Raw genomic sequence first — 576,716 nt, 5'->3', positions numbered from 1 at the left:
CACCTCCTCAGAATTATTATAGAGAAGGATATCCTCTATGAAAGAAATGCTGAGCACCACTTCTTTCCTCTGTGACACAGGGAAGTGATATCTCCGTGGCACAAAATCAGTGCAAATGGGCATGGAATCAGAGTCCAAATGCGCGATGATGTCTTAGTGTAATAGGAGAAATTAATTCTTGCAAAAGAAAGCAGCACGCTATTTGTCAAGGGTGCCAATAAATTTCTACCTGTGTTTCCTTTCGTGAGCGGAAAGCAGACAACAAGAGAACTAACAAATGATTCCTCTCCTTCCATGCCTCAAACATCACTATAATGATGGGAAAACAATGGCAACTTCTATAACCATCAGAAAACTAAGAATTTACTGTCATGTTTCTCATGGGATCTAATTTAAAACAGTGTTCTTGGAGAAACTCAGGTCAAGAGTAAAGAAGAAAAAGTTGATGGAGATCTGGTTTGACAGCTGGAATATCACAGAGCATACCAGGCTAAACTCTGAAGGGCTTTATGGAAAAGGACTTCTTGCGGGGAACGTGCTTGAATCCCAACTAACTAGAAATAAATAGCAAAGCTTTTCTGTTTCTCCGTATGTAATTTCCCTTACGTACGCATGCTGTAAGTGCAGACAATTTTGCCGGAAATGTTTTCACGATCTGCTGTCTTCTTGCGGCAGTTCTGGGACGTGAGTCTTGCCTTTTCCTTTGGAAAAAGTCCAGGGTTTTGCTCTAGGGTCAGTGAGTGGATATGGCCGTAGGTCTTTGAAGAGAATGGGATCTGAAGGCAGAGCATTCCTCAATCTGTTGGTGTCCGTCTTTCACAAGGATTTCTTACCTCTCGCTAGTTCGTAGATCCTGTAGCTATCACAGATTAAGAAGTGACCTTCCCGACCAGTGAAGATGTGGCTTTGGTCCCCCAGCAATGTGTATTTAATCCATCTTCTGGACTTCAACACTTCTCTGCCAAAGTCTCAGAAAATGCAGTAAATGCCAAAATTAAGCAAAATTTGACATCTTTGCTTTAGGTGTCTGTGCACATTCCTTTCACGCTTTCTTTAGGACTAAATTTGACACAAACTTTTGTCAGAAGCACAGCACATAAATATTTTTCTAACTTCTCTGGAAGGATGGGAAAAGAACATAACTCTTTAGTTTTAGTCAATATTCCTTACTTCAGATAAGCAAAGAGGTATCCTTAACCTTTCAATTCCTTATAATTTGTTTTAAACTTTTGCAAAGGTCATGTAAGTGAAGGGGTGGGGGGCAACCTGCAAAGAAATGTCTCTTTTTTTTTTTAAAGTGAAAGCAGGAACCCACAGCTCATGCTATTTTTGTGGATTTTGCTAACAGAATGGGGTTTTTAACTGCCTTTATATTTTGATAGATATTCTTTTTATTGCTAAAGGTAGCAGACCATTTCAGCAATATTGAAGAAAAAAAATAAAAATACCCCATAGGGTCTTTGAATTAAATGCTCCTTTTGCTTTTAAAGGTTTGAGACTTTGAAATAACGAATGTCAAGGCCTCCTATATTTGAGGGCTTTCCTTTCTGAAGCATCGCTTTTGTTTTACCATCTAAAACATCCTCTGGGATCCTGAAAACACTTTTACAAAGCATGAGTCCAGAAGTCACCTGTTCATGGCAAAGCTCCTCTCTAGAGGAGGGGAATAAGTGAAACTGAAGTAATTCACTGCAAATAAAGATAAAAATAGACACAAATATTACCAAGCTTTAATAAAATATTAAGCCTTGCCAGACCGGAGGGGAGGAGAGCGTAGGATGAGGAAGAGAATAGGGATTGTTAAAGAGCAGGGTCTCATCCTGGGGGGTTGATCCTCCATTTATTGATATTGCTCGTTTTACGGATATGCAGGATGAACCCTCTCTTCCTTCCAGCAGGAGAGGTCCCGCCCCAAGATGATATTAAAGATGATGAACATTGGAGACATTGCGATTCTGCAATCAGCAACTGGCTGGTTGTAATCGACTCAAATCCAGAAAAAAACCTCAGCCAAAGATGACAGGGATCACTTGGTCATTACTACTTAAACCTCTGCCAAGTCTTTTAATAGCATTAATGCAAGAAGCTAACCATGTCACGTAAAAAAAAAAAAAAAAAAAAAAAAAGTCAGGACAGAAGTGTAAAATAATTTGGAAACTGAGAGAGCTTCTTCAGAAATTTTACAGTTGTCTTTTTTTTTTTTTTTTAAGAGAAGATGTATAAATGTGGTGCCATCTTTTCCATGAATAAAATGTCATTGAGAAATACTTTTTTGCTTTCCCTAGTGTGGCATATTTGCTTAGAAATATCAGAAGTTTTCATGGGTTATAATCAACAAACTCAGGAACTAATGTATGCTACTGAATTTCCCCACACCCTGGCCATATTGTGTTTTCTCTAAACAAACCTGTGCTCAAGAGCTGCCATAAGCTGGTAGAGCTAAAAGCAATGTGTCTACAGGGAAGTACAGTTTTGCTGTCTTTATTCTTCTCGTTTAAATGGAGTAGCAAGGGCTTCTCCATGTGACCCAAATTCTCTCTTGCCGAAGTGGGACGACAGGAGATGGTTCTTCTCTAAGAAGAAAATACCTCAAGGCGGGCCAGAGAGAGATGCTCTCAGCCGTTAATGAAGCCAAGCTTCATCACAGCTCTTCAAATCTCTGCTTTCAGTTCAGGCAAAGGACATGTGCTTTGGTATGCACGGTTTAAAAATAGTTCATTTGATCTGCATTTGGGGAGGGACATCCAAACCCAGGGACGCAGAGTACCCCTGAACATGTCCTCTCCTGGAGAGAGCCCTTTCTCAGGTCACCGGGAGTCCTTCGCTTTGACCTCCTCTGTATGCTCTGGCCTTACATCTCATTGTATATAAAGTGCATTTCTCACATAAAGAAACCCATGTTGTAACATAAAAGTATATTTTTCCAAAAAGACATTTTTGGCAATCTGACAGAGGTCATCTACACACGCCAGCTACTCTTTTAAAACCTCAAATTCTCCAGTACAATAATGATGCTGAAATATGTTTTCATGCTTTAGAAACTTCTTTATTGTTTCTTTTTGTTTGGCTGCTACAGAATGAAAAAAATTATCTTCAGATTTGTTTAAAGTCTTAGATAAAGTCTCCTTGGGCATACAGGTTTGTTCACGTGGTAAGTTTGGGAATTTTTGAGCTTTTAGTCTGGGAACATGAATTATAAAAATCTTAACAGCAGTGGAATAATCCACAAATGGGCTAAATAAAAAAAAAATCATCCTAAAGCAGGATATAATCCACAGCTATTATTCAAAGTTTATCATAAAAACATGAAAATAATCCCATTTTCTGTTACAATTGCAATGTAACGGAAAAGGTTGCATCTGAAATGGCTTTGCAATTTTGATTTGAGGCTTCTGTTGGGAGACTTCCCACCCGGCAGCTGACCTTGTGTGTTTCTCCCACGCAGAGCTACAGCAGGATTGAATGCATCCCAGGTAGGGCTGTAATTTCAACGTGCCAATCACCTTATGAAAAACTAAATGAAAACGTTACCAACTAATAAGGCCTAATTTCATCATCCTTAAGTGCTAGAGATGAATAAGCAGTATAATTAGACTAACATTGTCAGTGGCCTTCAGAGGAGAATTGTTTTTAAGCAAAGCCAACAGAAGCTGAATAAGAAAATAATGGGATTTATGGGCTTTGGGATGTAGATTTGATAGCACTTTTTGATGAAATGGCTAATGTATAAACAGTGAAGTCCCACAAGGGGTCAGGCATAGGAAGGGCTTGAAAGGAAGGTGCACAGCAATTTAGAGCACTATAAAGCTTCTTTATAGAAGCTATGGTGATCTGGCCTTACTACTGTAGGTCTCTTCTTGAGAAACATCTGCATCATTAGTCCGAATTTTATAGTGATTTCCATACACTGATCAGCTAAGAGTAAATTTAACCTTAAAGTTAGAAATACGCAGGTCTGTTCAAGGAGCTGTTAGCTCAGGTAGAGCGTATTGACCTGGTCCTTCAGTAGGTTTTGCCACCTGCCTTGTGGCAAATCAGTAGGTGCCTGTAACAGCTCTTCCCAAAAAAACTTCTTGGTAAATTAACTTAATTAGCAAATGACCTACCTTTAAAGTCCGATGCTATTTTCCATCCAAAGAATTTCACTGACAGGTCTGAAAGTACCAGAACATTTTTATCTACAAATCAATAGCAAAGCTCCCCAACACTTGTACTATCAGACAATCAAAGCTCTGATAGCGCGACAATCAGTCATAGCCGCCGAGAGCACAATGCCGGCTTCTAATGACACGAGTGTTATCTGAGATTTGCAGGACCTGATCAATTGAACGAGACAGTATTTGCCAATCAATAGTTTTCTATCATTATAGCAACCCCATTCATACTGCTAGAGTTAACAGGTTTGTCAGCATTTTCATTTCATGCGCTTTTCTGGGTTTTTATCTACTTAGATGGCTGAACTCAAACTCGATTTACCAGATCTGTGCTTGGAAGCGGGCTTTGCTCACGTTGCAAATAGCGGAGTGATTTTTTATTTTATAATTACTTTTTATTGAAAATTATTTTTCTGCATATCCAAAAAAAGAAGGCTAATGAGCAATTACCTTAGACAATGCTTTTTTTTTGGGGGGGGAGAGTTGCAGAGGGGATAATGCTGCCTGAGGGTCACAACTGCTGTTGCCAGTATGGGTACCCATGGCAAGGTCGCCCATACTCCACAAAATTGCAACCACCTCAGTTGCTGATCCGTCTCCCATATCCATAGGTGTGCCTGCAGGAGTGTTGGAATACCAAGTTTGAAACCTTGAATTTTGGCATTTATTTTATTGAATAGGCTGTGCAAGTACAGCATGACAGGAAAGCCTCCTCAGTCAATATTTTTCAAATATAGAAGGCAAAATCAGTCTCCTAAATCTGTAGCCCGACTCTTAAAGAGAAGACCTGATTTTCCCAATGCTAAGCCCCAGCTAGCTCCTATTAGTTGGATACTCGGCAGACTTGAAATCAACTTATTTATGAGCTGAATTACAAATTGAAAGGCTGAAGTTCAGGTTTCTCTTTCCAACACCCCAGTTTCGTCATGCCTGTATTTTAAAATTTGGTGTGCCTGTTGTGCTGAGTGTTTTTGAGAGATTCATCCCACTTGCAGCTTCACCCTTGGGTTGGCAGCTCCAAGGTTCTACCCTGGGCTGAGCCAAGGGGTCATTGTTTCACCCCCCCTGCCCAAAATAACCTGAACCTCGCCTCGCCTCACCAAAGCGATCGTGAATTTTTGTATCACCTTTAGTAGTGGCCGGAGCAAGACTTTGGTGAAGACAACAGGTTTGCCAGGACCAGCTTCTCCATTACATTTAGGGCAAGATGATTGGATTCAATAAAGAGGAGGTAAAACGCTCTTGTGTCCCGGAACTACTTTGTGCCTTTGCTTGCTGCTGGCTGGTTAGCTGAGGTCTTTTCACACAACCGCTGGCCCAAAATAACCCAAAACTTTCATCTGGGAGAGGAGGATTGCTTGGGACTTGCTGTCTGGCAGAAATAATGTGTTCTAGCAGAGAAGGAGGCCCGGGAGGGTGATTCTGGGTTCAGCAGGCGCCTGCAGGGCAGGATGGGACCCATAAGTTACCTTCAGCTCCAAAGTGGCTTGCTTTGCTCGGCACACAAAGCATCACCTTTGCTTGATGGTAGCTAAAGTTCATGGTCTGCTTATAAGACCAATGGAAAAAATGGTTCTTATTACGTAGGGTCATATAGTTGTCCTTGCCCGTTAAAAAAAATAATAGAGGTTTAGGATCAGATTTCCACCTTTGGCTGGAAGTTAAACTGCTGGCCATGTGGAAAGCTCTGTGCCCTGCTTTCATTCATTATTTTGTTGTGTAAATAATTCAGTTTAATATTTTCTCGTGATCTCTTGCCATTGCTGCAGTTTGCTTATCCCCACAGCCATCAATTTAATCACATATTACAGCTGGATTTGGGTTGCTGGCTGGATATTATCTTTGGGCTCCCAGACAGGAGCATATCTCTTTATAAATTCTTTATCATATTTGTAGAGAAATATACTATCTCATTTGAATGTAATTAACTTAGTCACTACACAATTAGTTTATAGGATTTATTAATGCAACTATTAAAGCCAGCTAACAAGCTCTGGCAATCCCTATGTGGATTTTAAACCACAATACAGACAGGCATAATAATAAAAGGGAAACTTTTTCATATTCTCCTGTGGGTGGAATCCTGGCTCCCCTGCATGTTTTACACTCTCTTCAAATTAAAGTGCCTGCCAGCAATTCAAACCCTGAGGTCCTCACTCCGTTTTGACTTTGGCTGCTTTAGGCAAATTCTTATTGCCTGTTGGTTTTGGAGGGGTTATTTTCTGTATTTATAACTAAGGGTGGAATTTGAGACAAGTATTTCTGATAGGACTTTCCCCGTGTTTAATCTGACATGATTATGGGAATTACCTCGTTCAGAAAGATGATTTTTTGTGGAGCTGGGTTTGGCCGTGGCTGTTGCTTTAGCAGAAGTCACTGTACCTTGAAAGGAAAATTAGGACTGCGCTAATTTAATGAGAACAGACTCAGAGCATAGAAATGTTTATGATTTCAGTATTATGTTTGAAATATTTGCTCTTGTTCTACGTTTATGTATTCATAGCATTTTATATATAGGATAGATTTATTTATTTTTTTTAAAAAAGAAAACCCTAAAGGCAAAGCTTCTACTTACCACATTTTTTATTTACAAGGAAATTAGAAAATGCTAGCCTTTTTATCGTCAAGGTTCCAACTTCAGGTAAAATGGCAAAGATCAGGTTTTCATTGCAAGGTTATTAGATTTGGCTTTATGTGGATTCAGTTTATAAGAATTAAAGGAAATCTTAACTGCGCACCTTGCCTTGCCCTGTGGCTCTCACGGCAGAGAAAGACGTGATCTTTTCTCCAGAGCAAACACAATTATGCCCTTAAATAAAATATAAAATTGTGTAGTCGCAGGTAAGTGCCATAAAGGCTGAGTGGTCCGAAGAGGCATCTCTGTGCAGGGGGACTGTGTCCGCAGCTGCAGTGACCCCAGCCCCGTGTCCGCCAGCCCCCCGGCTGGATGGGGACGTCTCCTTTCGGCAAAGCAACACGGTGCAGAGTTGCAACCCGTGGCTGGAGGAGAGGAAACCTGATTATCACAATTAAATCATGGGGTGTATAATGCCTTTGAAAACAGCAATGTGTTGGCAAGCCATGGCGTGTACTTCTGTGCCCCCGTTTGTCTATCAATTGAAAATAACATGACTTTACATCAAAAGGTCTAAGCGATGCTCATATCTTGCTGTGAAACCTTTAGATGATGAATGGTGTATGGTGTGAATGCCAAAAGTATGGTGGATGTTGTTTGTTACTAAACGTGGGGAGAATTGATGGATATATCTGATTATCCACTAAAAATCAGATTTCCTGCTGGCCGCGCAAAGACCATGCTCATCGCAAGAGCCTGGCCACTCCGAGCCCTCTGTTTCATACAGATCGGGCTGCTTTTTTTGAATGGGGCTTGCTTGGACTTGAGTGAGAAGTTGTCCCTGGAGGCCATGGATGTTTCTGACGGGCCCAGGTTTTCCCCTGAGAGCAGAGGATGCCTGTAGGGGTTGAGTTTATGGAGCTGCGCATCTTTTTTGAGGTCAGGAGCTGTGATTTCCCTGACTTAGACACGTGTTCGCTCTCTTTCAAAGCCTGTTATGCAGATTTGTCATGTGAGAATGGGTGCTCCCAGCTGCGTTGGAGGCGCTTTGCCATATGTCACAAAATGAGATTTCTGACTTCGCTCCAGGTGAAGCATCAAATTGATTTAAATTTTCTATTGAGAGACGGAAGTTATTTTCAGAATAATATTTTTCTGTTTCTCTTTACTGGATTGTTATTTTCACAAAAAAGATATAGCAGAAACTGGGAAAATAAGTGCAGTCTTTGAATGGAAAAATAGAGGATTTATGTTTACATAAATAAACATAGAGGGTAAGTAGGCCATTAGTTAGAAATTTCAGGTTTCGAATCAAGATACATTGAAGAAATGACTGAAGTTATAAGTATTAAAAATAAATAACAATAATTCAAGTTTCATAAGCCCAGGTCATGCTATGTAGTTTAGAGCTTCAGTTTGGATACAGAGGCTGAAATTCGTGCTGTGCTGAAGTTAAAGGCAGCTTTGCCATTACCTTCAGTGTGGCCAAAATTTCACCCTGAGGGAAACTGCTGTGAGAGCCCAGGGTGATTTTCCATGGAAAATTCAGATTTTCCTCTCGTAAGAGTATTCAGTTCGAAGCAGAGTAACAAATGGGAATTTCAGCTCTTCGTACATGTGAAAAGCGGTGAGAATGGTTTCCCTTCTCCCTGTCCTGCCACCTGGAAGGGAATTCTTGTTTGTACGAGGGGCAGAGAGAAAAATTACACAGTAACTTCTTACTTGGGAACATTTATGTAAAGTAAGGATCATACAGATGTGGCAAAACATCTGAAATAAACGCAATAGCTGAGGGTCTGACTCCCAACAGATAACACAATTTAAAGATTTATTACTATATTTTTATATTTTTCTAAAGTTTGTCAAACTTTCAGGTTTGATTCGATAACATTGCCATTAAAATCTGGTTGTATTGCTTCTTTCTTTTCTCCTTATACTGAATAATTACATTTGCTCTTTGATGGAGACTTGTGTTTTATATCAGCCATATCTCCCTGAAAAAAAACATTTTCTTTGGAAGTGAGTTAAGCTTAATTAAATAGATGGAGTTAATTCTGAAAGGAACCGTCCATGTAGAGTTGTAACGGCGATTAATTTACCCATTCTTATGTTGTCCTTTAGTTAACTCAGAGGATCTTCCTTGAGAAGCTCGTTCTGGTTTGAAGGTTTTGAAGAGAGAAGTTGTACTCTAAGTCATGTTCGTGGAAGGTGCTTTTTCACTCTCCATCATTTAAAAAGGGAATAAAAAGGCTGTATGGAGAATATAAGTGGCTTTGCCCCAATGTGGGCTGCTCGGGACAAGGCAGACATGCTCACTGCCGTCTCTTGAACCGTGGGCTCCTAGCTTCGCTCAAGTTTATGACGGCTGTGACCCCCAGGACACCTGCATGTGGCTCCGTGAAGGACATAAACCCTGAGATGAGTCTCAGCAGGGCTGGGAACAACTTGTTCTTAGACAAGCTGCTTAGGTGTGAAAATAATTGCTGGAGTAATTTGGATAGAGACAAAGCCTATTAGGACATGCCCATCTGTGAGGCGAGGAGGCTCTTCCACAAGTGAAAAGGTGTTAAAAAAAAAAAAAGGAAAAGAAAGAAAGAAGGAAAATACCGGAGGAGTTTCCCAACCCCTGGAGTGAGGGGTGTTACGGAAATGCTCTGCAGGCTTTGCACCCCAGACCTGGCTTACTGGGGTGTGCCTGGGGAGGGGGCTGGTCTTCCTTCGAACTCAGTGATCACTGAACTGTAAGAAAAAGTGACTTGCCCAAAAATGTAAACCAAGACCCAAACGCACCAAATAGCATTTTTGCTGTATGTTGTGCGCAGGGACAGAGTTCAGGAGCAGGGCGGCACTGTAGCTCACTGGAAAACCAATGCTTTGTTGTGGTTTGTTATTCTAGTGATGTTTCCTGAAGGATACGATGGTTATCGCAGTCTTCCTTCTCATTTTGTGGGCGATTTTGATAGGATCTGTAAGTTTGGAAAGAAGCCATTTCTTGGAAGGCAGGAGCACCTTAATATTGCAAGCATGGTCTTCCTGGTAGCGCCTGGAAGACCTTCCAGTTCATTATCAGCCAGTCCAGCTCTGCAAGCTCATCCTGAACCTCCCACTCACAGCTGCTTCGTTCCCCTTTCCATGGCTGTTTGCCTTTACCTGCTTAGTGCATTTCTAAAACTGCCCGTAACAAAAACAAACCTCTAAAGAAAACAGTTTCTTCCCTGGACAGAGAGCTGTCATTGCATGCCTTAAACCACTTTTCCACCTGGGCTATGCTGACATGTCCAATCTATCATTATTTTGTTTACTCGGCAAACATTGAGCTGTCTTTGGCATGTATTGTCTTTGGTTTTAAGTGATCCTATCAAATTTTAAATGATCTGCATCTATTACGGTTTTGGAAGCATCTCTCTGCATTATCTACGGTAAGTCTATTAACCCTCTGTAAATGCAGCTGTCTTCTCTCTTAATTTCCTGAGTCAAACATCAGCACAAAATCACAGACCTGTAGGAAGTTAAAAGGCAGAAAAATCAGTATTTTTTTTCCGCATCGAATGATGTTAGGAGAGATTTGTATTGTATTTGCACTGACATTTACCTACACGCTTTTGCATCGATGAGCTGGGCGAGTTTGCTTTCTTTTGGTATTGAAACAAACACTGCTGCAGGCACTAATGCATTGAAAAAACCCTATTCCTTGACTTCTTTCCTGCTTGTCTTTCTTCTTTTTCCAACTGAAGTCTTCCAATGTAAACTCAGAATCCTGTCCTACAAATAGCGAATACTATGCCCAAATCCAATTTAATCTGCGCAAGTGAGCAGTTTTGTACAAGCCCATGAAGGAGCTGAGTTGAAGCCCCTTTGAAAAACATTGTGCTCCAAGGTAGAGAAGTTTAAAGGTTAGATTTCCATGTTGTTTTCCCCAGCTACATCTTCAGGAATTGAGAATTCATCTACTTACACATATAAACCATCACATTTTTCAGGCCATGTCTTCCGGTGGAGGTTTTCCAGGCACAAATAAACAGCTGTTCCAGCTGGCCTCAGTGAGGATATTTCTGACAGCTGGGCACTGTCCCTGGAACTAAATAATTCCAATTTTAGTATTTCAAGTTGTACCCCTTTAGCCAGTACCTTATTTCATGTGTCTGTTACTCAGAAAGCAGGCGCTCTGCTGTGTAGGTGGATGGTATGGCACAAGCTTACACGGACGTCCAGGTAAGACACTGGGAGAAAAAAAATCTTATTGGCTCCATTTTACGGAGGAAGAACTGAGGAACAGGATGAAGTGATGCTTTATCTGAAAATAGAGTGGAAGGAAGGAAGACTACAGTAGAGCTAAAACTGGACCTTGATCATTTAAAATCAATGCATAAGTCTTACCTACACATCTGTATTTTCTCCTGCCGCTCTTGGGGTGTCAGAGCTGCTTTCTCTAGTTTCACCATCGACATTTGCAAAGTCATCCTGAAGTACTCAGTTTGGTGCAGCGTAGTTTAACTGTTCTCTCTGGTTTTACACCGAGCATCTCGCGCGCAGGTCCCTTAACATCTGGGCTTCCAGCTGTAAGCCTTTCACCTCGCTCCCCCTCTCCCATGCTTGCTGCTGAACCCAAATTGTTTGTGTGATGAGATGACAACAGCCGGCTCCTTTTACACTTAATTTCTTCTGACTACCCAGGCACAGACCAAAGGTTTAGGTTTCCCACACTGGAAATGCTCCTTGGTATTTTTTAAAATGTGCAATAATGCTTGGTTTCCTTCTCGCTAGCTTCTCTACTTAGAGCACAAGTGTAGGATTTCCTTTCAACAAGATATTTAGCATGTAACTCCCCTTTGTGTGTCCTTGTATTGAAAATCTCCTTGCCTAGTCACTAGATTAGGGAATATAAACTCATTTTCCTTCTAATCTTCCTCCTTTACTTGAGCTTTGGCTTTGCCCGTATACTTAATGCTTTTCTGGTCTTTTGAATTTAAAGGAACAGATTCCTGGATATTCCTTATTTGTCTTTGATTAAAACAGGACTGCATGAGTAAAGAACCGCATTTTATATTCTGAACATAAGGGAAATCTGATCGTTCTTGAAAATTAAGTTGGAATTAAAATCAAATTTCCATCTTTAATTAATCTGATAAACAGGGAAACAACTGAGTTGATGAAGGGGAGACAGATTGCTCCGTGACATCAAGTTGGACGACCGCTGAGCTCCTACAGTTCTGTGCCTTTAGAGTGGTCAAAGGGACCCTGTCCCCAACACGGCCGGCTAATGCACGCGGGAGTGGCTGCCTGTTAGAATTTGAGTTTTACTGTCTGCTTAATTCCCTTCGTCTCTTCTCCTGTACGAGTACAGCCGCCGGTGGTGTGTCGCTTGCCAGGTGGTGAGCTGCTTCACGGGTTCTCCCCTCTGAAAGCAGCTAAAAATATCGCCGAGCCTGGCAGGATCGAACCTGGAGGTTTGCGAAGTTGTCAAAGGCAGCCGGTGCTGCAGAGCCCCGTGGCGCCGAGTACATCTAAATCCTCGAAGCAGAAGTTTCCTTTGGAAGTTCGCTGGCAGAGGTAACAAAATTTTCTCAGGATAACGCGTGCAGCTGTGGATGTCCTCACCGGCGTGAATCTGTCAGTGAGGTGTGGGGAACCTCTGTGTGTTGATCCCCCTTATACTCTTCGTACGGTCTCTGCAAATGCTGAGTGGCTCTTGCATTCCTCCCTGGTCAATGGTGGGGATTATTCTTGTGCAGACACTCTCAAAAGAATGTGATTTCCAGGTGGAAGATCAACAGGAGCTTTCGTCAGCCGTTCCGTACCCTGGCACAGCAGTGAGGTGCTCCAAAGTACGGAGCTGGAGGAATAAGATAGACTTCAGTCTCGTCTGCAGTCCGGTGAGGACGTAGCACCAATTTCTTACCTTCAGGGCAGCCTTGGGACAAAAAGGATTTCCAGTGAGAAAGCCAAAGCCACTGCTGATGTAAGATGCGCAGTTCTCTACATTTTGACATTTGTGCGCACAGATACTACTGAAGCCATTGTACAAACTTTTTTCCTCTGAGGTCAGATTTGGTGATCTTGGATCTTAGGGAAGAAGGGATTTATTGATGCTTCCATAAAGAAAAGGTTCTCTGCCCAGATTTTCACACCTTCTTTTGAAATAATTGTTCTTTCTGATGTGCAACGTGCAGGTTTCCCTTTGCCTGCTTGGGTGCTGACCTGATCCTTGGTGTCTGGTTTTCCTCTCTATGCGTGGGTAGAAATACGCACTCGTACGTTGTATGCACAGTCTTTATTGTTGTGTTTTATGCTGTGTGTGTTGGGACGCTGACTACTAACCCCAAACTCTTCTGGACACTGATAGCTGTTTTGTCTGAGCTATTCCTGCTGCGTTAGTGCTCCCTAACTGGTGTTCCCCACCAAGATTCATCCTTAAGGATGCAGATTACTTTATCCATCAGCTCCAGGAAGAAAGAAGGCAGGATGTGGTGGCATTTTGTTGGATTATTATTCAGTATCTTGAGCAATTTGGGCGCTTTTCTCAGCGGCATTAGGTGAAGGGAAGTGGAAAGGAATGGGATGGCTGTATTTCTGTGGGAAAACACACAGTCTATTTTCTTTACATTATCTCCTCTGAGGTCATGAAAGGATCATGAAATAGGTCCCACGGGATGTGTCTGAAATAGTTGTGTTCCCCGGTTATTTAGTGAGCGGGGTGTCCTTTTACTTACAGCTCTGCTATTTAGAATTATATAAATAATTTGCTTTAATAGTTAGTCTCCAATCATTGTATGAATTATGTTTGCCACGCATAATGAGAAAATTGCAGTGTGCAATTTTAATGTGTATGCTAGCATATTTATCACTGGACTAGGCTTATGTTTAAAGAGATGAGTAATCATCTAAAAATATGTTAAAATGATGTTTGGGTTTATTTTTTGACGGCTTAGCAGCTAAAACAAGACTCCAACCCTCTTCTCTCTCTGATAAGTAGAGAAGTGGTTTGAGGGGGATGAGAGTGGTGCTGGTATTGTTTGACTATTGTTAGTCTTGTATATTGTTAATCTCGTATATTGTATTGTATGTCTCGCGGTGTGAGGAGAAGCACCAGGGCACTGAGGCACCCTGAGCAGAGAAGCTGCGAGAGAATTAATTGATTTCATGGATGCAGCCCCTGCCACGTGCCAGCCAAGCCTGGCCTGGAATTGGCACTGGGGAAAGCGAGAGAAGGAAGGAGGGAGGAGAACAATAAAAAGCGAGAAAAAAGAGGAGGGGGGGGAAATCCACGAGGCAGCGGCGGACACTGTGCGCGGCGTCAGAGCTGCGCTCGGTGAAGGGTTGTGCTGAGAACACCAGGCTAGAAGAACTGGGAATTCGTGTCACTTTAATATAGCTGTATCCATGTCCTTGGGCTGGCGATAATTCACGGTATGTGACAGATTCGGTGGTGATAGGGCGAGTAGCTTTGGGAGCTGTGGCTGTGATGCCGCAGGTGAGTGTATCGGAGCTGGGACCAGGCGTTTGCCCTGGGCTCGCTGGGCTGCTGGCACCGGCCAGGCCGCAGCACCTCCATCCTTCCACCAGCCCCTGGCTCTTCTGTGCAGCATCAGCTCCCAGCGAGTCACCTTCCATCCCTCCCTAGCCCTACGTTAAGGGAAACCTTAAAGAACGAATATCTTAATTAGGAATTCTAATCATCTCAGGAGGAAAATAAATCCATTCCTGGACCCCAGTCCCAGTAGGTTGCTGACAGAAGAGGGGCTTGGGTAGGTCTAAACCTCCAGAACTATGAAATCAGCAAAAGCCAAAAATATTAAGGAAGGAAACTTTTCCACTGTATTAAGCTTCCCCCCGATACCTGCCAGGTGAGGAGAAATCCCTCCTGCTGCCCCCTGCACTTGTGCAGCCGGGGGAACATCTCCTTCAATCATTTCACATAAAAAGCTTTAAAAAAAAATAATCTCCACCGTTCCCTTTATTAAACCGATTCTTAGTCTGGACCACTCTAACTTGGGGAAATATGGGGCTGCTTTTCCTCTAAACTTTTGGCTCCCTGGCTTGAGGAGGAGGGATTTAGGTGTCCTGTCCTCCTCCTCCAACTGCTGTACGGGCAGAAGTGCTGCAGTTTAACGCGCATCCTGGGTAAATTTTATTTCCAAAAGGGAAAGAAAGCATTAAGGTTTAATCTCCACGGGAGAGAAATCAGAAGATGCAAATCTAATAGGGAATGATCATTTTGCTTGAAAAATCTTCCATCTCTAGTGCATTTGGATAAATGCAAGACCTTGCGTGTGTGCTAAGAAGGGCTTTATTATCCTAATGGAAATGGCTTATGATGTCTAAAAAGGTCTGAAGCAGTGGGGCCCATGGCAATCCAATAGGGCATCGCAGAAACTCCTTTTAAGCCCCCACTGAACTCCACGGAGAAGCTGATCCGTTGGCCGGGTCCGATTCTGACACAAGGATATAATTTTCTGTTCAGCTCTGCATTACAGGCCAAAAGCTGCTATTTTCTATGCACTGAACTGCTCTTTAAAAGTTGTCACGGAGGTTAATAATTGTACCTCTGGGGATCTAAGGTTAGGGATGTGATTTTTCTGTCGGTATAATAGAGTCTGCTTAAAAGCATGCATTTAGCTCTGCACTGGGATCGGCAGAGAATATTCCCAAGCGCATAATGAACAAAACCTGTCAATAGAGATCAATATATTTTTCAATTTATGAAAGACAACTATTTCGCCTTCATATGCTTTATATGGCTGTCACTCCCTGCTCTGCACAGAGAATTTAGATTTTTTTATTTTTTTTTTTATTTTACTTAGTGTTTTTTATAGCGGAGCAAAAAATTTTTTATTTAACCATGGACAGTCCAGCGAGAGCATGTCCCACTCTGAGGTACTGAACATTACGTTACACCAGCATGTGTAAGCAGGCGTAAGCGTTTCTGTATGCTTGCTATGCTTCTGCAGCTCTGGCAAATTGAATGAAGAAAAAGGGGTTGTCATTTTCCAGGATACACTTAGTTTCACTGTTTTCCTCCTGTAAAACTATCGGATTGTTAAATGACCCTACCAGGGTTTTTTTTTCCCCTGTCTAAGCTGATTTAAGCTCACCTGCTGCAGGCTGAGACCTGACGCACCTCAGTGCTCATCACTTTCGGCTCCTCCCGGGGCTTAGCAGAGGAACGGGGAGGTGGGTGCGGAGGGTTCTCTGTCCCCCAGGACTTCTGGGTTTGCCAAAGCCTCTTGCTTACTTGTCCTCAGATTGCATGTACCTGGAGTTGCATGGTTTTTTTGAAGACAAAAAAAAAAAAAAAGTATTAATTTAGTTTTCTCATCCTTAGAGCGCTACTAATTTATTGCATTTGTGAAATCTCTTAACACCGACTACCTGGGGTTGTGCTGATGGCTCAAGGTGAGAAGTTGTGGGGTATCCCACGTGCATGGCTGGGGATGCAGAAGGGCTGGGAAAAGAGGTATAGCAGGGACAAGGATGGCAAAGGCACTCTTGGCAAACACAGAAGGAACTATTAAGACCACAACTAACTGCAGGGTATTAAGGGGGCCTTGGCAATCTCTGCCTGTGAGTGTATCTTGTGATCAGGCTCCAAAAAATGGGCTTTCTGGTGTTCATGGACTTATGGAAACAGAGAGGCAGAGGAGCAGAATTTCCTTGGGTGCGTTATGAACATGGAAACGTGTCTTTGTCCTACTTCACGCACCTCTGAGCCATCCAGTAGCCTGGAACAGGAGGAAAATTATTCCTGTGTCTGCCAAAATGGTGGAGGAGCGAAAGCCAAGGGTCTTGTACACTGTTGTCAGTATCTGGCTCATCGCACATTTCTATTCGTGTCTCCTGCAAGGGGCTGAGGACACGGACTAAATAGGTTCTACTGATACAAGAGGCTTCAGCTCGTGTCTGGGAAGGTGACCTTTTGGATCCAGGGGCTTGGCTATGAAGAATTGTTTGTTGGTCCAGCATTATCTGTATTTTCAGTGCTGCAGAGATGCAGGATGCTATGAATATAAATCTTCACTGAAAAGAAATAAGAAAAACAAGAGCAGCAGAACAGCCAGCCCTCTAGTAAAGAACAACTGTCAGTCTTAATGCTAGAGTGTGTATGTACAGTGTGTTCTTTATTAGAACGATCTGAAATTTAGCATTTCTGCTCTGTGGAAGACTGGCATTTCAAAATTCAATGAAAAATTAGAAAATTGCAAATATAATTGAAAAAAAATATTTCCACGCAACCAAACTACTTTTTGTCAATGAAGTTAAAATGTTTCATTTTTATTTTGGTGTCTTAGTAATACCTTTTTTTTTTTTTTACATGGAATTCCAAGTTATGGTTCAGAGAGACTCACTTTAAATGGTGGTCTACTTGGAATTGGTAATCTAATAATGACTTGTTTCATAATTTTTAATTGGTGCTATAATTAATTGGGTTTGATATTGGCATTTTAATTGGATCAGCAGTTGGCGCTTGGTTTTCGTGTGTGATTGGTACTCAAAGCATCCCTTGTAACTGATACCTAACCTGTTAGGGTACAAGAGAGGGACTGTGCTTTGGGGTTATGTTCCTGTTTAGCTGCTGTGGTTAACGAGCGAAGAGAGCAGAAACAAAGCCCCAGGATCATCTCTAAAAAAAATATTTTAACTTTATTTCTTCTTTCCTACTGTGCATTTGTTCTCACAGGATGATATTAAGAGAGGGACTACGCTTCAAACCACACCTAGAAACTAGTAGCCTGTTCCAAAAAGTTGCACGGCGTGCAGTTAATTCATTTTTTCCTGTCTAGCTTAAGTCATTGAAACAAAATATAACTCACTCCTCCCCCCCAATACTTAAATAACCCCTTGAATTAATTGCTGCTACTTTTTATTTGATGCACAACATTATACTCTATGAAATACCAGAAGCATCTTAGCGCTTGGAGGACAGAAAGTACACTTACTGAAATATTTTATTCTGTGCCTGGTTTTGAGCCTTTGTAATAAAATGAAAGAGGACCTGGCTAGGAAATGAACCTTAATTCAAGCAGACACATTTCTGTCTCGAGGGGCACACGCTTTCCTGATCAGTATGTGTGGTGTTGTAGCCTTTAATGCTGGGGTTTTGCTTCGGTGGTAGACATCCAACTTTGAGTGGAACGTGAGGGAAGTTCCCTCCTGATGGATATTGTCTGGCAAAGGCTGGCTGTGATGTGCAGTCCCTGCCTTGTCTCATTCAGGGGAAAAGTGCCTTTGAGCAGAAGGCTTCTGAGACAGTCCGTGGGAATGGCAGATCCCAGCGGAGCTGAAGATGATGATGTGATGGTGCGGTGCCTAAAACCTTTACCAAAGGCAACCCGCAGCACCTTCTTTTATTCATTTTCATTAACATAGTGAACTTTAAAACGCAAGTTTAGAAAGCGCCTATTATATAAATAGCATTTTCTTAACCTGTTTCTGCAACAGATACTGATGAATTCCAACTGAGTGGATAGAGATGGCAGACAAATTCCTTACATTGCCATTGCAGGGGTGGGTTTTGGTCAGGATTACACCTGTGTAACCCCATTAGTGCCCTGCTGATGTCGGTGAGGGTGAGAGTTCACCTGCAGCATCCTTCCCACTGGGAACGGGCTGAAAGCCCAGAATAACTGAGCTGTACTTTTGAATTCTGGGTTGAGGTTGCAGGCTGCTCAGGTTGCAGGTGTTTCATAAGGACTTGCCATGAAAGTCCTGAAAGACAGTAAATATGCGATAGTGCAAAGTGTTTTCTTCAGAGCAATGCCTCAGACTTGCACTACCCTTTTAGAGATGGTGTTTCGCATCTTCCTTTTACTCACACTGGAGTCAAAGGGTTGTAAACTTCCCCAACTGTGTGAAATTCAACGCATAAAAATGTGTGTTTTCATGAATTTTTATGGATATGTGAAAAACCAGTCATAGATGAAAATGGTATTTATTCTTCTGCAAAGCAGCCCCGTGTGATGGAGCCAGGAGATACTGTGACCATTAGTAGTGTGGGCATGTCCACACTGCAAATGTACAGAGTTGCTAAGCAACGTCGAGAAATGCACTCATATCTTGGCACGTGGGCATCGATCCTGCAAAATTTTTCATGTGTACCCAAGAAGCAGCTCAATTAGATTTGACCAGCCTATCCATGTAGTGCCAGACATCACCCCATTTGCAGAAGCAGGGCCCTCTCTGCTGGACTAACCGCTGCTTTAGGGATAGGTGATGGGTGTTGCAGACCACGTCCCCTGAGATGTTGTCCCCATGGTGCTCCTAAGGCACAGTTGCCCCCATCTTCCCTAAAATCCTGTGGTCAATGAATGTTGATAAAATGGTTCATTGGTTTTTGGTGTCTTCAGCTTGAGGGTAAAGCGAGGGGTACGCAGGTAGAGGAGATTCAATTACACTTCAGTGGTAGGTTCAGAGGTTCCCAACGTAATCAGTACGTTCTCTGTGATCTTTGGCTGAAAATTATGGACTAAATGTCAGTCTGTGTCATCCTCTGCAGATCTTTGCAAAAGCATAAATGTTACTGTTTTAATACTTTGCTTATTCTGAACTCTACTATAAGTTTCTATTTTTAAGGCTATTGAAATCAAACTAGATTAGCTAAAATTTAGACTACTGAGACAACTAAAGAACATTTTATTATCAGTTATTACTGTAGCACTGTGCTGTTAAGACTCAATTATTGTTTCACTTTGCTGCTGACAGCTCCTACACCCTTCACCCATTCTGATTTAACTTCTCACCGGTCCCTTTTAGTTTCCCTTGTCTGCTGTGTATTGTTTCATAAATACTGAGTAGAAGAGCTTTCTTTCAACAGATAGACAATAGGTGGAAGAAACCCTGGGGAATCTATCAAGTTAAAACTACAGAAATGTAAGTAAATTATTAGCATTTTGAGTACATACTTGGAAAGATAGACATTGACGTATTAACAACTTGATAATTAATGTAGGCAAATGATATCAGCTGGCAGGGACTTATGTGAAAATCCTAAGCTTCATTTACTACATTTTCTACCCAGTTCTTCATCAAATGTTGTATATCAGCTATGAAACCAGAACTCCTGGTAGAGTTAATAAAGTGTCTCTGCCTGCATCAAGCACAGGATCGTGCCTTTAGCACAGTAGATCCACACCTGAATGTTATTAGTGCTTGCCTGGGGCTCCCTGACCTTCCCTGAAGCTCTGCACTGTGAAGGATAAATAGCTGGGTCTAATTAAATTGACTGAAAGGGAGGAAATTCACAATATGTTTTGTTACGCATTCTGACTAGTTTGTTCGGCAATAACCAGGGTTATGAAAAGTTTCATCCCGGCTATTCCGGTAACCATACTTTTTACATAAATAAGGAACAAAGAGATCAAGATCCAGAGAGTATTCAAATCTGCTTGACCTCATCCCTTAACTGTGCCAGGATTCACGCTGGGATGCAGCAAGTACAAGAAAGGGAAGCAGAGCCGGTGATAACCATCACAGAAAATTCTCCAGGAGCTCCGGGTAGCCCATTCATCATAACGGGTGAATTTCACCCCAGTACTGAGTGTCACTACAAGCTCTATTCATCATTTATGTCTCCAAACACTGTATTTGGAGGAGGTAAGTGGTGCGTAGGCATTTTGCTGGCTTGCTGCTCAGGATGAATTTTGACCTACATGCTCAGAGGTACTCTAAGTAAGAAGAGTAGAAAGTGAATGTATCCAGCACGGAGAAACAAACTCTCCTTCTCGTGATAAGAGTTTCAGAGGTGACAGTTTGACATGATGAACGGTGCGTACTGCAAACAACCGAAGATTAATTAAAAAGAGAGAGTTAACATTCTGCACTATTTCATAATGATGACATTCTCCTTGAAATATATACAACATCTGCGTGCTGAAGTTCAGCCAGACACAAGACATCAATAAATACTCTGCTTTGAAAAAATACAACTTCTTGATAAATATTGCATTAAAGAAGATGATGCTGGTGTCTGCTCAGTGTCTGTTGGGTAGCCTGGCAAGACAGTATTGAAATTATGTGCTGCGCCCTCTGCATGTGTTGCATCAATTAGGGCTCAATCCATCTCCCGCTGAAGTCACTGCTTCGTTACTACCATGGCTGGAGTACCCTTTGCTTTATACCATCTTCTTCTGTATGGTTCCCAACCAGAAAGGAGCCCAGAACAGCCTTCTAGAAAAAAACGCTTTCTACAAGCATTATTTCCATCAATATCAAACTAATTAAAACCTTGGTGATCAATATTCTAGCCTTTGTATTAGTTTCTCTTATCTATTTAAATGTGTGTTCTTGCTCTGACTCTTCCCTTTGCCCAAGAGGTCTTAATTAAAGATTAACAAATCAGCTGGAATCAAATAAGACCAACTGAGCCAAAGTAAGAATGTGAACTCATAGAAACTCTAATGCAACCTTGGAAAAATGATTGGATTGTGCCGTTTGGGATTTATTTTTTTTTTTTACCACTTACAAAATGCCTCCTCTTCATCTCATCTTCTTGGTGCCCTGTAGAGAGAGCAGCAGAAGCTCATCAGTGCTGTGAGAGAGGCCGCTCCTCCATGTTTCTTCTGATGCAAATAACGGCATCGAGAGTGCTGTGGCTACCAGCGTTCATAGCAGGAAAATACTTCACTGTTTATTTCAGCGAAGTGGGTCTCTGAGTGTAGGAAGTGATTTGTTTTGATTTAACAAGGTTGTCTAAAACGTAACAAATTCAAGTGTATCCACAGCGCCTGTCAGTACCACGCAGCGACGGGAAAAAGAACCATAAACACTGAATTGAGCGTGGGAAGAGAGCAAAGGTGGGGAGTCAGTGAAAGGAGAGCTGCGGGTGTAGATTGCAGATGATGAGAGAAGTGTGTCACTCCAAGGGACTGCTAAATTATCATTAGTGTTAATTAGTGAATACGAGTATCTGTGTTTGTTGAGGTTTCTTAGCCTGACTCAGCAAGGCTTCCAAAGGTTTTTGAAAATGAGAATAAAACTCTTTGTATCTGTTGGACAACCTTAAGGCAAAGCCCAGTGCTTCAAAACTGCCTGCCAATAACAGCTATTTGGGATTTGAAACTAATTCCAAATTTTGTCCGTAGTCTCGGTGGTGTCTCATGCCATGCAGATACGAGGGGTATGAGCTGTAATGAGCCTGAAGAAGCGTCTTCCTTAGGCTGGAAACGCTTCTCTCTGAGTCATGCAAGATCTTGGTGGTTTTCCAAACCCTGACCTAGACCTTGAACTTCTGGCGAACAGCCGTTGCCTTTATAAAGGGGTGGGAAACGGTCCCCAGCTGGAGCCAGTGTGGGTGGGAGACGGGACACAACTCCATCTCGGTTTCACCTCGCCCCAGCGTGAAGACCTGATCCATGCAAACCCTCTTATTTTATTTATCCCTTTATTTGAAGAATCAGATCACTTGGCAGTTGATAATGTTTCTCTCTCTTCAGCTGTGCAGATACAGTGCCAAAAGTGAAGCTTCTCCTCCTCCTGCTCCTTTTTTAACCTGTTTTTTTTTTTAACTTCTTTGGCTGAAAGCAGCAAACGGATAAATGTGTTGACGAGCAGTATCTCAGCAGAGAACAAAAGTGGGAAAGAACAGCTTGAAAGAGGTAATCTTCTCCTGCATGAGAAGCAAATGCACATGGGAGTGAGAGATGAGCAGGTAATAAAGGTACTTTTGCCTTTAATGCATCCAGCTCATGGTATGCAAGCAGAAATGAAATGAGAGAGAAGCTATTTCTTACCTGGACAGAACAAACGTCTGGCAGCGCGGGCTGCACCCGTGCAGTGCTGCTGGGTCTGCCATGGCCTTACTGCTTTCTCTGTATCAAGCCCATTCAGAGTTACCAACAACAAGAGATAGGTGGAATTCCTGGGGTTTTTTTTCCCCTTTTTTAGCAGGTATATATATAACTGTGAAAAGTTTGCAATAAAAGGTGCAGCAATAAAGCAGAGAGAAGATGCAGTTGCTCGACAGAGTGGCTCAATGAGGAAATAATGGGAGGGATCACAACACCAAGTGGGATTTTCCACCCACACTATTTTTATTGTTTTCCTCAGAATTGGTAGTTTTCGTTCTCTGAGATGAGCCTTTGGAATATACAGATTGCATTCATCCACCGCCATCATCCATAACTTCCCTGATATCTGCTCCTTCTCTTTCGCCCTCCTTCCCCCTCCACTTCTTCTTCAGCCTTAGGAAAAAGGAGGTAGAAATGGTGTCCTACATGGATTTCCACTTCAGTTTGTGCGGAGGTTGTGTCCTGCTTAGTCTAGAACATGGTTCCAGTTACGGTTGTGGTTGTAAGCAGAAATGAATGCAAGTAGCCAGGCAAACCCAGAATCTCTGGGACAAATACCAGCTGGAATATCATATCATCATTAAAATAAGAATTCACTTTAGATGTCTCTGCTCACTGTGGGTTGTGCCAATACACAACACAAATGTATTTGGAAGTGGCAAGATCTAGGTCTAGTCCTGCATACCTCTGAGTCGTCTCTAAATCCAAATGCTTTTCTAACCCATTCCTGTCTTGCTGTGATTAATTGTGTCCCTTCTATTCAGAGTAGACAAGTGGTAGGATATTTTTTTTTCCATGTTGAATCACTCGTGCTTGCTTTCTAGCTGCCTGGGCCACGGTTAATAGCACTTGTTTGGACTCTAAACAGCAGAATATTCAGCTTAAACCCTTCTCAAACTAGAAATGAACGTGCAAAAAAGAATGCTCAGCTGACCAGTGTTTCCTAGACCAAGGGATCACTGAGATGCTCTGTTCCCTGCACTCACTGACCTTGTCACCCACTCTACCTCCACGCCAATTAAATGTTCTACGGCCTTCTGGGTTGGCAGGTAAGAAAACCATTCTCACACGTTACTTTTTTTTTTCTCCTCTGTTTCGTTTGGTTTCTAAAGAGATTGAATTTTCTGCTCTAATATTTCCAGTTTCCATTGGAAAGAAATGTCTCCTTCAACCTATAAACATAAATTACAATGCACAGTGATTGGAAATATACATAGGAACTCTAGTATGTACATGCAGAAAATGTAACAAAAGAGACTTTAAAAAAAACCATAAAACATAATGTAATCTCACTATTGATTTAGAATTATGCCACCCCTTCTCCAAAGCCCACCAGGCAAAGTTTACATTTACAAATCTAATAAATGTCCATGCAAATGAGTAATTGTTTATAGACTTACCTGTTTTGTGCCTGCAGCTTCCTTTCCATAGCACAAATGCAGCGGATGGGTGTGAGGGTGCTCTCCTGTTGGCATTGAGCTGTCATGAAAAACAAGTAGACCAAGATTTTGCCATTAATAAGACTCAATACACAGTTGCTGAAGATTATCATTCAGACTAAATTTGGATAAAAAGTTTGTGCTGTTGTGGGTAAATACAACATTTCCAAAAAGTTTCGGTTGCCTTTCTGAACAGCTGAAGAGTAGTCTGAAGGTGGCCAGGGGAGAAGAAAGCGGCGTCTCAGCCGGTAGCTGGGCTCTGCTGGCAGCTGGAGAAGGGGCCACCAGCAGCTGCTCTGAAGAGCTTGGCAATATCTGTACAAGATCAAAGCTGCAGCTCTTCTGATATCAAGGGGACTGAAGATAAGAACCAGTCCTGTAGGTGTAGGTCTCAACAGCTTTCCTAACCCCTGCAGAGATGGATACCCACATGTTTCCGTCTCTGCTTTGTTTAGGTCTTCGTTATCTCTTGAAGGGCTCTGCTACATGGAGAGCCCAGTCTACAGCCTACGCGTACATCAGGTCTGCAAAATAAACGATTAACTCCCCGTGGTTTTTAGAGGAATTCAGACATCTAAAAGTTTTCTGAAGGTTTAGGTGTCTCTTACCCTTGCACCAAATGGAAGTGTGACCAGGGAGGTCAGACTGGAAGAAGGCAGTCATTCAGCTTGTCCCACGATGATTTTCTCCCACTCATCCTATTTTGGAAAAAGCCAGTGGAATGTCTTGTTCAGAAGGCCCTTGCAAAGCTTATGTGCTCTTTAAGCCTTCAAAATAGGGCATAAGTAGAATTTAAACAGTTCACGGATGTTGGCCCAAGGGGGAATGTCACACCAGTAGCTTTCAAATCTCCCTATCTTCCTGGCTGGGCCTTTAGCTTTTATTCTGCTTAATAGCATTTGTGAAAAGCCAAAGAAATTATAAAAAAAATCAAACTGGGTACAGAATCAGCAAAAATCCACAGTGACGGATATAAGACTTCTCCCCCCGCCCCCCGACCTTGCATGTAAAAGAAACATCAGCAGTTTGCCTGTGCCGAGGACCTGAAAGGAGCAGCGTGAGCGAAGAGGTGGGTCAGTTATCCCTTCCGCACTCTTACAATACTGATACGGGTTGTCACAGTGAGAATTATTTATTTAAGGAGATTGAAATGGAAAAAAAAAAAAAGCATAAAGCATATAGCAAACTGATTTATTTTCTTTTTAATGTTTAGTAGGATGGTGGACTTAAGCTCTTAGTAATTTTCGGTGGCTTTAATCTTTTCCCTACCACGCAGCAAAGCGAAGCTCTTGGCTATGTATAAAATTTGACAGCTGCTCTCAAGCCCGTATGCATCGAGAGCAAATCTGTCTGTTACAGGTAGCTTCTCTGTTCAGAACTGATACACATCTTCAACTGATAGCGAGAGGTTAAGCCAGCGAGTTTTGTAGAAAGGATTTAACAAAAATCTTGAATGAAATCTGGAAATAATAAAAACGTGTTTATAAGCTTAAACGGGATGCTGTGAAAAGGTGATAAGTATTGTGCAGTTCCTGCTAGATTGAGGGGTGGTTTTGTGCTGGTTTAGACAGAGATAGTATTCATCTTTATTTGTGCTACAGCTTCGATAGGATGGGCCTAAAAGGTAAGATATATATGAGCTGTGCTCAGTCTCCAGTAGCAATGACAGTTTGATTTTATCACTGCTAAATGCAATACACAGCCTTGTGTTCAGTAACCCTCCAGAAATCGAGATGCATTTTAAATGCAGGTGTAAAGGATTTTTAATATATTTTTTTTTCTTTTAGAAGAAGCAGAAAAGAACCTGGCAAGCGCTGTGCCTCTTATGGAACTTGATCGTTACGCGGTGGCGCAGCTGCAGACGGGATTTGTGTTTCTCTGTTTATACGACTTCGGGAGGGGCAGAAATGTGGCTTGTAGTCAGAGGGCTACGGTAGCTAAAATCTAACTTAGTGGACCATGTATCCTTGGATTACTGTTGCACAGCCTTTTGGCTATATCCAGGCAGCTGGCGTACAGATAATAGTCACTGTCATGACTTTGAATGGGGTTATTGAATCGGTGCGCGCTACTGTAAATTGAAGCGAGCGCGGCTTTTCAGGGGTCCTAATAGGGAAGGGAACAGCTAGGCGGAATCTTCCTGCTGTAAGGAAACACGTGCACGTACATTTTGGGAGGAAATAAATATGTTCCCATCCAGTTCCCTTAAAACTAAACTTTTCCTCCTGCCAGCTTTGAAATAGGTAAAGGACTGTGTACTCCTGAGACGGAGACGTTGGCAATTGCCGAGAGAACCGCTCTGAGATAAAACACGTGGCTGGTTTTGAAACCTAACCTGGGAAATGAAGCAATTTGGATTCTATTCTTCACTCTGGCCCAAACATTCAATTATAGAAAAGTTATTGGAAACCCAGCAAAATTTCCTTTATTTCGGTTTCACGATACATAAAATGGGAATAAGTGCACAGGCTTTTGACACCGTGTTAAATATTAAGTGACAACGTTATCGTAATTAGTCATTGATATTTGTGAAGGGTGTGGAAGTCTTTGAATACGTAGCTGTGTTTTCGCGAGGTAATGTTGATGTTGTAAAGCATAAGTAAACGACCAAATAAATAAAGGGAAATAATAACTTTCTAAGATGTTGCTGATATTTGCTTCCCAGAGATATTTATGGTAATACAGCTCAGAATTTGTATTTCTGTGAATAAATATAGCCTAGCTCTGCAGTGCCTGATTTGTGTGGGTATTTTTGGGAAACAAAAAGATTTTGAATATAGCCTGCTAAAAATGAAAACGGCTGTATCACAAACACCTCCGGCGAGGCAACCGCCGTATGTAAGTGCATTTATACACAGTCTTGCAAAAGGAAATAATGATCAAACTCCTGTTGTTTTAATGAATTACGATATGGCGGGCGGTGTAATATTTTGCATATTGCAGTAACGTGAGAAAAATATGTTTCACAACTTCTGCTGCCAGGGAAGTCTATTACATGCTTGAGTCAGTGGGAAGTTTTCTTTAGGCAAGGCTAGATATGGGGTAGGTAATACATGCCGGAGTGTCTCTTGAACTATCATATGCCTTTAGAGTGTGGTTTAGGCAGAGAAACGAATTTAGTGTCAAGGTCAAGAAAATCCTGTTTAAGTTGGATAGGGTTAAATTTTATTGAAATGGGTAGAGAGAACTTGAATTGAAGGAGCCCAGAGAGATCACTTGCTGCTGGCTTTAAAGAGAAACACTTTCTGACGTTTTAGTTAAACAGAGTCGAACCATTTGGCTTTGTTAGTGTGATTGCTCCTGGTGGATCTTCCTTCAGAAAAATCACAACCTTTTCCCACAACGTTTTTTGTCTTTTCATTCCCTCGCATCTTGGGGCCATGTTGATGGTGAATCCATGGACTTTGCCTTTTTCCCCCTCCCTTCTCAATGGTTATGCCCAATGGGTGTAAGATGGCAGTCCCCGTGGCTGACTCCACGTCTTGCTTCCTCTGCCCTCCTTCACCCCACTTCTAGATTTTACTCTTTTGGGGGAATCTCTTTTGCAAAAATATGCTTTTCTTATGAAACATTATTTGCAGGCCTGCTATTAAACTCTCACTGCATTTATATTTTTGACAGCATGCACCAAATTGCTTATAATTCCATTATGCTCCGTATATCACCGGGTTGGGAGAGTAGTTCTGACATATGCTAATACCCCTTGGTTTACACACATAAAATGCTATTCTGGTAACAAAGTAGTCAGTATGTTTTATAATGGGATATATATCATTATAAATGGAACACTGGTTTTACAAAATATTTTAAGAGGAAGGTAAATTAGATCATGAAAAGTGCATAAGGGTTATAAATTATGCAGTAGCCTAAAGAATTATTATAAAGAGATTTTGTTGTGGCCTGATCCCATGAAACCTTTAACTGTGGCCATTAAAATAAACCATATCAACTGCTCACAGCCACACAAGATTTATTACATCCCATGGAATGGTCACCTGAAATTCCGAAATTGCGTACAGAATGAAAATAATGGTCACCCCTAATTCTTGATGCAGATGTTTTTAATGAATGATATTAAATGGGAAATGGCGCTAGTTGGAACTCGAGTTTTTATAGTTCTCTCTCTCGACATTCAAAACATATTTCCTTTAAGAGGTGCCTAGAATGTTTGATGGGAAAAGCTTTAATGTCTGATTTGGCTTGTGAAAGATGCTTGAGGGTGACGCAGTGAAGTACCATGAGATGGAGCAGTGTATTTGAAACCATCACTCTCACTGAAGTTCTTCCTTGGATATTGCAAAAAAACCCCACTTCAGTTTCTCTACTGTCTAAACCAGGCATCTCTGCATCTTTCTCACTATTTTTTTTCTTCCTAATTTACCTATTCTTTCTTTACATCACATGATTTGTCTTTCGGTCTTCGTCAAGCTTATGCAGCCAAACCCGTCTCTCAGGAAGATTTCTTTCGGAGTCAGTTCATGGATTTTCCTGAAAACTTCTCCGCTAGTTGTCACATCACAGCAGTGGGACAGGAGTAGTCTTTAAATGAAACTCTTGGAGGATTAGCAGCACTTCCGTGCCTGGCTCCTTGCTGGAATGGGGCAGCAGGTCAATCTCCCCCACCAAGAGGTCCAAGACCCCAGTAACTGAGCTGGGACCATGCAGGAGGTACCTGGGGGACTTATTGCAGTGTGGTCCTGTGGTATTGCAAATTTACTAATTCTAATGCTGATGAAAGACTAAATCACAGATTATAGCTAATCACTAGCTCTGTTGTGGAAAATGCCCATCAGGAAACCTGAAGAAGAAACAGCATTTATTTAATTTGTGAGCTGTAGCAGTTTAGAATCATGGCTGGTTTTAGGACCTGAAAAAATCCGTCACTGCTTCAGAGTGAATGTAGTGATAGAGTATGTCTAAGTGCTCGGGCACGTGGGCTGAAATTTGGAGTAACTTCTCTAGATAGCACAGCAGAGAAGCGCTGCTTATGAAAAAGCAGAGGAAGGGATGAAATGAAGTATCTTGGAAAGAAATGAAATTAGATAATGATTAGGCATTAAGCAGGTCATTAATTTCCGGGCTATTTTAGGGAAGGAGAAACCCTGCAGAAACATGTGGAGTTGTGCTTCTCCCCACAGCCCAGATCTGAGATTCCCAAATTCTCTCATCCCTCTTTCCCAGCCTGGGACCAGCAGGCACCGTCCCACCGGGTGGCTCAGGGTCCCTGGGTGTCTCTGTGTGTCTGAGAAGTCGAATCCTTAAGTCCCACTAAGTTTCCATTAGTCACTAAAAATTGCCACTTTTGTAACTCCGCCATGTGGGGTTTTTTGTCAACGTAAAGCAGTTTTAATGTTGCTTCTTGATCGTTATCACAGCAGTAGATAACAATTTTTTAAAGATGTGTGTAATTTCAGCATAGCTGAGTTAGTGCAGAAATGGGTCACAACGAGCAGGCTTTGCGAGGCAGAGATCCAGCAGCCAGCTGGGCTCACCGGGGGCACGTTCTCACCAGCATCCAGAGAAGGTCAATGATTTGGTCATCCTGCTGAGAAGACCCAGTGTGGCCGAGGACTCTGAGCACCTCAAATGGCACTCAGTGACTCCGGAACGTGCCTGCAGACCCTGTCTCCAAGCAGGCTATATTTATTTCTGTTTTTTTTTTTTTTTTTTCCTTTGGTATATGTAGTAAAATTCCATTAATTTCACCGATGTTGTTTATAGTGCTACAAAATAGGAATGAGGGACAATTTGGCTTTATAGGTGGCCACTGCGTTTATTGTCCTTCCTTTGACCCTCAGCCCTTAGAAAATATGGGGAGAATGATGAAAAATTAATACCACTGCCCATCTGCAGCTGTTCTTGGTGCATTAGTGTCAACAGGAAAGCAGTCCTGTACCCTTACGAAAGAAAATAAAAATGTTTTCTGCATATTATATACCCTGTGACAGTCTGCACGGACTTTCATTTGAATGCGTTTTGTTGTTTGTGCTATGTGACAGCATTGCCAGCTCTAGGGATTTTATCATTAGTCTCCTGACAGGTTTTTTGGGGTTTGGTTTGTTGTTGTTGTTGTTGTTTTTTTTTAATTTCTTCTGACAACAGTGGTATGTGGCTTTTGTCAGTTTAGCCTAGTTTGATGCTAGTTGATAATAATTATACTAGTAGTTAACCACACTTTTATCGGATGGCTGTAATTTGTAATTATAGCTGGAAAGATAGAAATACATCTCCATTTTTAAAGGAAAGTAAAATTCTAACCTTCATGGTAGTGGGGAAAAGAGCTTGAAAATGTTATTTTCAAAAGTTTAAAAGCTAGAGGGCTAAAATTAAACCTTCAATTACATCAAAGCTTAATCTTGTGATACTAAATCCTTTTCTACATTTCGAGGATCTGACCTGTGATTTTTGTGTGTCTGGGGCCGACAGTAACAATTACATTACAGCAACCAATTAAGCCAGTGGCCTTTGGGCACTGACCTTTTCATCTCTAATGTTAAAGGGATTTATGCAGGCAGAGGTTGAGACGAGTCTATTTGTTTGCTTTCTCATTTTTTCACAAGTTGGCACTAACAGAAATAGTTTGTAGTTTTTGGGTACCTTGCCTGGTGCTGATGGCATGCCATGGTTTCCACAAGCCCTTCTCTAGCATCCATTTGCTGATTTACAATGCCACCATGCAGTGTGCCCTAATTCTAGAGGCTATATTTCACTCTAGAAACAAATCTGGTATGTATAAGATGCCCATCAGGGAGCTGGATAGGCTGGAAACATTTCTGTATCGATAAAGCAGGTGCAGCTCTGGTGCCAGTCATGAAGACACAAACCAAACACCTCACCGTCACAGAAGGTCCTACAAGACAGGAATGAGAAAACCACCCAGTGTTGGTTTTCGCCATACACCATCACTCAATGAAGTTCCTTAACAGGTGGGAAGAGGCTGGCGAATTGCTTCCTAAGGGTTATAATCGAGTTTTGCAGAATTAGGCTGGTTTTTCCTCGTAATTTGTGCCCAGCTGTCTGTGATGTGGGCATATAGTACGTTGTCTGGCGGATGGGGTGAAGGGAGAGGGTCTGCACCAGCTCTGGCCGTGACTTCACCCTTGGGTTTGTAAGTCTGTAAAGCGTCCTGAAGCCTGTGGAAGCTGCTGGGTAATCGTAAATGGTAACAGTGTGTGAGGCAACAAAAGAGATTAAGGCTTGCAGTGATTCTTTTTTTGTGAATTGTATGAAAATGTCTGAACAAAATAAGGAAAAAAAATATATATTTTTTGTGTGTGTGTGCCTGTTATCCTGAACCCTTATAATCCAGAAATATTTCCTGGAATTTTTTAAGCCTTGGGTAGATTTAACTCTTTGCTTCAACCAGCGAGTCCTCTTGTGTTTTCAGATTCCTTATTTGACATTTATCCTATTTGAGCTGGAAAACATGTTTCTTTTGTAGTTAATTTGTTTTAGCCCATCCACATGACTAGAAAATGGACTCAAATGCCTCAGAGGAGCCAATTCTTCCTAATGTGTATGTTGGATGCCACGTATTTCTTCTTTACTCCTTGGACATTTACCATCCAGTCTTATACAGGGCAAAGCCGTAAGTAGAAAAATGCTTATAAATGTACCATTAAACAGAAGAAAAGCCTCGAGCTAGTTTTAGTGGTGATTTAATTAATTATGAACAGCACAAATACTATGTGCGTTTAGCCATTCTTCTTACATAGCAATTATGTGTACTATGAGTCTTTATTCCTGCTTTCTGTATATGGACAGACAAATATCTGTATAATTTAACATTAATTAGGTGTGTACAAACCCTTAGTATATTCATAAGTATACATCAGCTAATTAGAGAGGTAGATTGAGTCCAGATACTCTTTGGTCCCTCTCTATCAGAACTGCCCTTTCGCACCCGTCTCCCTCCTGACAGCGATGTGGAAGGTTGAAGTGGGTCCAGCCTCCAGTTCCCCCTCCCCAGAATGGAGCATCATCACCATCAGGTTTTCAGCAGCCTGCCCTTCCTTGATTGCTGTCTCTGCCTTGCCATGTCCTCTGAACACCTTGATACACTTTTCTTTGAAGCTCTGTGCTGTGTGTGACGAGGCTGTACATTCATGCAGTCTTTTAATTATTTTTTTCTTCCACCAGATGAGGAATATGTTTAGAAGCTCAGGGGACAGACATGTGGCTGTAGGCTTAACTGGTAACTGAGTTAACTCAAGCTCAGCACATGTCCAACCAGTGAGACCACCTAGCTCCTGAGACCCTACCCTAACCCCAACTCTAACCCCACTCCAGAAATTACTCCAGATATCGCATCAGGCCCTGAAATCCCTAATTTCCCTACTGCAACCACTGCAGAAACACTGGTGGGCCCATGACCTAACTTTAGCAGCTGGCTAAACTTCAAGACAACTGTCTGGGACCAAGCAGACTGCAACACATCTTTATAAACTTATCTGTCTGGTAATTCCAGGGAAATTGTATTTGCTCTTTGAAGCACTGGTGGTGGAAGAGAAGCTGAGGAAGGCTGGAGATGGGGAGCATGACATGAGCCACTCCTGACACTTGTCAAATCTAATTTTCTCCAAATGGTCATCCAGTATCTGTGGAGTAGGTCACATATCTGGAGGGAAAATGAATTATCTGGTTTCTGAGCTCTGAGGGAGGCAGCAGATCAACCATAACATCAAGATTGCTCTTTAGCCACCTTAAAAGAAAAAAAATCATGTAGGAAAAGGCCTGAGGTAAAACGCCCAGAGCAGAGAGATAGCCTGGCACATGCGGAGGAGAAGACAGAGTTGTATCCCGGAAGGTGTAACTTAACCTCCCTTGATCTCCTCTAGCAAGGGAGAGGCAGCAGCTTGAATTGCAAGGGGAGTGCAAGCAAAGGGTCACCTATACCTTCAAGAGTTTGGCAGCTCTTGACTTACCATCGCTGGGGCCTTAGCCAGGTTATTACAACCCAGGGAGCAAAAACTGGTACTGCGATAGAACAACAAGTAGAGCCATTTACAGATTTGGTGAGGAGATGGTGTCTCTGCAGGTGTTTTTGGTGTGTCTGTTGGGCATTCACTGATGCGACCATGTTGCTGACTGAACATGATACACACTTTTTATAACACCCTTGAGAGTATTTGAGATCCAGCTAGTCTGGGTCTTTCTGACCCAGCTACTCCAGACTCTCAGATGGCTTTGGGAAGCTTGTTAAATGGACTGAGGTTTTTGACTGTTTCATTTCCACACACGTGAACTGGACTTGAGCAAAACCTCCAGTGAATTTGAGATCTTTGGTAAACTTCTCAGCTTCAGCCCACGTGTTGGTATCTGCCTCCTTCTGAGCAATCAAAATGGTTACGATAAAGAAAATAAGGCTACCATGTGAGATGGGGGCTGCTTTCTTTGTTATGCGCCTTCCAGCACTCTTACAACTGATGTCAAGTAGGAGCTCTCAAAAACAGCTTGTTAGAAAGGGTTTGGGGCTCTGCATCTGTCCCTTCATTTCTAGAACGCTCTCTGTCTCTTAGACTTTTCCCTGTTTGTACTTGTTTCTAATTTCTTAAAGATTACTCTGAAAAGAAAATCATGGAGGAAAGGGGTAATTGAAATTTCCCAGAGGGAATGCTTTAAGGTGGCAATGACTCAATGGTCGTCCAACACCGCTATGAGGCTTCCCATCCCGATGTCAAAGCTGGTTAACTAAAAGGCTTTCTCCCATCATAGACTGTCAGGCTGAATTTGTCTTACAGGATGAGGGTGAATCAATGAACTGATTAGCAACTGTTGAGTGGGGTATTTTTGGAATTAGCACTGGTATGATTTCCATGGCTTGCTTTGTGTTTTTGAATGTAAAGGATCATGATCGGGCCAAGTATAAATAGGAATAGCTCTTGTAATTTCAATGGCTGGATTTGTCCCAGGGGAGGTTTTGGCCCCCTGTGCAGCACAGGAGGTGTTGGAGTAGAAGGCTTTGAAATAAAGTAAATCAATTGCCCTTCCTTCCTGTATTCCTTTCCCTTTTCTCTTTTAATATTATTGATGAAGTGACCAAAATGGTGTCTGGGCATATCTGAAAAATCAATGAAAAAGTAAATCTTAAAAAAAAAAAATCAATTGTCCTGCAGTGTGAATTTAAATGTGACCTGTTTTTGCTGTACCGTGTATATACTACATAAAATACCTGGCTGTCAAGTGATATATTTTTCTTTATTTCTTTCAGTCGGATTTTTGTAGGAGCTAATTTCTTAAGAGGGGAAGAGGCTGTTAGTTTTAGTTTTTCCAGCAAAGGTCCCAAATCCAAGCTCCCTACGTCAGAACTCTTCTGAACTTTTGAGTCCTCTGGGGACTTCAAAGAGCTTCCTAATTGCTTTCAGTTAGGTAATGGTTTAACCAGCTTTATTTAGATTTCCTTCCTGTCTATTTTTCCTGAGCTTTGTTCTCCTTTTTGACTGCGTCTCTCAGATGACTGTACGGTGTTTTATACTTTATGAGGTCATTTTGGTTTGGCTTAATCTTCCAGTCTTTATCATTAATGGGCAGGTTCAACCCTGTTCCATGCGGTCTCCCTCTGATTGCTGCCCAGGCTTGTTTCTGCTCTGGGCTCTCTCCTCTGCCCGTGCGTGGCTGCCAGCATTGCCCTTCTTCCTCCTGTCCTGCACCACGGCTGCTCTTTCCGCATTCTCTGGCTGTTGTTGCCTCTGAGCTCAGGTGATGAGGATTTACACAAACCACAAAGGGGACGTTTCATATAAAGTAGAACAAAATTAAAAAGATATGAGATCTGCTGTGACTATCGTGGCTGGTGGAATTGCACGGGGGAAGTCTCAGAGCCCACATGGAAATATTTATTTTCCATATTTATTATTGATGATACAGATGTGCACGGAAGCACACTTGTAAATCCCTGCTTAGACAGCACTGCTCAATGAGCATGTTCTTCACATCAGGGTCTTTAATGAACACGTATCGCTTTGACCAAACCTTTATGTTTTATGAGGAACAAAGGCTGCGTAGCAGGTCCTGGCCAGCCTTCCAATGGCTGGATGGGTGCATTGTTAAATGTATAGGGAATATGGTTTCTGCTTGTCTGAAACACGTCTTGTGCATGCAAAGAGGAGCTATCTCAGCCTGGTGACTCCATTAAAAGGGATATATATTGGATTTTACTGAATGGCAAGTAATTTCACAAGATATTCTGATGCTGGCCGTGTTCAAGGGTGGGTTACACACCGGTCATCGTTTTTCCTTTTACCACTCTTCCTGACAGACAAAACAAAGCACAGAAGCAACTTGTGCAGAGTAACCCAGCACCAGGAGCCAAAGTCAGGTCTTCTGAGTGCAAGGGCAGCATTTAGTTCAACAGTCCTACTTTCTATAGGGATGTGACAGCATAATTTAGCTGTCCTGTAATTTACTATGCCCTGCTACGTGTTCTACATTGCAGCGAGGCTGACCAAGTTTGTAATTTTAGTGTATGTGATCAACATGCCACTCATTTTTCTATTATCAGGGAAGTCTGTAATTCATCTCCCTCACTCGTATCTCATACCGGAGCATTTCATTTCCACGACTGTGAATTATCAGCATCCAATCCTTGGTGGTATGATTGGAGATAATAGCCTAAATCTTCCCAGGTGAATAATTACTGCAGCTGTCCAACTTGTGACATCGGTGAGGTCCTTTTTTTTGCCTACAGAGGAAAGTGTTTAGCATTTTCTGAAGACCACGTCCTTCTACAGTGACTAAAACCTATTTTGTTTGAACTCTTATTTGTACAAAGTCTGTTATTAAATGTCCTCAGTTTAGTTCTCCCACTCGGCCTCTAAAATGTTAATACATGTATGGCAGAAACATGAACGGTGCTTGTGCTACTAGCCATTTTTTTCCAATTTTTTAATTTGGGCAAAACTGCCCAAATTACTCTGTAGCATAAGTTACAGCGAAAGTTCTTGGGATCTGAGCTTCTTCATTTGGGTTTATTTAAAAGTCCTGTCTCGTTGCCTGGCAATCACTATTTACAACAGTCAGAACAAAATGATCGTTTTGATATTTTGAAGGCATAAAGGCAATTAACTTCTCATTTCACACTCAAAAGGAATCAGGTGCTGTTAATGAAGTCCCATAACTATCTTTGAAAATCTCCTCTAGCATAGAAATTTGGTATTTGGTGCAAATATTTGCACCAATTCTACTATATATATTGTGCAATAAATACCTGAGACAATCTGTACATGAATCTAGCTTCCCCAGGGCTTTTGACACAGCAGCATCCCCTAAATATGTGGTCAGCCTGAGTATCCTTGTCACAAACATGATTTATCCTGAGTGCAGAGCCCCAGATGATGCCTGCAGGACACTCGGTGACAGACATGTGTGTTGGAATACGGTGAAGCTTGCTCTTGAATCAGCGGGTGGTTACCCCAACTATTCTTGGTCTGCCTTATGCAAAAGCTCCATTTTTCGATAGAGGGAAAATTTGGGAGTTTGGTCCAGTGAAGTAGAAGGCCGGGTTAATTTCTAGTAAGCAGATGTTGTCAAGGGATTGCTTTATCTTCTCAGCCTGTGTGAGCTTCAAAAGAACAAGTTGTGAGTTTTGAGGATCCTGTAAAAGTACTCTGTGAGGCGTTAATGAAGAGCACGTTGAAATGCGGAACACATGGAGAGCGTGTGTTATTCCAATACACGGTGCGTGTGGTTACTGTGTTTTCAGAGAACATCGTTCCTTACATATGCAAGTCGTGAGCTGTTCGACTGGCTGCTAGCGTGCACAATTGCTAGGTACCCGTTGCTTTGCATGCACATCTCCGCGCCTACAGTTAAAAATTTGGGCAGAGTTTTAATACGTCAACAAACAGGATGAGCTGTACTGAGCCATCCACAAGCTCTTCCTCCTGTCGGTACAGATAGCAGCAAGCACGGTATTTCCCTGGAAGGACAATTTGCATGGTCTATCATCTGTGGAAGTGAGGAGATTTAAAATGCTCCATTGTAAATTGTAGGAAAGCTCGGGGTGTTGATGCTGTGGGACTGTTGGGACTCGTGCAGGGTGTAGTTGATCTCTTCAGTGTTTCACTTACCTTCCCGGGTACATCTACTCAAAATTCATTTCTTCTGACTGTGCATCTTTGTTCAATGACTTGTCAGATTCCCTAATGTTGATCACTTACTTCCAGTAATGTCAAGACAACATCCGTTGACATAACTGGACAGACTTGTCACTATAATTGGTCAAAACATCTCAGAAATGTAGACATTTTTCTGAAAATGGCTGTTACTTGTTCTAATGATAAATCATTATTCAGGTTTGTTTTAAGAACATGGAAACAAGAAAACTACTTACCTTGATCTTGCGGAGATTTTGACTAAGGGATATCATTAGGTTTAAGAAAAGTGGTTGACTACAAAGATTCACTCACATGTAATTTATTAGCAAATGTTAAGAATTTTATTTTTATTATTTTTTCAACACTTCAGCTTTTGATTTGCCTGCTGTAAATTCAACGTAAAGTTCATTATTTGTGAGAGGTATGTATTTCCTGGGCATTTTAAAATTTGCAAAGCTGCATTTGCTATGTCCTAATTTAGTGTTTTTATTGTTACTTAGGACAACACAGATGTTTTATTGATCACTGGTCATGCTTTAGGAAGCACAGAGCAGCTCTGACCCCAGAGAGTGTCATGGTTTGGGTGGGAGGGTGCTGCTGGGTCTTAAGTACAGCTAAAGGTGCATTGACAGTCCTTTTCTGCTGAGGACATGACCACAGGGAGATGGACAGAGCCCATAAACTTCTCTTAATGGTCATCAAATAGTAAACGCTTGTAATGGCTTTTTATTACTCATCCACGGACAAAAACTTTCAAAATGAAGTCAGGCTCTTGAGCCTGTGCCCTGACGAGTCGCTTGGATATAGCCCCCATAATTCTCAAGGGTCATTGTTTTAGAGGTGTGAAGCCAGTGCAAATCTGGCACATAAATGCTTGTAAAGGTCTGCCCCAGCATCGGTTTCGAAAACTCTCGAGTGCTGGAGTGAATTATACCGACACATTGACAAGCAACACAGGTCTCCCTCCCATCCCCACCCACGTAATAAAGAGAGCCGTTAATTTTCATATGCCAATTTGTGAACTGTGGTCTCCCGGGAGCTGCTACATGCTCATTTCATGGGAGCAGAAAGCCATGGGGCGGGTAGGGTGGAGAGCGAGTAGCAGGAGTTGGCTCAGCCCTTGCTGTAAAATCAGCCACCATACCTGACCCCACACCAGATCATCGTGCCAGGGAACTGCTTAGCCTATATAGACATCGTGGGCTGTAAAAGAATGTGGAACCTCTCTTATTGTATCCTGAAGAAGTCCATTCCTTGACTGATTTAGGTCTTGATTTTTATTTTTATATCCTGGCAGTTTTCTTCTTTCCCAAGTAGCCACACCGTCATTATTGCAACAAATGGAAACAGGCATCCCAAAAGTTGTACACTTCTTAATCAATATTTCGAGTCAAGTCTGGTTAGAATTACAAGCAGAGTCACAAAAATGTATTTAAAAAACCCATATTTTCCTCAAGAGCTAAGCCAGCAACACATGATTATAATGGGATGACTAACTATTGCAATTGGGCATTGTATCACATTGTATGGCTTTAATTTAAGAAAACAAGCAGCAATTCAATAACATAGATGCTGGTATTGCATTTTGAAACACTTTCAGGCCTGAAGGATAAGTAAATATCTTAAAAGAATTGTGGATTATTTCTCTTACAATGCCTACAACAAAAGAAGGAGCAGAAATAGCTGGGTTTTAAAAGAGTCTGGTACTTGGTCAGGGAAGGCATCCTGCATCCCGCACCACCTGGGGACAGTTGTGCTGTGATGCAAAAGGGGCAGACGATGGCAAAATGCTTGTCCATGACAGTCACCCAGCAGAGCTCACGTAGTTGCACACATTATATTCTTGCATATCCAGCCTTTGAAAAAAAGGGTTTTTTAAAGTTCCTTTGGAAAAGTAAACCATTGTGAACAACACTGTGCCATTACTTTCCTAGCAAACCTGAACACTTGGCATGGACATTGGCATTTAAGCCCCTTTGAGTTCAGGTTATCATAGAATCGTGGAACGGTTCGGATTGAAAGTGATCTTAGAGACCATCCAGTTCCACCCCCCTGCCCTGGGCAGGGACACCTCCCACCACAACAGGTTGCTCCAAGCCCCGTCCAACCTGGCCTTGAACACCTCCAGGGATGGCACCTCAATAACTTCCCTGGGCAACCTGTTCCAGTTTTATATCGTGGATTGCCTTGGCACCATGTTCATCACCTCTGTGAAATAACAGATGGATAGCATGAAATTTAAGGCAACTTTTTTTTTTTTTCTCTGAGAGAGATGAATGTTGAGTCCTGTGGTGCAGCCACTATGGCCTGGCAAAAGGACAACGTCTACTAGCACATTCCCTTCTTCTCATATAATAAGACTCATAATATTTGCACCGTGTAGTGAAGGGATGAGGTAAAAACCTAGCATGTTTTCTGATGGCTGCTGCATGCAGAAGAACAGAGTGAGAGCGAAAGGAAAAGGGTTTTATTTTTTTTAAAAGGGAATTTATATCAGTGAGGGGTACCAGCAGATGAAAATGGAGACTGAAGTCCAAAACAATAGAGCTTAGACAGCAGATTAGCACAAACTTCTCTAACAAATGTACCTCAGCCCTGCTTGTGACATGCGCTCACATCACTGTCACTGCCTGTTTCTGCTGCGCTGCATCACTCCTCTCACCGCGTGTCCATCATCTCCCACTCGTCTATCGGCTGTGTACGCTCTCCTCTCCCGCCTCCTCCAGGAGACCCAGACGGGGATGGGAGGCTGCGAAGCTCTAAGTGGTGCACTGGGTGAACAAAGCTTGATAGAAATAAATTAGCCCCCGTGTTGCTTAAATTAATGATGCTGTGGATGATGACAAGCCAAGGTAAACTGGGAAGGCTCACCTTTCCTGAGCAGGAGCTCACATCACGCTTTTTAGGTCTATGAGCTGGAAAATTAATATGAGGTTTTACAACCTCCTGTTGTGCTTGGAAATGGAGGGCTGTGATATGCTTCTCAGAAATACATATTTTTAAAATCATACTTCAAAAATATCGATTTCCTCAAAATAACTTTTAATGTCATATTAATGATTTTTGCCATACACATTATTAAAGTGCATAAATATTATTTGCAGAATGCTATGATGTTTTATAATGTCACAATTAGGCCCGTACTCCCCAAAAGCATCTTCAGAGCAGTGTGAAAACGCTTATAACTGTATGAGCTATTCACTTGCACATATAAATCTACTTCCGCATTGTTTTTTTGTACCCTGATGGGCTACTGCAGCATTTAATTTCTTTCTCAGTCTCAATGTACCTTAATTTTAATTGGGAATAGTAAATTATCATGGTAATTTGAGATATTCTCAGGTAGAGATTTACAAATAGCAGGAGGTGATCAACATTGTTTGTTACCCACTGCTGGGAAAGAGGCCTGGGAAGATGATGGTATGAGGAAAACCGAAGAAAAACAAATTATATGTTGCACGTGAATTAGAAATGTGAACGCTAGGAAAACAACTCATAAAGGCATCTGCTTTTTCCAAGGAAGGGGAAAGCAACAGAGACACACAAAGTAAAGAGGAAAATAACAAGCACAAGCTTTTCCTCCCCCTCCACTGATTACCAGTGCTTTCTCCAGTACATTGGCTTCCTGCGTGATTTAATTCTTTCCACCGGTCATTATTTCAGCAATTATCATGCCTAAATCTAAAGGCATTCTTCTGTCTTAAGTGAGAAAAAGCCGTGAGTCTTGGTCCCAGTTGTTTCTGATGCGCGCTTCTCTGTATTTCTATCCTTATAAATCTTTTTTACCCTGCAAAAATATCCACCGTTTATGGGTGTGGTATGAAAAAGAAGGGCCCCACAGCCTGTTAGCGACGTGTAATCGGTTATTCCGCTGCCTACCTAACTGGTTCGTATTTCCACCTGCTCCAGCTACTCCTGTTTTTATTTCTTCTGTTACTAGACGAGAGAAGGGGAGTTCAACCTTTCAGCATTCTCCGTTGACTGTTGAAAAACAGTTCCATTGGGTTTGTTTGTCATTCTTACAGTCATACAGATCCTATACTGTTTTCATGGACATTTTTTTCCACCTCTTTTCAGTCCTACCCTGTATCACCCAACGTTTGGTCTCCACCTACTTCTTGGATGCAGAAAATGAGAAGTCTGCCCCGCTGCCTCCAAAATTGTGGGTTGTGGGCTTCCTCCTTCCAGTAATTTTGTAATAAACAGATGTACGGGCACTGGAAAAGCTTTGCTTGACTCCAGCTGCTATTGTGAGTCTCTTACACCAGTCAGGATCTCCATAAAGGTTTGCTATTCTCGCTATCTCCTCAGATAATCCACATTTAGCCTTTATCTTCTGGAAGCGTTTTTGTCGAGACTATCAAAGGCTTTTTCAAAGTCAATAAAGTTAATGATGATGGGTGCACAATTCTCCTCTGAAACCTTCTGGTTTTCCTTTTAGCTGCTCGCGTGTCTCTGATTTCATCCATGATAAAATTATCCTCTTAGGGAGTTTTGTCTGATGCTGACAGTAAGACTGCGCGGCACCGATTGGTACAATCTGTCAGATCACAGTAATTTGGCAGTTTGGCAATTAAAGCCCTTTTGCAGTTGCTTGTTACTTTCTTGCCTCTCCAGGTTCACTTGCGCTTTTTTAACAACCGTACAGTTGTTTTCTACATCCTTCCTTTAAGCACTATTTTGCCAGCCCCAAATGACTCCTGCTGCAGCCTCTGCCTTCCCGCAGAAGTCTCCTCCGCAGCCGCCGGTGCTGATGTTAAGGCTGAGGGTATTTCTGCGTGCACACCGTTATCCGCACACCTAGTCCTTAGTGTTGGTCTACGAAGACACTCTTGAAAATACTCTCCCTATTTTGCTAGTTTTTCCTCCACAATGTTGGCACAAACCGCAGCAAATTCTTCACTGGTAGCTTTTCCCCCATTCATAACATTTTCTTAGTCTTTTTTTTTTTTTTATACTCTACTCTCAGCCTATTAATTTTTATTTTTTTTTCTGTACTCGATTTATTTTCTTTGTCTCTTTACTTGCAGCTCACAGAGATCTCTTTGATCTCCGTGGTGCTGCAGAGGAGAGGCAGTGTGCTGCCTTCCCAGCCCGGCGTGGGAGGATCAGTCCCAACGGGATGCCCGCTGCCACGCCATCTTCCCCGACAAAATGGATTTTATTCTGCCAAACTCAACCAGAACAGGCAATAATTTGGGGGAGGGGGGCGGGCAGGAAAAAGAAGGAAATGTATTGCTTTTTGTATCGATTCTTATTTGATTAAACCATAAAAGGCAGTAGATATACAAAGAGGGGAAAGGTTTCCTGAGTAAAGGGGGAAATATTCTCAGTGCAGTGTTTCTGTCCTACACCAAAAAGCACAAGGAAGTGTTCCTGCCTTTTTCGTCACTGGGTGTTTTGCTTTATTAACATTTGCTTCACCCCTAGAATCCACACAAGGATGAGTTTTCCTCCTATTCCGTGGGTAAACATTCTCCATCCCCAATAATGTCTGCGCTGCCCAGGAGGCTGCTGAGAGCTTTGGCTTCTCCTCCTCCTCCTCCTCGCAGCGAGTGGCAGTCGTGGAGTCTCTCCTCGGGGTGGCTGTGCTGCAGCACCGCTTCTTTTCCCATTAATCGGAGATTTAGGCTAGTCATTATAGTCTTTCTCTCCAGGGTCAATGGTATAGATTCTCTTCGTGTGATTTTTTTCTTATCAATGTAAATAAACGCTTGTAAGGAGGACCCACATTTATCTATTCACTGCCTAGAAAACGAAGGGCAGGATGTTACCTATTTTTGTGAGCTCAGCACATGCCTGATGCTTTGAATGGTCAAAAGCCACTCATAAAAATTTAGTTGGAATTTCCTTCCTATTTTAAGCTTGTACTAATAGTTCCTTGATTGCCGTTCTGGGTACCTGTGAATGCAAATAGGCAGTTAGACATTTTGACGCTTATTAGCATATGCTGGTCTACTAATTTCATGCAAATTGTTAAACCTGCGTGGGAAGATTAGACAAATAGTAGCAGATGCATTTTTATATGCTGTCTTATGCGCTTGATGTTTTAAAAAACAAATATCCCTACTGTGAGACCTGCAGTATTTGAAATTCCTTTTTCATCCTTTTTTGAACACTTGGGAAGTAAAGTTTTGGTACATCACTCAGAGTAACTATGTCAGGGATGACCAAGGATCACTGTTAGGCAGAAATATCGGCTGGTTTGAACGCAGAAACTCCATGGGATCCTATTCTAAAATACCCACAGAATATATTTATTCTGGGATGAAAGGTGAGAAAAGAAGAAATGTGTTTGAAAACTGCTTGGTGTGGTAGCAAGAGCCATTTTGGAAAGAGTAATGATAGGAATGACATAGAAATCTGTGCAGAATAGTTTAAATCAGAGAAAGGGGTGGTGGCAGGACTGTGCAGGGTATCCTGGTCCCATGGAAGCCATTGGGATTTTGAGCCATCTTTTGCCCTTGTCACTTATTATTTTGTTCACATGTAAAAGAAACTCTTTTTCTTGTCATATTTTGATCTTGTACTAGTAAGGGGACTTAGCTCCTGAGGAATTCCAAAGTTAATGGTAAACTTAAATAAGTTTCAAAGATACACAGGCACAAAAACACATAAACATCACTTTCCTACTGCTAAAGCACATCCTTAGAGTGAATTTCAGTGGCTTCATAAAAATGCTGGTAGAAATTGTTCAAAGCAAGCAAAAACATCATTTTTCTTCTGAAAAAACATGAAATGCGCTGGTATCTAGGCAGATACCTCTTTTGTTTAAAATCAGCCAACCAACCAAAAACCACAGAAGATAAGTCCTTGGAATATTTGAAGCCCTGGCTTGAGACGGTTGATCTGCGAGCAGGGAGGGGAGCTGTTTGTTTGTCCTTTGACGCAAGGGCTTTCTGCTGAAAGTGATGAGGGCTTAAATGTGACTGAGGATGAGATTTTGTCCAAAGTAGGTCAAGGGAAGAAAGTCTTTACTGCCTGCCTACAGCCCGTCTCATCTCTGGAATAGGGGAGACCAATGAGAAACACCAGCTTGTGGCCCAACAAGCACAATTATTGTGTACTGTGTCTTCATTTGGATGCCACGCTCAGTTAATAACCAGATCTCCACCATACTTCTTTATTGCTTAGGCTGAAGGAGAAAGTAATTAAGCTTAATAGGTATTGCCCTTGCTTTAAGGCCACTATGCGTTTAAAGTTGCCGGCATAAGTAATTAATACTAATAGAAGTCATGAGTCCTAAACAAAGACATTTGTATGCCAAATAATCTACAACATGTACTTTTTGGAATAAATTATTTATATTATTATGCATCGTTATGAACATAAACTTCCTGCTTCATGGATTTCATTCTCTCTGTCTCAAATTTGTAGTGAATTTTCCTTTTTTTTCTGTCTCTAAGTGCCGCTTCTCCCCCAGGATTTGTTAAGAAAAGCTATAAGCTCACCATAAATTTCATTTTCTTTAAAAAATTTTAACAATTTTTAATTTGAATGCAAGGAAGAATTTAAAATATAGATTTCTGTGTTGCAAGTTCTAATAATGCTGGGCAAGCATTGGACATAGCTAATTGACCATATGGCTCTTTGATATTCACAGAGGGGGGAGAGTTGTATTATCATTAGAAATATGATGATGTCAACACCTTAATGCAGCATCAACATCGGCTCAGCAGAGGCATGAATACAACTAGCTTGAACTCCTCAAGAAAGCTATCAGTACCATGTTCAGATGTAGCTATATCATCTTTGAATCATGATAGACAAGGTTTTACTTAGAATTAGTGTCATATTTTCCCATCGTAAATCATTTTCTACTTACCTGCCAGTCAAGCTTGGCTCGGTTGGCTGCTGCATGGGAACAAATCAATTTCTGCATGGAAGTAAGACAGAAATTGTTTCTAATTGTTTGCTGGGGGAGCCATTAGATCATCCACGTGAAACCTAAGCCTGTACAACCTTGGTGTATTTCCATGAATAACCTGTTTCAATACTTCAGTGACCCAATTATTTTAGTTCTTGAAAAAATGAACAAGTTACTTCAACTCTCACCAACTTCCCAAGGACACAAAGCCAAGTATCTACATGTATTCTCTCTACTGTCAGAATGATGTCAAAATACTGGTCTGCTGGGTGTAGAACTCCCACCTCAGCTTGGCTTGCTAGTGCTGAACAGAAGAGAAACAGCACAAAGCCAAGCGGTGCAGTGAGAGGGGAAAACTCCTCTCTAGCTCTGAAGCACAGCTTAAAAACTCTAAGTGGAAAAAAGTGAAACGTCTGCCTTGGGTTACAAACTTTGGTCAGTGCTGGGAAGCTGTGTATTTTCTTTTGAGGTTGAGTTTGTCCAACTTCCTACACTAAATTGTCATTATACCTTTTCCTTAATGTCAAATGTTCCCTAATACCAAGCATCTCTGTACGTGAGTGCATTTGCTACTACTGCGTGTTGCCCTTAGGTCAACTCAATGAGCTCAGCTCAATGAGCTTTCCACATAAATAAGCTATGTTTTATTTTTCAGTCTCTGGGGACATTCTGGGTCCTTCTTGTAGTGTCTGGGTTTTTCTTGTAGTCTTTTCCCAATACTTACATGTCCTTCTTGAACCCAGAGACTGGACACAATATTTAACAGCAGTTTTGCTATTTTTGTTTTAGGAGGCAATATTACCTGTATGTGATGCTTCCCGTCTGTTGAGGTTTTTGGGGAACTGGGAAAGGACAGTCAAGCCCACAATGGAGAAAACTTAGTGACAAATGTCCTTAATGTTGTTTTAGGTAATATGTTCTCCCTGTACAGATATTGACAAAAACGCCATTAAAAATTACTAGGCATCAAGAAGGTTACTGAAGGAAAGCAAAGATCTATTGATTTTTTCCTTTACAAATATGCTATTTATCCTGTTTAGCAGTTGCAGTTTTGCTGCAGTATCTCTTGTAAGGGCAATTATCAAACCAGTGGAATTAATTTACATGTCCAGGAAAATCCTATGGAGATTTGTATGAGAGGAAAAGAAGAGAGGGAGCGTTCCTACGGCCCATGAGGAAGGTCTCTTCCTTTTGGCTGTGTGGAAGTCATTTATCAGCTGTGGGCTGGTGCTGGGCTCCATCCTCTCTCTTTGATGTGTCCGAGTGCCTGATTCAGACCTATTACTGTGAAAGCCCCTACTCGTAGGCACGCCACAGAGTGTCCTCATTTACCCATGCACTTGCAAGCGGGTATGTGTACACACACGTGTGTAGCCTCACTGTTTGCAAAAAGAAAGAACAAGACTTTCAAGAGATACCCTGCTGACCAGGACAAGATATCATCTTTTTTTCTGCTTTTCATTTGACAATGCCACAATGGAGCCTGTTCTTATTTTTCTCTTCCATTTCTTTTCTCCCATAGCCTAACACTGAAGCTCAATTTAGGATTTTCTTTGCTGTATATTTTGTGTTCTTTCTCTCATTTTGAAGAAGTTGATGATCTCCTGTACCACTGTTTTTGTCTTTTGAACACTGAAATAGGCATGATAAAGATTCAGTATGACTTCCTGTTTCTCTTTTTTGTTGGTATTGAGCAAGCAGATGGAATCAAAACAGCATCTCTAACGTCACGATTCAATGAAATATGTAAAGGAAACTGCCAGAGGCTGCTCTAAGCACAGCCCTATGGAAAGCTCTCCAGATCTGTTTCCAGAGACTACAGGATTGGATACAACGGTGACAGCGAATTTGTACACAGAAATTATCTCTCCTTCCTGCTTCTCTTATTCTGCATTCTTTCAGAGCAATGGAGATGGAAAGGATCTTGAACTACTGGCTGGCTACCAGGCTGCTGGGGTGTACGTCAGCCTAAAGCCAATGGGAAGTCTTGGACGTGATCTTGATTTGTTCGGGAGGCAAAAGGTCTCAAGAGAAAGTAAATGAAACATGAACCTCATTCTCCTGGCAGGGATCCACCAGCCCTGCTCCGTGGCTGCCCCCGTGCTCTATAATCCCATCTCCAGCTCTGTGGCAATCTGCCTCTCTGTTGCTCCCTTACAATTTGTTTTCTCCTTAGGTGACCGATGTCTCTCAAGTTCCTTCATAATGTAGTCTAATCCTTTCATTTTTAAAGACTTGTCTCTTTATTAAGTTGCTAATTGGCTTTAATAATTCAGACCTTTGTTCTGTCTCTGTTCCTGATGTCTGACAGGTTGTTTCATCGCCTCTTCTCCGCTTTCATCCTCTTCTGGGGTCTTCATCTCTCTGCCCTACCTCCTCCACTTTTCCTCATAGCCTGAAAAACTTGACCCTGCTTTTAATATCTCTGCTGGCATTTCACTTAATGATCCTATTACACATTCCTGAAGCCCTTTTCACTCAAGATTCTCAGGGCTCTATCATTATCAATTAATTTCCAAACACCTCCGTTTTTATCATGCAGATTTTACACAGGGGTAAACTGGGGCATGCAAAAGTCAGACAGCGCTCAGCATCACAGACAGAAGTAGCACAGCTTAAAAAGTGGCGTGATCTTCAGTGCTGCCAAGCATCTCCGGCTCCTCTAGGCTTCATTTGTGGCTCTAAGTGGTAAAAATCAAACCGGGATAGATTTAATATCCATGTACTCATCCATTTCCTGTGTGTTGGTGTGAATGAAGCACCTCTGTTGGTCTGTGCAGTTACAAAACGCAGAGCTGAATTTAGCATACTATTAAACCGAGTACTTCCAAGGTGAGCCAAAGAGTGCAGGAAAATATTTAAGCTCCTGAGATAAATATCAGTGTCCCAGGCGTCCAGTGACATAAACATTTAAACATAAGGAAAGCCGCTCTTATCGTATCATTTTGGTCTCTTCTGCTTTATCTTGTTCAAAGTAACTTGAACACATTTATCACGACTGAGCTGAAATTTGCCACTTCAGTACCAAACCCTTTAATGGCTTTTTCACGTGACCAGCACCGCAGGGGTCCTGTTTTGATGTTCAACAAGAAGGACACATAAACGTAAATGCCTTGCTCCTGACTCTTACTTATTCTTTTAAATTGAATTCATGAGTTTTCATGTCAATACAAATTAGATAAATAGCTGGAAGAACTTGTTAGCCTCTTTCTGGTGTTTCGGGGGGTTTTTTTAGTTTACTAGACTTGATTATGCATTTGTTGACAAAGGGAAGGGAAAGAAAAAAAATCCATCACAATTATACACATTTTGCTGCAAGGCTTGAAAGGGCAATTTGGAAATCAGATGATAAAGTAGTTAAGCAGATATATTAAAAAATGGCAAGGAAACAAAATTCCTGCTTTTAAACTGTCAGGCAAGTGCTTATGCACTTGCTCCCTGTGTGTCATCCAATTAAACAGCAGAAGAATCTTCATCTCCTAAGACGTCCAGCTAATATCTGGAGATGACCATGAGGGATTTTCCTCCAGTCTGTCCTAGACCAGACGTGATGGAATATGGTGGGTTGGTAATTGCAAGAGGATCGAGCAGAAGTTACAGCTGTTCCCTCTTGCCCTCCCTGCTTGAAGGCAATGCCAAAGCTCGTGGTGGTGAATTGTAGCAGGTCAAGGACGCTAAGAAGACCCACGTGGAGGTGAGCAGGGAAGAGACCCACAGTTCGTGATTCTGGATGCTATGGAGAAGCAAGAAGCAGACCCAGTTTTTCCTTCTCAGTTAGAAGCAGAAAACTGTGGCCAGCCAGCTTTATTCTCACACTTTCAGATAACTACTTATTTGCAAATAGTCAGCACTTGCCTATTAAAAAATAATATGCGGCAAATCTTGTCCCAGTGTGGCACTCGGATAATGAGCTCATTCACCAGAGGTTTCATGTTGTGGTCAGGCAAAACGCTCCTCAGTTAGGCTTTTCTGCAGGAGGAGAAAGAAGTTCATGAAAATTAATTTGTCTCTCTGATCGTTACCCCTCCTGACCATTTATAGCGCATGACACTCTCCTACCGAGGGCAGATTTTTCTCTAGCTTTTCTGTGGAACTTGTCCCCTTGTTTCAAAGCTTGTTTTCAAGGTCTAATGAGGAGGGTGGCAGTGTCTGAGCCAAACCCTACGCTTGGAATCACTCAATGGAAAAGACATGTGCCCATTCATGCATATTTGATGCATCACTTCTGAAAATAAAAGGACTTTTTTATCTAAGAACAACGCGTTTTCCAGTTTAAGTCAGAAGTACATCAGATGACACTGCTATTCTGAGCTGTCTTCACACACCTTTGACTGCAGGGTACATTTCCTAAGCAATACGAATGAAAACGGAGGGCAAAAGTTGAGTCTCAGCTTGTTGCGTTTGTTTTTTTGCAGCGATACCTTAGGATGTTGGGGGGTAGCCTGAAGGGAGCGATGGTTGTGGCGAGTCCTATAAGATCAAATTGAAGGACACAGCAGAGCCTTGGAAAACAAATATAAAAGGACTTGCTTTCTCATTTTTCGGGAATGGAGCGGTGGCCTCCCCTTCGAGATCAGGTTTTCTTCCCCAAAGGCTGCTCCAAGCCTTTGTCTCTCAGAGCTGAGGGAAATGGCAGGGGGCATCTCAGCCGCGTTCCCAGGCAGCGCCAGGCAGGCGCCTTCATGTCGGCAGGTTGTAGTGCTGCCCCACCACAGCTCGCTGCTGAGCTACAGGATACGCAATAATTAAAAGAATTTATCTCCTCTTCCCAGGATCCTGCCTACCACGGCAGAAAAGCATTCCTAATAAAATGATCTAAACGAAATGGGAAGGAAAGGGAAAGCTTTATGTGCTCAGTGTTACTCCACAGAGGCAGAGATTGCCATTTTTCTGGGTGAAAGTGGGCTTTGCTCATCTGAACATCAGAAGCTCAGGCTGAAACTCTGGATTAAAATGAATTTATAAAGCAACCTGAATTAGGGGCCAGATCCAGCATTTCCACTGTGTAGGACACTCTGTGTGGTTTTTTTCTCTCTCTGCATGTATGTGCACCCTTGCATTTTTCCTGTAATTGTTGGGAGAGACTCACTCTCCCACTATTTTCCCTCAATTCATAGAGATCTTGTAATCTATCTCAGACCAGATAAAGGCACTCTTTCATGCTTGCCATCCCCATAATGATGGCTTCTGTTATGCAGGAGCTACTTTCTATCCGCTGCCTTATTCTGCCCTTTGTGGAAGAATTGATATTGTTCATTTGTCTGTTGCACACTGCTATTAGGAAATGCGATGGAAGCGCTTCCTTTCCGAGACACGGCTCCTGCTTTCTTAATAAGAGAGCAATAGATGCGAGGTCTGCCATGCATTTAGAGCAAGGGAAGAGAGAGCAGGAGCAGCATCATTTTCCTCCATGCCCTATCTGTTAGTGTATCTACTACTCCTGAATTCCCTTCACCTGCACAAAGGCAAAGGGCTGAGCTGTGCCTTTGTGTGCACAAACAATGATTGCAGATATTTCCCGGTAACTAGCTTTTTTCCCCCTCCTCCTTCTTTTTTTTTAGCCATTTGTCGTATTTTGCCTGAAATCTTAGTTAAACCTCTTTTCTTCATTATTCCACTGCGGTTTTGTATAGACCAAAGGGAAAAAAAAATAACTTATTTTCTCGGGGCTGGCCAGAGCGGTGGAGTTGGGAGAGTGCGATCCTGGAATGACTGGTGAGCAGTTTAGAAGGTTGCTAGAGAGGGCTGTAAATTATGTCATGTGCGGTTCATCAATTATATAGATAAAACTGTGAAGGAGAGTGGTTTGTCAGGAAAGATAAGAAAAGAGGGACTGAACCTAGATATATATTCTGCGCTGATGATCTGGTCGTTTTTAGAAGTGAGAGGAGTAGCTTGCAGAAGCCACTTAATAAATTTAATGACTATTGGAAGGGACAGGATAAAAAAGAGCAAGGGTAAAACGTTAAGTATGCTTGCAATTGCAAAATCAGTGGCACTTTTCTTTAAGTTTGTAAATGACTGTAGGTGTGGTCTGGAAATAAGGCACAGGTTGAAGGTGGACGGCAGGTTCCCCTCCTCTGACCGAAAGGGGAAGGGGTCCTGTTTTGGGGCCGGATTCGGTCAGGGGCCGGGGCATCATCCGAGGGGCTCCCAGGCTCATCACAACGTGTTTTCTCAGGTGATCAGACTGAAGATTTGACAAGGTTAAGCACTTCCCCCTCCAGGGTTATGTGTGCTTCCAGACGTAAAACAGCGCAAGAAAAATGCGGGCATTTTTATTATTTCTTCTCTGTTCCAAATGGAAGCAGGAAGGAAGAAGGAAAGAAGGATTTGCACATCCAAAAAAAAAAAAAAAAACCACAGAAAACTTCTTGGGTATTGAAATAAGCCTGGACTGGATTTACTGGCATTTCTCCTCTTTCCTTACCCAGGTGTTCATTCTACCCTGTGCCCCTTGGCACTGGGGAGGTGTGGGGCAGAGCCCCCGCTCCTCAAAGGCAACAGCAAAGAAAGTGAAAAACAAATCCCCCCTCCTGGGTGTCATCCCACTGGCATTTTTCTCGAGTAGAAGACAAAATGCCTTCCTGTATGTCAATGACAGAAAGTCCTCTGAGCTGTATTAGAGAAGGGCCCTGCGCAGGGGACAGTGACAGGGGTAGTTTTTCTTCACTGAATTGCTCTATGGCTTTTGGTGAGGGGAAGGTCCTTCAGGAAAAGAATAAAGGGGACCTCACCCGAAAAAAAGAGGGGATTGTGAAGAGGAGAAGGGGAAGGCTAAAATGTGCAGTTGTCTTTTTGGTTTTAATAGGCTACATAACCGGTCTTTTAATGGCCTCATCTCTGTGAGTAATAAATTGTAATACTCGCCGCCCATGGATGGGATTGATGGGGTGTTTCATCAGGGCCCTTAGCATTAAAATAAAACAACTTCCTTCCAAAACCAGCCTTAATAACAGGTGTTATCAAAGCACACTTGTTTGTGGCTTTATTTGCCAAAAGATGGCAATATTCGAATATATAAAATTTTCCAAAGGGTGGAAAAGTAGAGGTCGTCGCTCTACTGCAACCACTGCCACCTCTGCTCTGTCCCAGCTGGGTCACTGCCTTGTGGGGCCAGATTTCAGTGCGTTGTGCCACCTCCAGAGCACCTGGGGTGACATTACGGCAGAGACGCCGGGGTCCTCACTGAGGCCACCCAACACGCAAAGCCCTGCCAGCTTGCAAGGCTCACGGAAGAATTCCACGGGCAGTTTTTCATTAACAGCAAATGTGTGTGAGAAAATTCACCTCTGCCAGAAATCCGCATGACTCTGCTGAAATTATATCAAGTTACATCCTCAGTCAATTTGGGCTATTATTTGATTTTATAAGTTGTATCAAGACAGTATTTTTTTTTTAAATTAAACCAGATCATTTCCCTTTTCTCTACCTTATCGCTGACAGAAGGGTCTCACACTGCAAAGTTTACCTTTCATTTGTTCCTGTGTAATAACCCATTAGGTCTGCTGAGAAATACCATGTTTCTTATGCAATGTCAACACCTACTTCCATTTACTCTTTCTCTTCAGAAAACACAGCATGAATCCCAGATGCTGCAGCATGCTGGTGTCCTTGACCCATTGGATTGCTAAGAGAAAGTAATTAAAGGAAACAAATTGATGAGGATTTAAGGCTGGCAAGGCACACAGCCTTTTGTTTTCTTTTTCCTTGTTGCAGGGGTGAAGTTCGCTGGGCAAAGTGAGGTTGAAGGGTTTCCAGCTGGGTCAGAGACTCTGTATTGGTACTTATCGGAGGCCAGAGGTCTGAATAATTTCAGGAATGCTTAATTTTATTTTTCAAATTTACTTTTTACAGTTTGCATCAAACAAACCTCTGACATTTTCTCTGTTACTAAAGAATTTTAACTGCTGGGTGAGGAGATGGGCAAGGTTAAATGGGAAGATCTCACCTAACATTTTTGTCTAGGGTGTTCACTAACAGAATCTACCAGCAATTTGTTTTCATCCCTAAGTCACATCTTCAGATAAAAACCTAGTGTATTTTTTGTGGAATGTTTCAAAGTCATGAGATGCATTTCAGATACTTGAATAATTCAAGTACTGACGTACACCAGTGCTCATATTTCCCTGATATAGTAACACAGACGTTATGCTGTTAGTTTTAAATGATTTATTCCCATGTGTTAATAAAACAATGATTCCGCAAGACTCTTCCTGTCTCCTTCAGTTAAATGTTGAGTACTCTACCAAGTTTTCACAGTACCATCTGCAAATAACTGCAGTGCAAACACATGCTTTGGGGGTTTCTTTAAAAAGATACTCTTGCTTGAAGGGTTTCTTAAACAGTAGAACTGGTGATTGGCGCCATATAACTTCCGAAAGCTGCAAAACACATCATTTCAGCTAGAATTAATGTTTCTGGAAGGTATTTTGGGATTTATCTTTTTTTTCTTCTTTTTTTTTTGACAACTAAATAGAGCAGAAGCTTGACATCAACCAACTCTTTTGAAATTTGCAATTCCTGTGTACGTATTGACTGTATGCTATCTGGGGAGTCTTATTGGACCCAGAAAATACATTAAATCCCCCAAAGCCCTTCCCATCACAAGGGTTACTCAAAACATCTAGAAAAGTTCTAATGAGGTTTCCTTTTTTTTACATGCTTAATCAGATTTATGCTTTTCAGATTTCTTTCTACCAACTGGGTCCTTTTGACTGCCGTTGCTCTGGTTTGGCGGGCTCTCAGCTGAATGGGCAGCTCGTGGGTGGAGGGGCTTGGGGCAGCTGCTGCTGGGGAGGTCATCAGGGATACCAGCAGTGGGAAGACATGAGCCTCCTTGATAAAAGGCTGGGTGCAATGGCAGGAGGGCACAAGTGATCTCAGGGGCTCACGCTGGGGCTGAACTCCTCTGTAGAAGTTTTTAAGTTGAAAAAAAAGAAAGCTAGCAGTGACTTTGTCTTAGGCTGGAGCAGTCTGTTAGAGAACTACAGTATGCCGTGCTGGGGTGCTTGGGAAGTGGAGGAAGGGGAGCAATTTCTGGAGGCGCAGGAGTTAAGGTGAGTCCTGGGGATTTTTATAGAGCGAGAGGCTGCACGAATTGCATGAGCCCCGAGAGCTGCCAAACACCAGGTAACAGTGAATGGAAAAATACAGGTGTGCAGCCAGAGATGCAGAGAGCCGAGGGCTGGGATTGCAGCTGGAAAGCAGCCCGCAAGCAGCCCGCTTCGTTTGTGGGTGATGGGTGGAATAGATAGCGTTGTGATAATTCACCTCTGCCTTGCCATGGTGGTGACAGCAGTGGTGTGCTGAGGCCTCTTTCGTGGCTGTATCTTGCATGTCCTTGACCAGTGAAGGATTTTACCAGGCACATGCAGCTCATGGCAAAGCCCTGATAGCACTGAGCAGGGAGTCAGCTCCGCCCCGCTCCTGCTGCATGCCTGAGCTGAGTTTTCTAGTCTTGTTCTGTAAGCGTGTGCTGTTTGGTTGGGGTGAGCTAGAGGCTTTGGAGATGGCTCGTGGACAGTTAACTGGATGCAGAACGGCTCCCTCTTGCATGTTTGAGACCTCTTACTGCAACCATCTAACTTTGCAGAAACGTAGCACTTCTGACCCTGACCACTGCCAAAAGGGTCTTGGACCTGGATGAGAACTGAGATAGTAAGTGATTTGCCAGAAAAGGTGATGGAAGAAGGATGGAGATTCTCGGTCGTAAATACTTTGGATAGGGAATAAATATTGCAGACCTGTCTATTATAAAAATGCTTTATTGCCATTAATAAGACTCTCACTACACTTGGGGAGGAGCTATTATGGCTGAACGACAGGTGTTCGAAGTGACATAATACTGATCACAGGGGTTTTCTTAAGTTTTGGAGCATAAAGTAAAGCAGTTGGTATATAGGCGCTTGAATAAGTGACGATTGTGTACCTTGCTTAGGTTAACTTTTGAGGTCGGTGTTTAAGGAGGGTGGCCTGTGCAACTTGCTCCAAAGTCAATCCGTAAGTCAGTGAGGTAATTCAGAGCAGATCCCAGGAGTCTTCTCCATTTGTCTCGAACAATGTCATCTCCACCCCGTTCGGGACTTGTTCTAAATTAAGTGTTAGAAATTTTATATTTATAATGTATAATTCATGTTTTTAATATGATTTAAAAGCTGAAATGTTATTTCTGCTGAAGTGTGGGGTTGAAAAGTCCCTTGAGCACTTAAGCAGTTAACTTTGAACAAAATGTACGTCGAGAAGAAGTACAGAATTGCGTCAATTTAATTCCCAGGTCACTGGATTTCTCCTGGTTCAACCAAAGTAGCACACAGTGTGTTTTTAGAATTTTCTCCAGTTCATTTGCTCATTAGTTTATTTTGGATTTGAGCCCACAAAAATCCCTGTAGAATGTGAACTTGGATTGCACAGCTCTTTATATTGAATTTCTGTTCTTTTTAGGGCAGGTAAAATGAAGCTGTTAATCACATATCTTAAGACACATCAGTAAATATAATATTTAATATGCACATCTTCCTATGCAATTACATTGAATATTATGTGTACTTAAAGACCCTCATAAAATCAGCGGAGGAGGCAGTTGCTTTATGCCAGTAGGACATAGTAAGGCAAAAATACTTTGGCTTGAAAGCCCAACCGGAGTACAGACATAACACAATGTGCTTATTTCACTGGAGGACGAGTGGCCATTACTCCAAATTGCGGAGTTTGTTCTGTGTTCCCTAGAGCTATTGTATTAAGTGGGCGAGTAGGTATTTTCCATTTCATAAAGAGTCGCTTATTTTCCACCATCTTCGGCCAGGACCGCTGGCCTGGGGGAGAGGGCTTCAGAGCTGGAAGAGGCAGCTTTTGGGTTACCCCCTTGAGTGCTCCTGGTGTTGGCTGGAGGGTGCAGGACTTGCCCTTCAGCTGCTCAATACTCTCTAAACGGTTGCTTCAGGCACAGCATACTTAAAGAAGTGCTCTTCTATAAAGCACCATCGCGCATGCAGACACACATTTACTTATCTCCTCTTTCCTTCCATCTGGCTCTGTATTTCTAAGTTATCATCTGAGTGGACCACGGATAGTGAGGGATGTCCATTTTAGAGATATGTATAGATGGACACTGGAAAGCCAGATGGGATTTTCATCTTCACCTTGCGCTTGATACTTCTTTCCTTTTTCTCTCTTCCCCTTATACAGCAACAGAAATCTTAGAGAAAGAAAAGGCACCCACTCATCCTGACCCCCTGTAACCTGCCTACATATCTGTGGGAAATATAAGCAAGTGAGGAACTGAAAACTTGCACGGACTATGGCTATTTCCAGTGGGTGGTGATGCATTTTGGCCAGCCCTAATAAGGGTCTGGAGCCCAGCGCGTGGGATGTCGCTGCTACTTTTCCTGTCAATGGAAAACATGCAGAGCTCTAACTTAAGCTAAGTTATCTTTATTTTCCTAACAAATAATGAAAACTAACTGCAGGTTTTCGAAAGAAAAGCAGGTTGGGTTAAATGTTAAAGGAGAGAACCTCTAAATTCAATTCTGTTGCATCATTTTGGAAAAGTCTGAAATCAAGACTTTAGGTATTTTCTCAGCAAGGAAAGCTTATGAAGGCTGTGCTTCTTTCTCTAATTTTTTACTTTCCTACTTAGACCCGTAACACTGAACTGTTAAGTAATGGAATTATTAAATCTGCATGTTGGGACCCTGTCTATGAGTTTTGTGGCATTTCGGCAGTAACTCAGTAAATTGACCTGGGGGTTCGCAAATGTTGCTTGATGGAACAAGTGATCAAAGGACCTGACACTCGGATCTTCATGAATTTTACAGGATGTTCTTGTGGCCAAGGACAAACCTGATAAAAATAGGAAGGACGGTTGTAATAGAGGTCTCAAAGACAACCAGAGAACCACAGCTCTCATAAGTATTAAAATTCCTTCTCTCTGCCTTCTATACAGGGGTTTGGATGTGTGTTTAGGTTAAAGCTTTTCACATGTTAATATCAAAAGAAACTATTCTTCAAATTTTGAAGATACTTTGGAGTACCCAGGGAACACTGAAACCCATGGGATAGCTTCAGCATGGATTAAATCCTACAGACCCAAAAGTAGTGACTGGAGCCTATGGAAGGAAGATTTAATAAAAGAGGTCTTCGAGCAGGATTTGTAGATTAAATTTTTAGCTCAGCCCCACACCTCGTGTTTGGTCAGTCTGTTCCCCTTTTTTGCTAAATAGGATGGATGTTTCCATTTGTCTGGGGTGGTATTCAGGAAACAAAATCCAACAGCTGTGAGTGTCTCAGATGCTGGTGGTACAAACTGCCCAGCTATTTGTGCAGAGGGTTCAGGTGAGTAAAATAGAGAAGTGGTCGCCTTCTGCTGTTTGGTTTCCTCTCCTTTAGTTTCACCATATGGAAAGAAAAAGTGTATTTGAACAACATCCTACACATAAAACAATTATATTGCTTGTTTTTCTGCTTCTCCTCTAACTTTTTTTTTATTATCATTTTCACTTTGCTTGTGGTTTACTGTGTGTGCGTGTTCAAACTCTAGTAAGCGTTTGTGCAAGACAATGTACATGAGAGGCTGGAGAAAAGATACGGGAATTACTGAGTGCTGAAGCATTTTAAGAAATGTTTATATTTCCTACATTTTAAGAGCTTAGGAAGGTTTTCTGCTGCTATCGTGGTGACATTCCTCTGTGTTGGAAGGAAAATTTCACAGATGCATCTAGGTTCATATTGAGCGATTATCTTAATTTTTATACATTGAAGTATATCCAAGCTGCTGAATTTAAAAGACTTCCGAAGAACTGACATGCTTATTTCAGAGTACATTTTTTAACCATCTTGGTTGTTGGGAATAGCTCCAAACCAAGTAAATATTTATTGAAGTCTCTGAATCACAAAGATAAATAACCCAGAATTGAATATTTTAAGTCAGTCTTATGATTTTTGATGCAGTCTTGTGATTTCAGAAAGGGAGTGGGGGGAGCTGATGCAGAATATTTTCACTCCTGGTGCTGTCACTGTCAGTATTGGCAGATAGAGACGACGTTTTTTCCTGGGCAGTAATATTTGTCACAGATGGGGGTTCGGACCCAGGCTCTCTGCCTGCGTTGGGATGAGCCGCTTGCAGGCTGCAGTTCAGAAAGCCCCTTTTTCCAGTGCAGAGACAGGTTTGTGTGGAATGGGCTCTGGTACATCCACAGGTTGGGAGCTGGAGGTAAGAAATTCTTCATTTAATACCCTACAGGCTGCTGATGTACTGGGCACTCGCTGAGATTAGGACAACCACATCCATGTGCATCCCCATAGTACAGAAATAAACTGGACTATACGATATCTGTTAGTCTTTTGGGCAAAGTACATCTTATTTGGCAGGTGTGTGTAAAGGCTTTAATTTTTTTGAAGGCATAAAGACTACTTTCTCTGGCTGGGTCGGCTGATGCTCTACACCTAGCTGAACCGCACTCAATTGGTGGCATTGAGGGAAGGAGGCAGCTGTATTCCCCTTTCTACTGGGGAGAAAACTGACATCAAGAAAGGCAATCCCACTTCCCTGAGTGGCTCCAAATTGTTTAGTATTTGAGTTTTTTCCATAAGGCTCTTATTTTTCAGTGACACTTTTAGTCCTTAAGTAACTCTTCTTGCACGTTCAACTCTGTTACCTTCTTTTCCATATGCTAATGAAATTTGGGCTGTTTGTTACAGTTCCCTAATCAAACTTTAAAACATCTGTGTATTTAATGAGTAGTACTGGCAGTCTTAACTATTCAGTATGGCTGGATGATAAAAACATTTAATTTTCTCTGTAAGATATATACAAGTCAAAGCTTCGCCTAAGAATGGTGCAATTAAATCCAAGTGGTCTATAGTTTTCCCAGACAACAAAAACCTTGTTTTAGTTGTTGAATGCACGTCTTCAAAAGAGAAAGTTGAGGCAACCAAAAACTAATCACAGCCAAGGAATTGGCTTTAAAATTCTTGATGCACCTTGAGTATGAAGCCTTCGCTATTGCAGGTGATGAGAAGATGTAGGTTTAATGCAAGTGGGTGTCTGGTTCTTGTGACCATCTTCCTGTTTCTTTTATGAAAGAAAAATATTTCTTTTATTTCAGACTTGATCCCTCTATTGCCTAATTTTACCTGCTTCTATGGTAATGTTTTAACATCAGCATGGAGCAGCCCGTTGTGTTTCTTATGTGAGCAGTTATGTTTTCCATGTAAACTAATCAGCCTAGTTGAAATACCTGCTTTGGTTAGTTATTTTGCATTTCCTGTACAAGGACATAATTGTGTATTTTAATTATTATTATTTTTCCTGCTTAATGTACTTTGTATGCTTCCACTTCTAGCAAGTACCATTTTACAACCTTCTGCATAATTTTTGAACTTGAGATGCTCCACGTTGCCCAGAGCTGGTGTCCCAGCTGTGGGTGGCTGGGGTTGGGTGCCTGACTGGGGCTGCCGTCCCCTTCTGCCCAGGAGAGCCAGAACTGTAAAAGATGAGATGACCTAATAGCATAATTCCTGAGAAACCTGAGGAGGACAGAAGGGAGAAAAGATGAAGATAGAAGTGAGGGGCAGTTCAGGAAAGGGGAAAGGAAGTGAGCAGGACAATTCTTGCTTGGATTTTCTATCTCCTGAAACATACTGCAGGCTTCACAAGTTCATAAACCAGCATTTTAAAATATAATCTCTTCAGGCAAGAGAAGTAGATGAAGGGGGTTTCTCTGTGACTGTAAATCAGACTGGTGGCAGGAGTGATGGCGAGAATAGGCGGGTCCTCAGGATACCAGATCGGGTAGGAGCTGAATTTCCTTTTGGAGCCCAACTTCAAGCACCAAGGGAGATATTCGAAGGTACAGATTGCAGCTATGCTCCTACCTGAGATTAGTGCCTTTGAAAACGTCCTTCCTAAATTTCAGTGCAATCTCCCTGCTCTTGGTACCATGAGACACTTTATCGTCTCCTTTTATGCTTACCCCTAGGTAAACACGGGGGAGAAACACCTTTCATTTCTGGAGTTTACTGTGAAATGAGGTCACAGGATACTCACCAGAATCTCCTACCGATAGAGTTGAAATAATTTCATTATCAGGCTATCGTTGTCAACTGAGGGGGGACATGCATGGATTGAGCAGGTCGCATGTGGCATTCAGGTCCCCTCCATCCTGTAGCATCCTTGACCCACCAGCACCTGGGATGCTGAATGGCTCTGGGAAACTCATGGTTCATGACACTTATTGGGGAGGACAAATCCTAACTGGCAAAAGTTAGGGTAGATGAATGCATTCCATCTACATCTGAGTTTGTTTATTATTTATTCCACCTAAACAGGAGTTTATTCCATCTAAATCATTAAATATGCATTTAAAAAACTATTGAAACAAAATTGCTATATTTAGCATTTTTTTTCCTTTTCTCTCCAAGATGAAACACTAGAGAAACTTCAATGAATTTATTCAACAGTTTTATGTTATGAAAACAAACCAAAGAGGTTTCAGCCCCCAAATAGGCAAAGTTCCAAGCAAAAGAAGATAAAACAGAACCAAAGTAATTATTAATAGCCAGCAAATAAGTAGGTTTGCCTGTCAGATAATGAATATGGATGATAATATTTGACACGAATTTTTCTGTATCCACTAATTGCATTGCTTCTATCATATGGTTGCACTTGATGATCTTAAGGGTCTTTTCCAACCTAAATTATTCTATGGTTCTATATAAAACTGTGAAAACCCCAGAATATAAAAGAAAAGGAGGATTAATTTATCAAGAAGTTAAAACTTGGAGACTTCTAGATTGGGGAAAAAAAAAATAAAAATGCAGCAAACAAAAAAAACCCCAAAAAACAACACCCAAAATAAACCTCTTCTGGAGTGTCTTGTTTCCCTAGAGAAATCTGAATTTCCCCACACCGATGACCATTGTCCTCCTCAGAAAAAATGAGTGATAAGACTGATATTACGGTCACTTGAAAGGCAGGTTTTTGCCTTGGAGCGCTCACTAGCAGCATGATTTTTTGGCTTTGATTTGGTGATTTCCTTGTACTAACCCAATACTAAAAAAAGAGTAATTAGCAAATGTTGCAGTTAGAGTTCAAAATGATGGAGGATACCTGGCCAGCACAGCCCCAAACCGGCACTTCATTTTCAGGAATGGTGCTCTTCCCTCTGCAATTGGTAGAGCTCAGCACTGCTGCCAACAGCAGTTCATTCCAGATGTGAAGGACTGTCCTAACTATAAAAGATGGAAGATTGCTACACAGCATCAATGGGTTTAAAGCAAGGAAGTTTTATTTGCAAGAAAATCTGTCCTGATGACTAGCATCAAGTAACATATGGTCTTGGAGTTGTCAACAAGAGGCATCCGAGCTCCCCTTCTGGGAATATTCTGAGAAGCTACTAATTGTGGATGAGGAGAAGTGGTAGCTCTTTTGATTAAAATGATTAAAGTAATCTTCTGATAGCGAAATTGCCCATTTGATACGAGTCCTTCAGACTTTGTCCCACTCTTGCGTTTACTGTAAGAGCAACTATTTTTTTCACTGACAGGGGATTTGATGCTTTATGGATGGCAGCACTTGAACCAAGACCTCCTGGATTGCAGCAACTGCTGTAATCACTGGCCACCAGCGTGGGCATTTCCCCCTTTTCTTCCTCTATTCCTCCGTCTCCTGCTTCTCTTGAAGTATTTTGTTTTCATTATAATGCAAATGAGAAACCATTTCCAAGACCTTGAAATAATTTTATGAAATGAATCTTTGTTTTCCAGCCGGTCTTCATCAAAGCCCCAAGTCAGGCTGTGTTTCTGTAGTTCTCTTTTGGGCCAACTTTAGTTGTCTCTAAGGCGACCCGCTGCCGTTGCAAAGAGCCCTCAAAGCGCTGGGGGTTTCAAATGCCTTTTACGCTTGCTGGAAGACCAGAGCGTTTGAAAGGCTTTAGCAATTTTATCGGATCCTTCTGCTGTTGAATTATGTGCCCTTGATTTTCAAACATTTACTATAGACCCTCACTAAAAATATGAGATGTTTGTTGGATTTTCTCCGGAGACTTCACTTACTAGGAATACTTGAAGTTTTGTGAGAATAGCTCTGTATTTTCCCTTCTGTCTTCCCTTAAGCTTACTCTTATCTGCAGTTTTACCATTATTCAAGTTTGTGTCAGCTGCTGACACTGCATTTTTCCCAAGTTTAAGAAGATAGAAAGCAGCCTCGGTCTACCCAGTCCCACCATTTTGATACACAATTAAGCAGAGCTAAAACTGGAAGTTATTTCCGAGATGTGTGTTAGAAAACATGGCAGAGGGAGGCTGCTGAGCCCCCTGGTTGCCTCCAGCCGTGGAGTGACAGTTTCAACAGTGAACCTAATGCATGTTTAATCCAATCTTCCCAAGCTAAATATTTCTTTTGATGTTTAAAGAGAAAAATATGTCATTTTCTCTAATTCTTTTTGTCAGGGGAATATATCATCTGGAGATGAAGCCTTTTGCATGCCAGAAGGCCCCCATCACCTATTATTGTAGCATTTCACATCTTTCTTCATTTTCACACCTTTTCTCACCCTCTTCTTTGTGTCAATGCCCAAGTGGAAGAAGTTGCTTCAATAGGTCTGTGGTAAAATGGCATCAGCGTGGCACATACAGAACTCCATAAATTATTATGTTTCTAAATACTGGTGTTTGCCTACATCTTAAGGACACTAAGTGTTTATAATGTTGTGAGTGGCGATTAATTTCCCTGCCTAAGGAAGGTAGCTCACCTCTGGAGAATCACTTGTACCTCCCCTGAACGCTTTTGGAAACTTGCATCTGGGTGCTACCTATAGCCAGAAGTAATGATGGTACGTACTGATCGTTGCCAATTGCCATGTTTGCCTTTTGGAAAGACTATTAAACTATCTTTGTTTTACTGTTCCCTTTGCTTCCATTCCTTTTGGTCTGTTTGGGGTTTTTTTGTGTGTGTTTTTTGGTTTGGTTTAGGTGTGGTGTGGGTTTTTTTGTGTGTGTCGTGTGTCGTCCCCCCCCCCGGCCCCCTACTTTTCTGTCTTGCCTTTTCTTTCTTGTCTCTGGGTGGAAAGAGAAGAAAGTGAAATACTTCCTCAGAGTTTTCCAGCACATTGCAGTTGCTGAACTGTTCTCAGCTTGGGCATTTAGCAGGATTTCTAGCTGTCTCGTTCGGATCAAATTCATAGCAGAAATAGCTATGCATATAGTATGGAAATACTGATAGTCAATCCACGGCAAACGGTAGCGCGGATGGTGTTATGTGCTGTATAGGCCAGCAGTTGGGTGATATTCATGGCACTCCCAGGTAAGCCACAAAAAAGGGTGCTGTGGAAATGATGTTGGGTTGCTCACCAGTGGCTTCTGGCTTCTCTTGTCAGTTTTTTTTCTTCTTTTCTTCTTCTCCCCTCCCTGCTGCTGTGGTTTTACAAATTATACCGAGGGAGCAGCAGTGCTGCTTTCTGGTCATGAGAGGTTAGGTTTTCTCCTAAAAGCTGAAGGGGGGGGAAAAAAAACTCCTTAGCAGTTGCTAGTTCTATAATAGGTCCAGAATTAAAAATAAACAGGAACTAGAATAATATACTGTTTTATTTGCAGTCAAGTCTCTTGTTTCTTAAAGAAAAAATAAATCCATAGTGTGATGCTGAGGAGTTTGGTAGGATTTGTTCATGCATGATTTGCTCTCCACCCATAAGTCGCTACATTTGTATTGAACTTCTCCTTCTGCAATTGCACAAGTGAAAATGAACCCCATATTTACCACAACCAGCTGAACCATCCTTGTGTTTGTGGTACTAATATGTTTTGACCTCAGCCTGCAGCCTGGGTTTTCCTATTTAGAGGCATGTCACTACAATGACATTTAGATTTGACGCTTTGGTCACCATTTGCTCTTTATTGATAAAACCTGCCATACGGTGGATAGGTTAGTCTCCTAAGCTACATATGGTATTATTACTGGTGATAAGAGAGCATCCGTTGGTGCTATTACTGATATACATCTTTAGCCCATTAAAATGCAAATTTTAAGGTGTGCAGCAGATAGAAATCTGCACTGGAAAGGCTGGCTAATTATGACTCCAACTATTTTTCAGATAAGCGAGCAGTAAGTCATTACAAAATTCGTAATGTGAATCCTTTTATTTCCCTTGTCCCCTGACTATTGAGCTGCAGATAATCTCATAAGGCATTCTCTTGTTTCCAGAATTAGTGCCCAAGAGTTTATTCATTACTCTAAATTTGAAAGCAAATAGAGCTACGAAAACCAACCTGTAGTGCCTACATGAATATGTGCAGCCCAAAGACGTATAACTTATGTCAACAAGACCAAAGATCAAGGCTTTTCTTATCATGTAGCTATTAGATGCCTCTCTTGTTTGCAGAAATGATTTTTGGGTAGTCCTGTTTCTGGTATCTTCTGTTTCAAGGCTCAGCAAGAACCTGGAGATTTATGCCATTAAATATGACTCCGGGACAGACCTGATTTCCTTCCCAGCAGAGAGCTGCCCTCTGAGGACAAACCCTCTCAGATGGTGCCTAAAACCCTTCCGTAGACCAACACCCTGTGGTCTCCCCCACTGCAAAACTCCTCAGGAAATTCCTGCCCTGCGTGATTAACTCTGCTGAGCTATTACACCCGCGTCTGCAAACGTATCGGCAAAAGAACTCGGTTTTATAATAATTCAGTAAGAAATTGCCAGGATCATTTATGCAATGGCATTTATATATGGTTGAGCCTGAACGTCAATTTTTGTACGTGTGAATACTCAGCGGGCAAAGCATACTGTAGATTTCATTCCATCTGAATTTACTTTCCTACTGAAGTGTCTCTTGATCTGGCTGCTCCGGTATTTTTATAGTCACTCCTGTTTGAACACGGATGGCCCCATTGTGTTGCAGTCTACAGCATGAATGCAATTGCTGTGATTAAATAATGACACAGGAAAAATCCCATCTTCTACTTTGCAACTTATGATCTTTCGATTTAATATGACATTTATGATGATCATTTTTCTCCTTTTCCCAGGCTTCAACTTTTTGGCCAAGAGATTAACTGTGTATGTGTTAAGCCAGGAATAAGCCCTAGGCAACATGGCAGAGTCCCTTTGTAATAAAGCAGGTCTCAATATTTGCTCCAAACCAAAGAGGAAACTTTTCTTTGAGTTAAAGTTTAGTTAACTTTCCCCATGTCGATTTTTCTTTGACTCTATTTGAAGAGTCCACCTCCAGCTGGCTTTTGAGACACAACCAAGATCTTTGAAAGATCAGCAGCCTACATTAAAGGAAGAACAGAGAGCGGTTCCAATACAGCGGGTTAAATAGGAAAGTCTATGTCAGGAGCTTTAATTACAAAAATGACACTGTGTGGCTACCCCGATGTACTTTGTGTTACTCGTATGCAGAGCCAGAGAAAGGCTTACCAGATAAATCTCTCCCTGCTTGTACCCTGCTCAGAGGTTATAAATGGCACTTCTTGTTCCAGGTCCCACTGAATTTTGGCACAGAAGGAGGTGGTCCTGAACCCCTCTTTCCTGGGGATTGGGTACCACCAATCACCAGTGTGGGCTTGGGGTCCTCTCCCACAGAAATACTGTCTCTGCCACTGGGATCCGGTGGGAGCTGGAAGGCAGCAGGAGAGTGCTCCTTGGCCACAAAAGGTTTGAACTCGTCTCATAAAGGCAAATTCAGTGCCACGGTCCTGGACAAGGGCTCTTTAGCTCATTTGAGGGAAGGAGGGCTGCAGGGAGAAAGGAGAGTTTCTGCATTAAAAAAAAAAAATGTTCTGATTTTGAGGCATTTTCTAAATGTAATTGGACAAGCGCAGCTCCCTCAGTGGCTGCTGCTGGAGACTTTACAAGCAGGGAACTAAACACTTGAATGCAAGATCCCCTATATGCGCATAGCTGCTGGCTCGCCTCCGGGGCCGTGTGTCCCGGCCTTCCAGGGTGCCTTACGTAACGTGGATTTTTATTTTTAAGTTCGCTATCAAATAGCGGAATAGAAGTCTGGATGGTAAGGGGAAATAAATGCCTTCACACATTAAACAAAATAGAGGTGGGGGGGAAGAAATCCAGACCTCAACTCCATTTACACATGGATGAGCTGTTGTGTGTCTCTTCCCCAGTTTGCAAGTGGGCATCGCTTAAAGCCTCTGCCTGTGAGAGTGCATGGGCTGGTACCAGTTCAGGATCTCTCCCTCCACTGGTTTTGGGAGCATTTGACTTTCAGATTTGAAGAGCCTGGCTTGAATCCTGCTTTCCAAGGCAAGTCTTTGGCACAGATTCATCCTGGGGTGCGGGTGGCATTTCTCTTTGCGTTAAGCTATAGTGGAAGGGAGACAGGATAATGCAGCCAAAATTGGCTTTTTCTGCCCGTGGCTATTTCAGATCAATGAGAAGATCTATGGAAACCCTCAGCCTGGAGAAAATAAAGAAAAACAAAGGGAAAAAAGAAAACTCTTCTCCTGAGTGATCGTTTAAACCTCTCTGACAGCCCTGGAAATGGAATTTCACTTTCTCCCCTGCAAGTCCAGCCCAGATTGTTTACTTTTATCTGTGGACTTGTCTTCACTAGTTTTTCACCTTGTGTTAATTGATTGATTGCCATGAGGTAGTTAGTTAACAGGATTGCAAACCTGCCTGGGTGCTCCCCAAACATTTGTTGCAGTGCTGTTACCCTGAGCCAAGCCCTAGTCTTGACACTGGGAACGCTTTTGAATAGAAAAAAAACCTGCAGCGTCTCTCTACATGTTGGTCTGTGTCAGTATAATATCCACAAATTTTTTAGATATCACAAATATTAAGGCCAAATTTGTGGCAGGGGGAGTAAAGGTGACCTTTCCTATGAGATAAAGTCTTTATAAATTTAGTCGCTCAGGTAAACCTTGGCAGGACGCAAGTATCATATTAAACTACTGATTCCCATAGTGGAGGCTGTTTGAAAGTGTACAGTAACTGTGTACAGCACAGGCAACAGACTGCAGAGGAGCCTCTTTAATGTAAAACTATAAGTTTAACTATGTCTTAGCAGAAAGCAATTACCCAGGCTGAAATTTGACCCAGCCATCAGGATTAATACGCTATCGTTCTTGAAGAAAATGCCTTTGGATATTTAGATTTCATAAACAGATAGAGGACCGGTTTTATATCTCAGCAGAAAGAGACAAATAGTAAACAGCAGTAGCTCTAGCAGTTGGCTTATTGCAGAAAACTATTAAGGTGTCATCCTTTGTGTGGCGAGTGCCACAATTCCCATCACCTCTCTGGCAGTTTAGAGCTCGACTGCAGATGTGGTTAACACCTCTGCCCACACAGCTATGATGTTCGCATGCATAATATAAGGCATCTTGCCCATAGACCATTTTTTTTTTTCTCTTACCTAATTTGTTGCGCCTGCATAATAGTATATATTTTTATTCAATCTTTTACATATAAATGAGTTTTATTGAATAAATGTTGCCATTGTCCATTCTCCACACCATATTTTAGCTCTGTAACTCTAGCGAGTTTATGATTCCTCTTCGATTCTATTGCGGTAACAAGTTTGTTTATTGCTTTTTAAATCTCCTGCTCTGACACTGTGTAAAATTAAGGACGTGGTTAAATTCTTTATAGCTTCAAAGTGTTTTTTAAAATTTCACATTTCCATAACCTTGGATGATCAGTGTCACAAATCAAACCCGAGACGTGGTGGCTAGCTGGGTCCGAGCGCGTGGCAACCTGCTGCAATCTGCTGGCCACGTCACTGCAGAGCTTTTAAGGTTCCCTGTGCAAAGGCAACGCTCCGCTGGGCTTCCGTGAGAAGGGCTGAGATACTGTATAAGCATTTTCGTCTAGTTTTATTGTTTTTCCTTTTGTTTTACAAGCCTGTGTAAATCCAAGTTGGGAATCAGTGGAGGTGTGTGGCTGGCTACACTTGAAGATTTCTTGAGTTAGCCAACTTTTTTTTTTCCTCTTGGATGACAGAGGATGTTTATGTATATATGAAACATTAAGACCAATGTGGTGTAGATTTGAACAGGCTTGTCAGCTACTATTATTGACAGAAACTAATTACACAGCCAGTCTCAGGGCTAATACATGCACAAATAGGGTAACTATAACGAGATGTCTGCAAACATTCAAAATAAAATGAAAAACCACCAGTCCTAATCCTCCTCTTCCTTAAGTCAACAGGAGCTTTGCCTTTCAGTGCGGCGGGTTGAGCTTGTTGTGGTATTCCATCAGCCAAAGTGGAAAAGCAACGGGGGTTACTCTGTTCTCTGGCTGGTGGAGCTCGGGATGGGACTGGTGTAAACTGGGGCAGAATGGGGCTGGGCAGAGTCCCCGTGTGCTGTTGGGGTCAGTCCAGCGTCAGGCTGGGGGCAAGGTCAGTTCTTTTTTGGAGGTTTAGCTTCAGGTGTCCTTCACTGGAGGCTAATGGTCTTCGTAGACCACTTCTAGGATCTTTGTATCATCAAGTTTTAATATAAAGTTAATTAAAATGTGATTTATCACGGATTTTCTAATGCAGAAAGGGGTTTTTTAAAAACTTGCCACAGTGACTAAAATTATACTTGTGTGCGCAAGCACATGCGTGTATTTGTGTTCTGTGTGTAATTCACACTTAACATGAAGCCTTGTAATAGCGGAAATGTAAATTAATAAAAGAAAACCAGAGAGGCGGGCAAATGGAAGACTTTCAAACAGGCTTTTCAATAATGTAACAAACACACGTTTTTCCTTTTCATTTTTGGTCTACTAAACGGGGGATGTTTCCACCCCTTTGAGTGCAACACTTGAAATTGGGGCTACTTTTCAGCTCATGAAAAGATCTTTGTGGCTATTTGGCTCTATTTCGTTTGTGCGCTCTCCTCTTCCAAGTGTAGAAACGCTCTTCCCTGTTAAAGGTGGTTATTGAACTCCTCTGGCGCAGTATAGCCTTTGCTACAAAGCATTACATTACGGGGTCAAGAGAGAGGACATCAGATAAAAAATGAATTGCAGCCCCTACGTTCCTGGGTAATTCAGTGCATTAAGGAAATAGAGGAATTTCCATGGGAGTGAAATGGCAACTAAATACCTGTTGAAGCTAATGGCAGGACTCCCACAGCCTCAAACGGTGCGAGAGTCTGGCCATAATTCAGTTGCCGCTAAATTACCGCTGCTGTTTCGGAGAAGGTTAGTGAGGTTAGTTTATTACAAGCCCGGTAATAGGGAGGAATGCAGGGGAAGAGGACAAGTTTCAGGGTGAGACGAAATAGCAGAAGGAGTTGGTCCCTTGGTTGGGGAGTGAATGAGCAACACGGGGGCTGGGACCCGATTCGCGATCTGCTGGAGAGGGAAAAATGCATTAACTCCAGCGATAAAGTGGAGCTGAGTTTCTTCCTTGACCCCCCCAAGAGCACAGGGGAGCCAGGAGCCATGCTGCAACATCCCAGCAAGGCAGGTTTGCATCCACTCCCGGGGTTGAATGCTAATTTTCCCAAAGCGATCTAGGGAGTGGTTTTTAGACGCTGAGCTTGGTTTGTTTTTTTTTATGGGCCTTAGCTTCAAAAATTAGGGCACTACATTATACAGTTATAGGCTGGATTCAGGTCTTAAGGCTTTAAATGCACTTTGTTTCATTTTTTTCTTTTTTTAAACTGGGAAATATAGATGCCAGTCCACCCTTCCTTTATATCACTTTCCTTGCTGCGCTATCTGCATTCCTTCCAGTAGCGCTTTAAGTGTCGTGGCTAACATCTGACACGTGTTTCATTCCTTCCTATCGTGCAGTATTTAAATAAAAAAAATCCGCAGTAAATTCTTTGCATAATGTATGTGATGCTTCCCTTGGAGTAAAATTGTGCTATGCTTCAGGGAGCAGCCTCTGCCTGCCGCTCAGCGATACGGCCCTGCGCGCAAACCCCGTGCGGTGTTTCATGTCTAGGAACGTGGTGATGTTTTATGTGGTCCACACTCAGCCTATGATCTCGGCTGCTCCCCAGCTGCCTCTTTCGGTGTCTTTCCTCGAGATAAAGGTGTGACTGAAGCCCTCAAGGATGGACTCCAGAGAGCTGTGAGGTTGCTCAGCTTGGCTGGGAGTGATCGCGGGGAGCTCAGCCCCGGCTGGAAATCTCCCCCAGGAAATCTTCTGGGAATATAATTAGGTGGTGGGTCCAGGGTGAGTCGTACACTGCTACAGTCAGCCTAATTCAACTAATTAGGTTATCTTAAGCGAGTGCAACCACAGCTTTGTCCGTGATGCAGGGATGCAACGAGAGTGCAGCCGCACGTAGCGTGGGCAGGGAGCTGCAGTCCGGAGCTGCAGCAGCATCCCAGGGACTTCTGCACTCGGCTGTGTTATAGGAGAATGACATTGAAATTAGTCACACAGCTGCTAGGAGGATACTTATTTGCAGTGTGGATGTAACCATATTTTGGAGCTGGCGAATGATGTTAAGTCAAATACTCCAGGGGTCAGGTCTAATTAAGATGTTGGTATCGGATTCTAAACTAATTATGCAGGGAAAGTGAGCTCCACATCGTTATGTGCAAGTTGTTGCACACAAAGGTAACGCAGGCTGATTCATGTAGTGGAAGGAGACGTGATCCATAACGCGGGCGTTGTGCTGAACTCAGACCAACCACCCAGCTTGAACCGAGCCGCAAGGGGCAAAGGGGCTGAGGCAGTCCCAGACACTTAGAGCTGCGAAAGCTAATTGAAAAGTGACTTATTTTTTGAGGTATCAATGTTCTCCTGAAGGATACTCCCCAAGGGAAGAATGAGGCCAAATTTGTCGCCTGCCTTGTTCACTGTAAATAACTGCCTCTGCCGTAGCTGTGTGGCGAGGGCACCCTCGGGGCACGGCCGGCTTCTGCATCGCGCCGCTCCCAGCGCCGAAACCACGGCAGAGTGTTGAAATGCTTTGAAACGTACCTTCTAACAGCCCTCCCTCCGGTTCACTGCAGCTATTTACGTTTTGATGATGCTGCTCCTGTTGTACAAACGCACAAAGTATCCAACATTAAGCCACAATGAAAACTTTCTGAGAAGCAGCATTTAATAGCTGTTCTTGCTCCCATGGAGGCCAGTGGCCAGTTCCAGTGAGTTGATGAGTAGGTCTCAACTGTCATTGCTTAAGCCAAAGGACAGAAAGCCAGGACAGAAACAATGAGTGTCCTCGAGGACATAAGGCTGTTGCAGGAATGATGGGAATAATCTGTTTGCCCTCATATTAAGAGGTAACGGCTTTATACTGAAGGAGAATCAGTCTAGACATCAGGGAACAGCTTGTCTAATGTTAAAGATGGGAAAAGGCGGGAATGGTCTCTCCATTCTCCATGCAATACATCTCCCTCTCCATGAATACATCTTAAAATGCTCCAAAACTAGGATAGAAAAACATGTGGAACTAGAGGCCATCGACAGCCGTGGAAACAGCCTTGCTACTGCAACTCCTCCTGCTCTGTGGCTTTACCTTCCCACTCTTAAAAGCCCTATGTCCTTAAATAAATTTCTCATAGGTCGTCATCATCATAAATAAATAACAATGACTTAAGAAGGGCAGTTCCATATGGGTCTTGCCTGCGGGCCATGGTACAGAATGATAACTTCTGAAACTGCCATTCTACAAGGGACTCTTCAAAACCCTAATGACACTTCATTTGAGCCAACAAATTTCTCCTCAAATCAGTCAAATTTTGGAGTTACTGAATAACTTACTTAAACTCTCTGTGCTTCAGAGATTCCTGGTAGACAAGACAGCTATGTACAAATGGAGAGCAGGACACCGTGTCCTGGTTTCGTAGAGGCAGCCCATGTCACTTAGTGCGCTGTCCCTGTTGGTTTCCATCAGGGCATTAAAATGACCCAATTTTCTCCTGCTTTGCTATTATCCTCCCTCGCTTATAGGTATCGGTGATATTTAAAGTCATCCTTCTTTGCAGAATGTCAAGTGCTAAGACATCAGGACAGACAGTGGAAATTGCTAATAGAGAAAATCATCTAAAAAAAAAAAAAAAAAAAAAAGGTTTTCTGCACTAAGTGATACAGATTTCTGTAGGTAGCCTGCTTTGCTCACCACCGCGCCGAGATGCTGCTTTCCAGGCAGAAACATGAACAGGCAAATGGTCAGGGGAGGTGGGAGCTGAAATAAAGATGTGGGTAACAACAGAGGTTGTCATCATCGCATCTTTGGACCTCATCCAAGACAGGGAAAAAATACGCCCTGGTACCAGCACTGCATAATAAATACAATGTAATCAGAACCTATTATAATCTAGTTCTGCTTGAAATTCAAGTGGTTTGGACCAGAGTTCGTTTTATATATGCCTCTAAAGAAAGTTAATGTGTTCCCTACTTCCCCTTCCCCCTTGGTCTATACTGTATCTTAATGAATAACAGGCTTAATCACTCTGGTATCAAGATAGCCTTTTTACAGCCATGCAAATGTTCTTTGGTATATAATTTGTACACGCTTCACTCATCTATTATCATTGTTCTTTCTAAATGAGAAAATGCAAATGTTACACCAAGGGCCCCATCTTCATAGCTTACCGAATATAACTCCTGACAGCAACATGAAGCTGTTTAGCATAATTTTCCTGTTAATAAACTGCCAATTACAGTAATTTAGTTCTTAGCTTCCAAAGACCAAAAGGTATACGATGATTTCCAGCGCCCTCCCAATTAATGTCTCCGTTTATTATTTTGGTACGTCTGAGAAAACAGGAAAAATGGGAAGGACTCAGTTGTTTAAAGATAATAGTAATGCAATTTCACAAACTCAGAAGCTTTTCTCATCTGAGAAGCAAAACGCGATTTTGGGGGTATGTGCTCCCCCTTGCACATGCACGTTCGTACGTGTAAAACATTGAGAACAGCATCAGAGTTATCTATATTACACGCGAACGTGAGTCAGCCTGAAAAAAATACCAAATTAAACTTTGTAAAGGCGCTTAGAAACACCTGCTAGCAATGAAAAACTATTTTATTTTTTTTTTCCCTCCCAAGAACTTCTGTTTGTTGTTCAAATGCTTCCCAAGCTCAGATGGTTACACAGCACTTCATTAAAGTCAGTGGGAAATACTGCAAGAGAGAGGGGGGGGAAGGAGAATATTTAAGGAAATGTTTATAGTTGCTGGAAAAGATTCAGAAGTATTATATTTAGAAGCAATTATGTTTCGAGCAGTTCTTCACATACAGTGCTTTCTGTTCAGATCTCTTCTCAACCTTTCTTATTAAAGGGAATTTGCATGAAAACAGAATCCTTGTTTCTTAAGAGTTTATCTGATCTTCCTGCTTATTTCCCACTCCCTGCTCCATCTGCTCCTGAAACCATCATTCTCCCTCATATAACCGAGCAACTTCTGAGGCAAATTGGGCTGATTTTAATTGAGGAGTAAGGAATAGAGGGGATCTCTGGAATTAAAGGTCCTACTTCTAATGCAAGTATCTCCAGTGAGTAAATGTAGGAAACAGAAATGCTTTTGATTTGGGGAGAAGCTGAAGAAAATAACCTAGCGAGAAGGAGCCTTTTGGATGCTTTGTTTTGGATACTGGCTTTTCCCCCTCCTATTTGGAAGTAGATCAAGAACCTGCCCTGTCTTTTCTGTACTATTGTTTCTTTCAGGAATATACCCATAGATTCTGGGAAGAAATTTTGTGTCAGGTAATTACATCTCAATCCTAAAAAAAAAAGTGAGAGAGAATCCATCCTTCCCTTGACTGTGTGCAATCCTTTGCACATTTAAGGAACTCTGCCTTGGTCGAGCCCCCCGTTGCCTGCAGGAGGCCAGAGGCCGGCTGCAAGCTATTAGACCTCAACCACAATATTTATTAGTCATTCAGGACACAGGTTTGGCAGAAAAATTTCCATTACCTGTATAAATACTCGAGCTAAAGCCTGCTCTGTCTTCTCTAAACACCTGGAGTGGGTTGTTTCAAAGGACTCAGGGTTGGTGTCACTGGTCTGGGTCATGAAAATGAATTGTCTCCTGCGGAAGCACGGTTGGGTCAGTAAGTGGTTACTTGAATTCCACCTTCCTGCAAGCTACGTTTAGAGCACGGAAGAGCTTGGAGTGCCATCACCATGTCTCGTTTGCCCAGTCGCCTCTCAGTGCCAGTGAACGCATCACCCAGACCTCTGGCACCTGAATCCAAGCAGCCCCTGTGCCTAAATAACTGGCCCTGCCTGCTGGCTTTTGTTAGCCAGCGGAGCAGCTTACTTGCCCAGCTGGCTCGGTGCATGGCCACCATGGGCAAGGGTCTATTTCATCCAGCGGCTGTGGCTGGATCCAGGGTCCTGCAGCACCATGAGCACCATGATTAGCATCGGGACAGTCCCACGTGAGCCGGTCGCTACAGCAAGGCGTGCTCTTTGCAGAGAAATTGCAATAGGTTTAAGAAAAAAATGCAAGTGAGCTTGTTTGGGGAGTTTCTTCAGAGAGCGCCCTGTTAAGCTGTTTGCATGTCTTTGATGTTGTTGATGGTGTTCCCCTGCTCTGGCAACTCCTCCCCAGTGCAACGCCTCAGGCAAGGGCTCAAACCAGAGAGGTTCCTCCAACGCTTTGAAAGCTAAATTGAAGCGAAGTTATTGAAGTTATTAAACTTTAAGAAGGTGCAAGTGTATGTGCCAGCTAGTTACTTTTTGATAAGTATATACTATTAATAGCACTTTAAGAAACCCAACTCAAGATCTGCAGTATAGGTATTCTTCAAGATACTTTTGACTGTTATGAGATTAATGGATACAGGGCAGTTTGGAACTGACGCATTAATTTTAATCACTTAGCTCAGTTTGTATTAATGAGAGAGAAGTGGGCGAATCCTATAGAAAGACATGAGAAGATATACCTTAAAGGCATATGTGGCGATTATGCATTTTGTGTTAGAAAATTATTGCTAAGCACTGAAAATAACTGACAGCTGAATTTATCAGACGGACACATCCACCACACAGGGCGGTGCAGCGAGATATATAACAGTGGCAACACCACTTTTCTATTAGGTTAAGCAAATTCTGAAATAAATCTAGGGAGTGAAATAATTGTATTTCTTCCACTGAAGACCTTCATATGTGCGTACTGGGAGTGTGCTGGGGTATATTTGCCTGTGCTTGTACCGTGAATGTGGGCTTATGACCGTGTTACGGTTTTTTATACACTTGAGTGTTTGGTTGGAGCTGAATGACTCAAATTAATCATATCACTTTTCAAGTGCCTTTGGTATCAGTTTTTTATTTATAGACTGGAGACTTAGGGCCCAATAGTATTTCCTTGCTGGCTTCGAAGCCAGCAAGTGCTCTTCTTTTCTAGCTTGACCTCTCTCTGCTGCTCTCGCTGAAAGCTCATCGCCGTAGCCCCAGGCTGGAAAAGCCTGACAAGGGGCTGCCCTGGAACCGGTGTCGGGTTATTAAATGGAACAAGGAAAGAGCTTTATATGGGAATGACACCCCTGCGAATCTGCCTGGGGGCACAGCCTCTCTGCCTACGTGCGTTATGTCTATACGTTGTCAGCCTGAGGACGGGGACCCCCACATCGCACCTTGTGTAGGGCAGGCTGAAGTGCCGCTGCCGTCCCCTTGGGTTTGGGCTTCACTCGTCAGAGAGCCTGGAGTTGATTTAACATGATGGGATGGGATGAGCTTTCATCACTAGGAAGCCTCCAAATGTTTGTAGTTGTAATTAAGAAACGTGCTAATGCTCCTATTTAACCTGATTGATGTGAAGTCTTGGTTAGGCAGAAAACTGATTTTTTTCCCCAAGTGACTGCAATAGAAGATCCATTTAGTTTGAAATGGGAGTTATAAGGAGTGCAAATTTCCGATGATCCTTTTAACCAATGAACAAATGGTTAGGTGCCCCTTCGAAGGTTTATAGTGATCCGTCACTATTAAACCCCAAAATGACGATGTGTGTTATAGAAGGGCAATATTTTATTTTATTTTTTTGTCCCGTAGACAGGCCCATGGCACAGCGTCTGGATGGACAGCCCCTGTGCAACCGCTGCGCTCTGTCCCAATGCCGGGCTGCGTCACTGACCCAAAGCAAAGCTTGCTGACACTGCGCCATCCTCCCCGGCTATCAAATTTAGGACATGTCTGTCCTTACAAAAGGACAAGGCCATATTAAAACTGGGAGCAGGTGAACACATAAAAACCTAGGGTGACTATACCAGGCACCAAGACAGATGTGTAATTCGGAGCCCACGCTGGTATTTGCACAGCGTCGGGCTGTCCTTGCCACCTTGGGTCAACGTTATTTCTGACGTCCCTGTACCGTCTTCCGTGGCACCACAAAGATGTGCCCTCGCTGACCTAACAGTGCGATAAAGAAATCTGCTCTCTTTTTAATGCAATTCTGGGAGAAAATGGCCACTTTTCAGAAATAAAATGGTTTCTACTAAAGGTTTACCTCAGTACAAATGCACTAGCGATGCGGCTGTAGCTGCGCTGTGCGGCTCTTCACAATGCAAAGTTTCTGACCTAAAGAAGAGCTTGTGTGCCCAAAAGCTTTTTTTGTTCTCCTATGGCATTCACCGGCTTAATAAAAGATCGTAGCCCTCCATGCAAACCTTGCTGTCTATACCATGAATTAAACTCCCGTGTCCCAAAGGACTTGAAGTTGACCTTAAAAACCTTGAAAAACCTGTTAATATTAGGCCGACTGAAGAAGATATATAGAACCAGGATGGATCACGGTTTACTTGCACACAGACAACCAAAGTTTTGTGATATTATCAAAGGCTAAAAATTAGCTCTATGTAGATGCAATAGAGACACAATGACAGTAATTGGACAGCACTCTGTCCCTTTATTATTTATGTATTAGTTGAAGCCACAATAATATTAAAGTCACCCTCGCTAAACATACAACACTTTGCGTTTTGACAGCACTTCATAAACATTAATGAATTAAGCTGAGGTAAACACTTCTCCAACATCAACCTTTCCTGAACTGATCTGCAAAGGCAGATTAAAGGCAATGAGGAGCACGTTGCAGTTCAAGCGCATAAAACCCCCTCATTGCCTGTCCAGGGCTTGAGGGGAAAGAAAAAAAATAAATATTGGACCTTCCATCTGCTGCAGATCCATTAACAAAGTATCACAAGTGGCTTTTATGTGCCCTGTCATTTGGACTTTATACTAATACGGGGGAAGGAGGAGGGTCAGGATAAAAACACAGTTCAAAAGAACCTTGCAAAGCTCAATGAATTTGGATTTATCTGTGCTTACATGTTGAAAAAATAGAAAATTGTACACCAAGCTAATCTCATATCTCACTGGCTAGTTGTCAAAATTCAGGTGATGCCACCTTCACGGGTTATATTCGTGCAAAAATAACCCAAGCCGTGAACTGATATGCGAGAGCAGCAAAGTAATGTGGTCAGCAGCGAGGCGTGCGCTGAAACACGGCGGGGTTGTGTCGGTAGGGAAAGTGCGTCGAACCGCTCACTGGTCCCGTGGGTTTTGACAGAAGCTGGTTTTTGGAGCGAGCTGAGCTGTTGCCCTGTGATTATCAGGAATGAGGTGCCCTTCGCTGGCAGCCGGCCATCCCGATCCGTCCATGGGCGGCTCCGTGGGTGGCTCCCGGCCGCCGCTTTAGCACGAGGGGCAGAGCACGAGACAATTGTCTACAGGGTCCTTCACAAACAGTCACTGCAGTTTTACTTGTCTGAGTATTGGACAAGCAGAACTTAAATATCTGAGGGTTTTTTTGCTGAACTTGCAGGAACTCCTCAATGCAGACTTATTCCCCCAAAAATACAGACAAAAAACTTCCTTAGCATCTTAACGGTCCCTTTGGGAAAGCTGGCCAAGGCAGACAGTAATGTTCACTAAATCCTTGTTATCTATGCTTGCTTTACTAATGAGCCTGAGTATCATATTTAAATCCCTGTAGCTGCATCTCATATATTGGCTGGTGTGAAAATAAAATATTTCCGTTCAGCGTTCGGTGTATATCACGGGCAGCTCCGCTGTGCTCCCGAAATGCCTTTCCTGTTATTAGCGTATTACGGGCCTTTGTAGGGTCACCGTGATGAATAGGATGGTGAAGGCCATCAGAGGGCAACATTTCAAACCAAAAATGTTACAGCTATTGGAAGGTAACTGAGATACCGTATATTTACACAGGTCTGTCTCGGAAATACTCCTTTAGCAAAGGCTAAGTTTGATTAAGAGCTTTCCTCCTTGGATCAGGACAAAGACAAATTCAAAGAGCAACAATAAAGGAAAAATAAGGGAGGCTGGAAAATTAAATGGGATGTTTCTAGTATAGCCCAGCTGAGGGAGAGCTGTGGATATTGGTCAGGAGCAAACGGATGAGACTTCATTGTGGAGGCAGGATTTTTTTAGTGACGTCTTGTGTGAATTTATTGCGACCTATTTTCTTTTGATCAAATTTGTGCTGCGTTATGCAGAATATTTTAAATGACAGTTTCAAAAAGGGTTATTTTTAGTAGGATCAAACTCCAGGTACAAGTGTTCATTGGGCAAGGCTCTCCTTCCTTGACCGTGTTTTGTTGCTTTTCCAAGCTGAGTTAAGAGGAACAAACTATTATTTGTAGATTTATGGAGGTCTGCGTCCCTTAAGTCATTGGTAAAATCGGCGGGCTTGGATCTATGCGGAGGTTGAGGTGGGGACCTGTGTTTTGTCCCCCCACCCTGAGCAGGGGCTGAGACTGCCATGGGGAAAACAACAGGATTTTAGAGGAAAAACACCCAGGCATCTTGGAGGATAATCATATTTTTCCCTTCCAACCTCTGGGAATACTCATAAATGAGGTGGAGGACGCGACATGAGTGGTTATGAAGAGCTGCTCCCCGGCGCTCGCAGGGGAAGGCATGATTCCAAGCGAGTTGTTGGTTCTGAAAACACAGGCTCTCTTTGTATGCAGGAGTTTTTACGTCCTGCTGCCTCATTATCTCGGTAACTTATTATAGTTTTATGTCTGTGTTGTGCTGCAAATGGACTGCCCATAATCCCCTTTTTATAGACTTAATCTGGCTGGTGATAAATGCCGACGGAGTCAGCAGAGCGTCTTCCTCTGGGTGGTGGGGGCACAGTGTGAGCCATCCCCGGGCAAGCTGAAAACACCCCTCCTGTCCGTATTTCAAAATCCTTTCTATTCCAGTCTGACTTTAAGGAGGCGTTGGTGTTGACATTTCTATGTGAAATACAGCTGTGTGTTTACTTCTGGAAAGATCCCCGCCAGCTGTCATAGCTGCAGTCTTCTGTACGCAAACAGCAACGATCTAATTAACATCCCCTTTGGTACCTGGAAGTTGACATCGGACGAGTCTCTAAAGCTGGTTTTTGGAGATTTTTGGTGGCTTAGGTACTTACTGAGGTAGGCTGGATGAATTTTAGAAACTGTCTTCTCAAACATTTTGTGAAATAACTATTGTGATTTCACATCACCTGTACACACAAGCCAGTTAATTTGTTTTCAGTGAACATTTGTACGAGTGAATTATTCACCCATCTGCAATATTTATCTTTAAAATGACTAGACAATTCAGCTCTGTGTGGAGATGTGCCTCCGTATGAATTCATAAATCCGTGATCACTGGCAGGACATTTTCTGCAGGGGCTGATAATCTATTTATTCTCCCTTTTCTTCCCTCCGAGGGTTAGCCCAGGCCCTCTTGCTTTGACATGAACTGCAAGTAAACAACTTGTATAATATTTTACTACTTCCTCGTTTGAATATAAAGCTCTGACAGTGCTCTCTGCAACTGCAGCTTGTCAGGTTAGCAGCTCTCTCAGGCGATTACAAGGCAGCAATTTTGTGCAATTTTTTTTTCCTTGCACACAGCAGACATAATGAGCAGAAGGGATTATGTGGTGAGCTGAAATTATTGAGCTAAATGAGGACTTGCAAATGCAAATTTGGAGCCTTTGCTATTATTAGCGGTCAGCTCCGAGCCTGCTAGCAGAGGGCTAACTTTTGGGAAAGGGTGTCCCTCTTTCTGTTCAGAGATGCTCGGAGTTCTGAGGTCACGGAAGGACATAAAATCACCCGTCTAGATATTGAAAATCATCCTACCAAAATTGACCTTACTTGTCCCAGTGGCTGCGATTGTCCTGGGGCTGGGATTGCCCCGGGACTGGTACTCCCCCAGGCAGGGAAGCAACTGGAATTGCTCTGTATTTTGATGGCCGATGCTCTTCCCGGAGGAGAACAGGAAGAGTATCACTGATAATTGAGAGTTGCCTAAACTAATGATTCAGAAAATTGTTCCAGCAGCTTCATCTTAAGAGAGTCTGGGTTTTAAAGAACAGCGAGGTTCTTACTTAAATGGCATTCCTCCGTGGTCATTAATAAAGCCATTCTTTGTCGGGGAAGATCCAATATGATGAGCATGAGGGACTCCATCTCACTAGTCTGGAGATTTGGGGCTTGATCTCAGCTTGTATGAACAGGGTAGTTCCAGTCAACTGAGCAGTAATTTCCATAACCTTAGGAAGTAATCCTGAATATCCACGTTTTTGAAGAGCAAATTTGCTGAAGCATTTACTCAAGAAAATGCATTATTTGGGTAGACCAACGTTTGCTGAAGTGCTAAGGATGGAGTAGTGCACTGAAGCGCGCTGTGTGAGGGACAACTTTTACTAGCGGTTACCAAATGTTACAGTCACACTTTTGTCTAATTGCTGGTACGCGGCATACAAAGAACTATACCTGAATTTCTCTCCTAAGAGTCTCTTTCTTCACATATTTTCTTCAAACCTTGCCTGAAAAAGAAAAGCCTGCTTCTTTCTGACAACAGACTTTTCTTCATTGGCAAAGTAAAGACTCTATTTGTCCTGGCATCAAATTATTCTGAAATGACTCACGAATTTTACCCTGAAAGTGAAGTGGTTCACTACATTAGGGATGCTTGCGAAGAAAGCAGCTAAAACACTATAATGTTTCCACTGATTTTAGGATTTAAGTTCTGCTAATGCACGTGTACCCTTTGTTAATGTCTGCGTGGAGAATAGAGTGTTTTATACTTGAACTTTGGTACCGGAAAGTGAGAGGAGTGAAGCTGCAGTGGTAGTCACATAGCAGAAATGATCGTACCTACCCTGTCTCGAACTGTTAAGTGCGAAAAAATAACCTGATACAGAGTACATAAGCCTTCTCCTGGCACAGGAAAGGTCTGCCTAGTAAAGGAAGAGTCTAAATCAAAGTTGTCCTGGATCGACTAGACACTAGCTCTCTAACCTGTATAATTTTGTTATCTGAACCATTATCTGTGGTGTGCCCCCGTCCATGCTGTTCTAATTAGAAGGATAACTAACGGAGCGGTGTGACACCGCTAACAGGGAGACTGAAGTTTTAGTTGAATGCACAAATTAACTTTGAAGTTTCCTGCAGTCCTAAAGATTTTATGGTAATTTTCCATTTCTGCACAGGCATATTTGCATTTTGCATGACAGTTTAGCTCTAATCATTTGTCAGATATTGCCAATCTGTTGTCAGTAGGGTAGAGCCACCAGCTTAGAGAGCTTTTAATAGTTCTGTGCCCGTTGTCTTTAATGGGCACCTGGGAGCTTGCTCCTGGGGACTGAGCGTGGATATTCCAGAGCAGAAAGACATTAAGGCATCAAGGCATCAGTCTGACCCCATGAATCACCCAGACCAAGCCTGCAAAACGCTGTAGGAAACCAAGGAGGCATATAGTACCTGACCAATAGTGCATTGTGGAGCATTTCTTACCTCCCACTCCTGTTTTACCATTTCCCTTGTTTTACCATTTCCTCCCACTCTTGTTTTACCATTTCAGAATAAGCTGATCTGTCCAGGCATGACGGACTGTGTAACCCTTGGTTTTGGCAACAGTTAGAGACATCTATGGGTACGTACCAGAAATATCGGTTGTATGAACAGCTCTTCCTTTGGTTACTGCTATTAGAAAATGAAGGAGCAAATTGAGAATAACTTTGGAGGACAAATTCTCTGGATATCTCCTCTGCTCAGCCAGGTCCTGCTTTCATTACAGAGGCTGGCAGAAGGCTCTTGCTTCTTCTGCAGTGTAGAAATGCAGGTTCTCTTATCAAGAAATTAAAAATGTAGCACCTCTATGACCTGTCTTTTATTTATTTGCCAGACAGGTGTTTTTGGTGCTGTGCAGTGTCCCTCCTCCCTGAGCTGTCATCTCCTTATCGTCATGTCACAAACTTCCTTTGCTTTTCCAAACTGTCCCCATTGACTCAGTCCCACCTCTTGGTCTGCTTGCACATTGCCTTGCTGGACGTTGACTTTTCCAAGGCAGTAGCAGCCTGTGACCCCAGTGCCCTGCTATTTTACAATGTCGACGCTACTGGCATAACGCAAGGTGTGTCGGTGGCTCAAGACATGCCTTGTGTGTCCCCCTTGCCCAGCAGCTTCACTTTTACCTTCTCCAGCTCTCTGCTGTTGCTTCATTTGAAAGCTCATTCACTCCAACTGGGGCTTCTCTTTCTGCCCAAGCCTTTTCCAGCCCCACAATGCAAAAGTCTCCTAGATCTCTGGTCACAACCTGCACCTCTCCAGATCTCATACAGTCAACCTGTTTCCTTGCCTTGCAACGCTTCTTCCTCCTCCCTCCTCCACTGACCCCCTCTCTGCTCCTGCAGGAAAGTGTCTCCTGGCCCCTTCTTGCAGCTGTAGCCCTGTTTGTCAGCTGCACATTTTCCTGCCTCACCATTTTCAGATCAGGAAAAAATTCACACAAGCTCACAGTTCCTCCTTCCACAGCCCTAATTGAACTTTAACCAGCTGCTGTCACAGCCCAGGACTCGTTTGTTAGCCAGTTCCTTGTCCAATTGATTATTTCACTAGCCCTGCTGTTCAAACAGCCTTATTGAAGTTCATGTAAATCATATCTCCAATCTCACTCCTGTTCTCTCTTGCTGTCCCTTTCTCAGAGATATGAATCAAACATTAATATTGATCAGCATTTAATGCCAGACACAAAGGAAAACCTTCTTTCATGTAATATGAAATATTAATAAAACACTAATGAGGGCAAAGGAGAAGGCTGCAAACATGATGGCCAGCTCATCTCTTTCCTCCTGCTCTGCTGTGGTATTGAGACCTGCCTGCGTTACACAGTGGTCTGGGCTATCAGCTGCATTGAAATTTGGGTTTGATTTCTAAGTCCAGATTTGGAAAAGTCAAGGGACTTATCGCTCAAAAGGATTGACTGGGAGACCTTTGGTGCCTTTATCCAATGTATACACAGGATGGGTCCTCAAATACTAGTGCTCTGAATTTAAACATCAATCACTTTATCAAAGTTGGACATGTTAATCACTTTCAAATGCCTTGCCTCATTTAGCCGGGCATTTACTCATGTTCTGCTATGTGTTCCCAATGGACTATGCTTGTGTTTCTAACGGTGTAGATTGGTGCTCAGAAAGCAGCAACTGAGCTCAAAGGGACTTTGGCAGGTGGGTCCCTATTTTGATTTCAGATAAGCATGGGATTGCTTTAGGTTGCTCATCAGGAAACTCTGAGGCATAACTCGAATGCTGCAAGTGCCACCTTGTTATTCTCCTATTAGCTTGAGACTATGGTGAGGGACAAAATAAGGAATTCAGGTGTAAAGAAACGAACCAGAAAGTTAAATGCAGTTAGATCTGTTTGGAGAATTTGGAAACAAGGAAGCCAAAGTGATCTGTAAAACTATACTTTGATCTGATTTATCAGAGAGATCACATCTGAGCTGCAGCAGGATGGGCAGTCTCACTCTGCTGCGCAAAGGTAACCAGGGACACGGCTCGGAGAAACGAGAAGGTTAGGAAAAAAGGAAAATCAGAAGAGGAAAACAGGATGAGAAGAACAGAGGGCCCAAAGAGAGGACAGAGAACACAAACATAATGGAAATTGCTTCTATAAAAGAAAAAGAGTGTGCGGAGTACTATGTCTGTTGTGAAATTAGTTTGTTCGGCGTAGATTGCGGAGCAGCTCCACCGGATGGATCCGGCTGCTTTGGATATACAAAGGCATTGCCGAATGCACTTTGGGTGTGTTGGGTTTGATGCCATCCCGGGTTATACCTGACTTTGATGTGGTTTGTGCAGGTGGGTGTGAGGGAAGAAGCTGTACTCTGAGAGCAATTGTCAACTAATGACAGGATACAAGAAAATAAGAAAAATAGGGCTAAAAAGATTATGAGAGATGCCTAATCTGGAGATCTATCATTATACTTCAAACATCAGATCTTGCTAGGAAAAAAAAAAAGCCACTCTTAGTCCAGGTTGGTTTTTTATCATGAACTTTGAAGATGCCTCAGTGTTTACCAGTGTCTGCTGATTGTTTGATCTTCAAGTTAAGTGTAGCCCCTGCTAGATTTATGAGCTGCTGAAAGAAAGAGCAGCAGAGTTATATTTCTACCATGCTACAGAGTAACTAGAGGTGCTGCAGTCTTCTAAATCATTATTGCTTATTAGGAAAACTTTTGTTTTCACTGCTGCTGGATGACAGTTCGTTTTAATTTTGCTTTCTGAGGATCCTCTCCATCAATGACCTGCAGTCTGCGTAAGTGGGAATATAAAGCAATTGACATGAAATCAATATTAATTCAGGAGTGTGTCAGGTTTTTTCCTCCTTTTGTAACAGATACTTATCAGGCTGTTACGACCTGGCAGTCTGAAACCGTTGAGCTTCTAAATGCAAGACTCTGAGGCTCTCGGAGGGATGCTCCTGAATGAGCACAGGCAGTGTCCTTTGGGCCACGGTTGTGTTGTGTGATCAACTCCATACCGAGATTAAATGTCAGCTTGCGTTCTTGCTTTTTATCAAAAGCAGTCGCTGCAGTTATTTCCAAGACTTAGAGAAACCGGTCTAAACTTCACAGCTCTTTCACTCAGAAATCCATTGAGTAACTGCTTGGTTTGGCTGCTGTTTGAGTAGCGTGGGTCTGGTCTGGTCTTGTTTTAATTGGTTTCATTTTAGGTGGAAATTAAGGTAGAGAAAAATACAGGGGTTTTCTTTGTTGTTGTTGGTGGTGGTGGTTTTTAAATAGGTTTAAAACAGAGTTTGTCACTTGTGAGTCTAGGATCAGGACTAGACTTTCCAACCATCATAGCAGAGATATTAGAGCAAATTTTAAAGGAAGCTCAAGCAGATGATGCTGGGATTTTATCCAGGTTTCTCCCAATGTGTAGGAGGGTAAGTGGGAGGAATCCCAGGGACGTGGGAGAGAAAAGTTGACGCCTGTGGATCAGTTTGGCATTGGAGTCGCTGCAGGGTGCCGTATCTACTGACTATGCTGAAGTCTAAGTTATGAACAGTTTCCTATTTAAAGACCAGAATATGGTATTTAATGTAGATGTAAAGCAGGTAACACTGGAAGGACTCCAAGAGGATCTTGCTGTGCAAAGAGCAATGAGCCAAGATGATTTTAGGGGCAACATCTCAGGAGACTGAAGGGAAAAAAGGCTGCAGCGCAGATGACAGGGAAAAACTTTCCAGTCTTTTATCAAGCACTAATCTAAACAGTCAGCCTTGTCAACAGAGGCTTGAGCTGAGGAGATTTGGGGTGCAGTTCTGGCTTTGCAACTTCTTTTTAACTTTGAGCAAGTCATTTCATTGCTGTCAGCCTCAGTTTCCCTTGCTTGAAAAAGGCGTTCATGATGCTACCTCCCTTTGTAGCATACTTTGCTATGTATTTCACAAAAGCATGTAATAAAATTTTAGCTCTGTTGCACCCAGAAGCAGCTCTTCCCGTACCTATAACCAATGGGGAAAGAAGGTCCATCATGCAAGGAGGCTGGCCACTAAGCATCTCTCTCATCACTGCGAGGAGAGCAGCAAGCTGAAAGGCTGCTGTCGCAGAGATGCCGCTGCATGCCGTGCCTCTGGGAGGGATGGAGGATTTTAGCTTCTAGGGCTGTTAATCTGGCATCTTTAACCACTTATCTGTAAAAAGTGGGGAAAACGATGAATCATCAGTCTCGGGTGCTTGTTAAGTGTTCTTGTTAGAGACTGTTTCCAATGGTCCATAGCTTTAGTCTGCTAAGAGTAATTCTGTTCATCCTCCTGGCTGCCCAGCAGATGAGCAAAATGACTGACAGCAGAAATATTCCAAAACAGGGGATATTAAGCAAGCGCACTGATGACTGATGGCTGCTGTTCTCCCAGTGGAGTTATCACTCATGTGATTTAAGTTGACTTCAGTGACATTTTTGCCCTTGAGGATTTCTCTCCTCCTTTGCAGAACTGTGTGCACTTTACTTGAAGTTTTGTAGAGAGCCATGCAGGGAGGATCTTCGCACTGCGGGGCTGCATTTCCATCAGCGTCACAGGCATCAGTCAAGCAGGGCTTTTCCAGTGACAGCAAATGTCATGAGTGTCCCAAGACCTGAACTAATTCTCTGCTGACCACTTGATCAAAGCTAAGATCCTGATGCCAAGCTGTAGAGTCCTCAGCTGGCCGAGGGTTTCCCTATCTGAGAGTCCATGGCACCGTCTCACACTGGAACAGCAGGTTTTGACAAAGGGGAGTCAGCCTGATTTCCCAGATTAAGGCAATGGTAGACAATGGGGAGGATCTTTAGTTCTAAAATGGATTCCCTCAAAAACCTTGCTGGCTTTCAGGACACACTGGCCAGAGTGGCATTTGCTGAGGTTACCTATGGTGTGGCTGATGGGAACACGCACAAAAGGCAAGGGAGCTATTCCGGCTATATCAGCCAAGGCAGGAAATAAACACATCTTCCTACATCGACATATGCATCAAAGCATATAAATAGATGAGTAAAGTAAGTTCATACAGTTTCAAACTAGAAAGATGTGATGTAACAGCTCCATTATCATATTTATGTCTTCCTAATTGCACTCCACTGAGATCACTTGCAAGCCTATGATGGATTTCCGTATAATAGGATCAAGTTGTATTTGATCTTAAGCCTTTTTCAACAAGAAGCTGAAATGAAAGGTGAGGTTCAGAAAAGAAGATGAAAAATGTTGCCTAAATTTAATACCAAAAGTATTTTCTCTTAACGGAACTTTCTTCCTGTAAGTGTGCGACCCATTTTCTGGAGTCCGTGTATTTATAAGGTGCTGTGGGAGCAGGACCTGAACACCAAGGACTTCACCGGTTGGGTTGGCCACCTGCTAAGCAAAGCTGCAGTTTTACACAGGGAAGCAATTTGTGGCAGGGTGCAAGACGAAGAAATATACCTCCTGCATGGATTATAATGTTGGCTTAAATCATATTAGTATTTGGTCTTAGAGGCCATCTCCAACCTTGAAGTACTTTTGGCTGCTGTGCTCAATGTTGGTTTTAGTCACTGGTTATTTTGAGTCACATTTGTCAGAAGAAAATATGTAGAATTCCTTATTTGGGGATGATCAGCTGTTGTAGCAAACAGCCAAGGTTTCCTTGGAGCTGGTCTTTGTCATAACAGGATAAAGCGTGACACAGAGTTCTGGAAAGGATTGTTTTAAACTTCTTCGTGCCCTACTGCGCTTATCAGAGACTGATGGGCAAGTCTTGCTGGCTCAAAGTGCTACTGACAAGATTGAAGGTGTATTAGGAAGACCGCTTTCTCCTGGGCATGAAATTATTCTGACAGTTGCTAAGGAAATGTATTCCAGTAATCTACTGTCACTTCATGTGTACCACACTGAACTGGAGATTGCTTCAGCAAAAAATAACATCTGCATTAATACTGTGTAAAATCATAAAAAATCAACCACTTGCTTTATCCAGCAGCCAGAAAAGCGAATTGCTCTCATTAATGGATGTACTATTTTTTTTTGTATGTGTGCCCACTGTTACTCTACCCATTTCAGAGACGCAGACATTGAGTTCACGAAAAAAAAGGTATCTTAAGAAATCATGATTTCAGTTGTATGTTCATACTTTGGTTTGCACTGTGGGCTCTCACGCTGGCGAGATCAAACAGAGATGAGTCTTGGGTACTCGACCACCAGCCGTAGGTGACCCTCCCTCCTTGTGAAGAAGTCGTTTTTGACAAATTGGCTGGTGTAGAGGACTGTGGCCCTACGGCATGATATAGTTCCACATTAGAAATACTCCGTCTAGATATGCAAGATAGCTGCTCTGAGAGGTCCTTGCTAAAGAGATTTGTTTCTGGGACAATGAGTAATGACTGAAGAAAATGAATAGGAAAGTTAGAAGAACCGTACTGAAGAGTCTTACGGAACGCTTTTTTATTCAATATTAGTCTTATTCACAGCTGCTGTATGTATGATAATTGCCAGAAAGATATGCAGAGTTCCTGCTTTGGGAACCATCACTCAAAGTTAGTAAATAGCTCATCAGTTGGATCGATTGCTGCCCACTCCGGCTTACTGCAGGCAGCCCAGGGCTGTGTCTGCAAGGTCTACCCGGAACGCTGAAGGACTTCTTCCAGCTGAACTGTGCAGTCTGCACTCCCCGTGCAGCATCTCAAAGTGCTTCCAGGGTGGCTAGCAAAGTTAAAAACACCTTGGCATAAAACCACCAAGCTTTATCCTCCCCATAAATTTGTCCAAGGACTAGGAGTGTTTTAAGGCACATCAACCTAAAGAAGTTTTAGAGTGCGCTGGAAAAGAGCTATAGTGCTGCGATTTACAGCCAGGAACATTCACCTGGACAATAAGAATCCTAGTGCGTTGAGCTGAAAAATATGCTGCAGTGTATGGTATTGGCTTGTTTGTAATAAAACACTAGCCTGGTACATTTTATTGGTTTTACAGCCATTTATTGTTTTGTTTTCAGAAATACAGTATGTAAGCAAAACCGATAAAATAGTTTATTACATAGTAATTGTTCAAGAAGAGAAAAACCTATCAGAAGAGGTATCTCTTAAAAAGTATTCAGTGGGTCTCATGTATTAGAAGACAAACTGGAGGAGATGGTTGAAGACCGTGCTGAGTTCTCCACTGTCCTTGGTGGAGCTGGACAGAGAGTTTTTCACAAGGCCTTGGATAATTGCCAGTGAGCTTTACCAGTGGGAGCCCAAACAATCCAAGAATGCAAAGCAGAAGCACAATATTTACTATTGTTTATTTATCAGGCTTTTATTAAAAAGTTTTAGCTACCCAGAGCGAATCAGAGGACACCTCTGAGACCAGAAACAGAGAGAGCAGCAAGTTGACTAACAAGTATTGAATTCTGGTGGTCAGCTGTGTTTCCTAGACCTTCTTTTGGACTTTATTCTCATAATATTAGATATACTTGCTTAAAATCAAGTCTAGGGTTTGCAGAACCTTGTCTGTGTGCTCATCTCTTCTTACTTGGTCAGTTATGTGACCTTGGAAAGGCTTTGCATGTGATAAAATAACAAGTCCATGTGTATCTTTGTAAGATGGGGGCCTTGGATTTAATATTTGTACAGTGAAACTTGTTAATGACAAATGAGCGATTAGTGTCAGCCTTATAGGACCAAGTCCAAGGAGGTGCTGTTGAAAGAAAATCATCAGAGTTCTGATGATTTAGGACAGAGCTGAGTTTACCATGGTTTATGGTGGGAATTTTACAAGGAATCTCAAGAAATGGACGAAATAAATGGCAAAATGTTGCATCAAAACAGTTAGAGACCAGATAGTCTTGAAACCTTTTTTCTCTCCTTTGTCCATGGTTAAATACTTTATGTTGGTCTTCAGGTCCTCTGGAGCAGCTCAGCACTAGTATCTGTGGTTTTGTTTGCTTGGGGTTTTGTTTGCTTTGGTTTTGTTTGTTTGTTTGTTTTTTCTTACCTACAGTTATATGTATACCTACATTTCCATGTAGGTAAGAACAAACAAACAAACAAAAAAACAACCAAACAAAAACCTCCAACACATTTCCTGAACTTCTAAAGGTGCAGGTGATTTCATTTTCAGAGGTACAGAACAGTTGTGGACCATGATCCCTAGCTTTGGACATGCCGGTTTGGACTACCAGCCATAGAAGAACTACTTCTCCCCAAAGGATGCCTTTGGAAAGCCAAATTCCTTCAATGCATGTCAAGTATCCTAACTTTCATCCTGACCTGAATCTGTAAGGAGGTGCATACGCGGTTCCACCTGCAGCCTTTCAGCAGCTTGAAATGTTTGCTGTATCCCGTGTCCTATTTAGCCTTTCTATTCAGCTGTCTGTAATTGAGCAGCTCTTTCCAGCACACCCACTACAGCTTCATCCTTATACTGCAGGAACCAATTCCAAGCTATTATTGCACTGCTTAATGATCCCGTTCAGGCTGTTTTGGAAGAGTAGTCCTTAGCGTCTCACCCCAGGGATTTAAATAGGCTCGTACATCAAGGCCAAGCCTTGATAATTCCTTTATTTCTGGTGGCATTTTAAATCACACAGAAACCAGGAGCTGCTTCTGAGCAGGGAAATGACTTCCTGCCATTAGGCAGCACCTATCACCGACCAAGAACACTCTTGAAATTTATATTCTGAACTCTGGCACTTGCTCAGATCTAATGAATTGGGCTGGGACAAACAAAGCACTGCTTCAAATGTTAAATTTCTCATCAAAGGATTTGCTTTCAACAAGGTGTTTTAGCGGTAAGAGGTTGTTTGTTTTTTTTTTTTTCTTTTCCGTGTTTTAGTTCTTAGTTCACAAGCCCACATGCAATTCCATATTGCTATTTCAAACTGTATCTCTGAGAGCTATCACACCGAATCCTTGCTTTAGTAGACTCTTCCCTATGTGCCCATATACTCTGGTTTCTTCCTTCTGCCTTTAGTTTCTTTAGCTGGTGAGTTAAGGACTCATGGTCATGTGGAGGGAGCAAAACACTTTAAATCTTTCAAATCAAAATGAGAACTTTTCTTTTGAAGAAGTAATCTGCATTATGGCAATAATGAGCAATTATAAGAAGTTGGTAGCTTTTCAATAATCGTACTCCTATTGCTTTGTTCAATAGATGTTAGTTCACATTTTCGAGAACTCCTTCATATACTAGTAAGATCATCCTTGTAAAATGACAGATTTCCTGACCTTTTTCCTCTTCAAAGGATTTTTACTGAGCACGCTTGTCCTACAGAAGTAATTGTTGGTAGCGCTCCTGAACTCCAGGTACTTTCAGTTGAACCTCTAGCAGTGTGAAGTTCTTTATTTCCAGAATATGAAATCCTCTTGACCCTTGCTGTGTGCCGTCAGAAATTACTATAGACGGATTTATTTGTAAATATTGTTGTATAAATAGAAGTTTATCAGAAAGGCAGGAGAGGATGATACAGCTCTTTCCTTGGAGACATCTTTATGGGATTCAGAGCTTTCATTGCAGAAGGGCAAGAGGATTGTGGCTGGAGGATAAAATTATCTTCTAAGAAAACACCAAGGTTGAAAGCATCAGAAAGAAGAATTAATGTCCAACAGTTCTTATTCAATCAAAAGATTTAGGTTTTATTTAGGATAAAACCAAAAGCTGACAACAGTCTAAATACGTATGGAGTTTTAATGTGAGATTTGTTACACAATGCAAATATTCCAACATATTCATTGCTCAATATTATTAATGTAATTGGAAATTAACTCACTGATATAACTTTTTTATGAAGGTCTGTTAAAAATACTCAGCATCAGAACTACAAAGAGTTGTGCTGTGTTGGTTAATGATGGGAGAATTTTTGTCAATCTTTCTTCTCCCTGATTAAATTCCGTAACTAATGAGTTCAGTATGTGTTTTGGATTTTGCTATTTTAAGACTTAAAAAAAAATACAGATTTTCAAAATGACTCATTATAAACTGTTGAAATTATAAATCACAGCACTCCCATGTTTTTAAGGCATTAAAAATAGCAGGATTGAAGGTGAATCAGCAGCAGGCCCAGCCTAGCTACAAATATTGGTTTACTTGGTTCATATTGATAGGTCTATGCCCCTACCTACCAATGCCTAGCGTCAGTCGTGCGATAAGCCACTCGTGTTGCTTATTGTCACGCATTTCATCTCAGCTTGCAGCACCGGGATAACAATGTGTCTCAGAAGCAAACACAGATGAGGCAGAGGTTGGAGAATGGAGCTCAGCCTTGAGCCCCTGGCTCCAGCTCCACAGTGATGCTACGGGTAGCTCTTCACACAGCACTGGCAAAGAGCTCACATGGGGTCCTGAGGTCCACCCCTAAGGACTGAACATCTCCTAAAGATTTTTAGACCATAGACCAAAACCAGAAATGGGCAGACCTGCATAGGGAGATGTGCCTAAAGGGTGGCTTTTGGGAATAGCAGGCACCAGTAAGGGATGTGAGTGAGCAACTGAAGGCTTCTCTGGGTGCTTCCTTCCCATGAGGAGCTTTCTGGACCGTAGACATGAATGAAGGCCTCACTACCACATTTTGCCAATGTGGAAGATGTTGCTGGGGCAGAGCTCTGGTGGTCTGTGACGGCAGCAGTTTCACGGCTGGGAGTGGGGTCTCTTCATGTATTGCTCTGGTAGATATAATTCCCCCGAGTCCTGAACTTCACTACTATTGTCATTTCAGTATTCAGGTCTCAGAAATGAGAACATGAAACAGTTTCCTTATGATCACTGGGGCAAGGCGCATAGCAAGTTACAGAGCCCCATCCTGCACTGCTGAGACCATCAACCGTATGTGGGTACTGTAGCCGATGAACCCTACGGTGCCATCCTACCTCTCCCCACTGATCTTTCTCCACCATTTTCTCTATGAAGTTCTCAAAATACATCCTGGTGCTACACAATACCCCTCTGCAGCCTTATTCTGTGACCCACACTTTCTCCATTGTAGTTCTTTCCTCCTGGCCAGCAACGAGGTGGTCAGGATTGCTGTGTGTCCCCACGGGTGTTTGTCACATGGACATATGGTGGTGAATAATGCACTGAACTTGTTTAACTGTGCTTCCATTTCTGGTGCCAGCTCTTGAATTCAAGTAGGTCTTTGGTCTTTCTTTGTATTCAAGTTGATTGAGAGGGTTTAACCATATACAATATTCAAATTGCTTTTATGCATGAAGAGATTTTCAAGAAATCAATGCAGTCTTCAAGTGAAATAATTAATACATGAACTGACTGCCCTTTAAAGACAGTAGTAATGCTCCTTACCAAGACCAATGCACTAATATTACATTCAGTAATGCACTTTTTAAAAGTTAAATTCTTCATCATTGGTATTTGAGTAGGACACAGAATTAGGCATGCTGAGCTGTATTTATTAGCAGGAAACTGATTATTATGACTGACCAATCTGCTTTTTAATGATTCAGCGAGCATGTTGGTTTTTATAGTAATGAATACGGGGCCCTTAATCAGGTGATCTGACAAGTGTGCAATTTGCCTGGAAAATTATGCTGGACCAAAAGTGTTTTTGTGAAGAGTAAAAAAGGGAAAAGAACCTATAAAATGTTGGCATTTAGAGGTGAAAGAGACAGGAAAAGCTGAAGGAACAACATTGCAATTCTTTGTGTCTGCCATCTATATGCAGATATTTGGCCAAAATTCCCAGTTACTATGAGAGTTATATTGTGCCCAACTCAAGGCAAATTTCAGGTCTGTTTTTGTTGTTTTCCACCAGAGGTCAAAGGAACAGGAGCATAATGCTCTTTATGAGCAGGAGAGTAGTGTCAATGCTATGAGAGACCACTGTAAAATCAGATGGCTGCAGTTCCCTTGTGCTGTGGTGGCACGTTTACCTTCCTTTAGTTAGAAGGAAAATATTTATTTTCACTTTGAGCGCATACTTGTCTCATTCTTTACCCACTCACGTGCTCCTAAGGCATCTTAGTCTTTCTGCAACCTGATCTGTCTTCTGATACTTGTCGTCTCTTCCTTCACTTTCCTGAACGATGCTTTCTCCTACATCCAAGAGCCTGGGCTGAAGGAACAACAATGGGCCTTGTGGGCTGCTATTCACGCTCACCACAGTCTAGGCAGTTTGTTACACTGAGGAAGTCTACAAAATCAAATAGCTGACATACATCTGGCAAGAGAGTTCGAATGAGGCTCCTTGGAGACTTCTTCTGTTGACTTTAATGGCCTTTGTTCAGTCAATAGAGTCACTGTCACTAGTGACCTTTATCAATGTACAACCTGAAAAATGAATACACTGCTAGAAATACACCAAACCTTTATTTTTTTGTTTTGCCTTTATTTAGCGATCTCTCCCCCTATTCTGCTCTCTATGGTTGACCAGATGGTACTATTGTATTTCATTCTGTTGGTCCAGTTGCAAGCGGGTGTCCAGTTCTGGGGTTTAACTTCAGAGATATTAAATGCTTTCCATTCCAATTGACTCTATAAAGAAAGTATATAAAATATATGTGTAAAAGAATGACCCCAATAATTTATTCATGGAGGACTCAATGTGGTAAGCAGGTAGATAAGAAACTCCCTATTGCATATAAATAAAAATGTTGGAAACGATAGTTGCCTACTACATTGGAGGACCAGGGATACCTATGCTTTTATCTTCTTCCCTCCATTTTCTCCTCTTCCCCAGCCAACATGCAGAATACGTGTTTAGAATTTGAAGGTAAGAGGTGCATTTCCTTTACTTGCTTTGAAAAAAAAGTCATCAAATATGACAGATAATGGAAACAAGGCATGAATGAATTTTGCTTTCTTGCTCTTAAAGGACAAATGGAGCAAGGAGGCAATTTCAACCCTAGTCTCATATGTACCCTTACTTTTTTTCCTCCTAGGTTTAGTATTATTTTTATATTGTGTGCTGACCTCATACAAAAAGGGTGTGCGAAACTGCTAGAGAATGAGCACCAGCAGTGAATCAATATAGGTGAACTAAGTCCAGAAGTAAAAGTGCATTGGATAGAAGTAATATTGCATTATTTTTGTATTGTCTGCAACACCTGCGCCTTGAGTATCATTTGGAAATACAAATGTCCTTTTATCTATGTTGTTAAACTAAAAGGATTCCCTGTCTATTTGCTCTTTGTCATCGAAAGCTGTTGTCCATGATTGCATGGTATTTTGTATTGTCTTCTGTAGAACTCTAAAATGACTGTTTAGATTGAATGCCTGAAGTGAGCACTAGGTAAGTCAAAGCACATTGTATTTCCTTTCCAGACCTGGGAAACAGATGCGTCACTCAATAGCACCTTTTCTCTATATTACAATCACAAGGTGCTTTAGTGCTTTTGTTCCACAATGATGAAAATTCCTCTTTTTTTTCACCTGTCTTGAAAGCCACTTGGTGGTGTGAAATTTGGTGTAGAGAAACTGTAAAGTTTAAGCTTATAGTTACATACAAGTTGGTCACTGATGTCGCCCGCAGTTGACCTTCCCAACAAGTAAATAGCTCAGAAACATTCACCATAACCTCCACCCTCACAGACAAAACTCCCACTGCTGCTGGAGTTATTCATTCTTTTCATTATGGTAACTACGTGACTGTCAAAAACTGGGCTGGGTTATACCAGGAACTACCTAAATTCAGAATAATAGATGCTCTATGTTCTGATGAGCTCACAGCCTAAAAAGACAAGACAGCCTTGGGCTGGGGTTAGAAGTATAACTGTGTTTTTCAAAAATCTCACATCAACCTATGGATTTTTTTTTTTAAGACTGATGGAACATGGTCTTCAAATGTTACGATTCCCTGTACAACTTAGTATCTTCTTGGTCTTCAAAACTCTATTTTCTTGACAAAAATAAATCAGTGACGCAGTGAGCGTTTCTACACACATAGCCAGGGCTGGAAAAAACAACTCAGCTTCTCTAAGCTTCCAAGGCTGAACACCACAGCCATTGGTCGTCAGGTAGCTGCTGCCCCTACCGTGAGAAACTATGGCTTTCTAGCACTGGTTTAAATCACACCACAAAGTGCTACCATAACTGACTGGTCCTTTCATGAAACATTCCCAATATTTACAGCTGCAGAAGGTGTATGCTTTTATTGCAATATTTGTTAGGTGTTACCTGACTTGACCAAGATTCCAGCAGGGACTTAGCTTGGGCCTGGCCACGGAGACATCTCAGACAAATTTACACCTGACTTTGATGCTGGTGCAGTCCTCTTCAAGTTGAGTCATTTCTGAGTGTTTCTGACCTTGATAGCTGAAGACCAACTGTAATTCTGGAAGTTGAGTTCATTAGAAGAAAGAACAAGAGCAGGACCAGCAACACCAAGCAGCTGTCAAAATGCGTTGCTCAGGTAACCAATTTAAATATCTGAAAATACATTCAACACTATAAAACATAAAAAAAAAAAAAGCACGTTACCTAAAGTTAGAACATTTTTAGCCTTTGGGGGGGAAAAAAATTCAAAATTAATCATCACCTACAGTAGGCCAAATGAGCTCATGCTTTGCATTATTTATTATGAAGATTAGCTATCATTCTTTCCAGTGTCACAGACAGACATTCGTTGTTTTGACACGTCCTCAATGGAATAGCTTTCCTGTAGTGACAATTTGGGAACCAGTAGAGAGTCTCACCAGCAAAGGTGGCTTGTTTTTATGTAACGTTGCGTTGATAGCCTGGAAGTTTTGTAGTAAACTAGTAAAAATCAATAGGAACCACGAGAAGGGGAACTGGAGATGTAATAATTCTATTTACGTAGAGTTGGTAACCAGGAAGATTATGGCAGTTTATAGATTTTAACAAGATCTTTGTGTTGCTTTCACTGTGGAAGACACGGATGACTGAGAACATTGTATGTACCGTTCTTGGAGATGCTGAGCAGAGGTCTATATTTTGTTCCATGTTTCAATTGTACTTTGTAAACTTTTCTCTGTAGTTAATGGTTTTGTCACAAAGTGCGTGTTCACTGTACTTTGCAAACCTAACAACTTCTCCCTGAATAAGAGCCTATTATGGCAATTAAGGGTTGCTGGTAGCATGGAAATAATCACTTTTCCTGACCTAACAAAGGTGGTGATCTGCTTCCCTGCACAAATTGCATACCTCAGCTTTTTGGATAATTTACATGTTTCTGATTTAAAAGATGCAATGCGGTTATTGCGCTTTTGAAAATATAGGGGCATAAATCAGTGAGAGTGGTTGTTCCACACAGGACAGAACACGGTCCTTGAATGTACACATACGTCAGTGGCTGACTGAAATCAATGCCATTTTGCTCACCTAAGGATAGAATTTGTCCCGTGCACCAACTGGAAAAACCGAGCTGACGAAGAAATGATGGGACTTGCACAGAGAAAAAAAGGCTGATATCTTGTGCCATAAAATTCAAATGTGAAAAAGTTCGTAATTTAAAGCAGCCCCAGGTCATAATAAATAATTCAGCCCTCAATTATATGCAGTTTCTCCTTAACATAGAACTATCTCCCCATTTGTTTGTAAAAGTCAGTCGACAGACCCTTATCATATATGCATATGTATATATATACAGATAGATAAACATACAAATATAAAATCTTATGTCATGGTGATAATTTACTTTGATTTCTCAAGATTTGCTTTCCGTCCACGAATGACTGTCTTGTTGGGTTCTTTGTACTATATGATCTATAATAACCCAAGCAGTAAAATAAGGGTTTTCAAGCATGACTTCATTGGATTTAGTCCCATATTCTATATGTATAGTAGAGACGCAGGAAGCAGTGCCAACATGAGATTTAACTAAAACAATAAAGCTGAATGCGTGCTTTGCCAGTAGCCTTAATTCACCCTCACTTTCTCTGCCTAGGATTGTCACTAATAGGCAATGACTACTTCTTAATTATTATTTAAGTTTAATAGCTGATTATTATTGCTTAACGATATAAATACTTTTAGCCGCGGTTGGTCAGAGAAATCACTTGACATTTCAAGTTCCTGAATGGATATGTTTTCAAACATTTTGCCTGGCACATTTATTAAAGAAGAGTTGAAAGCCATGTTCCCCGAGTCCTTTAAATTCCTTTCCTACAAACATGTCAATTACTCCGGGAAAGGCGGTGAACTTTTCTCAGATATGAGCAAAAATAATTTAAAATTTGGATGAATATAGGCTTATTTCTTTGCTTCATTGCTTCTCCAGTTTTATTTGAAATAGAAAAACGTATATTGAATTAGGTAATAGGAGCTGTATTGGAAAGTCCTTGTCATGCAGCAGATGCAGAAGAGCAAGTTGAGTCAACGCAGCTTGCCTCATCCCACCTAACTTTGGGATTTGGCTGAGGCACACAACTCAACCTTGGTTTTGGCATTTGCCAGAATTGCCCTATGACACGTGTCTCTCTCCTGGGACAGAAAAGAGCATATTATTGTCTGGAGAAACTCTTCTTCCCACGGGGTCGTGACCTAAAATGTTTGTTTTCCTTTTTTTGCAAACCGGAAAACCCAACTTTATGGAACAAAAATGATACATTAGCCAGCCGGGAGCCTTGTGTGAGGAAGTAGGTAAATTTTGCTCCTACAGAGAGGCTCAAGAAATTAAACTTGTGAGCTCTTCCACAGAAGAGTTGTAATGCTCATAGATTTGCTTCTGGTTTTTCTTCCCCTCCCCACCTCGACATCCCTCGAGCCCAGACAGGCAGGATTGACTTCCACCAGTCCGCAGTGCCTCTGGAACTGCCAATGGACTTGTTAAATTGTGATAATAATTTTTAGGCTGTTGGCCACACATTTGTTATGAAATGAAGTAACTCTTTTCACATGAGCTGTCAGACAGAAATTACTTTTAGTCGCAATCAATCTAAATTTCAACTGGAGACTTCAAGGTGAAGGCTGTGAACTTTGTTACCTATTAAAGGTCCATGAAGCCATCCAAGCTTTTTCATTTTTAGCTAGAACAGTATTTCTATACCCCCGTGCTGCAGAAAGTATTGTTTATATGCCAAAACTCCATAACGTTAAATGCAATAAATCCTGTATTTCAGGAGACTACCTCCATCAAAGTTGAAAATTAATTCCTTGAGGCCAAATCCTGCTTTCCCCTCTTTCTTCTGTTTGAAACAATAAATGCTTTAAATAAACTCTGGGGGAAGTTTCTGGCCCCATGGGCAGTAAAACCCAAAAGAGTGATCAAAAAATTATGTATTTATAACGTTTCATTAGGCTTAAAATTACCTCTGTTCTTCTCGTGTGAAAGTTTAGGATTTATCAGGCAAATGGCAGTCTCATTACGCTCGTTATAACGTATTCACCCTCAAACCGTTGGAGTATGGAGCCCACGAAGTGAGGCTTTGTGAACTTTAAAGACTTCATGTGGAAGGAGCTTGAATAAGAGACTGCGAGCGTCCATAACCGCTATATAGTTACACACGGGAGAATCTGCGGTGTACTTTGCATTTGAATATTTCTCTTGAATGCCTTTTGCTTACACTTCATTTTTAATCAAGCGAGTTGACTGCAACCCAAAACAAGACCTTTACCTAATGCTGAGTTTAATGACCCTTTTAATACCAGTCGAGTTGGCCGCCTTCTCTCTCTCTGCCGTTCCCTTGTAGCTTTGGAGCGTTAAACGTGTTATAAAAATGACTTTTTGGTATGGTCCACAAATTAACAGAAAGGCGCACAGAAGCAGTATACTCATCCAGCATGAAATCAAAATCTAATCAATGCAGATTATGTTAGATTAGCTAAGCAAGTAAACAATTAGCCAAGTTAATGTTACCTACCCTGTCCTTCAGCAGCGAACAGTTAAGGAATTTGTCTTCCCAGACATGTTTAGTTCCAGCTCACATTGGTGACATTGCAGGTTATTGGATTAATTTTTCAAACTAGCGTCTCCCATGGCCTGTTATTTTCATTCTGTTTTGAGTCTTCAACTAAACTGAAGGAAAAGTCGGAAGGAAGAGGTGGGTCAGATACTTGGGAAAAAATTGTGGATTTTGATGTGAAGCCGTGATGCTGATTAAGGAATTATCCTCAGGCTCGAGTGGTCGCACACGGCAGCCTCTTGCCAGGCTGGATGACGTGGGATTAAGCAGGATTACGCGGGATTACGATGCTCCTCACTCCTGCCAAGGACAAGGAGCTGGGTCCCCACGCACCAACACCCCACTCTCTTGGAGACTCTGCAGATTCAGGAAGGCAAAACTGCTCCAACCTAATATTACAGTTTTTTTGGCAAATATGAAAACTAAGTAAGTGGTTGGTTCTCTTTTTAATTTATTTGCTGGGGGGTTTATTATTAGTTTTAGTGAAGGATGCATGCAAGTGTCCGATTCCTCCCCCTGAATTCCCCGTACTGTTGAGATCAACTTTTCGCTCATTAAGGTCACGGTGACAATGAAATTAGCAGCTGCAATTCTGGGACAGAAAAACCTGCTCCATTGCTCTGCCCTTGACTTCAGGTCTCATAAAACTCACTGCTCAACTTGCGTGGAGTGATGGTCTTTGAAACATGTGTTGTGTGTGCACAGGTCTTTCTACAATATTGCATTTCACTTTTGATTTACTCCGCCTTGCTTTCAGTTCTCTTTGGATTAAGACAAGCACACCGACAAAAATAATTAATTTAGCAGTATTAAACCAGTTTCAGAGCATCTGTTTGCTAATATCGCTATTACCAAGCTACAGAAAAACTGTGAGTCTGACTTTAAAGTTGTCACAGTAAGGTAGGAATTAAATGGGTTTATTTGCGCAGTTAATTCCCTAAAACCAAACATAGTCTGTTTTTAGCTGCTGTATTTACAGAATTGTTGAAGAAATGGAATTCATCCAGTGGTCATATCTAAAATATTACATCTATCTCCTGTCATTAACGTAAGCTGTTTCAGCTTTTTTTCATTCTAAATCGGTCTTGCCAACATGATATACCCACCTGTATTTTGGTTGTCTCCATTACTTGCAAAGTTTCAGATCACCTTCAATTTTTTTCATATTATATGCTTTGTAAAGGATTACATCGCATGTTAAACACTATTATAGCCTCTAAAAATTTTAATTGACATAATGTATTAGAATTTAACTCTAATCAGTGATTTCCATACCAGGGAAGCTTATCGCACATTTTCAGTGGGGTGAAAGAGAAAGCACAGAACTTTTCGGATGTTTGTCATAGGACCTGGAGTTGTCGTTTGGTTAAACCAGCCCTAACTGCTTTTTGTGATCATGTAAACTGCTGAAAATGTTTTTTTTTCCCTGTTAGATTAAACTTAATTAAGATGCGACGGCTTTAGGACCAGCCACCATCAGCCATTTCTTTGATTTGAATTTCCTCCAAATGGAATTTTTGGGATTTTTTGGTTTTGAGCTTCCAGCAGCAAAATTTGCTCAGATTTGGTTTTGTTGTTTTCTTTCTGGTGTTGGGGGCAGATGATGGGTATCTTTGCATCGTCAATGGGCGGTACTTTTGCTCTCCCAATATTCCCATCCCTGACTAGCGCCTCGTGTGCCTGGCATGTTGAGCAAGACGATCCTCTGCCTTATGTATTTATGGTGGTCGTAAGTAACTTTGCCGTTAAAAGAGATTTGGTGAGTAAGTGGCAGGGGCAAGCGCAGGTAGAAGTGCATTATGTTATATAGCACCATAAAACAGAGTCTCATAAATTCCATGGTGTGGGGTTTTCACTTCTCTCGGCAGGGAGGATCCTGCTGGCGTAAAGTAAAAAGTTTTGTCTTCTCAGCAGAAAAATGCAGAAGGTCAAATACAATTTTGTTAACAGGTATTTGGGTATTTTTCCACTTTAACAAATTAATTATATTTCTTTTTGATCTTCAAAGGCTTTGCTGAATCATTGTTTGTTCCTTTTTTTTTTTGGCAGGGAGACTTATTAGCAATTCTGAGAAATAAATTGCAAACACTTTCTAACCTGAGGCCAAAACCTGCTGGCGTTTAGGTGTTTCCAGATGGCAAATATATGAGGGGTTGAAAAAACTAAACTGACACCAATGGCAGAACAGAATAACAGAACTTTTTTTGCTTTTATCAAAAACAAAAAGGATAGGTGTGTACAGAAATTCTTAATCCATCAGATACTGGCTTCAATTTGTAAAGATAAACTACTTAACATTGCAATTAAGAGTTTCATGGCTGGCTGTGTAAAAAAAAAAAAAAAAAGGATGCAAGCAGTGATTTCCACTGTGATATTTTTCAGAAACTTCTGACTTCTTATCAGGTGGCAGATTATCAGCGTGTTGATAACGTGACAAATGTGCTGCTCCACCGACCCAGTAAAGGGTCGAACAAGCTGTGGGATATTCCCGTGTGGAGCTGAAAGAGCTCAGGAGGAAGCGAGGTGGGAGCGGAGATGGGCATTCTCGGAACTCAGCACCAGCTGCCCACTGTGTTTTCCCCCTCCTGCCTTCGTGTCATGTTGGAGGGCACTGGCTGGACCCCTCTAGGCTCTACTTCAGTGAAAATATCAAGAATAGGTACCGGTTTGTGGGCAGGGGTAGAAGTAGCAGTAAGGGGTCTTCAAGAACCACATCAGTGATGTTCTGAGACCTTCTCTTCACAGCCCACGGGAATGGCCATGGATTCACCAAGGACTGCGCAAGAATGCTGTTTTTTTCCTTCGCATTGCAACTCACATAATGCGCTGTTTCAAAAAAACTATGGAAACTTCCCAGTCTACAGACTCTTTTTCCATATTTTTATAATTTCCAGATTTTTTCTGAGGGATATTTTGTTGTAAACTGCTTTCCAAAGCAGTCTACCCTGTCCCCCTTTAGGTGGAGCAGAGGAGGAGCCATCCCTGGAGCACACCAGCCCCATCCCACGTGGCACCTGCAGCTTCCGGGGTGCTCCTTGTCCCCTCTCCAGCCCATCGCACGCCTGGTGCCTTTGGTCCCGATTCTGCTATCTTTACTCACTCTGTGAGATCTTATTCAGCGAACAGTCTGTTTGAAATATGAGTCTAATCCCAGGGTAATGTACTGTTCCTCTTAGATTTAACTTTAGCTGATCCCTACAGAATGAATTTTTTAGCAGGACAGTGTAATCTGTCTGTGAGATCTTGACAACAGGGTCCATAAGGAAAATGGAAACTTCTCAAACTTGCGATTTAAATGCAAACCCGTGAGGATGTGCTGTGGTCATAGGTACTGTGCAGAGAGGACCAAATCCTGCCAAACACTGGTGACTTGCTGCCAAGAAAGGCACATCATCTGGACACTTAGCATCACCATCCAGCTCCTCATAGACCTTCTGCGGGTGCTGTGTCCGGCTCCTGGCCCCACTGATCAGCCAGGGCTGCAATATGGATACGGGGACCGAGAAACAGGAATGGGGTCTGTAACGCTAAAGGAAAAATGTGATTTTTATTTTTTTTTTCCTGTTGTCATTGTTGCCAAGTCTACAGCTGGATCCTTGCCCAGCAGATCCTTGTGGCGACATGGATTTCCATTTATCCGACTGGTTGGCAACAACTGGGGATCGCTGCAACTGATTGTTATATTAGCGATACCGGGAGCGTTTATTCTGTGTCGTGGGTGTCTGGAGGCCACAGAGGCATAAATAATCCAAAGAACAACACAGCAAAATATTACCTGCTGCAGCCGGATGCAAGAATAATTCTAAGGCAAAAGAGCCTAAATACAAAAGCAGTCTTTGACTGATACAAGTGTTACTTGGTTCGTAAATAAGACTGATTCATATAAAAGGATTAAACTTTATCAAGTAATAGTCATAGGCTGACCTCAGTTACCTGAAAGTCTGAATTGACTCAAGCTTTACGTACTGTTGCCTTTTGAGTTTGAATTTAAAAAGAAAGCATCTTTGAACAACTGAACTTATAAGGAAATGGTACCGTGGTTCATTAAGGGAATTTTATATTCACAGCACTTTTTTAAAAAGAAAGAAAAAAAAAAACAATCAAAATTTTTGCAACGTGTTTTAACTTTAAAGCTTTAGATTGTGCTTTGATAATGTAAGGAAGTCTCCGCTAGAAAAAGGGCCCGCGTTAATTTCTTGGTCATTTTCCAAAATTTCCTCAAACACACATTTTATTATTTTACTCTGGACAAGGAAGCCAGATTATGAGATCAGTTCAAATTTAACAAATGTTGAAGCCATAAAATTGTAACTGAAAGCATGCAAATGAAGGAAATGGTTACTAGGCTCAAGGGAAGTGGGATCAGGGTGAATTGCGTGCTGTTTTAGCAGGGACATACACCGTTTTTGAGACTTTGACATTTTCAAGGAAATTCTATTTATTTGTATTTTTTTTCAAGTTTCTGCACTTCTGCAGCTTGATTCTGGTCTTACTGCCTCATTCATGTTCATTTATTTTGATGGAGCCCATTTTGATTTACGGAAAACTGCTCCAGATTAGCTGGTTTTGTGTATACTTGGGCATTAACGGACAAAAGAATAACCGCCACCTGAGATTTACAGATGCTTCCTTTCTTCGTAACATTCTTATCATGTTTTCCGACAATATTATGGAACAAAAAGGATCAGATTAGCTTCTGAGCTAGAGCAGATGCTTTTTGTATGCTGCAAGTCAGAAGACATCTGTCGGCTGATTGCCGCAACCCATCCAAACTCCGGTAAGTAATTGTGAAAGTTTGTGCACCCTGATTCCCTTCAGACAATGTGTTGTGCAACGACAGTAAAGAACAAAAGCCTATCAATAATCAAGAGGTTGCAGTTAAAAAAAGTTAATGGCTCTCGGTATAAAATTGGATCTCCAGATCTTCACTCATCCACTTCAGAACTAGTTCAAAGCTATCCAAGGTAATAAAAGACCTTGCTAAAATAAAAGACCTATCCAAGCTAATAAAAAACTTGACAGAGTTACTGTGTGTCATTTTCCAGGGAGCTGTAACTACTGCCTTATAGCCAGTTCATTGAGAACTAAGTACAGAGCCCCAACACTGACGAAGCTTTGGAAGAAAAATGAATCATGGCTGGATCAGATACAGACACAAAAGTGCTGTGTTAGAGGTTAAAACCATTCCAGGAGCTGAACGCCTTTGCTGCATAGAAAAGGATGTGACAATGAGTTTCATTTAAAGACTGAATTCATTTGCCATGGGAACAATGAGGTTTTGCTTTTTTTAATCAAAATGCAGACAAGTAATTTCTTAGGCAAGCAAAGCTCTGAATTATGCCAGGGAAGATACAACGTGAGTAAACAGTCTTTTCTGTAATACAGCTATAAAATATTATAATATACATATACATGAAATGAAGAAGTGATTGAACTTGTCATTTAATTGTATTATCAGATTTGTAGCTTGTGAAAATGTCAGGGAAAATAACACAATATGTAGGATGGGTCAATTTATTAATTGTGGATAATTTTCACGCCAGCTCCAGTGAGTGCTATTGTATTACTTATTTATAAGTGTTTACCAAGTTTCTTGGATAAATAGTTTTCAGTCAGCAGGTTAGTTTTTTTTATAGTCTTCCCATTTTGATCACTTCCTGGTTGTCTGCCGGGATCAGTGACTGGTCTCCGAGGTCACACAGCATCATTTCGACCTGGATGCCTGTAACTTTTCCAGGGGGACAGTAACATTTAGCACCTGGCCAGTTTGAGCTTTTTGGTGATCTAACGTTTGTGACACTCTAAATAACAGGAGAAAAGGGTTAATTTGTTTGTGCACATCTTTGTAATTCTTGCCTACTTTCCCTTTCTCCAAACCAGCTCCATTACAGTCAGTTTCACCCTCTTCCTAAAATTGAATCACATAAAAACTCCAGCTAGACCAGTCCAACCGGGGGCCAAATCTCGGTCTAGTTATTAATTTTCACTCCAACAAAAACTGGGAGGTTTATCTAAATAAGAACTTAGGACTGAAGTCTATTAACTATCAAAGCAAAAATGCCAGTTAGAGATCGAAACGATCTGTCAATATGTGCTTGAAGCGTACATCATTGTTAGTATTTTCATCAGAAAAGCCACGATAACTCAAAGGTTTCTACTTAGATGAGGAGCAACACTCCCATCCCTGCCCTCGGCAAGAGTTTGGAGGACCTGACCCCGTAGCAGCACCAATAAAACAGGCTGCCCCAAATTAAGCCTCATCCATGCAAGTCGTGCCGCTCGGGCTATTTCTTTGCTTTCTCAGTGATGCAGGAACGACACAAATGTCTAGAAATGATTTGGAAAGAAGGGACGGTCACCTGGGACGAAGAGATCGAACGCTGCTGGTGCAAGGGCTGCACATACTCTCCAGCGGGATTTTTAAAACTAGACTCAAGGTAGGCTTCAGAGCACAGAAGTCACTGGATTTTCAAAATATTTCAAGGCCAGCTGTACTTTTGGCAATCTTGTAGCTTCTTTAAGTGAGAGCTTTCAATGAGAGCAAAATGGGGGAGCTAATCTAAAGTTCTTCCTTCCCAGGAGAGCAGGTCTCCACGTGGAGCAAACACAGCTCCCCATAAAGCCCACATATATCCAGTCTGGAGCAAATATCTCTTATGTGAGGTGAAAAGAAATCTGGGGGCACCAAGAGTGGGGCAAGAAGAAAATGGGATATTTCATCCGCTTCCCATGGGAATGCTGCTGTAAAAATAGGTTTTGTCCTGGTTGTATAAGTCTCTTATTTCACATTTCATCAGGTTCATGCCTTGGCTCCAGTGTTCCTGGAAGGGCAAAGACCTCTAAGCCTGGCCGTATTTCCTCTTTATGCTGCGGCTCTTTTTTAGGTTTAAAGCTCTACTTATTTGCAGAGACTTTTTTGTATGTTGCTCAGGAAGCCTGGAACAAACTATTTCCTGGTTTTCAGATTTCAGTTTGGGGTCTGAGGCAGGGAGAGAATATTTAAATGCAGATATTAGATGGTACCCATGTGCCACTGGGGAGAAAGGATTACAAAATCTTCATTAAGGCCATGTGAGAGGCAAAAAAAAAATGAAGAAAAAATGATTCAGCTCTTCATATTATTCATAGACAGGAATGCATTGTCTTGAATATTAGCTGTGGGTCTTGTCCCTCGAGATCTGAACACGCTGACAATGAGGAGTTTTTAACAGGTTCCCAGACATTAGGGAATTACACAATACATGAAGAAGGTGAGATGAGAATAGGGACTAGAGATGTCCCCATTCTCTCTATTTCTTCCTGTTTAAAATGTATCAATATTAAAAAAAAAAAAAAAGAAAAAAGAAAGGAAAAAACAGAACAGCAGCAGATTTTGTAACCCTGTCAAAGAAAAAGAAACAAGATATATACAGCCTGCGGTTGATACTAACTGTTTCCTTTCTGTTCCACCTGAATCCGAGCTAATAGGAATAATAACTGTTCTGCCTGCCCACTGACCCAAAAGATGTGTGTTACTGCATTAATCCACTTCTACCGGTATTGACTGCTGGTCTCTATGGGTTTGCCTTGCAGAGTCGGAAATAAATTACCCATCAGAATCAATGAAACTCATGGCTGTGGTTTACACAGATGTAGCTCTGTCACCCACGCTTGCAAGTGATAAGTGCTTGCAGAGCACTTCCATACTTCATCTTTGGAGTGTGCAAGGGCACGCGAGCCACCCTCGGGGGAGCCCCACTCATCGCCGTGTGGGCACTTTTGGATCTTTGCTATTGCTGCGCAGTACCGTCGGGTTAGACAAATTAAAGTATCTTCAAAATCAGCATTGCTTTTTTTCCTTGGTGGGGAAACAAAATAATAAGTTAATTGAGGGTCGTGATGCTGATGTCTCAGTGGCACTGAGGTTATTGCGCTCCCCCAAAGCTCAAATAAAACTGAGAAAGCACAACTACTTCACAGCCTGTGTTGTGCCTGGTGCACCTTGACTTTTAGTTAGTTTAGTTCATTAGTTATAAGCTGCCAGATGTAGATAGTTCACTGACTGCAGGGTGAGTGAAAGAACTAAGTCACCTAATGGGTAACTGCCTCTTGACTTGGAGAGATCCTCAGATCTCATTAAAATGCACAGAACAGGGATATATATACTGAAAGCATGCCATTAAGTTGTGGAAGTGATTCAAGAGTTCATCAGCAGCACTAGTAACATTTAAAGCCAAGTCAAGTAACCTCAGGCTGAAGAGAGCTGCACGTTCAAGAGAGAAAGCTCTTGAAGATGCTGGGTTGGTGCATTGGAAACCTCTGCTGAAGCAGCAGCAGCCACATGGAGCAACATCACCCAGAACATGCACAACCGCAGGCAGAGATCAGTGTAAGTAAAAGATCCCAGTTCAGACCTCAGCAGCAGTTTTCATAAGGGTGAAAACAAAATATTAACTTTTTAACATGTATTAATTTTATTTAATATCACAGCAGCAACTGTTCTTTATAATATCCTATATATAATTTTCAAGACAACTTCTGCTTCTAGACAGAAATTAAGGCTTTTAACCAGTTTTCACTACTGATTTGGAGTCCGAGCCTCTGCTTTGCTCCTTTAGTTAAACATCAGCTGGGTACTTGTTACTTTCAATAGCATTAAAATATATATATATATACTAGCCTGATTGCCTGAAAGTGATCATAGGTTCAGCTGTTTACATTCACTAAGTGATGCTCCTTTTTCTCGAGGCTGATGTCAAAAGCTATTTATAAAGTCACAGAGTTGGAAACTAACTCAGTTGGACGGGACCTCTGGAGGTCACTGAGCCCAACCTCCCACAAGGCAGGATCTGCTAGAGCAGGTTGCTCAGAGCCTTGTCCAGCCAAAGTTTGAATATCTCAGAGGAAAGATCCCACAGCCTCTCCGAGTCCCTGTTCCAGTCTTTAACTGCCCTTGGGGTGATTTTTTTCCCCCTTCTATCTAACCAGAACATCCTGTTGCACCCTTTGGCCGTGCGCGTTCACTGCGTGCCTGAGGAGCACCTGGGTACACCTCTCTGTAGCTGCAAGCACAAGTGAGGTCCCCTCCTGAGCCTTTTCCTCTTAAGGCTGAACAAAATCCTTTAGATAAGCCGTTATTCTTTCATTTATGGAGTTACAGTATAGCAAGTGTCATCAGCACAGTGTAGCTATAGAGAAATTTGGTTTTTTTCATTCATTGTAATATTTTCTCCATCTGTGTTTGTAAATAGCTATGATAGGAAGCCGTAATTGTGCCATTTCCTTTCATACAAAACTTCTGTTGGATTTTGTGCAATCTGTATGCTTACAATTAAGGCGGCTCATCATGTTTTGGCTTTGTCTGTGACCCATTTTGGTTCCTTCTAACCCAGAGTAACCCCAACAGTGTGACTCTGCCCCCCCTAAAGGCAGAAGAAGATGAAACCGAAGTTTATCCCGGAGACCTGATGAAGATGTAGGTTGAGTTGAAAGGATGCTGGAAGAAGTGGTCTTTATCTCAGTATTTCACCATGGGCTGTGAAGCCCCCACTGCTTCGGGTGGTGCATCCAGGAGGCACGTGGGACTCCGCAGCATCCTCAGCTGGGCTCACGGAGGCGTCCCCACAGCAGCGCTGAACCGGCACCGCGGGTGCCCATGGCACTGCGGCTGTGACAGCACACAGCTCCGCACAAGTTCACCATGCAATAAATACTCCAGGCTGGGGTGGGTTTTGCAGCTCTGCAGTGCTGCAGCTGCCAGTGCTTCCTTTAAACCAGCTTAAGTACCTCCCTGTGAGTTGTAGTGGCGTATTTGCACTGCGGCACAGATGTACCCAGTGTAACACCACATATAACTCTGCAAAGCCAACATCTGGTTCCATTAAGTGCGATGGAAATATTGTTATTGGTTCCAGTGGGCCCGGTAGCTCATTTATTCATGTTGTGTTTTTTTCTACAGAAAATAAAGTCACTGGTATGATTGAGTAACTTGTCTGCACTCGTCAAAACTCTGACCCAAAGATTCGGTTGGTATGAGCAATTAGGTGGTTGGTTGTGTGACTTTCACAGATTTTATGCTTTCCTCCAGGTCACTATCTATTATTTTCGGAATGGAATATTCAAAGATCAGAAAGAACCTAATAGGCTGAGAGAGACAATGCCTTATAAAAATGTTATTGCTATTGACTTTGTGGAAGAGTTGATTACAATGAATTGGCAGGGAAATGATTTAATACTAAACATTGAGGACTGTAATATCCAAGAGTAATTCTGGACAATAAGAGACAAGAGAAAAAATGCATTTTCTTTTGCTGTGGGAGAGACCGTTGCTAAAGGGATAACGGAGACTCAGTATAGTAACTACTGAGTGATACGCTTCCAATAGCAACACAAAAGCAACCAAAATTGTTTGTGTTGGAAGAGTTACAGCAGAAATTTGGCCAAACAAGGAAAAATAATTCCATAAGCAGCTGAAACAAATCTAAAATTAATTTTTTACTCTTTAAAACATTTTATCAACAACTTTTACAAGTGAATGGCCATAAATAAGGCAAAACAACTAAAAATCAACGTCTATACGAGGTACCAAGACAGATTTGTTGAGGCCATTCAGCACCTTCCTTTCTCATTGGTGTGTGTTTGAGCCTTAAGTGTGAGAAATTTCGACTACTGGCTCAAACTACAGTCTCAAAAGTTCTCTGTCAAGCTCGATTATTTCCCCACTTTCTCCATTCTGCCTTTTTACATCTCCCCGCGTATCGTCCCAGCCAGGGTTTTATAACTCGTTGTTTCAGTTCAGCTCGAGATTGTGTTCCAGCCCAGCCAAATAGCTGTCCGCAAGAAAGTAAAAATCCTCGTATGATTCCAACAGGAGACTCTTTATCTTTAAAATACAGCATTACGAAGCCTAACGTCCTCCGCTTTTATTAGCTATTCTTGAGGGATGCTTAGCTGGCAAGTGCAGCATCTGCCAACGGCTCGTGGCGGCTTTAACAGCCTGAGTGCGAACTTCCCAGCCTGGGCACAAGTAACCTTTTATGGGGCTGATGGCTGGTGGTTGTGGCTGATTTTGCTTTTCCCAGGCTGCCGGTTCCTCCGGGACCCAGGCACTGCAGCAGCGTGCAGGATGCGACCCTTTTCTGAGCAAAGATGGGACCTCGGTCCCTGCGGAGAGCAGTGACCCCTGCCCCTCTCTGATAAATCATACCATTTCCCAATAAACCATGCTTTTTCACAACAAACCCTGCGTTTTACCCTGTTCTAGCTCACATTGGTCAAGGGCAAAGGAGGGGCTGCTGTTGCGGTTCAGGGACAATTCTTCATGTATGTCCAGCAGGTATGAACCCTGCACTGGAGCCTGCTCCGGCGGAGGGGACTGTGCACAGCCCATGACATTAATTTACCGCGAAGGGAAAATTCCAGCGTAAGTGGTCTCTACTGTGTATAAAACACTCAGTACCAGTGACATTTGCCTCTTCTCTTAGTGATAAAACATATTTATTTGTGAAGTAGATCTTAATCCATCTCGGAAGAGTGTTTTTAGTTTTTCACAGTAGCATTTACAATGATTGAAAGCATAGGCTAGAGAGGACATCTTTCTGTAGCAATGAACAAAAATAAGAATAACTTTTCAGGATTACCGTATATCAATAGCCAATTATTTTTGTATGGATGGGTTCTGGCTGGCTGCTAATGGACTGACAATGAGATAAGTCTTCCAGGAGAGAAACCATCATTTTAAAGATGGAGTGGCTGGCCTTTTAATTTTAAGGTATTACCAAAATCACACCTTTCACCTTTAAAAATTGTAAATGATCACAGTCTTGTTCTAAATCATTTAATTGCTGTTTGAACCGAGCCTGGCTAATGCTTTGCAGGGGTTTGTCTTTCTTAGCACTGATGGTGCCATTTACATTTCTGAATTTTTCTTGAAGAACGATGTCCTCCTCGCTTGTACTCTCCCTCCCAGCCTGCCTTCTGGCCATCTGTCTGCAGAGGCAATTTCAGGAATCTGTAGCCAATTCACCCTTGCTCATATGTATTTCTTGAACTTGATATACAGCGTAGATATGCCCAGGAGTAAAGTAAAACCTATTAAGTGATGAGATAAAACGTGAAGACGCTTTAGAAAACTTTTCCAAATGCTTCAGATGAGGCAGGCTCACATTTCTTGCTGGTTTTCCTTCTGCTTTGGTGCGTGTTCTTTCATCTTCACCTGTTCCATTCATCTGCCTCTTTCTCTCTGACACGAGGAGTTTTGACGACGTGGATTAGGATTCCGGTACCTCTGACCAACTGCCTACTCCTCTGCTGTACAACCTGCGTCGTAACAGCTCTGCTAAAGCTCCTCGCTTTAAACTTCCTCTTGAAAACGAGCTTGAAAGAAAGATCACCATATGCTCCAGCATACGCACCAAGACTTTCCGATGACTCGACTGTACATACAAATAGCCAAGGAGCTTGAGAAAAAATCTAAACACCTTATTATTATCCGTGCCCATGGATGAAAGGGCTTTCTTGTCTTCACCTATGGATTGCCCATTGTCTTTGGCGATGTGTCCTGTGCGTCTGGGAAAAGAGACCAACAAAATACTCAGAGATGGGTAAATTGAGGAAAATAGGTGCCATTCCCAAAGGCCCAAGATCAGTGAACGGCTGTGGGACCTGCTCCTGCGGGTCCTGCCATCAGCTAACGTGCAGTTAGCATTGCACGTTTGGTTTCCCAAGGCGATGGAGATGGAGGGAGCTGCTGAAAGTTGCCACATCGATTTTAATTCAGGTATGTGGGGCTATTTATTTGAACCCTCCGCATGTCCCCTACACAGGAACCAGCCAGCTTCTCTGACAACTTCTAAGAAATAAGAAATGTGCCTTGAGTTCCTGTGACATTTTATATTCCAAACTTTGCCCAGTGGCTGATGGTTCCTTCCTCAAAGTGACATATTGATTGTGGGTACACGTAGGGTGAGTATGATTGTGTTCAGTATTTTGAGCTCATCATCTGTTATCCCATTCCCATTGTCATCCGAGGCCCAGACAGTATCAAATTGGAAGCAGTAGTGTAGAAAATTACAAACAAATCAAAAAAGACTACAGCTGTGAAATGAATCAAACCACTGTTTCTACGTTTAGTATTTCCTTTGGTATAAAACATCTTTTACAATTTATTTTTTTATTATTTTGGGCTTACAGCTATGAAGGCAGGGACGAAGCGCTGCAGTCCAGCATCCAGTATTTGCGGGCACTTGCCAAACAGAGCAATCGTTCGCCAAAAGAGGATGAAGACAGAGAAGGATGGGTCACCAAGGGCTGCACCTGCCTAGACTGGGGCCTCAACCCATCTTGACCACCCAAAGGACATGCCACTGCTGTGGAGACTCGTCCATAGAGATCCCGGCTGGTAATGACATGGGACAACGGCGCCTGCAAAAAAACTCCTGCGTGTTTCCAGCCCTTGACCTTGGTCCTCTCCATTTGCTGCATCTTAAATGGAGTTGGTTAGGAAAGTCCAAGTCTGAGCTCCATGTCAGCTTTTCAGAGCAGCCCCTCGGTGCGGTAATGCCATACCCTGGGAGCAGGCGTTAAATATGTGTGTGTTTGTATAAAGATGACCACATTAAACTTAAGCAGAAATAAACGGTGATTTAACTGGCACAGATACACAAGGCTGACATAATCTCTAAAGGTTTGAGGCTGCTATTAAATTTGTTCCTCCTTATTAATTTATGACCAAGAGGATAATGAAAAACTGGCAACTCTAAAGTTGACATAAAAACTAAGAGATATACAGTTGGCATGGATAATTTTATGCACTGTCAAAGTGAAAAGGCTTTGCTAAATGTATGTAGGCAAAGATACACACTGTCATCTTAATGAGCATTTAAAAGATGGACTCTTAATAATTGAATCATGACTCTTGTCACATTTGTATTTGTTTAATATCTCTAGTTTTTGGTCGGATCTGGTTTTGAGTTCCTATTTTAATCAGATCTGATTTAGCCTCTTGGTTCAAATAACTAGAAGTGATGAGCATGAATCTTGTTGTCCTATTACCTCCTCAGCTTCTTGTTTCCAGTGAACACAATGTTCTTTTAAAAACTCGTGTTTAATTACTGCATTTAGATAGCAGGACTGGACAAGGGGTGGGTTGGTGATTTGCTGTTGTTCAAAGTTTGAATTTTCAGATTAAACCTTATCTTCCTCTTCTGAACATTGCTTAGTAGATTTTGGAAGTGTTTCAGATGGCTCAGATGGTTACCAGTTAATTCCTTTGCTGGTAGAATTCAGGGAGTCTTGCTTTGTTGTGGGTTGGTTTTTATTAAAAAAAAAAATAAAATAAAAAGCAAGCCCAATAAGAGAAGACCATCTGTTCTTCAAAACTCTTTCCCTTAAACTAACTGCCGTGGTCACCCTTGAACGCTATCGTATCTTCGGTGACACGGAGCTCTGCCTCGCCAATCTGTTGTTTAAAATTTCTCATCAAACGCCTGAAGTCGCATCAGTCAAAGCTGACAACAGGTTGCACATTTCCAGCTCCTCTCACCGAAGAACGCGAAACCGGGACTGGCCCAGGTCTCTCCTTCTTCCCAGTCCTCATATTTCCAACGTCATATTAAACATATTGTCACCTGCAGCTTCAACCCTGCTAAACTTCCAAAGTGTTTTTACTTGCTGTCTTTTTTTCTGGTTTTAATTTATTTTTTTTAAACTGAGTGGAGACGCTTAATTCTCATTTCAGTGAACTGGTTATCCTGTATTGTAAGAAAAAAAAAATAAAATTAAAAAATTGCTAACTTGTTTTTCCGCTTTCTCTGCATAGGAATCTTCCCCTCCTCAAGTCTGTCTTTAAAATCATCCATTTTTCTTTTCCTTCTAACTCCAATCACTGTTTTTTGGGCCTCTCCAATTCCCGGTTCAAAGGAAAGCAACAGTTATTTTGCTTCAAACTCATCCAGCCCCGAAGATGAGGAATTTATCAGTTTTTCACTGCCAGCCCGCTCTGGAGCAAGCAGCAGTTTATAACTCCAGTTCTATAACAGAGCTCTTTGCTTTGCCCAGCCTTGGTGGGGGCGTGGGGGGACAGCAGACCCCCCGGCAAAGCTCCCACAGATCCCTTTCAAAAACGCCCCTTGGGATGCAGCCAGGCTTTTGCAAGGTCTTAGGACAGATTGGAAGCGTTTGAAAAGGAGGGGGATGGAGCTGGATGGAGGTCGGGGGTGCGAGAAGGGGGTGCCTGCCAGTCGCTTTTTACAAATAGTATTTTCAAAAGGTCGGAAAGATTTTGAACCAAAATATCAGGGAATTGCATAGGACCCGAGTGAGCAAGAGAAGACACTAAAAATGACTGTTGGTACCTAATTGTACCCAGGTGGGGAAGGGAAATCCGGGCATCCTGAGATACCTGGGTGAGGAACACCGTCACCTTTGGCACCCGATAACTGATGGAGGAGCAGACGGGCACTTCACAGGACCCGAATTGCCCAGCATATCCGCTGCGCGGGGTAATTCCTCATTTAGCCATCGAAAGTGGGATGCTCAGGCTCAGGCACAGGCATGGAAACAGCAGGACCGGCGGCAGGAGGTGGGTGAGCCCCGGGGACATGAGGCCAGGACTTGGCACCCCTGGCTGGGGTCCGGGGAGGGTGTTCATGGCGCGGGGACGTTGCAGCAGGCGTTCGGCGCTGCCACCCCGTGCTCTTCCGCTCATCTCAGCTGTCAGGGTCCCGCGGAAGCGCAGCAGCCCCAGCCTGTGCGTTTAGAACTGCATCAGATGATGTAAAAAGAGCAAAATGCACCGACTACTACAAACGCATGGCGGCACGTATCACCCAGGAAAGCTGTTGGTGGGGAAGAAACACGGCCGCACCCCTACTCGGCATCCTCCAGCAAGCGTGGATATAAATAAATAGGGGCTGTGCGGGAACTTCAGATGTCCACTAACGCATCCCGTGCACAATTGACAGCACAAACATCTTTTCGTAGAATAAATGATGTTGGTAAGTGGCAAGACTTGTCTTCCTTCCCTTCAGGAAATGGGGAAGAGTTGTCTCCACCGACATTACTTCCGATTTTTTTCCCTCAGGAAAGAGAAAAAGATCTCACTGAAGATAACATATTTCTTTCTGATTAGATTCCATCTTTACTTCTTTTTTTTTTTCAAACCTCAGATGTCTTAAACCTATAGGCCAGCTGTGAAATATACACTAATTTCTTCTTTTAGGACACTCTACAAAGACCTCCTTTATAATACCCATGAAAAATTCACAACAGATACTCCCCATTTTATTACATTTCTGATTTCTTTTTTAATCCAAACATTAAATCAGCAATTCCAGGTTGTTTCCTTCCTAAAGAAGGAAACCGGAAAAAAAACAAGAGTCCCTACAAGCCTTTGGGCACAGTTTGGGTAGAATAAACTCCATTTTTTTGTAAACACTGAAAATATTTCGGAGGTGTTGCATTTAACAGGCCAGAACTAAAGGTGTGAAAAATACCGGAAAACCAACCTGTCTGATCACTTGGTATTTCCTGCAAAGAAAATATAAACTGAAAAACAATTTAAAAAGCTTACTTTCATGAAAGAGCCTCTCCTGCAACCTCGTGCCTAATTTTGTGGAATGATTTTTTAATAAGCAGATTTTCTTCCGGACTAGACCTGCTTTCTGAGAGCAGCCGGTGCCTTTTTAAACATCTGAACTAGGGGGTCCTGTCCTTTGGTGTCCCCACACCAAAGCCAATGACAAACCCAATTTAATTCAGCAGGATCCAGCTGTAAGAGCCTTTCTAGAAAGAAACGCAAAAATTGGCATGTTTTATCAGTCTTTTAGACTGCTCATCTCCTTCTGTTGTTAATTGCAGGCATTACATTGCCTTTGCGATGTGTCCAGTCTATGCCTAATCCTCCCCACAGCCTTTGAAACCAAGCATCCTAAATCCTCCTTGCTTCTGCAGTCCCTCCCTCTCCTGTAAACATCCAATTCTTTTTAAAAAATAAATGAGAAATGATTATATTGATTTTTTTTATTTTTTTATTTAAAAAAAAAAAAACTGATACGACGGTGAAGAGGAGAGTGAATGAATTTCAATGTTTGCCTTTCCGTAGAGCCAGGGATAGGTGGAAATAGAAGGAGCACTTTCCCAAACAGCGTGTGCTCCTGCCTTGGGGCAGCGCAAGCCCGTGGCGGGTTACGGGATCCCACCGGGGAAAATCCGCTGCCCCCGCGGGACACCCCCGTTTCAGGGACGCTCAGGGGTCTCCTCTCACCCTGCCGGGGTCCCGCATTGCCCGGAGCGGGGGGTATCGGAGAGGGGGGACCAGCAGCACGGAGGTACCGGTCCCCCCGTGTTTCTGGTACCCACGCAGGGATGCTCCGACTGCCGTGTGTGCGTCCCCCCCGCCGCGGAGGCCGCCCCGCCCTCCCCGCACAGGTGCCGGCGATTGGGTGGAATATGCAAATGCGGCGGTGACGTCAGGCGGCTCCGGCCCCAGAGAGCTGAAATAGGGCCGGCCCGGCCCCCGCCGCCGACTCGGCCGCTGTCGCTCCTTTACCGCCCTGCTGCCCCCCGGCCGCCGCCACCCCGCCGCGACCCGACCCGCCGCTCCGCAGGTGAGTGCCGCGGGGGAGCGCCCCGCAGCGGCTGGCCCGCCCGGGGTCGGCGGCACCGGGAGAGGGGTTGTGTGTGTGTAGTGTGGGGGGGTCCGCTCTGCGCTGCCCCGCGTCTCTCCGTGCCCAGTGGAGCGCTGCCGTCCCCGGCCGGGGCTGAGGGGAGAGCGCCGGCGGGAGCTGCGCCGCTTCCCTTGTCCCGTCGGCTCCGCGGGCTGCGCTCGGGGCTGGGAGAGGTCGGTGCCGCGGACCCCCTCCGTCCGCCGGCTCCGCGTCCCCGGGCCGGGCGCGGTAACAGGTGGGTGCCCGCAGCAGGGGTGGGACGTCGGGCTGGGAAGGGTGTCGCACCCCGAGCGTGGGGAGCAGGAGGCGGCGATGCTACCCGTGGGGGGGAACGTGGGTCCCTGCCCTCGGACGCCGGGGGGGGAGTGTGGTGTGGTGCGGGGTCGGCGGTTCCCCCTCCCCCGGTGCCGGAGCTGCGGGGCGGCCGTCGGTGGGGCCGGGCGGTGCGTCCCGCCGCGATCGCGAGTGGGGCGGGCGCTTCCACACCCCCCCCCGCGGCCGCTGGGTGGCGCCCTGGCGCCGACGGCCGCCCCCGCCGAGCGCCCGTCGGGGCCCGGTGCAGCCCGTGGGGCGCAGGTAACGGGAGACCCCCCCGGTTCGGTTCGCCCGACCTGCCGTTTGCAGTCGGCAGCGGAGTGGCGATTCGATTCTTTTTTCCTTAAAAAAAAAAACAAAACCAAAACAAAACAACATTGGTGTCTTTCCAAACTTGTCTAAAATGCTTCTGTGCGGTGGGAATAAATGGCTTTGCGGTGGGGCTGATGCGGAGTAATGGAAGGGATGGTGCGGGACTTCTCCGAGCGTAACCTCGGAGCAGACCTGTGGCTGAAAGGTACCGAAGTGTCGCGGAGGCAGCCTGGAAAGCAAGGGTTAAATACCTGTGAGATTCAGGAGCTTCTTGGCAGCAGGTCCTCGCTGCTGGACTGATGCTCCCCAAATTTCTTCTGGGAAGTATTTGAAATGTCTTGGAGGATTTAAAGATCAAATGAAATATTCTTATGTATGTATTTGCTCAAATGAAATGTCTGGTTTGTGCTTAAACATCACAGCTGATTCCAGTGAGTTTGTAATGCATCAAAACTTTCAGTATTTATCTGAGATGCTTCAGGTAGCTGGCTGAAATTGTTATTTGGCTTCATTATGTCTTGCTGAAAGGTTAGCTTAGAATGGATTTTCTCCTTAAGCTACAAAATGCAGAAAAGACATAAAGGAGAGATTCTGGGTTTTAAGGCATATAGCAACCCAGGAGGGTTAGGAACAGGAGGAGCGAGTTAATCCTGTTTGTCCAGTCTCTCAATGGGCCCCTCCAACCTCCTCTAGCACTGTAGATTCCTCTTCAGGGCTTGCTTCTTTTTATGACCTACTGTTTGCGGTGGTGCTGGCACAGGGTGCCTGCCTAGAGGATAATATAGGGGATGGTATGGGACTTCTCCAAGTGTAACCTCAGAGCAAACCCATGATTGAAAGGTATAGAAGTGTCACGGAGGCAGCCTGGAAGATGAAGGTTAAATACATGTGAGGTTTAGGAGCTTCTTGGCAGTTCTTCAGCTGGATTCATGTTCCTCACATCCCTTCTGGGAAATGTTGAAGTGTCATGGAGGATTTAAAGATCAAGTGAAATAGTCTTACGTATGCTTCTGTTAAATGAAGTGTCTGGTTTGTGCTTAAACATCACAGCTGATTCAAATGAGTTCTTAATGCATCAAAGCTTTCAGTATTTATCTAAGATAGTGCAGGTAGCTGGCTGAAATTGTTATTTGGCTTCATTATGACTTGCTGAAAGGTTATCTTAGAAGGGGGTTTCTCCTTAATTTTGTAGCATTTTTAGCATTCAAGAAGAAATTATGGACATCAAAATTATTTTGCAGGCCATAGAAATGCTGTTTAGATAAGGCTGAAGCAATTGGAACACTTGATGGCAGAGGAACTGAGGACCAGATTCTTATCTGGTGTTAATAGAGCCAATTTATATAGAGGTAATGGTTTGGTCTGAATGCTTTCCTTTTGCTATAGCAACAGTCATAACTTCAGGTAATTAAGTTCAACCTCTTTGTAATGTGAAGCTTCTTGGTAATTATTAAAAGCTATTGTGAGCTATTAATTTCTCAATACCAAAAAAAAATAAGCTGCAATTTAAGTAGCCCTGAAAACAAACCCAGTAACTGCTTTGGCAAATTTTTTAATCTTATTACAGTCAACTTAATTGAATTCTTAAAGCTTCTGTGTTGTGAAGGAGGAAGTTGTGGGATCTTTGCGGCAGTCTAGCTGTTTGACAGCTCATATTGCATGTCACAGAAGTGCTTTAGACAATTTGTGGTGCTCTCGGCTCAAACAGCCAATGCGATTAGTGTTCCCTTCCTTTTTCAAGGTGACCCTTTTTGCTTGAGCAGCTCTAAAACCTGGGCCCTAAAACCTTTGCTTGTACCTTTACCTTGCTTCTGCTGGCTGTTGCTCCTCTTCATTTAGAGGCGTCGCACCAATTTTCTTGCGCGTGGAGCCTTTCCCTGCGTGTTAGTGTCTGCACAAACCCATCCGAGCTCGGGATGGCTGTCCTGCCACTGCTGGCGCTCCTGTGGTGCGTGGTCCCACCAGGCTGGGCATGACATGTGTGAACAAACCGTTGTGTTGGAGCTTCTTCAGATGATGGTGTGCAGCATGGCACTGTTGTCCTTGTGGTAGTGTTTCTCGGTGAAGCAATGCCAGCTGCTGAGGGAGGCTGTAATGCTGTTGTAGCTCAGAGGAAGAAACCACAGGTTTTATGTAAACTTACAGGCTTTCTATAGTATCTTAAAGCCAAAATTGCTTTGGAAGTAATTCCCCTGAAACCAAAGGAAATGCCACAAATGGATGCGATGCTCAACTTTCTTTGCTTTAAAATAGCCTGGTTTAATTCTAGCATCTGCATTACAATTACTAATTTCTGCATTACACAGTAGATTAAAATCTCTGTTTGCTCACACATGTTGCCAAGAGCAGGTGTGTGATAGACTCCCCCCTCCACCCCCAGCTCTTGAGAGGCTTCTAATGTTTAGCCACAAATGTTGTTCATTTATTTTTCTTTTGAGTACAACTGCTTGTTTTATGCAGACGCTTCCATGTGCAGGCTTTGATTTTACTTGAGCAGTGATGTCCGTACAGGCTCACATCGTGAAAAATCTGTCCCTCATTCCTGCGAGGAAAGGAAATTGGTAGTAAAACTTGTCAGAGCTTACATCGGTGGTCTGGATCTATTCAATCAATTTGAATTTTTCTGTTGACTTCAGGGAACTTTAGGACTGCAATCCGGTAGCTCTATTACATGATGCAGCTGCTGAGCAGATTCTGCAAGGAGCCTTCCACACAGCTTGGGGTAAGGCGATGCTGAGCTATGGTTTAGGATGCCAAGTGACACGAAAATGCTGTACAATTTCAGGATTAACCCTCACTTCGTATTTATGGTGCATAGTTGTCTCTTGGTTTAGGCTATTCAGATACATAATGTGTATTAGCATGTCCTCCTCTTACTATAAGTGAGAGCAATTAGTGTACTGTCAGTCAGCATGCAATAAAAATAAGCTATTTCTAAACTGACTGGAGAAAGATGTTCTGCAAATTCTGTTTATAAAACGACTGTAGTTTCTAGCAGGTAGAGACTGCCCTTTCAGTTTCATCAGTGTTACAGGCATCCTAATCCAAACACCATCATGTTTTCTAGCAGTTAGTTATTTGCTAAATATACATGAAACTAGCTAGTCCCCTGTTTTGCTCTAGGATTGTAATTTCAAGCAGCATATGAGTCAGAGGTCTCCAGGACTGCAAAGTGAAATAGCTGTATTTGCTGTGATGGTATCAACTGAGCATACAAAATACCTCAATAAAAAAAAACATGTGAGAAACAGTATTGCTGTGCAAGAGCAATTCGTAATGTAACAATGTACTTGTTGCTTATTGATATAGTGACTTCGGTTTATTAAACATTTATTTGTAGCCCCAGTACCATTACATCTGAGGCTTCTAATTGGAATTTAGAAAGCCTAATAAATTTTGATTTCATCCTGAGTGCTCTCAATTCAGGGTGTTTATGTTAGCGCTGAGAAGAAAGCGATGCCTGGGCTCGCCGGGTGGATGGCGCGTGGCTGGGCTGGTTCTCTTGGTGGTGGGTCTTTGGGCAGGTGAAATAGCTTAGCCTACACCGTCGCTGATGTAAACGGTCACGGCTCCGGAAGGAATAGTGATGCACCAAGGCCGGGGTATACCCTACAGCGAATACGTGGTGTGAAAACACTCTAAAATGAGTCCTGTCAAGACAAGGTATGTCATGGTGACTTAATTCAGTGAGGCTTAAGCTTGCCATTAGCAGGTAACTCATCTTGTTAATGGGTATGGCTCAAACCAAGCAGCAGCCTGTCACTTGCATGCTATAGAAATGCCATTGCTTGCTTCATTAAGTGGTCATTATGCTTCGTTATGGGTCTGTGTCAGCATCCTCGGCGGCTGCTCTGAAAGGTCAAATCTTCCCTCAGCTACCATGAAAATGGTACCAGACCTGAAGACTCCTTTAGTATTTTTAATGTGAAAAGTAATGACACAAACTGGTGTCTTGTTCCCAACAAAGTTCAGGTGACGTATGGAGCTCCCCTGGCTGAGCTTCCAGGGGCCAGTGTGGGGCTATGCATGTATGGAACATGGTAGTCCCATCTGACAATACTTGGGGTAACTGCATTGGTTTTACTTCCAAATTCATTAAGAAAACCCACACAAGGCAAGAACCACTGGTCAAAGTGGATGCTGTTGTGGTGCAAATCCTTGCTTGCTTCTTCCCAGCCCCCTGCGGCTGATGTGGGGCTGTGGTGGGGCACATGGAGATGGTGCTGCTGAGTAGGATGAGTCTGGGAGGGCTTGGAGATGTCTCTGTTTGGGACAGAGGAAAAAAAAAAAAGTGGAAAAATGACAGCCTGAGGCAGGGCTCACCTACATCGTGGTTGGAGAAACACCTCAGCCCTCTTCAGCACAGACTTTTTCAGGTCTTGCAAGTTGTAGTGGGTTTGGTGACCACCTGGGCAGGTGCCCTCAGCTGGGGCAAGAATGGCTGTTCCTGCATTTGGGTGCCAGCTGTCAGACCCCAGTTTGCTGTCTTAGCCAAAGGGGTGGCAGTGGCTGTATCTGCTGAAGGCAGCAGCATCCTCTGAATTTGAGGGGAATAATGCTGTTTCCTGTCACATTGCTGGAAACCTCCAGTGGTCAAAGAAGTGAATGTGTGTGTCTGGGGCTTTCCTGAAGATCTGCTGAGGGTTCAAATGTGAGTCCCTGAGTGCCCCTATGCTGCCAGGGATTCTGGAGATGGGATAAAGTCACCCTTTGGTTCCTGCGGTACCATAACTGTGTGTTTTGATGGGGTTTGCTCTTGGCCACAGTAGTTAGATTTGGAAATCCCAGAGCTCTGGTTCTGTAGGTGCTGTGTGGGTAACAGCGTGTCCTGTGGGGGGTAGTTTTGGGGTAAATATTTCACAAAACTGCTACGCTGTGGGAATTCATTGCCAGTACACTGATGGGTGCAAACAGGAAAATCGGTGTTTTGCTGTGTGTGCTGTGGGAGTCTGCAGGGCTCCATCGTCACTGATCGAGTGTGGACGGGCACCATCAGCTGAAGCTTCTGCCATGTTATTGAATCTGAGCTGAGTTTCGTTGCGAGATGGTTGTTTTATGACTGCTCTCTTGTTTTCAACAGACGTGAGATGATGAAATCAAACAGCTTTTGGTTATCTCTCGTATTGCTTGGGGTTTTCCCATTGGTGACGAGGGGATGGATGGATGCGGACCGGAGCAGAAGGCTGTATTCGGACACAGGGAAGCTGCATCAAGAGGTACTGTACATCAGCTGCTGCTACAAGTCTTGTGTTTCTATTTTTGTGCTGCCTTCAGGCTTTCCGTACTGTGAAAACAGAAAACAAGTGAGGGCCTACCCATGTGTATTTGTATTAAACACCTGCTGAGGAGGTCAGTGAAGAAACAGTGGTTGGGTACAAACTGTGAAGCAGAAGCTCTTACACTTTTTGAGTATATTGCCATCATTCTGGGAGTGAAATTGCGCATCTGGCCATTGTGGGGGTGCTGTCTTTGCCCCAGAGACTCTACACTCTGTCCTAGGGCTGCTGGGACCAGTGAAACTAAATTTAATAAGCAAACTTTGTCCTGGCTCTTCATTTGGGTCACTGCACTTTCAGTTGAAACCTGAAAAAATTCCTTTTACTGCTTAAAAACAAGGAAATCTGAGCCATTGGGTGGTTCTGAGGGAACCAGCAAAGTTACCGCCCACAGCGTTTCCATCCTGACTTTCTGATGTCAAACCCCTGTGAAGTGTAAAGTAATGGGAAAGGGACCAAGGGAGCCTGGTGGCCACAGGTGCAGGGATGGTGGTCTTGATCCAGCTGGGGAGGACCCCTGATGCCTGGCTGTCTGGGGAGGTGGGACTCCTGATGCATTGATGCAGCATGGCGATGTGCTCTTCAGCGTGTGGTCCTTGGGTTGGTGGGAGCGGAGAAGCCAACTGGACTTGTTTCCAGTGCTGAAGGTAACAGCCATGGCTTTTGTTGCAGTGATATGGATTAAGCAGGTCCCCGTTCTGATGGGCATCCAGTGTGGGCTATCCCAGCAGGGACGGTGGCTTTCTGGACCGGACCTTACAGTGTGGGTTTGCTGCACAGATGTGGGTAGGCTCAGATTTCTCACATCTGAGTTTGAGGCATGTGAATAAGGCTGTAAAAATCCAGAAATGTGACTTTCATGAAAAGAGAAGGATGAATGCTGAAACAATTTTAGTTATTTAATTAGTTCCTGATTATCATAGGTTTGCTAAATGATTGTTCAAATGCCTGAAAGTGGGAGATGGTGGGGGAGGCAAGGGAAAGGAGACTTTGGTAGTTTTTAACTGCCATTGCCTGGAACACTTACGTACTGGCAGACACATTAGTCAGTGCCAGGCTAATGATGAGCCCTTGATGGATTCATGCTGCAATTGGATCTATTTAAGCCTCAGGATTTTGTTCTACTTGGAGAATCCCATTTCTCCCAGTCACATCCCATCTACAAATACCCACAGTTGTGTGTGTTATTTCAATAAAGCAGTTTAAGGTAATTAAAAACATGCTTTTTCACTGCTTAGCAGGACTTGAAAATCATTTTAGGGGAGTTAGAGGTTCTGCAGTTCTGAGTTCTGTCTCGGGTGTACTTTTTGCTTGAGGTATCCATCCTTGCTCTGCAAAAGCGAAGAAAAACAGTTCTCCTTCACTGTTCTTTTGTTGCTGTGTAGGCCCAGGTAGCACTCTGGTGCTCCATTAAACACATTCTTTTCTTGTCTCAGATCACTTTTGTTTTTTTTATTAAAAATAATTAAATATTTTGCATGCTTTTGCATTTTAAAATATCTCATTCTTCACTAATGCATATTAGTTTTGATTTTTTTTGGAAAAAGTTACTTTGAGGAATTAAATTCATTACTCAAATTATTTACTTTAACACAAATTGTAGAACTATTATGCTACTTGAAAGATGTTAATTCATTTGATCTTCCTCTAAAAACCGTGAAGTTACTGCACCAATTACTTGATCTTGCTTGAGGTGGAAGGATCTAAGCTAGAAATGTATTTGTTCAGATTTGTGCAGAATTTAACAGGTGTGAATATTAAAAATTTTAATGTACAAAGACAACGGCTAAAATAGCTTCAAGGGATGTAAGTTATAATGCAGATCTTTTTAAAAGTAACTGTGCAGAAAGCTTATTCCCAAAGAAAGAGTGTTTGTACAGTGTGGCACCAAACACCAAGGTGAATCTGGAAGCCCTGAACAGAGCTGTCAGGTAGGTCAGTGAAACTGAGATAACTGCTCTTTGCTCTCAAAAGGCATTTATTTTGTCTTTCAGAAAATAGTTTAGCCATAATACCTTTTTTAATGATAAAAATCACCTGAAATCCTTTCCTAGTGATACTGGTCTTTGTTCAGTTCGGAGCTCCTTATTCATGAGAAGTGTTTGTTAGTTACCAAATTTGTGGTTTGATTAATATGTAATTCCATTAACACGCGTTTAAAATGTTGAATCACAAATAGGAAAGCTCCTAGCAATTCACTAAAATTGCTTAAAAATATGTAAAGGGTTAATTCACAGGTCAAATAATCTGAAGTGTGCTCTGATCTAAAATTCCTATGAACTTCATCAAAGCAAATACTTGGCTATGGGTCACTGACCTTCACTAATACTTGTTCTGATCTACATAGGAACAAGTTTACTGAATCAAAAACATTGCTTAATTTATGTTCAGATTGCTAAATCGATTTCTTCATGGTCTGTGGTAGAATTATTGCAGTTGTGCTTTGCATTTATAATGGAAAAATAAGTCTTGAGGCCATAGACCGCAATATGCAGCCCTTCTGCATGAGAAGTTAACTCTCTGACATAGCAATGGTGTATGTTTTCTTGATGCTCAGCCTTCCACCTCTCAAATTTATGGGGTGTTCCTGAAGAGGTTTGTTTTCTGAAATATTTTTAGTCCTGACTACAATAGTTAAACATGCGCATGCAGTCTGAAATTCCATGGGTGTAGAACGAACTAAAATAAAATCCTGATTAAAATAAGGACAAGGTTAGTATTTAACTGAAAAGCTGGAACTTTCCTGGTCTATATTAATTTTGGAGAATGCTGCTGTCACTTTTACGTTGTGAAACTTCTCATAGGCTGGTTCCAGAGGATGCTGGGAAGCTCTTGGAGCTTCTGGATGCTGCACATGGACTTCTGTGGAGCTAGGAGGTGCAGCTTCCCAGAGCTGAACCATCATAGGACTAAATCCTACTGAGTGGAATATATGCCAAAGTACCTGAATATATAGAACTCACCACTCTGGGGTGATATTTTTGGACAAGCTTTGCCTCTGCCTTCAGCAAGGCTGATTCCGTGCTGAAGGTGGACATTTCAGAGGTGACCACACTTCATGGGCAGCCCTGTGCTGGCTTAGAAGGGCTCTGAGTTGCAGCAGGTGGTGCAATCTGGGGTCACCTCTCCTTTCTTGAAAGGAATTCTCAAAAATGTAGCTCTGCCAGTTATTGCCAGTGGCAATGAAGGGAGTTTCCAGCATGAGTACAGCAGAAAAGAGACGTAACCTGTATCTGAGATAACCCTGGAGTTCAGATTTGAAGGAGAACTTGACCAGGAGATTCTGATGGAAAGCCAGTGGTACTACTCCACTTGGTCTCTACAGAAAGTAATCCACACCAGTAGCTCAGGCTGATTTTTCAGCCTACTGGGGTATTTTTACAAATATTATCTTATTATCTTATTAAATCTTCTTTAATCTTATTAAATATTGAAATTTGGCAGCTAGCTTTCTTTCTCCTGTTCCCTGCTTTCTGTGCGAGAGGCTGCTTTTCTGTAGGTGCCGAAGCCAAGCTGGTTTTGCCATGGTTCCTGGGGCAAGTTTCTCACCTTCTCTTCTCAACCTGTGGTGCTGCAGGTCTCCATTGGCTCCTCCAGGAGCAGGTCTCCCATCTGCTGCGGGGAGCTCCTCAAACACAAGTCAGCACAGTGCTATGCCTCAGAAATAAAATTCTGTAGGATGTTTTCCGGGGCACTGCTGGCAGGTAGCCTGAACAGTATTGTCCTAGCTGGATAGTGTGAAAGTAGAGAATAATCCTGTGCGTGTACATGTATATTTGGTTTGTGCTGAGTTGTTAAAGGAACTATTTGGATGTCACCGATTGCTCCTGAGCAGTTACGGTACAGACTGGCAGGCGTCCTGGGCTCTGCTCTGGGCTACAGAACCAGAACTGCTGTGTGCTTTTGTAGAAATGCTTAATTGCTTTCATTTGGCTTTCACCCCATGCTCTATCTTTGCCACCCACCCTCCTATTTAAGAAGTCTCATGAGAGACCTGAAATCTTTGTGCAGCACTGCAGCGCACCTGCAGGAGAAGATCTGTGTCCCTGGGGAGGCTCCTCCGGTGCAGGGCTCACAAGTGATGTTCCAAGTGCTCACACGAGTGGCTCTTGCAGATCATAGAATCATTTAGGTTGTAAAAGACCCTTGGGATCATTGAGTCCAACCATCAGCCCCACTCTACAAAGTTCTCCCCTACACCATATCCCCTAACACCACATCTAAATGACTCTCAAACACATCCAGGGATGGTGACTCCACCACCTCCCTGGGCAGCCTATTCCAGTGTCTGACCACTCTTTCTGGGAAGAATTTTTTCCTAATGTCCAGCCTAAACCTCCCCTGCTGCAGCTTGAACCCATTCCCTCTTGTTCTATCGCTAATTACCTGTGAGAGGAGACCAGCACCAACCTCTCCACAATGTCCTTTCAAGTAGTTGTAGAGAGCGATGAGGTCTCCCCTCAGCCTCCTCTTCCTCAAACTAAACAGCCCCAGCTCCTTCAATCGCTCCTCATAAGATTTATTCTCCAGGCCCTTCACCAGCTTCGTTGCCCTCCTCTGCACTCGCTCCAGCACCTCGAGATCTCTCTCGTATTGAGGTGCCCAGAACTGGACACAATACTCAAGGTGTGGCCTCACCAGTGCTGAGTACAGGGGGACAATCCCCTCCCTGCTTCTGCTGGTCACACTATTGCTAATACAAGCCAGGATGCCATTGGCCCTCTTGGCCACCTGGGCACACTGCTGGCTCATGTTCAGCTGCTTGTCAATTAGAACCCCCAGGTCCTTTTCTGCCAGGCAGCTCTCCAGCCACGCTGCCCCAAGCCTGTAGCGATGCATGGGGTTGTCGTGGCCCAAGTGCAGGACCTGGCACTTGGCCTTGTTGAAGCTCATGCCATTAGCGTTGGCCCATCGATCCAATCTATCCAGGTCTCTCCGCACTGGTGTGTTTGCTTTTCTCCTCTCCGTGCTGCAAGATGTTTGCGCCTTTCTGGTGCCCCTGAACTGTCTGCCCTCCATAGGGAGCAAGGCACTGCTGGTGTGCAGTGCTCTCTCTCATTTGCACTCTGACAGCACAGTTCAAGGGTAAACAAGACCAGCTGTGCCAACGCTATTTCAGTTCCTTGATCATTTTTACCCACTATGTTTGTTACCTTATTTTGCTTTATGCCTTAAATTATACCACCAACCTCAAAGTGTCATGTGTGGTTATACCAACACTTATTTTTAGCCTAATGAATGCAGCAAACACGCTCATTTCTTTAAGGTACTGTAACTTTCTTACTGGCATTTGGCAGGTATGGGCTGCATAGGATATCCATAGTCTGACTTGTTCATTAGTTATTACTTGCATGGCACGTGAACCGCTTAAAATCTCCAAGTAATAAATGTCACTTTAACCTTCACTGTGACTGCAAACACCGGGTCTTACCAGCCCTTCAGTGCCATCCCGCACAGGTTAAAGCATCCCTCTGGAGTCCACTCACAGCCTCAACTGCACTTGTCCAGAGCTATCAATTACTGCTGAAATTCCTAATTATCTTCAGATTCTTAACTGTTGTTTCCCTTACTGCTGCACCTGAAGACCACAGTTGGTTATTCCAAGCAGCAGGGGAGTCATGGGGATGATTTTGTGCTCTTTTCCCCAGCAAAATTGTATTTCCTTATCTGACAGGCTACGAAAGGAGTGCTGTGGGAAGTAAGGTACAAAACTGCAAAGGCTTTTGGTAAAAGCTTTTACTTCTAATTCAAATAGAGGCATATTTTCAAAGCATGAGCTTGGAATAAAACAGGTGCAATGTATCAATTTTATATGCAGTTGAAGATCTAATATCCTGGTGTTTATTTTAAGAATTATTATTAGTAATGTATTCTCTACCGCGTGTGTGCTCTTCCTGCTTGTAAGTCAGTTTGGAGAAAGGAAGGAAAGAATCAGATTTGAATTAGTATCTGTCCTGGGCTCCAGCCTGTGCCTGTTTAAAACATCGATGAAGGTAAAGGGAGACAAGACTTAAATTTATTTTTGTACCACTTCGGTATGTACTGATAATTCACTCCTTGTTACCTGCAATTTATGTGGTATCCTCTTGGACACAAGAGGGAATTTTTTCCACAGTGAGAACAATCAGCCACTGGAATAATCTCCCCAGGGAAGTGGTGGATTCCCCATCATGGGACACTTTTTTAAGATTCAGCTGGACGAGGGGCTGGGCCGTCTTGTCTGGACTGTGCTTTTGCCAAGAAAGGCTGGGACAGCTGATCCCTGAGGTCCCTTCCAACTTTGTATTCTATAACGTTATTCCTGTGGAAATGAGAAGCTTTTGCCTTGAGTGTTGGTTATTGGAGTATCTGATTCCATGGCAGTTCATGGTGCTGTGGAATATTTTCATAGTATTTGGAAATATATGTTGGGGTCCTTCCTCTGCATCCCCAAGCCTCGCCTACCCCCTCCTGTGTACCCAGAGGGTTTAATAAATGCTGTATCTTATGGGATGTCTGATGCAGTAGAAAATTTGAATGTTGGGTTACTTGGAACAAGGCAGGTACTATATACTTGAATAACAGCATCACATTTGAAGAACTTTAGCTTACATAGATGTTTATGGTTCAATAGTGTCAGGGATTGTCAGGATGCATCTATAGCACAAGTTAAAGATGAAACAGTGCCTTACAGAACCAAAATACTGCTTCCTTTATTATTTTTTTTTTTAATCTTCTGGTAAGATGCAGTGTGTGATACCTCTCGGTTGTCCTGCATTGCCCATCCTGCTGGGGCTATCACCTTCCAGCTAACGGCAACCAGTACCACCAGCTGCTCCAGGGGTGCCCTCCCTGCAGTTTAAGTGGTGCCTCGGATGCTGCTGACCTGGAATTTTGGTGCTGTAGCTGGAGGTAGGCAGTGCTTGGATGCTGTTCCCAGGGTGCCCGGCTCTGTGCCGAGCTGCGGCACGGACTGACCGTAGGAATCAAATCTCAGGAAGGTTTTTTTTCTCATGTCACAGTTGAGCAACTGTGAAAAATCATAGCTAGGTGGGGAAATGCTGGTATATTCCTGAAGCAGAGAGTAAGACCAGAGCAAAATGTCTTGCAAATAAAAAAGAAATCTAAGGCAATTTTAACTTGGCTATGATGTGGCAGAGGGTTACACTTCCAGATATTCTGTTCAGAAGCTCCTTAACCTTAAAAGGGTAAATATTGACTATTTTTTTTCCAAACGTAGCATCTTCTCCCTTAAAAGGCTATAGCAGTAGTTTTTAAAGGAAGACAGTTCTACTGAAAGGACTTTCTACCATCAAGCAGGGGAATTCTTGGTTTTGTGGTTTTTGTGGTTTGTTTTGTTTTTTGTTTTTTTTTTTAGATTAGGAAGGGTACATCAGCAAATTTGGGATTTCTAAAATAGGGATCCCATGAGCTTCCCTATGACAATGTGGAAATTTATGGAGTTATACCTGGGTTTCTCATCTGAAGTCCAGAAATAGTAGTGAGTAAAATCAGAGATGCAGCAATTACCTCAATTAGCTGCCGTATGGGTGAGCAGATGATACTGTGTGATGTGAGACATCAGAGCTTCTCTCAATGTTTATACCAGACAGGACAAATCTAAATTGCCAGCGTCTGTACTGTTAGCAAGCTTTCTTTAAACAGCAGTGCGTGATTTATTTTCTTCCTCATGCCTGGCTCAAAAAAAAAAAGTGGATGCTCTCTGCCTCATTAGCATCTTTTTTTTTTGAAAATATACTGTGTTTGTGGCTGTAAACAGAGGATCCTGATTGTCAAACTGAGCTGTGTATTAGTAATAACCACTGCGGCTGCTGCAGTCTGGATGCAGGATCACCTAGCCCTGTACTGGGTGTCAGCATAATTTTCTTGACCCCTCACTTGAGATAAGGAAGAGCCTGCTCTGAAGGGGGGGAAAAAAATCATCATCCCTGGGATGATAATCTATTAATAGGAACAGCCACTTGTTATTAATTTGCGAAATGAGTCAGGAGTGTATATTTAGAAATTGTACAGCAGTTAGGCTGATCCTGAGAGCAGGTCCCTGGAGACGTGGCGTGTGCAGGGGTAACGTCTAATTTAGCGACAGACCCAGCGTGAGCCCAGCTGCATGTGCTGAATTTGCTGTATCCCCCTGCACGAGGACTGCAGCCTCTTCCACGGAGTGGCTGGTAAGCAGCAATACAGGCAACCTGTGGATCTGGGACGTGTTACCTGCTCTTCTGCATCTCTTCCATCTGCTGCATTAATTGGGTTGTTTTGGGGTTTTTTTGGCAAAGTCTCCTATGTTAAGCTTTGCTTATGGTCATAAAGTGACTCCTTTTGGCTAAATCTACATCCATATTAAAGGGCAGGAGACCGAAAACACTTCAAGGTAAGGTTATCTTAGGAATTGCTGTCCTTGAGAACGGTTGGTAGCTCTTTGGTACCAAACTTGGTACAGGTTAAGCACCATGCTTGTGGGGGCAGAGGCTGCTAACAAAGAGGATGGCAAACGCACAGCCGTATACAAATCTGTAAATACTGGTCTGCAAATGGGGGAAGGTGGGAAAGAAAGAGGACTACAACACTGCTGTGAAGATTTGCACCTTAAAATACTACATTGAGCTATTGCTCAGTGATTCCTGCTTGTGATGTGCCTCTGTGTCTGGGTTGTACGCACTCATCCTCGGGTTTTAGTCAAAGGAAAACTAGGAAGAAATAGCAGACAGGAACCTGTCTTTCCTGATTTCAGGCCTAATTGTGACTGTTTAATTACTTACCTCGCAAAGCATGCTCACTTTTCAAATTAGAACGCAGGAGATTGCATGTGGCCACATGTGGATGTGCAGGGACAAAAGGAAGAACAACTGTTACAGAAAAATCAGGAAATGGTCCTTTTCCCCCTCCCTGTTGGTAGGTTGTCTATGTACACTGCCCATCACTTATAAACCAAGTATAAAGTATTATGTAGCTACTGTAATTTTTAAGTGCTAGGCTCTGCATGTATTTCAGAGCCATATTTTAGGGCAGAAAGCCCTGTCCTGTGCTCCATCTCCTGTTGTGCCCCACAGGACAGCACTGGGGCTGTGCTGTGAGTCCCCCGTGTGTGACACGAACGTGTCCAGCCCTGAACTGGGGGACCACGTGTATGACAGAGCATGTGGGGTTGCTGTCGAGCCATGGACTATTTTAGCAGTGGGTTGGCGTATTTTTATTTTAGACTGCTAAGGCTGTGTATAATACATACTCTACACCTTCATGTCTACTCCACAGCTGCAGGATGCAGGTTCACGGGTTGCTTTTAGTCATGCACAGCAGCTGCTACAGATGTGACTTTATACATACGTCAAGCAATTACTAGGTGTCTAGAATCTATGACACTTTTTTAACCTGCTCTAGATGTTTAATATTATCTGCCTAAAGGCTGGATTATTTAACTCTCCTAGAATTGAGGAGAACTTCAAGAGCAGCTTATTCCTGTCTTGTCCCCTGTCCCATGGGTGTTTTAAAGCATTTGGGAAGCTCTGCTTCCTACTGTGCTTCCTGCAGACAGTCCAGGACCATCTTTGTTTCTGAATGACCTCCCCGTGCTCATGCTGCAATAATAATTTCATGTAGTCAGAGCATCCCCATGGCTGTTCTGTCCTGCCTGCTTGTTCCTTGGCTGGAGAGAATGTGTGGATTTTTATTAATAGAGATTGCCCTTGAGGTGTGGGAATTAGATTTCTGCATGGCAGACAAGTCACCACAGTTCGGTACAGCGATTTCTTGGGTTTCATAGATCATTATTTTTCCAAATTAGAAATTAGCCCTTCAGTGCATTGGTCTTGCCTGTAGTTGTAAACGTAAGAGGGACGTGCACGTGGTCCCTCCTTTCCCCCCTCCCTGTTTACTTGAGTGCAGCTTTAACAAGTGAAAATTATTAAATGCTGATTAGCATTGGTGTAATAAAGTTAATCTAAAGTGATCTTAACAGAGGAATTGGTGTTCTTAGTGTAGTGGTTGGTCTTCTGTGTTTCCTGGGCTTCCCTTGCTAAAGACATCCAAGAGCAGCACCCTGAAGGGTGCAGGGCACCAAGGCTCCAAACAGGGCTCTCCAGGAAACTTGACTTTGCTCAAGCACAAGAGATGAAGCCAAATCTTCCATTATCCAAGAGTGCAAAACCACCTATAAACTGAAGTAAAATACAATATTTGAGACAGAAAACCTTTGGCTGTAGAGTGTTTTGGTGGAAATTGGAGCCTGAGCTCGAAAGTGCTGTGTGCTCCCTGCAAATGGTGTGATGTCCCCTTTTCCAGTGATGTCGGGAGATGAGACCTCCTGCTTCAGCTGCAGGAGAGCAGAAGGTCTACAAACAGGAATTTGCAGGACAAAGAGAGTATTGCTGTGTTGTGTGGTGCACAGTATGTTCTTTCTGGATATATAGGACAAATCATAGAATGGTTTGGGTTGGAAGGGACCTTAAAGATCGTCCAGTTCCACCCCCTGCCCCGGGCAGGGACACCTCCCACCACACCAGGTTGCTCCAAGCCCCGTCCAACCTGGCCTTGAACACCTCCAGGGATGGGGCAGCCACAGCTTCTCTGGGCAACCTGTTCCAGTGTCTCACCACCCCCACAGCAAAGAACTTCTTCCTGAATGTAGATATATTTTTATACAGAACTGTTTAAAGGCTTTATTTACACTGATACCAAACAACTTGAAAGTGGTTTTGCTGCTTGGATCCATCATGAATGATTGTCAATAAATCAGTTTGCAGCACAGTGGCTGCCAAGGACTGTACTATCTTGTGTATTCCCTCTGCATAGTTGTATTTTAATGCTGCACAATGGAGTTCCCCTGTTCTGAATGAAATCTCATTCTTCATTCCAGAAGCGTTCTGTGCGTCCGTGGGACCATGATTCAGCATTAATCAGGAGCCCATCACACAAACCGGCTTTTATGCCTTGGCAGGACATCCCGATGCTGCTTCTGAAAGCCTGGCCCTCCCTTTTTGTAAGAGCAGAAACGGGCTTTGTGCGAAATGGTTGTTAAATTGCAAAAGGTTCGGGCAGGTGTTTGGTGGGCAACAGGCAGCAGCGATGGGGGAGCAAAGTGGTGTGACAGCGGGCAGCAAACTGTATTTCTGATGTTTGTTTTGATGTTTGTCCCTCCTAATCCAGGTGGGATCAATAATCATACTTGATGAAACTGTATCCGCACTCATGCGCTGAGACTGGGTTGGTTGGTCCTTTGGAGATGCGGCTTTTCAGGAGCTACGTGTCTGGTGAAAAGCGATACCGGAGCAAACATACTACATCGATTTCCACATAACAATGATGAGGCACTTCAGATACGGAACAGAGGGGCCTTTTATTCTGAGTTCAATTAACTAACATTAAAAAAGAGGAAAATAGGTGCTAAAAGCGAACCTTGACAAATAAAACTGTTGTATTGCATTAATGAAATGCTATTTAAAAATGGTGCTCATGAAGAAGCTTTATGGAAGGAATGAGAAATCTGAAACAATTTTTTTTCCCTTCAAAGCATATGATTTATGCTCTGATAAAATTAGATTTTTAGTTAAAGGAATTTGCAGTCATTAAATGGTGCCAATGAAATAAGTCTCATTTATAACCATCTGCTTTATGGCTTCTGCAGAAGAGTGCTCCTCAGGCAATGCATCCGAGAACTTTAATGTCATTTTTATCAAAATAGTTTGGCTCTCTACGGGTAACACTATTAAAGCCTCCGTGTGATTTTTACTTGAGAGCGGTATCTCAGACTTCAAAGAAAGGGTGACTACTCCTTTTTGTGGAGAGATTGCCCAAGTCATAGCGTGCAGGACGGTGCCGTGCCTGTGGCCAGGCTTGCTGGTAGTGTCTCTTAGTGGTATGTTACATCACTAATAGCAAGGTTTTATGTTCAACATGCCCTAAAGGAGAAAAATTAGCATCGTTTCTTCTTTTCTGTGCTACAGAAGAGAGAAATTATTTGGCTGAGGCAAACTAAGAAAAATTAGAGTCCTTGCTATAGTTTACTTTACCAGAGGGATAGAACCCACCGTTGTGTCTCTACCTGGAGCTGGTGCCTTTTTGGGGCTGCTCTTCAAGCCCTGCCATGGTTGCCAGGTATTTTTCTCATTTCCTGTTTTTCTGTGTACTCTCCTGAAATGTGGAGCACTCTGAGCGCCATTGGCCTTTTCTCCATGGAAGGGGACGTTTTGGGGGACATACCCAGTGCTGATACTCTCCCAGGTAACGAGAAGTGACGACTTGGAGCCTGACCTCACATTCTGCCTTTGCATTTCTAACAAGCTTTTCCTCTGAATCCTGCATCTGTTTTTTGGGGTAGTTTATATTCATTAGAGGTTAGAATTATAAGGCGAACAGAGTAAAAGAAGGGAAACTTTGAAGACCATCCTTTGTTTTTCACAATGTCTGTGCAGTTCCTTTCATGGAAATACCAAAAGGGTATTTAATACAAGTGAGCTGACACTTGAATTTTTTTTATAGAGTGTGATTGTCTTTTTTTTCTTTTGATCAATGTAATAGTTGTAATTAGTTTTAGTGTTTCTAAGCTTTTGAACTGCAGAGAATTCAAACAACTTGTTAAAGTGAGGGACTCCAGGGGAACTTTAGAAGTACTCTTTCCTTTTGCATATATTACATGTACACGGCTGTATCTGAATTTTTTTTTTATCCCATGCCCCACCTCTCAAACTAATATTTTGAAAAGCTGTGAGAGGTCCCTGGAGTATAACTGTCTACGCAGCTCAGAGCTTTGCTGCCTAAAGAGGATAAATGCTTTGAAGTCAGTACTAATCCTGAATGCCATTTTACATATTTCTTAAGATCACTGAGGTAGCTTCCTACAGGGAATAACGACTTAGTATTTTTATAAGCAAATACCCATTTTTTTTTTTTGTTTATTCCCCTCAGTTGACTTCAGAGTGCCGAGGAGACCACTTTTGATCCCTCTTGGTTTCGGTGAAAGCTTTGTTTTTGGGAAAGCCCCCCCTGCCTTCCCTGGCGGGGTCCTGGGAGAGGGACAGGAGACAGGAGTGTTTCCGCAGGCAGCGCGCGAATCGCTGCCCCACTGCTGCGTTGTGTGTGTGTGATATTACATCCTCAAATGAAACACCTCCCTCTGAGTTACCCGGTGCTGCCTGATGTCTGCAGGTGAGGGAGGTGAGGCTTTCAGGAGTTGGCTGAGCAGGTACTGATGTTACTTCCATACACTGATTATTTTTTTTTCTTTTGTTTCTTCCTATCTTCTTTCGCTTTGAAAAGCTCTGTATTCCTTATTGTGTGCTCCAGCGGCAGCTTTTGGTATTTTTGATTACCCTGTGGCAGGCCACTGTACAGCAGAAGGGGACTGTGGATATATTTCATTAGATGCCTAGCACTATACTTTATTTCCCTTTGTCTAAATGTGATCTGCAGGGAAGTACTTGATTTAAAAAAAATAATAATCAAAAGTACTAATAAAATCATAATATGGATCAGGTGTGCCAGAAAGCTCAGATGTCTGGGGAGGCCATGTGTTATTGCCCTACCAAAAGGAGGAGAGAAACAAACCTTTTTGTTATTTCATTCTCTGATAAACAAACATTTGAGAAGAGTGAGCACAAAGGGGACGAAATGAGATTAAACAAGGCACATCCACAAGAGTAACAACCTGCCTTAGAGGCTTCTGGCAGGGTACTGGAGAGCTTGCTCCTCTTCCCTGTGTCTGTGCCGGGGGTGCCATGTTGGAGACGGTGCCGGGGCCTGGTGGCACCTCAGGGTCTTCCAGGTTTAAGGTTGCGCTCGGTGGGGTTAATCCTGCATCAGCCATCAGTGGACACTGCCCAGGTCAGTGGGACTTCAGGCAAGATGGTCTTTGAGTCCCCTGTGATTCCACTATTTTTAATATTGGTTGCAAGAAGTATTCTGCTTTGTTCTTTGCTGTGAGGGTGGTGAGCCCCTGGCCCAGGTTGCCCAGAGAAGCTGTGGCTGCCCCATCCCTGGAGGGGTTCAAGGCCAGGCTGGACGGGGCTTGGAGCAACCTGGTGTGGTGGGAGGTGTCCCTGCCCATGCAACTAGATGATCTTTAAGATGATCTTCCAACCCAAATTATTCTATGATAAGTAACTGGAATGATGGCAATTATAAATATTTGTAATTAATCCATAAATAATGTTACTGCTTGGAATTAAATATTTATTCCTCTGGAGTCTCACCATTAGTGTAAGTAGATAGTGTTGTCTGGGAATGCAATACCCTTTGAGACTTTAGGCAATGTCTCTTAAAAAGAAGTTTCTTTATTAGAGATGGTAGTGAGGCTTTGCACGAAATAGGGCAAATGATGGAGGTGTGCAAAGATTGAAATGAGCCCTCAGCTCGAAGCGTGAGTAGTCCACTTGCTTTGAAATTATTCAGGTATTTGAACAAGCATCTGCTAAAAATATCTGTAATGGCTCCTCCCTCCTCAACCCTAAATCCTTGGTACAGTAACAATAACCCTCCCAGCTGCTCCCTTTTAACATCAATAGAGGAAAAAAAAATCCTTTTTAAAGAAAGATATTGTGCTCTACCATGTAACTTATCACTGAATGATGAATCATTTTAGGTGATATATCGATCCATTACATATCTGTGGACAAACTGAAATGTATGCTTGTAATTACTCCTCCGTTATTGTGTAGAGCTTCACAGACGCTTCTCTGGGACAATGACTAATGTTTTTAGGGGTTTCTGTTCATGCTGCCTTTGAAAAACTCTTGTATTTTAAAACAAAAAACACACAAAAAATTCTTTTTTTCCTTATAGGACGCCAGAAGGTTTGAAGTTACAAGAAGAAAAGGTAGGAAAAAAAATACAGTTTTCTTTCAATGTGTGTGTTGGTGTTGAATATTCCTGCAGTAACTTTCTAAAACAAACATAGTTTACACACTTGAAAGAGTGTACTGCTGTGGGATTTCAAAGAGGCTGCCTCCTAATGCTTGCCTGACAGTTCTTAGTGTTGCAAATTGTAGATTTTCTTTTTTTCAATGAAAAGTTGCTCTTTCAGCACGGAACAGCGTGATGGTGCTGGGGATGGAAGTCAAGGTTTGTTGGGTGCTGGAAGAGGATCTGTGCTCTGACCTTGGAGCATTTCAGGGAGCAGAAGGTCTGGATGAGGCTTTCCATGCATCAGCACACTGCAAATCCACCCCAAGGTGCAGCAGTGGTAAATGGGAGTTGTGCTGGTGCCTGGATCCTGCTCCTGTAAGCTCCTTTGCGTTGGTAACTAATTGGTTGGTGCTGTGAGAGGCTCTTTGATGGTTCCCTGCAGCTGGTGAGAACTGGCCATCAAAGAGCTCAGTCTGGTTATCATTAATTCTGATTTTGTTTAGCAGATGTTTTCTGGATCAGCAGTTGCTTGCCTCATCTGTCTCGGTGTAACACAAAGTGGGTGGCACTCTCCTGTTCAGCAGATTAATACATTCCCCTGGTTTGTTCCAGCAGCTTCTTTAATTTATTCAAGCATCCTGTGTATTGGGAAGAGGTTGTAACTGCCACTATTTGACTGCATAAATGAAAAAGGTCAGGTCCAAGGGTAACTTGTCATCTGGGCAAATAATCTCCTTTTGGGTTTTTTGTGGTTTTTTTTTATTTCTGTGGTTTTTATGTGGTTGTTTTTTTATTTTTTGCTATGAGGCTGAGGCAGCAGAGAGGCTGGAATAAATTAAATATATAGCTGTTGCTAAAGGTGAAAACTGTTTAGCTCAGGTTTCTGGCATATGTGTGGTGTTGGTCAAATGTCTGCCACACTTCATGAAGAAAACCAGTTTTCTTGGACTTCCGTTGATCTCAGACTGAGGAGGGCTCTTGGATGGTTCGAGGTCGCTTTGAGATGCGGAATTGCATCTTGGCATCCTGGATGGGGAGACGTTTCGGTCATGCCGTAGCTACAGAGTGTGTGGTGCAGTTTGGTATAACATGGAGAGTGAATCCGGTCTTGTGAAAATGGACTTTGTGGGTAAAATTTTGTGGAAGTACCCCTGGGCCTGTTTCAGGTCTGATTTGGCACTTCAAAGTTTACTTCCCAGTGAAAGTAACCAACACCAACAAGAACTTAAGAATAGCAATTTTTGAAAGCAGGGTTGAGTTTGCAGATCACGTGGCTGCTTGGAAAATGTTGCTTCAGAGCAATAACTGGATTTTGAGATCATTGTCTCTAGACACCAAATTTCCAGGCTCAGGCTGATTTCCCATTGCCTTCAGAGGGTGGGGTGGAGGGGGGAAGCCATACCTTTTTTCAGAACTGAGTTGAATATAATGAACTTCTCTGTCAGAAGGCTTCTTAGATCCATGGATGGAATGGAGAGAAAGAGATGGGAGTTAAGGTCTATAGATAAATTGGGCTTACACCCAGCAACGCAATTTGTGAATAATCAAGTATGTCTGAAGAACTGCAAACTCAGAAGTCAAGAAGAAAATGCTAACAAACATGGTAAATACATCTTGGTCACAAAAGCCTGTGGATTTGCGGAGCTACCTGGGGATTTTCAGCAATGATTAAGTATCTTCCTCTCTGGAGTTAGTCCTCAATAGTGCCTCTAAAATAATTCAACAAAAGCCTCCTTCAGAAACCTGTTCAGTAGTAAAATGTGTGCGGAGCAGATACCACTCAGTACTAGAAAAAAAAATAACAGGAGGGTCGAAATGTTTGTTAGACACACGAAAGGATTTATTATAAATTTTGTGCTATGGTATGATCTGATTTTAAGATTCACGCCCTTTTTCCCTAAAATGGTAATTTCTGGGGACAGTGGTTTTTTTACCTGAGGAAATTAGATGATTAGAAAACGTTTGAGGGTGGGGGAGATTGTGTTTGTGGCCTTCCCATGGTGGAAGATCTAGCTTTCTGTTGAAAAGCAGAGAAACTTTGAAACTTAAAAATATCTAATGGAAACCTCAAAGGGGAGAGCTGCAGCAAACTTGCTCTGTGCCTGCTTTTATTGTCCCGTGCTCGTGGATGAACCAGGGTAATTAAAAAAGAGCTTTTGGTGAAAGGAGGGGCCATCCTGGCTTATGCTTTTCAGAATTTTTCTTCCTTTTTTTCCGTTTTTTGGACAAAAGGTTTGAGTCCTTTAGGTTGAAAGCTGACACTTCTCTTTCAAAGGAAACAAAGCCTTGATTGTTGTCAGGTGGCCCATGGGTAAATACTAGCTCACCATACTTATTTCCTTCAACAAATAGTCTATTTAATAGACAGTTGATGGTCAGTAGTGCTGGGTTGTGTTTATATAAGATGAAAGAAAGATGTGAAAACACTTTCTTCCTTTTTTTAGCCGCGGATGAGCGTAGTTAAACTTGGGAGGCTTTCGGTTTCCAAAGTGTCAGGACTACATATGCTGGAGGAGTTTTGAAGCTGCTCCAAAGCCCATTACAGTCGATGAATGGCTTTCCTTTGACTTCTGTGGGCGCTAGATCAGCTATAATTACATGATCTTTTAATTGCCGTGGTACGGAGGGGAGATGCTGCCCTGACTACAGCTGGCAGCCGACTTCCAGCCTGATGTATGAAGACCGATTTCCTTCTGAATTTAAATGGAAATGGCTGCAGATCCATTTTGTTCCTGGGATGCCTAACTGGTGTTTGAATATTATCTTTTTGACTGAAAATGATCTTTTAACCCAAAACCCCTCATCATGGTAGCTGATTAGAAGCTGCAAGAATATTTTCCTACATTCAGTTTAAACCCATTAAGTTGAAATTTTGCTCTCAGTGGGTCACGCGTACGACTCGCTTCCAGTTTCCATCCGGTTTATGCTCATGTAATGGAAAACAGAATATGGTGTGGGGTGCCAGGTTGTGATGCTGGCTTTAAAAAAAGCCAAAACCAAACAAAAGCACAATTCAGGAAAACCCAGCATGTGGTAAACAAGCACAGGATTTGAGTACCATCTCTTTATATTGTTCTTTTAAACTCAAATCAGGGGGTAAGTTTGAGCAGGCAGAGCTTTTTTTTCTTTTTCAGTTTTCCAGTCTTCTTTCTTTTCCCATTTCTATTTAAATACTTTTTCCATTGTTTACTCCATCTGTTTACATATGGTTTCAGATCTCAGTGTTGCTGTGGGTTCCTAGGCACTACCTGCCCTTAGTGCACAGGAAAGGGAAATTAAGCAAAAATGTTAATAACTGGCACATTTACATCAGCTGCCCAGGATGGTGAAATAGTGCAGGAGAGCAGATGGGGAAGAGCAAAGCGGGAGAAGGGAGCTGGGAAAAGCAGCAGTTCGTGCAGATCAGGTGGATCCAAGAGGCGTTCAGTGAAAAGGATGGAGAACAGCGTGCATCAAAAAATGGGGAGACTACTTATGGTAAATTGGAGCGCTGTACCAGGCTCTGAAGGGAGCACTGCAAGCATTTGGCTTGACAGTGGCAGGGCTTAATTGTAAAGATTGGTGAGTTTTCACTGTGTAATGAGTGTAGATGAACACGTGATACTTACCTGTTGCTGTAAATTATACCGCACAATTTATGTGTGTAAAATCCATATACATTCACGTCCATCAGATTCCCTGTGTCTAGCAGAACAGGGCCTCTGGTGGTTTTCCCAACTATTTTCAAGAACACAAGAGCTAATTCTGCAACTTCTGGAGCTGACAAATGCTCCTGCTCCTGTTGGCAGTGTGGGGCTAAAAGATGCTCAGCGCTAGAATAAATCGTCTGCTGAGTATAACTCCATGCCCAAGTGTATGTATAGTCACATTAAGCATAAAGAGCCAGATCTTCAGTAGATACAAATGAGCAACTGAATTTAATGGACCACCTTTGCTTTTTTACTAGCTGAGGATCTAGCCCAAGCACTTAAAACTTTTAATTTGTTTTTATGTTGCTCGCAATCATCCATTCAACAAATTAGTGTCAAAAGATGCCTTTGAAGCCATTCAGCCAAGAAATGTTCAAGCAGATTGCTTCCACTCTGTTTGACCATATAATCTTATTAAATGAGATGCAACGCCAGATTTAGTCAGTCAGATGACATCACGCTGCAATAAAGATATGAACTTTAACTATCTGTTCTGAATTAAAAAGGCTGAAACCTCTCTGAAGTATTCACGAGCTCTGTATTGTGGATATCTTGTTTGTGTTTATGTATATTTATTAAGGATACACAGTCCTCATTGTTACGGCGTGTTTCCTAATCTCAATGAGAACCAATAGAATAGAGCACACCCTGAACTTTCCCAAGATGCCATAGTTTTATCGAAAGTCTCGGGGGCTGCATCAGTTCGCAGTGGTGGAGGATGTAGCCAACAGCTTAAGAAATATTTCATTACTTGCCACTTGACATCAATACTTATGTCCTAGATGAAAAACTGACTCATGGTTATAAAACAGTAATGCCCTTTAGAAATTCTATTCACTGCATCCTTCTTGCACATTTCAAATTTCCACCTATCCATGGAAGATGAAAGGCTCTCAAAACTTGGCAGGAATGGCAAGTTTCTCTCCCCAAACCCTTCATGAACACAATGAAATGATCAGCTGTAATTAGTTTTGTAGTAAATCACCTACTAATTTCCTACCCTGTTGTCCTTTTTCCTACTGCTAGAGTCCAAGAAATGTGGTTTTGTTCCTTATGACCTGGTCAGAACTCTTCAAAATCAACAGCTGTGGCTGTATTGCTCTGTAGAAGCAGCTTACTCCCAGGATCTCTGCTGTCTGGCTATCCCAATGATATCCAGATTATGGGATACCATACCAAATGTATATATCTGTATGTATATGCTTTGTACATACAGAGTTGACGTGTTCAGAAACACCAGCTGTATCTTCAGAACATGCCTCAAGTTCAGAGGATGGGTTATACATTCAAAATACCTGTTTTGTAGAATCACATATAGGAATAATTTCCCTGTTGATTATACTGATTTTAAAATTACTAACAATTACTCAGTTTTTACTGAAAGCAAAGGTTCATGTCTCTGTCCCTCTCAGCTGCTTTGTTATCATAGAAATTTTCATAATCTCTGGCTTTTCAGGGTATATGTTGTCAGAGAACGGCAGTCTGTTACCTGGGGAAGTATATTTGGCTGGGTCAGAATATGAATCTGAAGTTCAGCTCCTGTGGAAACTGCAGCCCCTCAGCATTTTTTTTGTACCTCATCCCACTTGAACATTATTCTTCAAGGACGCGATGCAGTGGGGATGCCTAGCTTTGCAATGCTGCCAGCGGATTAGGTAGAAATAATGAAGGTAAAAATATTTTCAAGGAGCTGCCCAAGGCGTGTTTTAGCTTAGATTTTATTTCAGAGTCAGGCTAACCCAAACTGGGGAAAGGACAAAATTGTTTGCTCCCACTTATCTGTCAGCAATGGTGTTTAATAATAACTTGGTATATTTTGTGGTTCTAAGCGACAAAAGTTAACAGAGGGAGTAAAACCATGTGGAGGGGGAAGAAGCCCGAATATTCACCTCATCAGCTGGTCTTGGGCACAGTAGTGAATTACACAGTAATAGGGATACTCCTAGAGAGGTGTGGAGGGCTGTTGGTGTTGCACAGACGTGTGTGGGACTCTGGCCACGGAGGAGTAGCTGCAAACCCTGAGCAGTGAGCTGTGGCTCAGCCAAGGGGTTTCTGAGCAGTTGTTTTCTGAACCAAACAGTGCTGGTCCTAGTGGTCACGTTTGGCTTCCAAAGGCCTGTTTGTTCATTCAGATGGATTATTTCTGACAAAGTGAATGCAGCCGTGGTTTAGCCCAGCTTTGCTAGCATAGGAACCCCATTGCATGCCCAGCTTTCTCGCTGCTGGAAGCAGAACGGTTTTGCAGACTTAAGGCTCTTGTAAATTGATGTATCAGTTTCTGTAGTTAAGTACTTGGGGGCAGGAGGAGGAATGAATTCTGTTCATGGCAGAATGGGCACCAATGTTTAGTAAGTAAATATAATAGTAGGTGGCTTTGCTAGAGCAGCAGACTGATGGACCCAAAGGAGTTGAAGCGAGAACTTCTTGAGCAACCGGAAACCAGGCAGCAGGTACCAGCAGCGAGTCAGAGGAAGGAGCCTGTAGGCAAGCTTAGGAAGTGGCCAGACTCCAGTTCCCTGGATGGGGAGAGGGAGAAGATGGAGATAGGCCAGAAAACTACGAGAGTTTGTGAGGATTTACAGGGAGATGCAAAATAATACATAAATGTATTCCATACTAGCATACTTTGCAAATAGGTATCCTGAGGTTGGATGTGCCTGAAGGCATCTCTCTTTTTCTCTCTGAAAGCAGAATGAACTGCACTGATTTGGCAGCTGGAGAAGGTACTGGGGCTGGCTGCCACACCATGCTGCCCACTGCAGCCCTGCCGGGCCATGCCCCACCTTTAAACAAGTCCCAGTTTGAGCATGTGGGAAACACCTGGAGATGGGTCAAATATATGAACTCTTGGCATGCAAAGGGATCTTACTAAAAAAAAAAAAGACCAAAACAACAACAACAAAAAAAGCAGGTTGCTGCCATTACCTGCATTCCTTGTATTTAGTGTCTATGGGTAGATATTGCACAGCCGTATCAGATCCTAAAACCAGACACGTAGAAATTCCAAGCTGCAGTTAGCTCTGCTGCAGGGTGGTGGAAGGTGCTGGAGTTGTCCCTCAGTGATGCTCGTTTACAGCAGATAATGTGGGGCAGGAAACCTTGCACTGACCTGCAGCGATACAATGGCCAAAAAATGGCCAAATGGCCAAAGTGATACAATGGCTGGCATGGTCCAGAAGGCTCCTAGAACCACTTCATGTCTAGGAAACTTCAATTACTAGAGATGTTTAGGGTTTTTTTTAACAGCCAATTACATCATGCATGAATTGCTGACTTAAAGCTTGTGACCAAAATATGAAGCCAACTTCATCAACCCAGCTTCTCGCAACAGTTAGCAGCAAGGCAGAGTTTACTAAACAGACTTTTGACTTCAGGCTATGCAAGAATTTTAAGTCAAAAGCATGCAAAAAAAGGTACTGCCACGTTGAGGGATGCAGCAGGAAGCATGTAGTGTCCGACCTGGAAGGTAAATCCCTCTGGCTCATGAGTTCACATTATTTGGAAACTTTGGGAGATAGATGAGCATATTTTCTGGAGTTAGAGGAGAGGGTTTTTTTCTGGTACAAGCCATGCGCCGTGCCTCTCGGGGCACTTCTGGCAGTGTCTGTCCCATGCCCGTGTCCCCCAGCGTGGCACGTCAAGGAGATGAGTCCCAACAGGTCATGGTGCTGTGCTGGTGGTGCTGCCAGCTCCTGCCGGAGATGGATGACCTCCTCGCCAGCTTGAACCCCAAATTTTGATGAAGACTTTAATAGAGAGATTAGTTTTATTCCACAGGGCAGCCTCTCCCTCTCTTTTTTGCCTCCCCCTCTCATCTTTCTCTGCTCCCCAGCCTGTAAATTGCCTGTCTTTCCCTGGGAGATAACCACTTTAACATTTTTCCCTTCCCTAACACCCCTTGACGCCCCAAGCTTCTCTACTTTTTCCAGTTAAACTGAGCAGTCTTTTGTAAGATACCACTTTGTCCTACAAACCTTGTTCTGGCTGCATCCTCACCCCTTGAAGCACTTACCGGCAACTGGCCCAGAGCAGTGAAGCAGGACTGGTTTGTACTGGTCCTGTAAGACAACCTGTCTTGAAGAATAAGAAAAAGAGAGATTTTTTTCAGACAAATGGGGCTTTTATTGACTTAAGCATCTTTAGCAGCAGCCAGGTTGAAATTCAAAGTGAGATTTGAAATAATGTTGGCCATTGTTCCAGGTGGTGCATCGCTATTCACGTGAAATACTACTATTTTTTTCTTTTTTGTCCAGCCACATAATTCTGCTGAAATACTGTTGTTACATGGAGCATTGCATGATGTGGAAGCCGCTCTCAGATGGAGAGGGCATATGCTGCTTGCACATAATACTGAAAAGTGCAAATTTATTGGAAACCCTGAGTTTTCAGACCAGCTATAAGATAAACTTCTTTGTAAGGGCTAAATAAAAAAAACTGCCAGCAGATGTTTCTGTTAATGGCGGTATAATGTGATATGCAAATACTCTCCAACAAGTCAGTTTATCCAGCATGTCTCAGAAATTAGCAAAATAAGTAACTCGGACTTGGAGCCAGAAAACCCAAAGTTGAGGATCGCTTATGGGCTCAATCAGGGTTTTTGAGTCACGATTTTGCGAATGTGCTGCTAGTCTGCTTAATGTGTAAGAGCATGGTATATTTTCAATTACAGACTTATTAGGTTTCAACATGCCATTTCCTCCTGAACTGAGCTTTAACCATAAGGCAGAGCAATTAGGTTAATATTTTCAGAATTTCAACTCACTGCCCAAATACCAGATAAAATAAGACAGAAATTACCTTCTTTGTGCTCTCTTAGTTCAGGGGCTTACAACCAGGTGGCCGTGGCCTCTACCTGTGGCAGATGCAGTGTGTTGAGCTGTCAGCCCAGATTAGCCCAGCCTGAGCACTGTGGTTCATGGTAGGGGAGGTTCTAATGGTGCCCTGGAGGTGCCTCGCTTTTCCAGGGCAGTGGCTGAGGCAAGCATCAGTGGTCCTTACTTACCTGCGGGTTCGTTATCTTCTTCCCCCACATCCAGTTCTCGCCAAACTCCGCAGGACATGGAGCACGAACCGTTCAGGTGGCTGCTGCCGTAGCATACACTCTGCTTAAATGAGTGCTTTTCTGCTTTGTTTGTAAATGTTTCCTTTGGACTTTACATTTCCAAGCAAGATTTCAGCTGAGTAATTAATATGTGTCAGTATATTATTTTTTTTTTAGTAAGACCTTATAAGCCCATGAAATGGTCCAGTGGTTCTCGTTGTTTGGGAAAGAAAAATCTACTGTGTGTAAGGTAATATAATTACTTTTCTAAAGGAGTTTTTATTATGCACCTAACTGCACATTTACTGTACTTGATAGACCAAAATAAAACCAGAACAGAATGAATAAGCCATTTTTGTCCATTGGATAAATAAAACAGCTAAAGCATTTATAAATATGTATTTAGTCAGCAGAGCTGATTGGTGACTCTGCAACTGCTCCAGTGTCTGAGATAAGTAATCCAAGTTTAATAGCCTTCCATAAATACGTCCTTGTTCGTCACAAGGCAGTAGTTATTCATCCAAGCCGTGCTGCTTGTTTGTTGTGTTTGATGAGAACTTTTGAAGAATACTAGAGAAGTTTGTTGTTTTGCATATAACAGAAGATGGGCGCTGCGTGTGTTTATGAAGTAGCACAAGAGTGGTCCTCATATCCTGTTCCCTTCTCCTCCTTTCCATCCTTGCCTCTCCCTCGCAGATGGAATGTCTTTTTGTCACTCCTTCTACTCTTCCAGGTTTGAGGTTAAAATGTGCCTTTTTTCTGCTGAACTTTTAGTTGCTGTCTGTTAAAGTGACTCCAGAGATGTCACATTTGGTAGGGCTGAATCTCAGCCCAGGTGCTTTTTCTAATTGAGTGTAAAACTACTGGACACATATTACAAAACTGGTCTAGTAACATGTTTTACAGAATGAAATTAGTATGTGTGAAGAGTGATTCTGGACCTATAGGCTTCAAAGCCTCTTCCTTCCAAAGGCATAAGTTGGATTCTGGCTTCTAAATGTGTTCAGCAGGTTGTTCCAGCTCTGTTGGGGTTATCAATAAGCGTCTGTTCCCGCGGTTTGTTGTGTGCAATAATTGGTGGAGAGGCCACAGCTGAAATCTACCTTGTGCAGCCAGCGGATAGTAGCATAAAGTTATGCTCTTGCTTGGAAAATAAAAAGTACACGGGGAAAAAAAGTGCTGTGTTTTCCATCTGCAAAATTGGAAGTTTTTCAAAATGTCACTTACAAGATTTCAATTTAGTTTCTCATTGCAGCTGCAAAGCAGGTGACAATGGTATGCAATGCCCCTTCTATTTGTTTTGCATCCCCAATTGAAATTCTATGGTGTGAATTGCCTATAATAGATTTTTCTTTACTTTTCATATTAGAATGTTTTAGAGAGTAACTTTTCTCTGTTACTTAAGTTAGATTTTTTTTTTTATCATCCTTCCTAAGTTTCCTGTTTTGTTTTCCATACCATTCTTTCTTCTTTACCCATATTTATTTTTTCCAAAATTATTAGTTTTCCTTTAATTATATAATAGTCATATTTAGGTTTTAACTCTTATTGCCCATTAAATACAGAAGTTCATCAACTGCTTTTCGCAGAATCAACATCGTGGCAAACCTTATTCCCTGGGAATAGAGTCAGTGAAGCAAATTGGAAGCAGCCCTATGCAGCTTCTCAGCCATTATCAACATGTCCGACTTCATTGGCACCCGTGTCAATGAGGGATGATCCATTGCCAGAGACATTTGTATGGAAGAACAACAGTTTGTGAAAACAGAGGGTTGTTGCAATTAGAGCAGATGTACTGCTGAGCGTGCGAGGTGACCTTTTCTGCACCCCGACCTGGGGAAGATGCTGAAGGGACTCATCCAGTGTACAGGATTCGGGATCTGGGCTGTCTTGACACCATTTGACAATGAAATAACTATATGATGCATAGAAAACCTTAATTAAGGAAGAACTGTATTCTTCTAACTATATAATAACACTTTAAATAGTTAACCCTTGCAGCAGCCAATACTGAGCTAAATTAATGGATGAGACCATAGAATCATGAAAGGGTTTGGGTTGGAAGGGATCTTAGAGATCATCCAGTCCTACCCCCTGCCCTGGGCAGGGACACCTCCCACCAGCCCAGGTTGCTCCAAGCCCCGTCCAACCTGGCCTTGAACCCCTCCAGGGATGGGGCAGCCACAGCTTCTCTGGGCAACCTGGGCCAGGGGCTCACCACCCTCACAGCAAAGAATTTCTTCCCAATATCCAATCTAAATCTCCCCTCTTTCAGTTTGAAGCCATTACCCCTTGTCCTATGGCTCCCCTCCCTGCTCCAGAGTCCCTCTCCAGCTTTCCTGAAGCCCCTTGAGGGACTGGAAGGGGCTCCAAGGTCTCCCCGGAGCCTTCTCTTCTCCAGGCTGAACCCCCCCAACTCTCTCAGCCTGTCCTCACAGCAGAGGGGCTCCAGCCCTCCCAGCATCTCCGGGGCCTCCTCTGGCCCCGCTCCAACAGCTCCGTGTCCTTCTGCTGTTGGTGCCCCAGAGCTGGAGGCAGCACTGCAGGGGGGTCTCCCCAGAGCGGAGCAGAGGGGCAGAATCCCCCCCTCGCCCTGCTGCCCACGCTGCTGGGGATGCAGCCCAGGCTGTGGGGCGTTTCTGGGCTGCCAGCGCATGTTGCCGGCTCGTGTTGAGCTTCTCATCAAATGACCCCCAAGTCCTTCTCAGCAGGGCTGCTCTCTGTCCCTTCATCCCCCAGCCTGGATTTCTGCTTCGGGTTGCCCTGACCCACATGCAGGTCCCTGCACTTCTTGAACTTCATGAGGTTCATATGGGCCCACATGAGTGGGTCCATCACAGAGGAGAGCTTGTGGCTCAGGGTGGCTGGACCAGTGTGCGGGGTTCCCAATGCTGGAAGTTGGAGGGAGCATCCAGAGTCACAGAAAACTTGGAGAGAAGGCTCACACCATTCTTGTAAAAAAACAAGGTTGTTTCTGCCATTTTGATGGTGAACTGTCCAACCTGGGCTGCAGAATGTGTCCTGGATATAGGACTGTCACAGCTTATAGGGGTCTGTTGGTCTCAAAACCAATAAGGAGCAACTCCTTACTCTAAGGCACAGCATGGGGAACAAGTGAAAGCCCTTACAAGTACATTAAATTATCCTGCAAGCCCTGACTGCTCCTCAGTACTGTGAGGCATCTTAATTAAAGGGAAATTTCACAAGGGGGTAGTAGTAAAGGAGCAGAGACAGCAGAAAGCTTCTCTTTTCCTTTTGGAAATATAATAAATGCCTCCCACATTTGGAGGTTGAGATTCTAAATATATTCAAACCAGGTCAGCTGGATTAGAAGTATCGCTCAGGTGAGCATTTTGGGTAAGTCATGGTTTGCAGTTACCACTGGAACGTCCTAACAGCGCTTTGGGAATTGTGGAGATGCTGATGACGTAATCAGGCTTGGAGTGAACTTCAAAAAGATTTCTGTTCAAATGTGAGGCAATGCCGAAAATGACTTTTTGCCACCTTTTAACGTTCACCCAGTACAAATAACACCATCGGACCAAATCCTTGCTGATCTGTGTATCAGGCATTGCAATTCCCTCTTCAAAGCAAGTGTCTTCATCAGGGGCCTGTTTATTAGAGCTGAGCGGTCTTCCTCTGATTAGATGACCCCATCATCTTTCAGACACCTTTGACTGAGGGCCCTCCAGTATTTTAAAATGGAAATAATAATTACAGCCCTCTGTCTTTTCTTTTGCCCCTCTGCTTTTCCAGCAGGCAGAAGCTCTAATGGGATTATTTCACAAGATGATGTTTGTTCACCGGAGGGTGAGAGACTGGTCTGGTCGTGAGAACAGCCCTGCTGGCCTCGCTGGATGCCTGTGCACAAACAGGGACTTTTGCCACGGTTTTTCTCCATTTGGGGAACCTGAAAGATTGTTTTCAGTTTCAGATATCACAGCAATTAATAGTGGGAATGACATAACCGAAGCACGTTTTTATTGTATTCATTTAACATTTGTATTCATTTAATATATAACACTTATTGCGTTCATTTAACATTGGTGAGAGGTCATTACAAGTATCCAGCCTATTTTCCTGTGCATAGAGAAACTAATATTGACTCAGTAGTCTAATGGTGGAGTTTCCATTTTTATGTTTGTGGGTTTGTAGCAATAATTTCCAGACATTCCTTAAACTGAACCGGTTGATCATTCTTTCAGTGTTACTCCCATGGGACAAGAGGATTTCTGTCAAAACAGCAAGGCGATTCCTTTCAAGAAGCGGACTGGGAGCGGGGAGCGTGGCTCCGTGCGCGCGTGTCCCCTTTGCTGATGGGCTGATCACAGGGAACGTCGCTCTCCGGAGAGAGACAGCTCCAGCGGCAGAGACATTAATATCCAGCCACCCCGTTGGTGGGAAGCTCAGCATAGTGCACTTATTTAATTTAGACATTAAATCTTTTTTCTTAGCACAAACAAACACTCCTTTTGCTAGCTTAAAATTCTCCTCCGCAGCTTTGGAGATTTTTGCCCGCAAATCTGCTCTTTTTAGGAAGGGCTCCGAGGAGGAGCTGGTGGTCCTCAAGAGCTCTCCTGAAGCCCTGCTGACCCGTGCTGGCCGGTCACTGCTGGGGCGAGGGGAAGGGACTGTGTGTCCTTGGTGGCTCCGAGAGCTTTAGGTCACTCAGGAGTTGAAGGCAGTTGGTCAGAACTGCTCTGTTGAGTTTGCAATTGAAAAAAACAAGCAAAAAACCAACCCCAAACTAGATGTTGTTAGCTTACCCTTGCAAAATCCCATCCACGTTGTGTAAAGAGACACCCTGTAGCTTTACTTACAGCCAAAGCCCTTATAAGCAAGAATAAGATGAACTAATAAGGCTAATAGTTATTAAAACTGGGACTTTTGCTGACTTAAATACAGCAAAGTTGTGTGTGGGTTTGTTTGTTTTTTTTTAATTTCTGGTGAGAAGGGATGAGTTCAGATTTTGCTTGTTCATGAACAGAGATGAAGCTAAGCCTTGTTTAGATCTATAGTGAAACAAATTCTTATCGTTTGATGCTACGCACGCTGCTGTAAAAATGAATGTGTTATTTTCTATAAATACCACCTATGCTAGTATTTCTTTTTAATTACTGGAAAGATTGCTGGTGCCACCACTGTTTCCCTTCAGGCATGCCGTATGGCAAAAAGAAGATCTGACGTTTCCAGGAACATACCCGTGAGCTCCTGGGAAGGTTCTCTAAAGCCAAAGGGTTGGGAACATAAAAACTTCCTCTTTTAAATTCAGATAAAAATCTGTGGGTTTTGTGCCGATTATTTATCAGGTACTAGAATATGACAGTCAAGGTTTGTAGGGAGAAGTGGTATCTTTTATTAGGCTGACTGAGATAGAAGGGAGCCAGGGAAGCTGTTGAGCACAGGAGCCGTTCGTCAGGTCTAGAACATTAGTGGCAATGGTCAGATACTGGATTCCTTCCCTTTATTCTTGAACAGAATTTGCTGATTTTAACGTTACTGTAAGCACAGTTTTTTTACTTGCTATCAAAATCTAATTATGTGTGTTTGCCAGCTTTTATGATGAAAATGGCTTTCAGGTCTCCCATCCTTATCTCCCTTGTCTGTCTGGTGGTTTTTTTTTTTAATCTTTTTGAATGAAAAAAATAAAGGTAATTTTGGTGGAGAGTGTTTAATGAGATGCTGACTGACTGTAGGAGTTCAGCTAAGCCTGTGATCTGGCAGCAAAAGCTTTGAGGGTACACTGGAGTGGTGGGACATTAGCGGAGTCTGAGACTGGCATATTTCTACTTTATTTACTTTACATTTTAGAATTTAGACTTCATATTTTGGAATTTTCTTTTTTGCTGTCGGCGTGGACAGGGACACCATTCTGGGAGCGGCTCCAGGGTCAAGCGAGAAGCTGATGCCGTCCTCTGGAGCTTGGGGCCGGGGTTCGCGTCTGCCAGAAGGAGCAATCAGTGCTGCTGACTTCTCGCCATCGCGCAGGACGGGGCTGTGACTGAGCGGCCAGCACATAAGACAGTAGTATTTCACCCAGAGTTAGGTCTTATCCGGGAGTTAGGCCATTAGAAATGAAAATTCAGGGAGAAGATACTCAGACCGGAATATGTTTGTCAGGGGGTGATGCTGCATTCACGGAATCCAGCTCTTTGCTTGCAGACGTGGTGTGTGCAGCCAGGCTGGCACCGAGCTGCAAGTGGTTTAGCTCCAATTTTCTACTTGTTCCTTATCCCAAGACCTCATTCAGGATTTAATAGGAATTAATTCTGATAGGAGAAGCTAAAAAGTAATAATCACATCTTCAGTCATGCTCTTGGGTATTTTTTTCCCCTAAAATTTTTTTCTTCTGCGTCCTCTGATAGGAAAAAAAAAAAAAACCACACATGAAAACGTGGTTCACTGGAATGTGAACATCACCAAAGCTGGTACGATTTCTGAGATAAAATTAACTGAAAACTAATTAGCATAATATTTAACTTCATAATACTATGACAAATGTCAATCTTATGTAATCCCATAGTCAGGACGTGCCTTTGTCCTTTCAGAGTGGCAATGGATCCTTTAGGTCTCTGTTAGGGTTTGCCTTGTCGCTGCCTGCCAGCGGCAGCCTGTTGTCGTTGCTGGTCCAACCCTACTGACTCTGATGAGCTCCAAATAAATAAAATTGTGTGCATATATTAAGAAAAAAGGTAAGAAACTGAAGTAGCAGAATATCCTCCAAAACTGGAGTGTAGCTTTTAGTATTTCCCCCTGTAATTGTGGTCGCTTAGTTTGCAAGAAAGGTGTGAGCCTCCAAGGGGGATGGGCTGGTATTAGCAAGAGTTGCAGTCCCACAATTATTTCTGTAATTTTGTAATTATTTGTCTAAAAGAGGAAGGGGTTTTTGGTTTTGTTTTTTTTTTTTTAGGTGGTGTGAAGAAAGCTCTTCTCCCTAGGTGGGACTAATCTGTAGCATGGTTTTAGTGTATCTCCTGATGAAGGAAAATGCACAGAAAGCAGCTTCTGCCACTCTTTCTTGCTGCTGTTTGTATTTTGTTTTTAAGTTTAGGAGCACGGCAAAATGGCCAATAAGTTGCAGGCTGTGAGCTGTGACCCTGTCCCCGGCACGCCATGTCATTCTAAGGCTTTTGCAGAAGCAAACCAAAATACCATGAATTAGACTCTGTTGGTGCTTGAGAGGCTCCACCTATTCTGGTACTTCCAGAAGCAGAAGCAAAGAAGAAATTTGTGTGAGTTTTTAAAAAAATACTCCTATTGATTCCTGGAGCTATATTGGTCCAGGTGATTTGGTAACGCTTTACTTTCTCTGTGTGCAGACCTCATGCGGCTGCTATTTTGTGCCTTTGTTGGGATTTCAGCAAGGCAAGTTTGAAGGGAAAGTAATGTCAGTTGAGCTAACACAAGTTGTAAGTGGAAAACCAGGCACTGCTTTGGAAACTGCAGCAGGGAGATGCTGGCTCCTGCGTGATGCCGGGGCTCCGATGCTTTGTCCTGTACCGCCACTACTTGTGCTGAATGTATGGATATACTGGATTTGTGTTAATTATTTCATCGGTAAGTTGCTTTACTTTGGCAAATTAGGTTGTAATCAATAAGTAAACCCTATGGTTTGGTCTTAATGGATTTTGAGGCCCTGAGGTGTATCTTGACTATTTTGAGTCTGATAAATAATAGGTCATATAACTATTATAACCTATAGCCGAGCATCTCAGATTCAAAAATAATTTAACTCCTAGTCACACAATTTTGAAAATAGCAGGAATTAACAGGAGTTTATAGTATCTTTATGTTGACTATATGTATGTTGTTGGATGGATTTCAGCAATTTGTATTGAATTTTATTGACTATCAGAGTTTTTACCTTAACAGCTACTGTATTATCTAATCACAGCAAGTATCCTTTCTCTTTCTCACGTGTGAAACAGGGATAACACTACGTAAACTTAGAAACATTGCATGGGGTGGTTGATGTACTTTGGTACCTTTAAAATAAAGCTGTGAAAGCCACTGCCTGTGGTGTGTGTGCCAGCGATACACTTTGCGCAGGCAGCAGCTTTCTACCCAGGTGACACTGTGGGGGTCAGTGACAGATCAAGGCTGCTAAAATTGTTGATGGGTTGGGGACCACCACGAGGGTTGGGTCAGAATATGCCTGGCATTGATTTTGGGGGCTTGAGTGTTCCTCTGCAGCATCACTTGTGATATCTGCAGAACATGTCTCTCTTATTCAAGTTACTGGAACAAGAGGGGATGGGCAGGCTCTCACTAGGACCGTTGTCCCCCGCTGATGGAAGTGCAGAAGGACCAGGGCTTGCCTGGAGAGGAGCTCTGTACTTGGGGGACCAGGTGAGGGCAGTCATTCGCTGTGCTCCTCTGGTCCTTCACCCAGCAGAGCTCCTCTCCCTGGTATAGTTCCTCCATTTATAGACTGAAGTGTGCCTCATACTGTCAGATATTAAATGTAAAATTATATGAAGACACTAGGTCTTTGGGAACCTAATTGAAAATGAAGCTGTTTATTTCTGGCCTTGCGTTGTTCCAGTCAATGCTGGCAGGTGTTGGGGTGGAGGTTGGGTCCAACCCAGGCTGGAGCAGAGAGGTCTGGGCTGTGGGGTCTGCCCTTGGTTGCACTCCATCTTAGAATCATAGAATGGTTCAGGTTGGAAGGGACCTTAAAGATCATCTAGTTCCAGCCCCCCTGCGCTGGGCAGGCACACCTCTCACCAGACTAGGTTGCTCAAAGCCTCATCCAGCCTGTCCGCCTTCTGCAGACCCTGGCCCTTGTAAAGCACGGGTTTCTGCTGTGATTGCACCGCAATGATTTATCACACGTGGATGGGCAGAGAAAGCAATTCCTCAAGTCTCTTGAGAAAGAGCTTTAAGGCCCTCTCCTCTGCAAGCTGAAGGAAGGTTGAACGGGATCACTTGTGAATGAAGATGCCGCTGGGAGGGAAACCGGACAGGAGGTGCGGAGGGTCAGGGAGATACCATTCTGTCCTGCGGCAAGTAGAAAGAGTGAGTGGGAGGATGGAGTGGGACAAAAGAGAACCAAATGCTTTGGAAGAAAAAAGCCCCAGGTCTAGCCTGGCTTTACTGATCTAAATCTTGGTTGAACTAGCCGTTCATGGAGGTGAGGCAGTGATTGCAGGAGGCCAGGAGACGGATTTGCTCTTTGCAGAAGTTACTGGGCAGCTGCTGGTTCTTATTGGTGCTTTCCGCTGTTTTTCCTATGTGCGTATTCGGAGCAGGTGGTTTTCCTGTTGAAGAACTCTGACTATTGCAAAAGAGAAAAGCTTGACATCCTTAGGTGCGCTCGTCAGAGCAAATCTAAAGGGAAGCCCAGGGCGATTTAGCATCACTGTGCCACAGCAGATGTTGGCATCCCTTCAATGCTGAAAGATTGCTGTGTGCTGTGTTCCGCTGGGCATTACCAGCATCACTTCCGCATGGGAAACCAACCTGTCTGCCCCCAAGTCCCCTGGAAGACGTGGCCTCCTTCCCATCACCCCACTGCGTGGCCGGGGGCCGGACCCGCTCCCCCCAGCCCCTGCTGCTGGCCGCCGTGTCTGCCCCCTTGGCAGCAATGCTGGGAGTTGTGTGCCTGGCTGTGTTTGCAAATTTGGCCTTTAGCTGCTTGGTCTCCTGTTTTGTTGACGGCCGGAGAGATCATGCAGAACATACAGAAGGATGCGGTTGTGTGCAATGAATAATTATTAAGTGCCTGGTTTGTGTTACGGCTTGAGCCAGGTTTGGGAGAAAAACCTTTCCTGGTGGTTGTGTTATGGAGCCTCCGTTGGAGCAAGGGCAAGCTTAAAGAAAAAGAAAAAAATGACAAAATTCAGCATCTCAGATGGTACCTCCAGGACCAGTGCCCTCCTGTCTCTTAGGCATTGTTTTGTGCCCTTCCAGCAACCCTCCCCGTATTTAATAAATAGCACCAAATATGCTGGAGGTGGAGTATCTTTAGAGGAGAACTCCACTGTCAAAGTCGCTCTGACTTTTCTCTTTGGCTGTGCTGAATTATTTTTGATAGATGTTTCTGTGGTACGGACCAGCCTCAAATGACTTTCCCCTGTACCTCCTTGTGATACGCAGCTCTGCGAAATAGCTTCTTACAGCTCTCTCTGGGGAAAGGCAGTGCTTTGCATTGAGCGAGAGATGAGATTGCAAGGTCTGCACTTACCTCCCTTAAAAACAAATAAAAAACCCATTTCAACAGCCCAAGGTAACTGAGTGTTACCCTGGTATTTTGTAGGAGCTTTTTTAAATAGAGGGAGGCTTTGTTAATACCGTAGTACTGGCGCAATACCCTACGGTTGACACCTGCAAAGCCTCTTCAGTTTTTTATTTCGTTATTTCAACAGATCTTACTCATCTGTAAAGGTTTTTGGTTTAGTCTGAAGGAAAAGCAGATGTGTGTACATGTGATCCAGAGTCATGAAAGAAGAATATGGGTATGCACACTTGATTTTTTTTTCATATGAATAGGCAATCCAGACAGAAAAAAAAGCTCTTCCATTCAGTTGAGACAAGGGACCCTAAATCCTGTGGCTGAGCAGCATGCCAGGGATGGGGAAGCCTGCACGCGTGTCTGCATCTGCTGTAAGTGCAGTAGTGCCTGAGCCAGGGAGACACGGCAGAAACCCACCAGCTCGTAACATTTTCAGTATTGTCTGTACGGGATTTTGCTCCTTGTTGCCCATCTATAGGAGGTGGGAGAAAACGGAAGCCTTTACAGATTTATCCATGGTCACGGGGAACACGGGAAAGGGCATGTGGCAGCACGGGCGGGAATAGATCACAAGCACGGCTCCTTATCTAGAGCTTGCGGAGATTTTACCTCAAATAACTCATCCTGCTCTGTCCTTCCTATCTTTCCCTCGGCTTTGCAAAATGTATTTCACGTACACAGTGTCTCCCTGCTTGAGCCAGTTATCTGGCTCTCAACAGCTACTTATTCTTTCAAAGTACTCTATTACTGCTCGGATTTGATTTTTATATATATACAATCATTTTGCTATTGTGCTGGTTGTGTGTGGCTGTGGATGCAAAAGCGCCTTCGCTCCCTGCCTTCCCTTACGCTCCAGCTCTCACTGCAGTATTGATAGTTCTATACCTGGTGGTAAAATTAATTAAATTATGTTCTCTATTTATGAACTAGGTTATTGCTTTAATTATTTATTGCTACTGCAACTAATTTGATTTAGGCAATATTTAGTTCTGTTTCAGTAACTTTTCATTTTAAAAACAAACGGCTGGTTTGAATTCATTGGCATTAACAACCTGTTATTGATTAGTTTGGCGTCAAACTGTGTGATGAGGGAAGAGTGGCTGTATGCCATGCTAAGCCTTCAGACCAGAGAGTTAACGGCAAGTTAAAGCATATTTTTCTGGGAGTAGCTCTTTGGAAAGCGTATGAAGACTTGCCGTCGTTTAAGGAAGGTCAGAGCCCCTCAACAATTTCTGTGGCTTCAGCTTATCTTTATAGGAAATAATAAAATAAAGGATGCAGGACTGAAAAACTGCAATATCTCCTCCCACTTCTGTACCTCAGTCCTGGCGTTCAGGCATGCCCTTTACTATAAAGTTTTTTGTTGTGAATTGGTAGTTAACACCTGTAGTGGTGAAATTCGGTCTGCTAGTCTGTGTCCCTTAAGGTCTGCTCTCCAATTTGAACAGCTTAATTCAAAACCTATTAAAATCAATTGGAAGGTTTCCTCTTTCGCTTGTACTTTATTTCATACCATATCTCCAATAACGACTTGCTAGCTTTTCTCTGTGTCATTACTTTCTGCTGAGTGTTCATGATTTAAGAGTCCAAGAGGTTAAATAGCTTCTCTTCCACCATCTCCGGTTACCTGTGAGAAAAGCTCAAGGGCTACACTTGAGAGCAGAAAATGAAGGTCTTGTTTGTAAATTATAGTTTAAGGTCAGTTTAAAGAGTGTTTCTTGAGGGACCGGGGCAGATCCTTCTTTTCCATTCACACCACAGTGGCATAGCTTCCGTTTCACGTGTCCGACTTCAGCACGACTCTGGATTTGGTGAGCTGCCCTGTCATGACCCTGTGAGGCTGTGCCCAAAAGGTGAGGAAATGAGCCCACATATAGAGGCACAGGCCATCGAGGGCATGGGGATTTGTCATGGGACAGCTCTGACCTGAGCAGTGGACTGAGGGGGAGAGCATCAGTAAGAAGGTTTTAGGTAAATGTTATGCCAAGTTCGTAGCTTGTGGGCGGCATGTGGTCTGCACTGCTGTGTTGTGGAGCCCACAGCTGTGTGGTCTTTCCACCTTTCAAGTTGCTATGGGATGACATAAACGTTTAACTTGTGACATCTTATGGACAGGGCCTTTTGGTCTTTTCCCTGGTCACTCCATGTTGATCAGATACTCATACAATCATCTTGAAGACTGTAATGCCAATTCTTCTGGTCTACAATAACTTCTGTGATCACAGTCCTTCGCTTTGGAAGCAAAGACCACCAACATGGTCAGAAGGTGGGGGCTCTGGTCAGGCGGTCGTCGTGGCCGTGGCATTGGGTTTGTGTTCAGCCAATTTGAACATGTGCCAAGTCCAAAACTCTCCTGGGACCGAGCCATTGTGGTGGTCAGAGGGCTGCTGCCCACCCCGTGGAGGCTGGGGCCTCTGCTCGGCTGCATGGTCCTTATGTTGGGTCTGGCCAGCTGCAATTTCATGTCTTTGCGTCAAATGAAGCATGTTCTTCCCAACAGATATGAAGTGCTGTAGGTCCCTGTGGTTCTCTTGCCTTCTAGGGGAGCAGCTCTTCCTTTCTTCGGTCCTGGAGCCCTTTTATGGAAAAGAAAAGGGTTGAGGGAGGCTTTTCTGTAACCTTCTGCTTCCTTTGACAAATAACCTTTGTTTATTCCATGCTGCGGTGTGTTGTTTGCAGCATATGCAGTGATATTAAACAGCTGCCACATCTGAAGACAGAGGTAGCTGCAGCGATCCTGGAGTGCCTTTGTAAGCTCACGTCGAATCCCCGGGGATGAAGGGCTCTATAAAAAATGTAAGATCATTATAACTAATCTTGAAAGTGGACCGATGCATTTAACATATATAATTATAAACTTTCAAACAAGATGATTTCATCTGGTGGAGCATCTGGGAATTGTTTTTTCATTATCACGTTCCAGGGAGTGAAAAATCTTCCTGTTCTCTCGGAGGATTTAGTGGGATTAGTTGCTGCTGTTTGCTGTTGCGTATTCCTGCAAATGTTTGTATAATTGTGCGCGTCTCGAATTCATTCTGCATCCTTTTGGGGGGTTTTGCGTTGCCTTCCCCAGTGATGTGCTGGGACCGTCCCCTTCAGGTGGAAAGGGAAATAAAGACGGGCTTTTCCCATGACCAATTTGAAAAATGATCTGACAATGTCTGCAGGAGTTTACTGATACGGCAAAGTACTTGCTTGTGCAATCAATTTGGGAGTAACCATAGTGACTCCGAAGATCGCCTGATCAAGTGATTTGCGTGAATGATATTTTCAGCACGAAAGGCAATAGTAAACATATACTGATACTTTTATCGAAGGATTGTCTGAATTCCCTGGTAAGCCACCGACGGCAGGTCACGCTGGCCGGGCAGCAGCTCTGACCACCCCTTCGCAGGGGTAAGCTGTAAAAAGAGGTCTCTCTGGTCCTCGTGATGGAAAATTTTGCTTCATGAAGTGCTTCCTCAGTAGGATTTTAAGATGAATGGTACAGACAGTCAAAAGTCGCGATGAGAGCTTGTTTTTACCTGATAAGGATAGCTCATCCCAGTTTGGATTTTCAAAGTATAGGGCTATTTGCTATTGTGACAACAACTGGTCTTAAACTTTTCTAATAGAGTAAAACCCAGTAAAGGCAAAACCAAAGCATGTAAATTTTAAGTTAGTAAAGACTTCATTTCATCAATAACCTTAATTCCCTCTCCCTCTTTTATAGAGAAGGCTCCCAGTTTTGACAGCGCTGTTGGATTTCCCATTTGAACGATTGTTCCTGCCAGAGATGCTGGCTTGCTCCTCTTCTTGCCCTGTAATGTCACTGTACATCCAGGAACTATGGGACTAGCAGGGACTTCAGGTGTCTTATTCTCTATTTCACTGCCTGGTTGTCACTCCTTACTTTCAGGAACTTAACTAGAGAGGAGAAGCAGGGGAGGAGAGGAACAGGTAAACAGTGTGAGAATGGGGAAGGAAGGGGGAGGCTGGTGCAAATTCTACACGTGGCTGGGGTATTGAGCCGATGGTGGCAGCTTGCTGGGAGTGGGACCAGGCAAGTGTGAAAGTGGTGGAAATACCTTGTAATGAAAAATGCTCACGTTCCTACTGAGGAAGGATCGTGGTAGTTTTACCATTTTTTTTCCCAAAAGTGATCCACTTCTGGCCAGCCAAGCGTGTTTAAATTAGATCAGTGCATAAGGCTCTTAAATCATATTCTTTTATAGGATGTTTTAAGGGTATTACAAGCTTTTTCTTGTGATGTTGCTTTCCTGTTTCCAGACGGTAAGACAGGAGATACTGATGGAGGAGCAGGCTTGTTTGGGAATAAGGGTACTCCAGAGAGTCTTAAAAGATACAAGTTAAATGGGAAATTTCTCCTTGTTCTTGCTAGGGAGTGAAGATGCGTTGCAGCTGCCTGCCAAGGGCAGAAATGTGGCTTGCCTGGCAATCGGGGAAGCTCAAGGTTTCATATGATAGGTTGATGGAAACCCGTGTTCCCCTCTGTAGAGCGTTGGGAGCCAAAGGACTTTGCAAGAGGATGGAAGAACATTTCTACTCGTGGAAACATCATGGAGAACAATTGTAAGTCTTTTAGGAGTCCCCTCTTACCCTCATAGTGACACCTCATGGTTTTCTGCCCGCATTGGAAAGATACTGTAAAGCTTGCTGGCTTTACAGCAAGGTCTCAACCAACCCAAGAACTTGGTGTCTTAAGTCTTCATGATCTTTTCACAAACAAGATACAAGTCTTTTTGTAGACTTGTAAAACTTAATTATTTTACAAGGGTAAACTTAATTAATGGAATCCATTGACACCTGCAGTTGAACTGGCAGTTGAACTGGTTGAACTCTTTCCTCAAATGTTTAACTACTAGTAATTAATACTATTTTGCAGTCTGTTAAAGCATCCCTAGCTTTGTTCAGCCTTGGAGAAGTTGTGGGTTTCTTTTGTAAGAGCTTAGCTGTAACACCGATTCCAAAATCCAGATCTCCACTTCTATTTGGAGATGCCCACGTTCCAGAGAAAGAAGGGTTTAAGATGCTTTTTTTTTTTTCGTAATGGGCTAGCATGGTTGCTAAGCCTGATTGCACACAGCTCGTCTCTGCAGCTCCGCATGGAGCCCATTCACTCCTCTAGAAACCCTTTCAAATAATTTCAAAGTTAGAAATTTAGGAGCGTGTACAATATCTGAAGAATTCAATGATTTAACACTATTTAAAACAGAGGAACTCCTGTCATGCCTCTCTCTTCCCTTTTAAGCATTTCCATCAAGAGCATTTGAAATCAATGACTTAAACTTCTCTGCGCATCTGAACGTCTCCTGGAAGGAGTGAGGATGTTGCTGAAAATTTAAATAATGACTTCGGAAACCCATAGCAACACAAAATGAGTACATCTGCCAGTCACTGCAGTCCCCGTGTGTGGCAGCAAAGAAAAAGTAGGCTTTAAAATGCACCTGGTAAGACCGTGCCCTTGGTGACATTGCACACATAGTTATATTTCTCTTGATAAAGATAAGTGTAAGGGTTTTTTTCTGTAAGCACAAAACAGATGATTAAAGTCAGGTGAAGTTTTGCATTTGTACAGTGGCTTGATTATCACTTTAAAACATGATGGTTAATAAAAAGGATCAGAAGTAAAAGGGGATATTAATTTTACTCGGTCAGTAATATTGCAGCAGTTATGTTCAATCACTTGTAAGACAGAAGGCTGTAAAATACAGCCTGCAATGAGGTTACAGTAAAACTAAACATTGTCATAAATAACAAAATTCAGCCATTTATTTACTGATCTCTAAATAAGGTGTGATTGGAGTAAATATGATGGGAGACTTTTAATTAAACTGCATGAAGGAGTGTTGTAAACATCACAACATTGCCAACGAAAACAGAAAATTAATGTGCTGGCAGACCACGTAGTTAAGACTCTAAAATGCATCTATAACTGTGTCCTTTTGATAAATGTTTCAGTACCTCTGTGGATGCTTTCAAATTGATTCAAGGACATCCAAGTGCCATAATACCTTGCTCAGCCTCTGTCAGGGCTGTTGTGCTTCTTATTTTCAATGAAAACATTGCAAGTAAGGAATGTATTCCATAAGGAAAAAAACCTGGCTGATACCCACGACTCTATAAAATGAAAATACAGTTTGCATCGGCAGGATTGATGAGCATATTGTCACAGATGTCAACCTATTCTGGTCTTGGTAGTAGTGGATTGCTGGATTTTTCTGTGGATTGCTTCTTTTCTCTTCTTGCTGTTTTCAGTAAAAACCTCAAAATACATTTTAATTGAACCAAGGTTTGCTGAGGTGGTTCTGCTTCATTCTCCTGTTTTATTTTGAAATTGCTGGATGCAGAAAGGGGAGAGGATTCCTCCTGTGTCCCAGGGAGGGAACCTTGCCTAGGATGCGGCTCCTGCTGGAGGTGTTCTTTGGAATGGCTGATAAAACTCAGCCCAAAGGCTTCTGCTGTGCTGCCATAGAGTTTGTTTCTTGTCCCCACCATACAAAACTCTTCCATTGCCTCCATTTGAACCTCCCTCCCTTTTTTGTATCCTTTTTTTTATTTTTCGAGGGTGATTTAGTCAGTCATGCTCAGATTTCAGCTTCCCATTAGACAAGCTGCTGTTGTCCTGTTGCTCGTAGCATCACCACAGGGAAGGTGCCCCAGGTACGATAATGAGTCCAACTCTCAAAGGCATCTGCCTTTCACAGTGTGAACAAAAGCAGCATCTTTAAGTTTCTTTGTTGTTTTTCAAACCAGACCAGTGCCTAATTCATAGGTAGCCCACGTGCAGTTGTGGTTATCAAAAAAAAAAAAACCAAAAAACAAAAAACAAACTTATTGCATACAAAATAGATAGTAGGAGTTAGCGTTAGTAGGAGAGGCGTTAGAATCATGAACTTACCAAGTTGGTAAGTACTGACTTAGTGCTTTTGGAGGACTTTCTCCATAAAACGAGGTGGAGAGTAGTTGAGGTTAGAACACGCAAGTACACTGCACAGACGGATGAAACCAGAGGCCATTAAGAGCCCCGTCTCTTGAAGTGTGCTTTGTGATAGAAGTACATGAAAATCCCTCGCTGCAGGTCCCCGTCTGTGACAGTGTTAATGGAGCTTTGAATAACACAGTGCAGCATTGCTGCAGTCTCATGGTTTTATCATGCTTTTTCCATTATTCCTACTTTTCCTGTGGGAACCAGACTCATCCTTTCTATTCTTTCTAATTTTTTGGACATAAAACGTGCGGGACCCTGCCAGGTGGGCATCCCTGCCAGGAAGATGGCAGAATCGCACTGTACCTGTGCAGGCACATTGAATTGTCCCACGTGGCTTTGCACGCTCCGTAGCACAGATCTCATGCCCAGCAATTATTTTCTATTTCTACTCTCCCTTCTTCCTGTTCCCTGGACCTGGGCTGAGGGGGATGTGCACATCACACCCCTGGGGAAGCTGGGAAGCATAACTACTTGTTTCTCCCTCCACGTGTATTTAAATGAGTTGGGAGCAGAGCCCCTACACTTGACATTTTATCAATACTGCCTTCATTAGAAGTTCACTTCTGTTCATTAAAGTTCCCTTTTTAGACATAATTTGTCATGTCCATTCAAGTGAGAAGAAGGGTATGCGGAGGAATGGGGTGGTTGCATTATTTCTTGGTGTTGTAGATTCACAAAGAAATGGGTGGTATCAGCACGTTGTCTGATACTCCCTTCCCACTGCTGGAGTTGATCCAGGTCAAGAACAAAACTCCACAAATCCATCAGCAGTTGTGGCTGGTATCAGCCCACTGAGCTTGAAACAGTGGGTTTCACAGGACGAAAAGATCCTTGTCTTCCCTACCCACATCTTCCATTTGACTTGCTGAAGATGTGCCGTGGACATCACCTCACCAACGGCAGATTTCAAATTCAGTAGGTATTTGTAGCGGTAGGTTTGCTTAAAGGCATGTTCTTTGCTTAAATCCAATCTGTGAAACTTCACTTGATGATTCCTGTAGTGTCTTTTCTAATCTGGACATCAATGTGATGACCCGTAGGCTACTGAACTTCTAAGGAAACTCTTAGGAAGGTATTCAGGCTTCATTAAAGGCTTCAGAAACGTTCAGCGTATGCTATATGGTTTTAGCTATAAAGGAAGACATAGTTGCTTTTCCCTAAAACATACAACAGTCAAGCTGAATGTGGAAAATTGGATGAAAGTGTCCTGCCAATCAAAACTCTCTGATTTTTGGTGCGCTCAGACTTCACACGCCGTGCAAAAATGAGCTGTTGGAGGTAGGTGTTCGATCATCACAAAATGCAAAACTGAAATGCCAGGTCCAAACTACCGGTCTGGGGTGTGTGTACATGCTTGAAGGAAGGACCCAGCGTAGCTTCCCCTGCGCTCTGAAGTGACTATGCCTTGATTCGTATTCGTTAAGTTATGATAGAAAGGCTTGGTAGCTTCTTGAGAAACAAATACAACATTAATGTGGACAATTAACCCAGTTGTTCTACCATGCAAAAAGGTGCAATTTTCCTCTTCATGAAAAATTAAGATCTGCTTTGATCATTTGGAAAGCGTAAAGTAAACTAATGAAGCAACCTCAGTATGAGAATTCCAATGTTCTTGGTGGGTAAATACGCAGCATCGCTCCTCATAGGCCCATAGGATCTAATGAAAAAATCTCAAAATAAAACACGGAAGAAATTTCAATTAAACTTGCAATACATTCAAAGAGCTGAAAGGGGATGGTGTCATGCTTGAAAATGTATCATTTATTCTCTTTGGTAACGCATACAGTTGTTTCCCCTCTCCGTCAGAGACGGCACCAGCTCTCCAAATAAATAGAGAAGCTGGCACACGGACACTTTCTTGCTCATTATTAAAGTCAAGAGTTTGAAGCATCGAGTCGAGATATTGATAGAGGAAACTGCAGTGCGCGCAGGAGGGTGCCTGGGTGTGCGTTGTAGGAAACGTAGCGTTGGTGATGTTCTGCTGAACAGTAAGACATGCCCACTCTGTGGATTCATCTGGTGAGAAGAAAAGCTTGCTGGGCTGTGGCCTTGTGGGATGTCCTAGGGAATATCTGAGATTGGTGATGACTTGAGGGCTAAAGCTACATTTGGGTTTGCCATAAGAAGCAATGCCCTTGGAAAGGTGGATTTTTGATGCAAGAAGTCTGGCAGAGCTGTTGCTCACGGTGCTGGCAGGGAGCTGTGGCTCGGGCAGCCTGCGAGCAGCTTCAGCAGGTGCTTCTTGGTAAGGGATTGCAGTTTGCCAAAATGCCTGAAGACAAAGCCCCTCTCTGCCCCACGTGGCTTAAATGACTCCTTCAGGAATATATCTGCTGCATCTGTTCAGGGAAAGAAAGGATGGTAAATCACAATAGTGCCAATTGATTGCAGTGAAAAACGTTTACATCACTTTCATTCCGTAAGTTAACGGTTCAGCTACTGAAGTAGAACCAAGGTCTGCCAGAAATGAGGAACATTCATACCCATCAGCATGTGAGGACTATGTTTGTTTAACAACCTTTCAGGAGATTTAAAAGTTATTGCTGCTGTGAACCTTGAACAGAGCTGTGAATAACTTCTTTTTGAGCACTAACAGTTGCATCAAAATAGTGAGAATTAATACGTGCATCCCACGGACATGCTGGCACAGCAGAAGGCCTTGCGGGCAGCTCCTGGCACACATGTCCTCCTGCCTCCTGAAGAGCAGCAGCATCGGATGAACTGGGAGGAGCGGATGAAGCTGGGATGTGAGGACCTGCGTGCTGGAAGTGGGACCCAAGGCGTGGTGTGACCAGGATCCAGTCTGGGATGGAAGAGGTGCCCAAGCTGAAATAAATTCTGAAGCTAGAGAGAAGACTCCCACCGATAGAGATGCAAGCATAAAGTGACAAGGTAGGAGAGAGCACCAGAGCAAGGAGACTACAGTTCTGAAAAGGACAACCCATTGAAGGATACGTTCTTTTTAAAACTTCAATATATGCATCGATGTGTCTAATTGAAGAAGAAAAGTATTAATTGCATTCTGAGAAAAGTGCCAAGATGTATTTTGAAAAGCATTCAAATGTTTTGCTAAGTTCTGGACTGCTTCAAGGGGTGGCTTGGATTTTTTTTCCTGGCTTGACTTGATGTGAAGAGCACCTCTGCAATGTGAAAGGAAATTGTATCGTGAAAAGACGTCTAAGCTTATGTTAGCTTGACTGTCATTTTCATACTAATAGGTTATTAGAGGCTGAACTGAATTGCAGACAGGAAACCTTTAGGGTCTGTTTAAGGTGTCATAAATATGAATACTGCTGTCTCTTGTCTTCATGCAACTCTATTTTTATTAAGCAAAAAAAAAAGCAGAACCATCATTTTTTCTTCTAAAGACCTTACTGAAAAGCATTATTAGTATGTTAATTAATCTTTTGGTATTTTTTCCACTCTGAAACTTTCCACACTCGGTGATGTGGTCTTACCCTCTGTGGACAGGCATGCCTGTTTTGCACCAAGGTTGCTGACACGAATCTGATTGATGGCACCTGTGCTACAGGAGGTCTGGCTGTGCACGGAGTGGGGACAGCGGGGAAGGCTCTTCCTCGGCCACCCCCACCAGAAAAGCAGCGGGGAAGCTGCGCTGTACCTTTTGCAGAAGGTTTAATTTGACCACCTTGCTTTGCAGCGTCAGGACCCAGCAACGTCAGTTATGTGACATCTACCATCCGCTGTCACTGGGCGGCAGGGAATTGGAAAGCAGGAAAACACATCTTTAAAGACAGCTGAGTCTTACAGAATTAATAGAATATGAGGCATGGTGAGCTGTTCTTTCAGGTGGCAAGCACAGTGTTTCAGTTGACTTACGGTCGTTAATGTTTTTTTTTCCTCTTGCTTCAATATGGAAAAAGCATATGAAGTCTGGGCGCTGGAATGGTTTGGGATGAGGAGGAGCGATCCACGTGTAATGCTTCCAACGGTGATTTCTAACCTCATTGCAGTGACAAGAATACACTCACTATTAAGCACTGCATTTGGATAAGGTGTTTATGCACAGGGCTGGGAGATACGTCCGTTGTCTCAAAAAAAATCAGCACTCCTTGCCCTAGTCTGCGTCTTGCTCCTCCACCTTTTTATGGCACAGTCCCATACTCCAGTTTTGATGATATGACAGAAAACTGTGAAGGGTTTAGATGGATTTTTTCACTTTCGTTGCTTATGGAAACTTCTCTGCGTTAAGGATAACACTCATTAACACCTATCGCCCAGCGATTAAGCTAGGTAAGGGTAGTTGGTACTTATGTGGCATTTTGTAAGAGTCTGGTGATAAATTCCTATATGATTTTCCAGAGATAAACTCAATATGAAATCTATGAATAAACAAGAAACAAGCCAAAACCAAGACAAAGTGGATGAATATCAGCATTTTGCATCCCCTGCCCTTCTGTCCTCTGTCCTTCTTGCTCCTGCCATATTGCAGGAGTTAGAAATTTTCTTTGACAGAGAATCCCTACTCCTTACTCTGATTTCTTTACTCCATACTGACCGCTTTCTGTCTTCTAGACTTTAGATATGTATTAATGGATGTTTGTTCATTCTTCCGTAAGTAGATCAGGTAGATAATAAGTTGTTATTTCAGAGTACAGGTCTACACACTCTGCAAAGCTACATGCAAGTGAGACTTGCCGGAAGCAAAATCAATTGGTTAAACTTTGAATATTTCAAAGAAGTTCAGTGCTGCATGCGAACAAAGATTAAAGATGCTGTAATGCACTCAAGCCATTTTTTCCAGCTACAAAACTGTATCTGATGGAAAAATAGCATTGCTCAAATATGCAGAAGGAGACAATGCCCCTCAAAAATAAATTAATTACTGAAATGGCTGGGCTCAGTCCTCTAATAATCCATCTCAGATGCAGAGCTTTGATAGCCTGTAAACTGTTGTAACGCGGCTGGGCTGCAAAGCTTCGAAGAAGGAATTGATTAAAGCTTAACCCGTCAGAAACACATTCCCAGGTGTCCGAATTAGCCGGGCATTGGCAGGGTGGAGGCGGTGCTGCTGCCAGCGCGGCTGTGCTCCCGCAGGGGACCTGCTGCTTGGCATTGTATTTCCAAAACAGATAATGTGCATGTCCCTGCTGTGGCACCAGTGAACCCTCTGCTACGGCGTTGGGCTCCTGCGGGGTCTGTGGCGCGGGTTGGTTCAGCAGGAGCAGGACCGTGAGCATCGCTTTGACCCTGTCCCATTGGGACCAGGCTCTGCCTTACAGCCAGAGGGATTCCCCTAGGGCACAGCCCAGCCGATGTGCTGTGAATATGAGACTGTGCCTGTGAAAATCTCAGGGACTTCTTACTTATTATTGGTTTCTTAAGGGCCCTTTAGGTGGTTTTTTTAAGGATTTTTTTTTGTTACGTTCTCCCAAGTAACAGGCAACAGGACAAGAGGAAACAGCCTCATATTGTGCCAAGGGAGGTTTAGGATGGATATTAGGAAAAATTTCTTCCCTGAAAGGGTTGTTAAGCATTGGAACAGGCTGCCCGGGGAAGTGGTGGAATCACCATCCCTGGAGGTATTTAAAAGCCGGGCAGACGTGGTGCTGAGGGACATGGGTTAGTGGGGGTTTGTCAGTGTTAGGTAATGGTTGGACTCGATGATCTTAAAGCTTCCTTCCAACCTAGATGATTCTATGATTCTTTGTTGGTCCTTAAGGCTTATTAAATATTGGCATCTTTAAGGTCCATAATGTGCAGGCAGGAGCCATGAGCTCCCCTGTCCTTGAGCAAATGTATTTCTGTTGTATTCAAAGATACGGTCCTTTCTTTCCCCAAAGTCTATTGCAGTATACCCTGGTTAGTGGTTTAGGAGAGCGAACAGGGAAAATACATTACTGTGGGTTTATATTTTAATTTAAGTATGACAGACAGCCTTGGTCTGCAAATCTCCGCTGTCTTTATTATCTTACGCAATGTTAAGTGCTCTTTGTGAACAGTCTTTTCAATGTTTGCTAGAAGTTCTTAGCTGTACAAACTTTTAGTAGTAAAATATATTTAAATTCCCGCTGGAGAGAGGGATGAAGTAAGGGATTTATTTTATTCCCTATATTCTACTATGGCCCTTCCAATTTTTTTGTGGGAGAAGTCATAAAATAATTTTGCAGATTTCTCTGAATTTTGGTGGGATAACAATTGCTAACTGAGAGCACTAGTTTGGGAGCCTTTCCGTACTCAACTCTCTTTGCATACAGCTTTGTACATTTTCTCTTTTTCTATATCCGTTTCGTATTCAGCAGCAATGCGTTAAATCTTTCAGCTCACCTGGCTTCTGTGATTGCTGTCTCTAAATACTCGATGGTGACACTTTGCCTTGTCCCTTTGGCTTACAGGATTCCCAGGCAGCCCAAGCAGTGACCAGCACATATAACTGTTCAGCATTTGGAATTTAAAAGCAGTTTAAAATGCAATTAAACACATAAGGAAGAGATGCGCATAAAAACTGTACGCTTTTACTGTATGTTTTTGAAGCTCTCTTGTAAGTGCAGTTGCATTCTTCTGCAATAAGTTCACCTGAACATGAAAATGTTGCAAACAATTGTCACCCATTAACCATACCTTACTAAAGAGTGGCAAACAGATACCACGGGATATCAGTTTTTTTGAAGATGGTGGAAAGGTGGCTGCTGCACTTGTAAGAATGAGAATTTTAACTGACAGCACAATGTTGAGTTTTGGCTCGATATTATTGCTTAGAAACTTACCCATCTGGCTCAGAAAGAGCAGTCTCCCAGCTGGGCCTTTGGGATCATGTTAAACCGTGATGAGGAAACAATTCTCCGTTCACCAGTTGTGCTGTAAGGAAATCCCTATTCTCAACGTCAAAAAATCTCCCAGTTCTTATTTCCAGGGGCAGGAGCCCTGCCCAAATCACAGGGGAGGCTCAGCACAAAAAAAGTCCTGGGCAATTAATAATTTTCCTCATCCCTCTTAATCTCTTTTCCTTTTTTGTTCAGAAAATGCTACAGTTCTGGCAAAGGCTGATGCCTCTTTTGACACTGATGGTGTCTGACACAGCATTAATGTGTAGTCAGACATGAAAAACAATGCAAGTAGCATTGATTTGTTGTTTTCCAGGTTGGTTAAGTTCCTTCCTACTGAGGAAAGGGATTTAAATATCGCTTGGTAGGCTGGAGGGAATAAATACAACCAGGAGTTCTTGTTCCCGCTGATATTAATAGCAAAGTTCCCACTGCTTTCAGGGGATTTTGGATGGGACTCTCCTGATGCTTTCGTTAAAAAAAGGGATTTTTAGTTTCTCTTTCATTGTGGTAGGTGTTAAATGCAGTGTCTGCCATCCGTGCTCGCACTCTGACTCCACTTTCATTAAATGCAGGAATACTGCACGCGGGGCAAAATGCAGCTAAAGATGAGCAAAGGTATTCAATGCAGTCCTATGCAAGTAATTATATAGATAAAATATATAACTATATGTATATAACTATGATTAAGAATTATAGTCATTGGGTGTACCATTTCCTTGGGATGAGACTGGACAATTCTCCTGTGCTTCTCTCTTCTGTGAAATTCTGCCCGCGTGAGCTTTGCTCCTTTCCTTTGCTCCAGCGATGTCCCCAAGCCGAAATGTGCTCCACGCTGGAGGGCCAAGGCGACACACACCACTGAGCCATCAGTGGGATCTCTCATCCATTTTCCTTTACTTTGCTACTTCACCTGTGTAGAAAACTGGTTTTGAAAACTCTACATTTGTCCAAGGCGTGGAGGTGCTGGGGCGAGGATGTGGCTGGTGGCACCGTGGGATGAGCGGCTGCTCATCACTGACCTGCACGAACCGCCCTCTCTGTATATACACTGGTTCCGGCGTTTTGGGGAGGCAATCGGTAGTTTCTGTGGGTGCAAATCTGGAATTTAGCCATCAAAATAACACCATGCAGACAAAACCACTGTTTTCCCCAAGCAAAATGAGAACATTTCACTATGCTAACGGCTAAAATAAGCTAGGTTTTTGGTTTTTTCCCCCAGCACTGTTGTGTTCTTGCAATGCGAGTTGTAAATGGGGATAAAATTTTACCAAGGATCAAATTCATAAATGCTCAATGAGGTTTTGCGAATTGGTGTTTACAAAGCAACAGCCAGTGGGGGCTGCTGGCTCCAAATCCTCACATTGCATTTTGCAAGTTCACCTGGCCCTACTTTTAATTAAAAGTAGGAGTAGTTTGTCCATGATGCCTTAGGAATGAGAAGGCACTTCACTTCCTTCTTGAATTTTGTAAGGTTTTTTATTAAGTCTTCCATGTTACATTTCTGTCTGGAAGGTTTCTGGGCTTCTCTGTCCCTTAGGGATGTGTACTTCAGGGAACTGCTGATCCGTATGGTTTCTCAGAAGATGTATCCGAGTCTTCTATGTGATACCAGAAAATCACAGCATGATATAAACTACATCTTTGCAATGTTTTGTATAATCTAGAAATGTATTTCTGAAGTGTACTGGGAATGGATGGTTCGGTGGCCTAGGGATGTGGGTGCTTTGTAAGACACTGCATCATGCACACCAGTGAAAGGGGCGCTGGGTTTGCTGGGCTGGGATGGAGACTGTGTGTCATTTAAATGGGTGGGAGGGAGGAGAGTCAACAGGGGTGTTACTTGCAGAGTTGCAATCAGCTGAGCAATTAGGGCAGTCTCACTCTCTGTGTCTCAAAGTTGACTATAAAAAGGCATCAGCATCAGAAGTTGGTAAAGACGTGAGTTTTCTGTGCAACACCTCCTACCTAGCTCTGAAACAAACACCTTAGATTTTAATCTTTCATGTGTTTTCCAAAAAAATACTGGTTTTGCACTGAACAGGGGAATATTCCAACTTCTCAACTCAGTCCGCAGGGTGAAAGCACAGACTAATGGAGAATTTGGAATGTGCTGCCTGTTAACGGCGCAGCTGGTGCCCAGTGCCCCAGCTCCACTGTGGGTAGCCAAAACACCCAGGCACTGTGCCGCAGGGCAGAGGACTGTGTTGTGGCAAATTAAGCCCACCTGAGAAGCAGCACTGAAGGTCTGCAATCCCCAGATGTTTTAAGTGCAAAAATCACTGCAAGGATCAGGAAGGGAGAGCCTTTACCAGGTGGTTCTACAGGCAACCCTGTAGCAAGGGTCTCAGGAGTAGAATCGCTTTGTACCTAAAATGTTTTGAATTTTAAAACTGTAAATTTGACACTTGTAAAGTTTCATTTTTTTGCTTTAAGTGAAGTAGGAAATCCATTTCTGCCATGGAACCTGGCTACGCATTTACTCCTAGGGACATAGATCGTTTGTGTGTGCACGATGGGGCTCAGGTGGGAGCAAGGTTGAGTCTTGCTAATGCATTACATCTGGTGGTGCTGGCTGGGGAAGGGGTGGGGAGCTCCTTCTGTCCTTCTGATAAATCCAAGCTCCCTTGAGTTGCTGCTTTGCCGTTCCACTGTGTGGTTGTATGGAGTCAGTATGGAAGCGGTTTGGGAATAACAAGCAGGAGGCAAATCACCAGGGAGAGGTGGGTGTCTCATGTGAGCAAACCCCGGAGCATTACAATACCCATGGCCAGGCCATTTGTGTGGTCTGATGTCTGGCGTGACCCAGCAGCAGGGGTTGTTTCCCACTGCTGAGGACGCTGCCTGGCCCGCTCTTGGGAGACAGGAGGTTGGTCAGCCGAGACATGAGGGCTGTGAGATGGCTCTGCTGAGCTTCCCAGGCTTGGAGAGCAGTTGGAGGAGTTGACCAATACTTACCAAGCAGTGACATCCTTTCAGTGCTGTCTCCGGAGTGTGTGTGAAGGATCTTGTGGGGTGTGTGGTCTGAGTGGGCGCCCCAGTCCCCTCTGAGGGCTGGGGTCCTCCAGAGCGTGTGGCTGGGGAGGGTTGAGCGTGCACTGGTGCCATGACCCAGGGACATGCTGAGCTCTGGAGTCCTCACGGCAGCAGAGGAAAATAGAAGTGGGATGCGTCTGCTGGGAGGCATCATTCTTGCTGCCCCTCAAATAGGAAAACAAAATAAGCCTCCGGCAGGTTCACGTTGGGTGATGGATGCTTCTAGCTACTGGAGGAGCAGCTGCATGCCCTGGGCTGTGCTCGTCTGCTCTCATCGGCTAGGTGAGGCTGTGCTTGGTTGGGGGCACATCCAAGTGCCATCAAAGTACTTCAAGGAGTAATTCTAACTTGCAGCGTGGGAATTCTTTTCCCCCTAGGTCAATAAAGAAGTGCTTCTGCTGTGAGGATGCTTTGTTCTCTTCTGAATGTGATTTTGGATAACTCTTTACTATCCATAGCCCTCTGAGAGCTTACGGGGATCGTTGCAGCAGTACCAGCCCTGTGCTGGATGCACCCTTCTGACCCTACTGCTTACACTGACCTGATCTAAAACATCTCTAATGATTAGTTTTGCTTGGGTTTAATGTTTGTACTGAGGCGTCCAGAAAGGAGGCTGAAGAAGTCCCGCATTTTGTTGTTCAGGTTGGAGTATGGGATTTTTGTGTGGTTTTTTTCCCCCAATGTTTTCATTACTCAGCTGTAGGCTATCTAGCTCAGAGAGAGATACTTTATCAAGTCACTCCTCTTATTAATTTGCTTGAAATGTTTGCCGGTTCCAGATGTGGCACTAATTTTAACACTATGTCAGTATAAGGTGGCAGCAGGGATGCCATATATTGTGTTTTGTTAGTCGGGGGATAACATAGTCCAGAGCCTTCACTGAACTTCATGGGTGCGTGGAGGCTCAGGTGTTCAGAGAAGTGCTGGAAATGCCTAATTTAAATTCTTCTCCAGCTACTGGAAGAAAGAAGATAAATCATAAATAAACCTAAATTATGTTCTGCCTTCTTTGCAGATTTTTCTCCCCACCTCATGTAGTAGAAAAATGTGTGTAGTAAATCCCATGTGGAGCGCTTTGCGCTGGCAGTTCACGTGGCTGCGTTAAAAGGGATGCTGGCTGCCGTATTTCAAACTTGCACCTTTTATTTTCCATGCCTAAGTGTGCTCCTGGGTGCAACTGGGGGAGAGAGGGAGCAGTTTGTCTAGACGATGCGCTCTGCAAGCTCAGGTAAGAATCATGACCTAGAGAAAAGAAAAAATAGGGGGCGGGGGAACCCCATGATTCAGGGGCCCTTGGTCCCTCAGATAACATGAGGCATTGCTCAGCACACCTGGGGATGGAGACACAGCTCCCTGAAAACAGTGGAGTTAAAAAGTGGTGTTGAGTGGAGATTGAAGTTTTTGGGGTTGTGGTGGGTTGTTTTTTTTAGGTGACTGGTTTCTGAGGCTTCACTTCTCTACTTAACTTCCATATCCCGCTCTGAAAGACAGGCGGGAGCAACTATGTCAGTGTTATTACTTCCCATCAGACCTGCTCTGCTTTGCTTAATTACCCTTTCTTCTTACTATGCGCTTAGCAAGTTTCGTGTTTCAAGAATAAATCGGGAAGTGTCTCATCATAGGTACAGCCTTCCAGTCCCTCAAGGGGGCCTACAGGAAGGATGAGGAGGGACCCTTTGTCAGGGAGTGTACTGATAGGACACGGGGTAACGTCTTCAAACTGAAAGAGGGGAGATCTAGATTGGATATCAGGAGGAAATTGTTTGCTGTGAGGGTGGTGAGCCCCTGGCCCAGGTTGCCCAGAGAAGCTGTGGCTGCCCCATCCCTGGAGGGGTTCAAGGCCAGGTTGGACGGGGCTTGGAGCAACCTGGTGTGGTGGGAGGTGTCCCTGACCAGGGCAGAGGGTTGGAACTAGATGATCTTTAAGGTCCCTTCCAACGCGAACCATTCTGTGATTCTTTGTGCCTTGGAGGTGCTGATTCTGCATGTGGGCTGTAGAAAAGGGACTCCTTGACCAAAGAGTCTGGCTCTGTGCTGATGCTGACTTTTTTTTTTTTTTTTAACACAGCTTAGCTCTACTTGCCAGCTGAGCATGATATGCAGGAAGCAAAAAAAACAAATCTAGTATTGCAGCATTAACTGCAGAAAAGTGGTATTTAGACTGCTAATGGTGTGACGGCGTCATGTTATGTGCAGGAGACTGTGAAACTGAGAGAATGGTGGTGATTTTCATTAACTCCCTCTCTTGGGATCTCTCTCTTCAAGTTCTCACATGGTTTCTGCAAAATTCCTCTGTTGAAAAGAGTTTGGCTGAAGAGCAGGAGCTGTGGATAGGCTGTAGGCTTGGCTTGGGCTTCCTGTGTTAGGCATTCACCAAATTTAGTTCTGCATTTCTTGATGGGCTCAGTTATATTCTCCCTCTTTAGGGTCATCCTATGACTAATTGCAGAGGGACTGAGGAGACAGAGAACGAATGAGTTGAAAAAGCTCATTTACAGGTAGGACTTTTGGCAGCTTCATTCCCAGTGCGTGACCCTGCTCTTGGGTTCATGGGATTCTTCATTTCTGGGAAGTTTAGTTTTTCCACTGAGAATAATACGCTATAGATGAACCTGAGGATGGTAGGAAGAAGCAGTCACTGTTCCAGCTTTCTCTTGTTTCAGTAAAAAATATTGACTAAAAGCTGGTTTAGACTGAATGATCAATTAATACCCCTCAGCGCACACACACACTGAATTAATTTGATAATCCCTTGTGTAAAGTCAGTGGAAAGAAGAATATTTTTTGTTAGTTTACAACAGGAAGAAAGTGTATCCTCCAAAGGTAAATGTCACCATATTGATCAAAATTCACAACAGCATCTCCAGAACTTTGCGCTGTTGCTGGAAGTCTGGCTGTATTTTCAGAAGAGATGCCAATACCACCTTTTGTCCGTTTTTTCCTCCTTTCTTTTTAAGGGTGGTGCCTTTTGCAATCAATTGCATCACGAAACTTTTCAAGGTGTGGTTTTTTTTTGTTGTTTTTTTTTTTTTTGTCTTTTTCTTTTTTTCATCCTGGTAGTATCAAGTAGTTTGTGCTTGCCCGATCTTTCCTGGTGAAACCCTACATTGAGCTGGCTGCTGGTGGGGCAAGGGCGGGGGTAAGGAGCTAAGGAAGGGTCTGCTCCACGCTGTAATGGAGCTAATGGCATTACGCTCAGGACAGCTGCAGGTACATCTGGTGTTAAAGTACCGTTATTTAAACTTTATGATGCGAGAGACTGCCAACTCTCCCACTTGCAGCATATAAATTATGTCGATTGCTCATGCACTTTTTTTAACCCTGATTTCTCTTGAATTATGGATGATAGACAGGACCAGAATTTGCTTTTAGTGTTCCCTTGTGACTGTGTGTGCGCTGAGTGCACTGAGCAGTCATAATCTCAGTGTGTGCAGTCAGGGGATGCATAATATAATTTGGGCTGTGACCATATAGCTTGTATCCTAACCATTAAGAGAGTTATAACATCTGAAACTCAGAGCTATTTTGGGGCAGGGTGGGTGCTTTGATGCCAGGTCTGTGCAAAAAAAAAAACAACACAACCAAACAAAAACCAAAAAAAAAAAACAAAATCAAACCAAAAAAAAAACCAACCAACCCACCTCTGAGGCTGGAAGGGTTCATAGCCGTGAACTCTGTGTCCCAGATGGGTTTTTGAAAGCCAGCGTGATGTTCCTTTTCAAGAGAGCCCTCCATTGTGGAGAGCAGAGACTGTCTTTCGGGCTTCATTGTGGAGAGGAATAATAGCTCCTGGTTTTAATGAAAATATTATGATTGGCTTGCTTTGAAGTTTTCAAGCCCTTGTGTGTGGCAGTGGAGCGCGTTCATCAAGCTGTGCACTTAGTTGAATGCTCTTGTGCGGGCGGGGGAGCAGGTCTGATTGGCGCAATTAGAAGTAGTCCACTCCAGAGCTGATGGGGGCCCTGCGGAAGCTGCCCGTGTTGCCATGATTTTTGACTACTCCTGAATACACACTGCTCCTGGGAAAGGGAAGCCTTTTAAAAGACGTTAATGCAGTGTGCAGATACCATAGCGCTTTTTGCAGGAGCGAGTCAAGGTGCTGCTACTTTTAAGATAATTTCCGCAGCATTTATTGAATAATGTGTGTTTTAAGGTGTGCTAACAGCCGGTGTTTGTAAATTATATAAAACAGCTACAGACACTGACAAACAGTGTGTCTGCGCTCCTGTTGTTGCATTTGGATTCTATGTAAAATTTAAGACTCTCTTTTTTTTTTTTTGTCATGCTTAAATATGAAGAAAGCTTTACTCCCTAGCATATTGATTTTACAAGCATTAGCTCCTTAATCAAACAGCCCTGAAGTTTTGCACTTCATTAACTGATCTTTAGGAGTAAAGTGCAAACTGTTTGCACTGAGTGAAGTCTGTCCTGGCTGATAGCACTTGAAATGCCCAGTGCTGGAAGATTTTGGACAACAGTTGTGCTTGGGGTGGAGACAGCAGAGGTTAGAGCTATGGGAATGACTGGGTGGAAGAAATGAGTACGGTCAGGTGTCGTGGCAAGTATTGCTAAGGGAAAAACCACAGCTTTTGGTAGAAAAAGTCTTTCAGGGCTGTGAAGTTGTATGGAAGTGAACCTTAGTTTGTCTCAGAGGAGATGGGGATGGGATGAAAAATCATGGAATGATTTGGGTTGGAAGGGACCTTAAAGCCCACCCAGTGCCACCCCCTGCCCTGGGCAGGGACACCTCCTACCAGACCAGGGTGCTCCAAGCCCCGTCCAACCTGGCCTTGAACCCCTCCAGGGATGGGGCAATCCTTTTATGTGGCCAAATAAAGCCTCCTGCAGGTCCCGTTGCAGAAGGAGGTGCTGCTGTAGCGGCTCGTGCACCAGGACTGGCCGCAGAGGCCAGCAGTAGCCCAGGCTGGGAGCTGCCAGCCCTGCCCTGCGCTGCACGCTGGGCTCTTGCGTGCAGCTTCACTTGGTCGCATTTATAAAACCCAGCATAAACTGTTTGCACGCATAATTATGAGGGCTTATTAATGCTAAGCATTGTACAACAAACACATTTGCAAATAATGACTTCATAATGTCACCTAAATCCTTGCTTTAAAAATGGCTAGAACATTACCTTATTAATGTTTTTTTAAAGTATGCTGTCAAAGCTTTATTTTCTTTTATATTTTCTTTATTTTTCTGTTTTCTTTATTTTTCTTTCTGCGCTGCTGTTTTTGACATTCGGGCGTATCCAGACAGTCACCAGTAAGATGGATTAGCTAAAAATACTTTGGAAGCACTTCCAAAATGCTGAGCCGTGTCTCTTTGCAGCCTGCGGTCTGTCACTTACACACATACATGTAAAATACTGTGTTATGAGAGGCATTTAATGGGCGCAATTCATTAGAAGAATACAGAGCGGTGCCTGCTCTTCACCGTAAAGAGCCGCTCGGTCCCCAAGACACTTTGCAAGCGCAGACCTCTCCGAAGGAAACCACTTAATCCTTGGGTGAGCAAATATGATGATAATGCTCTGTGCTTTGTTGTGTACTATGATCTAATTGAGATTTAATGCATTCTGCCTTGTCCCTGCCATGGACTCCCTTTGGACCGTGCAGTACAAAGCTCGGTGTTAGCAGCGTGCTTTGCTGTAGCCCAATTTATGTCTTCAAAGACATTCAGGCATTTATTTAGGGTCCATGAAATAGTTGTGCTGGGAAAGATGCACAAGAAGGGAAGAAACGAGATCCTTGCTTTTCCTTTCAAAAAGCCATATTTGCTTTAAGCAAAATATTGAATTATGAGTCTTTCATTCTCCCACCCCTCTGTTTAATAACTATGTGTTTGCAACTAATTGTGTTAAATACATCTGCACCTCATGCGATGCTATCTAATCCCACAGCAATATTTCAGTATAAAATCGATTTAAATTGCCAGCACAAATGTGCACAACAAATCCAGTGGGAGAAAGTCTCAGGCAGCTTTCGCAGCCTGGTAGCTCTGGTGGCTCCATAAGGGTCTGTGAGCCCACAAAGCCGCCTGTGTCAGCTGGGGGACAGCAAGCCCCTGTTGTATCATAGAGTCACAGAATGGTTTGGGTTGGAAGGGACCTTAAAGTCCTCTCATTCCTCCCCCTGCCCTGGGCAGGGACACCTCCCACCACACCAGGTTGCTCCAAGCCCCGTCCAACCTGACCTTGAACACCTCCAGGGATGGGGCAGCCACAGCTTCTCTGGGCAGCCTGGGCCAGGGGCTCACCACCCCCAGAGTGAAAAATTCCTCATATCTCATCTAAATCTCCCCTCTTTCAGTGTAAAACCGTTCCCCCTCATCCCATGGCTCCCCTCCCTGCTCCAGAGTCCCTCCCCAGCTTTCCTGGAGCCCCTTGAGGGACTGGAAGGGGCTCCAAGGTCTCCCCGGAGCCTTCTCTTCTCCAGGCTGAACCCCCCCAACTCTCTCAGCCTGTCCTCACAGCAGAGGGGCTCCAGCCCTCCCAGCATCTCCGGGGCCTCCTCTGGCCCCGCTCCAACAGCTCCGTGTCCTTCTGCTGTTGGTGGCCCCAGTTCTGGTTGGTCACCCTTTTGTTGATGACTGGGAATGTGCTTTGGGTTTTCACATTACAGAACAAGAAGAATGGTCTTTCTCCTCACCCCTAAACTCTGTTCTTGGGAATCTGAGCCCTGTTTCTAATGGAGAGGCAGTTACACGGGAAGAGCTCTTGTAATTTTTAATTTTTTATGCGTTTTATCCACTTAAGTGGGCACTGTTGAGACAGTTATGACTTTAAATGTCAACTTTTGGGAAACTTTGTTTCAGTTCAGGATTGCTTCTGGCATCACGCATTGAGAGCAACTTGCTTTTTTCTCATTTTCCCTTTTTCTTCCTTCTCCCCTTCTTGCTGGCTGGTCATTCACTCCATTTCATGGTGGGACCTGAGGGGTTTCTTTTCATTGACAGTTTCAGACCTTTTTTTCCCCGAAGTGGGCACTGTGCGTGTTCTTCCACCTGAGTAACCTGGAGGCAGCCTGCAAGTCATGTCGAAGCCAGTAAATCTCCCTCCAGGATCCCTCTGGAGACCTGCTCTGCAAATGCAACTCCCGTTGGTGTTGGCAAGGATTATGAATGGGAATAGTTGGCAGCTCTGGTTTGTGCTTTAGCTAGACACAAATACTTCCATTGAGTAGTACAGGTTTTTAACTCAAAGCTGTGCTACATTATTTAGTGCAGAAAATCTTCAAATAAAATAAAGCCTTTTTTTTTTTTTTTAAGAAAAAAAAAAAAAAACAAAACAAACATTTGCTCTATCTGTCGGACAATCCCAGCTTGTAGCAGCAATGAAGTTGTTTGAATCTCCCCATGCTGGGTGTTAATGGGAACGGGAGCAGTTGAACACATGCACATCAATAGGAGACTCGGAAGCATAAAAATTGAATTCTCTCCTGCCTTTCCCTTTCCTATAGAGAAAATGGGCCCCATTAGTACAGAAAGCTTTGGCGAGATGGTATTTGCAGTCCAAGGCTGGAAAGCAGCTGCCATCCCCAGTGTGTTGTTCAGCAGAAGACTTCACTTTTCACTGCTGCCAGTAATCCTATTTACCATGAGCCCAAAATACCAGCTGCATTTTGCCTGCTGGATGTGTTCTCCCATTACAAGTGAGCTGAAGTCATTTCATACTGCAGTCGATCCGACAGAGTCGCACAGGGGAAGACAAGGATGCGAGGAGGGCTCCATCACCTGGCCGTGGCTGGGGGCCATCGGAGCTGTGGGCTCAGCCAGCCCTTCCCAAACTATGGTGAGATGTGGGGAGCTGCTCTGGGGGTGAACAAACACGTTTTTTTGTCTCTAAATCAAATGTTTTTGAAAGTGAACTTTTCCCCAGGCTATTCCAGTCGTCCCTCTCTCACCATTTGTGTGTTTCCTTTGCAAGCTATGGGCTCCTGTATCGAAATTCTGAGCTGCGATATATTCCAGCAAGTGTTCGGGCAAACCAGGCTCATAAGGAGGGGGTGGTGGGTCCTTCATGGACCCTCCAGGGTGGGAGAAACTGGGTGCCATGTTGAGGGGCAGCACCAGTTTCTTCTCTGCTGATGAATTTTTAATTGAGCCCTTTATGCATAGGGAAAAGGGCTGTGTCCTTAGCGTGGGATTTTTCCTGTTGACCTCACTCTACTCCTGTGGAGTCCAATATAGGGACTGTTACTTCTTTTTACCTTTCTGGTCAGCAGTCCAAAGCAACTGGAGAAAGAGCCACCCATTGCATTTCTTTTGATCATTTCTTTTGGTCTGATTCATCATCGCATCTTTCCCCCGAAGCTGCCAGAGAGCTGTGTGTGCTAATCCAAAGGAACCAGTTGTAATAACAGAGACTGGGAAGAGGGACCAGGGAGTTTCTTGCATTGTCACTCAATTTTAGAGTGAGTAGATTTACTTATTTTTTCGAAGGCACCAGGGAGTTTGAACTATAAGCTGATGGGAAAGCCTACTTTCAGCCTCAAATCTGAAACACAGTGCCTACCCGCGCTATGCTGAGCGCCCTTCATCAGGTGTCTCAGCTTTAAACTGGTGGCGCTGGTTTTCTGGGGCTTTTGTGGCACCCATCTAACCTGCGTTCAGATGTAACCACTGCCTTGGCCTCGGGGGTGTCTGTGCACACCTTGCACTCCTTTATTTCTGTGGTTGTGCTGTATCCATGTGGATCAGCTTAACATGTGAAATATACCCTGCACCGAAATGCACTTTATTCCATTCCCTTTCTTAAGAGAATAAAAAACCTTGTAATGCTGCTTTTGCCAGGGGTACTCTGATGTTGATGACTGATGATTGCGGCTTATTCCTGCTTTTTATCCCAAGCTTTTCCTCTTCTGCTATTAAATGTGACCCTCTTGTTTTCATTTGGTGCCTTTGTGTGCTGTGGGAAACAACACTGTGTTGATTTTTATCAGCTGTTGCTTGTTTTTATTCCTTGTACAGAGCACTTTCAAAGGGAAGGCAGTGAATACACGTCCTCTTATTTTCTATCTGCCCTTTCAGATTCAGCTTTCTGTGCGCTTTCCTGGCGTGAATGAGCGAGGAGCGGTCCCGCACCCTGGGTGCAGACTGCTGCCTTTGTTTAGCAGCAGGATAAGTCCCAGACGGACTCTCTGCGTGGCTGTGGGCCAGCGCTGGTGCCCTGCGAGGGGACAGAGCTCTCTGCAGGGGGCCACAGGGCTCTGCTGCGCTGGGCAATTTCCTGAACCAGATGCCCAGTTGCCGGTAGCAATAGAATGAGGGTTAATGGCTTTAAATTGAAAGAGGGAAGATTTAGACTAGATATAAGGAAGAAATTTTTTTTACAATGAGGGTGGGGAGACACTGGCCCAGGTCCCTGGAAACATTCAAGGTCAGGTTGGACGGGGCTCTGAGCAACCTGATCTAGTTGGAGATGTCCCTGCTCATTGCAGGGTGGTTGGACTAGATGACCTTTAAAGTTCCCTTCCAACCCAAACCATTCTATGATTGTGCACGTTAACAAAATTCAGATTAAGTTCAAACAAGTTTGAAACAAAAATGCACCTACTGCAGAAACCCTTAATTTGGTACTGATATTTTTATCTGTTTTCACCTCTTCTGGATTTTTCTTTTTACATCGTGAGTCTCAACTTGAGAAACTGGTGATGTTCCTAGTCCTCACAATAATAAAAAAAGCTGATGTTAGTGTTTCAGTGCGACTGTTCCATTTCTGTACTGATACCCTGCAAGCCAGTTTTAACAGTATGTGTGAAGTTTAAAGGCTTTTCAATTTCAAAATAGCTTTTTAGTAGGTTTTTCATTTTCCTGCGTTATCCTTTCAATAGCCTATAACTCTTGCATCAGGTAAATGCATGTTAAAATGCTTCCTTTGGTGCAGAGCAAATACAGAGGAAGTAAAAGGTTTGTAGTGCAGTGGAAATGGCATTAATTCTTCGGTCCTCCTTTGTATAAGAAGCACGGGGAGAAGTAACTGCTGGAGGGTAAGTGGGGATAAAAAAGATGTCTTTTGTTTAATTTAAGAGCTTAAGGTGTTGATGCGTATACTTCCGACCGCTTGGTACAGGGGGGGTGATGTGGCAGGACTGGCAAAGGAGGGTGGATGTCTACTGGGGCTATTTACCTCAGGAATAGGAAGAGATTATAGAATCATGGAATGGTTTGGGTTGGAAGGGACCTTAAAGATCATCCAGTTCCCACCCCCTGCCCTGGGCAGGGACACCTCCCACCAGCCCCAAGGTTGCTCCAAGCCCCATCCAACCTGGCCTTGAGCACCTCCAGGGATGGGGCAGCCACAGCTTCTCTGGGCAACCTGGGCCAGGGGCTCACCACCCTCACAGCAAACAGTTTCTTCCTAATCTCTCATCTAAATTTCCCCTCTATTCATTTTAAAGCTGTTCCCCCTCATCCTATTGCTATGCTCCTTCAAAAGCTGATATTGAGGAGTAGGTTTGTTAGTCAAACTGTCTGAAGAAAGAGATATATCTTCAATCACAGTTGGGGTAATTTCCTTTATTGATGAGAAAGTGGAATCCTCGGGAAGGGGATGAGAAATAGAGGTGCCCTGAGGACAGAGCCTCCAAAGGCTTGGTGTTGACTACAGGCTCTGGGGTACATTCACTGATGGGGACCAAAATGTCAAGGTGTTGTCCTGTAGGAGGTGAAGGTTTCTGTGCATCGGCACTGGCCCCAGATGGAGCAGGCAGTGAAACAAAATGGTGTGTCCACAACACGTGGGAGTGCTGGAGCATAACGGTGTCCTGTAGTTAGACAACAAATAGAAAATTAAACCAGCGGAGAATTGCAAAATTAGCATAAGGTGCAGAAGAAGTGGATGCGATTGCTTAGAGAATGGTGTTTCTCTGTATTTCTGAGCCTTGGAAAAAAACTTCATTAAAGATAACAGAGATGGGAAAGGGGAATGCAAATGGTTATTGATTTGTGTTGCGCTGTGGCAATGTTTCGGGCTGGCTTCAAGCTCACGGAGCATTTACTGCTCACTCACGCTGACCAGCACTGAGTTGAAGCTTGAAGGCACTGTCGCCTCTTGTACTAGAGGACGGGGAGTTGCTAGGGCACATCTATAGTCAGGGAATTTGGGGGTACGTCATATTTTTTTGGTATGTTTTGGTGACATCCCAATTAAAATTGGCTCACTCAGCCTGGCAGTGCATGAATCCAATTTTCCCGATACGTTCACTTAAGCAACCATCTGAAAACGTCCTCAGCCCACGGCCAACACGACTTTGTTCAGCCTTTGAGCTGCTGAGCAGATCACTGTCGTTGGTCAGTAATATGTTTATTTTAAGAGTTATTTGTAGCCTCAATGAAATGCGTATGTTTGCTTTTGTGACTGTCCTGTTGGCAGGTGTTGGTTTTGTTGATTTGCTTTCGTTTTAAATCGAACGTACTTTATTCCTGAGTTTTTATGAACCTGATCTGAGAAGCATTGCATAATCCATTTTAAATAATATTTTAAAGACATCCTGTTCTTACTAATTTTAAAGGCAGCTCTGGGGTTTGTTGGTTTGGGTTTTTTTTTGAGTTTGCCTCGTTTTCTAGCAACTGGCTAATTTTGAAAGCTTCCCTTTGGGCTCAAAAAGCCGGGCAGTTTTTCAAGTAACGAGGTATTTGGCATAAGTTGTGGTGGCTGCTGGCTCGGTGAAGCCCTGGCTCTCTGCCTGTACCCCCCCACCTCGTCTGTACCACCCCTCCCAAGGTGGGACGCAGCCCTGGACATGCTGACAGCAACGTGCCCTGCGTTCCTGCCAGGCACCCATCTCCTGCGCATCCCTCCGTGGGGCAAGCAGAGCTCCTGTCGCACATCCAATTCCTCTGGTGCGGTGGTTTTGGCAGCCTTGGCGCGAAGGGTTAGGAGGAAAGATCTCACCCGTAGCTTGGAGAAGGTGTGGGCAAGGCTGGGTCTTTGCTCTTGGAAGTTCAAGTTTCTTTTTTATCTTAGAGCAGCTGGAAAAAAAAAAAAAAAAATAATTGTTTCAGCTGTGTGTGAGCCAGATCTGGTGGGGGCAGGTTTGAGCAGTGTTTATCTCCATCTCATGAGGCACCAGTGTTTGTATTCAGAGAGGGGTTTGATTCATATTATGGTGAGAAATGGTTGGGTATTTTCCTGCAGTGGTTCTCTCTTTAAAAAAGAAACAAAAAAAAACCCCACAAAACAACACACAAACAAACACAAAAAAACCACCAAAAAACAACCCAAAACAAAAAAACCCCAATCAAACAAAAATAACCACCAAAAAAATCCCCAAACAGCAAACCACACATACAGATTTCCCTTTAAAAATACTTCCATGAGATTGTTCCAGCAGCTTCACAGAAGCTTGAACTGGAAAATGGCCAGGTCATGGCCAGGGTATCTGGTGGGGTTTGTGGCTGGAGTATGTATGATCATAGAATCGTTAGGGTTGGAAGGGACCTTAAAGATCATCTAGTTCCAACCCCCCTGCCATGGGCAGGGACATCTCCCACTCGATCAGGTTGCTCAGAGCCCCATCCAGCCTGGCCTAAAAACTTCCAGGGATGGGGCTTCCACCATCTCTCTGGGCAACCAGTGTCTCACCACCCTCATGGTGAAGAACTTCTTCCTAATGTCCAGTCTGAATCGTCCAATCTCTGGTTTTAATCCATTCCCTCTAGTCCTACCATTACCTGACATCCTAAAAAGTCCCTCACCGGCTTTTTTGTAGGCCCCCTTAAGATACTGGTAGGCCACTATAAGGTCTCCTCGGAGCCTTCTTTTCTGCAGACTGAACAACCCCAACTCTCTCAGTCTGTCCTCATAGAAGAGGTGCTCCAGCCCTCTGATCATCCTCGTGGCCCTTCTCTGTACACGTTCCAGCATGTCCATATCTTTTTTGTAGTAGGGGCTTCAGAATTGGATGCAGTATTCGAGGTGGGGTCTCACGAGAGTGGAGTAGAGGGGGAGAATCACCTCCCTCAACCTGCTGGCCATGCTTCTCCTGATACAGACCAGGATACGATTGGCTTTCCAGTCCCGGCCTCCTCTCCTGTGCCAGCACTGCTGGCAATTGGAAAATGCTCATTGCTGTCTCCTCACTGGCCCACTGACCTTCTCTGGGGTTCCCCTGAAGCCTTTTTAGAATAAAAGGTTTTTGTAAGTGCAAGGATCACCATGGATGCAGTATGCCAAAATTACTCCTCTCTCTTTACCTAGAAGGAAGTCACTCACCACATCCACTGCTGCAGCACACAGCCAGGTCAGACTTACAGGAGATGCAGAATATGGGTGATCTGCAGGTCACCTGTGATGCTCTTGGACACCAGAGCGGCGTTGTAGACAACAGCTAGGAAATCTTTCTGTTACACCGTCCTGGCCAATCACTCTTCAAACTGGTGCTCCCCAGGGCTTTGCCTTTTCCCTATGTTATTTTTCTTTGCAAAGCTGACCCACCAGTGGAGGAGGAGTTGGAGGTGGCATGAGGGCAGCAGATGAACTGCTGCTGATCCGTTGCTGCAGGCTCCTTCTGTGGCTTTTGTCTCTTCAGACCAGTTGCATGCTGCAGTTTTCTGATAGACTGGAATTAAATGATTCATGAAGGATGACAAGAGGAGATGCACGCAGATGAGCAAACAACTTGGTTACATGGAGTCAGTAAGAAGGTTTTTCCGCCAGTTCTTTCCCTCTCTGAAGAATGGCTCAAAACTGATTTATAAAAACATCCTTTCCTCTGTGTCCCAACGCAGATGTAATACATCCTCATTCAGTAGTTGCGTGATTGTAATTCTCCCCATAATGGACCTGTTTGGCTCCTGCCTCACACTTCTGTTATGTGGTAACGCTCCTACGCTTGTAATCTATGAGGCTCTAAGGCATCTAGTCGGGAAAACATAAATGAAATGTCTTAGGGGGAAAAAAAAATGTGAAAAGATGCTGTGCAACCTCAACGGTTTCAAGTGGGGAGTTTATGCTGATTTAGATGTGATGCAGGAATGCCACTAATCCCGCTGCCGGGACTGCCTCTTCCATCAAGTAAAGTAGCCATGAGTCAAACATGCATTATGCTTCACCCAGAAGTAAAAAACCCGCCCAAATACAAAACACCTGCACCAACACAAACTCCATTACAACTAAATAGCTTTAATACTTCTTTTTTTCCCCTTATCTCTCCATTTATTTCCAGCAAATGGCAACTTTTACAGAAAAACATCAGTGCTCAGAAATAGACTCACAAAATGAACCCAGTCCCTAATTTTCACACAGCTGTCTGCCTTTCTTTATGCGTAGTAGTAAATGACAGAAGTGTTGCGAGTTGTACGTATATACAACTGTTGATAGATTCCCTCTGGAAACTTTTATCCTTGAAAATTAATCCAGTTGGAGAAAGGGGCACGAGAAGGGACAGTAAAATACCCTGTAGACTTATTGTCTTTGCAGACCAAAGTGAGTTGCCCTGGAGGTGGGTTTCTAGGCTCATGCTTGCTTTCTTTTGAGGGTAAGAGCTTTCCTTTGGTAAAGTGGCTGGTTTGGGAATTTTCTTTCTGGCTGCTGGAGGTGTGGTAGGTTCACGGGCTCAGAGAGATGGCTCTGCCGTGGATCCACCTTTTCTTCCCACAGTTGGATGCTTCTGATGGTGGAGCAGAATGAAGGCTGTTCCTCCAAGTCACCAAGTGTTTCCTCATAACGCTAATAACCAGGTGGAATATGGAAGTTATTGAAAGACCTGGTATTTAATTACTGTATCTTTAGGTTGTACCCAGTGCCAGCCTCCATCCCTTTCTAGCAGCGAGGGAAACAGGTGGAAGTCTGGCGTCTCTACCTCTTCTACGTTTTTGGGCTGTGCTTTAGCATAGCTTGAAAAATGTTTTTCCAAGAATGTGGCTTCATTTGTAAGGTTCAAGCGTGCAGCATGCACCTCTTAAAGAGAAGGAGACGCTAATGGAAGTGCTGCCACAGGCATCGCTGTGATGACGCTAACTGAGGTCTCTCTAATCAATCACGCTGAAACCTCGTGCAGTGGCACTTGTACAGCTTGGTGCGAATCACATGCATTTATTTATTAAGAGCAGAATTCAAGAATAATGTAATAAGGAAGCAGAATGGATATTAATTATAAAAGCTTGTTATCTATTCCTCTTCCAACCAAAAATAAATAATCAGAATAATGTTCCTTTTTTTGAGAGAGAAAAATAGTGATGAGCTGGCTTTCTGTTTCTGTTCTTTTTCCTCAATCAGCCTTAAAAACTGATGCACTGAATGAGAAAATAAATAGGAAACTGAAAACATCTTTCTACCCAATCTGAAATAACATTTGGTTTGTGCATATGTAAGGAGAAAATAGGCATACAGTAAACAAATGCAATTATTTTCTGATAAATGGAGTTATTGCAAAGTAATGAGTCAAAAAATAGAAAAAGGAGAGATTTCTTTGAGCCTGTAGAATACCCCTCAGATGGAAACTTGGCATCTTTTGTTCTTGAAGCATTGCTAATATTGCAAGATTTCCCGTGCTTTTACATAGGTGTGATAAGCAATGGCCATGCGTGTCCCACTGCTGCAGCAGCACAGCCGAAAACACTTGGTTTGTGGATATAATCCTCCTCCAAACAGAAATGGTCAAAACAAGGGTAAATTTGTTAAAGTTTTGGAATCGGATGGTGAAAAATAGGTGGAAGTGAGAGGATGCTGCCCTGTGCCAAGGAGGCTTGGGGGTAGGTAGCATCGCGTGGAGGATGCTTACCCCAGGGTTGATGGTGAGTTGTGGCTCTGGAGAGTGGAGGAGCCAGGGGAGGCGAGGTGCAGGGCAGGCAGCCCTCGGGGGAAGCCTCGGGTGGTGGGACCCAGGGAAAAGGGGGAGCGAGCAAAAGGCAACATGCATGGACAGATTTAAAGGTTGGTAACGCAGATAACTGGGACCATCTAGACTGTTCAGCTTGCCTCCAGCAACTCCACTGGTAATGTAATTGGAGAAGCCGCCAGAAAAACAGGCAAGTCATCTATAGTTATTTTATTATTGGATTCTAACCTCGTCAAAGTCTCTGCCACCAGAACTTCATTGGAGGAATAGCATGACACAATAGCATTGAAGATGCGTGACACTGCGTTATTGATTTCTCGTGTCTTTTATAGTAGCCCGTAGAGTGCTAGGGCTTGCTGTGCTGGTCAAAGGATAAAAAACTGCTGAAAACAAGGAGAGGAGTGAGGCTGGTCCTGAGAGTAAGAGTGAAGGGATGGGGCAGGCAGAAGACTGATGCGCAAGATTAAAGGCAACAAGACTGATTTTGAGCAGTGACCTATGGGAATGTCATTGACTTCCTTCAGAAAAGTGCATTCTTCTGATATGGAGTTTTACCAAAGAAACCAAAGTATTAATGTGATCTGTTTTCTCCAGATCTGATACTGGAAAGTTTTCTGTGTTCTTTGGCCTGTGCAATACTGAGATAATTAAATACGCAAGAAAGAGAAACACGCTTGTGTGTGTGCACACATAGAATCATAGAATGGTTTAGGTTGGAAGGGACCTTAAAGATGTTAAAGATCATCCAGTGCCACCCCCTGCCCTGGGCAGGGACACCTCCCACCACACCAGATTGCTCCAAGCCCCGTCCAACCTGGCCTTGAACCCCTCCAGGGATGGGGCAGCCACAGCTTCTCTGGGCAACCTGGGCCAGGGGCTCACCACCCTCACAGCAAACAATTTCTTCCTGAGATCTCATCTAAATCTCCCCTCTTTCAGTTTGAAGCCATTACCCCTTGTCCTATGGCTCCCCTCCCTGATCCAGAGTCCCTCCCCATCTTTCCTGGAGCCCCTTGAGGGACTGGAAGGAGCTCCAAGGTCTCCCTGGAGCCTTCTCTTCTCCAGGCTGAACCCCCCCAACTCTCTCAGCCTGTCCTCACAGCAGAGGGGCTCCAGCCCTCCCAGCATCTCCGGGGCCTCCTCTGGCCCTGCTCCAATGGGTCCACACACATACACACACACTGCTACCCTGTTTGATTGGGCTGTCCACAACACTGAAAATACCAGTGCCCAAGGAAACACTAAATTAAATCCATCTGATCGATGCAGGCAATATACTGGTCATATACTGCTGCCGTGAGGTTTCTCGGCTGGCTGGCTGTGGGGACCTGCTGGACGGCTTGTGAACACAGGGCGAGGTGTGGTGCCAAGAGGAGCTGCGCAGCACAGCAGCCCGGCAGATTTAAGTCTACATCTGTACTTGCTGCACTGTGGTAAAGTAATAAAATTGCCTTCAATATGCAGTACCTATCATAGATAACTTTATCTAAACATTTCATAAAGAGCAATTTTATGAATCGCCTCTTTAGTAGCTCTTCTAAGAAGAGAACAATCAAGCAAACTGTGCGTGGTAGACTTTCATGGCAAGGATCTAAATATATACGGTCTTATATATTGGTTGGTATTTCTTTCTCAGTAATCCATGTGTATTCTTTACATAGTTAGGATCTTTTGATTTGTACATGTCTCTTGCCTCTTTTGTTAGTACTCTCATAAACAATGATACCATCCAAAAATAATATTTAAGGAAGCTTTTGATCGCACAATAGCTCAATGGATTTGGAATGGGACAAAAATTAAGCTAATTACATTAGGAAGAGCACAGTTACTTGAAATTTTCAAATGCCTTTTCATTGTATCACCTCTACCGGATTTCATAGGCCTGACAGACATAGAAGGTAACGTTAATCCCCATTTTCAGATGTAAAAGTTGCTGTAGAAAATTTTCCTATGATTTTTGAGTGCTTCCTTGATGTTATTTGCAGAAGTACTGAACTTCGGTTGAGCAATTCCAATTTGTTCGTATTTGACGTTAAACTGTGGACGCAGATTAAGCAGCTCCCTTGGCATTGGTGTCATCGGTGCAACTATTTGTCGCAATACTCCATTCTAGAGTAGATTTTCTTTTTCTTATGGTGTTTCTGTTTTGTTTTTTTTTTTTTTTTTTAAACTCTGCAAGAGTCTTCCTGAAATAATGTGGCCATCTGGGAAGGTTTCCTTGTTTTTGTTCCGAGGAGGCTTTCTATGTCATCCTGTCTTTTGTTTCGTGTAGAGCATCTAAATTAGTAAAAGTGACTGATTTTTATTTGTCCTTCCCTTCCGAGGCAGATGTGTCCCTCTCTGTCCTGCTCAAACATGCACACACACGTACAAACACGCGGTTATCTCCTGGACCTTGAAAGAAAAGAGTTTGCATCCATAGCAAAATGTACATGCTTGAAGCACATCTCATTTTCTGTATTATTCTCCAGGATAAGTCACTGGTTTTGCTTTATAAAAAGAAATAAGAGCTCCAAAGGCTAGTAACGGAGATAATGAATGCACTGTTGCCATGCCCCTATTCCAGGTGATTTACCATGGCTTTTCTGGCTCTCCACTTTTATAATAGGCATGCAGTGAAAATCCGAGAAACTCAGAGCAGATTATTATGAAATTCCTTTCTTTATGTTTCCTTTCTTGTTTTATTGCGGTAGTAACAATGTGTGTAGCAAACACATTTGCAAACTGAACAGAAGCCGGGTGCAATAGTCACACATCTGAACTTTTGTTACTTCCAACCAGGAGTTATTCAAGATGTGTATTGAAGGTGTGCTGGGGAAGGAAGGTTTAAGGCACCGTGCTGCAGCATCTGACTCCGTATCGTCTGCAAAAGCAAAGTTGTGGCAAGTCTGTGTATGGGAAGTGTCTAGTCATGTGTAAACACGTATAATCTGTGTATGTGAATAGCTGTATGTAAATACGCACTTGAACACATATACTTGTATGTGTACGGATTGTGTGTGTATATATATATATCTGTGTGTACTGGCAAGGTACATTTTTTGCCAGTAAGTAGTGCTTACAAGTGTCACATTTTAGACCACATTTAATGTGGGAAAGGAAAAATGTTGGAAAATTGATGTCCAGATGCTGGAGGAATAGCTCGAGACCTGTTACCTCACCGATTTACCTAATGGAAGCAAGAAACTGAGTTTAGAGACTGAGTATTTTTATCATAGAATCGTAGAATTGTCTCGGTTGGAAGGGACCTTTCAGATCATCGAGTCCAACCATTAACCTAACACTGACAAACCCACCACTAACCCATGTCCCTCAGCACCACGTCTGCCCGGCTTTTAAATACCTCCAGGGATGGTGCCTCAACCCCTTCCCCCGGGCAGCCTGTTCCAATGCTTCATAACCCTTTCTTATTTTGTCACGTTTGCGAGGTGCAGCATTGCCTTTGAAGGACTTGGCGTAGAAACTTCTGGATTTTGTTATACCACTCTCCAGTGCCCCATAATTAAAGTTTCCTCTTTTGGCTCCAGTCCTGATGTTACATTTCAACTTTTTCCTTCAGCAATAAAACTGGATGTCCAGCTGCCTACAGGAGCTCACTGTTACTTGAAGGCAAACCGGCTTTTAACATGTAAATGTAGTCATTTACATTTCTATAGTGTATAAGCAATGTTTTATGAGTAGCCATATGATAGAGCGGTTTGGCTTTTGGTTTCGCTGCATCTGGTTGGTCTTAATTGTGGTCAGTGCTTGTCGTAAACCCAACCTTTCCGTGAACTCTGTGGGAGTTTTGCTGAAGTAAGGAATAGGGTTGTATTTGGGAGTGGGAAAAAAAAAAGTCTGTGAGGCTTAGTCTGATCTGTAACGTATTTAGTGGCGTCTAAAAGGTAGATGAGGTCTCTGTCTTCATGAATTAATGAGCAGCCAGAGGATGCATATTCTCCAATGTGCAATAACGTCTTCATTTTCTTATTGGAGTCTTGCTTTGAGATGAAGACAGCCTGCTAAGCAGCCTTATGAAATGCCTGAACTCGGTTATTTTACTGCTTGCACCAAGCTTTTGTTGGTTTTCCACTGAAATTCCAGATTTCTCAGGGGTGGCCGGAAAGCAACGTGAGAGGTGTTTTCATGGGTGTCCGCGAATGGGCTGCCTCTCGCCATCCTGCTGGCCTCAACACGCTATAGCAGCTCAGACTCTTAGCCATCTTGGGTAAGCTTAGTTAGTGTTGAAAAGTGGCTTGTTTTGCAAGATGATCAATTCTTAATCTAAGTGAATAACTTTCTTTGTGACTAATAAATTAAATAAATTATGCCTTTTTCCATGCAGTACAGTGGGGTTCGTAAATACTGTGAGCAGTTATTTGGCAGTTTCACTTGATTACCTCTCTCACTTTGTTTTTAATAATCCTTGTAAGAGTGGGGAATTCAGTCACTTTTAATAATGTGACAAAAAAAATAGCGATGGCAGGCGCATTTCATGCTGCTGAGCTACACGCTGCTGTCCTTCCCAGCTGCCCGTGGCATCAACCGGAGCAGGCATCTGATGCAGTCAGGGAAAGTCCCTTCCCGTGATGCTGCTCTGGATTAATTAATTACCTGGATAAGGACAACAGTGCTTTTACAGTCGAATACCTACTTTCCTCTTGGTTTCTACTGGCTCCGTTCTGTTTTGCGTCCCATTACTGTCCTTCCTGGGCAGAGGGTCTGTCTGTGCTTGTGGGGAGATTGAGTTCTTCTAAGGGTTATGCAAGTAGGAATTGAATTAGAGCTGCTAACGTTATCAGATTCTGGCAAAGACATCCCATGTTAGCACTCTGCTCGCACAGATTTCAGGGGACTTGGACCAGTCCATCAGGATTCCTGACCAGCACATCAGGATTCCTGAGTACATGAATCTTTCCTTTTGGGCTGTTTGTGGGGTCTCCTTCCTACCCCCTTACCCAGCTTAGGTGCGTTTAAACAGGAGTTCTCCATCTGGGAACACAGAATGAACCAAACTGTGGAAAAAAATATGAACGAGCCATAAACGCAGACAGACATTCTGTGGTTTCTGCTGCATAGTAACCACGGTGGATGTAGAAAAGCCGAAGTATTTTGTCAATTTTTATTTTTTTTTTTATAAGCTGCTGCTTAACCAAATCTTAGTATCGTTAAAAAAACCTTAAAACTTCCTTGCAATAGGAGTCATGTTTGTCTTCAGTAATGCCAAATTTATATTAAAAATCAAAATACCAAATATAATTGAGGCTCCCAGAGGATTTTTGCTGCTGCCAGGGCAGGGTGCAGCTGTGTCCTGTCCAGATGTGACCTGATGCATTAAATCAGAGCAGCCCACTGTGAACCAGGAGGCAGAAGTGACCTTCAGCAAGGCACAGGGTGCAGTTCCTTGGGTGGTGCTAACTCCAAGAGATCAATTTTTAGCAATCAAGACAGCACAGGAAGGGCTTTGGTGTAATTGTATCTGAATTGTATTTATATAGACACTAATAGCGCCTGAATTTTTGGTTTGGTTTTTTTTTTTATTTATTTTTTAAAAAAAATATCTTTGGAATCAATAACAGTCTCCAAAACACGTCTTTTGAGGCACATTGCGATGGATAAGCCAAGTGCTGCTTCCGCTGAGTGGAGAAGGAGGAGGAGGATGGTTGACAAGGGCTTCCTCAAGCCCTGATCCTTTGTGCTGCTCTGATCTACAGCAGACACTGTAAATGCAGATGGCCTTGGCAGGTCACAAAATTTGCATTCCTGAGGATGTTTTGCAGAAACTCTGGAACAATTAGTGAAGTAAATAGAGAATATTCAGATACTCCTTCCAGGGACTGTACTTTTTGCACTGCTCAGAGATGCTTTGACCTTCTAGTTTATTACAAGTCAGGAAAAGTCAATATTTCTTCACTTGCCAAGTTGGAGGAATTTTAATGAGTTATTGAGTCAAATAGTTAATCCTCCAATAACAGATTTTTTTTCCCTTTCTGATTTACAGTGATAAAAACAAAGGCTTAACAGGGACCAGGAAAAATGAGGTTTTGTAGGAACTTTTGCTTCTCTTTGTGCGTATGCTTTAACCCCTTGATCACTAGTAGATGAAATGTAGCTTCAACACTGGGGCATTTCGTATTGGCAGAAGATGCTGGGCAGGCAGGGGCTGTGTCGTTGTTAGCAAAGAATTTAGCGTGATGAAAAGGTATTGATAGATAGAGGCAGCTAGTGCTGATGCTCCTCACATCTCCATTACGTGTCACGAGAGGGGTCTTTGGGTGAGACCTGATCTGCTCTCCTGGGCTGGACACTTCAGTTACGTGAAAAACCTTTGAAGGGCAGAGCCCTGGGGGCATTCTGGAGGATGTTGTGGTGCTGCCGTCACTGCAGGGTTTGTCCTGTTGGATGCTGGAGCAGGTCTGGGGCAGTGCTTCCACTTGAGCTTCCTCTGAAAGGCGCACACCGAAGCCTTGCCAAGAGCCAAACCTACATGTGGTAAATGCAAGGATTTGCTTCAAAACCGCCTTTGCTGGTCCAGGGGGAGTCACTGGTGTGGGCGCAGCCGGAGGCTGCTGTTGGAGGGCTGCGCCAGGCTGGCAGCGGGCTGTGCACTACAAAATGTTTATTCCTGCCTTAATTGCGCCTTTTGCAGCATCCCTTTGTAATTCTCAACTTTGTGTGCTCCAGTTAGCATAGAATAATCTAATTTCATGAAGCTCTCTTCATAGAGCAATAATTACCGTTACGCTCAGGGTAGTGGCTTGTTTGGAAGTCCCCTGTCCTGTATGACAAGAACGTTCTGCTGTAAGCCTTTAAGCGAGGAAACTTCAGAGGCAGGAAGTGTTGTAGCACAAGGGCAACTTCTTCAGCCTTTTCATAGTATCAAACAGCAGATCATACAGTAATGTTCAGAATATTATATCCAATGAATTCTTAAAAGTGGTAGAAAGTTATTTTTCATTATATATAGTTATTCAGAGCGTATGGATATATGCTGATGGTCACTTTCACAGCAAGAAGCATCTTCCTGTAATACTGCCTTTACTTCAGTGATAAGTCTTTCTTGGGGGTTATTTTCTCAAAAGCTCTCAGCGATCGTCTGCCTGAGCTTTCACTGAAACCCATGTGAATGTTCTGCTGCTGGCTCACGGGGTGGAAGTTAACGTGGACACCGGTACAGAACTCAAGTGCCGCCACTTAGGGCACTTTGCTGCCTGAAACCAAGCTCCTCGTGGGTTTTGTGGCTGGAGGAGCGAAGGTTTTCAGAATTGCTTTCTGAACGTAACTCATGGCCAAATTTGGGAACTGAAATACTCTCACCGGATTTTATTCTAGGGTATAGTTTCACAAAGGGCTAAAAGAACCAACGGCCCCATGTCCATCACTTTTCAGTAAAGCCCCTTTCAGCACACGCTTAACGTTGTGATGAGCGAGAGCTGGAGGTCCGGGCGCATAGACGTGAAGATGCTCTCCAAACTGCAGCTGTGCTGCTGTCAATGGGGCGTGCTTTTTCGCTCAGAGAGCTTGTAGCTCCTGCTCCCGTTAACTGTTGTGCTACGGCATCAGGCGAGCGTGCTCTGTTAGGCGAATATTGCTCACGCTGATGTTTTCTGCTCTTCCCAGTGCTTTACGGGCAGGATGGCCTGCATGCGTCCTGTGAGAAGAAGTACTGCGGCCGGGGGAGTAAGTGTGTCGTGAACAAGGACACCAACCAGCCCGAATGCAGATGCGTAGAAGATTGCAAGTCCAACTACATGCCCGTGTGTGGATCTGATGGCAAATTTTATGAAAATCACTGTCAACTGCATCGAGCCTCTTGTCTGCAGAGGAAGAAAATCTACATCATCCACAGCAAGGACTGTTTCTTCAAAGGTAGGGCATCATTAAAAAATAAATACTTCTGTAGAACTTCCATCACTCGTCTTACCGTAATCTTGATAAATGGCCAAATGGTATGTTTTATTTCTAAGAGATAAATTTTTCAAGGATGATTTATTCTGGGACACTATAGAACATAACACAATGTTTTATGCAGCTGTTAAGGCCCTGAGTGTCGTCACCACCCAAAATGTAATCAAACTGGGAACTGGTAAATTATTAACATCTCTGCATGCTTTGTGTGCGTTGTGGTTGTGCTGCTCAGTACAAACAACTTCCAGTGTGATAACTTTTTACAATCTAATTCATTAGGTAAGGTTTTGAACAAGACAAAAGGCGTTAAGAAAAAGTATATGGGGTTACAAAAAGTTTGTTGCAAAAATGAGAAACAAAAAGTTACTTACGCAAATGGCATGGGCAAAGGAAAGGAGCCGTTTAGACGAAATAAGAGGAGTGGGAAGTGTACTGCCGGAAGAGATTTAAATAATTTTAAAGATGCTTCTGGTTACCAGTAGGATGCACGCATCTTTGGCTGTTTTACTGGTTCAATAGCAAGTTTCATTATCGTCATTGCACCATATCACCAAAGGGATGGAGTCCTGTGTCTTTTCCATTAATATTTTGTATGCCATGTCCCATCCTGTCACAAATCAAGTGAGGCTGAAGTGGCAGGAGTGTGTGATAAAATGTCAGGGAGTGGAAGAACTAAATTATTTTGCTTCTAATGAGAGGTCTTCTAAAGGCCTCGCTAGAGTATATCTTGAAAACTCATTGTCAGGTATGACTTCATATACTTATGGAAGGATTCCAGTGGGTTCTTGCAAATATATCCAGTGACATTTACGTGATCAAATATGAAAATAATTCCTTTATCTTCAGCTCACTGGGCACTTGAGCCCCTGAGGAGCTTGGCTGCGTGCAGATCTATCCATGACAGGTTCTTGTTTACTAACACGTGTGAATGCATGATGCTGGAAGAACCTATTTAAGAAAAAGGAGCCTATTTGAAGAGTCTTATTAATATATCCTCCTGGTACCCTTTGGAGATAGAAAAGCATTGCTGCTGTTCTTATGCCTCGGAGGAGGCCTGGAGACTGAGACCAGCCCAAAACTTCCAGAGCTATCTAGGCATGGCTTTGCTCAGACTTGCAAATTCTCGTTTGTTTTGGGGATCTGGCTGTGGGTGGGACAGAGAAGCTGGTCGGAGGATTGATTTGGTGAACACCAGCTGAGCTGGGTTAGGTTATCACAGGCACGCTCTAAATTTACCAATGCAGGTAATTAGGTCTAGGATCAGTAGACTTTGTATGAAGTTAATCACGTAAAGGGGTCACCTAAAGGCGTGTTTGGAGGCACAGCACGTGCAGGTCAAGGTGAAGAGGGATTTTTGCTTGTCACTTTAAAAAGGAACATCTGAAAAGGATGTTTGCACTTTGCTCCTCATGCTGGTGTTTCTGCCGCAGGGTGTCAAGTCAGATCAGGGCATGGATCTGGCTGGACGCTCCCTCCATCCCCGAATAAGATGCAGATGGGACTGCAGCTTGAGAAACCTCCCAAAATGGGAAATACAGACCTTAATTTCAGAGGAGCTCAGCAGCCCCTCTACCTCACTTGATGCAGCGGGTTTTCTCCCCCAAAGGTGTCTTCGGACAGTTTTTTTTTCATTCTTGTTCATCGCCTACCTTTTTACAACGATGCTTTGGGCCTGGGTTTTTATTCATTCCTTATCGCATATAGTGTTAAAGAAAATGAGTTCTCATTGCAGTAATCAGTGGCTCTGCAATGGCTGTATTATACCTAATGATACAATGTCACGCTTGAATGCTTTCCCGAACACACCGTGAAATGGTGGCAGAAAGTAGTAGTTTTGTGTCTCAGTTTAAGGTAACCCTTAAACTCTTGCCATGGAGCACTCCTCAAATCTGCTTTTAGCAGAATAACAGCTTTATGGAAGGGAAGAAAGAAACAAACTCACTTCTCTTCCCGCATGGATAGATCAAACAGTACTTCACACCACTGTCTGCAGAGATAAAATGTAGAAGAAAAAGTTTACCTTAAGGGGGGAATAATTCCACAGAGTGGAACTCCATAGGAATATTTGGCTTCAGCCCTTGTTTCTGCCATGCAGTTCCTGAGTGGCCTGCTGTGTCTCTTTTCATTTCTTTGTATTTTAGTCTCCTATTTGTAAATCAAGAATGATAGTGTTTTCTTTTAAATAGAAATTTGTAGTAAGCAATTAAGCTACAGGTTTATAAGCAACATTGTAGATGTAACGTACAGTGTAAGACTTTGACTGGAGAAAAATCTCAAAGGTGCAAATTGTATTGTTTCAGCTGGAAAGCAGGTGTACACCTGTCGGTAGCCATGTGCTTTCTATTTGTTTTCTATCAAGTAGATAGTTTAATTATTTGAGTACAATTAGGCTGATGAGTGGGCTGCTTCATGGGTTTTTTGAAGCAGTTGACTTCTTCAGTTACGACTGAAGTCCCTGCGTAGGGCTGAGGGATGCCGTAGATTGCATCTGTGTGCTCTGCCGGTTTACCCAGTTACCAGTGACAAACTGGATGGCCTTAAAGTATGGCAGAGATCAAATACCCCGACTCCACAGGTCCGTCCACAGTAAACCGATAATAAAGAGAACAGGAAAGATCTTGTTTTCTTTTGTTTGTTTTGGGAGGGGATTTTTTTCAGGTCTTTTTAACATATTCATCACATGGGAAGTGCTTTGTAAGTACTGGTGTGTAGCAAGTACTTGCGTGTGACTAGAAGCGTTGCTTGGTTTGTGCTACCTGACTATCATTTCGTTTTGTGCTAGCATTTATATTAGGAAGACAAGAAGAGAATTTGGCTCTGGGCAAATGACTGACTGCTCCTTTGCCCAGCCTAGAATGAAATGGCTCCTTGAAACCTTGAGAGTCCAAGAAGCTCAAAAATCTTATGTGCCTTCAGATATCCAGATTTCCTCATGGCATTTTCTGAAATTAACACGTGTCTCTCTGAGAGCAATCTGGGAAATCACACAGACCTGCTGGGTGAGGGTCGGCCACGTGGAGGCATCGGCCCTCTGGTATCAGCAAACGTGGGTAGATCGCATCAACGTTGTGTTTGTGAAAGATATCACAGAGAGCGTTAGTCCTTGCTGTGCAGACTTTGGGCTGAGCTGGCCACTGTGCCCAAGGCTTGGTCCGGCTGGGCTGGTGAATGGACATGACATCCAAGGTGGGAGCTCATGGAAATGTGGGGGAAGCAATGAGAGGTCCCAGCAGGAGAGATCTCCCCAGGCTTCATCCTGCACCCTCTGGTGCAGCACAGTTCTCCAGTGCTGCCATGCACAAAAATATGAATGCCATCCTTTTTTTGCAGTTGACAAAGCAAATGATAATTAGGTGGAAAACTTCACTTAGGAGTTTGGAGCCCAAAGGGAAATGCCATAGAGCAGAAGTCTTACATCCAGAGGTCTCAGGAGAAATGTCACTGCTACTCGTAGCTGTTCAAATTCTCCTTGATCTGGGTCTCTTTACTGGTATGAAACATAGTTTGATTTTCCCATAGGAAAACATTCTATTTAAGACTTCTCTACTATGCAGCGGGTTTTTTTGGTTTTACGTATTTTCACTGTTTTTTGAGTTTCCATAGACGTTTGATTTGAGTGTTGGTGATTTTGACTGAGTAACAAAATACATGAGGATAAAATGCTTTTGCTCTTTGCCAAAGAAGAGAAGAAAGAAGTTCATCGTCCCCAAAAGCACTCCCAATACTCATGAAAACCAGAAAGATATCTGTGCTCATAATGACAATTGTCCCACAGATGTCGAAAATGAGCAGTTGGCCTGGAAACGTTCCTATTTGAATAAATGCCTTGGATAATGCAGCTAAATCATTTTAGTGCAGTGATTTGGACAATCCTTTGCTTTCCTATAGAAGTAGTCCCCTTTTTTTCCCACTTCTATTCATTTTTCTTTCCTTTTGACTTTTTACACCCACTCGGTCTCTTCACTCATTTTTCTCTCATTATTTTTGGCCAGCAAAAGCTGCACATACACCACTCAACAGAGTTTTTCTTCCCGTATCTCCTTCCTTTCTCCAGACACATCAGAGTGATGTACTTCTCTAGCAGTGTACATACATTAGAGAAATTCTTTCTGTTTAGAGCTATGCTTTTCCATTTTCAGGATTTTAGCAGTATTTTTTCCCTTCTTTCTTTCCCTCCCCGCCCTTTTCTGTGGGATCAGCAATCCTAAAGGTCCCCTGCATCAGCCAAGCCCCTGCTAGAGGAAGGCAGGCGTGTTGCTTGCCCAAACTCGTTCCTTATTTTCTCCGGTTCTGACATCCTCCCTTTATCCAGGTATATTGGGTTGTTTGTTTTTTTTTATAAAAAGCTCAGCTTTTCTTGCTGGGCTGTATAACGGCTTTGTGCTGCAGCTGGTCAGATTTAGTTTGTGCTCTGGCATGAATTTAATCCAACTTAGTTGACCGAATTCTTGAACTTTCCATTCTGTAAATGCACTCTACTTGTGCCGATTACTTTATTCATTTTTTATTTTATTTTTTTTTATTCAGTCCCACTTCTACTAAAGCTCTAATTTTATGAGCTCTGACAGAATTGTATGTGGAGAGATGGGGCGTTATAAAGGCATGTTCGTGTCTGGTATTCCAGTCCTGTTCTCCTTCTTCCACCAATCTCTCCCGAAGTGTCAGTAGTAATTTTTTTCAATAATTTGCTCTCATGGCTTACAATATTTGTTTTTTTTTTCTTTTAAGCAAATACATGATAGTAATTTTCCTCCTCACACAAGGTCAATTTTTGCCCTCTAATAAATAATATTTTTGTACAGATTTTATACAGAATTTGGAAAGAAGTACCCGCGGAAAACCACACTGCCTTTCTCCTCTCACGCTGCTGGGTTTGAGCCTTTCACTGTTGCTCGGAGCAACATTTCATACTGTGAACCTACATATGGTCTTCCAAAACGTACACGCCTGTGTGTGCGCAGGCACGCACACGTGTGCGAGTGTGTATGCATGCTGAAAGAGCGAGAATAACTTGTTATCTCATGATTTATGCAGGTATAGTCTAGAGGATGGAGCCTGGCTCCTCATGGGGGTGCGCGGTGGGAGAATGAGAAACAAGGGGAAAAGCTGAAATGAGAGGTTCAACGTGGAGCTGGTTTTCCCATGAAATGGCCGAGTGGTGGGGCAGGCTGCCCAGGTGCCACCTCCATCTCTAGGAGCTTTCAAGACCTGGCTGGGAACAGTGACCTGGTGTGACCCTGCACTAAATGTTTAAATGCCGAGGCCTCTCCCAACCCGCATCATCTCATCATTTTAGGATTTCATGGCCTTAAATGGCATCTTTTGTTTTCTGCTTCTCGTCTATCTTCCCTCCAGCTCTCAAAAAGTTTCTTTCTAATTATGGAAAATGATAATCTTCTGCATGTTGACAGAAAAATTTCTATGCTTGAATGTAAATAAATTACAAACTTGGAAAACAAATCCCAAGGCAGGCTAATAACTCGTGCAATGTATCTCTGCAGTAATCTCGAGCAGATATGAATTCAGCCTCAGGTGGTGGTGGTTGATTTCCTCTGTACTTTATTTGTTGTCCATGTGTTAGTTTGGTGCTTTGTTACTTCCAGAAGTAATTTGTTCTAAAGAATAGCATTTCAAAACATCTCTGGGAAGGTGTTGAATGTTTTGCTCATTTAGTGGTTGTGAAACAGGCAAACCCACTCCTTCGGCTGGTTTGCAGACTGCGAAGAAATCTGCTCTGTTTAACACTCTCTCTCTCTCCAGCTGGAAACAAAAAAAAATAAAAAAATCTGAGTGTGAACTAATGGCAGATTTCCCAGCTGGCAATTAATATTTGCCGATTTAACTTCGCAGCGCTGCTGACAGGCTGCTCCTGTGGCAGGGAGATGGATTTAGAGCTGTTGGGAGACATGCGATTAATCCCTCTGGGGAGGAGGCGGGGGTCTTCCACGTGTAGGTCTGGCCTGTAGCGATCATTTCGGTGTCCAATGTAAATATATTAGGACTTTCAAATGTTATCAAGAGCGATAAGTGCTATATATAATGGAGGTACGTTTGCTCTCAGTAGAGCTGATACAGTTCTCACTACACTGAATACATCAGGACTCTGAATACCAAAGGGATTCCATACTATTCCCATGCTGCTTTTCCAGCTCCCTCCACTGAGCCCTTTGGGGAAGGATCAATTTTACCTGGCTTTTCAGGCTGAATCCTCTTAGATGTGATTGACAGCTTAACTCCTTATAAACAGACTGCATCAATCTTTGGGGTAAATTATGGAAATTCCATTGATTTTATGCGAGGATGCGAACATGAGACAGCCTGCTCCTAGTTTGGTAATAGGAATCTTGTAGGAGTATGTCTAAGGTCTTTAGGAGTATTTTCCATTTTAAAAGACCTTTGCTCACGTTACTGAAATTCATGGAAGGGAAATCTTGGCCCTTGTGGAGCTCTCCCTGATGTAGTTCGGCTTTCATTGGAAATTAAATGTCAATAACAAGAGAGTGTGGAAAGTTTAAGCATTAGAAAAAGAATCAAAATTAGCAGAGGTCCTAAAGAAGGTCCCACAAAAAGTCCCCAAAGAAGAAATGCATGTAAGGATTAAAAAAAAAAAAAAAAGTCTTTGAGACCTAATACGTATTAGTAATAGGAAACCTTTGCTGAGGACCTCATGGCCATAGTGGTAACTCTACAGGCTCAAAGAAAAGTGGAACTGGAGCACTGCGACAGACACTACATTTGACATAGTCAATCAAAAGGTGAATAATGCCCGCTGTAACTCCTCCTCTGCTTTGTCAAAACCAAATCTTGGTTTCCCTGATACTGCAATTCTGCGTAGACTGGTGCTAGATTTCAGATACAGTCGGTAAAGCTGAAGTGGGGGAGAAAACACCATGGATGAAGCTAGTGGAAGAAGTGATGTTATCTAAAGTGATCCCTGTCCAGCATTCCCGGTGGTTTTATAGCTCCGATTTAAGGCAATGGCCATTTGGGGAGTGCAGGAGTAACTGTAATGTGGCCTTTTGTTTTTAATATGGAATTGTGTAAAGTTTGTTTTTTACAACGGTCGTACGACCGAGGCGCCCAGGAAGGGTTTTATTCGGTGACTGTTACCCGTTTCATCTTATTTAAGGACCAGTCTATTAACCTTCCCCTGTTGCCAGTCTTGACATGTATAGCCATGGTATCTCCCATAAAAACAAACAGCTTAATATTATGTATCAACTAGAACAAAGGAATTCAAGGATATTTCAGCAGCAGTATTAACATCTTTAAAAAATAATAAAAAAAAAGTGAGAAGTCTACTTTCTAATTTCTTCCTGCCTTGTAATTTAGGGCATACTGGTTGCACTGCAGTCGCCCAAGCCCACAGTTAATACGACATGCAGCTTGTCTGCCTTGCTGGAAGACCACGCCAGCATCAAAACCGTTTGGGTATCCCTGCCCCGCATGAACGTAAAGGAGGGCATGACAGGTGATTAAGAAAGGGGTTTAACAAACTGTATACACAGTGAAAATAGAAGATCTCAGCCTAAAACTCCATGGCATAGAGGAAGACAGCGGTAGCATAAGACAGTCTCAGTTTAAAGCATCCGGAGTTGCAACTTAATATTTTTGAGGGCGGAGAAGCGAGATGCGGCTCGTTATTCTTTAGGGTGGCGTCTGCTTGGCCGGCTCAAAGCCTGGCAATGGCAAACCTTCACTGCAACGATGTCAGGGAAGCTGAGAGGTGATAATGAAGCTCCTTTTGATGCAGAGTTTTAGCAGTTGAATGAAAGCAGAGGAAGAGGACGGAGGAGGATGGAGAATCAAAGTGATGGATGTGTGGAAATTACACACAAATTACTTCAGATGCACAGTGTGATTAATTCAGTTGCATGTAAAGAATATCCTATATTGCAATTTTTCTCCTAGGTTGGGGTTTCTCCCCAGGGCTGGTTGCCTTTGCTGGCAGTCGCTGCAATTCTGCAAGAAACCAAGTCCTGGTTTGGCATGAAACTGTTGCTGCAGAAAAGGCCATGTAATTTGAACAGATTTCCGGTGAACCATTGTTAGGCTGAAAATTAAAACACCGAATGTTTCCTTTTCCCCTAGTAAAAAATGCTGGGAATATTCCCTAAGAATTTGGGTTCTTTCAGAATTAGGCATATTGACTAATGGGTGACCACAGGAATCAAGAGCTGGGCTCTTCAGTGCTCTTGTTACACTTATGAAGTTACCTTAATTTCTCTAAAATTACATAAATTGTATTCAGAGAAAAACTGCTGATTTAATTAAGGGCCTCACAAGTCACCTTTTTGAGAGGTAACGTGCAGTTTGGTGCAGGGTGACGCTCCATGGGACATCTTCACCTCTGCTGAGACAGAGGCCAGGGAAAACCTTAATTAAAAAAAAAACAAGCAAACAAACAAGGAACAAACCCTGAGAGAGACCAAGAGATTGCTTTAAAAAGAAAAGGGAAAAGGTTAGAAGGTAGAGATGAGCATCAAAGATTAAGATGATTAGGTCATGGTAAAGGACGCTGGAAACTGAATGGAGGGAAATAAATGTATAGAATAAATTTTAGGGCTAGGGGAGACTCAGGCGAGGAGATGTAGAAGTGCTTTAGAGATAAAAGGACTGACACTTGAGAATAGTTGATTAAAAGCTATTCAGCACAAATGCTAATTTTTCTGGGTGCTCGGTATAAATAATCCACGGAGCAAATTGAAATTCTGAGTGCTGGGGAATACCAGCAGGCGGGATGCTGCGGATTCAATTAAGTGGCTGGAAGGAAAAAAGCCGGTGTGGTTTCCAGCAGCCTCCGCTCCCTTCCTGCCTCTCCGCTCTAGGATTTAACAGGCACTTTTTGCTAATATACTCCAGACAGCTGAATCCTACCGGAGGTGTCGTGAAGTCGGAGTAATACTATTTAAAATAAGCACTCCGCCAGAGCTTCGCGGCACAAGGTACTGATAAAGCCCTTTGTAATTCCCCAGTTGCTTTTTTGCATATTGTATTGAAGCCGTATTCTCGTTGGAGGCACACGAAGTGAGGTTATCTGCCTTCCCTCGCCCACGTGAGATGAAACTCTTCCCACGAACGTTAAAACTTGACATAGTGAGCTAATGAATGATCTCCAGATTCGGTCTGTCTGCTAGTGGCTTGAAGGCTCTTTGTGAGTAGAAACTTTTTTTTTTTTTGGTAAAAAGCTGAGTCACGGAGAGGAATTTCAATCGTAAAGTGCATTGGGTAGGGTATGGTAGGGGATTGGGTAGGGATGGGTGTGGCGGTGGTGGGGGGAATTGTGCCCCATCCCTTTGCCCAGCGCTGATTTGGGTGGTCACCGTGCGGTACAGGGATGCAGCATCCAACCGTGGCTCCTTGAGCTGTGGGTACCAATCACCTGGCTACTCCGCATGGATCAGCGCCGGCGCTGGCACCTTCCTGTGGGGTCTGCTCTGCTGCTGGAGTGTACGTGTAAATCCCATTACCTCTAATTGAGCGGGGATCAATCACAAATTAAGGCGTAAGAGGAAGGTTTCCAGGTGAGATTTAAATGGGAGGCTTTTACTGATAGTATTTTGCATTTTCCATCAAAACGTCCTAGAATGCTTTGCAAAGATTAATGAATTAGACCTCGCAACACCCCTGCATGCCAGGAAAATAGTAATCCACCCCTTACAGAGGAGGAATGGCAGTCTAGAAGAGAGCCAATGACTTTCTCAAGGTCATAGAAATGACTCTCGGAGCTTTTCTTAAATCATCCCAATTCTAGGCTCCCTGTCCCTATAAAATTGCCTGGCGTGTGCTGGTTTTCCTACAGGGGTGAAGGAGGGGCATGGAATGGCTGGGGCTACTGAATGCAGAATCCCCGTGCCCGAGCAGGGATGCAGCAGGCAGTGGTCAGTAGAGATGGGATCGTGGTGTGTAATGGCTGTAAGCGTGGAGCTGTGCTGTCCTTGGCACAAAAATCCCCATCCCGCTGCTGTACTCGCATAAAGAGTTGCCCCAAATTGGGGTTTGGGGCTCTGGAAGGGGAAGGAAATATTGCGATTTTGCAAATGCAATTGCAGCCTCCTCATCTTGTAATGATCTTGCAGAACAAAAACCAAAAAAACTAAAAACAAAAAAAAAACCTGCACACGGTAACAAACGCGTGTGATGGAGAAAACCCCAGCTTATTCCTCTGCAGCACTTTCAGTTAAAAATTCAAGAGGAGGAAGGAACCACACAATGTGGAGTGAGAAACTTGCTCGCTTGCAGTTATATTTAAATGTAAACTTTGTAGTTAAAAGCCTGTTGGCGTGACAAGCCCAAAGGAAGACATTTGTTTTCCTTTTGCGTGAGGGTTGTTCTCACGGAAAGCAGCCTGATGGGCTAAACAAAGGTTCACCTGTGGATGGCTGGCCGTGTAAAACGCATGCGGTTTGTCTCTTCCCGCAATGGCTGCGATCTCCTGTCAGGGAATGTCAGAGTTTTCCTCTTCCCTCCTTGCTTGCTTTTTGTCTGCCACACTGGCATTTTAGTTGAGAGTTTAGTGAATGCAGCTGTTCGTCAGGAATAACGCAAGGAATTTTTTTTTTTTTAAATTACTTCCGAGTAATATCTGAAATTTTAGTGGGGTTTTATTTATTTATCCTGACCAGAGGGTTGTGATCAAGATGTAGAAAAGCACTAGGGGAAGAGTTTGAGGGTATGCAAAATAGAGGTTTGCTTTGCTGTTAGAGGTCAGACGAGGCTTTGCCGGAGCAGCAGCATCTCCCTGTGCTGTTCTGGTCCAGCACCTCGCCGGGAAGGTTCCGTGCCGGGCTCTGGAGGAGATATTGGTGCCCCAGCGCCGCTGTGGTTCCTCTCTGCCGGCTCAGAGAGGAACCACAGTGAAGACCCTGTGGGCACAGGTCAATTCTGGCGACCCTTCTTCGACGCCAGTGGTCTCCACCAGAAGGTTTTCCAGTGGAAGCCACGATGCCGAATGCCAGGCATTGTTTTAAGGGGGTTATTTCCTATTAAATCTGGAGCAGGCCAAGTACTGTGGAAAACATTTGTGGGGAATATTTAGTTGTATTTTCATATGTAAGCACTCTGGCTGTATCCATGGCCCTTTAGTTTGCTATTCATGAATATTTTAGCAAATTGGTTTACTAACAGGAATGTTGCCAGGAAGCAAATGTTCCTGAATATTTGTAGAAAACCAGATTTAACTTTGAATTTGCAGTTACTTGCCGTGGAAGCCCCATTTTAGTGCTCCTCTGGGAGGACTGGCATAGCCAATTAGCAAAGCTTGTTTAGAACTGTGATTTTCGGAACCTGCCCATGAATAAACTCAAGCACAGACTGATAAAGAGCTGTTCCAGCTGTGGATAGTTACCCCTCACCATAGCACCTGGGTGCCTTGCAGGTAAACTGGTAGCAATAGCAAAAGCTCTTGTGGGATTGCAGGAACCTCTGATATTTGGCCTTTTTTTTGGATCAGAGCTGTGCTCAGGCTCTTCAGATGGAAATACTTAGAAATAAATATTTTTGGTTGGGGTGTCCTGCGTAATGTGAGGGTTTTTGAAGGGTAATTGGACCCTGGGTTCTGCTGCATTCCTCTGGCTTGAGTTGTAAAACAGCCTAAATGAAAATTGCCATGGTCCTGTTTTCATATGGCCAGTGTTTGAGTATTTATACTTGAATTCTAGAATAATAGGAGAGGGGAAGAGGGGGTGGAAATACCAACTGCCATGAATATCCACTCAGGTCAGGGACTCCAGGTGCTGGGAACTCACTGTGAGAGGTGCCAAAGGCTGGGGCAGTGTGGGACCATCACGAGCTCAGGTCCTTCTGGGCAGGGCCTTCAGGGTGCTCCTCCGCAGAGGGTAGAGATGTCTGCTTGCTCAATGTGGAGCATCATCTCCATCCCAAAGGACTCCATGGTTGCAGCAGTGTGGAGGCATCACAGTGGTGCATGATGAGGGAGCTCTTTCCTGTGGGCTCGATGCCATCAGTGAGTCGGCACTTGTGATGCCGGGGATGGGGAAAGACATGTGGAAAAGGAGGTTGGAGTAAGGAAAGCGTATTATTTAGAGCATAAAATCCATGCTCTAAACTAGAGCCAAGTGGTTTTGTTCGGTTCTGCACTCTGACAAACACAGCAGTGCCCTTGTTTGAGGAGCAGGTTCGTGCTGGTACCATGTGGCTGCTCCTGCTCTGCTGGGCTGGCATCGCCCTCCTGCGTCTGTCCTTTCTGTCCTGAGAAAAGAGCAGTCTGTGTTATGAAAATGTCAAGCTGTCGAAGCCCTTGATCACCTGAGGTTTTCTGATGCTGGATGGTTTTTGTGTGAGGGGGGGATTCTGCCCCTCTGCTCCGCTCTGGGGAGACCCCCCTGCAGTGCTGCCTCCAGCTCTGGGGCACCAACAGCAGAAGGACACGGAGCTGTTGGAGCGGGGCCAGAGGAGGCCCCGGAGATGCTGGGAGGGCTGGAGCCCCTCTGCTGTGAGGACAGGCTGAGAGAGCTGGGGGGGTTCAGCCTGGAGAAGAGAAGGCTCCGGGGAGACCTTGGAGCCCCTTCCAGTCCCTCAAGGGGCTCCAGGAAAGCTGGGGAGGGACTCTGGATCAGGGAGGGGAGCCATGGGACAAGGGGGAACGGTTTTACACTAAAAGAGGGGAGATTTAGATGAGATCTCAGGAAGAAATTGTTTGCTGTGAGGGTGGTGAGCCCCTGGCCCAGGTTGCCCAGAGAAGCTGTGGCTGCCCCATCCCTGGAGGTGTTCAAGGCCAGGTTGGACGGGGCTTGGAGCAACCTGGTGTGGTGGGAGGTGTCCAACCCAAACTGTTCTGTGATTTACTCATCTGGCCGGGACCTGGAGTGCAGGTGTGCAGCGGGAAAGTCACACTGATAGCGCTGCACCTCTCCATCCACAGCTTCCCATTGCTTTCATTACCATCAGACTTTATTCTGCAGCCCGCTGTAGGCATGTGAGAGATGTGGCCAGCTTCTCGAGAAAATTATTCATAAGAATAGTTTCCCAGAAGTGTAAACTCAGGGGTCAACCTACCTAAACACAGCAGGTACAAGTCAGATAGAATGTTGGAAAAAGTTGTCATCGGGTGTGTTTGTGAGATGCTCAGCACATCTGGAAAACATCTGTCTCGGGCTTGTAATTTGGCATTATCATTCTTGGAGTCACTGTAAAACAGGGCCTTGTGGAAAATGTTTAATACTCCTGGACACGTTGTGTTTTGTTTTAATGGTAAAATAGCTTGTTAGGTCCAAAGAAACTGGCAGAAAATCTTGCTGAAGCTGTACAGTGTCGAGGAAGTAAAAGGCTATTAAGACAAAAACCTCAGCCCCTCTGAACCCATGAGATTTTGGCTGCATTTGTGCTGGAACAGAGCTGAAAGATAATGAAGGCATTTTGTGGCCCCACACTGGCTTTCAGCTGGGTTTTATTTTACATAATGAGTCGGTGAAAATCAGAGTACAGTTACTTTGGGTTCACTTTAGAAATGGGAACAGGTTGCGGGCTGCAGTTTTGGGCTCACCGGTTATAGCTGATTCCTTTGGCTCTTTTAAAACTGAAAGGCTTTGTTTTCCTTTGTGAGTGGTGGCACGGGGCTGCTCCAGCCGACGGGAGCTCGGGGGAGCCCTTGGGACCTGGCTCCTCCCCAGCAGCTGCCCCCCAAACACATCCCCTTGCTGGCCTGGTGAGATTTTTGACAGGTTGTTTTTTTTTTTTTTTTTTAAGTCATATTTCTCCACTTTCTTAAATTGATGGCAATTTCTTAATGGATAGAAATTATTCAAAGGGTTTCTTTTTGTGTTTTCTGGAATGCTATTGTCTTTTTTCTTTTTTCTTTTTTCTTTTTTCTTATTTATTTTATTTTCTGCATTGGGCTGAGGTGTTTTTCATCATGTAATACGAACAGACATTCGGCTATTTTTTTCTTCTTTTTTTTCTTTTCAGTCTGGTTGCAGACCATGTGCTCTGGAGCAGAGAAGGCCACATTTATCTACTTAAGAGTTCCTTCCACTCACCTTTGTTTTGGAGGCTTCAAAAAAGATCAAGAATTGGGGAAATGTTTAAGAAATTATCCTTTGTTTTCTTGTTCGGTAGCATTATGGCCATGAGAGTGGGTCTAGTTTGTAGTGGCATCTGATCTGTACTGTCTTGTCTCCACAGCTGAAAGTCTTCTGTGACCAAAGCTCTGGGAATACAGTAATATAACTTATTTTTTCCTGACATTAACATATATAAAATACTACTAACAGTTAGCCCAAAAGAACACTTGCCAATGGGAAACTAACTTAAGAAAGGAGCAGCCTTGAATCCCCAAATCTTGTCTCCTTGCTCCTCAGAAAGGCTCCAGAAAAAGCCGCCATCCCCAACAAGGCGCTGGCGAACTCTGGCATTTCGAAGTAATCAGGTAGAATTACGGCATCTCTAGATATCTTTAACCTATTTACTGGCATTTCGTTCACATCGTCTCATAACGTTCATTGGATCAGAAAACAGCCTAGAGCCACATTCGCAAAATGCTTCATGAAATGTTTTGATCTGGGAGTGCAAAATATTCGTATAAGTTTCCTATGGAATATTGTATTTCTTGGGGGTTTGGTTTTATTTTTTTTTATTTATATAATTTTCCCCATTTATTTATTCTTCTAATTTTCTCCTCCTTTTGCTCACCCAGCAAACGTTTCCATACTCTTGCTGCCAGGCAATAGATTGTCATGCCCTTTGAGGGGATTTTCTTAACCAAGCATAAACTGGAGTCAGCCCATAGGAACTGCAGAGATCCTGACCTGGATATTTTTCTTAGCCATATTTCAAACGTGTGTCAGTGCTCGGAGCTCAGAATTGCTACTGGAGCCATTGCTGCCAGGCAGGAATGAGAAACCGCAAACGTAAGTCAGAATAAAATATGGGTGCAGGGTAGAGGAGAGGAGAAACACCGTCAGTGGCAGCGCTGGGTCACTCGGGCTCCTCCACGGCTGCATCCCATGGTATAAAATCCCCTTGGCTTTCCCCCAGGTTCAGACGCTTGATGGCAAAATATATCTGCAATCAGTAAGTTACAAGGAAATGTGGATAGGATTGTGAATGTTTGTTGTGTGGTTTTATTTTATTTAAAAAAAAAAAAAAAGGAATATCAATATTTAGTTGAAATGCAGGAAAAGCATTTTGTTAGGGGCATTGAAAATGATATTAAAACTCTAGATGGCTGTAACTTGTGCCTTTTGGCAGTAGAAGGGATAAGCTTTGTAGACTGCTGTGGCTTTTGAATGGTAGAGTTGGAGAACCTTCTAAAAACTCTTGTTCTAAGGAAGGTTAAAGAAAAATAATCCAACTTATTGTGTTAAGGAAAATACTTATTTAGAAATATAGAAATACTTATTTAGAAATAATATTCTAACTTACGGTCTTGGGGTGAATGAGCTTTTGAGCGCGTCGGTGTTGCCTAAAGCCGAGCCAAGGGAGGTTTATCCCCATTGAGACATTTTGAATGCTGAGTAAAGAGGAGATTTATCGACGATTTAGTTTCTGTGAGAAGTCCTGCCTTTATATGCTGCATGAAGTTATATGTGTTTCTAGGGTACATGTTAGCACCTGAATTAATCATTCTTTGAAGGTTTAAAAAAAAACCCAAACCACCTTAGCATGAACATGTATCTTCTCTTCTGAGATCAATGGTAAATGATGTGGAGGGAGGAAACTCTGGAGCACTTGGGAAGATGTTGGTCTTAATTTTTCTTTCGTTATTGTATTTGGCGTGGTACTTGTTATGGTAGGAGAAAACCAAACACCTGAATATTTCATAACAAAAAGCACAGAATAAGTAAAATATCAGCTATTGGTTTATTGCTGTTCTGTTTCCGTTGCCTGTTTACAGTTATCTTTGAAGGAAGCATGAGCTCAATGATGAAAATCGGTTATTGTCAGTAAAGGCTGTTTGTAGGAATTTAGCACCTGTAACAGGTAGAAACTGGAAGCTTTTTTTTTCTACTCTGTCTTAGTACCATGAATTCTTCCCAAATTTTAATAACAGTGAGGAGCCGAAAGGATGACGGATGAGTCGAGGGGGTTTTTGTCAAGCCAGTGACACTGGTGTTGCAGCTCCCTGCTCACACCAACTCTATAAAAAAGTCACTTTGCCACAGCCTTTGCTTCGTGCTGCTGATCGATACAGCAAAAGGTGCAGATACATGGAAAAATAGATTTTGTTACCGTAAAACAAGGGAGGAGAATTGACGTGCCCTTTTTTGAGGCTGATTTACACTTTTCTGAATCTCGTTCGGGCAATAAGGGATCTTCTCGGTAGGTTCGATCCAAGGGTTTCCTTAGGTTTGCAAGGCATCTGGGGTTTGGTCCAGGATTCTGGCGTGGATCTGGCTGTGAGACAGACAGCCTGGCAGGCAGGTGGCATCGAGCGTCTCACGGAAGGCACAGAATAAAACAAAAATAGTCTGTTTATTTTCTGTCTGTGCATTCTTGGCCCATTTTTAGCAGGCTGTTTTGAAGAAGTTATGATTAATTGGGTATTTTAATTAGCTGCTAAATAGTTCCCTACTTGATTAGTCTGATTATTTTTCTTTATTTCTGCTTTCTTCATCCAAAGGAGGGCCTTTGTCCGCGCTGATTGCAGCCTCCCAGGTCTGCTTATACCACTGGGCAAAATCCATGGGAACGGGCTCTCCCTTCTCCCTTGTTTTTATTTCCAACTCTTTGTGTGGGTTTATGCACTATAATTTTTTCCTTTGTAAATCTACTTAAGTGCATCAACTTGAAAAAAAAAGAGCATTCCAGAGCCGAGTGATGTGAGCCTTTGCACAATGCCATGTTGAAGCCTACCAGCAAGCTAAAAAAAGGCCCATTTGCACAGGTTTTTCTGCACTTTGCTCCCCGATGAAAGGGCTGAGGGCACCCAGGAACTCTTCTATTGCAACTGGTTTTCTGTGGATGGTATTCCCAACTGTGGTGGTCAAATGCTCTAAACAGTCAGCAGCACCAGGAGACAGGACGGAGTCTCCTTGCTTCTGCTGAACCAAGGGAACTCTGAGAAGATGCTGTGCTGGGCTGGAAAACCAGCCAGAGGCTGGAGCTGGAGAAGAAGCTTGAGTAGCATTTGAAGATCTGGTCCTTGTGCTCTTAGAAAATCTCGCTTCAGAGAGAACAGCACAGTTATTCTTGGTTGTAAAAGGTCTTGAGCCGCCCACAGGAGGAGTTTGAATGGCGGATCCAGGAGAAATCAGCTCGTGTGAAATGGGGCTTGGTTTTTGAGACTGGGACGAGGGTTGTTGCAGAGGTGATTTGTGAGCCCAAGGTCTTCCAGCAAACCATCCCTAAACCCCACATTCCCAACGGTGCCATGTCATCCTGCTCAAAAACCAGGCCATGTCCCACCCTGCGGCAGGTGATGCTGGGCAGAGGCATCCAGCCTGGAGCAAGGCTGGAGAGAAGGTGGCAGAAAGTGTCATCCCCAACCAGCCGCGAGCTTGGAGCAGTTTTGGTTGCACCCACAGTGCAAAGCACTTCAGCTGCTCACCTCCAGTTGTTAATATTACCATGGAGGGGAGGGAAAAAATAGCCTATGGAGAGCTCTGAAATAGGGAAGGCTGGGATTATAAAGCTTGTTTGGCTATCTTCTGAGTATAAAAAATTAATTTAGATACAGTCCTTCAGCTGAACTCTGTTCAATATGTTTTATGGTTTTATATATTGTGAAGTTCAGCAGTGTGTGATGAAATCTGCAATAATAACAGAAAAGCTTCAGCTTCCCTCTAAAACTGACCTTTCATGTACCGTGCTGTTGTCCTAGAGGGCACAAGGATGAGCCGGGTGAGTAAGTGTTGGCTGAGCTCTTTCCCAGACCGTAGGGGTGCCCTGTGGCCAACGCTTCTGTTGGCCCAACACAGGTTCATCCTCATCCCTCTTCTGGTAGGGCTTTACCCCAGGGAATCCTGCCCCTTGCTGGAGCCCTCTGCCAGCATCGCTTGTCTTCATGTTGTGCAGATTATTGCACAGTTGTGTGACAAAATGCCCTCTGAGAAGGTCATGTTTTCCTCCGTTCTTGTGTCCAAGACCTTCATCTCTATTATTTCTTCCCAGGTCTCTCTGCTGCGTATCCTGGGACAATCTAGAAGGTGCTCCCTCTTCCACTGCTCAGTCCATCTTCCCAGATGGTCTTCCCTGATTTTAATACTTTTTGTAACGAAAATGCCAAACTCTTTGAATTCTGTGCATTAGCATAGAAATTATTAAAGTAGCCCAGCACTGATCAATAATAACTGAGACGGGGTTGTCGTATGCGTGCTGTAGTGAGCTATTACAGTTAGACAAGGGGTTTAATCCTTAACTAAACAGGGAACATTTAGGAGAATTTACTGCTGGGAGACTGTATTCAGGTGAGGTATTGACGTTCAGAATTTATTCAATAAAGTATTAAATCCCTTTTAAGCCATAAAAAATGAAAAAGTTTATGAAGGAGAGTAACTCATACCTTTTAATTTTAGTTCTGTGAAGTAATTTCCCCTCAAAACACCACCGTAAATTAATATTTCAGTAATCAAGTCGGTTGTTTTAAAACAAAACAAAATTAAAATAGTTAAAGAGTGTAAAATAAGATTGAAAAATTTTGGAAAAATGCAGTTTGTAAAAAAAATTCTCAGCTCGAAGGATTTGAGTTGATGCAAGAAGGGATTCTCTGCATGAATAAACTGTAATAGTTTTTAAATAATTGCTGTTAACACTTTTGGTGACTACCTAAGTACATGATGGCATATGGTATGTCAGCGTGAAGCGCTGATTTAGAGTTTGATATTATATACCAGTTTTCAAGCTGTTAGTTATAAACTAGAAGAAGCTTTATATAAGCAGACAGGTGGCGAGTGTTCAGCAGCTTGGCGGGCAGGTGGGATGCTGCGCGTGCTGCTCGCCATGCAGAACCCCTCCTTTTCCTGCTGCCTCGTCGGCCTCTTTTCCACATTTTTTCCTCTCTCTGGATGCTGGTTATTTCCCGACATCCTCCAGTGTCCCCAGCCCAGTGGAGGCCTCAAGGCATCTTTGGCATTAATGCTCTTCTTGGGGCAGAAATTGAAATTTCCTTGGTTTTTTGGGGTGAGGGAGGAGAATGGAGAAGGAGGCACGGTCTCCTTTTATGCCAATGAAAAAACCTCTAAAAGCGGCAGGTGAGCATTGCAAACTAACCCAGTAGACGTTGCCGCTCATAAACGCATCCTGTTCATTGTCTTAAAAAGGGAGCACTTTTTCCTGCCTGAGTTGGAAAGCTTGCACGCTTGAATAACCACCTTTATGTACCTTTTGTGTAATTTCTTTATGTGACAGTTGCAAACGAAGATGCTAACAGCTTTCTTCTGAAGCTTTAGTAGCCAGCTTTTGAAAAGAAAATACTGGCAGCTTTCCCAAGTTTCTGCCATCTGTTGGAGACAGCCTTAAAAAGTACAAACTTGCACCAACTCTGTACAAAATTTGCAGGTAGGAATTCATGGTAATACAGAGCGAAGTATTGCCATGTAGTAAAATACGTTATATGCAACTGCTTTACTCGGAGGGAGAACTTCCAGTTGCTCCAAACCCACGTGTGGTTTGGGCAGAGCCCCCGGGGATCATACCCTGGATGTACATCCTGATGATTTTCAGAAACAATTTATAGAAATTGCTTCATCTACCAGAAGCAGCATCCAAGATGCCTGGAGAAGGGAAGGGAGAGCTGATGCAGAGCATTGTTTCCACTTTGTCCCAGGGTTTTCCTGGTGAAGCTGGCATCCAAAAAGGAATAGTCCCACCCTGGTGTAATCAAAGTGGCCTGAAGTTCTTTCTTGTTAGTATAAGAGGGAAGTTATTTTTCTTGTGGCCGGGGCACACGGTGATGGAGAAGGGCATCGTGAGGACCTCACTCCATCCATTTGCATATGTAGCTCTGCGAACGGGAAGGTGGTTGTGAAGTGACAGTGAGTTCAGGTGAGTTTGGATCCCAAAGTCACGAGAAACTGCACCGAGGATGAAGTGGAGAAGCAGAGGCTGTCTGACAGAACTTCTGCTGAGAGAGAAGCAGCCAGCAGGATGCTTCTTTTCTTATTATTATTTTTTTATTAACTCAAGATGCCACGGTCTTTTTTTCTGGGGAAGCTTAGCAATAGAAGTGTGCTGACGCTTAAGCAACAGGAAAGCCAAGCTGTGATGTGAGGAAGAGTTGAAGACTGCTCAGCTGGAAGCGAAGCTCCTTGCCAGGCTCACCACGGCAAAAGTTGTCATCGCTCAGCAAGCAACAGAAGATGTTCAAGTGCTCTCGGGGGCAGCCGAGGAGGGCTGGGAGAGGCGCAGGGAGGAAAACCCAGAGCTCGTCTGCAGGGTGCTGGGACATCGCCGGCGCTGGCTGTCGAGCTCAGACATCAAAATATGCCTGTGTCTTGCAAAAGGCACGTGCTCGGGGAGGAAGGGAGCTGGTGCTGGCCCTGGCTCGTGTACGGGAGCTGCAGGATGGGTCAGTCTAGGGTGGGCGACAGCGCAGAGGTTTTGCCTAGACTCAGGGCTTCAACGTACCAAAGGGGAGAGTGCTGCTGCATTGCCTCTCACCACATTTATATTTTTAATCTCGGTGTTATGGGAGATCCCGTCTCCCTAAGGGAAGCATCTTGGCTGGGTAAGCCTGGGGGTGTTTGCCAGGTCCCTGCCACAGGGCAGAAGACGAGGATTTTCCCATAGCCGGTTGCTGTTAGGTGAGGAGACACCAGGGCAAGAGTAGGGTGTTACAGAAGATGATGCTTTATTACTTCCTCAGGAGAAGTATTTTTATTTTTTTTTCTATAGATATCATCGGTTGCACACACTAACCCTTGTAGGAATCTCAGGTGCTGATTACGAGCACGTGTTTTAAAAACACTATAGAGTAAGAGGGGAGTGACGCAATATGAATAAATATATTTTTATGTACTGTAATGACGTAGGTTTTTCATTGGGCTTGGGCTTTTGGGGCCTCATACAAGTTGGGATTTTATTTTTTGCCTTTGTATTTTATTATGGCTGGATTAAGCCTTAATTGTCAAGGCTTTCAACAATTGCACAGCAATAAATACATGAAAAAATGAGTGTAAATATAACTTAGAGAATGAAATGCAAATATGTGTATTTGTGTAAAACAGTGTGCTCATATCTTGTAGTCAAATTTACATTTTTAAATAGCTGCTTTTAAACACTGTCTGCAGAAGTGCCTTAATATTAAATAGATAAATCTTTCTCTTCAGACCGGATTCACATGTAGAGATAGCCAAATATATACTTAATACAAAGTAACTTTACAGGGTCGCGCACTCTATCTAATGCCTTGTCATTTTAATGGATTCTGGTTTAATTGCTCATATCCCGCAGCTTCAAGCAGTTTTTCCTCATTCTTCTGAAGACCTGTTCGTACCATAAAGCATTGGCTGGGGGTCATACCGTGATCTAAACCAATTTGCGGTGCATTTTTGCTGTTTGGAGTAGGACTACAGCTGCTGAGGTACTAGAGCTACAGCTGCGAAGCTCTAGCAAAACCAGCTGCCACCGGGGCTGATGCTGAGGCTGCAGGTGGGGCAGGTCGGGGGGTCATGGAGGAGCCCCCTTGTTTTGCACCCTGAGTTCATAGAATCCTAGAATGGTTTGTGTTGGAAGGGACTTTTAAAGATCATCCCGTTCCACCCCCCTGCCCTGGGCAGGGACACCTCCCACCACACCAGGTTGCTCCAAGTCCCGTCCAACCTGGCCTTGAACCCCTCCAGGGATGGGGCAGCCACAGCTTCTCTGGGCAACCTGGTCCAGGGGCTCACCACCCTCACAGCAAACAATTTCTTCCTGAGATCTCATCTAAATCTCCCCTCTTTCAGTTTAAGACCATTCCCCCTCGTCCTGTGGCTCCCCTCCCTGATCCAGAGTCCCTCCCCAGCTCTCCTGGAGCCCCTTGAGGGACTGGAAGGGGCTCCACAGTCTCCCTGGAGCCTTCTCTTCTCCAGGCTGAACCCCCCCAGCTCTCTCAGCCTGTCCTCACAGCAGAGGGGCTCCAGCTCTCCCAGCATCTCCGGGGCCTGCTCTGGCCCCGCTCCAACAGCTCCGTGTCCTTCTGCTGTTGGTGGCCCCAGAGCTGGAGGCAGCACTGCAGGGGGGTCTCCCCAGAGCGAAGTTGCCTATGGCCTGAAAGAAAGCAGCTGATGCATCATTTTTTTTGCTCTGGAAATCAATACCATATGCATGGTGAGCTCAGACAGAGCGGTAGTAATTCCTAATATCTCTGTAAGCCTCAATATAACAATGAAGCTTTGCCAATTGATTATGTAGGCTTATCCCAAATCAGCCTCTGTTAAAATGGAATTATTTGGCAGGAGTAAGTCATCCCAGAGGGAGCTTAGTGGAAGGAGATGGGCAGTCCGGGGAGCTGATGGCTTTCAAATACCCCGATGGGTCCTAGTACCTATTTCCAAATTCTTGTGGACACTTTAATACTTTCTCAGCTCGAGTTGGTGTGTTTCTTACCCTACCAATGGCCAAGCGTAGGTAACCCAAGAGGCTGGTTGTCACGTGGAGGGGTGGCAGGGGTGGGGTCTGGGTGGCCCCCATGGAAGGCTTCCTTCTGGGTTTGCCCGTTGAATCCGATGAGTCGAATGTGTCTCCTGATGAGTTTGGGTTATGCTCAGTGCCCAAATAATGACTCTGCAGACAGCTAGGGGGATTTCAAAGCCACGGTTGTGCTCTCCGTTGGCACTGGGAGTGTGAGTCGGTGGGTGTGGGGATGAAAGTGAGTAGTTATAGATGGTGCCTGCTAAAGGTTTTGATAGCTTGTAGTAAAATCTTACCAGCAACTCCGTTCGCGTCATGTCTTAAACTGATTGTGAAATAAATGTAAGTGACAGATCTGCTAGTAGCAATGCAGTTTGTGCACAGAATATTTTTCATTCGAAGCAACCCAGAGGCAAAAATAGATGAAGTGCTCCGAGCGCCAGACTGCAGACCCACGGCATCACTGCACGCGAGCGATACACGTCCTAATGCACTTTGGATGGCAGTCACTCCGACACTTCTCTGCACTGGTAATGAAAACAAAGTGACCAAATTTGATTTGAGATCTGAAAATGGGGAAGGCGATGCGGCAGCTGAAGTGTATCATTTACCTTGGGAAGTCTCGATTGGATTTCCTGGGCAAAGTTAGCAACAGAACTGCCCCCCCCCCAGTCTTCAGCTTAACCTCTGTGGGACGAGGGATGCAGGGATGTCACCGGGGCTGGAGAGTTGAGCGCACGTACGAGAGTTTGTGAGGCACTTTGTCTTTAATTAGCACTAGCGTGACGTACCTTTGTCTCAAGGAATTCCCCTGGTAAAACACACAGCTCCGTGTGACAAACTTGGTTTCCATCATTTTTTTTGGACCCTGCTCTTGTGTTTTCTTTGAAGAGAATTGAAGGTGTGTCACCCAGTCCCACTGTCCTGCTTTGCTGGGTTCTGATGTCATGCTATTTCCATGGACGAGGGTTCGTTCTTGGCTGCTGGGGGCTTGAGCTGAAAACCGCCTGTGTTTTCTGCCATAGATTTGTTTTTCATCTTTTTGGAGGCTGGGGTGAAATACGGTATCTGTTAATGAGAATTTCAGCACTAATGACAAACTATCAGAAGGCATCATTCCTATTTCAATAGATGTTGTTTTAGATATATAATAGAAAAAGGGAAGCTATACTCTGGCTAAAAATACTCCAGAACGGTGTATGTATGGCTCTTGTTACACTTTGACAGTTGAGGGTTGTTTTTTTGCTGGGAAAAATGTTCTTTCTGTTTTATTTTATGAAGAATTGGTGACATCTGGTGATCACTTATAATGAGCCCTCTCAAGACTGCCGACAAAAATAAACCTTTTAGTAACAAAGATTTGTCTTGCGACGCGTCTAGGAGAGCGACTGCAATTAGCACGTAATCCCTACCTGCTGCTCTGCTTGGGGAAACGTCCAAAATCAGCGTCAGAGCAAATACTCGGTTTTCAGCATATTACAGAATGAAAAAGGTTGTTCCCTGGCTCTTGGGTCTAATTGAATAAAGGCCTATCCAAATGAAAAGGGCAGTGGTGATGCTCTGGTCCCCGCGAGGCGGGCGCGCAGAGCTCCCGTTAATGTCAGAGGGGGAGTTGTTCGCAGGATCAATACTGACTACGCCTTAAGTTAAACGCATTTATATTTGTGGGCAGGGCATGCGGGCTGGTTTACTTCAGAGTTTTGTCATTCACCTTTGGAGTATAATAACCCACAAGGAAGGCATTAGAAAGCGGGCTTGGCGTGCTGCAGCGCGTCGATTATGAATTGATCGGGTAGGGAAGGGTCATACCTGCTCCATCTCTCTATACACATAGTGCTGGTCTTCCCAGCTCACACCGAAGCACCTATAGCACAGGTGAGCATCCTGGCAGCAGACACGGGGGCTTCTACAAGCAGGACGATCTGCATCGTTTGCCTCTTTTTTTTATTTTTTTTTTTTAATCAGCATCCCAACTGTTAATACCTTTTTTGGTACTTTTTTAACGTGGGGAAGGTTGGGTTGCTGTGGTTTATGTGAATCCAAACAGTAAGGTAACTCACAGGTGTTTTTTTAATATCTTTTAGCAGGAAAAAAGAATGTTGTCTTGATCGTAGAACTTAGCCTGGTTTTACTGATAGCGTGAATAGAGGTGGTTTCAGTGCGTTGTCTCTGTTTGCAAAACAAAGTAAAGTTTTAAAAGGGTTTTCATTTTAGAGCACGTGAAGTCACTTTGAGCTTGTAAAATGTTTTGTGATAGCTTAAGAATTTGATTACAATTTTTTTAATTTGGATATGTTATCATTCAGTGAAATCCTTCTGTGTGTCAGAAGCCTGATAATACTTTTATTTTTTGAATAGTAACCTTGCTCATAATAAGCTATCATTTTATTTAAAAAAAAAAACTTTGAAGAGAATTACTATCCATGGGCTAATTAAAATACTTCATTGACAATTCAGAGTGTGCTGTGGATGACTCCTTGTCTCTAGCTGTGCTCTGCCTTAGAGCTGTCTTGCTTTTTTAAACAAACAAAAATTAGCATTCAGGAAAAGGGAAAATACCCCTCAAGAAAATACCGCCCGTTTTGCGCCAAGCTAGTTTTATTGAAGAGATTTGGGTGCTTCAGTTCATTGAACGCGAGTGCCAAAGTTGGGTAAAAACAGAGGCATCTTTCAAGAAACGCAGTTTTAACTCAGCTTTGCCTGCAGCGTCTTTCTGCTGTGGGGGAGCCGGCGGCCGGTCGGGTGCTTGGCGGGGTGCTCACCTGCCGCTGCTGGCGGTCAATGTGAAGCTCTGGAAAAAAGTCCGTTCGTATTTCTTTTTAAGGAAGATCTCTGCAGATTATCTGAATTGCGCAAGCCTGAAGCCTGCCTGTGTAATCCCTGGAGAAACCATGGGATCTCATGAATGAGATCTGAAATACAGGAGCAATGGCCACGGTAGCATTTCTTTTATTTCTTTGATCAAGTAAGGTCTGCTCTTGCTATTTCGTTTTGTAGCCATTTTGAAAATAGCGTCTTTCTAATCAAAACCAGAGAAGTTCTTTTTCTTTTCCATCTGCGTGACTTTCTCGTTCCAACCCTATGAATAGATAATCAGTGGAAGAGGCTCAGCATTAGCCCTGGCCGACCTTCCGTTGTTTTCTGGTGCCACAAATAGATGAAGCTATTGATGATATCTCTGGATTAAGTGAAAAACAAAGCAATAGCTGGCTCCTTGCAGACACGGGGTAATGTACATGCTGATATGGAAACCAATAAGCGCGTCCTTGTGGGCTTCTCAGTGGTTTGCCAGGGGAGATACCAACGCAAGCAACAGCTTGGAAGCAATAGTCTCTTAATAACTCTGGCTCTGCTCTGTGCACTTAGGTGGGACTCATGGTGTGACCTTGGGGTGGAGTTTCTCAATGTTGGGTAGTGCTCAATGTCTTCCTTATGTTGTGGACCATTTAAAGCTGGTTTGCAAAAACTGGACGCCAATGTAGCGTGCTGTCTGCTTGTTACCGGTTCTCTCTAATGTGTTTTGAACTTTGTGACTCATTAAAACCAAATTTAACAGCAGAGGCACAGAAACCCAGATGGCAGGTTTCATGAAATATGAGAACCCGCCACAGTTGTCCACCAGACGTAAACGCTGAAGCTGAATTTGGTGAGAGACACTGGAGAATCGAGGGAGCCATTATGTGTGAAAATACTTGGTATTAGCTCAGTAAGTCCCAGTGCTCTGGGAACAACTTCTTGCCTGTGCAGTTGCACAGGAGGAGCCACCCTACTTTCATGCCAGGTCTTGGAAGGAGAACGGACGGAGGGGCTCTACGCCTCTTGAAGTCCCCATGGATGGACAGCATTTGAGTCATGTCATCCCCAGATCCAGTTTCTGCTGTAGCTGCTGCTCTACAGCTGCTTGGTTGGTTAGGTTTGGTTTTCCATCCCTGTGGACAGCAAAGAGTGGTGTCTCTTGGGGCAGAAGTTTGAAGGATGGATAGAGGCCAAGTCCAGACCCTTCTGCTCCTGACCTATGGCTGTTCTGCTGCGTATTCCCTCTCAGCTCTGTATAATTTTAGTCTGGATCTGATGGGTGCACCTTGTGCCAAACGTAGAGGACGTTTGGCATGTCAGCAGCAATAGCCGAGGAAATACGGATGTCGTCTTCTCTTTTTTTAGGACGTAGAAGGACCAGATCCTTTTTTATTATTTTATTTTATCTCTTTTCCAAAAGATCAGTGCCCAAGCCAGGCGCCTCCGCCCCCCGCGGTACCCCCAGCGTGGGTCCCCACCTCCCATTTGACTGTTAAATTGAATTATTTTCAGCTTTATCTTTGAAAGCAAAACCGTGTTATCATCTTCTGAGAGTATTTGCAGACTATAACCATTTCCATTCTTCTGCAGGATACGATGCGGCAAATGTTAATCAGAGATCTGTACAGCTTGGATTTATGGGGCGTCTCAGTCCTTAAGCTTTTCCTATTAATTAAGATTTTTAGAGAATGTCTTTCAGGTTTCCCTCCTGCATTTTATTGCTCATTTTAGCACCTTCTTTTGTCCAGCTGCTGTGTAATTTCTTTGTACTCTTAAGACCTCAAACCTCACCGGGAGCACGGAGCTTCGTCAGCCTGCAACAAGGGCACGGCTCCGAGTGCTGCGGAGGTGAAGCTCTTGGCCCAGGTGAGACCGTGGGGTGATGGGAGGGCATTGGAGAAGAGCTGCATAAGTGCTGGGATGTTCTTGACATATGAATTCAAATGGAAAGCTGTGTTTGACCTCGTCTTTTCTCTTTCGCTGTGTTATCTGACTGTGTGTTAAATATTCTTCCACGTTTTTACATATAAAACGTAGTGTGGGTAGCAAGAGGGCTGCTCGGCCACATAGGTTGATGTGCTGCTACTCTTGGTGCCCAGCACCCCAGGAACATGTGTCAGAGCGAACATGATGCTTGAGCAAACCATTTGCGTTCCACCAGGAAGGTAGACCCATGGCTTTTACTGTTTATTATTTATTCTCCAATTAATTATGTTGTCAAAAGAAGCATTTGTGGCTGTTTCTGAAGCACAGAAAACTTAGTTTTACTGCTGAAATGCCCTGGGAAAGATTGTCTGTAGTTATTAATGTGGGTAATTGCATATGGCCTCTCTTCTAGCTACACAATTTCATTTAGTTGGTTTGCTTTTTTTTTTTTTAGTGGATTATGTTTATGAGTGTTTGTTACCTACCACAGCAAGGACTGCCAGGAGTCAAAGACCTGCTCCGAGCCCTGCAGCCAGCGTCTGCTCCCTGGTCGTAGGCACCCCAGTTATTTCTACAGGGCCGGAGAACTCAGCCGCTTTCCTGCAATGCTCACCAGCTGGATTTCAAAAAAATCGCCCTCGTGATGTTCTTAATGCTACCAACACCCTCTAGATCATGGGAAGACAGCGAAAGAGGAGTGAGAACCAGGGCGTGAAAAAACTGCTCCCAAAATGTGGAGGGAGAGAGGGATGAAAGTGGGTTTTTTTAAGTTATTCTGGAGAATGAGCAGGCATTAGAAATAGCAAGTATTTCCTTCCCTTCAGCCCAGTGCTCAGAGTCCCTCAGTTACCTTGCGTTTAATTCCTGTTTCTTCACAACATTGAGGATGTTGTTCTGTCTCCTCTGAAAATGAAGAGGATATCTTTGGGTTTTTTGATGAGGAGATCATCTGCCTGTAAGGGAGATATGGGAGATATCATCTGCTTGATTCATGTTTGAAAAGTGTGAGCCCCAGAGAAATGTTCTTTTCATCACACTTTAGTTATTTATTTAGAAAATGGAAATAGAAAAGAGAATATTTTTAGATTCCATATTTCTAACACTTTTTCTGGCCGGGAAAGGAGGAGGTGCCGGGTCCTCTGAGCGGTATGACTGCATGGAGTGTGTTTCCCCGATGCTGCGAGGGGGGTACTGGGAAGAGACGTCTGCGACGTTATCTGCACCGGTTCCTCCTCGTGCTCCTCCTGCTGCCGTGTTCGCTGTGTGCCTCTGTGCCGGCAGCCTCCTCGCCCGGAGACAGGGTCATTTCAGAGTTTGCCAGGTTCTGGGCCCTCTGTTCGTACCCTCTAACAGGCTCTTGCTTTCTGGTCTCCACCTGCCAGCGAACACCCTGGAAGACAGCATCTGATTTCCTCTAATGGCTGATTTGTTTCAGGGGTCAGAAAGGGTGTCTGTAAATTACTATATAGCTTCTTATGCATTGTCTGGATAAAAGGAGTATTCTTGATTTTGAAATAATGGTGGAAGAACAGCAGACTTTCCTGAAGATTTTTTTTTTTTGTACGTGGATTAGATCCTCCTCCTCTTGCTTTGTCTCAGTAAAACCATCTGCTGTAGCGGGAATGTACCACCACCACAGGTGGGCAGATGCTGGGCCAGGTCAGGGGGATGCTCTAGCTTTTCATTGTGGCTGGTTGCAACAGAGAAAGCCTAATGCTCCTGGGGGTAACGGGAGCAAAATGTCTGTACAGGAAAATTGTTGGAAGTTTGTTACCCTGAAAAACTGAAGAATTTCCTTTATAAATTTTGTTCTGCCCACTGTGCCTGGAAATACCTGTCTGGGTCCACAAACTTTGTCTGAATCCATGTAAGTTGTAATTATCTGCTTTTATGTGAAGAGATATTTAATTGAACTATATCTTTTGCTTCTTACTCATTTAATATTTCATTTGTGAGCAATAGGAAAAAGCACTGAGGGGGGTGTCCAGCCAACTCAGAGTGCCGCTGACGGTATTAGCTACTTCTGTCGTGTTTCTTCCTACAGTCTCAGCCATCTTTTCCAAAACCTCGTTATCTTACCTTCAATTTTACCCTTCTTGAGTGTACTGTTAGTTTATCTATCCTGTTTTACGCAGACCAAATTATGAATTTCTGAGTCATCTTGATTTACCTCTGTCAGCCCAGTGTGGTCAGGGGACTGCGAGAGGGAAGGTTTGGCTCTCAGGTTGTTGGCACCCAGGTTGGCTCCAAAGCTCATCAGGAACCATCACCACAGAGTGGGGATTTTTTTTTTTTTTAACTGGGATGTGCTTTGACTTGTTTTATGCTTCCCAGATCTACAGCACCTCAAAAGGGCATCTGACAACATCTCATCTTTCTCCTGAGCCGCTGGGATTGGGTCAACCGATGAGTGGTGTTTTTTAGCTCCCCAAAAAATCATGTCTAGATCACGTCAACCCAAAGGCAGCGTGCTGAGAAAATCTTGGTGCTTTGGAGGTACCCCAAGGCTGAAGGCAGGTATCTTTCCCATCTGGGACAAGTAGCCGTGACTTGGGTGGACGTTCCAGTATTGTACCTCTTATGAGCAGTGCTGTCTGGCAGGCTGGGTAGCTAGCCACTGAAGTACTTGTGTTTGTATTTCGTTTTAACTTAGATCTGTTTTTGTGATCTATTAGCTCTGTGAAGTTATTTGGGAGTTATGATCACAGTTATTTTGGTAAGAATATATAGAGAAGTAAGCATGGTATGAATAAGGCCATTTCTCACTATTTCTATTCAATTTAGTGTGCTAATATTACAATTTCAAGATACTGATTTGAATTTAATACTGTTTAGAAAACAAATACATGTCCAAATTGGCTCCATATGCGATTCATTTCGTGCCTTTCAAGATGTTTTTAACAGCTGATGTATGAGTGTGGTGGGAGATTGCCAAAAGAGATGCTTTCTGATTCAAGTCAAAGCAGCAAAAACTCTTTATCTAAAGCAAGATAGGATTTTTTCCCAATGTCTAAAAAGAACCCCTAATTATATATTTTAATGAAAGGAAGCTTCTTTCGGCTCTACATTAAAATAATGAGTGTCAAATGTAAACAGTTCTGCCAAGATACATCCATTGCCAGGTATTGCAGGCGCTCAGGTTATGATGGCTTTAAGGCTGGAAAGGCAACGGCGTGACCAGCTCTCCACAGCCTGAACAGAGCTACGCGCTTGCATGAGCTGAAAAGAGATGCATCCCTGCTGAAGAGCGCCATGTGTAGATTGTAAAGGAAAAGAAAATAAGCAAGCAAGTCCAAAACAGGTGCCAGGGATGTTTTGAAAGTTGGTGGCTTTGACTTCTTAGATGCTTTTATTTTTTTTTTCCCCTCTCTAGAAAATACAAATATTTCCTTTGCACCATTAAGAGAAGAGAAATTTGTAAACTCGCAATACAGTTCCATTCCTACGATTTTTATTTTTTAATTTGGAATGTATTTTTCTGAGATCTTAAACTTTCACGGGCGGGGGATGTTCACTGCAAAAGCAGATATATATGTCTGAAGCTTCACACCTATTAGGGACGCAGCAGCCAGCTCATACAGTTTAGGGCCCAACTTATGGCGATAAGGATGCCAGAACTGAATTAGCCAGCAAGCAGTTCCTGTGTCCTCCTATCTCAGAGCCACTGAGAGTCTGGCCCATACTATTGCTGCTCCGGATCCTTGTGTGTGCGTAAATGTGTGTAAAGGTATTAACGTGATGTGCGTGCCCTGCTGAGCTGGCTGAGTTTTGGGCAATGTGCTGCCACTAAGTTCAGGAGAGTTTAGATGAAAACATTCCCGAGTTTTCAGGTCATGATGCTGCCCAAACCCACTTCTTCGGGCCTCGATGGACGGGAGGATTTCTGTAATGTAATGTTTTCATAGTCTGAATCACAATATGTCTTTGAGCGCCTTTTAATTAAGCTCCGTATTTGAAGTTGTAAGGAGTAAAAATAATCCGACCCATACAGATAAGTGTATTTTCCAGGTTCACAACAGATGCAGCTGATTATTTCATTTTCATAAGTTTAGTAGTCATCAAAACCTTTAACTGCAGTCTCGTAAAGGCGCTTCTCACCGTGTTTTCCAATCCACGTAATCTGAGGTGGGTTGGGTGGATTTTGCATGCAGAGGAGGACATGGTCCTCCTGGTCATGTCTGGTCCCTGGGGAAAGAGCGACTGTCCTTTCCTACAGACTCAGGCAGTGGGGCTTTTTGAGCAGTGATGTTCATGGCTGTGGTTGTGAAATTAGGAAGCATTTTTAGCAGTAACTTGTGAAAAGTACTATTAAAAGGTATCCTCCACTCCTCCCCTCTTCCCTCCCAAAGGCCCTTGATATGAATTTGAGATATTTTCGAGCTCATAGATAGTGTATTAGAAAAGCGGAGGTGCAGATAAGCAATAGCTGTTGACTTTGAAGCCGAGAAATTAGCTTCATTAACAAGGTCTCCTGATATTGTTAACAAAAACATGAAAAGGATAGCAGTGTTAGGATGTTTGCCTTGATGTTGTGGACTGTTCCCATTTTTTATTTACTAGTGCGATCTCTAAAAGGTTTGACACTGTCTAACAGCGGTACCGTGGTGGTGAAATGATGGAGGACATTGCTGGTGGCATCCTTCCTTAGAAATGGTCATAATCTGTCAACCTTCTTCTCTCCAAGGCTTCTGCAATTGTAGTTTTCCAACATTTCACTCTGCAGAAGAAATACCATAGTCCTTTTATGACTTTAAGGAATCCCATCTGCAGATACTTCTGCCAGGTGTTTTTTTAAACGTGCCATTATCACCGTCTCGAACTGTGCTCGTCTTGGATTCTTCTCTGGTTCTCGTTGCATCCCTCCCTTGCAGCACAACAGCTACAGGAGCATGAGGGAAGTGAGGTACCAGGGACCATGGCATTAGCCAAATGTGTATTAACATCTTTCTTTCTTCACCTCCCTCACTTCACAAATATGTACCCATGGAAAAAGCATGCTCTTGGAGCATACCCCTTTCTCAGCTAAAGCTTTTCTAAATGTCTTTTGAGGAGTTAGTAAATTAAACATGGGAAAATAAATTGATTTCAGGGTGTCTCTAGCTTCTAATAATGTTGGGGTTTTTTTTAAAGTTCAGGCTTAGCTTTCTTAAAACGTCTTTTAACCTGAAAGACTGTAGATATCTTCCACCTGATGTGAAAATTCAATATTTTTTTTCTAAGACTTAATGAATCTTAAAGGAACTGTTTTGACATTTGAATATCTCTAAGAAAGCAGTTATGCCATAATATGCCACAAAGCTCACAAGACAAAAGATCCTGATAAAGCGTTGCAGAGAAAGGCTGTCCATTAGCAGGATGAAACTCTGTGTGGCTTTCTTGGGCGAGTGCATGGTTGGTAAACTTCAGGGGTTGGCTTCTCGTGGGGGTTCAAATGCTTGAGGTTTCCTATAGTGGCTTCCTGAACGTATAGAGGGAACAGAGTCTGCTGGAAGGGAATGAATGAACTGGAAGCCAAAAGCACTAAATAACAAGTTTTTAAAATTGTGGAAAAAAGGTGACCTGGGGAATGGCACAGTTAGCCGGAAAATGGTCTCGGTTCCTTGTGTGTCCTAGGGAAGGATGATCAAAATTTAACGAGCATCATAAAAAAGTGTTGCTCTGCTGACGTTTGCTGGTTTGCTCAGGGCCTTGGCATATGTTGAGTTTTCCATGCGGGTACAGGAGGTAAGAAATGGTGGGCACAGTAATTTGCAAAGGAACAACTGGCTGAAAATGCGTTTTCGTAGTTTCTCTGCGTGTCTGTGTAACACAGGCATCTCGCACTGCACAGGCTGAGTCGCTGCTGACCTTCTGCATCCCTTAACGGAGATCCAGGTACACAATCTTTCTAGATTTCTTTTTTTAAACAGTGCGACAGAGTTTACACTGTTGCTACAAATCTACTCATGAATGCCACCATCACGTTTTCTGTACGGGTCACTTGCAATATCTCTGAAATATGAATTAGGCCAAGGGGCTGTTGGCTGGTAGCTTTGGGATGACAGGATGCTACCTTACGTTAGATAGCAATATAATTTTTTCACAGCTCGAAATAAATTTATCTGACAGCCATAGATATATCTGCTGCTTGACTGACTGCAACTCAAAACATTTTGTGATATTACAAATCCTCACATGTGAAGCATAAAATATCAGAATAGTAGTTTTAAAAATTTTCAGATGTTTGGCTGCTATTATATTTTAAAAAAAAATAGAACAAAACTCAAGAGTTACTTTACTTGCTTGAATAAGCTGGAGCTGGGAACTTAGTCCCATTAATGTGACTGGCCACTGCTTATCAAAGTGCATCAGCCAACAGAGGGAGTGGTTAATTTGTTTTTATTCTCTTGATGTGGATGCAGACAAAGCTATCGAATGATGGTCTGAATGTTCCGCTGTTTTTCTTAGAGAGGTCATTCCAGCCGAGGCGGAAGAAATGTCCAAACTTCTATCTTACATGGGTGGGAAATTAAACCCAGAAAATGCATGCATTTATTTATTTATTTATTGACTGTAGGAAAAAGGTACTGAAATAAATAAGCACAGATTTTGATTCCTGTCATCTTTTCTGTGCTGCAAAACGAGGAAGGCTAAGTCCTGCAAACTCCCTGGTGTTCCACCATCGTAAACCCTGGGTGAGCAGAGTGGGAGCAATCCTCTGCAAAAATCGCAATCACCCTGTAATCGCAGCGTTAATATGTTATCTTTTATTGGCTTTAGAAGCAAAGTGGTAAAGACATGGCAGACTACAAATTTTGGTGCTGTTTTAATTTGCCTGGCTGTGGTTTTGAGATATTTGGAAGGCAGGCAGGGGCAGTAGGAGGATGGTGGGAGGCTGCGGTGTGCAAGTCGTTTTCATTGCCTGCCATGTGATTTGGCTAAATTTTTAATTAGAGCTTGAACACTGAATCCCCCTTTTCACTTTTTGTCATATTCCAAATGGTTTAACAGAAATTTGTAGTGATACATCTTAGTTTGTACATCACAAAACCACGCGGCGTATGAGAAAGACCTGACATGACTGTGAGGGCCTGACCCTGCTTCTAATAAATGGCATTAAATTCCTTGGCTTACCTTCTAGAGCAGGAACTTTCACTCATTTTCTATGGCTCTTGTATTTTATGTGGTGCTAAAGACAGGGAGAAAAGCATTTGTGCAAGACCATGTATGAACTGATTTGACTCTCTCATTAGGTCTGAGTCTTTGTACTCTTGCAGGGGGCTTTAGCAAGATGCCGAGATGATTAGAAAAGGTTTTTCTCTGGGTAAACAGGCATGTTATCAACAAGTCTTAGTATCTTACAGAACCTGCCACATTGGAAGGACTTCCTTCCATTATACTTAATTACATCCCTTCTTCAGAGCGCTCAGCATCCAGACCTTTGCTCTTATTGTAGTGTCAACACAGCCACTCTGCGATGCCCAACGCGTGCGGCGTGGTGAATTACACCTACGTAATTCAGGTTCAGCTGCATCCCTTTCCTGGGAAAGAAAGAAAATAATTTTGGGTACCTGGTGGCTGGGAGTGCGAGGCGCGAGCATCGCTTCTTCAGAGCCCTCGACAAATAGAATTTATGTCAATAAAACTGTGTTAAACCAGACTTACCATTATCAAACTGCCTCTCTGAGCAAAGAGGAGCTAAATCTGTGCAGCATTTTAACATCCTTCTCTGCTGCAATATTGAATTTTAATCTCCCAGCTGTAATAAACCTCAGAGTTTTATCCTCTTCAGGGGTTTGAGTTTCATTTGTGTCCTGTGCTGTTTGGACACAGCTAGGTGGGATTTTGATGATCTCTGTGGGAATGAAGCTGGCTGTACATCGTGAATAAGCCCGTGGGACACGTTATGGTTTCTGTGAGCGTAAGGGTGGGGAGTCGGGTTGGGTCATCGGGCGGTAGAGCCCTGGGAACCACAGGACCACATCACTTGTGTCTGTCCCTTATATTATCCTTAATGCACTTGAAATAAATACAGAGTGTTATGAATATGGAGCAGGAAATGAAAATAAAAGATTTCCTGGTACATAAAAGAAGTTCACCACCGTAGTTGGGGGTGTCTTTTGTAGTGCCGTTTGGGCAGGAAGGGTATTAAGATGGTAACTATTTTTTTGAGATGTGAATGTAAACGGCTTTAACTCTTTTCTTTTGGAAGTGTCTAGTGCTGTGCTTTCTTCCCTCTTTCCTTTCTAATCCCAAAAAGCCTCCGAAGCTGGGGGTGGCTGTCGGGATACAGCAGGGCACCGAGGGCGATGCCCTGCGGTGACTCCATCCTCTCCACCATGGCCCAGATTTGGGCGTTTCAGCTGCAGCCAAGGCAGAAACAGGCAGTGTGTGGGTTTGCCATGGGAGAGGCAATCCTCATCCGAATTGAGAGATGGAAATCTGGGGAGCCCTGTCTTTAGGGGGTATCTCCATGGAGCCTGTTCAGGCAGACACGAGCTGAGGCTTTGCAGGATGGGACAGAAGTTCTGGCACCAACCGTGCAGTGCCGAGGCAGGCAGCTCCCCCGGGCCATCACTCCCTGTGTCCCAGCCTTTAAATCGTGCTAATTCCCTCTCGACAGAAGCTCAGTGTAGTGCTCTCGCAGATCAAAACATAGTGATTTGTCATTCGTGCTTTACCCGGGAATATCTGTCACTCTCGGTGCTGAAAATCTTCAGGAAAAACATGTTTTCATCCCCTTATTTCTGCAGTAAGAAGCTTCCCTCTGTACTTTAGTGACATATATAATGAAAAATCCCACTGCCGACGGTTCAGTGTGGGGATATTGTTATCTTGACAGGCCTCCAGCAGATCTACTCCAGAATTGGTACCCTGAACCGCAGAAAGGTTATTTGCGTTGTCAGCAGCAAAGCACTTCTAGTGCTTAGATGACTGTCCCATTCATCATCTATCATTATAGCGCTTAAGAGAAAAGAAAAAAAAAAAAAAATCCCATGAAGAAATAGGAGAGGAATTCATCCCCGAAATTCAGCCTGTTGCATTGGTGAGCTTTTATTTATTCATTCTGTTTGTTGGTCTGCTGCATTTGCTCCTCATACGTGCATTTAAAGTAGAAATACAAATTGAATAGTTTCTGTTGTCTGGGCTCCGACGGGAAGAGGGCAGGAGGAGCGGCGTTGGGTTTGTGTTGAAAACGGGAAGGTAGAGCAGATGTATTTGTGTTCTCCTCTCTGTGTTGGAGCCTCAAGAGCTGTCATGTGCGGCTGCCTTGGTACGGGCAGGTTGAGGTCCACTAAAAGGTGTAGCCGGGTTGAATGTTGTCGTCAGTGGACGAGTTGGTGCAGTAGGAAACGAGAGTCCTTGTTTGCAACATTCATCACACGGGAAGAATCGGATTTAACACTTTACATAGGCAGGACGTTCTGTCATTAAGCAGCAAATTTTGACTATCCATCACGGGAGGCTCTCTTGATTTCTGGGGTGGCAGATGTTGTGCAGGATGATTATAGTAACAAAAATCCAACTCTTATTTTGCAAACCTTCACGAGTACTGCAGTGGAGTGGTTTTGACCTCATCAAATTCTGGAGGAGTAGGTGGACATTAGTATTGTAAATGTTTCCATTTAATCTGTTGTTGCTGGACCAATTTAAGAGTTTTCTGTGTGAAGGTTTAGTCCTTTTAATTTTTTTTTTTTACATTAGAAGTACCTTCTCCCTCCTTGAACGTGTTTTCCTCTTTAGAAGTTAACATTTTATAATTACGGTAATGCCCGTTAGGGTGAACATTACAATCTACTAATGAGGTGCCTGAGAGGTCTCCTAATGACATCTGAACAACAGTCACAGCACGTCGTTATTAGACCATTACATACATCCTTAACAATAATAAATGCTCCTGCTTACTGTAATGCTGTTGTCCTTTAGTGCTTCACAAGAAGATCTTGGAGACTTCACAGTTCAAGTGCAAGGTGGGGAAGTGCCTAAAATGGGCTGTTGTTTTGAAGCGGGTTTCGCTGAATGTCTTTGGTTGTGAGGATGCGGAAGGACACACGGTCTGGGGAGAATTCTGGGGTTTTCTTATTGCAGTTGGATTGAAAATGTCAGGAGAACTCATTGCCAGCCTGTGCGTGTACCCTCTGCTCTCCCTGTCTGCAGGGGCAGTTGTAAACATCACACACCTTCTGAGTGGGGATGTTACTGAGAGAAACAGGGTGACCGTAGACAGTGGCTGGCTCAGAATTGCTTAAAAGGTTCCTGTGGTAGAGGATGAAGCTGTCCCAGGGCAGAGCCTGCGGTCACGGGATAGAAGCAAGAGGGCCCCTAGGGCGGCAGCAGGGAAAACCTGTTTATACAAATACCCAAGAAAAAAATGTAAAGTTCTTGACTCCATCCATCACCAAGGATAGCATGCAGTAGCCTTTATCGTACACATTGCTGGCCACGTTTCCCCTGCGTACTTCATGGTACTGGTAAGAAACGAGACAGTAGGAGGCACAGTACCTTTAGCAGGGAGTCGGATCCACGGGAATCCCTAGTACAGAGTGATGGTGAAGTGCTCCTTCTGACAGTAGAAGCCAGTGAGTTGTTTGGAAAAGTAAGTTTTCAGAGCACAATAGGATCAGTAAAATTTACATTAGTGCCAGAGGGCTTTAATGTTTATTAAAGCTTTGAAATAATGCATTTGCTATCTAGAAGTATTTGATATATGTGCCAGTCAGCCATAAAAAAGTGAGCATTGGTTATTTCCTGGAAGAATCCAGACAATTTTGCTTTCTCTAATAGGAATAAGGTAGAGGATTGTAAAATGTCAAACGGCAGATTGCGTAGCATCATCAGCGGAAGCAGGCATAAGGAGAAAACGTACCGTTTATCTAACAAAAGCCTGTTTGGTTTGGTTAATTTAAATTGCAGGATGTCTGGGTTAAAGTTGTGATGAGGTTTTCCATATAGAAATGAAGATCGCAAATAGGCTACAGTGAAAAGGTAGCCAGGGCTTGCTGGGCACCCAGGCCGATGGACCAAGACTCTTCCTCATGTAACTTCCGAAGTGAAGAGTGAGCTAAGCTGGTCATCACTGTTCAAAAATTAACCTCTTCCAGTTCAGGGTGACAAGTGGATGTGTCGTAGATTTTGTCTTCAGGTGTTTTAACATTAATAAAGTAGCACAAAGGTTTGGCTTCAACATTAATAAAGCAGCACTCCCCAAATATTAACGGTCTGCCAGGTCTATTCCCTTCATTTAGAAATAGCAATCTCAGGTGCAAAAATTAAAATGAAAGCATAGTAACAGGTGTAAATTGATGTTTAGTGCATTGTAAAAAAATGTTATTGGCTTTAAAACAAGTCTTCCTCTTGTTTACCTGTTGATGTGTTTGTTTTGGTTTTTTCCCTTGCCTCTGGTCTCCAAACCGTGTGCATCAAACCACGGATGGTAGCTCTTAACTTCTTGTCCATCTCCTGCTTTTGCTGCTTCTGTACTTGAAGCTGTAATCCTTCACTGACAACCACATCCGATGCTACTGTGTTTGCAGATAGAAGTGTCCCAGCAGATCTGTTGATCTGAGAATAAATATCTATTTATTCATATTGTTTGTGTTTTGTCAGCCCTTGGAGGTTCTAACGTCGTGCTGGGAGCTCTCTGAAGGCAAGGCGAGAGCCTCATCTCAGAGCTTCTAAATGGACTGGCCAGACATGGGACAGGGAGAAGTTTGGATTAGTGCAGACTGCTCCCCAACCTCAATAAAATCCCCCTGCGCTCCTGCAGCTCCTCCCCAAATATTCCTTTTGTCCATCACAGCAAAACCACACCATGCAGAGCCTTCCTACCATCGCTGGTGGTCCAAAGGGTTCACCCCACGGAAAGACACTTCTCTCACCCAACCATCCTTACAGCAAAAGCATGAGGAAATATGTAGAGTAGGTATAATCCAGTTAAATCTTTCTAAAAGAAGGGTTTTTTTAGTTGTACAACTCTGTACAGACTGAATATGGAGTTTCCTGAAGTGCCACATTGGACTGTGCAGCTCAGACAGGGAGCATCTGGGCTTTGGGAAGGACAATTTGACCCCAGACAGCAGAGATCGCACGGATGGAGATGTCAGTCCTGCACAGTAGGATTGGATTCATTTTGAAAGAGGGGAGTTTTGGATGAGATCTCAGGAAGAAATTGTTTGCTGTGAGGGTGGTGAGCCCCTGGCCCAGGTTGCCCAGAGAAGCTGTGGCTGCCCCATCCCTGGAGGGGTTCAAGGCCAGGTTGGACGGGGCTTGGAGCAACCTGGTGTGGTGGGAGGTGTCCCTGCCCAGGGCAGGGGGTGGGAACTGGATGATCTTTAAGGTCCCTTCCAACCCAAACCATTCTAGGATTTGTTGAAGCAATGAAACAGAAATCAACGTCTGGATTTGTGCAGAACACCCCTGTTTTCAGGAGCTCTGCTCAGCCTTTGCTATCCAAAAGCGTGGCTTTTCATAGATAGGTATTTTTACCTTTTGTTGTTATTTCTTTGTTTTGGTTTTCGTATTGTAAAGTGTAATAACATGAAATATCCCTTGTGGACCAGGCTGAGCACAGCAAAGCCAGGCTCCCGTGGGAGGAAGAGCAGCGGTGTCTTTCCCGAGGACACTCTCTAGATGACGGTGACTCTCTGAGAAGTCACTTGTGTTCAGGAAGCAAACAGCTACCTCAACACCCTGTGACAAGTTTGCTAATCCACTTCGTTTCATGTTGCTTGGCTGTTTGCCTGCTCTCCAGCCCCTTTGTGGGAGCAGGAAAAGGAGCGTCCTGGGACTCCGGTTGCGCCTGGACCTGTGCGAGCCCAGCCGAGCGCCTTCCTGAGCTCCCTGTGAAATGCCACCACCAGATCTGCCCTCAGCATCTCAGAGAATTTGCTGTTGGAGTCCTGCTGTCACCTCTCTGCACTTCAGATTCCCCAAGGCAGCTGGCAGCCACGCATAATTTGATCCTCTAAGTCTGTGCTCTTCCAAGGCATGTACAACATACCCACTTAATTATCCTCAGAAGCGCTGGCTGCTCTGCTCCCCATCTACGCCAGCCCTCGCCTTCCCGGCGCCGCTCCCCTGCCAAATCCAGCCCCTTGGACCCAACCTGCAGCTCCCTCCCCATCTGTGTGTGGGTCCCTCCTGGGGGTGCCATCCCCAGCACCCACCTTGCGTCTGACCAGACCCCTCTCTTGACTTATTTTCTTCTTTTTCTTAACCTTTACAAAAGCCTCAGTGTCTTCCCAGGCTGTTTCAATACAGTGTTTCTCCGTAATTGAATCAATTCATTACGCTGCAAATTTGTTTTGGGTTGGGTTCTTAAGTAATTAGACATTCTTTAAGCTCATTTTGTTGTCACTGTTAAAAACAGCTGTGTGCGGCGCATTTTCCTCCCCTGCTCCCAACCCCCGCATCTGCAACTTAGGATGCAGCATCACTAATTTAGCTTAATAGCTTTTACGGAGAAAAACAATACATTCTGAAGACAAAATGTAATTTGCAGAGAGTACACAACGGACGCGTAGCGTTGGGTGTGTGAGTGTGTGTGTGTGTAAGATCATGCCTCCGTGTGGAGCGATAGATTTATAGCAGAGCGGGCTGCGTTGCGAATAAATTAATCGTTACACAAAGCCAGTTTTCTGTTTATGAATCATGCATAATTCACTCGTGATTTCTATTACTACATTTGTGCTCAGCGAATAGTTTGGACAAGCGGTGTAGGGGTCAGTTGTGAATTGTTTGCCTTGACTGCGCAGCGTTCCTTCTTCCTCTGCCTTGATGTTCACGGCATTGTTTCTGGCTTCACGCTTTTAATTGTTTAACATAAAAATAACAGCTAATATTCGGCAGGCAGCAAATAATAAAAACAGCAGTAGGAATAGCTTTGTTTGCTTATGCTATCGCATAGAAAACTTTCCCAGCCCAGGCATTGCTGTTAGTTACATCTTCTTTATGCTAAATGGTGTTAGGGAACGCTGTCTGAGTGCGTCTTTGGGAGAGATGTCCTGGTGGGATGGAAGCAATTGTTCACCATAATCTTCTAGAAATCCCAGGCTTGGGAACGGGCTCGGGCTCTCTGTGGGAGTGTACCACGAAGTGTCTGATCCAGCTCAGGGGGTGGCTGTTGAATTGCAGTAGAGTCACCTGTTGCTGACCAGAAGCCAAAGGTTCTCGCAAATGTGGCCGTGGTTGTTCTGGTGCCCACCGTGGGATGATAAAATTAATAGAAAAGAGAAAAAAAACCAGTCTTTCAGAACATGAGCTGCCTTAGTGAGAGCCACTCTATCCCACAGCCCATCGGAGAGGACAGGTAAGGTGTGAGCTGAGCCCAGCATCAACACAAACCTGGGAAGGTGACAGATGGGATATAAGACTTACAGTTTGATGTACCAGATAAATGCATAAAAAAATTCAGTAGATAGAAATTGAAGCTAAACAAGTTAAAAATAAAATACGTTTGCCCACTGAGAGTAAGTAATCATTTGAAAAACTCCTCTTATGTGCTTAAATCAGGGCTGGAAGCCTTCCTAGGAGGTGTGCTATAGAGCAAACAAATTATGGAGCTGCTGCCGGTAGAATCTTGTTGAATCCCATGCTTGTGTAGTGGAGGAGGTCAGAGTGCTCACATGATCCCTTCTGGTTTAAAAATCTGTAAATCTGTGGCGTACCACCCAGGCAGTGATAGGCACTTGATAAATTACATTTATCGCGTGCTTTCCCACCTGCGAGCTTCCTTCTGCCTCCCTCTCCAGGGCTGCTCCTACCCTCTCCTGCCTGGACCACTGCCCGCTCCCTCCCGGGAAGGATACAAATCTCGAACTTGCTCTCAGACTCGGTAAACCAAGCTGTAATTCTTGGGCTTCCCGCAAAAGGCTGGAAAACCATCCGTCTCTTTTCCTGTGCGTTTGGGGCTAAGGCGTGTGATTCATGCAGGTTTATGCAGTTTGGGAGGTAATTGTTTAAGGTAGGAATAGATTTTTTGTTTATAGAACGGGGAATTTATATTCTGATGCTGTAAGTTTTTTAATATATTTTAAAAGCTCACGGAGTAATAGATGGGTGCTTTTTCTTTTAATAAAATGAAATATTGAAATAAATATACGCTGAGGCAAGTTTTAACTCTTACAGGTTGTAAATGTCTAGTGTTTAATAGTATCTACTTCATAGTATATATTCCGTTCCATTTCTGTGATATATTCGGTGAGCTCCCAGTTGCTGCTAAATTATATATGGATATCTGATAAATGTGCATCTTATTAACTGAAACATATCCCTGAGATAAGCAAGTTAGTTTGGGCTTTTATTGTTAATTGAATTTTTTCGGCAGTAGCAGCTGAAGGATTGCTAATGTTCCTGAATTTGCATGATGTTAAACATCTGCTCCTCTTTGCGGGAACTTTACCAGAGTTTCACTTAACTTGTAAATTCAAAACAGGAATAAAATAGGTACTCGGGCGTTTGAGGGGTTTAGCCGTGTGGAAAGTAGGCGGGCAGGTAGCGCTGCGATGGGAGCACCGTGTAATTAGCCAATTTTGCCTAAATGTCACGTCTACGGCATGTGGCTTCCTCAGTGCACGGCGCCGGTGAAGATCCCCGTATTTGGTGGCGTTTGGAGGCGGCAGGATGCTCCTCGCGTGATTATCAGACATCACAGGAACACCGCAGAGCCATTACCTGCAGGGTAATTGCTGCAACGCGCTGCCTGGCGTTTCACGGGAAGCCTTCTCCGAGCGATCAAAAGTCAAATGGTTGATACCCTGACTTCTCATACATTAAGATTTGGGTTAATTTTTCTCCACCCTAAATTGGTTTGCTCAGACCTACTACTTACAGCCTATAAAATGCAGAGCAGGGGAAGGTTCAAAACTCGCAGACGTCTCTAAATTGCCAGAGATGTCTGAATTTCACCAAGCTTTCTCCGTATTCTCTCTGTCGTACTGCAGCGAGCTGCTACGCTTGCTCAGAGGAGTCTGTTTATGCAACTTGTTGAGAAAAGCAGGTTTTTTCCTTCCTTTTTCCAACCACACAGGAAAAGTAGGAGGAAAGCCCATCAAATCTCTCCGTGCACGTGCAAAAAAAAAGAGCAATTAAAGGAAGAGGAAGATAGATAGAAAGAGACAGATAGAAAATTTGCGTGGAGGAATGGGGATTTGCAGGGAGACCCCTGAAGAACTGAAGTCATCTTTAATTTTCCTGTCCCTGTGCAAACCCGCTCTGTCAAGTCAAACGGGCCAGGAGGCCACAGATTATTGGTGTAAAGAGTTCACATCATCGTCTTGCCCAGACTCAGCAGCCTGATGTTTTGGGACCGCATTTTCGCAGTTTAGGCATGCCGGCACTTTCATTTTGTATGCATGAAAATGGGCTGTTGCTGATAGGCAATTTAGCCTTAAATGGCACAAGAATTAAGGAGCCACACTCATAAATAAATTTGTATCCCGTAACATTTTAGTTTAGTCCTTTTCTGTTGCTTCTAACAATACCCAGATAAAGCCTGAGTAAAGCATATGAAAAGGATGGGCTGTTTGAAAACAAAATCTTTCTCAAATCCTTTGATTTTGTCTAGAAATGTTATTTTTGGCAACCACATCTCTTTTGCCCTGTGGAAACGGATGAGAAAGCAAAGCTTAGTGCTTCCATCTCCTGGACTGAATTTTTTCCTGGAGCTAGAAAACTGCCATAGGAACAGCCGAAAATAGCCAGCACGGGCTAAGAGGAACTGTCGAATAAAATGACACCCCCGGTGCCTCCTGCCTTAGAAATGACACTCCTCAGCCTGCTCCAAACTGCTCTTTATTACCACATTTGGCGGTGGCGAAGGGTTTCCGTGAAAATTAGTGCCACTGGAGTTCCCCTTCGGTGGTGGTTTATTTGTGCTGGGTTGTTATTATGCTCCCCCGGGGTGGTCCTGCCGTTGCGGGTGGGTTTCTGGCAGGTGATGGTGTGGGATGCAGGGAGCCAGGGATTACTGGGATTAGCAACAGATTTTCCAGGGCTGGAGCCCAGAGCTGAGAGCACGTGGGCTGCGCCCAGGGGAACCTCCTCCGGGGCTTTTGGAAGGTCACAAGAAGTTTGAATCTCGGTATATACCTTCTTGTGCGGATAATCACATTCTTTTGTACTTAGCCTGGATGCTAATGACCGCGCAGCTTTTGTCACGGATTTTACGAAGAGCTGCTGGTGCCACCAACCTGTTGTTGTGCCGAAAAATAGCTCAGTAACCAGCGGGGCTCAAATCCTCCAAAGACTTCTGTACGTGGGTAGGTTCCCACCTACTGTCAGGCTAGCTGTGCACCAAGGACTTCAACCTTGGTGCTCTATAGCTGTTATCAGATCATTTTTTATATTTATAGTACTGATATTTCTAGTAATCACTGCATCGTAAGGCACCTTGCACAATAATGTTTTACGGGGAGATTAGTTTACCCATCAAAGCAAGCTCTGCGCTTCCTCACTTTATTTTTATTTTATGTTAACTGCATTCCTTTGAAGGACGTTTATTCCCCAGACTTGCTGTTTCTCCGTTATCTGCTTTGACTCAGAAGCGGGCTGAAGATTGCTCGGGGATCCCACTGTAAAAACCTGCTCGAATTCACAGAAACCCAGAGTAAAATTCTTAAAGAGGGCAATTATTGAGGGAACTGGATTAATGATCTGTCATCACAATTTAGCCACATTCACCACTGACCTTTCACAGAGAGGATGCTCTTGATAAATGTAGTTCATTACCGAGTTCTGACATGAAAACAGAATGGCACTCTGTGTTTCTTGGCAGGCTGATCAATAATTTATCTGCCAAACCATGCAGAAGTGCTAAACAGGATGAATTACGTAGCCCCTGCAAAACAGAGCAAGAAACAGCATTGCTCGGCGTGAGCAGAGCATGTAAATGTGACGGTTGGTGGCCACACTTTAGCAATCAGACCTTAATACGCTGGATTTTTCTTTTACTTTTCTTCTGTCTTATTGTTTTTTCTTTTCCTGTCTGTTTGGGGTTTTTTTCATTCAAACAGTGCCAGGCTTCACTGGTTTTGAAAGTGCTGTAAACAGATAAAAAGGGCTTGTGTATTCAGAAATCTACCCCGGTGTGGAGGGGGAGAATCGTGGGATTCCCTGGCTGGGGGGTCGCAGTGCGGTTCCTCGCTTTCGGCTCCATCCTACGTCCCACGACCGTGGCTGCTACAGGAGTAGGGCTCGAGGATGGAGAGCCACTGTAGGCTGCTGCCGAAGGAGGTATTTAATGGTCTGTTTCTTTCTACCCCAAAAAAATTGCCAGAAATCCCTGTATTTTGAGTGTGGCAAGTATATTGAAGTTTTATCCAAAGAGCACAGGAGGGAGCTGCACCTTGTGTGAGGTTTGTTTGAAAGTCACCGGCGTTTTTTTCTGAGGGCTACAAAGTGGGATGTAGGGCTCATGGGAGGGATAGAGCTCCCAGGGCGGATACGGGCTGATCTCTAGCAGCGGGATGGATGGGAACAAAGGTGTCTCTGCCCAGAGCATCCTACCACAGTACAAAAACCATGCAGCTTTTCCTGGGGAAGACTTGTGTTTGTTGTACAAAGCCTTGCTGTCAAATTAGGCTTGTGTTCAAAAAGTGGGACGGCCATTGGTAGAAGTGATGCAGAGTCTCTTGAAATGGGAAGGTGGCCTTTGAGTTATTTTATTATTTTTTAAATTCCTAAGCTGGAATCTGAAGATAGTGGCATTATGTCTGTTATTAAAGTTCATGTGAAAAAAAAGCCTGTGTTAGATGATCAGCTTTTAGTTTTGATGTCAGATGCCTGTGGTATGCCCTTAGCTCTCCTCCTGGAATCAGCAGAATAAATCATACTGGGGTTATGGTTAAAGATGGAAAAGGAACGTGTGTGACTTTTTTTTTTTTTCTAGCCAGCCCTCGTATAAAGTAGTGGAGAAATATGATCAAGTAAATGGAGAACTAGTTTAGGGCATGGAAGACAGAATAGCGGTTTTGGCTCATCCCAAATCTGTGTCTTCAGCTCTCTGTGTCTTGGTTCCCTTGGCTGTGTGGTGGGAATGGTGCCCTGAGCCCATCAGTAGCCGATACGGACAGGGGATCACAGAATCACAGAATCATAGGGTTGGAAGGGCCCTCTGGAGATCATCCAGTCCAACCCCCTGACAGAGCAGGGTCACCCAGAGCAGGTGGCACAGGAACGCGTCCAGGCGGGTTTGGAATGTCTCCAGAGACAGAGACTCCCCCACCTCTCTGGGCAGCCTGCGCCAGGGCTCTGCCACCCTCAAAGGAAAGAAGTTCCTCCTCATGTTGAGGTGGAACTTCCTGTGCTCAAGTTTGGATCAGCTGGCAGTAGTACAACACAGGCACGTAAAGCACACGTGGTGGCATTTCTAGTGTTCAAAAACAGGGAAGGGAAGAAGTCCTTCGAAACCCATCTCAGAAGAGCGGTGGCGGTCACATCCCAGAGTGCAGGCTGGGACACCCTCCTCCAAGCAAGCCACCTCTGGAAATACGAAACTTGTCTGAGCTGGTCACAATTGCGAACAGAATCCAAGTCCCTGGGAAGCACTAACAAGGAAACCAAGCTGAGAGACATCCGTTAATGAGACCTACCAATGAGAGCAGCCTGAGATGAGATAAACTGCTAATGATGAGCTCGTGTTGCAAAGGAAACTGCTGGGGGCACTTAGCAAAGCGGAGACAAGAATGGGGATAAGCGAGAGGGCATCCAGATGGTTTTTCTGTGATTCTTTTTGTTTAACAGCTATGGTTGTAATACCTGAAAGAACAGCAATCGTGCCAGAGGTAGCAGTGCTGCCGGAAGCCTAAAGAGACAGTATTTAGTAGATAAAGCTGGTGGATCCCAGGCACAATGTAAGAAGATTACGAGTGTCGTCGACAGCAGGAGAGGGGCAGGTAGGAAGGAGAGAAAATACAGAGCTGTCTTTTGCAAGACCTATACAACCAGCTCCGAGGACTGTTAGCAGTCTCCATAGGGAAGACGGGTTAAAAGATGAAATAATAATGCCTAGTAAAGGAGGGGAAGGATCTTTCCTACAGGAGAGCCTAGCTGTCCTTGGCATTGCCTTGCCAAACAATTCAAGTTGCCTGAATGTGTCTCCTCCTTTCCTGGGTGGAGAGGAGGAAGAGGAGATGTCTTTTATAGGGTGCCTCCAGCATCTATGTCTGGTCACTGTAGAGCCTTAGAGTCCCAAAATGAGCACACCTACCCTGGGCTGTCTTGCAGCCCAGATGAGTGTGTACTTTTTTTGAAAAGAGCAGTTCTGGGGTGGCTTTGTTTTCAGAGGGTGGAAAAATCTCGGGGGGTTATAATATAGTGAGAGGAAATCGCCATCTACCGGCTCGCACCGTGCAACACGGTCGAGAGCCTGGGCACATCACCAGTGGGTGACCTGGTCAGGTCCCACACGAGCAGGAATAGAGATGCAATGTTTGGATTCAAACATCTGCTCCTTGCACATACCGCTTATATTTTGCTGTTACACATGATTCATGCTAGAAATTCTGTTTAATCATGCAGTTCTGCTCAGTTTTGGCTGAGGCTCCAGTGTTCAAACAACTATCCTACCCAGGTAATCGTCCAAGCAGGTGCATGGCATCACACTGGTGCCATAGTGCTGTTAGCCAGGGAAGTTCTCAATATAAGCTTAATAAAGTGAGAAGGGCTGTTAGATGAGGGGGCTTCAGAAGCTCTAAGGTCCTTTTCCAATTCTGCCTTTTGTGGTCAGAAAGAGGGTTAAGGTGGAGGTGAGTCAGGAGGCCACCAAGGGAGGAAGGCTGGGAAAGCACTGCCCTAGGCAAAAGTTAGGGGATATCTGCAAAAAACACCCAACTGCAGAAAATAAAAGGTCTGGAGGCCGCAAAGGAAGAGCTGCTTTGGCATAAGCTTCTGGCAACAGCTGATAGGAGGAAGTGAGAAATAAAACGGGGTAAAGGGAGCTGTCAGGGTGAGCGGATCTGCTGGCTGTGATGCACACGTAGATCCCGGCATGGGGTGGTCCCCGCTGTAGGAGGACCACATAAGTGGGACAGGCCACCCGGGTGTCACCACGTGGCTTCCCTGGAGCTGTGCTTGTGCTCACAAATGGAAACCACGTAGCAGAAACGGAGTTGGAAGCAAATTAAATAGGTTTCCCTGTCTTTATTAGCCTTAGACACTTCTCTGGGATTAAGATTTGACTGAAGAGAAAGGCAAACTCCAGCTCAGAAAAACTATTATTGCAGGAGCTAAAATGGTATTTACAACAGGATTGCAAAATTCCTTGATTACACTGGATACGGCAATCAATTTTTCTCTTAAATAAGCGCACGATTGGAAGAAATAAATTTCTTCAAACTGCCTTCACAATAGCCATCAAATGACAGGGTTGGAAAAAAAATGCCAAAAAAACCCAGAAATAGTAAACAAGACTAATAGTCACCGAGTAGCCTCGTTTTTTCCTTAAAATGAGACTGATCCCATGTGGGACCAAGAGCTCTTTGGAGGTTGTTTAGAGAGAAGGAAAATTTTTGCAGCTGCTCAGTATCCCTGAGCAGTGAGAAGCTCTCGAAACCAGAAGGGTCTGAGTTGAGGACGGAAAATAAGCCTTGCCTTGCACTTATTGCTCAGGTAGCAGTAGGGCACTGACCTGCCCAGTGAAGTCTGTCCTCTCTCACCTTCTCAAGTCATGGTGCTTTTGAAGTTGTGAGCACAAAATATGTAGGGTGGAAAAAAATATCATGACAGTAGATGGGTTTGCTATTGGAGAAATGCCTCCTGCCTGGAATTTTAATTGGGTTTTGGTTGGAGTGGGACCAAAGGACCAAAAATGGTGCAGCTCAGCAAGAAAAGGACAGGGACACTAGTTGTCAGGATGCCAGAGTCTTCTGTTATTTTTCAGAGGAGTCATGTTTGTAGTCTTTGGGGAGCAGATCTACAAGACTATTGTCCCTTAAACCGAGGTGAGACCAGGTTCCCTCAGATTTAATCCAACAGGGTCAGTGATGGGACGTAAAATAATAAAGTTGTTTTAAAACCATCATTATAGAGAATAAGGGCATCTACATTGTAGAGAAAATACATTACAGGGAAAAGAGCATCTAATGGGAAGAGCGGAATGTGCCGGTGCTGTTGGTGGGTGATGGTTGATGCCCACACAGCGTGGGACAGCTGGAGCCTGAGGGTCCACCAGGGTCCGCTCCAAGGCAGAGTCAGCCAGGTTCCGGCAAGGCACCAGGCACTTCGGTCTACACTAATGCAAACGGATTTGCACAAAAAAGACAGTTGCCATTCTTCATTCCGCCAAGCTCTGCCAGACAGCAGTTGACCAGAAAAGGGCCGTAACATCTTATACCACTTTGGGCATGCGGATGTTTCTCCACTAAGAGGATGCCCTTAAATCAGGGCAAGGCGTTCCCTGGGGAAGAGCCAGGGAAGAGCTGGCTGCTGCGAGCATAGCAGGAGCTCTCAGGGTCGTGAAGGTTTAATCTGATTCCTCCAGCCAAACTGGCATCACTTCAGAGCGAGTGGCTTGAGAGCTCTTCTGTGATAATAACCTTTTTTTTTTTCCTGGTCAGGGGCTGAGGAAAGCATTCGTGTCGGTCTGCAGTGGGGTGATGGGTGCAGGCACCAGCAGCACCCGAGCCGCAGGGGCTCCCCGCAGCCCTGTGCCCCTCGCTGTCCTCCCTCTCACCGCCTTGGGCTGCCTTTAAGGATTCCTTAAGATCAGCCCCGTGTTTGGCACAGGGCGACACTCAGGGGTGCTGTTTATTTATGTTTGTGGCACTTTCTAAACATCAGCTTCCCCAGGTTTGTTTTTGACTTTATAATCACAGGATAGATTACTTTTATTTTATCTTTACGAAAACTTAGAGCCAGTTTAATATGGGTGGGGATTACCAAGAGGAGCGTGAAAGTCTGTAACTGAGGCCCTTTAATCTGGATGGGAACATGCTGGAGAGAATCCTTGACAGCAGGATTTAGAAAAACTGCCAGCTATTACAAAAGGTAACGACTCCAGGAGCTCCTCAAGCACAGAGCTGGGTGGTGCTGTGTATGCAGACAGCCTGTCTCTGGGCCTTATTTCCCCCTTTAGGAGCTCAGGCCTTTAAAAATAAGATCCAGGCGAATGCACATGGTCCAGTAATGCGGTCTTATCTTTTAGGTGACACCTGTACAATGGCAGACTACAACCGGCTTAAAAGCATCCTCCTGGACCTGCAGGCTCATCGGAGGAGCCTGCCGAGCGGCCCAGCCGAGGACAGAGCATCCCAGAAGCGCCTCTTAGTCGAAGATATGTTTAAGCACTTGGATATAAACGGTGATGGGCATCTCAGCAGCTCTGAACTGGCTCAGGTGGGTTTATTGTTCAATGAAAATGGAATTAGGAATCGGGTTGCGTTTTTTCATTCGAAGTGCAAATTGAATGTAAGGCAGCAGCAGCCTTGTGAGAACAGTTATTTGTCCGGCCGGCAGCAGGTAGAGGAGGAAAATCTGCCGCTGCACGTGAGTCTCTCTCTGCAGCTCTGGGGAGACGGTGTTGTCTCAAATATTTGAAGCTCCTCCAGAAATAAAAAACCATGGCAGCTTTCCAGCCCCATCCTTGCCCCTGAAAACAGATACTAATCCTCACTGCTAACTGTCATCTTCTGAAGTATTTCCAGCTAGCCAGCTTGGGGAGAATTAATTTGGATTTTTAGGTGTATGTAAGTTAGGCAGAAATCCCTTAATTCTTCCTCCTTGCCTTCTGGACCGTGCATTAACATATAGAAACATGACAGCAAAGTTGGAATATTTTTTTAAGAGATTTATTTTCCAAAAATCCCTAAGCAGATACTGAAATGTTGATTAGCAGAACCTAGTAACGATAGAAAAGGTGAGAGCTTGAAAAAAACTGTTATTTCTAATTGTGGGCATGCTGTGCTGTTGGAATTTGTCCCATGGGTAATGTGAACGGAACACGCAGCCCTGGCGCTCGAGCTGATTGCTCTGGGTCCTGAACCTGCTCTTTGCTCATGCAGACCTGAGAAAATAGCGCTGTAAATAGGAGAAATCGCATTATGCCAGGGGTGGGAAAATGTTGTCTTTTCCATTTCATCATGTCATCCGTGAGAAGGATTAGAGGCAAACCCCTTTTAAGAGCCTTTTGGAAGCCAGTTCCTGCCTGGGAGCTGTTCCGCTTTCCAAAGCTGGCGCTTCACCCTTTGCTCGGCAGGAGCATCGCGTCTGCGCTCCCGCATCCCAGCGAACACGACGTGCGGTGCTGTTCCCGCCTGGAAATGTAAACTGGGAGCAAGATGGGGGACAGACAGGAGCTTGCTCCCCTCTAGCTCCCTCCCGTATCAGACAGTTTGCGCTGAATTTTAATCCTCAGGCTGTTGACACGATGCACGATCCTTTCTGCACAATGCAAAGTGTCAGCGTAAATCCCCTTAGATCCCAGAGCTATGAATATATACAATACTTCATCTAAATGCGATGATTTTTTTTAATATAAAGACATGGTAGGTATGAGAAAACACTTTTATCTTAATTCAGAGCCACCTTTTGCATAGTGACATCTAAGTGTCTGTTCTGCTCTCCAATTTTTTCCACTTTTTACATGAAACTTATTCCGTCAGGATATTAAAACTCAAGTCGCATGGAAATAAAGGTTTGGCAGCCTGAAGGCCATTACCATTAGGAGGAAACAATGACCTGCATTTTAAAGGAGCAGGACTCGGTGCTTTAAGGTCTGCCGCAAAGTTACTATGGGCTTCATTTGCAGATGTGCTTGGAGCCCAGGTCTCTCTCACAAGAGCAGCCATAGACCTTGGCTGCTGTGATTTTAATTCTTCCCTTCTCACCGTTACCAAAATCGGTAAAAGTGCTTGCACATCTGGAGCCCGCTTCAATTTGATGGCCCAGGATAAGTTCAGCCCTCAGCTGGGAGCCCTCTCACCCAAACACCCTCCGCGAAGGCTTGCCACCAGCATTGCTGAGTTGACAGCGTGACCACCTCTCAAAAGACAAAATAATGCCAGTTAATACAGAATGTAGATAAGCCACGACTGTTTTTAAGCCTGAGCTGAATGGCACTGCTCCTGGGCCCCTTGGTGGGAGCGTGGCCGAAGTCCTGACCAGGCTGAGGACACGTCTGCAGGGCAGTTCTGCGGCTCTCACAGTGGCAGCATTCGCAGTTTTTGTGTCAATTCTTTATTTTTCTTGTTGGCTCTAACAACAAGGTGATTTTCATCTGCTCTTATATGACCAGTTTATTCACCCAGTTTTCAATGTATTTGTTTTTTTTTAGGTAACAAGCAATTTTTATTTCCCGTGTTATAGTCTTAACAGAAATTGTCTCACCTTGTTAGGTAGATCTGTGATTGATTTGTGTTGGCTCCTTAATTTGAAGCTTTCTGCAACTTTAAAATTCCCCCAGCGATGGGAGTTTCATTGCCCGTGGGTAGAGGCAGCTGAAATGAACGTGGTGCAGTGGGACCTCCTTCTCTCTGGCTGCTGGATGAGCTGCTGCTGTGCATTTTCTTTGTTTTATTTAAAAGAAAAATAGTCTCTTGAGCACTATAACCTTGTCTGCAAGGAAAACTACGAGGCAGGTAATGTGCACTGCTGCAGAAAAAAGTCATTTTTAAGACCTGAAGGGGGATCTTTAGGAGGCTCGTTGCAGAGGGATTCACTCCAAAGGAGAAACTGGAAGCAGACTCCCTCCGCAGAGGACAGTCCTGCATCAGGGCAGCACCCAGCACTGGGAGACGGCGAGGATCTTTGCCCATTTGTTTGTTCTCCACAACAGAATTGCTTTGAGCAAAAAGATGGCAGCGGATCATAGAATCATGGAATGGTTTGGGTTGGAAGGGACTATAAAGCTCACCCAGTGCCACCCCCTGCCCTGGGCAGGGACACCTCCCACCACACCAGGTTGCTCCAAGCCCCGTCCAACCTGACCTTGAACCCCTCCAGGGATGGGGCAGCCACAGCTTCTCTGGGCAACCTGGGCCAGGGGCTCACCACCCTCACAGCAAAGATTTTCTTCCTGAGATCTCATTTAGATCTCCCTTCTTTCCATCCCGCTCTGTTCAGAGCTGCTTTGCTTCCTGGCTGCTGCCAGACCCTATCCAATAGTTTCCCTCCGGACCCAGCAGTGTGAAATGCTCGTGTAGGTTTGCAGCCGTGGGTGCGCAGGGCTATTAGCAAGGGTGGTAATTGGAATGTTATTTCCATTTAAAACTTTAATGTATTTTAAAGTCAGATTCATAAATCTCCTGAATTTGTTGCAGCTGAAGTGTTTTGTGTTGTTTTGGGTTTTTTTTCTGACGTTAAATCAAAAGGACTAGTAAAAACTTGTCAGTCTTATGAAAAGTTAATCAATTTTCAATACAAAGGTAGACAAAGGGAAATTTCCATCTTTAGAAGATTGATCTTGGAAGTTATGGTTGATCTCACTTTTATTGAACATTTTTACTTGCTAGGTGAAGGGTCATTTTTTTAGCATTATTGCTTTAAATTGCTTCAATATAATGGGCCAAGACTGGAATAGTAAATAAAAGAGTCCCTGGACTGCAGCAAAAATCCTTCCTGCCCGGAAGATGCAACATTTCAGCAGTTTTCTTCCTGTTCTACAATAAATTCAGAGAACCCAACATTTTCATCATGCTTAGGTCTGAGTTTGGCAATTTGCTGAGTTGGATGTACGGCTTCTAAAGCTCTCTTCATTTTTAATGTAGAATGTGTGAAATGTTTAGAATACATAAGAAACAGACTGTCAGGGGCTGGAAAAACACATCAGTGTTGAATACAGCATCCACTCTTGCCCATTCTAGTCCTAAAAGCAAGGAATACAATTTTGTCCTTACCTGCAGAGGAGAGAGGAAAAACAGACTTTCCTTTTTCCCTGTGGAACATTTATTTTTCAATACATTTGCAAAGTGAAAATGCATTTATGTGCTGCTGCTGAAGGAAGAGGCTCCTCACCCTCAACGGTCCATGGCCCATGAATTGCAGCAGGAATGCGAATATCAGTTGTATCTTGATACAAAGCAAATACGTGACAATAGATAAGATATATCTATATATATATGTTTCCTCAAAGGTCGTGTAATGGAAAATCCGCTGGGTGAGCCAAGACGGCAGGCTGTATCTTTGCATCATATGTAAGCTTTCCTGTTCTCTTTGCTGTAGCTAATGAAGAAGGAGGAGCTGGAAGATGATTTATTGGATTGTACACTAGAAGACCTTCTCCGGTTTGATGATTACAACAATGACGGCCGCTTAACCCTGCAGGAGCTCTATACAGCATTCCGTAAGTCCCGATGCTTTTGTCTGTCCTGGGTGTTGAAAGCATGCAAATACCTGTGGTGGCAATGTTGTCTTCCCAGACATGGTCAGCAAAGATAATCCCTTTTTGTATTTAATGCCATGAAAATACTACGGAAGGCTTGTTTCTAAAGGTTACTGTGATCCAAAGGATAAGCATGAACTAGGATGTTGGTAAAAGCGTGTGGGGCTTACTGTTTTCTTCTGTATTTTGTTGTACTTCTTGTTGCTGGCTTCTGGTTGATGGCGATGGAGAGATGTTGGTGAACTGGCCAGGTCTGTAGACCTGAGTATGTGGTTTCCAAGTAACCCTGAGGAAACAGGGTTGAAACCTGTCCAAATGTCTCGCAGTAATATGAGTTAGTTTGATGTGGGGAAGGTGTTTTACTGAATACTCTGCCTGGGAATTATGCTTTCTGCCATTTGTTTCCGTGTTAGTAATTGGATTATGGTGTGCAATCTCGGTACGTATCTTGGCACCATTTGCAAGCTTTCCTAGATTACTGAGCTACTTAAACAATATGAAAAAATAAGTGCTTGTGTTATCCCATTTATCTTCATAACTTTACGTTCATGCTTTAAGTTAAGCGTTTATTGAAGTACTTCCCTGGAAAAGGCCCACGTTGTCTCCTCCACCCAGATGATAAAAGGTTTTATTGATGCCTGTCCCTTTGGGATACTGAAAAAGACAGACAGAAAATGTGGCGGGCTTTTCAACAATCAGGATAGTGAGCTACAGAGCACTTGTCTGTGGTTTAATCAAAGACGTTGTTAATGGTCGTTAAACAAAACCAGGATTCAGCCGTTGAACTGTTGAGTGCAGGTAAAAGGCTGATAACAAGCTGGTTTCCTTTTAAGCTGGATTCTCAAAGCTTCGGCATTTTAAAGACAAAGGAATTTCACTACCTCTTGATTTCATGTTCTAAACCAGGGCACCGTGCTCCAGAGCCTGCTGGGTGGGAAACGCTTGGTGTGTGTGAGAGTCACCCTGTGCCCCACCCCAGCACATTCCTTGTTGATGCTCTTTGGCAAGCCACGATGATAATGCAAAACCTCTATTTTTGCGAAATATCCTGTTTTCTAAAGAGAATGGTTTGTTTTCTTGACTTCTGGCTTTTCATTACAAAAAAAACCCCAAACAACTTTGGATAATAATGTTTAAAGTGCTTTAAAATTAGCCCCAGTTGTCACCGTGGACCTGTTTGAACTGCATATGCGTTTAATTCAACTGAGCACACTCAAACCAGCAGATATACAGTAAAACATAAAACCTCTTACATTAAGAAGGCCGTAAAGTGAATTAACCCAGCTATAAAGGCTTGACACACAGTTATTTGGAGGCATATTTGGATTAATCAAGTAGGCAATGAAAATAAGACAAGTACAAAATATTAGCCAATGAACAGAGATAGTAATCGATAAACTGCAAAAATATTGTAACAAAACCCAAGATGTAATGAGTGTCTATCAAAAGGATTTTGTAAATGAATTGTTCTCCATGTGAAGCTGAAAATCAGACTTACTCTCCATTTTCAGTTGTCGTAGAATCTCCGTTTTTATCGAGAGTGGTTAGTGGCTCATCAGTTTTTAATTTAAAAACAAAGTTTATTGTTTACAGCTTTAGAAATTTTGCGGGCTCTGTTTGTGAACTTTAGTGCTTGGGGAAAGTGTATCTTTTTCCTTTACTTTATTACACAATGTAGGAAAAACATCTCAAAAATACTTCAAACACTCGTCTTAAGCACACACTGCGGTTCGCAGTCCTTAAAGTGTTTATGAAATTTGTGCGTCGTTATGAGTCAGAATTTGGCTTGCAACAGTAGTTTAAAGGTACAACATCCCGCACATTTTTCATATTTGTGGCCCATTAGGGTGAGCCTTTTGTTGCTTGAAATTCACCCAAGCCGCTCATTTGTGCACACTGGCAGCAGGCTGCGGGGATGGCTGCTCAGCAAGCCGAGGAACATAATCACCAGAATTCAGTGACATCAGAAAGTCTCCGTCTAATTTATCCTCTCAGAAACTCCGTTACATCTGTTTCGGTGCACCGTGCTCCGGGATAGTGTCGCAGTGTTGGAAAGGTTTGAAGATGACCTTGATAACGTGAAGAGCTTTCCAATTCGTCATTCCTGTGCTGCTTTAGAAGTTGCATTTCATGTTAAAGAGTCTCGTGGCCTTTCTGTAACTCACAGAGCCCCAAAATGATCTCTTTCTCTCTCTCCGTGTATTTCTCTTGCTTACTCTTGACCCATCGTCTCTCTCCAAGACCCACAGAGATTCAAAGGGTATTTTTGATCCCCATCCATGTTGATCAGCTGTAAATCAATGAGAACTGCGTGGATGAGAAGAATCCAATCTCTTACCTTTTTTGAAATGTGGTTTCACCCTTACGAGCACTACATCTAATAGGTGCTATTTTTAATAGTAATTTCTAATCACGCCAATCATTTGCATACACATCTTAATGCACAGTTTTGGATTATAAGCAGGAATAGTGCTCTCCTACTAACCTGATCATCTTTCTTCTGATTTTCTGGATGTTCTTTTGTTCCTCAATCCCAAGAATACAACTTTTAGGAGCTGACTTGCACGTATGGGGATGACTAGAAATATCAATTAACACAGGATTAAAGTATCACTTTTCAAATCGACTTAATCATACATAAGTAATGTATGAGATGGATAAAATGCTCTCCTGGCAGCTCTGGCAAGAACGACTTGTAGGTATCTTCTAATTTCTCATTAATAAATTTTATTAGATAAGCAGGCTCACGACCATAATTTAAAAGAAATAATTTTTAATGTGGTTATCTCAAGTTTTTCACATTCCAAAAATAGAGAGTACTAGCAAGTATATTTGTCTGTTGTCTTTATATTGTCACAAAGATTCGATAAATGAGTAATAAATAAAAGGCTTAGTTGTCATAAGAGCTAAAGCAGAACATGCATCTAATTAATCAGCATGGAGAGAGTCTGGTGAATTGGCAAGCACATCACCCAGCTGAGTCATACTTTAAATACGCTCAGACGAGTGATTTTTGGATATAGCTTTTGGAACCGTATCTGACTGGAGGTCATTAGAATTAAGCATGTCACTTTTGGCATTCCTGTTGTCTTCCCTAATGGGAAAGTAGAAGGTTGGCAGATGTGAAAGCCTAGCTGAAGAAAAAAAAAAAAATCAGTGTAATCTTCTAGATCTATATTATCATCAATGTGGACAGGTCAATTTGTAATACAAATATGTCAGAGAGAGGGAAAACATGCATTCCATCAAAATGGCTTTATCTTGTCAACATTGTTTAGCTAATAAGAAGTTATTAACCCTATGGTAAAAGCCCCTTAAATTCCAGCTCGTTGGCAATTAGAGCGCTCTCCTAACCAACATCCCCTTCCCACAGCTTCCCTTGGCATTTCGTTATGTTTGTGGGAGCACAGAAAAGGCCTTTTGCGGGGGTCTCTGCTACCCCACCGCAGTAAGGCGCACTGGGCCTAGCAAGCTTTTTGACTGAGGTTGTGTAAAAGACCAGTAATGTTTCATTAGGTCAGGTTAGAAATTATGCCCTAAAGTAATTTCCCCGTCTCAACGCCATCGTGGCTTAGTGCTGTTGCCTTGTGTGCCCTGCGCTTCCCGCTGCGGCTCTCGAAGGCTGCCGTATCGCAGTTTGTAGTGGCTCTGCAGTGACATTTTGCGATCCTTAATGTCTTATCTGGACCAGAAAAAAAAAAAACAAACACAAAGGCAGTTTGAAAGAAAAATAACCAAATTGTTATTTTTCAGTCCAGTCGTTATTTCCCAAGCATATGTTACATGTAGACAGAATATTGCAGTTTCTCTAAGATGAGAGCTACGTTATCATGTAAAGAACACAAGTATTGTTAAGGAGGAATGAATTTCATGCAGGAATGAACACAGAAGAGGCTGCAGGATCAGTGCGCTCTTCTCTTAAACTTTTTCTTATAATGCTGTTACACTCTTTGCAAGAAGTTTGTTTTCTTCCCTGATTCTGCTTTAGTTCAGATTTATTTTATTTTTTTGACCTGTCCTTAATATTTATCAAAAAAAGCACGATGGAGAAATGTTAAAATGGGATCATAGAATGTTTAGAGTTGGAAGGGACCTTAAAGACCATCTAGTTCCAACCCCCTGCCCTGGGCAGGGACGCTTCCCACCAGACCAGGTTGCTCGAAGCCCCGTCCAACCTGGCCTTTCCCAGCACTGCAGCGGGGGACTGGGAAACCACAGGGAAGAGTGCATTTGAATGAATTGGGTGAAAAAATTAATCAGGAGCTTGGTCTGGGCATGAGTGTTGGGTGAATCTCTGGGCAGAGCTGTGTAATTGTCCCAAATGTTTAGATCGATGCTTGTCGGGGAAAAGCCAAAATCTACCTGGATGAAGAGGGACTGAAACCTAAAAAAGGGCCTTTGGGTCAAGCGGGTGAGGGAGATGTTGACTGAGGAAGGAAGGTTTCAGAAGTGTAACTGTTCTTGATAGACATCTCATCTTCATGAGGGTGATAAATAAATTCAGTGTGAGGAAAATGAATACCTGTCCTTGGAAAAATACGTATTCCCCGTACACCTGGTGAGCCCGCCCTTCCAGCAGAAATTGCGTCTGTAAATTCCATGTTCAGACGAAGTGTTTACTCACATCTTTACAAAGTTGTTCTCCTCAATGGCATGGCACGTAGGATTGGGTATTTGTTACTGCTACCTTCCAGCTAGATTGGTCAAGCCAGGTTAATTATGTTGGACAACTATATTGTGAGATAAAATGTTTTGCTTGAGGTGTTCTCTTAAGTAATTTTGTGGCAACAGTTATCTACAGGATCAAATCACAGTCCTAAAATATTGACAATTCGTGCTCTATGCTCTGCCTCTTCGGCTGTAATCTCCCTGCTATGTGATTTTTCTTTCATGTTGCTGCAGATATTGGTACAAACTTGGAAATAATTCATTAGCTTACCAACATTGATTTGCTTCTCCTGTGAGCTATGTGATATAGAAACTTCAAACACGCCAGAGCAAGCAGGGGAGCACCGGCCTCTCCTCTTGGTTGGAGGCAGCGTTAGAGGTGATGGGAACTACTCGGGGAAGAAATGAGGTTTCCTTCAACTGGCCAACACAGCCCATTCCCGCTTGCCTTGAGGCAGCCGTGTTACTGAGGATCAAGGCAACTTACTGGGCGTTTTCTGGAATGATGAATGTAATAATGCGGTCTTGTAGCACAAATGGACCTAGCAGTTAAAAATCAAGCAAAAAGCAGAAATTTAAAACTGTTCAGCTCAACTTCTGCAGTAGGTGCAGACTGGCTGAGCAGGGATGGAAGGAAAAAAACAAGCAGCATGCAAATCACTGCAACAGCATTTGGTAACCAGCGTTTCCACAGCCATGCTGGGATCCTGCGCTGGGTTTTTAGGCATTATTAGGGGCGAGCTGCCAGCGGTGTGCTGTAGGTAGGCACAGCAGCTTCGCGAAGGGCAGACACAGAAACCACGGCTGAGGGGCTCTCCGTGCCTGGGCTGATGCCGGTGCTCCAGGGACAGGCTCCAGGTCAGGGCTGCCTTTCATCAGCGCTCGGGGTCTCCCTGCTCAATAAGTCCTGACTTCTTAGATCATCTTCAGAAGCACCTAGCTCCTTGCCTCGCTCATAAATGCAGTGTAAGATGCCTGGCTTCAGCACAAGGAATGACCCTGTTGCACCTGGAAAATGTAATTTTTGGCTAGTAGGATTCCTCAGCTGGGGAGACATCTAAGTGAGTTCATCCTCACTCCATTTTAATGGGCAGGTAATTTTTGAATGTGGAAAATTTTCTTGCTTTGATTTTCTTTTTTTTTTTTTCTCCCTTGCTATCAAGAAACACATTCTGCAAAGAAGGTGATTTCTTTTTCGCTCTCTTGTAAAGCTCTGCTCATTGTGGAAATCTTCAGCTGTGAGCTTCAAGTCTAAAATCTATCACTGGGCTCCAGCAAAGTGCCCTGCATTTCTTGCAGTTCCACAAAACATCTGTCAGAGTCAGGTTTTGTTGTATATTCTCAATTGTTTCGCTGCATTTTGAACCAAGTAAAAGGCATTTTCTCAGAAGAAACAAAATAAAACAACAGAATTAATTTGTAGGAAGAAAGACGAATTTATTCTAAGCAAAAATGCTTCAAATGCTAAAATATGATTCCAGAGAAAACGCTAAGAATGCTCAGATCAGGAAAAAAATACCTTGCCCGTGGATGCATCTTTAATGGTGGAAAGAGGTTTTGCTTTAGACTGAAAAAGGGAATGTTTCCATATTGACATCAGAGGTGAATTAATCTAACCAGGTTTGCTGATTGGTTTTGTACTCTGCTTAGTTTGTACATTTTTGTGTTGTGATTTGAAATATTTCGGTCTCCTGACATAAAATTTTGGCAGAATTAATGGCAAATGTAGGCATGGTTAAAATTATCATGATTTCCTGGGTTTTGGTCAAGAATTGCTGCCCAGATTTTTTCAGAAAAAGGCAGAGAGAGTATCTGACGCTGGTTTTGCTGTTTCTTTCTGCGCACACATATCAGTCGCACGCCGGAACCGGTGCGCTCGAGTGTGAATTCCCAAACTCCAGGAGTTTTTCAAATACCTCTCATTTCGAAGATACCATCTGCGAAATGTCAACAGGCTTAACATGTAATGACTGAGTAAGAGAAAACGAACTAATTACAAGTTGTTATTGGAAATCTATTGTCTACAAATTGCAAAGAAAACTCACTAGAATACAATGTACTGGTGATTTTAAAATGCTTTTCAGGGTGCATTGATTTGTTAATCTCGGTTTTAAATGCAAGAATTTGCAGTGTGGAGTAGTGCTTCAGAGGTGATGTAGTACAAACCATATCAAATGTCTACACCGACTCTTGCAGGAGTAGAATATTTAAATATTTATAAGTACTTATGAGTGACTCACTGGCGCATAAAACCAGGCAAATACCATTTCTCAAAAAATTATTTGATCCATACCGGCAATATTCACTGAAGCAATTTCGCAGGCACAAATAATAGCGTTTTTGGTTGCTTGCAGACACAAAATTACGTCAGTGAACAGCAAATACAAATATTGATGAGATCATAAGATGGCTGACAGTCCTAGACATACATGCGCACCTTCAGATCACATAGGTAGAGATCTAAAAAGTACCGTTTGCTTTTTCAGTGAGCCGGGAGTGTGGAATTGCAGGCTTTCCTAGGGCTTCGTTCTTGTCTTGCAAAAGCAGATGCCATTTCTGAAAATCGGCTCCAAACATTCTGCGTTGCATTTACTTTTATTTTTTTCACTCAAAGCCTGTCTTTCTGAGGAATTTGTGAAGCAAATGCAAACATAATCATGAAGCAAAAATGTTTTTTCACTAAAAATGGGGAAAATCATCGTTAAAATGCATAAGATTTTACATGAAGTCAAAAGCGTGATATGGCAGCATCCTGGGCAGGCTTCCCTAGGCCTTGTTTTATTACACACAATCTGGAACATCTTGGCTCCTGTCTTCCTCTTGTTTTCTCTACCTGCTTTTTCCTAGTGGGTAATTGCTAGAGCTATACTTTTCTTTTGAAATCTGCCTTCATCTAAGGAAAGCCGCTGTGGATGTTCTCTCTCCTTGCCCTTTCAGGCATCTCGTGGATGCTTTGAATCCCTTCTCCACCTACATGCTCTTCATCTTTTCTTTGACCAGTTTAGCAGATTCATAGATTTTAAGGCCAAAAATGTTCCTTAACGTATTGGAAAAAGTCTATCCCACATCTGTCTCAGATGTGTCTACTGCAACTACCGCTCCCGATTCGTGTTGTGTTTGTCTTAGCTAGCTCCTGCTGCCTTTTAGGTTCGGTACCACCAGCATCGGTGCAGAGTAGCATCTCCCGTGTGCCTGTATTCCCCTTCCCAACCGTCCAGGCAGGGATCACACTCATCTTTGGCCGCTGTTGTGTGTTTTGTCACTTACTGACCCTTTCCCCTGCTAAAGGTGGGGGCAGAATTAGTTACCTCATCTGTTTTTCGTTTTATGGTTCTGTCCCGCATTCCTCATTCCTGGACGTGTGGTCAATGTGTGATACATAACTGTATATGTGCTTATATTAAAATATTTTATTGTGCATGGGCACAGGTTACTAGCCAACCCAAAAAGCTCAGTACCTGAGTCCTGCCTTCCACTTTGTCACTCTCTGCTGTCCGTAATGTCAGCTGGGATTTCTGTCCTCGTTCCAGATCTCGATGGAGATGTCGAACAGATTTGGGCTTTGGATGACTCTCCATCTGAGTCCCCTCTGAGAAGTGCTTTTTGAGATCCGTCCATCAGACGGTTCTTAGTCCGTTTAGCACGTACTTTATTGATATTGTATAACACTGCTGAGCTGCAGTGCTAATTTTTTAATCAAAATGCCAGAGCAGCCATCAGAAAATTACCAAGTACAGTACATATCCCCAGTGCAATGGTACGATTTATGTAGAGCCACAGCTGAGATGTTTTTATTTCATGTTCTTCACAGGAGAAAATCTCCTTGACAAATCCAGGATGTCCAGATAGAAGCTGAAAAAAATAGCAGTAGGAAATTGAATAAGCTGAACTCAAAGGTTGGTTCTGCTTTAATACTTCCAAAAAGAATAAAAAAAGGTGCTAGCCTTTGGAGAAAAGTAAAAAGCTTCGGAGATGCTTCAGTGGCATCAGGATTTGAGGTGAAACTCAGCTGTTGCCAACATCTGTCTGTAGTACCATCATAAAAAGCTCATTCTCAAGTTTCTTGATGATCAAAACTTCAGAAAGAACATCAAGAGCCATCAATAGAAATAAATAACTCGCAGCTCGAGCCTGCCGTGCCTCCAAAGCACCACTTCTGCCGCCAGGTTTTCCCTCTGCAGTATATAAACTACGTCAGCAGAATTTTTGTTTCTCTTTGTCCAGTAAGTTCAGGTCCCACTGAACCCATGCTTTAAGCCACATTTAGATTCTATAACTTCCATTACGGTCCATGCGCTGCCATCCCAGCACTGTTATTAGAAACTTAATGCTTAGAGAAGTAATTTGTGACCGTGATTTACCAAGAAGGAAAAAAAGAAACGTGCTAAGTATATGGTGGCTTTTTTCTTTTTATTGGTCATTCTATTCATCATGCAAACCTGAATAATGTGTTAGAAAAGGTCACGGTACCCGCTGGGCACTGAAGGGCATTTGGAGCAGTGTCCTCCTCTGTGGCCAGCTGGAACCCAGCATTGTCTTGGAGCACTGGGCATCGCAGCCCCAAAAACTGCTGGAGTGGGGAGGGAGTGCAGAAGAGGGGTGGGAAAGGGAGTGGGGATGACAGTAATTTCAAAGCAAAGCAGCTAAAAAGGAGCGGGGGGAAAAGAGAGAATAAAAATATCCTCACCCCGTGATTTCATAAGGTATACACACACCTTTTGAACAGGAAATTAAATGGGAGAATTGAGAGCTTGAAAGACCAGGGTAACATTCGAAATGCACTTTCAGGCTGCGTTTTGGCATGAGCTGTGTTTCCCAGGGTTTTCCCACAGCCTGGTTTCACGTAGTTTCTGTGCAGGGCTCCGGTCTGATGGAGCTGCTGCTGGCATTGCTTTCAGGTAGAGACTTGATTTTTAAGTTTTTCCTGAAAGACACTGCCCAGACCATCTTTTCCTGTGGTTTTGTGCTCCTGTCTGGCTCTGTGGCCTGATTGCCCGTGTCATTCCTGCTTCATTTTAATCGCAGAGAAAATTCGGCTTTCTGTAGTGTCCGGTGCTACCCCGAAATAGAGTTTTCCATCACATCCCGTTTGCTGAAACTCCACCTGCAGCTGGGTTTGCCATCCTGCTGTTCACGTAAGGAAGCAAAAAAAAAAAAAGGCCAGCTTAGTTTGACCCTGGTCTCTGAAAACCCAAGAGCCGTTGCCAAGTCGTGACACCGTGTTGGCCGAGGTCAGGCAGGGCCACTGCACTGTTTGTTTTTACGGCAAAGGCACTATATGCCTATTTTTAATATACAGTTTCACAGCTATTATTTGATAGCTCTTACAGTTAGACTCATAAAAAATTATGCTGCATAAATGTCTCCCTTTTATATTCTGCTCACCTCCGAAAGGCTACTGATCTAAGGATCCCATTGCTGGTGGGGGGAAAAAAAAATCCTTTCTGCCATGAAAATTTGGGAGCTGTGTACGGAGTCCTTAGCAATCTGCTGAGAGGAAATGCAGCGCTACTATTGCTGGTCCTGGCTTAATGTTGTTCTGGGTATCTAACCTATCTCTGTTAGCACAACCCTCTCTAATAAAATTGGGAGCTGGTGGAAAAGCATTTACTAATGCTTCTATGGTCAAACTGGAGAACGATGTGCTGTGATGCCTGCTGCTCAGCATCTTCCCCAAAACCTGGTGGTTTATGTGCCTGGGAGGGAGTTCCTCCAGAGGATGACCAGTCATTTTGGGTGTAATTCCACAAGTAAAGTTACAATTTCCCGCAGTTTACAGCAATGAAGTTAAAAATGAACCATCTGGCAGGGCCTGTTTGGTAGGATGGGAATCTCATTTCTTTAATATTCTTAGGAATGCTAATGTGTTTTTCTTTAATACGCTGGTCCTGCAGTGAAAGGCTGCGGTTGCCTGTTGAGGACACCTTGGCTGGGGTGGGTGGCATGGACCTTCCTGTCCTGCACAGCTTCCTGCAGCAGGGCAACCCAGATTCCTGAACAGCCCAGACCAGATGGACCCAAAACTCCTTTTTCTGCCCTAAAAACCCAAACAAGAGCATGGCAGACCTGACATCTGTAGCTGATACATAAGCATCACTAGATAGGGTTTATATTCCTGTAGGACCTAGAGGCAAAGTTGTTTCAGAAGTAGCGATAACATCTGGTTGCATTTGGCCATTACGGATACCAGAAGCTGTTGCTTTCAATCTTTTCAGGGGACTGCAGTTTATTGTAGCAGCAAAAAGAGCTCTGTGCCACATTCTCCTGCCGTAAACAGCATAAAAGTTTGCACTGTCCGTCTTTAATTCATGTAAAATTCATGGTAGCCACCAAAATCATCTCCAGCCCATGAGACAAGCCCATATGGTTATTTATGGGCTTCCGAAGGTGTGTGTTCTAACGGGTTTAGAGAGCACATCTCCACTTATTTTGACAATAGTTATTGTTAGGGTTTTTTTCACCATTAGTATATATTCAGTGCAATATAAACCATAAAAAATACAGGTTAGACTAGTTTGGAGTCTGCTGTGAGGTGTCACACATCTCCTGGCAGGGCTAATAGAGCTGTTTTGCTTTTAATGCAATTTACTAACCCGTCATCTGCTGAAATATGAGATGTATATGAGTCTAAATTTGTTACAGAATTGCTATTATCCTCCTTATTTTGTTTTAAGATGTATTTTTATGAACCCATTCACTCCAAGTCAGGCAAGATACATTCATGGAAAGACTCCAATATGTTAATTGGTATTTATTGAATACTTCAGTGTAATGTGATGAACAGGCACCGTGGATTGTAATTAATACATTGACATCCAAAGACTATAGCTGAATGGAAGATGAAAGCAATTTATAATGGACATGGCGTGCATTCATCTTGCAGTGCTGCGTGGACACCCACCAAGTCAAATAGCTTTCAAAGAAAATGGAAATGCATTTTCTTTGCCAGAGAGGAGTTCCGTAGCGATGGTGAAACAGGCTGAGCCAGCAGAAGTACAAACCTGCGGGCGCTGGAGGGGCTGCTAATGCACCGACTCCTCTGGAGAGCAGCGCATCCCTCCGGCGGTACCAGGCTCCTGGGGAGGAGAGGGATGCTTAGGGAATAAAAGAACAAACTTGGACAGGAGGGATTTGGCTCAGAAAGTCGTTTTCTCCTTTCTTAAATAGAGGGATAGCAACCTGCTTACTCCTTTGATGCATTAGCACAGGTGGCCTCTTGAACATAATGCTTTAAACAAATTATACGAGTGGCAAATGCTGCTGTTTGTATTCTAGTGCGTAAACGGGGCTTCAGCAAATAAATAAACCAATGGCAAAAAGCCGCTTTTCAGATTTCACTTTTCAAGCCCCACAATGAGGCACTAATACAATTATGTCAAAAATGTGTTGAGCAGATAGAAGTAATGAACTGTTGGATTCCTTTTCTGCAAGGGCTTTCCAACAGAGGGATGTTGGGGAATAAAAGATTTTTTTCCCCGCGATAGGCATCATGTGTCCAAGAGCTTTAAAAATAATTAAAAAAAAAAAAAAAGAGTGGCAGGTTAGCTTCATTCTTCTGGCTCCTGGGAGAAGACCAGCAGCTCGGAGCGATCGTTGATCAGCTTTCCTTTTGTCAAACATTAGGCAAGGGAAGATTTGGCAGGTGTAATTTCCTTTAAGGAGAAAGCAAGAGGGGAGGGAAAAGGAAAGCTGGGGGACTTGGTGCCGCGTCGTACTGAGTCATCGCTTTAATCCTCCCATGTGGTGACTCTCTGTGTTTCAGATCTTCCGTCAGGCTTTGCAAGCGTTCTTCTGCCCATGAAACAAAAAGTGCTTCAATTAGCGTTAAGCAATCCACAAATTTGCTATAATAAAAGAAATTTTGAAGAAACCAACAGGGCCAGTGGCAAAGCAATTTCATTACGTGTCTGCTGTCAGTGCACGGGATAATTTACTCTGAGGATTAGATACAAGTTGCTCATAGAAGAGGTTGATATATCTGATGGAGCAGTTATTCTTCTTGTGGGCGTTTTTGGTTTCCTATCGTTATTATTACTCTTGTTGTTGTTATTAGTTTTTGTGGACGGTGCCCCATAGGAGCTGGATTGAGAGGCCCAACTAATTTCAAATTGGCTTCAAAAGTTGTCAGATGTTTTAAGTCTTTTGAAGTAACAGGTTTGGCTCAACGCGGTGAGGATGGTGCTGGGCTCTGCAAGGAGCCGAATAAATGTTATAGGTGTTACAACAGCAGCATCGAGATAGTAGAAGCGTTATCTGAGCCTTGCTGTTTCTCTTGCAATTATCTTGTGAAGAATTACCTAATAATGAGCCAAACTAAACGAGATGATTTTGCTGTGCTGAAGTGTTATTTAATTAGTCATCGGGTGGTTTTGCAGTGGGGGGAGCCCGGGGAGCCCCAGGTCAGGTGGGGGCCGCGCTGCTGCACCGGGCTCCGGCAAACCCAGCAGTGGCCGGCTTTGAAGTACGTTATTTCTTTCTTTCTGTTTTCTCTAGTATCAAGTTTGTATCTGAAATGCAAATTCTGCATGCTGAGATGGTTTTTTGCCTCTTCCAGGTTTAAGCTGGTACGACCTCTCGCTAATTCCCCTCACATACACCTGTAACTTTTAAAAAATAATTTTTAAAAAGCCCGTTTACTTTCAGTGGAATTGCTCATGTGTCACAACACACCCGTCTATAAATATTTGCGGTCTCAGGTGCTGAGAAACCTCCTTTCGATCTGTTTCTTCTGGAAAACTTCTTTTCCCACTCCACAAAACGGCCAAAACATCTCCCATCGTGGCAGCCCACCTTATAAATAAATAAACAAAGCAGTGACAGCCCTGGAGGGAAAGCAGCACAAGGAGTAACAGAAACTGCTAATTTTTTATTATTTTTTTTTTTTTATCCCTGTTCGCCTTCAGCAGGCTAATAAAATACACTAAGGAACCCTGCTCCATGGCATACAGTGGCTCTGCTGCCACCTCGCCGCTGCCGCCTGCCCCTCCACCCCGACACTTCGCTTGGCTGCCTTTCTCTTCTCAATTAACTCAGGGTTTTGGTTTTTTTCATACCTGCCTCTTTCTACCCTGGTGGAAATAAAGGGAAGGGTTTTCAAATGAAGACACAGGAGGCACATGAACAATTCCCATTTTGGCAAATTAAGGGATTTCTAAGCCTCCTTCTTGCATAACTCTTGAAAAAAAATGTGACTATCAGTGTCTGAGAGCTGTTTCTAAGACTTTTTTTGATGCTTAGAAATTGTTCTATGTCAACAGCAGATGGGTCTCAGCTGTCAGGGGCTACAGCATCTCTCTTCAATTCACAGATGCTGAAAATCTGGAAAGTTCAAGGGTAATGCATGTCTCTTGTCTCACATGTCTCTTTCTAACCAGAGTAAGAAAGAAATCACTTCTTTGCCATTTAAACCCTTCTTAACTAGTCTGTTGCAGGACTTGCCATGGCCTTCTCCTCCTTCTCTAGTCATGGGCAGTCTCTGATGTCCCCATCCTCTCCAGAGCGGAAAGTTGGTACCACACATGAAAAAACTTGCAAATTTACTCATTCCTGTGCTGCAAACGTCTTATTAGCCACATCCACATCAGCATTAGTTCCTTATGTTACGGCAGGTGGAGATGTGGAAATAGCGGTGCGAGGCTGCGAGAGTGAATTAGGTGTTGCAAACTCGGCTGTTTCTAAAAATGGAGCTTTTCTTATCAGAGTATTAATTTGTGTGAGCTGTAGCTGCGGGAGTGGTGTTTCCTTGGCAGAGTACGTGTCCTCTACAAGGCAGAGGAGAGAATCATCCATATATTAGAAAAGGTATTCACAATTTTATATGCTTGAACAGTGTTACAGTGTCAACATCACAATCTCGTCAGATCACAGGGTTTTAGTTAAATCAAAATGACAGGAAATTTCCTTGGGTTTTACTGAGAACCCTGAAGAAATTGGTTAGAGTCTGAGTTTGTAGAGCAAACACATCAAAATGAGCTTGAAGAAGTGCTGGAAATAGCAAGACCTACGTGGGTAACTTTCTGTTATTAAGATTTAATTTCTAAAATTGCCTGGAAATTATTACTGGGAATCTTTTATTACACCACCCAGGAAACATATTGGTCTTCATCCTTTTGTGAACACTTTTTCAATTTTATTTATTTTTTTTACTCCACGCATCAAAGGCACTGATGACCTCTCTGTCATAGCTACTTACACAAGGTTTGCCTTTCAGGTGAGTCTTGTGCTTGCCTAAAATTGTGAGTAATCAAAGTTTCCACTAAGTGGGATTCCGGCTTTTCCCCGGGCTCCTCCCGGGGTCGCGAGGTGGCAGAGCGGGGATGGCCAAGGGGACACCTTTGGGTGCCCTGTCGCTCTCACTGGAGCTGTCACTGTTCGGAAAAGTGTTTGCTGTGTGGGGTTTTTTCAGTAGCGTTCAGCCTTTTGCTTTTTCCACCCTCCAGAGATGCATTTTTCTATATACCTTATGTCCTTTAAGACCCTTTTCTTGCAGCCAGCACCAAATGGGTGGCTGTTGGGATCTCTCCCAGTAGAGCCAGTGCCTGAAGATCCTGATAGCTTCGTGCTGAGCGCGGCAGAGCTTTGCCTACCTTGTCCAGGGAGCTCCTTTTGCAATGGGGAGGGTTAGATTCGATATTAGGAAAAATTTCTTCCTTCAACCCTTCCCTGACTTCAGGGTTGTCAAGCATTGGAACAGGCTGCCCAGGGAAGTGGTGGAATCACCATCCCTGGAGGTATTTAAAAGCCGGGCAGACGTGGTGCTGAGGGACATGGGGTAGTGGGGGTTTGTCAGTGTTAGGTTGACGGTTGGACTCGATGATCTGAAAGGTCCCTTCCAACCTGGGCAATTCCATGATGGGACATCCTTGGTGCTGGCCACAGCCCTTGCAAACACAGACCCCGCTACAGCGACATTGTCACTCGCTGCTGCAAAGGCTTTTCATGCTGAACACTGCATTTATTTTTTTTCCCCCTCTTAAAAAAAGCCCAACTGCCTTCTAGTTCAGATGGAAACTTCTGAAGAAAACTTTACCTTTACTTCACTTTTGGCATACCTCAGAGTGACTTTTCCCCAGAATATGACCTTGCCGTCACCACCTGATGCGCTGCTTGTGTGAGCCGGGGGCCTGGGGGAATCACTGCCCCCAGCCCCTGTTTGTCTTTCTCTGAAGCATAGCAAGCTCAGTCTGAGACAGCCCCCCTTGTGTGTCACACACGAGCACCAGAGTAACTTTAAAGCCAAGATGACTGTAATGTTGAGGAGTGATTTACAAAGGTGGGTAAAGGATCATGCTGTGGATTTTTAGAAGTGATGCATTTGCTATAGTTGGTGTCTCTCCAAGACCCTCTTTCTCCAGAAAAAAGAAAGAAACCACAGAACAGAGGTGCCAGATTTTCCTATGATTTAAATGCCGTCATTTCATTGCAATATATAAACATAACCTAATTGTGGTCATAAAAGTTAGAAGACCCTGGATCATGAAAGAAAGTTTTTCCAAGAGAAGATATTGTTTCATTTTTATAGAAAAGAAGCAGCTGTTCCCCAGGTGTCGGGTACGCAGCAGCTCTGATGCTGTGGGGGACAGTTTATCACCGTCCTCCCGAGCGTGCAGGAGGATAAGGAGCGTTTGGCCCTGGGTGGCGCACACCAAGAGTTAGATCAGGTCTTTCTGATTAGGAAAGGTGAGGGGGACATGGGGGCTGGTGGCCCCAGGCATCGACCCACAGGAGAGGGATGGGAGCGGGGAGAGGATGACCGTGTGGAGGAAGGCAGAGGGGCAGATCCTGCTTTCTGCAGCTGACCAGGCCCGTGTTGGACCAGAGACACATCACAGCGGTGAGACCTGGGGGTGAGACCTGCTCTGGGCGCTGCTGGCAACTAAAAGAGTTAACTGGTTGCCCCCCCGGCTGTTGCAGGATATTTGTGGCTATCTGGGAATAGCTGGTTAGCCTCTTCGGCAGCTAAATCTACTCTAAGGGTAGCTGGAGAAGATGAAGAAAGGATTCTTGAAATAAAGGCTCCGAGGCTGAATTGAGCAACTCTGCCCTGCTGAATATGGGACTGTCCAGCCTGACTATCTCACAGAGAAATAACATCTCTTGTAGAAAACAGTGAGAAAGGGAATGCAGTACCGGCTGTGCTCCGCGGCTATGTCCTTAAATCAGTGAACCTGAATTTATAGAAGTGAACTACCTGTCAGTTCCCTTGTAGGGGATTTTTTAAAAAGCAGCAGCATTCCTTTACATCACGAGCCTTGTCAGGGCAGTGCAAACAATGGGTCTTTTTCCATCATGTTACCTGGCTAGAAACAGTGAATAAGAACATATGAAAAGATTTTTTTTCCTGAGCGAGCTCTCCTACAGAGGGGCAGGGGAAGCAGTCGTCTCAAACTGGCTGGGCTGCCTGGAAAGGTTCAGTCTGGGATCTGTTGGCGGTACATGCTTGGTTTTATGCATTTGGCAGGTATACATTTGCTTCATCTCCCCACCTCCCCCAAAACTGTTGGGCCCACTAGTTTCAGTCACGTGTGATGAGAGGCAAAAGCTTTAAATATGCTAAATCTTCTTAAAAAATAACTGCAAAGGAAACAAAAATTATCTTTTCATTCCAACTGATGGGAACACTGGAGAATAAGCTCACTGCCTGGAGGCACAGGGGGATGCACCCAGGAGATCCCGCTAAACCTCCTGGAAGCAGAGAGCGTCCTCGCCTCGGGAGCTCGCATTGTCTTAGATACCAAGGTCAATCCACCTTGGGCTGCTGCTGGATGAAACAGAGCTGCTTCAGTTCCTGTGCTGATGGAGATGCTCCTTCGTAAGCATAAGCAGATGCTCAGATGTTTGTTGTTGAGTAGGTTACCCTCTTGCTGCCTTAATTCGTAATAGCAGTAACAGCACAATGACATTGCTATGAACCATGTTTTAGTTTCCCTGGTAGGACATGCTTGTTGATCATGGGATATCTACTGCTCATCTGTTCTTATTTCATGCAAGATTTTCAAAAATAATATTCAGGCAATTTTCCCAGCCTAGTTTAAACACGTCCCACCACAACTTCGCTTCAAATCATTCATCTCTGCTTTGCTCATCATGGAGCATTCAGATTTGAAGAGGTTAAATCAACGTATGGCAAGGTAGGAAGCGGCTTGATTGATCTGCCTTTAAGCTGTCTGTTCACTTAGAGAAGCCAATAGCCTAACCAGCTTCCTTGCTGGCCGAAAACAGGTAAAATTCCATGTCATTCTTTTGCTCTCCTTACATCCAGAGATTGTAATATAAACTATAATTAATCCTGATGCAGCTCACACGGCGGTTTGCAGCTCTTGTTGGTATTGCTGCTTTGCTCCAAGCAGAAGTAACTTGCATGGTGGCTTAACAAATTGACTGCTTAGAATTGTTTCGAGTACTCATTTTTCTTTTAGACGATTCTTTTCTTGGAGGGATGAAAAGCTTTTAGTAGGCTGCTTTTTATTGCGTCTATGGGCAAGCAGAAATATGTTAAGAGAGGACACAGAGTTTATCTTTACTTCATTTGCATAAAAATACAATTCAAACTATTTTGTTTTTTCCAGTGCTGTTTTCCATATTTTTCTCTCCTCAAAGATAGCAGTAGAAAAATCAAAACAATCAGAGTTATGTTAAATTGGTGCGTGTCATAACGCGGCAAGATCTTTCACACCGTAGGATCCTGGGGGCAAGAACTGTGTCCTGATCTGTTCATATGGAGTACAGAAGACTTGAACTTGGGAAAAACAGTTGACTTTGGGTATTACTGTATTAAGATAAATGATGCTATGCTGTGTTCTTGGAAGTCAACAGAATGGTTTTAGTAGTCTTAATTTGTTCACCGCTTGTGCTGTGTAACAATACATTCACAATTTCAGCATCACCCCGTGCAGAGAAGAAAGGAAAGGCTGGAAGTTGGAAATCTGGTTCCCTGAACCTTCCAGATAGATTTGGTCTGGCTGACATAACTAGTTGAAATTATTATAACACACTTCTTATTTCTTTTGGGTTTGGGTTTTTTTTTTTGGTAATGTGACGCTTGAATAAGAGTGCAGGATATTCTGGCAGCTTGAAGTCAAGCTATTTCTCCCCCTAAAACCAGTCATTTTGAGTTATTTGAGGTAAAACACCTCTCTGGTTTTCTATTTTCAGGTATCCGTTTAACACGCTTACCTTTTCTGAAGGCTGGGTCTCTGCCCATGTTTTGGTAAAGAATGCACACAGTGGGTGTGTAAACCATCTGAAGCAGTATCTAATACTGAAATAAAAGAATGTTTTCCCTAGTCCCTCTTAATTGTATTACTTCTAGGAATTCCAGCAATGGTAGACTTTATGGAATTAGTATTTCTTCTATCTTTTGTTTCTCTTTGCTCATTATCCCTTCAAAAAAACGTAGGAGCTTTCCCATCTAGGTTTTGTAGCTCCTACTCATTGCATAAGGTATATATATTTTACCAAAAATAAAATAAATACTTATTGTTTGTGCTTGGGCATCCGAGCTACAGGGTTGATGAAAACCTGCAGGGCGCGTTGCAGACATGGTGTGTCCTGAGGCTGAGGGGGGATTTCTTTTGCCAGATCCTCCATCGCGTGCCCTAGATGAACTGTTCTGCTCTGACGGCAGGGGACAAGTGGCCTGTGCAGCTTTGTTTGGGGATTTTTATATTTTTAATACAATTTTTGCTGTTGCTTCAGTCAGAGGGCTGCATCAATTAGAGATTGCTTGTGTCTGTCTAGAAAGCAGAGAGAATAAGTATGTTTTGAAGAGGCATACTGTGAAAATACAATTAGGCAGTCATGCCATTGTTACCATTTTATATTTACTTATTTAGGGTCTATCACCTCTTTTGAAAGCGTCAGTTCTTTACTGCTTCATTAAATACTGTCGTCTCCTCCCAGTTCCCTCCCATCTCTATTTAGATAGATTGGACACATCTTGTTAGCTTTCTCCTGGTGATGATGGGGGACCAGAAAGTCATTTAAACATATTTGGCAGGCCATACATCTTCATGCTATCCAGTAATAATTCAACAGAGAAAGAAGTCTTGTGACCGCAGGCTAAATGAAATTAAATTAGGGCTCTGTGCTCCCTGTGGGCCAGAATCCCGTTGTCTCGCTTGATGTAAATGAGAGGGGCATTTGAGCAGTGTAATCAAGTGTCCTGATTTGAGGTAAAACCGAACCAACTTTCTGTACAGTAATTTTAGTTCTTAGCTAGGCCTCTTCTAACTCTCTGAAATTAACAGCATGTTGTGTTGAAAACGGTTCATTTTCAGAGTGATAAGACCAATGTTTACAGTTTGTGCCAGGGAATAGTACTCAGGGAGGCTCTTGCTTATACTTATTGCTATAACAACCAAGGTCAGCTAATTTCGTTATTTGCCCCATTGGGGGGTTGGAAGCGGAGAAGTGTAGAGGGATCCCACCTGCGGGGAGGAGCGGACAGGACAGGTGACCAAAAACTGACCAACAAGGGTATTCCATCCCATCTGCCCCATGCTCAGTGTAAAAGCTGAGGGATTAAAGGGTCAAGACTCTTTCTTCAATGGCCGACGTCCGAGGAGGACCCTGCCTGTTCTTCTGCCTTTGATCCCGATCTGTGTGTTCCTGACTCCACCTGTGGAATCCAGTTCCCACCCGTTGCTAAATCCAGTCTGGGACTTCCCCAGTGCCTGCCAGTGATGTCATCCTGGGAGCTTAATACGGTTTTGTACATACTGTGTCTATTTCATTATTTTCCTTTATATTTTATTATTAATATTTAATTAAAGTAGTTTAGTTTCTTCTAAACTCATAAATCTCTCTCTATCTCTCCTCCTCCTCTCCGTGTACGAGAGGTTGGGGGGGAGCATCTGTTGGCCAATTTGGCCAGAACCGCAACATCAAGGTGGAGAAATGATGTTCAAGGTTCTTGACTGGAGAGCCGTTGTCTGAATGCCCTCGGGCACAGGGTCATCAGTGCGAAAGGCAAAAAGTTTTGCGGAGGCATCTCAGTGAGATCCTGTGCCTGGCAAACTTTGAATCTGCTTCTCCGGCGATAAACAGGAGGAGAGAAACCGAGAGCAAACAGTTTCCATACTAGGAGAAATCACACATGATGTTCATCACCGCTGTTGCGGTAGTAGAAGCTGAGGTATAAACAGGGCACAGACATTTTTATTACTGTGCCATCAAACCCTGCCCAGGGAGATTTAAGGTATTATTGCTGGAGGTAGCAGTCAGTGTAGTCAAAGCAGCATCAAACCTCAGTGAAGAAATTATCTAAGCTTCTTGCTACAATACAATTTATTTTCCCAGCGTTAAATAAAAGGGGAGGATGTGTGTCTGGGGTGGGAGACGTGCCACTCCCAGTACACTCTGTGCTGCTACCCGCTGTCACTGAGCTTTCCTTTCAGCTGTAAACTCTCATAGCAGTTACATTACTGTCTGGGGCAGCAACTTCTTCTGGGTTGCATTTATTTATATGAGCCACACAAATCCTGGGGTTTTATTACCCAGCTCGTGGCTTATACATAGTTCAGGCTGAATGGAGCAGGTCCAGAGAAGGCCACGGAGATGCTGGGAGGGCTGGAGCCCCTCTGCTGTGAGGACAGGCTGAGAGAGGTGGGGGGGTTCAGCCTGGAGAAGAGAAGGCTCCAGGGAGACCGTGGAGCCCCTTCCAGTCCCTCAAGGGGCTCCAGGAAAGATGGGGAGGGACTCTGGATCAGGAAGGGGAGCCATAGGACGAGGGGGAATGGTCTTAAACTGAAAGAGGGAGATTTTGATGAGATCTCAGGAAGAAATTGTTTGCTGTGAGGGTGGTGAGCCCCTGGCCCAGGTTGCCCAGAGAAGCTGTGGCTGCCCCATCCCTGGAGGTGTTCAAGGCCAGGTTGGACGGGGCTTGGAGCAACCTGTTGTGGTGGGAGGTGTCCCTGCCCAGGGCAGGAGGTGGAATGAGAGGACTTTAAGGTCCCTTCCAACCCAAACCATTCTATGATTCCATGCGCAGTGCCGAGCACAGCAGGGAACTGAACTGCCTAAGAGTGCTGGACGTCTCTTAACCAGGTGTATTAAATTATAATAACCTCGTGTGCATCAGGATTTTAGCTTGGAGTCCCGGTTTTGTGTATTAAATGTATTAAATTCAGCCCAGCAGCAGGCTGGACGTCGGGGGCTCGGATGCTCCGGGCAGGCTCTGTCCCCGCAGTGAGGTTGGCATCTCTCCCTGTGGCCTCGAGCACAAAGAGCATCACTTGCCGCTGGTGGCAGTGATGCTGTTTTGTGGTGTTTAAATGCCAAGGGACATGTACCACCAGCGGAGCTGGTAAAGTTATTGGAGTCGGTGGAGCTTTTCTAATGTACAACCAGTGTTTGTCTACAATGAAACTCGGGGCTGCTCTGCTCACCGTTACACACAGATGGGAAAGCGTCTATGGCCACCAGGCAGTTTTCATGGGTCGTGATGCCAGGTGGCCTCTTCCATGATTATTTTTGCTACTGTGAACTAATTTCCAGTATTGTATTGTCAATATTTTTTCTCCTTCTTTCATTAAACTCTTTCTCCATCACCCTCCGTTCTCGGTGGCTTCAGCAGTGATTTGGTTGCAGTTTAAGGTTTTGATCCGTTTGTAAAAAGCTCCATGACAAAAAATCCTGACTCCTTCCAGGTGTCAGATCTGATGTCAGATTCTGCAAAGTCTTTTACAGGTGTTTGCGTGCTTGTAAAAAAAAAAAAAAAAAAAAAAAACAACAACAACAAAACCAACATCAAAAAAACCCCAGAACAGAACCCTGAAATTAAAACGACAGGAGAAAAATGGTGTAAGAGAAGGGAGTTCAACTCTATTGTCATTTTAGAAACTTCATTATCTAGTTACGGGCTTAGATATTGCTATTGATTTCACATAGAAGATACTCAGATACTACAGTGATGCGAATCATATAAAACCCTAAGACAGATCACTGCAAAAATGTAACAAGGTGGTGGTTACAGCTTAGATTTTTAGTGAAAACTTCTACTAATAGATAGAAGTCTGTAATAAAATTGCTCCTTAAATGAATTATTATTCAGGAAATTTCTGATTAATATAAATCCCCATTATGTCATACTCCAATTAAATTAGACAGGATATTATTTTATGTGAGATTGTAATTAAGTAAGCTGGAATTTGGCCAAGTAGCCATAATTTATATCTGGACTGTGAAGAGATGTATGAGAATTTTAATATTTACAGTTGGTTGAGAACTACCTGAGTTTTCCATTCATCCAGAAGACAATATTTTGCCTTCCATTCATGGTTAATGTAGTAGAATTGACTTAAGACTTCTTTGTGACTCCTACCTTTAAAGTTTACCTTCTTTCAAACCTTTCTGCATCTGTGAAATGTTACCTATGTGTTCGTTTAAGAGGTAACGTTTCAGCCAAGCTAATTGTTTCTGGATGGTAAAAATGCAAAGGTAATGGCAACGTTTTGCGCATGTGAGGTCGTGCTGTGCACCCGCGTGCGCAGCGGAGCTACGCAGGGAACCAGCCCAGCGGAGAGGGAGCTCAAAGTCAGAAAGATAAAAAGATATCTGGGATCGATACTTTCTGAATTAGTTTTTTTCTATTTTATAGGATTAAAAATGTTTCACGAGTGACACAGGGGAAAAATGTAGACTGGAGGCAAAGTAGAAATTATTACTGTATCTAATAACTTCCAGGTGTCCAGCAATATTTTGAGTAAAAGGGTGAAGTGCCAGTTTCCAAGCATTATATATTATGAGTTTCAAAGGGGTGTTTTGTTTTTGGGTGGTTGGTTGATTGCATTTTTTCTAAATTGGTGCAAAAGCAAGCTTTTCTGGAGAACTGCCGGAATAACTTCTTGCTTTTTTCGAGATGAATGCCTTTATAAACGTGATTTTTAGTAGTTCTGAAATGGGAAGGACATAGTGTATTTTCTAATGTAGTTTTAAATCATTCTAGTTGCAGGCTTAATGCAACCAAATCTGTTGTATAGGAGTATAAATTAGCGGACAAGGTAGTTGGGCATGGCAAACCATTTATGGATCTTTACAGGACTTAATAGATTTGTCACAGAGTTAGCGTTAATAACAGCGTAATGTAGTTCGAAGTCGCCCATCATCGTGGTGTTTTATTTCTTCGCTGTGGATTGGCTGGTCCATGGCGGCAACGGAGAGAGGAAAATTCTTGAAAGCTCCAATGTTCGCATGCGTGTCCTGATGGTATAAAAGTAGTCCTTTGCGTAGGCCTGGAATGGGATCCACCTGTGTGGAAATGGCTATAGTTTCATTTTAAGACAATATTAAATACAACAGGTCCAAGTCATACGCCTCTAGTCAAAGACATGAGATCTGTTCTGCGCAGCCACTCATTACTGTCAGCAGCAGAGTTATTTAATAAGCACGCAGAAAAAAATTAAACAAGATAATACTCAAAGATTAACCAAAAAAACCCCAAAAATGTTAAACTTGTCAGCATATATTTGCTTAGATCCCAGTGAATAAAAACCTATTGGTTCTTTCTCTGTCTTTAATAAAAACAAATCCCCTTTCTCACCCGGCAGCTGTCGGCAGTGGGGAACTTTACCCTGCAGATTATCGTTTATTGAATCTTCAAGAAATTGAATTGTTCATTATGTGTGTCAGCTGTAGTTTACCAGAACACTTCTGTCCCTCCAGGAAAGAGCTGATTGCTGTAAATATATAACTGATTTAGTCTAAAATTTGAGAAATCCAGATGCAGTCCTAGATCGTGTGTATTCCTCCTTTCCTTTTAACATTATTGTAGAAAATTTATTAATGAGTGTACAGCATTGACTGCCCATCACCCATAAAACAGATTCAATTTACAAGACAAAAATATATTTTTAATTAAAAGAACCCTTTCTTTGCATGAATACGGCTTGTGTTAACTTCTACATTTTTCTTCCTTTTTACCCACACCTCTGCATCCAAGCATAGAGTTCGTGTCTCGTCATTGGTGTGTGCATCCCAATCAGCCAAACTTCCTCCCAGTCTAGAAGGGTCGATGCTCTTTCCAGAAGTGAGAAATTCAATTTTTACGTGACTTTATACCCATGTAAAGACTTGTCCACCTCTTACTTCTCCTAGGCAGAGCTGGGGGGTTCCTTCAGCTCCACGTCTGGGTGCTGTTAGCGGGTAGCCTGGGGCTGTTTCTGATGGGCAGCATGATTCGTGTTTACTTGGCGTCGCCGGATCTGACTCCTCCTTTCGCACATGTTTTGGAGACTTGTGCGAGGACCGTCCCCTTCACAGTGGGCACTGGTGTGTGTTGGGATATGCTCGGGGACACAGCGAGTGGCAGGTACTGCGAGCGCGCACTGCTTTAGTCTCAGCACCAGTTAGGTGATGCCAGTTTTCCCAGCAGGTGCAAATATACTCTCTTCCCAGCCTCCAGACCAACAAAGAAAACACCACACCACTTCACTGCGAATATTTTAAAACAAATTACCTGATTTGCAGTGGGATTGTTAGTTCCTTCTGTGGGTGGCATCAATAGAAACTATTTCAGAGTTGGGTGATCGCGTAGTCTGTACAACACACGCCAGTGGGCTTATTGTAATGCCTTGATTCAGTGGAAGGTAATATTTAGTAAGCAGTGTGGGGGGGTTCTTTTACAAATATTTTCCATGAAAGAATATGACTGTGAAGCTACAGGAAAGGAAACTTAGAAGGACTCATATATCAGACCTGAAAACCAGATAAAGATTCAAGTCCTAGCTCGTTCAACACGACACAATCCTTTTTTACTCTTTAATGATTGTGGAAGATAAATGCTGTGGCAGCAGCTTGCATAGCGTGAGAAATCTTGTAAGAATAAGGAAAGGTGGTTAGTGGAAGTCCCAGCAGGAACATATACTTCACAAATTGCAGAGGGATTTACGAGGATGAGGGGAAGGAGCGGAGCTGGATGCTCTGGGCATCAATTTAAAGGACTCGGTGGTGCCTCTGTGTGCGTTGCTGGGACCTGCGAAGGGAGCCAGGTGATGCTCCACAGAATATTTGCGGAAGACTTCTTTGTTGGAAAATGAGGATATTTATACAGTGATACTTTTGCTGCTTTTGGAGAACTTCAGACTGTGGCTTTCAGTGGGAGATTGAACATGGGATTGAGGTTTTAGGAAAGATGTTTTCTGACATCTTATAATAGGTAGTGTGCAGAGATCCTCTCTTTTGGAGAGAAGCATCATGAGATTTTGTATGTAGTGCTGTAAACAGCCTGTAGCTGGTGAATCACACAGAAATAGAATCAGGGTCTATGACATACCTTTGCAGAAATGCCAGCGTTGGGTTTTTGTGTGTGTTACATAGTAGTATCTAACACACTGCTGATCAGGGGATAAAGAAAATATAATCCTAAAGAAATTAGATTGGATAGTAGAGGCAGGTATTGGACAGGGTATTTTGAGACTGATTGTCCCCTTGGGTTTTTTCAGATAGTGTTGTTTGGTTTATCGGCATGTGCTAAATTGCACTGTGCTGTATTCCCCACTGGCACAGGGCAGTGGCTGGAAGCAAAGCCCGATGCCGGTGCTGCCGGATCCCGTGTCTCGCAGCAAGTGTTCCCGCAGAAAACTGGTCCTTGCCCAGAGGTGAATAACTCAGCCTGCTCCCAGAAATGTACAGGTTTTCTTGCAGTTTATAAATCTCTGATTCTCAGCGACATTTCAGCATCTTTGCTGAAACACTCCCGGTGCCAGCGGGACAACCAGCGACCCTCCGTGCTGCCAGTCCGGAGGGACAAGGCGAAATAATCAGACGAGGACTGCAGAATAAGCTTAGATATTGGCAAGGCTGACTTGGTAGGATCTTAAAATCCTTTTATGCAGTCTGACCTTTCTTCTTGCGTGAGTGATAGAGACGTTCTTCAGCAGAGAGGGTGTATGTATGTGTGATATCCAGGAGCCAGCCCTTGTGACCCACCAGTTGTACAAAAGCCGATAGCACCTGAGATATAAAAATATCCCAAACCTGCCAGGGCAGGAGACCAGAGACTCCTGCTCTGAGGTGACTAGTAAGATCTCAGCTCTTCTGAGTTTTCTTTTTCCATCCCCCAACCTTGTTTTTCTTCCTGGCCTCCTTTGGACACCAAAAATAGTTCCTGTGATGGAAAAAATCGGTTTAAGCCCCTTTTCTGTTGAGTCAGCAAACAGATTGATTGCATTGTGTTGAGTGCTCGGCGATGGAAGTGGTAAGTGCTGGGTTCCCGGATGCCTGAATTAACACTTAGGACTCTATACAGCCAGCTGCAGCAAAATAATTATCTAAGCCTCATATATGTGTGTGTGTATGTATATTAGAGGTTTTTAAAAATCCACAATGTTAATATAGCAATCTTCCATGTTTTTCCAAGACATTCTGTTTAAACCTTCTAGACAAATGTGGATATGTTTATTTTGCAAGTGTCTATATAACATGTGCTCCGTTAAAAACATCCATGTGGTGATGTAGAAACAAGAGCTGTGCACATAAAACAGCTGCCCCAAAGCACTCTCTGGCAGTCCGGTGGCATTGCTATTTCATAAATTAAGTGCTGTAAAACTGGTAGCAAAAGTTGTTGGTTTATTTGGTAAGAATCCTTTGCCGGCTGTGGATTGCAAGTCATTTTCTCCTCATCAACCAAGCCCTGATGGTGAGAGCCTGCAAAGTAACCCACAGCTGCTTTCTCACTGCTCATTCATTCTAGGACAGTACAGCTGCTGTAGGACCCTGTGTATTTTTCTTATCTCGTGAGAAACATTGCCATTTGGGGTAAATATTACGCTGCTGCTAATGGGCTTAAAATTCATTTCAAGTTTTCCAATTACATATTTCATTTATTTCATGAATGTGAAATGACACTGCAGAGAGCAAAGCTGTTAGCTGGCATGCACCGAGCTAGGAAAGGTTTCACTTATGCATTTTGCATTTAAACACGCAAAATTAATTAATGAGAGTGGTTCTTGTTTACTGTGAGATGCCTTGCATTTCTCTGGTTAAGATCTTGATGAGCACCTACCCCTTCTGGTTTATGTATGAGGGAAAAAAAGGATAGTCCCTAATGACCTAATCTAAGATGTGCTGTACTGACCTTAGGTGATGGCTGCTGATGGGTTTGGGGAGTTGCTTTGGGAACAGGAATACTGTGCAATGGACAACCTGTGATGGAGGAGAGTATATTTTATTAGTTATTTGTCTTATGCTAAGTATCGCTTTTGCTGATGGTCATAACCATGAATAGCACTTGAAAAACTTGTGTTGGTTGGCAGCTGGCTGAATACGAGCCAGCAGTGTGCCCAGGTGGCCACGGCGACCACCAGCATCCCAGCCTTTATCAGGAATAGTGTGGCCAGCAGGACCGGGGCAGTGACCATCTCCCTGTACTGGGCACTGGGGAGGCCCCACCTCGAGTGCAGTGTCCAGGTTTGGGCCCCTCACAACAGGAAAGACCTTGAGGTGCTGGAGCGTGTCCAGAGAAGGGCAACGGAGCTGGTGAGGGGTCTGGGGCACAAGTCCTGTGAGGAGCGTCTGAGGGAGCTGGGGGTGTTCAGCCTAGAGAAAAGGAGGCCGAGGGGAGCCCTTCTCGCTCTCTACAACTCCCTGAAAGGAGGGGGTAGACAGGGGGGGTCGGTCTCTTCTCCCAGGGAACAGCTGATGGGACAAGAGGAAACAGCCTCAAGGTGTGCCAGGGGAGGTTTAGGATGCATTTTAGAAAAAATTGCTTCCCTGAAAGGGTTATCAAGCATTGGAACAGGCTGCCCAGGGAAGTGGTGGAATCGCCATCCCTGGAGGTATTTCAAAGATGGGTAGATGTGGTGCTGATGGACATTTTTAGTGGTGGTTTTGTCAGAGTTAGGTTGATGGTTGGACTCGATGATTTTAATGGCCCCTTCCAACCTAGACAATTCTATGATTAAGGATCTGGACCATCTGGAGCTTCTCTGGTAATTGGTGATGAAGTCTCCGCTCACCATAGACTATTGGTGGTTGGAGGCTTGAGGCAGAGTTGGGTAAAGAAGCAGCAGCTGCGTTTCTAGATATTGAGCACTTCGGCTTCTTCTACTATGCAACCTACAGGATAGTTTTCATCTAAGTCAGATGAAAGAAAAAGTCTGGTATGTTATGACTGACCTTGGCATAATTTAGCTCGCCTCCCCTCTTGTTTCTGCACGTTTAGTGCTGACCAAAGATTGCCCATCTGCATTTGAGTCTGTTCTCACCTTTTGCAAAATCTGGTTCCATAAACCTCATTGTAAATGGCATCTGTCGTGCGCTGCAGCTCAGCCTTTTACTGCTGCAGGCTATCAAAATGCTCCTCCTCATACGTCGAGAGGGGGAAGGCAAAGCCTCTGCCAGCCGCTGTGTGCAGGTGGCTTCCGTGATAACGTCCACCGTCAGGAGTGACCCCCGGCAAAGCAGAGAAGGGAGAAGCTGGTATCTGCTAACCCGTCTTTCTGTTCGGCCAGTGTAAGTATGGCACAATAGGTGTTCTAGGACTGACATAATTACTGATGGAGCATATGGAGCTCCACAAAGCCCGAGGCAGTTTATAGGCTCCTACAGTTCGTCTTGTAATACGTATGTTAAACCCGTGACATTAAAAAGAAGCTTCTTACCAATTAGCTTACATTGTTACTTCTCTACTTAAATTACACACCACGCTGCCACGTGTGCCATGCCATTCAGTTAAAGAAAAAAGGATTACGGAGGGTTACTGAGAGTTATTCCATTCTGGGTGGATTTGTGCTCAGTACAAAAATACCTCTTGTGTTGTTCTAACCTACCTTGTCCTCTACCCTTACTTTCCGGGACATCTAGGTTAAGGTTTGGGGTCTCTTTTCTCTGTGTCTCTTTCTCAAGATCATGGGTTTATGTCCATTTTTTCTCATAACATGCCTGGCTTTGCCTGACAAGCTGTCCCTTACTGCAGGGTAATTATTGAATTAATTGTATATGTAGTTTTGAAAAACAGAATGGCTTGCTGGTCCTCACTCTTCGCTCCAGAGAGTGTTAGGGAAGAATACCAGGTGATACAGGCCACATTGTAAAGTGCGTTTAAATGTCCAAAAAGGACATAAATACGTGGTGGGATTTCAGAAGCACGAGAGCAGATTTTCAGTGGTTTCCCAGCGGGAGCTGGGGTTCTGCTTGGGCGTCCCTGAAGTTCATAGAAGGTGTTTATCCAAATCTTTAAAAATTGACACTATGTTAAAAAACGAAGAATAAATTATAATAAATAATGAAATGAAAATAAATAACCATCATGGTTTATAATTCTGCATCGAGTGAAGCCACAAAATCCTGCTCATTTTTTAGCTGTTGATGAATTGCGGCAGATTCATAAAATCCCATTTAGGGCCTTAATATACAGATCTTCTGCTGTGTTACACCTGGAGAGAGACCCGAAGGTGTGGGTGGGCCAATGCCGTTCACTGATTGAATTTGCAAATCAAATGTAGGTCCTGGGAGTACAAACCCGGAGACGGGCAGAGGTGATGCAGTTGGTCGCAGCCCACGATAAAAAGCCGTGCCGTCTTCGAAATCCGAGTGTTCCGGGGGTTTATTCTGCAGACTGAAAAGAGGCATTAGAGTTCTTTGTTCAGTGATCAGAGCAAAAAAATGTGCGTGTCAGAAAAATGCATTCACATCTTTATTTCTCATTTGTGCATGAAAAGGATCAATGAGAACAAATGCTTGGTGCAAACATTAGAGATGATAAATTATTTTGGATATCTTTTTCACAAAGCATAGGAAGCAGTCAAGTAAGACCCAGCAGCTGAATATCCCACTGTTTCAGAAAAATCTTAACATACTTCTTAAACCCATGGTTCTTCCCCAATCTAAGATACACAGAAAGAAAAATAATGTAAGTTATTTCATCTCAAGCTGAGAGTTTTACCTTCTAAAAACTGACAAACTGATTTACAAGGTTTCTCCTGTAAGTCCCTTAAAGTAAATTACCTGTCACAAGGGTCGTGGATCCCTGTCTGCATGTTTGAATAAAATGTGTAACAGATTTATAGCATTAATAATGGGGCTGTCTTTGGAAAGCTCTCAATTTGCAACAGTAAGAGTGGAAAGATGGCAGTGTGGTTATTTAGCACCCTGCCTGTATTTCGTCTGAAGTTCTGAGAACTCCTCGGCTGCTGATTATTTAAGTTGTGCTCAAGAGCATCGACCTTTACTGGAAAGCCTAAAAATCTAGTTACCTGAATGGAGAGTCAGCACTGGAAAAGCTTTGGCTGGAAGAGGAGAGCACCTGGGGAAATTGGGTCGTCCCATAAAGCAGTGCCTCATCGTTAGATTTTATTCTTATTTTTCCATGACCAGAGGAAATGTGCCATGAAAGCTCCACTTCTTGTGCCATTCATGCCAATTTTGCTGAACTGAGTGGTTTTATCACAAAAGTGTAGGAAGAAAAAATTTTTGACATGCCCAACGGAAGAGTACATCTGCCAATGCTTGTTTCTGTGGTCATCACCGTATAGGGAAGTTAGCATGCAATAAAATCAACCAAATATTGTGCGAAAGTAGGAGCAGTCTTGTCATCAGCCCTGATAGACTTTTATATGAATTCCGAGTATCCTCTTTAGCCCAACTGTGAAATAGCCTGTGGCCATCCTGGCATCTCTTCCTCTTTGGACACCCTCCCAGCATCCTGATTTCTGATGGGGACCTCCCAGGATGAGGAGTGCCCATCACTGCCCACGTCCCAGTCGTACGGCTGGTGGTAGGTGCTGAGCGTACGAGTGGCAGTGCCCAGCAGATGAGGTGAGGATGCACCTTTTCATTTTCTTCCCTGATCCTTCAGTTGGCAAAAAAAAGCTCCAGATCAACTGACTGGTTCAAGCCATGTGGATAAAATTTGATACCATTCCTGCAGAAATGGAAATAATGAAATTGCTATTTTAGAGCCTCTCTTTAATAAAATACACTATCATCAGACTAACATTGTATCTCTGCAGAAATTCATATAGTCGTGCGTACGTCTCTGAAATTAGACTGGAGCACTTTGAAATAAAATCCTGCACTTTATGAACAATTCCAGCTGGGGCCTGCTGTAATGATCTTCTATATCAGACAGGGGTGAGTGTCACCACAAAATAGAAGTAGCTGCTCTTCCATGCATACATAGACTATTGTTTTATATAAACGCATGCCGCAGAGCCCCAGTGACACAGCCTGTATATCTTACTCATCTGACAGGAGTTTACATTTCATTCTCGTTTATCTGTAAACAATCCACAGAGCTCCGTGGCAAGTGAGAGATGGATGGAGTCACTGATGGGAAATTTAATGCGTAGCTGAAACGCATGCAGAGACATTCAGATATACATCCTCTTCTTTTCTTTTTTATTTTCTTTCCTGTTTTTATCCAGATGAGCTTGCTAGAAGCTTGGACAAAAGCATCATTCTCTTTTGATGAAGCAAAGGGTCGTACGTGGGCAGAGCTGCCTGCGTGAACAGGAGCATGAGGTCTCAGAGCTGGGCAGCAGCTGCCATCAGTCCGTACCTAAGTTGTATCTTCTTGAAGCTATCAAAAGAGACCGCAGACCGTGCCTTGAGGAAGTCGGACCTTTCCATCTGGTGGGAAGGAACATCTTTTTGCCCATCTTTGGCATTTCTCCTTGCTCAACTTCATTAGCTTCCTGTTGGCCCATTTCTCCAGCCTGTTGAGGTCCCTCGGTAAGGTTCAAAAAGCTCTTCTTTTTGAACTTTACAGAGGTTCTTCCCTTGGGTTGCTTGGTAAAATCTGGTTTGTAGTAATTGAACTTTTTCAAATTCCATCATGATGCTTTATTTTTTCTCTTGTTATTTATGTCATCATGCCCTGATGCATCTTCGGGATGAAAATCATGCCTGTAGTTCACAGCCTCTGCTTTCCCCTGGTGTGCAAGGTGAGCGTCCATGGGAGAACCACTGGGAGAAAGTCACAGGAAACCCTGTGGTTTCACTGGAAAGCTTTCTCTGGTATTTCACCAATATCGCTTCCCAAGTGCTAGAGGTATTTAGGGCATGAATGTGAAGTGTTTAATGGCAGTGTAATAGAACAGGACACATGTTTGTCGTTAATCCAGGATGCGCTGATCGGGAAAGCTTTCCTGCATTTTCACTAGGTGGAATGGGAGACATAACGAGGGTTTAGGAAATGTAATGAAATAGAAAAGAAATTCTTGAAATGCAGTAGTTGAACTTCAAACTGGAATCTCGTTCACAAGTCTATTCACTGTACTATTTGCTCACACACAAACATATGTAATAAGGCCAAAGTTAAACTATTTTGTACTTCAATAAAAAAAAAAAAGAAAGCCAGAGAGACCTGCATTATGAAAAATACGAAAAAATGTCTGAAAAATTGCTACAAAAATTCTGAAAATACTGATTTATAAAGCCTTTTTCTTTTGACGGAGACAACAGAAGATTTCAGTGCCATCATTTCACCAGAAACCGACTACATCCATGTAACTTATAAAAATCAAGAGAAAAATCAGCCTGGGGACTCCCTTACTGGGGAGCAAGGTCCAGGGTCAACCCGCTGTGCTCCCCCGGAGCTCCCTTCACCGAGGAGGCACAGCTCAGCCCAGCAGCTCTTTTGGGCACCGTTCCTGCATCAGCCCGATATCCAGGTTTTCCTCTCATATGTACCATTAATGGCTGGAGAATTAGGCAATAGAGAGTAAAGCAACATAAATATCTTTGGACAGGGGGATGGTTGGATGGTATCCTCTTCAGTACGGCTCTGCAACCTCCTGTTCCTTGGGCAATTTAGTTATAGACACATTGGCACCTGGCTTTGAAATTTTGCCTTGGAGGTTTATTCTAGCACATTAGGTGTATGATAACACATAGGTGTATGCCTTATCTGGAGGGAAGGACAAGAGGAGGTCAGGGAGGGACATAGACATCTGAAGGACACAGCAGAATTATTACAGAAACAGGCAAGGTGACCTTTCCAACATTTTTTCACTGGATTTGAGGAATGGAGGAGCCACTACTGCAAGACTGCTCTTGCAAAGAACGGGAAAAGCTGCCTGGGCCAAAAACACGGCACGGGTGGTGAAGGCAAGTGCTCTCCTCTTCTCATCAGCCTCAGTGGGTGCTCCAGGGCTGCGCTTCTCCAGGAGGGAAAAAGCCTTCTCCTCCGACAAGGGCAGCGAAGGGGAATCTGTGCAAAGGGTTTCTGTCTTATTCTTCTGACTGCAAAGAAAATAAGAATACGGTTCTGAATTTTGCCTACAGACAGAACTGGTATAATCTGTACATCGCTTGCTTTGCTAGGTTTTGCTGCTTTATGTATATGCATGTATTTGAAGTAAAGGATGTAGTTACACTGAGTTAGAAGAATTGTAAGGAGGTAAGTTAGCAAAATTGGAGAAAAAGTAGGCTGAAACAGTATCGGTCAACTTTATGGCAGTATAGATGGTATGAACTCAAGAGGGGTTTTGTCAGTATAGGTGATGGGATAAAAAATTACACTGTGAAGTGAGATAGTCCCGTCTGAGGGTGGTCCTGTGCCATCCTGCTTCTTTCAAAATGTAGAGAAAATTCAGTCCTAAATAAACTCTGCGGCATCTCTCTGTGCCGGGTGGTGACTTTCCCAGCATGATGTTGGAGAGTCACACAAGCGTTATCTGCCTTGTGGCAGAGCTGTTGTTAACCCCCCAAAAAAGTAAGATAAAACTACAGACAACCTTGAAATTTTTAATGCATTCTACAAAATTTTAATGGAATACCAACACTAATATGATTGTTTCAACACTATTAATAGTCCCAAAGTAGTATTTCTGTATCATGCTATTTAATGAAATACCAGTGCTGGGTATTTTGGCCTATTTGCAAACCTCCTGCCACCTGGATCTGAATTAAAAAAAAAACAAACACTTCCAGTGGAGTAAGAAATAAGGCATGGGTAGAATATTAAATTTCCACAACAATTTATATTGTGTTATTTTTAATTACATTGGCTTTCCTGCCACGTAATTACTCTGCAGATGTATTCCTGAGTAAAAGATGTGTGGATTTGTTTGCACTGGTATCTTCCATTCCAAAAATGTAACAGACAGTACTTTTCGGTATGTTTTATATGTGCATAACTTAACTGGGAAATTTGTTAGATCTTTAAATGCAAACCGCAATTTTAATAATCGCGTGTGTTCATTGGCGAGTTGAGGTTGCTTTCGCTGTTGCTGATTGCATTGCTCAGTTCACGCTGCGCTGCAGATTTCACGGGGAGTGCTGTACTGGCCAGGAAACTTCTATTTTCCTAAGAAAATAAGCAAATGGGACTTTAAAATGAATGGACGAGGAAGGTCACCTCCACTGCTGTTGTGAAAGGGTAAGTTCAGTGAGGGGGGATGATGATGATATACCACAATTAAAAGTACAAAACCATGGAGAAAGATACACCTGTATGGACCTGGCCTAGCGCAGGATCAATCTGTTGATTTATTTTCTCCGTTGCACCAACTTCTAGTGGGTATGGCTGCTACAGTAGGTTTTTATCCAAATGTCGTGTTCTATGTAGTGTCTAGGTAACATCTGTGCATGGTACCTTGCGGTAATTTGAGATGAAGTGATACCTATAAAATGTGAAGTTTGCTTGCTTGCTTGGTTGATGTCTAGATTAAATTATCATAATTTAAAATTAGGCTATTCTAAACTATTAGAGCCACACGCCGAGCTGTTAATTTGATTTCATTACCTTATTACTTGTCCATTCAAGTAGCATGTATGGTCCTTCCCGAGAAGTGTGACACTAATAATGTAACTACAGTGAGAAAGGAAATTAGCATTAAGATTGGATGTGGTTTTTCTATTGATCCTTCATTAGAGGTTTTCAGGGGTCTGCTGCTAACCCGGGTGGGAGTCCTGGACAGCCGAAATGAGCTGCTCAAGATCTGGGAAATCAAAGGTACATTTGGCGTTTGCAAAGTGTGAGGAGATCCTCAGCAAACGTTCCTCTCTGCTCCTAGCGGTCTAATACCTGGCACGGTATTGTAGAGAAAGAGGTGAATTGATCCCTTAATCAGTACTCAGGTATGATTCAATGATTTTTCTGGAAAAGTGGAAATTTAGGGCTATTAAATGTGAGTGTCTGACCTGGGAACATCAAGCAGCGAGAGGCGTTGTACTCCTGCAAGACTGACCTTGCCCAAATTTAAAGGCAAACCTCAACTTTAATAATTGTGCAAGTCCTAATGCTACGTGGTTAACAAAATACCTGATTCCTGCCGTGTAAGTTTGGGGCTTCATCTACTGCTGTAAAAGTAACACTGTGCTTTGTCTTGTTTTCCATACGCTGGAGAGGCTTTTAGATGACCTTAGTTGACCATTGTCTTCATTTACCTTTCCCATCCCCGCCGTGCGGCACCTGGCTGGAATTTTCCTGCAGTTATTTTGTAGCTTTGCTCCATTTTGCTCTGGTGTGTGGTTTTCCCAGTCTTTCTTGGGTTGTGCGAGCCTCCGTCTGCCTTTTTTGTGTCCAAGGAGCTGGAGAGGGTTTATGGTTCTCTGCTGTGGGTTGAGTCTGTCTATAGGAAACATCCACGTCCTTCCTGTGGGATGCGAAACACCGGTGCAGTGTACCGGCAGCATCGGTATTACTCTCAAATGCTATGGGATCTTGGATCCCTTTTTGTTATAAAACCATTTTATTCAAGGCTGTGCGATTAGGGAAAAAAAAAAAAAAAAGTCATCTAAAATCTATAATTTACCTACCAAGTAATGCGCAATATTCCTTCCTGGATTTGAGGTTTCTCTGTACTCACACAAACTAAATGAAAATAAAGCTGTAATATCCAGCAGGGCGTTAATGCTGAATTGCTGCTTTACATATATTGCTGGAATTTAAACACTATACAAGAACCATAACCAGAAAGTTAGAGGCATGCTCTGCTTGAGCAGCAGTCTGCTAATTAGATCTCTGAGCCTTGAAGTAACCTTGTCTGGGTTTTGTGTAGGTTTTTACAAGGAAAATCTTTAAAACCTTCCTCCATAATCTGAGTGTTGAATTTGTTTCAAAGGGCTTTGACACAGCAGTAAAAAACACACTATAATATTTGTAATATTAAATTTACTGTGTGCAATAACATTTATCACTGTCACAGTGATTATCTGCCTCTAATTAGGAAAGAGCAGAGAAATCTATCAGCCCCCAGTCACCACGGCGGTCGGGGGGGGCTGGTTAACCTCGCGTCGAAACCCTACGGTGGAAATAACGCTTTTCTGCTCAACCCACGTGGCGCTCTCCTGACACCTGCGAGGTGCCAGCTAACAGAAACTCATTAAAATGCATTTTTTTAAAATTTCTGATGCAAATTACCGTGAAGTGTGCTTCATCAGTTAAAAAGGGTAAGTGCGTGCGTCTTGTTGCTCGAGCTGTGCAAACATCCCCACCCTCCAGAGCCACGGTGAGAGGCGGCCATGCATCCCGGCGCAGGCTGTGGGATGGTCCCGGCTGTCTGCTGCTGCCTCGGGGTTTGATGGCAGCACGTTGCATGAGATGGCTGTTGTGCAGGATGGTTGTCCTGAGGATGAGGAGGGCAGCGTGCGTCGCTGCTGCGTAAGCGGAAATTTTGGGTGATTGCAACCTCGCGTTCTCAAAATCCTCCTGGGACAAAAGACATTGCTCTCGCCCTCTGTCCAACCTCTGCGTTCCAGAGAAGCTGTGGCTGCCCCATCCCTGGAGGGGTTCAAGGCCAGGTTGGACGGGGCGTGGAGCAACCTGGGCTGGTGGGAGGTGCACTGAATGGGCTTTAAGGTCCCTTCCAACCCAAACCATTCTGTGATATCCACGGAGGTCCATCCAGTATCGAGGGACATTGTGTAGTGGCACTGACTTGCTAAGTAGACTTAGAAACAGCACTTTGCTTCTTTCTACCTGTGATTTATATACATTTATTTAGGCCTAGGAACTATTTCTGATTATTTTTCGTTCCAGTGACTGAGAATACCAATAAGGGCAGGTGCCTCGCTGCAAGCATGGCCCATGGCTTAATGCGGCATCTCGTCACGGGAGCGTCTCATGGTGTCCTGCGTTGCAGGAGTGCCCTCTGCTTCTGTGGCTTCAGTGCAGAGAGAGGCTTTCCGTGCCGTTTTCTGGTTGACCACCAGGTCCTTTTGATCCTTTTGTTTCGTTGGCGAAGCCATGGCAGCAGTGATGTCCCTGCAGAGAGGGAAGCATGAAGCTTTCTCCTGAGAAAAAAGCAGGAATGCTGCTGGAGAGTCTTGCATAAGCTCAAAGCAGGAGTTTGAGCAGCTGTTTAAAATAGGTATTATTCTGGAGGCTACGGAGGGAAAAAGCTTTTGGCTCCAATTTGGAAAAGCATTAAAATGCATGCCTTAAATCCCTCCATATTCAGCACCCAGTTGAGTATTTACTGGACATCAAAACCCAAGCTCCTGAAATAGCACTTCTGTGTCCATCTGGATCCGGAGGGAGAGCGCCGGAGCAGAGCAGGCTTGAGTGGTGCTCGGGTGGGAAAGAGTCACGGGAGCCAGTACGGTTTTAAATATTTCCAGAGATATATGGAACAGGGTTTGGTTTGTCTGTTGATCTATTTCAGTCTACAAGCAAAAAAAAAAAAATACCCAAGGCTGTGCTTTCACAAATGGAACTTCAGCTGCACTGAAAGGATCAGTGGGGTGGGAACTGAGCCAGGCTTGCGCTTTGTTTTGGTACCGCCTGCTGGGTGTCCTGCCCTAGGGATGGTGTGGGACGGGGAGATCTGGGACCCCTCTCACATGAAGCTGCTGCTCGGCGTTGTCCCAGTGTGTGACGAGGGCAGAGACCCTCACACACGCCACTGAGGACTTCAGACCTTGCCAGCACTGCTTTCATCTCCCCTTGGAGAGCCACCGGCCATGCCCAGGCGCACTTTGACTTCCTTGGCTCTCGCTCCAGGCTGTCGGGAGCTGCAGCAGTGCAAGCCCAGCCTGAGCTGGTGGGTCCTGCTGGGAGACGAGCTCTATGGGCTGCACATAACCGTGTGGTCAATATAGGCATGGCCATGTGGGGAGCATGGCCAGCCCTGACACGCTGCCCCACGGAACCAGCCACAGTGGCAAGGAGGAGGAGGGAGCAGAGCCTGGGAAGCCCCAGCCATCACCTTCCCCCTGCTTTGCTCCACTTCATCTTTAAAAAATGCTCTGGAGGTACATCTCCTCTGCTGGTACAAGTAATGTTTCATTGCTTTTGATGTTTCTGCCACCGGGTGTGGACCCACCACTGCAAAGTGGGATGAAATCCCATCCCCAGCGGGATGCTACCGGGCAAGGCTGTGGGTTGGAGGCAGCTGCCTGCAGCCGGAGCAGTGGCAGAGCTCAGACGTTCCCCTACGAGGTGGGGAATTACTGAACGTCGCTTTGCAGCTCTGCACAGCCAAACACGATCGCTGCCAAGACAGGGCTGCTCTGGAGGAGGTTGTAAGTGGAATAACGCCAGCCGGGGTGGAAGGTTTGCTGTAATATTTTTATACCTGGAATAACCCCGGCATGGATGCGTCGGACTCAGCACATTAATGTTTTGCTGGGATAAGTATTTCATTGAGGGTTAGTATAAGCTGTACCAGCAAAGCTCATTTTATGCCCCTATAAATGGCATGTGGACAAGGCAGATTTGCTGGTGTAGCTTATCGTTGCTGGACCACTATCAGCAGACTTTTCCTAGCAGGCACCTATCTTCAATTCTGTATACCCGGAATACTTTTGAAAATCTTGGAATAACTTGCTGAAGGCCTTTCAGCCAGCACTCCTTTAAGCATTTAATATTTAAATGCCTTTTCATCATCCTAATATTATTGCCTACACATACTGCTGTTCCCTGGGGTCTCTGTGGATGTAAGTCGACAGAGCAGGGGTCAATGGCAAACCACACTGCTTCCACCCTGATGCTGGTCCTGGGTGCATCACCCAACGCAGCGATGCCGATAGACAGTAAGGGTTTCACAGTAACAGACAAAACCCTGTTTAAATGTACCCCTGCCAGAGGGTGGAGAAAATGCAAAGCAATATATACCTAGCTCTCCCACTGGCTGTTATGGGATGAAATATAATTTATATTTTTCTGGAGTAGTACAGTAAGTTACATTGCTATATGAAAATGCCAACAAGGCTACAGTATTCCATTAATAATGAGCATGGAATAAATTATCTGCAGATGACATTTTTTAATTGAATTGCAATTTAATATCCCAGTAATATATTGCAATAATAAGAATATTAGGATGATTAAAATATATTTAAAACCTGAGCCAACTGAAATGCTAAGATCCAGTGCTGGGTAAAAGGCACATGATGTATTTATGTCTCGTTGATTCTCAAAAATGGGCAGGTTGTTTGGTGGTGTTTGGCTCTGCGGTGTCATAAAGTTCCTCTCTGATGTGTGCTTGAAGTCTATTTGTTGCGTTTTAGATGTTTCTTCACAACAACAGCAGTACAGGGGGCTATCTTAAGTGCAAGCATAAGCTATAATATATTTTGCATACGTCTAGCAGAATACGTAGGTAATGATTGCGTGGAAAAACCTTAGTTTCTTCCTCGTTTCCTCCGGGAGAGGACTTGGGTACTCAGCATCAGAGCCAAACTCCGCTGGAGTTGAGTGAGAGGGTTGCTGTTCGTGAATTAAACTTGTTTATATGCATTTAGGATTGGTGACTCTCCCTGGGTGACTTGCCTAAATAGCACAAAGACAGCATGGGGTGCAGTTAGGGAGCGAGCGGGTTGACTCCAATGTGATGTAAATGTCTTTTGTTTGCCCTGGAGATTTGAGGAATTGCTTAAACAGACCAATCCTATGCATCTGTATAGCTCATACAATTCCATCACCCATCACCTTAATTACTGGCAGGTTAAAGCTTTGCTGTGAAAGCTGCAGGTAGGAAAAATATCCAGCTGGCCCATAGCACCTGGTTTCTGTTAGTTACCTTGTCAGCTTACTTCTTGTTAGCAGAAATGCAGCAGCCAGCGAAGTCGAATACGTATAAAATATATCATATTTTATAAATATTTTATGTTTATAGAAGTCCTGAAATGGACTTTCCTCCCTGTCTTCAATAGGAATAAAGGGCACAGCTTTCTGTTAACTGCATCCCTTAGGAACTCAAGACCAACGTAGCTGCCGGTAGCACAGCACAGACAATCCCAGCCTCTTCCCACCCGCCACCTTCCTTCTTTCCTTTTTCCCCTCCACTCTGTAGCCAAACAGACCACGTTCCATTGACTGATCCAGGAAAACCAAGAAAACTGCCCATCATTCAGCTTTTCCACTGCCATGAGGTTCAGTCTTGAGGCTGAGAAGCACAACAACCTTCTGTTGCCACAATCTATTATAAAATTTATTATGCTTTAATTGATCTTTAATCGCCCCAGCTTGGTTAGCGCTTATTTATTACTGAGTAACACGTACTCCAGAACCCATTGAAATAAAACCTATTCCAGGAACGAAACTGCTGACTGAAGACTCCCGCTACCAGTCACAGGGGAAAACAGCACAGACAGAATCCCATTAGATGAATGCCTATAAAGAAAAAGCCAGGCTTCTGTGAACGGAAAGATAAAATGCAGTCATAATTTAAACTGTTTGATATAGTAAACAGTTAGAATATGTTTTGCAAATTCCTTACCATAGGGATGAATCACTCCCAATTCACTTACTGCACAAATATGAAGCTTGTCAAAGAAAAAGTATTTCCTGTGCATTTCCATTTTGGAATTAAATGGATTCGGGGGGAAGCGTGTATACTGACGCGTGCTTTAGGGGTGTATGACTGTGTGTGCATTGATACATCGAGGAGATCACACATTCATACACTGTGGACACCTGAAAGGCTACTGCAGAGGCTGCCAACTCAACAACTTGAAAATCAACCTGTGCCAGATTTATAGTTAGGAAGAATTAAAATAAATTGGATTGTGGTCAGTGGTAACAACCCCAAACCCCTGGTCATCAGCAGATTTTGAACCTGCAGTTTTGAGCACTGCAGACAGGGTGCTGGTATTGAAGCTGCAGGGGCAGCGGGAGGCTGTTCGTGTTGTGGGGAGAACGGTGGGTCACATGGTCCAGCTGCCACCTCGGTGATGGATTTGGTGGAACAGAGAGAGTGTTGGTCATGGAGAGGGGAAAGGATGCAGGGCTGGAGGTCATAGAATCATAGAATGGTTTGGGTTGGAAGGGACCTTAAACATCATTGGACTAGATGATCTCCAGAGGTCCCTTCCAACCCTACGATTCTGTGTGATTCTGTGATCATCTATTCCAACCCCCCTGCCCTGGGCAGGGACACCTCGCACCACACCAGGTTGCTCCAAGCCCCGTCCAACCTGGTCTTGAACACCTCCAGGGATGGGGCAGCCACAGCTTCTCTGGGCAACCCGGGCCAGGGGCTCACCACCCTCATTGTAAACAATTTCTTCTTTCTATCTAGTCTAAATCTACCGTCTTTTAGTTTAAAACCATTATCCCTTGTCCTGTCGCAACAGACCCTGCTAGAAGATTTGTCCCCAGCTTTCCTGGAGCCCCTTGAGGGACTGGAAGGGGCTCCAAGGTCTCCCCGGAGCCTTCTCTTCTCCAGGCTGAACCCCCCCAGCTCTCTCAGCCTGTCCTCACAGCAGAGGGGCTCCAGCCCTCCCAGCATCTCCGGGGCCTCCTCTGGCCCCACTCCAACAGCTCCGTGTCCTTCTGCTGTTGGTGCCCCAGAGCTGGAGGCAGCACTGCAGGGGGGTCTCCCCAGAGCGGAGCAGAGGGGCAGAATCCCCCCCTTGCCCCACGCTGCTGGGGATGATACAGTTGGCTTTCTGGGCTGCCAGCACACGTTGTCGGCTCATGTCCAGCTTTTCACCTACCAGTACCCCCAAGTCCTCCTCAGGGCTGCTCTCAATCCCTTCATCCCCCAGCCTGAATTTATGGATGATATGGAGGAGAGGACTTTGAAGGAGGTGGGCTATAGGGCCAAGACTTTGAAATACTAAGACGGTTTCAGAAGGAGCCAAGAAAGGGCAAACAAGGCAAGAAAAGAGGAGAGTTTAAGTAAAAGATGGAGCTTTCTGTTCCTGCCCACCCTCTGTGGGTGCCGGCGTGCCCCGTGCAGAGTGGTGGCGTGGGGCTACGTGCCTGGGTAGCCTCCGCTCGATGCCTTCCATAGAGAGCTCTTATTTCCAGTTCTTACGCCTTTGCCAAACTGAATCCTTTCAAGCTGAAATGCTCCATGCCAGGAACCTGCTGAAAATGGATTTGTCTTTTTTATTTGCTTTCAGGAAGCCACAGTGGGAATTGCTCAGCAGCTTTCAGTACCAAGATTAGAGAAATGTCCAGTGTTTAGCCCATGCTACAGAAAAAAATATAAAAAATCTTATTATTACCGCTACCATGTGAAGCTCTAATATTGGGTGTTTTGCAGTATTGGATTTAAACTTGACAGTTGTGCTGCACTTGGAATCAAGATTATTTTTTTTTATGAATTAGCTATACGTATGAAAAATTAACCAAAATTGGAGCAAATTATGAATCTTTGATAATGTTACTTTCTTACTCTGTGAGCGCAGAGCAAGGTGGTCCGTAGAGAGAACCTGGCGGGGATGTATCCTGACCAACTGTTATCCCATAATTCCTACAATCATACAGACTTCTGGGAAGCTTCACATCACCGAATTTTACAAAGCAGTCACTAAACAGTGATGTTCCTTTTTCCCCCCCCAAATTTTCTTTTTTAATTTTCCACCCAGAATTGCATTGATAGTGAATTCCCACCTGGCAGAGCAGAAAGTGTAATCATTTAGGACTCGTTAGCGTGGTGCACCTTCCATGAACATGGAAGATAATCATGTCGACTTGGAGAAATACAATGCTTACAACCTTTGGTTGTACAGAGATGCTGGGGTTTAAAACTGCAGCTTTGGAATGATACAGATTACTTCTACACCACCTGCGAAGGGTTCAAAAGATTTCGGTTTTATTTTCTCTAGGAGTTGAGAATCAAAATCTATTAGGGATCTTTGGAAATGTTTGGGTCGTGGCACTTATTAAGACAAGGATATTGGGGTTGAATCATGCTTTGGGGTAGTGTATGGGAATTTCTGTGCCTCTGCAAACCCAAGCAGGTTGGCTTTGAAGGGGATTTCTCCTCCTTCCCAGGGTGTAATAAATAGATGACACAGTTCTTGAGGTGCTCACGCGTTACAGTACAAGGAATTCTCTAGGATGGAAACAGACAGAAATTTCTAGGTGGAAGTAGTCAGATTTACTGAATTATTTCACTACATATTTGAGTCAGTGTCTTTGGTCTCCAAGTACAAAGATCTGCTGGTGGTGGCAGGTTTCAGAATGAATGCTTCAGTCGCCTCAAACGGGGACGGCTGATGGCACCCTACCATTGAAGTGCCAGCGTGCTCCTCTCTAGGAAATCGTTATGAATAATTACACGTTTTAATTAGAGCTCCACTCAGAGCCTCACATACGCCCTTAAACAGTACTAAAAATCCTTGCCATCCTGCACGGGGTGTTTCTCTGCCTGGTGGTGATTTCAGGGGATTTAACTCAGTTTATAATCTCACTTCAGCTTAAAGCTGGAGAGTTAGAAATAAGCTGAAGGGAACCGCAGTTTTCCATAACAAAATGTCCTTGGTCTGCATTGCATAAACACTCGGCCGAGCCCTGCCAGCAAGAGAGCCTGACCTTTTAGGGTTACAATTAACTCCCTTGCCACCCTGCCTTTTATTTTGGCTTTTCTGGCGGGCAAAAAGTTTCAAGGCTTTAATTTGTGAAAAGCCTGGGAGCTAAGGAACACAACGGGGAAGAAAAGAAGCAATCACGGCTTTGTCATCTGAGGGGGAGGCTGACCCTTGCATCCTATCAAATTTACTCCTAAATATATTTTACCTTTATTGTAAAATGCCCTTCAGCTGGCACAAGACTTCCTCGCGCCCTGAGCTAATGCATTCAACAGCACAGGCTCTTTGAGGTGAGAATTGGATCTTGTTGCCCCTTGACAGAGATGGAATCATCGTGTAATGCAACAGAACATTTTTGAAATGCTAATACTTGCCACCTGCGACTTAATTTTATTTTTTTTCTTACTGCCTTTTTTTTATGACATTTCACAGTCCCATGGTCTCAATAGATGGATCTGCATCATAAAAATGACACACTGATGATTTAAGAAGGATAGTCAGGCTGAGTGAAACGGATGGAGTGCTTTAAGAGTGTCAGTTTAGCACCTATTACATAGGGTCAATGTTCATTTTCAATACATCATTAAAGCATCCTGCTAAATCACTCAGAAAATGCTCATGTTCTCCTTTTTGAGCCACCATGTTAGATTACGGGGATAATGAAGTGTAACTGCACATAAATGGCGGTATTACACAAGCATATTTTATTGTTTTCAGGGCCACTGTTTTAGGTTATTCTGAATATGAAACATTAAAAAATCCACAATGAAATACTGAGTACCTCCTTAGGTAATAGTTCCCATACTTACGTTTGCAGTCAGCTACCAGCTCCATCAAATTTGATATCCAGTGAAGTCATTTTCCCACTCTATCAGTTTTACAATATACAGTGTTCACTAAACTAATATCAATAAAATCAAAACTGCCCTCAGCCTGGTAGCTAGTTCTTAAATTACATTACAGAAGATGTATTTCTGTTATTTTCAGAAGAACCTGCGAAGCTCAGTTATTTCAATAGAAGTCACTTTGCCAAGGTCATTTCAAGTGCAAGGTGATTTTTGCTGCCTCCAGATGCTATTAACAGTGCAGAGTCTCAGCGACACCTGTCATGATTAAAATTTTGAGTATCAGGGTCAGCTTAAAAACCAGACTTTGGAAGACAAGAATCAGGACTTGTAAACGTAAGATGTTAAATATTTTAATAAATCATTGTAGTCTCTCCCTAACACTGACCCTTCCTCCAATACGTGCTGGTAACCACTTGGTATGAACCTGGCTCTATGGATAGCATGTACTAATACTGAAAATACTAACTTCTGTTGTACTGAAACAGGGAGCACCGCACTGGCTAAAGCTGCCTTCACTCTAGTAACGAGAGAAAAAAAAAAGTCAGGTTCCCCCAGGCTTATAAAATATTTATTTTCTTTTATTGCATTTTGTAATGGAAAACATGACTTTTATTTACAGAAAGGTGATGCAAGTATGTCCCGAGGCACCCGTTCCTCATCCCACCTAATCCAGGACATCTAACTGAGGTGCTTAAGTTAATACTTCGGTTGCTTTGGGCTTCCACTACCTTCACGAGTCAGAGACAGGTACCTCTGACTTTCTCTCTGTTAAGCATGGAGGGGATCTCCAGTCTCAAAGTCCTAACTTGTAGACCGCATGTATCAGGAGTCATCTGCTCTGTGGGTTTGGGTAGCGTCATTGTGGCGTGTTATAAATAATAACATACGAAGGCAGGATGAGCTGTGATATGGGAATAGAGAGTTTGGAGGACATCATTATGGGCAGGATGGGGAGCTGCCAGGCAGGCTGGGGAAGAGGAGAGAGCCGAGGAGTGCTGGGGGAAGGCCTAAGGGACAGCTATCCCAGCGGATGGGAGCAGAACTGGGAAAAGATCTGGCAGATAATTGGACCATATCTTCAGGAGAAAAAAATGTTGGTTTGCCCAGTTTTTTCCTGTTGGCTTCTCCTTACATAGAGTTGAAGTTACCATGATCGTACCATTTTCATTCCATACATCAAGCAGCTTAACGTGCTGCGAGTCATGACGTGGCGACATTTCTTCTAGTCTTCTAACATTCTTCTTCTCCACTCCAAGTTAGTGCAGATGTCCCATTTGTCTGCAATGCAGACAGAAAGGATCAGCACTTGACAGAGCCATGAGAGAGGCTTTGCAGAGAGTAGGAATCACTATGGGAAAGGCTCCGGGTGGACGTGGCACAGACGAGTGGAGCAGAAGGTGGCACTGGCCGTTGTGACACGGAGCTGAAGAGAGCGGAGGAGCTTTCCGAGGCAGCTAATGATGCAGGCACTGCAGGTTTTTTAATGCTTCAGTTGGGAAATTCCTACCATTAACAAGACGTTTGTCTTAATGACAGGCTTATTTTAGAAAATGTTCAAAGCTAATAACTATACTCAATAATGATAGTGAACATTATTGAGTTTTCCCCATTCACCTGTAAAGGATTGTGAAAGACTTCTACCCTACTGCCAATAAAGTGTTCTGCAGGCTGTATACTCTGCTGCTCAGCTCCTCTAGACCCAACTTCTTACCAGGGCTTGCAGGGAAAAGTTACTTGAGAAGGTGTTAGTTCACAAAACGAGAAGAGTTATGAAAGAAAGGATAGTTAAGTAAAGATTTTTTGCCATTACGAATAAAACAGGTGTGATCTGCAGTAGGAAACTGTTACGTAAAGAGCAGAGGGTCATATTTCTCATTTCTGTTCCGAAGAGGAGTGGGTATTTAAGCACATGGTATTTCTTCTCCAGGACAGATTTACGCAGGTTTGAGCATCCCATCAGGAAGGGGACCATGTCTCTGCTGTTCTGTTTCTAGAATCAGCTCCCAACCGTCATTCAAGGTTGGCACAAGTCCCCTGCCCCTTCTCTCCCCCTCTCCTGAGCTGTGGGAAATGAGTCCTTCAGCATGAACTGGAGTTGAGGAGCTCCCTGCTCTCCAGGTAGAGGGAACCTTCATTTGGGTCCAGGGCATGACATTTACATTTGTATTTTCAGAGCAAACTGACTTTCTACAAAGTCAGTGGAAACAGTCCCATGAGCTATGGAATTTGGTCCTGATTCAGAGACAATTTTCTTGTCCTTTCAATTTATTTTCTAGCCTTCCCTTTGGAAACACGCCAGGGCACCCTCCATATTCTTGACTTCACTTAATTGCCTGAAAAAATATTTTTGAAGATCTGTTTGTTTTATTTTATGAAGCTGCTCTGAGTTCTCCAGTCTGCCCATATTTCCTTATTATAGCAGTCTCTTACTCTTTGCAAGTGTGGCAATATATCAGTATTATCAGGTCTCCAATCTTTTCCCGTTTTGAAAGCTTCAGTGGGTAATCTTCATATTTTCTTCTTAAATTAGTGAAGACTTTATTTATGCCCTACCCTCAACCTTTCTGGTCTTGGGCTGGTTCTGGGGCTGCAGTATCAGTTTCACAGGGCAGTGACACTTTGCTGCTTGCCGTGGCCACCCAGGTACAGTAAGCAAGAAGAGAAGTCATGGTGTTTTGTTTGTTTTCTCATGGTGTCAAAGGTTTCTGTTCAAAATAAATAAGTTAATACATCAATACTCACGTCCTGTTGAGTGTTGCACATGACTGCAGCAATTAGCAGCTGCTCCCTCGATAGGTTCTCTGCTCATGGGCTAATTATTTCACGTTTGTCTACACTGATCAGCAGATGATTTTTGCAGCTGCAGCTTCTTGTGTCATAAAAAACTTCTGGAAGACAGCTCTAGCTTTTCTTATGCTTTGCTCTACTTCTAGACTGAGGGAAGCCTCTTGATCTTTGTGGTTTTCTGTTGCATGGAGAAGGTACCATGCTCACCCCAACTCCAGCATGGAGTATGTAGCCCCAGGTTTTCAAAGGAGTTTGCTCTTAGTTGGCAAATGCATTCCCTCCTCCCTCCCTTCTCCCCCCGAGGAGGGCTGTCCCCAGGCCAGCACTGGCCACTGCTCATTTTGTGGTTTGTGAAGCTGAGGGCCCTGAGGGAACCGCAGCACCTCCGTGGGAAGCAGTGCAGCCATGAAGGTGTGCGCACAGGCTGCAAAACTGGTCATTAAAGCATCTGGAGAACAGGAACTCCTGCGATAAACACAGCCAAAGAATTTAAGTATTACCTTGAGGATTACTGTACCGTCTGATTTAATTCTTCTGGTATTTTACTGACAGGTCAAAGACAAAAGTGATTCTGTTAAGAAGCACTGCAGTTGCATAGAAATGCTGCAGCTGAAGCGTTCTAAAGGATCATTATTCAACCTGTTATATGCAACACTGTACAGTCATCATATCCTCTAGCAGCCCACCCACAAACATCTTCTCTAAACCTCTGAAGCAATGATTTGTATGATATGTCTTGTCATTTCTATGACAAACCTTGTTCCACAAATGATCTTGGTGTGAATTAGTCAGAAGAAAACATTGTACCTCGTTTAGTGCAAACACAAGATCCTGAGCACTGGCATAATTTGGCTGTAGAGGCTCAGGCATGGTCTGATGCCTTGGAAAAAATAGCACTTGTATCTATGGGTCAGCATAGCTCTTCCTTCAGTGAAACCCAGCTGAACTGAACCGTTTTGGTCTGATTCATATACATCCCTGCATCTGAATGTTATGCCACTGTAAAACAAGATACTAGGGGATAAAACTTTAAAGGTTGGTAATAAAAAGGTAATAAATGGGGATATACAATAGGCTGATGGGAAACTTCATTTATTTCCCTGGGTTACAGATGACCTCATAACTCATGAGTGGAGAAGCGAGGCGGAGTTATGAAAGTCGTGAAAGGTCATCAATAACAAGTGGAAATAAATGAGTTAGTCTATTGTATTTTCTGTTTGCGTGCATTGACCGATGATGAATGTGACAGTGATGTTGGGGTGATGAGGCTGGGAGGGAGCTCGGGAGGAGTGGAGCTGCGGGACCTGCGTGGGGAGTGCCCTGCCTAGGACACAGGGCCATCTTCTCCATCTGAAGCGGGGGATGAAGAAACGCTTCTAGCTGAAGTAGAAAAGAGGCAAGGAAGGTGCAAGCACAGCCGAGAAGGTGACTTGTTGTTCTAGTTCTATAGGCATGTGGGGTGGCACACCCTGTTTTGCTTTTTTGGGAGAGGTAGCTGGTGGATGTGTCCAGAGCTCGTGCAAAGAACCAAGCAAGGATCAAAAGACTCCAGCAATACCGACTCAGGTGACTTATAGTGTAATGTAATAGCATGAAGGTGCAGAAAGTCATTTGATTACATTTCTTATGGAGTTAGGCTGTTAGTTCAGTGGTCCAACCCCCAGTCTCCTCTCAGACTGTTTTTTCAGGTTTGATGGTAACTGTCTCCACTCTGCCCTTCTGCAAACCCTTGCAGAAGGCAAGGTCAAGCCAAGGCTTGACAACCACTGAAAACTCAAGCCTTGCTCACATTTTAAGATGAGGGCTCCAAGAAGGCAGCTGTGTATATGTAGCTATTCCACCCATAATGGGATTATAAAGTAATCTCAGAGAGGCTGGAAGAGTAACCTTGAGAAATAAGGCACGTGTCTGGTTCTGGTTCAGATATGCTGTGTAACTGCAGCTAAATAACGTCTGTCTCTGCTTCAGCTCACCATCTGTAAGGCAAGGATTTTTATGTTCTTTCCATAAAGGAATATTACTGGGGAGAGAAAAAAAACTAACTATGAATTGTGCAGATATTCTTGTCCTGGAGAACCAGCCACAGAGCAGTACTCGAAAGGAAAGTCACTAGAGGAAACTAAAAGAACAGTATTTTGATGAGTCAGTTAAAGAGCCAACACTCTTCCTGCTGACAGAGTATTGAACTTCAAAATTTGGTTAGAAGGCACTGTTTTGCTGACAGTACTGTCTTTCAAAGGACATGCAGAATCAACACCTGACCATCTGTAGTCATTTAAGATTCACCCATAACATTTTTTTGTAATAGAGGGGTTGTTGTTAACCTTGACATCCTGGACAAATGCCAACTTCTCCCACTCTATGTTAGTCATCAAACTACTTACATCCTCTGCTGTCATGAAATACCCTTTTGAGTTCTTGGACATTTGCTGCATTTCACACCTCAAGAGCAAGTCTAGGTTTGCATCTCCCACTGCCATTACAGCAAACTGTAAGATTCAGTGATATGTTCCATGTAGTCTTGGAGTGAGGCCACTTCAGACCTGGAGTCTTCCCAAGACCATGTTCACAAGAGACTAAACCGTGCAGGTTTTTCCTTCAGTGCTCTGGCAGGCGTGACAGCCAGGCTTCTCGTCAGGGTGGTCTTCAAGGACGTACACGGATGGTGTGTGGAGCCCTTGTGCCCTTTATTAATGGGAGACTAGGAAGGAGGGCTCTCCTGACTTTTACCTTCCAAGCTGTGTAACCCTGCAGGAGATATGCATGCTTTTGCCTTAAACATGCGGCATAAATTTTGATGAGCACTTAAATCCTCAGGTATTGCTAAGTGGAGAAGCTAGGAGAAAATAGTTAAAGCAAGTTTCTACACTACAGCAGGCAATATTACAGAAGGTCAACGTGAAATATTTCTATACCTCTTTGCTTGAAAATATCGGGGAGCACTGATTTACCTAGTTTAGTGTCCTTGGCTTTTCTCCTTCATTCAATCACTGTTATCTCTGACTTGGGAATAAAGGCACCATTCAGTCTGAAAGGAGCAGTTCTGCTATGGTTTATGAATGCATTGTTTGCTCAAACATCTGAAATATATTACTCTGAATCATTAAGAGCCTTTTTTCACAATATGTCCCTGACTTCAGTACTTCATCCTTGACGTTTCCTATATAAGCATTGCTCTTGATTTATACCGAGAGTTAATGATTTGCAGTGCACAAAGTATAATGAGATAGCCATGGCTTCAGAGGGGGGATTTAAAATTGCAGGCATGGTTTTAACTTGGGGAAAGGACAGAAGTGCCTGGGCAAGTCAGTCCTTGGCGCACACCATGAGACATCACTGATGTTGTTCATTTTTGGGTGCAGTCAGTGGGTTGTTGCGGGGGGACAGACGCACAGATGAGCAGGGATCATGATCCTATACTTCTGCTCCAACCTCCTTGATGAGGTTTATCAAGCATTGCCCACAGCCCTTGCTGTGCTGTGAGCCCTTGCAATGAGCCGACCGACCACCGCTTTGCAGAGCGTCTGGAGGAATTTTCCTGGAAAGCTCATATGGCCCATGGTTGGAGGTGAGGTTTGCCTGGCTCGTGGCACTGAGCACTGCTGTCCTCTGCTCCTAATGAAACCGGGGTGGAAAATTACAGTCCTCCTTGATCTGACCTGGACTGCAAGAGCGGTGTCTCTTGGCTTTGGCTCTAGTTGGAGGCATTTTCATTTGTGGGATGCCCTTTTTATAGGATCGGAAGCAATATTCTCAAGTGCACACATTCTTGCTCAAGGTAGCCTTAGTAAGGGGAAAGGACAAAATAGTAGAAAAGATAGAGAAATTAGAGGTTTGGCAAAAGATGAAGCATAACTGTAAGACGAAAGAATATTCGTCTGTCACCTGGCTGAAATAGCATAATTTAGCTAATGCTTATTAAATCCCTTCCACCTAGGATTAACCACTGCCAGAAACACTCACTCGTGCACCTGGGATCTTGCCAGAGACAGAGAAACCCCAAATACTGGTAGCTGAGCTGGTCACCAAAACATCTGAAAGTAGAATTCAGGGATAAGATATAAATGATTCTCCCCACAATAATTTATGACATTTTTTCAGGTTTTGGCAGTACGTGCAGGGAGACAAGTTTGTCCTGCTCGATGTAAGTCATTTTATCTAACCCTGCCTTGGTTTCCCGTGTCGTTTTCTGGCACATTCCATCACGGCTCCCTAGGGCATGAACCATTTTTTTGGTACGTGTTTGAACAAAGCTTTGTCCCGTGAATCCCTGATCCTGGTTGGGTCTTTTTGGTGTGCTGTGTCTCACAAGCCATATATAAAACACAAACCAAACCTTGTCTCAGGCATCGTGTCTGGTGCTGCACCAGTGTGGGGACTAACTAAATAATAGCTCCATAAATTACCATTAATTGTTTACCCATATTAATAATAATACAGTTGAGCCAATTAAAAATGTAGGATTTGAGATTGCTTTGAATGGATATAAGTCACAAAGGACTATCCGTCAATTAAAGTACTGCAGAAGGCTTTCACTGAATGCCCTGCAGGTATGTGTTATATCTTAGTGAATGAATGTCATGTTATGTTTGTGAAAATCATTTCATAATCAAAGCCATGATTTACACGACGGCTAATGTATACTGCCGTGTACAAGCCAACCACTGATTTTATTAATACACGTGCTGGCTGCAGGTTTTACGTTGGACATTTTTAACTTTGACGTTACCGTCATGAGCAGTAGCTACAGTTTAATACTGTTTTCTGCTGTTTTCCTATCACAGAGGGATTATTTAGGTAAGATATTAGCAAAAGCAATTGAGCCATCGGTGCTGATGTTCTGCGCAAGATAGTGGCTTTTTATGATGTACTGATTTGTATCTGACCTTTGGTGAGTGAGTGAATGTATTTTGGATGTTGTTTCTGTGTCTCTACATAGGTGCAAGAAATAGAGGGGGAGGAAGGTCTGTCTGGAACAGGCGAGGAGGGCTCTTGTTCAGGGAGGAACCAGCGATGGGGAGCGACATCGCTTTAGCCATTGCTGTGATCTGGTGCTGTGATGTGCACGTGGACTTGCAGTCTGAGAGAATTTCTGGGTTTTTCTTCCCATTCAGTGAATTGTTTCTTGGAAAAAGCAGAGCATCTGGTTGATAATATTTGTGATGAGCACTGTGATAAAGATCTTAAAAAGAAACTATCCCCAGACTCTTGATGTGATGAATATTGTTATTTGTGGCGCTGGGCATATGGTGGCTATGCTGGCAAATAATTCAGCATTAAACAGGCTTTCATTTGGCCCGCTCACTTTCTGGGCTGTTGTGAATTAAATATGTGTTTAAAGGTTGTGTTTGTACTTAAGTTATAGACTTAACCAGCAATAATTCATTATATATAGTGCAATGTGCATTCCTCAAATGTTCAGTTTATTGAGCTGATTTTAATTTGTGATCGTTAAACGTAAACAAGGCATGTACCTACTGCAATCAGCCTCAAAAGTCGATATTTAACAGCCGTTACCAAAATGGCGATGTCTAAGATTGTATTCCATTAGTACAAGAGGAATCTCTGTGTTGTGGTCTGAAATCTCCTGTATAGGTAGAAGGTGGTGGGTGGCACAGAACCATTTAATATCACATACAAAGAGATAATGAGATGCAGTTGGTGGAAATTGAGAGGGGAACAATTAAAAAATAGGGAAGAAAAAAAAAAGGAGACCATTTTCATAGGAAGAAGGAATGTAAATGTGCTCATTATTTTAAATACTGTTGGTTGGAATGGATGACTAAGGACATGTGGCAGGAGGCTGGCGTGGTGGGAGAGCAGAGATGGGCTGAGGGCTGTAGGGGCAGAAGGAGCCCAAGTGGAGCCGAGCTTTAAGATGCAAACGTAGGTGCAGTCTGCACAAACTAGGGTTTTGGCAGAGAAATTCCTGGGATGAGAAGCGGTGGAGGCCATCCCTGCAGAGCCAGGAGCAGGACCATGGCATATTTTGTCCCCATTAACCTTTGCTGGACCCTGGGGGTGTGAAGAGGGCAGGTGAGGAATCTGGAGGTGATGGGAAGAGTTGTGCTGTGACAACGGGGAAGGGAGACTGGATCCAGCATGGTCCATGGGGCGACTGGAGCTCAGCAAGGACGGGGGCTCTCGGCAAGGTGGGAGCTGGGGGCAGGCTGGAGCTGCGCAGAAAGGAGGCAGAGGGGCTAAAAAGTATTTTGTGCCGAATAATTCCTCTCTGAGGCCACAGGAACACGTCAAAAGCAAACACGTCAAAGGTGCTCACGAGCGTTTCTGAAGTGGATTTAACGGGGAAGGGTGTTACAGAAAAACCCAGGGAGAAATGAATCATTTCTGCTTTCAGAGGTACATTTGAATAGTTGAAAATAAGGTTGAGGATATAAGATAAGAAAAACAAAATACTGAATAGCTGCTCTCTAAATAAGCCCTGTCTGTTCTGTGCAAAAATAGTGTACGCGGATGGAATGAAGAAGGGGGGGGATGCGACCCAAGTGATGCCGGCTCCGCTCTCCTCTCCAGCAGGCGCTTCCCTGGGCAACCTGAATGTTCTTCTCATGCCAGGGGGGTTTATGTGACATAAGACCTATAAGCCTGAATGATAAAGAACAGCTTCTATAAATCATTTTGCTCTGCAGATTTAAAAGTTTCAAGAAGCTAATGTCGGTTAGTACACAAAGTATTACTGGCCACATTTGATTTTGCCAGCATATCTTGCTTTCCAATATGCCTTTTAATATGATAGTCTGGATGATTTGTTTTTTCCTGTTACTTTCAAGGATGCAGCATTTATCATTCTTGTATTACTGGAATTTAAGTTTCTCACAGCAGTAGCTGCAAATCTCTGCTTCAAAGTATTTTTGTGTAATTATGTTTCAGTTTTATATGTGGGTTTTATCTGTGAACCTCTAAGGGTTTTTAATGAGAAATCCACAGACAAGACATGCCTGTGGGCATTTGTGTGGCCCCTATTACCATGGTTGCTGAGAAATCCTTTCAAACGTGTTATTCCTAGAATGACCTGGAGCGGTCTTTCCCTTGGGAGAAACTGAGGCAGAGCAGGGGTCACTCTCTTTCTGGGCGAGGATTTAAATCTGCTTCTCCTGCCGCCGCCACCACCGCTCGTCCCCATCTCTGAACCTCTCTGCAGAGGTGCCCACTCCACGGGAGAAGCCACCTCGGTGGCCGCATGAAGCCTGGACTTCCCTCTTCCCTGCTGGTCCCTTCCAAACCTTTTGTTGTCCATCCTGCAATTTCCCGTGGAGACTAAACCCAGGGAAACGCCGGAGCGACGCCAGCTTTGAAATGCTGATTCCAAATTTTGGTGAGAAAGTCCCAGCTGCCTGCCAGGCATGGCGCAGGGGCGCTGATGAATTACCCAGCCCTTTCTGTGCGGTTGTTAAAAAGCTCTTAACTGCGGGGGATTCGGCTTGAAAAGGTTTAACCGGGAGAAAACCTGCTCACAACAATAGATGCGCTGATAGCATGAACCAGGGGATTTTCTTTAGGTGCTCTTCGGTTTCCCTTCGCCCTCCTCTCCATAAGGAAATGTTATTTAATTACCTGTTTCTTTGCAAATCGCTGCTGTTCATCTGCCCATTTCCGACTTTCTCCTAAACTTTAGTTGGGTGGTTTTGAAAATGGGAAGGACGGGGACGAGAGTGCTGATGCAGAAGTTTTTATCAACTCATGTATTTTTAAAATACGAGATGTTATCTGGATAAATGGTGCCGCGGAGCAACCTTGCTGTAACCTTGCACGGTCCCCCCCAGCCAAATTTGCACCGTTTGTGCCAGTTCAGAGCTCTAGATCCCTGCGGCACACATTAAATTGGTCCAAAGCCTGAACCTCCAAGGCAGGACCGGCAGCTCCGATGTCAGGATGAGGAGAAAAGCATCCTCAAAGATGCACGTTCAGCTGAGCCCCAGCATAGCTGGAATCTTTATGTCCGTAATCCTGCTTTGCAGCCCAGGAGGCAGCATTTCTGATCGATATTGTGAGAGTCCCACGTCCAGCCAGGGGTGCACGGCGTAAATATCTGGGTATGCCCTGTAGCCACTCGCTTTTTATTGCATTGGTTTTTTTCCTGCTTATCTAACTATAATTTCCAAATGAAATGTGCTCTGGTTTTATACTGAGAAGCTGTTTGTAAGGAAAATCACCAAAAAGCCTTGGAGAGAGACTGAACTCTGGCTTTAATGAGGCGAAACTGGGCAGTGGCTGGAGTGGAAGGGGAAGGAGAGGGATGAAATCGCTGAGGTTCTGGCTTGGGACGGCGTGAGCACAGGAAAGCAGGGTCCTTGCATTTATTAACTATCATCGACGCAGCTACAGTCAGAAAAGATGCAAAATCCGTATAATCACCACGGCTAAATTTGCAGTCATCCTTAGAAAGAGCAATGAAAGCTCCATGAAAAATTTTACTAATGCTTATTTACAGCTCGAAAGGTATGCTGTCACTGATTTGGTGGTTTATGAACACAGTAAACGTGGAAATAGGAAAGAAATAAATACACCTGATTTTAAATGCTTGGGAAATATTACTTTTTTTTTTTTTTTTTAGAAACCTGTAATGTGGGGTTTAGAGGCAGTGAGGGGCTTTTTTCCAGGCTCCTCGTTTCCTGCTTCATGCATTTTTCAGTGTATCGCATTCATTGCATAATGCTGGCCAAGAACTCCAAGTAAAATGAAAGGAGAGTGAGCGATTGGAGCAGTTCGGTGCAGCCATTTTTGATGTCTCAGTGGTTTTAAACTATATGTGAATGCTTCTTGAACCCCAAATACCCTGTGGCCTGACTGGTCTCTATTTTCGAAGTAATTTACGTACACATTACAGCGGTTCCCACAAGTCACACTGGACTTAATGGGCTGACAGTATTTCCATGATAAACCCTGGGGGTTTATAGAGCGGCCATAAAAATTCACTCCAGGGAGAAACTTGGCATGCCACATCCTCCACCAGAAGCTATCTTTTTCTGCCTGAAATCAGGTATAAATCAGTTCAGCTGCTGCAACTTACAGAAGCTACAAAAAAAAAAGTTCAGTGTTTTCATATGCTTTTTGGTCCTCTGAAACTCCGAAATACCATAGTTTAAATATAGGTAGTGGCTGTTCATTGCTTTGCAAGAACCTGCCCATGCTAAAGAGTTCCCCATTTCAAAGGTAAGGAATTTCTGAAGGACTGGGAAAAACTTTTAAACTCCTAGAAATGCTGAAATATACCTTTTGTAAGAGACAACTGTTGCTTTTGTAGCAGTGAAACAACTGATGCTAATTATGTCTGTCAATTCCAGTAGGACAGAGAGTGTGAAACACAGAGAGCAGCTGTAACACCTCACATCTGTCCCAAAATACCATAATTTTCTTATTTTTAATGTGGGTTCCGTGAGAGATTTTAATACTGCTCTTCCGTAGTTATTCGGAGAAAGGCAGAGAAGGACACTAGAGTATGTTTTTGACTCTTCTTAAGAAAAAGAGACAAACCTTGGGTGTCCCATGTTTAACTGGCGTGACTGCCAGAAGTAATTCTGAGAGCCTGTTAGACCATTAGCAATTTTACTTTTCAAATTAATAAATTGACTGGGGAAGTGCGTGGCTGTTACAATCTAGGCAGGATGCTGTTGACACAACATGGGAATATTTTATCAAAAATTAATCATATCAACATTGCTCTCAATCTGTGGGAAATAGGAATTTAAAATAAAAACAAATGCATTTATGTAAACTGTTCTCTAAAATAGACTACTTATGCCTATTTACATAATGAATCCATCACTTACCACCCTCAGGAGATTAGATAATTAAGCACTGAACAACTTATATTTATTCATGTACTTTCAAGAATGAATGAATTATCCCTTTCTGCACAAACTAAATGTTCTCCCTCTGATTAGTAACAGGAGGGCAGTGATGGGATTTTATGATGGGAAGTGTGTTGCTTGTTTTCTTTAAAAAAAAAAAAAAGAAAAGAAATTGATCTTTAGAATAGAGTACATAAAGAAGCTGTGTTTGGTTAAAAGTCAATATAAATGATTTTTAGCAAATTCATTAGCTGTGTGAATGTGCTTGATACAAATTCATATGGGAAAGCTGGGCTTCTTGAATGTGTATGATTTTTTTGACAGAATTTGTGTATAATTTAGATAAATATTTAAGCAGCTGATTGAACAGAGTTTGCCTCTCCAGGTGTAGACATTTCCAGTGCAGGTGGCTGTATTGGAGTTACTCACCTGGAGTTCCTCTATAGTCAGGGTGAGGAATTGGCCTTCCCTGGGAGCGAATCACCCCATCCTGGGACATGGCCAGCCAGGGCCCCACGTGGGCTCTGGAGGGGATTGAGACACCAACTCAGAGGTAGTACCATCCTCCAGATCTCTGAAGTTCCAGAGATATGAATCCATGCTCACAGAGCTGGGCAAGAAACGTCCTTGGTTGCTCTCAAACCCAACTGCTGGAACCAACACTCATCCTCCCCCGGGGGCATTTCGTCACTCTTCCAGGGGGCTCAGGACAATATGCAGGTATTTCATAGGAGCAAGGACAGCTTTCTCTGCATGTGAAGTCCTAATCCCTCTTAGTTAGAAGCTGGACCAGACTCTGATGTGAGATTATTTTTTCCCCTTCAAGTTAAGCTTTGTTTTAGTCTGCATATTCTCATTATCTAAATAATCAACTATTTTGAGCATCCTGATCTAGTGAAAGATGTCTCTGCCCATGGCAGGGCCTTGGACTAGATGATCTTTGAAGGTGTCTTCCAACGCAAACCGTTCTGTGATATGTCAGTGATAGTGTATTATGGACACAGTTGCTGAAGAAAAGTGAAAGGCATCGTAATATGTAATTGTTTCAATAGCTGCTTTTCTCTTACATTTAATCTAAAAGTCATGGCCACACAGACTGGAAGAGTTGTTCAACTTGACAGGGATGAGAGACAGGGTCCTGTCCTCTGGCACCACACCAGAGCTGAATATCGCTGGTGATTTGCACACGTTTATTCTGAATTCCATGACAGAACAGGTTTTAGCTTCAAGTGCAAGGTTGGGACCTACCTCGGGGAGTCATAGCCTGTGGCCTTCAAGAGTAATGACAGAAGAGGGCTTGAGGTACTAAATTCTTTCATACTGCTAGAAATATGATTATGCCTTTTTATGACTTAGAAAACAGCATTACTAATTTAGTAGAGAATTTACAATAAAATACTTCCTGAAGTAGCATGCCCAAGGTCCTGAGGATTTATAAATTACATTAAGAACTTGAATTATTGCAGTTACAAAATAAAGCTGAGATATGAACATTTCTACTTAGTTTTAGAAATCGTTTTATTATTCACATTAATTAAGCTTGCAAGCCTTAGAGGAATGCTGAATTGTGGTACCTCTTTTTGAGGGAAACCAGACTCCTAAAATGTCCCACAAAGGCCAGCGGGGGATGACACCAAAGGTGGCCAGAGGCAGAGCCAGCTCTTGATGGTGTTCTTCACAGGTCATAAAGCTAGAAGCCTCATCCCGATCACCTGCTCTGAACTGATGCAGGAGCTGTAGGAATTCTCTGGGTTAATTAATTGTGAACAACTTTAATCATGTTCATTAACAGGTCTAATGTTGTTAATTAATAACATAAACATTTTTAGTAGCATGACTGGCTTTCCTGTAACTGTAAGTTGGTGCTCAGAAAGTGGACTTTTCTTTTGGGGCTGGGTGATGGATAGTCCTTTCACCTGACTCTGGACAGGTGAGAAGACGGCAAATATGTCTAGGTAAGACTGGCTCGTTGGACCTTAATAAGCAGCAAAATGTGATAGCATGGTAACGTTTCTTCTGGAGATAGTCCTGGAAACAGCTGGTGTGACAAGTTTGCAAAGGCATGCAAACCCGGAGTGATTGGTGTACTAAGGTTTTTATTAATTCATTTATTTGGTCTATAGAGTAGGGTAGAAACTAAATCATGCTAATACAAGTAATTGATAAGCACATTATGCAGTGCTTTACAGATCCAGACCCACAGTGAACTGCCCTTCATTTCTTTAATCTCTCTCTGCAGTGAGTAATTAGATGACCATCTCTCTTCCCAGGGTCTCCCAAACAGTATCACCAGAGTCACTCTTGGCTGGCCAAATCTCATGTTCTATTCCATGTTTATAAATACATCTCACATATAACACGGTCATTTTAAAGTCCATTAGCTGCAGTTGGCTCAGATTTAAGAGGGTCTTAAATTTCTCTCCCCTCTCTATGCAAAATCAAATACATCTCATCAAAATTACTGGGGGGAAAAAAAAGAATTATAAAATGTGTATCCTGTTTTTTCCTCTGATCCATTAATTGTTTTGATTTTCTTGATTCAGTTAGCTCCTCACCTTAAAACGTATTCAGCTAGAGAAGACTCTTTTTATCTATTGAAACACATGCTAAAATCAGCATTGACCTTCATGCTGCAGTATTGGGCCACAAGGCAATAAACAGATTTTACTAATGCAATGCAGTGCCTAAACACAGCTGCAGGACTCAGGGAATTGAGTGGAGGGTAAAGTTTTCATCCCCTTAAATCAATCCTGACTTGAACCACTGCTGGAGAAACAGGATGTATTTAGGGCTGCGTTACCCATGCTTCCGTTCACAAACAAAAGGTCTCTTTGCTCAGGAGCGTTAAATTTGGGGCAAGAATCTGTGCTTGAGACTCTCTTTGAAAGTCATCCTCCCATTGCTTCACACAAGGCTACGTTTTACTTCATTGTCTCCTCACTGAGAGCAAGTTACAGGATTAAAAAAGCATCGCCTTGTCCCCTAAGCAGAATCTAAGCAATAGGGTCAGTTGCTCCATATTCTGTTTTAGCAAGGCAAGATATCCATGAACAAATGTAGCGATGATTAAAGGTGGCAACAATGTATTAAAAAGTATATTTTCTTTAGATTTAAGGGAAAAGATCTAATTAACAATATTAAGCACTTTTTAAAGTGTGAAATCTGTTTCTGTATGTAGTGTAGCATGAGCAAAGGCAGGCAGGCAACCGACATTTACTATGTAAATTATCTCCACGCAGTGCTAAATCAATGAGGTTTTCTCCATAGATGCTCATTCTGGGTTGCTCCTTATAATGACCTCAATTATACACGTCTTCATTGTGAAATTATGATTGCCTTTGGCGGGCTGCAAATGACAGCAGAGAAAAAGATTTCCCTGATAAAACAGCACAACAAGTAATACCTGCTGGCATTAGCATGCACAGCTTGCAAAGGTGCAGTGCAGCTCCAGCTTAGCACCTTAAGAAATAAAATTGGAGCAGAGGAGGGGCCGAGGAAAATGTTCGACAGTATCTTGACATTTTTAACAAGAAAAGGAATTAGTAAGGCTTCATGTTCTCAAATGTGTCGCTGTAGGACCTGGGATTGCAAGAAATTTAACATAAGAACATCAGAATGGCTACACCCAGGTCACCAAAGGTCCACAGTGCTTCGCAGCCTCTCTTGGACGGAACATAATAGCGGAGAGAAAAGGTGGGAGAGACAGGACAGAGCGACGCTTCCCCTCAGTAAGCACCTCTCTTGGTGCCGACCACTGGCATGCAGGGAGTGATCCCTCACCCTCATGAGCAGGGGAGGAAGGTCTGAGGATGGCACTGCCCTAATTCCGGGAGCGAGAAAAATTCCACAGTTTTCAGGCGTTATGCTGCTGCCATCACCAGAGTTTGCAATGTCCTGGCTACCTTTTAGTGAGCTTGACTTTGTTCTACATTTGGTGCAGTACCCAGTGAAATATTACTCCTGGGCCTCTGATATGCAAAGACAGGGTTACACCCATTCCTTCCTAAAGGTGGTTATTACAAAGGCTTTACACCTGTCTTGAACCGTTAAAAGTTGAGTCAAAAATGATAGCATCTCATTCTCTGATGATAGCATCTCTCTCTGATGGCAGAGTACTTGGCAGGAACCTTTTTTTTTTCATTTCCAGCTGGAATAGACTGAGGACTTGCTTCAACTGAAATCCCAGAGAAGACTACCAGGTTTGACATGACTTGATAAATATCATCAGCTAGGACTGATACTAGCTGAATCTATTGAATATAGAAAGCTGTTTTGCATGCATCATCCTGCAGAATTTCCAAATGAACATAAAATTGCTTGATTTTAGGACCAAATTCCATTCCGACCTGTATTCTGCAAGTGAGCGTGCTTTGAACATTACCCATTTGTTCTGTTCAGTTTTATATGCGTGGTAAAAATCCTTTTATCTCTTAAAGGTTTTTAAAAAGAAAATGAACAGTGTTCAATACTTAATCTAGAGGTTCTACACAAAATCATTATGGTGACTTGAATAATTTGTACACATAATCCAACTAGCATCAAGTGTGTCTGAGCTCTATAATTTAAGTACAAAATTCTGAGTTTTTTTTAAAAGATTTTTAAAAGGACCAGCCCTTGCATCCTCTTGGGGGATCTCTGTTTCTTCCCCAATATACCTGATTATGTAATGAAATCTTTTCTAATGATAACGATAAAGCAATGACTAATAATCCTGTATTAGTAGAAAAGCTTTTAGATGTTAATAATATGCCCTCAAACATACTCCATAGAAATACTCAGAAAAGGAGTGTGTTTGTATTGTTAAAGTGGTCTGTACTAATTACACGCTTTAACTTAAAAAGTCATCTCTTAGCCTGATAAGTTTCATCCGGGAATGGCAGCTGTGCAAGGTGTCTTCTTAATTAAAAGTTAATGTATTTTTCATTAGTGTGCTGCTTAAATGTAAAACCAAAGCCTCTTTAGGTATCATTTGGAAGATGGGCAGGGAGCCTTAAATTTCACTGCAACAAAACACTCAAAAAATGTTGCTGAAGAGGGAGCTGATGGGAGCCCAGCGTGAGCCAGGGAACTCAAGGCAGTGCGAGAAACAGCAGAGGGAATTAAGGAAAACAGCAGTGAGATGGAAAAACAATTCTCTCATAAATGAATGACCCTCTATTTCATTTCTCTTCAAGAAAAGATGTCCTCATTAGCCCTACTCCATGCTACAAATTATTGTAATTATCAGTTCTTTATCCTGTCAAGTGCAGTCCGCATATTTTATTCATAAAAAGGAGCTCTCTTTTATGGGGGAAGTGACGACGCGCTCGGGCGCTGGGATGAGGGTGGTGGGATGGGGCGTGGCCCCCCCCGTGGGCGCTGTCCCTGGTGCTGAACTGCTGCAGCTCCCACCTCCTTCCTCCAGCAGGTACCGAGGGCGACGTCGTTTAAGGATGGATTATCTATTCCGGGCTTTGCCACTGACCTGCTCAGTGACCTTGGGTGGGTAATGTTCTCCTTCCCAATCTACTTCCATCTCCCCACTTGTATTCTAAGGTTTCATGCGCAGAAACTGCTTGATGGTCTGTGTCAGGCGCTCTTCTCATTCGATGCCTGTGGGAGCCACCGCAACCCAAATAACAGTAGTAAGTTGATCAAACATTCCTATTTTGGATCAACCATATATCAAAACTGTAGCTACCATTTCTTTTCAACAGCTTGTGCTCTTTCTAAAACAGCATAATAAGTGGGAGAGTGGCTAACCACTCTCAGACGCAAAAGCAATGCTGTATTGATCTTTGCAGACTTAAGTCAGCCTCAGATCTACAGTGGTGAATACAATTTGTGGCACATTCAATTAACTTCTTGCTTAGGTGGAAGAAGCAGGAAGAGAAGGGATGCAGAGCTGTTTGGGTACTGCTGCACAAGCAAGTTTTGTACTAAGTGTTCACAATCAGTTGCTAGACCTGAGTGAGTCCTTCCAGGCTTCCCAAGGCTACTGAAATGGACTGAATATTTTAGTGAACAGATCTAACAGATTTACTACTCAAGAGATGTCGAAGCAATTTTTCCATTAGAGGGTATGAAGAGATGGAAAATGATGCTTGCAAAAGTAGATTTTTTATTTCTATTCCCTGCATTTCCATAATGTAAGCCCCATAAAAGAGTGCAAGATTTTCCCACCAAAGCTGTTAACTTTTAAGGCAAAATCACATCTTAAGCTGTGAACTGACATGATAAAACGAGTCTTTGGATTCACTGAAAGTCAGCACTTCTTCAGAGGACTGAAAGAAAGGCATAGAATCATTTAGATTGGAAGAGACATTTAAGATCATCGAGTCCAACCATAACCTAGCACTGCGAAGTCCACCAGTAACCCATGTCCCTCAGGACCTCATCTACATGTCTTTTAAATGCCTCCAGAGATGGTGACTCAACCACTTCCCTGGGCAGTCTGTTCCAATATTTGATAACCCTTTCAGTGAAGAATTTTTTCCTAATATCCAGTCTAAACCTCCCCTGGTGCAACTTGAGGCTGTTTCCTCTTGTCCTATCACCTGTTACTTGTGAGAAGAGACCAACCCCCACCTTGCTACAACCTCCTTTCAGGTAGTTGTAGAGAACAATACAAGTGCATGTAGCATTTAGATCTTACCAACACAAATACACTGTAAGTGATAGGCAGATCTTGCACGGGTCCTAATGACAGAGTTGAGAAGCAAACAAGCAGGATGAAGAGTAATTTTGCCAGCCGATGGGAGGGAGCAGCCTGACCCCATATGTCATTTTATAGTGTTGGAACTGCTTGAAGTGTTTTTTCCCAAAGCATATGGCTTTGGGTGAGGCAGCGTTGATCTCTCTGATCCCTGTTTTACCATGGTTAATGCCAGTGGAGGCGTTGGGCATGAGGAAAGAGGGGCCTTGTGACCAGGAAAGCGTGATTCATTCCCGAGTCCGAGTTACTGAGTTGGCTGAAGCAATGTAACACCAAAGTGCTGTGAACATTCCCCGTTCATCTCAATGGGCCATTACCTTGAAAGACCAGTTTTCAGCATTTATATGTAATATAGTTTCAAGGCTTTCTTATTGCAGAGCCTGTGAAGGAGAGTAAGCAAAAACCATCATGTGAATGGTAAAATTGTGAATGCAGCAGCTTTGACAATGTGGCCTGATTGCTCTATTGCTGGCTCAGTGCTGCTGAAATGCTTAATAATGACAATCTGCACTCACGGTAATTCTGGTATCAAATGTCTTGCCTATTTGTGTGGCCACACGTGGTAAAATAAGCAGACACATCTTGTGAGCACTGGCCAGAAGGAAATGTTGTGACGTTGGTGTGGTTTCAGAAGGATGTTGGTGTGGTTTTCAGTAAGGCTTGCTGCCTCAGGTGTTTCTTTTGTGTGCTACATGTAAGTAAAAATAAGTGACTTTTTTAATTTAATAAAATATAAGAAATATTCTCACTCCTTGGATATAAGAACATCTATATCTTAGATGGCATATGTGGCTGCATTTGGTAAAGGAGTTTTCATGCTCGGTAACTTCCTGATATTTGGGCAATTTAAAAATGGGTTTATTTATATTTCAGTGACAACATTTGTGCCTTAATTCTGCTTCAAGGAAAGAACCTGACTCATTCCTGTGCCTTTTCAAAGGACCTTGGCAGGAGTTCCCTAGAGAAACAAACACAGACGGTCTCAAGCAGGAAAACCCTTGTTCGTCCTTCTGTTGTTGACTGCTCTGTAGACAACTATTGCTGCCAGGCTTGCCAGAGGTCCCATCCTAGAGTCCTAACGCCACAACTACTGCTAGGTGCCTCAGGAAAATGATACAGGAAGTAAGATATGGGCAGATTCAATTGCTATGTCTCTTACTTAGCTTTATTGTTCGGGGGTTTTTTGCAACATAGATATCCATCTCCATGCCAAAATCCTTCAAAGTTATTCCTGGAGCAGGGAAGAAGGAAGGCAAAGCAGGGAGAAGGGGAACAGCTTCCCTTCGTAGTATTCAATATTATTCCTGTTGTGTTGCCTTTTGCAGAGGTAGTTCGGCTGAGCCTGCCAGAGGACCAGAAGGTCAGCGTGACCACCATCACAGTTGGCCTGAGCACTGTTCTGACATGCAGCATCCATGGGGCACTGCGGCCCCCCATCATCTGGAAACGCAACGGTGTCATCCTCAACTTCCTTGACTTGGAGGATATCAATGTAAGTGCTGAACTAGTCTTGTCATTTTCTTTTTAGGGCATTGAATATGACTTCATTTAACAGATTATGGTTTTAAGGGAACAAGTTTTATCTCATTATTATGGAAAACTGGAAGCTGGCACGATATTTCGTTTTTATGTGAATATGTCTCAGGAATAAAAGCAAAACAACGTATATGCAGCTGAGAGCAGGGGTACTTGGAATGTGTTATTATGCAATTAAAACTCAGTACTGTAATAACCCAGCACTTACGTAGCACTGCGACTTCGTCCTTTGTTGCCCAAGTGGTTTGGTGCAACCTGTGGTCCATGGCCAGCAGCCCAGGCAACCCAGGACTCTAGCAGCTCTACAGACCATTAACTCCTCAGGGATCTCATTCCCACTACAAAGAAACAGGTTCATCAAGAGCATGAAACAATACATTTATGGTTGGCAATAAAAATCTCTCCTCTATCTAAATCAAATATGTTTTTATCTCGGTTCCTCCCGTTTCACTTGCCTTTCAGGTAATTCTTGTCTCCTCATCTGCTATTTCTGAGGACTGGGTTAAAACAGGGGATTTTTCAGCAGGGTGTGGCAATACCCTCGCAAGAAGGAAGATGAATCTCTCTTAATTCACAGTACTGGTCTGATGTGCGAGTCATAGTTTGTAGTAAAGACAATACCTGAATAATGGTATAAACTTACTCATTTATTAATAACATTTAATTACGGAGAGAGTGGAAAGTAGTGTACAAAAACTATGGTCTGTACTTCATTTCTCTTTGCATTAAAGTACACAGTAAATCAGGTTTTATTTTAATTACACTACAGCAAGAGTTGATTTATATTTTTGTTCAGCTCTTGTTAATTTGATAACCACTCAGTTCAGAGTTGTTACAGTCAATACTGTAACTCCCTAAATTGTTGTGTATCCAGGATTGCTGAAATGTGAAAAATCTTTGTTTTACTCTTCTGCATTAATACATGAAAATTACAGCACACAGGACAGAAACATGCACTGCAACTCAGTACGTTATATGTTGACTTTATTTGTTAACTCTACCTTAGCAGAAAAATTGTGTGCACTATGTATAGGTGATTACTGTGTGCACAACCTTTGTAATTATAACCATCTAAACATTCTTTTTTTTTTTTTTTTTTTTCATCAAAGCAAGTATTACCCTTTTAAAATGCATTTCTTGTCACCGTTTGGAGCATGACATTGAAATGCAACATGAAACCAGCACAGCTCCCACCTCAGGATTGGCACAGGACCATACAGGAACCGTAATGAGGATGCTCAGGATTGCACAGCCAGCCCGAAGCCGGTGTACCTGATCATATTTCTTATAGACATCCGTCAGTGCCAGGATTAGAATAATGACCTTCAGGTCACTGGCACTAAAAATGCATGGAAACCTGCCAAGCTGCGGTGCAGAAAGTCAGGCATTCCCTGCTGTAGTTGGAGTGTGGCAGGGTGAGCCATGCAGGTGGTTGACCTGGCAGCTTACTGCCTGTACTGCCTTGTGCAAATATTCTTCAGAACATATCTATTCCTTGACACAGATTAAGTTTAGTAAAGATTACACACGCTACCAGTCTGCTTAGTTTAATCTGTAGTGAGCAAATTCAGCAGCTTTGTGTGATCAGAGTCTAGGAAGAGCCTTTTCTTTTGTCCATTCTATTCACTAGATAGGTCTGAGACGATGTGTTTTTAGGCTCAATTTTGTTGCTGGGTTCCAGGACTGAGCTGGTGTTAGAGGCAAGGTACAGCTGGTCTGAAAACTTATTTCCATACACTCTGGAGGATCGAGAGCGGTGTTAGAACTTTTTGGCCAAAAATAATTAAAATTCCAGTTATTTATCTTACCTTTATGAAATTTTGGTTATGATCACATTAATCTGTAAAAATTAGAAGTTTATGTGTCTGAATTGGACACAAAATGACAGTCCAGGAATTTGACTACAAGCACATCCTTGAAGAATAGATAGCATGTGGCGCTGAGGCTTCATTTGCAACTCCTACTATTTTAAATAGAATTTTGAAGAGTAAATTTTCAGGCTGAAATGCCAGTTCTTCCCTATTTTAGCACTGGCCCTAGTGGATTTCTAGTTTACTTATAAGTAATTCTCATTGGTTATTAAATGTTAAGAGGACGAGTTATATCCTACCACATAAGCTGACCGGTTCCTGAATGATTCAACCCCCCCTAGGACAGTACCATGCAAGACAAATTGCAATACACAGAAAAAAAAAAAAAATCACTTTTTGATCTGTTTGAACTAGTATATCACCCAAAATTATATCAAAGAAGAGCTCTGAGATTCTTACAAGGAGGAAAAACAGGATTTATGCCTCAATTTTAATGTTTCATGTGTCAGTTTATGACCTCTATCACCTCATCATATAACACCTGCTACTGGTGCACATCAACTTTTTTTTCTTTAATAAACACCTCCAGACCTTTTTCATCTTTAATTAAACTGTGATGATTTTATTTTCCATATATATCATTGCCATTTGTATTCTGGTCTGGTTACTTGAGGTGACACAATTTGGGGATTACCTTCTTTTATTTTCCCTCTTCTGCTGTGGACAGTCTGTAGGACTCTTGAGCTCAGTTGTGTCCCCTCTCTGGCTACTGAGGACAGGCACCTGCGTGTCTGAAGCCCTTGTTCATAGGAGGGGTGAAGAGATGGTCCTTCAGCTGATAAATCCAGGCTTTTTATTTAGATTAATCACAAGTTTAAAAAGTCCTGGATTGGTGGGGGATGAGCCCCGTTCATCTGCAGCGTGAACATGCCTGTCTTTGGGGTTGATACTGACGTGTAGCGTGGAAGTAGCTTCAACATTGACTTTGAGGTTTGCAACGTGAAAATAGGTGCAGCCATGCACGATCGTGGCACGGGTGAGGGTGAGTGGCAGCAGCCGGTTCAAAGCTTCTGCCTCTTGTGGGTACAGAAACTCACATTAAACAATAATCTATTTAAAGGCATTGACAGCAGGAAAGTAAAGGCAGTGTGCTTCTTAATATACTTGAAGTCAGTTAATTAAATTACTTCAGTTTTCTTTTAGTATGCCTCAAGCAGAAACTCGATTGCATTTCTGCTTTTCACAATAAGGTTAGCAATTTGGCTAATTGGAAGTGCAACAGGAGATTAATTGTACCTTTTTAACTTCAAGAAAATCCTCCCTGCTCCTGGCACAGTGGTAATCACATACAAACCTACAGGATATTCGCACACTTGGACAAATCCTCATATTATATTTCAATTAAATTCTTTCTCTTCTAAATGCTAATTCGGGAAATCAGATGAAAATAGAAGCCCAATTCTGGAAAAAACAGAATCCTTCCAACAAGGTGTGAGAGCAGCACGGGAGAGGCACAGCTGAAAAGTCCTTCGTGGCTTTATTCTCTCCAGGTTCTTGAAAAATGTGATATGAGAAGATTGACTGTGTTCCTGATTAATACTAGAAGTGACAAATATGGTCAACAAAAACCTAGATAACCCTAAATTTGTGCAGAACTGAAAGGTTGAAGATTACTATAAAGCCTGGTTGTTTAAGTGCATTACTTCAATCTTTTTTATGTGATATCTTGATTGGCAACAAAATATTAATAACTTTTCATTGCTCTTTTAATCAGAAGCTTTCATAAGCAACATAATAATTTGTCTTGTCCTGTCCGTGAAGAACTCTGTTAATGAGTTGTCACATAGCCGTTGCAAAAGAGCCATCTTAATGGTACATGTAATTAAACCATTTTTCTTGCAAACATTTAAGATTCCTTTTAGCATAAAAATATTATTTATCCATAAATTACGTATCCACATTATTTATCCATTAGAAGTCCCTTTGCAGCTATACTTTAAAAAAAGCCACATCAACTTTTCCCATGCAGAAAATAACTATAATGTAGCTGAAACTGATAAGATTGTGATAGCTATAAATTGATTTCTGACTACAAATAGTGAAGTGGTTAAAATGTGTCATCTTTCAAAATAATAGACTTTTGTCCCCTAGACAAGCAGTATGTTTTCCCGAATATGTGATTATGAAAGCATTCCTCAATTTGAAAATATAATAAACTCCTCGTGGAGTCAAATATATTTATACACTATTTATAGGATATTGTTTCACGTGCTTTGACATTATCTCCAGAGAAACATACGTACATTTATAAACAAAATTTATAAACAAAAGTTTATCCTCCATCAGCATGGTGAAAGCATACGCAAACAACACAGAAGAGAATATTATCATAAGAAAACAAATATTATGGAATACAGGTAGATAAGAATTTGGTGAATTACCAAGTGTAATGCAGGTAGCTATGACATAAATTCATGAGTGTCTTTCATTATTCATTTCATATTAATCTGTACACTTTAACTCAAATCTATGTGAGATATTGGTTCAAAAATAAGCTTTTCATTACACATCATTGAACTACAGGTTTCTTCATTTCTGCTGATGCAGAAGGGGATTAAAGGCACGGGAGGGAGAGTGCTCTGCAGCTACTTTATGACTTGTCGGTCTCCTTGTTTGATGAAAAATCAATACTTGCCCTTAAAAAGTTCTCCCACGAGTTAACAAAATGCAGTATGTCATCTGTGTATTACTGTCACTTGTGTGTACCAATCAGCTCATCTTGCACAAAGTACCTGGAGAAATGTCTGGTAAGAAGTCCACGTGCCAAATTCTCAAAGAAGTCTTGAATGTTCCTGTCCAAAAGACCCCCTTCAGCAGCTTCATGCGTTTTTAGTTTTGTATTGTAGCGTTGAGATGTCACGCAGGCTGAAAGGCAGGTGGGTTGAAGATCAGACAAGTCCAGGGTTGAGGGGAGAAGCTGTTCAGCATGAGGGCAAAGTCTCTGGTTCGGGAAATGGCTGAGGAGCATCTGATGGGAGCAGAACAGCGCGTTCCCATATGTCTCTTCTGTCATTGCCTCCTGTCAGGGGAAGGAAACTTGGTTGGAGAGACCTCTCCTCTCACCTTCAGCCCTTCTTGCCTTTGGTAAGGCCATGTGAAGAAAGTCTGGGTTTTGCTGCTGGAGTTCCTGTCATCAGGACTCCAGAGGCACCTGAGATATGGAGGCTGAGCTCGGAGGTGTAAGTCCTGGCTTAGAGGAAAAGGAGGGATTCTCTTCTCCAAAAAGGTTTTCCTCCTCCCCATACAAATCTGTGTGTGTTACTCAGATGAATCCAAGCCTGCCTCCATCTCTGTCCACCAAACCTCTGCCAGGTCCACGGTGCAAAGAGCATGTGGAGGTGGCAGGAGTCAATCTGGGGGGCACAGACCACCTCCTAAATTGTCGATTACTCATATTCCACATCTACCTGTGCACCCAGGAAGGTTCACCTCCCTGTATATCTCATGGCTCTAACAAGATCTGAGCCTCTTCCTTGAATACACGTTTCATGCACGTTCATTTAGACGTCCGTCTTTCCATGTATAATATTTGAAACCCAAAGCAAGTGGCCAACCTTTAAAGTGCAAGTCGCTTGGATTAGATTTCTCATTAAAACAGGCTGTATGAAGGCGATATATTCCTGTTGATGTTTTTAATGTAGTTTCACTGTTAAATAATAAAAAGACCATGTGTGAATAACCCCACTTAATACCCTGCTAATAGAAATTGGGCTGTTAAAATGATCAAACCCTGTGTCATCCCAGATGCTGCAGTAATACAGCGATAGGAGTAAATTACAGGAAGTTATGTGTTTAAAGCCAAGTTTTTTCTCTTTCAAATCAAAGTTTGAGAAATTGCATGGTGCTTAGAGTATCTTAGGTCTTTGCAGGCTCTAAAATAGAGGTTAAGTGAAAAATTAACGCATACAATATTTTCAGAATATATGTATGTAATCTCTCACTTTGCCATAATGAAGATCACAGAACTTGTATCCACTTGTGCCTTCAGTGTAATAGCTCATTTTTGGGTCACAGACCAAAGTTTGTGGGTGATTATTGCAAATGCAGAAATACCTTCATGGAGACAATAGAGTTGTTCATCTGGCCCTGAATATCGGGTGGAGTTTAAGGCTTTACCTTCCTAAACATCCTGGTTTGGGGGAAGAAGATGTTACTCTTAGCAGCCTGGGGTGGTTTTGTTTTGCTTGCATTTTCTGGAGATGTATACCTCCCTGTAGATGAATTGCATGCACTCTGTCTGGGTGTTATAACAGAAAAGCAGAATTAGAAATACAGTGTGAATCTTCTAAAAATGAGCAAGGAGAAAGGAGTGAGCCCGTCTGCTGTGAATTATTAAGGTAACTAGACTTGGCATGCTTAAAAAATTGCATTAGAAAAAAAATTTGAGAATCAGATGAATTAGGACTCTCTGAAATCAGTTGTACTCTCCCATATGTGCTGTGACTGTTGGAAATGATAATTGAATTACAGACCAAAATCCACGAATCCCGGTTATCTGCCTCTGTACTGTAGGGAGAAAGTTGGAGTTTATGAATATAATTTCCTCCCAGGATTGGTACTTTACCTGTTCAGTCTTTGCATTTTTCTGAAAAATCCAGTAGATCCAATTATATAGAACCATTTTACTAAATCCCTGGTATGCTGATTCCTCCCCTCCAACAGCTCTAGCAGGATGACCTACCATTGATTTTCCTTGTTGTATTGTCTCTGAGTTTCTCAGGATGTAAAAGTCATCCATTTTTATCTGTATTATAATTGCACAACTATCTAAAAAGTTCATTTCCATATGTTCAAGTCAAGAACTTTTTTGGCTCACCAGCAAAGTCTTAAGTTGTGCTAAATTCTTTGAGCAGAAAGACAAGAAAAGATAAATTAATACCCCATCAGACTGTGTTTGCAATAGTTTTCTGGCATTTGCTTAAGGCTGAATTTTTCTCCATGTAAATTACTAAAGTGATAGCATGTGTAAAACCAAGAACAAATAACATTAATGAAGCATAAGTTCTCAGCTTGTCTCTGGAAATGAATTATTAAAAGCACCAAAGAAAGTGATTTAAGAGCCCATGACTAATTTAGTTTTTATTATTTTTATATGAATCACTCATGAATCTATTGTAAAAAAGATCAGAGACATTTGATTAGTGAGGAGAAATCATTTTCAAAGTGATAGCCATTGTTGTAGATTTTGCATAATAATAATCTCATTAAACGCTTGGGTACATTTTGTTTTAAGATCCCGTAAACATCATCAGAGAGAGGTTTCTGGGACTCTGAGGATCAGGCAAGCTTTTTTAGCATGAACTAGTTCATACATTTTCGTTGCCTGCTGGTTACTATGAAATTGTGATGGCGTTTCTCTTCGTCTAGTGGAAAACCAGTGACACCAGCTAGCCCCAGTGCCGGGAGTGGCTTTGTCAGTGGGCGCTGAAACCACATGGGGAAGGCTCCCAGCTTCCCTGGGCTTGGCAGAAAGGGCTGAAAGGGAAGGGTTTAAAAGGGAAGTGAATTATTATTATTATTATTATTATTATTATTATTATTATTATTATTATTATTATTATTATTATTATTATTATTATTATTATTATTATTTAGAAAGAAATCACAGCAACCGGTTTCTAAGAGAAGAAACCACTGGGGGAGGTCCGTTCCCTCTGTCATTACTTCTGCTATGAACAATTTTCAGTCAGCATGGTGAGGGGGTATCGACCATCGTTGGGACTCACCCCAGTGTGTATTAGGAGCATTCAGTATCTAACTGAGGTCGTTTAAAATCACTGTGTAGGTTTAAAGTCGGATGGGCCGCCCGGGGAGTGTGTACCCCACCGTCCTGTACTGCGGCGTGGTGTGTGCCTGCATTTGCCGATAGCTGGAGAGAGGGGGAGATCGTCTGGTTTTGTGTCACTGGGACTTGTTTTTCCGATTCTTCTTCCTATTTATAGCTATACAGCAAGGGTTTTTTTTTTTCTCAAGTAACTGCAAGCTATCCTAAAAAATAATAAGCCTGAACCTACTCTTTCCTAATTCCCCTTCAAACTTCCTGGCAAACAAAATCTAGACAAAAATTTAGCGGGTCTTAAATATGTTTCTGTTCTGGAACAACCCCAGGATGTGTTAGAAAGTTTCATGAAGAAGCATCTGAAAGGGGTAAAAAAAGCGGGCGGCCGGTGCCCCCGCACCCTGCGGCGTCGCCCCGGCTTAACGTGGGTTAAGGGGACGCTGGCTGCGTCCCTGGGGGTCAGAGCAGGAGATTTGTGGCGTTACAGTCACATATTGGATTTCACTTGAGACAGAATGGGAACAAGATTTACAAGCAATATGCAATGTTTTACACATTTCTAAGCGCGGTGTCTCCAAGCCGTGGCAGATTGCATGAGCAGGGAATGCATTAGAAGGGAGGAATGGGATAAATAAATATGAAAAATCCTCTGTTTGGAGAGACCGATGCCTTGGGTAATCAGTAGTGATGGAAAGGAAATACAATACAAAAAAAAGTACATATCCATTTTCTAGGATCTGCTTTGTTATTTTTTGGAATTGACTGAGTGCAGTAGTAACTTTTTTATTTTATTTTTTAGATTACTGAGCTGTTGTCAATTTAAAATGCAGGGTGGTGCATTTTTTTAATCTTGAGAAGTTAAAACTTAATCAATCCTTTATTTGAAGGGTAACTGCAAGACATAAAAGAAGCTCACGAAGGGCAGAGAACTTTTTATTTGAAAAAGGGAGAGAAAACATGAGACAAACTGCCGGAAAAGTCAATTTATCATCTGCCACTAGTCGACCTTATCAATTATGAGAAATTAGAAGCATAGCTTCCTGAATTTTTTTTTTTTTTTTTACCAGAACCTGTAAGATTGTTTTGTAATGAAATTCATAAAATAGAGGTGATGAACACCGTATCCTTATCTGGCCGCTTTGATGCAAGGCTCATCACTTTGTGGGGTTAGAATGGTTTCTGCCTTTTGTTCAGACATTTTCATCACCTCTGTTTCTTCCTCTTCACAAGAAAATTCACCTTCCCTGGTCAAGGAGGAAAACTATGTCCCAGGAGTTACTTTTTTGCCTTTCTCCTGCTTGTCTATCCTTTTTCATGGGATGATACATAAAAATGCCTTTTCAGTCCGTGTCGGGCATTGCTGGGGTTAGGAGTGGGCAGTCCCAGCTCTGGGGCGACGCAGCACTCGCTGCAGCTCCTGGACAGCCCTGAGATACTCTGCTTTAAAGGTGGGATACTTTTAGGGAGAAAAGAATTAAGTTACATCATTCTTATAGGTGTTTATGGTTCCCTTTGACTGCTTTCAGGCTCCTGGTGACTTGGAAACCTGGCTTTGCAAGCAAAAGCCATCTGAAAGACGTCAAAGCACATGAAACGTTTCCTCTGCCTTTTTCCAGCGTGAATTCTTCCCGTTCCCTCTGCCCACCCCATCCTCTCCCCTGCCAGTTCTCCCAGCAAGCTTATGCATGTGTGTTTGGATGGAAGGATGGAGCTCAGGTTCTGACCTCCATAAATACGTTTTGTGCCAAACAGTTTCTGAGAGCTTTTATTCAAAGAGCTCCCCACTTGCCTGATAGGCGTTTTTGAGGGGCAAGGAGGTCCTTATTGGCCTGCAGTTCCAACTCAGCTTGTTAAAATTGTACGCAGCGCTACGGTGCTGCACCCTGTCGAGGACCAGCAAACCAAACCAGCAGCTGAGCTCTCTGTCAGCATTAACTGGCATCCCGGTTAATGCAGTGGCAAGAGATGGACCTGAGCAGCTCCTAAAAGCTCCCAGTGGCAGAGCGGTATGGAGGGGTGGGGGAAAGGAGGTTCAGTGAGGTGGGGGTCGGTCTCTTCTTCCAAGGAACAGGCAATAGGACAAGAGGAACCAGCCTCCAGTTGCACCAGGGGGGGGTTTAGATTGAGTATTAGGAAAAATTTCTTCACCAAAAGGGTTATCAAACATTGGAACAGGCTGCCCAGGGATGTGGCTGAGTCACCATCCCTGGAGGCATTTAAAAGACAGGCAGACGTGGAGCTGAGGGACATGGCTTTTAGTGCTGTTTTTGTCAGTGTTAGGTTAATGGTTAGACTCGGTGATGTTAAAGGTCTCTTCCAACCAAACCGATTCTATGAAATAGCCCAGATACCGGGGCTGCCCACTGCTGCGGGACTCCTGGCTGGGCTGAGTGTAAGACATGGAGTTAGAGGCTGTTAAGGAATCAAAGACTTATCATTTCCTAATGCTCTAGGGCTTAGGTTTTTACAGTACTTCCAAATATACCCTTATAAAATATACACAGAAAGTGCCTGTGCATAAGAATGCATGCATATATATAAAATGTAACTGTGAAATCCTAATGTACTAATTATATCCACAGGAAAACATAAGGAGAAACCATGAGCTGCAATAAATAAACACACGGAAAGAGTCATTAATTTGTTAGAGAATTCACTATTATTTTTGTAGCAACAAAAGGTTCAGTATTGAACCTAAATTTCATACTCACTTTTTTCTTCCCACATCTAATATTGGTCATTCTTAATAATGTTGTACTCTTCTGTGAATTGACTCTGTGTGTGCAAGTTCTAATACAGGGCAGATAATTTCCTTCTGTGCCTGACATAAATGATACGGCGTTAAGCTAAATCATATTTGATAACCTTCTTTAAGTGCTAGAAGTCAGAAAATAGTTTTTAAAAGTCATAAACCATGCTTTTACCGATATAGGCTTCTCTTTACAAGAAAAATGCATTTGGAGAGGAAGAGAATAATACTATAATCTTGCATCAGTTTGTTTTTGCAAGGGTCTTTACTTATATTAATACATTTGTATGCATTGGAAAAAACAGATCGTCCATAAAAAGACAATTACAGAGCACAAACCAAGCATTCATAACATTTTTCTGAGATATCTTAAAGGAAGCAACATACTTAAACCAGAAAAGGTTTTATTGTCCTGTTTTTCCACACTCCTTATAAATCATTTCATAAAAGTAGCCATCCTGCTTTTATTGATCTAAACTCAATTTGAGTTGCTTTGGGATTAACTTTAAAAACTGATATTAAGTGCCCTCCACTGCAAGCTTTTTCTCTATCTCATGCAGATATCATTTGAACAGGGTTGATGTCTTTTCTGTTTGCAGTTACTCATGCATCTTTGCTTTCCGGCAGGAAAGATCTAACTGAACAGAAAACAGACAAATGCTTGAAATGGGATTTTTTGAGTAGATATTTGTAAAAATGTATTGGGTAGTTTAACCAGCTTATCCCATAGTGTAGATGCCAAATCTGCTGGACACCCAAGGTGTCAATGATATCTGAGATGCTTTTGATGTCGACAATGAATTTCAGGAACCTCTATAGATTTATTCTTTATAACCGTCCGTACATTTACCCGTTGGGGCAGCACGTGCCATAGGGTAGCAGACAGCAGAACCAGGGTGGTTATGTTTGTCCCCTCTCAGGTCAAGGTCTGTGCTTTGGGAAGGGTTCTTATGCTGCCTGCAAACTCTGTATTTCTCGGTGCTTGCTCTCAGTCTGCCTTGTAACATGTTTAAAAACCAGGCACGTTCCCAAACTTCCCTTCCCCTCTGCCAGTGCTGGCTTGCCACTGAGAGGAGAGACATGAAGATGTTTCTCTCGTGCCAGACAGAATTTACTGGAGAAGATTCAAGAGCCAACAGAAGTAGCACCAGATCTGTCCTATACTGCAAGAGATGGGCTACTTTTGTACTTTTCTTTAAGCATGCCAGCTGGCATTGCAAGTCTGCCTCAGGATCACAGCTTCCTTCAAAAAATGTTCGCAGTGTCATGGCTGGAAAGGAGAGCTTCAAACTGTAAAGCAGGTGCACCCTGAAGAGGCAGAAAATGAGAGATATAAGGAGCCTCAAATGGTTTTGGTTTAGAAAGCAGCCCATATGATGATCAAACAACTTTTGCTTGTCATTTTGAGCACCTGGCAGGGGATTTGGCAGTAACGGCATGGATGAGGATGGTTCCTTGTAGTGTTTGACCTGCTATGGGTGCAGCAGGGAAAGGGAGCGGCGTCAGCACCCCTGTGCACGGGTTCCCTTTCTCCATCACAAAGAAATTGGGACCCAAGTTCTTGACTCTCAACCAACAGAGCAAATTTGCTCTGCATATTTTATGCCATCCACCCTGGTAGGTTCCATCAAGTCATGGTGGAAGACGCTGGCTGTGAGTTCTCACCTCCTGACCACACTACAGTGCCGCACTTCGATTTCTCTCCTGGCGGCCGTGCTGGACAAGGGTGGCAGCTGGCACAACGTTGTGTAGGAGCCTCCCCTTGGCTGCAGGCCGGCTTTCCACCTACATATTGGAAGTTTCCAAAAGAGCCCTTGGGTTTTCACGACCAAAACCACTCCTCAACACTCACACAGTTGTGCTGGGTTCATGCCACCCTGATTCTAAGCTGAATTTTACCATACTTTTGCAGTGAAATTCTACAGAGTTTAGTTTAGCGTGCTTCACACATGTAGCTAATTAAAGATAAATCGTTCTTTAACCTCATGAAGTGTTTTTTAAATGTATCCTTCTGGGTTTGCACAGAAGTACAAACGTTCTGGAGCTGCAGAAGTCGGAACGTTAATGGAGTAACAAGAGAAGCTGCTTCGTATACCCATCAGTGCTGTCATTCTGTTAACTATAATTTGAAATAAATTCCTAAGCAGGGCACTTGTACAATGTCTTCAAGTGCCAAAAACTCTGTACTGACTCATATTCTCCCCATCTATAATCAAAAATTGAAGTAATGCAAGAGCAGATCTAGGAAGATGAAGGGGATAAAGAAAGATGCTTGTCAAGCAGTTACAGATCAAAACAAGTTTGTTTGAGAAAATGCTTTTTGTCATCTTCGTTGTCTCCTGCCTGGTATATTGTCTGAGATAAGTGACAAACAGTTTCAGTTCTTTCTCATCAAGTCTCAAGGTTACAGTGCATTTTCTAAGAACCAGCATAGATAAAGGAAACCTTAAGCCACCGAGAAGTTAGCATTTTATGCATCTGAGGTTAACGGGTTGATACTAAATGCCCCCATAAATTAAACAGCTGGAAATTGCCATCTTTTGTATGTTCCAAGAGCACCTTGTTAGCAACCAGCACAAAAGTTCATGTTCTCAGATGAGTTACTTTGCCTTACTCTTAAATTGCCGCTCATTTTCTCCCTGCGTGTTGATTTATGAACTTTAAAACTTACTGTTCAATATTCAAGCTGTGTTCCCAAGCTGCGATGCTATCAAGACCATGGAACGGGTAGTCTCCCTTCATGTGGTGTTTAAAATATTTTTACCAAATAATAAGGCACCTTTCCTGTCTTTTGTTACATACAGGATTTTGGAGAAGACGATTCCCTCTACATCACCAAGGTAACAACTATTCACATGGGCAATTACACCTGTCATGCCTACGGCTATGAAGAGCTGTATCAGACCCACATCCTTCAGGTGAATGGTTAGTAAATGGCACGTATGACAATCCATGAAAACCTTCCTGTAAGCAAAGTTGCGTGTTAATCTCATGCATACAGAGACGTGAAAAGCCACGCACCAAATTGCCTGTGTACGAGAGCGAATGCAGCTCGGGGTTTGCTCACTCGTGCTATCACACAGGCAATCAAAAAGAAAGGTACCAAGGGGGGATGTGTATAATTACCTGGGCTTCAGCAGGTATCCTAACTGTAAAACAAGCTGTCGATAACATTTCCATAGAGTTAAGAGCAGTCTTTCAAAGCATCTCATAGACTAATGACTACTTTTGTCAACAGAAGTGTTGCTCCGATAATTTCTTCGTTCAGAAAATCATTTCTGTTGCGTGAAATAGCTCAGGATATTTAAATAAATACAGCACAGTGTTTCCAAAACGAGCTGTCTAACTCCCAGCTATATATCAGATTATTATGTTGTTGTAGTCGGCTTGGTTCACTGAGGGCTATTTACATTGGCTGAAGATATGGCCCACTGGGTTGCAAAATGAGGGCAAACCATTTTACAGGTGAGAGAACCACATGGGCCATATTCCAGCATCATCATTCACCTCCGTCCCCTGGACCACATTTGCACCTGGTGGAACTTATATTCAGGCGTTTGCTATCTTTCTTCTGACCTCAAACTCAGTCAGTCGGATTTAGTTTAAAATTGCATTAGCTTAAACTGGTGGTTCATCGAGGGACCAGCCCATGGATTATCCACCTCCTCAGCAGCAAAATCATTGTCCAACTTTAAACCCATATTTACACGTGCTAATATGACCGTTAGTATCTCCAGGATAGGAGATAGGGTAACCCATTTCTGACTATGGCTAGATTTTGACGTACTCTGGCATGAAAGTATTAAGTTCTACAGGAAAATTCAGTAACTTTATTACAGGGGATGTATTATAAGGAAACTTAATATTTAGTTCTTTCTCTAGATGTGTGTGAACCTCTACAAAGGAGAGCTTTCAACTGGTAAGAGCAGATAGCTACACACAGGTTAATAGAGAGAGTCTGACACGAAGAGAAACAGTAAAAAGGGATATTTATGCACTTTAAGAAGCACCGTGGTGGACGTGGGGTTTGGGTTTGACTGCAGCTCAGGTCTTCTGGACGTGCGTAAGTGCTCCCCACCCACAGCAAGTACCTGGAGGAGAGGATGAAGCATCCAGTTGATTTGAATGAATCCTGACTTAATGTTTCCACATAATAATTTGTCATCTTTTGAGATAGTAAACTGTAAAGTCTCGGCGATGTGGATAACTAGATTGTGCATGCTGCAGCTGGGAAAATAGGCTTCCTTCCTCAAAGTGCTATTTGTTTGATGAATGGCAGTTGAAAGAAAAGCAAGCTAACAACTTAATCCCATGTATATTATGTGATATATTATGAGGCCTGAATGGAGTTTAGTTGGCAGACAACAATGTAGACTTTATCATCACTGAGAATATAAGGCCCAAAGGCTTTGAAGCTAAAACCAGAATGAGAGGAGAGCTGGATGGAGTGCGGGGAGGGCTTGATTTGTTTTATACTCATGCCTGCCACTTAGATTTAACTTGTTGTTGAAAGATCCTATTTTCTTTTTAAATGGCAGTTTCACACCACAGCTGCATGTGGCTTTTCTTACTAATACAAGAACACTGTTACACCAAAAAAAAACCCCAGTCTCCATGCTGGCTTTTTAATGTTGCTATATAGTCACTAAATACTGCAAAAAAATGCCATGCATTCTTGTATCAACCCAGGCTTGCTAGAAAACACTGCAGGGTCTAGAAATCTTTGTCTTCCAGCGCCTGATACTCCCTTGTTAGCCAGTAGGCTTTGCAAAACTGGGTTTTTGCAGTTCTTGACGTGGCTGGCTGTTTGCCCGCAACACTAAATTCTCTCCTTCTGCCTGCGTCGTGGCTTTCTCCAGCAACTGATGTTGGGGCAAGAGCACCGACGAGAAGACAACATTGCTTACCTTCAGATGCATGGTGGGGTTCTCAAGGCAGAGCCCGGCTCGGGAAATCCTTCTCGGTTTTCAGTAACTTAAAGGACAAATTGAGGAATTTCTGTTGACAGGAGTAGAGGGGAGAAGCTGAGCCAAGCTGAGCTGAGTGTAGATACTGAGAATCTAAGTATAGTTGATGGGCTCTGTTCAGCGCTGGGGATTGTCTCTGTCTGTCTGTATCAAACTAAAAACTCCATCTTCAATACGGGAGGTTTTTTGTTGCTCTTCTGTATTCGACTAAAATGGTAAAAGAATGTGACAGAACCAAGTCAACCAGAACTTGAGTGTGTCTGCTCACCTGTCTCCTCCAGGGAGGGACTGGTACACTTTCAACATCAAAAACACAGGGGTTTTTATTCTATGAAAACGATCAGATTTTTTTTTCTTTTTAATAGAGAAAACTCCAAGTTTCTCTATTGGAAAAGAGCAGAGAAAGAAGAACCAACTGGAAGCAAAAGGGTTTCTCCCCAACGCTTCCCAACCTCACTATGTCTGTACAGGCAGGTCCCAGCTTTTAGACTGTTTCAGTTAATTCAGTGTTTTCAAAGCTGCAGTAACTCTCCCAGTGTCCTCTGATCCTCTCTATACCACCTGGGCCCTGCCTTAGTGTTCCCGCTGAGGCCCATCAGTCCATCTTACAAAATACTTTCCTTTTATTGCCTTTTTCTCCTTAAATGAATCTGATCCTAGTTATATGCACCCTCTTTGTATGCTTTTATCCAACATACTGTATTCTCTTTATCTCACTTTCTCCTTTGTCTCTTTTTAGAACATAGCACTGGCTTGTAACAGCTCATTGATTAGGTGATATAGAAAATTAAGAAATAAAAGCTTAAATAGGAAATGTAAAGCCCAATTTTGACAAAATTAAAAGTTTCTGGGATTCAGAGCTCTAGTTGAATGTATTACAGGCTAATCAAATTTATCAAAAGTTTACTTACAGAAAGCCTTGCTTTCATCCCAGTATATTGTCATGATCGTTCCTTTTCTTACCCAAGGAAAGTAAATTCACTTCATGGCAGTCAAACCCCGCTGGAAGATGGGGACGCGCTTGTCCATGGTGGGCAAGCAGTGTCCTTACTGCCGCCTGCTGCTGTCCCTGTGCCACACAGCCCAGCCACGTGCACGCTAGGGCTCTTTGACCAGCCAACAATGCCGTGCTGAAAGCAACTCCATGTTCTCTGACTCACCATCAGGCATTGCGTGGTCTAGACTTGCCTAAAGATCCTCTGCGAAGCAGCCTGTCTGAAGGGGAGAAGGTTTGTTTTGCTGGACTGCTGAATGCCGTGCAGTGCTTCTCTTCGTACCAGCTGGTTCAGGATATCGCAGGTAACACAGGTCGATCCAGATGCTCATTTTGACAAGCAGAGAGGAGATTCCTGCTAGGCAGAAAATGTGGCAACCATAGGTTGAACGCCGCAAACTGCTGGCTCACGTCCCCTGGGCAAGAAGCGTAAAGCACACACGTGAAATGCAGCCTACGTGTGCTATTTGATGTGGTAGGTTTGGGTTGAGCTCATCAATCTTGGGATTCACAGCAGTGGTAAAATTTAAGTCGGTGTATTTATACAGCTGGCCCTTAATGTCTTTGGAAGAAAAGAACACGCTGAAAGGCAGCACAGATTTTAAGAATGCAAAATTCATCTTGTGTGCTGCTATCTTTGATCAGAAGCAGCCAAGAACAGTAGAAAACAGTAGGAAAATTATGTTCTCTCCCATGTATGGATATTGCTTGGGAAGCATGTACAGTGTAGACTAACTGTAGGGAGGAAAAGCAATTTATCACTTTCAAGAAGAAAAAGAGTTGCTGAGGATAAAGAATCTCATAAAATTGTAATCAACTTTGAAAACTGATAGTTAGCAAATCAAGAGACTGCTGAGTATGGGGCATCATTTTCCTTGGTCCTTGCACTCTGGAAAACATCAGCATAATTGTATTCCTTGAAAACAGTTTTAAAAAGCCATTCGAACCTCAGCCCAATTATAGGGGTCCAATAGGACAAATTTTCCGGTAACAGAGAGATATTTTAAACACAGATGTTTTCTTAATGTGGCTTTTCAAGAGAAAACATATGATGCTGCAAACTCCTTTCAAATCATAAACGGAAAGATGAAAACATCTCAAGTAAATGATTAATCTATTAATTAGTATTAAGCCTCGGAGTATCTAGATCCTGTAGCAGCAATGTGTGTCTTTGGGGCTTGATACCACCATCTGTGCTCATTGTGTGCTTTGTCACCTGAGCTGCTTTATTGTAATGAATTGGTCTGCTCCACGAGTAAGGTACTGCTCAGTATGCAGTAGTAGGCAATCTACCCAGTCTCTTACTCGTTTGAATACCTCTTTTTTCTTACTTTGCTTAAGATAATAGCATTTTTATATTGCCTTTGGCTGCAGACACAGTAATGGTTAGCAATGATATATATTCACCAAGGGAAATAGCAAAGGATAATCCATATATTCCAAAGTCTGAAGTTGAAATCTTTGCAAGTATTTAAAGTAAAATGTGCTTACTTGGAACGTATTAATTTGTAGCAAGGACAATAAAAATGCATTCTGCAGTTTGCTGTTATCGCAAGGCAGTTGCATGCAATAATTCAGCTGTGCAATGAATTATGTAAGACAAGGGAGAAGAAATAAAAAGTTTAAAAATGGAAGGAGCAGGAAAATGATAAGAGAGTAGGAACGGAGGTGCAACATGTATTTTTTTTAGGTGAAAACAAGCAGTTTGTGTATTAATCACTCTTGAAAAGACACCTTCCTATAATTTCAAGTTAGGCTGATTTTCCTGCAGAACATTGATTCAGTGTCTGGGACCCCTGAGCTACTTTTTGCCCTGTAAATCTATTGTGTTTTCACCTCTGCAGGTAAAATATGTGGATTACTCACATGCAGACTAACATGGTATGAGGCAAAAAACTGCAAGATGCAAGTAAATTCTGCTTTGTGAAGGAGTGCCCTGTTTCTAGGAAGCGGGATCCGTGTGGCAGGCATTGGGAGGGCTGACATGAGGGTCCATATGAAGAGGAAAGCCTAAAGCAAACCATTATAAGAAAACCTGATCAACCCCCACTGGTTTTGAGAGCATTAAATAGGTGATGTCTGGGACGGTCTCCGTCTCTGTTAAGAGCTGGTGGGTGAGGAAACACCACTAGACTTGGAGTAAAGTTGCTCTGGTGTCTTTGGCCATTTGGGATATGTTAGAGAAGGGCTTGAGCCTGGCTGCGGAATCTCCATCTTGCCTGGAGCCGGGCAGGTGGCTGTACTCTGGCAGGAGCAGAGTTTGGCACGGGGCAGAGAGGGTCAGCGTTGCTTCTGGACTGGAGGAGGCAGGTTTGTGCTGTCTGGAGAATTAGGAAAGTACCTGGGGACATTAAGTACTAACTGCCCATTGACTTCACCAGGATTTGGGCATCTACCTTGCTTGAGTATTGTACCTTTTTTCCTATGCGTTTATAGGAGACAAACCACCTCTCAGCAATGAATCTGAATTTCAATGGACATAGACTTTCAATGGACCTCAGTTCCTAAATCATTTTGTTCTAAAAATGTTCCTAGTAGTAAGCAAATCATAGGTGAGACAAGCATTGAGTGCACGACCTTCATAAAATTCTGTCAAAGTGGACATAAATTACTATCTTTATCCTGTCGCGTCTGGAGGGACCGACTTGGAGAAATTTAAATTAATTTTCCGAGATACAGAAGGAATCAGAAGCTCCCAACGCTCAGTCCTATTCCCCTGAATTGCTTTGACACTGTCTCTCAAATAAGCACAGGGGTGGCTTTGAACCAGCCATTTCCAGCAGCAGGTCGCTTTTTTTGCTCTCCTCCTGCGTGATCTGGCACCTCCTGAAGCCAGGAGGAGCCACAGCCCTGACAGCGATGGGAGGAAGAGAAGATAAAAAGCTAGTAAATGCTTTTATTTAGAATTTGCAAACTCATTTTAGTAAAAGTAACTTTGTCTTTTTGGTAACCTCCTGATTGAAAAGCTCTTACTTGGTGTTTTACTCACTGCCCTGCATCTTACAACGCATTTTCTTTTCTTCGCAAGTAAAGAAAATAGGGGATGAGGAAGTAAATCCACGTCCGGTGCAGAGGTGGAATTTAGAGCCATTCCTTTGCTAGAAGTCCCCTTTTTTTTTCTCTCTCCAGTTGCCCCTGGGCATTTCCTCTCAGATTACACTTGAACAATCTCTCGCTTTTAAAGCTATAAAAAACAAGTAGACTTGAGGGCTTTCTGTCGTGGCTGATTTCCTTCCAAGCTGATGACTCAGCTCTGGTTAATACTTGGCAGCTGGTAGGTAAGACAGGAGTAAAATACAACTCTCTCTCTCTGGTAAGGCCCATAAAAAATAGAAATCGAAAGATGGAAAGTGTATGCTAGTGAATGCAATTATTTAGACTATCCCCATATGGATATATAGACACATAGCAAGCTGCAAACACAGATTTCATTTTATTCTAAAGCAACTGTTAAGTCAATTTAATTTTACCAGTCCTGGAACCTAATGATGGACTATATAAAAACACTGCAGTGATTTAAGTACCTTAAGCCAGTGATCTCCAGTGGAAGTTTGTTGTTGTCGCATTCACACTTTCTAAAAAACCCCACAAATTTTCCTCAATCCTCCACTAGTGCTAGCAGAGGTTATTCATTTTCCTTGAGGAAGAAGTTCATCCCCCACATATCGCATCCACATTTGACTCTGATTGTGGTTTTACAAAACCCTACGCCTTTCAACAGTTACATCATGAGTCCCAAAATCTCTTAATCTGGTAGAAAAGTTGACCACTTGACTATGAAACGCAGTAGTCCATGACCACCCTTCAAATACAATCAGCCGTGATACGGCACATCCTCTCATTTCCTTTTATTATGTCCCTTGAGGCAAAAGGCAGGAGAGTCCCACTGCTTTTTTTCACCAATATTGCTATATTGCAAATTCTCTTTAAAGTATGTGACTAAATTGTTAAGAAGTAGTTAATGGGTGATATTAAGCCTTGTTGATTTGAGCAATGAAGGCAACGTGATTGAAAATCAATGCACTTGTCTGAAATTGTAACATAATTAGTAATTCTGAATATTGAGTATATTCAATAGTTCAGAGGGGCCTTCCTGAAAAAAGGTAAGTCACGTTTTTGAAAGCCTCTCAGAAAAAAAGAGAAGTAACTTATAAACACTTCATTTGATCAGAACACCAGGTAGTGGATATACAGGCTATTTCCTGATGGATATTTAATTAATTAATATTGACTACTTCTAATAGGCAAGAACTCGAATTCCTTCCTTACTAGATTCAGTGAAGGTTTGGAGTTTATACTTTAATTTTTAAACATGTGAGTAGCCGCCTTAGGTTTTAATCCAACTTTACTTAAGATCAATCAATCACTTAATGAAAGAAAGCAAGAAGCAGCAAAACCAGTCTGAATACATCAGCTAGCAAGGTTGCTCCCTTGCGTTGGTTTATTAGTTTACTCTTTTCTATTATTATTTTCTGTTTTCTGCCTCCCAAAGTTGAGCTGTAGGAAAATCATTACTGTAGCGTGCACGGAAAGCCGGGACATTGGTTAACTCATGGGTTCTCGGATCAGACCTCTTCTGCGGCGCCGTTTGAAGGCAGTGGCTCTTGAGCCACCGACAAGGGGTGGCACCTGGCGGGTGAGTTTGAAGTCACCGATTCCTTGTTTCCCGCAGTGCCACCGGTGATTCGCGTCTACCCTGAAACACAGGCGCAGGAGCCTGGCGTGTCAGCGAGCCTCAAATGTCACGCCGAAGGCATCCCTAATCCCCGAATTACCTGGCTAAAGAACGGCATTGATATCATGCCAAAACTATCCAAACAACTAACACTCCTAGGTAAGAACAGAATTTTGATTAATTAAAGTATTGTAGACGGGGATTAAGGAGGATTATTTTGCACTTTAAACTAGAAGTTCTTGTACTTTCGCTAAGCCACGGTTGTTGGAAATCATGTTACAAAACCCCCTGTTCTTTCTTTTTATCTTTTTCTCCCGTGAATCTCTCGGGAAATGCAGTATTGATTGATATAAGTGGTAACGCTGTTATGTTAAAAGACAGTGTGCCCGGTTCTCCACTGCCTTGTCTTTTGTGTGCAGCTGCGCAAATCCAAAGAGAAAATGCATTAAATTATTTGTTCAGGTATAAGCACTACATTGGATGCAAGTCAGCTGAGAATCAGGCTGTGGTTCTGTCTTCTCCCACCCGTCTCTGCAGAGGGAGTTGGGCTCTAGACTCCTGCTGGTCCCTGTTCAAATGAGGGTGCAACAGACACAATGGAAGGCAAAAACGTTTGTTTGCAATTTTCTGTGTAAAAAATATTAAAAACCTCCCCGCACACCCCCCAGTCTGGCAACACAGATATCCCTGCACGGTTGGGTGCGATATCTCAAAATCTTCCAAAGGTTTTAGGCAACAGTCCTCCTCCAGAAATCAAAAGGATAGGAGGAACTGTAGAGAGACCCCTCCCAAGCCCAAGTTTTTGGTGATCTGATGAAAAACAGTTTGCAAAATTGAAGTTAATTTTTCTCCGCTAAAGCCAAAGCTTTTTTTTTTTTTGAACAAGATGAAATAAATGGAATGTAATTTATTGTTTGCACTTGGGATTGTTCTTTATTCGTTTCTGTCTCAGAGTGTGTATGTGCTAATGGAAAGAAGCAGAACATCAGCTCTCATGAGGATCTCCCAAATACCTCTAGTAATGCACAGGAAAATGTTGTGCGGTGAAGCCACCCTGATGGGTTCTTGCTGGGCGGCCACAACAATGGAAGGCAATTAAGGGCAGTTAAAGCAATTAGCAGCAGTGAGGAACACTGTTTATGGGTGTCTTTCTTACAGCAAACGGAAGTGAACTTCATATCAGTAGCGTTCGATATGAAGACACGGGTGCCTATACCTGCATTGCTAAAAATGAGGTGGGAGTGGATGAGGACATATCTTCACTTTTCATAGAAGATTCAGCAAGGAAGACCCGTAAGCTTAATTTTCCATCTATTTCTTTCTTTAAAGTGTTTTTAAATGTAGTGGTATACGTGAAATTTAATAGTTCAGTCCATTGCATGTGGTATGTTGGACTCTCACTTGTAAGGTAATGACAATTTTGTCTGCACTTTGATCAGAGGCTTGGATTCTGTTTTGGGAAGGAATCACACGGGGAAGGTAAAATCTCCTCATCCCAGATGATTGTGCCTTTCATGTGGCAGAAGTGTACTGGGTGTGGTACGGGTGGCATCTTTACTAAAGCAACAAATTGGCAATAGTTTTAGATATAAAAGAATCCAAAACCTAATGCTTTGTTGAATTATATGCAGTTTCAGAAGATAAATTTCATTGATTTCTATATGAAACTTCTTTTAAAGGCAGTTACGAGTCTAAGTTCTCAAATATTTAGATGCTTGAAAAATGTTCTCATTGAATTATTTATTTTACCTGTATTTACATCATTAACTAGCAAAATAGGTTTCCCTTGGTGTGAAATTATCTTCCACTTCAAAGACAAATATTCTCCCAGCAACTCCTAGCTGCATGTCTCCCGTAGGAATGCGGCACTGTTATCTTGACCGCACCATCCCCGAAACACAATTAATGAAACAGGTGATTAGTTGCCCCAATGGAAAAGCTCCCAGAGGCCTGATCGTTCCTAATTCCACTGTCTTAACTACTTGGGAGATTGCTTCGGTTCATGGAGATACTAAAAGGCTAGGTGCAAATGGGATTTTTGCGACTTTTCTGGCTGTTTAGAGCAAGAATTGAAAACTAAGTTAGCCATAAATATGGGCTCTTGTGGCGATTCTTTGGAAAATACATTCTATTCCTCATTAAGTAGATTTATGTACTATTGTTAATATTGCTCGTTTTCCCTTGAATACTTGAGCAAGGGAAATTACAGTATGTTGAGAAATAATTGGATGTATCTTAACCAGAAACTCGAATACAGCTGTACTTTCAAAGAGTGTTTGAATCCTAAAAGAGAATGTAGCTTCGTGACATTCCAAGAAGAAATGCAGCAAAGTGTGTAGCTGCCGTAACTGCCAGTCTCAGGCTTCTGAAAGATGTCATGTTTGCTTATTGAACCTGTACGGAAAATCACAACCTGTACCATACCTCCAATTACATTTGAAGATAACATCTTCTCTTTACTAAGACTTTGATCTTTGCACAGGCTAAAGTTGGCTTCATTTCAACGAGGATTTTTCCCATGTCAGAGTTTCAGAATTGCCTCTAGAAGGAGCAAATGCATTTAGCAATATCTGTCTTTCCTGATATTTTATTTGAATGAATGTTACGGAGTTTTCACAAATTAAACAGTTCATGTAAACATGAGTATTAATTCAGTTACTTGCTACGATGAAAATTTTGACATTGTTTTGTTGTTTTTTTTCTTTTCCTGATTATTTTCTGGCTTCCCCAATTTTCTGATGCTGCAGTTGCAAACATACTGTGGCGAGAGGAAGGTACTGCAGTAAAGTTCTTTTGTCGTAGTGATAATGTGCTTGTCTGCTTTAATAATTCCATGATGGGCCATTCTCCACTGACTTGCCACTAACTCTATCAACTTTCGCAGTTACCAGATTAAGTACAGACCAGACATTTAAAAGCTAAACTACTCAAATAAGAAATGTCACTCTCATAATATAAACCGTACCCATAACTTCTTACATTTTCCCACTATGAAATAATAGGTGACCATAAAATATATAAAAATGTGAATTTTATATAAACTCCCGCCAACGTGAGTAGCCTGAGATTCTCAAGCTGCATTAACAATTGCACTAGTGTCAGAAGTGCTCCCAAATTACCTTAATTGAACGAGTAAGACACAAATTCAATACTCTGCATTTTTAAGCGAGCAATTCAAGCTCTTCCTCCTCAGTAGCAAGTATTGATGTTTACTAGGTGAGCAACAAAAATTGTGTTCTTGACTGTTAGGCAAAAAAAAAAAAACACAACAGGTTTTGCTTCCCTCTATCATTTAAATCGATGCAGGGTAAAGGTTGCCCCATTTCTCTTTGGTTTAATTGGCAGTTAAGATCTCTAGTTTGATCAAATATATAGTGTGCCCTGCACAAGGTCAACATCTGTGTATCTTGGAAGCCAAATTAGAACAAAACCCCATCCTAAACAGCTAATTGACTCAAAGATATTATGGAGGCACTAGAAATGAAAATTTGTTTGATTTTGTGCATGCTTCTGCTGTCATAGTTTCCAAAATGCACAGTAAGACGCATCGTGCAAAGACCCAAGGAGATCTCAAGCAGCTCGTCCATCTGCCTCTGTGGTACGGTTCCCAGGTGCATGGATGGGGAGCCTCCGGGCTTTGGGCTCCTAGGGACTGAGAGCAGAGTATCCGCTCACTGGAGGAAGGTTCTTGGACTGAAGTTCAGGCATAAGCAGTTCGTACGTCTTCCAATTGCGTATGAGGAGGCTGGGACCGTGGTGTCCTTCCAGTCTTGTAGGGAAGTTCTGTGTGCACATCCAAACTGGTCTCAACCATGTCCCCCAGCCCACTGCAACTCCCCCTTTCCTGCCGTTGTTCCTCCAGGAAGGGCTGCAAGCCCACTCTGCCTTTGGGGGCCACAAAGACCCTTTCATAAATAGTGCCTCCAGGTACCCAAAATGACAGTTGTGCTTCATGCCCTTGGCTTGGAGCTTTCTGGTTTGCTGTGGCTTGACCCAAAGGATTTTAGGGGCAGAAGGAAAGAGCCGGCCCTTAGTGACCGGTGCTAGCTTGGCCAGATATGCAAACACCCGATGCATACCTGCTGTCCCGCTGTTGGCTGCAGATGCGTACACGCAGCAGACTGAGCTGATGGAGGTCATGAGATGTGGTGGAACTGCCTAAGACAACACTCCAGCACTTCTTCCCAAATACACCACCTGCAAGTGCCTGGTGCATGGCAATGGAGAGCATCTCTTTAATGCTGATGTTCCTGTAAATGGCATTATGGGCACTAAGAATTGCTATTTCCCTTCTGCTTGGAAGTGAAATCTCTAGTGCATCTAATCAGTCCAGCATCATCTGCATGATGCTACGTGGCTGTTTATATGCTGCATCCCTTATGCTCCTTTTTAAAGCAAGTAGTTGGATAACCCTACCAGATGTAGAAGTATAGTAATATTTAAAGAACAACTAAGAAGTTGGATGCGGAAGGTCTTTTTATAATTCTGCCAAACAATATGGGCTTACTGCTTATCAACCTTGCACATTTTAAATAAAAGTATAAGCAATATACAAGGAAAACATGGGCAGTAAAAGCAGATTTACTATTGATGTTCCAAAACAATTCAGTATCTTTAGAGCAGGTTTATTCCCCTGCCTGTCTTGTTCTTAGCATTTGATCGACACATTCATTTTAGACAAAGAATCCATCGAACACACTTCAGCATGTGAAATATTGGCGCAGAGAAAGCTGGAAGAGAGGAATGGTATTTTTGTTTTTACATTCTAACGTATTCTTTAAATACTATTAAAAGGAAAACTTATGCGTAAGTAGTAATATTAACAAATGGATTGGTAGACTTGAGCTCCTCTAAAACGGTCACATCTTTGTGCCCAGAAGGTCTGTAGTAACTGAAGCTATTGGGAAAATGCCTAGACAGAATATTGCATAGAACAAGCTTTTGCTGCAAGTCAAAGTTTTCACACAAGTAGTTGGTCATTTTAAAAGTCAGTCTATCAGTCTGTTCTCAAAAGCTTTCGCAGACCATGCACAAATAAAACCTCGAGAAATGAGTGCACGTAGCGTGACCAGCCAGTTAAACATGGAACTGGATGCAGTTGTGCAATTGTGTTGTGCAATGTACAAATTACTTTTTAATTTTGTACAGAGAAAATTAGGAGTAGCCCAAATGTAAGGTAGAGATTTGTTTTCATGCCAGTGTTCATTTTTGCAGTGAGTGTTGCTTTCTTTATGCCTGGATAAAGGGAGCATATCGTGCCAGCGGGCAATCATCATGAACGTATGCGCTTAAAAAGCTGAAAGCCTTTTTGTTACCACATTTAAGTTCTAAAATACCTCCAAGCGTTTAGATTAAATTGAGGAAAATTATTCAAGTATCAGATCAGAAGAGAGTATTCCGCGGTGACAAATTTGCCCTTTGATCTCAAAGGAGGGAAATACAAATGTACGCTCAGATGGAGACTATTCCTCAAATAAAGATAACTCTTATTGTCATTAGGTGAAGTTTTTGAAAAAAAGAGATATTAGAGTCAACTTCAGCTGGAATGGTTCAAATAAGAACTGTTATTTTTAGGAGACCCTCCCCGTTCTTAATGGGGTTTTTGTTATATTAGGGTTTTTGTTATACAAAATGTTGCCTTTTATAAAGCCTTTAGTTTTTGAACATCCAGCTTGAAATGTCTTCCATTAAAAAGGGGAAAAAAGAAAACCCCTCCTCATTAGTCCCCCAATTCGCAATCTAGTGCCTGCCTCACTGGTATAAATAATGCAACTGAGCAAAAATTCTCCATCGCCCACCTCTCTACTGAAACAACTCCCCAGACCGAGGAGTTGCAGCAGCATGATCAAGAGTGGAGTCTGTTTTACCGATGTCCATGAGACTGTTTAGAGATGTACCCCAGTCAAGACTTGGCAAATGCTTCGTAAGTCACAATAAAAGACAGTTTGTCTGTTAAAATCCTGCTTTGTCTAAAAATCAGCGTGAAGATTACTCTCTGAGAAAGTATTTTAATTTAAATTGGTAAACTTTAAAAAGAGAGTACCTGAATGTTATTAGTAATTTGTATGATATTTTAACCAGTTAGCAGAAAAACTTGCACTCATTTTACTATAAAATAAGTGGTGTGACTTGCCAAGTCAGTAATTCTAAACCTTTTACTGGGGTAAAAGTATTGTCAAAGTATTTTTGTGACTAATTAAGGCCTTAGTTTGGAAATACACTCTCATTGTAATCGGATCATTAGATGAAATCACGCTACTACCGTGCATGAAAATAATAATAAGCATCTTCACAATGGTCATAATTTGTTGCCTGCCTATTTCCACTTCTTAGGATTAAAATCCTTGACTCATGAAAATATGTGCACTCATTCCAGCCAGGGTCAAATTCTGCCCTCTGATGTATTCACTCAAATCCCATTGAAGCAGGTGGGAGTTGTGTGCATGCTGTGAGCGCGGATTTTGGTCCAAAGTGCCCGAATGAAACGTTTTAACAATATACTCATAAAAAATCAGCCCTTAGTCCATAAAGATAACTTAGCTCTCGATGGAAGTTGAGTAGCTCTTTTTTTCTACGTGCATGATCCCTCACTGTGGCATCACATTTCAGGATCACGACTCCTGTCCCCGCCTGATGCCCTAACTGGGGTATTTCTGTGGTTTAGAGAGACTCAGCTTGAACGTTGTCAGTACAGCAAACACCACGTGCTGAGACGCTGTACTCTGAAGCCACTTATTTGGCACGAAAAGAGGGTTTTTTAGCACCAAAAAAAACCTTCTAGCCTTACTAAATCTTTTGTATTTTACAAAATTTTCCAAAAATGCATTTATCCAAATTATACATGTTTTTACTGTGAAGTTTTCCTACGATGATTTAGGCCTCGATCCTGCAAACACTTAAGAGACGTGAGAAACTCTGTAGATGTGAGCAGTGTTTAGAGCTGCCACCACAGGACCAGCCGAGGGAACCGTAACACTGAACATTGTTCAGATCTGTAGAACCGGGACCTTATTTCTCCATGGGTAAAATGTAATTAAATAGAAATTACACATTGTCACGTCACCATATCGATGGCAGAGAAGTACACTATCAACATCACTGGGGGTGATGGTGGTCATTGCAAACACTTCTCGGTGGTGGTATGGAAAAGATGAAATGATGTTTGGATCTTTCTGACTAGAGCATTTGAAAAGATCCTGAGCATTTCTTAAAGTTGCTTGTTAGTGCAATTGCATGTAGCTGAAGAACAACTAAATTATCAGTGGTTTAAGGCATTTCTGCATGACAGAAATGATAAAATACAATCTCCTAACAGCAAAGCAATGACAGACAGCCAGTTTTCCAAATCTCCTGGAATGCCCCAGTTGGATAAATGAGTGCTATTGCGATGCTGAACTACTCCACATTTGTGAATTACAGTTTGCAAGATTTCAAAAATGTATTTGTTTTGGTGGCTATAGTTAGTTCATGCAGATAGTTTAAGAAAATAGAGAAATATATGTATTTTCATTCATGGAACAGACGTTAAGCGCTTCCATTTTTCATCACAGTTACAAGAAGTCAAGTTACCTGTAACAGGACAACCTTCAGATTAATTTTAATTAAAACTTCTCTCTCAGTTCTCAAGTTATTAGCAAGCTATTTTTAATGAAATCATAGGAAAAATAACGTCATAATCTGAGGGAGTTAACAATGCGATGCAGGGGCTTCTTGTAATCGAATCCCACTTTGGTACCTATGCACGAGATCTGAATATAGTTACTTGTGTACAACTGCCGCCACCAAGGCAACGCATTTTTGAATGTGTCTGTACCTCTTCACTCCTTGAAGCCCTTGTTGTGACATGAAATTTGATTTTGTGAATGCACCGACTGCATCCAAATGACCAACTTTTATGTAAGGCAGATTTTGTTTGTTGGGGGAGGAGGGGGAGTTCTTAAGAAAAGTCCTAACAGCTATGGATGCATACAAAAAAAATCCTATTCCTTTTGCTTTATCCCCCTTCAAGGCCTGAGTGTTGGGAATATGTTCTATGTCTTTTCTGATGATGGGATCACAGTCCTTCAGCCAAACGAATGTGAAATCCGGAGACACATCAGGCCCGAAGAGAGGATTTTCACAAGCTATGTAAGTCCTAAACCCAGCAGCTACCGCCGACAGCTGGGAAACTTTTTCTTCATCTCTTCAAAGGTTGTTATGGCTAAAGGACCCATTTGACACAGTGATGTTGGGGCTTGGTGGGCTTCACGTGGCATCCCTGAGGTATCTCATCTTCTCCTCTTGAAAATTAAGGGAACCACGTATAAGACTGGCATGGAGGATTACCAACATGCTGCAGAGAATCTGACTAGTTATCATGTCAAAATGTAGGCAAAGACTGTCACTTGTCCTGTTTGACCTATTTACGTATCCATGCCCAAAAGTTGTAACCGGGCTGTAGGGAAAGTACAGAAGTCAATAGCAGAGAGGTGGAGACATCACTCACTGGTGCTAACTGGTCCCTCTTACTGATGGCTCCAGGGGCAAAGGAGTGGGCTCCTTTCTGCTCTTTAGAAGTAGTTTCCCAGGTTCAACCACAGCAGGGAGGTGGGTGAGAATGCACAGAAGATGGTTGTGCCATGCCGATCCTCTGCATCTTCTGCTGCTGAACCAAAGACCCGCGTCGTCCTTCTTTGCTGTCCGGCATTTTCTGCCAGCACTGAGTTTACCTAATGCTTGCTCTAGGAAATCACAAGGAAAATTTGTTCAAGTGTCAGTGAACGTCAAGCACCGGCTCGTACGCAGTGCAGCTCAACATGGCAAGTGGGATAACACGAGCCCGGAGGCCCTGTGAGGCCAATGTTTTCAGCGCCCTGCGTTGTGTACTCTTCTGTGGTAACACACATCATATGAAAACTCACAAAACTATCAAATCTCATAAAATACAGGTGCGGAAATACATCCAGAAATGCTTTCTTAGTCACTCCTTTATTTAGGGTTTTTCTGAAGGCTCAGTTTACAGGGGAAGCTGAGAATGTAGCTCCCTTCTGAAGAAAAGGACTCAGCCTTGCTGTCAATTTTGGGAGGAATAAAAGGCGAGAATCACTATCATGAGCCCTGTAGGCTGTGTCAGGCTCTGCTGCTGTGGGTCAAGATCTTGTGAGTCTGTATTCAGTATTTTTTAAATCTTAATAACTTTCTAGTTGATATTGGGGTTTTTCACTAGATTTTAATATACCTTAGTAGAAATCCAGGGTGATGCTCACCCCAAGACTGGTCCTTATCATGGGCTTAATATTATTAAACTGCACTTGAGCTCTTGCTACTCAAAGACAGAAGTCTTGTGTTTCTTTTCCAAAGACCTGTAAATATTGAGGAGGTGGTTCTGGAGAAACACCTTGAAAAGAATAAGGGAGAGAGGGCACTTAAGGAAATAATGTCAGCACGGTGGTGGGCATAAAAGGTATTTTTAACGTCATTACTTGTCTGCCTTTCAGAGAGACGTCTAAAGGTTTCCTACAGATATCACAGGGCCTTTTGCCTTGGTAAAGGGAAGATTGATTTTTATTTCCTCCCCTTTCGCTTTTAGTGTGTTGAGTGTTTGCTGCATAGACTGTGACACCAGCCTGCAACTTGAGGAGGGTTTCTACAACAAAGATTTCTTCATTTGCTATTAGAGGGCACACACAAAAGCAGGTAGAGCAGAAAGGCCAGTGACCTTTCCCTGCTCCTGTTGGTTTGAGTGAATGCCGTGTTGTGAGAGCCCAGGCCCCAGCACTCAGACGAGGATGAGGAGGGCAGTTTGGAGACTGACAGGTGCTGGGCAGCTTGAACAGATGCTGGAATCCTGAGGTTGGCTTTTGTAGCGTGTTTTAGCTTGCAGTAACGTAGATCCCCAGCCTGGCTGAAGGACCCGGAAGGAAAATGCAGTCAAGCTGTTGAGTCTTGTAGCTTCAGCCGTTACACATGGTCTCCACCAAGGTACTGAGCTGACAGAGCTGAGCTACTTAGAGGTGAAATCTTTTTATCCACAACCATCACTCTGATACAGACCAGGTGTTGGCATTACTTTTGCTTGTACTTCCTCTTTCCCCAAACAAGTTCCGCTGCTCTAATTGTTCTCCCCTTAGGGAGGTTGTGCCATTACTTAAAGTGACCTGGCTGTTGAATTAGCAAGATTTAAAACCACCAGTTGTGCTCACTGAAATACATATGTGTTCACTTAGTTTTACCCTCATTTCCACACCCCAGCCTGGTCCCACACAAATCCTCTTTCACATAAAGCAACTTGACAGAAGGAATAGCGACGAAGAGTAGCCAAGGTTCAGAGACTTGTTGGTGAGATCGCATGTGACTTTTCAAACTTAGGGTGCCTGTGAGCTCCCTCTAAAGCTAATACCAGTTCTGCACAGGACTGAGTGAGTGGAGGATCAGAGACAAAATATGGTATCAGGCAGTTGTGAACAGGATTTGGTCCAAAGCAACAGGATTTGGTTCCGTTTGAAGAGGAGAAGTTTCTGTGTTGGAGCAATAGCTGTAGGACCCTTTTGCTGCTGTTTCACTGAGCACAAGCATCTTGGATCACACTCTTCTGAACTGAAAGTGAAGACTTAATGAAAAATATAAAGCTGTGATTCAATTAATGTAAATCTCTGTATTTTCAAAGCACGTTTTCTATTGCTAATAAATGCTGACAGCACTGCAAGTCTTGATGAACCATGGTATACTTCAAAATATAGATCCATAGACTGTTGGTTACTTAAATTCAATGTGAGTTTGCAGAAGATCCAGCTGTTTAATGTCACTGGGTAGAGCCCAGGTTGCAGTGTGCTACCTGATAAAATAATTATTTCATGCTTTCCAGGAAAGAAGAGGGTAAAAAATCATCCTAATGGAATCCCCGTGGAAATTTTTTCTATAGTTTTCAAGGCTAAGCTTCTTCCTGCTCCAGGCCCTGAACTTGTAGAAACTAAACCTTTTCTCCTCTTCTTTTTTCTTTCCCCAGGAAGAGATCTGTCCTAGAGTGGAAGGTGAAGGCGCTCAGTCCTGCCTCTGGGCTTCAGCAGTCAATGTCAGAGACAAGTACATTTACGTGACACAGCCTAAGCAGAATAGAGTAATGATAATTGATATCCAGACTCAGAAAGCCGTGCAGGTACTTACAAGGGGAATGCACTATTCAGTGATGGCAAAAGACTTTGGTATGGGACAAAAAAAGTAGATCTTTGCCCAGTGGATCTGCTGACATCACTAAAAAGTTGGGCCTGTGTTGCTTTCAGCCATGGGGTCACACTGTAACTTCACTGGTAGGAAAAAACTCCTCTACAGGCTGCATATCATCATCTCGGAACTGCATCTGCAGCCAGGCTTGCAGCTAGCATGGTAAAATAATGCTAGAACGAATTTCTGGCTTACACTCACTGAGCTACTGCCTGACCTCGGTTATAAGCGGTTTGGGAAGAATGAACTGGTGTGGGTATAATTCAAGCAGAAATTGGCCCCTGATCTACTGGCAATAAGTAACAGCATAAGATGGAGTGACGTCTGGCCGGAAAATGGCACTGAGCAGTCAGATTTTTCTAGTGCTTGTGCTGCTGCTCATCCCCCAATTGATTTGAAGGTAATTGTGCAGAGCTGCATAAATGGGTGTAACGGTGGTACATGGGGATGTCTGCAATAAACTAATGCACTATTTGTCATGTGCATTTGAGTCGCTGTGTAAATACCTCTCTCTGGTTTTTTTAAGTCCTTGGATGTTGACCCGTTACCAACCAAATTGCACTATGACAAGTCCCACGACCAAGTCTGGGTGCTTAGCTGGGGTGACATGCGGAAGTCCTCACCCACGCTGCAGGTAAGTCCTTTCACGCTGAGCCTTTGCCCTTCCTTGGGTTGGCATCATCGGTAGCAAGCTGGTGGCTGGTTGGTTGCAGGTAATTAACAGCATTTAATGGTCTGGATATAAAGCTGCTCTTTCATTTGCATATCTAGTGCGTTTTATTCGTCCCTCCTCCATCCATCCTCACATATTTTTCCTGCTGTTTAATTTGTTTTTGAGCAATGACTGTGCCGTAGGCTGGCAGCAGGACTGCTTTGTCGCCAAGGTCTGTTTTGTTTTAAGGCTGATGACAGAGCCAAGTGCCGTAAAGTCATACAGCAAGGGCTGGCAGCTGACTGCGAGCAGTACGAGCCTGCGATGCTCCAGGTCATTTGTACACCCTGCGTGAGTGCAGCTTCTTTTTATCTTGATTGAGGTCTAAAAGCAGTGGGTGCCAAGAAGCCATGAAGAGCATACTTTCCGCCTAGAAATCTTACTCTTCAGGTTATTGGGAGCGTTTCATCGGAGGCACAAGTCAGGCTGGGCATCACATTCAAGAGTAAGTCTAAGGTACGGCCTAAGTGTGTGTTCGCTGCAGAGCTGCAGCACACCCTTCTCAGACATTATGATGACCTGCGAATTTTTCTGTCTGCGAAGAATTTGGGGGTATTGCATACCCCCAGAAGCATTAAAAGGTGAATGAATTGTACAGTGCCTCAAGATTCTTAACTCTTTCAGGATTACTAGCCTAGCACCCTTGGTACGTGTTGGGCAAAACGCCCGTGTTCTCCAGTTGGTAAAGACATTTACCTCTTTCTGTCTTCCACACAGAAGTCCAGGTTTTCTGACAGTGCACTAAATAGCTACTTATTTTCCTTAAACTCATTTTGTCACTTGTCTCTCATAAGCCTTCAGCCTCCTTTTGGATGATGATGGAGCATAATGTGGTAGAGGTGTTCCTTTCATAGCAAAATGCAGAAGAGAGCTCTCTAGGGTATGAAAAAAAGCATAAACAGCAAAAGTAAAACCTCAGGGACAAGTTCTGTTATTGGGTGTCAGTGATTCTGCTGGAGGGGTGCCAGTGAGGTCCCTGGAGCTTCCCCATGGCAAGCACCATCAGACCCGCAGTGATATTGGGGCACAGTAATGCTCATAGGTTTGGACAACTAAATTAGCTTTTGTTTCTAGATTGCCCTGGAGGATTCACTCTTCTGTTGATGGTACAGAAACACTTAAGTGTTGGCATCAAATTGGGCATTTTGCTGCTGCTGTATGTCATGTGACAGAGTTGAGACCAGAGCTGATTTGATCCATCCAGACATACCCTTCTCTAGTAGTTATTTTCTGGCACTTGCTGCCCAACCTTTCTGGAAACATAGGTGTCATGTGAATACTTCTGCCAGAAACGTTTGCTTCTAAGTCTACATTAAAGCATTCCTCAGCAGGCAGAGAAGGCGGCTGGCTGTGCATTCTGACCTAAAACCTACAAATCTGGAGGCCACGTTAGTTGTGGGGCTGCCCAAGGCTTCGCTGGAGGTGCTGCCCCACGAAGTTGGTGCGAGCCATCCCAACCAGCCACATGCTCAATCCGAGATAATGGCCACAGCCTGCAGGCTTTGGAGAATGAAGAATGGACCAGCAACTCAACATGGGCATTTTCAGGAAAAGACACCAGAAACAGAATGGGGGCAAATAAACGAAGATTTCTGAGGCAGCTTGTCTCACCTGTGTACGAGCAGTTCCCTGTACAGGATATAAGGAGACAAAATGGGCTCTCTTTACCCTTTCTGACTTAATTTCTTCCATCCATCTGTGAGAGGTTTCTGTAATTAAAGGAGAGATGGCGCAAGGATGTGATTATTAAGAAGAGCATACCATCTGCACAGTTGGAAACTTGTTATAACGCTCCAGCTCTCAGATAGTCCTTTCTGTTATCTTTATGAAGTGCGGTTACACATGCAGAGAACGAGATTAGCATCAGCATCAGCAGATCTTTTCTTTTTTCTGACCTTCTTTCCCAAAAGGTGGGCAGTGACTAATTTGGCAAAGTTCGTTCTTAAAACCTTCAGTGGTTAGTTGCAGACATGCGATAAATTATCTTTTTTAACCAAGATGCTGCTGCAGAGGTTGATCTAAATTTCCACTCGTTCTTTGGAAGTTGGGGATTTATCAAACAGCTCGTGCAGCCGACTAATGGGATGCTGGTGTTCAGCCATTACTGGCTTCTGGGAAGCAAATGTCTGGCCTTGTGAAAGCACTGTGCGAGAGTGGGCATCTCTCTTGAGCAGTCTAATTGGGAGACGCCTAAGCCTAAATGGCATGACCAGAACAGCTGCCTGAACTAAACCTTGTGGGGTTTTAGCATTTCCTTAATGAATTGCGTAGCTATAAATTCGAAGCAACTGCTGTTGCACATTAGAGCAGCAGAAGTTCCTAATGAATGGGCTAAAGTCATCTTGAACTGAGCAAACAATTTGAGTATTTAACATATTCATTATTGAAAACTTATTTATCAAAACCTTTAATTATCGAAAACTACCTCTCCTTTTCCGGAGCGGTGGAGGAGCTGAGTTCCCACAGCCAGGGAGGCGTGCGCTGTGCTGGAGGACAGCACAGAGGGGACGGTCAAAGGGCCTCTCTCTGCTCCTCCCTGAACTTTATCTGGTGCGGTGGATGGATGAACGGTCCTTCTCCTTTAAAGTGGTAATTAACTGCCGTGAGTTAGTGTGTGATCCTTCAAGCTGGTAAATTATCGCTGTGCATTTAAGTGAGATTAGTAAATATAACCATGAAATAAATGTTTGTTTTAGACAGTGAGGAATAAATTATTACGGTCTTAGTGTTGTCATGCTACTTCAGCTCCTGCATGACTGCTCTTTCTCGAGATATAAACATCTTATGAAAGTCAAGTTGTGTGCTTACCTTACAAATGTCAAGCCTCAAATACTATTTATTAGCACACCTTTTTCAAGACAGCTACACCAAACAATATTTTGAAGTCATTAATCAATCGGAGTCTACTACATCCCTGGGAAAAAGCCACTCGGTACCATGCGTGACTCTGTAATCTGTATTTACCTTTCTGCCTCCCTCGCTGCTTTTCCTGTACTCAGCCTTGTGTGTGTTTATTGTAGGTAATACCAGAGGCAAGCGCAGGGGAGGATCAGCATGTTATCCGCGCGCCGTTTGAAGGAGTGGATGATTTTTTTATACCACCCACAAATCTTATTATTAATCACGTTAGGTAAGAAATTATCTTAATGAATAGCAACAGTGACCATGCTGCTTTCTTCTAGTGGGCATCCTTCTGAGAACCTTACAGCGCTTTACAAATGTGAATGAATGAAGTTCAAGCGAACTACTCTCATCCCCATTTTCACATATGAAATGGAGAACTGGTTGAGCAAATTACCAATAGTTATTCAGCAAATGAATGAAACGGCAAAAAAACAAACCTGGACTTCCTTTAGACCATGCCTGGGCGTTCAGACCTCAGCTTGGTCAGCCATGCCTCCTTGCAGCAAAGTGTGACACGCTGCCCTGGCTTGTTTGTGCCAGGACTTTCATGGCCAGAAAGATGCGTTTCCTGCCTCAAAACCGCTTTATGGATCTGGGCAGAAACCTATGTCAAAGATTTATTGCCTGAAGTGGTAAAGGTTTATTCTGCCTGCAGCATAAAGCATGGCTCTTCCACGTGTTTCCAACTTGTTCAAATATTGGATCTCTGTGTGAGGTGTATGATTTGCGCAGAAAAATGGTATGCGCTGCATATTAAAAAAAACCACCTCTATGAACCATCGGTTTTGAATGTTAATGTGATGTCGTGGTTAATGAGATTGTATAACTAACATACTAATAACTTGCAGTACTACTGGCTGCTTCCCAGCAGGCGCAGGAAGCCTCCCATTAACATTATCAAAATCGATGATAACTGCACAGCAATTTATACTATTCTTACCATGTTACAACATAACAACTGTTTAACCGTCTTCTGTCTCCAGTATAGTTTAACTAAGTTAAACACTCAAAAAATCATAATGCGACTCCTCACATTAATCTTAGGTTCCCTGCAGTGAACACCGAGGACAGGGAGGTCACACTTAAGTGATTATGGGTTGAATCTGATCCAAAATAAATAACTTTGCTTCGTGAAACACAAAATAATGAGACGTACTTCATGGCTGTCGTTCTTAATTTTTCCTTACCTCATTTTTCCAGTTTGCTTTCAAAATATTGCTATGACTAATAGTAGTGCCATCAGTAGATGACTCTGCTGAATGTTAAAGCCTGAGATGAGAAGGTATGGTCTGGGTTCAGAGACAGGAAGGAGGAGCAATTACACTTTTCTTTTTTTTGTTTTATTGTCTTTTTGCTTCAGTGTGATTAATCGTCTGTATACAGATAATCTTCCCTAAGAAATATTAAATGCAGATAATTGTGTATAGTTTTCCATGTGCAAAGCAGAGAATGCTGTGCCTAATTTCTGTTTCATTTGTTCAGGGCCAGATCTTTGTCCGTTCTCTCTCACCCTCAGCACAGAAAAATAATTGCTCACAGTCTAATGAGACTTACTGAGATCATGTTCTAAATTCGCCACTCAGAAACAATAAATGGCAATACCAGCATTTCCCAGGAAGGTGAATATTTAAGCAGTCTCTTCCACGAGCCAAAAAATATTTGTATGCAAATGTTCCTGCATATGTATTTCAGCTGCCTGTTATTTCAGATGGATATCTAGGAATGTATTCATTTTTATTAGTTCCCAGGGTAGATTGTTGTCTATTAAAAACTCTCTAAGTGCAAGGTTTTCTTTGAGATTTCAGATCACAGATTTCATGCAAGCGCTGCGTCTCTTCTGCAGCTGTGTGTGCATAAAACACATTCTGACCCACTTTTTTAAATTAAAGTTTATGATAAGAACCATTTTTTAACTTCTTCAGGCATTTGGGCAAGTATTAAGGAAGGCTTGGGAAAAAAACTGCTGTAAGGGAAAGCATTTTTTAAAGTGTACTTAAAATGCATTCATCCAGGAGAAATACAAGTGTCATATCCAATTTCCACACACACAGTGCACTCCGAATCTCCACTGCAGATATTTTCTGAAGTCTCTAATGGATGTAAGTATAATGGGAAAATGAAAGGCTTAGCCCAGTGATTTTCATGGGATCATACACTACATTGGCTCGTTCTTTAGAAGTGAAATCATTGCTGAGTGTCTCATTGACAGATGGATTAAGAATGAAGAAGGAAATCCAGTGTTTTAAGCAAAATATATATTATCTGCACGCAAACACGTTGTCCTCCACATTGCACAAAGCAATTTTACATCTTTCGGGGAAGAGATACAAAACTAAGCGCTCACTTCATTTCCTTGTGTCTGCATTGAATGGATGAAAAGATACTCGATGTAAAATTAGTTTTCGTAAGTCAGTATCAGTGACCCGTGAATCCAGGGGAACACAAACAGGCTGTTTCTATGGGCTCCCTCTCAAATTAAGCAAGAAACCTTTCTTGGCTATTCTTGACCTTTTCTTGTCTTCAGCAAAGGTCAGATGTGCTGCAGCATATATCTTTTACAGAACATTTATTTTCTGTTCACTGTTGTCTGCCCTCTCTTGAGACAGAAAACAAAGACGCCTTTCCTTCAGCGCGCCCTGGCTGGTTCTGTTCCTCGAGAAATGTTTTACACCTTCCCTGGGCTGTCAGGACGGTGCTTAATACAGTCTCCTCTATACCTCGGCCTTGCCAGCTCCCGCAGTGGTCCCCAGGCACCAACGGGTAGCAAACACACATCACAGCTACCCTCTGGTGCTATAATTTAGGAGATGAGGTGGGACATGGTCTTCACTCAGTGGTTATGCATACAGCTCAAAGTTCCTCTCTGGCCCCAACCTGGCAGGGAATATGCTTTATTTTGAACAGTTTTCTATTTTGACATTGAAGAAGTCTTGAGTATGTATTGAATTACATCTCTGTAGACCTGAAGCACATTAAATACAAAACTGGTCAACACTGGCCTAGAAAACACGCAAGTCTTGATATCATTCCTATTGTAAATTGGTCTTCCCAATAAAAGGCTTTAGCTCGTGAAGATGTTATTCAAGTACCCAAGCATTTATTCAGGCTTCCAGGATCAGGTTGCTAATTTTAACAGAAATATATACCTCCTTTTAGCACGTTTTAGAAGCACTAAAACGAGAGAGATTTCTTACAGAAAAGAGACAACATTATTGCACACGCTTACGAAACCAACAGGATAGAGTTTCCCAGTTCTGCTGACTTTGGTCTTTTCTCAAGCATATCACCACGTCTCCAGAGATGACTTGAGTGTCATGTTTTCTATTTCAGGTTTGGCTTCATCTTTAACAAATCAAAATCTGCAGTTCACAAAATTGACCTGGAAACTGTGACCCACATCAAGACTATCAGCTTCAAAAACCATAGCTGCGTACCGCAGACCATGGCGTATACCCACCTGGGCGGTTACTTCTTTGTCCAGTGTAGGAGGAATAGGTCGGGGGCTGTGTCACCGCAGCTCATTATTGACAGCGTTACCGATGCCGTCATTGGCCCCAACAGCGACGTGTCGGGCACACCTTACATCTCACCGGACGGACGCTATTTGGTCAGTGCGGATGAAGACAGTGGCAGGATCAAAGTCCAGGCTCTCACTGTCCGAGGGGAAATCAAGTTGATTTATGACTTACAAACAAACATACGCGTATCTGATCTGACATTTCAGCCCTCTTTCACTGAAGGCAATCAGTACTATATATATGCTACTTCACATTTGCAAACAGATGTGCTTTTTGTAGAGCTGTCAACGGGGAAAATGAATGTACTGAAGAATTTAAAGGACCCACTCACATCCAAAGACTGGCCCTGGAGCAACTACAACAGAATTATGAAAGACAGTGGATTATTTGGACAGTATCTCGTTACACCAGCTAAAGATTCATTGTTTGTTATAAATGGGAGGCAAAATACGTTACGTTGTGAGGTTTCAGGTGTAAGGAGGGGTAACACAGTGGTCTGGGTTGGAGAGGTATGAAAGGGCAATAGCAGTAGAGCCTTTGGCAGGCAAGTACCGGTTGGACCTTTACACTGCAACAAATAAGCAGTAGCATTGTATATTTTTACACTGGGAAAAAAAAAAAAAGCAAAAACAAAAAAACCCTGTATAGGCTTCATGGTACAACACTGGTCTACTTGCAAGTTTTCTAATATAAGGTATGCTCTGCTATTAGGAAGTGGTTTTGAAGGGATATTTTTTATTTGGGGGTATGATTTGTGGTTATGAGAAAAATGCTGGGAAGCGAATAATATCTCCACTGAGATATCGTAGAAGCCACGAAACCTAGTGATTCTGTAGGACAAAACCGATTTTGAGTTTCCATACTGAGGAGCTTTTACGTTATGTTCAAGCCATCAGTTTTCTTTCCTGTATACCTTGCCCGTTAGCGGTGCTGACTACCCCACCCCAACACGGAGAGGCTACAGAAGCGACGACTGCAGTTAAAATTCACCTTTGGATGATGAGGGAAACTAAGCATCAGAGAGCAGTTTTCAACCCACAGCAACCTAGGAAAACGATTTAATGAAAACTGATCAGTTTTCTCTGCAGGATGCCTTTGGGAGGGTTTGCGGATGCGATTTCAGGAGGAGGCATAACAGAAATAGTAACTGTCAGCTTGCTTTCTTCTGCGCCTGATTTTGCTCTTGGAACTACTGAAGGCGATGTTAGGAGTCCCCCCTCTTCTAATGCATATTTGTGTGATTGTATTTGAGAAATTTGGCATGAAATATCCAGGCCATTAGAGCGGGTAAAAGCCAGGAAACGCTGAGGGAGCAGAGTCAAAGTTTGTAAAAAATTCTGTTGAGTAGGGGGCATTAGTCTTTCAGCAGCTGGGGAGTGCGGTCAGCTTGGGCGCAATATGCAAAATCTGCTCTTCGGGGGCAGAGAATTAGTTACGGTTATTCCCATAGGAGGCAGCAACACTTCTAGAAATTGTTGGTTTCTCTCGTTAAATATTTAGTAGCACTGAAGTCACTTGGTTCTTCATAATATAATAGCTACAATGACAGAGGGTATTTTTAATAGAAAACTCACTCATTTTCTAGTCATAGACTTAATTTGCATATTTCTTTTCAGACATCCTGGGAAACAATTTTTCTTTGTGACTTTTTTCTTCCCATTTATAGTACACTTGTCTATAGTCCATTATCTTTTAGTTATGAGCAAAGAGACTCGCGTAAAACCAGCTGAATTACCCTAGAATGCAACAGCTGGTATTGAGAAATTTCAGTTGAGTTCCCATAAAAATATAGATTCATTTGCGCATTTGGAAGACATAAAAACTTTTCTAGTTGCATTTTTGTAACTTTCTATATCCATCACCGTGAACTAATCAGGGCAAGAGCAGCTACGGCTCACAAAGCAGTGCGAACCGGGTGAGCACCACTGCCACCATCAACGGGCACATCCGAGCGGTTGTGTCCCACATACTGCTTTGAAAACCTGGTCTTGAGGTGGGTGACAACTCTCTCTGAAGGTAAACATCTGTTGCATCGGAGCCACCCCACAGCCTTTTCAAAGACCCAGCTCGTTTTGCGAATGACCTCGTTGCCCCGAGTTTGTACGAAAGCAGCTGCTGAACGCATCCAGCGATATGTAGTGGCGCGGTAATTATTTTCCTCCACAGATGCTTAAAGTCACCCATTTCACAATGCACACAGAGGGATTTTAAATGAGAAGGATGCAGACTAACGCTGGTAATCTTTGCTGTTAAACTTTTACCAAAAGAGTAGCATCTTAGCATGGCTATAGACCCGAAGTAATTAAAACCATTTCGGTTCTATAGAGAATATATCAAAATCTGTTCAGACAGACAAAGAAGGGGAGCTGAATCCTATGAATTCATTAAACATGGAGTCCTTGAAATTGCCCTTCAACACCCATAGGCTGAAATCTACACCTCTTTTCACTTATGAGCCATAGGAGTTAGAAGAGACTATCCCATCATTGCAACACAGACGTAGAAAACAGATCGGCATAGCCTTCCTTTAGCAATGCATGGTGTCCGTGATTTTCTACTCACCCGGTTAGGAAACATGCCCATGTCAAGGAAAGGAGAAGACCAGCTTTGTAAGTACCTTTAAATATGCACAACTCCTTTCTTGAACGAAGCTGTATCCATACATTGCAGTCATCCTAAATGTGTTTTACCAAGACCAAACACTGCTCTCGTGTTATCTTTTATGACGTCTTGAATATTTTATTATGCCTATGGTAAGTTTCCCTGTAGAGACGTTCATTGTGTCATAGATCAAGCAAATATTACTTTTTTAAGGATATTAAAAAAACCCTGTATATATCTGTTCAGGTAAATATTCTTGAGGCTGGTTTATATATAGGCTGTGAAAGATGTGTAACAGACCTCACTTCTTCCTGTTTGTTGCAAGATATTGGAATAGCGTTCACTTGAAAAATCCCACTTGGACCTTCCAAAGATGTTCCCTTTCTTCCCTCTTCAGCCCAGGTTCTGGTGATGTGTTTTCTAAATTATCCTAATGGTTATATATCATACTTAGAAAATTAAGTACAACTTAGATTGTCCACACTACTTGTGAACAGTTCCAATGACAGTCAAATCTGACATTAAAGTGCTGCACATTTGTTACTCTGATTTTATTTTTTTTTTATGACACAGAAATTTTATATACGCTCAAAAAACGCTTCAGCTCATTTTTGCCTTTCGACTTTGTCAGAGAGACTACATTTCCATGTTTGCAGTTCCTTTCCCACTCTCTTCATGTTCTCCACCAATTCACAATGAATTCCTAGCTAATAAATTAATTAATCACAGTGATTAATTGAAATGAATTTAAATTGAATTAGTGACCCTTTAGTTATCCTGTAACACTCATGTATCAGTTGGGTATCCTGACACTAGAATCATGGAAAAAATAGTCCCTGGTTGACAATAAGACTCTACTCCCAAGATCAGATGCATTTTTCATTCATCGTTGGGGTTAAACAGCAGTATAATGGAAATATTGTTTTGTCTTACTATTTCCCTCAATATTTCCACTTTCTGAATGAGCGAGAGTTTTTACTTAACATCTTTAACTATGCAGTTCAGTGACTATTTGGAAACCACCTGCTTTTCTTTTCAATTGGAGAGAAAACTCACGAGTGCCTTAATTTGGAGTCTGTGACAATAATTAACATATTCTTATCATTTAATACCTTGATATTTTTATTTTTTTTTACTGCCACAAAAAAAAATCAGCAAAAGTCCCAAAAGATTTTGGCGGGCAGAGGTGGGCATGGGTGGGAGATGGGACACTGGCAGGGCTGCTCCGTCACGTGCCCTCGCCCGCCTTGGAGGAGTTGGGCCCTTTGGCTGGGTTGACCTCCATGAGCACGGCTTTGCCCGAGAGACACACAAGTCCCGATGACCTGTTGACAAGTACTTATTTACTTGATTTATACCATGATTAGTTGGGTCTTAATTACTAGAGTGCCCGGTAGTGTGCTAGGTGCTGTGTAAAACAGATAAAAAGGCCAAGATCTCAATTCTGGAAGGAGATAACAGCTAATTCCCAGTATGACCCTACAGCGGGTCAACAAAATGAACAGGAAAGCGGGAAATGGGACTGGGGGAGATGTAAGCACTGACATGAGTGCAATAACCTGGTTATTCATCAAAGATACGGGTGTGCCATGATGCCTGTGCGTTTTTTCCCCGGAGACCTTCTTTGTCCCTCCCCATTCAGGGCTTTATTTTCAGTGAACATCCCTAGGGTTACATGCATAGCTGTTGCTTCTCTTCATCGAACTCCTGGGACTGGGGCACTCGATCCCAGTGGATTTCCTATCCTATGACTCGCCACCTCATGCTCGGATAATTTCTCCCTTAGAAAACCTGGGGGTAAATTCTGCTTGATCTAACAAAGTGTATCCCTCAAGGAGAGCAGGCAGCGCCTGCTTTCCACGCTGCGTTACAACTCCCACTCTGCCTCCCTGCCGAAACCCGCGTTTATTGCCTGAATCACTGCTTTGCACGTTTTGCACACTCTTGATCAAGTGGAGTGATAGGTTGAGGGGGAACAGTTTTAAACTGAGAGGGGAAATGTAGATGAGATCTCAGGAAGAAATTCTCTGCTGTGAGGGTGGTGAGCCCCTGGCCCAGGCTGCCCAGAGAAGCTGTGGCTGCCCCATCCCTGGAGGTGTTGAAGGCCGCGTTGGACGGGGCTTGGAGCAACCACCAGACCGGTGGGAGGTGTCCCTGCCCAGGGCAGGGGGTGGGAACTGAATGATCTTTAAGGTCCCTTCCAACCCAAACCCTACAATACAGTTAGGTTATGGCAAACAGAGCAGAGATTTATGTTATACTTCTTCTAGTGCTGCCACTTGCTGCAAAGAGCTCACCCCCCCAGCCCGGGAAGCCTCCCCTCCACCCTCCCTCGCACCCATCTCCACTGCCAGCTGTGGGCTTTCACCATGGGTACCACCCGCTGCGGTTCCCCAAACGCTCTGAACTCCTCTCTGGATTTCACCCCTCCTTCCCCCTTTGTGCATCTCTATCCTGGTTCTGCGGCACCTCAGCTCCTGCAGCATCCCCGTGGTGGCCTCACCCGTCCCTGCTGGAGCAAGAGATTTTTATTTTTTTTTTTTTTCCCCCTTGATGGTTTTTGAAGCAGATTGAAATAAAACACAGAGAAATCTCTCCATCTGGAGACCAGGAAAGCCTGCGTGTTTGTTTTAAAAAAGAGATGGTGCGGCCACATTTGGTGTTGGGGGCAGGACAAATTCCCAGCCGAGGACAGTGAGCCTGGGAAGAGAGCGCTCCTATCTGCTGGAGGAAGAAAAAGACACCTGAGATGTCAACCTTTTTTTTAACCTGCCTCCAAACAAGAGGGTTGGTTCTTTTTTAACACTCTAGAAATAAAAGAATAAAATAACAAGGCTATGAGGATTTTTTAAATGATCCTGAAAAGGGAGGAAAGAGACAAGCAGGCATCAATCTCACGCTTGCTCACATTTAGTAAAAATCAGGACGCCCCAAAATGCAAAGGTGCTGACTTGGTGGGGCTGAGCTGCAGCCTGGGCCGGGGCCGTGTGATGAAGTGGGCTGCGAAGGCAGAGCCGCAACTACTCATCCGTATTTTTATTACATACAACGCGAGCCGGCTGCTGCAGCCCAGCCTAATCCATTTGCCAAAAAATCCCGTAGATGCTGAAGCTCAGTGCGATGAGGTGGGATTTACAGCCTGTGCAGGTGGAGCAGGAGGGTTCGAGCATCACCAGTGCCACGTGTTTATGTTCTTGGCCCCGTCTACTCTCTGCGGCAGCCAAATTGATGCCCGTAATTCAGTGTGTACAGCACGGAAGGTCAGCCCCATGGGACGATGTGCCGGTGCCTTCATGCACTGCTGTTAATGACCCTCGGCGCCTTGACACAGAGGGCTCAGGTGACTTACAGTCCTCGCAGACAAGACTGGCTAGTAAAGAAGCTCTCTTTTGCTTCATTTTCTTTCCTTTTTTTAACTTTATTTGTCCCTCAGTGTAAGAAAAAAGGAAAATTCCTGAAAAAGGGACAAAACTGTGCTAGTGGCGCTAAACTCAAAGGTGAACAATGCTCTCGAAGGTCTCATCTTAAGTTTAGGAAACATGGGGGGATTGTGGGTCATATTTTCCAAATGCTTGTAATTGCAAGACAAAAAGCAAGACACAAAAAAAAAGTTGGGTTTTTTTTAACCAGTTCCTAATACTAACTTTAAAAAAAAAAAAAAAAAAAGAGCCCTGCTGTGGTGCTTCTACCATGCAAATTGCCGCTGCCTAGAGGCTCGCTTAATTAAGCACTTCAGCATCTAACCCTTGGCAGTCTATGGTGGCTTTGACACTTGTCCAAACCCATCAGATAAAGGCAGTAAGCACAGCAGAGAGCCGGAAGCCAGCTGTGGCTAGTAAACAAGACAAGCACTAAATCAAACAAGCCCATCCCAATTTACAAAGGTCAGAGCGCTTGCATTTCCAGAAGTAAAACTCAAATTCCAGGATTAGCAAAGGTTTCTCCCCACAGTTGCACGTCCACGATGCCACATCGTGCCATGGGATGCACGACCCAAGAGCTGTGTGCTTTCCAGTTTAACTTGCAGCAAGAGGGTGCGATGGTGGCTGGCACTTTGCTTTTCGTCACGGCAGAGCAGAGAGTGGAGCATCACCTAAAGAGGGGATTGCTTTTTTACTGCAAGGAGTATTGCAGAGGGAGAGTTTTTAATGTTTTATTTAAGGTCGCAGTAAATTCGATGTTAATTGACTTCCAGAAAGTGGAGGGAAGTTTCTGCATAGGAAAGTGCATCATTTCTGCAGATGATTTGCTTCAAGGATTTGCAAAGCCCGATCGGAGTGGGGTCAGGCAGGGAGACCAGGCTGGCGTCTTGGACTCCCACCTCCCTTTTCTTTAGGCAGGCCCAACCAAGCTAAAAAAAGAGAAGTAAGACATTGGCTAGTAATTCGTTGGGTTTTTTTTAAACAACTGTATTATTTCCTACTTTCAACACTCATCCATTTCAGCACAGCTGCCCCTGCAGGCCCGTCCCTTCTGTACCTGAGCTGTTCCGGAGCGTTAAGGATGCAGAATTCCCCTAAGCTGAACGTCAGCCCGGAACACCCTGTTGTGCAGACAGTTCAGTATGAGCGTCTATATTATAGTTATCTGTATTTGGAGTGTTGCATTGGGCTCCAGTCTTATGTTTACATAGAATCCAAGACAACTAATTTAAAATAGTGTGTCAAAAATATTGGTGGACCACAAATACAGGCTAAACACTGACTTATTAGTTACCCTCTGTAACTTCACTTTATTTCAAATGGCTGATCTGAAATGGGCCATGTCCCTCCTGATAGCTACGTTTCAGGCTGTTCTCTTCATCCAACCGATCAGCGGATCGCGCCCTAGTGCAAACAGAGCTCCCTGCTGTGTCACGCCCAGCTGAACTCCCCCAGGACGATGCCACGTGTTGACACCGGCAGCAAGCGCCAGCGAGCCCCGCTCTCTCTCAGCAGTTTTTGCAATTCCCAAGCTTGCTCAGCACAAAGTCAGCTCTCTATTAAACACAACTTCAGCTTTGAAGCTGGCTGGCTCTGGCATCCGACCGCTGGCATGCAGGATGCCATCTTTAGCCCGTAGCCAAAATTACTCAGTAGTTTCTCTCCGTAAAATTATTTCAGTTGGGTGGGTACACCAGCTCCTATATGATTTCTTAAGCAGATTTTATTCTTTCAAGGCAAGGCGTTTTCTCAAGCCTGAAAACTCTTTATGTGATTCTTTTTTTATTTTATTTTTTTTTATTTTCCTATCTTCAATAGCCTTTATTTTGTAATAGGGGAAGGGGATACAGTCACCAGTAGACAGCATCCTTGTGCAGCATCGCCCTTTCTCCCCTCACACATGAACCACATCAGCACAAATCACGGTGGGAATTGGTGAATCTAAAGCCAACATGGCAGGAAAAATGCTGGAGCAGAAAGTGCAGTACTTGCTCTGCAATTGCTACCACCACCAGAGAAACACAGGCTTGTGGTGTGCACTGAGGCCGTGAGACTGGAAAGTGTGCCAGAGCCCGCCACCGAGCTAGCTAAAGTCGCTTCCATTAAGCCAAAAACCCTCTCATCAGAGACTTATATAGCAGAATGCTATATGGGTAAGGGGGGAATAAGAGGACTGATGTAAATATGAAGGTCTGGGATTATTTTTTTTAGGTTTAAAAAGGAAATCACCAGTTTCTGTGTTAAGCTTTGGCGGGGGGGACTGGACTAGATGATCTCCAGGTGTCCCTCCCAACCCCTATCATTCTGTGATTCCATGACCCAGTGCTGGTGGTCCATGGCTGGTCCTTCACCGCACCCATGCAGTGGCTTCGCCTGGCCCCACGAGCCGGAGCACGACCCCGTCACCAGTGTCCCCCCCCAGCGAGGAGGTGGGGAGGCCATTAAAACAAGGACTTGATGGAGTCAGTTCGCTGGTTACTTTACGTTTGCACAGTTTAAAACAGACTGATGAGTGGTAGCCCTGTGTATGTGCATGTGAAAAATAATAGCATCCCTCAAGCATACTGACTAAACTGAGTTCTCACTTCTGAAGTGTCCTAAGCACAGGACGTCCCAAACATCCTGCCCCTTCTTCGTGGACAAATATTTGAGCAAGCGTGTGGCCGAATATTAAAAAAAAAAACTAATAAATTATGATTCGCTCCAAATAAAGGAGAGCTTTTTTTATTTCTTTCCTCAAATTTCATTGAGGACACTGAAAACTAATGAAAATGCGTGATTAAATTTGAAAGCTGTGGCTAAAAGAAAAAAAAACAAAATTCAAGTACTTTTGTCATTACCTAAATCATGAAGAGCAGAGAGCAACATTTTAACACTCATTTGCATTTTAATAGGCAAATATCTGCCTCTTTTGCTACAGTTTGGTATTTTAGGCACACAAGCCTGCGATTTGCCTGTGTGGTTTCCTTAGTCATCCTGGACTTCAGTGTGTCCTTTAAGCCCACCAAGAAGTCCGAAAATCGAGAACAGAGAAACAGCAATCTCAAGGGAAATCCCCACCCTGCCATGGCCATGACCTTCCTCCCGGCCATGTTTCTGGTCGAAGTATGCAAGGGGGGGCTCAGGGACAAGCCCCAGCCTCGTAGGGCAGCCGAGGAGTAGATATAGCACGGCTCGAGAAAAATAACACAAGCAAAACCTTAAGGTAAATATGTGAAGTGGCCTGCCACTTATTGGTCGTGGGTTGCTTTCCAAACTGAAGGATTTTTCACCTTTTTTCTCCTTCTGTTTTTTTCGCCTTTCCTCCTTGCTGTTCGTTGCCTCAGAACAGCATTTCCAGCTGCTTGTTCCCCCGCCACTGACTTCATCAGTCTCTGAAATCTCTGAGTGCTCCCAACTCCTGCCAAAACCGGGATCCCGCACTCATTTTGCAGGCAAAAGCTTATTCAGCAGGTGAATAAAAAAAAAACAACAACCCACAAGATCCGCTAGGATCCTCAGCAGGTGGATTTGGGGTGTTTTTTTTCTTTTTCCCTTTGCTAGAAGAACCTCCGCGTTGATGGGCTGATTCACACGCTGGTGTCGGTGGGGCTCTGTCCTCTACGTACACAGCTACACCACGTCAGCAGCACATCCCTAGCCTTGAAGTCTCGCTAAAAGTCAGGTTCATTTGTCTCAAGACAGACTACCACTGATTTTTCAGCACTGAACACATACACTGCAAAAAAGTGCAATGGAAAAATGAAAGTCAGCTTTGCCTGAAAAAGCCTCCTCTTGTAATGCTTGTACATGTAAATTCCCCCCCTCCCCCCATTTATAAAATATATGAAAGTATTTTTAATACATCAACTTTAGTAGATATTTGTACCAACACAGCATTCATGTGCCACATTTGAAATACATTTGTATTTACTTTGATGTGTTATATAGTACCACTCATGCAGTAACACCCGGTATAGAAGAGGAGGGGCAAAAAAGAATCACACAAAGTGCTCTCTATAGATACTGTAAATGCTCTTTTTTCTTCAAATTTTACAATAAAACTTGACAAAAGCGCATGCTGACGGTGTCTATTTTATCCTTTCGGTGTTAGGATTGTTGGTGGCAGGATGCTGTCTCCCTTTTGTATGGGATGTAAGTCGACAATCAATGGCTTTTTTCAATGTGGGCATGCACATCGGCTGAAATCCAGGTGAGGTGACGAGCAGGGCTCCTCACTGCCCTGAAAAGGCAGCTGAGTGTAATTTCTGTGCGTATGCATGTGTTGTTGCACATGTATGCACCAGTTTGTAACTGTGTATTTGCAGCTGGGAGCTTGCAGATCCAGACTGGACGAACGACACATGAAAGATGCAGGAAGGGCTCAAGGCAGACACGGGATCTGTCACCTATCTCTGAAAAGGATGAACTTCTTTCAGGAAGGTACAACACCCAGCGCAGGCAGCACTGCAATTCAGCACACCCTTTCCTACCAGCACCGCGGAGCTCAGCCCAAGCCCCCTGCAATCCCACAGCAGCTCATGGGATTGTGCGGGGTATAAGCCGGGGCAGCCTTTGGCCCTCACTGATTGATTCAAAGACGTCAATCTGTCTTTCTGGGTTAGCTGGGCAGCTTACCGCAGGCTTCTCCGGGAGCCTTCATCCTCGGCATCGCGGGGAGAGCGATGAGCAGCCCCGCTGTAGCCGGCACCGGTCCCTCCGCACATCCATCTGGTGACAGAGCTTCCCCTAAAAGCAATGAGGCTGGAAAGGGTGAGCTCCCAGTTTTCTCACACACAGTGTACTACAGTCTAAGGTCTTAAATGTAAGATTAGCCCTCCATGTCTGTGTATTTAATTTATAATTATCACTTTGGCCTGGGAAAAATTAGTCTGCCTTCACATGGAGTTATTGCAACACTGAGACACAGATGGCTGATTATCAAAATGTCTAATAGCATCTTTGTAACAGTCCTAAGGCAAAAAAATACCCACTTTTGACAAGCATTATTTGCTCAAACAAATTCCCTTTAATTAAGACACAAAGTCTGCACTGAAAGACATCCTAGCTTGTCAACAATATTAACTGCAGCATATACTGCTTGAGGTTATGCTTTGCATTAAGGCTAAATAGTAAAGGACGGGAGCTTGTTGAAGAATTTCTTAAGCTTCCCCGTGTAGCAAGGCTACGCTGGTCATTTTCCTTGAACACTATTTTACTTTAGAAGCTCAAATCAGTGCTGAGGAAAACACCCGGCTTGACAGCTTTGGAGGCTAAAATCCTCTCTCTGTACCCTAAAAGCTCATTTCACCATCACAGGCTGCTCTGCAGAGCCCTGACATCGCCACCGCACGACCACCCTGTGGATGCCCGGGGCTGTCTCAGCAGCACCATCACCACCCGTGGGTGCTTCTCATAACAGGCTGGGTGTTCACAAACCGTCCCTCGTGTGACCACATCAGCCGGAAGATATTGCACCCGAGCCCCAGCAGAAACCACGGGCTTAGTCCCAGGGATGTGGAGGCTGCTGCGCGCCGCTCGTTGAGCGAGCCTCGTTAATGCACGGAGGGGTTACACACGGAGCAGGCCGCTCAAGGTCTGCAGTATCCCATCTGGCAGTAAAATTATTCAAGGAGAAATTATGCAGATAGTCAACATGTTCAAGCCGCAATGGATTATGCTGAAAACATCAGCACAAGTAGCAGTCAATTTGTGTTACGGTCAACGAACATGGCTTCACTTGTTTTCTCCTGTTAGAGGCCCCGGGGAGGGGTCAGGGGCCTGGGATACTCAGGGATGCTCTAATAAACACCCGAAAGCTACTGCATCAGGATGTGACAACACTTGGAAGTTAGCAGGGAAAAAAAAATTTCAGTATTAATAGCCATCATGCAAGTGGCACAACACTTTGTCCAGTAGCAGTTCATCCACGAGTTGTCCAGACACACTAGATGACATTTTAACAGAGGCAGGATGGTTTTGGCAAGTGTGGGAGGAATAAGGGCAGCGGAGAAGGTGCCACTTTTAATTACTGCGATTTTGACTCCAGGCTGGCTCCCAGCTCTTGCTGGTCTCTCGCAGTTTCCCTGGATGCGATGGGAGCTGGGGGAGTCCAGCCGCTTTGCAGGACCTGCAGGAAAATGCACTGGTCCGTGCAGGTCCCATTTTCATCACTGGGCTCACATCAGTTAGCAACTTCTACTGCTGCCTTATGAGCAAGAGCACCAGGAAAAGGTCTCCTGGCGCAGAGTCCAATGGCCACAGTATCGGATAAAATGGACTCTGGATAAGGCACAGATTTTGAGACATGTATTCAGGTTTGGGTCAAACATCCCTTCAAAACACCACCAAAGCAGGATAAGGCTGATACGGTCTTCAGAAAACATCAAGTGTTGATACAGAACATGTTAAAAATGTGTTTATTTAAGGCCTTCCAGCAATAAAATCAAACCCACTGGCAGTTGTTTCAAAGTGTTTCCTTAAGCCAGCCAAACAAATCCCTGAATTATCATCTGCTGCAAACAAAATGCAGACACGCTATTAAGCCGGGCTGTAAATATTGTTGAAAAGCACACCCTGACCAATAAATTAGGGGCTGTGGTGGCAACGGTGTTAATGCGAGCCTGGATGGAGATGCTCACTAGGGGCAAATAACGTATTTGCGGCGTTGCAAGCGAGAGGCAGCTAATGGATGCCGGGGGTGTAGCACACATTGTTCACAAAACTGTTCAGACTGCTGCCAAGCGCCTTGCGATCGATGGGCAAGTGATAGCTGGGAAGATTTACACTCACTTTCACACCTCCTCAGGAAGGCCAGGATGGTCCAGAGGGTGCTGTGAGATTGCTTGAAAAATCACTGCCAAAAGAAAGCCGCAGGTCACCCAGCTCCGGGCACGGGCTGATGGTTTCCAGACCTTCAATAACGTGAATATGGCATCTTCAAGGATTTCTTGTCCTCTCCCCCTGTCAGAAGGGAAATATTCGTTAGACAAACTTTATGAACGGCTGTAGGGAGCTGCTGTGTCTGGAGTTGGGAGCTGATGGAGCATGGGAGCCTCAGCCACACCAACAGGGGTCCCAGAGCCACTCTTTGCCTGGGGGGGAGGTGACTTTTCCAGGTGAGGGCGACAGGACACCATCTGATAACTAGGGCTGTGCTGAACGGAAGAAGAAAGCCAAGAACTGCAAGAAATCTAATACAGCATTACTGTAATCCTTTAACAGATCAGGGCATACTTCATGGTTTCCAGCAAGCTTCTAAAGACATAAACCTTTTTTTTTTTTCCCCTTATTTATTTACTTTTGCTTTTGAGGTTAGATTCAATCAAAATGTCAGATGGTAGATGTAAGACAACAAAGCTTTACAGGGCAAAACTCAACACGCGATGGAGGGTTCAACCTCGCAGGACTTACAGCAGAGAAGTTCCCATGGGGATCTGCCGTGATAACAGGAGAAATGTCCACGAGAACCCTTTACTGCTTGGGTTCAGGACTGGATCCGTGGTGAGATAGATGGCAGGGGTGACGTGAGTAATGCCACCTCGTGGATTGACTTTGTTGGGGTGGGAGGAGGGACAGGGACCTTGCCCTGCTGCAAAAAGTGTCCAGGAGCTGCCTGGGGGACGCTAATCCCTGCTACAGGCACGTGAAAAAGTGAAGCAGGAGATGAGTAGCAGTAACGGAGCTCGTAGCAGGACTGGGATCCTCCAATCTGAACTGCTCTGTGTGCGAAGCACGGATGTCCTTCCACCTTCTGCCTCTCTGGGCAATATTTCATGGCAGCAAGCTGCTTTCCCTTCTCTGTGCAGTGTCCAGAACAAAAAGGATGAGAGCCCTGACTGGCTACCGGCGTAAAAAATAATTGGAAGGAGCAACGGTCTTCTCAATATGGAGCAAACAATAGGAATACTGGATTTGCCAGTATTTCAAGTATTGGTGAAGATGAAGCCTTTTTCAAAATGGAAAAAAAAAAAGAAAAAAACATTTCTACCTGCTACACGTAAGGTAGCTGTTAGCAGTATTAATAATCTGATCACTAATGGCTTCAATCCCGCATATGGAGGTTTATGTGCTTTGAAGATAAAGTCCTGCAGGGGAGGTAAATCCCTACTCGGATGTGGAGGAAATGTCCTGCTCCTGGATGGTGTCAGCGCGCCCCGTGTCCCCGAGCCCTGCCTGGCCCAGGGGTGAATCAGCTCACGGACTGTGCTTCCAAGCTAAAAGTTCATCAGCTGCAGCACCAATTTGTAATTAACAGCAAAAACAGAACTTTAAATCAGCATGCTTTTTTTTTTTTTTTAAGATGCTTTATGGTCACTACATGGGGCACGCAATTTCATCTTCCTGCCGTAACAGATACTTAAGCTAAGTAGAGTCAGTTCATGGAAGATGATGTTTAAATCTTCATTAAACTCATCATTCCCATAATAAATATTCACAAATTAACATTTTTATTAATCTTAGTCTTGGTAGGTGAAATTTAAGTTGTTTAATAATTTGTCCTATTTTATTTACTACAGTTTTGGTTTTACCTTTACATGATTTAATCATTTAATGACAGGGCAAGGCAGCAGCCTTTACCATATATTTGTAGACCACAGAAGTCATATATGTCACACACATTAACTGTTCCTATCAGGACTGTGTGAAAAACATCCTGTGATGAAAAAAAAAAAATCAAGAAATTCTTCCTCTTGTACCTTTATTCGAGAGGCAAAGTCTGGATTGTGGTTTTACGACATGGTTTGGGGTTAAATTCAGTATTAAGCTTTGAGGTACAGTCCAGGATCACTAGTTAAAAATAGCCATATACAAATATAAATAAATCCAGCCAATACTATGGCAACTGGAAGTGCTGCATGTGCAAATTACAAAGCACCCTCCTGTGCCCTGGCAGGCTTCATCTGCACAATCCCAGTATGGACCAGTCAGGCATTACCCACTGGTGGCCCCATGGGTACCCCAGGATGGGAAACCTTGACTTCTGGTTGCACTTTAGTGGAGCAAGTCTCACTACATTGACTTGATGTATGACTGCACGAAGGAGGAGTGGGCAAAAAATAAGGAAATTTTCAGTAGAGATAAATAGGATTTACAATGCTGTCATCTCTAGCAAGTTTGGCGTTTCAATTCATTAAAAGTCCAGACAAATTAGATGTTTGTGTTCATTTAAAATAATTTCTCCTCTTTGACCTGGCTTAATTTATCATTTTACGTCTTTCTGCAGTGCTTAGGAGAGCTGCTGTTTAAATGAACCCAAAGGAATATAAGAGTAAAATATTAAATAGTTATCATTAACAACATGGTACATTAAAACCCAGCACCAGAGCTTCCCTACAGCTATTTTTGCCAAGCCAAATACAAAGTATTCTGCTACAGATGTAGGATTTGTATTTCTTGCGGTATTAAAGCTGAGACAGCTTGTGACAGTGTTTTCTCAGCTAACACACGTACCTCAGGAATTCAGTTGTGTCACTGCAGAGAAAAAGAAACAGCAAAGGGGAAATCCTTCACCTCAATATAATCTAATCCTCATTCAAATATATATTTTTTTAAACTTTTCTAATAAAAACCTCCCATGGTTTATTACTGCCATTTTTTATACATTTTGGAATTTTACATGCTTTTACGAGCAGCTACATTTTGGTGATGAAAAGTGTTATTCATGATCTTGTGCAGTCCAATATTTTCAGAAAGGAGAGGCTGGATAATCAACAAGCATCTACCTGGACATTCATATCCTCAATTTCGGAAATTAATTATTGTTTACATTAGCCCTGGGTCTACCCTGACAGGTCCAACACAGAAGAATATTTATGCACTTACTCAGAGTTACAGGTAACCCAAGAGCAAGGCTCTCTCGTCACTGTGTTATTCATTTCTCCATCATCAGAAATAGATAGTGTCAGTGAAGGCTACATAAATTCGATTTATCCAGCAGGCTTAAGCAAAGACATAAGGAATCCTGCTAAGGGTCTGGCATCTTCTTTTTAAATGACATGTAATAATTTGGTTGTCAGGTAGAGAGAGGGATAAGGAAAAGATATAGGATTCCCCCAACATCTTGAGCAAATCAGGAACAGAACGGACTAAACTAGTAAAGACAATACAAATGTTAACGACATGAAGGTGATGTTACTACTTTATTGCAGTGCTTCCTGCATAACACAAAAAACTCTAAATTTCAACAAAACCTAACATTATCGCCAAGCGATTTCTTCCATAAATAACCAATATGGGCTGCACTAACACCATCTCAAAAGATCCTTTCCAGCATGGTCCTCTATTAAACACCAGCAAAATCCATTCCTGTGGGCTAATAATAGCAGAGCACACACAGGTGTGTACCCTGCATTGGAAAAGAGTATGGAAGTTCTCTCCAGAGCACAAAGAGTAAGTGCAAAGAAGCAAAATGCATGTGTGTACATATGTATCTATATTATATATAGCCGCTCTCTGAAGATGATGTGGATTTTCATTATGTTTAGCAGTCGGTACCTGGTACGCAGCAGAGGATGTTCTTTCACCTCACCCATCTCCTACAGCACCGAAGCCTGTGACGTGGCATTACTGCTGTTCCACCCCTTCCTTATTAAAAGCTTTTTAGAGAAGACTTAATTTAAATGTACACTTTTGCTGCTCATGGCCATGAGTCTCCCAAGTTAGAAGGCTGACTCCTGATGTCACTATTACCATCTGTTGACTGTCTGAGATGTTCAGGGGGATCTTTCCATGTGGTCTGATTTGATTTCTGCCTGAAATCCCTGCTCCTTTCTTTGGATGACGTCCAGAAAACACCTGCGATTTTTCATTTTGAAATACCATTTGCAGCTTGCTACCTGCTGACTTGGGAGTTAAGAGATCTGTGGGGAAATGAGTGACACCAGCATGAGCAATTTGTTATAATGACTCGGAAAATTACAGGATAAAATATACATATCAGCATTACAATAAAAGGAGGGCTCACTTGTTCTCCCGTTCAAGTGCATGGGACTTTCAGCTCCAAACCATGACCCTCCCTCTCACCCTGTGCTCGTCATGAAGCAGAAGGCAAGGAGCCACCCCATGGTTTGCAGAACATTCCCAGGTGATGGACCAGCTTCTTTCACACCAACTCGAGACTGGGGTTGACAAACTAGGGGTAAAAGCCAGGAGCTCAGAGAACAGGAGGGAAGTGACACTTTAGCAGATTTGGAAGCAGAATGGTCAGTTGAGGGGGGAGAGAAGAATTAACTGAAGATTAGTAAATAAGCACTGTTTTGACCCTCAGCTAAGCCTACGAACTGCGGTGGTCTGCTTGGAGCGTTCCTGTTTGCTCTGTGCCGCAACGTCTCTGCAGGGACCTGGCAGGAGATGAACCTTGTGAGAAGGGGCACGTCAGAGACGCCACAGCAGAGCTGGGATCTCAACTGCAGAAAAAGCTGCCAAGAGCAGCAGGACTCTGCTTGGTGACAGGTGAGGAGGCAAGAGGGACAGGTATCCACAGAAAAGTACCTATAAATAAAAGTCATAGTCCAGTGAGTTCTCCGTGGTAAGGCTATCGCAGCCAATCTCTAGACGTGTCTGCGTGTGAGTAGAGGTTTCTCTTCATGTTCAGTAGCTGTTCAGAGCTCGGAAAGGGACCTCTGGCATACCAGCTTGTAATATAATAATATATGTGTAATATCTGAAGATCAAGACCATCTCTCTATTAAATTAGATAACAAATAATTAGATAATTTTAATTTACTTTATGAATCTTCTAGAGAGTAAACTGCTTACAGGCAGCTAATGCAATAAACTTACTTTATAAGCAGAGAGCAACATCTGTTACAATGAAGAGTCTGCAGCACACATTAGGATTCTGCGCACACCCAGCCGTAGTTAGAGTAAATGTATCATTAAGTTGGTATCCCTTCCCATTCAAAGCACACTTTTCAAGATTTATGTACTGCAGACAATAAGATAGCAGGCGAATCAACTCACGCTCGACTCCTCTTGCATTCACCCCCTGTCCCATGGCAAGATAACGTTAATAAAAAGGGTAAGACAGACCATGGAACTCGGGTCACTTGTATGCATGGCAAAGGAAATACAATTTCAGCGCCACACACATACAAAGGCACCACAAAGGCAGAAGCTGTGCTAAAAGGGCATCGTTAAGGTCACGATATCAAGCCCTCAAAAATCAAGCAACTTCATCATACAGCCTTCCTTGCATACACATTGCTTGCAGAGGTGCAATTGCAGGGAGCATCCCAGGCCACAGCCTTCCCGGTGTAGCCAAAAAAATGGATTAAAAAAATGTTAAATATCTTAGCTGAGTATGTGCAAACAAATTAGGCAAATAGAACTGACAGAAAGAGATGTTCTTGATACCGAAACCTACTTTTGTGATGGATGCGATATGCCTATTCCAGACCCAAAGGGTGCCATAGAATATCAACAAATATATTTTCGCTTGGGCAAAACAATGTACATAAGGGACCATGTCAATCCGAACACCTACCTTTTTCAAAGTTACAATGATACCACAATTTCAAAAGTGACTGGTGATTTCTTAGGTGCCCTCCCTGTTTGAATGGTCGAGGAACCTGGTTTTTGAGGATGGATGTTTTATTGCCATTGATGCAGCTTGTCTATATCTGTAATTGAACTGGCAGCACAATATAAAACTAAAACCAAATCAGCCGAGCAATGCTATTGTGCATCTTAGCAGTAATAGAAAACCACATTGTCCCTTCAGGCAGATGAGCATAGCACTAAAGATATCTCCTGATGTCATTTATGTGAAAGTTGCATTTTTATTGTAAATTAATCTACTGTGTCAGTCACACATACAAACCCTGTCAATGGACATCACACGCTCCAAGACAACGAGCCTTGCTTGCTGCTGGATTTTGCAGTTGCTGACTTCCTCTGTTTAAGGAGAAGTTAACAAGGTGATATTAATGGGCAGGAGTGGGGTTTATCTCTCTTGGTAGGAAAGAGAGCCAGCCCCCAGCACAAGCACGGGGCTGCATTGCCCATGAACTTGCTGAAGGCGAAGTTGCTGGGAGACCCTTGGCAGGTTAGTCTGGGAGAAAGACCCTTGTATCTGTACTTTCACTAGTAATCATGGGCTCTTATAGTCCCCCTCTTCTTCTTTTTAGAGTCTGGGGCAAGTCTCAGTGAGGGTCACTGTGCGTATAGGTAGTTTGTGTCAACACCTTCCCTCTGGGCAGATTAAAGGTTTTGGGCAGAATGAACTTGAACAATGCGAAATAAAGCAAAATATATCAATACAGGAGCCACACCACAGTCAATTATGCAAGAAAATCTCCTCCCAAGACCTTGTACGTTGTGGAAAAATCTAGCAAATACAGCTGATTTACCCTTCCAGACAGAGCTATTGGAGAGCTACTCTCAGTGCTGAGCTCTAGATAAGATGCAATCAAAGCTCCTTTGCTGCTGGAGGGTGTCACTTGCTCTACTTAAGGACACAGAGATACTGGCGTGATGGATGGCCAAGAAATGATCATGACAATGCTAATACAAGGTTACTGCCTGAATTGCTATACACCGACATTGGAGCTAGCCTCATCTTGGGCGTAGAGCACAAGGTCCTGCAATGTCCAAGAGAGCAGGAAACAAAGAGCTGAAACATTGGAAGTGGTAGCCCTGATGTACCATTATGGACAAGAGCCCCTGGTTACACTTCACTGCTATATTCATCAATGACCTGCTAAAAAGACTCTTTTTTTACCTCCTGAAGATTATTCCATCCTAGAATATAAGCTATTAAAAATTCCTGGAGCTTTCAGCACCGAGTAGCCAAGCCCTGCATATTCCCTACCCTTTGCCCGGTGGATGGGAAGGGCCTTCATGTCCCGTGTCCATCTCCGGGCAGTTACCCACAGAGGCAGATGAAGTGCAAATTTCACTTTGACTCTGACCGTGAGTTTTCAAAGTAAAGTTCAGTACATGTCTCAACTTGGAGCTTGAGGTCAGCATTTGTCAACGTGCCTTATATAGGAAACAGAGGCTATTTTTAATCTCTTTATTCTCCTGGTCCTGAAAACCTGTTTCTGGCCATAAAAAAAAAAAAAAAAAAAAAAAAAAAAAAAACAAACAAGCAAACAAAACTGACAGAAAAGCCTACAACTGCCCACACTCCGGAGGATGACAGGTGCCTCTGTTACTGAGGCTTACATACGGATGTCGAGCTGTGCTTCACCTGCATGATCCAGAAATAACCAGACAGGAATCACAGAATTGTAGAATGGTTTGGATTGGAAGGGACCTTAAAGACCATCCAGTTCCAAACCCCCTGTCATGGGCAGGGACACCTCCCACCAGACCAGGTTGCTCAAAGCCCCATCCAGCCTGGTCTGGAAAGACCAGATACTGAAGGGTACATGAGTCCTACTTGGAGAGTGTTAGAGAAGACGTATGTCCTCAACCCTAAGCACAGGCACATCTGTACTGACATTGGACCTAGAACTTGCTCAGCTTTGGATAGTCCATAAATTAACCTATGGACCCATGATCACAGTGTTCTGATTGTGAAAACTGGGTTGAATATGGGGGGCTTCTCTCTCCAGATTAGACCCATTGTCCGTAGTTGGGTCAACTGGCATAGAAACAGGTGTAAAAGACCTGCCTCAAAATAGCTTTTAGCCTCAGGGGCCATTCAGAAAATTGCAGACTCCCTGCGATTCCTGTATGTGCAGAAAAGCCTGTACAAGCTGTGACACGAGCTGGTCTGTGGGGGGAAGTAGGTATCAGTTAAGATGCACTGAAAATTTGGTAACTGGATTAGGCACAAGAAAGAATTTCCTGAGGGGGGGAAAATCCACGTCTTCCCTGCTCTGAAAGATTTCTAGACCAATCTCATTTATCATGCATTCATTTGTTAAGTAAATATTCATAATATATAAATGCTAGTGTCACTTTAATATTCTGATTAGCATGGTACATCTTTTCCTCTGTCTAGATAATGGTGAAAGTCATACTAATTGAAGTAACGGTGTGTGTCAAATGATATAGAGCTGATTTACTTAAGACTTGAATGTCTGCTCCAATTAACTTCCAAACTAAATTGCACTGAAGTTCCTTTTTCTGTCTTTTATGAAATAGAATACATAAAAAGTATGTGAGTTGCAAAGCAAATTCTCCCACAGTTCTCTTATATTACCTCTCCACGTATTCACTGACCTTCTGCCAGCCATTTCCAAAGCAGAGAGAAGCCTGCAGGACTCAAAACAGTTATCCCCCGCTCCTGCAATAAATTCATATCTATTAGCAAATACAAGATCAATGCACTGTCTAGCTCGGCTTTCAGGCTTTTCTGTACACTGCACAGCTGTTACAGCAACAGCCGTTCAAGAGAGAAAAAAACTGTACGTGGAATAAAGGATGTGAGAGATATGAAGTCCATATGGTTGAGTGAAATGAGATCATTGTGTCTGAATTTCTTTTTTTAACTGTTGCTGGGTGTGTTTATAACCCACCCTTACAAGTCACACAAAAAAGCGTCACTCGCATGGTTTACCATTGAAAGCCCAACCTTATTAACATCCACTGTACCTTGTCATTTGGGCTAACTCTACTGGAAGATATTGTACCGACCACTCCTATATTTTTGCAGTTCAGAAGTGCATTTGAAAAGTAGTTTACATGACAATCAAGCATCAATTTCAGGCCAAGTGAATGGAAGGAATAATGAAATAAAAGAAAATATTAGCTAGGCACCAACAGTAAAAACAGAATTCTTTTGGCCACATCCATTTCTAATGAAATGAAATAGAACAAAATATTCGATGGTTGCACAGATATTACTTAAGAATAAGGAGGAAAAAGCATGAAATGCTGATATCTTAGTTCATTTGATTTTTAAATAGCAAAACTACTCGTTCAGGTGCCAGCACACTGCTCATATCTCAAGTCTATAAAAATTAACTATAGGAGACCATATTCATGCTCTGATTCAAAACACTTCAGCCTAAGGTAGAACTCCATTCTCAAACCTAAACTCACTCACATTCAAAACCACATAATCTCCTAAATACTCAGCACTTGTTCGCATTGCAGTGATTTTAAGGGGAATTTAGATACAGGCTTCATCGCTTTGCTGAATCAGCTCTTAGCAGATATTCTGGACTTCCACAATCTGTAGCGTCAAATCCCAGGAGAGGCTTTATGCGATATCTATGATGTCTAAGCGCAAAGAGTGCAGGAAGGGATGCCCTGGCAGCTTCGTGGGCACCAGTGCTGGGATCCCATGGGGCTCAGCTGAGGACCACCAACAACAACAACGTGCCCACTGCCCTGGCCCCCAGCGCTCTCCTGACACTCCTCAGCATTTAGTACCACTTTAAATTCTCCTGGAGAACCAGAAGTACCTGAGAAAGAACAAGTAAATATTTAATCTACTGTCTGAGTTTTAACAGGTAGTTCTGGGGAGAGCTATTGAATTTCTATCTGGAAAGATGATTTGTGTGCTCAGAATATCAGAATCTGATGCTCACACAGGGATGTTCAGAACAGCGAACTCTCCCCAGAAATACTTGAATTACCAATGTTTGAGCTGGTCTTTTAATGACTCCTACCTAAGCTGAGGGTAATTCATCAGTATTCATGCAATGGACCGGTCAGGGAAACCTGCAGCCATACCACTGACTTTTCAAACCAGGAATGAAGTTGATTGGCACCAATCAGCCACCAATAGCAATATCAAATACAGGTTAATCAATAGCAGCTGACAGCGCTGGAATAGCTCTGGAGATGCAGACGTGCACCCAACCTCACGCTCTCTCAGAGTGGCGGATATCAGCACGGCCGCAAAGGGGACCGCATCCCACGGGCTCAGCTCCAGCGGCATAACCTTTGGAAGGACAGAAGCGAAGAGACTCAAGCCTGAACTTTCTCATTTTTAATTAAGTTAATTCCTTAGGTTACTTTAATTTAGTAATTTGTATTTAATTTCCTGCTCAAGGGGGGAAAAGGATGAGGAGAAACAGATGTGGCCCCCTGCGGTCTGTAGAACAAAAAGAGCCATGAAAACTCATCCGTCCATCTGATTGCTTTTTTATTAAGTAACACAGATGCTGGGAAGGTGGCGAGAACTGAGGTATGTCAAAACACGAACTTCTGTTTTCTTTGGGTTTATTTTTTTTTTCATTCTGATTTGAATTACCCAGTAAAAAATAAGATGGAAAATAAGGTAGCAAACCTGCTTTCTCTTCCAGCAAACATCTGGTTTTGTCTTTTTTCGAATGTACGAGAGGGGAGCATGACTAGGGACTTTTTGCAATAAAGCACTGATTTTTCTAAAGGACATTTAAGCAAAGGTTTATTTGTGTGCTTCATCTGTAAAGGGTCAGTGTTTCTGTTTCATGTAGAAGTTCAAAGTCATAACTGCTAAAAAAAGTGCAGGACTGATTTAATACAGGCTGACATAAATGTAAGTTTTGGCCATGCTGTTCGAAAACTTGTCAAATGCTGCAGCATTTTGATGTATCCTCTCTGCGGCTTGGTATGAGTTGCAAATGCATAAATTGTCCTAAGCTGCAAAGCAAAAGGAAGCAGTCGCGCTTCTGCCCTAGATGGGGCAGAAAGGTAGGAAAGAGAAAAGAAGTTCTTCAGATGTGTTTGGTTTTAGCCATTTTGTCCGAGCTGTCAAACACATTAATAGATTCAAAAGATGTGAAATTCCATAGCAACAGATATGTGGGTTAAATGGGGAACCTTTTTTTCTGACCCTCAAAATCTATTAATCCATTTCTAGAGCTTTCTGGTTGTAGTCAAATGAGTTTAAGATGATATAAATGGGATTGCTATAACTGCCCTTTGATTGCAAGTCAAGCCGTTGCAAAACAAGGAGAGCTGAGAGCCTAGAGGAAGGCTGAGCCTAGAGGAAAAGTAGAGGGCTAATCCAGAAGCAGGGTAGCCTTGGCCATCATTTTTCTCGGAGTCATCTCTCCTGCTCTGCCGAGAGAACGGCATCAGTCCCCTGGCTTTTGCTCACAGCTTCCACTTGGCAGCTTCCTCACTGGCTCAGCCACATCTGGTTTAGCCATTGCTGTCATCAAATTTGATAGAGACCCAAAAGATCCCTTGGCTAGACCATTTATACTGAGAAATAGTTTGTCTTTCTGCTGGACTTTTCCACCTAAAGGACGTGCCTGTCCTACATCTTGGCTATGTAAAGATCTTTCTACCTACATGGGTGTAACCAGTCAGAGAGCAGTGCTGAGTTATACTTTACCCCAGTTCCCGGAGACCAGGGATGCTCAGACCCAGCGTTTGCAGTAGGTTTGTTTCTGGTAGAGAGGAGAGTCCGTACGGAGGAGGCAGCCTGCAGGCATTAATTGGAAGGAGAAACGAGATAACTTTGCCCTGGAAAAAAGTGCAAGCATCACATTTTTAGGGAAGAGATCATTCTGCTGCAAGAAAATTACAGTTTTCTTCTATAAAAAAAAATATTTTTAATCACTAAAATATGTGAACCATTCTCTTATATTCCAACTAGCTCCAAACTGTAAAACTTTACAGCTGAAGCCACCTCCGTGGCGGGCTGACGCTGGTAAAGGCGACTAGACCATGACTTGTTATGTAAATAAGCCCATAAAAGTCTTGAGTTTTCACATGAAAATCAGATCCGCAACAACCATTCTGCCTTAGTTGTGTGGATTGTTTAATTTGTATGCACATGATTATGCAGCGTTATTATACGGAGAAGGCATTTTATAAACCTTTAAATGATCAATCAGTTAAATAAATAAAGCATCTCTGGTGATGCTGTACTAACTTTTAGGAAGCGCCTCATCCTTCTGTCATTATCATAATAAGCTTGAATAATGTTTTCGCAGCAATTACCACCAGTGGGTCAATGTCTGCTATTAGCAACCTTTCCTCCATGGATCATGAACATAATAAAGCATGACAGCCCAGAAGACGACGTGTGTCAGAAGACTTTCTCCAGTGTCGGTGCCGGGCTGCTTTAATGCGGCACGTATTGTGACAATAGATTGTCAAGGATCATTCAATGCAACAACAATTTACTGTCTCAGTGGGAGTTTTCTCATTTTGAGAAGTTCAGCAAGTGTTATAAGTCTGTAAAATATATCAGACATAAGAGGGAAGTAGATGTATACCAAAGTGGTTTGTAACAAATAAAAGTTGTACCTGCTCAGGAACTGCTTTTTCAAATTGTATTTCCTCTCCCTACGTTGTTACCTTTTGGCATTAGTTCACGCAGGGTCAAGTTGGCACAATATTCAGGCTTTAAAGCATTTTGTTGCAGAAAAAAGTGCCAGTAAAATGTTTTAGAACAAGCAGTACTTGGCCACTAAACTTAATTAAAAGCAATGTGATTTAAACCCAACACCCAGGGGTTGCCTGGGGGTTGTGGAGGTTAATTGCAATTGTTACTTGTATTACTTTCCAAACTCAAATTTTCATTCCTTGTATGCAATAAATCCTGTGAAGTCAGGTTACATTAAAAAAAAAAAAAAAAAGACCTTCATACAAGACATGCATCTTCTCTAATTCAAATGTAAGAAAGTGTTCTGCAGACACAAAACACCTGGCATAGCTGGAAAATAACCCATTTTATAGGCTGGGGGAACTAATATTGTAGACTTCATGCCAGACCCCCAGTGGCTCCAGGGCAAGCGTGGGAGCAGAACCCACGTCTTGCTCCTGAGGAGCATCCCAGAGATGCCACTTGGCCAGCAGAGAGGCTTCAAAGCAATAGGGTCACTAGAAAATGTAATGCTGAAAAAATCTTCTGTTGTGATTAAATGGACATTTTTGTCATAAATACATTCATGTTTTTTTTATTTTCTTATGCAAAATACAGGCACAGCCAAATTTGTCCACATAAGTAAAAAAACATTCGTCCTGATTTTAAGAGTGATGGGTTGCCCTTACCTCCAGCCGGGAGATTCGGTGCGTGTTTTGGAATAATTTTCTCCCTTCTTTTTCCCACCAGCCCTTGCAGAGTAAAACCATCACCTTCTCCGGCTTGGGAAAGCGAGCTGGGGCTTTCCACAGGCAAAGGGACCGCAAGAGATCTGCTCAGCATTCGCGATGGGCACCAGCCCCTTGGTAAGCAATAATGTCAGATTTCCTGAAAAATGTAATTTAACTGAATAAGCAAACAAAACAAATCAAGCTCCTACAAGCACGTAGATAATACCTGAAGTATTGATTTGAAAACAGATTTTTGCCATATTTTTAAAAGTCTTCTCTCCTGCCATTTTGAAGTAACAACCATGCAAGTCTTACGTTTGGTACTCTAACGTACAGTAAATTATTGTATTTAGTCTGCAGAATTTAACATGATTTATGCAATCAGGAGTTTGAAAAGCAAGCCCCACCTCTGTCTTCTCTCCTTGGAAATATTTCAGTTATTCCCAGTTTCAATTATTTTCAATTCCACTGGTGTGATCAGCATATTTAAAATTCAATCAGCCTTCTCGTTTAAAACATTTCACGTGTGTGTCACACTAACAATCAACAAGAGTCCTGAATTTAACATCTGTTCCTACTAGTAAATGGTTTTAATTTGAGAATTGAAAAAATATATAAAGTAATTACTAGGCACTCAATCACAATGAATAATGTGTTTGCTACCAGCAGTTCTGTCCTGTCAGCAAAAATTCTGGAGAGGCAGAGCAGTAGAAAAGTGGAATTGCTAGAAAATGGGGAGAAAACTCAAAATACTGAAAGGGGGAGCAGGATGCTGCTGTGCATCCGGATAGACCCTGGGTAGACCTGGGGAGCACAGGGGTCATTGCTGGGGGATGCGCCCTACCTGGCTCGTGGGTACCTGTGATGCTGTGTTGGCTTTTGCATCTCATCACACCATCCCTCTGCCCATAGAATGGTTTGGGTTGGAAGGGACCTTTAGGACCATCCAGTGCCACCCCCTGCCCTGGGCAGGGACACCTCCCACCACACCAGGTTGCTCCAAGCCCCGTCCAACCTGGCCTTGAACACTTGGTCACTGCAGAAGGTGGGGTGGGTACAATGCTGAAAGCCCCCCACAAAGAGCTCTCTGCTCCTCTGGCTTTCCAACACAGCCCCCTCCCATCCCCTCCTCAGCAAATATTACTCATTTTGCTGACATTTTTCAAGTTGGACCAATATTGTTTCTGCAAGCGGTACATCTGGTTCACTTGAGAATAAAAGGAAAATCGGAAATACAACAGCAGGAAGAAAGCCTGTGCGTTACAGAGCACGTCCTGCCCAGCGCTCTGCAGGCAAACAGATCTGATGCCCTGCGGAAAAGATGTGCCTCTGCCGTGTGGGCAGGGAAAGCAAAAAATAGATAGTTCAGATATCACGAAAAACAGTCCTACAGAGGCTCCTGAAATGGGGGCTGCTGGGGCTGCTCAGCTCAGACCAGACGCTCTCGGTAGCCGTCATCCCTGGAGACCTCTCTGCAGCTTCCCAGGGGAGATGCTCTCCCCTGACCAGGTCCACAAACAAACCAAAACCCACAATGCTGTAAGAACCATGAATTGATATACATCACAGAAACTTGGAAAAAAAGAATTGTTTCATCTGGTTGGTTCCCTACGTGACTGAGCATGTTGGGTTTTTTAGAAATCAAAATTCAAGCAAAGAATTACTTCTGTCCTTCTGAGCATTAAATGCTTTAACATTGAAGACTTCACGGGACTGGAGACACCGTCACCCCAGGCGTTTCTGGAGAATACGCGGCTGGATGCCAGCAGGTCTCCGGGAAAGTCTGGACCAAGAACACAAACAGATCAGACAGAAATGTGTTTTTTAGCCTAATGTACAGAAAGTACATTTTTCCTCTCATTTTATATCGTGGCAGGTAGCATTAGCATAGCCTGATGCAGCGGATTTATCCCCTGAAGAGGCTTACCCCTCTGCTTGGCCTGGCAAACAGCACAAGCGTTGCCTGACATGCACAGCTTGATTCATTTTATGTTTATTCTTTCCCAAATCACTTACTGGGGAGGATTTATGGTGGCATTACGCACCTCCTGGAGACACTGCCTAGCTCGTCCATAAGCCGCTCACTCCATCGGGGCCGGCAGCTCCTCGCGTCTGACACACCACGGGGTGTTTCAGGATGTCAGACGGAGAGGGGCATCCACCCCTGCCTGAAACACTTGGAACAAAGCTTACCTTTAATTGCTGCCCTGATAGGGATATTTTATATTGGCACTTGATGGGGATTTCGGTGGTTACTGAACCTTACAGACAAGGAAACTGCTTGCACGACGTTTGGGGGCAGGCTCTCCATTAAACAGGTCTGTGTGCCATTAGAAATGATCCCTTGGAGCCTGCAGATGGATAAAAGTGGTTTCAAAAGCCACCATGCCTGCCACATCCCAGCTCTGTCCTATAATGCCTGGACAGCCCCTCACACGATGACACCAGGAGAGCTAACACTCATTCGCAATGTCAGGGAAAGTCTCAGCACTTTGCTCCATTGACTCAACCATTAAATGCTTTCGATGTTTGGGGAATAAACTTTCTCTTCCCAGGACAGCAGGGATCCCAGGGCAGAGGTTTGCATTATTTATCCAGCACACGTCGCTCTTTGCGCCCCCATCATGCAATATCCCAGCAGTACATGGATCTTTTCATGAGCAGCTGATAAGGGTAAGCAATGCGAAAAATGAAGTCGGCCATCCTAATAGAGTTGAACTTCACCAAGGAAAAGAACGACTTTTTTCTTTTCTGGAGTGCGCTGTTTACTCCAAGCCCACCAAAAAGGGCTGTTTAGTGCTGCTGCTAAATGCGATACCCTTTACAAAGACTATACGCTCTGCGCAGCACCACTGACCTTGCTGGAATAGGGAACATTGTTCTCTTTTTTCATGAAGTCCTTGAAGTACAAATCCCCAGACTGCAACAAGAGGTGGCAAAACATTCCCCATACGGGATGTCGGTGTTTGATGCTAAACTGGAAGCCCAGTTACAGCCAGCAACAGGAGAGGGAAGAGATTTGGCCTTCAGACCAGTAAATGTGCATGAACTTAAGGATCCCTCCAGCGACACAGCTGGGAAACCAGCCCATCGGCCTGTTCTCTGCCACTCAGAGCTGCTCTGCAAGGCCTTTGAGCAGGGGTCCGTCGCCTTGGGGCGGCACCATGCCACCTCCACGTCAATAAACAACAATAAACCCCACTGCCGTCCCCGATCCTCCCACGGGTCAGCTTGGGTCTCAGCATCCTCCTTTGTAAATCATCGCCATTCTTAAACCGCCATTTGACTCTCCTATCACTGACAAGGCATCTGATGAAATTAATAAGATTTTCACTGAAAGGAGAAAAACCAGCGATACTCCGCATCACGACGACTGAGCCCCTGGGGCTGCAGGAACCACTTTTCCCTGTGCTCCAAGGAAATATCTTCCATGTTAAATCTGTGTGTGCACTGAAGGGAGAAGCCGCAATGTGCACTGGAGCAAAACTGATGATACTTGTCAACACACTCACGTTACAAGCGGTAATTTTAATAATTTTCGATCCTTAGAGAAATTACCAAATTCTGTGCAAAATTACTAGTTTTTAAGTAACCACATTCCTCTCAACGTTTCTTTTATTCCAGAAGTAATATTTTTACTTGCAAATCCCTAATTCTTCCATTGCAATTATTTTAACCATCATTGAACAGCAATTAAATAATAAAACATCCTGAGCCCTATACACGCTCTCTGCTGCGAACATTACTGATAGCAATTCCGCTGAAAGCAATGCAGAAAAAAATTCACTCCTTCCAGCTCATTGGATTTAACCCAGGAAAAAAAAAATACATATTTTATGGAAACATCTTCTGATGATTGACTGTATATTGGGGAGGAAGGGGAAATTACAGAAGAAAATATAGGACACATTCCAAATTGTTGCCATTAAACTGATGTCAAATTAAAGCAGTGAGCCAACAGATCGGTTTGAAGTGTCTAGAAGTAACTTTTTTTGCCAAAACGTTTAACACAGGCATCTTCTGCTCATCCCTTGGAAACAGAGAAAAAACATCACATAGCACTTTATTCCTAAGAATTAGTGCTCGTGGAGGTGACAGAAGAGCGACTGGATGCTCTCTGGTACAACGTGAAACCTGGATGAGACCAAACACATTCGGGAGCTCTCGCTCAATAGGTATCCAGCCTTGCTTTGACATACATATCAAATTATATATCTTGATATTAATAAACTAAACCTCATGCAATGCTGCAGCGAGTCAAGGCCGTATCTGGCAGAGTTATTACCTCTGAGTGCTCCTAGAAGTCCAGCTGGCCAACACTGCAGAGATGCTGAAACTTTCCCAATATTGTTTGGTCCTATATTTTAACATTTTTGTTTATTTTTAGCACATTTTCAGACACAGGAAAACAAATGGAAACAAAATGGTGATTATTTTGAAATATGGTGACGTAGAAAATACCTGTTCTCTCCGTTTTGCCTCAGAAGTGAGGAAAGTATTTCACTTCTCGTTCTTGCTGGCGATGCTCCATTCGGTTCATAATTTAGATGTATGATTTTGTACTTCGGATCTGCTCAGTCAGATGCACAACACAATTCTTAATTATTTCAAAATTATTTAAATGGAATAACAAATCTAGCGTTTGATGTAACATGGCTGCCTGACCCAAAGAAATATGTGGGTAATTATCTGCTTCCCAAGTGGATTTTTTTTCTCCCCCAAATCAGTCACTAATTATTGGCTACACTCACAATGATCACTTTGAGCAATTGTGATGTTTTGCCGCGTTGTTTCGGACAAGAACAATATAATCCTCTTAATGAAAATGAATGTATAGGTTTTATTCCTAGGCCAAAATGCAAATGTGGTTGGTCTGATGGTTATGAACATAACAAACAGAAGTGACTTAAAAAACCAAAGGTTAGGAGATTGTAATACTGATTTTCTAAACCGGAAAACTCAGTATCATCAACTCTGAGTGCAGGCAATTTGTGCAGGCTCTAGAGAGACCACCACCGTGTGTCCCCAGTGACAAACCAAAGCCACCCAGCCAGGACCGCACCACACTACGGAGAGCTGCACCTCTGCTTTATTTGCTTTTTTTTAAAAAACTGAGCAATTTACACTATCTTTCCAAGCATGTACAGTTTCATTATCATCGCAGAGCCCTTAACAAGGTCACAGCAAACGGAGGTAAATGTAGATCAGTCCAGTCATGAAAGGGTCTAGCCATGAATATAGATTTTTTGGTTAGAAGAAGAAAAAATCAGCGTACCTTAGACATGTTTTTAAAACTTTTCTGTATAATAACTTACGTGTGACAAAACACCATTCAAAATCACACCTTCTCAGTCTTGCACAACCTTCTAACTTCCAATCTGAGATAGTGAAGTCTTCTTTAAAGGCCAACAACCTAAATTAAAAATAACCAGCAGTAATAATACTGATTTCTCATCTCCAGAGGTAGATTTTTCACAAACGTCTAGTTAAACTTGAAGTAATCTCCTCAATTAGGACACTTTTACTCTCAGTGCAGTTACCCAAGTGCAGGTTTCAGCTGCGTTTAAAGTTGCTCTCAGGGCTCTAATCCGTGTTCTCTCTTTGATTGCTCTGCGAAAACTAAATAAAAAATAGGTTGCTGAAGCATGAACAAGGATGAAGAGAGGCAAGAAGACAACATGAAACAAAAGCTCTGCCCCCAATCCTGCTCCATTTCATAAATCCTTGATTAAATGTGGAGAGGGTGACATAACCTCAAAAAAATTTCCTCAGACTTCTATAGTATTTCAGATGAAAAGAAGTGTTCCTTCTCACTTTCCTTTTAGTCTGAATATAGCTTTTTTCTTACTGTATTCGCTTTAAAGAAAAATACAGCTTTGCCTACACACTATGGTATTTTTCATTCTTTAATTGCATTATATAAATATGTACGTACACACAAAAAGCAAGGGAAAGAGCAGCTCTGCAGACAGCCCTGCCTTTTTATATTGGGCTTCCTACATTTTTAACTCGAAAACATTCCGATAGCCTCTGTCTTTGCAAGCACAATACCTGCTTTACTCAAGTACGTAGCAATACGTGGTGTGAACCAGAAGGCAAAAGGAATTCCTTTAATGCAAGGAGCAACATGAGCTGCGTTGTTAAAAAAATGCGTAATAGAAAAAAATATATATTATGTACTACCTTCAAAATAACTGCCATTTATGCATGTGTATAGGCATATATACATGTGTATACACACACATATATATGTATATATGACAAGTTTACCTATCTATCTGTAAGGAATAGCGTATCCTAACTATGACCTCTTCATTGGAAAACTTTGCAAAACATAATAAGCAAATTGGTTAAATAAAACCTAGAGATATTACCTTCTGTGCTAACACGGAGCTCTTTCTAACGGCGCATTGGTAACTTCCCCTGGAGAACTGCACTACCGAAACCAGCACAAAAGTTCCCAGATGGGCGATTTAACCCATGGAAGAACAAACACAGGGACCTGCAGAAAATGCAGTATGAATAATTTTTGCTGGCATTTCATAGGAAATGCATTCTTGTAAATGTCCAACAAGGCAAATTCACCCTTAATTCTCTTAGATTCACTATTTGCTTTCAAAAGTATAGAGCATGAACTACTCATGGCAGCAGTTACCGGCTGTTTTGAAGATGGAAAACACTTAGCGGGTGGAAATAAAAAAGGTTGGGTTTGTGACTATTGACCATAAGTTGGTTTTCTGAAGTTGTTGCTAGTGAAGCTCTCCCCGGCTGCCAGTGAAGGCTGTGGTTCCCCCACATCCCAACCCGTTTGGATCCTGCTATAACACCAAACAGCCGACACCAGCGCCGCGCAGCCATCGAGGCAGGGGACGACATCGCCCCAGCCACTGTCCTGCAGCTCTGTGCTGTTCTGCGTCTCTTTTGAATGCATTCACTTCGAAGCGAGACGTGCTAATCTTTCTCTTATCAGCAGTTGCCAGGGCTTGGGATGGTAACTCTGAATGAGCATGAAGGGAGTAATTCCCCAAGTCCTTTGCAAGAGCTTTAAGCAGTAGCTGCTGTACGAAATTATTCATTTCCCATTGCTGTCAGCACTCCTTTTATTTACCATGATTTTTCTGTCCTTTATCCCCAGCCCTAATTTTGACCTTTAACTTATCAGTTACATTTTATGCTTTCCACAGCCATCATAAATTTCTGTTACTCCGAGGGGCTGCAGTGGAAGATGCCGTGTGACAGCAGATACCGCTGCTCTCGCTCCCGGGCAGAGGTGCTTTATATCAAGCCTGGTTTTCACATGTCTGCGTCCGTCAGAAGTGCTGATCTATAGGAGCAACCGACCATCCCCGGCAGGGCTGCAGGAAAATGCCCCCAAGGCGCACGGGAGGGACTGGAAATACAGACACCTACGAAACTTCACAGCTTGTCTCATAAACATGCGCATCGCACCGGAAAAATTAAAGTCTTTACGGTGGCAAACGCAAGGCAGGGAGCTCAGCAGCTTGGTGTGGTCCTGTCCCTCAGGGCATCCTCCCTCAGTCAGTGTAGAGGGCTCCCAGGCAAAAGGACACCTCTGGCAACAACCACCTTTGCTGCAAGCAAACCCACGGCCATACATCCCCTTTTGGGTGAGTTTATCGAACACACTCAGGTTCAGCTCCCATCTCGCCTGTGCTCTGTGACGGTGCTTCACGGTTAGGGGATGTCACACCGTTAGCCCCGACGTAGCAGGGTTGGGGGACCAGGAACGCCAGCGCCCGCCCCCCCGCGCACGCCTGGCGGATGGCAGTGGGGGCAGAGACGGCCGCCAGCTGGCTCCTCTTCCACACTGACATAGCCCAATCCCAATGGCCGGTTCTTTTAATTACTTCCTCATTACATGTGACACACCACCACTTGTGAGTGAGCTGTTTTAACTAATGTGATTTTGCTATGGAGAACGTGAGAGAAAGCGCCCCGTTAATTGGCTTGCCTGCGAACAGCAATCAACGTGACTAACACAGCCCGCGCGACCAGGAAAATACAAATTGAATCATTCCCGCAGCTTTCGTTTATGCTCTTCCCATCCAGGCGCACGGAAAACACATTTCACATTAAATCCAAACCACACAGTGGACATAAATTTATACAAAAGTATTAAATTGTTTCTATTTATAAAGTAATTCTGGATGAGATTATAGATTCCTGGCTTGGATTGACTGCAAATTCTCCATCCTGTGACTTGATTAAAATGCATTATGAAAGAAAGATGGCAGGAAGGCAGCCTGCATTTTCAAGTCAGGGAAAAAAGCGGCTGGCTCGCCCTGCTGAATGTGCTTTTGAGCGGCAGGAGCTGCTTTAGCAGACTGCCGCATCTCCGCTGCACACTCAGATAAGCCCGGCTCCAGAATGCCACATTTTCCATTGCACATTTCCATTTAAAATTCCCGTTTCATATGCTATTCTGAGACCAGTTACTTGCAATCTGGATCTTAACGCAAATATTTAAAGCTTAACATAGAAACAGGAATAGCTAGCTCAAGAAACTGATAAAGCGTTAGAAAGCCTTTTATCTTTCCAAGGTACCGTTTCACATTTGATGCAGCAGGGTAAGTAATTGTGCATGGGCCCGTAGGCGTATTCTCATTAATGAAAAGAAGGACAACAAGAACAAGCAACTGAAATAAATGTCACATGAAAATGCAATTTTTGGTGAATGAGAACGTTTCCCACTGCTGTGAGAGGCAAGAAGGGCTGAGCCGAACGCGAGGGCTGCAGCCACCCCCCCAGCTTGCCCAGGGACCAGTGGGACCTGGGTGAGTGGGACTGACCAGAAAACCACAGCAGTAACACCACCACCAAGCCTTATATATACATATTTCTGTGTGCCTGTGTATACTTTATATAGGTATCCATACATACTTTTTACATATGAAGATTAGATATATCTATAACTTTATACATATATATTGCAACAAATTATGAACTCAACTTTGGTTTCGTTCTGATTTGACAGCTCTTATTTTCTTCTGGCATGAAACTACCCTTGAAATAGCCGATACCATCAGCCTTTCTTCTGGAAGAGGAAGAGCCAGTTTCAAGCCCCAGTCACTGCCTGATTCGGGCAAGGTCTGATCCCGCGCCTCCTGCTCACCCCATAGAGAGATGCAGAGGGATCTGTCTGCTGGAAATCTCTAGTCAAGAGGACACCAGCTTACAGCAGCAGTGGGAAGGAGAGCTCTTAAGACACTTTTCTCTGACCCAAGAGCTGCCAGAGTCAGAAAAGACGCCGAGAAACCAAGTTTTACCCAGCCCAGCTGAAGGGCCAAAGCCACACCAAGGAGCCACACCGTTTTTACAGGCTCACTGCCAGAAGCTGGTATTACCAGGAACTCTTTCCCAGAAGACTCTCGATGCTCCTGGGTTTGTCCCCATCCCCAGCCTCTTCCTTTTTCACCCTTCCCATAGCACTTCCTCAGGCTGCCACTGCTGCATTTAGTTTTCCCCACGCAATACCCCACTTCGAGGATCAAGTGCTCTTCACCCGTGTATTGGCAGCAGATATAGTCGGGGTCAGGAATTCAATGGAGCCGTCAGGACAGGCGAGCAGGGTCAAGACAAACCCTTTCAGGCTGAAAAAATAAGCCAAAAGTGATGCTGCCAGAGTGGTGGCTGCGGCAGCACGCTGCTTGCTGCCGCCGCTAAGACAGAAACATGTTTCAGGAGACGAAGATGTTGTCATTGGGAAGCAAAAAAAAACCCAAACCTGTAGGAAAGTATAAAGCTCAGCACCATCCTTTGCCATTGGCCCTGCGGCACCTTTTCCACTGTGCAGAAATACCCCGGAACTGACACCGGCTGTGGTCAGATGAACAAATTGACCCCTTTCCCTTTTCTGTCTTCGCAGCGCTTCCAGTAGAACCATGGCCAGGTGGTACCGCAGGACCTGCAGCACCTTCCAGCAAATGTCACCAAAGCCCAGACCCTGCCGGGGCCCAGCAATATTTCGGAGCAGAAGGGTTTACCCTGTCCTGACTGTGGGCAACATGAATCGAGGCTGGGGCCTGTCCTCCAGCATCATGGAAAACACAATTTTGCATCCTTTGCTAAGGGTTTCACTCTCCTACACCTCAGCAACTATTTTGCTGCTGCTTCGAGCAGGACTCAGACACCTGCTGCCACTGGCCAGAGCACACAGAAATGTTCAGATCAGATCACATCCAAGATTTCTCTTCTTAATATGGAATATGAGAGTGTCCATCCCAGGTATCTGACAGGAGGACACAGACCTAGGTATTGCCCTGTATGATCCCCACCTGGTTTCCTGACATTTAAATTAAAACCCAAGCATGTGGCTGGAAACCTTTCCCAAGCGTTTGTCTCTGTCGAGTGCAATTGTGGGCAGCCCTTGTAGCCACATGAATGGCTGATCTTCCTGGAATCCGTAAATCTAAGATTTCAGATTTATAAGAACATTCCAAGAGGGCATTCCTGAGTTTTATTTTCAATTTCATCCTCCCTTACGGAGTTAACAGCAAAATGCCCCTAATGTCGCTTTTATAGGGATAATCGAGGATATGTACCATAGCAAATATACCTCTAATAAAATGAAATGTCTGAATTGAATTAAATGAGATTCTGTTGATATCTTTTGCTGGAAAATCAACCTGTTTCTTCTTAAATTAACCTGGCCTTCAGTCTCTTAACACCTAATTGTTACTTCCCTGCTATCCACTAATGGGTTTTAAATCAAAGGAACGCAAATGGTAATTGGAACTGTTTAAACTCCTTCTCATTGATTTGGTTCAGTACTTTCCAGCTTCTTGGCTCTGGCTCTGCCAATGGACTCTGTGTGTGAGAGAGAGAGTGGATGCTGTGTGTGCACACCTCTGTGCGTGTGCTCTGAAGATACACGCACACACGTGTATGCTGCTGGTTTTGTTCTAATGTAATACACAAAACCCAGCTTTCAGATGGCAAAGCCACAATAACGTGCATTCAGCCAGTGCTCAGTCTCAGTTTGGTGATCAGATTCTCCAGGCCTATTAAAATGACATCTAAATATGTCTTTTTTTTTTTTTTAATTCAATACTTATGAAACTCTCATCTCATTTTTACAGTCCCGTACAAGACCGCCAGCGCGGGGTGAGGCTGTGCTATGGGAGACTGGGAAGCTGGGTGCTTATGGTTGTGCTGAGAGTAGGATTTGGGGTCGGTAGCAGCTATAACAGATACCCGACGCTGTACTTTTTATCTGCTCATATTTTAACCCCTAGTCCCAGAGGATGACTTGCTTCCAACCTGTCACTAGCTCCAACAAGCAACGACGTCTTTGACAGTGTCGCTCCCCTCCCCTCGGGCCCATTCAGAACTTGCTAAATATATCATTAAAAAAATGACTTTAACATTCCAGTCATAGCCATCTCCTCATCTGGTTTCAGCCATGCCAGCCAGGTGGAATTTATGCTCAGTGTAATCAATCCGGATAGTTTCCTTCCTTGATTAATTTTCTGCCTGATATTTTGACCTGGTGTTAATTCTGCTCCCTCTTTTAGTCCTGCCATTTTGTTATCTCGGGAGGGAGGAGGGGATGACCGCCCACTTATAACCAAACTTACAACCCAGCCTGTGGCACTGGAGATGCCCACGGTGGGGATTGCCCACTCCTGTCCCGTGCCCACTCCCGTCAGCCCCACTCCCTGGAAACACACCCTTATGGGTGTCATTTCTTCTCCTTGGCCAAAATTTGAAGCATCGCCTCCAAGCAGGAGCTTCCAGTCTGTTCTCTGCTCATTGCCTGCACGGCATATGCTAATTCAGATTTTAATATAGGCACCTCTTCCAAGAAAAATAGAGGTTGCCCATTACAAGGGAAGAGAAGACTCCAGCAGCACCAGCACCTCCAAGACCCACACACGCCTGGGAAACAGAGGGTTTATCTCTGCATAACTGTGTATTGGAAATATTTCTCTGCCCAAATGAAGAGACACAGCTGAAAACCCGAAGATACAAAAAAGGTAACGCTTTTAACACCCAGCGAGATAAAGGCAGTGTCATTCACGCTCACAGATATATTGAAAGGATTTGAAAAAATCCTGCAATTTGTCTCTTTCCCTGACAAGCAGAGGATGCTCGCGACCTGTTGTGGCCGTGGGTACTGACTGCTGTGACGGTAACAGCACGGATCCTGACCTCAGCTCTGTGCTAGGGGGCAGGCTTCCCCCAGTGGGGCATTTTACCTTCGGAGAGAAAACACCTCTCCGTTCCTTGCTATAAAGCACAATCAGCTGCAAAAGCCTGAATTGCTCCACGTTGGGCCTTCTTGGTCCTGATTTCCAGAATACCTCAAAGAATAGCAATTGGGAAAAAAAAAAAATCAAAAAAGGCATCCCCCCTGTGCTTTCTGAGCGTTATCCCCTACATACATAAAGATATACTATAGACATTTTCAGACATGTCTCCAATATTTACTTAATGTTCAAACAATCCCTGTTGTAAACCCCTCTTTTTTTAAACACAGTTCTTACCAGTCACAGGGCGAATGTATACGGTCTGACATCTCACACTGCGTATCGCGGTAGGAAGATGTGATCGGACAAAACAGTGCTTTCCATTTGGGATTCACGCGGTGGCTGGACGTACCTCTGCTGCTTGGTCGTTACTGGCCAAAAGCTTCATTATAAACCCTCCAGAGCAGTGAGAGGGGGCGCAGCTTTCAGACAGGGATCCCCATGGCTCTTTAGCCACACGGCAGCCTATGAGCTGAGAAAATACATATGTTTTGACCTCACCCCAGTGTACGGGCTCCAAACAACCTCTTTTACTCAGAAAATAAGTAGTTGTGTTTCTCCATGATCCTGGTGAGATCATGGTGCTGCCTCTGCGCGCGGAGCAGCACGTGTTCCCCCCGAACCTGCGCACCCGCAGCAGCCAGCACCTTCCGCCATTTCCAGATGTGGCCTCATTTCTCCTCTACCAGGGTAAACTTACGGCTCTGGGCTGACCCAATGGGATCCTACAGTGTCACGATAATTCTGACACCAAACCAGGCAGCTGGGTTCAGTCAGAGGCTGAGATGGAGATCTCGGGGAGTCACCAGAACCGCCTCATCCAGAGAGCACTCGCCCTTTGGATGGAGCCAAGACCAACCGGTGATGTACAAAACACAACACAAGACAGCAGAAACTGAAGCAAAAAAGTGCAAGGTGAAAAAAAATTAAACTTTTTTTTTTTTTATGTTATCAGCAATTAAATTTTTCATTTTTCCTCAGAATGAAGAAGTCTGAAACATGGATCATACTCATCATATGTTTTCACTGGAGAAGGTATTATATCCACAGGTATTATATGGTGCAGGACACTTTGAAGTATAGTGTCTTGATCCCACCTATTTTTAATTGAAAATACTGTGAGCCGGTATTGCATTAGTCCTTGCAGGTCTCCTGTCAAAACCTTTCTGTAATCAAAAGGTGCAAGGCAAGTTTAAAGTAACCAAATTGGTGTCTCCATCGTTGGCAGCGTTTACTGAAAGTAGGAACATTTTTATGCACTCAATATTTTCTCACTCAAGGCAAGTTGGATATTTTCTATCAGATTATCAGCAGGCGGTAATATTTTGATGCTCTAATGCTACCGAAATAAAGACGTCGCAAAAAAGCGCACTGTATGATTTCTACCTCAAGGAAATCTAATGCAATATGCCACTTCGAATTTTAGTTATATGTCCTTACGCCATAGACAACTGCAGATATTTTGGCTGCATAGCAGAACCAATCTTCCAGGTACAGCCTTTCCCAGCTTACCTTTTTTAATACAGCATTATAAGACAAATATTATCAGCACAAAGAGCTTTAAAGTCACACTACATGAAAGTTTAGACTCTTGAGGAATACAGGAGTCCCTAAAGACACCAAGCACCACCAGGATGAGAAGCAGCGTAGACCTTCCCTGCTGTGTCAACAAGTATTTTAAATCCTTGTTGAAAAAGCTCCACAATTACATTATGAGGGAAAGTATCTGAGCAAGTAAATACCCCGTGATTTCCCCTGACACAAGGGCATGCAGCCTGCGCGTCGCTGAGACATCTCAAGATCACTTTGCAGTTCAGGCAGGAGCTGATGAACAGGTCGTGATCGGTAATGAGGAAAAAACTTCCTCAATTGGAGAGCTGGAAACCTTCCGACAGAAGGGAGTTTTCCTGTTTATCTTACAAGTGATCCCTTGCAATGAGAGGGTTAAGGAAGATGGGCCAAGACACGGGCAGCCCACACAGACCCTTCCGTTGCTGACAGCTTATCTATATAAAGTGCCAAATAGTAAAGTAACTATTCCCTGGGCTCTAGAGGGGAAGACTTCATCTCAGTTTGCATGGAAAGGGAAATCTTCCCTTATTCCATGGCTCGACCGTACAGGCACACAGGTGAGACGAAGGAGAGCAGATCTGCCGAGGAAGGGGAGATCTGCACAAAGGAGGAGCGGAGAAGAGAGAGGAGCGCAGTGTCCCCGGGCTGCATCTGCCTCTTGGTACCAAAGAGTTCTTCCAGCCAGGGATTTTGTCGCAGACTTTCCTGCCCACCCGTAATGAGGGAGAATAAAGTCGGCGTTCACAAGTTAACGCTGCTGGGCAGTGAGACTATGACAGAAATAAAATCCAGTCTATCAAAAGGACTGGTGGCCACCTATAACCTCACACCTACTGGTATTGCTGACCAAAACAGCTGTTAGAGGTAATAAGGAATGGAGACTTACGCTGACGATGTCTTTGTTAACTGCCCTTCCCTCCTCTGCAGTGGTGCACCAATACTGCTCCTTGCAAAAGCCACAACGAAGCAGCAGACGTTACCTGAACCAGCTTTTTTTGTAAGTGTTTTAGCTGCCCTTAATGTAAGAAAATTAAATTAAATGAAAATAAAAACAAACCACTAACACAGCAGGACAAGAATCAATTTTGCTTTAAAATGATTACTCAAACCTGATGACGGGCTTATATAAGCAAAAATATTCCCAAGTTGTGCACTTTTCCTCCACAGCCCTCGTTCCCCTTGAAATCTCGTATCTCCATGCAGAAAGTCCTCACCTGGCCGCAGTCAGGGCCAGGGCGATGGTGTGCCTGGGGTGCCCAGGGTACCAGGGATTGCTAGAGACCTGCACGAGAAACTCAAGAACATGCATGAAAAAAAGTTCTGAAGGCAAATATATGCAGCAGAAGTTTGTTTCCAAGGGTTATGCTCAGTCGAGGAACGAGGGTTTGCCAGGAGCTCTGGATGATCTTTAAGGTCCCTTCCAACCCGGACCGTTCTATGTCCCTTCTGCACTCAAAGAAATATCTTGTAAGGAAACATCCGTGAGAAAGTCTATGCAGCTTTGAGGAATTATTTAAAACTAACTAACGCCTAAAACCAGCAACTTTTTTTTGTGGATAATTTACACACGGTAAGGAAGATGGGATTTGTCAAACAAATCGTGCACTCAACAGAAGCTGCTAAAAAGCTTCCATAGGTTACTGAGCCATTTTTAAGCTCAGGATGTCTTACGAATATTTCTCTAAGCTGCCTGGTTTCCAACCAGCTGTACTAGCACATCTTCCCACTAGATGTGGGTTCAATTTACATAGTGTGTTCATCATTTACATGAAACAAACAAGACGAATATTTAAACAAATAAACAGTCTATGGTTTTATGAAAACATGATGACTGCATAATTAATTCTTCCCAGGCACCGTGAATTCCTGCATGGTTTGGAAACGATGTTTTCAGACTGTGACATTTTAAAAAAGAGGAGAAAAAGCACTGGGGCAAGTCTGAGAAAATTGCCTTTCGTAGTGCTGGTGCCTTGGCACTGCCACCAGCCAAGAGGACCTGGTGGGCAGTTGGGTGGGCTCCTACCCCATTCCTCAGCATCGTCTGGGCATCCACAGCCCCACTGCTCCTCAGGAAGTAGGCGATCTTGAAGAGCTCCAAGACCAAAGGCTGAAAAACACCCCATGGGTGCCCAGCACTACAGCTGGAATATCTCCTCTGCTACCTTTCATTTTCTCGTCCTCCTGAAATGCTAAGATTAATGACTTTGCAAAGTCTGCCCAAGCGCTCTCCTCTGAATGTTCCACTTGAGGACTCTCCGTTTCCTCAGCCACTTCCACATGACCCAGTCGCTGGGACAGTAAGCCCCGTTTTGATCTGAAATTCTTCATATTAATAATGTCATACATTACATTTGACAGCCTCTAACTGATTCTCTGACTTTTATATGGCAAAAACTTCTGGCAGTGTTATTGGCTTTCCCTTTTTTATTAACTGCTCTGACTGGCAGCGAAATCCCCAGCAGAAACAGATGCTCCCAGGGGAATTTTTTAAAGGTTAGATCCTCTCATGCTGATGCAACGTTTTTGTCATTATTCAAGAAGACAGATTAATCACTTATGCCTATATCCTAATCACAACAGGGAAAAAAAAGTCAATCAGGTGCTTAAAAAAGGTTTAAGCATTTAAATATACTTCACAAATTTAGTCCCTGGTAATCAGGCACTGGAACAGGGAGAGCAGCAAAAGGGGAGAATCAGACAAAGGTACGGACGTTTGTTACAAGACCAAAGAGAACAAAGCAATACAGCATCAGGAGCAGAAAACATAGCTGGTGAGACATAAGAAACTTTGGTATTTTCTTAACAAGAAGGTAGAGACTAGCACGAAGAGTACCAGCCCTGCAAGCACAATAAAAATGGTCATAACTCACAGCTGCTGAGGACACTGAAGCTACAAGCCAAAGTCACTCACAAATGGATTCCATAGGTTATGCTGGAAAATAACTCCATAGTTTCTCCAAAAAACCATAATGCTGTACAGCATTCCTACAGCGGAAACACCCAAGGGAAAACACACGGGCCAAGAAAACCCAACATACAAACTGCCCGTGATGATTCGTTGTTTATTATAACTCTACGTTCAGTCCATTAGTCCATCTTGCCCGTCTACATCCACAATACAAAAAGAGGATAACAGTTACTTTTTGCAGACACTCATTGTGGACAATACAAGTCACCTTAAAAGGACTTGAGATTAATGGTCTGAATTGAGACATTTAACTACTTTTATCACAGAGACTCTTGTGATGTGTGAGATATTATTGAGAAAAGCCTAATGAAATTAGGCACATTTAATATGTTTATGGTTAATGGAAGAGTGGAGCAAGAGCCATTTTAGCCATCTAAGGCGTGAAAATGAACAATTCTCTCCTGGAACGACAACGGGCCACAGAATAAACCTTTTAAGTACGTACTAAATCCATTACCAGCTCCCATTTGAACCTTTAATTTTGGATGCATCAATGGCTATTGACAATCTGTCTTCCAGAATTTACACACTAAAACATTTTGTCTTCTGTTTTCTTGTTGTGTACTGGGGAGGCAGATGGTTAGATTTCTTCCCTAGGTGGAAAGTCTTTATCGGCAATACAAAAATGTGCTTTAAATATCAATTCCTCCTCTGGTGCACCTTTAGTATGGCAGAACATTGGTGAAATAAAAGACCTTTTCTCTGATTTGCCTTCCTGAAAAATTTCTACTTCCCATTGATTCAAAGCCTTAAGTGATATCCCTCAGACAGACAAGGAGCCAATGGATCTCTTGGGACAGGCTCTCTTTGACACACATATCTCTCCACCATAGGTTATAGTGCCCATAGGGTGTTTGTCCTCCCTGCCTTCTCCTTTCCTTCCCTCCCTGCCCCACAAGGCCAGTTGGAGGAGTGCATCTCCTTTGCTTGGATCCCTTCCAACCCAGCTATGGATCATACTCACGGTCCACTTGACTGAACAGTGCAGACCAGCTGCAGGTCCTTTGGTTCTTTGAGGGCATATCATTGCTCCCATAACAAGTTTATCTTCCATCGTGCTGAATGCTCTCAGCTCATAAATTGTGCAAAGGTGTATTTTGACAGGTGAAGTATATTTTCTTCTTGCTGAGCCATGGTGGAGCTCATCTGTTCAAATCAGCTCCCAGATTGTTTACATTCCCTTGACACAGTCCAGTTCATCACAAAGTCAATACGAGGTCCGATTATTATGGTCAAATGGCTCTTAACTCTCCAGGCAAGTCAGCCATTGATCTCTGAAGAACCCTGACGGTCCTCCCTGTGAACTCAAGATGAACGAACAGAGCCACTCCCACAGGGCTGCGCCTGTTCAAGGCCACACATGAGTCCCTAAATACCATTCCTTTATCTGTCCCTATTCTGTGTTTTGTTGCTGGACTCTTAGGTCAAACGAAATTTGGCTGAAAAAACTATATTTTAGCTCATCCACAAAAACGGTCAAGGCAGCATCCTGCAAAAATCTAAATAAAGTAATTCTCTTCAATGACCCAGCTCAGAGCAGTAGCCGAGAAAGGAAGGCTTTTGCACTGTTTCCACGTACGTAAGCAGACAGACAATAGGGGAGTTTTCTTTGTAAACTTAGAATAATCGCAACAAAAGTGTTGGGACTTTGCCTAAATTCCAGAGTTTTAATTCCATCACATAACAAAGCTGACATAGTTTGTCTTCCTTCCAGACGTTACAGCAGTAGCCAGCAATTTAAACCAGATCCTTCAGTACTTGTCAGATTAATTTAAATCCCTTCCTAACATGCAGGACAGAACAAGCTTAAAATTAATAAAAAGAAATGGGAGATTGCCAAAGTTATATCGAGTATATTTAGTGTTTAAAGGTCTGGTACAGATTCCGTGGGAATGTTTCTATTGACTTCATCAGACACTGAACCACACTCTTGGACCACCTTAAGCATGGGTAGAAAAATGAACACAAAAGAGCAGCTCACCTTCTATCTCTGATCGCTACCCAGAACAGAGACCCTGGCATATTATGGGAAAGTATGCATTTTAGAGGAATTTTTAAATCTTTTACATTTATAGATTATTTCTTAAAAGGAAGAATTTATCACATTCAATTGAAAATGAAAATCTTCATACCTTTTCATTCGAAGTAATGAGGAAATGCATTTATTCTTTACTCTGCGAATCTTATTTCAGTAGACAGCACTTTTTAAATGCAGCTGTACAGTTTTCATGGCGAAGGCATTTCTTTTTCAGATTCCCAAGTATCTGCTCTTCTGGAAAAAAGGCTCTCCTATTGTCCTGGGGCTATTTTGCATGGGGTACAGACAAAGAGAAACGCATTTTCCCTCTTCCCTGAGGAACCGAGGTCATTATGCTTCAATAGTTAATTCTTTCCCTTCCTGAAGCACACCTTGTGCCTGTACAGGCCCTCAGTCAAAATACACGGTGCATTACAACAGAATTTAGAGAGCAGAACCTGTCCGTCATTGTGGTAATAAAATTTCATGCAAAAAGAAGAGTTACCCCGTGCACAACCATACTTACAAATATGATTGTAAAACTCAGACAAGTATTCAGACAAACCAATAATTTATTTGTCAAGTTTCATTTATTTGTCTTAAAAATGTTCAAGAGAAGATGTTGAATTTATTCTTGACATTTCCCCCACCTGTAGATAATAGCTTGCATAAACATGGTATGAATATTCAATGTTCAAGCCTTAAAATTTGGACTGCCAGTTAGTTACATAAATCACGTAGTATTATTGCTTTTCCTTCATGACGTATGTAACTAAGCAACAAATCATGGATTTAAATATTAAATTTATTACATTCTGCCCTTTTTCACAGTAATAAGTGAGATAGAGATCTCAGCTCAGCAAAAGGTGGGTTGTGCTCTCCTAAAGGTGGGGAATCAGACAAACATGTCAAGTCAAAATCCAAATGACGCTGCCTATTCTGGATTAGAGTTTACATAATGAGCATCATTGTCCTGGCAAGGATCAATTTCTCAGTTATTCCCAAAAATCAACTCAAAATACCAAGAATGGGGTCAAGCCTAGACTTGTTCTTGAATTCAGATGACGATGCAGAAAGACCTACATGTCCATGGCCACCACTTCATTGTGGTTGTAAATTCCCAGAGCACCTAAAGAATTTCTAAGTGTCGCCGCAGTTAGTTGCGATCCAAAAAAATGGGCTGTGCTAAGGGAAAGAGCTGGAAGAGCAGCACAAAGCTCTCTTCAAAAGAGTTGGAAGAGCCATTTGTCATTTAAAACAAAAATTGAAGACTTCTAAGGGCGGAAATGGCAGAATAACCTTAGAGTAAGAGGTATAGAGGTACTAAAGGGAGTAACCTTTAAAGCCTGCCTACAAAATGGATCCCTGAAGTCCTGAATCATAATAGCAGAGGGGAGGAAGAGTCTTGAAATAAATGAACATTAGTCCAGAAATCTCCCAGAGATGACGGAGAGTACAGAAGTTTCAGGCTAAACTACTTTATTTCTTTGATAAAACCTGAACTCCTAAGCAGCATGGAGCACAAGAGGAAAGGAGAAAGAAAGGATAATAGGAGGGGAAATAAATCTCTTTTTTTAAATGCATTTGGTGGTGTAGCGATAGGGGTAGAGATTACACTCAATTTAATCCGAATGGATAACACAGTCCAGGATATTATCTGCAGTTTTCTTAAAATCTCCTCTGGAACAGGGCTTTAGCATTTCTTTCTGCAGCAGTGGCTCTGCTCCCCGGCTGTGCCATTTCCCCCAGCACTCGCTGCTCGGCTTCGCCCGCTGCGAAACGGGCCTTGTGACACGGCGCAGGAAAAACGTAGTTTAATTCAAAGGAGAAACTGAACTAGTGAATGGGGCGGCAGGAGTCCCGAGCCAGTTAATTTGGGGAAAATTATATGAGCCACTTGTGTAAAACAGCATGGGATCCACCAGTAGCAAAAGTAAGCTGCCGCTGCTGTTAACCAGACAAGAGAGAAAAGGGATTGCAGGAAGACCTACCCCAAAAAAATCAGATATTTGCATTCACCTACTTTGTGCAGTCTTTGTGAAGCTGAGAAACCATCCGCCGTTTTGTAACAGCAGGTTGTAATAATATGTTGTATTAATAATTTTGCAAATTAGCATACCTCGAGTTGTGCAGTTCAGACGGGTTACAGCTCCCGGCTGCTCCAGCCGTCCTGGTCAAAGATACACGCAGTCCGCTGGCACAGGGATGCGGGAATGGGTGACCTCGGTGAAATTCAGGAGGGTTTTGATCTGAATTCACTTTACACATTCACTTCAGTGAATACTGGCAGGACCACACCTCCCGAATCTCTCGCCTCGCTTCACGTTCACATCTTCTTCTAAAGTTGCCACGCAGACACCGGACTAAGATTATTTTAAGTGATCTAATAACACAGTGCCAAATACAAGATAGACCAAATAGATGAAGATTAGTTTTATTTTTATGGCAAACTTCCGACTGGTCCTTAATTAACAACATTATAAGGGCTAATCACTTGGTGGTTCCTATCTCCACTCATTTTCTCGGTGGCACAAGGGCACGCGACAGGGGTGAGTGGCCGTACCATGTCTGCTTGCAGTAATCTGTCACTTCACAAAGGGCTGTGGTGCTATTAAGTGGGTTAATTGGGTTCATAATTGTTGCCAATCCAGACATCTGTGCTCAGCTGCTGCCACTTAAGAAGGAAAAAAGAAGTTAAACACCAGTTCCTTGAAATGCTGGCGATGAGAAACTTGCCCCCAGACAGCTTTACATCCCAAAGGAGTCGCGGAGAGAAAGAGGGTGCACAGGGGAGAACCCCCTTGGCCTGGTGAAATTTTCCTAGTTTCAGAAGAAACACAATTTCTAGAATACAAACCCCTGATTTCCCAGAACAGACATGGGGAAAATTTCTAGGTAAATAAGACCAGAAAAGCAAATGGGATTTGGCAAAGGGAAAATATCAAGCGATTTTTTTTTTAGCTAGCAAAAACATTTATTTTTAAGTAATCTTCAGTACTGGAGATATCACAATTCTTCTATAGTACCTTTTCCATAAAAACCACTGGGAGGAAAAAGGTATGGTTTTCTGGCTCACAGATGGAGAAATGCAGTCTCTCCCTTTCCAACTGAGGTGGGTAGAGGATGAGGAAGCTTTAATTACTGTGGGTAGCAGAAGAGTTACTGATTAATAGTAATTTAACTTAGTGAATGTATTGAATTAGACAACGTTTTGTGAAAACTCACAACTAAAGAGATTTTTATGAACAAAATTGAGAGGTTTGGGCTTTTTCTTTCCCTATAGCTAACATTTAACGTATAACTGTTCTCTGTGATTGACATTACATTTTAGATGAGAGTTTTGTTTTGGTTTTTTCACTGCTCTAGAGAGTGACACTAAGTTATTTCATGGGATTAGCGATTTAAGTAATGTGGGTAGGTTGGTTGTCGTGATTAGCAGAAGCTAAGGCAAAGTAGCATTTGCTAACTGCAGAGAATTGAGACGATGTGGCTGGCCACAGCAGCTTATTAAATGTATAATGAGCTCAGGCAACTTATAAAAGGAATCAAAATTCTGTAACGCAGAGAAGCAAAGTTCCTGAGTACCAGCATATTCCTGTAAGACTCTGAAGTGACACGAGATTATTATAAGTATTTAGTGAACAGACATTAATTGAACACATGAGTATAGGAAAAAGAATTTAGGACAGCGTGCTTTTCTGAGAAGAATTTCAAAGTTTGGCTCAACCAAGCCAATAATTGTTGCACTGCAACGCTGCTGAGGTGGGAATCAGCCCCTCTGTTTTCATTGCAGACCGTTTTTCCCAGCCACTAAAGTATCACCGTTTGAATCCATACATTGCTTCTGGAGACCTTTTTTGGCTTTCTGTCGTCTACTATTCTTAAATTCCCCCGGCATCATAATATTCCCACTTTAATCAGACCCTGCTTTGATTTCAGACACTATCCTCCTGCCTTTGCCTCGCAGACCTTTCTCTCTGCAGCCGCTGCCTCTCAAAGAGATCTCAGCACGCCTGCCTCCAGCCTTCCCCTTTCATTCGTTGCTGTTGCTACCAGTCTGCAATGCAAAATAAGAATGTTTTCAGCAATTCTTAAACTGTTGATTTCTACAAAAGACCTATGACTTACCTGCGTTGTCTTCCTACAAACACACCACTTCCAATGAAGTTAAGATTTTGTTGGTGTGGTATTTACATGGTATGTCCCCAAAGAGGTACAAATCTTGATCTCCAGAAAGTGCAGGTCCAGCGTGCTGTTTAAATATGGGATATGTGGCAGGTGATGTAAATCTCATCCGACAGTGTAAGAAACTGGAAACAGCTGTAGGCGAGTCAGAGCACTGCCAAGAGCAGCCTTATCGCAGTTATCAATTTGGGGGGTTTTCCTTGCAGTCAGGCAAGAGACTCCCCGTTTCCACCAGGTCACTGACACCCCCTCACTTCTCACACCCAACGGTACTTCTGTTACCAAGTCCAGCACAGAAACATCCCTGCTGCTTTCAGCTTTTTTGTACAATTGCAAAGCCTGGGTGCCTCCTGACTATTTGGGAGCCAAGGGTGAGACTCTGCATGGGATGGGGCAGCAACCTTTGGGTCATGCCATCCTCCAAGAAGGCGAAGAAGCAAAAGATACTGTAAATGGTGGTGCAAACTGAGGGTTGCAAGAGCTCTGCTCCCTTTTTAGCAGTTAACTCACACAGCGTCGTCCCAGGAGACTGGGATCCTATTTGCAAGTCCTGTCGTTATCAATACTCTCCAAACCATCGTGCTGAGAGCAGGGGTCAGAGCAGACATGATGAACACAAGTTGGAGCAAGACTTACAACGTATATGACATGGCATGTGAACCACCTGAGAAGCACATTAAGCATTGAAACTTGCACTGAGTATTAGCAAAATTTGGGAATCTGCCTCGTTTCCGCTCCTAGAATATCTTTAAAAATTCCCTAATGAAATTCAGGTGCTGGAATTGATGAGGGTCTGCAACCAAAAGGAAAATATTAATTTAGACCAGACTCCATGGCATTGTGCTGATTAAGCAGTTCTCTCATTTGGGGAAATATGTGTTACCTCAGGGGTTTTTTTAACCATTTTTCTCCAATAGCAAGGAAAAAGTTTTTTCATTTCTTTTGTGGAGAGAGATATACAAGCTAGGCAAGAGGAAGGCCTCAGTTCATGTAAAATGTAGGAGGACATAATGGAAGTTTCACAATACCCTTTCAAAGTACCTTCATACACATTAGGCAGACTATTTCAGCTGCTGAATTCATTCAACATTTCCCTACTTTCTGTTCAGAAACTTGTGAAATACAGCGTTTTTATGATTAGAGCACTGTCATTTATAGGTTTGAGTTCAGTCATTCAGTTAGCAAAAAAACCTTTGTCCGGCCAAAGAGAATAATTTCCTCTCTGTCCAGTCGGGGAATATCTAACGGTGCTGTTTGGTCGCAGCCGAAATTCGGGGCAGAGCGTGCCACCCCGTCTTTTATTTTCATCTTATTCCTGCCTACTCAGAAAGTTAAACAAATTATTTTTAAATAACCAGCCTAAAGAGCTCATTCACTGGCAGCAGGTGAAAGAAAATTTCCTGCTTGCGCAGAAGATATTATTCCAGAAGGGAAGCGGCAAAAAGAGACATTTACTATTGAATTCCAGCCCTGCTTGCACGCCAACAAACGTACTGCAAAATGCAGCCTTGGATTTCCGTGCAAAAGGGGAGATGGAACGCTTCGGGGTACTGCAAGCGTAACGTGGGCTGCTTTGTCGGGGACTTGAATTTAAGCCGGGTCAGATCTCAGTGCACGGAAATAGCAGAGATTTTATCATAAAATACACACCACACCCTCTCCTCGGATTTATAGGGGATTTGATAGAAATCCTAGACATTCTGTTTTATAACGATGATGAACTTCCATTATCTTGCTCTAAATACACAGGTCAGCCGGCAAGAGCATCCGAGGGAACGAGAGGCAGGCAGCTTGCATCTCCAGAGGCCTTGTCGATCCTGCACACATTAGTTGACTACACACATGATTTTAAAAGAAATCCTTCAGTTTAAGCCGAAAAGGAAAAAAAAAAACCAACCAATATTTGGGTTAATAATTTTGGGCTCCTTCTCACTGCAAACTCTCTACTCAGAGGGGAAAAAAAAAAAAATACAGTCAAAAGGCAGTGAATTAGCTGTAAAGGGCAGATTTTGACCTGATAAAATTGGCGTGGCTATTTAGGGAGCAAGATTTCATTAGAGTTGCTATAGCAATTGGAACAGTTTGACAAAACCTAATGAAGGATTATGACAGAAATAGAGAAGGCTATAAGCCATCAAAAGCTGTAGGAACAGAAGCTTCACAGGTTTCTGAGCAAAATCCCCCTGGAAGTACACTGATCTCCCTGGAAGATATCACACTCATTTCAAACATTTCTCCGGGGTATTCACTGAGCAATGATTGCAATACAAAACCGAGTGCCCTCTCTACTGCAAAGAGTTATTTGCGGATTTTCCCCTCTGAGAGGCACACTTTATTATTAAGTGCTTTATAATAAAAATACTTGGCACTTGCATGGCATGTCTCATCACAGAGCAGTGCAGAAGTTACTCCTGATGCTGCATGTTAACCTCCTCAAATTGGTACTAGATACGTCCCGGGGCTGAGAAAATGGAGCCTGAGACATTAAAGGACTTTACTCCAGCCTTTCCAGGGATGAAGCAGGGATGTGCACGATGCGGGGGCTCCCAGGTGCCGAAATAAACCTCACGGCACGTGAGCGGGGGGGTTCGTGCAGAGCTCTCGCCCACATGAGGTGCCTCCGTGGTGGGCAGTTGCTGCAAAATATCTTCTGGGTCTGGCTGAGCTCCCGCTGTGCTGCGCTGCCTCTCCAAGGTGGAAAATCAAAGCTCCTGTCCGCGGAGGATGTTCTCACCTCCAACCCTGCACGGGGCCCAAAGCGTTGCTCAGGAGCCGCATAACGATATATATATTTATTCCATTAGATAATGCCCAGCACAACTGCTCCCCACCAGGGGAGAGGGTTTTCTCTCAGATCTGAGACTGAGATAAAAACCGCCTCCAGGTGAGCGGAGCACACTTAAAACAACTCCCAGCCGAATTGGCATGCACCGAGCTGGTCCAGCCAGCAGCTGCTCACCCATCGCAAGAGCAAGAAGCCTTCACCTCCCAGCCCATCCAAGTTCTCATTGGGTTTGCTCTGCCCGTATGGTCAGGGCTCTGATTTCCAAAGGTACAGGCAAACCTGTAGCCAGCTCTCAGGAAAGTGAACAGCACTGATTTTAAGTGCAGGATTTTTAGCAGCAACGTTCCAGGGTCCAGCAAGAGGGAACTGCTCCATCGCTGGGCAGAGCTTTCAGCACGGGATGGATCTTCAAAGGACAGACATTCACCTGCCAGCCCTGCAGCAGGGTTGAAACAATTTTTTTCTTTCCTAGAGACTTCTGGGTTGCATCTTTACAGCATAATAATCCAAACCAACACTAAAACCTGTCCTTCAGATAGTTTGACTAATGATAATGGAGTTAAATGGAAGATGATTTGATACTCTGAAGCCTCCAACCCCAGAACAGCCCTGAAAGATTCACCAAAGGATAGTATAAACAGTGATTTGAATTAAAAAGTAGATTTCTTGTCAATTTTGTCAGAATTGGGCTGTCAGCTACGGGACTGGGCAGCCGCCCCAGGTGCTGCGGGGGGTGGCTGGGATGGAGCACACAGAGCTGCTGTCTGCTATAGGAAGTAGCGGATAAAACATGTTTTCCAAACATTTCTGCTAACAGCTCTGTAAATGAATTTTCTCTGTTTGTTCAGATGTATCAGTCAGCTGCTGGTGAGTGTTTGGAACGTGCCTAAGCATCAAAAAATGTATTCTGACACTAACTTTGTGTCTGGCAGAAAAATGGCAAAACATTTAACACATTGGAGGCCTTGACATGTTATGTCAGTATGCTAACTGTGCCGTGGTCGCTCTAAATCACCTCTGAAAAATTACCTTCAGACTGACGTTGTCAGACAGATGCAAAAACAGACAGAGGGTTTGCTCCCCAGTGTCCGTGCAGGGGGCACACAGAGCACAGCACATGCATCCATTTACTGGTCACTGTATTATACCTGCAGGTGATGTCCCGCTTAAACCAGAGCCGTTAGCCTGCTAGGTACTATGTCTTTGACCAGAAATAAAGATCTTGTTATGAGATTTGGAATATGTCTGATGCTGAAGTCCTGGCTTACTATCATCCTACCTTAAATGCTTTAGAGCCAGACAAAGTCATGAAATTTTAATTTTTAAATGAATCATAGAATCCTAGAATGGTTTGGGTTGGAAGGGACCTTAAAGCCCACACAGTCCCACCCCCTGCCCTGGGCAGGGACACCTCCCACCACACCAGGTTGCTCCAAGCCCCGTCCAACCTGGCCTTGAACCCCTCCAGGGATGGGGCAGCCACAGCTTCTCTGGGCAACCTGGGCCAGGGGCTCACCACCCTCACAGCAAAGAATTTCTTCCCAATATCTCATCTAAATCTCCCTTCCTTCAGTCTGAAACTGTTACCCCTCGTCCTATCATTACAGTCCCTGATAAAAAGTCCCTCCCCATCCTTCCTGTAGGCCCCCTTTAGGGACTGGAAGGGACTCTAAGGTCTCCCCGGAGCTTTCTCTTCTCCAGGCTGAACACCCCCAACTCTCTCAGCCTGAAGGAGCTTTGTCTCATGACCCTGTTATGCTGATTTTCTATGAACCTCAGGATCCTACCTGCAGACCCTACCTTGTCTTTCCATGCAAATATGGATGGAAACCCACCTGGAATTCACACCCAGCATCAGCCTGTTCCTCCTTTCGCACCAGGGAAAGCCGTCTGAGCTGACCCACTGCCACACAACATCCCACCCCACACTGAGCATTTCGTGGAGCTGGTGGAGAAAAGAGGAGCCAGGGTCCACCCACTGTGTGCCAGCCCAACCCGTGGGGCTGCGGGAGGGATTGGGAACGAGATGACAGAGATGTCGTTTTTGTGTGTTTTGGATGTGGGCCATCACCAGCAGAGATGGGAAAACCACAGCACCACCAAACTAGGGTGTGGGATACTCTCTCCCAGAAAAGTCTTCTCCAACATCCAGCAACAGGAGACTGGTTCAATCCCACTTCCCACAGCTCCTCCTGTGCATCACAGCCAAATATACATCAAAAGCAGCTCGTCCCCGCACTGCGGCAGCTGGCGAGGATGGACCTGCAGGGACACATTTCTGCTTGCCCCGGACCTGGGGAAATGCTGGTTTAAATTCAGAAGCACGAGCCTTTAATCTCTCTCCAGAAAGTTTTTGCTACTGTTAACTCTAATAACTCTGGCTGTTTCTCTTTGTCATATCAGATGGCTAATCCCTCTATCAGGTTCGAGTCCTCAGTCTAAATGCTACGCCATGGCATTCCCACTTAGCATTTAGACTAAGGACTCAGCGCTGATAGGGGGATTAGACATTTTGTATTGCCATGTTCCATATTCTAATATATTTGAGGTCAGGAAACCATTTCCTTTGTGCACTTTTGGATTGCTGCCTTTCAGTTTCAGTGAAAGTTGCTTAGCACTTGCACAAAAGAGATCGGGAAAATGGCATTTCCCAGCCAATGTGAGCATATAATGCTCATAAAATGGAGAAGAAAACACATGGTTTCCATTTTGCATTATTCATTCAGCTTTAACTTTTGCTCCTGACACCCCCTGCAAACACATGCAGGCGTGGGAGGGAGCTCCTACGGCCTGTGTATCAACGTGTATTGCAGTCGGTCCAGCACGGCTCATCGGTGAACACCAGCTGGGGAGTGACCATTGATAATTCATAAGTTTCAAATCAAATCTCCCTTGCTCAAAAGCAAGGTGATAACCTTAAAAGAGGTCCATAATCTAATCATTCCTACAGAAAGAAACTTAATACATGCAAAGGCATGAGCAAACCCTAAAGAAGAAAATAAAAATTATACTGGTGTGCATACAAAGATCATGCTGATGATCCACAGCATTTTGTACAGAGAGACTACCGTTTGTTTATCAATTATAATGTCCTTCTGGCAGGATATTTTTTTTTCCCTCAATGAAAATTCTTGCACAATTATTACCAAGAAAAGAGAAAGAAACCTCTTTGATGAAGGAGCTGGGGCTGTTTAGTTTGAGGAAGAGGAGGCTGAGGGGAGACCTCATCACTCTCTACAACTACTTGAAAGGACAGTGTGGAGAGGTTGGTGATGGTCTCCTCTCACAGGTAATTAGCGATAGAACAAGAGGGAATGGGTTCAAGCTGCAGCAGGGGAGGTTTAGGCTGGACATTAGGAAAAAATTCTTCCCAGAAAGAGTGGTCAGACACTGGAATAGGCTGCCCAGGGAGGTGGTGGAGTCACCATCCCTGGATGTGTTTGAGAGTCATTTAGATGTGGTGTTAGGGGATATGGTGTAGGGGAGAACTTTGTAGAGTGGGGCTGATGGTTGGACTCAATGATCCCAAGGGTCTTTTTCAACCTAAATGATTCTATGATTCTATGTCCATGACAGGTTGGCTGGGCGACCGTTCTGCATTATAACCTGTTTCACTTTTCACTTCTTAAATGATTTTATTTTTGGTAAAAGGCCTTTTCAGGACATTTGCGATCAGAGTCTAATACCCAACACCGTGTTAGCCTGACAGCACAAACACCTTTCTAAGATAGCGAGAGGCAAACTGGAGAAACAAAAGAAAAGAAAAAAAAAAGACAAAGCAAAAGAAAAAGTAGTGATAAGAGGAAAGAGATTTTGGTTTCTTTTCTTCAAAGGGATGGGGAAGGGAACCTTTCCAATGCTTGAGGGGAGCGAACTCAGCAAGCGAAGTTTTTAGGTTGTTCCAAGCATGTTAGTGGTAGAGAATGAAAAATATGTGCATTAACTTCTCTGCAGGAAAGTAAAAAACCCCAGAGCTGGTCCCAGGGCTGCTCGAGGGAGGCTCCTGGTGGTGCAGAGTCAGGCCCCGGCCTGCTCTGGGAAGGGTTGAGTGGTTTGGCAATGATGAAAATGAAAACTATGAATCCTCCCTACAAGGATTCTAACTTCAGAATAGGCTAATACGAAATACATGCATGCTTTAGGAACTCAAATCTAAACAAAACTTTAAGTTTTCCTTCATTTAATCATTAAACTCCTCAAAAATTATGATTTTAAAGTAAGAAGGACTTGGTTTTGCTGGAGAAAAGTCACTACATACTGCAAAAAATACCTTTCTGCTTTTTGAGTTGAGAGCAAATTTGAATCAGGTTTTGTTAAAAGTCATTATCAAAAAATAAAAGTTTGAAAAAAATGAACAAACCAAATTAATCTGAACCCCTAGAGCTGACACGCAGTTCCGCTATGGCTGTGGGAACACCTTCTTTGTTCCACTAACTCAGAAACCAAATGGAAGTCAAGAGGCCTCCGCTCCACTCCTGGTTTCTCCTGGTGCTGAGCAGTGATTGATGAGAAGTTACCTGCCTGCAGAAACAGCACTGCGTCTCTCCACTGGTAAACTGCAGGGGTGGGAAGCAGACGAGCAAGAAGACCTTGAGGTAACAGCTTTGGGCATGACAGGGGCTGCCCAGGCAACTATTTTAAGACATCGAGTAATTCCCATTGCCAGGAGCTGGTGACACTGGGAGTTGGAGCTACACTGCACCAGCTTCTTTATCAACTACACAAGGCTTTTTTACATAGATGTGGCTTGATGCGGAGCTGTTACCATAAAAGGACCAAAAAACCCCTTTCTTGGGCTCACTGTTTCATACCGAATTGCATTGCTACCACTCCTCACATCCTTGAGAGAGCGTAAAGAAAACACGATGATGTTTGCAGGCTACTCTCACACCTCAACATCTCTGCTTTCTTGCAAGGCCACTGATACAAACACACACATGAGACAACTGAAGGGCAGGACAATTAAGGCAGGTAGTCATTCAGGCCAGCATTTGCCCCATAACCCAATCTTTCCAGCCAACCTCCACGCTCAATAAATGGCCAGCATGAACCACCCACTTCAAGAACCTCTCGGTCTCCACTGACCATAGGGGCAGGCAGACAAAACCAGACTCACCAGGCTCAGCTTAGCCCCTCTGAATACCCAGGAAAGGCAGTGTCTCAAAAAGAGTGAGGAAACAGTGACAATAACAGAAAAAGATGCACAAAGCCTTGATCCTCTTAAAAGATGATAGTCACGGCTCACCCAAACACTTGTCTTCTTTTTTCTCCCTGCAGTCACTTGCCAAGCTTCTCTCTGCTATTAATGTTCACTCCTGCATTTTCCATGTGTTCAGGGTCACCACGGAGTAACTGGCTACAATATGTTTGGCACAGGCTGGAGTAGCTGGGGTCACACCATTAGACTGTCATTTTCTTAGAATTTCAAAACAGCCCAAAAATAAGAAAAAAAAATAGCATTTGGGGAAGTTTTTGACATATGGCTGCATGAGAAAATTTTAAACTTATGGGCTATCAAATGCGTTCAAGATGTGTTAAAGCCCATTCAGTGATCCCCAGTCAGTTATTGCATAAGATTTCATAAGATGAAGGAGGTAGGTGCCCTTTTTCAGTCCCACTGGTAGTCCGGGGGCACTTCATCTGCAGTAGAAAAATTAGAATTCACCTCATTTAAAGGCCATTCGTTAATTTACTGTCTGGGAATTTGAACAGTAAGTAACTCACCTTTGGGATTTCTCGTCTTTCGTTCTGGTACTAAATAATATCCATTTGCTGCTAAAGAAAAAAAAAAAGAATGATCAAAATATATATTTAATTTAACTTCATACAGGACATACAGGAGAGCTGGTTCATCCATCCTCTCTTAAAAATGAACGTGATAGTAGGTACTGTTGATTATATTATCCCTCTGGGAGACAGAAATAAACCTGAATGCAGAAACTTAAATCACCACTTGCAATTTACTAAAACAAAACAAAACCTGAAAGAAAGGCTGTATCTTCTCTTTTTATAGCAATATCCAATGTAAAAACTACAACAACGGCCGCTCCTAACTATGAATAAGTAACCGATAACAGTAGATCTTTCGTAATGCCAAAAATTTGTTACATAAAATGGTAACATTTTTTCCTCTGGGAACTAAAGTGACTCCTATTGTCTTAAGTATTACAGTGAATCATGAAAATTATTAGTTTGAAGGGTGAAACTAATGAGTGGCTTCTAAGAGCATAACCCTCCTCTTTCCTATAGCACAACCCCAAACAAAGACGTCCTTCTTACCTTTACCCAACAGATGCTCACCAGGACTGCAAGCGGTCAGGCTAGTAATGTGAATTTTAATGTCATTTGTAGATTATTAATAGAAGTAACTCGGATAAGTTGATTAGCCTTAGCATTTCAGCGATCAACTTCAAAAGAGAGTTTTTTCCCTTGTAGATTCCCCCCATTCCTCTGTCTTTGCTTTTGCCTTTGTCCTAGAACTTGCCATCTGCACCCGGTGGCGGGTGAATGCGTCTTCTGCCGCAATAGATGTTATCCTTGCCCTTCAGCTCAGCTCCAAGTGCTCTTGATGATCACTTCAAAAATGTCAGCTACGGTGTTTGTGTCAGCACTAGTAAATCGAGGGAGAGAAAAAAATAATTCTGAATTTCTCCAGAAGTGCACCCGAGATTCATGACTGGAAACCTGATCCTGCCCTAGGACAGACTCACCAACCCATTCACAAAGCTGCCTACGGGGAGTCACCCCTCCAGTGGGTGCTCACCTTCTGAAATTCAATAGGAATACTACAAGGGGATTAGGGGCAGTGACCAGGCGTGGTGGTTTAAAAGAAACCAAAAAAAAAACAAAAAAAACCAAGAAACAAAACAAAAAAACAGTTTCTCAAAGGAAACACCACCGTGTTGGAAGGACTTTAGTTCTCCAAGGGTAGTGATCCCTTTGCAAGCATCTCCCATTGCAACCATCTCCCGTTGCAACCATCTCCCATCTATCTGCACCGGCTCCAGAAAATAAAGAATCTTTCAGCAAACAGCAATTGCTGCCAGGTTATCTTCCCTGGGGAGAACAGCTGGGACTCGATATACTTCGGTGAGCATTTACAAGGTTCATTAACACTTACAGAGAGTGTATAAAAGTTTGGGTTTCACCTCTGACAACCTGTTCCTGGGCATTGCTGGTCCCCGCCGGGCTGGGAGGAGGAAGCAGCCGGTGCTGAGCCTGGTTGAAGGCTTTGCAGCGTTCCCAGGAAACCCCAGGAAACGGGATGAGCAGCACAGACAGACCAGGATACACACGTGGGCTTTCAAACAGCACTCACCAAGGACAAAAAAAAATAAATCAGAGACTGTATTAAGAGGAAGAGTAAAAGCAGAAGGCCAGCGGGACAGTAAGGTAAACATTAAGCAACATTCCAACTAAATAAGGAGGGAGAAACCATAGGAAGCAGCAGCATCTTTAAACAGATTGCCACAGTGGAAGTAGTGTGTTGGTGTAAGGAAGCATCAGAGCTCCATGGCTATTCCCTTTGGCAGTAACATTTATTATTCAGCCCATTCCCAAGGCCCATAACCTTTGAATTATCTCTGATTTTAAGGCATCTCTTGGGAATTGCATTCTCTGGGCTCGGTCCCTGTCCGTGGGCACGGCTGGGGAGCTCCTCGCTCGCTGTTCGAGGAACATCCCCAGCAGCAGCATCCCCATGGGGCAGAGCGGGTTTCATGAGTGCCAGGAGCCAGTCCCTGTTGCTGTGGTCCAGCTAAAAGGTCTTGCTCTGTTTTACCAAGGGAGCATCTCCGCTCGCCCAGCCCCGCTCTCATGCTCGGAGGGGCTGCTGACTAATTTCCACATCCAGCGCGCTACGTTTGTGAAAGGAAGAGAGACCTGTTCTTTACCTTTGCCCTTTATTCGATGAAATGCATTGTGCTCACAGACTGAAATCTGAGCCCTGGATGAATTTAAACTTGTTATTTTGGTCCACTTATTTAGTCTGTCGTTTTCTTATCCATTTACCATCTATTTTCCTACCTGGCTGCGTGCATGAGAGGGAGGTTTGGCAGAAGGTCGCGTACACGGGAGCTGTTGAGCTTGTCTGAACCCAGCCCCACGGCCCGTCCCCCACCAGCAGCTTTCGGGAGACTCTGCGACGTCCCCGTCCCAGCGCTGTGATGGAGGAATAGCCCCCTCCATCCCGGGCAGTCAGCCACCAGCTTGTATCAACGTGCAACGGGAAGATTAATATACGGAGGAGGCATTTTTAAAGGTAAAATAAGAACTATCACAGTCAGTGTTGCAGTTCTTACACAGCAAAACTCTCCGCTGAGGAAGCAGAGCACAGGACATGACCCTTAGCAGAGAAGACTCTTTAAAAAGTCAGATTTAATTGAAACCCTTGGAAGCTCTTCATTTTTGAGAAGTGGGCCACATTTTGCTAACACTGAAAACAAGAGCTATGTAGTGGAAGCATGAAATTTAACACTCAAAAGAAGGACTATAATATACAGTAAGCACAAGCAGCCGTTGGATTCCTTGGAAAAGCTGAACCAGAAGGATGGCTTCCTCTGGGAGTGCCTCCCCTAGACCACCTGATGGATCTGCTACTCGTGGTTTAAACAGCTACAGTTTCTGGATGTTACTCCAACTCACACCAAGTGATTCAAACACCACACGGTTCACAATCAAATATAAAATATTCAGCTGGACCAAGGAATTTTTATTTGGGAAACCAGGCAAACAAATAAAATGCTTAGGACAGGAAAACCACAAAAGTGTTCGGGGATCACACCGACCTACCTGGCTTCAGGGCTTCCATATCACAAATTGTTGGCCAAATCGGAGAGGAGATGTCTTTTGTTAAAATACCTTGAGAAAGCTGTTTCTTCTGCAGGGAACAGTCATGGGAAGACACCGCGGCTTGTGCAGCCATCCTGGGTGCAATCAAAATTGGGTTTTCATACCAGCTTCCCTGTGAGTTAGGTGAATGATTCCACCTCAGTGGTACAGAAAAAGAAGGATGGCTGGTCACTAGCTAACCCAGCCATTCCCCATGCATTTGATGGTCAGTGCTAGAAACCAGCAAGAATAACATGACGTTATTCCATTTGGGATTGGCACAGCCAAATTTCATCCAGTGATGAATCCACATCTACTGTATCTCTATTCTCACCTGTATTCAGAGCAATGTACCCGTCATCACCCCGTTGCTATCACTTTTTGGACTCTTGGCACCTTGAGGCAATGGCTTTTTTCCATGTGCCGACCAAGATGGGGCCTAACTTGGCCATCCTCCAGCCTTTAACATAATATAGAGGGGTTTAATAAAAACAAACAACCTCCAGTGAAACACCATTGGCCATGAATATCCCGGTGACTCGCCCCTCAGCGTACAAGCAGTCAAAAAAGAAACACAAACAAAAAGCTTTACGGCAGGACAAACCATGTCCCATATTCTTTGAATGTGCTTCATATTATAAATCACCCATGAAGGTGATAAATGTGTGCGCTTAAAACAAAATGCAGGCTCTGCTCAACGGGGCTGTTCAGCATAAAAAAGCTGCCTGAGGGCAGCTAAGCTAAAATAAGTGTATTGCTCTTATTGGCATTTTCCATGGCCTAGATGAGTGGGCAGCAGCAGGGTTCCTTGACCCACCGCTTAGTTTCTGCTTTACCCAGCAAGATCTCCTCGCCACATTGGCCTGAACAAAGGCGAAGAGCCAACGGCCGGGCAGGTGCTCTGCGGCAGTGCCAGGCGGTGGGACGGGGCTGTTGTCCTTGGCACACAAGGCTCGCCACCCCGGCGGGCTCCGCAGAACTTATTCCAGGCGGTTAGTGACACTCGTCCTTCTGTCACACTGCCTCCCTTCCTAACACCTTCATCTCATTACCTGGAAGGTTACATTTTACAGGAAAGATAATTATCTGAGTCTGTCAGCTGCTGTTTGATTTCTGTATTCCATCCCAGCAAGATTTTTCTTATAACAATGTCTTTGCTAATGGACAGTCCTCCGTGCTGCCCATTTATAACACCTTTCCTATTATACTTGCTAGACAAGGTCTGACGCCGCACAACAAACATTGCTGAATTAAACCTTAGCTGTAGAATAAGCAAGCCTTATTATACCCAATTTTACAGTTGGGTAAACTTACATACTGGAGACATTTAAATGACTTTCCACAGCATTACAGAATGAGTCGGCGAAGGCACAGAGCCTAGAAAAGTCCAGCTTGCAGTCACTCGCTCCAGGCCCCGCTTTGAGAAAGCAAATTTATTAAGCATGTGGTTAATGTTAAGCTTATGAGCAAGGGGGCATTAAGCCGTTACAAAGCTCCCCTTCCTTCAACTTGCCAAAAACCTGCTGCCAGCCAGCAACGACAGGATATTAATCGTGCCTTCCACCATCCCCACGGTCAGAAGGCAGCGGTGATTTATCGTTTTGCAGCAAAAAGATGTGACATCCACAGCTTCTGACACAGAAGCAGAGGAAAGCACGCTGGGTCAGGGGACATTTGGGGCCTGTTTGACCCCAAAACTTAAAGGAAAGCTACAGTAAAACAAGCAAGGTGACAAAAAGTGACACTGTTGTCAGAAGCAGGACAGAACATTTTTCAAAATTCCGATGTCCCTTCGAGGGATGCCAGCCATGCCAGGATTTGCTTTCCATTAAAAAACATCAGTCTCCAATGATTAGCTAGCTAGTCTGGCATAAGCACCAATGGAGTCAACCACTTGGAGGTGACAGTCGTGTCCATGGTGGCCTTGGACACACCATGGGCCAAAAGGCTGACAGGGACCAGCTCAGCGGTGGAACCGAGCCTCAGACACAGCACGGCCCAGGAGAGGAGCAGAAAGACTTTTCCATATTCCCCCCACCACAAGACTATTAAAATCCCAGTTTTTTCCTTACCATCCTTTCTGATTACCTGGCGCTCTGTCAACAGAGGCGTTTTCCCTTCTAAGTGCCCGATTCATCCTCTTCGTTTCATTCAACAGTGCTGCCATCTCGCCTTTTTCACATCACGGGTCACAGAAGTTGCAATTACGTTACCCACATTGGATTGCCACTATTGGCAGGATGAAGCAGAAGGGGCTGGTGGTGAAGGGAAGAGGGTTTTATTCAGTCGTAATCTAGGCAAATGAATAACTCCAGAGAGAATTGCAGGGACTCAGGGGTGGTTAGAAATGCAGCTGTGGAAAATAGTGGGAAACTTCAAACTGAAATTATTCCAAACCCAAGAAACTGAGTCACTGGTGTATTTGGAAACTCCTTGAGATGGGAAATTGCTCTTCGCCTTAACCTGGAATTTGCCACCAAACAGCACATGTGGAGCCATGCTCTCACACCTCATTTTAGCAGTAGTTAGTAACTTGAGGAATGGGGAAAACAAGACCTCATTAAACACTAAGAGAAGGGAGGCCGCTGTACAATTGGAGTAGGAATACCAGGCCAGACTAGAAAGGAGTAGGCACTTGGTAACAAATTTATCCTTCAGGTCGTCCCCTCTACGCCAGACCCCAAGCCCAACCTCTTGTCTGTAAAGGACTCGAAAAGAGGCCGTGGCCCAGGAGCAGCATCCCTTCCCCCTGGCTCTAGCTTACTTTTGCCTTCCTAATCGAGTTTTTGTGCTGAAAATACCTTTCTTCCAGAGGAACAAGAAAAGGGTAGGACAAAACCTGGCTGCCTTCCAGGAAGCTCTAGTCATTTCAACATCATCCTGAGATTTAGACCCTAAAATGAATTATAAATGGGCCAATTTTGCACTGCTTAATGGAGGCCTGTACAAGGCAGAGTGGGGATTCCAGGTCTCCTGCCAGCTGGGACAAAAGCCTTAGAGGTATCGTGTGTGTCTTAACTTGGGAAAAACTCATTTGGGATTCCTTATCAGTAAATTCAACGTGCCCACAAGTCCTCTAACTCACACTGCATTAAGTCCAAAATACGTCCACTAATGCATGCGGAGGGAGAAATCAGGTTGCAGTGAGAACTTTGGGGGGTCTGGAGAGGGGGGCTGTGGTGAATCCCACTTTGATTTTTAAACAAATCCAAGTATAGATGGGCAAAGGAGACTTACACAAACACTGGCGCGGCTCTTGAGTTCTCCCTGCTTTTTCCATTACGCTTGCTGAGCTGGGTTTAACCAACAGCCCCAGAGTTTTGTTGCCCACCAGGACCATTTGGGACGGGTGAGGGCACTGGCGATATGTTAAACAGGGCTGCATCTTCTGTCTGAATCCCTCAGCACTCATCATTCCCACAAAATCCTGCCAGATCTGTGAGACCAGCACTTCAGAAATAATCATGCAGAAGTTACTCCGCCAAGGACAGCTGCCCATCATGCGGGACCGGCTCCCTTTTCTCCCCATTTCGTCAGCTGCTGAGGAAGGACAAGCACCAACATGCTCTTTGCTCACCAAAACACCCAGGGAAAACTCCCCTTGCCCAGTCCAGGTGACACTGCATCCCGCAAAGGAGTTGTGACATTAAAACTTTCTCAACTCATATTACACAGAGACAAAGGACCGAGCTGTATTGCATCACGTGAACTTTACAACCAGAAAAATCAAGCACGTGTCCGTACCGCTGCAATTTCATCCACTCTCTGGTCTCCACAGCATATGGTCTGATGGTGCTATTCCACTTGCTGGCCCTGGGAGAGCAGTTTGAAACGGAGAGAAATAGCATGGTACATTTGAGTTTATGGGGTATTAAAAGGGCTACAGCAAACGGTAGCCAAGGCACCGAAGTGAATTATTTATAGTGCAATTGCACTTTCTCCTAAACTACCCTTCAGACGGGTCAGGCCTCGGACATTCGCATTAAGGTCTTGTTAAATCCAAAGAAGCCAAGGCTGTATCTGACAACGCAGACACCCTAGTTTTACATTAAATTTTGTTCAAGTAAAATTAATTCAAAGTAGCACTCTGACAATGACATTACTCAGTTCTCAGGTTAGGGGCAGACACAGACTTTACATAAACCTCCCTTCATCTAATTTTTTCCCCTTTTCTGGGTGGGATCTCCTAATGTACCATGATCTCTATATTTTCAAAATGTAAGGACAAAGCCAGACTCCCTCTCTTTCCCCATCAATACTGAATATAAGAGTTAGCGAAGGGATCTCTTCGAGCACAGGTACCAGCTAGGTCCACGAAAATCTAATTTGCACAGAAAAATGGCACCAGTTCTGCACTGCAGAGCACTGCAGTGATTTGCTGCATCACTTTTATGCTGTTGCGATGTAGACTTTGTGGTCTGCAGGAAAAAGCATTAGCCTTCCCAGGCTGGCAATGAAGCTTTTCGGCTAGAGCAGATCCCCCCTAACCGATGCAGAACCCAGAGACTGCTCAGCTCCCTGCGGAGCCCTCTTTTTTTGTGGGTACTGTTTGCTTTAGCCAGGCTGGAAGGAAAAACGAAGCCTAGGAAATTAATCAGGGCTCTCTATGACAGAAGTACTACAGAAAAGGGATCAGAACAAACCCTTAAGCATAAGTCAGGCTACAATTCTCCAGGAAACACTAATATTAAAGACTGATTTCTTAGCCTACATTTTCTACCCAATTATGGCTGGTAACGGCTTGTCTTGTAGCCCTGCAGGCAGGTGTTTCAGATCCTTTCTTTGGGGCGCAGTTTCGCGGTGAGAAGAGGCTAGATTGCATGGGTGGATTTTGGAGCAGGGCTGGAAACCACTGCTGCTCCAAAACGCCCTTGGAGTCCTGCACAAAAACCCACCCCAACTGCTCGATGCCCAGCTGGAAGGATGTGGGCAGGACATCGGCCACCCGGGCTCTTGTGCCATGGAAAGGCGGTACCCTGCTATTCCTGGTGAGGAGCAGGCACCGTGCTGCGCCCTCCGCCTCTGCCCTGGCCATAAGCAAGCAGAGCAGAAATCTTGTCTCAGCAGCAAACTAATGGGTACATATTTTTATGAGACTTGATAGCGCTTTAATTGATTTTATTGCAATTTATGGCATTTGCATAATGATGTGAGTCAATAGGAAGATAGTGAAGCAGGAGGTTATAAAAAGCATTTCAGAGTCTCATTCTCAGGGAGCTGAGTCCAATCACACTATTTCAATATTTCAGTTTTCTTATTTTTGGTAACGCAGTTGTTTTGCATAACTTTCTGAAGCAAGTAGCAGCATTCTGACAATAAGCTGACTAGCAATAGCATCTGACAGTGCTACCTAGGAAATATCTGATATCATCAACAGATTGAACCAAATCTCTAATGACAGGATTTTTAAATGAAGAAATCAATTTTACATTGTTAAATTCCCCTATCAAGGACTTCTCAATCAAACCAACAATCTTACTTAGCTGATAGTCACAGAAGAGGTACCAGCTCATGGCATTGCTCCTTTTTTTTTCTTTGGTTTCCCCGTTTCAGGGGTTGCAGCCGGTGCCGCCGTTCTGCTCCACCAGCCCTGCCCTGCAACTTAAGCCGTGCTCTTCCACCGGGGAAACAGCCTATCTTGCCATCCAAAGCACAAGAAGCAAAGATAATTAACAGGCCAACATTATAACTTAAGTGCAACTAAAGAAGATCTTGTTATCTGTGAGCAAATCCTTAGATTAAGCATAATGGAAGAACTTACATATTGGATCAATGCAATGGGGGGATGCATTTGAATGGTAGACTTGTAGGTAAGTAAATATAAGATTATCATTATTAGAGGGGAGTTTTCCAGCACTGATGGCACAGCAGTCATGATCTATAACTGCATTAAAAGCAGCACTCAAGTAAACAAAGCTTGGCCAGCATCAGGCAAAATGACTGCTGTAGATGGGAGCGTTGCCCACAGACACCTCACCTGATAGACATTTCTGCCTTGGCAAATATCAAACCACCCCGTGAAGGATCGGTTTCCATCCCGCATTGCAATCCACTGGCTTCACTCCATTCGCTGTCAGCAGCGCTGAACCAGGAGATTTGTCATGTTCTTCTAATGGACTCCAACAAATGTGAATTGTTGGAACGAGAATTCTAGTTATAACAAACAACCAAAAAAAAGCTATAATTAAAGCTTGTTAAGAAACTTGTGGAACTAATTAGACTACCTTTCAGCAGAAAACATTAGATCTTGATATATTACTGTTATTATTATTATTATTATTTATTAAATATCACCCTTCCTAGACCCTCTTGCTTCTCTGGATCCCATCCCATGTACAAATATCCAATAGGCCAGACTTCTAGTAAACACACAGTACTTCCAAGGCCATGTTACAGCCCAGGGATTGCTATTTCAATACCAGCAACTAAAGAAATTAAAGTAACAAAACATGAAAGAAGACATAGGAATTAGTCAAGTCTAAATCAAATCCAAGTCGTTGTTTGTTTATTCAAATGCATAAATACTGGTTTGGTGCTAATAGCAAACTGGTAGCAGTTAGAATAGGGCATTCTTTGAAAGTAACAGCAGCAAAAATCAATCCTTTTATAGTAGAGTCTTTTTTTAGTTCCTCCGTAGCTAGAATGACACCCAAGGAAACAACATCTGTGATCACTAATCCATGGTTTGCTCTAATGGCAAAACACCATGTCACCACTGCCTGGTGCTGCCATGGCATCAGCTGGGCAGCCAAAAGCTGCCAAAAAGCACAAAAAGCAGGTCTCAGGATATCCATGGGAGTGAGGAGGAGGCAGAGGGAGGTCGCGCCCCTCTCTGGGAGCAGGAAAGGGGAGCAGCACAATCCAGCAGTAACCCTGTGGCTCCAGCAACCCCCCCGAGAACGCCCAGCCGAAGCCCAAGCAGGGGCTGGGAGGGACCCAGCGGCTGTAGTGGGGGACACATCTCACCCCACCATGCAGCTGCTTGTGTGCGGTGCTCGGGGGACAAGACAGAATCCCTCTGTTCCAGCCCACTCACCCATCTCTGTTCTTGCAGCTTTGTGTGGTCAAAAGCTGCCCCAAATAAAGGTGCCATCTCAATTAATTACAGAAATTGAGTAAAGCCCAGAACTAATACTAGTCAATACTTGGCCTTTCTTTCAACTGACAGTCCAAAAACACTTTTAATTTAATAATTCTCACAGCAGCCGTGTGATCTAAATGGATTTCATTACACTCCTTTTCCAGATGAAAAGCACAGGGACAATAAAATAAAGTCGCAATCCCCCATCAGCCTGATTTGAGGTTAGGTCACTTGGCGGAAGGGTGGCTGGGGTAGAAAGCAGAAACCTTGGCCCAGGGGGAGGGAAAATTCCCATCCAGAGCTCTGAGATGGGAGCATTTCTCCTTCCCGCCCCCTTGGAAGGGACGAGAGACTAAGTCATTCCATGCTGTGATGGGTGTGCATGTATTCTGCAAGACAAAATTACATCTACAGATGGTCTAGACAAAAAAACGCAGCTAATTTTAGCTTAGACAGAACCTCCTGTATGTATCTGGGGGAATAAAATTAGATGCACTTTATGTACTTTCTACATTATCAAGAAGAGCTTACTCCGTAAATAAATATCAGCCAAAACCCAATTTTATGCTCTATACGACGCAGTTCAGTGTTTAGGCTTTTTTTCATGAAATATCACAAGTAGAAAAGAAACATATTTCTTTTTGTACATCTACACAGACACATTTAGAACCGGGTATTTTTTGTCTATCTTGTAAAATCCCATTATCACACAGTAATGTGTCCCTAGTACCCTTTATAGATTATTTTTCTGCTTTTCCAATTCTGTTAAATAATTAGTGGTAATTGCCCTAAGCAAATGGTTGCCAAGCAATCCAATACTGGCAGTAAGCAATTTGCGCTTTTGAGATGCCCTTGTCTTCACATGCTTGTGTCAGTGGAGCCCAGAAGAAGACAGCCGATATGAAGACCTGCTGCACCACTCTCACGATTCCTGGAGGCAGTTAGCAGGAGGATTTGCATCAACAGCTACAGGTTTTGGCATAGGTGCCACTGGAGAAGACAAAAGCAGGAGGGTCAGGGTGAAAGATGAGGCTGCCCAGCTCTGCCATGGTGGTGGGTTGTCCTCCATCCCCAAATCTGCGCCTGGTGGGGTCGGACAAGCTAACGAGTCAGTAGGCAAGAGCTAGCAAGTTGGTAGGTAAGAAGGGATGGGAGAAAAGACCGTACTCTTGGGAAGCAGGTCTACAAGGGGCATCTCCAACAGAACATCTCCAGAAGGGACATGGAGGAGGAGAGTGGGAAGAGGCTGTATCTGGAGAGAGATGCTTCGCATCCTTCAGCATGAGCAACAGCTGAGTTTTCCAAACCAACCAGGAAAGCTTCCAGCCTACATGTTTATTTCTCAAAATATCAGATTCCCTGTCAGTGCCTGAAGCAGCAGTGCTGCGGTTCTCCTCTGCATACCTAGCTCCTGTTAGTCTGATTTTTTTTGTTTTAACATTTTATAGTACTTACACAAGATAAAAATAATAACAAATCGGTCTCTTTTAGCAAGAGCCCGAATGTGCTCTGCTTACCCCAAACACACTGAACCACACAAAAACGTGGTATGTGAAAAGAAAACCAGAGATTTATTGTGCATGTGGCATTGCCATTCTGCATATGGCGCGTTGGCTCCCGATTACGCAGCCCAGGACCGACCGCATTGGATGTTTAAAGAGCCCAAAAGTTCTTTGTCAAACATCTGACATTTTCAAGCCTGCTCTTTGGAGTAACAACAGAAAAATAACACTGAAGTCTATCAAGTCTTTATGCCATTGTGTACGATGCAAGAAAATCAGGCTTACCTGGAACACCTCTTCTCTGGGACTAATTATTTTTTATAATGGACAGTGATCTTCAGGTGCACTCTCAGCAGTCAGCGGGTGTGAATGGTAAGTGCAGCCTGTTACGCTCCAGACGAAAGGCAATTTGCAGCTTTTACACAGTGGTATGCAGAATAATGATACTGTTTACCCTATTTGGTACCTTTCATAAGAAGAATTTGAAGTTTTTTGCAAACAGTAACTCTTAAAAATCCCTCATGTGGGACACTTTACCTTCCCTTTATGGACAAGTGGGGCAAAAGCTGTGTTCAGCTTCTTCGGACAAGGCTGCCGAAAGCGACGGTCCCCGCTGGGATGAGAAGCTGTGATGCCAAACTGTGGCTCAGGCTCCCAGGGCAACTTTTAAAATAATACGCATTCTTCATTTATCACTATCGTTTTATTACTTAATTCCTCCATGCTATCACTTATTTCATGGTCCCTTTTTCCAGGTGTACAAATTCTCCATTTCATACATTTTAACGGTTTACTAAAACATATTAGCACTATTAGTACTTACAGAGCCTGGATTTTCAGCTCTGCCATGTGCTACTCTAATTTATGTTTTGACCCTTCAGCTCTTCAGAGATGAAAATCAAAACCTTCTAAATCAACTGAATAAATTACTGTCTTTATAATAAAGATATGACTAATATAATTCTAGTCAATTCAGAAGTATTGCTCATAGCACCGCTTCTGGATAAAAATAAATGTTCAAACAATTTCATACTTCAGCATAGTGATATCTCTGTGATGCATCATCCTGGATCCACATAATTATGAAGTAAAACTAAAGTGTATTTTAAAAGACCTTTTTCTCATTTCTCATACATGTGAAAGTCTCATCACTCATGCATGCACGATCCCTGTAATTGCAGAAGTAGCATTGCTGTTTTGACAGCATATTCTAAGCAATTTTTCATTCTCAGGGAGATTTTTTTCTTTCTTTCTTTCTCTTTTTGTGGTTTTTTTTGTTTGTTTGTTTTTGTTTTTTTTTTAAAGTCAGACAAACCTAATAAGCCATTATACATTGCTTCTAGCAACATCCAAAACACTCAGTAACAATTAAAGAGAAGAGCTCTCCCAGCATCGCTGTGGCATTCACCAAAGTGGAGATGCCTCAGAGGGACCGACCTGGATTAACGACGACCAGCCCCGCAGCCTTCCCCGGGCTCAGATCCCACCTCGAGGGCAGAGCAACTGCAGCGCTGGTTGAGACAAGAGAAAAGGCAGAAATAAGGAGGTGGCCAGGCACTGCAAGGCTGCCCCGGGAGCCTGCGGGGGTGGCTGGGCAAGGCCACCGCGTCTCTCCCACCCTCTCTCCAGACACTTCTCCTTTTCCCTTCCACACGCTTGGATGTTCATTCCTCACATCTGCCCAAACCTCCTCTTGCAGGAACACATCAGATGTGCACTTGCCTGCTCTGCTTTTGCCAAGTCCCACGCAGTGGGGTGTGGAGAGCACAGCCCTCCCCAGCGCTGCTGAAAATCAAGGCACAAATTACGGTTCCTAATGACGCTGAGCCAAGGCTACAGACCTGAGAACCCACCTCCCCTCCAGGATCCTTGCTACCCCAGAGCCAGAGTGGAGGGGCATCCGGATTTGGCCACCGTGCCACCCCGATATAGGTTATCTACCAAAGCCACCCATCTAGAGAGGCGTTACCAGCCATGCAGCACATAAGGCACAGAAAGTGGGCATTATTTCATGCTGGTAAGTATTTTACAGCTATATGTCCAATCTCTCTTTTGGATTTCAGTAAAATCGTATCAAAATAAATAAGTCATTTATATGCAGGATCGTATAAACACTCTCCACTCTGTCTTTGTCTTCCTGAGAAACCGGCAGGCTACATTTGCCTTTCAGTTACCTGGATAAACAGATTGCTAATATAACCAATATATGTGATAATATTCCTAAAGCATCGTTTTACGAAAGGGCAAAATTATTTGACCCAAACAATTCCCAATATGCTTTATGTGTTACTGTTGATAGAAATCTCTCCTGCCTCTCACTTTAGCATAAATGAAAGAACAACTACAACAAAAGCCCTTCAAAATACATTTTAAAAAAAATAAAAAATAAAAATCTGCAAATCTCCAGAAATTACTTTCTCTCTAGCATGAAAAATTTTGACCTCATCATAGGTGTGAGAAGTTCTGGTTCTCATTTTAGAAACTTCTCAGATCTAGAAACGTCTGTTTTATCTGAGGTTTGATGTGCCAGATCAGTCCCTGCTCACGAAGCACTAAGAGGGAGCTTTTCAGAAGTATTTAGGTGCCTAAAAATGAAGATAGGCACCTCATGGGATTTGAAATGAATGGGAACTAGGCTATTTTTGTCAGCCTCTGTAAGAATTCATTTGGGCTTTGTAACAGCCAGCAGCTCAACCGACATCTCCATCACGTCCCAGCACAGAGAGTCCAACACCCACTCATGGCTGCGCCCCTGCATGTTCAGCACGGTCTGTGCGTTAGAACTGGTCCTTCAGCTGCCTGGCCTGGGGACAAAGTGGAAAAACATGAGTGTGGCACGTACCCAGTAGAGTCCTCAGGCTTTATCGTCTCTGCAGGAGGTGCCCCGAGATGCCACTACCATTGCAAAATGGAAACCCTCGAAGATGTGGAGGCCCCATCCCTGGAGGTGTTCAAGGCCAGGTTGGACGGGGCTTGGAGCAACCTGGTGTGGTGGGAGGTGCCCAGCTTTAAGGTCCCTTCCAACCATTCTATGAGTCTCTGTGCACTGCATACATGGGCCACCATCTTCAGTAGGTACTTCGTTAATGGGTTCTGTGGGCTGACAGCACGTTAATCTCTTGACCAAAGACTGGGACTCATTTCACTTTATCCAGAGACGTGCAGATAGCTTTTAGCAAGTCAAGATGGGCCACGACATTGGCTTCCCTTCCCATCATCCTTGACCTGCTATCTCATCCCGCCTTCCAAGCACAGCCAGCCACTGCACAGCACAGGCTGCCTCTTATGCACCAGTTAGTACAGAAGGTGACTCCGGTGGGGCACAGGACCTGAGAATCCCACTGCAGCTTCTGAGTCGAGTGAGTCAACTTCCCAGTGAGTCAACTCTGGGAAAAGGCTCTCCAAGTCTTTGGCAGGAATTATGCACTTGTGGTGTAACCGTAACAACATTCACTGCTGACTTATGGTCCCGTTATTGGCTTGGGTTGGAGTTTGTGTAGCAACAAGCCAGAAGCCCTCTGCTGCCTTTCTACTCCAGTACATTGGTGGGACATCCTCAATCAAAATCAGCTTAAAATACTGAAGTGCCTCATTTGCCTTAGGAATACAAATTCAGCTTAGGAAAAGGCGAGGTCGTTCAATGAAACTGTGGGTCAGGGACAGCACACGGGCTCTGGTCGGTGCTACCCGAGCCAGTGGGGCACGTGCCCCATTAGTTCGGGGCACCCACTTTGCACTCAGGGGGCAGCACAGACTTGTCCTAAGAAAACTGGCCTTTCCCCCCCCCCCCAATCTAATTTAGATTTCACCCTCGAGGTTGGCAGTTCACTCTCTGCTCAGCCCAGACACCGAGAACAGACTAAGCAGCATCTCATTTATTTCACACCAGGTTTGTTCCCTGCTCTCCGTGCCCAAGAACAGCGTTGCGACACCGGCTCTGCTCTTAGGAAGCGGCCGCGGCCGCAACCCAAAACCCTTCTCCCTTGTCTAATTGTTGACAACGGGTCTGTGCCGAAACCCAAGGCCAGTGCCAAGTGGCTCTGAGTTTGCATTACAATCGGCTGGCCGAGAGATCTTTATTTCTGTTTTATCTTCCTCGCAATGTGTGCCACAGTCTAGAGACAGAAGACGGGCAGCGAGGAGCCCTGCATCCCAATCAGGGGTCTGGCACACAGCGGTGATGTGCGGAGAATCCTGAACATGAAAACTATAGAAATGCTCAGTGTGATTAACCTTCCCTTTCCCTACCCCGCAGTCTCCACCGAGGCAAATTTGTACATGCTTAATTTTCATTAATGAAATCAATACGTATGCGCTTGCACATGTACCACTGCAAATTAGCTTAAAAAAAAAAAAAAGTCTGTGTGTGAGTCTTGTCCCCACAAATGGACTCTTGGAAAATATTTTCACCAGCTGTGCTTTTCTGAAATTATTAGACCACCCAAGGTCTTTGGCTGAAATGTTCAGGTTTGGGTGCTAAACATGGACAGTTCAATTCCAGGTTTATGCTTAAATAAATGGCCTCATTTTTTAAAAGCTAAATCCGAGAGATCTCAGAGTTACATTAAAAGGCAGCATTTCAGTGAGGAAACAGTTTCTCTTAGCATTTATTTTTTGCCATTATTGTAAGCATTCTGCAGGAAGGGTTTTTGTCCTTGGCATAATGATATTTAATAAACTATAATGTCACTAATTTGCCTAGGTTTCCAGTGAGGCTGGTCTGAAAAGGTCTATTCCTTTATTCCTGCATTCTCTTAATGAAATAAACTTTGTTCTCATCCTGTCGTCTTTGCTGGGGTCTTTCATCTGCTGTTCAGCTATTCTGGGGCTTTTCAGCCCATTTCATAAGCTGCAATACAGACGTTGCCAGATCAAAAAATGCTGCATTATCACCTCCAATTAAGCAATCGGGCTAAGTGAACTCACCAGGGAATAGGAGTGTCTTCAGATCGCTCAGCCTGGTGTCTCTGCTCCCTTCGGCTTCAAATTTTCATTTCTTGGGTTGCCACAGGCACTCAGAGGGACGTTACACCAGACAGAAATATTGCCATGGGGTATCCCACCGGCTGCCAGGGCAGGGGGGATTGCTCAGCCCTGCGAGGCCAGCCCAGCTGGAGGAAACACACAGTTCCTCACAGCTGCTTCTCCAAAAAACCCACACAACTGGACTACCCCACTCCTCCACCAGTGCATAAACACCTAAAGCCGTAGACTTTTGCTTGCACAGCCTGAGCCTGCTCTGAAATATTAAGCCATGCAGGAGCAGCATGATGGGATGTGCGGCGATGGGGAAATGTGAAGCCTTGAGAAAACCACTGGTGGTATCCAAAGGTCTCCAGCCACTGGACAAGGCAACTGTTGACCCCTCCGGCAACGGGACAGGGCTTCTGGGCTGGGTCAGAGCTAGCAACAAGTAGCCAGAAAATGCAATATTCTAGTCAATGGCAGTCTGGGGGGTTAAAAAAAAAAAGAAAGAAAAAACGTTTTACGTGTCATTTTTAAAATTGCCTTCAAAGGGGATCTCCTTTCTGTGGATTCACCCTACACAGACACTCAAGAGGGGCAGACACTGCATCTTGACTTTTTCCATGGGAAGGAAAAGGGCAGCCATTGTAGCATCAATGACGACTGCAACACGCTGTGACCGAGGGTTTAAATCATATTCTGACCCTAAATAATTCATCAGGCTCTTAGCAGGATAACCAGAGGTGAGGTGCTGTGGGAGCTGTGCCCAGCTCCGGGGAAGACACCTGCCCTTTGCAGAAGGGAAGAAATGTCTTTTAGAGCGACCGGAGGGTCGGGAGCCTTCTCCCTGCAGCACAACCTAATGTCTGTCTTGGCTAATATCTGAATTTCTGTATGTTAAGGGCTCACAGGGCTACGCTGGGGACGCTCCCACCCAAATACACCCCGCGCTTTGCCCCCCTCCGCTCCCCAGGGACGGCAGCACCCGTGCCTGACCCCGCTCTCACCACGGGCAGCTTCCCCTATCTAATATTAGCAGGGCTTTTAAATATTCCAGGGCTTTTCTTTGTAAAATTTATAAAATGCCAGTTGAAGTGCCATTCACGTTGAAAAGCTGCCTCTTTCCATCAAGGCTTCTTGGACTAAACACAACAATATAACAAACATTGGCCATTAATAATTGAGAAAAACTCCTTCCCTGCATGTTATTTTTCATCAGAATGATGTGTTATTAGTTTATAGATATATATTTTTTAGCTGAAGGCTTTTTTGGCAGCAATTTGGCCTTCACAATAATGGACTTTACTGTATGTAAAGCTTTGGAAAAATAATGTTTTTGAGAGAGGCTCAATAGTGAATGAATCCGGTTTGGAGAGGGAGTTTGCTTTACAGTGAAATAGAAAAATAGTGCCATCTTTTGGACTAACCGGCTCTGCCAGCATCCTGGCTGGGCTTCCAGACGCCTGAAACCACTTGCCACCTCAACAGCTGGATTTAGGTCTGGCTATTTTGGTCTCAAAAAATCTGATTTTTCCTAAAACCGCAATAATTTCTGTACTCGGTACATATGCAAAGGAAAAAACATTTATCCTGGAGGTGAGGGCTCTGCTTTTCATCGTCCCTGCCATGCCCAGGGGCATCCATACTTAGACCGTATACATCTAAGTGTTCGTGTCCTTGAAAAGCTCTGCAACAACGGGATATCAAACTTTTTCCCTGGGATCTCGCTTAACTGAGATTCCAGCTGTAAACCAAAAGGGCAAATACCACGAGTTCCTGAGCAGCGTGGAAAGACTTACAGCTGTTTTACAAGCATTTTCAGCAAAACCCACTTATATTAAATACAATCTGAAGGTTTTTCCTCTCTCTCTCTCTCTTTATATATATATGTATCATATATATATATCTCCGTCAACCCAGCCAACTGCTCTGTCGTCTTTTTGACGATAGCAGCAGCTAAGTATTTAGCCAGGAAAACGGCATTTGGCCATTCGATCCCTGCAGACCTACTCCCACCCCTCACTCCCTCCCCACCACCACAGAACCGACTTCGGGGGATTTAAAACTGCTGATTTTTCAGGCCTGGTTTGACAAATTGCCAGGATTAATTCCAGTGCAGGGCTCTGAAAATCAGGGCGGAGAATTTGAGCCTCAGCTCTACATTCAATTGCCGACTGATTAAGGGTAGTAGTAGCTCAATAATCAACTACATAAAAAGGTTATACTCCCAAAGCGGAAGATGTGATATCGAGATACTTTGCATTCGTCTCATAAGGATGAGTGTAGCTTCTAATCAGTATTTTTGCCTATACACCACCTTTTCCTTTCTGATCTCACAAATGAGAAGCTTCAAATACTTTCCCTTTTATTCTATAAAACTCCCTTATTAGAACAATTTGGTAAATGTTTATCGTACCGAGGAAAGGACACATTTCAGAGCTCCTTCTCCGGACCAATGAACATTACTCTCCAGCACTGCATTTCACAATGTTATTTTTGTTTCCTAGAGTCATAGAGAAAACAACATTCTAGTTTTGTTCCAAAGATTGGGAGTTATTTGACACAGAAAAAATCGTAGATGAGACAGCACCCAGACATGTCCTGCAATTAAGATCTTGAGTTATTGACTTTACATTGACATCAGGAAGTCTATTAAATGCTGCTGTGGGCAATATGTGTTTGACATTGTACAGGTGCACAACACACTGGCAAAGCATCCAAATGAATGACAAAACCCTACAGAGCTGCAAAAATACCCTCCAGCTACAAGAACGGGACAAAGCTACATCTTGATTAGTCAGCAACGGCTGCTAACGGCGGTGATGGAGAGTCATCACCAAGGAAAATCACTGTTCAAAGGCAGATGACATCTATTAAAAAAGCCGCAAGAGCCCACACAAATAAATATGTATTGAATTATATAGGGAGATATATACACAGATATAGCTTAAAGACAAAACAATTGAAGGACAAAAGTCAACATGTATTTAGTAGAGTCATTTCAACTGCGGAGCTCAGTAGAGATGTTCATATTCCATAGGGGAAAAAAAAAAAAAAAAAAGACACGTTCCTCCACAATTTAGCTATCCAAACCTTCCCTTTTTATGCAGGCTTTTATTACATTGTTTCTTTAGGCATCCAGGTTAGTTCGGCTTTTTGGTGGAGTGTTTTCTTCTTTCTTTTACACCGATAAGCTCCTAGGGGGAGTTTCCTTTGACCTTGGAGACATTACGACTAGCTTAGCAATCATCTTGGATTTTATTCAAGCTTTAAAAGTGAGCAGGAGTGTTTGCAGAGACATCACTGGGATATAGAGCCAGCTTCTGAAATGTTTGTCCTATAAAGACTCTAATGACATTGTGCTGCTTTTACTACTGCTACAACGCTAAACCGTAGCACAACTGACACCAGAGTTTTCTGTCTGTAATGACTGTCATCTGCCAGCTCTACGCAGCGCCTGATTATCTTGCTTAACCTTCACTTCCCAGCAATTAGAAAAAGCAATATTAAAATTCCTCCCCAGGCATTTGCTTCCCAAAGACAACAATCTGAAGCTTCAAAACGGCTGGAAGCTTTTAAAAGAAGAGAAATCAGCAAAAGTAAAATGCAAAAGGAAAGAGAGGAGACCCAAGATGCATCAAGCATTTAACCATTTCAGGTATTGCCCTGTTTATCTGTTCTTTGGCTAGAACATGTCCCAGATTTATTTTTTTTAAACACCTTTTAGAAGAGGCAGCATCTAAAAACCAGCTGCACTGAATTAAATGTATCACCTGGAATAAAATCGTAAACAACTCCCCTGTAAACTCCGCACCAACTTTGTGCCACGGGATCTTTTTGCTCGACTCACTGCTCATTTGAATTTCATGAACATGAATGTAAGAGGTGTGTCTTCTGGGGGATGAAAAAACCCCAGATAGAGATCAAATATTGTTCTGATGCATGGCAAATATCATCAGCCTAAGTGGAAAAGGAGCTTACTGCGGATCCTGTCCATAAGGCAAGCAAATTCCCTGCAGCTCACAGAAGATATTGCAATGTAAAAGGATTGCATTCTCTATCCAGGGCTTATTTCTCTTGGAATAGAAAAGAAACTCTTAATAGCTGCTGAGGTCCTCCACCACTTTCAAATCTCACATTTACGGCTCTCACCCAGATGACCACTGACAAGGAGCAGCAGAGAAGGAGCAGTAAATGTCATTTTAGCCCAGCAACAGCTTGTTGTAGCTCTCTGCCTCTCCAGTTCAGGAAGTCTCTTCGCCGGCAGCAGATGATGCTGCACACAAACCCCACCGCTGAGCTGCCGCAGCAATCGGGCTCGTGCCGTGCTCTGGTTGTCTTTTTAAAAAGTCCTGGTTACAAATAGAAATTATAAGAATAGGGCAACACATCTAAGTGGCTTTACGAACCTCAATTCCCATCTTCAGATGTGACTTAGTCTCAGACCAGAAGTGCTGAAGTGCCTTAGGGTGCAGATAAGCAACAGCAGGGATGCAGAAACCACCGTCCTCCCACCAAAATCAAACCCAGGCAGTTACCAAGACCAAGAATGTTTTGGAAGTCTACTGCGTGTCCCAAAAGAAGTGACAAAAGACTTGACTCTGTGGCCTTTGGGAGCCTACATCGACTCAAACACCATGGAGAAACTCAAGTTACTTGTTGTCTTGGGAAATTCCTCTGACACCCAAGTCTTAATGACCGGCCTCGTGCCTCCGAGGAGCCAGTTTTGACACCAACGCAGTGTCAGTTTAGTATTAGCGCTCCCGATTGCAAAATTCCCATCAAAACATAGCATGGCACATGCTACAGGAAGGGCTTTCTCCTTCTACTGTGCCATTTAGTGACTTATCACCCTCCCTGGCTAATGCCTGAAATTGAGACAACAAAATCAAAGCTGGGGGACGCAACCCAGAACCCTGAAGTGTGTCAAAACAGATTGTACTTTGTCATTGAAACACTTGATTTTTGTGAGAAGCAGAAACAGGATTTAAGGATGGTGCTCCGTGATGTCGAACTGCGCTAATTCTCCTTGACAACTTAGCTAAGCACATCACAGTTTTGCCAGAAACTGGCGCAATTCAATTGTCCCTCCCTGTCCCTTCCAAAGAGGAGCTAAGCCGGGAAAACCTTGATGTATCTGCAACCTCACTCGCTGCTGCTTAACCTGAAACGTGTCTGGAGTAAAGCTGCCCACAAAGCACCCGGGAGAGGCTGCCTTTCCTCAAAAAGATGTAAATTGATGAAGAAAAAAAAAAGGAATGTGTATGTGAAGATTAGAATCCTCCTAATTTTTTTAGAAATGGCTTTGTGTCCTTCCTCCTGCTGTTTGAGGAAGGACCACAGATGGGCATGGTGACTGGGTATGGCACTGAGGTGGAAATTGGTCCCAGCTCCGAGACCTGGACAGGCTGGAGAGTTGGAAGGAGAGAAACCTTATGAAATTCTATAAGGGCAAGTGCAGGGTGCTGCATCTGGGGAGGAATAACCCCGCGTACCAGGACAGGTTGGGGGCTGACCTGCTGGAGAGCAGCTCGGTGGAAAGAGACCTGGGAGTCCTGGTGGACAACAGGATGACCATGAGCCAGCAATGTGCCCTCATGGCCAAGAAGGCCAATGGCATCCTGGGGTGCATCAAGAAGAGTGTGGCCAGCAGGTCGAGGGAGGTCATCCTCCCCCTCTGCTCTGCCTTGGTGAGGCCGCACCTGGAGCACTGTGTCCAGTTCTGGGCTGCCCGGTTCAAGAAGGACAGGGAACTGCTGGAGAGGGGACAGCAAAGGGCTACCAAGATGATTAGGGCACTGGAACACCTCCCTTGTGAAGAAAGGCTGAGGGATTTGGGTCTCTTCAGTCTGGAAAAAAGACGACTAAGGGAGGATCTCATAAATACTTAAAGGGTGGGTGTCAGGAGGATGGGGCCAGGCTCTTTTCAGTGGTGGCCAGTGACGGGACAAGAGGTAACGGGCACAAACTTGACATAGGAAGTTCCACCTAAATGTGAGGAGGAACTTCTTTCCTTTGAGGGTGGCAGAGCCCTGGCACAGGCTGCCCAGAGAGGTGGGGGAGTCTCCGTCTCTGGAGACATTCCAAACCCACCTGGACGCGTTCCTGTGCCACCTGCTCCGGGTGACCCTGCTCTGGCAGGGGGTGGGACTGGGTGATCTCCAGAGGTCCCTGCCAACACCTGTGATTCTGTGATTCCCAAGTCCATTCCCCAGCAAGTCCAAGAGTTTGGCATTTCCTCTTCACTTGTCAAAGAGGCCACGTAGACATATGGCCTTGTTCTCCCACAGCACTTAATATTCACACTCGCAGCACTGACAGGGTGATAGAGCTCAGCAATTCAGGCTCCGGTGTTTCTTCGATCCTTTGCAATAAGCAGAACAGCTCTGTCGGGCTTAATGCTATTTCCAAGCGCTCGAGCTGCCTGTCACTGAATTATTGATCTGAAGAATTTCAAGCTGGCCACACATCATTTGCCCATTGAAAAAAATCTGGCAAGCTATTGATATTGGCCACATGCAGCCCTGGCTGCCAGGGGCGTCAGGGTGATGGAGCGGATGCCCCTGCCTGGTACCCGTCTGCTTTACGTAGCGGAGACAATCTGAAAGCAAAGGCAGCGGCAGCACCACGGGTAGACCTGGGTTAACACGCACCATGGGCCTACCCCCCTCCAGTCCCCTTTCTTGTTTGACAAGAGCAGATGGAAGATTTAACGACGCCTGCAAGTCATTTGTGTTTGCGTTACTCGTCCACACACACCATGCGAATACCTGGTATCAAACGCCGGCGCACGGACCACAGCGCTGAACTTGAACTGCCTGGTTACCCATCTGTGGAAAAACAAGCCAGACGATTAAAAAAATTAAAGCAGAGCATTTCTCAGTCCCAGCCTTTGCTGCGACTGGGTAGCAGCGGGCTGTCTGCGGCAGCACAGCTGCCCATCGCGGATCCGTGCGGTGCCAGACGGCAGGTCGGGGTCCTTGGTTCCCAGGCAATAACAAACACCGCAGACAAAACGCGCCCCGCGGCTCCCAGGTTTGAGGGCCGGGGCTGTGCTGCACGTTCAGGTCCCCGCGAGGGTCCGGCTCACACCTTGCAGGGTGACATTCACAAGTTCAAACAACTGAGGGCACTTGACAGCAAGTGCCACCCTCCCCGTCCCCGCTGCCGGGACTCCCAGCAGGTGACATTTCCACGTGGCAGGAAAGGACGCGGGTGGCAGAAGCAGCAGTTACTGATTTTTTTTTGGTGCATATTTTCCCTAGGCTTGAGGGGAAGAGCCAGTGCCACATTTAGTGTTTTTAATTGGCTAATTTCTAATTGACCAGGCTTCTGCACTTCTGAAAACCACACCGTCACCAAAGGCCAGATTTTCAGTTTTAAACTGTATAATTGGCTGTCAATTATGTTATTTTTAATATGTGCTTCAGTCATTAAGGGCCCTTCAAAGCAGCAAAGGTTTTACAGCAAAGTCAGTGGGTGAAGCGCCTTCCCCTCGTCCCTCTGCGGGGAGACCTGCCTGGAGCTGCCTCCTCCAGAGAAAGGGCACCAGAAATCCAAGAGCTTCCTCACCTTCTGCTGCTGCTGTAATTTTTAAAAACGTTGCTTTGTTGATGATACACAAGGTACTCTAACACCAGCAGATTTCTCCCACCCATTGTGGGCCGTAGCATCATTGAATTAAGCTGGGGCAGGGACGTGCTTCCCGTGATGGACACCACTGACGGAGACGGGATGAAATGACAACTCCGCTCCATGCACCTCTCCTGCGTGTCCCTGCTTGTTTGTTTGCTCTTCCTGGTGGCCAACGTGCTGTTGGAGAAAAACATATGCTTGTGTTTAGAAGTCACATCCCCAATTACATTTAATTACTACTGCTGTAAAATCGAGGGTGACTTCTATTAAATTTAATTACTCCCCCTGCAGACGGCGAAGGCAGGTGGCCCAGGTGTCTCCCCAGCACCGCAGCCCCTCGGTGGGGACCGTCCTCTCCAGCAGCTTTAATACTAATACAGAAAATAAAATGAGAGAAAGCGAAGGAGGCATCGCACTGCAGCCATGCGTTAGGGCTGTGCGGTCCACAAATAGGATAGACGGAGGTGGAGAGAAGGTGTGCCGGAAAACCTGGGCAGGCAGGGTGTGAAGGTCTCCTCCGTCCTCTGATACCCCAGAAGAGTTTTCCCCAGGTTTGCAGGAGGCTTCCCAGACACTCCTGAGCCATAATTCCCAAAGGACGGGTAAAACACCGGGACTTTTCCAGGAAGGTCAACGCTGCCGGACGCCCTCGCCCTCGGGGAGCCGTGAGTTTTGCCGGGTACCAGCATCCTGCCGGGTACCAGCATCCTGCCGGACGGCGCAGTGGAGATCTGCTGCTCCAAACGCACTTACCGACCCCAGGACCATTGCACTGTGGCATTGCACAACACAAGTCATGTTTACTAATAAATGAGTTTGAATTTATAATAAACTTGATGGTGCCTAACTGATAGGTCTAAAACAAAGAAAAAGAAAAATAAAATAAAAAAAAAGGCAATTATCTGGCACTCTCAGCTATGATCCTAAAACAGATGTTTGAGTATATAAAATTATGTTGTGAGGTTTGAAATTGCAGATACAATTACAACCTTCGTCTTTATTGCTGCTCGTAAGTGTTAAATGCAACTACATCTACACTTGAAATTCAGTTATTACCATTTTTCTTCGTCTCTCCCAAGCCAAGATTGACTTGCGGCATTGTCACACTGGTAATTACTCTCCTCCTCTATCCAGGACAATGAACAGTAATGTTGGCGGAGCCCATTTAACATTCGTCTCGTACAAACAACTTGGCTCTTCCCATGTTTCCAGGAGCTGTGGCTCACCCAGAAAAATCAAAGTCTTTGGGGCAAATACCCTAGGGAAAGCCATCGCATTTTTCGGCTGCCAGGGCAGCAGAAAGCCAGCGCCGGGAGCTGAAAGCCCTGCGACGACAAGAGCCAGAGGGGTTAAATAAACGTGGGTTTTCACTTCCTTCCCATTTTTTTTAAGAATACTTTTTATAGCTTGCATTTTCAAGGTTTTCTTCATAACAACAAGAGCTGCTTTATGTACCCCCGCAACCCAAAAAATGTCATCGGTTCATGTCATCACTTGCCTCCAGGACCTGGATCTTCAAGAAAGCTAAAAATACTGCAAATTCTGGGACGAAGCGCAAGAGCTGATGCCACAGCCCTAAAACACATGGGGAAAATACCACGTGCTCTAAGTGCTCCTCCTCAGGAGGTCAGACGAGGAGAAACGCTTTTTCTAGATAAATGACAAATGGCCCAAACCATCTGCCTGGCCCTGTCGCAGAGCCCCGCTGGCGTGGCACAACACCCCCCCGTCGGAGGGGTCTCCTGGCCTCTCCTCCCTCAGCCCTTTAAGCACACAGAAAGCAGCTTTCGAGCAGGCATCATCTGCCAAGCGAGCAGCCTTTTGTGCCAGGAGAGGGGATTAATCGCTCTTTTCATATTTACTTTGGAGGGACAATTCTCGACTCTTCTTGGAGCACATAATACATGGCATTACCGCAGCCTAACAAGCACTTACTAATTCTACCCAATAAAATCTGATTGATACTTGCTTTCCAGCAGAAAACCAGAAAATGCATTGGTTGAATGCCTGCGATGAATGAAACTGAAGTTTAGGTTGGCAGCTATTGATGCACTAAATGCTATTTCAGGTGACCTGGAGCACACGGAATATGAAGCTCAGTTCACACAGGCAGCTTCCCACCGCTCCCACAACCGCGGGTCAAACCCAAAGGTTTGGAAATGGAAAGGTGAGGATGGGGAGAGCCATAGTGTGGTACATGGTGGGTTCCCACCCCGCGGCAGGGGAAGGAGACTTCCCCGATGGCTCAGAGTGAAGTTCAGGGCTGAAGAATCATAGAATCACAGAATTGTCTCGGTTGAAAGGCACCTTTCAAGATCATCAAGTACAACCATCAACCTAACACTGACAAAACCCCCACTAACCTATGTCCCTCAGCACCACGTCTGCCCGGCTTTTAAATACCTCCAGGGATGGTGCCTCAACCCCATCCCTGGGCAGCCTGTTCCAATGCTTCATAACCCTTTCAGTGTAAAAATTTTTCCTAATATCCATCCTAAACCTCCCCTGGCTCACCTTGAGGCCGTTTCCTCTTGTCCCATCGCCTGTTCCTTGGGAGAAGAGACCGACCCCCCTGGCTACAACCTCCTTTCAGGGAGTTATAGAGAGCGAGAAGGTCTCCCCTCGGCCTCCTTTTCTCCAGGCTGAACAATCCCAAACCACGGGTCCCATGAGCTGCTCTGGGTGGCCGGGGTCTGATGCTCGTTTTGGACGGGAGTCGCTCCATCATTGGGTCCGGGACCCCCGTGCTGAGCTCAGCACACACTGCGGGGCTGTTTGGACCGAAGCCTATTGCCAGCAGGGATTTGCCCCGCTCTGCCCACCGAGGTTGGTAAATCCCCGCTCCAGGGGTGAAGGCAGGACAGCGTCACACCCCAGCGAGGCTGGAAATGCATCAGGGATATCAGAGGATGCCACCTATTTAAAGTAATTTTAGACAAATAAAAAGCAACAAATTGGGCTGCACAAAATAGCTTTTAAAGCCACTAAAAGGAAAAAATAAAAGAGAAAAAAAGTTGGAAGACAAGCCCAAAATTAAAATAATTCATTAAGCAGGAATGCTTGCTAATGAAACTGCTGCTTCTTAATTTGATTTCACACAGCAAATTGCTCACTGCAGCGTGGCCATAATGACACGGTGCTTTCCAGTAAAACCTGAGCGCTACCCGCTGCCTTCACAGGTTGTCCCAAGAGTTTGGTGGTGGTTCTGCCGCACGGACCCGCAGGAAGAACAGCTCTGCAGCCTCCCGGCCCAGGCAGGGACAAGCAGGGAATCATAGAATCACGGAATGGTTTGGGTTGGAAGGGACCTTAAAGCCCACCCAGTGCCACCCCCCGCCCTGGGCAGGGACACCTCCCACCACACCAGGTTGCTCCAAGCCCCGTCCAACCTGGCCTTGAACCCCTCCAGGGATGGGGCAAAAGGGCACAGGGTAAATATTACAGGTGAAAACAGCTCCTCCAGGCAAGCCAGGAGGAAATCTGAACACCCACCGGACTGCCTCGGAAAGTCCTAAATGCAAAGTCACCTGCCGAGACCCAACGTCCTCCTGCGTCTCGTGGTTTCGGGACTCACGTTGTCCCCATAGACAGCTGCGAGGGTCCCGGGGCAGCCCAGGTGTCCCCGCTGTCACCCGCGGGGACCGGGACCGGCTGAGCATCGCAGGGATTTCGCGGAGGCGCCGATAAAAACACAGGCGATGCTGGCCTCTTGTGGCAGCTCTTGTTTCTGCTCCTTTTTGAAGGAGAATTGGTATATTTTCAGATGTTTAAAAGAAAATGTTTTTAAAAAATTAACAGCCTCCCAGAAGGTGCCTGAAATCAGCGATCCCCAAAAAAGAAAACTGAAAAGCCCCACCGGGGGAAATGAGACGGAGGAGATGAAGCTCAGCTCTCGCGGCAGCAGCCCCGGGTACGCGGCAGGGACAGGGACAGGGGCTGCCCCAGGGAGGAAAAAAATGCCATTTGCACCGAGGAAGCCAACGAGAAGCTGCAGACTTTGCTCGCCAGCGTGTACCCCCTACAGAAGTGCCACACTCCCTAAAAAAATAAGTGTATTTATCCATAAGCTTCCCCTGTATCTTACCTTTTGGATGATCAGTAAATAAATAGAGCGGAAAATGAAGTTACAAGCTGGCCCTCCTGGATGGAGCAAGTTGGGCCCAAACCGCCCCCGCAGCACCACGCTGGGGGCTGCCAGGGGCCCCCTGCAAAAAACGGGGGGAAAAAAAACCAAAACCAAAAAGAGTATTTTCAGCTCCGTGGTTCCGCCCTCACTCCCTGCAGGTCTGTATTTGTATTTTCCAGGGTGGGAGTCCGCCAGGCGCAGACTCGGTACGCAGCCCGGTGGCATTTCTGCATCTCGCTCTGGTTGTCCTGGGCTGGAGGCGGAGGCAGCTGAGCTGGGACAGACCCTGGGAGCCGGGAAAGGGAGGAGATGGGGTCCCTGTCCAGACCCTCCCTGCAGGCCCATGCGGCCCTTGGTGTCCCCGAGATGCCTCCCCGTGTCCCAGCCCCACGAGGGACGGATGGAGCTGCCGCGGGAGCGAGGGGTTTGGGGCAGAGGGACAAGGGGCTGCCAGCAGAGCACCCAGGCCGGGGGGGAGGCTGCAGGAGGAGGATGGACAAACTGCTCTGGGGTGTGGGACAGGAGGGGAGGATGGTGAAGGACCACAGAGGTATGAAGCACAGAGCAGGGTGCTGTCTGGGGGCGGCGTCAGCAGCGGTGCCTCCTTCCTCGCTCCCCTCCTGGTGCCCAGAGGCCACCTCCCTGGCCCAGGGTGGCTGCGACGACCAGTGGGTTGTCTGTCCCCTGCTCCCCCCACTGCGATACCAGCACCCCCATCATCCCACCCGCTGCACAGCCAAGGGGACAAACACCAGACTCAGCCAGGCCTTGGGCAGCACCTGCTTTGATGCCTTTTGGACCAGGAAACCAGGAGCACGCTGCAACTTCTGCTGCTGACACCGTCCCCATCACCTCCTCCCTGGGGGCTCTGACACCCCCGGGGGGGGCATACGCACACCCAGGCTCTGCAGGAGATGGTCCTCCAGCTGCTGCGTGCTGAGACGGGGGGAGACCAAGCCAAAACCTGAGGGGCCATCGCTCAAGGACAAAAATCACTCAGCGGCTGCTCCTTGCCCAGCCCGGGGGGAGCAAGGCTCGGTCAGGCTCCCCCCGCTCCCGTCCTCCACCAGCTGCCAGGAAAGAGCTGCTGGAAACAATTAATATATGTAGATTGTTTATTGATTCCAACATATTAATAGATTGGATAATAAACAGTACTTTTAAACATTCTCTTAACCAAAAATATAACAAATATTTACAATCACTCAGTAAAAATACAAAAAGCATACAGAGGCACTGTCTTTCTAAAAGACATAAGTGTAAGAGGTATCAAAAAATAGGAGACAAACATTGCTTGTTACAGAATACTTTACAATCACTGACTTGTGCAGTACAATTGCTATCGGAATATCATTACATCTGTGCAGTTTTGCCAATATGCTCACATATTTAAGAATTTAATTAATACCAAGCTAAACTGCATTCCAGGTATATCAAAAATAAAGATAAAACAATAAAAAGCACAACGTAAGCAAAAGCTGGGTTGGGAATTCAAGGTAGATTACCCTCTATACAAGCGTTCTAAAATATAATGTGTAAAGCTTTTCTAAAGAGAGAGTATCCCTTTTTTCTCCTGTTTTTGTGAAGGCAGTGATAAGTTTATCCTTTTAAAAAAAAATTATCTAATTCTAATGTTTTATAAAAACTTAAATGGCAAGTTCGGATTTCCACTGTTGCCTGCGGTGAAATGAGTTGGGAGATGATGAAAGAGGTGTTGTGCCACCACCGACGCCATGTGGGTTCCCTTCTGCAAGTGACATCCCTGATGGGATCAGCCCTGGGGCAACGGGAGACCCTCCGCCCCCGGGGGAGCCGGCAGGGAGCGGGCAGGGAGCCGGCAGCCCTCAGTGCTCCCCGCAGCCCATCCCAAGCAACGGCCCTGACCCTCTCCCAGTGAAGCATCACTCACCTCTATGGAATTCCTTACGGGATAAAGGCAAAGCAAACGAGCCAGGAGAGCAACGTGAGCAAACCTCCACCCGTTCCGGCACGTCCACATCGCAAAAACACGTAGGTAAAGATCTGCAGACATCACCTTTCCATCATTCAGTATATTTGGGAGATGAAACCAGTTCTCAGATCTCATTTTCCCCTTTCCACAACCGGGGAAGCCAATTAAATTTTACAGAACCGCGCTGCTTTCTCAGGAATTACTCGGAAGTTTAAGATCTATAAAGCACAATGGAATACTGTACGGTGATATCACAAATAACTGAAAGCGATGTTTCACCCGCAAGTCAAGAGCAAACAAGCAGCACAAAGCCAGCAAGCCGAGGTGCGGCAGTGGAAGAACGTGACACAAGGCATTTTAATTGTTCATGGAAATCAGAGCCCGAGTCGGAGGAACCCGGTGGAGGTACCACGTCAGGAATCTGCGATCCAGAAGACATCGCTTCAGTAAAGCGGTGTACAGCAGGCACTGACCACCATTTGAATTACTGAAAAAAGGGATAATGTCTCTTCAAATCCATACCAGACACACTACATTTGGCTATCAGCCCCGATCAATGTGATCGGTTGATTTAAAAAACAAACAAACAAACAAAAATCCCAGCAAGGACCAGCAGAGGCAAGCCACACTGTGCGGGGCAGGAGAAGCAGAAGTAGTAGCTCATCTGTCCATAGTTTACGCAGGATTTATTTACACCAGCTGTATTGGATATTAGGAAAATACGATTAGCAAGACTTCCACTCACTTTAAAAACTTGTCAGCGTCCTGAAAAGCCCTGCAGAACAGACGGAGGCTGCTGATGTGCAAACACCACGTTTCGACGGGCGATTTATTCAACTGCTCTTTAGGAGACCCTAGCCCCGCTCCCCCGAGGAGCTTCACCGTGTCCTCAAAGGCAGCACGATCGGGGTTTTTTTGGGGGAAAAGGAAGTCACTTTAGCAACAACCCCTCATCCCTTAGACTTTTGTTCAACAGGCGTCAATAAACTACAGCTCAACAGCCGAGGTGACGGGAACCGCGTGACTGAATGTACCTGGCACAGCGCAGAGGATTTTCTGACGCCACACGAAGCTGCTGCACAACTCCGCGGAGAAGGTAACAAGCGACTACAGCTGATGGTGGGATTGCTCCGACTTGGATTTACATCCCGCAAAAATAGCAATTTAACAGTTATATTATCAACATTAGATGTGCTGAAAATAATCGCTCTGCCCTGCGTTGCTTTGACACTTACATTAATCTTTATTCATTAAGGCCTGTGCAGGTTCATTATATTCATTAAGGCCTCGAAAAAAGCAAAATGCGTTTATTATGATACACCTCAACTGATTTTTAATATATTTTTTCCAATCGTTTGCTCCTCCTTTTTGTGCCAAATAGTAACACAGCCAACCAATTAGTTCGGAATTAGGCATCCCTTCCTCAGCATCGCTTTTGATTTATGTTTTTTCCCAATGCCAGCCCACACGGGGCTGTTCCGGCGGCAGGGAAACCCCAAAGCTGGCACCATGGGAAGGCAGCCACGGGCTGGGTGACACCCGGTCACCCGGCAGCATCCGTCCCCAGCCGCGACGGGGAAAGCACATCAAAGGCTTTGGGTGGGTTTTGGTACTTGTGTCATTTTGAGAAAACGTTGCATTCACCTCGCACCCCCTGCACGCATACGGGAAAGAAAAATAAAAAACAAACTCTTAAAGCTCTTCACAACTATGGATATAGAAATCATTTTTGAGGCACTGTAAAAATGACAAACATCTTTCTAGCTTAGGCTGTAAACATCACAACAAAGATTTACAATTAAATGTTTAAATACATATTCACACATTCATGTCCATTTTTAACACTAGAACGGGGCATCGTGTGCTAGAAGAAAGAAAGAAAGAAAGAAACTGCAGGTATTTCCAGTTTTACCCCTCTGCGCTCTGGCTGGCTAAGCAAAAATCAAATAAGCAATTTAAATATTTGACCATAGTCAAAGTAGAGGATCATGTGTTAATACTGACTGGCTGAAAGTCAAAACTGCCGTTGACATCACCACCACCAGGATTTGTAGCTGGGATTTAAAACAAAGTGTTTTGAGATCATCTGTATTTTCCAGATGAGCACAACGGAGTTTTTTAACCCATCATAAAATGCATTATAGTCTTATATAAGGATTATGCCATTTAATACTCAGTTTCACAAATTTTACTGTGAAATGAAGGCGATTTATAATTATTTTAATTTTTTTTTTTTTAAAAGGTAACCTTTGCACCTAAATCCTGTGCAACTCTGGTAAAAGGCCAGGAGGCGTGGGATGATCTTAAAACCCACAAGACAGGGTTTATTTTGGTTCCTGGCACCGCGCTTTGCATGCTCGACTCTGCAGGGCAAAACCCGGGTAAAGCTCTTTTGGGAAAACTCCAAACTCCCCTCGCGGCTCCCGTCAGCTCCGGCCCCCACATTCCAAACGGTTCCTGAGGAGGGGAGGAGAGCACCAACTATCGCTTTAGTTGGCTGGCAGCTCAAGTATTTCCCAAAATACTTTGAGGGCGGAGGGTTTTGGGCAGAGGCAGGGCCCGACACATGCCGCTCTGCGGGGCTTTGTGCTCTATTTATATTTCATCTAAAACCACCCTAAATTCCGTGTATTTCTGCACCCGATAATGTCCCATTTCTAGTTTTCTGTGTTTATTTTGAGAGCGCAACAGTTTATGTGCACCTAATTTTCTATCCCATTGACTAAACATTTATATTAGCCAACCAGAGCACTGCCAACACAAAGAAAGGAAATTCCCATCAAAAAAAAAAATTTTAAATTAATAAATTATTTTCAGATACTTCAGCAATGTCCTTTGCTTTTGCTGACATTTTGATATATATTTTTTTTTTTTTAAAAAGTTCATAAAATAACACTCTTAGACTTGTAATGATCATGTAGAAAATAAGGAGGATGGAAAACTACCAAAGGATTCGATGGTATCATACAGAAGCCTGCTTCCAAGTTTCAAGCGGTGGTAACAACTGGTCCTCCCGAATGCATGAAGCCTGGTCCATCTCCGGCCACCACCGTGGGTATCTGGGTAGTCAGTAGGCTCCTTGGAAACGGTTTTCTGTTTCACAGGTGGAAATAAGCTTTCTTAGGCGGTGGTGGACTGCAGTAAGGTAGAGAGACGTGGTCCAGCCCGTTCCACCTTGGCGCACCAGAGGCGAAGGCGCGGGCCGAGGTCAGCAGCAGCAGCAGCAAGGGTTGGCCTCCACTAACAGAATCCCATGGTCCTTCTCCCCACATCCCTGGAGCGGTGAAGTGGTTCACAGAAATAGCCCGGTGGTTAGACCGCTGATACTTGCTCGTCTTCTGCAAAAGAAGAGGAAAAAAAAAAAGAAAAAACAAGAGTAAATGATTCCATCAGACCCTCCTCGGGCGCAGCGGGTGCCCAACAGCACCCAGTTACATGATTAGACTGGTTCTGTGAAGGCTTCACTACTTCGTCGTGTCTTAATCATTGACCACGACATATTCAGGACCACCATTTATCAAATCCTCAGGTGGTCCAAGGCATTACAGGCACATAATAAAGATGAATTGTAAAACAGAAAATCCCAGATCCTCCAAAAATTATTAGCATGCAGCTCCCAGTATCCCCAAAGCTACCGATTTGGGAGAAAAGCCAGTAAATTACTTTCCAACATGCAGTGAGCGTCATAGCCTGAGTAAAATTAACCAAGCACTTTAAAAATAGTAAAATAGGTGTATCTAAAAGTGTATGGTTAAATTTAGTTTAGAAAAATTTGGATTAAAATGTTTGAAGCAATTACTTCCTTATTTTCACATCAAAAATATTTAACATGACAACTGAATTAATGCTGGGCAACGTTACGTTTTACCGTAAGTTTGAATTGCAGCACTAGTATGTATGTTAAATACCGTTTATGTATTTTAAAGGACCAAGATAGGATCATTTTGCATCAGAAATCGTTTTAATCTAAATCCACGCTCATTTTAAGCCAGACTGAAATTGAAGGAAACAACCACAACATTCGAATTAAAAAAAAACGAGTTCACCAGCAAAGGGCACAGAGAGATCACACCAGTGCATAGCTACTGAAAGCAAATCGGCAGATAAACAATTAAGTAGAAATTCACCTAATGTGAAGTTAGTTTTGACACAATATAAGAGCAGTCTTTTTCAGAAAAATCTCTTGCGTTTTGGTCACCCGAAACATGCTGTGCTTGGCAGCATTGGCTGTTGCTTCAAACAAGATCATCAAGAATTTAACTGGAAGAGACGCTGTCAGGCCCAGCTGGGCTGAGAAGTCAGGTTTTATTAAATGCGCCTTTCAGAAGAACAGAAATTCACTGTTATTTCGTTCAACGTTTTTAAACCCAACCTCCAGAAAGCTCTGTTGAGGAGCGAGGCAGCTTAACGCTAGCACGTGAGAGTACAAATGTCAAACGAGTTCAGAGTTGTACAACACTCCACCAAATCCAAATTCAAAGTACTCGTTTTAGGTCCCCATCCTGATGCCATCTGAAATCGGCAGGACACCAGTTAACCCAGAGAGGTGGGAGCTTTTCTGCAGGTAATTCATAGCCCGACAGTGTCTCTTGAAGTCATCGTCACCACTGAGAGGAGACAGATCATAAAGAAAAAAAAAATAGTATCTACATGCTCTTAAGTGTCTCAGTTGTGCTTTTGGAGACCTCACATGTATTTTTTTTATATATTTATTTATTTATATATAATTTAAAATCTGTTCGATGTCAACATGCTTTTTCTAAAGGGAAGGCATTCTTTTTGGTTTTTTTAAAGTGCATATACATGCATACGGATATGCATGTGTATACAGCCATACAAACATATTTGTGTATTTAGAGATTAATGACGTTTTAATCTCCAAGAATGACCACGCGAAAGCCCAGAACATCATTGTGAAGTAAACACTGCACAGACCAGATTCACACAGCAGTTCACTTAACATCTACCGAGCCAGGTGTTGCACATACCATCCTCTTCACTATCTGCGTCAGTCATATCTGCTAGTTTGGGGTTGGACGGCTGCCGATTATGCCACTGTGGCATCTTCGATGAAATACAGGCCACCGGTTCACTACCGAGAGAAGCTGATGAAAGTCTAGAGAGGTCACTGTGCAGCATCTTTGACCTCTGCACTGCCACACTATAGTCTGGAGGTTTTAGGTGTGGGTGATGGGGCGATCCTTCCTTTATGTCCGCTAAAGAAATCCCCATATATCCCGGAGGGGTGGGCGGTGGCTCCCTATACCTATCGTCCTTCTTAGGTGAGGTGACACAGTACACTGGCACAAGAAATAAGCAATGGAAATGTTAAAGAAGAAAAAAAAAAAAAAAAGAAAAAGGAAACAAAACGTTAAAAAATCATGAAATGTTACAATGGCAAAACAGAAACTGATAACAAAATGCAAATGCAGAAACACCGGTTATAACGACAGCAGCAGATATTTATGCTTTCATTTATGTTTGCTACTTATTTTAAGAAGTCAGAGTAGCAACAGAACCCATGAACTCATTAGGCAAGATGCCAATTGAGCAGAAACAGGACTATAACCTTCTCTACAATTAACTTGCAATTGCAGCGTTCATTATACACATCCCTGCTCCCGCGGGATGCCGGGGAGCTCTCCCTGTGGATGGAGACCAGCATGGCAGCGCCACCGGCCGAGCCGGCTCCTGCTCTGTTACAGGCTGGGGAACAGAAACAACAGAAATTAAGGCAACTAGCCTTAAAAATTACTTTGCTCAGTGTGCTAGCATCCGATAGCAAAAACTGCTGGTTGAATTCAATGATATCCACTTCATCACCCATCAGTGGCTTAACAGAAATCCATTATTATGAAATATCACCGTATCAATTCACGTGTAATAAGACATTAAACCATCCGATCAGCTATGCTATAGAAAACCCCTAGTATCACATGAAACCATGAGGCAAACTGTATATAGAGCCTGCATTCCTTATTTTGCATTTTCTAACAGTAAACAATGGCTTATCAAGTCCATACTTTCCTTCCCCACTCATCGGCAGTTCAGGTCACACAGGCTCTCAAACCAAAGCTTAACTTTTTTTTCATTTCCCTCCCCTCCCACCCACCCGCAGGTCTGGGGCTCATGTGCATGTTAAATCGGGCTTTTTTTCATGTACGTGTTGCAACAGGAGAGTTTCAAAGCTAGGGTAATTTTTAAAACCTATTAGTTGAGTGAATTTGCATTCTTCTGGTGGATACATTTTAAACAGTGCATGTTCATTACTGTTCCTCTTATTTCAGCAACCGTAGTATTTTTACAAGAATGTGAAAGGGTGACAATAATGGAGTACTTCTTATTGTGTTGTGGACTTGTGAGATTCTGGGTGTCGGTGCGAGGAGCGAGAGCTGTTTCAGAGCTGATGGGCCCAGTTCATGCTTGGGCTTATAGGAAAATAAAGAAAACTGAATTCACATAGCCTGGGTTTTAGCAGATACACGTGGGTAACAGGCACAGATTTATACTGCTGATTTATAGAAACCCCCCTTCCCAAGCAGCTGATTACGCAAATATTTACTCTGCAAAGAGAATAGGGTGAAATTCCACACAGTGGTTAAGGGAAATGTAACTAAAAGGCAGCAATATAAATTTTGATATCTACTATAGGTAAGAGTAATGGAAGAACTTTTCCCGGTGGATGTACAGTAATGGCACATCACCACTCCACATCCTCTCTGCTGGTGAAGCAAAGGACGCAGCAAGAAATGTTCAACAGAGGTGCGCGTTAAGTTATGAAGTCATCGCCTTTACTGATGCCACCAAGCCCGCGTTCTGCCATTAGTATGTGGGCAAAGCCTTTCCGCTCCTTTTTAAAGGTTTCAGGCAAGTAAGCTTGTGCCAGTCCTTTTGGAGGACTATTCACCACCAGCACTCATTAAGCAAACAAACTGAAGATTCTTGCTTTGTTTATTCAGAACTCACGCAGTCATCACAGGCTCCGGCAACAAGCTGTTTGTAGAGAATGAGCAAATGGTGAAATAAAGTGAAAACATCTTTGGCATACTGTACGGTGGTGAAGAGCTAACAGATTTGCATTTGCAAACCAGAAATTATATCCACCTGTATCAGATCTTTGCTGAAGTAGCCGTACGCATGCTCGACAAGCACACTGTGAGTGCTCCTCACCAGCGTGCTGGGACTGCACGAAGGAGGTGCAGTACGGAAACAGCATTAAAAAGAAGCCGTGAGCAAAGACAGCACGTACTGAATAGGTAATACGCCATCTCCTAAAACAGCTCAGAGGCTCGTGAGCAGCTCTGAAAAGCTACAAGGCGTAAAGCACATGCAGAGAGAGCTGTGAGCGACCTTTCTGCAAGGCTCCGCCATCCTGCCTTTCTTCTACAAAGCCAAGGAGGAGGAATGCAATCCAAGACCTCCACCCTACGTGCCATGTTTATTAAGGCAATTACCTTTGATAACATAAACGCTTCCAGCAACCTACTCAGTAATTAAATTGCATTTCAGCTGCACCCTCGACTTACAGTCCAGAAAGCTTTGCTCTCCATGTTTTATCTTGTTCCTAACCCAGTTCCTTTAGTTTTGGCTGCTAAACTCACTAGGACAGGGAAAGAACATCTTGCTTGGTAGAACTATGCATCTTTGAAAAGACATTTTGCAAGTTTTTCTCCTTTCATATGTAGCCAAACTGCAGTTGTATAACCAAACAAACAGCAGTTTAACACAGCAAAGAGAGCAAGGGAATCTGCTTTGCCCTTGAGCTTGCAGAGCCCAAAGGCCTGTGCCCCAGCTCAGAGAGGAGAGCTCTGACCCCTCAGTAGTCACGCTCTTCCCTCTTGGATTCATGGAAACTCTGTATTACATGGACTTGAAGAAGCCATACTTGTTGCTCCTTGCCAGAGCAATGTCTATAGTGATGAGTGTTTCCAAAAATCATCCAAAAAAACAGAAAGCCATACTACAGAGAAGGACTGCCTGACATTTTCATGAAGACAGTTCTCCTGCAGACCCATGCTGGGGCCGGGAAGCGGGCTGGTTTATCATTTCAACTTTCCTAATGCAAAAGAAGGTGGCTTGAAAACACACTGTCTGTGTAGTGTTCTGATGAAAACCACATGTAAGCTGAATTTAACATGCCATCCAGCCCCCAGACCTGCTGATGTCATTTCTTAACAACTTAATATCAAAATGAAAACCAGATGTAGAAGCTTCCATAAGCTGTTGGCTTGACTTACCTATCAGGCCTTTTTCTGTACTCGAAGTAACGGTTTTGTAAGTTGTGTCACCGCCTGGTTTAGAGTCCAAAACCTCCGTCTGCTCTGCTGTAGAGTTCTCCAGCCCCCTCCGCTTAATTGTCCCATAGTTTGTTTCGTAGGTGTCTGAGAGCGAGCTGGAGGAGGCCCAGCTCTGCCGAGACTGATCGAGCTCCACGCTGGCTTTCGACTGCCTGTTGGTTTTGGAAAAGGCATCAGAATACAAATAAGCCTCCTCAGAGTAACAGTTTGTGGGGTCGACTTCAGCTATAGGTCCGTCCAGCTGGGTGTGACGGTAAGAATTGAGGAGATCCCAGCTCTTCTGGTTTGGGATATTCTGGAAGTTGTCATGAGAACTACTCGAGCATGAAGTCCAGCTTCCCCTGCCGCTATCTGCTGCCTCTATGGTGATGTGTTCATGGGAGATCTCCTCGCTGCTCATGGAGGACGTGAAAGCCATCCCTCGGATGAGAGCAGGCCTAGTGACTGACCAGCTGCATTTGAAAACAACAGAAAGCAGAAAAAAACTAAACTTGTCAGCTTTTAAAAGAAAAGTGACACACTCAGAAACAATTATCTGGTTTTAAAAGCAAATAATCTCTGGCTTTAAAACAGGTACACAGGAAAGTCACGGCCCACGGGAGCACTGACAAGAGACACAGTTATTCCCAATTCATTACTGCACACGGCAGCTGGGCAGTTATTCCCAAGGGAATAACAAGTCTGCAACGGGCTTCACCCCAGATCCACAAAAATCTGGTCCACAGAAGCCTTCCTCTATCAACCACAGCAAGACAGTGCCTGACAGAAAGCAGAAGAGTAATTACATCTCTTAGTTTCAGGCTACTACCACCTTTTTCTTTGCATTTATAAACTAAAACCAAAGTAAATATTTAGAATAAAAGCCAACCCCTTCAGTGGCAGCGACAATAAAGCTGTTCAGACAGAGTGGAGGTAGTTGTATTTCAAGAGCATTTGGAAATATTGGGCATAAATAACATTTGTGGAAACGATCTGGAGTGACAGATTCTGAAACCCAAGCACAAATTTTCTTGTTTTAAGACATGGTTGCTAAAAGCTCTAATAGCTGTCAAGATATAATTAAGGGGGAAAAAAATAAAGCCAGGTTTGCATGAATTTAGAATACATGAAGTTACAATTGCTAGACATTATTGAAGTCTCTTAACTATTTCTGGTTGTGTTACCAAATGCATGGACAGCACAACATTAAAATTCAACACTACCCCTCAGCAGTTTACTGACATGTTGTGAAATCAAGGAACGTTTCTTAGATATATGCAAACAACTTTTTTTTCTCCTTGCTTTTCTAAGTTCTAGTATGCAAACTGCTTTCTTCCCTCTAAAGCCCACTGAAACTAAGGCATAAAGGAACAACCACAAACCATGAACAATCTGCTTTTAATCTGCAAAGAGACGAGCGAGTTCAGAGAGCAGCAGCGTCGTTGCTGCCATCCACTGTCCTTCAGCCACCACTGAAGGCTTTTCCCAGCCAGCACCAAAGGTACCCACCGTAACCTGGTCCGACGGGACACTTTGCTCAATACACTGAGACTGAATAAACACGTTCTCAGCACGTGTTATGAATTTTAGAAAAGGGAATTATTTCGGTTTATGAAGCACAGCTTTAAATTCCCACTTTAGCACAATGAAATAAACTGCATCACAAATTTCTTAAGCGCTGCATCACTTTAGCAAAGCATACACTAAAAAGCTTTTTTTTTTTTACAGGGGAGAAAACATCACTGAATTAAAGTCAATTATACAGAAACAACATATATCTGTCTATAGAGTTCAATCATTAAAAAAATTATATCGCTTTAGAGAGGAGCTGTAAAGATTATAAATGTAAGGAGCATCTCTCACTGACTTGAATCTACAACAACTGAGGACAGAAGACGCTATCCCAAGAAGACTCCCACGGATTAAACCTTATGGATCAAAGCTTAACATCTAGTACGACAAAAGCAAAACCTTCCAATTCAAAGTGTCACCTCAGGACAAGTTCTCATTGTGCTAAAGTAACAAGCCCTCTTGTGTGGACACTCTCAGGAAGGCAGTGGCAGAAAGCTTCCAGCCTGCCTAAGCAACAGATGATAATAATAAAAATCTTTAAAAATGACATGAGAGTATGTTAAATGACTGGCACTTCTGACTCAGAGAGAATTGGTAATATCCTGTTCTTGTTCTGTCATCTCTCACTACTGCTCTAATTAGTTAAGTATCATCACAGCTTTTAACGCATTTGCAGTCTCCTGCAAGAGAAGTCCATCTGAACCCCACCGATGGGAACAAGCTACTCAAGTTGTGTTTCTTGGGAAAACAGGCTCTTCCCATACAGAGCAACCAGAACTCCAGCTTCCAGCAAGAGCTTAACGACCACAGAAGAGTGCATAACTGTGCCCTGACCAAAGCTTCGTTACCCCTTCTGACACCAGGACACCAAGCCCAACCAAAACCAGTTGCGTCTTACCCTGGGCACGGCTGGGCGTAATCAGCCAGCGGCTGAGGATGCTCTTTTCTCTCTGTGCCCCCCGAATCCACCACAATGAGAGACTGGGACAAACTCCTCTCGTCCTGCAGCGCTGCCGACATTGAGTCCACGGAGCAGTTGCTCACGATGCTGGACCGGGATGAAATCTCACTGTGACTGGAGTCCGAGAAGTTGTCAGATTTAGTGGAAGGTATGAGGGCATAGCCTAAAGGAGAGGGGAAGAAAACGTCTTGGTCAAAGAGCAATTAAGTTTACTAGGTATGACAACGAAGTGTTGACACACATTTCAGCAAGGATATTTAAAAGACAAAACAATCAAACCCTGTTTGCATACAAGCAGTCCACTATATTTTTTAGGGTACTAAAGCTTTTATCATCTATCAGCATCTCGCACAGTAATGCATTAATGCAAGTCTGGTGACACCAATAACCTACCTGCAGCTCCACTACTCTCCAGACCAGAAGGTTAAACCTACACAGACAGGATCAACATTTGCAGCATGAATAGTGAGTGGATAGATCAGGTCTTTCCGATTCTGCAAGCGCTGAGTCCTCTAGTATAAATGCAGCGCTTTTCCCATTATCCCTCTGCCCTACTGTGTGTGAGACTCAAAAAAAATTTTGGCTGTGGATGAGGAGATGCTGACTAAGGTAAAAGCCAGCTATTAGCACTCAGGGATTAGCCATATGGTCCGTTTCAGTTTTCTCATCTGTTCCAAAATTAACAGAGAAGGAAGCAAAAGTGGGAAATACAACTTTGGCCGTAGCCGGACCAGACGCTAGCGTTGCTCCAACAGAAGAAAACAGCTGAAGACCTCACCACTTTCAGAACAAAATATATAATGTGTTTTTTCCGCTTGGCTTACCCTTACCCTCAAATAACTTCTTTCAAATACAAATAACGTATATAGCCTGATATATCCAAGAACTCCTCTTCCTAGTACCTGGAGTGAACATAAAAGAGACTACTATACTGGGGACTTCCACGAGCTCTGGCTACATATATCCTGTAGATACTTCTGCTGGTGTAGCTAAAGTGACTCCAGATGGGATACCTGTCCCCACACTGCAAAAGAAAAAGCCCTTAGTATGGACAACTTGCCCAAATAATTTATTTTGATGACCTTAGAGAATCAGGGAAAGAATTCAAATGAACTGAACTCGGCAAAGTGCATCTGGGCAGGTCTGAGGGAAATCACACTCAGGTCTGGCAGGTTTAGTGACGGCTCTCCCTCCACATGGGGCAACCTGAAAGTTGAACCATGTATCTAAGAGCATTGTCTGAATACTTCTTGAACACCGACAGGCTTGGGGCCACGGCCACTTCCCTGGGGAGCTTGTTCCAGTGCTTGACCAGACCCTCAGTGAAGAACTTTTTCCCTGATATCCAATCTGAACTTCCAGCTTTAAGTCCTATCACTGCACACCTGAGAGAAGAGACCAGCACCTCCCTCTCCTCTCCCTCTCATGACGAAGCTGTAGACATCTATGAAGGCATCCTCCAGTCTCCTCTGCTCTAAGCTGAGCAGACCAAGTGGCCTCAGCCACTTCTCCTGAGTCATGCCCTCTAGTCCTCTCACCATCTTTGTTGCCCTCATTTGGACACATACCAATATTTATATGTCCTTCTTCTATTGTGGAGCCTCAAACTGCACACAGCACCCAAGGTGAGACCGCATCGATGCTGAATATAGTGGGACAATCTCTTCTCTTGACCAGTTCACTACACGTCCAGAATTACACTGTCCCAAGTGCAGAATCCACCATTTGTTCTTGTTATATTTCACAGAGTCGGTGACTACTCAGCACTCTCATCTATCAAGATCTCTCTATAAGGTCTTTATACCCTGGAAGGAATCAATGGCTCCTCCAAATTTAGCATTGTTGGCAAACTTACTTGTGTGCACTCAGCTCCCTGTGCCCAGCCCATCAATAAAAACACTGAAAAGCACTGGCCCTAAAATTGAGTCCTGGGGAGCAGCACTAGTGACTGGCCCCTAGCCAGACAGTACTCCATATACTACAGCTCCTTGGGACCAACCCTTCAAGCCAATCGCTCACCCACAGTATTGTGTACAAGCTGGACATTCTGTCCAGAAGGATACTGTGAGAGACAGCATCAAAAGCTTTGCTGAAATCCCAAACACCCACATCTGCTTCCCTTCACCTTTGACGTGGGTAATCTTGTCTTAAAAGGATATTAAGTTAGTAAGGCATGACCTTCCCTTCATGAACCCATGTTGGCTTGGCTCTGACTCACGACCTCATTGCCTTTCAAGCGTTTTACAGTAGTTCCCAGAATAATCTTCTCCATCATTTTACCCGGCACTGAAGTAAGACCGACAAGCTTATCATTACCAGGGTCGTCTTCCTCGCCTTCCTTGAAAACTGCAGAAACATTTGCTACCTTCCAGTTGAATGGGACCTTCCTCCAGAGTCCCACGATCATTGATAAATAACTGATAGAGGTCTAGCAATAACATCAGTTGACTCTTTCAGTACCCTGGGATGAATCCCAGCAGGCCCCATAGACTTGTGTGCCTTCAGTGGCAGCAGCAAATTTAGGATGTTCAGATTTCGAGCTCCGTGGGGTATTCATCTCTCTAGATAAGTCCATGCACCATCTTACAGGTGGACCGAACTTCATTCTTTTGTGCTGTCAGGCAACAAAGTCAGGAGGTGTCTGTTAAATTGGTCTGGTTGTGGGTTTTTTTTAAATAAAAAAACCACAAAACATTTTGCCTTCATGAACTCTCTGGCACAGACCTGTGGTTTGTTCCCCTTTATCTGAGGGCAAAAGGTCTTGGATTAATGACTGTGGTGTTGTTTTGGTTTTCTTTAATTGAAATATTATTTTTTTTCTTTAAGTTCCCAGTGGGTTCCTCTATAGCAAACCCGCTGCATGTCAGGAAATATGTCCTCGTCTTTACTAGGAGAAAACGGTCTATGATATGCCTTACATTATGTGCATAAAATTACAAAATTAGAACCTTTATTTGAAAATACTGGATCATCAGCTGCTTCATATATAGGTAAATGAGCATCTGTAAATTAATCAAAATGCAGTTTTTCTTTACAGGAGACCATATTAATAGACTGTTGACGCAGTCCTCAGATACGCATTTTTTCCCCCAAATCCCTGCCAATCACCCTATTGCTCACTTCATTTCTACCTACACGTGCCGTTGAGCTGGACTGACATATATTTACATCAATCAGGTGAAAAAGTGAAATGACCAGGCAGTGTAAAAGCCACGCCAGTGACACACACAATGTAATACAGAAGACTAATGCCATTAAGTCCATAAAAAATACAGAGGTCTCATAATAGGGCATCTGGAGCCAGCCGTATACATGCCACCGAGCACACAGCTTATCACTTGAGAGCTTTCACAGCTTAAGCTTGGTTATTGCTGTGAGATTTTAAGAGCAAATATGAGCGTTAAGTATCAGTATTATCAAACTAAGGAACTGAACCTCATGAATGAAAAACACCCTTATTTGAGACCAGCATTTTTAAGATTAAATTTCATTTTCTTTTCCTTTGACAATAATTAATACCTCATGTTCTTTACTTTGCCTAATGGACTCCTTAAAATTAACACAACTGTACTGCAGTAAGAAATGTTCTCACAGTCTATCTTAAGACACTCTTCTTCAAGAACTTCAAAGATCTGGAGAACAAAAGGTTTCTTCTTCATAAAGAGATTAACACTATCTGAAAGCTGAGTCATTAAATAACAGCAAATGTATATAAACAGACTAAATGCAAGTCTTTGCTGGGCTGAAAAGGGTAGCAGAAGGTGCGACCAATGCAAATATACACCAACGCTGGAAGCGAGCACTCGATTTACATCTTATAAGGGACTATCTAGAGTCTAATTAAGAGAATGTTGCTGAACTTACTGTTTCATTGGCATTTGCGAAACACTAAGTAACAGAACTGCCACTGTACCTGTTCCTTGATTTTCTAAACGTCACATTATTGTCTTCACTGCAAGGGTGTTTAGCTATAAATAACTGACACAACTATCTGGAAGGAAAGCACATTAAACAGCTTAAACATGTAAACGAATAATGCTAAAATAACTTATGTAAAATCAGTATATCTGACACAAAGTGGACACCAGAGTCTTTCTTCTAAAAATACATCATAGAGTCTTCCTTCTCCTTCTAGGCTTCATGCACAGGCAGTAAGATGTCCACAGACTGCTGTTGCTATAGATACTTGCTGTACTCAGAGCATCACTGTCTTTCTCCTTTTGGTTTTCACTCCCTTCTGAGGCTTCAATGTGCTCTGCTTTCCTTTTTGCAGTAAAAGCTGTTCTTTCCCTGGAGAAGCTTCTTTCCCTAAGTCTTCTAAACCGGGGTCCCTTTGTTCTCCTGTTCTCACGCTCAGCTTCTGCCTTTTCACTCTCCTCCTCTCTTTCTCCCTTTTCACTCAGGTCAGAACTGTCTCTTGCTTTGACAATCATCCAAATTTTCTTTTGTAAATAAGCCCCACCTATTCCGTAGCTGCGTTGTCCACTGTTCTTGTTGCTGGTTTCACTGGCGAGTGATGAGGAAGAGCCAGAGAGATTCATCTGACTGCAGTTATCCGACCTTTGGATGTTACCAACTGCAGCAAAGAACACACAGGCAGATCTCGGTAAGTGACGAGATAAATAACAGCAGAAATAACGTCCTGATTTTAAAACATTTTTTCTTCAATCCTATTTGCATATCACTTGGGTATAGCTCAAAAGAAAATGACATCCAAGATTAAGTGGAATGTGTTCATGCCTAAAATTATGTCTTTCTGCTGTCTGTGAAGCACCTAATTTTAGTTCAATGAGCTGTTAGCACCACACATACAACAGGGTACGGACCACCTCAATCGAATCACATCAGTGCTAAAAATATGCTGAAAGCAAGTTGAATTAATGAAATCACCCCAAAGAAACAAAATATTATTTTCAAGGAACCAGATGAAAGTTAACAAAAATAACATATTTATAAGCGATGCTCAAAAAAAAAAAATCTCAGTGGAGCTAAGTTTGGCAACCCAAGTAATTAAGCTTCTTATACAGATGCTGTGTTTAAGTAAAATAAGTGGCATTCTCCTAAAGGAAACAGTATCTTGTGAAGGCAGCAGTGGACGGACCAGCCTGATCTCCCACTGCAAAGGGTGAGAAGATGCAGTAAGTCACCATGCCATGCCATGCCAATCCAGTGGCTTTGGGCTGTCAGTGAGTCAGAAGCAGCAGAGAGGGGAGGGAGAAATGCCTTACACCGTCCGACACTGACCACACTGGCTGACTACAAAGTGGTGTTAAGAGATTTCAACTGAATTCCCATCCGAGGTTGACTAATGATGAAGTGATGCAGGTCTTTTAAGACGAAGACATCAAAAATAAAGGGATTCTCAGAGCATCATGATAGACAGGGATGTATACAAAGCCCTGTGCACAAGAACAAGAAGTAAGAAGAACAACTCGAGGACTTAGATGGATGCAGTACTATTGCAGCTATCAAAACCACCTGTTGTGGAGAACTATGACTTATCGCCAGCTCCATCTAGTCACCTGGAATTCCAGCTACCTTAGGCAAAAACATAAGATGTCTCAACAGCCGCAGTTTCTGTGCAACACCGTCGTCTTCAAGAAATCCCCAGGTCTGCAAACCCCGTTCAATAACTGGCTACCTACATCTGACCTGATACGCTGGCGGGCGTCAGCACTTAACATCTGCTGGGAATTCTGTCAGAAGCACTTAAGCAGTTTTTAAGAAAACATTTGTTCCTCTTTTTAAACAGTAGGGGACTTAAGGCCAAAACATATAAACACATTGAAAAACTACGTCTGTTTTAAACTGGAAGAGGGGAGATTTAGATGAGATATGAGGAAGGAATTCTCTGCTGTGAGGGTGGTGAGCCCCTGGCCCAGGTTGCCCAGAGAAGCTGTGGCTGCCCCATCCCTGGAGGGGTTCAAGGCCAGGTTGGACGGGGCTTGGAGCAACCTGGTGTGGTGGGAGGTGTCCCTGCCCAGGGTAGGGGGTGGCACTGGATGGTCTTCAAGGTCCCTTCCAACCCAAACCATTCTGTGATTCTATTCGTAGAAAGACGTGATTCTATTCTTGACATGGATATTCTAAACTACTATTTCTCTTACGTGTCATTACCAACAGATATTCCTGCCACTGCCCACCGTGGTTTTAGTACAACAGAGGCAGGAGTTCCCGAAATGGATACTGCCACGCGCCCTGTGAACGCTCAACCAGCACACCTACCTTTGCGTGGAGAGCCCTGAGGAGAAGCGGGTGGGCTGGAGTGCAAAGAAGATGCCATGGACATAGTGTCATCTGTTTGTTTCTTACTACTTACTTCCTCAGACAAGCTTAATGACTTCTGTGGGGAGCCTGTACCTATGGATACAACAGAATCATTTACTGCATGTTATTCTGTTTAAACTATAAATAAGCACCACGTTGAACATCACTGGAGTATTCAGCAAAGGGAAGAGCAGATGCTCAGATGAATTCTGCATGTAGAAGTCTCCATTTCAAACTTAGACCAGACCAGCAGCGGCCACTGCTACCGCTGGCTGCTCAGCTGAAGCGTGTTGAAACACCCAGGTCATAACCGGAACCATTGCAACAGACACACTGGTTTTGGCAAAGGACTGAAAACTGTGTAACATATAAAGCTTAAAGGAAACCTTTGCCCATGACACCGTTGGGACAGCGCTAAAAACAATTTGCGTCATCACCAACAAGGCAGTTCAAGGTCTTCACAATCGGGAGTTCTCAAATCAGCAGTCACAGGCACTATACACACAAGTTTAGCAAAACCAGTTCACCACTGTACTTGGCAAACTGGTGATCTGGTATTTCTTGTTCACTGTTGGACGACCTTGCAGACAACACAGTGCCGAGGAGTTAATTTAAGTTCTCAAAAGGTTGTTAGATCAACACCGAATGCTTAACACATGGGAAGGAAGAAGCACCGCAGCAAAGCTTCTGGAAAAGATCAAGTTGTCTTTTAAGAGGAGACTTGAAAAAATAGTGGAAATGCTATTTCATATGCTGCAATCTGCTGTTTTCCAAAGCTATTTATTGGATATTGATGCTCGATGTATCAGAGTCATTTCATATCATTTACCGACTGCAACTAACTTTATTTAATAACCCACAATTGTAGCTTTGAAATGATACCATAGTTATGCAAATAGGTCAAAAAGCATTTTAATACATAATACTGCTTTGCAACAAGCGAATTTAGAGATAGAACAAAAACTGATGCTCACTAGGAGCAACTAATAACATATGTTGCTCCATTTGACAATAATGTTGTTATAATGGTGTTCCAGAGGTTAAAATATTCAATGTCTGTGATTTGTTTCAATGATTTAATCTAAATATGTTATACTTCATTTTGTCACAAAAAGAAAGAAGCAATGTTGTTCCACTCCGTTTGTGCAAGATCCCTTCAGAATGCAGAAATACACAGTAAAAGACTTAACATGGTACATGTGGCCTGTTCAGGAGAGAGATGTTAAGATCACTTTAGTAAAAACACCTTCTTTAGTTCAAGGAATAAAAAAAAGTGACAAAGCAAGGGCGTATTTGGGTACAGCACCTTACCGTTACCTGTTTTAAGAAGAGTTATTAAAGATTGTGCAAATGACTAAGTAAACGGCACGCTCTCTTGAAACACAGTAATATGCTTCAGCTATTTTAAAGTGAAGGACGTAAATGAAGCACAATGGTATCTCAAATTATCCACCCGGCTACAAACAACTCCTCCCTCGTATTTACTTAATCTGTGAAATCCAGAGAGGTGAACTGAGGATACTCACTGAACGTGACATGCTCCTTCGTCAGTCCCTTTTTCCTGCTGGGGTACAAATTCACAGTTGGAACCTGAAGAACTTGACTCATCCTGTTTTGTTGATGCTGATGGGCTTTAGCGGTTTGGCCAACTGATCTCATGGGTACCGGAGACATTTCTGAGGATTTCGCTCCTCTTCTCTCACTTAAATTCTTTGTCACTGTTAAGGAAAAATTACATATAAATATCTTGCACTTTGAACTGCGGGATTATTAGAGTCATTCCGAGTACAACCATCCAGACAAAGCAACTGTAGTATGAAGCAGGTAAAACATATTTGAAATCATTTCTATTCCGAACACAACCTGAAGAGGTTGTTAGGTCAAACAGCATTAAAAAAAAAATAAAATCAAATATAAACTCTCTAAAGTGTCATAGAGGTACTTGATCAAAAGACAAAAAATGTGCTTTATTTCTTCCACAATTAAATTCCATATTTTAGATGCTTGTACATAAGGTACAAAAGCCTAACAGCATCTCCTGCAAAATGATGTCATGCCACCCAGGGGAGAAAGAACGGTTGTTTTGCGATTGGCATCAAACCTTTCACTAGGTGGCACAATTGATTTGCAACACAGGGCGCTGATTCAGTTTCTACTTTAATCACACAGCAATTAATAAACTCTGAAGTTAAGGGCATTGACTCCTCTTTAAATTCCCTTGGAAGTCTGGATTGCAGCTTTACTGCTGCTCGTTCCTTCTGCAAACAAGGCCAGGAGCAGCTTACCACCGAGATAAGAGACTGTATATTCGACGAGTATAATCTCAACCAGCTCAATTACCTGTGGTTTTGGGTTTTTGGGGCTTTTTCCCCCCCTAGTTTTTAAAAACAGGTACTATAATAATATGCCACTCTAGTCTATTATTGTTTGTATAGCCACTTAACCTTCACTTTCCTTTTTTGACATTTAAGAAAAAAAGGACTCGATTTGCTTAACTACATGGAGTAAACCAGTCAGTATATATTCCCTATTTTTACTTCCAAATATCTATGGTCAGCACTGTGTGAACAAGATTTTAAATGATTTATTTAAAACAATTGAAAAACAACCTCATAGCATTTATGTTTGTCTCCTTGGCATAGTATGGCCACCTGTTATGTTTGCACACAGGTCATCTACCAAGAGTTCATCCTGACACGCTTTAATTTATTGTTTCAGCAGGGGAGTAAAGCATAAAACCCTCAGTGGTGTTACCGCCAAGCAGGAGCATCCGGGGCTATTTCGTGTCTGGCTGAGCACAGCAGGAGCAGAACACCTCTCCCAGCAATGCAGGATGCCGTGCGTGTTTCTGTTCAGAGCTACCTGGGATTTCTGGTGACCTCAGACATAGGGCCAGCGTGAATACACAGAATTTAACATTTTTAAAAAGGGAGCCAAATACGGACATTTCCAGGATTGCTACGTCAGTGCTGCTGAAAAGGAAATGTTAAAGAAAATTGCCTAGGAAGACACCTTACGAAACAACAAGGATTTGCATTCTTAATACTGAATAACGGCATCTTGAGGATACAATTTTAAGCCCTTTCCATCTCCTAGTCATGCTTTTAACTTACCTCCTCAGAGAAAAAAAGAGTATTTGAGCACAAAAAAAGTCTTTAAATGCTGCATTTGGACAACAGACAAGCTTGAGACATTATTTTGATTAGCATGGTTTCTACTCTTCCATTTTGAAACACACCTACGTTTCAAGCAAGTGAAAATTTCTAAGGATGAAAATAAAAAACAATTACCATTTCTCATTTTTAAATGAGAATTTACTGAACTGTGTAAGACAGAAGGTCAGATAACAGTGTGTTTAGTTAGACAGTTGCACAGGAGTTCAAATTATGAAAACTGTCCTGCTGTAGCCCTCAATTTTTGACTGTCAAGCCACGTCAATCCCATCAGTCACTATTGACCTGACTGCTCCTTCTCAACAATCTTCGTTTATTCGAAGCTGTAATCCATTGCAGTTTCTATATCGATTTTGTCTCTCTTCGTTTTCTTGCTGTTCATACGGTAAACGTTACTTTTATCCTTCCTCATTCTGTACAAGGACAGCGGGACAAGAACAGAGCTAATGTCCTACTGAATTTCCTTCCAGACTGATGAAAAGACACACAGTTTAAGAGCTATAGGTCAAAACAGAAAACATCACTGACGTTTTCTGAGCTCAACCAAGCTCAGATGATAAATGCTGGCTTGCTGAAATTGTTAGTACATGAATTGACAAACAAGCACTTACTAGAGTATTTTTTTCTCAAAAGAAGAAGACAAAGATCTAGAAATACTCATTTTTAAGGAAAGGAATAAGATTTTGATAAATTTTATTTTAAAAAAAATCTACATCACTGTACTTACGAGTGCTGTATGCAGGCTCACACTGCAGTGACAATATTTGGATCTTTTCTTCGTCTGTCTCCACATTCAGGTTGGACAAGTACTGCTTCACCTTCCTGGCCATCTGGGCATCCTCGTACAGCTTCTTGGCATTCAGAAGGGAGCTGCGGCGGGCACGTTTTTTGTGAGCGCCTCCCTGTACATCCAGCATATTCGAGTTTGTGCTGCCCTGGCTCAGAGATCTAGAAAAGAAAAGAGCAAAGCAATAAATTTTTAGTTCCCAGCAGCAAGGAGGAGCTACAGTAGTACACGTCAAAGCAGATTAATACCAATAATCTTCAGTTAGGGCTAGTGCATGCTGATGCAAATGAGTTAAAAAGATGAACAGCATTAAAACAACACTTGTCTTAAAATATTCTGGAAAATTGATAGCAGCAATTTCAGTCTGGAAAAGGATTGCGTATGAAAGTGTGGAACTAGCAAGAATGAGGCACAAGGCTGCGTAAAGTACCCACTTCGTCTGGTTCTGCAAAACCCAGGCTATTTCAACTGCCGGTTGTAAGAGTGGACAAACTTCATAACTTTGTTCATTTATGGCATTTGGTACCCACTGTTGGCATCAGGCTTACGACAAACTTCAGCAATTCAGCTGAGCACAGAAGTGAGCCACTAGTGTCACCCTCTTAGAAAACTGAGCTTCTGACAACGTTTAAATAAGCAGGAAAATTATGTTAAATATGTGAAGTACATTGTATTTCTCCAATTAAGTACAAACATTCACAGAAGAGCAGCTCATTAAAAAAGGCGAGGAAAGCAGGGATCATACACATGTGCCCAGACTTGTACAGACTCACATCTACGAAAGACGACGCTCCTCAGTGCTCCTAATTTTGAGCTGCCGATTCTAACGGCAACTGAAGCAAAAGAAATAACCCCCAAATGGTTCACGTACACCAGTTCTCTCTCTGACAGTCACTCCGGTTCGCACTCAATCAGCGACCAAACAACTGATCTTGGGATAGTTCAAATATACACATCACCTGTTTCAACTGTCAGAAGTCCCATGGCCACACCAGTCCCAACCCATTTTTTAATAAACTGAGGTCATACTATACATTACATGTAAATTCTAATGGAAAATATTGATAAAGTGGTTTAAAGTTATTTGGATGTGGGTTTTTTTAAACATTCAAAGGAATAACTTTATTTTAAAAGGCTAAATTATTTGTAAAGATGTTTATCAAGATCTGGGGTGTGTTTCCAGCATCATGAGGGGCAGAATAAACAACCTCCGGCACAGAAGAGCCGTAACGGCCAAACGCATTGGAACGAAACATATTGTTTAAGGAAGTCTAATGAATCGAACACACCGAGCTTAAAAAGTAAGAAATGGTAAGAAAAGCTGACTGCAATATTTTCAAAGAAGTTAAAACAATCTAAGAGAAAATATATGCCTAAAAACTGGCAGAAATGTATAGCTTAAATAAATAAAAAATTACTGCTATTATAGGCAAAGAGCAGTAAAAGGCATGAGGGATCCTTCACACCTGCTCAAACCAAGGGGCACTCCTGTCTCCTATGGATAAGACCAAAGTTAACATCTATTATATAATGAAACAGGAAACTACATTATGTTTATTTTTAAGTATATAAATATTGCATTGCTTAGGCACGCACTGTTTTTCTTTTAAGCCTGGACTTGCCTTTTTCAGGCAATTTAATACCATTTCCTTTAAAAATGATTTTTCCTTATTCACTTGCGCTCACAGCAATCCCAAGGGTTAGGAATTCTGGTGGCCCCAGTTGGGTTCCTGGCATTCCTCCCCATGTGCGGCTGATTACTGTCCCCAGCCGCTGCCAGCCCAGCTCTCTGCACCAAGGGCATCGAGGGGTTGCGGGTTTTCCATAAGGGATCCAAACCTGCCCTCCCCCGTCTGTCCAGCACAAGTCCTGGCCCTCTCCTGTCCCTGTTGGTGGGGATAAGTCCCTTCTCTGCGCAGAAGTGCCTGGAGACTCTTTGGTGACAAACCCCGCTGCCACCCCAGGCTCCCTGGAGGGCAAAGCTCCCAGAGCACAAAATCATAGAATCATCTCGGTTGGAAAGGACCTTTCAGATCATCAAGTCCAACCACCAACCTAACCCTGACAAACCCATCCTGCCTCCATCCTCCACGCCAAGTGTGGACACGCTGACATACAGCTGGATTTAAACCAGGTGCCCACAGCAGGAAAAGAAGCCGAGTTTCAAAGTGCAGAGGCGCATCGGCTCAGGTACGCGGGTAACAGTTTATGTGCAAAAATACACGTAAGAACACATAAATTATGGCTACGTCATCTTAAAATCTCTGCCGTACACGTCAGTCAGGAATGTCACTGGTCAGTCTTAGCACTCTCGTTTGTAGTCATTTCAATACTCAGTCCTTGCACAACCAAGGCTCCCGGTGAAATCAGTGAGCATTTCGGTGTATGAGATGTGACATACACTTTAAATATACACTAAAAATAAATACATTGAAGCTTGAACTTGAACTTCAGAGGGGAAATTACAGTATCATTATCACAATTCGATATGTTCTTATGATGCCCATCAGGGCATCAATACGTCCTTATGTGTAACGGCTTAAACATTTCTCTTGGATGTTAAAAAGCAAGTTATTTATTTCCCAAAACAGTTTCCCTTCCAATATAACTGCACAGCGGGGTTTTTTTATGCATAAAGCTAAAACTCAAAACCATTTATCGAGTACACAAAAGCAACTCGGAATTCTTATAGCCACAGTATAACGTTGGCTGTAGCCCCTTATTCCTGTTTTCCAAAAAAATATGTATCGCAGGGTTAATAAAATGCATGCTGTATTTCAGATGCATGCACTAAGGAGGAGGATGCAGTATGTTAAGAGTTGCATAGTCTTTATTTATCTTAGTTGCATTCATCTCTACACTTACCCCAAACTTCTCCACCTCTTCTTCCTGTAAGCAAGAGCCATATACATTGAAGCATGTATTTGAACAGAAAAGCACAGGAAAAAAATAAAACAGTTGAGAGTCAGGAAGAAAGATGTAGACAGGAAAGAACAGAAAAGAAAAAATTTCTATACAGCAAAATTCTTCTCAAACAATAACACAATGTTTTAATGGAATGTAAGGGCAGGACTTGCTCAAATACTTTCAATATGGAAGAACATCTATCAGTTTTTCATTTTTTAGTTTAACCTATGAATTTAAAAAGCAAACTCGCATTAAATTTTCTTGTTAAGTATTTCCCATAAGTCAAATTCAATTTTGACGAAGTGACTTGTAATAAGTAACTTATTCATGTTGCAGCAAGTGTGATTAATTTATTCTTTGCATTAGGACCGCAGTAAGCGTGTGAGAAATCATCATCAGTATTCCAGTTTATGATGTTGTTTTCTCTTGATTGCTCGCTGGAAAACAAGCCAGTTGCCAAATACACAGTGAAAAACTAGATGCTCTATATTAATCAGTAATGAACTTGCCAGCAAGCCTCGTGTTACCACGAACAAACATCTTTTCTTGTTCATTTTTAATCTTCTTCAAAAGCATTTATTGGTGCTTCACAACAAAAACTGATAGATCAAACACCAGAGGCAATGACAATGAATATAAATGATGTGAAAACAGGGAATTATTTTCTTTTAATCTTTGGCACTATCTCTAATATTAGAAGCCTAAGCATTTTACGTCAGTGTGTGTATTTTAAACTACGGTCATTAAAATGTGTTCTGTAATTCTGAAAAACTACTGAAGGTAACTATTTGCTATTAAATTCATTTAATGATTAGACTTCATTAGGTTCTCGAAAGTGCATGGGACATCAGAGAAATTTATTTATAGACTGATTTCATCTGCGAATACCAAAGTTTCTGAAAACCAGTTGTAACTTATCAATAATTAGATTTGTAGCTTTATGTTAAAAAAGAAATTTTGCTAACTGAAATCTGATAGTGTGACGGTGAATGTCCACTTTGAAACGAATCCATCTTTAAACATTAACAAGGGATCTGATATTTTTGTCTCAAAAGTCGATTGGACCAATTTTAAACAAAATACTTATGGTTTTGGATAGTCAGCTTGGAAAACAAGAGCCAGATGGGATTCACGACAGCCTCTGAATCCTGACCACTGGACGACCACAGGGAACCAAATCTCTACGCTCATATATATATATTTATACACACACACATACATATATATGCACCTATACACACACACCTATCTATCTGTCTATATATATATGCACACTTATACATCCCATATCCTGCCACGCACTATTTCCTTCCACTGCACAGATATAACTGAATTTTGTCACCAACTCCCCCCCCGAACTGCATCCGGGTGGGGTTTGTCTGCCCCCTGCGAGGCAAACCGAGAGTGGAAGGAGAGGACGACCAAACCCTTCCCGCAGGGATCTCCAGGCAGCAGGACCGTGCGCAGGCACGACAGAGTCGCTGAGGCTTTTAGTTCCGACAGTGGGAAGCAAACAGAGGCAGGAAATTATTTAGTTCCACTAAGTAGAATCTGGAGCTAATCAGCACCAGGTCAGAAGTTGTGGTGCTTTTATTCTGCATTTTGCTAACACCACCTGCTTCCAGCCTGAATATATCAAATAGGTGGAGCAAGCTATGTTTAGAATAAATAAAAAAATATCTTGTTTGCTTTTAGTATATTTTCAGTGGAGTTTTCTTTTGAAGCCACATTTCAGATTTATAGATGCGTGATTTAGGTGCTTTTTTTATATCCATGATTTCCTCCCTAATATTATATCTGTCCCAAAACTCTACTGATAATAACATTTTATTTAGCTTAAATAGGAATCATTAAAATTAGAACCTATTCTTCTTTGCTTTTTTAGAAGACAACAAATTGGTTTAGTAGTCACTAAAAGCAGGTCCTGGAAGCATCAACTGTTCTGCCATAATTTGATAGACCGTGGTTCTGATGGTAAATGTCCATGGTGAGTTACACAATGAAATGTTAACAGAGTGATGCACACACAAACACACATCCCGACCCGCTGCCAGACACCTTCAATCCTACTGTCTTTCTAAATTGCACACCTTTGTCTGAACATTACAGCCGGATCCATGTTTGCTGAGGTCATTCTGACAACTTGGCGAATTTCTTTGGCAATCATTCTGAGTTTCTCAAAATTTACCAGGCCATCCACTTTGGAATCATTTCCTGCATAATTGAAACACACACACATATGAAAAAAAAAAAAAAAAGAGTAAGAAATACTTTTTTTAAAGAGCAATGTGTTTCTAAGCCCCCACATTACCCTTCCTCCCTCCTGCTCATCCATCAACAAAACTGCTTTAATCATAATTGAAAGAAAACAGGAAAATCTGGCAAAACATAAACGACAGTCAGGCCCACTCAGATTACCTAGTATTGCTCTTGTTAATCTATTTCTAAAGTAACAAGAATTAGTAGGAGGAAAAAGAATTAAGTGAACTATGCCCAAATTCATTGGCATAGATGTTAAAATAACATAAATATAGAACTGACATCAACAACATTCACATTCTGATATTGGTTCAAATAGTTCTGAAACATCACAACCGAGAATTGGGCATATTTTGGAAATGCTTAATGCCTTAACCAATTGTGAACAGAACTTTGTGTAAAAGGAAAAAAAAAAAATGGAAATGTTTAAACAAAACCCCCTTGAAAATGCTGAAAGCAAGAGTAGGAGGTGATATATCATCGGAGCTGTCTGAAAGCCACAACATGGAACGAAAACCTGGAAACATTGCAGCAACAAGTTGTTGTAAGAGAAATAGATTTGAAGTAGTGTAACTACCAGTTCACACACTCACCTGCTCTTCCACCCTAAACCTTAGGACAGCTGATGAAGATTAAGCACCGCTTTTAAAGTATTAAAAATATGCATTTAATTACTAATTTTTGTCTAAGATCGGTCCCTTCCATTATGCATTCAGAGTTCTGTTTTATTTTACTCCTACAAAGGATGCATTAAAAGCATCCTACTGGTGGCAGCTTCTTTCAGACATTTGTTGAATCACAGCGCACTGAAGAAAAGGCTGAAGTGTAGTCAATTCTTAGTTTATTATTTCTCTACGTTTGACATTACCTTCATGCAGAAAGGTGATATCCTTCTTGACAACAGGAAAAAGTGGAATAATGGGAGGCTGCATGCTCTGGCTGCTAAGGATGTTGCGGTATTTTGCCATGTTTCGAGATGGATCAAAAAGATCTTGAAGGTCTCTGAGGTGCTTTTCGTACTTGCTCGGTAACTTTTCCCAAGTGCCTCTGAGACGTGCTACCGGTGCTAGATTTAAGCCGCTGTAAGGCAGATACACTTCATTATTAGCTGTTAGTGGAATCGCTACCTTTCATAATGAAGTAAAGGTTTGATTTTTTGTTTTAAGGATTAAAAATAGCTTTCACAAGGTTAACCGTAAACTGCAAGTTCATCACAAGAAATCTCTGCTCTTCACTTTTCTGGGCACGTGAAGAAGGGAACTGTAAAAAGCACAACTGCTTCCTATTCACTAGGGACAAATTTCACATTATTGTGCCCTCATTCTCGTTAAGTAAAAACGTATCCATAATTAGTTGGCTGCAATAAAAAAAAAATTTAAAATGTAATATATCCATCCTCCCTATCATAACTTGTCACCAACTTTGCTCAAGAAATTTTGCAATGATTCTAAAGCCCCTGTAGCTGCAGAACTGGAAAGTAATATTCTCCAGCATTCGTTAGTAAAACCAAAAATCATACAGTTGCTGAATTTGCCATTGTAAGAAGATTTTTTTTTTTTGAAAGCTTCAAAAAATTATTTTGTATTTGTTTCATTTTTTTTATTACTGATCTCTCTCCATGCTATTATCAAGCCACAAACAAAGCCTTCTCTCACACGAAAAATCAAACATATGCCACCACACAGCTCCTCTTTTCCGTGCTCCATTAGGATGGTGATTTTCCTGTTTCATGCAACATATGGCATCAGACTGATACACAATGCAGGGCAAGGACGAAAGAGAACCCCTGTGGCATATGCTAACAAAAACATATTCCTCTGGAACTCAGGGTAAAACAAAAGCTAATTTATTTGTTTGGTTTTGGACCAAAGACCACTTCAGTCATGGCTTGATTAGACTTAACTAAGAAGCAGAAAGAATTATTGCTCCACCCACAATAAACCATGAGAAATTATGGAGAAGAATATAGAAATTAGATTCAGTATCCATCTGTGTATTCACCACGTAATGAGCAGCCACGGTCCCAATGGCTGCTCAAGCATCCCTTAAGGAAATTCATGAAGTCTTTAATGTATGACTAAACAGAAGCCAGTATCATTTGATGAACTGGCTAGACATGGCAGAAGCTATTTAAAAATGGTATTTTCAAAGACAGTGCTGATGCTGGGATACAGCGTGAATCCAGATCTTTGTCTGATGAATCACAGTGCTTTTTTTTTTTTAAAAAAAAAAAAAAAACCTAAAGCCTGGGTATAACATAAATGCAAGTAAAGGAAATGCTGAGCTCATGCTGTTAAAGTAGCAGCATCTAGTATAAATCAGAAGAGAAAGTCTAAATGTGCGAATGAAGAGGGAAACAAAAAAATCCAGAAGCAAACATATGACAGGAAAGAATGCAAAGGAAAATTAAACTAAAACAAGATGATTTGAGGAAGTCCTTACAATAAAAGGAAGAAATAAAGTAATCTCATCATCGTAGATATGACTCAGTGCACACTGAAAAAGTAACAATGAATGAAAAAAAGAAGGGAAATTGGGTGCCAGAATCACAGAAAATGACAGCAATGTTCAGGCAGGTTTCTGAAGTTCATCAATCAAACAATGCTTTTGTCCAAATCTTCTCTTTCCCTGCCAGGTAACAGTTAAAGAAGAGACTGTCACATCACCCACTGCAATAAGACTGAAGTTCTGAGGCTGAGGAAGGCAAAGACGGCAGCAACAAAACATCTCTTTGTACAGTCTGGCTTCTGAAACACTGGGCAATTCCCTTAAAACCACCCGGCACCATCGGTAATCTGTCCAGGATACACCTATTTCTTTTCTTTCCATTTAGATTAACAGAATTGCCTCCGCCAGCACAAATCAGATCCGACAAATGGGAAGCATTTTACCTTATAACTGCGAACATGGAATTGAAGTTCTTGCATTCTCGACAGTGGAGGGCAATTTTAATGAAATGCTTAATAATCTTCATTCTTTTGAGTTGGTTGGGCTCTGCTAAAATTTCCATGGCAACCCAGAAGGTCTCTTGATTGATGACATCCTCAAACTGTTTCAGGTGAGCATTCCCTGTTTTGGAGTCCAGCTTATAAAGGTCATCGATGTATTCTGTGGGCTCAATATTGCGGAATAATTCAAAGTCTCTCATGGAAAGCTGAGTGGCGACCTCAATGGTGCTCAGCTGCAGGAGGGAAATTTGGCTTTCTCTCAGCAGCTCCTGAGCATCCTCGTCTGAGCATAAGGTCTCTGTCTCCATATTGTTTTTTAGATAGTACCTAAAGAATAAAAGAGTTACAATAAAACATTAGAGATGCTCTTCAGAGTGTGTGAACACGAAGACATTGAACTTCACTGCTCAACGTGGACACTACTGAGACTGCAGGGGTGTTTACGCGAGTCTTTCCACATTACTGTTGACAACCCAGAGAAAGAGGCAAGAAGGCACGGCACAACCTTGTACTTCAGCTACAATAAACTACCATCACTACACTGAAATAAATAAAAAAAATTCAAAAGCTGTTTTAATCTACCTCTTCGCTAATGTTTTCTGTACTGCACACCGCAACATGCCGTAGCTTTCACCTTCAGAAAAAGGTCAGTTACTTTTCCATTTGTAACTTCAGCAGTGAAATAGTGAAATAACACTGTAAACACACATTAGTCCTGAGAAATGTCTTGCTAATGTATTCCTCCATTTCTTACACAAATCTAGTGTGGTTTCTTACATAAATTTAGTGTGGCATATTAATATTTACATGAAGCACATAGTACTCAGGAAATGAAAACATATCTGGAAAATTCATTTCCACGGTCCCAAGCAGATCACTTTCAGATATACAAAAGTTTATTCCTCATAAACTCCCCTCTGTCGCCTAGCAAAGACTAAAGAACTTTTTACTTAATAAACTTTCTTCTGGTGCGGATCAGATAAAAATGAATCACTTAACATTTCAGAAACATTCATAACAGTTTACATGAAAATGGAAGAATTTATCTCAGGTTAGTATCAGTTCATTGCAACATGACATCACTGAGAAAGAAACTAATTGTATACTTTAATCCTGGAAGCACATGTGGAAAGTGTCAGAATAAATATAGTTTTTTTTCCTTTTTAAGTGTAAGCCACTATGTAAGTTATCCTGATCTGCTGCATATAGTTGCCATCAAGCAAGCTGGCTGTAAATCTGGGGAGGGATTTTTTGGGTGCAGAAGAGGAAGGTGAAACAAGGAAGACAAAAGGAGAAGGAAATGTGTGTTACTGACATTCACTTGCTTGTTCTTCTAATAGACACCTGTCTATTTTAACTAAAATGTCCCTCCCCAATGTTTCTTTCCGATGTTTCACAGAATCATAGACCAGAATCACAGAATCGTCTCAGTTGGAAGGGACCTTTCAGATCATCGAGTCCAACCATCAGCCTAACTCTGACAAAACCCCCACTAACCCATGTCCCTCAGCACCACGTCTGCCCGGCTTTTAAGTACCTCCAGGGACGGTGCCTCAACCCCATCCCTGGGCAGCCTGTTCCAATGTTTGATAACCATTTCAGTGTAAAAATTTTTCCTAATATCCATCCTAAACCTCCCCTGGTGCACCTTGAGGCCGTTTCCTCTTGTCCTGTTGCCTGTTCCTTGGGAGAAGAGACCGACCCCCCCTGGCTACACCCTCCTTTCAGGGAGTTGTAGAGAGCGAGAAGGTCTCCCCTCGGCCTCCTTTTCTCCAGGCTGAACACCCCCAGCTCCCTCAGCCGCTCCTCACAAGACTTGAGGGTGCCCCAGACCCCTCACCAGCTCCGTTGCCCTTCTCTGGACACGCTCCAGCACCTCAAGGTCTTTCCTGTTGTGAGGGGCCCAAACCTGGACACAGCACTCGAGGTGGGTCCTCCCCAGTGCCCAGTACAGGGGGACGGTCACTGCCCCGGTCCTGCTGGCCACACTGTTGCTGACACAGGCCGGGATGCTGGTGGTCGCCTTGGCCACCTGGGCACACTGCTGGCCCGTATTCAGGCAGCAGTCAACCAACATCCCCAGGCCCTTCACTGCCAGGCAGCTCTCCAGCCACTCTGCCCCAAGCCTGTATCGCTGCATGGGGTTGTTGGGAACCAAAATTTTCAGTCCTAAAAACCAAATCAATCCAAACCAAAATCCCAACAACGGCCCATTTACCGTCCATTGAGTTGAATCCTGTCGGCCAACTTAGAGAACTGATCCGGGAGCCTCCGCTGCTTGATGACGCCCTCGGGGCTGACAGAGACTTCGCAGAGGGAGTAGGTCTCCGGGGCTCCCGTCAAGTTGAATTCGTGGACGGCGTGACTCACAACCTCTTTTGCTGTAGTGTCTTTGCTGATGATAATGTAACAACTCTGCTGATCTGCTTTGAAAACTCTTATTACTTGATCCGGGATATCTAAAATAACAGAACACCACCTTTAAGGTATGAAGCTACTTTTCCCTTGAAAAGATACAAGGTTATTCACTGTATCATTTGATAGCCAGAAAACAAACAAACAGATATTGAGCAAAAAAGCCATGCTGGACTTGATAAATATTCCTTAAAATATTCAGTCATTTCCCCCAACATTGAGAGGAAAAAAAACGACAACCCTTCTCCTCTCTGCATTTCCACAACTGAATTAATCTATGTATTATCCCATGACTGCAATCAAAGTACAAGACATCTAGATCTACTACTGAGCTGGAGACTGTCCTTCCCAGCGCGTCTCAAAAACGCTGGCAGCATCATTCCATCTTTGGCTCTTTTGTCTTTGCCAGAGCCAGAGGCGACGCGAGGGCCGGGACCCCCTCCCCAGGGCCGGGAAGGCACCGAGCACACATGGATGGGCTGTAGGCGGGAGGACAGGGTGAGGAAAGGAGATTTGGTTGCTCCCATAACTACTGCGAACTTTCACACTCCCTCTCTCACCCTGGAGGAACTAAGCTGCTGCCAGCAGCTAATTCTTTGGCTGGCGTACTCATTTATAGCACATTTTATGTATTATAAGTGCATCAGAGAACAGCTTTATTCCAAGGCAGCCTACAGCAGGGAATAAGTACCTAAAGAAACACACGTTTAACCTACAGCCTGATGATTGGCAATAATTCACTCCATTGGCTATTACAGAAGGCTCGATTTTCAACATAAAACTGATTGGAAAAAAAAACATCAAGAGTCAGAGTGCACACTAATTGAAAACTCAGGGAAGCACAGTTTTCCCCCTCCCCAAACTCTGAAGAGTAAAACCTCACAAGTTTTCTGCAGACCTGAGAAGGCAGGAGGCTCTCGCTGAGCCCCCTGCACCTGCAGCTATTCCAAAACCACGCCGGAGGCAGCAGTGCCGTTCACTCCGGCAGCAGGGATTCCCAGGGAGCGCAGCGAGGGGCTGATCCTGCAGCAGCAGGCTCCAGAACAGCCCTTCGCTTCTCTCACCAGCCGTTAATACCCTCAGCAATAAGTGCCAAACCCGTGGATTGTGGTGCGTGACCTGCCACCGAGGGATGCCCCGGTGCCGGACAGGACAAGGAGTGACCGGGTGTCCCTCTGCCCTGGGGGAGGATCCGGCACTTTTGTCAGGAGAATCGACCTGCTGGGTTGCACATCCCGGTCCTTCCAGCAGCAGCTCTCTGAGCATCCAGTTTTACACGCTGCTTACCCCATCACCTATACATTGATTTTTCTCTGTCAAAATCCCCTGCTTAAGGAACGAACAAACAAACAAACAAACAAATCTCTTTTAATGGGGCAGTGACCTTGAGGTTAACTTTTTCCTTGCATCAGGACTTAATGGTGTTATGGGGGCAAGGAGCAGGAATTTCAGGGCAAGAAGCAAGCAGGTAATTTATGATTCCGCACCAAAACTTTCCCCCTATTGGGGAAAAAAGAAGCTTCAACAGCAGCTGCAAATAAATTGGAAAATGAGGGGAAAACCAGTGCGTTAGAAAAATTTCTGACCGAAAACTAACCCTATGAACAGTTTCATTGTTATGACTTAGCACATTACCAGAATAGTCACGTCAATACCTGGGGAGTAGTTGAATTTGAAAAGCTCTATGCATATATGAATGGGGGCAGTAAAAGGGAATAGTAAATATTATGTACTCATTTCAGAGTGAAGGTAGGGAGAATGCCACATTGAATAATTTGGGAAATGACTGCACTCATAAAAATCATAATAAATCAACAGAAGAGCCAAAGATCCATATCTTGGTATTAACTTAACTAAAAATCAAAACATATAAAGTATAAAATCAAAACTGAAATGTAATTTGGGGAAAAAAAAAAATAAAAAAAATCACCACGCAACCAAATCAGTGTAACCTGTAAGTGACAGGTGATGGAAACTTCTGTTACAAGCATGTGTCTATCTTCATGGTCTTTGCTTTTAAGCACATAAACATTAATAAAAATTATTTTCCTCTGCATGATGCAGCTTGTGGTTACAACACAGAACAAGTTTGCATGCACAAAATTTTAGTTTTACAGAGTGCAATAGAAGAACAAACTAAATATCGAACTGCGTTATCATCTAAAACTTCCGTTTCTATAAAAGGGACGTAAAGCAACCTCATTCCTTTAAAGCAAGGTCACAGCAAAGGGAAGGAACGTGTCAGCAGCAGAAATGGGAATAAAACGCAAGTGCTCACAGCCTCAGCCCGGCACGGTGCCCATAAAGGGAACCAAGGGCTTCGGTTTATTAAAGGGAAGGTTACCCAGCATGTGACTACTCAATGCCCTAATAGTCATAACTATGTCAATGCAACATCTGGAAGTGTTAAGTTCAACAGGCAAGCCATGCAATATTAAGGTCTCCAGGATGCCATACATCGGGATACTTACAGTAAAACCCAACAGCTGCCGGCAGGAAAAAAAGAGAAAAACTGTGTCAACACCAAATCAAGATTTTTACAAAACTTAGCAAGAGTAGGTAGTACACTGTCAGAAATATTTTGCTTTTCTCTGCCATTCAAAAATGACAGCTTATTCGTTATAGTAAACTTAAAAGTAAAGGTTAAGAAGGACTAGTTATCCACATTTCATATTAAGCAGTAACTTGTGTAATATCAAATGAAGATTCTTAGAGAACATGTGTGTAGCTCTCATGCAGACAGCGCAAACCTGGATTTGCAGCAAAAAGGGAATTTATTTGCTATGGGTATTTATGCACTTGACAGAGTCTATCTGTGCATATCCCTTTTAAAAGGGAAGTCTGCAAGTTTACAAAAACATAAGCCATAGCCAGAAGGCACTTTACAGAATATGTAATTATGCACAGAACTTACACTTGAAACAGGGAAACACGATTCTGACTTGATGTATTTACAGGCAGCTGCATAAAACAACAAATCCCTCCTGCAGCCACCCCATAAACCGTATCCCTACGGTAACAGCAATGAGAACACAGACTACACATCTCAAAGCATTCTTCTTTTTTTTTTTTTTCCCAGACATACAGTTGAATACATGTAATATTTGTAAAACTTTACTATCACTATGTTGGTACCACAGCAGTCCTAAGTTTATCTGCAGTACTGCTTGAAACACATATTCAAAGACAGTGGATGGACAAATGGAATCACCAGGAGAACTGGCATCAGAAGAGATGACAGAAGAGAAAGGTGCAGACAAGAACAACCTGCTTCCACCAGAGCTCTGGTAAACTCCAGTAAACCAAATACTCTCAGAGGTGGCAAAATGCATTTCTTTGTAAAAAGAAGTTAAATTTCACATTACAAAAAAGCAAGAGAGGTTCTAGGCAGTTTGGACCTGTTTGGGCCACGAGATAAACAGGTAACTGCACTTGGAGTGTTTGAAGCTGGTAAAAGATGTAATTTTCCCCCTGAACCAGCTGCCTTGTAATCATCCTGCAAATCAAGCTAATGCTGGTGTTTTACCTGAAGGATTAGAGAAATCCAGAATGCTCGTCGTTGGCTGCAGCAGGTCGGGGCTGCTGGAGGAGAGCGTTCCCGGAATGGGCATGATGGCCAGGCTGTGCCGGCACTGCCGCGTCCCCACGATGCTGTCGTCCTGCGACTGGCTCACGCTACCGTCACTGCAAAACACGTTCGTTTCAAATTACATGCACTAAGCTCCTTATATTCACCTTGGGATGAATGAAACTGGGAAAAAATAATGGCGCTCGGATCTTTTAATTACACGTTGTAATTACATGTAGACCGGCTTTCAATACAAGGATGGAGGAAAAGCAGATTTGAAAGCGCTCACTGGGAGAAGAGAGATATTTTGGTTCTTGTTCTGCATTTATGGGTCGGATTTGCTGCATTTTTTTAAAAACATAAGCAACATGGACAAAATGACTGAAGATACTAAGAAACTAAAATATAACGATTTAATAAGGAATGATACTGTTTGACCAGAAAAGCCTGACAAACCTGAAGAGTTTTGGAGGCAAGATGCTGAATCGGGTCTTGTCTAAAATTTTCCTGATTCTGTTTCTCCCACCAGATACAGTGTTTGCTTTCATCTTCTTGTTCCCTTTTTCACGGGGAAACATCTGTTCCACATCTCCAGGCATATCTGGGATGGAATAACGGTTGTTTTTCTTTTCTGCAATTTTTGGAATATGCGGAATTCCGTTCTTCTCTTGTCCTATCCTGCAGAGCAGCTCCTTGAACACTGCAAGAGAAGATACAACCATTGTGATTTACCTTTGCACACTAAAACCTCCACATTCTTCTTCCCCACTCAAACCTTTTTCTTCCCATACTATCCCTGCAGAAAAAGTGAACCAAAGAGTTACAAACCAGGCAATACATTGCATTTTAATTTTGATTCTACGAGGGTGGGTCTTTTCCCATTTAAGTTTTGCTTTTGATACCCTGGCAGAAAGAGTAACCCCAAAACGTTCAATAAACAAAATCAAATATTCTGCGTAGCGGAGTTCTCCTGTCTGCTTTGGAAATTAGCACATATCACAGCAAATTTAATAGACCTAGTATACCGTTACCGCATAGACAGCAGGGAAACACTGCGTTCATGGCAATCACCTCTACGTATTTATTGACTTTCTTGTCTGCATCTTTCCTGCAACAGCGTGCAAATGCTTCCTCAAGAATAACTGTAAGACAGACTGATATTTTCCAAAACAGCCTTTGTTTGCTTTTAGTAATACGACTGAACAGAAGCTGCATCAAGATTCCTATTGCATTTATCAAACTAAGCCAGTCTATCACCAAAACTGACATGGCCCAAGATACAATTCCATGGAAAAGATAGTGTTTATGATCTTCGTGTTTCTTCCCACGTATAAAAGGTGAGAACAAATTCTTCAAAGTTGTTTATCAATACAAAGTATTCTTTTAAAAATATTTTAAGAATCTTTTAAAATCTTTTTAAATCACTCAAGTCAGAAATTCAGTATTTTCTGTTGAAATGTGGGAGAATGCAGGACTTCACAGAGTGAATTTCTCTGATTGCCCCTATGTGCAAGACAACCAGGACTTTATAGAAAGTCCCAGCCAAATTGCGTATTTCTATTAGGTAACAAAATTTAAGGCTACAAGCCCTCATGGTACAGATTCAAATATAAGAATGGGAATTGCTCTTTGTCAGCACCGATTAAAAAGACGGGGTAATAAGTATCGCTGTTGAAAAAAGTTTCAAGACATGAATTCATGAAAATGCATCAGAGACGTCACCCTGAAATTCTATCAGCCAACAGGAAGAGAAGAGGTTGGAATCCACTCCTAAATGTACGGTGCTTACATTTGTAATACAAATGAACAACCTATCGCTGCCTCAGTTCCAGCTGTGCTTTATTTTACGTCATTTCACATTAGTCTGGACCACCAGTTACTGCGGTTGATTTATGCCTTTTTTTTTTTTTTAATTATGCCATAATTTTTTTAATTATGATCTTGAAACCTTTTACCCGCACAGCAATAAACAGGAAATAATTGTTTTAAAAAGCAATAGTGAAGGAGGGGAGGTAACTGGAGGAAGAAAATCAGAAAAAGGAGACCATCAGAAGGTCTCAGACACAAGCAGAGAGGCAGGAGCTCCCTTGTGCAGTGTCTCTCCTCTCTGTAGCTATGGTTATTCTGTTGCCTGAACAGGATTACGGAAAAAGAACAGATGGTTTGACTGAGATTTTTTAAGGAGGTATTTATGTGTTTATATTCACGTTGACAATTAAAAGCCAACATTTATATGTCATACCGCTTTTTATATCCCCTTTTCAATCTTAGATATAAAGGCAATTTATCCTATCGTTCTTGCAGCCATTATGAAAACTTTTACAAAAGCCCAGTTTGGGATTTTTGCTGTTTCTTGGCAAAAAACAATTTGGCCCAGATCCCCTGGCTGTGCTTCAGCCATATCGCATGAAGGGACACTAAAGCCGCTTAAACAGTCATTTGAGGATTTCTCGGGGAGCAAAGAGCTGGCCAGGCTGGCTTTGTGCCACCCAACGCGCAGCCCTTGGCACACGAGAACTTATCCCAGCAAACAGAGGTGCAACGAGGGGACTTCGGCACAACTTCGCACTCCCAGAGCAAGTTGGGAAAAAAAAAAAAAAAAAGGTGGAATCTTACTGCAGTTCGAAAGCCAGAAAGACTGGAGATTTTCCCTCCACATACACAAAAATACACCATATATAAAGTCTACTCACCAAAAATGTTTGTTTTTACAGTAATGGAGAGATGAGTGTTGTTCCTTAAGATTTCCAGAGCTTTTACAAAGGTAATGTTCTCAAAATTCTGTCCATTTACTTCCATTATCTTTAAGAAGAAATAAAAATTGGACTATTAGGAGAACAACTGTTTATGACAGACTTACAAATACAAAGGTGATAATACAGGCACAGCAGGAACTTTCCAGAAGTTATTATATCATCTTTACATCAGTTGTAGAATGAAAACATTCATTGTAAAATAACTATTTTCATCACGTCAGTGAAAGTATCCCCTGTAAACAAGCCAGGACCTGCATTTCTACCTGACAAATGCTTTAAACGAACATATTGTCTGTGCTAACATGACATTCTTGCAATTAGGAACTGCACCTGAATCCAAAATGGTGGATCACGAACCACAGAACTGAGATTACATCGAAGATGCTGGGAGGGCTGGAGCCCCTCTGCTGTGAGGACAGGCTGAGAGAGCTGGGGGGGTTCAGCCTGGAGAAGAGAAGGCTCCGGGGAGACCTTGGAGCCCCTTCCAGTCCCTCAAGGGGCTCCAGGAGAGCTGGGGAGGGACTCTGGAGCAGGGAGGGGAGCCATGGGACGAGGGAGAACGGTTTTACACTGAAAGAGGGGAGATTTAGATGAGATCTCAGGAAGAAATTGTTTGCTGTGAGGGTGGCGAGCCCCTGGCCCAGGCTGCCCAGAGAAGCTGTGGCTGCCCCATCCCTGGAGGGGTTCAAGGCCAGGTTGGACGGGGCTTGGAGCAACCTGGTGTGGTGGGAGGTGTCCCTGCCCAGGGCAGGGGGGTGGCACTGGATGGGCTTTAAGGTCCCTTCCAATCCAAACCATTCTACGATTCACTTGGTATGAACTGTCATTGCTCCACCAGCTTCAATGAACTGGGATGACTCGCACTAGGTGGGAATCAAACAAAACCAGCTGATGGCTTCAACTTAACCATATCTCCAACCAGAAAGTGTCCTAAAATAACCACAACTTGTTTTTCTTTTCCCTTTCTGTTTCCGAAACATTTAAATGTTTTAAATATTTTGAAAACTATTTGATAGAAACCCATTTAACACGCGTAAACTGAAGCTGGACTGTGGCATTCACAATAGAATGCTAGCCAGTTGTTTGCTTTTAGTAAACAGCATATGCTTCTTGTTGAGAACACTACATTTGGTTGAACCCGAATATTTTAAGTGAACTTTATTCTTTTTACCTGATCACCGCGCTTAAGTCCAGCTTCTGCTGCTTTACTGCCCATTTCCACAGTCTCTACAAAAATACCAAACCCCTTGTCGCTTCCCCCAAGGAGGCTGAAAAACAGCGGCGAATCTCTAGAAGGTTTCTGCAGGGTAATTTGTCTCCATTTTGCTTTGGCAGCGCAGGCAATATTCAGCAATCTCAGATGTCCTTTCATTTTCTGTAACAGAGAAGACACAAAATGAACGTAGTGTTTCTTTTCCTAGAAATGGAAAAACAGTTGTGAAAAAAACCCCAAGTGCCAGAAAAAAGTCTTTTGATGCCATGTATCCAAATCTTACTAAATAAACCTTGGCCTCTTTTCCAGTAATGCAAAAACACATAAATGAGTGTCATATGTACTATTTTATATGGGCTTTATATCTAAATATGTATTTAAGAATGAATATGTCCACGTAAAAAGCCATCTATTGACTGTTAGACTTGCAGACTACGATGTGTTAGTCACTTGTAACACTGGAAAATGAGAACATGTAATATTAGAAAGTATGACCAGTCGTTCTTTTTGCTCCTACCGTATCTTCCAAGTTCTTTTCAAATTCTTCCAGAAATCGAGTCATAGCAGGATCTCCTTCGAAGTCATTAAAATGATTGTTCACCCACAGTAAGACCACTCTGGTAACCTGTAAAAAAAATTATGTGTTATGTACCTGTGATTCTTCTCTTACGGCAAAGAGAATAGTTGTTGGCTACAACACCCAGTACTTACTAGTGCAGAAATCCATCTTCAGTTAACTCTTCCTTATGCTGTTTATAAAAGTTATCTTTTTAAAGCATCCTAATGATGTCCTTAAAGAAAGTTCTCGGAAGTACGTTATGATAACAGAAAACCTTCTTTTAAGAACTTCTAGTTGAATCTTCAGGTTTCTTTTGTACGTGCTACAGAGTTACTATCATTCATGATAAAGTCAGTCTGACGATTGTTTTATCCATCCATGTTATAAAAAATGCTAATCTATAGCAGTTTCTCTTCTGAAAATAAACAATTTCCCCTTTTATTTGCTGAGAGCGCTGTTTTGAGCTGAGATGCCTTTTTTTTTTTTTTTTTTTTTTTTTTTTTTAACTTTCCTCTTCTTAAAAAATGGTAGTTGTCAAAATGAACAGCATGGAAAAGGTAAGAAGAGAAGCAGTAACCACAGCAAAAGACCCCAGACAATTTCCTATGCAAAAAAATACAGCGTTTTGATAGTCTGTTGGGTTTCCTTCAGCTCAAAGGTAGGACACATAAAACCGCTGGCTAAGAATTTTACTGCTATAATTTTCAACAAATTGGACACGGATGCAAGTTCCAGACTATGGACATTTTTCACGTGTATGTGCATACAGTTACGCAGAGTTGAACCTCCTTCTATTTATGGAAGCATTTTTATCAACTGCACCTGTCTTGAGCAGAGTTTATTTTAAGTACAGAGTTTGTAATAAGCTGCTCAAACAAAATGTGCTCAATAGACTGAAAAGCTCTACAGCAGAAAATTCTGGAAGACAAGCACAATGGTGCCGTGAGAAGAAAAATGGTATGTCCAAGAGATCATGAACACAAGTTCCCTGCACTTCTGGTGAAAAAGGATTTCAGAGACTGGCATTTACATCTTTAAATTAAATAGAAAACAGTATTTATCATTTTGCAGAAGAGAAACAATGTTATACCGAATTCAGGATAGTACACTATATGCATACAATCCTTTCTTGATACTAGTGAAAAATACTTTGCTTTCAAATAGTTCATATAAAATATCTCCAGCACAATCCGAGTTTATCAGCAATAAAAAAAGGAATCAATTTGTAGACATTTTCACCAGAAATACTAAAGCTCAGACTCAAACCAACCTTATCTCTGAGGCTGTCCACTGTGAACCATTCCAGGAGCTTATTTCCAACTTCCAGGGGGCTTGTTAGAAATGTTCTGTATGTTAGAAGGAAATCTTCGATGTATGTTGGATCCACAATAGAATGTTCTTCTATTAAGTGCATGATGAGTCGCTCGGGTGTTGCCTTAAAATTTAAATGCAAAAAATAACTGTTATCTCTCGTCACTACCTCTTCCCTAGAGAGTATCTTAACATAAAACCATGTGAACAGTATAATCCTTTTTCCAATTTCAGTTACAGCAAACTCAGGAGAAAATACACTAATGTGTTTAAATCAGAACTTCATGCGTCCCTCAGCCCAAGTGTTTTGCATCGGTAATACCTGGCTAAAACAATTAGTAACTTCCCTTAATTTTATTTTTACTAGAAGTTCCTCTTCCAGATTAGAAAAACCAGGTCAATCCATAAAGATGCACAAACAGTGCTCCCAATACAAAGCTCAATATATGTGCTGAAGAGGTCTAATATTAAAAGAGATGAAAGTATATTTGTAAAATAATATAAATTCCTTCTAATCAAATTTTTGAGCTGAGACAGACAAAACTGTGTATGTCTTCTACATTCAAACCAAAATTGTATTCATTTACTAATAAATAAAGGTTTAATAGATGAATGGAAAGCACAGAAAGAAATTCACCTTGATAACGATGTGCCCTTTTCTGGTTCCACTGCGATCCAGCTCCCTGTGCTCCTTTACCATCACGATCTCTCCTTCTTCCTCCACTTTATGAGTGTTTTTTTCCACGTGGTTCAGAATCCTCCAGTAGTCTTGCTGGGCTATACACACAAACTGCCCCCAGACAACACGGGATTGTTAATGAATATGCAAACCATGAATGTATCCCCATCTCTGGGCTGCTTCAACACAATCACAACAGCACAGCATTTGATACCAGCCCCACTCTGTGCTGCCCAACTACACGAGTGAGAGTTAGAAACAGAAGATAAACACAACTGGTCACCTTCTCACATCTCCAGAAGGTTGCTCGAATGGGGTAAACTATATAGAGGACAAAGCCTGTGAGAAGTGGAAATGGATATTTTCTATTTATGTGTTCTTGCTGTGTGTCAATCACATACAGAGCGTGACTGGGGTGGACCGAGCTTCTGTTTCAGCACAAAGCAAAGTTCCCATTTCTCACGTTAACGGCAGTGTGAAATAAATCTCAGGTATTCAAGAGTGTACAACTAACCCAACATCAGCAAAGCCCTGGACCCACAAAATACCAACCTCCTTTTTTCTCCTCCTGGAATAAAGATCATGAAAGTAGTCCATTTTCTTTTATTAGATGCTTAAAAATACGAGGTAGTTGTATAGAATTGTAATCTTACCTGACAATCATCTACTTTGGTTCTGACCACTCCATTCATGTACTGTTTGTCCAGAGAGGGAGTAATCCCAAAACTATTTCCCATACAGAGACTCTCACTCTTCCCATCAGGATAGCTGATTTCCACTGTGCCATTTAAAATAACATACCAAGAATCGAGCTAGAGGAAGTAAAAAACAAATGTGAAAAGTGAAGCTAATTCAACAACTTCTATAAGCTGTTCCAATGCTCTTATCTCAGAAAGGCTTTTTCTTGCAGTCTCCAGTTTGTTTTCACCACAGTTTTGCAACATTTAATTCACTAAAAACGTGCACTGTAAGGCAAGCAATAAAGATGACTTAAACAAGAACGCTTTTCAGCATTCTTCATTCATTTCAGAACTAATTCAGTAGGGAGGAATGCTGATGAACAGACAGTTTTTTTAATCAGTGGGCTAATTGCTACAATATATTTATACCATTTTGTAAGAATGAAGACTCTTTCCCTGGGCACCCGTTTGGTCACTACCAGAGATGAGTCTACCTCATCCTCTTGGAGGGATGACCTGCTACGGCCATTCCAGATGTCTTGATCCAAGGGCAGAGAGAGAGAGATTTCAAAATAGGGATTCGGAGCACTTATGTTGGGAGCCTAACCACTGATAATTTGAACATCTGTCTCCTTCCGCTGAATATGTGTGGATAACAACATACTGAATGCTGTGTTATGTCTGTACTTGGCCACGTTGAAGTCTTGAACAAGACAGTAATACACAGGCAGAATCTCCCCAAAAGGATGGGCTACGGTTTGAGTGTTCTGGATATAGGTCACGGTGAGAGAAGAATTCTCTAACTTTCAGGTGTGGAGATGGAAAATGGATTTTCTAGCCCTTCACCTCCAGATGCTCTTGCAAACTTACTGCTGCCTATAGCACTCAAACTGCCACATAAGCAGTAACTTACCTCTTGGCCGTCTTCAAGTATGATGGCTCCTGCTTGCTCTACCACTTCAAATATCATCACTGAGCAGAGTTCTCTTCTCACAGACATAGTCATGTTGGCAAAGGCAGGGAGCTGATGCATAAATTCCAATAATTGCTCTGTTAGACAAAGGAAACATTGGTATGAAGACTGCAAGGCCCAGGGGTTTCTTAGACACCTTACCCTCCACAGGTATATTAAATCTCGGTTAAATTCACGGAAAAATTGCTCAGTGGTGTAACAAACCCCATTAGTGCCTGTGGCTAAACGAGCCCAGTATGCATTCTGTCATCAACAACCGGAACCCGGCTCTACAGTCTTGATCGTGTTCTGATTTGACTCTGACGGCAGCGGTCTGGCTAGAGCGTAAAAGCACTTCAGCTCCAAACATTTAGAACAACTAAAAATACCCTTACAGTACAGTAATTATAAGCTTGATAGGAGCACGAAATGTTTTTCTAGTGTTTAGAGAAGTTATCTGAAGTATAGCGTAATGCAAATTTTACTATTTAACTAATGCAAATTTCTAGTTAAACACTGCAGTAAATCACTTGCATCTTAAATGTTTTCCAGTATACAATTATTAAATCTATACTGCAGTAATAGCATATACTCTTTGACATTAATAACATTCAACAGTTTCAGGCAGTCAAAATCACCTTGCTACCTATCCCTCCCCTACATCAACACTACAATGACTGTAATATTTAACATCTTAAGCACCTCCGAGACTGTTTTTTAAAATACTTCGTTTCTCAGAACAAATACTTTCTCAGTAAAAAGAGATATCATTCAATTAACAGTATCACTAGAGCAAAGCGATCTCTGGAAGGCATCATTCGTAATTATGAGGATATACATATACACTTTTCTGATATGCTTCTCTTATAGATGTCCTTTAAGAGTTGTTATTTTTTTCTCCTCACCAATATCATCATCAGTTTTATCTGCAGGCTCTTTCTCAAGGCACTCTCGTACAACATCTCGCCCTAGAAGCGGATCTGAAGTTCTGTCAATATCTTCATCTTCCTCCTCTTCTTCATCTTCAGAGTCTACAGGTGCTTCTGGAAGACCTGTTAAATCAACATCTCCCATCTCACTCTCTGTAGCCTACAAAGAAAACACCCACAGACAATGAGTTCCGTTTCTTCAGTATGACGGCTGAGCTCTTAGGTAACTCATACAACAAAAGAAATTCTGTGAACAATTCAAACTAGAAATTGTAACAGCTCCCTTTCTGAACACTGAGAAGAACACATTACACTGAAAACAACAGTTACAGGATGGTACAAATACATACATTGGCATAAAGCAACACCATGCTATGGGCATTATCACCACAGGTCCTGAAAATAAAATTAACATACTGGGACATTTGCTCTCTGTCTTTACTTATATCCCCCCCCCACCTCCGATGAACTACAGGCAGTACAAACCCATCAATATTAACTCGGTGACACAGGAAAAAGCAAAGCAGATAGACTGGCTGAAATGAAAGGGATTTGATCTTATTTTTAATGTTGGTATTATAACGTGGATTTGAATCCTGGCACAGAGCAGGTGCAGCATATAAACTGGGGGGGGAAGGAGATAAGGGTGACTATTCCTTCCTCTATTAGCTGATTCTCACTTTATCAGCATTTACTCTTTCTTGCTCATTCATGTAAACAAAATGGGGTTTTTCCACAATTTGAGGGTCTGTATTATTAACAAAATAACAATTTAACGGGGCAATACCATCAGTTACCCAATGCCTGCAGACGCGCTTCTGCTGCCATCAATAGATGGCAATATAGACATCACCCTGAGCAAACACATGAAGCAAGGGCGAAAGAGAAAGCAATACTGGCAACAAAAAGCAGGATCATATAGGAAACATTTGCAATAACTCCTTATGTAAAGTTTAAATGATGTAATTGTGTGAAAATAACTTTGCAAACAGATGGAAGGGGGGGGAGGAGAAGTAGTATCAAATTTGCAATTTCCACAGAGTAGTTGCTCCACCACTTCTTTTTTCTTTTTCAGTTTAAGCCAGCATGCAAATCGTTTGTCTGTTCAAATTCAAAAATCTGAACAACAAGATGTGTCACTCAGAAGTATAAAGCAATCATATAAAGACTTCCAGAAAACTGAGTTTCTTTTTAAATGAACACATTTACAATATTCACTTTAAAAGAAAACCTTAAGATTTTACAAAAACACCGCTGACAAACTAACGCATCAAACACTCAGCATGTTCACAAAACCTTCAAAGCAAAGGATGGGTCTTGTCCAACCTGCCTTTGAACACTTCCAGTGATGGGGCAGCCAGAACTTCTCTGGGCAACCTGTTCCAGTGTCTCAGCATCCTCATCGTAAAAAACATATATATATCCAAGCTAAACCTACACTTTTTCAGTTTAAAACGGTTGCCCTTGCCCTGTCACTACAGGCCCTGGTAAAAAGTCTGTCTTATAAGCCCCCTTAAAGTACTGAAAGGTCTCCCCGGAGCGTTATTCCCTTTTCTCCAGTCACTGGGGACTTCACCTGACTGCCATGACTTTTCAAAAGAGATGGAGAGTCCCTCAGCAATTCCATCAGCAGTGCCCTTGGGACCCTGGGGTGCACCTTGTTGGGTCCCATGGACTTGTGTATGTTCAGGTTCCTCAGGTGGTCTCAAACCCCATGGGAAGGACTTCATTCCCCCAGTCCCCGCCTTGAGGTTCAGGGACTTGAGAGATGTGAGAAGTGGGACTACCACCGAAAACTGAGGCAACAAAATTGCTGAGTACCTCAGCCTTCTCCATGTCACTAGTTCTCCTCTCTTATTTGTGGAAGGGAGGGAAGTACATTTTCTTCAATCTTCTTTTTCTGACCAATGTACTGCAGACGCCCTTCTTGTTGTTCTTCACATCCATTGACAAATCCTGCTCCAACTGTGCCTTACCTTTCCCGATCCCAACCCTACACATCCCTATATTCCTCCCAGGATACACATCCTTGGTCCCACTGTATGCATTTCCTTCTTGCACTTTAGTTTGATCAGGAGGTCCTCACCCAGCCATGCTGGTCTCCCGCCTTCTTCGCCTCAGAAAAAACACCCCTGATTTTAAGTGATTTAATCACAGCAGACTGCACTGCCTCCATCTTCCTACTCACTCCGCGTTGCTTGGCTAACGCAAACCCAGCACTTTGACAGCTGAGCAGCATTTATCTCCTTTTTGCGCTAGACAGAAAAATACTGGAGTTCAGATACAACCTTGGACCTTTGAGCTTGTCCTCATTTTAATAATTAGCCAGCAACCCTAATAAATAAGGTCTAAATGATTTAACATAAGTATTTCTTTCAGAGTAGGATAACAATACATATAGGGTTAAATCTGTTTTATATTACGTCACTTTACTGGCTCATGTAGCTCACATTAACAATTTTGGAATTAAGCCCAAGTGCAAATTGTGCTTGGAGAGTCTCAGCAGCACATGATCAGTAGAGCATTTTATTCAAGGACTTTCCTAGCATTTCTTCATCTAAATAGCCACAACTGATATCAACTTTTCCAGGCACAGTAAGACTACGGTACTGATACCCCCTTTGATAACCTCAATTTAAGAGAACAAAAGCGAGGCTATAGGTTCTACGGAAAAGTGACGCTTTAAAATTTTCATTGTAGATCCAGATAGGACAACAAACAAATCTTCTCTTTCCTTGATAAGTAAGTTACAATTTGATCAAGCCTTGAAATAAGAGATGGTCTTCAAAAGATTACGTGCAGCTGGGTGACAAAGGGTTGGCAGGTCAGGCAGCGCTGGGAGGAAGAGGAAGGATTTTGCTCATAAAGCTGTCTGCAGAAGTAGCTGCTCTTCCCAAGCGCGATGCCCCAGCTGCTTCCATTATCAAACATCAAAATCATTCCTCACGGAAACATTTATGAACTACTAATATATAAAATGAAACCAGAAGCTGCAACCCTCAAACCTTTGACAAATATGGATTTTCAGGATTGGGTCTGCAGGGCAAGGACATCTCCTGGGAAGGCAACAGGGACAGACTCCAATGGTGAATGACACGTAGATCAGCTGGAAAGTTAACACCAGTCAAAACATGTGTTTGCTATTTTAAAAATCATACTATTATTACTCTATATATAGCACTGCAAATTTTGCCAATTAACGTGTTTCGGCCATGTTTGCCAAATACTGATCACGGAGATGTCCTGTACTGGCCTACGGTTTGGAAGCCGAAGATGTAAGAACTGGTCCTTGCAATGTTTTGGTGATAATGATACCTATCACACTAAATTGGGTGTCAGAAACACACACCGACAGGAAAAAAAAGTATTAAATATGCTTCCATAGAAGATTTCCTGTGCCATAACAATTTCATATGATAATGTATTGTAGTGCTTGTCATTCCTGATGCGACCGGCTATTAAAAGCAAGGTTTTTTTTTCCCCTTCCCTCATGTCATTTCTGTCAGGGGAGAAACAGCCAAGCCTTTTTTCAGAATTGACAGAATAACCCTCAATGCATATTTTATAGATAATCCATTTTAATATCAAAACCTTAACCATAATTGGAATTATCGCTGGGCAGTAATCTTGCTGCCCACAAATCGTATGTACTGACAGAGTGACAAATGAAAGATTTAAAAAAAAAAAAAAAAAAAGAAAAAAAAGAGAGAGAAAGAGAGAAACTTAAGGCACACTACTGACAGAACTAAGCAGGTAAGTAAAAAACAGACACCAATTGGTTGGTCATTAAGGAACAGCTATTGATATTGATACAAGCAATTAATTCATTATAGCAGAAGTGAGATCCTACCCACTTCCATCCATCCAGAGATGCGACCTGTGTCACCTGTGCTACCCTGCCCGACTTAAAGCCCATCCGACGGAAGCACAGAGAAAGATGTTTTCCTTCTGTAATACCTGTTATTTTTCCCAGAGGATACCTATTACAGGCCAAGCAGCTGTTTGCAGAAGTTTAATCCCTCATTTCAACTTCCGCACGCAAAACCACCCAGCTTCCCCTACCTCTAGCTAAACACTGTAGTTCTGAAATTAAGCATCCCGTCAGAAATGGGCTGAATGAAAAAATTTACAAAATCATTTAAAAAATCCGCTTCAAGCAAATTAAAGAAGTTGTTTTAAAAATTGTAGGGAATAACTCACTTTTTTTCTATATTTAAAAAAAAAAAAAAAATGTTGACAGCCCACCAGAAAAGCAATTGCTCTGCAATATTCCAAGCAAGCCGGACTTTGCAATACATCCATTTAGACGTTTTACCACATAAAGACTGAAAGGTCCAACAGGGAGCAGTAACAGTACAGGAGAAGAGAGAAAAATATCTTCATAAATTTATTTTCACTAAGTTTCTGCAACTAAGTGAGGGCTGAATACGACATGTCGCCAGCAGCGCTCCCAGCCAGGGCTCCGTTTCTGCTGATCTCACCTCAGGCTTCATATTCAGCTTTTCCCGTTCAACATCCTGCCGCGAGAGGCGGCTGGAACACGGGAAACTCCTTTCAACACGATCGATGAGCACAGTGTACACACATGAACGGAAACCCTTTCCAAATCTTAATAAAAAATTGTTTCATTCTTTGGTTCTCCTGTTCTGACCATAGGATTCTGGAATTACATTTGCACTACTTACTGTAAAAATTAATGTTAAGATACCATTAATTCAAAAGGTCATTTCAAGGCTACATTAATCAAAATTATTCAAAAATGCTCTTCCTCTGCTGACATTAATGATACTCCTAGAGAGTTTGGCATGTAATAGATATGAAGCTGACTGCAAAAAGCAAAGCATCATTTTCCAAGCAGTTTATGAAAAGCTTTATTTTAATGTACCAAAAACGCTTTCAGCTACCGAGCCAATACATTATACTCAAAATATAGGTTTACTGCGTGTCAAAGAGATTCTCTGCCTTCATAATAACATGATGAATATTGGGGGAAACACTTTTCTTCTTCTTTCTGGTTTCAAAATCTGTCTATATTGACGTGTCCCTGCAATATAACGCTAGGTTAAACGCTGTTCCGTGCCATTATCACACACCATCTATCCATGCACGGGGAACTGGGTGACAAACAGTAAGAGACTTCTCCAAAACTGTTACAGCTACTGCAATGAAGTCCATAAAATACCCAGCAGCTTTTGGCAGGTTACTATTTGCACATTATGCCTATGAGAACAAGATACAAAAAATTCACTAAAAAAAATAAGAAGGGGAAAAAAAAAAACACCAGTGGGTTGTTGGGGTGGGGTTTTTCCTCCCCCTCACGACATGCCTGTTGCACATCTCATCTTCACCCACATGCTGGACTCTCCACTGCTATCTTGCAGGATCAATGATGCCGTAGCTATGACCACCCATTGCTCTAGTGTTACCTTTGAAGATCTCACAGGAGTGGAACAGGAGGAACCTGCCTTGGCCACCCCCCGCCTGCCTGCAAATTCCCAGCAAAACGTACAGCGTCCCTCTTCCCTGCAGGACGCAAAACCAGGCTCGTGTCACCGAAAAGGAGGTTCCTACCTGAAAGGTGCTCACTCCTCAAAATTAATAGCAAATCTGCAGTAATTTTCACATTACTAAATTGATAATTCTTTAGGGTACAAAAACACATTTCACCAATGCTTATCTGCTACCGTGCATATAAACGTGCCACTCCATTACTTCTTTTATTTATATAATTCTTATTTGTTTAACAATTATGCTCTTTTGGCATTTTCTGAAGAGTAGACATAAGGCATTTCAAATGCAATTAACCACACACGACAGAGTATTCACTCGTTACTGGAATTCTATTTTCTTTATCAATAATATCCTCTAAGTGCTTTTCACTTAGAGCAACCTCTCCCAGCTACTCAGGTAGACAGAGAGGCAGACGACGCTCAGGAAAACTGTCCATCAGCATCCTAATATAGGAGATGTCAAGGTACAATACACAGACTAGTTCTGGTGACTCTGACTAATGAAAATCAATCCTGTTGTCTCCGAAAATTTAAAAAATAAAAATAAAATAAAAAAATACGGAAAAAGATATGGAACAAAATCTTCCAGCACTGCCTCTCAGAAATCAGAGAATTCATTTTGAAAGGACTCTGCGGGATGCAAGCTGCTCCTGACCTAGCTGGCAGCAAGCAAATCTAAAGTAGTAGTAAGGTAATAGATTAAATAGGACAAAAATGCATAAAGACACTTAATGTTCTAGAAGGATAACGTTCCAAAAGCTTTTAATGCTTTATTTTTAAAGTTACCTAGCAATACTTTCCTGTAAATAAGATACATCACCAATCTCTGTTTAGTGTATAGAAACAGTACCCAGACAGTACCAAGGGAATCAGTGTCTAAAATTAACTTACACCTGCGTTGTGCTCAATAGTTGCTATATACTCAGGCCTGTAGTTAGATTTCAACTTAAAAGTGGAAAAGCTGTGCAATTCCTCATCAAGGCAAACCCAAGATGAGCATCCTCATCAGCCAGAATGAAAAAAATCCATGAAACTAGCTCTGCAATTTGACAGGAGACAGGGAACTTATTAAGCGTATTATGTGTAAACAAACGAAAGCCATCTCTGGATTTCACTCAACTTCTGTTCCCAGCAAGCGACACCACAATTTCTACAGTCAACTGGTGCAGAGAGGGCGTTTATTACCAAGCTTTTGTTTGCAGAACAGAACATCTGTTATTAGCAATAAATACAAATAATCAAGGAAGGTATGTGAAACACCAGAATGACTTCACGAAATTTGTTCCATTTCAGAAAGAAGGAAAATGATGCCATAAATCACCAAATGCGACTTTTAAAAGCAACAAGTCTGTCTGACTTCTGCGTGGCTGTGGAGGTGGCAAGTCACACGAGCAACGCAGGGATACGCGGAAGCGTCAAGAGGGCAAGTCTTGGATAAAGGGCCACTGTTTTTTTTTGTGGAATGTTTAACACCAAGGAAAAATAAGAAACAAATGCAGTTTTACCTGATAAATGTCAGAGAGGCTGCTGCTCCCCGAGTCGCTGGCAATGCTACATCCCGACTGGCTGGAGGGGACATGAGTCACCTGAGGATGAGGATTGTCGGTGAGATGCATCTTGGTAAGATCAGCTGGAAGCTGTAAATAAAACAGATTTGGGGAAAGGCAGGAAAAAGAAAGGAAAAAAGATGTGTAAGTCTGATTTGAAGACAAAGTTATTCATAAAACTTTTGTTACGCATTCGAATATCCACCTGCAACTTGACAGACATTTGGAGAAAAAGCTAATTTAGACTAAGGTTGGCCAATCACATCCAGATTTTATACAACAAAGAGAAAATGATGCACCTTTCAATAAAGCAAAGGTCTACCCTCTTTACAGCTACCGGATATACATCAGCAGGACTAAGAATGCATAAAGTGACAAATAGATGACGCCGGCCAAATATCCCAGAGTCTTCAACATTAGCTCATGCTGCAATCCACTATGGAGCAGGATTCCTGTTTATAAATTCAATTCATGCCTTAGTTCAAGAGTAACCTTTAGAAAACATCGATATAGGACAAAAAGTAATGTAATCTAAGCAAAAGTTTTGGTCCATAAGATGCTTTGAATTTTCTTTAAGAAAATGAGTACACAGAAAGAATATTATGAATTTTTGGTACATGTATGTACAACGGCACTTCTATTTTATATATCTATCTGTAAATGAACACACGTAGATAAGATATATAAATTTTAGTGCATGATTGAAGACCGCAAAAATGTTTTTTCTACTGAAAAACGTAAAAATCATCAGCAGGCTTTTTTGGAATCAGAGCCACATGGAATACTATCAAATAACCAGTCTAATTCAGATCCTCATTTATTTTCGTTTCTATTATTTTTAAATTTACACTCAACTATATAGAAAGAATATTGTATCAGTGAACCACAGAATCATAGATTCTATGATAAAATGGTAAAACATATATACTTCTACCATTTATACATGAAAAAATTTATATACTATTCCTTTAAAAAAGATGTTCTCATGCAGAGAAAAGTCCAAAACTCCTCTGACAGCACCAAGTACCATGATAGAAATGGTTTCTTCTGTAAAATAAAATTCCACGCAGTCATGTCAGCCACTAGATATTCAATTCTAGGAGTTAAAAGATAATATTGTACAAATGTTGATGATCCAATATCAACTTTATAAATACTGAGGAAACTGCTAAGAAATGGAAAGCAGGTTTTCATTTGGAATCACATGTTTCTGTGGATTTTTGGAAGAGCAAAGAGGAGAAGCACTTGACCAAACACTTGTTTCACACATTTTCTGAAATCAAAGGCAGCACTGTTGGTCTCCCCAAACCTTCCTCACCCCCAGAAAAAAAAAAAAAAAGGTTGAGAGCGCCTCTGACACATGTACCATAATTTTGATTATCAAAATGGTTATGCAGAACACGGGGGATGTTGTGCCATCTCTACCTGCCAATGACATTGTCCTTGCCAAGCGCAAACCTGAGCATCCTCTGGGCTCTAAAAACCAGCACAGATCCTTCCCTGCAAAGTCGCTCTGTGAACTAAAAGACTACAAAACTATTTTTCACTATCCTAATACTTATATTATTCTAGTTGTGTATATATTTTACTTACAAAAAAGAAAGTATAAAATATCCAACCTGTAAATTAACATCTATGTGCACATGTATTTGGAAAAGGAGAAAGTCTGAAAACTGGGAGATTGCTAAACTTTCACAAACTGCCGTAAAAAAACCCCATCCAAGCAGCTGGTATAAAATAGCAAACTTGATCCAAATACAAAGGAAACACAACACTTTGAAGCCTATGTTTAGCCACCAAAAAAAAGTTTTAGAGGCTGGGGAAAAAAAAAAAAAAAAAAAAAAAAAAAAAAAAATCTATTTTCAGGAGTTGAGAACAGCAGAAAGGTCAAACCACTGAGCTGACAAAACTCAATCCCGTGGCCAAGAGGCGGCTGGCGATCTGTCAGCAGCTGCGGCACGAGCCGACGCACACCCAGGTGTGACCTCTTCAACAACACCAACTAGAACTACAGGAGTGAAGCAGAAAGCTGAGGTTTAGTTCTGGTCTGGAGCAATCATAGAATGGTTTGGGTTGGAAGGGACCTTAAAGCCCACCCAGTGCCACCCCCTGCCCTGGGCAGGGACACCTCCCACCACACCAGGCTGCTCCAAGCCCCGTCCAACCTGGCCTTGAACACCTCCAGGGATGGGGCAGCCACAGCTTCTCTGGGCAACCTGGGCCAGGGGCTCACCACCCTCAGAGTGAAAAATTTCTTCCTTGTATCTCGTCTAAGTCTTCCCTCTTTCAGTGTAAAACAGTTCCCCCTCGTCCTATGGCTCCCCTCCCTGCTCCAGAGTCCCTTCCCAGCTTTCCTGGAGCCCCTTGAGGGACTGGAAGTGGCTCCAAGTTCTCCCTGGAGCCTTCTCTTCTCCAGGCTGAACACCTTCTACGGTACATGGTTTTGTACCGCGTACAGAAAAGCGCCAGGCAGAAAACCGCCAACAGATTTGGACACTACTTAAGCCACTGATATTCCAGTGGTGCCGATGGAGGCCGTCACCCGGCTGTCCCCATCTGCTGCCTCCATTACAGACGGTGCCGCAGGATGACACTGCTCCTCCTGGAGTCACACATCAGCCAGCTCCTCTGCAAACTCACCGCAGTGCTACTGGCCACGGGAAGAGAGAGGCACCTCCAAGCAAGGTCAGGGCATCGTTTCCAGGGAGGACAACATCCAGAGCAACCCAGAACTTGCTAACAAATTGCTAGGCAGGCACTGGTGCTCTGGAGGTCAGTGTAACCAAAAAAAATCAGGAGTTTTAGTAAATTACAGAACAAATCAACCTCTATAGATTCATTACCCCCAGCATAAAGACCATAGTTTTGCTGCCAACTGCTCAGCCTGTCCCCATCTTTATAACCTCCCCGTTCCAACACCCGGCTCCCAGCTCAGCTTCAATCACATTATTTTCCAGCCGTGAGCAAGTCCCACGCTGACTGTGCTAATGCAGACACAAGGAAATCTAATTTGAGCTCCCCACTATCCAGATTCATAATGATTTTCAAACTTTCAAAACAGATGAGCAGAACCAAGATCAGAACCGATTCTGCAGGATTTCCCAGGAGAACAAGGGCAGACGACTCCTTTCTATCAAAAATCAGTGCTACTGAAGCCTATTCTGGACCAAAGACAGTGACACACACACACAGATACACAGGCACATACAGTTTTTCTTTCCTAATTTAGTATAAATTTTGAAATTCTCGTGATGAAGGCTGTTCTATACAGGCAGGTTGAGAAGCACTGCTGGAACAAGACATGGCTCTCAAAATAAAAAAAAAGTTATATGTACTTTGTGTGTCATTTTCCCAAACACACATTGAGGATAAACTCAGAACACCAGCCGCCTTCCCAAAGGAGTGTTTCTTATCAACTCATTAATCACGGATCTTCATTCCCCCTGCCAGCACTCCCATTCACTTCCATCGCCTATAAAGCACGTGGCCATGTACGACGCTCCTGTTGGACTCCGCAATATGTTCTTGTAAAAGACGTTTAATGCAGGTTAGATGTAAGGAAAAGCTGCAATAGCTCTTTAAATTTGAGAGAGAGATAAGGTTTATTTGAGACAAGTGACCTTTAAAGTGCTGCTTGCCACTCTACTCAATCTCCCAAAATAAATCACAGCTTTTGTCTTTTGTATGTCGTTTTTATTACCCAAACTGATTGTTCTTTCTTTCCGAGCTCACTAAGCAGCACTACATGGATCGGGTGTTTCTGGAACAACACGACAGCGGACACGGGAAGGACTTGCCGGATGTGGCTGTGAAGTTGCTGAAAGTGCTATAACATGGTCTTAACTATTGGTGAATAGTCTCCACTTATTATTCAACTGTGATTTTTTTTTGTGGGAGAAACTTAGAAATTGTTATTAGAATCACATCAATACCTTGAAAAATTACGTGTTAGGGAAAGAAGTTCAAAATAGCCACGTTCATCTGTGTCCACGTTAGAGGCTTTCCGGCGCGGACATATACACCTGCATTATCTTCTGGCCAGCTGTGTGCCCCAGCAGCCACAGACAGGAAACCCCCCAGCATCCCTGAAATTCTAATAAATACTCAGTACAGAAACAGACTACTTGCTTGCCACTTGAAACCATAACAATTACGTTTTTTCACAAGAAGGCATAATCTGGAATTGGAACACAAGTGCGTCCGAGATGCTGGCACAGCCAGTCCCTGCGTCGGTGCCAGCACATCCTTGTGACTGACCTTTCCCAACAAAGCGATATTAGCACCAAACCCCCCGCTGAAATGCCATACTGCGGTTCAGAGCTGGAAGTGAAAGGAAGTTAAGAAAATAGAAGTTATGGTCTGCACAGCCACCTACAGCTCTGCCCTCCCACAGAGTCGGGAAAATACAGTCGGTGATTACACCGAGACAACCTGAATCAACAAGGGAGTTTTTAAAGAGATATTGCAAATTGCAATAGGAAAAAAGGAAAGAAAAAACACAAAATCCTTCAGGTGCTCATCCTAATAGTAGTGTCAGTCTATCTTGCCACACAAACACAGAAACAGCAGCAGCCTGGACTGCTTTTTGTTAAACTCATGTGAGATTTCTGAAGGTGGCACACAGGGTCCAGGCCGTCCCTCGCTGGGACGCAGCCCAGGAGGGTTCACAAAGCCACAACGCTGGGGAGAGGGAAGGGGAGAGAACGTGAGAGCATAAAAGCCGGTTCTGAGTAAGTTAACAAAAACGGCGTGCACAAAATTCTAAACTCTACCCACAGCAACCTTGAAAACATCCACGAGGTGATGACTTCACGAGGTCCACCAGCAGCTTGGCTTTTGCTATCGATTTCATGGGTGCAGCCACCCAGCACCAAAGCGAGGGGCAGCAGCACTCCTGCTGCTGAGTCTGAGAAACCCCAAAAACTCCAAAGACACAACTCAACCAGAGAAACCCCTAAACGCCTACAAGCCCCAAACCTGTCCTTTTTCCTGTTACACAATACAATGCAGAAACTATCACATAAAAAACCCCAAACACCTAAACCATGAAGAACAGTATATGTAAGTGCTTTTTGTCCTATCCGGACAGAAAGAACGCTCAAGCCTTGCACATCTTGTAGAAGACAGAGTGCATTGAGAGACTGATTTATAGGTCTGAACGGAGAGGCAGAGCCGGAGCAGCACTGCTGCTCTGAACAGCTGGACAAAGCAACATGACATAAAAAGGTAGCAACAAGATGCTATGGACATCTGGAGTCCTGTGTCCAATTTTGGTCCCTACAATTCAAAAAGAAGATGGACAGACTGGAGAGGGTCCAAAGCAGGGCCATGAAGATGATCAAAGGGCTGGAGAACCCGTCCCATGAGGAAAGACTGACTCATTAGGTCTCTTCTCCCTGGAGAAGAGAAGGCTCAAGGGGACCTCATCACAGTATTCCAGTACTTAAAGGACAGCTACAAAGAGGATGGAGGCTCCTTCTTCACAAGGAGCCACATGGAGAAGACAAGAGGCAATGGGTACAAGTTTCACCAGGAGAGGTTTCATCTTAATATAAGAAAGAATGTCTTTTTTTACCGTGAGAACATTCAACCACTGGAACAACCTCACCAGGGACACAGTAGAGTCTCCATCACTGGAAGCTTCCAAGCTGCAAGACTGAACAGGGTGCTAGACAGTCTCATCTAGGGTCCCCTTCCAAAAAGGACCACGTTGGTGCCAACACTGTCAACTGACGCTGCTGCACAATGACCAAAATCTCGTGGGTTATTCAGCTTTTTCTGCCTCTGATGAGTATCGGAAGTGAACCAACCAGCTGACATCCAGCTCATTTCCTCTTAGATAACAGGAAGGTAACATTCTTCAGTTTTATTACTTCACTACATTTTTACCAGCAAAACCACCCCAAATTTACAATGGGGCCCGTACTTTTCCTCCATAGCCACAAAACACTGCAACAATTACAACTACACTGAACCTCGACACATAATTTTCAAGCTATCCAGTGCAGTAGATTGAACCACATCTCTCTTGGTCTCATCTCAAAGTATCTAATTTTCAAGACACCCAGTTTGAGGTGTCTGATAACCAAAGCTGCAGGCAAGACCCCAAGAACTGCCATATTACTGGGACACGTGCGTCTGAACTGAGATTTCCCAACTAACACTCGTTTTCTAAATTAATACTTAATTTAGCTTTGCAGTATATTTTTCTCTATACCTATGGCAACACATGCTACACAAGAAGCGATCTGCCAACTTTCTCCAAGTCTTATGTCTGTAATTTTGAAATTAATTGGAGTATAAATTCCAATACATGGTATATCTCCCAAGCTAACAGACCATTTCTACAGGCCCAAGTAAAAGTGCGTCTGCAGTGACATTTACTTCCTACGTAAATACCATTTACTGTCCACAATGAAGTCACACAAAATACTTGGGAATTAAATTAAAATCTAATTTTGGTATAACAGATTTTTAAGATTACACATGCCTTGTACAACAGAGCAAATTACATGCTCTTTGACGGGACGACCACCAATCCACTCCTTTGAGAAGCACGCTAAAAATGACTGTTAGCCTGAGGACAACTTTCTTCTATGTGCTCCCTAGGAAGGTTTTGCTAAAAATTAAGGCTACAGAAAAGCGACTGCAGAGTTTATATAGAGAGAAAGGCAGCCACAGAAGTCATAAGCGAAGTTACATCATAGGAGGGCTAAAGGGAGACTTTTGTTTTCATATTCCCCATTCTTTCCAGGGAAAGGGATCAGAAGAAACTCTTCCGGCACAGGGACAATGCACTTCATGCTGTATTTCCGATGTGACTAACTTTTGGATTTGCCGGTGTCCTTCCCCTATGGAAAAGCCACATCTGTGCCTTTCTGCCACAAGTTTTGAAAATAAAAATATCAGTGTTTCCTGGCACAGTTTGGATAACCAAAAAACACAGGCTGAAAAGGCACAGGCAACATGAATTTGCAGAACAATCTTGACAGATAGACACAAGACCTATGAATTATGGGGTTTTTCTATGTGTCAAAGAAGCTTTGCCATTGTGTTTCAACCTGCACTAAATGGCAGGTTTATTAAACATATTCAGAAACATCCTGCAATGAGGGCAGTGGCCAAAGGACTCATCATCTGAAACCCAATTACTAAAAAAAGCACAATCCACGTAATTCTCCCGGTGTATAGTGTCCATTACAAATTCAAATTAATGGAAGGAAAATGGGCAATAAGGATGCAGAAGTTTCGCCTCATTCTTTATTTGATACTCTTTGATAGCAAAGTTTTTCATCAGTTTTCCCAGGTCTTCGTATGGATGTTTAAAACCGATCGATCTAGTCTGGATGCAGAAGCAGCATCAGCCTCCGAGGGAACAGTCTGTCCTTTTACAGTCTGTGTAAGCAAATTTTCTGTCCTTGGTTTTACAGATTGTCAGTAACCTTATACCTTATTTGCTTTTCTGAAGTTCCCTGAAATGTTGCCAGCAAGCGTAATATTCAGAAACAACACTGGGTTTATTTCCATGAAACACCCGAGGACAAGCACGGCGCAGCCCCGTCCGCTCTGGCACCGTAAAGCCACCGCGCTCTGCTACGCCAACTGCCCGCGCCACCCCTAAAAAAAGCTCTCCAACTCCAAACCCAACACTCCCAATTTTAAGGCACGTATATTTGTTATTTTGTTTATTGCTTGAGGTTTTCCATTAAAAGGTTTTCACTATTTTAAGCTGAACACATTAACACACCTTCGGAGCGTGAACTGTGATGACACCTGGTCACCTCTGAGCTTTAGGCAACGCTCCTGCTCAGCCTCCATCGCACCCAGGGGGTTTAAGGGTAGCAATTTCCCTTTCTCAGATGATACAGAAAGTCTAGACTGTTACAAACAGCCAGCTAAAAAAAGAGCGTGTTTGCCTTCAGTTTTAAAAATTAAACAAAACTGCCAAACTAAAAAGACCACTTGATCAAAGAGCTGAAGGGGACCCTCTGTCAGCTCCCCCCTCTCCTTTTCAGTGACTATATCCTTCCATTCCCTTCATCTGCCTTTTTCTCTTTGATGCCCTTAATTTGAAATCCTTCATGCAGTTAAAATTAGAATGAAATAGTTCTGTCCAAATTTCTTTCTTTTAATTCCCGTTTGCGCTTCCAGACTTCGGATCCCCCCTGGGATCCCTGCCGGGAGCTTTCCTCTTGACTTTGCAATCCCGCATATATGCTTTGTGATTTCCTACAAACCAAACCCCACCAGCGCAGAGGAAAAGCTTTGTCTGGGGAACTGGAGGGTGGGATGGGTTTCCTACACAGCTCGTTGAAGAACACCTTCACTCCAGAAGCTGGCAAGGGCTCGAACGCATCATCCCATCACAGTCCCAGCCCTTTGGAGCACGTCCCAGGCAGCGCTGGCTCTGCTTCCAGGCTCCCTTCCTGTCTCTCCCATCCCTGTTGTTGCAACCCATATCCAATTATTTTAAATACTTTATGGTCAGAGAGTCTACAATGTTAAAAAGGCTCTATGTAGAAAAAATTCCCCAAACCTGGCATTTCTGTGATCTGTATCAAGTGTCACGACGCAGCATCTCAGCTCAGCACAACAGCACCGTTCCGGATTTCTGCTCAGCGCTGGGGCTTCAGTGGTTTCTCTGCCAGACCCTCTGCTAGCGTTATGTTTCCCTTTGCCTCCAACCTGAGCAAACTCTGCCTTCTAGCATCTTATTTGCCAGCTGTTTCGATGGGTTTGCTCTGTGCCTGCGATTCCATCACCAGTTTGTTCATTTTCACAAGATAACTGATTTCTTTAATTAGTTCTGTTTTTTTCTTTCTACAACCTACTGAAACAAGAGCAGCGATGCTTACTCCCACTGACATGCAGTCAGTCTCTCACCAAGCAGACCTTTCTGTAGCCCACTTTTTGTTCTCATCCATCCCATTCATTCCATCTAAGGAAAAAAAAAAAAAACACCAAAAAACTCAGATTTTTTTTTTTTCTTGGCATCAGTAAGTAAATCATAGAATCCTAGAATGGTTTGGGTTGGAAGGGACCTTAAAGCCCACCCAGTGCCACCCCCTGCCCTGGGCAGGGACACCTCCCACCACACCAGGTTGCTCCAAGCCCCATCCAACCTGGCCTTGAACCCCTCCAGGGATGGGGCAGCCACAGCTTCTCTGGGCAACCTGGGCCAGGGGATCACCACCCTCACAGCAAAGAATTTCTACCTGAGTTCTCATCTAAATCTCCCCTCTTCCAGTTTAAGACCATTATCCCTCATCCTATCACTACACATCATCTCATATATCGTGCCAGTAAAATAATGAAGAATGACCAAACCCAACCGGAGTTCTCTGAAGTTATTTTGCAGAATTTTCATTAGCCCCTTTTCCCAAGGATTTCTATAAATTACCTCTGGTTTATGTTCACCTTTTACATACAAGCCACAGTTCTGCTCCTGTTTAGAAACGCCTAAGTTTAAAATACACTTAGAGCTGCATTAATGGGAGAGGAGAAAGTTGCTCCTCTGAGATACACAAAGCGGCTACTTCGGTACCCGCAGAGTGGGTAAGATGAGCCCAGCGAATTACCTATGCTGACATCAGTCCTCAACCAACTTAACGCAAGCAAAAACATTTCCTCCTTAAAGACCACAGACGTTCCACCAGTGGCACAAAAGAAGATTTCTTCAGATTTTTAAAGAGCAGCAATGAGGTCTTTTTTGTTATTTTTAAAGCCAACTGATGGATCAAATATTTTCCCAACAGATTCAGGTAAAATCTTTCAAGAACATGACGCAAAGGAAAACGGTGCCTCTCCAACCATACAAACTTCAGATCATTTTCTTTTTTAAAACATACAAAAGATGGGCTTGCTGACAATATTTATTTCAAAACTTGTTTCAATTCCTTAACTACAGCACATACTTACTCTCGTTATTATTAGTAGCACAGACGTGAATCTCAAAGAAATAAGGACCAAGTTGACACCATTCACAACAGCCTTGCAGTGCCCTGAAAACTATCTTTGTAGCATTCTTAAAATAACCCCAGGCTTCCAAAAAAACACCAAAAAACCCCACCACCACAAAAAAAAAAAAAAACCAAACATCTAAAAGAATTAAAAATCCCTAGAGGCTCTTCTATGCTTCTGGCAGCCAAGAGCTTCTTGGTCTTCATGGCTCCTACAGCGTGTAGCAAATAAAATCCTCTGAAGTATTACGTTTCCTTAGTTACAATAAGGTGACATGAGGACAGAATTTTGAACTAAATTCTGGTGTTGTCTTAAACCACACATGTAATGCAATTTTAATTTGGTTTTCATATGTTTAAATTATAGATTACTGCTATGCCTTAACTCACGATAATGCTAAGCGCCTGACACGCAAATATCTCTGCTTTGGAGAAGTAGGGACTTCAGCTGTGAAAATTCACCTGTGACAAAATGCACTGGTATTGATGAGAGCTCCATAATACCGGGAATATCCGACATGTAAACATAAGTTGCATTTTTTACAACCATCGATTAATACAGATCAACTCTTCTCTGGTCTGTTCACAGCGTAACATTTTTAAAATGTCAAGAATTGTGTTTTGTCATTATGAAAATATAATAGGGATGTTCAAAGAGACTTATTTTCAGTGCGAGAGTTCAAATTTTACTGTTTGTTCTCACCATGAAAAAATGATACATTACAAGACTAAAAAGAGCCTTGTCTAAATAATTACAGTAGAAAACGAAGTGTGGCAGCGCCTAGTGATGGTCTGAGTTCTGTAAGGAGCTGAAGTTTCCCAAGTCATTAGGACTCGGGCAGCCACGCGGGCGACAGCAGCCTGATATTTGGGAGCTCCCATCCTGAGCAATACAGCGGGGCACGGGAAACTCCACGTCTACAGCCAGTTTCATCTCCCCTGAATAATTTATAAACTCTTATATACACTGATTGGTAAAAAACCGTAGAGATGACAGTCCCTCTTCACACATCCTCAGGCTGCTACGACCTCACCTCACTCTAGTGACACCAAGTGACAATCGGCTCCGAGAGCAAAACAGGGTGGTCCCAAACCAGGCTGCGGCCATTGGCAGAACTGTAACAAAGCAGCTTTAAAACAAAGTCCAGGAGGAAATAAATTAACAGATAGGTGCTTATTTGCACATTATGAGCCAATTTCCAATAAAACCAACACTTTAGGAAAAGGCTTTTTCTGCTGAAAAGTAGTACCATGCATACTTGCATTTAACCTCAGCATACTATATTTCGGAGCATAAGAAAATCCAAACTTTCTAGAGTAAATGGCCACACAGCTCATATTTAAACCATTTTTATCTTAATAAACTATCAAACAAAAGATACATTTAAAATGTTTTAGAGAAAGTATCCTGCAAGTTGCTATAAAAAACAGAGCTAAACTTCTAACTAAGTATAAGGAAAATAGTCATTCATCAGACCGAGCACTCGCTCTCCAAGCACTCGGGGCTCAGAGCATCAAGTAAGCAGGAGGCTGCGCTCCTACAAATCCATTAAGATGGAGAAACAAGGGAACCCTTCTGTTGCAGGGGATGGAGGGGAAAAATATCAGAAAATATGGAACAGGAGAGACCATAAACACTCTTGAGGAGCTGGCCGAAACTCCAGAAACTCTACGAGAGCGCTAAACCATGAAAACCAAAGTTCGTTGGAGGGAAGAACCACCAGGAGCCAGCAGGGAGGAGCTCGCAGGGCAATCGCCCGCTGCCTGTGTCTGCAACAAACTCGCACACCCGGGTGCTGAGCACCCGCGGGTCCCGCTCCAAGAGACGACGGGGTGCTCCACAAGGCTGAAAGCTGGGCTGGAAGGAGAGGCAGGCCAAGAGGGAGCGAAAGACACTGTCAAAACTGACCAAAAGCGAAGGATCAGTTACTCTATTGGCACTGCAAGCATTTAAAATTCATACTACCAGGGCTATGTTCCATGTAAGTGCATTAGCAAAGACAAGGATGACATCGAATCAAATCAAGGACACACTATCCAAGGTCTGTTTTTCTTCTGAGGAGCCGAAAATAATCTTTAATTGCATGAAGGTTTCGACTCAAGATCCTGGAGATCAAACCAATGCCCCTTGGAATCAGAAGACGGCATTACACTGATTTTAGTTACAGACAACTAAAACTCGCATCATGTCCCAGTGAGAGGACAGCAGAAATAGGAATGGGACTCTAAAATGACTCCAATACTTCTGTTCTAACCCAAACACAAACTTTTACAGAGCAAATGTGTCTTGTTATTATGCTTAGCGTTATTAGATTTTATCTAAAGAGCAGAAAGAGAAGAACACAGAAGCCTGGAGAAAATAAATTACTGTCTACTGGCATAAGGCAAGTTTAATGTGCACCTGGGATCTTAAATGAAACTGTTTTCCTTCAGGAACAAACATTTTAAGAGCTTAGATGTTAATTCAAAAATCCTTATTTTCTATAAAAAGCACATTATCTCAAAAAGCATCCCTTTTTAAATATCCTCTATAGATACATTATCCAATCACTCCCTGTTTTCCCCATCAGACCCTTCTGCTACACAAACAGGATAACTGCGTACGCATTCTAGGCTTGGGAAATTGTTAGGATGTGCATAAAATTTCTATTACAGGAGAACCATATACATCTAAATCGTTAAGTTTAGAGCTCTCTTTCATAGCGACTCCATAATGCATCTACGTTTAAGAGCCTCATACCACAAAGTGCATTACAGACAATTTAACAGACACTGGGAAAGTTATGATCCAAATTACAAAGACAATCAGAATCTTGCTGAGATACATTGGAAACATTTAATTTTTTTGCTGTAAAATATTGCATTAGTAGCAGAGGAATTTAGATTAGTTTAAGCTGAATGCCTCTTGTCCTCGCAAACACAGCGTCTGTGGCAGCAGATCTCCACAAGACCGATGCAAAGTCCTCTACCCTCCTTCATCTTCCTCCAGAGCGGCAGTGGCTTGACAGCTGGGGCTGCTTTGATCATTGTTTTCCACACTCCTCGCTGCTTATCATCTTCACCATGTTTGCTGAAGGCTGCCTGCATCTATTTATCTCATCTTCCGCAGTGTATCATTCCGGAAAGCGTATGGTCCCCGGGGCAGGGACCATTTCCTCCTAATGTGCTTCCAAGGCGGGATTCTGCCCCTGTACTGGTACCTCCAGCCACAGCGGACATGGGAACAGCCACCATCGCCACCGTCTCACCATGGTGACCTCTTTTGGACACATTCCCAAGTATCAGCATCACCTTGAGAAATACCGTTGACCTCTACAAGAGCCTGCATGGAAGGGGGGAATGGCTGGTACAGCTCGTCTTCAGGGCACTGCAGAAATTCACACTGTTGACTTCTCCCTCTCAGCTTATCCTCCCTCTAGCAGCTCTTTATGCAGGAAAACAGATCGCATTGATGACCCTACAGATGGCTACTCTGTCCCTTTTACTTTCAGAAGCCAAAAGCACCAGAGCTTCTGGAGGCAAGGGGTGTGTGCGATGCAAACCGGGGAAGACAACCCTTTTTATTCAGAGTGTCTTCCAGGAGGCGACGGAGCTCCTGAAGCTTCTGCTGTGGGTCCCCCCTTCAGCCCACCAGACTGGCCTCCTTAGCCTAAGGTTAACCTTCAGAAACATTCCCCTTTACATACCTTCACCAAAGCTTACCTTTCTATTAGTCATACAAAATATGACTTCATTTTTGCTCTGATTAAATAGATGTATCATTACACTGTCACATTCAGAACAGCCACAATTACAACTGAGTCAACAGCCCATTTTCAGACCATTGTCCTATATCAGGTTTAAAGCAACTAATTGGGAAAAAAATCTGGGACAGATATCTACATAAAACTAAGAGATTTTGAATTTAATCACTGAGAAAGCAAATGAAAAGTCAGATGTTCACTGCTCTTTGGCAAGAAATGGTTCTAGTTCCAAAATAGTATCATAAAACACTTCACATTTTCAAGTTAAAAGTTATAGACTTGAATATTGAAAATTCTGACATCACTTATTTTGCTATCATCTGTATTATTATAAAACACCTGTCATAGAAACAGTTTTGTGGTACAAAGCTCAGGTGAAAACAAAAATGGAGCAAACTCAGACGTGATTCAGCTCCTCAGTCTGTTTCATCCCATGCAGATTCTCTTCAGAGTTGGGGGGCTTTGGGGGTTTTGCAGAAGGGGGCTACGGCTGCTTTTTCTTTCGAGGTTTTAAAGGTAAAGAACTTTTAGCTATGGATTGGAATGCAAAACCAGTTAATCGGTTTTCATCAGCCATTAAAAAAAAAAAAACTCAAGAAAAAAAACAAACCTCCCTCTCCCCAACGTTTCATACCATTATCATTTATGAATAGTAAATGAGCGAATAAATGGCTTGACTGGTGTGGAAGCCATCTGCTGGGTGTCATCCACAGAGCTGACACAGGGGGCCAAAAAGCCTTTACAATTTTTTTTATATTATTATTTTACTCCTGCCAGACCTTTCCTTGAGCACAGGGTTTCTTTTTTTGCGGTTTCTCACTGCGGCCCAAACTCTACGGAAAGAGCAATGTCAGCTGAAGCACCAAGGTGACTAAGCATTCCCTGGCTTTAGGCAATTAGTGCACGTTCGGACCTCCTCAGTGAGGGCGGTGCAGGTAAACCCAGCTTAAGTAAACCGATCCTTCCATACTTAATGCCTACAGAGTAGGAAGGGAAGAAAGCGAAGGAGTCTACACGTACACACGGGTGATGATACAAGAGGCCAACGTTGGCCAGCAGCATCTCTGAGGTGCGGAGCCACAACTGCCTGGTTGAGGACACGGAGCCCGTCTGCCCTTCAAGGCAAGGAGCACCTGCAGCTCCGCTTCACCTGACGGCGGGGCGGACTCAGCACCCGCCAAACAGCCAAAACCCAGACACCCGCACCCCCACATATTTACACATTGATTTTGACAACTGCAGATGGAAACCCTGAAGCCCGGCATTTTCACCCCCAGACACTGTGAGCTTCCATTTCCACTTCAGTGGATGGAAAAAACCAAACGAGGGGAAACCTTCCTGCACGGGGACGCCGCACACCCAGCTGCGTCCCTCCCGTGGGCCTCTCCACACCGTCACGTCATTTGGACTCTCAGCTTCTTGGGACCAAAGTCAAGAGCAAATTTCTTGCTCTGAAGTCAACGTCGTTATCTCACGGTGTCAGGAGCACAAGGGTTTTGCCCGGTGCCTCCAAACCCTGCCAGCTCTCACATGCAAGAAGAAAGTTGCACAATCTCTATTCTCGCCCATATAAGCTGCAGTATAAATACAAAATCGTAATAAATATTAATGTTTATATGCCTTGCCTCAGGATTATAAGGCAATTGCCATGTCTTGCGTGACTACTTCTTGGCAGCAGCATTAATAAAATACCAGCAACTCGGCTAATTTTCTGACCAAGGATTCCAAACAGTAAGAGTCTAACAAACAGTGTATTTTAAAAATTTCTTTAAAGGCATTTATCTCAATAATCAAGGTGGGTTTGCTCGAATGTTCTAGATTTCATTACCTCCTTTAAAAGAAACACCCTCCCTCCCCAGTTTCACAAAAATACCGCATCTTTAGACACACAAAATAATTTGTGTCCTATAAAGCTAATTGTAATTACATAGTTCAGCTAAATAATTAACCGATTCCACACGGCTGCACAAAGGGAAGAAGCAGTACAGCTTCATGCAGCTTGAAAATTAGAACATCACTGGGTTTGTACACCAGTATGTTCAACTTCACAAAAAATGCAAGCAGTCATAAAAACATTACACTTCAATAACACTTGCTTCATATTTATAGGGTGAAAAGCAAAGCTTTACACATTTCATAAGCAAATGGTATTTATTTTTGTTTATACTTCCTCATAATATAAAAATTCCTGATAGTATAAAAAATACTTCCTGGTATATAAAACAATTCCAAGATTTCAAGGTTCCCCCCCGACTTCCCATTTCAAAATGATGCCACAAGCCCGGAGCGTGCACAGTGGCTGCTGGAGCATCACTCGGGGTGCGAGGGGTGAACACCCCCACAGCACCCCCCTTCCCAATACACGGCACAGAAACCCAGCACAGACAAAATCCTACTTACTTTGGAAGCCCACGGTTGCAGGCAGTTGGCATAACATCGCACAAGAAAAGCCATTTCTTAGGCTGGGGGAGGGAAAAAAAGTTTCCTTTCGCAAGTAAAAGCCACAGAAGAAAAATCTGGAGTAAAATCCCTTCTGGATTGTCTTTAAAAGTCATAAACCAAAGCAGCAAATGTACACGTATGCAACTTCTCAGGCTTGAATTTCACACTGAATTCGATTACAGCTTCCACTATATCTGAGGAGTTTTCAGTATTGCAGTGAGTTAGCAGCAGCAGCAGCAATTCCTATAAAAATGTTCCAGTTTTAACAAGCACATAAATTCAAATCAAAATGTTTCCTAGCTTTTCAAATACAAATATCCATCCATTCCCCCGGGCAAGAGGCATGCACCCAAAAAGTGCTGTTAAAATTGAATTAATTCTGAAATGGATTAGAACTGCAGGTTAAAGCAACAATACATTAAAAGGTGAGATAGAAATTCTTCAAATTTCTTTTTTTCTCTTCACTAAAATGCATTTACAAGTGGCTTATCTTCGGGTCCACTTTTCGGAAACTTCCCATTCATATTGTAGATTAAATTTTGCAAAGGTTCTTCAGCATCTTAGGTGATTCAGGAATCCCATACCCTGGATATTAAAGTTTCTTCTTTATACTCTTGTCCAGCATAACTGCAAAAATTGAATTAGTGTCCAGATCGCAGCTCCAGGATATATATGCTCTAACAGGTTTGCACGGTGGAACGTATTAAAAGCCTCTGCAATACAAACCCTTTTCTCTTCCCCCCTCCCTCCTTTTTTTAATGCAGTTTACAACTCTGCAGTGTTGCTTAGTATTCTAATGCACCAGCCAGATACCGGGGTTAATCCACGCCTAGCTTTTCCAATTAAAACATTTCTGTAATGCCCAACAAAACAGTCCGTCCATGGCTACGGCGAGACCGGCTGCCGGAGTCCTAATTCCTACTCTCTTTGCTGGCTTCTCAGCAGCTCCCTCAGGAGAAGCTCCCATCGATTGGATGCTCCGCAGCGAGATGAAATATCTAATAAGGAGGAAAGAGAGTGGGAGGGGAACGGAGCTAAAAGGATGACATCACCTGGATAGAAAGCCTTTAGAAACTGCATTAGATCAATTGGCTACTGGATCTGCAGATGCAGCCAACAGAGCATCTTTATTGACCTAATATAAACACACATATCGGTATAACAACTGCTCAGCAAAACACCCCTGCTCCACATTATATTTTATATCCTTTTATGATCTATTAATGCATATACTGTAAACTCTGGATATTTTTCTCTTTCTAAATCTTTTTTTTTTTAAATGAATCTCATGTACCCATTAGCAGTTTCAACAGCATTTAGGGGGATTATTTCTCATCTTCACATGCAAATTCAGAAATAAGTAAAATAAATATCTGCAGACATCCACAGGCGCACACACACAGATACACCCATAATCACCTCACAATAAAATAATTCCTATTTTTATGTATGTATGTCACACAAGAGCCTCAACATTTTTACCTCATCCTATACACTCATTAGGAGATTTCTGTCTAGAAAGAGAAGTAAATTTCTTGTCAAAATGTGATGTTTATAATTCTCATAATTTTAATGGTTTTGAAACCATGTTAAAAGTTTTGGTGGGCGGGGTTCCCCCCCCCCAGTCAAGACCAATTCCGTTTCTAACCAAAAATGCCTTCATTCTGCAGTAGTCAATTTAGTTTTATAATTTCTTTTTTTGCAACTAAAAACTGAAATATTTGCAAGCAGCTCGTTATCTTGGATGGCAGCCCAGCCTGCTGGAGAGCTGCTCCGAGGAAGCACCTACGGGATCCCACACCTTTGAGCCGGGGCTGCCGCGATGCTTTCAATTCCTAGAAGGCAAATGACTTCTGCTACCGTGCACGAAGGCAGGAGCGCACAGAAGGGAGGGGACAGAGGGTGCTGGCTCTGTTAAAGCCATTATTTACTACTCTGGATCATTTACTTCATCTGCGAGAAGGGGCACTCACTGTTTCCGTCTTCCTCTCTTTGGAAAGAATTTTCATCGCCGTGTATTTCATTATTCCAGGTCTGCATCAGACTTGAGGGTGATTCTCCAAAACCAAACGAGCCCTTGATGGCCATACCTCCCATGCCGAAGAGGAGCTTCCAAGAGCAGCCTAGTGGCACTAAGGGCCAAAAAATCCCTTTTTTTTGTTTGTTTGTTTGCTTACTCTTGTGTACTGAATCAGGAGGTTTGAGGCAATCCACAGAAAGCTCTTTGTCACCCACCGGGCCAAGGGGCACGTGGAAGAAGATTCTTACATTTTGGAAGGCAAGTTGCACCACCAGGACACTCCACCCCACCACAAACCACAGGCTCCTTCCAGCCATCATCCAGAAATTGAATCCTTCCCGGCATATAACCCAGGCTAGGATGGGGGTTGCACCTTAACTAAGGAAAAAAATCTTCCCCTAGCACCTTCCAAAACTGTCTTAAAAGAAAAAAAAAAAAATGGTATTGATGTCTGAATCTGCTTAATCTCTACCAGAGAACAAGAATAATAATAGGTGCAACCAGGCTTCATAAATATTACTGGGTATAATTTGTATTTAAACACAAAAGAAAAACTGAACTTTGCAAAATTGGCAAACTCAAAGTCTATTTGGTTTTTAAAACCTGAAAGAATTTTAGATGATTACTTCAGATTTTTAAAATGCACTGCACCAGCTAGACAAATAGCTGTTTTTTTTACTGTCCCTTCAATGCTGAACAATAGGCTAGAGATGTCAGCATCACCTTCTACGCGACCGTGCTGCATCTTTCTTAGTAATTCACAAAACTGTATTCAGAAGCATCTTAAACACCCGACACACTGCCACGCTGCTACATCTTCGGCAGCAGCGAGCAGCCGAGTCCTTTTGTGCAGGGTTACCTGGATTCTAGTTCTCAGCATCACAATTTAGATGAAGGCGAAAAGAAAACCCACCCAGCTGAAGGGAACCTCTCCCCCACCCGGACGCACCCGCCGCGCTCAGACCCCAGCCCTCGCCCCCCGGGGCAGCTCCTCCGCCCCCGGCATTGCGCAGGAAACCCAATCCGCTACGCATTTTGGCGGTGGATGCCATATTTTAACAAGGACTGTAAACACCGTCTCAATATAATGGGAACAAAATTCTATTTCCTTCGAGTTTTGCCTTTAAGTGGAGATGACATCATCGCTGCGGCCAGGCCGCCAATGAGCGCGGTGGGGGTCCCGGGGGGCTGCAGCCAGCGCTGCGCAGCCCTGCCCTCCCCGGGCGGGGGGAAAACCTGACCTACTTCCACACCCCAGCTCCTGGGGCATCCCCCCACTCGTTTTCTGGGTGTTTTTAATTTTTTTTTTAATTTTTTTTTTTTTTTCTTTAACGCATGCGTTTCTGCAGCCCCAGCTCCCTGCAGCACCATGCTGTAAGTTTTTATAAATCGTCTGTTTAAGGACAAATCTCAATACCAAAGCAACTCAGAAATGGAAAAAAAAAAATCCGATACAAAGGCTGCTCCATAGTGATCACGATCAAAATACTTGTGAAGAACTGCAGCATCGGGCAGAATCACAAACAGTAAATTGCTGGTCTCATTTTAAGCCAGGTTCCAAGTTTGCAGAGAATCTTAAGGAAAAAATTCCTCAGTCTACAGTCTCCGAATTAAAGGTGGTCTTTGTCTTAAGACTGATTTCTTTCCAGGCTTGAAATATCACTCTGTACGTTTCTATGCATCATATTCCCTTTATCCTCCCATAACGCTATCTGAATCCTCCCGACTGTTAGATAAATCTGCATGTTCTAATTGTCCAGCAAGATTAAGTCACTGAAAAATGGGATGTTTTTAAAAGGATAGTAAGGCCTTTCATAATTTAAAGGCAGGGTTAGAGTCTCCTCTTATTTAAGGGCTCGACAAAGTGAAGTTCTGCAGAAGCTGGGAGCAGCCCGGGCCAGCAGCAGAAGGTCCCGTCAAGCAGCACGACTTTTTCCCCATCAATCCGAGGAAGAAAAGCCCATTGTGCAGCACCGGCAGGGAGGACGCGCTGCTCTCCATCATGGCACTGGCTGCAAAGGCAGCGTCCGCCGGCAAGCCGGGGGGCCGGGGCTCACCAACTCCCGTCCTTTTGTCCTCGGAGCCAGGCAACCGCTAGCACGCTGTCCCCTGCCATGCTGTCCCCTGCCACGTTCCCCGCAGCCGTGCTCAGCTCTGAGCAGGTACCAGAATCTGCTCCCCCCCGTTTTGAGCACGGCAGCGAAGGCAGCAGCATCCCGAGGCCAAGCTCGGGGAGGGGGCTGGGGAAGGGACCAGCCGCCTGGAAGGAGAGATCCTTCATCACACACACTCGGGCAAAGATGTCTCAGGTTAAAATAATTCATCTTAATACAGTTTTGTGAGTGGAAATTGCCAAACACAGCAGTGTAATGCAGAAATATTTCAGCGTTAAGGGCACCTGCATCGAGAGGTTATTTCAGCATCTTTGAGTACTTTAAATCTGCCCGGAAGGGCGGGCAATGGGGATCGTGGGGTGCGGGATGTGGAGCCGGCGACGGGGGGGAGCTGGATGCAGCCCCGGCTACGCGGGCACAGCCTGGTCCGTTCAGTGGCACTGCCACGCTGCCCCCCTGTCTCCCCACCATCTCACTTCAGCATCTCAAATCAATCAGCGTACTTCTGTGGCAAGGTTAGACCCTCATTAGGGCTTCTCACAAATTCCTGTTTAAAGGAAAAAAGGAAAGGAAAAGAAAAAAAAAAAAAAAACCAACTCTCCACCCTGTTCCTGACCCTTTTAGGAAGCAGAGGCAGGGAAAGCAGCACCACAAGCTCTTGTTCCCCTTCAGGGTGACATTACACGGTGCCATTGTATCCTTACATACATCACTTTCCACAGTAGCACTTACTAACAGGCTGCAGAAAAATCCTACCAAAAGATCTGTAGGACTCATAAGTCGTATGAAAACACGATCCATCCTTAAGGGAAGGAGTGAGGGAGAGCGGGAGGGAGCGGGAGAGGGAGGGCAGAGACTGTCATCATCCCTGAAGTGATGTAAGCTTCTAAATATAGCACCAGCAATACAGAAGGAACAATAAAAAGGCACCATGGATTCAATTTCTCCATCGCTTTCGCACTACCCCAACCATCTTTTTTTCTGTTGCTGTGTTAAGCACGGAAAGGTCATCTCCTATTTGCAGTGATTCAGATTTATATGGTTTATAATACTTTCTTAAATATGTTTATAAATTACAGCTCGCTATCCTGCAGACCTGTGTCTGTCGGTGCCCGCTCTCTGCAGAGCCGGGCGGCAGCATGATCCGCATGGCAAACAGGGAGAATGCCAGCACGGGGGGAAGGGGGAAGCCCCCGCTACGGATTCAAAACAAAAAGTTCATTTCTACGGTTTGAACAGAGATGATTCATATCAGGCTCCTCCCTTCCTTCCTGACATCTCATTTCGGCAAGGGGTGGGGAAGTTTGGGAAGGTACGCAACCCCAAAATCCCTGGTGAGGAGGAGGAGTGGCAACAACCCCAGAAGGGTCAGCTTGTGGGACCGAATCCACCCAGAGAGACTGAAAGGACAAAATCTCTAATACCCCACTGCAAAATTTCCCAAACACGTTTAGAAATTTGCTCGCTGAAACGTTCCTTTGATCTAATCTCAAAACTGAAATCACAGCCCAACCCTAACATGGAACTGGCCGTAATTTCCTCAGCTGCCACCTACCTGGGAAACCAGCTGGAGTTTCACGTTTGCAAACTGCAAAGCCCACCAACGTATATATTCATTTTCATCCCCAGAAAGTTGACATGAAAGCCAACAGAAAACATCACTTTTTCTTCCCTCATTTATAAAAACTGTATCTCCAGTTGAGACAAGCAGACTAAGACTATTTAGAACATAAGGTACCAGCACACCTCTCACAAGAAAAAGGCCTCTGATTAAATGACCTTGAGAATAACACATTAACTCCACAGAGGAGGTTAAAAATCATTAAAATGCCACTTCCAATATTTCTTCTGTCATTTTTCTGGAGAATTAACACCAAACCGGAAGCCTGAAAGCAGGAAGGGGGGCGGGATCTGACTCCTTCTACCAAATTTCAAGATTCCTCTCCAAGCAAGGCTGATTGTGAACAGTCAGCTCTCATTTAGTAGTGGCCACGGCATCCAGCTTGAAAGCGTGTGTGACACGAGCATCATCCCAGGCACGACGTCTCATGAACGGGTTTTTTTTTCCTCCAGAACAGCCCCATGTCTGAAGGCACCACGCTGCTTTTCCATGTGCAGAGCCTACACTGACAGACGTGCCTGGGCTCAGGCGCAGGGATCTCGGCTGCCCCTGGACCTAGGCTGGGACCAGCACAGCCTGAGCTGGGTGACGGCATGGACAGGGGACAAAGGGGTGGGTAAGTGTTCCCGAGAGGTTTCTCAGGAGAGTGACCACAGCACAACACACAGATCCCCAAATCTGCTGCGCTGGGGAAGCGCAGCACAGAGCCTACAGCAGCTCTGCAGGGCTTTCCTCACCAGGCGAAGCATTGCAGCGCAGTGATCATAGAATCCTAGAATGGTTTGGGTTGGAAGGGACCTTAAAACGCATCCAGTGCCACCCCCTGCCCTGGGCAGGGACACCTCCCACCACACCAGGTTGCTCCAAGCCCCGTCCAGCCTGGCCTTGAACCCCTCCAGGGATGGGGCAGCCACAGCTTCTCTGGGCAAACTTTCTCATGTTCTGGTACGATCCAGACCTTATTGCCTTTAAAAATGGAAAGCCCAAATATGCTCTTGGAAATTTTTCCCCAGCATCCTTTGGAGTCCCCTCCCTCCACTGAGAGGAAAATAGCAGCAAAAGGCCAGTTATTGTCACCCACACTGAGAAACTGATCTTACCCGATAAAGCAAGGGATGGGCCAGATGCCATAGCTACACTCCAAGCTGACAAACCACAATTGTTAACCAAACTTTAAAGGAAACAAAAATCAAAATCATAAAGACAATACAAGCATTGTGGCTACATGACCTCAAACTAAAACTTAATCGTGTAACAACAATAAACTCCAATACTCAGCCATAGAAAGCTACTCTGACTTGCAAAAACAAAGTATCAGAAAGGAATTAAGCTACAATGATCGTCCCATTTAGACAGAGGCTACATTTAATCAACTATTTCAAGTATTTCATCTGTCAAATATAACCCCATTAGGAAATTTTCCATGTATCAAATGTAAAATTACAAATGCTGTTAAATGTCATTAGATAGCAATCAGTTCTATGCCAAAACCAAAGATCTTCTTCTAGCTATTCTCCGGTACAGATATTGGCTTGCATGCCAAGTTTTTCAAGGAAAACAGGGCATCCAAATGCTTGCATTATGCACTGACATTTTCTGATGGTGATTTTAACTGAAAATCGCTGGGGATATTCTCAGTCCCTAACTTGGTCCAGAAGGCTTCCGAAGAACATGGCTGAGTTGATGCGCATTTCCATATTCTAAGTTAGAAAACCATTTTAACTTGAATACAAAGCCGAAGACGACACCATCACAGCCCCTTAAAGAAGTCTTCAGCGTTACGTGATGTTCAACCCCACGACTGGAACTAACAACGCTTCAGACTGAAATACAAATGACCCCTCGCACGACCACTGCTCTCTAAGGCACGATGAACCTACACCTCCGGGAAAGGCTGAGCTGCCACAAACGAGAACACGAGCAGGCTGCCACCCTTCAGTGCAGCATATTGAACACAAACAGCCCAGATGGAAGACAGGAAATAAAAAACCAGATCCACGGGTGCTACCACCTCCCCGCACGCAGGGACCAGCTTGCTGGCTACTACCCTGCTGGTTTTCTACAAGAAGCCGCTCAATACGCCATTTCCAAAGACTGAAACAATAACATTAAAAAGAAGGATCTGACAAAGAACCGCAACTCATACACAAAAGGTTTTTAAGTCCCCCAAAAGACTGAAATGCCTTTTTCGGGTGCAGAGCACTGCTTTTTACCATTAGCCACCTGAGTGACATGATACAATTAGGAGCAGCGGGCACAGCCCTTACACATCATTCTCAATCTAGTTTGCATAAGAGGCTGCTTATAAAGAATTAATGACTTTGGAACTGCCACCCAACCCCTTAGGGTCCATCAAAACAGAGATTAACACTCCGAACATGCTACATAAAATATTTTCTCGGGCATTTTCCAAGGAACTGAGTTAATTTCTACTCTGGTGTAAATTTGCCTGCATGGCGAAAGGAGGAAGAAACAGAGAACTGATTATGGTGTGGAGAGCACATTAATAATGACCTGAATTTTTGATTCTTGTGCCTATTAGTTTGCAAAATATCTAGAATTTTTGAAAGGTTCTTCTGGCACAAGCTGCTGTGGAGCAACAACAGGCACGACAGCACATCCCTCCCGCCACGCTGCCAGCACCACCCTTAGGTCAAGGTCCGACAACCCCCTGGTTCGTCCCAGTTAAAGGAGAGGGGAGGTTTCCCTGTGAAGGATGGACTGTGCTCAGGAGCCATTTCCAAACAGTTCCAGGCTTCCCGGTGAAAGTGCTCAGTTGGGAAAACACTGATGCGTGCAAGTAGGAAATAAGTGTAAAAACGTCCACAAGTTTTTCTTGAATTAGCACACAGAGAAGTGCAGTCCTGCTGCTCCGCTGAGCGAGGGGAGAGCAACGCACAAACCTGCTGGAGGGACCACACGGGGGTCTCGGGGCCAACCATCACCCCAGCTCCCACCAGCACCTGGGGAGAGAGCAGCCGTACAGGTAAGTGCTGGTCCCACTCGAGTCAGAGAAAGGTTTAAAGAATATCTTTGAGGCAAAAGAAAAACAGAAGAGCAGGAAATTATGATGTGAGCACTGGCAGAAAAAAAACAACCCCGGAAAAAAAAAAAAGAAAACTTCTTTAAAGTCGTTGGCAGAGTATGTATGTGCCCACATAGCTGCTTCTTCAGCTGTATAAAACTTTATTTTACACATAAAATCCCTGAAGAAAGATGGAGAAGTAGCAACCTCCCCCTAACAGCAACCGGGTGTCTTGCTCAGGACGCAGCCTGGCACAGCAGGAGGATGTCCATCCATTCCACGGCAAAATGATGCCGAGCAGGACATCTGTCCGTCCTGTGGCAGAATGATGCCAAGCAGAAGGACATCTGTCCATCCGGCAGCGGGACAATGCTTCATCCCAACACAGCTCCACCTCCATGGGCAAAGGGCAGCGCCGTACGCTACTGCCAGCAGCCAGATCTGCGTCAATACAGGTGCTCGCTTAAAATAAATCCTCCCGAGTTTCAGTTTGATGTAGTTTCGTTTGTGCATCGCTCTTAAATGCTGTTACACAGCTGCACATGTCACCTCCAAATTGAGGTGGTTTCTGCAATTCACAGTTTATATATGATCTGCTCGTCAAGTCTGTAAAATCCATCAGGGAAACTCCTGAACATAAGTTTTGAATAAATACAATCACTTTCATTATGGATGAATTGGGGTTTACCCATTGCATGTGTTGTTATTTTAAAAATAAAATTTTAGTCTGAAAAACACAGATTTTAACTGAAGGGCAGCATTTTCTTACTTTGTGTGTAAAGGGCAGTATTTTCAATATTTTCTTATTTTATGTGCAGCCCAGCCAAGTCATTACTCTTTGAAAGCTACAGACGCTCGTTAATTGGTTTGGGAAGCATCAGCGGTCTACGGAAATTCCTAGGAAGAGTTTTAATGCACAGCACACTTTGCGAATTGGTGTTTTGTTAATGACCATCAAAACCTGCGACAGACTTTGAAGGAGCCCTTGACAGTAACCCTGCTGACACAACAAGCAGACAGAATCAATACGTCAAGTAAGAGACGTGCAAACGTGTGTTTGGCAATTTTCCCCTCGCTGATAGAACCCAGGGAAGTGCCGTGGGTGGGAGAGCTGGAGATGCCGAGCGTGGGTTCAACACTGGACCCAGCCGGAGGTGAAGTGGCATTTAGCCAGGATGACACCTCTGACATCATCATTAGTTAACACAGCTCCCACGTCACTCTCCGCCTCTTCCCCCACCCCCTAAAGACCAGTCTGACGGTAATCTTCGTTTCCAGAAAGCCGGGGGCTCCAGCCCCCCTCCTCTCCTCCACCCCTCAGTGCCGGGTGCTGCAGCTGGCTCCCTTACACACAGCCCGCAACAAACCTGGAGTCGCCTGCTCAGGAAGTGAACGCGCTGCAGACGCAGCTTCTTTTTGATGACAGAAGCAAGAAAAACACTTAAAATGGCAGGAGTTGAGCAGAGCTGCACACAAGCGATGGTCCAGAGGTCCTGTCCTGCCACAGCAGCCAGGCTCGTGGGGGTCCTGCACGTGCTGCGGCTCTCGAGAACAGAGAATCATAGAACTGACTCGGTTGGAAGGGACCTTTCAGATCACCGAGTCCAACCATCAACCTAACCGTGACAAAAACCATCACTAAACCATATCGCTAACATGTCCTCCAAGCAGGGATGTGACCTCGGCCACGCCAAATTTAAGATGAGGATTTTCTCTGTTCTGACCTCCATGTTGTAAAAACAGCCTCAGGAATCACAGAATCCTAGAATGGTTTGGGTTGGAAGGGACCTCAAAGGCCATCCAGTGCCACCCCCTGCCCTGGGCAGGGACACCTCCCACCACACCAGGTTGCTCCAAGCCCCGTCCAACCTGGCCTTGAACCCCTCCAGGGATGGGGCAGCCACAGCTTCTCTGGGCAACCTGGGCCAGGGGCTCACCACCCTCACAGCAAACAATTTCTTCCTGAGATCTCATCTAAATCTCCCCTCTTTCAGTGTAAACCCGTTCCCCTCCCTCCCCATCTCTCAGGGGACTCACATTATCTCTTTGCATCACACAACACCTCCAGAAAGCTATCGGCGACATTAACGTCTGTACCGACAAAGCGCACCGCAAGACTCGTCGATTTCAGCAAGACCCAAGTTATCTTCTGATTTGTTAGTTCATAATGCTAAAATTCCATCAAGCGTCTTTTAAAAGTGTCAAAAAGAGGAAGCGTGGACATAAACACATTAAAAAGCAATGAGCTGCAAAGAGAACCATCCTCCAGCTGAAGAAGCAGCAATTTTAGCCACTCACAGATCAGCCACAGACTCATTAAAATTAACCGATATTCCGAATAAAGAGATGCCAGCCGATGTTGCATCCAAGCTTAGCAAGAGGCAGCTGGAGGCGTGCTGTTGGTTTACATCAATAATATTCAGATCAATAAATTTCAGCAAATTCACCTGGCAGTTGAAAATAGATTATAAAAGAGCCATAGCGCTTTATAGCATTTAAAAATGGAAAAGGATTAGTGATGGTAAAGAACCTAATGGGTTTGATCCAGTATATTGAAATGTGACTTAACTTCCTACAATTGCGCGATACCCTACGCTAACTCCAGGCTCCGACAGGATTACATTAAGTAATGATCAAAGAACAAGAAACTTGCCACTCAAGCAGTCTTCAGTGACAGACTTCTCTGAAGATAAACGCTTCTACAAGGCTCCAGGAAATTTTTTACATGATGCAAGTATTAAGAAACTGTCCGTAAAACTTAATATTATAATAAATCTTTTAAACCTCATCATCCTCTTAGAAGAGTTTTTAAAAAAAAAAAAAAAAGAAAGAAATTTGCATCTCTGAGAAAGGGAATTACTGCTAGAAGTTTGGTACCGATTTCTTTATTCCGTTCTATGCTGAACCAATAATTGAAAAAAATTCAAAATGTCATCACAACTCCGTAGAATTATGCATTATATCCAATATGCACTATTTTTGGAAATACAAGTATTCTTCATTTAAAGAAAAAAGTCAGAGAGAACTGTCAAAAACATATGTAGATAATAAATTAGAAAAATCTTATTTAAATTAAAAAAATATGTGAGTTTACAAGTTTAAGGATCATGTAGAAATTTATATCAAATTGTTAAACCCTGTTTGGTTTTGATCACTGCAAGAAATCTAAGTGCAAAACTTACTAGCTCAGGTTTTATTTTTTAATTGTGAAGATAAATACTTGGAACCATTTACTTTCTCATTACTTGATCCAAGATCAAAATACAATTTAACTTTTATAAAGAACCAGAACTACCATTAAACAATTTTTCCTAAAAGCATTAACATAAAGCCATCTGTTGTTAGTCCGGCTGCAGTTTTTTAAGCACCTGCCGCATGGTCACCAAAGTCTGCGACGTAGTTGAACAGAGACGATCACAATTATTTCTTTCTTTCGTCGTTGAGAAATCCAGTTGCATTACTTACTGGGTTGAGAACTAGAGACGAGTAAGTATTCGTCTCAGCTGTGATAACGCCCCGCTGCACGACTCCAGTTCCTGTCTGGATTCTTATCTCCGTTACAGACAGCAATACACACAGAGCGCCTATCGCCAGAGAGATACGCAAGTGTGCTAACAAACACGATTTGAAGCAAGAGCAGGCAAAGTTAATACCAATGGCACGTTTCCTTCTAAGCCATTAAGTTGGAGCAAGAAGTTTCTCCCAATTACTCCAGTCTCACTTTTCCCCCGCACTCAGGACATCACTGCGGGGGTGACACGCAAGATGCAGTTTTTAAGTGATAAAAAAAGAAAGAGGTAACAGAGGCCAGAAATGCCCAGGGCTGACGAGATCCCACGTAATTACAGGGATGCTCAGACCTGCCCTGGGTAGCCAGGAGGCCTCACTTGGGCTCCCACCATGGTCTTTGCCTTGCCCGTCACCCACCACGACAGAGCCACCTCCTCCCTCACTGCTCTGTGGGCACCAGCGCTATTTTGCATCAGAAAAAAAAAAAAAACCAAAACAAACCAAAACACAACATTTGAGAAGTCAGGATCTTGCTGGGTAGCTATGCTGTAGAAGGGAAACCCCGGTGCCAGCAGAACCTTGCCACGGCTACTGCGCACCCTGCGAGTGGAAGCCAGAGCTGAGGCTCTTCGCCCACCGAGAGCCAGGCCAACAGACTGTCGTGCACGTGTATTGAGAGAACAAACTCACATCATTATGCACTTTGAAGGTATAAACAGAAACATAGACCTGTTCAGTTTGAGACAGAAGAACAAACACTGTCAGTATGTTTGCTGATTTTTACTGGAAGCAGAAAAAAAAAAAAAAAACTGAAACCACTTTAAATACTTATTCTGCAGGAGATCAGTGCTCTTGTGAAACAATATTACTCCATGAACCGCAAAAGCATAGTAAAGGAGTCTAAATAGTAGCTCCTTCACTAAAGAAAGCAAACAGATGATCCACTTTTAACACTAGTTCATTCAAGGGGAAGGGAAAAAAAAAATAAAATTTAAGATAGCCACAATGATTTGAATATCAACTATCCTGAAGACATACAGTCACATTAAGCACTAGGGCTCTTTTACTTAAGTTAGAGGCATAGGAGAAAGGAAGAGCTTCAAAGATGTAAAATATTAAAGTATCTGCATACAAATCTTTATTTCATGGCCAATCACAGGGATTTCTACAGAACGAGTTCCAGCAAAAACAAGCAGGGAGCTCCATGTCAGGAGCAGATGCAAGCTCTGTCACAACCTAATGGGTAATGTTTTATAAAAACAAAGATTAACCTTAATCAGAAATACTAATCATGGTATATTTAATGCACAGAGATTTACATTTTAAGGAGTTAATGGAGACTGCACCGATAATTCCACTTAGCAAGCACAAGAAATCTTTTATTTGTTTGTGAAAGGGGAAATTCTGAGGTGGGATAAAGCAACACCACATTTCAATATGTTTTCTTCAGAAAGCAGAAAACTACCTGTGCCTGAGAGATCAGGCATTTAAAAAAAAAAAAAACCTCAAAGAGTGTCGCGCTGAGTACTCTAACATCACCACACCGCTGGGACCTGCCCGCTGTCCCACGCAGACGGGCTGGGAAGCTCGGAGCGTTGCCCGAGCGAGCGGGGCTCACAAAAGGTCCATCAGGCTTCATTCAGCATCTGTCAGAGAGCATTTACCAACAGGCTGGCGAGTGAAATACAACACTGCGGTTATTCATTAGCATCACGCCAGAGAGGAAATCTGCCAGCGAGTTTGTAAACAGTTTTCCCACCCTGGCAGAAAACCTTATTGCAAGTTCTTGTCAAATAAAAGTTCCATTCAAAACCCCTAACTCCTTACCCTGCCCATTCCTTGGGCCGACACGACGGGTTACATTATAAACCAGTTTTTCAAGACCATTCGGAACCAATGGCCATGTATGAGCTCACCCAGATAGGTAAGAGTTAAATCCAGGCACAGAACAAACCATGCCTCAGAAAAATTCGCTGTTTTATCAGATTATAACGGAACACAGAAAAATATAGGAGCCCAATTTTTATTTACTTGTCAAACAGGCAGCTGGTTATTGTGTTTTGATTTCTTAGTCATCTGTTGAGTTACAAATTACTTTTCGCTGCACCAAGTACTGCAAGTATGACACTTTCCAATTAGGAGCTTGCATTCTACAAAGCAAGGATTGGTATTTCAGCTCCGACTGCTGAAAACCCAACAGCTTGCAGATTTTCTACCCGAGAGGTGGTTGTTTACTCCTTGCCACTTAGCACTCACTCATCCAGGAAAACACCGAGCAGCGTGAACAGGCCTCTTCTTATACATTCCTAATTAACTGACATAACAGCAGATTTAGGAATACGCTGTTGGTTTATGAAGTTTATATCATTTTCCATCAAATGCTGATCAAAATATATGTATTCATAAATCCGAGGAAGCCACCAGATTTGCAACACGAAACTCGATGTGCAGACACACACACGCGCTCCGTGTGGTTGGCAACAGAAAGAAAGAAATCAACATGAAGAAAAATCCTAACGAAGGCATAATTTGTCAAGTAATCACAATCCTGCCAGTGTACCACACCGACTCCTTGCATCAGTAACTGAAAACCTCTGAAATCGTTTAAGAAGTCATTTAATTTGGTCTTTCTTAGCCCAAAGACGCCAGTCCCTTCTCCTGCACCCCTCCAAGCAAGCTGCAGAGGTACCAGCAGCGTTGGCTGTTCCTCCTCCTCTTCACACTGAGGTCTGAGAATTATTTCCTCTCTGCTTATTCCTTGTCACAAACACTAAAGAGGAGACAGATTTTGTCGTACACAGATTGGAATTTAGTTCCTAATAAAGCCTCATGCACGACTGCCCAGAGCATGAGGATCCAACATCTCATTTCATCAATAACTAATTCAGATGACTCGCTAATGATAAAATCCAACACGGGTGACAGTTCTTGCAATGAGATGGCAGAGGACGTTAAGCTCCAAACAGCAGATTCTCTTCCTGTCACAGCAAGGAGAGCTCTTCTGCTTACAAGACAAATGCCGAAGGAACCTCCACTCAGAGCCATGCTAATGCTGTGGGGAGTCTAAAGTCACCACCTGCAATCCAACGGCTACCAACATGCGAGAAAACCAGCAGTTTAGTCTGAAATAGAGGAAATCTTTTAAGTTTATATCTAACTGCACACATCAGATATTCTGAAGCGTACCAGCTAAGAGAAGTCTTGTACCTATCAGGGAGATGAAAAGGAAGATAGGAAAAAAACGGGGAGAAATTAAATTTGTTTTTTTCTTTTCTGTGCACGAAGAATACTCCAGGTTCTTGTACTTCAACATTAGCACGGGTTTTTTTAAACCTTTGATTTTCAAAGCAAATCAAAGTATCCAGGACAATTATTTGCAATTAAATAACTTGTCTAGATGACATGCATATCCTGCTACCAAGCAGGAAGTTTGTATGTGAAAAATAATGGTAGAGAGAAACCTTCATAAAAGCATTGTGGCCTCAAAACCACAGCTGTACGTGCCTTCACACCGCGCAGATTATAGTCTGTGATGTTATTTAAGGCTAGCAAACAACTTGCCGTTATTCTTTTTGATGCTTGAATTACCACTATACTATTTTTAAGCAAGCAAACACGACCAAGTACGATAGTGTTAACACTGCATTGAACTGCATTTTCCAAACCATCGTTCAAATTTATTAAGGAAGAAAAGAAAACCACCAATTCCTACATTATACCAAAAGCATTCCAGGTAAAACCAACAAAACCCAAGAATGACCATTACTCTGTCCAGAAAACATCTTAAGATTTATTTACAGTGTTCCACTGAAAACCCCTAAACCAAAACCAACCCTTTTTCTAACTAGCACCTGGATCTTCCCTTCTACCTATGGCGTTCAAACCCAAAGCACTCCACTGCTCCCCAATAAGAAAAAAAAGTGCTCTCAAAAATGAGAAACACAGGCTATTTCATCTCACCAGCTTTTCGCGCTAAAACAAAAGGACAGCAGCCACGCAGATGGGACGATGCCAAGGAGATCGGCCAAGGGAGAGCAGACTCACCGACAAGTAGCTGCTGGAATCCACGTTGTCAGTGATGGTCTGGCGCTCGCCCCTCTGGTTGATCTTCCGAAACCTCCGTCGGGATTGCCTGAGCGGGACTTCTCTTTGCAAGATGTTTTCCTCATTGTCTTTGGAGTTCTCCACCTGAAACACATGTTCAGGCTCCTGGTTAAACATCCAGTTCTTCCATATCACCGAAAGCCGATGGAGCCGTATTAAGCTCATGAGGAAGGAACAAACATGAAGTTCAGAGCAGTTAAACTTTTCTCAAGAAAAGGACTGCGGACGTTTCAGAGAACCGCTGCTGCATGTCTCAGAACTACGTTATTACAATGAGCCGGAGGCCACAGTTTCCTTCCAGGAAACAGTTTAAAAAAAAAAAAAAAAAAGAAGTAGAAAAAGGCACACATATCCTCTAAACAATGTCACTCACTAGCAGAAACCTTTCTGCGCCCACACGTTTCGTACCACACGAGTTACAGATATGGCTCATTTCAAGTGCATCTTCAACAGAGATTTTACCATTTTTTGAGTATTTACAATCTGGCAAAAGCACTGAATTATATCCTATTTTTATTGGTCTAATTTTTAAAAACATAACTTATTTCTAGTACCAGTCATGGCTAAATAACTTTAAATATTCCAGGTTTTTATAAATAGCTACTTCATCTATGTCATATTGACTTCCAATCACTTCCAACAGATTATGAAGAAATAACTGGAACTTGCTTCATACCTTGATGTTAAATATTATTTGCGACTAAGCATTCAAAATTAGGTGAATTTATCTTGTTAGTAAAAGTCAACATGAAACCTTTTTATCTCACTAGTTACAATTCCTTTTTTCTATAAAAAGCAGTCCCATCCTTTCCCATTTCCTTTTGATGTTTTGGAAAAATATCTCCCAGCAGGAAGCAGAGCAGACGTGCATGCAAATAGGCTGCAGCCAAGCAAGAAGCTCCTCTACAACATATTTACTGTATAGGAGTTTCTACTGTCCTCAATGATTTTTTTTTTTTTATTATTTTTATTTTCCCCTCTCTCTCTTCTAAATTTAACATCAAAATCCTAAACCTACGACTGAAGTACTGGAACAGGAGAAGAATCTCTCTGTGGTCTTAAGCGCCCCTCACTTACATACTTGGGTAAATTACCTCAAAATTAAAATTCAAAAGGTATAAAAGGAATAAAACCAGAAAGACTTAACAGACAGGAACAAGAAAGTAACCAGAATACCTAAACCATCACAAAAGCAAGATCACATCTACTTTCCACATCGCTTTTTCCAAACAGCTACATCTGAGGTCAGAGGAAGGTGCGAGCAGCTGGGCTCGCCTTGTGGGTTATTTTTAATTCCCTAGAGAAAAATATTCATTGACAACATAGGTTAAAGATACAAGAGTTAAAAAAGAAGAGTGAACCTCACACCACAGTGTTGTCAAAAAAGAAAGCAGAAAAGCCAAGTTCCTCCAGCAAGCGACAACCACACTTTTCACTAGAATTTTACTGTCTGTCTGCAAAGGCACGGGACAATATGCAAAGCCATCTAGCAGCAGAGATGGTACAAGGATGGTATAAGCATCCTTAAGCTGTGAGCATGATGGTATGGTAAGGATGTAAAGGCATCCTTAGGCATGCAAGGCATGCAGACAGACAAAAAAGAAAACAAACAAAATATCCTTTTAAACAGGCCATTTGGTCTCAAAAAAAGAAAATAAATACTAAGACACTGGATAAAGAAGCCCTTCTTTCCCTAACATTAAATGTCGATTTCTAGTTAGCAGTGACATTGCTCTCAAATTACAGAAGGCTTCCAGAAGTAAGGAAGTTCAGCTCTGTAAATAACCGAAGTTGTGTTGACTTCATTTTTAATTTTTGTATGTGTGCTACCATACATGAGCTCCTTCAATAAATACATTATTTCCTTTTTTCTCTGCGTTCAGTCTTACAGGACCACAGAAACTAAAGCACGCACTGAGCTTCTCCAAATGAACAGACTAACCTGGACACCGAGAGCTCGCTGAAGCGGATGGACATCGACTCTTCCAATACTGATGACCCTTATTATTAAGAAGGCCCAAACTAAATAGGTATTTTTAAAGACTAAAGTAAAACACTCACTGCAAGATTAAGTTCTTTTTCTTCCACAATTCTATCTGAAAACTAAGAAGTGAGCATAAAGACACTATTTGTTAGCACAAAGGCAAAACACCCAACTGACAGCGGAAACTCAGAGGCTGAGACCACCTGCGTTGTTCTGTTAATGGCACTGCTGCTGACAAAAACAACACAAAAATCAGAAATCCAGGAAAGACCATCATACCACACAGCTTCCAGTTTAGTGCCACCAGCACCATCAGCATGTTGGGTCCAGCTGACCATCAGATTGGCTACGCTTAGGATTTAGAGTAACGGGACAGGCAGGCCAGGGCTCCCTCACACCGCTCATTGCTCAGCCCTGCTTTCACCTGGTTAAGACTGAACATTTCTGTTGGCAAAGAGCATATTCAACCTCCTTGCAACCCCCGAGTGGGATGAACAGCCCTACAGAGGAACTCAGCGCCTCTGCGGAAGGAGGACAAGTGCTCCCCTGTGCCACCGCGGCAGCAGGGACCAGGCTGATCAACGTTGCTACCAGGTCGGATGGAGACTGTGCCCCATAGACTTCGGCACATTATTTCATAGAATCATGGAACAGTTTGGGTTGGAAGAGACCTTAAAGACCGTCCAGTGCCACCCCCTGCCCTGGGCAGGGACACCTCCCACCACACCAGGTTGCTCCAAGCCCCGTCCAACCTGGCCTTGAACCCCTCCAGGGATGGGGCAGCCACAGCTTCTCTGGGCAACCTGGGCAAGTTGTTCCATTATTTCATATTCAATATGTAACAAGAAGTCAAGAACAGCGTATGAACTGTCTAGTTTCTAATCAAGGGTGTTGTTTTCATTAACCTTGAAGACTGGCAGCAGAAGACTTCCCTACAGCCAGCTTCACCCGCAGCTCTTGCTGCCCCGTGACAATGGAGGTGGCTCACAGGACTGTCCTCTGCCCCACGCCACAGCCCCTGCCAGCAGGGAAATACTTTCCACCTCCAAGCATCACGCTGCTCTTTTGAAATCTTATGTTTAGATCTGAAGAAGAAAATGAGAGCACCATGGAACAACCAAAAGGAAACATCAGTACGTTGAGATACGCTGCAGTTCTGGGCCATTTTCTTAAGTGATAAATGGACTTATTATTAATTCAAAAGATTGCTCAGCCTCCAAAAATATGAGCTACAATGCCCATTCACACACTATCTGTTATCCTCATTAACTTAAGTTGACCACATTTTATGGCCTTTAAAATGGGTCAGCTCCCAGAGGATTCCTGCTACAAAACTGATTTACATTCTAGAAAGAGAAGAAGAGGAGAAAAAAAAAACCTGAAAAGAAAACAGTCAGCAGCAGCGAATGATGGTGTTCTTTAACTACATTAGCTAATTCTTTTGCTTGAAGATAAATATTCATTATGTATTAAACCTCGTTAGTATGTCGCAAATTAAAAGAAAAAAAAAAAGAGAGAAAATAAAAGAGTTAGGATAAATTAATAAGAATTAATCAGGAAAGTGAAACTCAAGTACACCATTTGTCAGTGCAGCTCATTAGCAAGGTGCATGCCACCACGCTGATACTTTTTTCTCTCCCCATTTGAAGTCCTACCTAGAAAACTGACAGTTAATGGTACCTTTAGCTACATTTACCCATAAAACATGAACATAAATGTAATGAAGAAACAACTTTGTGCTTTAGTTCTCTGATTTTCCTACGGAAATATATAGTGAAGTTCCAGAAAAGGATTTAAGGTACGTTTAGGTATCATTATAATTCTCAGTGTGATTTAACTACAATTACAGAAAGTTCAAGAGGTTTAAAGTACAGAGGAGGAGTTGTCCAGGTTGCGCATCTGTCTGCAGGAACAACCAGCACATTTGAGGTTGCTGACGTGGCCAACACTGCCTTCACTGTGACAGTCCCTCCTCTGGAAAACACTCATCACAGGTTTAGCTACTCAAGCTACACACACACAGACACACTCTTTCTCTCCAGTAGCACACACTACATATAAGCTACTGTTTTATTTGCATCTTCTTAGATTTAGATGACATATGAGGAAGAAATTCTCTGCCATGAGAGTGGTGAGCCCCTGGCCCAGGTTGCCCAGAGAAGCTGTGGCTGCCCCATCCCTGGAGGGGTTCAAGGCCAGGTTGGACGGGGCTTGGAGCAACCTGGTGTGGTGGGAGGTGTCCCTGCCCAGGGCAGGGGGTTTGGAACAAGATGGTCTTTGAAGTCCTTTTCGACCCAAACCATTCCATGATTCTTCTATTATTTTTTTTTTTATATATATATATATATATATATAATTTTTTTAAACATCAATGGTGATAAGGCCAGATAAGGACGTTGGTATTGCCTAGGAATTTAGCATTATCACATATTTAGCCCGTGGAATATATTTCATGTAAACTTGCAGCTGCACTTGCAGCGAGTCACCACCATCCCCATAAGGAGTCACAGGCTTCCCATGCGCGCTCCCGACTGCACCCGCTGCCAGCGCCGGCTCCATCACCATCCGTGATCCTCCAGGCTTTTGGAAGAGGAAGCAGAGCAGGTCCGGTAATGTCTGCAGCACCAGTTACAGGCGCTAAGAGTTGTGTAACTGGTTTGTTAGTGAAATTGCTCCAAACAGACCAAATTCTTCTGTTACACCCACTTGAAGGATTACAGAGACACAAGAGGTCTATATAAGATCGGATAAGTGAATATTTGTCATTCTGCACTACAAGATTCTCGGAACACTGATGTGCGAGGCTCAGCCCACCCAGCAGTGGACGCAGGTGTAACTCTGCACAACAAATCCTCGGCAGCAGCGGTTAACAATTAAAAATGCAAAGCAGCAGTGACAAACCAGAGTGCCCGGGGCATTCACATGACATGGCTGCACGTACCATCACCCAAGCAGCCCTGTGGCACCCCTCAAGGCATAAGTCTCTCCCCCAAAACTCCAGCTTTGAGAAGAGACTGGATAATTAGGAATACACAATCATACTATTTCACTCCAGAGGCCTGAGACAGGCTTCTTGCACTCTTACATCAGGACACAGTAGAGTGTAGTAGCTTAAAGTAGCTTAAAACATCTGCTGCAGCAAAGAGCGTATGAGTGACGCTGTCAAAGCTCGTGAGCAGAACCAGACTGATGCTGCACACAAAGAATGGCACAAAGGACACCAAGAGTACTTGGTACAGGACATCTCCACGGCTGCTAGTGTATTGTGAGAATTCAATTTCTCACAGAGGCGGATATTCACATACTCAATGAGTAAGAGACATCATCAAATATTAGTTGTAGTATTACCGTATCTAGATATAAGGAAGCTCAATCAACCGTGGTTTGGAAATCTAAGCCTGCTTAACAGGCACGTGGCTTCTCAGAACAACAAACACTTTTATTCCAGATCCATTAGCACCATCTCATAATATCAAAGTTGAAGAGATGTTCCCGAGTCCCCAGCCACACTACGAGGGTCCCCCATCAGTCTGCACTACGGAAAAGCAACTCTAATATTCCAGCTCCTCCCAGCGCGTGTGCATCAGCCTGGGAAGAACTGAGTTACAACCTGGAAGTACACACGGACTTGGCGATATCAGGAAGGATTCTCAAGAAGCAGGAGGAAAGCTGGACATGGAAAAGGTCGATGACAACTAGGTTGAAAACCTCATCCTTCAAGCTTGGCTAAGCTTTCCTGTTCCTTCTCCTCTTGCCTAAACACCTTCACACCGCCTGGAAGTGCTGGGGGTGTGGGGGCCTTTTCTCCAGCCCCAGCAGGGCTGCCACGGCTCAGAGAAAGCAATGAAAAGGGGGCAGGGGTGTAAACAGAATATCTAAGATAGCGGTCTGTCATTGCCTGACTCAGGAACGCTCAACTCAGCCGTAACTGGTAGGCTTTTGAAACTCAAGTAAACATAATTTCAGAAAGAATGACCTAATCATCATCATCATTTACCCATCTAGATTGAATTTACATAGCTATTGCTGTTACGATAGCAGCCATAGGTATAATTGAAATCAAGGCAATTTTGCTGCAATTTTATAGAATACTTTACAATAAGCTTTCGGCTACAGAACAGAAAGAATTTGCTGAAACCAGCAATAGATTTAAATACATTTGAAAAAAAAAAAATCTGTCTTACCACAATCATTTCTGAAGGCTCCAATATGATACATTCGCATCCTCGCTTTCCTCCAGACTGCTTGCCAAAACTGGAGTGGGATGGGGAAAAAAGCAAATGAAAAAGAATGAGATGAACAGCCTATTTCACCTTTTCAGTAATAAAAATAAATTTACACTAGCGCATGTTACAATATCCTTAAAAACGAAAAAGGACAAAGAAAAATTGATTAAAACTATTGTATGAAAAATTCTAAACAGATAGTACCATTATCATAATTTTTTTTCATTTACTCAGCACCTCTCATCGTAGCCTGCTATGTAAAGCCTAGAGATAAAGAATGTTTTTGTAAAATCATTATTACTTGCAGATACTCAAAACCACTCACAATGCATTTTGGTGTTGACAAGAAAACATTAGTAAGTGTTAATTAAGCATTAAACAGGCTTTGTAAAAACAAATATACATAAATTCCAAAACCTCAGAAGTACTTCTTTGCACACAGCATTTTTAATGAGATTTCCCTCAACTCCACATCGCCCCTTCATCCTCCCCACAGACGGGGGGACAGAGAACAACTTCTCTAAACTCAGCCTTAACTTGTGGCCACTGTCTGTACATTGCTCCTTGTACCATCACAAGGAGCATTTCATCGCAACGAGTTCTGTTTAAAAAAATATGAAAAAAACCAAATGCAAGACAATGTGACGGGCAGTGTAATACACCGACTAAGGGAAGAGGCTAAAAGCAACTTGATGCAACTCCAAAGTGCGATTACCTTCAGGGCACCTAAGCAGCAAGGTGACTTTAGGGGAATCGTCTCCGGAGAAGGTCCATGCGAGCAGATCTGAGGGTGCTGGAACTACCAGCAAAAGCAGAGCTGAGCTAGGTACTGCTGGGGGGTGTGACAGACCAATAACCTCTTAAATCACTTGATTTGTGACCGTAGTAGCACCTGGAGTTGAACTTAATATGTGAAGCCAGATATTTTCGTCTTCACTACAGATTTATTACCTTCAGTTAGGTACGCTCGACATATCTCACTCAGCCGAGCGCACGTGAAAGCGATCCCATACAGATGTCAAATTAGAAAAAAAAAAAAAAACCCACAACTTCCTTGATTACCAGCAGGGCGGCTGGATTAGCAGTTCAGCAGTTGTAGCTGCTCTGTTACAAACTCGGACTGTCAGCAGCAATCACGCTTTAACACGTACCAGCAGGTGAAGTAACTGAAGACTCCGTTAACTCAACGCAGATTAATGTGTGAATTAGAGGAGGCTGAGACAAGTGTGGAGACAAATCCTAAAAAAAAGTGGGTCAGCTCCATCTGCTTTCCCTAAGGTTATGTTGAGAAAGTGCATCGGAAACGTCAGCCACACAGAACACGGGCGTTACACACACGGTCACCTCCACAGCGGGGATCCACTGAGACACAACCGCTTTGGAGAACGCATTTAAAAGATTCGTGCTTATAAACTACCCAGTAGGGGAGCCTGCAAAAACTTTTGTAGGATACCTGCGTTTTCAGGGAAGGAATTTAAGCACCTAAACCGTGAACTTATTCAAGCGAAGCTTCAGATCATTCCAACAAAGCAATTATCAGTGTAATCTGGTTAGGATAAAGTATTACAATTAACAGGAGCATGGCAGTTTAAACTGTCAAGTTTTGATGTCGCTAATGGCCTACTTTAAAAAAAAAAAAAACCACACACCTTTAAAATTACATGATTGCTATGGAGTCATAAACGACAACTGAAATTTTCTCACCCCGTGCTAGAGCGGGCCAGAGAAGCACAAGTTTCACACGAAAAACTGGCATTTTCACACATCTATAGTAAGCAACTCCTAGCTAAAATTTTCATGCCTTCTTTCATGCTTTTTCCACACCGCATGCGATCCAGGCATGACAGTCTTGTGTATTTGCAACACATCAAAAGAAGGGCCAAACTATTCTGACTATTACACCAAAGTTAATTTAGTTCAGAAAATACAGAAATGTCATTCTTCATGTATGCTCTAACTTAAAGGCAAACTGAAATTCGACGTTATGATTTTTACACAAACCAAAACGAAACCAAGTTTGGTGAGGTATCGTTTACCATTGCAAAAAAGAAGTTAAACAGTTCTAATTCTATTCCATACAATAGAAAAATAAAGACAATAGATGGGGTTTTTCCAAACAAAATTCTAAAGGAATTATGTGCAACTGGAAGATTTGGGTTTTGCAGCTTTTTAAAACAGAAGTAATCGTTATCAGTTTTATCACAAAATAGATTACTGCTATTGCGATATCCCCAGCAGTTCGGAAAAAGCTACATTTTTCTGCTGCGGGTTGCTCAAGCACAGTATTTTTATTGTATAACAACAATATACCAAACTACTGGAGGTTGCTTTCTTTTTGTTTTGTTTTACATAAACACATCCATGAAATTCAGCTACTGTCAAGCTCCCCTCTGCTTATGGTGCAACACTTGCTAATTAAGTAATGGCAGTAAACAATAACGCTAGGAAGAACACCGCCATCTCTTTAACAAAGGTCAAGCTCTCGGCACTATCATTTCTGGTCCATCAAGCACTTTACAACAACCCAACACTCAGAGAAGGATTATGTTCCAAAGACAAAACCCACCCTTCGAATCCTAAAGAATAAACTACTCATATTTACAAGTCAGTAGGTCAAGTTTAATTATTTCCTGGCGCACATCATGGGATGTTTTATCGATTAAACCACAACAGAGCTCCTTCACAAAGAAGAGGCCTCAACATTGCCAGCCATGTTTTTAAAATACCAATTTCTAGCATTCTTTATTAACATACGCAACGTGTTGGAGCAACATGGATTTTACCTTTCTTAATGACTTGTTCCATATTTTTTTTCTAGAATACAAGTGATAGAGAAGCCACACATTTACGAGGTTTGCTGACATCAGTGTATTTCACTAACCAGCCAATTTTCATCAGAACAATGTTCATTCCTAATTGTCTTGTAAAATTACACAATGAAAGGCGTAGAATAAACAGAAACTCATCTCTGAAACCATTCACCAGGGAAGACTCTTTCTTCAGTAGTAACCTCCACTTGCATTAATAACAGGCAACAAGAAAATAGTAGCAAATATGTAAGCAAAGAGGTACAAGTTTGCTTAACCGATAGAAGGTGGTAATGTATGACATTTGCCACAATTTTTTTTATTTTTTTTTTTTTTTTAAAGACCATTCATGAACATTGAGGTTCAAATACTTGCCATATTGGTTTATTGTCACAGAACTAGAGTCTTAACTAATTCAGGCAAATACATTAGGAAAAACTGAAACCAGCCAGAAGCAGCGTGGCGTGCGCACCCACGGGAAAGAGAGGGGAGGCTGGGGAGGAGCAAGCAGTAGCGTCAAAGTCCCAGAGTCACCTAAACCTGCTTTGAAGTGATGGTTAAAGTCCTTGTGGGAATTTTAGGTAATCAGCAGGTTTTTTTTTTGTTTTGTTTTTTTTTTTTAAGAAATAATTTCAAGCATTACATTAATTAATAACGAGCATTGCAACAGTAAAAAGACAGCATAATTAGGATTTGGAGTCACCTAGTCATGTCTAGTATTAAACCTGGAATCTTCTAGTTAATAGATGTTTACATTAGAAAAATAAACAGTATAGTACTTACAAAGGTCTGAAAACACTCACTTAAGAGATTAATTGATTTCAGTACGAAAACACAAGAGGATGTTTGGAAATGGAAAAGGTTAAGTTGAAGAAAACTTTGGAAATGGAGGAGGCAAAATCCTTTCAGAAAGACAAGAGCAAGCTTTCACGCTGAGCATTCCTCCAAAGCAGAAGGAACATTTCTGTGACAGCAAACTATTCCGATAAGTCTTTATAGTCAGTCATTTAACACACACCCAAATCTAAAATATGCTCCTTCTCAAAGAAAGGAGCTCAGAGGAGTTGTACATCTGATTCTGGAAGCGATCAGGCTATCTTTTCTTTTGGGATTAATCCATCCTTTAGCCGTGAAGCCAAGAACACGCAGTGTTTCTTGCAAGACCTGCCATCCCTTCATCTTTCAGCACTGCTTATCCAACTCAGCACTTCAACAGACCACCAACATTCCCAGGAGACTGCGGCCATGGAAGCCACGTCGTGGGGCCGGGTTTGCTTCCTGGGGAGGTACAACCCCATTTCAGGTGGCCACCAGCACCTCCGCTTCCAAACCAGCAGCTTCTCCAACCTAAACACATCCCGAAACACCAAGTCCTCTTGGTGTCGTACATGGTGAGATACAGAAGAAAACTGTGAAAGCCTCACTGAGGTTCAGCATGTTACCTGCACCTTACTGCTTTCAAGCAGAGTGGGAAAAATAATCCCACTAAGAATTTAAACTAATACAAATACCGAAAGTATGAGACAACAAGAAACTAATGTAAATTACACTCTACTTACAATACAGTAAAAACCTATGTCAAAGGACATACTACCAAAGGCATAACCACTAAAGTTTTAAATAATCCAACAATTAAAATTTTGCTTGATCTGTATATTTAATCACACATATTTTAACAGGGTCTTAAATTTAACATCATTATTCTATAGCTTCCCAGTACAGAAGCCCAGAAAATTCAGTACTATAAACTACATTACGCTTTTTTTATTATTATTATTATTTATAATTTTATTGTACGCTTCTGTCACTTAATATTCATCTATTGCATCTGCATCATTAATTTGCAGACACTCACTCACTGGCTTGCAACACTGTCACGGGGAAAAAATGTCTTCCACATACCAAAGGCGGCTTTGTTTACCCTTGATTTATGGATGCCTCATTTGCAAGAAACCTTGTTTTCCTCCTGATTCACTGCTATTCATAATTAAAAATGCTTAAGCAGTTGCATCATGGGAGAAAGGAATGTAAGTTAAACTGACACGATATCCTATACCAACCACTAATGGGCGCTGAGGCCGCAGGACGGGACTAGAGCTACCGAGATGTAAAAGCTCAGAACTGCAAATAACGCGGGTCTCGGGATCAGCCGTTTCCCCCGGTTCATCTGTCCCTTCTCCGCTGCAGGATTTGCTGCTTTGGGATTTGAGAACACTCCCGTTTTCAACCTCATACCCGCTCCCCAAAATACTGGAAGGCGTTAAAACTTCTTTAAGGCACTGGAGCTGTTAGAACAAACCTTACTTTTACAAAGCAAACTACTTGGAAAAGCCTCCAACATCGCATATTCTGAACTAATAGAGTAGTTCCTTAAACAGGACGCACACAACACTTACAGCTTTCTAAATACAAATGTTTAAAAGCGCGCAATATCCAGCTGTTAAGCCACCTGAGTATTTGGTGCTGAAACACATCTGGAATTTCAAGACTGACAAATTTCAGGAATGGCAATCGCATTTAACTTGAGAATTTCTTGCTATCAGTATGCTGAAGTTAGTCATTACTGATGGTTTCTTGTTATTTCCTCAAAATACAGTACATACTTGAAAGGTAAAAAACACAGCCTGTCCTGTAGAGCTTTCAGCCTACAAACAGATGGAGGCTGAGACTGAATGCCTTACTACTTGTTTGAACACTAATTAGCAGGCATCTTCAAATTCACAATATCCTACGACGCCCTGAAACAGTATTTCCAGATATTTCACGCATCAAAGCCTTTAACGATGAGGCGTCAAGCACTAAGATTTGTTCTGCATTTTCCAGGAACTACAAAATCATAACTTATCCTGGCTGTAGAAGTTGGTATCAATAATTCACAGTTATCTGTGGTTGTCGATAACGCTATCGGCAGTAATGCTTCCTACTGTATGTCACGTAGGACTGGGCTAGAACCCCGATATACCAGTTTACCAGTATAACAAACAAAGGGTTTGCAGTTTTTGGCAGCTATTTTGTTCTTATGAATATACTTGTCTCTCAAACTGCCTGTCTGCCTGTCAGGCTGCTCTTAGGAAGATGAAGACAAATTGTACTTTTTGCCACTGGGAAGAGAAGCCCGTGACCCCGCAATTCCAGGAACCTGGCTGGGTTTCTCCAATGCAAATACATTTTGCGTCCAAGTGCACAATTTGGCCTGGAAGTGACAGGTTGCGTAAGAAACAGACATATTGTTTGGGTTTTTTTAATAGATTAAAACGGTTTGTTGTTTTTTGGTTGGTTTTTTTTCCCCACAAGTCAGGGCTTACCCTTCATTTGAAAAGCATTTCATTTTTCCTCTCCTCACTCAGATCCAAGATTAAATCCATTCAGCTACCGCTGAATGTACTATACCAGAATATTGTAAGTGCCTTAGAACGGCCATTAGTAGTCTTAAATCCCGATCTAAAAGTGCAATTTTACGGTTAAATTCCTTGTCATAGGCTGGGAAGTACCAAAGAAGGGAAAAGCTGCGGAGCTGCATGCTGGGCAGTCACCCAGCCGCAGACAGAGAAGGCAGAATCTGCCCTTCTTACACTGCAGTGGCGGCAGATGACTGTCATCGACACCGAAATCCTCACGGGAACAACGTGTTTTTCTGGGCACCTGCATGGAGGTCTTAATTCCTCTTGATTTTTCTCCAATTGGCCATAATTTGAAAGTCTGACGGAGAGCCCCTCAGCTGCCTTTCAGGAGCACGCAGAGGGACAGCCAGCACGGAGCCCCCAGAGCCCGTGCCACAGCATCTCCCATTGCGCCACAAGCTGCTGAGCAGCCCCAAACGCGCTCCAGATGCAAAGCTGAGTAAGGAGATGGGGAAAAAGAGTTACATGAGCACAGACCTAAAGTTTCAGCAAATGCAGGTGGCGGGGTTTTCAAGATACTCTGCTGTGCAAGTTCTGAGCATTTCAAAGTAACTTGATTATAAAAATACTGGAACACTTAACTCCATCAGAAAATGGTTTAAAGGAAACCTGAAACTACAAGATACAAGGCTGAATGCAAAATACCCATTTCAATTAATGCTCAAGTCATCAAAAACCATTTTTGCATTAGCTCTCAGTAACAACAACATTGAGCAGGTTTCTCTCTTAAGCTTGCTGAAAGTTTTAACTTGGAATGATTTTGGAGACTGCAGAACAAGCTTCACGATTTGCAGGCTGCAAGCTCAAGACGTCTATACTAATTACCTTACGCGCCGAACACCATGATGCTTTGAGGCAGCCTGGATCTTACCGACCACCTTCTGTGAAGCTGCGCAGCTATTCCAGCCCACGTGACTACAGTCTCAAAATTATGTTTTAGATATAAACAAACCGCACATTACCCTTTGCTTCCAATTTCACATCTCTTGGACTTCTTTAGTTTAGCCAATGAAAAACTATTTCTGCGGTGCGATCAGCATCCCCTGCACTCTATAAAGCCTCTGCAGCGCAGCTGCTGTAAGACATTCTGAACAAAAGCAAGTTACTGGGGGGACGAATGTGGACAAGATTATTTGGTCATTTAGCTGTGACAAATCTGAATACAGCCTTTCTTCATTTTGTACTCTTTTGGCTTTCTGAGAAGACTGATCCATGGCTCTTAGTTTGCAACACCTTCCCAAGAGCAGCACCCCCAGGAGGAGGAATGGCCTTTGGGGGAGCAGGACACACGGCCTCTCGCCAGCGCCTTGCCTCTTCTCATCCACCGTCCTGCTTCCTCCGAGTATTTCCGTCACAGCACAAGCACTGCCAGAAGGATTTCAATAGGAACAAGCATATCTGAATTCATTAGTTTTACAAAATACACGTATTGGTAGCATTCCCAAGCTGTATTACAACGTTACCGGCTGTCAGACAATGCTGCAAGTCACAGCCACCACTTCCAGAAATACCCAGGGAACTCAGCACCTCATCCAGAGCCACAGATGCACTGAATAACCACCGCTACCTATCCAGAGACGAGGATAAAAAAAAAAAAAAAAAAAAATCATCTATCTGGTCTTGATAAGGACAGGGATGTAAGCCTAAAGATGTCATCTTGACAGCAGAAAAATAGTCTACAACAGTCAGTCACAAAGAGCTTTGAAGCCTGAAGCAAACACAGATTGACGGAGTATCGTGCTAAGACCTCTGCAATTTTTACAGTCACACAGAGGGTAAATTTAAATTACAATTGTTTCAGCCAGCATCACAATTCAGAACCTTATCGGCACCTGCAAGTTTGTAAAAAATGATGTTTATTGTACGCCAGCAGCAGACGGGCACACATTCGTATCTAGCCCTTGGCAGGTGACGAGGCAAAGCCAGATCCCACACTACAGCCATCGGGACTCAAACGGCAGAGACTGGGACGAGAAAGAAGAGGAAGAGCAAAGGCTAAAGGAGCCCTGGGACAGAGCTCGGATACAGCAGGTACACGCTAAGCGGAGAGCGGTATTTAAGAAAGTTAAACCTGGGAGGGAGGATGAGTGGGAGAACAATGCCAGTATAGATAGCTCTTACTGACAGGAGCAGGGAGTGCAGGAGCTCCGAGCTGCTCATTTGTTCCTTCAGTCAATGGCACCAATTCACCAGAGTTTGCAGAAAACAGCACTACAGGTTTTACCAGTAAAACTGAACTAGTTTAAGATGATACATTCAAGGTATAAATATATTTGAAAATGAAGTTACAGACATCAAAATTTAAAGACTTCTAAAATGCAAAAAAAAAATTAAGTTTTGCAAATTGCAAGTCTTTAATCCTGCATTCTTATTTACCAACGTTGACGGGCCAGTAAAAGCACAGAATTTTCTGTGCTTCTGGTACTTCACATAGAATGGACTGAAACAGTATTAACAGTCACAGTAAGTTTCAAAAGATATTAAAATATTGTTATTCACAAATATTAATAAAAAACAAGCTAAAATAATTTCAACCCAAGCCATTGTTCATAACGCAAGACTGGAGTTCCTCTTTCATTATGACTATTTTCTTGATCCAAGCATTCGCGCCTTCTCCTTTTACCCAAGAATAGAAAGAGAAATGGCTTATTGAGTCACAGACACGTCTACAACTCTCCTGAAAAGATACCACAATACAACCGTGAGTCCATTTTGGATAAAGTAAGTGGTTTTAGCCAAGAAATGCACTACCTGAACAGGACAATGATTCTGATTCCAGTTTTCTCCACTTGTGAGATTTTGGAAGGGCTGTCTGAATTTCTTGGAAGGGCTCAGAAAAGTGTTTGTTTTTAATAATACTGTATCTTGAATGTTTCGAGACTTTGTATTTTCCCTTGGAGGTTCAATTCTCACAGCTGTAGGAGGCTGTCATCCACATAATTGGCTTCAAAAGTTCCTCCAGGCCCTTGATATATTTCCTATGGTTAATCTTGCTGTGAGTAATCTCCTTCAAACATCCTATTCACATGAATTATCTTGATTAACAAGCAAGGTTAACACAAAAACTCTTTAACTTGTTGACATGATTTTCCTTCCACAAAATCCGTCAATCCTGTTCTTTTGTTCCAGCCAGCGCTTTCATGTTAGACGCAAATTCCTTTCCTACTATGCCAAATCTATCGACAAATCCATTCTCCAGGCAGTAGGGTAATCAAGATTATGCCATCTTTGTACACAGTATTACTGATTGATCTGCTTCTTCCCTTAAAAAAAAAAAAAAATCTTACAGGGCTTTTCTCATCATGATCATCAGTGTCAGAATACTGCACAGAATTTTCATATCTGGATGTAAGTTTTACTCCTCCAATTTTTAAGCCGATTTCTGAATTACAGCCCGCACACAAGTTCATGCAGGTTGAACAAAAAGCCCTTCTGAAGCACAGTGCGGCACAGCCCACAATATTACTCATTTGAATACTTATAGAAAGTCAAGAAAGCAGTGACTGCCCACCTTCTTACGCTTCTGTGGAGCTATGCCTCTTTCAGGTTTGAATCTACAGAATATTTTATTTCAAAAAGATCTGCAAAAGAAAGTTAAGGTTTCTCTGAAGCTCTGTTGACTCTGAAACTACTGAATGGCAGACAGTGGATGAAACAAGGAATGCAAAAGAAGGAGAACTTAACCAACGCCTTAACCAGGTTAAGTTTACAATTGTCTATTAGGTCTCCTCCTACCTGTCAAGCTAATCTTGGGGCAGATGACAGAAAAAGAACAAGTATTGTGAGGAGGTACCAAGAAACAATCAGTAAGTCATCATCACTTTCCAGTCTTATTTATGGAGACTGAAAGTATCTCGCTAACAATCAATTCTAACAGCAGTTTCTAATATAATTATTAAACAAAAGTTGCCATGCAGTTAGTTTACAACACAATCCTGAATTCTGAAGAATGACTGCCAAATAAAACAGATTAAAAACAACTTCAGAAGAAAGTGGGGCCTTAAAACCCCCTATTGCCCAGGAAACTAGCTTTCTCTAACTGAAAAACACCAGTATCCTGCTTCTCATATTTTATAAAAAACCGTTCCAGTATTCCCAGCAAAGAACCCTACATTTCTTTAAATATGAAGTGTTTGTCAAATGCTCCAGGGGACAAACATAAAATTGAAATTCCTATGTCGACATTACAGAGGGATAACTGAGGAGTGGGGGGTGTTACGAAGTATACACAAGGATTGAGTTTCAAACTGGAATCCATTTGCCAACTATTATCTGTTTTACAAAATGCCTCCGTCTACCCAGTTCTTCCAAAACGACAGTTATTCAAGTCTGGCTCTTGACCTTTTCAAAGCACTAGGAGGCCTCCAGATCAAAGCCGAATTTCTCATCCTTGGTAGTTATTGCCCTCCTCACATTAAGGATTTATTTTGGTCCTCATCAATTTTCCCCCAGGACATCTCAAAGCCTTCACCAGTCTCCTGCAGCACTTCTGCCCAGGTGACACCTGGGGACACCCGTCCCCAACCTCGCCCACCTCAGCTCATGTGTTGACACATCTGTACTGCATATTCAACAAATCAAACAGGTTGGCTTTAAGTCTACCAAAAACCTAACCGGCTGGAAGGATGCCTCCATTCATCCTTCAGCAATCTCGGAACACTTTAAGCGTGGTTTTCTTTTCATTCCCTACACCTGCCCACCACTTTCCCATGATGATTTACACCTAATGGTATACTGTGGGTCATTTCCACTGTTACAGCTTACACAAAAGTTAAAAAAAAAAAAAAACCACACCCAAACAAACAGCCAACTTGTTTTTGTTTCCTATCAAAAATAATAGCTTGGCAATACCCAAGGCAGTGAGAATGAAGGCAATGCTGTGTTTCCTTACAGACGCGTATTTACACCTCCTTTCAAAATGACTCACATAATCAGGAACTTGGTTGGGGACAAGGAATAATGCATAACATTAAATATTACTTCAAATGAAATTAAAATGCTGCTAATTACAGTTACAAAAGAATACTACTAAATTATCCAAGGCCCTGTTTCATATGAAAATAATCTGTAAATGATTGGTGACTCTGCAGTGCCCTCAATTAAAAACGTTATATGAGGTATTCAGACCAGGGAAAGTAACTTAAGTTTATACCACTGTTATAGGGCACTTTTAAAAAAAAAAATCAAGAAAGCATTATATTCTAAATTATAACTTGAGTTTGGACAATGCATTGTTTGATTTGAATGAAAGGGAAAGCAACCTGTGCTCTTCATTCCCCTGTTCCCCAGCCCCAGGGAAGAGTTTACAGGTGGCCCCAAAGTCAAAAGCAGTGGGGGAAACAAAAAGATTCAAAGGTTTTCAGCATCTAACTGAAAACTAACATTAGTTTTCTAACTGTACGTGTGTGCATTTCTCCTTCAAAACTTCAGCACAAAGTTCCTCCTAACATTTGAATTTTTCATTTTTTGGCTCCTACTGCAATGAAGACCTGGACAGGGAACAACCTGGCTGTCCAGAGGAGTGCAGTCTCTTCCTTTTCCCGTGATCTCACTACGTAAGGGGATAATAAACCCCAGGAACCACCCCAGGTACACTGTAACCTGCCACACTTTCATCTAACAGAACCCTGGCACCCTTTCACCACCTAGCACCTATTTTCCCTCATTATCCATAATAGAACTAGCATCATCAGATGTGTTTTGCCTTTTTTTTTTTTTAAAAAAAAAAGGCACGAAAAACCTTAATGAGGAGTTTAAGTGACATTCCTTAAATTCAGCAAAATAATTTTATCTAGGTTTTATGCAAACGTCAACTTGCCACGTCCTCACTTCTGGCACTACTGAACTTCAGTCACTCAAGGAGCATTAAGAGTTTGACACCCAGCCTGCAGCTAACCAAGAAGAGAGTTGAAAAATTCAGTTCTACATGTTCCTATTAGTACTTCATGTGAAATTCAAGTATATGAAAATGTATTTGAGACGGAGTTGACACTTTTAAGTCTATCAGCTCATGGTCAACTCATGCTGAGTAAAGCCCAGCCGAATAATGGGAGTTTCACAGACCCCTCGGTACAGGTAATTTTGAAGAAAGGGAAGACATTTACATTAAGTTGTATCTGCTCTTTATCAGTCTCATTGCGCCGTTCTGGCCAGAAGGGAAGCAGCCCCACTCCAGCCCGGCACCGCGGGAAGTGGAGCCCGCTGGAGAGCACCACAGCGGCGGTCACTGCGGCAGGGGGCCAGCGCCCCGCTGCCCACGGGAGATGGAGCCCATCACAGAGCATCACACAGGGTGAAAGCCTTTATTTTGTTTGATAAGAGGCACCCGCACTTTCATTAATCTCATCAAAAACTATCCCAACTGGGTACGAAGGCAAGTCTAAATTTGTATTTTATTTTTTTTTTTAAACCACTCCTGCCTAGCCTACAAGTGTGGCTTGAATACAAGTAACGTACAGCTTCAAGAGATAGTAAAGTAAAATTTCTGAGTGATGTAGGAGGTCAGGCAGAGTATTACAGTGCAGCAAGGGCCAGCTCAAGTCAAATACTGTGCTTCAGTGAGAGCTTGTCACAACAGTCACCGTGGTTCAGCTGAGACGCAGCCAGACGCCTGTCATCTGCTCTCTGTAACCGATGCTGCTGCCTCCGTCCTCTTCCTTCCCACAAAAATCGTATCTGCCATTAAATACAGCCTCCAACCAAACAGTAGAAGCTGCATGATATACGGTCATGTATTTTGAGACAGGGGACTCTGTACAAAACAGTTACACAACGGGAATTATTCAAAAAGCCCCTAGTTAACAAGGTAATCACAAGTTCTCTTCTAAACTTAAAAAGCCAAACGAGATTTAAAAACCACGAAGTGCAGTATTTCACCCAGAAATTTCAACACACAGGGAAAGTGAAAGGTAATTTAAATGAATTTAGCAGAACATTTCTTCCACTATCAAACTTTAGAAAACAACATAATGAAAAAATTATTTTAAAATTGTGAAAAAATTACAGTAACATCAACACATAAGAAAGCATTTCTTAAAAAAAGAGATCTTACCTGACCTTAAATAGTAATAACAACAACTTCACATACCTGCAAGGTGGTAAAAACATGGAATCCTTCATGAGCACAGATCCAGAAAGCAGTATATACCAGCATCTTGCAATAGTTTCTGAGCTGTAAGAAAAATAATCATTGATATATCGACTTTCTTCTTACAGCAACTCAAAAATACATTATCCAAAATGTTATTGGAGTAAAATAATGATCTACCACCCTACCAGTCCAGTATGCAGACTGTAAACCTAAGAACTTTCATTGAACAGTACCAAGAAATAACTTTTTAAAAAACATATATATGCATCCAGAATGTTTCTTACACCTTTCAATTTTAAATTTAAGTCAACTTAAAAATATATTTTATTAAAATGAAACTGTTAATTTTCAGTAAAAACATTTCACTCCAGTGCAAGTGTACATAAAGCTACAAATACAGGGAAATTTGTATTCCGTGCTAAAGTCGATTAGCAACTCCACACAGACAGTAATATTACACAGAGCTGTGAAGTGTTACGGATAAAATACAAGACTCCTACATCCGAGTCCTGCTTCACATTCCTCCATCTCTGCACTCACACCGCGCACACGTGCGGCATTGTCTGCGTAGAAGTTACCGTGCTTTACAGCAGGAGGTTTTGCCTCTGCCTAGAGCGCTGCCTTGACGCTTCCCAGCTACAGCCTAACATCATCTTCCTCTTCCAGCACAAAACCCCACAGGTACACACTGACCCCGTACTGGAACAGGGCTGTCACAAACAGCCACCACACGCACCCGTTGGTGGCATCTCACTGATTTAGACTCATGTAGCGGAAGGTGTGTCTTACACAGCAACTTAGTATTAACCATGGGAGGATAAATATACCATAACGCTAAAATATGAGAAGAAAAAGTGTATTAGCCTCCAAGCAGGAACCTAAACAGAACTCTCAGCTAAAATACTAATTCTAGCAATTTAAAATAGAAGAAGAGATAGTGTTTGTGCTCCATCACTCCTCTGATACAGGATACTCCTACAAAGCAGTCGGGCTCCTCCGCTGCAGTCAGTGCCAGCTCCAGGGGAAGAGTGCCACCTACTGAGCTGTCGCCACCACTCCCCCCAGCCGCAGAGGTGACACTGCCCACTTTGTCATCGATCTTGCAGGGCACGAACACACCTCTGCTCTCCATGGGTGCCCTGCCGTTCACTCGTGGCCACCTCTCAAGTGTAAGCACCGTACTACTGTCACAACCGCCTCCTGTCAAAGCTTTTAACCACTCTGGCCAGGCTTAAATGTTGTGAAGTCTTATATTTACAATTACGGAAAAAACAAGTGATACATTATAGCATGCAAAACAGGGGGGTTGTTTACACTTCCACTGAAGAACTCCAACAAGGGATATGTACTTACCAAAAGAGAACTTGGTTGCCCTTGTACCTCTCATAGCGGGCACTTGATGACATTATTCTGAGGGAGGAGGAGAAGTTTAATTTCAATTTTAATCCCCAAAGATCATAAGCCATTAATCACCACATTTCAGTAGATTCGCTTTCAGGCTCTAAGACCTCAAATTCAACTATTTTTTTGTTCTAAACAAAGGACGTGCTTAACCATAAAATTCACATTATTACAGTATTCTTCATTATCCAAATAGATAATATACAGCATGTTCTCTAAGTGTTTAAATCACTCCCACACACTGGAATTACCCATAGCAACAGAACTGAAGGAACTCAAATACTTCCAACGCACTTTTTGTGCTTTGTTGGCCTTCCATTTTATGTATTCTGAGATCATCTGAATGTCTGAAGCATTAAAAAGCTTTTGTAATCTGGAGCTACCATAGGGCACTGTCTACGCAGTCCTTTGTAGACAAACGGGAGTAAGCTCTGCCTTCATTCTTCGCAAAGCTAATTAGTTTAGATGCCACACCATGTTATTGCAATGACTTAACTCAGCAATGGACTTGGCCAATGCTCTGCCACCTCGAAGCGCAGGCTGAAAAAAGCTTTGCTCATCTCCACAAAAATACTGTCACAGATACCAGTTGTGCTATGCCTTTGTATGTACTTTACCTTAGCTGATGTTCCCTGAAATGTGAGAGTATGTCCAGCCCATGAAGGAAAGAATAGATAGTATTTAAGTCCTAAAAAGAAAGAGAGGAAAAAAAAAAAAGACATCAATAACTTTATTCACAGCATCTAATCACTTCAGCATTACCTTCTCAGATTCTGCAATAAGTTACACAGATTTACGAGACATTAATTCTAGAGACAAATTCCAATTTACTAGATAGGTCAGGACACAAGCAGACTTGAAGAACCCTGTCTGCACTTAAGCTGTGGAAGCGAAAAGAGTGAAGTCCAATTGATGCATAAACACTTACCTGAAAAAGATTTATTAGAAGTATCTCTGAAACTATTATTTACATGAATGGATACAGCAGCAAGCAACACGTGGAATGAGCCAAATAGGACAGTCCTATTCATCTGAGCTCAAAAATTGTCGAAACCTTGTAACCCCTCTTTAGAGGGGGTATTTTGCAAAATTACTTTGCTAATAGCCAAGAACCCTAGAGAAAACCTAAACCACATAGTCCAGCCACTATATGTGGTGCAGAGAACCGCAGCACCTTTTCATAGTAAGAGCGTTATGTTTAGAGAGAAAAAGCTGTTTCACTCCTGCCTCAGTTCCTGCTGGTAGCCCTGCTACAAGCCCTGCTCCATCCTGCTACCTCTGACTCAGCCCAGTCCTTGACTAAAGGGAGCCCGTTAGAAGTTACTCCAAAATACTCTTTGGCAAAGATGAAGACAATGAAGTTGTAGATTTGTCTCCCACCTCCTGCTACGAAGACTCAGCTTCACATCAGCACCATCCATCAGCAACCGCAGAAGCAAACAAACTTTTTTTTAAGCAGTGATACTAAAACACGAAGATTATTTCACTTTAAAAATTGGACTTTAGATAGAAGCTGTAATTAGGAGATACAGCTGTTTAAACTTCTCACTACACAGGATCCTCTTCAGTCACAAAAATATCTGTGCTGATGGTGCAGACCACATGCCAGGGAAAAATTGCTCACTAGGGCTATTCATCATTTAATTCACTATCCTGAACAGGTGGGCTGTTAGCATTAAATACATGCACAACAAAATCATTATATACCACAGAGCAGTCTCCCCAGCTTGGCCTTGGAAAATATGTTCTGAATTTTCAAGTGCTGCATTTATACAGTGTTTACAAAAGGTAAATCAATATGAATGCGAGCCTCAGAATTTACAATGGATTTACTTTAGAAAAGTTCCTTGGCTCAATAGTCAATGTTTAGAAGCGTAACGGATATAGAGTGTTATACCAAATGAAAGGTCATATGTAATTGCAGGCCATGTAAAACCAATAAAAAAAACTGATTCTTTTTTTTTTAAATGTCATTACCAAAATCCATGAAAATTAAACAGAAGGCCTGAATGCTTAACACAGATATTTATAAAGCACCCATTTCACACAGTCCAATCTCATTTTAATCCTCCAACTGTGAATTGCCACAAACTTGATTTTCTTAGTGAAACAGCTAAGAGCACTAGCTATAAACAAGACTCCAAAGACACCACCTGCTTGGAGGTGAACACCAAAGCCTGTAGGAAACAGCAACTGGGTGGCCGAGGGTCACTCCAGGCACCGTATGAGCTCTGTTATGGAGCTCCCCCCCTTTCCGAACAGGGAACTGCCTTGACTTCACCACCAGAAAGTTTTAGACACAGGAACGCAGCAACAATATCCTCCGACTGTGTAGCATCGTAGTAGTTAATGGTACTTAAAGAATTTTAACAACTGAAATAAAGCCTCTGTGCTCCATTCTCCTGCCTCCTCCACCTGGAGGCCCACCAGGATGGGAGCAGTGAATGCTCTCAACTCCTCTTGATGCTGGGCTACCAGGCAGCCGGGGGGACAGTTAGTATTTGGTGTTACAATTAAACAAGGAAAGATAAATTTTTCCACTCTTCCTAACTCATTGCTTCTATATTCACTTTCCTACATTTGCTGCATTTTCCGATATTTCCTACATATTTTTCTATATAATTTAGTCTAGACTAAGATATAACAGAATGTCTTTAGAATATGTTTTACATCAGCAGTTCTATTCTCATTAGTTACAGAAAACTGTAAGCAGAACTGCAAACATATTCATGTTTAATAACAAAGTTTTAAGTTGTGCACATGAAAACCGACCACATCCTTACTTGAGAATTATTCTGTACAACTCCAGAGAGCACAGCCCCTGAGCAGGTTAATTTAGCATGGGCCATCTCCCGCACTCCCCCTGCAGCCAGACTGGCCTAACAGGGCTACTGTACGAACCCACCAGGCTTATTTAGGAGCTTGACAAATAAACAGTTGGTAAATTAAAAATATAAACATTTGTTTAAAGAGATTCACGCCTGGAAAGCGTCCCTCAGCTCAGACTCGTGCTGTCGAGATGTGCGGTGGCAGAGAGAAGAGCTGAGCCACAGCCAAGGGAAGGCAAAGCTTCCTATTCCCCCACCGCAGCAGAAGGCATTTAATTCCAGCCACTATTACCGCTTTAAAGTTGTTAAATGAAATAAGAAACATCATACTGTTCACTACCCAGCCAGGTGACATTTCAGCAGACTAAAGATATTAGCTACTCTTGCATTAGCTTCTATGGGCTGTTTTAAATCAGGATCTGTAACGCTCTTCCTAAAAATAACTGATTTTTAAAGCAATCACCTCTCCTAATTAAGCAGGGCAGGTGATTTTCTCAGGTACCACTGAGCACAAGAGGTAACTCAGATCACATCTCCCAGGAAGGTCCATGGGCTGCCGCTCCTCTGGTGTGCCCAATGTACCCATCCAATGGGTTTTACAGGTCTTGTTAAAATAATGCTTTTTTTTGTTTGTTTAAATATCCGTTATTTAAGGTGAAATTCCTCCTCTCCCTCCCATGCTACTTCCAAGTCTAGCAAGGGAGGTTATGTGCAGCTAATCTAGTCCAGTTTTTCCTAATAACTGGAAAATTTCACATCAATCATACTTTATGAAGTTTCTTCCATTACTCCCATCTCCATTTAAGAATAAATGCTTATAATAGCACTGAAATTATGTTTGAGAGACTACATTTAGTCTCGTTTTATATTTTCGCAAGCGAGGAACATGACTGTAATTCCCACGCAGCTGGAGGTAGCGAGCGGCCGATGAGGGGTAGGTGCTGTGGCCACCTCGGGGACAGACACTGCCAGCCAAAAAACCCCCCAGCAGAGAGGAAAGCATTCATTTCTCAAGCTTTATAAGACGGAAAATAGGATTAAAAGCTGGTATTTTTGAAAATGGATGTACGTTACATCCATTTATAACAGCGGTTATAAGTGGCAGACAAGCACATAACCACAGTACAAAGGGTAGAGATAATTTTCACAGATACCCACTATGAAAAGAAAGGGCTGTAAAAAGATGATGCCAAAGGGCAACAACCAGCCCTACAACAGCAGAACACAAAGTATTTGCTGGAAAGTTACAGACCCTTTACATACCCTGCCCTGTTATCTTTTTACATACTTCTTTCCGCCAAAACTCAAGCGAAACACAATTATTGATGAAAAACAATTTCTCCACATGCCCTAAACTAGGGACCAAGGTCAAAATTATTTTATTTTGTAATCTGTATCTTCAGAACTTTTCGCTGATAATAATAGCTGACACTAAAGCACAGCATGTACCTTCAAATGGTATGCCCACACATATTCTTCAATCTTTGACAGAAAACTACCTTGCCTAGGTTATTTAAGGAGAAATTAACTCCCATTTTCCATCCAACTAGCTAAAAATGCAGCTCCGGTGAGGCAAGGGAAGGAGGGGAACTGGGCAAAGAGCAAAGGGAAGCAGGCAGGAGTTGTTAATCTTGCTGGGAAGGAGGTTTTCTAGACTACAGAGAGTCAAGACGTGAACGCTGTGGCTACAACGATCCCACATCAAGCTGCCCAGAACGGCTTATTTTCTTTGCCTCCAGTTCTCACAGCATGGAGATCACGAGCAGAAACGCTGTCAGCTGCCACCTCTGCTTAAAAAGCAGGGGACATCTGTTTCTTTACATTCTTCACATGAAAGAATATACACCATATAAAATAGCCTGCGTTTGGGCAGGAGAACAGAAATCAGGGGATGGCTCTGCGGCTGGCACCGTTATCGCCAAAGCCGGCCACAGGGAAAGCGTGGCCCGGCGCCGATACACCAGCAGCCCCAGTTCCACTCACCAGCAGCTTTTATCACCCCCGACACACACATCCTTCCTTAACCAGCTGCTAAACCAAAGGCAGTGTAAAAATATGGAGATTTGAGTAACAATTTAATGTTATATAAATCAGCTTTCTTCTATGGCAACATCCTCATCCCAACAGACTACGAAGAGAGCCACTCAAATAACTAGACCACTGCTCGTTTTCCCTGCCAGATGCTAACTCCCGTCATCACCACAAGATGCCACAACCGTAGAATAACGGAAAATAAAAGAAGCTTCAACTGAAAGCCCATCACATGAAAGCAAACAAGATAACTACTACCATCACCCATTTACCCTAAAACACCTTTATTTGAAAATAATTCGCTACTTCTGATTTTTGGATCAGAATGGTAAAATATTAATTTCCTAGGTGCCAATATGTAGTTTTTAAAAATAAATAAAAAGTCAGACAAAAAAGTCATCATGAGAGCATAATCAGACCTCAAAATCACTGGAGAACTGGTGATTGTCGTTAGTTTCATTATCAGCATCGTTTTTAAAAGACAGACAAAGATCTGAGTGCTTCCGAACAAGCACAACAGTGCAGAAGCACCAAGCGCTGCTGGAAGCAATTCTCTGCCCCTACGGCCACCTCTTCTGCTTCAGCAGCACACCAGGGGATACGGCGGCCCAGGTACCCTTTTATTAATCCAGGAAACTTGTTGAAGCATAGATTACTAGTGTCCTAAGGCTAGAGTGATTTATGCAGCCGCCTTTGAAGTTTATTTGAGTTAACTTTTAACAATTTCATGTCCACGCTCAATAAGGAGTTCATCCTGTCTCTGTCACCTGAGCTGATGAGCAAAGTTTGTGAGCTTGCATCGCTTCTTTCCGCTCCGCTCTTTTTCTCTCCCTATCATTCGCCTTTAATCCAGCGAGCAACTTTTCAAAGTTTGAAATTAAGGATCCAATGGAACGACGGTGGTCTGGAGTATGGAGTTCTGAATATAAAGTTTCCCACCCAACAACAACCACCCCAGCCAGTACAACTGTAATTCACATGAACCGCATTCACATGCTGTAAGTCTGCAATAAGGTCCAAGTCAAATTCCTCTGCAGTGTTAAAAGTTGGCAAAAGCAGTGTGATGGTCTGGAATGAGGATGAAATGACTGCATCAGAAGCAACTTTGCTCTTCATAAACACAAAATGAAAACCTGATGCTTTACATGATGTGACCCCAGCCAGGTGTTCCAGTAACACATGATTATATTAAAACACCAAGCAGGAAATCTGTTCTATTTCTAAGGAAAATAGAGTAAATTGTTCCAAAATGACTTCATAGTTGCAAAGTCTGATAAATCTCCCAAAGAGCCATCCTCAGTGAGGTACTGGGAAGCTGAGGAAACCATAAATCCCGGCAGGCTCCCTTTAGCACTGTCTGATAATGTTGTGTGCTGCGTGTGGTTTGAGAGGGGAGAGGCACTGCCATCCCCGAGGGGCTCGGACTTCTTAGATGCCCTAAACCCACTCTGAAGAATAAATGAGGGGTCTCAAAGGACACCGAATAGCAGGTATTATTCACCGTCAGTCCAGAGTTTTGCAAGGGGAATGAGAAAAGCGCAGAACCTTGCACAGCAGCACCAGCACTTCAAAGCCACGTGTACGAAACAGCTGTGTCAGCAAGTTCAGACAGATTGCTCTCGCATGCAAACCTGTCCCGAAGAGCTACGCAGAACCTGTCTCTCAATTCCACCCCAAACACATTAAATTCCTGTTGCGAGAACATACGCTTGGCTGGCTGCAGCCTCCCCGGGCCCAGCCCAGGCGGCTGCCCCGGCTCACACACCACAACCTGCTGCTTACGGGAGTGAGTGCAAAGGACAGCGAGTGGGATTTTACGTTCCTGCTTTTTTCCAAGGTAAGACAAGACAGCTGCCAGGATGCATATTTCATGTGCTTCAGAGCAAACAAAAATGTTAGTATTTTCTAAAGATCTATTACAGATTCAGCTGTATAATACACTTTGAAAGAAACAGACACACATTTCTCCCTTTGAAACAACAGTTAAGCCACATGGTAACAGCTTCCCAAATTCCACTGGCATTCAAGACAACCACCAGGTACAAAATCTTCCAGGGAAGGAAGCCGCATGGCTGAAAGCCGCCACAAGCTCCCTGTTTGTTGGAGAGCTGCTGCTCTCAGTGCTCTGGCCAGAAAGGGCCGGGCGGGAAACAAGGCTGGAAACAAACTTCAGCAGAATCAAGCACTCACTTGGTATCGGGACAAGGATTTTAACAGGCTCTTGGACCATGGCTGAATTTCTCTGTATTAAATTTAAAGTGCCTAGATGTCAGTAAGGCAAACAGGAGTAATTTCTGGCGCATGGACAGCAGGTTGTGTACTCCTCCAGCCTGCTGCCGTCGCTTGCTCCCCATGATTCAGCAGGCTCCCTCCACAGACTGAATGCATCTTTCATTAGGAATCCTGTCGGGCTCAATAAAGACTTTGTCACCCTTAGGGGGGTGTAGCAGAAGAGAGGAAATGTTACTCAGCACGGTTTATGGTTTTCATTGCTTCCCTTCCTGTTACTTCATCGAAGGCTGGAATCCGCGCTGTTCCCTTTATTCCCTGTTTAAAGCCAATTGTAAAAATAGCACTCCCAAATTCTTTCCTGATAATGTAACACCAGAAATAAAAATACAGAAACACGCTGGAGTTCTCCCATCCACAGTGTACATAATCAGATCTCTATACAGCAGATTCACCGACCTTAGCAGTGCTGGTTCAAGCAGCCCAACCTCCGCACCCAGAGCCGGGTGACACACACCCAGGTGACACACACTGTCACCCCCACCCCCAATATCTGTGGGAGCAGCAGTCAGCTCCCTTTAAACATGTGTAGTAGAACGTATGGTCCCTTGGCTAAAAGGAATAAGATCACCTGAACCAGAAAGCAACTCCTCCATCTTCATTACTTACTCTCCCTGTTCAGTGGCATAAACTTTTGATATATAAAGTGCAAAATTTGGTGCAAAAGAACACCAGCACACAACTTTTCACTTAGTACTAGACAGCATACTTGGAGTAACCATTCCCTTTAAAGTATCCTCCTATTTAGCCTTAAAAAAAAAATAAATTAAATACAAGCATTGAGGCACTGTTAGGGAGGAGAACGGATGGATTAGTCAGTGAGATGAATGAAAATATTCTCAAAAGACTTCAAGAAAGCATCTTGCAGAGAACGACATAGTTTAAGGAGCACTCATAAGGAGCAAAGCGTCCTCACGCCATGTAAGAAATACCACCAATGCAAAAAGCCTAATTAAAGTACTTATCATAAAACACACCAGCAGCAAACTCCGGCATGATCTTAAATCACTGCCTGAGAATGCACCCAATAACATTTGTATAAAATAAACTGGTTCAGCCACTTCGGAGCCATATTCTATTATTCAGGAAAAAATAGCATATATTCCATGAAGAAGTTTTCCGTCTGTGGTACCAGGTGACAGTTCTCTGCCCTCAATTGCCAGTCCACTCGCCATAGGCATTTTGAGCAATGCTGAGATTTCCTAGGACCTTGCTAAAAATCATAATTCCTTTATGATAATTTTGTAACACAGGATCACTACACCTGATCCACTGAACAACTTCAAATGACCAAGAACTTGATTTCTTAGAATTATAGTCTTCCATATACCCACAGCCTCCCGCTGCATAAGAACATCAGACAGCTATGGACCACACTATGACCATGATACAGGACTTCTTCCTAAACTCTAAACTTTACATTTACCCATATACATGACAGATACTGTTTTTTTCAAGTGAGGAAATGTCAGTTGAGTTACTATAGTATCTTTACACAGACGAAAAAAAGATATAAAAAGGGACTTCATTTCACTCTCTTGTAAATCCAGGAAGCAACTACAATGGACAGCATCAGTTAATAACAGTATAGCCACAAATAGGAAAGTGAAATCTGGCCTTCTGTTTTTGCAGACTGTCAGAAGTAACATTTGCACGCTCGGATTTTTATCTTTTTTTTCCCCCTGCAAAAGTAGCAAGTCTCTCAATGGGGCTAGTAAGAGTTTCCTTAGATAGCATTTCCTTCTGTTTCTTTATAACATGCACATAGGGCTACAGGCACAGACTTAAGATTTACCTTCCACTCCTAGGAATAGAAGCATCCTCAAAAAAATTTGAAAAAGGCAGATCTTGTTTAAGAACAGAGGCCCTAGAGCCACTATTACGGTTTATTTAAGTACCTCCATTCAGCAGAATACTTTTGTAAATTAAAAAAAAAAAAAAGCAAAGTATTTCTACATGAAAATAAAAAGTTTCTCTACTCACCACTCACCAATAGCTCCCCACACCCAACACAGATAAACACCTTCCACCTAAGAACCCTGGATTATATTGATATAAGACTTCAGTAGAAAGAAAAACATTTAAAGGAATGAGCGAGGGGAAATTTTATATTATTTTTACTGCTGTTTCATCACACCGAGTCAGCATTTCTGAAACCCTGACTTTGCCAGAGAAAAAGCTTCCTTTGGAAAAGCTGATTTTGCAGAGCGAAATACCAAGGGCCCTGAACCGGAGAGACGGGAACATCAAATGTCATTGCTTCAAAGCGAGCAGCTTATAGAGAGTTTTGAATATCTGAAGCACAGTGCAGCCCTTATCACAGTTCAGAACAAGAGTACAGCTATGAAGAAGTATCCTCAAGTGAAACATTACCATAAAGTTCCCAGACACTCATTACTTAGTTTCAAAAATAACTTTCAGACTTACATGCTGATAGTAGAAAAGCAAAAGCAAGCTGCCTTGAAAACACTGAGCTCCTGGAGTTCGACAGGATGAGAAGCTCGGAGTACCCAAAACTAATCTCAATGCTTATGTCTGTCGAAGAGCAGGATTTTATACCAAACATTTTTCAGCAAGAGACCAAAGACCATAAAACCACCCTCCTTACCCAGGCTCCTGAAAAGTTGCCCAAACCTCAACACGCAAAATGGGCAATTTCAGGCTTCCAGTTCAATCAATGCTTTGCTAGTCAAGCAGATGACTACCTGAAAGATTAACAATCTCCCTTCCAAATGACAAAGATCCATCAAATAGCAGCATTTTGGTTAAACCTTTTTTGTCCTAACTCCAAAAACATCAGTTTGCCTAATTCACAAAAAAACCTCCCTGTTCTTTAAGAGAAACTGGCCAGAAATTACCAACATCTGAAATTCCCTTTTAAGAAAAAAGAAAAAAAAAGGAATCATGATAGGAAAGGTCAGAACACTAAAACGCTAAGGAAAAAAGGTAGACTCTTATTAAATAATAAATTTGGTACAGAAACCTGGGGATGAGGAGGAGGTGGAAGATGAAATCCAAAGGTCAATTCTATGCTTATCAGTCATGACAAATTGGGAGTATGCAACTCAATAGTGTTGAACATCTGAGTTCGTCATCTGTTTATAACTTTCCTCTTATTGCAGACAATGCTCTAGTTTTTGTTCTCTTCCCCCTCTCTTGGACTAGAGCTCCACACTATTAATGGAGAGTCAACGTACTTTTTTTACTGAAACTTTTTTCCTGTTCTAAAATATAGCTAAACATCTCCAGGAGAAGTGCTGCAGGAAGGCGCAGAGGCAGCGTTGTCCAACCGAACACGAGCTGGTCCCACAGACACGGCAAGGAAGAATGAGCTCCATGCCAGACGACAGGCAGACAGGTAAACAGCGAGACAGACAGCTAATAACAGTACCTACAAACAAAGGCAGGAGGATGTGCTAACTCTGAAAACCATTATTCCCTGCCTCCCACCCCCCAAATAAAGCACTAAGCAACTGCTGTTTCACATTTAACACACAAACACATCACATCATAAGGATTTTCCTCACTCTTCATCGTGCTTCTGCCCAACCTACCTTTGCAGCCAGCAAACGTTGCTATCAAGGTCCCATAACTACGTAACAAGTATCTCAAACAGAGAAAGACTAATAGGCAGGAAAGCACTTTACTGCAGTTTGTTTCCACCATATTAATCTTCAGATTTTTTTATACAAATGGATAAGAATATTGCTGTTTTTATAATGGCACATTTATGATTTTGCAGTATATAATTTCATATTTCTTTGTGGATTCAAGCAAGCAAAGATCATGCCTGTCAGGAAATTAAGTCCTGCTTAATAAATAGTAGTGAAGGCAAAATGAGATTTCTTATCAATGTTGTAACTTAAGTCACCCACTCAGTATCTAGGTAACGGTCAGGGATGCAGCTCTACAAACTGTCTCAAAACGTTTTGATGCATCAGTAAAATATTAGTCACCACACCTGCTTCCAACTAAAATACTCTGTGTTTTCATTCAACTTTGATGACAATGCACCAGCACACTAGAAAAAAAACATGAGAACGAGAAGATTACAATTGGAGAATAAAATATCACACAAAAGTAAAGCTCTTCTACAACCTTTTCCAATGAAACCACTGGAGGAAAAAAGAAAAAAAAAAAATCAAGCTTCAGCGACTTTATTCTTATAACAATGCCATTACAAACAACGAAGGAATTCCTGTAGAGGACAACAGTAATACGTTTACCCTTAATTCCTTCAGCATTCTGCTAACAGGGTACCCAAGCACTACCAAATAGAGCAATCCAGGAAAGTTACCGTAATTACCAGGAGGCTGTATCCCTTAGAGAAGTTGTAAATTCTCTCAACACAGATTCCCAAAATTAAATTCCTTTACTGCCCCAACTCCCACAATATCCTCTCACAGGCAGACAAATGCTAACATGCCTGCGTACACGTGTGTCCATATATTGGCAAACACACGTATATCCCTCACTAAACAGGAAAGTGTGATCAGTAGCCCTCAGATTCTTCACTTGTAGTGAAAAAATAAGACAGATTTACCCTACTGCTCCATTTGAACGCAAACCACCACAGCAAAGCTCTAAAAACTGACAGTGCCGCTGCTTTAAGATCTGCTTCTGTATGTCTCAACACTAAACCACAAAGAAGCTTACGGATCCAAACTGAGGAGTTATACTCTATGGATACATATTCAAGGTTAACAGGTTTCAAGTTTCAAATCAAATCAAATCAACGTAAATATCAGAGGTACAGATATCCTAGTAATTACAATTGATCATTAATGCATAACGTTACAAAAGGAATCATTCTAATTGAGAAAGTTAACAGCTTCAACATTAGGAGAAAACAATAACGGAGTGTACTGTCAGGGACTGAATCAACCACAAGAGAATATTGTTACTCAGGAATTTCTAGATCTAAATCCTGAACTACCCACCAGGCACCCGCTTCCCAAAGTGCAACACACTTCATGACGAACATCCACAGAATTACGGATAAGAGCAACTGCCTTCTCCACCTCCGTGCTAAATGCAGCGGGTACTAACTGATCGATCACACGTGAGACATGGGCTGCTTCGGTTGGGTTGTATTACATGAGATGATACGGAAACCTCTTCTCCTCCCACCAACCATTCCATCCTTAGAGAGACCAAAATCCTCAAAAGCTGTAATTACCTTTGAATATAAACCCAAAACAAGCCAATCTCAACTTTCTCATTCCTCTGAAGCCATGATCAACACTAATTTGTAATGCAACGTGCCAGAGATTCCTCCAACACCTCATTCTTCCAGTGTTACTCAACCACAGCCTCTATGGAGGTATGATAAACCTGCTTTTAAACAAATCAGTGTTTCACCTAAAAAGACGACTTCTGCTTTCAGAGATCAAGACTACAATTGTTCACTAAAGATGAAGGAAAAAAAACCCTAATACTAAACTTAACCTGAGTATCAAACTTCGGTTTATACGCAGCAATGCAATGCATTCATTTAAGACTCAGACTTTTGACTCATCAGCTCACATTAAAGGAAAAGATTCGTACCGGGTGATGAAAGGCAAAGTCTGAACCCAGCAGCAGAATGCCTCAATCAAAGATTACACCACCACGATCTCTGGTCAGTCATGCTTATGACTACAGACATTAAGAACATACAGTCTAGATGCCAGCCCACCCCCCCTGGAGAAACGGAAGGATCCGGTATTGCAGTTCAGACATTTTACACAATAATACTGAAAATTAAGACACCTCTGCTGTGGGTTTTCTTGAAAAGCAGTGCATTTAGAGGGTATTAGCCTCTCATTCAAGTAGCTAGTCCACTGCAGTACTTACTAGGGGCACCCTGTACAAGTGTCAGAAGGAGAAGACCTGTTATCGAAAGCTTCTCACTTCTTTAAATAAGCATTCACGACTGCGAGAGCTATATAATTATTTCAGATAAAAATAAAAGAAATGTTTGACCAGAGCACATTTTGAAGACTCTGCTGAGCACCTTGTAAATCACATATAACAGTATCTGTGGAAGTTTGCTGAAGGAAGCATTACCATCCAACGCAAATGGAAGTAACAAACAGATTTGACTGGAGGTCAGTAGTCTAACATGGGGCTGCCAGTTTCCTTCCTACTTCAAATGGGAAACAGGAACAGAAACTCCTTCTGCAACAGTTGGGACGACCAATTCTACTTAGCCAAACCAACACAGCCCACTGTAGGCTGAATAACGTTACACAGAACCCCAAGAACATCGGGTGAAATAAATCAGTTTTAAGTAGAATATCCTCCCCAGATAACCCACAATATCTAGTGGCCACAGGCAAGTGCAACCCTTTGTGACTAGAGCATAAAAAACCTCCTGGAATCAATGTTCAACAGCAGAAGTGATCACGTTACCTTTCAACACTAAATACACAATAGAGTTTAGAAAGGCAGACCTCACTCTCCAGCTCTTTCAAATGCAAACTGTCAAGGTGAAAAACATTACAACAGCTCTGGAACTATCTCTTTGTAGGAATTCATATTTGGCCAAAAGGCCAAACTGTACGTGCCTGCAACACAACACACCACCACACCACAAGAATTCTTTCCCTCCAGACCAAAAGGACTAACATTTGAGGCTTGTTTTTAATCAGCCTATGGAGGATGGACAGCTTAAATGTCAATGCTTTAATCAGGCACAAAAAGATTACAAAGAGAGAACCCCTTAAGGCAATTATTTTTGTTCTGAATATTTGGAAGAATGTGCTAGACTCTCTCAACATGCTAAAAGATAACCAATAATTAGCAGAGCTAAGGAACCTAGAGAAACCAGACGCAGAATGCTAAATAATTTGTGCATGCTTCCCTGAACTAAGGGTATTTCCAAAATACTGCACTGAAATCATCAAAGAGGAAGAAGGGTGTATCACAGTTTCATCAAACAAAGGAAAACCCTCTATATTTTATGCCTGAGGTCATTGGAATAAGATGACCTCCTAGTTTTACAAATAGCTTGTCTGGCACTACTAGCACGAGCAAAATTGTTCTTTGGCAACGGCAGGCCTCTTACAAGAGAAGACATCAGAGCCCCAGCCACCCTTTACAGATATGTTCTCCAATACACTTCTCAAGGAAAATTAACTTTCACATGTGCTTGGAGGAGGGAGGATAAACCCTGCAAACTGGAAGTTTGTCCAAGAATGCATGGTCCTCTGAATTGTGCAGCTTCTTTGCCATTGACAGGACCACCACAAGCCACCTTTCAGTGCCAAGAGACTCGTTTCCACCTGAAGACTGCCAGCTCTTCACACTCTTGTGATGGGAGCCCAAGCACAGGCACGGGGCAGACACCCGCAGCGTGTCAGGGATGCTAAGATATGTGCCTGCCTGCCTTCCTTCCCTCCCCTCCCCAGCAGCACCGCCGGGGCACAAGTGGGCAATATACCTGGACACTTTCGCCCCAATTTCTCCTCCAACAGCACACTTGCACGTTTGTTAAGACCGAGTGTTACTTTCTTATTCTTATCTATGCTATAAACTGACACCCAGTTCTCCTTACAAAGTGACACAAGAATTGGTTTTGTCAAAATAAACATTACAGAAAACTCCCCTGTAAAGTTTATACACAGTATGTTTTGGTATACTACTTGAAGAGACTTTCTTTTAAAATTCTAAATTTTTTTATGATTACTTTCATTCAGTATGGTGTTTTGGGGCTTTAATACTGTTTCTAGAAGGAATTTAACACCTACGCATCTTGACTGCTTGCCCACCACCCCTTGCAGTTTTTAGAGAACAAAAGCAGAAAACAAATGTATTTTTCTTCCACTTGGCAACTTTTCTGAATGGCAAGTGTACTTGCAGTTCTCTCCCACCCCCTTCCACACCCTTTTCTCGCCCTTCTTCACTATTCTAATATCTCCAAGGAGTTCTTATTGCAAGGTCAATAATAAGGCACTGGGTTTGCCTTTTAGTTTTGCAAAACACACCCTTACTACCTACCTAAGAAGTCCCTGAAATTCACTGTTTAAATTCAGATAATACAATAGAAAATCGGTTTTTAGAAAAGTTACATTACATACTTGAATTTTAATTCATCGGTGAAAACTTTTAGTTAAATTATCACTCCGCAGATGAAATTAAGTGCATGACCCCACTGCACAAGGAAAGGTACATACTACAGCACGCAAGTTCCAATAAAGAATTCCAGGACTCCACCATAATTTCTGGTTTCACTCTCAGGGCTGTCACAGCTGCCATTAAAATGAAAAACCAGTTTTTCAGGAACAGTAACTGGAAGCAAGGATAGGAAAAGTAATCTTAGAGCAAGAACACTTCACACACTGCTTGGAAGATGACTGGGAAACAGCCATCCCGATTCACTCTAACTTCATGTGCTCCTTTAACAAGGTTTAAGGTTCATGTAAAGCAGAAGGCTTAGTACCTTCTGAAAAGGACCAAACAGATCTTGATACTGGAAAGTTACAGGTACTAAATTGTCACCAGCTTGACCTTAGCAGACAGGAGTACAAGCACGGAGACTGCCTGCTGCCATCTCCTACGGCAGCTCGCTGCCATGCCAGAGCCCGCGGCTGTTCCATAGCATTAAGAGTCTTCAGTGACAGCAACAGCCAGAAAACTGGAGTCATTTTTCAACCTCCTACAAGCTAAATTTACCACCACCCTATCATGATTTAGATAACTAGGCCTCAAAATATTAGATCAATAATAACGTATGACGTCTGCAAAATCACATCTGTCAAGCCCTAAATCCCGCATTAACTGTGAAGATTATCAGGAAACAAGCTGCTGTGATCTCCGCTCTTTAGTTACAGTTACTTTGGCCAACAGCTTGAAAAAGATCCGTAAATACTGCCTGTGTGAGCTTCTAGCATACTCTGACAACCACACAGCCAAAACAGTGAGTTTCTGGTTTACAGTAACCTCCCAGATACAAAAGCTGTGTTGACAACTACATTGTCAGGCCAGAAAACCCTAGAATCACTGAGCGCATCTTCTAAAGCCAGTTCTTGGAACAAATAAATAAATAAAAAGAATGGGAAGGATGCGCATCCATTTCAGGACACCCCGATAGCCCCCTGAGAGCTCGCTGCTACAGAACAAGGGGCTGCACATCAAGGCACCCCAAGGCAGGGACACAACAGTGTTGCCACAGCGCAGGTCAAAGCAGAGGCCACCAGAAGGACCAGCCCAGGAGAACAAGTCTCCCTCCGGCTAACAGAAGCCCTGATGAGGCCAGCTGTGGGGTGGGAGCTCCTTCTGGGCTGCTGCTGGGACAGACCAGAAGCACAAAGCAGTGAGAGCCGCTGGCATGACGTGCCTCACCAGCAGCATCGGCACCAAAACCCTTCTCCAAAGAGATCAGGCTGCAACACCAAACCTCCCCCTCGCACCTTCTGAACCGAGGTGAAGGGAAGAGGAGTCAAGGGTGAGAGATCCAGTGAAGACTTTGTGCTCTGAGAACAATTTCACGGGAAAACTAGGAACTTGATGTATTCTAGAGATGTTTGATTAAATATTCTTACCTACACCCACAGCAGATTCTCAAATTCCTTCAATCAACAACCAGCACGGAATCAACAGGCACAACGCTAACGATATCAGAGCTGGAGTATCTGTCTGTACTGGGTATGTAACAGAATGAGAAGCTTAAAAAACAAAATAAAAAAAAGCAATAAAGAGAGACCAAATCACATCTGGTAACAAGGAATTCAGACAAAGCTGTTCCTACACGTACCAGACTCTGGACACATTAAAGCATGACACAAAACACTCAAGAACATTTCTTTTAGGCCAAGAACAGCTCTTGCAGAGGGAAGGTGAGCACAGACACCACTGCCTGCCATCACTGCCCAGGGGAAGTTCCTCCCCAGGTCCAGGAGCAGAGGTCCCACGAGCTCCACAGCACAACCAGCAACATGGGCACACCATGGTCTTTTTTCCTCCCATACAAGATTCATACATATAAGAGTGTCTTAGAATTTCCTTTAAAATCCTTACTTTATATATATCTTCCAGAAAAGATACCTAAGGACCATACACCTAAGGCGTGCAGCAGACACTCATGCTGTGTCTGCACATGCAGACGCAGAACAGTCATAGAAAGTAAGCGACACTGACACACAAGTTACAAAGCCAAAATGTTTTGTGACCGCTTTTGTTGTGGCCCTGCTTCCTTCAAAGGAATCCCAACAAGCAGCAGCAAGTAAGATTAGGCAACAGCCTCCGACTTTTCCATGTAATTACACACAAAAGAGACACCGTATGTTCATTACACTTGATTAGGATGTTCAGATTCGACAATGCCACCAAGGCTTAGACACAAGAAGTGCTTGAAGCTGGAAGACCAGGCACCAGGCAACTGTGCTCACCAGTTAAATATCATTCCTCCGGCTCCCCGAGGCTCTGTCTCAGCTGGACGTCACTGCACTCTTTTCTCCAGGTGAGCTGGACTCACACTCCCAGACAGGAGCGCTCCACGTTTCGAAAGGCCAAGACAATGCTTGAAGATACCCATCCACTTGTATCCCGTAACAGAACCACATTCCTACTCACCGCTTCGTTTTAATGAATCAGAATTGGAAATTACATCCAGTAGACAAACAAGGACGGGGGAATGGCTTTTCACCTTGCCATGTGTAACTTAGTGACTCACTGGGCATAAACCCTGAACTCTCTGCAAACAATGCCAATACACATGAGCCATTGTCCACAGAGTTATTAGCACACTGTAATTTGAACTTCTCTTTAATACATCCATGTTCTGTATAGCAGAGTTTGCTCTACATGAAGGAATTGCGTTAGTCAGGACCCAAGAGCAGCAGCTGGGAATGGAAAACAAAACTGATTCTGGCTAGCTACTGAGCAGAGCGGGACACATAGGAGGAAAGGGCCAGGGCAGCTAATTTATAACAACCTTTCCAATTTTGTACACAAAACCAAAAAGCATTACTTGTCATACGGGCAACATCTGTACACTTCTGCTCTTACACGGCTGAAGAGGTAAGATACTCCCAGCACAGTGTCAGCACAGGTAGAGGTTAAAGTCTGCAGAGGCTGATGCCGGTGGGGACCGGGACTTTCAGTTTTGAGCAGCAGGTCCCTGCGGCCGCTGCAGGCTCTGTCCACGACGGGGAAATGCAGCAACGTGGCCCCAAGGACCCTTCGCAGACCCATATTTAAGAGCGATGCTTTGGAAATCAGCGTGACCGTAATCAGTTTCAGCACATCGCACCAAGCCAACCACCAGGACCCTTCCAGGAGTAACACTGATTACTTTCCACTGGAATGACGTAGGCATCGGGTATGTATTTAACCAACAAAAAAGCCTTGATTGCACCTCAGCTCCCAGGGAGACCAGAAACCATGAAGGCACAGCCATTAGACGGAAGAACTGTAAATGTGTTCCCAGGTTATTAGCACTACGTTAAGTGATGAACAATGAATGTTTAGTCTAATTTACCTTTCCGAGTTTTTATTACAAGTTTACTTTTTTTGGCATTTCAGACAACCTGAAAGGCAAAGAAGAAAATGGTTTTGGGGAGGGTTTTTTTGTGGGTTTGTTTTTGACACTTTTTTTTAAAAAAAAAGAAAAAAAAATCAAAAAACCCCAGCTTCGGTTCATAACACTCTTGCAAAATGAATTAATCAGGAGAACCCATTCACCTACTTCAGAGGACCTTAAGAGTCATAATGTATCCCTGTTTCCATCTGAGGTTTTTTTTGAGGTTGTTTTTTTGGTTTTTGGTTTTTTAACTTCTTTTACTCCTGCACAAATTTTCCTCTCCAGGACAATCTTTGACACCCTTACCCACAACACAGGTTAAGACAGACACAGAATCTAAAAACAAAAAACTCAGCCGCCCAGCAACATTCATGCTCTTTTCTCTACTTGTTTAATATTACATTTGTTGAACAAGGAAACTCTGTTAGACAGATTCTAAATTTAAGAAAAATCTATTTGCCAATGACGCTTCAGTAAAGCCAGTATATGTACTCAGAGCTAAAACTGTGCCCTGAAACCCGATTTATTTGGTTGGAACCATGAATCTATATTTGACTGAACTCAACAGGCCTTAACAGTTAAGAGAGCTGGAAAAAAATATTTATTTCTGCGAACCACTAGTAAAGTTTCCTTGCAGGTATTCCAGCCAGACAACAGCTGCAGAACAGCCTAACCAGAAGCCTGCTCTGTGAACACAGTACCTTGTCCAAGGCTCAACATAACCTTACTTGTGTCTTAGAGACATAAATAATCAAAAGAGGAATATGAGCAACACATTCAGTCTTGCTGCTGAAAGCACAACAAAAACAAGCTCAAAAAACTGTTCAAAACCAAACAAAAAAATCCTCCCGAGACAGACACTGAAGCTCTTATAGCTGAATATTTACATATATTAACATTTGGTTATAAGTGCTCCAATATTGTATTTTGGTTCATTTGAAAGAACAGATGGATTTTATTTTTTAAGTGCAACTAATTTAGGACTGATTTCAGCTTCAGAAAGTGTGTTGTACTTAAGGTTCCAACTAGTGATGATCTGAATTATTTGGGTACTGAAGCATATGCTAGGTTGTTGAGTGCTTCTGGCCAAGAAACAGGCAAATCGACTGTACATCACGAGCGCGGAGCTGTGTCCACATGGCAATGAAAACAACTGTAGTAACATAACCAAATATCACTGATTTTAAGCAAGATTTTGTGAATTTAAAGTCGATCCTATGATCGGTCATGGATTAATATTGCAAAAGAAGGTTAATTTTAATTATCCAGAAGAGAGATTTGACCCTGCCCAGACTCATGCATTTTACTAAACATCCCTGGGAAACCAGTGCAGGTAAGACTGATCAACTACCAGCAAACACGCATTGATTGGTCTCTGAATTTTTTGAATGCAAAGATTGAGACACATCTATCAAAGAACATCATTCTTGATCATCTCAGAAACCAAGGCGCAAATACAAAGTTTATGAAAACGAATTATCAAGAAGCGTTTTAGTGAAGCAGTACAGGAGTCTGCATGCTTGGCTTTTTTTATTACAGGAAAACCACAGGTCTAATTGAGATGAAGACTCACGATACTACACTGTACTAAGAAACAGAATAATAAGAGACAACTACCCACCCAAAGCACTCTTACAAGACAAAATAGAGGAAAATGTAAGCACTAAAAACTTCCGCACTCATCAAGCTGGCAGCTAAATAGACGCAGCTCTCCCAAAGCTCTGAGGTTTGTCGGACAATCCTCTGGAATTGTCAACAATGTATTTATCATGAGATAAATACAGTTATTTAATGAGTGGCTTGGGAAAAAAATATGGTTTTGTTTTACCTTCAACTTAAAGCTACGTGGCAGGGAAGAGCAGGAGGATGAGAGAAGGTTTATTACTGTTTCATTAGAAGTGATAAAGAATTTCAGGACCTGCTTCACTAACAAAGAAACTATATTCTGCTTGTGAATAAGACTCAGTCTTAAGAGCTGTCAGCCACCAATGTGATATGCAACCTGTCACTCCTCAGGTACCACCGTTCTCAGCTTTAATTCTACTAGAAGGCTTTAAAAAGAAAACAGCTTTAGAACACATTGAATTTAAAGGGTCTAATCTAATATTTGAGAAAACCTCACAATTCTAGGTCTTTTCTAGTCTCAGAAAGATGCTGATAGAATATGGCATCAACAAAGCAGTGGACAGGACCGGAGCGCAGGTAACCAAGTCTTTCTCCAAAGCTGCGGTTACTCAACTTTTTTGCTAACAAAACAACTGATTTTTCTGCATTTGACTTTCAGTCATAGAGAACAAAGTATCTGTCGCCTTCACAGGACTGCTTATAAAGTATTCATAATTATATTATGAGGTTTTATGTTCTTGTAACTGTAAATAATAATTGTTGTCATATGAGTACAGAAAGGCAATCTGCATAAGGTACACAACGACCCAGCCAGGAATTTATTAGGAGTAAACTGCAGGCACGTCAGTACGTGTTCGCAATCACTTTGGTTATCACCCAGTGATAACCAATACATCAACTTTAAAGGTCTCTCCCAAGCACAGGCGAAGATGGACCCAAGTCTCTGCAGTGTAAGGGATAGAAGTTGGGTACCGCGCGTCCGTTCACCTCTGAGGTACGGTCTGGGGAGGCCCCTCTGGCAAAGACACTAAAGCACGGAGCTACAGAACAATCCCCAGCATTTTCCACCACGTAACTGCTGGTCGTCTTCAGTTTGAGCTCCAGAATTGTTACTCACACGACAAAGTCTTAGAGATCATCAGCTACAAAAGACTATATCACTAACAGAAAAATGGGAATGAAAATGTAAGACAGTGGTTAGGTAGTAGAAAACTATGGCAGGAGTCAGGTTTCCATCACTCCTCTTCCCCTGTTTTGGAGGCCCGCATACTCCGCAACAGTAAGGAATTTTTATTAAATACAAACCAGCATCTGCAACTTAATCTAATACAAGTTTCTTTTCAGCTTTAAGATAATTGCCAGCATCTAGATTTTCGTAGTGATTCTACAATTCCGATTATGTTAAATGGCTGTCCAAAACCAACACCATTGTTATATTAACTAAAAGCTCACTGTGAACTACAGAAACAATGGATTTTAACAAAGGCTAATCCCCTGTTTCACCTACTGAGTTTACAGAAAATTATTAAAAGGATGAAAAAACCCACTTCAAAATACCAGTTATTTCTGGAAACAAGAAGCAGATGTTCTCCTCTGTTTGGCTCAGCTGTGCTACAGTACAAGAGTGCCTTTGTTATGCTGTCAGCAATAATTTATTTTATTTATTACAGCCATTTTATAATGCCCATCAATGTACTATTTGTGCATGATTTAGGTTCATGCAGATCTATTTCTCTATATATAAGCTGTCAAGAAGCATCACAAACACACTCCAAATAGCAGACCCTGTTATAACACAATTGTGCGAATTAGGTTTTTTCTCTTTCCACTGTATTAATAAAAAGGGAACAGGAAGAGGAGGAGGAGTTAGTATTGCCAAATAAAGTTGAATTAACGTTAATCGAGAATTACTGAAACAAGACATAGTACAAAGTTAGGAAAATACAAGGGCTTAGAGAATAAAAACAAACTCTGCTCTTTGAAGTCCAATAAAGGCAAAGCTTTCTGAACCATGGAAAGGAAATACTGTCTAGAACAAAGTCATGAAGAACTAAAAGGAGACTACATTGGGAAAAGGATCCATTAAAAAAGGAAGAGAGTGTGCTCATGGGAGGGGAGAGAATTCAAAAAAAAAAAAAGAGAGGAAAGAGAAAGAAAAAGCAGCATGCTCATATGCTATTTTGTCCTATCAGCCACCGAGACCTTATCTGTGGTAGGCATTAAACCACTCCCCAAAAGACCAACATCACAGCCTTTGTATGGATCTGATAAGGAATTCTGGGCCTCAAAAAATTAAACCTTTAATGAGAGAGCATACACGGTGGCATAAACATTCGTCTTTCCCTCCTACTGCTTTGAACAAATTATTTCCTTCTATTAAAACATTCCCAAATTACTAATTTAATATCCCCACCTGTGACACAAGAAACAGGCAGGACGATGTGCAAGACAAAGCTAAAACCCTGCACGGAAGTACGTAAGTCTCATATTCCCAACCTGCACGAATAAACACTCCCACATTTAACACCACACAGACATCCGCATAATCCTGGAAGACAAATACAGATATTAAAATATTAAATAAGTGTATGAAATCCTACAGTTTAAATATAGGTATGATTTTTTTAAGTGATTAAGTGCCCGATTACTGCAAAGGCTTCCTCTCTCTGACAAGACAGTGCAGACAGAAGAGATGATTTGTTAGGATAATCTGTTATCGAAACTAACATCTGACAGAACCCTCGCAAATTCTGCACTTTCAGGCTGAACCTGAGAGACAGACAGATTTATGTACAGTGTCAGCATGCGGTCACAGTCCATCTACGTAACCAACCAGTCCTAAGTTTTACCAAAGTGGGATTCGCATCCCAGGGTGGGAAATCTGCCACGTACACGGCATTCAGCCCACAAGAAAATATTCTGAGACACTTACCACAAGAAAGGCCAGCTTGCATCACCTATCTGTACCATTTTATGATGCACCATGGCAGAGGGAAGAAAGAAATAAACACAAGGAAAAAAAATTCAAAAGACTTCCCAGATTTAGGCAGTACCAAAGAAAAGTTTCTAAATGGAGTAACAGAACAGCAATTACATAAAAATGTATACATCATTAAATGTTAGCTACAATCTCAAGGAGTTCATCAAAATAATTTCCCCTGCCAAATAAATTAAAGATTATAGCACATGAAGTATCTGAGCAACAACAACTGAAAAAAAAAAATCAAGTGTGTACATGTCTAATATGCATAACTTACAGACTTTAGCATTTGGCAAACATTGGAATGTTACCACAACACTGAAAACTTGCCCTAACAGAGATTTTTCCAAACACAGATATATGTAGCATCAAGAATTAAAATTTTTACTTGAGCAAGCCATCGCATTAATTCCCCAAAATAAGGAAATTATAAAAATATTTTACTATCTCCCTGCTTAGTTCCTTAGATCTTAGAAATTAAAACATTTTGTCAAAAAAAAAGTCCCAAAAATTAAAATCATATGGATAACCGCACCACTCAGAAGCGAAATTCAGTGTGTGGATTATTTATCTGTATTTTTCCAGAGACTGCTGTACAGATGATAGTTATGAAGCACCAGACCATGCTACTAATCAGCGCAGCCCCAACCCTGTAATTTATAATACCCAGGTAAACTGCTCATATAAACTGCAGGACCAGAAATAGAGAGGAGGGCAGAAAGGGACCGAAAACGCTCGAAACTCGTGTGGTCAGGCAGCTTTGGCTCATCATAAAATACCAATCGTGGTTTGGGGAATTTGGGGGGGTTTCCTGTATAAAAATGCAGTCAAAGTGCAGGAGCAGCCCCGTGCAGCTGATTTCGTGTGGGAGGAGCTGATGATACCTTTCCCCAGGAGTAGGAGGGGAGAAACGAAGCCACACTTTTTGTCTGTGCACATCTGGATACTTCAAGACAGGAGTCACCAGCTCCTACACCCTGCACAGGGACACCCGAAACTGGGGTCTGTCCCCAACGGCTGCGCTAAGCAGGTTTCGACTTCCCTGACCTAAGTCTTGCTGCCTAAAGAAGAAAGCTGACAAGTCAGGATGCTTAGCACAATTTAAAAAAAAATTAAAAAAAAAAAATTACTTTGGAATTGCTTCCTCCAGTTCCCTTATCACCCTGTATCCATCTGTCATCACCTCTCAGAGCATACGCTTGGGAAATCTGGCAGCATGTGGCCAGGGCGGTTCAATTTTTCGCTTTTGTCTGAACAGGTAGTACAGATCCAGAAAAGAGACCCCCCCCAGACACACCGTCCTACTGAAACAGGGAAGTGTTTTTCTTGAAATCATTTCTTTTCTAAATGTATATAAACAAAAGTACCCCAAGAAAACAAAAGCGATTTGACTGTAATTATCCACTCAGTAACAGGCAACAAGAACAGAGGCCCCAATCCTGCCAAGTTTTAAGTACATATTTAACTTTAATCACGAGTAGTCTCCCTGTGCAATGTCTCTAAATGCCTGCCAAAGAAGGGCCGGATTAACAAGGGAACTTAGATATTTTTTAAAATCATTTTAGAGGTGCTATTAGTTAGATTAGCAAACATTAAATATTTTTTTTCCACAATTGAGATACCTTGGCAAATTCAAACCTGGTGTCAGCCAGTCTCAATGGGAATCTACACGGATCCACGTGACCATGGTCCAGTGCAGTTGGACAGCACGATATGACGGTTTAACTTTGCAAGATTGGTGAAATACTTATTTTAAGGCAGTTTTAGCCAAAATAAGGTGACAGTCCTAAAGAATTCCATGACAATTGCTGCGGGGAAAATTAAGGATACTTAAAAAAAAAAAAATAATAAAAAAACAAAAAGCCCTAAACAGCTGTGAGATGTCAGTATTCCAAGAAGCAGCAGTGGGCAGATGTTTCGGGCCAGGCCAGATTACCTGTTTCCCAAAGTCAAATCCATGACAAGCCCACATGGTATGCGGGAGCATGAATGACACTTCTGTGATGAACCCAGTTGCCCAACACTGCAAACCACACTGGCAAAGGAATTTTGCTAACTGAAAACTACAGCTGAGGAGAAAGAAAGGTAGGTCTGAAGCTAAAGCAGGGTGATAAAAATAAGAAAACAGAAAGAACAGAGAGACTGCTCTTTTACAGAGACTGCCTCATCATTAATTTAGGGAGCAGAGACACAAATAGGAATGTATCAGATATCCCAAGGTGGGTAAACTGTGTGACTGAACATGTGTATTTCGGGCACTTACAAGACAGACTTGAAGGAGAATTGGGGTCTGTGTCCTTCTAGGACGTACTCTCAAACACTCTGCAGCAGCTCTCCCCAAGAAGCCTTTTGATAATTAACTTATAAGGAGGAGCAGGCAGGACATTCTGCTCCCCATGAAGTATCAAGGGAGAACAGATGTTTCCCGGTCTCAAAGGGACAAACTCAAGAGCATATGATTTCATACCACTAATTCTTGAGAACATTAAAAAAAAAAAAAATCACAGTAAGGGAAACAAAAAAAGGCTAGGGTAAGCAAACAAAGTCCAATCAGCCTTTCAGTGAAATGCAAATGCTATCAAACATATTTCATTATTAAGTTAATGCTCCATGACATTACCATTCCCAAAAATACATGGCTGATTACAGACTAGCTTGTGGGGAAAGGACAGAGCAGGCACTTAATTGGAAAATGCGTTTTATTGTAGCTAACCAGCCTCGCACATTTCTATACTCCCACTCACTGGAGAAACATCTCTTTATGAAGTCTGCAAAGCATAATTAGTTTGGTTTTGTTTAAATCTGCATCACTGTACAGGTAAGCAAAGTCTTTCAGCTCACTAACTTTTCCCAGAAGTTTTGCATCACTGAAATATGCATAATTTTACTTTTCAGTGATCTGTCTCTTTTTCGTCTTCCTACAGCTTGCTTGCAGCAGTTCATAAAGCGCCTTAAGTCTATACCCAGCATGTTACTGGATGTTTAAAGCACTGCTGGTCTCGAGAGGGCCAACTTTGGAAAGCCGAAATAAATAAATAACCGAAGTCTAAGCAAAGGCAGTTTGCGAGCGCCAGCAAGCATGTGCAGCAGGCAAAGCCCGCGGACCACGCACCGGGCAGAGAGCCTGTCGGAACACACATTTATACAAAGTAAAAATTAAAAATTAAATCAAAAGCCGCAGCGGGGCAGGAGCCGCAGCCCCCTTACCTCCGGAGTCCTCTCTGCTGGTTTCTTTCGCAAAGCCTGTTTAATCTTGGGATCCACCGGAGAGCTCATTCTATTCCCCTGCTCCTCCAGGTCCGCAACTCCTCGGAAATGGCTGGCGGGGGGCGATGCCTCCAGGCGGGCCGGCAACACCCGAACGCAGCAACGCTCCGCGATCGGCCGAGCCTCCCCGCCCGGCAGCGCCGGCCCGGCCCCGCCGCGGAGCACGGCCCGGCCCCGCGGGGGCCCGGCGGGGGCCGGGGGAGGCCGCGCTGCCCCGGGGCAGGCGGCGGGCTCGGGGCGGGGAAGGGAGAAGGAGAAGGCCGAGGCGGGCTCGGGGCCGCGGGGAGGGCCGGGGCGGGCGCGGTGCCCGCTGCCGGGCTGGCTGCTCACCAGGCGGGCGGCTCCTCCGCGGCGCTCGGGGCGCCTCCGGCTGCCGGCTCAGCGGCGGGGCACGGGGCAGGTGGCGCCGGCTCCCGCCGCCGCTTTCCTCCGGCGGCCGGCGCCGCTCCCCATCGCGCGGGCCCAGGCGTCGGCGGCGCGGCCCGGCCGTGAGGAGAAGTCGGCGCGGGCTAAGGGAAGTTACCGGCCGGAGCGGGACTCCCTGCGCCCGCCCGCTCGGCCCCTGCGCCGAGCGGCTCC

General features: G+C 43.2%; 2 protein-coding genes across 16 annotated transcripts; one reads left to right on the top strand and one right to left on the bottom strand.

Annotated features, from left to right (window-relative positions):
• Nucleotides 1-116,819: 116,819 nt before the first annotated feature.
• FSTL4 (follistatin like 4) lies at nt 116,820-360,389 on the top strand. Of its 9 annotated transcripts, XM_074604095.1 has the most exons (17): nt 116,900-116,951; nt 120,275-120,360; nt 122,719-122,854; nt 137,687-137,720; nt 196,904-197,152; nt 247,542-247,732; nt 251,555-251,675; nt 317,497-317,663; nt 330,911-331,031; nt 338,740-338,901; nt 339,901-340,035; nt 341,490-341,516; nt 346,751-346,869; nt 349,727-349,876; nt 350,468-350,575; nt 353,674-353,783; nt 356,888-360,389. In XM_074604095.1, exons 3-17 carry the CDS (start codon nt 122,726-122,728, stop codon nt 357,588-357,590), a joined length of 2,526 nt encoding a protein of 841 aa, XP_074460196.1. In that variant the 5' UTR covers nt 116,900-116,951; nt 120,275-120,360; nt 122,719-122,725; the 3' UTR covers nt 357,591-360,389. The 9 variants fall into 9 exon arrangements, with proteins under 9 accessions (XP_074460194.1, XP_074460197.1, XP_074460196.1 ...); XM_074604093.1 differs by lacking the exon at nt 120,275-120,360 and having other exon boundaries at nt 116,820-116,951; XM_074604097.1 differs by lacking the exons at nt 116,900-116,951; nt 120,275-120,360 and adding an exon at nt 117,000-117,246.
• Nucleotides 360,390-447,134: 86,745 nt separating this feature from the next.
• On the bottom strand, nt 447,135-576,508 carry RAPGEF6 (Rap guanine nucleotide exchange factor 6). 7 transcript variants are annotated; one of them, XM_074603608.1, is made up of 31 exons: nt 576,078-576,508; nt 550,231-550,301; nt 549,566-549,622; nt 548,210-548,293; nt 534,873-534,942; nt 528,645-528,788; nt 496,125-496,256; nt 489,086-489,269; nt 488,142-488,278; nt 487,202-487,360; nt 486,507-486,659; nt 485,829-485,993; nt 484,517-484,624; nt 483,958-484,161; nt 482,724-482,832; nt 480,487-480,730; nt 479,989-480,146; nt 478,934-478,948; nt 476,266-476,506; nt 473,991-474,374; nt 471,968-472,179; nt 470,931-471,054; nt 468,799-468,822; nt 465,874-466,094; nt 463,500-463,691; nt 461,932-462,066; nt 460,169-460,282; nt 455,644-455,869; nt 453,135-453,646; nt 449,886-450,197; nt 447,135-448,235 (listed from the first exon to the last, which is right to left on the bottom strand). In XM_074603608.1, the coding sequence occupies exons 1-31, from the start codon at nt 576,144-576,146 to the stop codon at nt 448,210-448,212; spliced, it is 4,986 nt and encodes a 1,661-aa protein (XP_074459709.1). In that variant the 5' UTR covers nt 576,147-576,508; the 3' UTR covers nt 447,135-448,209. The 7 variants fall into 7 exon arrangements, with proteins under 7 accessions (XP_074459709.1, XP_074459707.1, XP_074459706.1 ...); XM_074603606.1 differs by lacking the exon at nt 468,799-468,822 and having other exon boundaries at nt 576,078-576,309; XM_074603605.1 differs by lacking the exon at nt 478,934-478,948 and having other exon boundaries at nt 576,078-576,309.
• Nucleotides 576,509-576,716: the final 208 nt, after the last annotated feature.

Source organism: Larus michahellis, chromosome 11, assembly GCF_964199755.1.
Source record: "Larus michahellis chromosome 11, bLarMic1.1, whole genome shotgun sequence".
NCBI classification, from domain to species: Eukaryota; Metazoa; Chordata; class Aves; order Charadriiformes; family Laridae; genus Larus; species Larus michahellis.
Note: the sequence above shows the minus strand (reverse complement) of the source record. Positions and strands in the feature narration are given on the sequence as shown.

Excerpts from the sequence above, each read along its gene's own strand:
- FSTL4 (XM_074604093.1), top strand. The coding sequence starts at position 122,726 with ATGATGAAATCAAACAGCTTTTGGTTATCTCTCGTATTGCTTGGGGTT. Across the intron at positions 122,855-137,686 it reads CAGGGAAGCTGCATCAAGAG|GACGCCAGAAGGTTTGAAGT; the intron begins GTACTGTACATC and ends TTTTCCTTATAG. Across the intron at positions 317,664-330,910 it reads TTGACTTGGAGGATATCAAT|GATTTTGGAGAAGACGATTC; the intron begins GTAAGTGCTGAA and ends TGTTACATACAG.
- RAPGEF6 (XM_074603608.1), bottom strand. The coding sequence starts at position 576,146 with ATGAGCTCTCCGGTGGATCCCAAGATTAAACAGGCTTTGCGAAAGAAA. Across the intron at positions 549,623-550,230 it reads TTCAGGGAACATCAGCTAAG|AATAATGTCATCAAGTGCCC; the intron begins GTAAAGTACATA and ends CTCCTCCCTCAG. Across the intron at positions 455,870-460,168 it reads ACAACGCAGCTACGGAATAG|GCTATGCCCTCATACCTTCC; the intron begins GTGGGGCTTATT and ends CCTCTCCTTTAG.